The following is a 504,268-nucleotide window of genomic DNA, read 5'->3' as shown; positions in this document are numbered from 1 at the left end:
TGAATGGATTGTTTTAATAAAGCTTGTCTGAACAATTCGTTTACGGACTAAATCAGTCCAAGCGGTTCACGAGTCACTCTCGTTCGAACATGTCTGATGCGTAACGAGCACATACGAGCATAGACAGTATATAAACGGCATAGACTATATAAACGGTAACGAGACGAAAATAGTGATCGCAGCCATGAGCTCAGCTGCCTACACTTCAAATCGTTTATATACTGTCTATGCTTCAAATGGTAAAAAGAAATAGCATATTGGAAATGTTTAGGCTACGACTTGATGTATCACACATACGAAATTTTTTTTGTATTTGATAGCGTTTTATTTTAAACGTGCAAAATTATGCAAGGTGATGTAGGCCTAAATAAATTGTGTAAATGCAAATCATATTTTATAGCTTCTAAATTATGTTTTTATGAGATTAATCATGGCTGCAAATTGAACTGGGAGATGTAAAATTGCAGTTACAGTAATAGGGTACCTTTATTAATAAAATTAAGACCTACTGAAAAGAAAACGCAATACCAAGAGGGACAGAGGGAAGAAATTCGTCTACATACATTTTGGTGCTTTTAAAACATTACATGTTTTCAGCGCATTTTTGTTTTTAGTTTGTTCCTAAATGTTTATGTATAATTTCAATCATTTATAAAATGTGAAAAATGTGGTTTGCAAATAAATAAAATATTTCAAAATAAAACTGCTTAATATATTCTTCTTTACATTCAATTAAAAAACACATCGAGTATTCACAAATTTCTATCGTACACCCCAGCTTTCTATCAATATAAATGTCTAATTCTTTCCAAGATAAGAAGATACAGTGAAAAAACGGAAGCAACATTTTTCCTTCCCCAAAATTCACAAGTATAAGCAGAAAAAGTGCTTACAGTTTTTTTATTATTATTATTATTATTATTATGCGCCGGAAGTTTGGGGTCACATAATGACGCAATTACGTCATGACGTAAAAGAATCAGTGAATTGTCCTTTGAATGAACTGCTCGAAAGAACCGATTCGCGGAAATGTGTGACATCAGTTGTTGCCCTCTAGTGTCTGTGTGGAACTGTAGTTGCGCTTCCGCCATCCAACTGGCTGTAGCCACCATGATATTTATACTGTTCTTAATTTATTGTACTCCCTTAGGTACCGGTTTTGAGATAAAGTCTATTTTTTGTTCAATATCTGAGAGCTGCGAATGTGACTACAAACCAGACATAAAAGGTAAGGTGTTAACAGCTGTCTCTTCAGCATATAAACAGTTAGCGTTAGCTTCTGTAGTACTACTCAGTAGAGTTGCCAGCTTCAGCAGAGGAAACTGGGGAATTTCTATCAAAATAAATATGGGATCCATTTCTTAATATACCGAATACTCCATTGGTGGTGGTGGTGATGGTTGGTGACAGCTAATGACACTGTAAACATAAACATAATGCTACATAGTTTACAGTGTGCACGCATCTTTAATGTGTATAAAACACACCACTGCTTGACTGGATGAGCGAAAATGCATTTGAGATACAATCCATTTGATGTTAGCTTACAACTTGCTAAAAAAAAAATGTAAGCCACACTAAAAGTGTTACACATAATTATATACGTCAATTTAGCTGGAAGTGTGATTATATAAATATTTCAAATAGTAACACAAATGGCATTCTCATATAACAGTAAATTCATTGAAAATGTGCACCAATAAAATGAAAATTAAACATTCTTTATGACTGACATTCTTGTGAATAGTAAAAACAATCTGTTAGCATTCCCCTTCATTTTAACGGCAGTCAATATTTGCAGACCTTAATGAATTGCTTTGCAATGATGTCATTCAATATATCTGTCGAATGAAGATCTTGTGACATATGTTCATGCTCCAGTGTAACAGCTGTGAGTAAAAGCTAACTTTTATTTACAGACCCCTTCAATCACCTCAACTGTGTCTTGTGTTTTTACAGGTTTAGAGTGGGACCTTTATAAAAACCTTTATGGTCAGCATATGGCTCAAGACATTGTCTCAGAAGCAGTGATGAATTTTTTACAGAATGAAAACCCGGACAGACCACTAGTGCTGTCTTTCCATGGAGCATCCGGGACTGGAAAAAGTCTGGTCAGCTCTATGATTGGACGATATATCTATGGAACGGCTATGGGCAGTCCGTACATCCATCAGTTTGTTCCCACATTACACTTTCCTTTAGCCAACCGGGTGCAACAATACAGGGTACGTGTATATTTCTTGATGTATTACAGAGTTGCCAGGTTTGCGTAGCCCAATGGCCAGTAAAAAAATAGCCCAAAACTAGCTTAATGACCCTATCCCAAATATCAGAACTCAATACCTAAAATACATATTTTACAGTTATGTGTTTATAAACAATGAAATAAACTTGAAATTCACTATATAATACGAATTGTAAATGCATTTTGTTTTCATAAAGGACCTTAATAGGCTTCCTACCAGTCTCCTTCCCTCACAAAACTCATCATCTAGTACACAAATGTAGAAATGGGCAAAATATTTAAATACAAGCATTCCAATCGAATGCAATTTTTGCAATATGTCAAACCTTTTAACCGGTGGCAACCATTTAAAAGAACCACAGACTTGGCAACTCTGGATATTTGTTGTACACTGTAATATTTATATCCTGTCAAGAGATCCCGTATGAATACAGATTTATTTGTTCTTTTCTTGCTTTGTGCGCAGTCAGATCTAAAACTCTGGGTCGAGAGAAACCTCACCGCTTGCGCTCGCTCAATCTTTATCTTCGATGAGATGGAGAAAATGCCTCCTGGTGTGATTGATGTTTTAGAACCGCATTTAGGCCCGTTTCATGTTCTGTTCCAGACAAACTACCGGAAGGCGATTTATATATTTATCAGGTAAGTCTGAATGACTGATTATTAGAGTCATATTTTATATGCTTATTATGAACAGGCTTTCATTTTCAGTCTTCAATATTTTTTCCCAGTACTGTAGGTCAGGAGGTAGTTAACAAACTTGCGTTGGAGAGTCGACAGGCAGGAAGAGATCGAGAGGACATTCGCCCCGATGAGCTGGAGGACAGTATCGCTGACGCCGTGTACAACAACAAGAACAGTGAGTGTCGTGGGTCTTTCAGATCAATCCTGTTAATGATAGCTGCTAGTTACAGTGCTTCATATGCCTGTTGCACAATTTTCAATCTAATCTGTGGATGAACTTTGTTTCCCAGGTGGGTTCTACCACTCCAGAATAATTACGGAAAAGCTTATCACTCGTTTTGTGCCTTTCCTTCCCTTGCTTCGGCGCCACGTGGAGCGCTGTGCCCAGCGGGAGCTCTGCCAGCGCGGGGAGTGTCAGCGTGCAGATGTGGCATCGTCAGTAGGGGGCGCCATGATTTACACACCAAATGAAGGACAATATTTCTCCAGCACTGGCTGCAAATTGGTGCCGGCTAAAGTTAACCTGTTCCTTTGAGGATCCTCTTTAGGATCTTCACAGCACAAAGCCTTTTTTGGGTGGTTGAACTACAGTGAAGCAACATGAATTTGGGATTTTGTGACATTCTTTCAGTATGTTTCAGCCATGTGGATGAGTTCTGATGAAGAATGAACAGGGTTTGAGAAACATCTCTGGTTTTTGCAGTTTTTAATCAAGCAAGAATAAGCCAGTTGCTAGTTAATACAAAGGCAAATTCAGAGCTGACCTCTTTTATACTTCAGAGTTCTCTGGGACACTGAAACAATCTACAAAACACAAATGTTCAGTGTGGAGATCATTACAAATGAAGTGCTCTCTAAACTTCAGTGATTATTTATTTCATCATGGGGTGACAATGAAACTAAGTGCTGTATTTCTGATGTTGACCTCAGGGTGGCAGCAGTGCCTACTTGAAGCTGGGGTTTTTGTCCCACAATACCTTTTGTTGTTGTTTTTTCCCATTTAAAAAAAAAACATATTAAATTTGTAAATGATGTATAAAAGCTTTCTTTTATTATTTAAACAGATTTACTTTAATCAGAAAATGGAATCGATCAGCTCCTTCCGTACGATGTAAATAACGATGTTGAATTTGATAGTTTACCCCAAAATTTAAAATTGTCATCATTTACTAACCCTCATTCCTCATTTCAAACCTGTATTACTTAATTTTTTTATGTGGAAGCGGAACATAAAAGATGATATTTTGCCTCTTGAGAATTTTGTGGTATCATATCAAAATTGCACAAAAGTCAATAGATCAATTTTGTTCTCTTGTCTTTAAAAGCCATGTTGTCTACTTTGATTAATTTGAGACAAATTGCCAGATTTTACATATTACTTAAATAATTATTTTTTCAACCTTTTTTTCTTTCTTTTTTTTCTAAACACTAAAGGGAAAATAAAATATGTATACATGAAGTGCCCTGAAATTCAGTGGAATGCTATCCATATCCAATTGCAGTGTTATTCATTATTGTTTACGTTGTTCAGTTATTCTGCACATTCATTTATAATACTCTGCAATGAGATGTAAATATGTTTTAAAGAATAAACTATTTTCTTCATGCACTTTTCTATTCATTGATCAACCATATCCATCTTTTTCCAGCAATGTGCCGTGTCGTTAATTTCTTTTTAGTTCTATTTGAAACATGTATATGAGTACAAAATGAAAAGAAGAAACACTACATCAAAATAAGGCAATAAAATCAACTTTCATTTTTTTATTTTTTTATTTGTGTATTCGATCATGTTAATCCACAAGATAATTTTTCACAATGCTTTGAGCATCATTAGTTTAAATTGAGCTTTTCATATATTTCCAAACCCCATATATGAGCATTCCTAGTCCCTTACTGTGTGAACGTTGAAAATGGACTGAATGACACAAAGCCTCCCAACTCCCTCTGACAGTCCTTCTTCCACCACTTACCAAAGGATATTAAATGTTTCTCAGCAGGAAATGTTAGCAGGTGTTAGGTGGTCTGTTGAAGGTCCGCGAAAGCGATACCGTGACTGTGAGCTGGACATTAAGCCCTTTGAAAACATGTTGAATTTTAGTGGATAAGCTCTTAAAGCTTTCCCTACCATTTCACCTGCACACAAAGCACTAATACCCACTTTGATGACTTCATCTGCCCCATCCCAAAATACCAAGAGGAAGTGTAGCGACAAGGCCCTCACCTTGGGTGGCGTCAAAGGAAGGATTTTCAAACGTTGCTGGACTGTTACAAAAAGCAAGATAATAGCAGACTGACCCCCTCCCTCCTCCAAACCTCTGCTCTTAGCTTGACCCCTGTGCTCCCGTTCACACGCTCTCCAAGGCGGCTGCCCTCGCCTGGCCGCTGGCCCCTTCAATCGGACACCTCTCCATTCTGTCCCAAATCAGGTCTAAAAAGGCACAACATCACCCCCTCCGCCGGTCCCCCCTGGCCTGGCTACAATGCCCCCCCACCCCCCTCAACATCTGTGAGCACCCCTCTGTTTCCTCATTTTCTCCCTAACCACCCCATTATTGGCCGTCTTTCACTTGTAAATGTGCCCAGCCACAGTGCTGATGAGGTCAGGCCGGAGTTAGCGGCCGGCGGAGGGGTGGGACGGAGGATGGAGCGGGGCCTTGTGTGGCCCAGAGATGAAAAACAATCAGCACACTGAGCAAAGTCCTTTTGAGGTGCATTCAGCTGAGACGCTCGGCTAAACCAACTTTTGCCTCTTTCTGCATCGGTTATTTGGTTTGTGTATTTGTGAGACTCAGTAGTGTCGTTATTAACATTATGCTTATGGTATATTGCTTGTATGTTTCGAAGACACTCGTAATGAATTTGTAATGTACTAATAACACAAATAAAGTACACTTTAATATCACTAATCAAGCATGTAATTAGTCCCTACACAGGCATATACTTTAAAGTATACACTTGCATTTACTTAAAGTATACTAAGTATACTTGAAGTTGGTCCAATGTAGGACACAAAAGTACTCTAAATGCACTTAAAGTTGCTTTACTACAGTTTAATTACACGTAAAATATACTTAGTACAACATTAGTTCTTTCAGAATAGCACACTTCAAGTTAACTAATCATTAACACACTTGAAGTATACTGATAATTAGTCTGGCTGCAAAGTATACTTAGCATATTTTTTTGCAGGGCATAACTGAGGGGTGGCTCTGAAACCAATTTATCTGATCTATTTCAATTAAACTCAACAGATAGCATAGCACATGCTAAATGTTACTTGTTTATTACGTAAATGTATGTGACCTATTATAGACCATACGTTTACATGACAACGATGTAGGCAACTAAAACTGGAAAAGTTTTTCCTTTGCGTTTTTCGCGTAGACAACGTTGTCAAAACGATTCCCATTCACACAGATCCACGAAAACGATTAAAAGCGCTTGTATTATGCATGGCATGCCAGGCAACTAGTTGGTGATGTCACTTTGTAAAGAAAAACTATGTGGCTTTAGACTGAACATGTAATACGCATGCGCATGACGTCACCGTTTTCACAAATGCGCGTTTTTGTAGTTTACACAGAGATAACGGTATCGTTTTCAAAAACTTGCACTTTCAATCCCCTTTTTTAAAGTTTGCGTTTCTAGGCCCCCAAAACGATGTTGTCATGTAAATGAATGGCCATATTGCATTAAAAGTCGTGTAAATGGCCCCTTAGTCAGGTTAGTGAAGTGACGTGAAGGGAAATAAAATATTTGTATTACATAGCTTGGTTGAATTCTAATGTAGAATGCGATCTGTTATTTCTTGATAACAGACGGCTGCTAAGTATAACACACCGTTGCCATGAAAAAAAGAGCGTTGCTATGGACGCAGGATTCTAACCGTAGAGACGGAACGGACTATTTTCTTTAGCGGAAGCAATACGATGGTTTTTAAATCAATAAGCTCCTTTTTAAATCAATATTTTGTGTCAAATTATTGATTTATTTGGTAGTTAGCCATGTAAGCGGGATAATGGCTTCGCGTCGGGGTCCTGATCAGCCTGTCGGGGTTGTATTCGCTATAACAACCGCCTCGCACTACATTATCCCTTACATAACACGAGCCTACGTGAGTTAGCGTAAAAATTAATTTAGGCTACTTTAGTTTTGTACACATTGTCATGTTAATTATAATCAAATGCATTTTGTTTTATTGACCACAATATTATCATTGATATTTGTTTGAGAAGGGCATTTTTGATTAATTTTGAAAAAGGGCAGGGGCTCGAGCACCCAAAGCCAAGAGTCAGAATCAGACGAGAATCAGAAAGACAGAATCAGACGAGTAAATGATTCAGTTAGGCTATACCAATTCATAAATACAGTCGTTTGCTAGGTTAAATTAATTAGGATTTTTGAACAAATCGGTTGAATAAAGGATTCAACTCCCTCATTAAGATGGAGACTTGCCACCACCTACTGGCGGTGTTAGTTTCATAGTTTTATTTCATTTTTTTCAATCATTTCATATTTCTACATTTAAAAAAATTATATTTAAAACATTAATCTCTTAACATAATTTATACAATTATAATTTGCTGTGTAAATCCATATATGCCATGCCTAAACAGCCTTTTATTGATACCGACTTCCTTTTATTTGGTCATAATAGCCATACAACCGTGTCTTTGCATTCTGATTGAATTTGTTGACTAAATTTAAGAATCTGACATAAGAGGACTGATAGCTATGACAATGCTGTTTTCTCTTGGCTTTATTATTAGAGTCTTGATCTTTTCTCAACCGAGAGAGCACATCATATTGTATTATAATGACTATTTAATATTAGCCTACCACTAAACTTTGACTGCATGTTGCATATTAATTGTTCTAGGAACCTCAAAGCAAGGTCCCCAGTCCCCAGTCCCCTTAGTCCTGCCCTGATGGTGCTACCCTGGTCCCATAGTTATTGCAACTTCAAAAACAATAGGCTGAATTAATGCAAAATAAATAAATAAAACTAATATTTTTAAATTGCACACAATATTAAGTTGATGGAATGATCAGCATTAGTCTATAGCATAATGTCAACAGAACTAATTCTAGCATTTTTGAAAAAAGTTGCAAGCCTCTGCCAGCATTTTTGCTCATTTTTACCAAAGTTTAATGGCCCCCAGAATATTTTGTTGTATGAATCTCTGAATGTGCAATTTATCAAAAGAAAAAAGAGACCATCTGCTTTTAAACAAACAAACAAACAAACAAACACACAAACAAAAGTCTTATAGGCAACATGCATTTTTTTTTTTTTTTTTTTTTTATCAACACAATGAATGTGGGTAAATTTCATTTAAAAAGCTAAATTTAGAGGAAAAAGCTGAGAAAATCGTGTTTTGTACGTCTGGATCTGATGCAGAACGATTATCAAAACAAATGGAGTAGATCGAGTCCATCGACACCCCTTAATGCTGCACAGTCCTGGGTCGACGTTTCATTCGGTAACGTTAGGCAGTTTTGATTTAAATATGCTGTTTAATGTTGATAAGCGCGTTATTTTTTAATGTGCATCTGCTACTGCTTGTTTGTGCTTCTTCTCGTGATGTGGAGATCCTGTAACTTACTCTTACAGAAGATAGCGCCCCATACCGGCTAACAGTGAAAACACGGATCAAGCCGGAAAATTCCGTCAATGAGATTTGAAAGAGTTCAAATGAAAGAGTTAAAAAGGTTTCATTTAATTAATAAATCAGAATAAAAGTTGTAATCGTGCATTTGTTAAGTTGTGGTAATGTGTGTCCTGAATTTCTTTTTAGGGTAGGCCTACCGTTTACTAAACTTTTAAGATATTGCATCCTATCCCACTTTACTGTCATTCCGATTTCAAAAGTCAAGATATTGCTTCATATTATGCTGATTCATTGTGAGATTGCTTGTGGACTGTGTCTCTTCATCTCTGTTCTCAATCAAACAATAGGGTGGTTACCGCGGCAATGGAGTCTCCAGGACAACAGGTGAACAAAGGGCGAGAGGAGGGGGAATGCTGGGAGAGGGGTGGAGGGGGCACCGGGGATGCCCTTGGCCTCTGTGTGGTCAGTGGGGGACATGGGCCTCTGGAAGATGTCTGTCCGAAATCTGTCCCTCTTTGCAAGCATGAAATGATTGATAATCCTCTAACTTACCAAGACTCTTACAGATGCTGACACTGTCACGTGACACGTCTTCCCGCTACATGATGTATGGCCTCGTTTGCTTCCATGTGAGATAGTTGCAATGATAAGTAAAATCCACTAACACAGCATAGCCTATAGCCTAGCCTTTCATATCAGCTCAGTGACTCTATTCTGCTGGGGACGTGAAGCTCGGACAGCAGTGCATGGAGAGTTAGTCTTCTATAAGACCAGTGCAGTTCATTTTTAGAGGAAATTGTTTATAATTGTGTAACCATTTAAATAAAAGTATAAAAGCATTACATACCCTATTGCAGAGGAATGTGAATAATTTCAGTAGAATGCCTGAAATAAACACATTTTGTATATTGATGTATAGCCTACAGAAATATTTGCCCTGAATTAGCCAAATAAACATTTAAAATGGCGCTAAAACAGGCTATAATAATAATATTATTAGGCTAATAATAAAGTAGGCCTATCTTCTAAATTATGACACATGTGAACAGGTTCCTCGAAGTGAATTGTTATAAACAGAAACTGTATTTTGTTTTCTTTAAATTATATTTTGATAATTATATATTTTTATTTCAATTTCATGTTTTTTTAAAGTGTCCTACATAAGAAAATATTGCTATGATTTATGAATTCTTTATTGTAACGTTGGATGGAACCAAATCCTTATTTTTTTTATGTGGTTTAAATCTAAGACAACTATTTAAATGATGTTACCATTAAATAATTAGGCTACCTCTCCTTTAAATAAATTCCAGCATAATTAACCTAATATATGTAGGCTAGAAAAAAATATTAAAAGGTCTAATGCAAATGGATAACTATGTATTCGTTTAATGCTGCTCGTGCTGATTTCAAAAAGATCAAAAGATCTGACCTGTGTGTAAAACTAATCTTGTTTAATCCTATTGGATTAACATGCCATTTCTTTGTTATCCTAAAGTCTGTAGCAGACACCTCAAATGTGACAAAATCGTAAAATCCTGTCAGATCATTTTAAACGAGTAAAAGAAACAATAATATCACAAATGAAAGCTTTATTAAAGTTAATCGACAGATCATTTAACTAACAAATTCGTTTGGTAAACATTTTTCGTTTTGCTTTATTAAACAATAATACAGGCAAAATCTGTTTTCGTGATACAAAAATGTGGATTTATTTTATTACAGGCTATTACTTAAAACCAACTGATAGTGCTGAATTTACATTATTTTAGGTTATGGTAATGTACCAACTCAAATAAAAACAAACCAACATCTGATGTGAAACAAAACCATAGCTATAATAAAACAATAAATATTATACATGTAGTGTTTACGTGACATGAAGTTAACGTTCAAGATAAACTATTTTCTATTGTTAATTCAAAAAATACCAACACATAACGAAAAATACAACAAATGCAATCTTGTTTATTAAAATTAGGCATTAGACATTTAGACAAAGTCAGCTAATCTGTTTCCTTCAACACTTGCATTTTAAATAATCGTTAGAGTTCTTCGTTATTTAAAATAAAATACGCACAAATCCCAACAGAGCTGATGATGAGAGCTGATTGGAGACGCGTGGGAGCCTCCAGCAACAGATGTCCAGGCACAATTCTCGACTGATCGCTTGACATTTCACAAGAATTGCGTTTGGACAATCAACTGCTTGAGCTCATATTTCCACAAACAGCTCAACTGTATGAATATTTACTGTAGGATCCATGCGTTTGGGTCCTCGTGTGTTTTCTGCTCCTCATTGGAAAAAGGCCTTCAAGCACATTGTTTTTTTTCTTTCTTTAGCCTACATAATTCAGGCGTGCTGCCTTTCATTATATCGGCTGTATTTCACAAATTCCTTGGCAGTGAAATTACATCCTAATATTTCATCCCCACTTTTCGTTATCTACTGAAATGCCACAATAGCACGAGACGAAATTGACACTCAAAATCCCACTGTCCGTCTTAAGCCTGTAATGTTGCTTTAAGACTCTAATGTTGTTATTTTACCAAAAAAATAATAGCATATTTCCACAGACCTTTTTTGGGGGGGGTGGGTTATTAAAATTATAACCGCAAAATAAAATCGTCTCTTAACCTACCGGGTAAATAAGGCTCAGATTAACCAAATGAATCAAAGATTTTATCAATTAATTCGTTCCAGTGCAATAAATAAATGACCAATTGTAACACACAAAAATCTAAATTTCCCTCTGAAATGATCGAGGCGGACGCTGGCGGAGCTTCTCAGTCGATGCGTCGGTGATCTTTAGGAGGCTCAGGCTGTGCTGCACCATCACGATACACTTTCTTCAGAAGGCACTGAGGCAGCGATTCGCCATGTCTGCACCTGTGAGATGTTTCTGATCAAGTATGGAAGACCAAAAACGAGCAAAAAAAAAAAAGGAGAAACCTCCTGATGTGCGTCAAATTCCTCCAGAGGTGTCGTTCCGCGGCGCTGCGAGTCTCCAACTTCAATGCGCAGAATAAAATAAAGTTCTTTAGCGTGTTCAAGACGCGATGCGCGTGACCCTCACGATGTATGTTAGTCAAAAGGCACGAGTTCATTTATACATTAGCTTTATATCACTCCCGTCCAGAGGACTGTTGTAAAATAACGACCCAAACACACTGGCAGCGTTTCTGGCTAAAGGATGCGTTGAGGCTTGCGTGACAACTGCGCAGCTTTCTAAATAAACGGCGAGGGCGAGAGTGGGGTCGGTGGCCGCTTGGTACGAGATTTGAATAACACACCAGTGAGTGATAAATGGCCATTGTGGTGAGAAGGGGATGAGTATCCACTGTCTCAATCGGCGTACTGACCAGCAGCTGCGCTGGGACCAGAAACCTCTTAAAGAAACAACACTCCATTTTTTGGCCATTGCAATTACAATCCAACAGTGTCTACAGTGCCATTACGCTTTGTGTCCTCGATGACGTTTCCTATCTCTCAAAAGCTACTCGTGCAAGGGATTACCTGGCACTTTACCACAAAGGAATCGTTCATTAACACTTCATAAGTAAAGTGTTTTTTAACAGGCACATAATACAGTGTTTCTGTAAACACTGAAGTAGCCTAGTCAAATATTAATTGCATGAAAAAATTAGAACCTTTCATAATAATGCTTTCATTTATATAACGTGTTACTAAAGCCTTTTTTCTACTTTAGTTTAAAACGTAGGCTATATTGGAGAGATGAGGGTTATTAGGGTCACTTTCCCCCTTTTTTTCTGTATAGGAACATAAAATCCTGACTACAAAAATGCCATTGAACATTTACATCGTTATTGCTCAAAAAAACAACAAAAAAACAACAAATACAGTTCATTGAACACATGTTGTAACAATGTAAATGGGGTAAACATTTACAATGTAAACTGCCACTAAGCAGCATATTAGGCTTTAATATCTATAGGCTTTTTAAAGCAAAATTTAAACAGTAGGCTAAAACAATTGACACAATATTTTTAAATGAAAAACAAAACCAAAAAATATTCTTGTGATTAGTAAATTGTGTTAATTTATATGATTTGAAATTTTTTTTAAGACACAATTCACAAAAAATTATATATTTAGAAATTGAGAAATCTAGAGAAAATACTCTTTTAATGACTTTCAGTTACTGAGATATAGTTTAGGCATTGTGTATTGGGTGGTATTACTTTAAATATTTTTGTAAAACAGGGAAGACCCCCTATGAGGCTCAGAACATTACCCTGAATAAATTTGCACTTTTGTATTAGCTGTGTCCAGCCGTGCCAGTAACCTCTGACCTTAGCTATTGTTAGTGCTAAGAGTGGACCAAGCAATCCTGACCATTCAGAGGAGCTGGGAATGGTCCATTGTAAAGGATTGCTCAGGGAAAGCCTATTTGTCAATGTAGCTGGAATGTTGAAAATCTGCCACAAGTGATATTGTCTTTGAAGTATTTTTCAATAGTTCTCTAATGCTGTGGTATTGATGGAACTCTTTGTAGTCCTCTAGGATGGACGCTCCACATCTGTCAGAAATCTCAGCACTGATTCAGATCACTGATTATTAACATTTTATCCTTCCGTATTTCTTTTTTTAATCAGTTATGGTGTTAATTACGAGTTCATGACTTGATAACATTTAAGTGTGATTAAAGCCGACAAGCAAAGAGCTGGCAGAAAGACATTAAACCGTCTCCTGCAATATTCATTGTTGTATATATTAGAGTTGCATTGATTGTGTTTTGTCGATTCAGTGTTCATTCAGCATTTGTTAATTCAGTGACGAAACAAGTGATTCTCTCTTAGACCTTCAAAACATTTGTTCATGTCAGAGCAATAAAATGCCCCATTTTAACAATGGAATTCATTCACAACTTTCTTTATTGTATATATATGAGCTGATGAAATTATTTATTTATAATTATTCTTAAGAATTCTTCTCATTTTATACAGCATTTTTTCAAACTCGTATTATTTTACATTGAATATCAGAATATTGTAGCACACTTTTTGTTCTAATGTTGCTTTAATGAGAGCAGCACTGCGCTGCATGAACTCTACATGTTTGTGTCAGATCTGATCATTTTCTCCAGCATGATTTAAGAGGATCCAAAGAGCATCTTGAGCTTCAATGGAAGAACATCTGAACGCCTGTATAAAGTCGCATGATTCAATTCAACTCAATTCACATTTATATAGCCCTTTTAACAATACAAAAAGTTTCAAAGCACCTTTACAGAAAAAATCATGCTTCTACATTACATTTTAGAGTAATATGTTATCAGAGGTGACTGTGTCAAAGTGATGTCCATATGTTAGAAATGTACAGTCGTAAGATACTATCATGCAGTTTGCTAATATCATGTAATCGTTTAGGCAGAAACAATGATCTCATTATTGCAATTACTACAAGTTGTGATCATAATGATTATATAGAAAATTTGTCAGTGGTGCATGTTGATTCAAAAGATAATCATATGCATTTCATCTGATATAACCGGAGTAAATGTGTATTGTGTGAATCATTGGCTAAAGAGATGCGTATTTAATCTAGATTTAAACTGGGAGAGTGCCTGAGCTTCGAACATTATCAGGAAGGCTAGAGTTTAGGAGCCAAATACAAAAACACTCTCAATTTAGTGGACTTAGATATCCTTAGGTACAACCAAAATTGCCCATGAGTTTGATGGACCATAGAGCGATAGGAGATCGGTTAAATACAGCTGAACAATTAAGGGCCTTAGATCAGTAACAATTACTTTGTAAATGATACGGAACTTAATAGATAACCAGTGTAGAGATGATACAATTGGGGTTATATGATCATACACTATTCTGGTAAGAATTCTAGCAGCTGTATTTTGGACTAACTGTAGTTTTATTGAGGATCAGGACAACCCCCTAGTAATGCATGACAGTAATCCAGTCTAGATAGATAGCTTTTCTGCATCAGTATCAGATAACGTTCCGTAACGTATGTTTCTGAGCTGGAAGAAGGCTGTTTCTAAGTTTCTAAAATAACACCAGGGTCTTCAACTAAAGGATGAAGTAACAGTAGATCCTTCTAGATGCAAATTGTATTATAATAGGTTCTGTGTACAGGTTTTTGGTTCAATAAGTAATACCTCAGTCTTATCTGAATTTAATAGAAGAAAATTACTGGTCATCCAATATTTTATCTTTAACACACTCTGTCAACTTGGATAATTTAGAGATTTCATCTGGTTGTGATGAAATATAAAACTAAACAGTGGAAACTGATTCCATGTCTTCTAATAATATTACCAAGAGGCAGCATGTATATTGGAAATAGCAGAGGGCCTAAAACAGACCCTTGCAGCACACTATAATTGGATCAATGACATAACTTATTTGTGACCTATAATCTGAAATATTTCTTTTACGTCACTTTCTAATTTTTTAATTATTTTTTTTACATCATGTTTATTTAGAAAATAACACTTTTTTGCAGTATACATTTATTAAGTTACACAGCTCTCTGAATGTCAGAAATGTTTAAAGTTTGTTAACCTAAGCTGAACATAGTAATGTATGTAACATAGCAAAAACGCCACAGTACAGTGAAATTAACACATTTAAAATCACCCAGTAACATGGAATGACACTATTAAGATTATCTTGACGATGAAGTCGTGTCATCTGGGTTTTAAATCAGGGGTCTCCAAACTGTTCTTTCACAATAATGCCTATGAATAAAGTTAATTATCGGATAAACTTGCTTATATATTTGAAGTACTGTTAACCTCTCAAAAATATATTGAATTCTTCTTTACATGTCCAAAAATGTCTGTTGTTTATTTTCTCAGGCTTATGTTTTAATCAACCTTTTGACATGTAATTTTTATTTATTTATTTAAAACAGCATTGGCATTTCTATTCCAGTGCCATGAACCTTCCGCAGTTCCCTCAGGAACCTCTATGGGTTTGCAAACCCCAATTTTGGAAATCCTGTTATAGAAACTACATGTAATGCAGGCTGCTGTATCCTAATAAGTCCACTGGACTTTAAAATATGGCAGACACAGTGAATTCTAACAAAGCTGAACTCCTTCAGAACAGAGTAATCAAAATTACTATGTGTTGATGTCAGTTTTGGTTTTTCCCTCCATGTCCTTAGCTTTGCTGGGGATCTAAACATGGCATCATAACCATGAGCTCCTTCACAACAGAGAAACAGTTATCAAACATGTTAGATAACTTGACCTGTAACAGGTCAGTTCTGTTTGTGCTCTTCTGTGGTGTCCTGAGGCGATGAAAGCGCCCTTGCTTTATTCTTGCGTGATGCTCTCCTTCCCTCTGCTGGAGAAGTCTGGGGTTGCGAGTCTGTGAGAAATGTCAACAGAACATCTACACTCTGCTTCATGACTGAGTCTAAAACATGTTGTTCCTCTTTTGAAAAACGTCCCAAAACGTATCGGTCGACAGGTGTTTTGCCTGTCGGTCGCCCAATACCAACGCGCAACCGTGGCATCACCTGCGGACACAATCAGCGTGTGTTAGAAATGAACATATACAGCAAGTCACTATAGCTAATGTTTTGCTCTTTGAAATATTTGCTAACTTACATCAGTATGAAGGCAGTCCACACATGATCTCACACCATTGTGACCCCTGAGAGGAAGAGACATGGTCCAGTGACCAATGAAGTCAATATAACATATTAGAGAGAAACTTCTGACTGAAACTTCTGTCCTTGACTGTTATCAGAACAAAAGTTTTCACTCACCTTGCACTTCCGCCGTGTTTAATGCCGAACTTCCCAAGCGGTTTGTCAAGCTCATCGTGAATCAAGAGAATATGTTCAGGCGGAATTGAAAATTTGCTGGCTGGAAAAAAAAATAAAAAAAAATAAAGAAGAAATAAATTCAGATTTCCAATGATGGAAACAAGGGTGGGCGATATGACCAAAATCTTATTTTGATAATGAAATACAACACAATATATTTGTTATAACTAAAAAATAAGAGCAAAGATTTATTAGACAAATTAAATGTAAATAAAGTAATTTTAAAGTTTAAATAAGTATACATAAAGTAAGTTTAAATAACGTATACAAATACAATACAAATGAAATTTAGTATAGTTTTTCAGGTACAGTAGGTTTATTTAAGAAAAAGTAAAGACATTGAATAAAAAGGTAGTATTAAATATTAAATAATAAATAAAACACTGCATAGTCTTTACTGTATACTATGAATTGATTATGAACTGGTTATTATTATTAAAGATAATGTTTTTCAGTCAAGAGCAGTGAATGATTTTCTTTGTCTTTTGTTGTTTGATTAACATTAATGACACAGGTATATTAGGCTGCTGTCACTTTAAGACCTCATGCTCGGATCTAATATAATGATCCACATCTGATTTTCACGTGTATGTGAATAATCCACCCGAAGGGCATTTTGACTATAAAATGTGTGTGTATTTGACCATTCAAGCGCAATAAGCTGCAAAAGAGAACCGAATTTGGGATCGCACAATATATGTTGTCATACCGCCCAGCCCAAGATTCCTGTAATCATCCACCTGAGGTGAGTTATTCTTTTATAGGATAATACAATGCATCTCACCTGCTTTTGCCACACTCACACCATTGATGTTCATGAGCAACTTGGGTCGAAGAAGAACCAACTGGATGTCTTGAAGGTGTGTTACAAAAACCTCTCCTGAGACTTGTCGGTCAGATCTCCAGCTGTCTGGCGTTCCCAAACGTTCTGCTAGCGTTGTAAGCACAGCCATACCAACACTATGTCGAGAGCCATTCATGCCAGGGTTTCCCAGCCCGACAACCTGAAACACAACAAAAAATACACAAAGTGATTCAGTCATAGGTTTATAAAGGTCCTGATTAAACTAGTACTTAGGTTTTAATATTTAACAGACACCTCGACAGTTATTAGTAAGCCTGATCTCATTAATTAATTCCGTTTTTACTTGCCATTTAGAACAATTAGTCAGAATGGCCACTTTACAGCTTAATTTGTTAGTGATGCACAATATATCGGCCACCAATATCGGTCGAAATATGTTCATTTTTAATGTTATCGTTATCGGCCCGATAAGAAAATTTGGCCGATATATTAAAGCTGATAGATAATATATTATTTCCTTCAGCTGAGACACTTCAGATGTTCAACATGATGGTTTTGAATAACTTGAAATATGACTGAAATCACTTCAGTGTAACATGTAAAGCGCAAGGCTGTCATATCGGCTACATAAAATTATCATGAGAACATTATAATTGTGTGTTTGGGACATGGATTTTACTGGTGAGACTTTTGTTCTTGTAATCAGGCTCTCAAAAATTATATAAAAATTTGGATTTAGATTTATCGGCCGATATATCGGTTATCGACTTTCAAGCATAAAGAATTAGCGGTTATCAGTATATATATATATATATATATATAATATTACTATCAACAAATGAAATACACACTATAGTGTTAAATAAATGGGTTATTGAAGTAGATAGAAATTGATATTTGTTACTTTAGATACTTGTCACTATTGGGAAAGAGACTATTAGCAAAGAAAAAATGACTAGTTTGTAACGTTAACGTAACCAACTGATAAGTACTTTAAGAACAGCAGTAAAACTAGTGGTGTTGAAAAAAAAAAGATTTAGAGAGGATTAATAAACAGTAACTACAAATAAGATACTGGTAACTTTACTACCTATTTTTGAGAAAAAACGGTTTGTCATAACCTATAATAATTATAATAATGCCAAATAAAAGACTTCTTCGATAACGTACCATTTTCCTTCTGTTACAGTCACCTGCCGCTTGACCATTCATCATCTTCGGCGATGGCAGCGCGCTCGTGTTCATCAACACCCGGTTTATCAGCTTCGTTATCATCCGCATTATGAGAGCCATTGGCAGTTTGAAACCTTGAGTCACAGCCGTCCAGACTTTGCCTCGAACTGTGGTGTTACTCATTATGAGTCATGGTAAGTTTAAAGTTTACCAAACCGGTCTATATCACAGTTTCGATGCGACTTTCATCAGACACATCTCGATTTGCTGGTGAACGTTTATATTATGGATATAATCGTGACTCCAAAACATAGCAACTACAGCTTATATAAAAGCATAATCGGTAGGACATATGAATTGATTAAAGACGCTTTGTTTGCGATTCATTCACGTGGATCAGAGGTCTTTACCGACATGGATCCACACGTTCTGCTGTCAACGTGCATTGCAAGATTGCCAGATTTCAACTTTAAAATCCCCCCTAACGGAGCAAATCATCAGGGTGACCTCCGGCGAAGTATAACATTTATCTCGGTCCATCCCAGAACTACTTGAAATATATGTGAAACTGAAATGATGAAGCTGGTACTAACAGTCTATGTTTTGAACAGGTTAGTAAATTAAAGCGTACATTTTTCTACGTGTATTTTCTATTTTTGGCAACGCGAGGTTGTCTGACCTCAGAGAAGCGAAGGAGTTTATTAGTCCTCACAAACCCCACAGCGCCACCTATCGTGATGGTGGAGAGTAACCTTTGGCAGTGCTCCCTCAGACAGTGCCATGTAAGAGAGATGGAAAAAGAACAGTATCAGAGACACATATCCAAACACGTTCAAAGTTTGGGGAAAAGAAAACTTAACCCCATAAAGTCTATTGTATCATAGTTGATACAAAAAAGGCTTCTAAATGAACAGCATGATCAAGGCTTCTGTTTGTTAACAAAGCTTATTGATTTACACAAGTTTTCAAAATGTAATCTTATGGCACATGATGCAGATCCATTATCTTTATGGATCTTTATGGAAAATGTAGGTCTACTCGTTATATATTTCACTTAGAAAGAAAGAAAGAAAGAAAGAAAGAAAGAAAGAAAGAAAGAAAGAAAGAAAAAAGATTAGGCTATTAAAAGCGATATGTAGTCAGTTCCCCTCAAGTTCATTCAGGTGTCATAGCAAATAGGCCTAGTTCATCACATTAGTTAGAAATATATATATATATCTATTTGTACCATTTGAAACTTAACAATAAATGCTACTTGGTGTGATATTGTGTTATAGGCTATAATGCAAAGACATTCATGCATTTTTAGGTGGGTTTATTTGCCCATAGCCTGCAGGCATCCATTGTGACTATGCTTGATCTGCTATTCTAATGGATTAGTCAAATCTCTAATGGCAAGAAATAGAGAGTGTCCCTTATTTACACCATCCCGGCTGTAATTGGAAACGTAAGCACAAGCCTTTACGGATGGATATGTTCAGATGCCTTTTTCGTTAAGTTAGTAACACGTTATGATAAGGTTTCATTTGTTGACATTCTAACTTACCTTCATTGGTTAACATGAACTAACAATACTTATAAAACATTTATAACAAAGGTACACTCATTTTTTTTTTTTTACAAAGTTTAAAAAGTTACATAATGAGCGAGTACATCATGAATCCATCTTCCAAACCGTGTTTATAGTGAATATTTCAGGCCTAACGAATCCCTACCACTCGTGTTCTGTTTGAAACAATTCAAGAACTCATTTACAATACTTGTAAATTTGTAAATGCCAGTGTTGATGTAAGTGCTGAGAGAAATGAGACTGATCAGAAGATGTAGACATTCTAAATAGACTGTTAATTTAGCATTAAGACAAGTGTTAACTGTTCAGTGTGCAATCATGTGTTGTTTTTATTCACATTTATCATAATCAATAACCATTATCATGTTTTTTCACATTTGCGTTTATCATAATCAATAACCATTGTGTTGCTTTAAATATGTTTTACGTTTTTAAAAGTCAAATAGCTATACTTGGTAAATGTTTTGGTAACACTTTACAATAAGGTTCATTAGTTAACATTAGTTAATGTATTAACTAACATGAACTAACCATAACCAATACATTTGTTACTATATTTGTTAATCTAGTTATTAAAAATACAGATGTTCATTGTTTGTTCATGTTAGTTCACAGTGCATTAACTAATGTTAACAAGATTTTAATAAAGTATTAGTAAATGTTGAAATTAACATTAACAAAGATAAATAAATGCTCTTAGCTTGTGAAATTGACAGATGCAATCAGGAGGTTTTATCATAACTGCTTTTAGCAACAAATCTAGGACACCAGATGATAAACTGAAAATTGTCAAATCAGATTATTATCTGATACCTGTCTAACTAAATTCCAAACCATAACAATGCGTAATGTATTTAAATGCAAAGCAATAACAAGAATTAAAACGGGGTTTAGATAAACTAGAAAAATATCTTTATTTTGAAAGGAACCATTGAACACATTTCAACCAGTAATAGCCTATGCAAACAACGTTTCTGAACAGATTTTCACAGCATACAACATATAAAAGAGACTTTCAGTTTCACATGAACAAGAAAGTGTAAGAGAGAGTCCATTGGTTTACATCCTGCTCGTCTTCGAAGCGTTTCTCTGAGGGCAGTATTGGCGCGTGTGCGCCCAGTCTCCGGTGGCCGCGCAGAAAGGACACACATAACTCCGCAGGATCGGGCATAGGATCCGTCCGTCACGGGCTTTCAGTCTATGGCTCATGTACACCTCCTCGCTCTCTCCGTTTTTTAGGCAGAAGCCGCAGGTGTCACGCCGGTGGTCCCGGCTGGAGGAGGAGAAAGTAGTGCTGGAGGCGCTGCTGGATGAGCCGGTGCTCAGGAATCGCTCCCCGGGGGTCACACGCGCAGTCACGGCTTGCCTTTCCTCGCGATGCTCCTCCAGCAGCTGCGACAGAGTCTTGCGGAGATCCATGTAGTCCCGCCACATGAGGAAACACCCGTCAGCTGCGGGGAGAGTGTTCTCGCGATCGGTGAGAGAGGAGGGCTGCATCATGTCCAGTGTTCAGTCAGGTGTGTGTCACCCCATGACCCCTGGTCAGTATTTATAGGAGAATCGTCTATAGACTCCAGACAGGACTGTCTGGTCTGTCTGGGGCTCTGAACACCTGTCCAATTTTCGTGACCTCTGGAAGGCTTGCTTGACCGAGGTCCTCACAAGGTCACTGGTTCAAGCTCGCGCTTTGGTTTATTGTGTTGTATCAATTAGCGGCACGTGTCAGACTGGGTGCACGCGCCTCTGTCTGCTTTCTGTAAACATTTAAACATTGTAACATTTTCAGGGTCGTGCACAGGATGTTTGGGGCGCAGGTGCTTAAGTTAGAAAAAAAGGTCAGTCTTTCTTAAAATGTAGTTAGGCATACATACTGTACACTTTTAAATTAGGCTACTTTCATATTATTTATTTAAATAAATAAACGGCATTTTGTTGGCATTATGCTGGAATTGAATAATCAAAATCAATATTATGCATTACTGACAAATCACTATTTATTATTTATTTTATTATAGGCTATATGCATTTACACTTCAATTACAGTTGCAGGAATAATGTTATGAAATTAGTGTTTTAAATGTAAAATTATGAATATAGAAATAAAAAAAAATGAAATGACACTTTTCTGCATATGATATTTTTATATGAAACTGAAACCTCCAGCAATGTACAGCATACCGATTATACACAATAATCTTAATGTAATTACGTGTTAAATTAAGTGTTAAATGTCCAAATATTTCAGTTAGCCTATAAAAATAATGGGTAACACTTTTTATCATGAACTAACAATGAACAAAACATTTGTTACAGTGTTTATTAATCTTTGTTAATGTTAGTTCATTCATCAGCGGAGATGCACAGGGGCTCAGGTGTGACTTTCGCTGCGTCCGAAATTGGTGCACTACTTCCTTAAAAGTAATTCTTAAATCCCCTCCCTTGGCCTCATGGGATAGCTGAGTGTCCATCAACTGCACACTCAAAGCCATTTGAAGGCAAGCCTGCAACCTTAGCCGAAAAAAGCGCATCGCCTGCTAATGCTGTGGTACGCAGGGAAGGAAACCAGAGGCCTTTTTTGAATGGATGCCAATGTAGAAGAGGCTTCACTAAGCTGAATAAACCGCTTTTGTGAGGAAACAGCTTATCATTTAATGAATCGACAGCTTATCGGCTAATCTTCAACATGTTTGCTCTTAAACATTTGTTTTAGATTGATCTAATTTTAGAGGTTACACACACACACACAAAGTCACTGGCAATTGCGACAGGTGATTGTTCAGTTTTGATTCAGTTTACGCCCCTTCTCAGTCACCTCACGACCGTTAAAAAAGTATGTTCTATATATTTCAGATTACTTTCGTATGTAGTATGAATGTAATCTGGACGTACATTCGCCATGTTGTCATTATCATGTGACCTACCAGCGTCACTTGCGTCGCTTCACCTCTATTCACAAATCTTCTCCCATGTCCTCAAAAGTGTCAATCTTATGTACACTTCAGAATGCTAGTAGGTCACTGGTACTTTTTGCCAATTTTTTTATGAGTACTGTGAATTCGGACATACTTCTTTTGCCACATGCTGTTTTCATCTACAATATAGGGAAGTATGGGATTTCGGATGCAGCCTATATATTCGGACACTATTTTAATGTACTGTTTTTCGCAGACTAAAGAGTATAGGGAAGGATTAGAATTTCGGATGCAGCGTTTGTTTGGAACTATTTTCGGATGCGTCTCAATTAGCTTCCTAGCTCCCGAACTCGTGAATCAGTAGATAGTGTACACTAATCCAGGCACTGTTAAGGACCCTAGCTGGCTCACTACACATTGGGGCAGTGATTACTCCATTTCTGGCGACATACAACATCAGCATACAATGTTGTAGAACGTCATAATAATCAACAACAGTCATCAACCTATATCTTTTTGATAGAATTTTTTTTATTCTGTGTAAACACATTGTTTTGTTACATATCCATACAACAATCTATAATGTAGGGGGCGGGACGCTTCAGATTCTAGAGAGCATTTGATTGGGCTAAAAATCTGATGATTAGCTGAAGTGCAGAGTGATTCAAAATCATCAAAAACGTTGATCCATATTGGCAGAAGTGAGAGACTGTAAGTTTTAAACGCTTATATCTTTTAAATGCGAATTTTGTCATTGTTTTGGAGCACACTAGCTTATAGATAAACCTAAGAGTAACATATTCAAACTAAAAGTAAAAAAACTTAAAGTCCCCCTGTAGTCAATAATTGTATCCCTTAAAACTCATCTTTGATCACCATAATTACATATTTAAAGTTTTTTCCTTGAATTTTTTTTCCCTCATGCCTTAAAATAGCTTAAATGTAACTGTGTGTATCCTCATTTAGTATACGCGGTTCATTTACTCCCTCTCAGAGATCCACTCATTGACGTGATTGGTTACAAGGTAGTTTGTGACGTCAGAAACACCAGTGATTTCAAACCGCGTTTTTGAGACTGTCTTTGGTTCACTGCAGTTTTAATGAGAAAATACTCAGCAATGCTGCAGACTTATGAATTTGCTCACGGTTTGTCTTAAAGCATATTAAAAACACCACATGGACATATAAACAACATTTAGAAGCTTGATTTCACCACATAGGGACTTTGCAGACGTTGCAGAGTTGGACGGTAGGAAACTGAACCAAAAGCACATAGGACACCTGTATTTCTCTGTTTCTTTTGGAGAAATTCAATCAAAGAGGAAAGACTGTGAATGACAATACAGTTGTTCAATGATTTCAGCCATTTTATATTTATATTATATTCAAAATTGTGAATATAACTTCAAACAACTCATTTTGAAAACTGAAGCTCAAATTTATGTGAAGGGGGTATCGCTGTATTAACTTAGTTTGTATTTACTTCTACATTTACATTTTTTACATTTATGCATTTGGCAGACGCTTTTATCCAAAGCGACTTACATTGCGTTATCCTATACATTTATACATAGGTATGTGCAATCCCCTGGGATCGAACCCACAACCTTGCGTTGTTAACGCAATGCTCTTACCACTGAGCTACAGGAAAGCTGTACTTCTACAGATTATACTGAAAGAAATAAGAGAATAATACATAGGGGAAGATACCATATAAGGGAAGAATCAACGCTTACTCCAGTAAACTATGGAGTGCCGCAGGGATCTGTATTAGGCCCCCTGTTATTTTCAATATATATGATGCCACTTGGAAATATTATAAGGAAACATGGAATTAGTTTCCATTGTTATGCTGATGACACTCAAATATATATTTCATCACGGCCGGATGAAAACGCTACATTTTCCAAATTGACAGAGTGTGTTAAAGATATAAAAGATTGGATGACGCGTAATTTTCTTTTATTAAATCCAGACAAGACAGAGGTAATACTTATCGGTTCAAAAAACCGCCCACAAAACCTCGCACAATACAACTTTAACATCATAGGATGTCCTGTTACTTTATCCTCTACAGTAAAAGACCTGGGTGTTATACTCGATTGCAACCTGTCTTTTGAAAATCATATTTCTTATGTTACAAAAACAGCCTTTTTCCACCTTAGAAACATTGCTAAGCTACGTAATATGCTATCAGTTTCTGATGCAGAAAAGTTAGTTCATGCATTCATGACCTCGAGACTGGATTACTGTAATGCTTTATTAACTGGTTGTCCTGCATCCTCAATAAACAAGCTACAGTTAGTCCAAAATGCCGCCGCTAGAGTTCTTACGAGATCAAGAAAATATGATCATATAACACCGATTTTATCATCACTGCATTGGTTACCTATAAAGTTCCGTATTAATTACAAGGTATTGCTACTGACTTATAAAGCCCTAAACGGCTTAGCTCCAGTCTATTTAACGGATCTTCTATCGCCCTATAATCCATCACGCTCTTTAAGATCACTAAATTCAAGGCTTTTGGTCATACCTAGGATATCCAGAACCACCAAAGGAGGGAGAGCATTTTCACATTTGGCTCCAAAACTCTGGAATAGTCTTCCTGATACTGTTCGTTGCTCAGACTCGCTCTCCCAGTTTAAAACTAGATTAAAGTCGCATCTCTTCAGCCAGGCATTCATATAATCCTACAGTTCAAACTACAATCCGGCCTCTAGCTCATAAATGCCAGAGGAGAACTGGCCCCCGACTGAGCCTGGGTTCTCCCAAGGTTTTTTTTTCTCCATTAGGTCACCTGATGGAGTTTTAGGACACCATTAGGTCACTTGATGGAGTTTTTCGGTTCCTTGCCACTGTTGCCTTTGGCTTGCTCAGTTGGGGATATTTTGGGGATATTTAATTTAATTTTATCAATCAATAAATTCCTCTTGAAACAAACTTTGTTGTATTATTTTAATTTAATACTGTGAAGCTGCTTTGATGCAATCTGTATTGTGAAAAGCGCTATACAAATAAACTTGACTTGACTTGACTTGACTTAATACTTCTTATAGATTATATATATTCAGTTAAACTTTTGAAATCTGCAGAATATTGCTTTAAGTTACACTAGGGATGTCGCAATAACCGCAATATTGTAATACCGACCGCAATGTTCATGTTTTTTCATAAGGCCCTTCTTGTTTTATACTTCATACATGTGTATTGAATGTTAGATCAATTAATAATGATAACAAGAGTGTAGAAGAATGTATATTTAACTGCCAATTGGCTCTTTTTTTAACTTAAGTCTGTGTTTGTGATTTAGGCTCCGTAGATTTGCACTAAACAAGCCTACAGACAGCGAGCTATTGAGAGAGAGAGAGAGAGATACATCGACTGAGCGTGTGCTGTTACCTGTGTCTGTCTTTCTTCAAGTCAAGTCATACATTTGTGAGAGAAAAAAATATCCGAAGAGGAAAGTGTTACATTTTGTTAAAGTGTTAAAATTCAACTCTCAGAGTGAGACTAAAAAAACTGAACACACATTGACCCTTTAGACTAGAGGGACCTGCTATCATGCTGGAAAGTACACCATCACACACTACAGCGATACAGTATCGCCGATACTGCAATTTGATTCCAATATTTTAATGTAGAGCTCTTGCCATCTCTGTGAAACTCAGAAGATAACCAGGAGACTGTGTATTTTCAGCAGGATTCTTCACTGAGAACATGCTGTTTGGTATAGCTGCAGTCATCAAGTCTAACTGAGGTACATAGCTGTATACATTTTAGGTGGCATTGCTTAGAGATAGAGTCAAAGCACCTGGAAGACGACCTTAATGCAAATGAAGTCTCTAGCATTATACCATTCCTAATCCAATCAGCATAACTATTCAAAGAATGGGGCAGGGGTACCAAAAGCCATTTAAAACAAAAGATGAGAGTCTCAGTAATGTGACTCATTTGACTTACAATAAAGAGAACATGAACTGGCAGAAACCTCTTGCTAGCGACTTTGCTTTGCCAAATCATTAATCTTATGGCATCATCTTCACCTTAAATGCTAAATACAATGTACTTCCCCTTAGTTGTGATGTTCTGTCAGGACGGATCAGCAGATCTTTAACAGATTCTTCAATGTGTAATCCCATACATCACAGGAATAATGCAACAATATGTGCTGGTTCTTTGTTGCAATAAACTGTTTAATTTAAACTGTACAGAGCACAATTATATATTTGTAAATGACCTACATGATCTTAATAAAATTCAGTATAAAAATAAAAACATAATTCTAAATCAAAACTCTGTTATTTTACTGTCTTTAACGCACCAATCAAATGTCTATAGCGGTAAAGCGACAGCAAGAATAGTTGACTCACTGGTAGTCTATTACTTTTCAAACTAATAACAAGAATGACCCACTAAAAATTTGAATCCAAACACAAGAGGGGAGCAGATTATCATTAACTTATCATTGCGAAAACCTATAAGGCAGTGTTTATATGCTTTTGACTACTTTGTAATTTATTGTCCATTCAATTATTCAAATTTGGGGGGAAAATGGTAAACAATTGGGAAAATAATATTAATGATCCACTGACTTATAATAAAGATAAAGTCTACAGATCAGTGTAACTACATAACATTTACCGCTATAAACGCAACGCATACACTCCTCTTTCACAGTAATCAATGTGGAATTTTCAGTGTTAGATAACGTTACCTAAAACTACATTTGGTTCCCATATTCCTGAGTAATAAGTGGATAGTTTTGTAAATTGGCCACTTGTTTGTGAAAATAAAACCACCTCGATGAATAATAAACGCACGATGGCGCTGTTCCATAATACACCGCTGCAGACAGTCAGCACATCCCTCTTGAGAAGTTGTTGGTTGCTTTGGTTGTTAAGGAAGTCCATTAAGTTTGCCTCTTCAGCGAACTGGAGGTAACGGTGAGCTGTTTCAGTCTCAAAATGCGTCATTTTATTCCTCACACAAATGTATTTTAATATAGATTTAATTCCATTGCATTATTCATATTTTGGAAAGATAAAACGCTACGTCGATCTTCCAGATGTGTGAGTGACCATCGCTGTGATCGAGAGTTTTCAGTCAGCTGTAATCACTGATCATAACAGTTCATTATTGATGTCATTCAGTCTTAGTTAAGTATTAATTAAAAGTTGGACACCAAAAATAATAATGTTTTTATGTTGCTGCTGACTGTTGTAATTATTTGTAACGTTACCCTAATGATTTGTGTTTATAATTTACGACGTCCGTTTAATACGCAGAACTCTTTTGCTAAATAAACATTTTAGTAGATTATTAATGATTAATGTGTATTATTCCGTTGTCGTTTTTCATACAGTCTTACGTAGGACTGCAACGACTAGCAGTGATTGTTTATGGATTGTGTAACGTTAACGTTAATAGTGCAAAACATTCTTCCTCTTGCCCCCATATCTCTTAGCTGTTACAAATAGACCGTTTACACGACACCTATTTCAACTAAAAACGAACAACTATATTAAAACATTTATTGACCTCAAAACAAAGCTGTTATTTAGTGGAGAAAATTCCATTTTCATTTAGAAGACCTTTTTATCCAAAGCTACTTACAATGGAGGAGTAACTTGTTATACGAATTTTGTCACCGAAATAATTGGCTACGCAAAATATATAAAATGTTAACACAAAAACATTTTGTCTAGACAGTATTGTTATAATATGTTTGATTAAATTTTGGATTTTTAAATAAGAGCATAATTATTTAATTTTGAAAAAAGAAAAAAAGCTATGGTTCTTTGAATATTTGAGGACATTAAATATTCAACAATATTATTGATCTGCATACATTGACACCATATATGAGAACCGAACTGAGCTGGACGATCACGGGTTTCTCCAGAGCGGCTATATATATATATAAATTAATAACTTTTTTACAACAAAAATTAACCATCACTGAACTTACTTAAGCTGGACTATGATGCTATTTTCTTCTAGAAACAAACTTTTGAAACAATCTGTATTGTAAAAAGCACCATATAAATAAAGGTGACTTGACTTTATACATGAAAATGTATAGCTATAGCTTGCTATATATATATATATATATATATATATAATATTTTTTTTTTTTTTTTTTTTTTTTACATAAAAAGTAAAAAAAAAAACTTTGTGAAAACCCGAAAATGAAAATTTGCTCTTGATTTACTCACCCTCAGGCCACCTGAGATGTAGGTGACTTCATTAGAACAGTAAATAAGATTTTTAGCTGAAACTGTGGTCCTCTGTGATTATAGACATATAATGGAAGTCACTGAGTGCCGTCACTTTGTGATTCAAAAAAGCATATACAGACAAAACAAAATTAAAACCTGCGGCTCCTGACGATACATTGAGGTCCTAAGAAGCGAAGTGATCGGTCCATGCAAGCTGAAACGTTGGGAATCTGTGAAAAGTCAATTGTCCCAATTGAGATTGTGCAATTGAACGTGGTCTTAATTTTTTATATAGGTTGCGGCATCCAGGAACAGCACGATTACCATTTTGATGAACCATATACAACACACTCATCTTTCCGCTCATTATGTGACAGGAAGCTTGCACTCCAAACGATCGTTTCTCTTCTTAAGACCTCAATGTATCGTCAGGAGCCGCGGGTATTCATTTTGTTTTGTCTGTATATGTTTTTTTGAATCTCAAAGTGATGGCACCCATTAACTTCCATTATACGAATCACTAAGGACCACAGTTTCAGCTATAAATCATCTTTACTGTTTTACTGAAGAAGAAAAAAAAAAGTCACCTACATCTTGGATGGTGTGAGGGTGAGTAAATTAATAGCAAATTTTCATTTTTGGGTGAACTATCCCTTTAAAATTATTTAGATTTATTTATCACACAATGCTTCATTCATAATATAGACCTGCATGTAATATAAAATTCCACATTGGGCAAGATGTGGAATATCACTAAATCAAAAGAAATAATTGACAGAATAATAAGTTATCTATATAATAATTTCTCACTTTCTCCACAGGATGTAATCAGTTGAGTATCATGGGGCTTGTTTACATCTAAAACCAAGTTTGCCAATAGGATGAGTGAGCATGGAGACAGCATCGTCCCGTTTAACCCCGCTGAACTCCGGTCAGGAGAACCAGCTTGTAAAACAGATATTAATGTACTGCGTGTAGACCTGAGGAAAGAGAAGAGCAACAAGGAGGAGCTCAAAGACATCAAGAAGCCATATGATGGGACCAAACTGCTTCAGGATGAGCTTAACAAGGTTAGTCCATATCAGCCTCGACCTCCCTCTCTTCCGAAGCCCGTGGGATTGGGCATGGAGGGTAAAAACATCTCATTTGATGAGAAGCTGAGGGGGAGAAGATTGAGGAACAGCCAGGAGAGTCTCACGGACCCGGGTGAGACGGGCTCTTCCACTGATTCGCTTAAAGACGCCGCCTCAGTGAATGGCCAGGGCCTTGCATCCGGACGTCCACTTGATCTCCCACCCATGGAGACACCACCGTTCATGATAAGGACCGGGAGCTTCTCCGAGAACGACGAGTCCCCCCGTGAGGATTTTGATCTGAATAAAGAGCGAATGAAACCATCCAGAATTATTCTGTCCCCACTGCAGCTCACCAGCACTTATCCTCCTCTGGATAACAGCGCAGCCTCCGCGTCCTTAAGGACAACTAATCGGATTGACAGGGATTGCTTGGATTACAGTGTGGTGGGGAGAAGGGGGCGGTCGGAGAGGCTTCAGAGGAATCTGAGCGATAGCCGGCTGTTGGACACCATGGTGTCGGACAATGCCTCTGTCCATTCCATGAAGTCCACCTATAGTGTTCTGAACCCCATCAGACCCCGGGATGTGAGGAACAGGTGAGAAGCTTGTGTCTTTTCAATCGTTTCTTCTTTTCTGCAGCCTGTTTGAAGTTATCGCTCAGCATATCCTCCACTTTAAGATCACATGATCACGTGCTGAAGAATGGAAAGGAGATTAATGGATCAGTGAGATGCTTGTTCAGCACCTTCTGTAACTGTCAAACTCCAGCAGCGCGTTCACTCATGTTCTGCTTGAAAGTGAAACGACTATACAAGGACAACATGAAATATGATATCTAACTATTAGACAATATTATTGTTGATTAAATTGATGGTTCACCCAGAAATGAAATTCTGTTGTCATTTAACTTACCCTTTTGTAATTCATTTCTATGGGACATTTTTTTCAATGGGTTTCTAAGAATTTTCTCGCTGTTCTTTTCCACACAGTTAGATCATATTGTCACCAGGGGTTCAAAAGTTGGCCGTTATCGATAATTACTTTTATGTTATGGCTGATATTAAAAGTGTATACTATTTTGAAATAAAAAGTAAAACACTTAAAAACTGAACAAACAATGCTACAAGTAAATTTTAGGCATAACATAATAAAAATATGCGATATGAAAAATGGATATTTATTTTGAGATTCTAAAGATTACATTTAACAGTCTTAAATTATTAATGTTATTAATTCTTAAATTATTAATGTGATGCATATATAATTAAATATCCAGTCCGTATCGACTCCTTTATCCTTCTTATCCAATATTGGGCAGTACATATACATTATCAAAAGATGGCTTATACTTTTTTACTTTTTAGATTTAAAAAAAAGTAAATCCTGGTCACTGTATGGATTCATTGTGTGGAAAAGGGCAGAATGACCATTCTAAACATTTGGGTGAAGTCTTCATAATGTAGTTTATTTTAATATATTATGCGATGTATGATAGAAGGAGAATTTCTCAAAGTTTTTGTTCTTGTTTTTTGTTTTCCTGAAAATGTACCTGCATGTGTTTTTAGGAGCTTTCTGGAGGGCAGTGTTTTGGGTAGCGGTGCCTTGCTGGGGGCAGAAGAGCTGGACCGCTACTTCCCAGAGAGACGACTCGGTATCTACGTCGCCACATGGAACATGCAGGGACAGAAGGTGTGGAACAATATGTCATTTCTCATGTTTTGTTTGGTTGTTTTGTCTGAAGTGCATAGCAGCTGTAGCCTAAGCTCTCACTCTTGGTCTCAGGTGCTTCCATACAACCTAGATGATCTTCTGCTCCCAACCGACACAGACTTTGCACAGGACGTCTACGTTATAGGAGTTCAGGAAGGTTGTCCAGATAGGTAAGATTTTTCTCTTTTTTTTTCTTTTTGTCTTTTCCTGATGCTCAGCATGTTTACCCTCTTCATGTTTGTCCACAGGAGGGAGTGGGAGATCCGCTTGCAGGAAACTCTTGGGCCGTATTACGTGATGCTGTACGCAGCAGTCCATGGAGTTCTCTATCTCACTATATTTGTCAGGAGAGATCTCATATGGTTTTGTTCAGGTAAAGCTTGTTTTATTCTATTTTATTTGTTTATATGATATAGTATATTATGCAGTACCATTCAAAAGTTTGGGGTCTTGATGTCTGTCATATTTTTGTAAGAAATCTCTTATGTTCACCATGGCATTTATTTGTTCTAAAATACTGTAAAACAGTAATGTTGTGAAATATTATTACCATTTAAAATAACTGTTTTCTGTTTTAAAATATTTTAAATTGTAATTTATTCCTGTGATTGCAAAGCTGAATTTTCAGCATCATTACTCCAGTCTTTAGTGTCACACGATCCTTAAGAAATCATTCTAATATGCTGATTTGGTGCTCAAGGAACATTTCTTATTATTATGTTGACTTGTCAATGATATTATCAATGTAAGTTCAAAAGAATACAATAGCATTTCACTTTTGATCAATTGAATGTAGTGCTGTGCACGAATAGTCGAATATTCGATCTGTAATTATTCAAACAAATAAACATACTATTTGAATTTTGCTACATGTTGCTTTGCTTAACATGATACATTCAAAGTACGCAAACTAAAACTTAACTTAGAATTACTTTGATCTAAGTGATCTTACAAAATGGAATTACCTTTGGATCAAATGAATCGACATGTCATGTGTAAACATTGTCTGCTGAAATTGGGTTATCATAATATCACCGTCACAATGAGAAATCACACGAAATTCAAACTTGATGATTGAAATAAATGATTAAACTTCATTTAAATTAACGAATAATCAAGTATTCGTTTTGATGAGTTCAAATATTCAAATACAATATTTTTGAAAAATGTCGCTAATGCCCTAATTTAGCGTATCCTTACTGAATACAAGTATTCATTTATTGTAAAAACGTATAGACCTAAAATGTTTGAATGATTTAATATATACAATTTTGTCTTTTTCTGTCACTACAGAGGTGGAACATGCTACTGTCACAACCCGAATTATATCTCAGATTAAGACTAAAGGAGCTGTGGGTATCGGCTTCACTTTTTTTGGGACATCCTTCCTCTTCATTACATCCCATTTCACCTGTAAGTGGAATATTTTATGGAAACTTAACCCAAGGGCAAACAACCCTGCTATATGTTTTAATGAATGTTTATAAAGACTATGGCATTAGGTTTAAAGGGATAGTTCACCCAAAAATGAAAATTCTGTCAGTAATCACTCACTCTCATGTTGTTCCAACCCTGTAAGGCTTTCTTTCATCTTCGGAACACAAATTAAGATATTTTTTTGATGAAATCTGAGAGCTGTGTCAATCCTCAAATAGGCTTCTATGGGATCGAAACTTGCCGGCCCAGAAAATGTATTAAAAACATTGTTAAAATAGTCCAAGTGACTCCAGTGGCTCAACCACAAGTTTATCAAGCGACGAGAATGCTTTTTGTGCGCAAAAAACAACAAAAATAACGACTTTATTCAACTATTCATTTTCTTCTGTGTGGGCCTGAATGAATTCACGTAGTGTAACAGCGCAGCGCGTCTGGGTTGTACGTCACCACGTAGGCTCACTATTATCCAACACTGGTCATGTGTGTGATGCGTGTGACGTACAACACAGAAGCAAGGCCCACACAGATGAAAATTAATACCTGAATAAAAGTTGTTATTTTTGTTGTTTTTTGCGTACAAAAAGTATTCTCGTCGCTTGATAAACTTGTGGTTGAGCCACTGTAGTCACTTGGACTATTTTAACAATGTTTTTAATACATTTTCTGGGCCGGCAAGTTTCGATCCCTTAGAAGCCTATGGAGGAGAGAGAGAGCTCTCCGATTTCATCAAAAATATCTTAATTTGTGTTCCGAAGAGGAACGAAAGCCTTACGGGGTTGGAACAACATGAGGGTGAGTGATTACTGACAGAATGTTCATTTTTGGGTGAACTATCCCTTTAAGCCCAGCTAGGAATAAACCCAACCCAGTCTTTGTGTTTGTTTCAGCTGGAGATTCTAAAGTATATGAGAGGATTTTAGACTATAACAAGATAATTGAAGCGTTGGCTCTTCCTAGAAACCTTCCTGATACCAACCCTTACCGCTCCACCACCTGTGAGTGTTACTGCTTTTGTCATATTTAAAGATTTTATTGTGTATTATTTATTTTATTATTTGAATTTGATTAACAAAAAATGGTTCATTCTCAGGTGATGTCACAACCCGTTTTGATGAAGTCTTCTGGTTTGGAGATTTTAACTTCCGGTTAAATAAAGCCAGAGGAGAGGTGGAGGCCATTTTGAATCAGGGTGTAGGCGCAGATATGAGCCCACTAATACAACATGACCAGCTGTTGAAAGAAATGAAGGAAGGCAAGTGCAAAAAGATGTAAAATTTCAGTTCTGTGTAATTTATGCAGGTATTATGTTCCCTTTAGGGAATATTTTGTTCTTTGACTGATTTAACTGGAAGAATCTCTTTGTGCATTTGCAGGTTCTATTTTCAAAGGGTTTCAGGAAGCATCTATTCACTTTCCTCCTACGTACAAGTATGACATTGGTTGTGACGTCTATGACTCCACCACAAAGCAGAGAACACCCTCATATACCGTAAACAGTGTTTTATTATATGCTAATATGTCACTATATACCCTATACTAGTACCGTAGTTAATTTTTCCTCTTGTGTTGACAGGATCGGATTCTTTATCGAAACAGACAAGTAGATGACATTAAAGTGATCAAGTATACGTCTTGCTCGTCCATTAAGACATCAGATCACCGGCCAGTCATCGGCATGTTTCAGGTCAAACTTCGTCCAGGTAGAGACAAGTAAGCAGCACTTGCACTCATTTCTACTTATTGAGTGGTAATCATGAAAAGAAATAATTCACCCGTAAAATGAAAATTCTGTCACCATTTATTCACCCTCCTGTTGTTCCAAACAAAGACTTTCATTCATCTCTGAAACACAAATGAAGATGCGTTTAATGAAACCTGAGAGATTTCTGTCCCTCAATTTCACCAAAACTTTTACAGTTTAAAAAGTTTATAAAGACATTGTAAAAGTAATCAATATGAATCCAGTGGTTTAATCCAATCTTCTGAGGAAACCCAATCACTTTATATGATGAACAGATTTAATTTAGACTTTTATTCATATGTAAGCATTGATTATCATACATACATAGAGCTCATCAAATATGGTCAAAGTTCCTTTAAGACAAGTCATTTCACTCGGCGGCCATCTTTGAAACGCCTCTCGGTCATGCAAGTGCAGCTCCCATCTCTTTGAATGGGGAAACATCAAATTCTCTAAAACTGTTCATAAAGCTTACGATTAAATTTGATATTTGAAATCACAGATGAAATCTGACAACAACTGTCTTATACATTTTGTTTCTAAATGCTCGATTCATGACAGAAAACAAAAATGTTCAGTCTGGATCAAGCTCATGTGCAGTGGAAGCACACGTCTGACTCTTTCTATAGGAACCGGAGCTTCTAACGGCAGCTGCAGTGACGCAATGACTCTATCAGTCGGCGATTGGCTCTTATTTAGAAGGCGGGACTTATTCCGCCATATTGAGCGTTGCACTTTTCCCCATTCAAAACAATACGAGTGACGTGTCTTGTGTTATTCTATAGTCTTTAATATGGTGAATTGAAGCTCAGAATCTGCATTTCTGTTTAGAAAATAAAAGTCTTATGGGTTTGGAACGACATTTTGAGTAAATGATGACCACATTTTTGGTTGCACTAACTACTAGTTACATGACTCCAGTTTGACGACTTCACATTCATGTCATTCTAAATATTTTGGTGTTACGAGTTACCTTAAAAAAGATAATGGCAATCAAAAGCACTGGGACAACCGGCTGTTGTCTCCCTACAAAACAAGCCATGCGATCTAGTCAACTCAAGCTTTTCATCAATTTATGGAATGTTTTGAGGTCTGTTTGTGTTATCGGTGTGTGTTTGTCATGAGACATTTTTCATGCAGTTTTGATAAACCACTAACTCTGTCTGTTATCCTCCCCAGCATTCCCTTGGGTGCTGGCCAGTTCGACAGGAGCCTGTACCTAGAAGGAATCCGAAGGAGAATCACACGCGAGTTGAAGAAGAGAGAGGCAGCCATGAAAAACCAGAATAACAGTACAGTTTGCACCATATCCTGATCTACCGATGTGCGAGAGCCATAGGGTGCTAAAACTGATCAACACTGAGCTACTGACTTGGAAAGCTGGACTTTCAGGACCAAAGGATAACTCTGAAGTGCACAGTCCAGGGACCAAAAGACTGCAGCTGGACTTTTAGCAGCTAGTGTTGGAACTGTAAAATATGACTTTTTAAATCTATAAATTATACTGACCAGAGTAAATTGTTAACTTGTACTGTACATCCATTATTCCTAATTAGTTTTTTTGTATTGTTTCATATTCTGCTATTCAACTTGCAAGCTGTAACAATCTGTTCTATGTATGGTTTCAACTGATAGTGTTTCATGGCCTTGTTAAACCATTAGCTCAACTTCTAATCTTTTACTGATAATGTAAACACCTCATACCAGTACCGGGTCGCTGATCCGCCTGGTTTCATTGGCTTCTGGGTCTCTCTTTTGAACTGTTTCTTAACAATGTGCTAACAGTGGTACTGCTTTTAAAAAGGAAACTGTACTGTAGCATCATTACCAGCAAAATGGGGGAATATTGGTGTTAGCAGCGGTTTATTCATTGATTGTCATCGATAGGTGAACGTGGTGTGTCAATGTTGAGAATTTGACCTTTGGTTAAAATGTGTGCAAAATCTAAGTGAGGAGGCACGGACTATACTTGAGTTTACTGCCTTAACTGTTAACTAACAACAAAATTCAGCTTACTTGATGTAAAGTGCGATATTGGGAACGACCATAGTATTGGTATTGCTTGCGCATGGATCTCTCAGTGACTGTGATGTAATACTAAGTCACGCATTCACATCATGAATTTCAGTTCTATTTGTACTGAAAGTGCCTGCGATCTTGCTCATGATTGCCTCAGTGACTTCAAATACATTCTGCTGTTTAAAACCAAATAATAGCCTGTTACAAATATTTGTTTACAATGTAAAGTAATACAAAAACTGACTTGTATTCTGTGTTATTTCTTAGAATTTTGTTTCAAGCACACATTTGGCAGCAAAAAGGTTATTCAAACACAAACCGAGGAACATATTGCTGAATATTCAAAATGCACAGAGACAAAAAAAAAAATATTGAAAGCCAAAAATGAGAAAAGATCAAACTTTAATTTTTTTCAAGGGATGTCAGATTCACCCATTGCCATCACAATGAGCAGCAATGGAAAAATATAACCGTAAACTGAAGAAGTGCAAGGGAATAAATATGTTATTTTAGGGCAAACCAACATAAAGGGATAATGACAATGATTGGGTTGGGAGGGTCGTATTAACAGGAATTCAGCAAGAGCAGTAGAGCTTATATACACTTTAGGCCATTCATCTATGGGTCGGTTTTCACTGCTATGGTAAGTGCACAGTCTCTGTCATTCTGATTAAATATTAATATCTAACACTAACTAAAAGATAAGAGTTTTATAGCGCTTTGTGAAAAAATGCTACGTGATGTGAGGAGTATCTTTCTGGTTTGCCCAGTTTTACACAGAAGAGCACAGCCTATCGACAGCAATGCAGACATGTGAACAAATGGCATGGGAAAGTCCACTTATTGAGCCAAATAAGATAGAAATATGAAAAATGAGCACATTCACTTTAAACACATGGTGGGTTCAAACAAAATCATGCAAAAAATCAATGTGGGGTGTGTGGAATTAAACAACCATCAAATCAGAATTTAAAATGTAAAGGGATTTTCCACACAAAAATGAAAATGCTCATTTACTCACTCTCATGTCATTCAAAACCTGTTTTGAAAATATAACAGAATATAAAAAGAAAAACTCTTTCTTCTGCGTAACAGAAAATGTGATATTTTGAAAAATGTTGGGAACCAAACACATTGTATGGACCGCAAACTTAAGACCTTTATCATCTTTTATGTTCCACAGAGGAAAGTCTACTATTTTGGAATGACATGAAGGTGAATAAATGACAGAATTTTAGTTCAGTAAATGCTGAACTCTCTCTTTAAAGTCACCTTTTAATCACTATATAGATGAAATGCAACCACATACAGTCCTTCTAAGCATTGCACTTAAATTCCAGTCAAGAATAATATATTTGTTGGGTCAGTGCTCCTATTTGTCTCTAGATGGTGTCAGCCATCGGTCCTCTATCGGAACAGGCGGTATATGCGAGGCAGACGTCCATCTTTACTCGAGAGAGCGGCCTGAATGTCCTCGTACGAGGGCAGCTCTGTCAGATCTCCCAGCGCAGCAACCGCAGGCTTACTACGCAGCATCTTCGCTGTAACTCTCTTGATGTCACTGGCCGTAACATTACCTAAAACAAAGAAATTGTTAATTGTTTTTGTTTTTTCACAGAGATGTCTCCAGGAAAGAACAAGTGAAAAGTTTGATACTGATATTACACATTCAAGCCAAGTAATCTATTGAGTCAAGAAAGCACACAACCCTTCAAAAGTAGTTTTTTTGAAAGAAGTCATTGGTGATTACCAAGTCTGAATTTATTTGATAAAAATATTACAAAACATTAATATTGAGAAATATAATAATTTGTTCCTGTGTTGGCAAAACTGAATTTTCAGCATCATTACTCCAGTCTTCAGTGTCACATGATCCTTCAGAAATCATTCTAATATGCTGATTTGGTGTTTGAGAGACATTTCTTATTATTATCTATGTTGAAAACAGTTGTGTTATATCTTTGTGGAAATCATGGTACTTTTTTTAAGGATTCTTTCACAAATGCTGTTCTTTTCATTCATTTGAAATGGAAATCTTTTTAAACATTATAAATGTCTTTACTGTTACTTTTAATCAATTCACTGCATCCTTGGTGAATTTCTTTGGTGAAAAAATGTTTCACTGACCCCAAAGTTTTGAAAGGTATTTTAAGTATTAAACATACATTTGCAAGCTAAATTAAGAGTTGATCTAGGCTTTACTCTGCAGTATCATCAACACTTACTGATGAGCTCACACAGCTCATGCGGCAGCTTCCTCTTGCCTGTCGCGAGTACTTGACGACCTACGTCTTCAAAGATGACGGGTCGAGACTCCAGGTTCATCATGAGCATGGATTTCAGTTGTGTCTTGGCTCTCTCTAGCTCCATCTGCCCAAGTGAGAGATTTGCAACAATGCAATGCAAAAAATTGCAACAAATTCAGAATGAGAAACAATTAACAAAAGAAGGTCTTACTTCTCCTGCTGTCCCAGTCATCTGAATAAACTCCCTTGTAATGATCTCCACCATTTCTCGCACCTAAAAAGATGATTTTTTAAAAATGTAAATATGGTGTATTGTAGTTATATTTATCACGTAAACCAAACTACAGTACCTGTCTAGGGTCTGCACTTGCATGGATACACAGAAGACCACTATCTTCATAGCTGTGGTGGTACGAAGTAGCATTGTACATCCAGTGATGCCTGTCCAAACGACAACAGATTGCTAAAAACGGTTCACCATATAACAGCAGTTTCAGAGCATAAAGAGATGATGCCACACCTGTTGAGCACATTAAGGTAGAGACGGGTGAACATGCCTTTTCCTGGCCCTCCGGCAGAGAAGGACCCTCCGCCTCCCATCATCATATTGAGGACCGCAAAGGGGATGAAGTCATCCTCCTATCAGTCAGTCACAAAAAAGACTTATATAAAGCACACAACCAATTTCAGCAAGTGTGAAATTTAAATGATTTGATTTAATGTGTAACAAACCAAAAAGGAGCAACTCTCCAGCCCAATCATGATGTGCGTTAGTTCAGGAATGGGTGTCGGACCCAAACTCACATCGGACATGTCCTTCTCCATCTGATATGAGAACAAAAGCTTAGCTTAAGTAATTCGGGAATCTTTCAAATTCTGCTGGTCTTTGGGCCGTGACACACCATGCCGACGGTCGGCAATGGGTTCGTTTTTGTGGTTTCAGCATGTTAGCATCTCCGTCAGGACCGTCGGAAAGAGAGATCGCTCTGATTGGCTGTTCAGGTTAGCGAAAGTGTCAGTGCACGAGGATAAAAGTAATCAGAGCACTTAGCACAGAGTCTGTTCTAATTTTACGTCATCTTACCTGAGCATTCAATATGCAGACATTTTCATAACAACATGAGCCGCCTGGAATGAAGAAGTGATCGGCGTGACTGATTTTCAAAATGGTAAGCACTGCTTTGTTTACAGTTTGTATATCTGCAGTCCTTGTTCGGTTTCCCTATCTGAATGACATATACACTGTTATTTCCTTGCACAGAGGCGCAGAACGCACATGCTAGTTGGCAGTCGTCTGTAGTTCTTTTGGTGTCTTCAGGTGCAGCTTTTAGGCACAGATGCAAGCAACACGGGGTGACAGTCGGCTTTTCATCACTGTTAGTTCTTTGACGTCGGCTAGGTGTGTCACAGGCTTTAAAAAGGTGCTCACCTTAACAATGCCGCCCGTGTATTGTGCTACTGACAGGTCGACGTTGGCAGGTGTGCTCACGCCCCATACAGGTTTAACATTTAGGAGATACTTCCTGGCACACTGAACAAGCTGCTCATGTTCAATCCCAACCCCGGCCAGCACCATGCGCTCCGGGCAGTAATAGCTCTGAAGGTACTTATGAAGCAGCCTCTTGTCGATCCTCTCAACATTGTTGGCAGGGCAGAAGCGAGGCAGGCCCACGGTGTTGCCCCTGTATGCTGCCTAAACATTGAAGAGATAATAAAATAAGACTTACAAACTCAATTCAATGATCTACAGCAAAGTATTGATATTTGTAGAAGTGGTCATACTGCATGAATCATTTCTGTTAGTAAAGGCTCCGGGTCAGGTCTCATGTTCAGATCCTCCAACTCAAACCGAACAGCCATTCTGGTCATCTCAATCTCCTCATCTGAAGAAAATATCATAAAGTTACATTACCAGTCAAAAGTTTGGAATAATTCAGATTTTTTTTATGTTTTTGAAAGAAGTCCATTGTTTTTTGACAAAAATACAGTAAAAACCTATAATATTCTGAAATATGATTACAATTTAAAATAACTTTTCTATTTTAACATATTTTAAGATGTAATTTATTCCTGTGATGGCAAAGCTGAATAAGTGTTCAGTGTCACATGATGAATGAAAGTGATAATGTGAAGGCCAACCCATGTGTCTGTAACCCATACCCTGGAAATTGACCTCTGCATTTAACCCATCCAAATAGGTCCACACACATTAGGAGTAGTGAGTAGTAAACACACACACACACACACACACACAGTACAAACAGTGGACACATACACCAGGCGCAGTGGGCAGCCATTTTTGCTGTGGCACCCAGGGAGTGATTGGGGGTTAAGTGCCTTGCTCAAGGGCACCTCAATCATTTCCTGCCAGGATTAAGGAATAAAACCCGCAACCTTCGAGTCACCAGTCTGACTCTCTCACCATTAGGCCACGACTATCGACTGATCCTTTAGAAATCATTCTAATATGCTGATTTGGTGCAGTTATCAATTATTATAGGGGTGGTTGTGGCGCAATGGATAAGACACATGCCTTTGGTGTGAGAGACCCGGGTTCGAATCCACTGTGAGACACCAATGTGTCCCTGAGCAAGACACTTAACCCCTAGTTGCTCCAGAGGCGTGCGACCTCTGACATATATAGCAATTGTAAGTCGCTTCGGATATAAGCGTCAGCTAAATGAATAAATGTAAATGTATTATCGATGCTCAATTTTTAATAATAGTTATTAATGTTGAAAACAGTTGTGCTGCTTCATACTTTTGTGGAAACCGTGATCATTTTTTTAAGGATTCAGGATTCATTTGTTCAGAAACTATAGAAACTATTCAGAAAATAGATTTTTTTTTGTAACATTATAATAATATTAGTCCCCCTATTATGCAATTTTAAAGGTTCCTAATTTTGTTTCAGAGGTCTCCTACAATAGGTTTACATGATTCAAAGGACAAAAAACACTTTCATTTGCTCATAATATACATTGCACATGTATCAAACGACTCGTTTTCAGTCGAGAAATTCTGACTCTCTAAACCCCTCCTTTCCAAGAGCCTACTCTGCTCTGATTGGTCAGATGGTGCAGTCTGTTGTGATTGCTCTACCGCTTACACCGAATGTCGGAAACGAAATGTCTATTACCATTACTGAACTTCAGCTCAGGACAGTGTTGCCAGATTGGGTGGTTTTGAATTTGATTGTGCAGGTAAAAATTGGTTTGGGCGGATGGACAAAATTTGGGCTGGTTTGGGGTCAGTTCAGCAGCTGTATATTCAAGTGATTGCTATGCCAAAGTAGCATACATATACAGTAAGTTGTATCTACAGTAAAGAGAGGCACAACTCTTAAAACGTGGATTACAGCAGTGATGAGCAATGACTCGAAGGCTCTTTATAAATACATAACTCTGAGAGCACAGTTGAATGACTTAATTGAAATCGAATATGGGACCACTCCTGTCCATCGTCATGTGCGCACTGGCCTGATCAGGACATGAGCCATTTTTAAACCGTCCAAACGACACTCTACTCGTCCCTGGCAGCTGCTGAAAAGAGGTTTGGATTCACAATTAATCAGTTTTGACTGTGCTAAGAATTGCATTACGGTCAAGAAATTTTCAAGAAAGACATTTTGGTTCTGTTTAAAGCGCAACACAAATTATGTTTGAAACCAGTCCAATCTGGCAACACTGTCCGGAGCTGAAGTTCATTATTATTGTCGTTAATTTTCTGAACACGCATTATGCAAACTTGTAGGCATGTAGGTTACAGAAGGGAGACTGGAATTGCTGACGGCTGCAGTTCAGAATCTATAATTTTTTTGGGAGAGACAATATTTATCGTGCACTTTAAAACTTTGCAGACCTTTTACATTCACAAACAGCTATATTACGCAATGCATAAAAGGTATTATCTGAAAAAGAATAATAGGGGCACTTAAATGTGTAATAATATTTTACGATTTACTGTTTTTTTACTGTATTTTTGATCATAAGAGACATCTTTCAAAACAAAAACAAAAAAAATATTCCAAACTTTTGACTGGAAGAGTCTCTTTAACCCTTTCAAAGATTCAAATGCTCAGATGCTCACCTAATAAACGAGGCTGTAGAACTGCATCTGACAGGAGGTTCACCACAGTTTCTAGACCCTTCACTTCAGCTGAAACCGCATACATCGTTGTGTCTCTTTAAATGACAGAAAGAAATAAAGCATGAGGTAAAACAGAAAAGAATCATAACAGCATTGAAAAACAATTCACTTTGAACTAAAATAAAAAAATAAAAATAAATGCAAGACCTGGATGTTTGACAGTCACATATGCCTCCATGTTTCTCAAGTGTTAGGAGAATTTCATCTTTACTTCCAAACTGGGCTGTAGACTTACAGTAAAGAAGAATGAGTTGGTTTGTGCACTAACAATCAAAACAGCGTCAAAGCTATTTAGTAGTCCAACTCATAATCATTGACAGACTTACAGAAAAGGAAAGCTTTTCCAAAAAGTGTGCAATTCCACTGGGATATTTTGCTTCATGACGCGAGCCTGAATTTACTAAAACTAAAAACAAACAGGTGAAATAAAAACACTTGGTATCTGGTTCAGCTCATTAGAATCAAACAACATCAGAGTATCTGCTACACATTTTACTTACTTCCAACAGTACAGAATTGACCAAATTTGTTCTGCGATGCAACTTTGAGTCCGTTTTCTAAGGTGGTGATTTTAGTCTCGTGTTTCTCATGGCCGTCCACAGAAGCAAAGACAGGTTTGGGAATCCCGGGCAGCGTTGTGGACAGGGACACGTTTGGATATGCACTGCCACTGCTGTACGGTCTACATACTGCGATGCCATACCTGCAGCACACAGACACTTATCAATAATCATATATTTCAGATGCCCAACACCTATGAAGAGATGGTGCCAACTCCTGCGAAGATTTCAGATGATGACACAAACTCTGAATCAACATGCACCAATGCTACGTTTTTCTAAATGTCATAATCATTTGTTAACAAACAAGTATTCATTAATTCAATGAGCTCATTGTTTCTGAATTAAATTATTACATTGTTTAAATTAATATATTTCTAGCTATCTGTGATTTTGTATATGTAAATTTCTGAAATACATAACTTAGTTACTTCTGATTACAGAACACTTTAAATTGTAATATGGACTCAGGCACTTTCTGTAAAGCTGCTTTGAAATTATGAGTATTGTGAAAAGCGCAATAGAAAAAAAATGTGAAGAGAATTGAATTGAAAATACTGACAGTAATAACTAACTGTTACTTTGTTTTTGCAGGTATCTCAACATTTGACAACTAAGACAGTTAAATCATGAGCAAGAATAATAATAACAACAACTCCACACTGGCTATTGTAGGCTAATATTTGCTGTCAATTCAGTTTAATTACCGAAGCGCGAGGGAAAGCACGCGAGATTTCGAAGTTTATCACATGCACATACCGCTATAACGATTTTATAAAGAAGACATAATACCTAATATATATTAATTTATAAATTCAGAACAAACATGTGGCTACGGCTCTATACATACGACACACTTCATTACAGTGCGTAAATAACTAATACATTAGACCAAACCTCTGCGCTCGGCTCCAGCCCCTCAATCTGGACATGTGAGCAGCCATGTTGGATTCTATTTGACCATGAACCATACCCGGAAATGATTATTAAACACTTCCTACTCTTCTTTCTGTGAAATGTTGCTGGTAGCAATGTTGCCTAGAAAGAAGAAGAAAAAAAAGGAAATAAAAGTTAAAAAACGTTATCTAAATGCTGCCCACGAAATAAATAAATAAATAAATAAATAAATAAAAGGCTGCCCACATAATTATGTAAATTCAAGACATATTTAGAAAACAAAGAATATTTACATTTACTGTGATGGAAAACATAAAAACCTGGTATTTGCACAGTATATATTATGATGCCTACTTACTTACTGTACTAGGCCTACATACTTAACATGTAAGAAAGACTGGGGCTAGTTTTCACTAAAGATATAGCCTACTATGCTAAAGATTTATACTAAAGATATTTCGTAAGTCTACACAAATATTTTCCTAGGGTTGTTCTACTTGTTGTAATTAATTATAATAATGAATTACCAAACAGATACATTTAATGATTTGCTTTCTTATGAATCATTATGCATTTCATAATATGTACTGTTTATATTTTGCTGAAAAGCCATTAACCTTTTAACTGTCAACCCCCTATTTGAGAAGACATGAAAATGTATTATCCAAACTTATGATTGTAATTGAAGAATGCTTTGGAATATAGTAGTTTGGTCTTTTTGGAGCTATGGAAGTTTACATTTACTCTAAATCAAATGTACTGTACTAAATATTTATTTTTATTTAAAATACATATTTTACAAACTAATTTTTTACTTAAAAATTACTATAAAATCAAAGCCAATCAAGTTGTGTTCCCAATTTTAAGTTGATATCACAAAAATCTAAGTTACTATGAGATTTTGTTATGGCGCTGTATCAAAAATATCCACCAGGTGTCACCCACATTCCATTGTATTTTTTATGCATTCTCTTGTAATAAATTAATACATTTCTGTCCAAATATCACTTCTCACAAAATATGGAACCTTGAGACTCAGACCTTTCCGATGACATGTGTTGTGTCAAGATTAGACAAGGTTTTGATTATAAAGTAGTTAAAATACATTTTGTAATATGAAACCTGACACTGTAATTTGGAGTGCAGTTTACATGGTAATGCAACGTCCAATTTCAAAATGGTTTTCACAGGATGAATTTTGGGTACGTATAAGTTTTCAAATGATAGCTACCTAATTAATGATGATTAGGCTACTAAAATATGTGGTATGAAAAAAGGCGACAAATAAAAAGAGCGCGAAGCGTCCAGCTAGGCGGGACGGTGACAATTAAGTGGTTAAATAGCCTTAAACAGATGAATGGCAAGGTCAAATTGTGACAACATGCCCCCAAAAGCATGTGCGCTAAATAAACTGTATGATTTCTCCTGAGCAATAAAAGTTTATATATTTTTTTGGTTGTGAAGTATATTAACACACACACACACACACACACACACACACACACACACACACACACACACAACTGAAGAATTAAAAATATATTCCTTGGATTAAAAAATTAGGCCCAGTCTTCCTATGTAAGGGATATTGTTCAAAAAAGCTACTAAAGAATATAAACCAATAATAGATTCATGCCTGACATTAAGTAAACCACATTACATTGAAAGGCTTTCACATTTTTCTTTCACACTAGTTAACCTAAAAAGATATTTGTATATAGAACAGTGTGTCCTTACAGCTTGTATTGAGACCAAAATAAATGGTGCATGAGAATTGGATTGATTTCTAAATGCACGCATCAGCTCTAAGTGCTTTTTGTCATGCATGTGCGGGCCACACAAGAATCAGTTGACTGAAAGAAGTGTGCAACAGCTTCTACATTTAATGAAGGATGTTTTCAGTGCATCTGGGTCTTATTTTGTTGACCATGTCTTTTATACCACGCATTAACTTTTCATATGAGCTTCAAGATACAATTCACACTCTGAGGGAGGAGAATGCGAACCTACATCACAGACTGAAAAACCTCACGCAGACACTGAGAGAACTGAGGAAACTGCTTCTGGATCACTCGCATGGTGAGAATAATGTCTAAATGTTCATGTGAGCGACCTTTGATAATAAATATGAAAGCACGAGTAGGTGTTTGTATGCAATTTTCTATTTTGTTTAAAGACTTTTTTCTGCACTTTATTAAAAGAGTTTATGTCCACACAGCATCTACTGTGGATCATGATAGTGACCAGATACATGCATGGAATGAATGGATTAAGAATGGTAAGATGCACCTCTTCGGCACTATTAATCTGAAAAGCTTTCTCACGTTATGTTGCCATGTGTGATGATGAATTGTATTTGCTGCTGTCAACTGACATATGTGTAGTGAATCAGTGCAGTATAGTTATAATGTGCATTGTTAACATGAATATGGGCTTACAAACAAGTAACTTAGCAGTGTTTGTCTCCACTCACTTTTTTATTACTTTACTTATTACTTCCTGGCAACAGTAATTCGTTACACTAGTTATATTACTTTTCCGTTTGTAAAACGCATAACTGCCCAACACTTGAGTCCATGCTATGTTATAGTCTGTAAATGTTGTATCAAAGCAGACTGGCCCTTAAATGATACAATCTGAGATATTGAATTATGTTTTTCAGGTCTCAGCGCAGAGACTCATCTCATGTTAGAACAAGCTTTCTGCTTGCCTCATCTTCATGCCAGTGCTAATTTATATTTCCCACAGGAAATTCTCCTGGTTCTGTCAGGTCTCATTTGGATTTGGATTCTTCTCATGTAGATATGGATATAATATTCAAACCCATCAGGAAAGCTAATTCAAATTTGTAAATATTGTAAATAAGTAACACGAATAAAACAACACTTTCATACACCTGAAAAAAGTTGTATTTGTTATCAATAATTAATGCACTGTGAGCAAGAACAAATTTGTTTTATTAATGTTATATGTTAATGAATGCATTACCCAATGTTAACATACTTTAACTAACCTAATGTTGACTTCCTTTAATATCAACATTTTACATTTGGCCGATTTAGGTCACAGAACTTTGAGAAAGAATCAATAGCTTACTTGATTATTAATACTCATGAAGCTTGGTTATAAAATCATGTGACAGGGGTGAATAAATGAGATTCACTTGTGAGAGACCTGCACACACAAACACTTTATGCCCGGTTTCACAGACCAGTCCCAGACTAAAATGCATGTTTGAGCTGTTTTTAACTGAAAGAAACTTGCACATTTTGCAAGTTTTGCACATTTTGCACAACTTGAGATATATTAAAATATGTCAGTGCCATTGTTTTGTCTCAAGATGCACACCAGTAATGCTTTTTTTAAGGCACGTTTATAAAAGCTACTTAAATGCCCTAATTGAACTAAAGCCTAATCCTGGTTTAATCTAAGCCCTGTCTGTGAAACCAGGCCTGTATTGAGCTGAGCGTGTCAGGAATCCAGACACAGCCCACAGCGTTACACTGTGAATAATGACTAAATATAACACTTGATTACGTGATGAATTTGCTGTCTTGTCATCTTCATTAGGTGATTTGTCAGACATAGGCCTATATGTGGATTAAAGATCATCCATGACAAATCCTTTCTGATTGAAAATGTAAATAAAGAATGAAACCACAGCTTGTGGTCCTGCCAAAGATGTTTTCTCTGTTGATTCTGTTTCTGTTCTGCACATGAAGAGATAGCTTCTCGCTGATAATTACTGTAGCAACATGAAATGATTTAGAGCAGACTTTGTGTGTTTGATGTTCCACACTGCAAATATCACAGTAGCCAACAGAATTGGCCTTTGTTCAGTTAATTAAAATCACCCTCTTGCATAGATTAGAAATCAGGCTATTTGTACTTTAATTTACATCTGATTGTGCCGAATTGATAAAAGAAATGAAGTTGATTTACATTTGCAAAGACTGAAACCCATGGTAGTTGATAACTTTCTATGTATATTTCTAAAATGTCATATTGTAAAATCAATATGTTTGTTTCTGCTATCTGACTGTTTACATTAAAACTTAAGATCAGATTCACAGATTAATTCATTGCAGTTGAACATGTAAATGTTAATGAATGTAAATTAAAAGTAAATGTTATGGTTTATACTGAAACTCATCAAGTTAACATTTAGTACTTAAGCCCTAAAATTTAGTTTTTTTTCTGCTTTCTGTGATTTTTTAACCAGCTCCAATATGAAATGTAAAAGTATGTTTGAATAAGCCAACTTTGAAGCATATCAGAAATATACCCCCCCCCCCCCCCAAAATAAATAAATAAATAAATAAATTAATAATAATAATAATAATAATTTATATATATATATATATATATATATATATACACACACACACAATTTTACACAAATATAAAACATATATTTGTATGTGACAAATCATTATTTTTAAGTTATTGGTATTTAAAGCAATATATATTTTACGGCTTTAAATATAGCCTATGGTACAATATAATTAATCATGCCACATGCAACCAAACACACATACAGGTGTGAAATGATTTATGCCAATGTGTACAACAAACGCTATTAGACTTGTGGACACCTTTTATGAATAACCATTATGAGGGAATTGAAACACAATTGTTCTCATTTTTCTCAAACTGCATGTTTTAGTTTTATATTTGTGGCCTCATTCATTTTGCACAGTGTCTGAACACATGCAGAGTGGTGCTTAGTCCTCTCGTATTGTTCCTGGCTGTGGAGGGGTGGTGCTCTGCTCTCCAGGTTACGTGACACAGCCCATCTGTGTGTATGTGTGTCTGCTGCTCCATCATTAGATCAAGCCTGTTGCATTGATGAACCAGAAGACACACATTGGCAAGCATTCACTGACAGAGATGCTGCACTGAGGCACTCTTCTGCTCTGCATGGGTAAGTACAGTATTTTTGCAATTGTTAAAGGCAAGGCTATTTATTTATTAAGCACAATTAAAAACAACATTTAGTTGACCAATGCGCTGTACAATTCTTAAACATATATGCAAAAAGCAAACATACAGTATGCACCAATATACAACACAGACGTCTGTCTACTCAACATAAAATGACAGAATTCCAACATATCCTTAAATAGGGTTCGACAGTTGAAATAATTATATAGGCCTATATAGTTCCATTAATTTTGTACAATGCTGTGTACAAGCATCAATTGACTAGTTTTCAATGACTCAATACATATGAAGCCTCCACTTGGTAATGTGAATGTAATCATTTTTCATGTGGATGTACAAATATTGACATGCAGATACATTATACAATCAACAGAATTTTTGACAGTATATACAACTAAATAACTGTTTACAGCGATGAAAAGGATATTTTTGTTTAGTTTCAATATCAATGAAAACTGTTAAAATGTTGAAACATTGTGTTATTTGAAACATTTACAAGATGCTTGGTGAAAGAGATTTACTCACCATTTGCTGTCTACCTGGAAAATAAATGTATTCATAATTAGTGTCAAGCAGTCAGTGCAAAGTAAGATGCAATAGATTGAGTTAATGGATTAAGTGATTTAATCCATTAACTTCCAGTTACCTTCCAGTAACCTTCCAGTAACCTTTTCAAATAAGTAACAAGCAAGTTATTTTGTTGACTGACTCCTTTCCAGTCCACAATTTGAGAGTAATCGGGAGTAAGGTGCAGAGCTGTTGTGTGCACTGTGTAAACATGATGGTTTTTGTAGTTCTAGATCTAGATTTAATGACTTCTGCAGTCTCAAAATTATTCAACCCCTTGAATAGAATCCCTCACAACAGCACAAATCTGCAAAACAGATGTTATCTCAAGCACAGCTGATGCAACTAATCAAGGGCTTCATTAGTTGCACCAGGTGTGCTTGAGCTAGAACACGTGAAATATCTGAACCGGCTAGGTTTGTTGAGTATCACGTTTGACTGAATGTTAGAAATATGGAAAAATAATTGTCCAAAAAGTTAAGAGAAGATATCATCGCACTTCACAAACAAGGAACAGGATATAAAAAGATAAATGTTCCTAGAGATACAGTTGGAAGCAAAGTTCACAAGTTCAAAGTTAAAGGAACAGTCCACTACAGGGCAGAAAAGTTATAAACGGCTGCAACCAGATTTCTGAGAAGGCAGGGTCAGAATAAATAAAGAATCACATAAATAAGCCACAGAAGTTTTGGGATATGTTCTGTGGGTTGATGAAACAAAACTGGAACTTTTCGGCCCTATGGATCAGTGGTATGTCTGGAGGAGGAATTCATATGAAGGAATTCATATGAAGCAGATGCTGAAAAGAACACTCTGTCTACAGTCTACAGTTAAGCATGGTGGAGCTCGGTGATGCTCTGGGGCTGCTTTGCATCCTCTGACACTGAAAACCTGCAGCATGTGGAAGGCAAGATGGATTCATTGAAGTATCAGGAAAATCCTAGGAGAAATCCTAGGTTATGCCGTCAGTAAGGAAGCTGAAGCTTGGGCGTCATTGGACCTTCCAAAAGGACAATGATACCAAGCATACCTCAAATTCCACCATGGTGTCTGGTTATACATCTCGTTTGCAGCAGGTCATAACAGCAAAAGGGTGTTCTACTAAGTTCTAAAGATGCTTGCCATGAAGGGGATGAATAATTCTGAGACTGCAGAAGTCATTAAAAGTTGCATTTTTAGTTGAATTTGGGGAAACCACTTGAAACATTTGTTGTGTTGAGCTATTTCAATTACTTTTACTTTTGTTTGATTTGTTCTTTGCAAACAGCTGAAAGTCCTGATTTGCAATGGGGGTCGAATAATTTTGATTACAACTGTATATGAATATATATTATATTATATTATATTATACAGCATGATTTTAACAAGCTAATGTTTATTTTATTTTTATATTACACTATAAAAATGTTTGTGATTTTAATGGTGAAAGAAAAAAAAACTGTTAATTGGTTAACAGAAAGTTTCCGTATGATGAAGAAATGTAATAGATCTAATCGTACATTTGATAAACTAGTCATTGTATAATTTACAGTGAAAAAACGTAAATTGACATTCGAAGAATTCCATGCATGCCACTTCACATTGTATTTTCATTGAAATAACTGTTTCTTAGTTTATTTTAATCAGTTATGTACATTAGAGTTTAATGTTACATTTAATGTTGTTCAATTAATGTTTATTGCTTTTTTTAATGTCATGTGTGTTACCATGATGGTGTTTAGTATTTGTGCGAATGACACTGTGCACCTTCAAGTATTTACCTTCTCAGCATGTGGAAAAGCTGCTTGTGAATAGCTTTGATTCATCATGTGACTTTCTCTTTTTTCGGTGGTTGTCAGTGTATTGCAAGGGTACAAACCAGATATTATTACTTCAATAGGTTGGTAAATTAACATTATATCTGTTAATGAAATACAGATTATTTACTGTAAATTTAAGTTAAATCTATAAAAGCTAAAATGTTGATACCGTAATGTTGCTATACCGTAATTTCTGTCAACCACAGCAGCTGCCGTTTTTTTACCGTAAATTTAAAGGATTTTTTTTTTTTTTACAGTGTATGTTTAGTTAAGTTTATTTGCTTTTTTATTTTCTACATTTTCTAAACTTTTTTTATTTTCTAAGTCCTATTTTCTAAACGAATCCACACTTTCGTGGCGTTAGGAAGAAGCATGCTGCAGAGCTCGCTTTTCAGTGCAGGTGTGGTAAAAGTTTATTATATTTTATTATTTATTATATTTATTTTATTCATCATGGATCTACATTCAAATGTTTTTTTTTTTTTGTTGTTTTTTTTTTGCAACTAGATATTTCTATAATAAATATACATTATGTGATATCTTACCTTTCAAGCAATGTGGAAACAAAATGTCTAAACATAAAAATATATATATACAGCCATGTCTTTTTTTAAATTATATAATTAGCATCAAACAAACAATGTAAGCCTAATTCTTATTCACAGTTATTAAAGATTAAACGAAAAGACTGAAAAACGATCCATTAGGTGGCGATAAACAAAAGAAGAAAAAAGGAATTTTGAGCACTTTTTCTTAGCGTTCGTTTCCATGGTGAACCGTCGATTCATCGATCTGCTGAGAATGTCTTGTGTGTTCACCGTTAACATACTCTGGGTTGACTGAAGTTACTCCCAGATGCGTTTTTGAAACCAACATGCCCCGAGTAACTGTACGTTCACACCGCCGCCGACTTGAGCTTCCAAAGTTCTTCTTCTTCTTCTTCTTCCTTGGGTTTTTAAGGCAGTTGGTATCCAATATGTTACATTACTGCCATCTGCTGACTATTATCATGTCACTTTTTTATTATATTCTTCTTTCCAGTCCAGTCCTCTTTAAAAAATAAAACAAATATTTCTTTCCTTGCTCACTCTTTCCACATCCTAATATACTTTTTAAATTGTACTGTCCTATACCAATTTCTTGTAAGCTATATTTCAACTCTTGTCTTTCTTTTATAAATTTCCTGCATGACATAAAAATGTGACTAACTGTTTCTTCCTCTTGACATTCATCGCATTGGCCTGTGGGATGTTTTCCTAACATATGAAGAGTTCCACTTAACTTACAATGCCCAATCCTAAGTCTTGTTAGTACCACTTGTTCTGTCCTTCTATTTGACATCTCTCTTATACTGCCTACTTTATTTTGAATCATGTATAGTTGTCTTCCTTTACTTTCATGATCCCATTGATGTTGCCATATTTCCATTATCTTTTTCCACACTAGACTCTTCCCTTCTGATTTTGACAATTTAATTTCAATGTCAACATGCTCTTTTTTTGTTGCCTTTTTTGCCAATTTATCAACTTTCTCATTTCCCTGTATGCCCACATGTGCTGGTATCCACATATATGTTATATTTTCCCCTTGTCTACATACCCTTGTATTTAAAAACAAGATTTCATATAATATTTCTTGATGACTACTAGCTTTTCCAGTCTTCATACTCATAAGAGCTGATACTGAGTCACTGCATACTAGAATGTTAATATCCCTGCATTGTTCAATCCATTCTAATGCAACAAGTATAGCACATAATTCAACTGCATAAACATTTATGCTGTCAGATGTTCTTTTGCTAATTCCTATCTCATATTTAGGGATGTATACCGCAGACCCTGTCGCATCTGTTTGTAGGTCCTTTGACCCATCTGTATAAATCTCCGTATTGTCCTTATACTTGTTCTTATATTTAAAATATTCATTGGTTATATCTATATTTCTATTACAACCTTTAATTACTAAAAGCTCTAGATCAACCTTCGGAATTTCCAATGTCCAAATTGGCTTACCAGGCCATAACACAGTATTAGCAAATCTTTTATTATACACTTCCATTTCTTTTGCAATTAAATCAGCTGTCCAGCCAAAACTTTCTTTCTTTCTTCTCTCCTTTTCCCAACACTTTTGTAATACCTTTTTTGTTGGATGACTATCCTCATGCCCTCGAAGATTTATCCAATAGTTTGCAGTCAGTTGTTTCCGTCGAAGCCACAATGGCATTTCACCTCCCTCCACCTGAAGTGCACATACTGGAGAAGTTTTAATTGCCCCTAAACATATTCTTAAGGCACACGCTTGCACAATATCCAATTCAGCTAATGTTGTCTTTGCTGCTGACCCATACGCAATACTCCCATAGTCTAATTTAGATCTTATTAAAGCAATGTATATATATTTTAAAGCTGAAACACTTGCACCCCACTCCAACCCAGCAAGACATCTCATCACATTTAGCACTTTCTTACATTTATTAACTGTATACTTTATATGTTCTCTCCATGTTAGTTTTGTGTCAAAGTATATTCCCAAGAAACGAAAACATTCTACTTTCTCTAACATACTTCCATACATTTTCAGCTTAATTTCCTTATTCTTCTTTTTATTTGTAAAAACCATTACTTTTGATTTTTCCACTGAAAACTTAAATCCCCATTTTAATCCCCAATTTTCAACTTGATCAATTCCTTCCTGCATCTTCTTTAAAATATACTCAATATTTCTACCTTTCTTCCATATAGCACCATCATCTGCGAATAAAGACCTCCCTATATCCCCTGGAAGATTTAAATAAATATCATTAATCATAATGGAGAATAAAGTTGGACTAACCACACTTCCCTGCGGTGTTCCATTTTCTACAACATATTGCTTTGATAAATCTACCCCAATTTTCACCTGTATATTCCTTCTATTTAAGAAATCCATAATCCAATTAAACATTTTCCCTCCAACTCCCATTAAATGTAATTTGATTAAAAGACCCTCTTTCCACAGCATATCGTATGCTTTCTCCACATCAAAGAATACTGCTACTACAGTTTCTTTATTCACTTGTGCCTTCCTTATTTCCTCCTCCAAAATGATCACAGGATCCATTGTATTTCTTCCTTTTCTAAAACCACTTTGACATCTAGCCATTTTATTTCTACTCTCTAAAAGATATATTAGTCTTTCATTTATCATACGTTCCATTATCTTACATATATGCGATGTTAATGCAATTGGTCTGTAACTACCAGGATTACTTGAATCCTTTCCAGGCTTCCTTATTGGAATAATTATTGCCTCTTTCCAGCTTTGTGGAAGTCTCCCTTCCTCCCACACCTTGTTGTATAAATTTAATAATTTCCCCAAACCCTCTATACTTAAATGTTTTAACATACTGTAGCACACTTCATCTTTCCCTGGAGCCGTTTTCCCTGACCTATCCAGCGCTCTCTGCAACTCTCCCATGCTAAAAGGAGCATCTTGCTCCTCATCCCCATTATCTTTCCTGCATATCACATCCTTATACTGCGCTTTTGTTCTTTCTATTGCTACTCTTCCTTCCTCTGACAAGTTATTAGAACTGTTTATACTAACAAAACGTTTTGCCATCATCTCTACCTTTTCCTTATTTGTTATCGCATTCTCATTTCCTTCAGTCAGAACTGGATAATTCCATTCTCTTTTATCCCCCCCCATCTTTTTAATCATTCCCCATATTTCACCTATTTGTGTTGTATTTCCTATTGTATCACAATAAGATTTCCAGAATGTTCTTTTTGTCTGTCTGATTATCCTCCTAACTATTGCCTGTGCTTGTTTATACTGAATCAAATGATCATAATTATGTGTTCTTTTAACTAATCTAAATGCTTTGTTTCTATTTTTCACTGCTTCTTTACATTTTCCATCCCACCATGGCACTGCTTTCTTTTTACATCTTCCTTTACTCTTGGGAATGGATTCTGCTGCTGCTGATATTATACCTTGCTTAATTTGATTATCTAATATTTCAACACTAACTTCATCTTTAGTTTGCCTAAACAACCTATCACTTTCCTCCTGGAATTTTCCCCAATCAGCTTTCTCAAAAATCCATTTTCCACTTGCTTCCCCAATACTACATACTACCTCTATATTTATTTTACACCACACCGGATAATGATCACTGCCTATTGTGCCATCCTTATGCACTGTCCAATCACATCTTGCTGCAATTTTATTTGAAACTAATGTGAGATCTAATACTGATTCTTTTCCAGTGTTAACATCAATTCTTGTACCTACACCATTATTTAAACACACTAAATTCTTCTCATCTATCATTTCTTCTATTATTTGACCATTGTAATCACTTTTTTTACTCCCCCACAAAGTATTATGTCCATTAAAATCCCCACACCATATAATATTATTACAATTTTGTCCCTCTATCTTTTCTAGCTTAGTTTTCTCTAGTCTTTTACAAGGATTATAATAATTACAAATCACCAACTCTCTCTTTCCTGCCCATACTTTCACTACTACATATTCTTGTTCATTTCCCACTCCTAAGATTTTATACGGTATTCCTTGCTTTATAAATGTAACACACCCTCCTCCTCCCCCCTCCCTTCTATCATACCTTACCGCCACATAATCATATAAAACAAAATCCAATTGAGGTCTTAACCAAGTTTCTTGAATGCACACTATCTCTGGTTTTTCTACCCTACTACCAACAAATTGCTTAAAATCCTGCCCATTAGCTAAGAGACTTCTCGCATTCCATTGTAAAATCAGCATTATTAGGATTAAAAACCTAATCATGATGCCTCCTGGCTTGCATGCTTGCATCCTGAGTTCATCATTTATTTCCTCCCACTTCAGCCCTATCATGTCCAAATGGTGTTCTGCCGCTTTCACTTTCACTTTTAATTTTACATAAAAATTACTTGAATTCTTTCTGTTTTTGACTTAATCTCATGTGTTGCATTAATTACTCCTGCAATGAATGTGACCAGTTTCTTTTTTTCTATCCATGCTTTCCTCATCCCTTGCTGATCATCCATTTCCTCTTGTCCTTTATCCACTCTTCCCTCTATATTCTGATTCCTCTGTCCATTCATCTTAACTGCTTCAGCATATGACACCTTCTCTTTTAGTCTTATCTTCTGTACCTCCACCTCTTTTTTAAGTGCTTCACATCCCCAGTATGCTACACTATGATTTCCTCCGCAGTTACAACACTTAGGTTTTGTTCCCTCACCACACATCCCATATTCATGTTCACCTCCACATCTAGCACATCTTCTTTTCCCCTTACACATTTTAGCAGTGTGCCCAAACTCCTGACAGTTGTAGCATCTCATTGGTTTCTGTACATATTCTCTTACATTATATCTTACATATCCAAAGTATACCTCTTTAGGTAAGTCTTTCTCCTCAAATTCAATCAGTATTGACTCAGTGTCCTTTTTCTCTATTCCTTTGGTCAATCTTTTGACACTTTTCACTGTGAATTTATTCACTCTCATGTTTTCCAGTATTTCTTTATTACTGATATTAATGGGAATCCCATAAATCACTCCTTTACCTCCGTTATCTCTCTTTTCTCCAACTTTTACAACCCTCTGAACCTTAACTTTACCAATATATGTCATCCTTTTAGCTTTGTCTAACTGGGTCCCATTTTCACATCCAATTAGCAAATTCCCATCTCCTAAAATCCTTGCATATTTCACTTCCCCAATCTGATTCTTGATGATTTTTGTTAATTTAATCGGGTCAATTTTCTTAACTCCGCCTTCTTCTTCAAATCTGACAACAACATTCAATATTCCTTCCTTTACTGTTTTTACCCCTTTTCCACTTTCATCACTTTCTGATCCTCCAATGCTAGATGCATGATTTTTCTTTCTTTTCCGACTCTCTCCCTTCTTTCCCTTACCAGCACTTTCCCATTCATTTAGCCTCCTCTCATCTTCCTCACTACAAGCCATGTTATTACTCTCACTGTCAGAGTCATTTCCTACCATCTCCTACGGATTGCAAGGAACTCCGTGAGACCACCGTTCCGGACCTATACAGGCCGTCGGTCGATAATCCCACTGCAAATTCCTCACACAACCCTTTTCCCTTCTTTTTATTTATTTATTTAAACTGTATTTATATTACCTTTACTTCTCAGTCCTAGTCTTTCCTCCTAGTAATTTGTCACAATGTTTGCCTCCGTGTCAGTCAAAATACTTCCGCTCACGTCAGTCCCAAAGTCGTCACCTGACCGCTCTCATCTCCTCCTCCGAGCAGCTTCCAAAGTTACCGGAAGTCATTCATTTTCAATGGAAGCTGGCTTCTCTCAGCTGCAAGGAGCGTCAAATCCATCGGCGTCGCGTTTTGGGCGTTTTGAGCGTCAACCAGAAAGTTGAAAGTATCTCAACTTTATGGTAATGAGCTATGACGCGATTCAGCGGCAAGCAGCGGCAAACGCCAGCAACCAATCGGAATATAGACGTCCTTCGCGCTGGCTGATTCCGGAGAAACATACGATGTAAACTTTCGTTCCTACCAAAACATGAGTTCCGAGAAAACGGAGGAGAAACTGATAATCGTTGTTGCTGGGTTTCCTATCATTTATGATATGACGTTATTTTCATATAGGGACCAGTTACAAAAGAGAGAGAGCCCCGGCCGCGCGCGCGCACTCACTTTCACCGTCTTCAAACAATACGTCTTGCTCTCTCTCCCTTGCGCATATTAATCAAAATATTTTTTTTCCCGACCAAATCGGTTATAAAAATGCTGTCATTATAAAAGGTTCCTAGTGTCAATGTATTGCTTGTTTTTTTTTCTGTTTACATTTCATGGTGTGACACAGACTTAAGAGCGGCCAAAGCGTCAACAAGCTTCCCCGTACTTTTTTGACAAGCGTCCTTGACAGGGCGGCCAGAGCTTCTTTGCAGCTCAAGTCGGCGGCGGTGTGAACGTACAGTAAGCATGGTTTAAGTTAATCAACTGAGAGTTCAGGGTATTTGTGAAGGTAAGTTAACCTTGCTTTCTGGAATATCACCCCCCAGGAGCAGGGTTGGCTATAGCTACCCCTGTTCTAGACTAAATGTGAGCAGGCATTTACTCATCTCACTGGCACAAAAAAACAGATTCAATGTTCCTCAAAATGAATAACAAACAGAGAAATGCAAACTCAACATTTTACGCAAACCTGCAATAATTAATGTGAAATAACACAAATATACTTTATGTATTTAACCTTACTTTGTTAACCAATATCTTTGCTGCTGACCTTTGATGATCCAACTTAACCATATACCAATAAGCAAAAATTACCTTCATCTTTTTGTTTTTATTGCTAAGGCTGGCCCTGTCCCAAATGGCAACCTAAACACTTGCGGTCTTACGAGTCCACACTTTCATGGCGTAAGCCGGAATAAGCATGCTGTGGAGCTCACTTCAGTGCAAGTGTGGCAAAAGTGCACATCGAGGGCGCATATCGACCACAAAGAAACCACTTTTGAAACAAATGGGACACCCTACGGTCGCATGGACTTAACGGACACACGCACACGGCAGCCATTGTAAGTCCACAAGACCCTAAGTGCATAAGAAGTGTGCCATTTGGGACAGGGCCAGTGTTGATCTTGCATCCTATTCTTCTGTGACCCAGAATGGCAGCACAGCTGAAAGGTTTGTTTGAGCTGCGCCCTCTACGGTACAGTCGTGACTTAGCATTTCCTTCAGCCTGAGGCCTTTACCTTTGGCAAAAATAGTTGTAACTTTTTTTTTTTTTTCTTAAAAAACAAACAAGCAAGCCCAGTCCAGGTGAGAAAAAGTAAGGCAAAAGTAAGGTAACACATTACTTTCCATAAAAAGTGACCAATTAACGCAATACGTTACTTTCTAAGGGAGTAACACAATATTTTAACACATAACTTTTAAAAGTAACTTTCCCCAACACTGGTTATCAGTCAGTAAGTCTACTTTTATAGATCCATTTATATAAATATAAAATCAATATTCTAAAGTTTTCTCTTTACTCTTTCCACCGTACCCATATGTCTAATGCCAGACAAATTAAACTCCTTCTCTTGAGTGCTTTGGTTGTATTTGTAAGGGGATCAAATTTTAAATACGTTAATGAATTGCTAAACTGCTTTTTCATTTAATGGGGTGTTGTTCGGCTAAAGAAAACACACCCCCGGCTCCTGGCATTAGATCCCATTAGCTCACCCACCTGCTGTCTATGGCCAATGCCAGATGAGTCATAAGGCTGAAGCACTCATTCATGGGATTTCTGTTTGCCTCGGAGTACTCAGCTGCTCTCCCAACATAGTACACTATCATAATAGACTGGACCGTCTAAAATGTGAAATGTAACAATAAAATGAATTACAATAATAACATTATTATGTAATCAGAGAAAGAGGATCTCGATGACAATTTCAATCAAATTAACTTTAAATAACTTTATTCACAAACTGCTATAAAGCCAAAAATTGTATCTCTGTAAAGCCGCTTTGGAACAATCTACATTGTTAAAAGCGCTATATAAATGAAGATGACTTGACTTGACTTGACTTGACATGTAAAGCACATTAAAAAATAACTCAGATGCACAGCAGACAATATGAAGCAATAACAAATATAATACTGGCACACAGTGCCATTTGTTTCTTAATTTTCTAATAAATAAATAAAAATCATACACTGAGGCATTAAATAGCCTAAAACATGCCCTACAAATTTACCTGCCATTAGTATTTAAAACAGCAACTCTAAAAATGATTAGATGATCACTAGAAACATTTGTTCACCATTTGTTTTGGTTTTCTCTTTAATCGTCTGTTAACTATATGGAATGGAAAAATATGCTTGAATCTGCTAATCTTAAAGTCCCCCTGTAGTCAATAATTTTGTCCCTTAAAACAATTCTTTGATCACCAAAATATCATATTTAAAAGTTTTTTCCTTGAAAAAAATAAATAAAAATTAGTTCATGCCTTAAATTAACTTGAATGTGACTTTAAACCTAATTTAGTATACGTGGTTATATGAATATGCAAATTAGCCCCGCCTCCACGCACTCACACCAGCTCAGAGGTCCACTCAGAAACACTGGTGATTTCAAACCGCATTTTTGCGACTGTCTTTGGTAAATACTCAACAATGGTTCTGTTGACTAATGTATTTGTACATAGTTTGTCTTACAGCATATCAAAAGCACCACATAGACATAAACAACATTAAACATCAAAAGCCTGTCCAAACATAAATTGTAATGTACCAGTGTTGGGTATAACACATTACTAAGTAATTAATTACTGTAATTGAATTACTTTCTCCTTGAAAAGTAAAGTACGGTAATTCTTCATTTTTTCTGTAATTTAGTTCAGTTACTTCGGAAGTAATTGCATTAAATACTGTATATAGAATATAGAACAATCCTATATAAAAAAATCTAACTATGGATATCTTCATGAAACACATTCATACACCGAGGACATAATGTCTGTAGAGAAATATAACCATATTTACAGCATCATTGCACCACTCATTTTTGCCATGTACTGGCCATATTAGGGAAGCATAAAACCAAGACCGCCCTACATGGACACAGTAGCAATGGAAGCTTATGTGCTCAGGTACAAACCTTTCCTTACAAGCTTTCTAACTGATCCTCTAAGTACAAAGCGCTTTTTCTCTTTTCATGTTACGATCAGTAAATGGAGGGTTTTGCTGCTGTGTGGTGTAAAGTGCTCAGTCTATTGAAGAGAGTAAAGAGGTCTGTAGTATACAAAGGCTGGCTGTGATGATAATAGTGGTAATGAAACACAACCAAAATAGGAATATGCAGTGAGAGAGAGAGAGAGAGAGAGAGAGACAGAGAGAGAGAGGGAGGGAGGGAGGGAGGGGTGCTGCTGTACTCTTTGAGACTTAGTGATTTGCACTCATTCTTTGAAGACACGTTCACACCAATAAATGAGGCACAGCACAAGTATGTATGTTTTGAAATATTTTATATTTAGGCTACTTTATGAATGAAAAAAAAATCTGTTAATCTAGTCAATAATGATTATGAAATGCAACAGTTATGTTGAATCCTGCATTAGTATGGTAACTTTGTTTGTCTTGCAGTGCATGAATGCATTTGGTCAGATGAGGAATGATGCTATGGACCATTATCTTCGTTTGAAAGGCACAGATGAAGAGGGCTAGCATGTCTCGTCCTGTATGGAGTTCACTTCAGATGCTCCTCCTTCTGTCCTCTTCTGCTGTGTCTGAATTAGGTGAGTATAACCTGTTTAGTATTTTGGATGCAAGTTAGCTTATGTGATTTTATGTGATTTTATTCTGCTGAACAGGCCCATAAAAATGCATGCGTGCCATGCAAATCTTTTATACGCTTGCATAATTTGACAAAAGGCTTGCCAAAACATTGTGCTTGCTCCACATGTAGCCTAGCAACGGTGGACTTCAAACTACCCCTGCTTCCTCAAAGTGACGCCCATTTGAAATGAGATTTAATGTGGTGAAAGATAGGCTACACTAAATATATCTAGAATACCTGGGTATTACTCTGCAAACACTAATGCAATATAAAATGATTTATGCTACAGATAACATGATGCATACATTGTGTTTTTAGTACTATATTCTAACTAAGACATAAAGTGGGGTCCACAAGCCTAAACAGTAAAAATGTATTAATAATCGAATTTAAACCTGTAAATAAACAGAGTGGTTTATGATTTTCAGAAAAATCATCACAAAGTGATGTATAGTGAATATTTACAATTTCCTTTTTACTAAAGAAAAATTATTAAATTAGAAAATGCAAAAAAAATATTTTCACTAAATATGTGCAAATGCATTTTATGCATAATTCAAGAAAGCACTATAATGTTTTACACTATGAGGTTCCATTTGTGGCAAAACATTTGTTGACTGCTTTGTGGTTTATACATTTGTCCTTGTCTACAGTTTACAGGTCCAATTGTCTAGGTGTCTAGGTCCAATTTATATATTTTTTTAGTTCCGAAAAAATTAGTATGTTGATGTGTATGTTCTCTGTTTATGTCGTCTTTCTCTGTCTCCTTACTGTAGTTCTGTCGTCTTTACAGTCATCCTTACTGTCATCTTTCTCTGTTGTCCTTACTGTCGTCTTTCTCTGTTGTCCTTACTGTCGTCTTTCTCTGTTGTCCTTACTGTCGTCTTTCTCTGTTGTCCTTACTGTCATCGTCTTCTGTTGTCCCTGCGGTGTGTGCCCACTGGCGCGGAGCAGAGCAAGCATTTCCAATTCATTCTTATGGAAGTTGAGTTTCACGCTTGCGTGGTGCATTGTGGGATTGACAGTGGACAGAAGAAAACGTTGAGAGCGTCAAAAAGTTGGGCAGTTCGACTTTATGCAAATATCAGGCAAAAAACGCAGTCGGCAGCCAATCGCTGTGAGGTTCAGGTATAGTGACGTCTGTCTTGAGAGTTTAAAAATATGCAGGTTGTGCTGGAGTTTATGCTGGATTTAATGCATTAATCATGTTGTTTAGACATTGGTCGCTTTGCAGTTGTTATATATATGTATATATATATATACACTGCCCGACCAAAAAAACTTTTTAAAAAGTCGCTGTTTGGATTTAAATGGGAAAATGCTTAGGAGTCTATGATTGGATCATTATTGCAGTGATTATATTTCTAACATTTTATATGTTTGGCAACAGTTCTTCTAACCCTAATCGATGGAGTGTGTATCCCTCTCCATCAATTGGTTTAGAAGAATTGTTGCCAAACATTAAACATGTTAGAAACATAATAATCAATGCAATAACAATCCAATCACAGACTCTTAATCATTTGCCTATTTAAAGCCTTTTTTTTTTTTTTTTTTTTTTTTTTTTTTGGCTGGGCAGTATATGTTAAATATGGAAATTTTGGTGCTTTCATTGTGATTATACTGGCTGGGTTTACATAGCGTATCTTTTCTTAGGGAATTCGGAAACAAAGCTTACCTATTTCCATGTATTTGCATGCATCTCTGATGATTATAATGGTTACGTGTTGAAAACAAACAAACAGATTAAACAGTATGGACGACATAACAAGACAACAATAAAGATAACAAGATTACAGTAAAGATGACAGTTTAGACAGCAGATCAATACAACATAAACAGAGAACATAGCCTACATATCAACATAATACACATTTATCTGAACAAGTAGGCAATGACTGTAGACAAGGAAAATGTATTGTACAAACTAAGCACAAAGCACTCAACTTCTTTTTGGCTCAAATGGAACCTCTATACAGTTGTAATCGAAAATATTCAACCCCCATTGCAAATTAGGTTTATTTGCAAATGTACTGACTTTCAGCTGTTTGCAATGAACAAATCAAACAAAAGTAATTAAAATAGCTCAACACAACAAATGTTTCAAGTGGTTTCCCCAAATTTAAATGAAAATGCAACTTTTAATGACTTCTGCTGTCTCAAAATTATTCAACACTTTCATGGCAAGCATCTTTACTTAGTATAACACCCTTTTGCTGTTATGACCTGCTGCAATCGAGATGTATAACCAGACACCAGCTTCTGGCAGCGTTTCTGAGGAATCTTAGCCCATTACTCATGAACAATGGCCTCCAGTTCAGTAATATTCTTGGGTTTGTGTGCTGCAACCGCCTTCTTCAAATCACACCAGAACTTTTCTATGGGGTTCAAGTCAGGTGAATGATGGCCACTGTAGAGTCTTCCAGGACTTCTTCTGCAACCAAGCCTTGTTGAAATCTGAGGTATGCTTGGGATCATTGTCCTGTTGGAAGGTCCAATGACGCCCAAGCTTCAGCTTCCTTACTGACGGCATAACCTAGGATTTCTCCTAGGATTTCCTGATACTTCAATGAATCCATCTTGCCTTCCACATGCTGCAGGTTTCCAGTGCCAGAGGATGCAAAGCAGCCCCAGAGCATCACCAGGCACCACCATGCTTTCAATTGTAGGTAGAGGTTTCTTTTCAGCATATGCTTAATTCTTCTTCCTCCAGACATACCACCGTTCCATAGGGCCGAAAAGTTCCAGTTTTGTTTCATCGCTACACAGAACATAATCCCAAAACTTCTGTGGCTTATTTATATGATTTTTAGCATATTAGAGCTGACTTTTCTTGTGCTTTTGGGTCAGTATTGTTGTATGTCTTGGAGTTCTGGCATGCGTTTAATATGTGCCTTACTGTGCAAGCTAAAACCTCAGTGCCTTTTACCACCAAGTCTTGCTGCAGGTCTTTTGCAGTCACTCGAGGGTTTTTCTGACCCTGCCTTCTCAGGAATCTGGATGCAGCCGTTTATAGCTTCCTTTTTCTGTCCCGTCCAGGTAGAGTAATCACTGTTCCTTTAACTTTGAACTTGCGAACAATCCTTTCAACAGTGTCTCTAGGAACATTTAGTGCATTCGCTATCTTTATGTATCCTGTTCCTTGTTTGTGAAGGATGATAATATTTCTAACATGCAGTCAAACGTGACACCCAAAAAACCTAGACAGTTCAGAAATTTCATGTGTTCTAGCTCAAGCAAACCTGGTGCAACTAATGAAGTCCTTGGATGATGTGACGGCAGCCTACAACGGCGCCAGTGCGCTCACCACATTTGGAGAGGAGAGAGAGAGATCGAGCCAATTCACATAATGGGGATTTTTAGGAGGCCATGATTGGCACGGGCCAATGTATGGATTTTGGCCAGGACACCGCGGTTACACCCCTACTCTTTACGAGAAGTGCCATGGGATTTTTAATGACCACAGAGAGTCAGGACCTCGGTTTAACGTCTCATCGGAAGGACAGTGCTTGTTACATTAACCCTTTAAGACCGACGGGAGCGCCGGCGCTCCCGTTTGCGTGTGTCTGTTTAAGAGCCTATAGAAACTGAAACCAAATCGCTAGCTCAATAACTCTTTTTGCATACAAAACCAGAGATGTAACATGTTCAGATCAAGCCTCCAACATGCTCCTGTTGCGTTCTTTTCACCCTCTAATGAGTCTGTACAAATTGCGTAATATGCGTTTACAAAATAAAAACCACACAAAAATGCATTGCACGTCTTTGCACACATGTTATGTAGATCTGTGATTGATAGTTACATCTTCCGATGCTCATTGACGTATCACGTTCTGTGCACTATGACCCCAAAGGTTGTCACATGTTGTGACGTCACACGCTGCGTCATTTGACCATGCGTTTGACTCCCATTTGCTGTACTGGTATGTTTCTTTCTTTTCGTTATTGTCTTTTTATCATTCATCATTTATTTCTCCTTTACACACTCACAAATACACTTTTACAAATGCAAGCACATTCACACACACACACACACACACACACACACACACACACACACACACACACACACACGCGCGCGCGCACGTAACATAGTCTAAACGAAAGTACATGGACGCGGATGTTTTGGCAATACTAATTGCGTCCGATGAAGATGAACTCTCCGTCTGCTCATCGGCTCCAGATTCCGTTTCAAGGACGAAGCCGACTTTCTTGAAGGAATAGATCCGTCCCAGGAAGAAAGCCAGGTGTGCAGCCAAAGAAAGAAATGACGTGCAGTGCATTTTTGTGTTTTTTTCTTTTTTTTCTTTGTTTTTCTTTTGTTTTTGTAAACGCATATTACGCAATTTGTACAGACTCAAATGAGTGTATCTTAGAAACTAATTTATGTAAACAGTTCAAATAAATTCTGTATAGTTTTAAATTGTTTTATCAGGAAGAAAGCCAGGTATGCAGCCAAAGAAAGAAATGATGTGCAATGCATTTTTATGTTTTTTGTTTGTTTGTTTGTTTGTTTTTCTTTTGTATTTGTAAACGCATATTACGCAATTTGTACAGACCTATAAATGAGTGTATCTTAGAAACTAATTTATGTAAACAGTTCAAATCAATTCTGTATAGTTTAAAATCGTTTTATGCACGTTTTTCACATTGACAAGTTTGAGGTTGGCATTTATCAAATTTCTGTATTGAATAAAACATGTAGAAAAAAAATATGATTTTTTTAATTTTTTTTTTTTATTGCACTTTTGAGATATTTATCTAGTTACTATTGATTTATTACAAATATAGCCTTCAAATTGGGAAAGTAAGGATTATTTTGATGTATGGCATATGAAAATGCTCAAAAGAATGACAGCACAGCATGTAAAAATACAAAGATATACTCTGGCAGAACTGTTCTATGGTAGGTCATAAAGGGTTAAAGACACTGTTACAATTACATGTTACAGTGATATGGCTGCTGGCCCTTGATTAGTTGCATCAGGTGTGCTTGAGACAACACCTGTTTTGCAGATTTGTTCTGTTATGAGGAATTCTATTTAGAGGCTTGAATAATTTGGAGACTGCAGAAGTCATTAAAAGTTGCATTTTCAGTTGAATTTGGGGAAACCACTTGAAACATTTGTTGTGTTGAGCTGTTTCAATTACTTTTGTTTAATTTTTTTTAATGCAAACAGCTGACTTACAGACTAAATTTTGCCAATAAACTTGGGCCCGATTTCACAAAACATCTTAAGGCTAAAAGTAGCTCCTAACTTGCAGATTTTGGTGAAACTCTTAAAAATAATGGGCGTGTCAGTCCTAATTTTAGGACTTCTAAATTTTTACTCTAAGAGTATTTCACAAAGCATTTTAGTGCTAAATCTAGCTCCTAAATCTGCGAAACCTGAGTAGTGTCGTAGAAATTTTAAACTGTATATTAAACTAACAATGTTTCTAACATCTAACCTTATTTAACATCTAACATTTGAACAGGATGTATTGTACGAAACCAATGGAAAACTTGTGTCTTTGAGTGTGTGCATATGTGTGTATAAATAACATAGTTTGGGAAATGAAACTAGACAGTCTGTTAGAATCTTGTGATAAACAAATGAAGTCATCATTAAAACAGAGTTTGCTTGTGCCAGTGACAGAGGAAAAAGGTTGGGGCTTTTGAACCAATTGAACCAATGATATTGAAGGTGACATGTTATTTGTTTTCTCGATTAAAAACTGTTGTATCTGTGTTTTACGGTGGGATTCTCAATGGAATTTGTCTGAGATCCTCCGGCCTTGCTTCTTGGGAGAGATTCCCTGAGAACTGCTCGGGAAGATCTCCTGGCCGTTAATAAAGGCATTTAAAGGACATTTGCTGAAAGTCTGTCTTATTACTGCTGCACAGCAGGTCAGTTTTGGGAAGCAAGTAAGTTAGAGTAAGAGACTTGGCCAGTTGTCGACGGAAGACGCAGAGAGCTAGAGTATAAAGGTTATTAAGTGTCGATTGGAAGACGCTATGGGTGTCGATTTGAAGACGCCAGATTGTTATTTATTAAGTGTCGATTTGCAGACGCTAGATAGTCAGGTTTAGGGAAAAAATCCAAAACAGTAGTCAGGAGGACCCTTAGGTCAAATCACAAACAATCCTAATGGCTGTTGCTGGCAATCTGCCTCAGCAATCCGCCCAAAGACACTGTACACCATTGAGGCAATAGAGATAGATAGGGTGCTGAACCTTTTCTTCATAAATGCAATACATTTTTTGACATTTTTTAGTATCTAAATTAATTGATTTTACCCAAATCAAACATATTATTTATTATGATTGAACCAATTATATCAGGGTACAACAGCAACACTCATTTTTCAGAGGGGGTAGAAATGGCTTCTCAAGGTAATAACACACGTTTCCTGCTTTACAGTGCTTTTAGAGCATAATATGTTTACTTTAGATCTCTAAAAAATACTCTCTTTATATTTACATCATCTTTTTATATTAATTTATTTCCTTGCACACTTTTATCTTTTGCTTAGTATTTTCAATCTTACCAGAAGATGGCGTCGGGATTTTAAATAGCTCTCTGATGCTGCACTGCACAGTGTTTGACTCTGGCCTAAAGGCTCCTCCACCAGTGAAATGGGAGAGAGACACTGGGGGTCTGGACAGCAGGATTCTTCAAATGGCCAATGGCTCCCTTTTCTTTCCACGCTTAAAAGAAGACGACTTTGGAAACTATTCGTGCAGTGCAAAGAGAGGGAACAAACAGATTCAGACCACTGTCATGATCAGCAAAGCATGTATGTATCTTGCATTAGTATACAATTATATTAATTATTGAAATTATGTTAATGGTTACACACAGGACTTACACACATGATGCATCTAAGGTGTCCACCACAAATGGTCATAGATTGTAATTTGTGTTTGCTTGTTTGTAGGCCTGGAAGATGTGTTCTTTCACCCTCAGTCCATGAGAACTGAAGAGGGACAAGATGTTTTCCTTCAGTGTGTCTCTGGTGATAGTTCTCCTCCTGCTCAGATTTCATGGTTGAAAAATGGCAGAGTTCTCACCAAAGGAAACCAGATTCAGGTACAGTAGCTACAGAACTAAAACACGTTTATAGTAAGTGCACAGACTGTTATATAATCAAATATGGCTATAATAAAATAACTTACAATCAATTACAACTAAAGATGGTTTTAGTTTTACTACTTTAAAAAGATGATAAGCCTTTACGAAATTATATATTGTTTGGTGATATATTTCCTGTTAAGATCTCGTCTTGACCAATGAGAACTTGGAAAGTCATAGAGCGTTGCTGTTTGATTAAAACTGTTCGTGGGTGTGGTTTGGACGTGACTTTTATTCTATTTACAATCACACATGCCAGCTGAGTAGTCACAAATTGATAACTTTGAAGCCCATCTATCAGAGCTTGTGCAGAACTTCAATATTTATATGATTTAGCACACAATCTCCACAAAGAAAGTGCAACCACGACAAATGCGTGGAGAGAGATTGGTTTTTATGCAGCCAGATCCGATGGTTTGTCGACAAAAGGGGAAACTGGAAAGGGCTCCATGACAAGTGTAATAATATTTCTTTGCTAAATACTAAATATTACCACTAGGGACAGTATGGAGGAGGGAGTCAAAGGAAGACTTCAGGCACCTTGCACTTGGCTAACATCACCAAAACAGACCAAGGAATATATATCTGTATCACCCACAATCCTCTTCTGAACATAAGCAAAGAGAGTCAAGCAGCAACTCTGACAGTGCATGGTAAGACATAAAACTTTTATATATTTTGCATTATACAAATCTTGCATTCTTATTACTTAGTGTCTTTGTTTTTTTATTGCACAGGTTTCAATGTAGACATAAAGATAATTGAGGGCCCACAAAATGTCACTGTACCTGTTGAAAAGGAAGCGGCACTCCACTGCTTTGTTGAAGGCTTCCCCATTCCCACAGTGCAGTGGTTTAAGGATGGACGTCCATTACCCAATTCATCTAGATGGGATCTGCAGAAGGACGGACAACTGCTGATTTTCAAGTGAGATATTTCTACGGCAGATTATGAATCAATAAGTGCGAAATTAAAACAACAATATATATACATTTCTTCAAGAACAAAGAGTTTTAATAAAACAAAGTTCAATGAAATATATGATCATTAATCAATAAATCATTAATATATGCCTATGAATATTTATAAAATACCCTTTGTTGTTAAAATTGGCAAGAAATGGAAGTTAGACTTTTCTTCCCTGACATATACTGTATATCAGAGTAAAATGGCTTCTCAAACCAGAAAAAATGTAGGATAGGACTTGATTTTGTCCATGGAGAATTGATTGGACCGTTTGATCGTTTGCTCGTTGATCGTCGATCGAGATTGTTGATCTCATGTGAGTGACAGGTTGTCCCGCCCTCACGCCAATAAACACGTCATCAGAAAAGATATGTTGCTGCAAGAGGAAGAGGAAGTTATTTTGATTAAAGATTATGAGGCGCCATCAATTAAACACAATAATGATGTGCATGGATAAATCATTTTGCCTATAAAAAATACTGCAATATTCCTTAAAAAATAAGAATGGTCAATTTTGATTGCATGGTGAATTTAAATACTTATGACAGAAGGCATTAAAGGCGTGAAAACCTTCTTCCTAGGAGAGTTTCGTCAGAAGATGAGGGGCTGTATTTCTGTGAAGCTCGCAATGAGAAGGAGAAAGTGAAATCCCAACCAGCCTACCTCTTACCTGCAGGTACTTCCTTTCGGATGAGTCTACTTTCGTTCCAGGTGGTGGCTGCTCACACCTGTCCTCTATTTAGCATACCTTTTCATCCTTTCTCACGCAGTTATGGATTGGACCTTTATGCTTGAACCTGCCAACCTAACAGTGAGGAAGGGTGAATCTGCGACTCTTTCCTGTAGGCCTCCTCACAGCAGACCTCAAGCACAAGTGTCCTGGTTTAAGAACAACAGACTCCTCCACCCAGGACTGCATTATACTACTGATCCTAATGGAGACCTGCTCTTCCACAGGTGTGTTGTGTAGATTGTTTGCTGCAGTTCATTCAGTTCAGTGTCCCTCCAGGAGCAGGATTGGACACCCTTGATTTATGTACTCTGTTTTTGCTGAACTGTGATGTTTGTGTATATTTTAATTAGGCATGTCCTATCTGTAAATTGAATCTTGTAATAAGTTAAAACATAAAAAATGTAAAATCTTTTTAATCGTGAGTTTCTGTGTTTCAGTGTACAAGAGACAGACAGTGGATTGTATTTCTGCAGAGCATCTAATTCCCTTCTCAAAAGGGCTCTCACCTCGAAAAAAATCTTCCTGGATGTTCATGGTAAGGAGTTATTTGACTTTGTGGAAGTAACTATGTGAAAGTAACTAAAGAGGTGTTATCCGAGAAAGGTTTAGTCTGAACTATGTAATCATAAACATTTCACTGCACATAAACCAGGAAGTGCTTTTATGTCTACTGAAACCCATCAGGCCCAGACAGAATCTGAAGAATGACTTTTACTATATAATACTTTTTTAAATTTGGTAAATGGAGCAGAGTACTAAACTCCTCTTGATACCTGAAAGAATAGCAAAATTAGCCAGAATATTTAATAAAGAAACATGCAAAGGCTAAGTGTGCATTTTATAAATAATGGACATTTAAATTATGTATAAATCTGCAGGTGTGTCTTAAAGAAGAACCTCTTGTGATATATGTAGTATTGTTCCACCTGCCAAATAAATATGATATTGAAATTATACTTTTTACTATTTTTGTATATAATATAAAATGTTTTTAAATTAATTTAAATTGTATTGTTGTAAAAAAAAAGAAAAAGAAAGAATATATATATATATATATATATATATATATATATATATATATATATATATATATATATATATATATATATATATAGGACTTTTTAAGAATATGACTCCAAATCAAATTTATTTATTTAATTTGGCATTTAGTAAGTAAAGCTTTATTTATATAGCAACTTTTAAAAACAGTGTTTACAAAATGCTTTACAGAAGAGAAATACATGTGTGCATTCACAGAAAAGAAAAACACATACATACACATTATAGAAATAAGATAATAAAACGAAATTCAACAATAAAATAAATCAAGGAAACCAGGTGTTTCTGGACATTTCTAACATAATGTCCTCAAACACCTGTAGTTCTATCATGAACCAAAGCGGGGTTTCACGAACCCATAAAACCATGGCTAGTAATTTGTGAATTTTGAAATCTCCATTTTATGTTTGCTAAGCTGGTTTCATTATTATATTCTTTTCTGTGGTCAATCTGGCCTTATTTCAGAACCTCCATCCGTGACTATCTGGCCAACGGTGATAACGTCTCCTGTAGGAGCTGAAGTGACGATACACTGCCAAGTGTTAGGACACCCTGCTCCTTCAATCAAGTGGTCAAAGCTAGGCCAGTCTGTCCAAACTGGAGGCAAAATTATCATGGGGTAAGTTTTGCAGGAAGAGTTTATTAACTATAATTGTGGTTCTTGTTTACCGGGTGGTGCTTGTGAATTCATTTTGTTCCCAGGTTAAGAAACACAACTCTCTACATTTCATCAGCGAGAAAGCATGATGAAGGACATTACACATGCGCAGCCTCCAATACAATGGGTCACGATGAGAAAACCATGACTCTTCGAGTTGCTGGTAAATCTTCTTTGCCAAAAAAGTACAAGTATACTAAAAAAGTACCATAGTACTAACATGTATTTGGGCATGTTCGATGAGATAAGGGGATGTGAAAACACATTATTATTATTATTAAGGTAATCATTTTGTACCATGGTATTATCAACTAATACGTCGCTGTATTATGGTACCACCGTAGTTCTTTTTTTTTTAGGGTGTTTGTGATGTCTTTACTTCAATAGAATGACAACTGGGCCAAATTCCAAACAGTTGCCTTGAAAGGGCACTTCACGAAGGGGATCGTTCCAAGTGAACACCTAAATCCCTTCATAAAGGGCTCTTCCACAAGTGCGTTAATGAAGGGCATGCAATGGTCACTTCAATGAAAGTAATTTTATCGTTTATGGTCATGCGACCCAGGGTGGCGAATCCTCACTATTCATTTTAAATCTAGATGGCGGGAGAGGTCGAGTTTATGTATAAACAGAATCATTTGTTTTTTTGTGATATTTTACACACGTCATACATTTCCTATGAAGTTTAAATAGGTTTCATAGGTAATAAATGAGTTTAACAGTAAGTAGGTTAGATAGTGTTGACTGCTTACAGTGTCCACACAAAAGACGGCACGTTTTAAAGTTGAGAGCAGAAATGGAACACACACATATATAAAGCATATTTTAGAAACTTCATTATAAAATGTATATTTATTTGCAACAATTATATTAACAGCAATAATAAATTCCTCTTGTAAGAACAGCTAATGGGCTAATGGACACGGTAACATTCCAGGAAATTACGTTGTCTTTCATTGCTCCCTTCACCAAGTGCATTCCAAACGGCTACATCATGACACGCAAGTGCCCTGCTCCCTCCAAAGTCTCCTCTTCAAGTGCTCTGCCCTTCAGAGTGAGTAGGGAATAGGGAGGCTCACTTCCGATTGGAATTCACCCCTGATCTAACTTTTCATTTCTTTTCAGTGAAACCAGTCATTGTTTCCTTCGTTGCATCACTCACCGTCTCAGAGGGATCTCCTGTTAGTCTCCCTTGTCGAGCCGTGGGAGATTTTCCTGTCAAATACACTTGGATTAGAACCGCTTTGATACGAAATTCACAACTGTCTGGTCCAAAGTCTCCAGTCTCACTCCCACAACAGATACACATTGATGGTTTGTTACATACGGAACAGACTGTGGTTTAATATGATGCAGGTTTTCACTTGTTTTTAAAACGTGACATTTCATTTTACAGATAATGGGACATTAGTCATCTCAAATATTCACCAATCTGATTCAGGAGAGTACCACTGCACTGCAGAAAACAGAGTCGGTCAGGATGTGAGAAGTGCTATTATAACTGTAACAGGTGGGTAAAATGCATGAGAACTAAACTATTTGTAGTTCTCATGCCTAAAATGAATACACATAAGTTTCCTGTTTGCATCTCAGTTTGATCTAATCATTCTAATGCTCTAACTTAAAGCTGACTCTGATGTCCCACGTGATAAAGAAGCACTGAGTAAAATGATTAGAACCACTGTGAGTAATGCAGTGTGCTGAGTCATTCTGGTACCATCTGTGACATTAGCCTCATAACATGTGTAACTGTGACTCTGTGATTGTTTTGTGAGTACTTTGGCATTTTCATCAACATTCTCCACCATTTTCAATGGTTAAGTGAATTTAAAAGATTGAATAATGCCTTGCAAAAAAAATGCATCTAATAACAATTATGGGTCTGAATTTGTTTGTTCCTCTAACCTTCCAGGTTCCAGAGAGTGAACAAGAACTATTTACTAATTCCTTTCTCTATGGTTCAAAGATTCTGAACAATACAGAGATAAAAGAATCCCTTCGGCGGACAACTGAAGTTTATACAAAGATATCTTGTAAGGATATTAACATACCTTAGAGCAGGGATTCTCAACTCTGGCCCTCAAGGTCCACTTTCTTGCACAGTTTAGCTCCAAGCCTCCAACCCTAATCAAACACACCTGAACAATATAATCAAGGTCAAATCAGGTCGTACTAGAAAGAGAGAGCAAAACCACTCGAAGGCAAGCCTGCAAAACCAGAAAAAAAAAAACGTATTTATGCATCCTCACTTCCTTTCCTCACTTCCTTTCCTCGTGTCTCAGCTCCACCCCCTGCAGGATGCAAGAGAAGGCTGCCAGGAAAGAAAAGGAGGACGGAGGAATCGAATGAAAGCTTTTTTTATACATTGGAATACTTGATCACTCAAGCGTCACTTCACAGCGTCATCAGCAGCGCTCAAAGGATCTGCCCTTATGTTGTTGAAGTTTGGTTATTTAAGAAATTCATAATAAATAATAATAATAAAGCAAGATACCCTGTTGGAATATGTAAGATGTGTGGTTTATTTAAACTGCAAAGGTAAAGTATAAATTAAAATTATTGTGACAGATGTGAAGGGGGAGGATAATTTATATGTGTGTCACGTTTAGTTGATAAAACACTTCCGCAAAGGATACACCTGAGCATCCTCGCTCATAACTCCACTGGAAGCTTCCTGCACTCCTCATTGCTTGCCTCCTCACGGTGCAATTAGAGAATTGAGATGTCCTTCAAGATGGCTGAGCTCGATCGGTTTCTGGGCCATAGGATGGAGGACGGAGGAAACAAGGAGGGATATTGAGAAGCACCCTTTTTTTCATGGATGTCAATGGAAGAGAGGCTTCACTACGCTGAATAAACTGCTTTTGAGGGAAAACGGCTTATTTAATGAATCGACAGCCCATCAGCTAGCTAATCTTCAACAAGTTTGCTCTTAAACATTATTTTTGGATTGATTTACACCGAAAAAAATGCTGTTTTAAAAGAGAAATCACAGACAATTGTGTGACTGGTAGGATTCAGTTTCACGGCACTTCTCATTCATTTTTATGGTATCAACAAACAGTGATTGACTGTCGCACAAATCTGAACAAAATTCAATGACGTCAAGGCTGTAATGTGATTGGTTATCTAGGCACATGTGATTCAAGTTAGCCATTACGCTTTATCCAATGGTTGAGCCACAGACCCTCTTTTCTCCCAATAATAAGACCATCTCTGGCTAGAGGCTGGTGAGTTTGATCAGTGGAGCTAAACTCTGCAGGGAAGTGGCTCTCGAGGGCCAGAGTTGAGAATCCCTGGCATAGAGGAGTTTTTTTTTCTGTTTGGTGTATTGGGTTGTTTTTTTCTCATTCTTATTTTTTGTGTTTGGTGCAGTGTTAAATGCTTTTGTGGAGGACTCACCAACATACTTGAATCTTGAATCTACCCAAGACACTACAGAATTTATTTCACTGAAGCCAACTGGCATTAGCATAGGAAGTAATGAGAACATTAAAGAACCCATACAAACACAAAATCCAACTGCTGTGCCCATCAAACCTACACCATCTCCCAAACTCAAAGAGACTTTTATGCAGGATACACATCCACATATCCAACCAATGGACCAGGTCACTAAACCTCCATTAATGAATCCAAACACAAACAGCCCCTCGCCTGCAGACTCATATTCTCAGATTAAAAACATTCAGAGCTTTTCCCAGACTCCAGGCTTACCTTTAATGGATATGGACAACTTCACTGCCTCAGCCCCTGTGGAACAGCATCAAAATAAGAGTCAAAACATTAAGCAGTCTGGAGGTACGAAGTCATCGGTAACAAATGACACAGAATTAGTCGAATCACTCAAGAAAAACACATCACAAGCTCCTATGAGGACCACTGACAATAATAACAGGTTGGTTATCAAGTGAGCTTCCTCATTAATCAGCTTATCATCCCCTCCCCCTCTCCCTCTCCCCCTCTCCTCCCCTCCTGCCATCCTCCCCTCCTAATATCTCATAATTTTGGTCATTTTTATAGTGTAAGATTATGATATATATACACCTTAATAGTCATTTAGTTAATACACTTTGAAACAAAACATATTATTTCCTTTAACCTTTGCAAACTATTATTGACCATGACAGAAATATTTGTGACAGCTTGAAACTTTACTTCAGCAGTACTTCAACGTTATTAAGAGAAAGTGTGGCATGAGAGACTTTGATGCTTTTTTAGTAAATTTTTTGGAAAATTTACTGAAGCATGCTGAGATGTTTTTGTTTCACGCTTTGTTTGATTTGTGATTTTGTAAGTAACTTATGACCCTCTTTTCTTCAGAGAAAAGGAGAAATCTCAGACTTGGTTGCCTGTGATTGAGAAACATGACATTCCCATTGTGGTTGGAGTAGGTGTTTCCTTGGCATTCATTTTCATTGCCATGGCCTTTTATTCTCTGGTTCAGACAAATGATCCTGCAGCTATACCTACAGGGAGAGCAGGTGAGACTTTAATATAATAAAAATAAACCTTGATACCTATTATTCTCGCATAGACCTGTGATGAGTTCCTAAATGAGATTTTCAAATGCATAAAAAATGTAATATAATTATTATTTTTCTCATAGCTCTGAGGTGTATGGGTGGGCCTTGCAGACATGGGGAACGTCTTGCGATGGAAAGGACATATGATAACAAGTTAGTTTTGTTGAGAGCATTTGATAATTGTATAATGTCCCTGTCAACGTTGCATTAAAGGGTTAGACCTAAAAATGAAAATTCTGCCATTAATTTACTCATCCTCATGTAGTTCCAAACCCGTAAGATTTTCATTCATCTTCAGAACACAAATGGAGATATTTTTATAAGATCTGAGAGCTTTCTGTCCCTCATTGACAGCCTACGCAACTACCACTTTCAACCCACAGAAATTTAGTAAAGACATCATAAAAGTAATCCATGTGATCTAAGTGGTTTTACTTAAATTTTATGAAGCGAGGTCAGGTGAGTGCTTTGCACAAAAAACCCCCCTGAATTTACCACTTTATTTTCAAAACATTAATCTCCAGTGTGCTTTCACGAGAGAACCACAACGCATGCATGTTGCGTTGTCACGAGAGCAGACGTTGTTGCATGATAAATAAGATCTTAATTTGCGCTAAGAAGATGAACAAATGTCTTACGGGTTTGGAACGACATGAGGGTGAGTAATTAATGACCGAATTTTCATTTTTGCGTGAACTATCCCTATAATTGAATAGTAGTTTTTGTAACATTTTTAATGATGACACATTTCAGAGCATTTGAGGATGATAATTTGGTGGCTGTTATTGAACAAAGCCCCAACATATCCGAGACAAGAGCGCTCCCAACAGAATGCAGCCCATCCACCATGATGATGGAGCCACCATCAGATGATGTGCAAGAGGGTGTCCATTCCACCCAGGACCTGCCAGTTATTGTGGAGACTCACCCGGAGCCTAGAGAGGAGGACCAGGTCAGTACAAAGTAGGGATGTGGCAGTGAGGACATTTTCCCACCTGTAAATTGATGTGTGACAACATTGTTCTACCCACTGGGAATGTCCGATCAGAGTCGTGCTTTCTTTCCTGCAAGATAGGTTGGAGCGAAGGCTATCTCCCTCCACCCTCAAAGTGTATGTTGCCGCTATTGCCGCTGATTGGCTTCCATCAAGAGGGTAGGGGACCTGCAAGCATTTTCGGTCAACAAATCGTGCCTAGAATTCAGGCCGGCCAACTCTCACATTGTCCTGAGACCCCGGCTCGGATACGTGCCCAAGGTTCCTTCGGGGACCAGGAAGTGAACCTGCAAGCACTGCCTTTGGAGGAGGATGACCCAGCCCTAGCTTTTCTCTGTCCTGTCCGCTCTTGGCGGTTATACGTGGACAGAACGCAAAGCTTCAGGACCTCAGATCAGCTCTTCGTCTGATACGGAGGCCAGCATAAGGGAAAGGCTGTCTCCAAGCAGAGGATTGCCCACAGATATATGTAGAGCTGCGGACTGGGCGACACCTAACACGTTCGCTAGATTCTATAGCCTTCATGTAGAGCCGGTATCGTCCCATATACTCGGCCCCAGTGGCCAGTAGCGCGAGGGACCCGTTTATAGTGTCGGCTTACAACACCACTCCCGCCCCCATGGGCCAGATACGTGCGTCTATTTGCTCCAGTAGTGTTCCCCAGAAATGGCTAACCCTGTGAGTTCCTCCGTCACCCCTGCGGCAGTCAGACGTTGCGGAGCGTCTGACGCCAGGCCTACACTTGTATACTTTGTGGAACCTGTGTTAGGCTGGGTGTCCATATGTAGCGGTCCCTTCGGCGATGGGTATTCCTCCATGATCAGCTCCTCTACGTACAAGCCCGTGTCTTTCCCTCGACACAGCCCACTCTGCCATCTCTGCTGGTGTTCTTTCCCCCCTATAACTAGGCTGGAACCACCCCAGAGACTGACATATTTTGTTCTACCCTGCTTGGCTAGTCTATATATGTAACCGTCACAGTGCCTCCCTCCGGGGTAGGATGTGGCTTCCGCACTTTCCCAGCGTTATCCAATAAGTCACACTGAGTGGGTCTTGCAGAAAAGCAGTGACTAACCTTCTCTGCTTAGAGCTCCTACTTCCTGCCCAACACTGCGGTCAGACCAGGAGGTTCAAGCCGAGCACTGGAAGGGCCAGCAGCCGTGGCGTTTTTGGTAGATATCCCCATTCGTCAGCAATGACGTACGTCAATAGTGAAGCTGGCGAAGGGGAACGTCTCGGTTACGTATGGTAACTCTCGCTCCCTGAGGAAGGGAGCGGAGACATACGTCCCCTCGCCACAGTTGCTGAGCTTCCGCTGGATGGCCGAGTCACAAGTCCGGCTCCTCAGCGGAAAAACAAGGATGCGATGCAATTATCGCATGCCAGTGTGCATTGGTTCGTTTAGTTTCACTTGAAGTAGATACGCGATCCCCATTCGTCAACAATGACGTCTCCGCCATAATTTATCATAATTTATACACAGACTGTGAATATAACTCATGTGTCATATGGACCAATTTTATGGCACTCTTGTCTTTTTTCGGAGCTTATCAGCCCCTGGTCACCATTCACTTTCATTGTATGGAACAAAGCCGCATGAACATTCTTCAAAATGTATTAATTTTCTGTTAAATGAATAGATTGATTTTGAACTTACTAGTATTATTCCTATTCATAAAGCATTGTAATCTCTGAGACTCCAAACATAAAGAACGTACAGTCAATCTTAGCATTAAATCACAGATATAAAGGAAGAAGCAACACTTACTTGTTTTATTTTTAACAATATTGTGTCTTTTTTTCCATTATGAATTAGCTGGAGACTATATTTGAGGAGGGGAAGGTGTCTCCCTCACCACATTCTGACATTCAGCTGCAGTGTATGGAGGACTGGAGGAGCAGAGAGTTTGAACCATGTCAGGACGCCCCCTCACCTCCTCCAGCCAATCCAGCACCAGCCCAGGAGGAGGGTCTGCGGTCTTCCCTGACCCTCCAGACCACCGATCCCTCCTCAACTCCTGTGCGCCACAGCATCAATATCTCCCACGGTTTCTCTCCCCTAATGCTGTCCCACTGCGTGTCTCTGGGCATGACCTCTGTGGCTGTGGATGTGCACTTCTACCCTTCGGCCCCCTCAGCAGCCGGCATTCCTCCATGCCCTGCTTTTGGAGCCCCGGGCCAGCAGGTGAACACCAGGCTGGACCATGAACGATCTGCACCCTCTGCTAGCCACAGTAAATAAGTAAAGTGTGTTTAACAAATATTGAATATTTTTTAATCGCTCACTTCATAGGGCTACTGTCAGTTAGTTTAAAGATGGTGCTGATGCTTTTTCTCCCTATTTTTTTTTTTAATGATTGCCATTTCTTATAATGTTGGTTTAATGAAAGGCCACCTAGGGAGTCTGAGCTCATATGGAGCCATGCGTTAGAATGGCTGCGTCTGAATTTCTGTACTTTCACAGTACTATGTACTAAATTTAAATCTGGTGTTACTTTTTATACTACTGTACATCTGCTGTACTGCAGTGTAAAAATACTGTTAAATTTACAGTAAAAAAAATAAGAAATTCAACATAAAGATACAGTGACAATGTTTCCGGAATCACTGGATGGTATGTTGGTAACATTACTAGTGGTACATAACTGATAATAAAAAATAAGAAGAATTGTCTGTAAATTATATGGCGATACATACTTCCAAAACCCATAAAGTTCACAGAATTTTACAGTAAAATTATATGTTAAATGTTAAACCATTTAAAAAAAATCACTATTTATGGTAGGGTATCTTACAAAATCACAGAGTGGCATTAGGTCAGGGAGATATAACTACAAATATTTATTTTGGCAAAATTTTATAATTATATTGATCATCTCAATATTTGTGAATTAGCTTAAAAAGCTTTATTATTACTATTTCCTTTTTTTTTTTTCAATCAGATGAACCACCATTTCTTCCAAACAGATGTTTAATAATAAGGTAAGAATAAATGTAAAAATCTAGTTTAAATATTCAAGGAGTTTTTCACTTTATGTTAAATTAATTAACAAAGAATATTGAATAATTTTCATTTATATATAACAATATATAGTTTCAATAATATTTACCATTTTTACTAAGACATTTTAATATATGAAATATTGACATTTGCAGATGACATACAAATAACAACCATGAAATCTTTTGTGGTTTGAATGATAAATATACTTCACATTCAGATTTTTGTTATATAAATTTGTATTTTTGTAGAAGGGAAGTATGCATATTCAGACACAAGGAATAATTGCAGGTAACATTTATCATTCATCAGGTTCATAGACACTTTTTTCATATGCCAAGGAATTTATAATACTGCAAGTATATGTGGATGTAAATGTATATGTTAATGTATTTCTGAAAATTAGATTCTATTCAGCAATTTTTCAGACAGTTAATATTTTTTTGAAATTACTTCTACGAACCTAACCATGGTATTGTGTAAAATATTGTTGGAAAAGGTCTCCACTTTAACGGACAGTAAATGCAATGAGATCATGGAACTTAAAAGTTGTAAAATGGTTTATTTGTGCAACAACTTGACTGTTATTTCTACTTTTGCCAAAGGTTAAACTACCCTTAACATTAGTTATTGCTGTGTTCGTATTCTTAAACATTAATCTTAAAATATTGGGAATATTGTACTTCATGAGTAACCAACTATTGTAACTTTCTTTTATATAGAAGTAAAATTTACCAAATAATACAACTATGTCTCATGTTGACTTTCTTGAACTCACACAAGTCATATTATAGGAAGCTGAGACACACGAGTATTATTGTATACCATTTAAACTATATAATTTTATTCAGAACAGTTAAGAGTGTAATAAATAGAGCAAATGTTATTGTCTGTATTATTGGCCTCAATTTGTTTTTTATTAAGATTAGTGGAAATGGCAAGGAATATTTCGCCATTCAAATGTACAATTTAAAAACTTTTATTCATTTCAGACATACAGATAGTTATTTGTGACAAACAAAATCATATTGCAGAAATATCTCATAATAATAAGATTGCTACAAATGCTCACCTTTTGCTTAGAACGACAGGAATATTATAAGGTCACATTCATTTCTATCAAGGAATAGAAATTAATACAACAGTAAACACTGAAAAAAAACTGGCCAATCACATATTCAAAGTTCAATGCCAAATTACTTTTTTCAAGTTGAACAGTGCATTAGACCGTAAATTTACTAAACAGAACAAACTATGAGGCAAATACATTTTTTTTTTGAGAGAGAGAGAGAGAGCTATTAATAAAAAAAGTGAAATGTCCAGGGTGTTTCCCTGGGATAGACTCCACCGACCCTACATAAGACCAGTGGTTTGGAAAATGGATGGATGGATGTTTGGCAACATGAGTGCCTGTAAACCTAAGGGGACGTTTACACGTCAACGATATACTAAAAACTGAAAAGTTTTTTCTTTGTACAGACGACAAAGTTGTCAAAATGATCCCCATACACGGATCCAAAAAAAGAAAAGAAAAAAGAAAAGACTAAAAACGCTGTATTTTGAATGCCAGGCCAGTAGTTGGTGATGTCACTTTGTAAAGAAACACATAGGGCCCTATTTTAATGATCTAAGCGCTTGGTCTAAAGCGCACAGTGCAAGTGCACTTAGGGCGTGTCCGAATCCACTTTTGCTAGTTTACCAACATGAAAGCATGGTCTAAAAAGGTTGTCCCAATTCTCTTAATGAGTAATGGGTGTGTTTTGGGCTTTACGTGCAATAAACCAATCAGAGTCTCATCTCCTATTCCCTTTAAAAGCCAGTTGCGCTTGCACCATGGCGGATTCGCTATTTACATGGCAGAATTCGCAAGCGGAAAGACTGAACGCGTCTCCAGAGAGCAAACGGATCTGCTCTTGCGCGAGGTTAAAGCGTCTACGGGGCAAGCCGGATTCCACCATATCTTTATGTACACAATAATAATCTTTTACATTGTAATCCTTTATGTTTTATTATTTGGCATGTTCATGGGCTGGTGTGTTTGTAATAAGCAGAGTGTATGCGCGTTGTGCACCCGCCTATAGGTGCATATTACTAATGCGCCCTTTAAATAACAAAAAAATACCGCAGTCCATTTCAGTTGCCCACAAATGGGTGCAAATGCATTTGCTATTTAAACAACAAGGCACAGGACGGGAACATGATAACTGCGTCGGGCTGAAACTAGCAAAAAACACTTGCGTCGTGCCTGGCGCTGCATTGCACCGGGTGTATGTAAGCCTATAAGCCTATAACACTTTACAATAAGGTTCCATTAGTTAAAGTTAGTTAATGCATTAACAAATATTAACTGACAATAAGCAGTAAAATTGTTACAGTAATTGTTTATGTGAACACGCATGTACGTTTTTGTAGTTTACATGGAGACGATAACAGTAGCGTTTTCAAAAACTTGCACTTAAAAAAACATTTCCCCCAAAACGCCATTCTCGTGTAAATGTACGGCCAAAATGCATAAAAAGTTTTCAGTTGAAAATGGCCCTTCAGATTAATAAATGCTTTATAAGTATTTTTCAGTGTTAGTTCATGTTAACTAATATTAACAAATGGAAACTAATTGTAAAGTCCTACCAGAATACTGAATCTATGGAGCCAATAATCACCCACCTCAGAGTCAAACCTCTAACTGATCTTTTGTTAAGCTCCACCTCTTTAGTTATTGTTTCTAACTCAGACAAACTTCCCATAAACACTTCATAAAATGAACTGGAGATTATTGTTAACAGCATGATTTTCTGTAAAATATGCTCATCAAGTGGGCTGGGATGAATTGTGGAGTTGCATAATAAAAGAACAAATGCTGGTGAATGCTTTTTAAGACGGGACTTAGTAAAGAGTCAATTAAGTCCATAAAATACTGATGTGTGTTCTTTCTGAACATTATTTCATATTGCAAAAGCATTCATTATATGGTAACACTTTACATGAGGTTCATTAGTTAACATTAGTTAACTACATTAGTTAGCATGCACTAATAATGAACTGCACGTATACAGCATTTGTGTTAATGTTAGTTTCAACATTTACTAATACATTACAAAAATCTTGTTAACATTAGTTAATGCACTGTGAACTAACATGAACAAACATTGAACAGCTGTATTTTGTATTAACTACTAACGTTAACAAAGATTAACAAATACAGTAACAAATGTATTGCCCATGGTTAGTTAGTTCATGTTAGTTAATACATTAAATAATGTTAACTAATGAACCTTGTTGTAAAGTGTTACCCATTATATTGTAATATTATGAAGAATTATTATTCAATCACCTTGTAACAAATAACAACTCTCTAATAACTCTTATTACTAGTTCATACAGTTCATTAGCATATCATTAAGCTTCTTATTAAAGATCAAAATTGTGGTCTGTGACTTAAAACAGATTCGAGAAGTACACTATGCTAAAGTTCACCGTGAGAGTTCCTCTCTTGTTTATAATCTGATGGAGGAGTATGGAAAGATACATAAGGACACCATTTTGTATTGAGGCAAACCAGTCTCTTCAAAGTAGCAGAGTTTACTATATCAAAGCCTGTCTTCCCCCCAAATGTACTGGGCTTCCAGTAGTCAGGGGAGCAAATGGGATTTCCCATCAGGCCTTTTAGGGAAAATGGGGCTCCCATTTCCACCATGCTTTCGCCAAATATCGCACCAGGTCGTGTCTTCTCTAGAAGAAGAGCTGGGTAGAACTCCAGCGCATCGATATCACCGTAGAGTTCCTCTAGTTCTTTAGCCATTTCTTCCTCTCCTGTAAAACAATAATTTTAGCCATTAACAGCCAATACACACTGCATAAATATTGTGTGCAGATGTATAAGCAGCCAAACATTATTTGAACATTAAGTATATATTCCAAAACGTAACCCTGAATTTTCAGCCTGTCCTCATTTCTCTCATTCCCCCTTAAAAATGAATGATTAATCAAATACATTCTGAACTCTTAAAAATAATATATCTATTGAGCATTCAAGAAACCACAGAAGCTCTTTATAGGCACTAATGATGATAATTTGTCCATGATTTTTTCCTTGTACTTTTCATTGTAAATGAAGCATTAAAAAAAGTGTTAGTACAATCATACCTGTAAATTCTGAGAATGACGTATAGGGTTTCAGATTGAATCTTTTGCGATACTCGTTGAAGGGCTGAAGTCGAAGCTCCCTCGATTCAATGATGACCCCCTCAGCTACTTTGCACACCGCTTGGTGAATATTATGACCACCTCCAATCTGTTCCAGCACAAAGAGATTTATAATAAAAAAAATAAAATTAAAAATAACAAATGTTGTACATTAAATCCCTTAGTGAAACATTACATTCCTTAGTGAAATGTCATTTTCATCTATTAAAAATAAGTAAACACATATCTACAGTGCCTGTCAAAGGTTCGGAAACAAGTTTGTTTATGTTTTTGAAAGAAGTCTCTTATGCTCACCAAGGCTGCATTTATTTAATAAAAGTGAGAATTAGAATCTAAACTTAAGTTACCGAATATTTGAAAATGTAATTTATTTGCATTTATTAAAGCATTAATTAAACAGAAATCTTTTGTAACATTAGAAATGTCTTCACTTTTGATCAATTTAATGCATCCTTGATAAATAAAAGTATTAATTTCACTCTTTTTTGTTTTAATCTTACCACATATGTTTGAATGGTATCATTGTTTCTACAAAAATGTAAAGCAGCAAAAACATTGATGATGATAATAATAATAATAATAAATGTTTCTTTAGCAGCAAATCAGCATATTAGAATGATTTCTGAAGGATCATAGAAAACAATTATTTTAAATTGTAACAATATTTCACAATATTGCTGTTTTTAGTGTATTTTTATTAAATAAATGCAGCTTTGGTGAGCATAAGAATTTTGGAATGTGGAATTCAGTGTTTACCATTGATCAACATTAGTTCAGGTTCTGCAGAGCTTTTGTTGATATTCTGCAAGCACATATTTGGTGTGATCCTATGATGTAAAGGCTTAATGTTTATATAACAGAAATCACACCTTCATGTGAGTTTCTCAGAAACATACCCATCAGATTATATCTACATTACAAATGTTTCTGTCTGTATTCTGATGTTCAGCTAAACTACTTTACAGTTAAAGGGAAACTCCACCCAAAAATGTACCGCCCCAGATATTATGTCCCAGACGTATATGACTTTCTTTCTTCAGATGAACACACACACACACACACACACACACAAAATCAATCTCTTCGATATCATTTCACGAGTTCACATCTACATATAATTAGTACAATAAGTTTATGCGTATTTGGCGTGCTGTCCGGGGGGAGGGCTCCGAGCTCGGAGTTAGGCCCGAACCCAGAGTACTCCCCCCAGTTGGTAAGTGTAGATGGAACTGGAAGTGAGAAGATGGGGTGGAGGAGGGATGCTGACAAACTTTCAATGAACAGAGATAGGTCTGCTGTGAATTTATACTCTGTCATTGAGTTGATTACTGATTAATCTCCAGCTGTGCATAATTTGGTTAATTATCTCCTCCTGAACTTTGTTAATAAAACATCATTTAATCCAAGTGAATAAATATCTCAAAAGTTAATGTTTCTAAAAACATGCAAAGTGAACAAGATAGATAGATACAATCCAAGTTAATAAATCAATGTCTTCCAAAACCTTGTAACAGTTGGACCAATCAGACATTATATTTAATGAATAATCCAGCAAACCCCCTCTCCGAAAAATAAAACTATGTGCCAAAGTGTCTGTGACAACCCCCCCAAAAGTGCAGAACAGGCCCCTGGTTACCATGGCAGCAAAGACATGCCAGTGAGATAAGACATGATTTATGACACAGAAAAATGCAGCAGGTTGTCGCATGCATAAAACAAACTTTTCTCCATTAATTCATATACAAATGTACTATGAAGGAACATGCTTAAGAGTATCATTACTGTTTTGTATTGTCTTTTTGTATTGTATAGCCTACTGTTTTATGCATGCCTTATGTAAGAACTACTAGTTGTAGTAACCTCATCTATATCATGCTTCGTATAAAAATGATCCTCGTTTAACACCCTGCACATTGGTGTATATCACCTCTTTATAGCATGCATTATGTGCTTGTTATATTAATCAGAGGATGAAGGGACACAAACTGCCAGCTCACACTGATCATGCAAATGAGTTAGCTTCCAAACAAAGAAACTTTTCCTGCTTGAAAATTACACCTTTTACATTGGTCAAGCTAAACTCAAGAGGGGAGGGGAGGGGGGACTCTCTCGGCAAGCTCTAGGCACTCGCAACGAAATGGATAAGTAATCAAATTCATGAATATTACACCATTTTAACATTATTAAAAATACATACAGAGTTACTGAAACAATCATTGTCATAGAATACACTTGTCTGTTAAAGGGTTAGTTCACCCAAAAATGAAAATTCTGTCAGTAATTACTCACCCTCATGTTGTTCCAACCCCGTAAGACTTTCGTTCATCTTCGGAACACAAATTAAGATATTTTTGATGAAATCTGAGTGCTGGACCACTCCTCCACAGGCTTATGGACACTATAACTTGCTGGCCCAGAAAATATATTAAAGACATTGTTAATATAGTCCAAGTCTTTTCACGTAGTGTAATAGCGCGTCTGTGTTGCACGTCACCACGTAGGCTCACTATTGGGCGACGCTGGTCATGTGTGTGATACGTGGTGACGTGCAACACAGACGCGCTATTACACTACGTGAAAAAACTCGAGGCCCAGAGAGAAGGAAATGAAAAGTGGAATAAAGTCGTTATTTTTGTTTGTTTTCTTTCACAAAAAGTATTCTCGTCGCTTTATAAACTTAAGATTGAGCCACTGGAGTCAACTGGACTATATTAACAATGTCTTTAATACATTTTCTGGGCCAGCAAGTTATAGTGTCCATAAGCCTGTGGAGGAGTGATCCAGCACTCAGATTTCATCAAAAATATCTTAATTTGTGTTCCGAAGATGAACGAAAGTGTTACGGGGTTGGAACAACATGAGGGTGAGTAATTACTGACAGAATTTTCATTTTTGGGTGAACTAACCCTTTAACGAGTTGACAGTTTGAACGTTCTACGTTTTATTTATTTTGAAGATCTGAGGTGAATTGTTGCTTTCAGTATGGCTAAATAATACACACAAAATGATATTCAAACTCACACAGATGCTTTTAACATTAAATAAAGCACATTAACAGTACTTGATGTTATACTTTTTATGTTGTTGTTCCAGCCGTGACGTCGCAGAGATAGAAACCGTTTCTAAAATAGAATCATCGCGTGTCGCGGCGCGTCTGGTTTGGACAAAAACTCTGATTAACATGGAAAAGATACCTTTTATAGCATGTCGCGGCGCGTCTGGTTAGGGTTGTTTGGATTACCGTCGCGTTCACTTTGTGTGGTTTTTAAAGCATCAAGTTTGGAGCTCCCGTCCACTTACATTATATGGACTAAAAGAGATTGATTATTTTTCTAAAAAATCTGTTTGTGTTCATTTGAAGATCTGGGATGGCATGAAGGTTAGGGAAGTAATTTTGGGGTAACATTTTAATTATGGGGCTTCTATGTCCCTCTGCAATAAAACACTTACAGACATGTTTCAATAGATGAGGGTGGTAAACTCATTGGAAATGACCCTTGGAATGACAAAAACAGACCTAAACATAACCCAGACACAACCCAAGGCTCACTGCACCTTCTTCTCTTTTAGAACAGATGTTGAAGTGATTATGTTCTCCCCTACAACCCTCATGGTGCCTTTACCTGTCCTGCGGGTTGGGTTGAGAAGGCCTCAACCAACTTCTCCACCCCGTAGTGGGTGAGGATAGAGGTGTTGAAAATAAACTGAGGGTACTGAATGTCATCTCCATCGATGTGGAAGCTGTCAGGCATGAGCGGGTGCCAGTGGTAAAGCTGACTGAACTCCACGGCAATGCGGTTCTGGTACTGGAACTGTGAGGTGAACAGCAACTTGGGATCAAACCGGAGCTTCAGCCGGTAACCGCTCAGATGCTGCACATAGTCCTCGATCACAATACGAATGGTCTCGCCTTGAGTTTAGGGAGTCAACATTTTACAATAAATTAGTAAAAACAATAAATTACCAAAAATATTGTAAATAGTGTACCACAAAAGAAAACTGTGAGCACTCTTGTAAACCTACATTTGACAGAATAGCATAGAGGATTCAATGTTTGAAAAAAAAAATATTATTACATAACAGATTTGAATATAATATAATATAATATAATGGCACTAGGATAAGACACCAGAGTTGAAATAGACACCAAGGTTGGAGGGAATTCATAATTTATGAATGGTTTCTCTTTCAATCAATGAGTTGACTTCGACAATAAAGTTAATTTGTTAAAAATAAATATACCGAAATATCATGTTACATAAATAATACAATCTCTTGTATGAAAAATGATATGTATAAATTATTATATTTATAAATGATATATATATATGTATATATATATATATATTTTTATTTTTTTTTAAATTTTTTTTTTTATTATATATATATATATAAAACAAAACTTCAATGTAATATACTTGATTCATTATAATTCTTCTTGCTAATGTAAATTTTAATTACAGTTCTACATCCTAATTCAATTCATTCAAATTCAGGAATGGAACTGGAATTTAAAAGGCATTCTAAATGCCACACAACCATGACTGCAAAGTACATAATTTGAGTGGTATATATTTTGAAGTATTCTCTCAAGATCAAATTATTTTTATATGGATCTGAGGAAATCTTTACCTATAATGATTAGCCTGGCAGTCTGAAACAGCTGCTCATCCCCCCAGGTCGGATGTTCTTGTTTCAGGATATCACACACACGGTTGTGCTCACGCAGCCACAAGGTGGCGTACATACTGAGACCCGGCAGCAGTCCAAACACCTCTTGCCCAATGGCCAACTGCTTCTCCGGAGGAACAGACGGTGGGTAGCTCATTTTGACCTGCGCATCTAGCACAGTAGGGGGGTATATCTCACCTTTGACAACCTACATCAGAGCCAAACAGAAAAAAATGTGGTAAAACGCAGAATTGAGAAGATGTTTCGATACTTCTTGTTCTCTCTTATTTCTTTTTCAGTACCAGTAAATAAGTTAATTATTTTAAACAACGAGCGATCTGAAATCACTTTTAAAGCTGTTTTAATAAGTGATTTATATGCTCACATTAACCAGCCAAGCACACTAGATACGGTATTTACTGCTACTAGACTAAACAGTGTGCAGTATTTTAAATGACATCACTGATGCTTAACAAAAACCACATGTTTAAACTATAATCACACCCACACTATGAGGTTAAGCTCATTGAGAAGGAAATACTTGCACACAGCTGTGAAATGAAGCAACTGAAAATGCATAGGGTCTCACTCATGAAACACAAGCAGAATTATTATGTATATATAATTTGTAAAACATGTCGTTTTATGGTAGAAGAATGGTAAAAGTGAGACAAGGAGCTGTTTCACGAATAAGCATTAAACAGACTGACATTTCCTTGAAGACATGCTCAGCCTAGCACGACTGATGACTCCACAACATGCCTGATGTGAACAGTACCTGGTACTTCAATTTTCCGTCTTTATGCAGTCTGAGGTCCAGCTGGCGATCAAGAGAATCTCCATAAATGTGTCCAGCATCCACCTAGTTTTCAAAATGCAATCTAAAATTGTATTTTTTTTTTAAATACAGACACTCAGCGAATAGCAAATACAATACAAAACTACCGGTAAGTTATTTTTTGTTTTCATTGCATACAACACTGATTCAAACAATCAATCATAAGAGGTAACAAGGCTTTGTATAGCCTATGCGGAAATTAAAATATGAAATGAATGTCCTTCCAACATTGTATGTAATATGAGTGTGGATGAATGTGGTTCCTGCATATCCTACTGTGAAAAAACAGCAGGTTCTTAACAGACATAGACTAGTGTCTGAGTGAAACATTGTATCATCTCTTTTTCATTAATGAAAAATAAAAATAATAATAAATCTGCACAGGTAAAGCTATCAAACACTTTATTTGATAAGCTTATTAGGAGATAATATGTTTAATTTTAAAAATTGTGACTCACCCCGTGACCCAGACCTTTTGTGAACCCAAGTCCCACACGGTTGTGAGTCTTAAAAAACTGGTGCGTGAAGTGCTGAGCGAAAAAGGCGAACATTAAATTTGTTCCCTGAGGGTCCAGCCTGAAATTCCGTCTTAACATGAACTTCTCTACAAGAAGCTTGGGGTCTGGAAGCTTCATTTTTCCTGAGAGACACATGGAATGATTTTACTACAGACAAAGGTATTTCCAGAGACTTTAGTATAGTGATATGCATGCCTTAGAGCATTTTAATATTGCTTCTTATGAGGAAAAAATACATTTTCAGATCTTGTGTCCTTCAGAGGGAAGAGGCTACACTGATCTGGAGTGGATCTAGACTTGCATGACCAGAGTCTCTTACCTTTGGTTCCCATTGGTGTGGGGCAGTCCTCAGGGATTGGTGGCAGAATCCTTGTGTAGTAGGTGATGTTGGAATACGCCTCCCAGTTCAAGTAGTCATATTTGGAATTGTATGTAGGGGGGCTTGGGATTAAGGTGGCTCTTACTGTGAAAGGAGAGAATATTCAAAAACACCATCAGATAAAATGATACCTAGAAAAACACAAAACAAATGATACAACAAGCTTGGCATTGCAGTTGAGCACTATACATTTTCCTATTATTGAAAGCCAATAACCCAAAAAACTAAACAAAAAACATCAAAAGGTAGGGAAGGCAATTTTGGAGAGGCTAGCAATAGCAAGCTCGCTTTGAAACAACATTGCTTGTTTGTGGTGATGGATTCCAAAATGTTCACTGGCTGCATCTGAAATCGCATACTTCCCTACTATATAGGCGAAAAACAGTATGTGGCAAAACTGGTATGTCTGAAATCACAGTACTCATAAAAGAGTAGGCAAAAAAGTACCTGGATGACCTACTTCTGGTGAGGTTCTGAAGTGTGCATATGATGGATACTTTACTATCCCATGAGGCCACGGGAGAGGATTTGTGAATGGAGGTGAAGCGACGTAACTAAAGCTGAAAGGTCACATGATAATGACAAGATGGCAAAAGTAGTACGTCCGGATTACATTCATACTACACATATTCATACTTTATAGAACATACTTTTTTAGTGGTTGTGAAGTAATTACATATTCAGAATAAGTACCTACTCAAGAGAGTATGCAATTTTGGACTCAGCCACCGCCTATGATGCGGAAGTGTATGTCGCTAATGTGCTTTGGTCTGATGTCATGAGTTGGCTTACATTCAATTTTGTTGGTTTTGTGGCCAGTTGTCACCATATTCCGCTGAAATGACATCGATTGTGATGATGCAAGTATTTGTAATGATGATTTGCATTTTATTACTTTTTGTTTCATTTTGGTGATAACTCTCACACTCACTCTGATGTTTGCTTGTGGCATTTCTTGTCAAAGGTAACATGCAGTATTATAGAAGAGAACAATAAGGTAGAATGATTTTAGGCTGAGTTTACTTTCTTCCCGACGAGGGAAGAGGGTGAGAGGGCCGAGGTTCGAGAGTCACGGTTCACTACTGGTTGATGTCAAGAAAGAAATGGAGGCCACTACTGAGGTAGGTTGTAGCACATGCTTGGGTAAGTTGTAACAATTAAGCTAAAGAAGCAAAAACAGAGGCCACACTATGCAATATGCTTCAAAAAAAGGTTTATTTAAGCAATCCAATAAAACAATTCAAAACAATGTCTCTCTCGCGGTGACTGATCATAACTCAAATCCACTTTCTGTTTGTGCATGTGTGTGTAAATTAGTTTACTAGAACAAACTTCCTTAACTATATTTATGCTTAATAAAACACTTGACTCAACTCCAGTGGACAGGTCCTTGCACACTGAGTCCACACTTAAGTTAAAAAATAAATACGACCCCATGTTTTGTCAATCACGCTTACACACTGCTTCCGAAACTTTCGTCCGTCATAAAAGAATTCTGATCGGGTTAGATTTTCTTCGTTTTTCACATCCATTTTGAATGGTGTTTTGACAATTCAGAGCCACCGAATCACGAATACAAAAAAAGGTCTAACAAAAAACACTATCAATGTGTGTGTGGGTTTGTGTGTCTACGTGTGAATACTCAAACAGAGTCACATTAGTGATTAAATGAATGTTGTTAACCCTGGAGTGCAGACTTGGTAGACCCAAAGACTGCATAAGCCACATTTTACCCATACTTCCTTTGGCTTTGAGTTTGAGGTGAATCCTCACCACTGATCTGGCTGACCTGCTATTCCTTGAAACCTCAGCAGCTCACTCTTTTTTTTTGAAAACCTCTATCTTTCTTTCTTTTCTTTCTTTCAGTGGCATTCTGTAAAAAAAAAAAAAAAAAAATTACCTGTTCTTTAGTTGTATGTGTCAGCAAGGTGCAGGCAGACGATGAAGAAGTAGAAGAAGAAGATGATGATGATGATGATGATGATGATAATAAACAGTTTAATAAAAATCTAAAAAGTAATCCACAGAAGACAAACAAAGATGCCAACAAAAGACCAGACAAAAACTGAGTGAAGGTGAGGAACTTAAATACACATGGGGATGAACTTTACTTTCATGGGGATGAAGATTAGTGTCTATGGAAACTGATGATTGGCAGGAAACTAAGACAAAGGAGAACATGTGACTGAAAAAACTAAAAACTAAAAGTCCATTAAAATTAAACCTAAACTGACAGTTTGTGACCGTATGTAAGGGAATGGTTGTAACACGTTTTAAAGGTGGTTAAAATTCATCACATTTTGCCTGATAAAATACAATTTAATCTCTGATTGGCGGAATTGGTGATGTTATAACTTCCCCCATGTTACAACCAGACCCGATCTCCCCTACTTTTACAGGTATGTTTACAAATTACCATCGTCTCATCCCACATTACAACATCTTACGGGTTTGGAAAGAAATGCGGGATTGGAAATTAAATTATTTTTATTTTGTGAAAAAAATGGTTTCTTTCATTTCCTATTCCTCTCATTTTATAATTTCATATTTTTATTTATTCAACTCATTGGATTCACTATAGCTTGCCTAAAAGATATCAAAAGCCTGTCCATCCAGTCCATCTTATAATTACATTTTGACTTTTGTGCATAAATCCTTAACAAATCAGGCTCCCCTTAACTTGCAAATATACGGTGGGGTGGGATTTAACACATCTTTAAAAAGTGTTACAACCATCCCCTTACATACAACTAAGAACGTTTTCTTTTAAATAATTTGACAATATCAGTGAAAGAAAGAAAAGATAGATAGATAGATAGATAGATAGATAGATAGATAGATAGATAGATAGATAGATAGATAGATAGATAGATAGATAGATAGATAGATAGATAGATAGATAGATAGATAGAGGTGTGCCTGCCAGTGTTTTTAAAAAAGGAACTGATGAGGTTTCAAAGAATGGCTGGGCAGCCAGATCAGCTGCAAAGAAAATGTTGAAAGCCAGTGGTGAGGATTCTCAGACCTCAAACTCCAAGCCAAACGAAGTATGGGTAAAATGTGGCCTATGCAGTCTTTGGGCCTACCAACTTTGCACTCCAGTGTTAACAACATTCATTTGTCACCAGTGTTTAGCGTGAGACTCAGGCAATTGACACTGTTCTCACGCTCTCATGCCACATATCCATTTTCTCCCGCAGTGAAAAATCACTAAGCAAAGTGGACACTGACACTGACGGACAAGACAGGGCAGGTTACTTTGACATGAAACTAAGTATCAGCTTTCAAATTCTGTCAATTTTATTGCTCTTTAATGTGGTGTTTGACAGATCGCTGTAGCGCCTCAGTTCAAGCGCTTTGTGAACCGATCATCTCTTACTACTTGTTAATATTAAATAAACATTAATGAACATCAGAAGGTATGTTGAAAGACATTACAACTTACTGAAATAAATCAGTAAGAGATGTCTTATAGATCACAAGTTCAGTATAGAGTACCTCAAGGCTCATTACTAGGACCGTTGCTTCTCACCTCATATATGCTACCCTTGGGAGATATCATTAGGAAGCATGGCATTAGCTTTCATTATTACGCTGATGATATTTAGCTTTATATTTCTTCCCGCCCCGACGAAACTTACCAATTCACAAAATTAATGGAATGAATAGCTGATATAAAAAATTAGATGACTAGTAGATTTCCTACTACTTAATTCTGAAAAACCCGGAGATTCTAATTATTAAAAAAAAAAAAAGAAAAAAGTAATAACCTAGAATACTGTCTAACACTTGATGGATGTTCTGTCAAGTCTTCGTCGTCAGTTAGGAACCTGGGTGTGCTCTTTGATACCAATCTTTAACACATCTTTAAAAAGTGTTACAACCATCCCCTTACATACAACTAAGAACAGTTTCTTTTAAATAATTTTACAGAATATCAGTGAAAGAAAGAAAAGATAGATAGATAGAGGTGTGCCTGCCAGTGTTTTTAAAAAAGGAACTGATGAGGTTTCAAAGAATGGCTGGGCAGCCAGATCAGCTGCAAAGAAAATGTTGAAAGCCAGTGGTGAGGATTCTCAGACCTCAAACTCCAAGCCAAACGAAGTATGGGTAAAATGTGGCCTATGCAGTCTTTGGGCCTACCAAGTCTGCACAACATTAATTTGTCACCAGTGTTACTCTGATAGTCACAGGGTTACCAACTCTCACGCGTGAGAGTCGCACAATTGACACTGTTCTCACGCTCTCACGCCACACATTTATTTTCTCACGCAGTGAAAGATTGTGAAGCAAAGTGGACACTGACACCAAAAGACAAGACAGAGCAGGTTACTCTGACATGAAACTAAGTATCAGCTTTCAAATTCTGTCAATTTTATTACGAAATTCAATAAATACCCTTTTGGCGCTCTTTAATGTGCCGTGTGACAGATTGCTGTAGACGAGCCTCAGTTCAAGCGCTTTGTGAACCGATCATCTCTTATTACTTGTTAATATTAAATAAACATTAATGAACATCAGAAGGTCTGTTGAAAGATACTGTACATTAGCCTACAACTTACTGAAATTAATCATGTCTTATGTAATTGCTCAATCAGTCAAGTTACATTTACCTTAGTTAGCAATAAAGAATGAACTATAGAGAGGAGTATTTTGCTAAACATATTTTTTATTATATGTTATTTTTGCTATTATCATACAAAAAAAATTACGTTATTATTATTAAAACCACATTATATTAATTTGAGTTGTTCATTTTAACCTTTAATAATAATACCAGCTGAAAGGGCTCCCTGTATGTTTACAGCATTAGTAAAGAGATTTTACCTTGAGAAAAGATTAACATGTAGCTACTGTACCTGATATTTATCCAAATGAATCGATATTGAATCAAGATCAGAATCGAATCATAAGCTTGTGAATTAAAATCTGAGACAAGTAGTGATGGGAATTTCGTATCATTTTACTGACTCTCTTGTTCGATCTCGTTCAACAAAATGAAAAAAAAAAATTCGAGTCATTTCTTTCATTAAAGCCACAATATGTAACTTTTTTGCTTTAAAAATAGCAAAAATCACTATATCTATGTTATATATTTTTAGTTGTGTACTTACATTATCCCAACTGTTTCCAACAACTTTCAAACCAGGAGAAATTTGTAATTTAATTCGAGAAACGTCCCGTTTCTTTATTTCCGTTTTGTCGCCGTCAATGGCGTCATATCCGCATTGTCCCTGGTTTCCACTTGTACTGCCATGGCAACCAGAGCACCAGAGCCCTCTGATGATAGTAACCAAAGCGACTGACGGTAGTTCACAATGTCTATTTACACGCTGTTGTTGTTTCGTTCAAACATTATGGACCATGGCAAGCAGACTTTGGATACAAAAGGAGAACTAAAACGAGAATCAATATCAGCGCGGTGTTTTCGAGATGCCTAGAGCTCCCATAGACAGTAAACGAGAGCTCCACGTCCGAGACTTCGACCGCTTCTACATGTACTTTATTAAACAGGTGAGCACATTTACATGATAAAACTAATCAATGTTATATAGCTCAACATGATGAAATGTTAGAATGTGATCTGTATGTTATTCTAATGTTGATCTAGCTTACTGCTAGTCTCATACAGACAAACTAACACATACATTTCAACACATTCAAATGCAGTTTAGTGTGATAGTGTAATGTTAGACCAAGTGAAACAACGCTGCGTTACCTCACAAGTTTAATTTGTCTAATAAACTGACCTGTGACTGTGAGTAGTAATTCTGCACTCGTGTGTAACGTTAGTTCGGTAGAATGAAATGTCCATATTCCTTATGCGGGACTCGTGTGGAGCTGATAGCTGTCTCTTAGCAATCCCAAACTGCTTCATATCACAGTCATGATAAAAGCATCGATGTATTCAGTCATCCATAAACATTATTAGATCCATAGATTAGATCGGTCGGCTTGACGTTGATGACAAGATCCATAATTCTTAGCAAATGTTGCGTCATCAAACTACGCCTTTGTTATTGTAAATAGGTTAGCGACCCCTAGTGGCGAAAAATTCCATACTGTACGTTTAAGTGGCTTTAAATGTTATACATTTAACAGCCAAATCCCCCGAACACATCCACCTAACCAATCTTGATCATATTCTGAATTAAGAAATCATTATTAGTAGGTTAATTGGCTCTTAAAGGGATAGTTCACTTTGAAATTAAATTTTGGTATGTTTTAGCTTACCTCAAGGGCATCCAAGATGTAGGTGTCTTTTTTTCCGCAGTAGTTTCAATTTTGATATTATTATGTTCTTGTCTGTCAGTCATATAATGCAGGTCTATGGTCACCACCTCAAAGAGTATGCACAGAGATGTCCAAATTAAACAATTCCCCATCGTAAGTACACATTGATGGCCTAAGACACGAAACAAGCGGTTTGTGTGAGAAAACGAACAGTATTTATATCGTTTTTACCTCTTATACACAGCCACGTCCAAGTGATCTGAGGGCGCGCACGCATCCATGTACGCAGACTGGTGCATAGATACAGTATATACACTAGATGTCGCCTTGTCTACGGCAGTTCATTGGAACAAATGTCTTTAAGGCGACATCTAGTGTATATATCTATGCACCAGTCTGCGTACACGTCACACACCAGGATGCGCGCGCGCCCTCAGATCACTTGGACGTGGCTGTGTTCAAGAGGTAAAAACGATATAAATACTGTTCATTTTCTCACACAAACCGCTCGTTTCGTGTCTTAGGCCATCAATGTGTACTTACAATGGGGAATTGTTTAATTTGGACTTCTCTGTGCATACTCTTTGAGGTGGTGACCATAGACCTGCATTATATGACTGACAGACAAGAACGGTTTGACTTAAAAATGTCAAAATTTAAACTACTGCGGAAAAAAAGACACCTACATCTTGGATGCCCTTGAGGTAAGCTAAAACATACCAAAATTTAATTTCAAAGTGAACTATCCCTTTAACAGATGTGCACATTGGTCAACATTATGTTGTTTTAATTGTGCTTTATAAATAAAAGAAATGAAATGAAAAATTATTATGCAGTCAAAAATAATTTACAGGGAACATAAATAATTACTTTACCATCCGAGTTTTTCGTTCATTTGTCACGTGACAGACGCAATGAACGGATCGTTCATGAACCGTTCATCACTAGAGACAAGCAATAATAAAGTAGCCTACCAATTATTGTACCATGTGAACATAGTAACATGTATCACTAAACTTAATGAAATTCTGTTTAGATACCAAATGTTTTGACACAATCGTGATATTTGTGCACCTTTTTTTCTAGCAAAAAAATTACAGATGGTGAAAAAAAGTGTTACAACCATACCCAGTCTCCCCCTATAGATTTTGTATTTTGTTATTTATTAGATAAAAATAAGGACCCACTGTATAATAAGTGTCTTTGACTACTTTGTACTAACATTTAAATTAATAATTTGATACATTGCACTTATTGTGTACATACATGTTATGTTGTACTTATATTTTAAAAATACCTTCATGTAATTATAGCTGCAGTTAATTTCTGTAAATGCATGTACTGTACAATTACACTGTTGACCTCCCCTTACACCTTATCGCCCTTAAACCCAACCATAATACCAAACCTCAACAGCAGCAAAAATGTTTTGCGGTACAACATCAACATTAGTATAAGACTTTTTATTTTTATTTTTATTTTTTACTTAAGTACACCTAATATAAAGTCAGACCAAAAAGGATAATAATGTTTTTGTTTTGTTTTTACAGGAGATGTTCAATAAAAACGCAACTGCTAATATTGAGGTAATATGGAAGCACATTTAAACAGGAGGCATCAACAAACAATTGAGCAACACCACTATACAGGTAGACTTATTCTGAGTTAACATGCTCTCCATTACACTTCCCTGGAACAGTACCTCAGGATAATCAGTAACTTGGCTCTTGCAAGGAAATTGTATTTTTTGGCCAACGTGAAGGACATGAGGAATTTGAGGGCCTCTTGCAGAGTACATTAGCATTGCCATGGCAACAGCCGGCTGGACTCATTGCAATGAGTGCAGAATGAAAAGATAGATTCCTCTGACCCTGGTGTATCTTGCCACCACATTCACATTACATAAAGCTTAACTGACTTCAATGTCTGTACAGGAAAACATTACAGAGCGCCAACTGGGAGGAAATGATAAAAAAAGGGGCTGTAAATTAGTACAGGGGCCATTCAAAACAGAGTAGTGACTGAGTAAATAAGGGAAGGATGCTAAGTTAAAGGAGACTCCCTTTACAAGAAAATAAATACAACCCACCCAGCCAAATTCATTCACACCCTGCCATTTGTTCTGACAACATCTGCAGAGCACAATCACACATTCCTACTCAGATACACCACCATCTGAACTACATCCAAGCCATTTAGTTTATAGATAGTTTTGCCAAAGCAAAGAAAATAGATAATATTTAATCCACCGACCAAGACTTCAAGCAGAATTTATGTCTAAACTATACATGTGTGGTCTGGTCTGGAAGTACTGTGGATACTCAGCCAAAGACTTTAATGTCCGTGTGCTGATAAAACATTAATGTTTAACACTATGAGTGAACCTATTCTCCTCTTCCCCTAAAATAAGACTTGAAGACCAAGCTTAGCTCAGAAGACAGAATTACAGACAAAGACAACAAACTAGCGTAAACATCGGTACGTCATACACAAATGGGAAAGATTTGATGATGGAAAAAAAATTGCAGTAGATAACGAAGTTGCTTTTTGTTGGACAGGTAAGGGAATTAATTATTTTGTAGACTGCTCTCTAAGGGCGTTTTCATACCTGGCTCATTTGAAGCATTTGTTTCAGAACCTGGTGCATTTTCTCCCTTAGTTCAGTTCGTTTACCCTTACGAAAAATAAGTTTATTCAAATGTTCTATTAGTATACCTCTTTTAAACAAAAAATAAGAAAGTATACTTTCAGTCTACATTTTATATACTTCTCAAAAATATACTTTATGTACTTCTCAGAAATATACTTAAAATTACACTTAAGTGTACTTGACTTATACTGAGTGAAAAGTCCAAGTATATTTGGCCTGTACTTGTACTCGATCTTTTATATAAATAGTAAACTATAAGTATAAGGTTATGTTCACTTAAAGAAAACTTACAAGTATACTTGTAGTATAAACTACCAAACTAGTAGTTTACTGAGAGTACACTTCAGTGTGTACTTTCATAAACAAAACAAAAATACTACTTGTATTAACAATAGTAAACTACTAGTATACTTATAAGTTTACTTGTAGTACAGATGCATTACAAATGAGAAACCTAGTTGTGAACTTAAAGTTTACTACTCTTACACTTATAGTACACTTAAACATATACATTTATAAACTAAAAGTGGGCCAATTTAGTCCCAAGCAGTATTGAAATAGTACACTTACAAGTTTACTACAAGTACACATTGATATTAGTATACTTACTACATAAAGTATACTTAAAAATATACTTGAACATTACTTAAGTATACTTCATCAAATGAACGTGAAGTATACTTCTTTTTCGTAAGGGTAGGCATATATGCACATGGCAATCGTGCTCGGAAACACACCAAAACAATCGCTCTGAGATCGCCTGAACGACGGCTACATTTGTAAGTGTTTGCATGTATCACGACAGCTACAGATAAAGACACAATAAGCTCGGAGCGAACTTGTCAATCCATCTTAATGGATGACGCAGAGGAAACTCTGACCAATAAGAGGACAGCTTTACTCCCATGACTTGCATAAACACATTTTGGTACGCTTTGAAATGTCGCCTTGTAAAAGAGAACCGAATCAAGAAGAAAATGCAACTTTGTAACAAATTAAGTCCCTGTTTCGAAACAAAGCAAACAATCTAGTGGTTGGAAAATGCCATCAGTATCAGTGTGATTTACATAAAAAAGAGACGTTCATGTTAAACCATGTGGGTAGATGGTAGTGGAGCATCTAACACCAATGTGGAATCAATACTTAAAGTACAAAAAGAACAGCGATGCTAACGTAACTTAAATAACTATTGAATGCACATTTAAAGTTGCATAAAAAGGAAGTTGCAATGTGCTTTCTTCCTTATTGTGATGTATATCAGAGTGAAAAAAGCTTTTTGAACAAGAAAAATGTATAGGGTGGGACTTGATTGGACCATTGGACGTTTGAGTTTTGCAAATGCTCTCATGAGTTACAGGTTGCTCCGGCCTTGCACATGTCATCAGAGAAGAGAAGAGATGTTGTTGCAAGTTATTCTGATTAAAGATTATGAGGGCATATGAAAAATAAGAGTTGTCAATTTTGATTTCATGGTAACTTTAAAAAATATTAAAGAATTTTTTAATTCTATATAAAACTCACTAGTCAATGATAGCTAGCTGGTTGGTAGATGACTAGTCGAACTCCCAGACCCATCTCTAGCTAGAAGTCCCTTTTAACAAATGCTTTAACAAATGTCAAAGTCTGCAGGAACAGTGACTTAAGGCATTGGTGCATTACGCAAGAGACCAACTGAACCAAACAAATAAATGTGTACACTTTGTAGACATTGCCATCTTCTAACACTCTAAAGCAGTATTATACTATTTATGCCTGTAATGATCCCACATAAATACACATGAGCAACATTATGAACATGCGAACACACAAGCCATGCTGAGTATGTAACAAAACCAACCTGTGAGCACTTTGTACATGAGCCAATCCCTGAGGAACGTTCTGTTGATGATGTCCCATAGCCAGTCAAAGTGGGTTAGGATATAGTGGACAACATTGGGACTGGGCTTCAGGAGCCGAGAGACTCGAGACCAGAACTCAGCTGAAGAAGAAAAGAGGTGGAGAGTGTAAATCTAATGAAGAATGAGAAGGTGCAACTGTTTGGGATTATGAATTACACCCTGCATTGGTAAAAAATATATGCCCAATACTTTGGACATGTGTCTCAGAATTCCTTTGAAAACTTGTATTCAAACTGGATTGACACTAAATTAAGCAATCTAATTATTCTAAAGCTCTTTCAAACACATGCATCATTGTTTTTTTGTGTCTCTTTTTTATAACACAGTTACCCTACCAACACAAACAGCATATGGTAACTTCACTGAAACTTTGTGCAAAATCTTTTATTGAGCCAGATCATCACATGAGCCAAAAAGTTGAGAGAGAAGGGAACTACAAACAGAAAAAAAGAAACAGAAAAGGAGACAGACAGAACAGAAGGGCTGGTTTGGGGGTTGTGGGAGAGTAAAAATTGGTCCTGAGCCTTTCTCTCTGCCTGGAATAGGCTGGCACAGATGTTGGACTGTGTTAAAAGAGGCATCTGCTTCCAAAACATTTGTGATAGTTTATATTTCTGTTTAAATCATTCAGCAAGTGTATGTGCTGCCATTGTGTACACACAGCTTCATTTACAGCTTAGGTTAATATCAAAATGAAAGAAATGGTAGCCTTAAATTGCAGGTTAGGGTAAAACATTATTATTACCTGTAGCTCAGTCCATCATTTAGTCAAAGAATACAGTAGAAATATACAGTCAGAATGAGATAAGAGCAAGATACATACGTATAGTGCAATTTTCTCCATAGTATCCTGTTCTGGTGCAGTCACATTCATATCTGTCCATGCCATATCGAACACAAATCCCTCGGTTTTGACAAGGGTAATAGCAACAAGGATTCACTGGAGAAAACAAGTGTGGAATTACAAATTTAATAATCTGTTTAAGATCTGCCGGTCTTACATTCTTACATAACATCACATGAAAAACTAAGGGGAAGTACATTGCATTTAGCATTTAAGATAAAGATGATGACAACAGATGAATGATTCAGTAAAGCAAAGATTTTAGCGAGAAGTTCCTGTCAATCATGTTCTCTTTATTGTAAGTCAAATGAGTCAGATTACTGAGACTCTAACCTTTTGTTTTTAATGGCTCTTGGAGCCCCTGTCCCATTCTTTGAATAGTTATGCTAATTGGATTAGGACTGGTAACACTCGGGAGTCTGGGGCGGTTTCCTATACCTGGAATTTCGATGCTTTGTTTAAGGTCGTCAGCCTGGTGCTTTGTCTCCATTTCAAAATCTAAAATCTATATAAACTACAATGTACACTGCCTTAGTTAGACTTGATGAATGCAGCTACCAACAGCTCGTGTTCTCAATAAAGAATCCTGCTGAAGATACACAACCGAGTCTCCTGGTCTTCACTTCTGAGTTTCCAACATATGCCATAATAAAAAGTCAAAGTTATAAAAGGCTTCATGGGTGTTCTTACTCCCAGGCGCTCCCCAATCTTATTTACTACAGAATGTCAGGCATGTTTAGATCTGAGATTATATTTGAAGATCATCGCAACCATTATGACATGCCTCATCAGGGCAAATGCATCATGCGTTTTTGTATGCAGCTCTCAGAATTTCCAGGATTTTATTTTTGTACACTCTAACTGGAAGATATGATGAATTCATTTTGTAATAATAGTAATAGATGATTTTGTAACCATGACCGAAATGGTATGAACATCTGCACTAATTTGTTTCATGGTGTCAAATGTAACATTTGAAATAAGTGAAATTATCAGTATTGTACAGTCACAGTGAGTTGTTAAACTATGCTTTTGGTTAAATTTTTTATACATTTCTCACAATACTATTATTTTATTCTCAATAGGAATGAGACAAGGGGCTTCCCCTGATAAGGCTTATTCATAAATACAAGACACATCATAACTTTGCTCATAGTTGCCAGTGGCATAACCCTCTACTTCTCTTGACAACAGTATGACAGACACAGCCTAAAAATAGAGGAAATTTTGATTGAAATGTGGTTACTGTGCACAAATTGCGCAGCAGATAACCAAAATCGTTTACTGTCTCCAGTACTTCCCATCACTGCATTACTGAATAAACTTCATCTAGCTCATGCACATGCAACAGTGAGCAGAGAAACACAACCACTACCTGACAAAACTTAGGATAACTACTAATCTATTTACAAAACACAAAACCTCTACACTTTATTCATTCAGTAAACCAAACTATGTAAACAGAGAGATAACATCCACAACTACCCAACCAAGAATAGACTTGTTCATTGCTGCTTACGCATTCCTCCATGAGGAGGAAAGGAAAGAGTCATTCTAGAAATATCTGTGATAAACTATTTGAAACTGTTGTGAGATTTAACATGCTTATTAATACTCAGATAGTATTAAAAATATTTGCGTCTTATAATCATATAATTTTTTTATTTAGAAAATAGTTTTTGAGCCTTTAGCCGTATTTGATAAACATCATGACACTTTGATGAAAGCTAATTTATGGTTAAAAATTCAAAGTATGTTAAAGAGGCTTGTTGTGATATATGTTTTAAGCATATGCTGAAAAAAATGAGTTTGGTTGAAAATATTGAGAAATTAAAATGAGAAAATATTGTCACTTTTCACTCCATTGAAAGCACAAAACTGAAAGGACATAAAAAATAAAATAAAATAAAATAAAATAAAATACTAAAGTTGAGTTTATCTGACCAATCTAAATAAATACTGGCATGGAATACTTTTTAACAACTTTTTTTAACCATAACACAAATAATGGAGATATTTACCATTGTTTGATGAAGTTGGGCTTTCTTCACTTTCTTCACCAACACATAAAGAGAGACTGAGCAGCAGGATAAAAGTCCACTTCAGGAAAAAGTTCAACGCTGCAAAGCAAGATATCAGATAGGGCTTGCCACAAAGTTGATATATAAAACTTAAGAGATTTTAAAATGTTAATTGCTCACCTTTCATTGCAGTTTGGAACGCAAAATGAATTAAATAAAAAATACGATTACAATACCAATGCACAAAGAATTCAAAAAGTGGTGTTAAGGAAAAAACTCCAAATAAATAATTCCATGTCGTTTATCTTCGCATGCAAGCCTTCATGCCAACGTCAGCTCGTGCACAGGGACTCGCGGGGGCTTTTAGCAGACTGATAAGAAAAAATCGTTCAATTGGAACTTTTAAAGCGAAAATAAACCACAATAGCCTACCAGAAAACTCCACCCTTTCCCCTCAGACTAAACTCAAGATTAAAACCCCTAATGCAAAAATGTAAAAGGATCTCGCCTTGTAAAAGAAGTTCAGCTTTGAGAACAAGTTGAGAAGAAAAATAATTTACTTGGGCGCCACCGTGTGTCTGAATCTGTTGAGCAACACTAGACGCGCGTGCAAGCGCAACCTAATCTGGCCCCAATAAATTATCTACTTTTAAACAAGGATTTTTATCAGCGGAACAAGGATTCATGAGGAATAATCACATTCAGGACAATGATTAAGTTGAAGCATAACAATAAAAAATGAAGATTAACTAATTTTATTGCAGCGCTTCTTTGTCTAAACGGAACGACTGGTTTCAAAATGTTACAAATTGTTGTGCATTACAACAGTATTTTTCAATGTTATTATAAAGTCTACAACAAGTATCCAATAAACATAACTTTGTTACTTAAAGGTATAGCGGAGGATGTTTTACTTCCTGGTGGGTAGTCTAAACTATTGGTCCTCCTAATTGTCAATCATTCTGGTGAATCAATCAAACTTTTCAAAAAGTGGAGAGGGCGGGTCTTATCTAAAATTTGGAAAGATCCTCCGCTATACCTTTAATGCAGAGAAAATCATGTTATTGTCCAAACAGCCAAGCCGAAAATACAGCAACAAAAACAACAACAAAAAAACACTTTGCTATGGGATTATAATAATGAACATTGTATAGTCTATTCTATTGTGGCTGCATGCGTAAACATGAAAATATATAAATACAATTTTCAGAAATGTTCCAAATGACACAAAGAAGATAGCGTTGAACGATTTCAATCTTAACGGGATGCCCGTTTCAGCATGCAGGTGATTTCAACATGGTTCAGATATCATTGCTTATCATTCTGGCTGTAGGCCCGGTGTAGGAGGCTGAACTTCAGGGAAATAGTAAGGATGGCCACTGCCTTCTTTTCTAAAAGGAAAGAACATGGCATGCATGTAAAATTCAATGATGATTTAGGCAATTACAATACTACTAAAAATAATATTGACAATCTTGGAGAAAATGTGCATATCTTTAATTGAACTTGTTCACACACTTAGGCCTATCAGTTTTGGAACTGACCAACACATTGTAAACTACTGAAAGAAATTTCCCCACTAAATGGCTTCTAGCTGTTAAACAAAGGGACTCGCAAGTTTCCCCAACGTTTACGATCAGACTTTTTTTTTTACAATCTCTGTCTGCTCCACCGCCCAACTATCACACCCTTCATCCCCTCCAGGGTAAGTTTCTCATAAATTAGCCTATTGTAAACATGCCCCGCTCTTCCCTACCACAAAAACACAGAAGACCAAAGAATATCTTCACAACCTGAAGTGATTTAAGCTTTTCAGCACTTTCAGCTATGGTTAATGTGCTTTTCAGCATTAATTAAATCATCTACTCTACTTCTACATCTAACAATGTATTGCCTCATCATGGAGACTTAACTTCATAACTGAATTCCTGAACATATAAAGCAGTTCTTCATCAGATCTGTAGATGATGCTGTTAGCTGAACAAGTTTATGCATGGCTGACAGGATATTACTGTTGAATTCTAGTGTTTAATGATTACAGAACTGCTACACAGCTAAACATATTCAAACCCAAGTGTTTGTAGAATAACTGACTGAACTGATCAACAGGAAAGTACATGTAAACACCTCTCTGGCATTCAGCTGTATACTGGAAGCACTGTGTGTAATTGATGATTTGTCATTTAGAATGAACCTTTAGCAGATTTATATGGCTCATAAGCAGTATATCTTTCTAATATCTTTCCAATATGACTGATTTTGCGGAAAGACATTTGATTACATCTTTTCTAAAATAACTATAATGGTCTTAAAAAAAAGAGTACTTAAATGCCAGTGAAGGAAAACATAATGGGATTGCGTCATAAAGATGGATGGATGGATGGATGGATGGATGGATGGATCTGTCCCGTCCCGTCCCCTTTGGTTAAAATCCAAATTTGAATGTGGGAAGGATGTGGCAATGAGTGATTCACGTATTTGGCGTGCTGTCCAAAGGGGAGGGCTCCGGGCTCGGTATTCGGCCCGAACCCAGAGTACTCTCCCCGTATTCCTGGCTGTGAAAGAACAAGCCAAGAGTGAGTCGTCGGGGTGGTGGAGGGATGCTGGAAACTGTCAAGGAATGTAAGGGGAGTTGACAGAGTGAATTCATATATGCTTCCTCTCATGCTGATAGGGTAGACATGGTAATTGTTTGATGACGATTTGATTGAATTGATTATATGAACTGGCTCCTCCCGAACTTTGTCTATAAAACATCATTAAAAACAAATTTGCTTAATACTGTAAATAGATATTGTGTATACTATAGGGATGGCGTTTGCAGCACATGGGGCAGTTGCAACATGGCTTATTTCACCATTCGGAAATGAGAGAGATGAAATTCATGTTACACATGCTCAGTTAGCCCCTCTTCCTTCCTGGAAGAAAGCAGCCACATGTGAGCAAATCTTTTCATACAGTGTAAATTGTTTGCATGAAGTGTAAACTGTTTGCATGAAGCATTATGAAATCATATCATCATAGTCAATGCAAGGCATGTGTCAAAGCTTGTGTCAAGCCAGTGTAATCATGGTATGTCCGTCAATGTTGCAACACACTGTTGAAACATCATTGATGTTAACCCTTGTCATTGCATGGTTGCAGGAAGGTAGACACAGATGATAAGTATAATTCCAACACAACGTTTAATGATGATAATACAAAGAATAAACAGACAGGAAGGACAACACACACTAAATGCAACAAAGACCAAACAGAGAATGAATGTGAGGGATCAACTTATAAAGCAAACACAAATGAGGATAATTGACAGAACACAGCTGAAACCAATTGAACAGGAGCGGGAAAACTGAACAAAGGAACACGTGATGAGAATGAAAACAAACTAAAAGTCCATGATAATGACACTAACAGAAAATAATGGTGCCAATAACAAGATTATAATTTTATGTGTTATATAAAGAACCCTTAATAGTCAGGTATTTCCCCTTTTTTATTTAAGTAGGCTAACCATTGATCTACATTTGATCTGTTCTGTTTTCAATGTGCCACAAGAGAGGAAATGCTCAACAGATAGGGGTATTATTACATTTCACTGTTGATTTTGATTTAAAAAACATAATTTGTTTAAATCTATTGTAATAATTTACCAAAACCTGGTTGTAACGTACACTGTTAAAAAAATCTGTAGAAATTACAGTATTATTGGCAGCTACTTGCCAGTAACTTACTGTAGATTTAAATTGATGTTATTTACTGGCAACAGTTTGTTCAAAGTTAAATGAACATTAAACATTAACAAGTCTTTATCTTTACAGAATAAAACTAAAATAACAGCCTCATGCAAAGCATTCTGGGAACCAAAATCTGAAGGAAAATAACAGAAAAAGGTTGATGAAGATTTCTGGTTCCCAGAATGCTTTGCATTAGGTTGTTATTTTATAGTTTTATTCTGTAAAGACAAAGACTTGTTAATGTTTAATGTTCATTTAACTTTGAGCAAACTGTTGCCAGTAAATAACATTGATTTAAATCTACAGTAAGTTACTGGCAAACAGCTGCAAAACTACAGCAATTTTTTTACAGTATACTTGAAAATGTTTTATTTCTTTTACTAGTTTTGTCTGTATACAGCCAAATTAACTTAGTGAAGACCACCCTGTCTGTGCACAAGTAAAATAAATAAATGTGAAAATGATGTTAAAGAACATTTCCTGTGAATTGTTGCAACCGTCCCCTATTATGCGCTTAGTTGCAACATTTGACTTTGTCAAGTATTAACAGTTTTGGCTTTCCAATACAAACAGTCTCTGGAAAAACTGAAGGAAATCCCAAAAGTGTTGCAACCATCCCCACTCTCATATGCTAAAGTAGAAACGTTACTGGAAAAAATTTATTAATTTACAACAAAACCTGAGGTTGGTTGTATCAAGAAGTCATTTCAACAATAATTCTATTAATTAAAGATATTTTGACAGTAAAGAGGTTAGAGATCTACAACCAAATCTCTCACAGATATTTGAAATACACCGTATAAAATAATATAAATGTATTCAAATGGAATACAAATTATTATTTTTTAAAAGACAATTTTAACGTTAAGCATTTTTTTTTTTTCTAAACCATGTCAAGTGCTGGCTGGTAAATGCCACAAAATGCTTGTATTGAATTTCCTGTCTATGTTCTTTGATGATGGCCTTATTGCCTTTGACTGACAGCTGAAATGTACACTCTGGCTGTCTCCAATCCTGAACTTTTCAAGTCATTCTAATTATGGACTTTTGCTGTTCTCTTATTATATGGCACATGATAACAATTCTGAAGGGCTTAGAGGTTAAGATCAATAATTCTGTTATAATTGCACCTAAGTGTAGCATTAGCTTCCATATTCAGGATTTGTGTGAGTGGTTTTTGGTGACACGGGTTTTAAATCCCAGTCTCCTCATCGCTTCAAGTAGGCTATCCTCGCGCACAGAAATGGTAAGTATGGAATTAATTACGTTTTCACTTATTTTAACTTAATTATTACGAAATATATTTTAACTTGGGTATTATACATTTATTTTTCCAAAGTCGAACCATCATTGTCGGAGTTTAATGGAGAAAGGACCTGTTTTGACATCAAGGTGTGCATCGATATCGTCTTCAATCATATGCGCGCGCTGCGGGACAGAAATTGTGGACCGACAAGTGCTGAAGGTATGGGAGAAAGATAAGTGATTATACATTTGTTAACATATAATGTGCTCTTAAGACTACTAGGCCTATATTAAATTTATACGACAAATAAAAAATATTTTTGAGCGTTTAAAGATATTTAACGTTATTTCTTCTCGCAGGTGAATGGATTAACGTGGCACCTGAAATGTTTGCAGTGCTCGGTGTGCGCAGTTTCCTTGGGTCACCATAACAGCTGCTTTATCAGAAATAAAGAGATTTTCTGTAGAAAGGATTATAACAGGTAAAGTGTTTAATCTTTCCAAGCTTTCCTCCATTTCTTGGGATTTTCATAATTTAGTTATATTTATTGTGTGTTGGTTGGTTGACAACAAGCAAGTGCTTATACAAGTACTGTATTTGATAATTTTATAATAAACAGAAAACTTTTAGTACATAAAAGGTAAAAGGTTTAAAAAACATTTTATCTTAATTAAGGCGTATAATATAATATAATATAATATAATATAATATAATATAATATAATATGTGAACTTATAATAAAGCTTTAATATCAGGACTTTCACTAATGTCCTGATTTTTTTTTTTAATGAAAGTGTAGCCAAAGTTACAAACAGCAACCTGAATAATATACTGAAGAAGAATAAAATTGAGAAAACTGAAGTTCTGAAAACTCTTAAAATAAATTATTGTGACAAATGTCGTGATTAAAGAATGATGTATAACGGCATGAAAATAATACATGTTCTTTTCAGTACTTTTGGCATATGTGTCCGATGTGGCCATCAAGTCAGTGCAAATGACTGGGTTCGGAGGGCAGGGAACAGCATATATCATCTCACCTGCTTCGCTTGCGTCTTCTGTAAAAGGCAGCTTTCTACAGGGGAGGAGTTCGGCTTGATGGAGAACCAGGTTCTCTGTCGTATTCACTACGGCATAATGCTGAACCTACAGCCCATGTCAGACAATGGTAATTTTTGTTTGCATTTTATTTCATACATAACACCAACAGAAAAGGACATAAAAACAATATCTTGCATATTAGTAAGAACATTAAACATAAGGCTATTTGTATCACAAAAGGAAATGATTCGTACGGAGTCATACAGTATCCCCCAAAGCTGCCTAAAAGACCTCGTACATCATTCACCTCAGAACAGCTACAGGTACAGTACACTTCAGATGCTTTTTCTCTACCTGTGGTAAAAGGGACTGTAACAGCTAACTGTATTCATGTCCTTCTGAATGTTTTTTTTAAGTCTAAGGATACATCCTAAACCACAAATAAATGTGTACTCATAAATCTGTGCATATCAGATTGGGCTTACATGTGTATTTGCTTTATACAGATTATGCAAACCCACTTTATCCAAGACAAGAACCCTGATGCACAGACTCTGCAGAGGCTGGCAGAGATGACTGGGCTGAGCAGAAGAGTCATACAGGTACAGAACATTTATAGGCGCAAGTTTCTAGTGACTCACTCAATTGAAAAGTTCTTTTTAGAATGTTAATAAAAAAATAAAATAAAAAAATGTAACCACTAGTACTGAATTCTTGTAGGTTTGGTTCCAAAACTGTAGAGCCAGGCAGAAGAGGAACCCACTTCATGACAGCGTTCCTCCATGGGACGGATACCAGACCTCTGCAGTGCCCTTTCTGTCAGATAACCAGTTCTTCTTGCCCTCAGGCAGACCTGAGACTCACTGAGACTGTCCTCTATTTCAGCATATCATGTGCTCCTCGAGATCTTTGATGTATAATAATTTGTGTGGGGATTGTTTGATTTAAGTGCTGATTGTATAGGCCTACTGTTCAAAAGTTTGGGGTTCAGTAAGATTTCTAAAAAGAAATGATTACTTGTTTAAGCAAGGATGCATTCAATTTATCAAAATGACATTTGTAATGCTACAAAATATTTCTATTAGCCTATAAATACATTTAAATGCGTTGTTTTTTATTTTTTATTCTTCAATCAGGAAAATATGCATCACAGTTTCCATAAAAATATTAAGCCAAAATAATAAGAAATGTTTCAGAAATCGGATTTCTGAAGGATGATGTGACACTAAAGACTGGAGTAATGATGCTGAAAATTCAGCTTTGCCATCACAGGAATAAATTACATTTTAAAATATATTTGTTACATTATATGTATTATATAAACAGTAATCAGTTTTACTTAAAATTTTATTTTAAATTGTAATATATGTGTGTGTGTGTTTTTTATTACAGTATTACTGTTTTTATTTTTGTCAGATACATGCAGCCTTGAACATAAGAGAACATGAGACAAAAAAAAAAATATTGCTGACCTCAAACGATAGTGTACCACATTAAAAAAGTTAACTTTTATTAACAATCCATCAAGAAACATTTTAACATCCTTAATAGTCAGTATATTTAATGCCAAAAGTTGCTCAAAACGTGAGATGGATAAAATGAACCGAGGAACATTTTACTTGATTGGGATTAGGATTTTCCAACTGTCATGAATTTAAAGTGTAACTCTTTTCATCTTATGTATTCATTTGCCAAAAAAAAAAAAATGCCAAGCTTGACATCTTTATATCTAGTCTCTGTTTGTCTGATTGCTAAAGAATTGGGAATTTTCTGACTGCATCTTAAAATCCACAGCCCTGGCGACATTTGTTTTCTTGCACTCTAGCAATAAATGTCAATTATCTGTCAGTTCATCTAATGGCCCAATATAATACAGCCATCAAGGTATTTTATTCACTCATGTTCATTGGTATGTAATAATTCCAGTGGATGTTGAAAGTCTCTGTTTTTTTTCCTTTTTTTTCTGTGTGTGTTTAATGGCAATCACAATTTAAAAAATGTCCAATCAAGTAATGACCATTAAACTATTCATTCAGCGAGCAATTCATTGTTGACCAGGCCGGCAGTTACAAGCACTGAATACTGCATGATGCATTGATTTACTGCTCTGTCCATTAATGTCACCATTTCTTGAAAGAATCTCATAGTCTTGTATTGATTTGGACACACTTAAGCTTTACAATAAGCCTCAATGGTCAAACACCGATCTAAAACTGCTTGTCCTTCCTAGTCATTTATGGGTAATTTCTTTCCTGCAGTGCACCTTTAATGTCTACTATACAATTTACTATACTAATACATTTTTAAAGTGTACTATTTTATTAATTTTTTCGCTGCAGTGTACAATTATACTGTCCAAAAGTTTGAGGTAATTTTTGAAAGAAGACTCTGCATTGGTTTGATCAAAAATTCAAAAAGAACAGAAATATTTTTAAATTGGAATTGGTGTTCAAGAGACATTTCTTAGGCTATTGAAAACCGTGTCTCTTAATATTTGTGTAGAAACCTTGACACATTTTCAGGATTTTTTGACAACATTTATTAAAAATCTTTAGCATCATTATACATCTTTTTGAATCATTTTTGATCAATTTAGTGCATCCTTGCTGAATAAACGTATTATGCAATAGTCATTTCTGTATATACACCATATGTTAACATATGTTCATAAGGGTTAAATCATTTTTAGTTGTGGTTGTTTTATCCCTGCACAAAGTCAGCACAACATCAGTGTGCCATTTCAGTTGTGCCCACATGATGGTGCTGACTCTATTTACAATAGTGCATGTTATTGATGGAAGGGTCGCCTTTACTGATTTACTTCTATTTAGTCTGTTTAGATAGAGGGAGCATGGTGGCAATCATTTAGTACCATGGTTTACATCAAAGTACCATGCATCACCATCTTATGCACTACTATTACACTTCACAGGTATACTTCACAGGATGCGGTATTACTGTAGCCGAGTAAATGTCCAAAAAACATGGTGAGGGTATTTTTTGTTAACGATATAAACTAGCGTCATGAAAGATGAAAAACACCAAGAATCAAATCTTGAATCTAAATACAAGGATTCTTTCAGATTTTCAGTCACAGTGTGTGTTACCTGTAATTAGGTCAACCTCCTCCCCAAATAGAAACATTTCTCATAGGTTTTGGCTTTCTGCTCTCTCTTTTCATTGTTTGAGCTTCTTCTTGGTTAGTGAGGCTTTGGAAAACCATCTCTGCGTGAAGCAGTTCTCAGGTTACAGGTCATTGTATCTGCTGAATAGTGTCAATGTACAGAACTTTACTTTCCCCCCTTCTCTAAAGTAAATCAGGTTACACAAGATTTAGAAAAATATGGGTTATGGTTATTGCAGTACACCCTGTCCCACAGTGGATATGAAGTCACTTCTATTATAAACCGTAATTGTCAGTTAGTTCACCCAAAAATGACAAATCATGTTGTTCCAAACTTTTCTAATGTGGAACATAAAAGAAGATATTTTTAGGTCAAAAGAACAATGGACTCTTTTGAATTTCATTGTATTAACCTTTTTCAGAAATGTTTTGTGTTTGTGCGTACGTCTTACGTGTACGTCTTTTAGCAATGGTTTAATGAAAGCATCATAATTTGTTACTGACATTTTTCAAAATAAAATGTGCATTGTAATCTGTGGATGATGCCTTGGGAAAATATCATAGTGGGATTTTTTTTTGTTTTTTTTGGTTTCAGTCAGGAAATATCCTTTACCTGTGGAGGGATGTGATTGGCTGGCAATAGACTTCCATAGTCAACAGCTCTTCAGGAGGAGTCCAAGCACATATATCACATGAGCAACTACAAATAAAAGCCAACAGTTCTTCTCTGGACAAAACCAACACACAGGCGCTGCACTACATTTGGATACAATACATGTAAGTATTACATTTCATCTTCACAAAGTCTCTGTTCTTCTTTGTTTGCAACCAATTTACCTTTTTTTGTTGTTGTGTGAAGACAAGGATTTTGTCATTAAAATGCAAAAAATTTCTCCCAAATCTCCAGCAGTTTTTATGGTAAATTCTTCACTGCAGCATTTCATTTAAACCATTAAATAACTCCTTAAATATTACAAATCTGTCTAAGCACATGCAAATGAAGAGTGAAAAGGTAAAAATGGAGAGTTATTGGTATTCTGAGTTTTCTAGTTTTCATATGCCATAAATGAACGACAAGATGCATTCAGAGTATAACAAACAATGAATATTTCTTTACCAACAGATCACATACAGAAACCCCCTCTCTGGTTCTGCGAGCACAATGACCTCCAGCTTCTCTATGCACAGTCACTCTCTTGGACGGCAGCCGTCTTTCTCCAGCATGTCTATGCGTGATTTTGGGGTTCGGGGACGCTCTAAAGTCCCAGTGTCCCTCTCCTCAGCCAGCAGTCTGTCCCTGTCTCGTTCCACCTCTCTGGGAAATGGCCTAAACATCCTAAGCAACCTCTCACTGAATGGTCTGGGAGTTGGTGCCAGTGACAAGGAGACCATGCAAGGTCTAAACGACCGACTTGCCAGCTATCTGGAAAAGGTGCGCACTCTGGAGAAGTCTAACGCTGACCTGGAGCTGAAGATTAAACAGTTGATGACTGAGCGATCACCCAAGGGTCACGACATTGAGGGATTGATGGCTCAAGCACATGCGATCGGACAAGAGGTTCGGTTATCTAGTGGAATTTAAGTTCTGTTTATTGCTATGGTTAAGACAATAACGTAGCAGGAATGTTCAGTTGTGTCTTTACAGACAGTTACAATCAAACTTCTGCTCTCTAGGTGAGGAAAAATACGTTGGAGAACGCTCGTATAATGCTGGAGATTGACAATGCCAAGCTTGCAGCAGATGACTTTAGAGTCAAGTGAGTTTTGCTCTTTTTGTTCCTCCTTATAATCCTTGAGAAAGATTCATTATGAAATGTTTTCTACCATTTTGTTTCATTTCTAGGTTTAATTGGTATATTATATTATTTCTTTATAAACAGATGGGAAGCAGAAGCTTCCCTTTGCCAGTCGGTTGAGAGAGACTGCCATGCTCTGAGACGAGCCAAATCTGATCATGATCAGATCATCGCAACCCTCCGAGGAGACTTGGACAGTCTGAAAGAGGAGCTCTATTTCCTGAAGAAGAATCATGATGAGGTTAAACACATAACTGACATGGGGAGAAAAAAAACAAAAACATGCTCTTATTAATATTTGTTGGTGTTTATAAAGTTTGCACATACATTTTTGTATGTTTATATGCTGAAAATAATGTACAATATTACATATTTATTGCCCAACTATGAACCTAACCACTTCTCTACAATATAAAAATCTAATAGGCATATAAACATACTGTGACGACAGTGTTAGTTAGAATATCCTATTACATAGATGTTTTGAGCAAGATCATGTTGCCTTCACAGTAGATACAGCACATATAGCAACACCCTTATCAAGTTGTTTTCTTTAGATAAATATATAGAATAATCAGTGTGTAAAACACACACATAAACACACACACACCCATGTCCACAAACATAGAGTAGGGGAAGAAGTGTTTGGACAGACAGGTGTGGCGCCACTGAAATGTAGCATTTAACCATAAACCAGTGTTATTTTAGTATCTTACTATTATAGTTTTTATTTTTGTATTTTCTGATTTATCTTTAGCTATGTTTTTTTTTATTGTTTTAATTAACCATAATAACACTGCCCTAAACACATTAATGACTTTACAATGAGCATCTGCAGAGCAAAACGTTAACAAGACTGCAAATAGGCAATTGTAGCCTACAATATTAGGACACTTAAGCCACATACTTAAACATGTATGGAGATCATTGCATTATATAAAAAGATATCAAATCAACTGGCATTTATTTTTAAAGAAAGATGGCACAAATACTCTTGTCAAATAAAACAAAAATATTTGGTTCCCCATAGAAGCTTTCAGTGAACAGTTCTTAAAATATTAAGATTGTCTTTACCTTTTCTGGGTCAAATCGGACCCGAAAGCATTAGGAGGGTTTAGAGTGTAGTGCAATTTAAACATTTTAAGTGCTTAACTGTCTGGTGAGATTGAAAATGATTTGTCTGTCTCCTTGAAGGAGAAGAGCGCACTGAAGACCCGTCTAGCCAACGAGCAAGTGAACGTGGAGGTGGACGCAGCCCAGGGCCCAGACCTGGGAGCCATCATGTCGGAGCTACGGGTGCAGTACGAGAGCATCGCACGGAAGAATAAAGAGGACGCTGAGATGTGGTATCTGAAGAAGGTCAGAGTACAATCCAACAGCCAACACACCCCAAACATCTATTTATAGACTGATGATTTGACTGCAAACACAGGTGTGTTCTGTAATACAAGAAGCACGTGTGGTGGGTTTATATGTGACAGCTGGAGAACGTGCAGTCGGAGGTGAAGGAGAGCAACGAGGCTCTGAGATGTGCTCAGAGTGAGCTCAGTGAAAGACGACGCTTCCTGCAGGCGCTAGAGGTGGAACTGGACAGTCTGCGCAAACAGGTGATGTGAATGAGCGTTTATCTTCACTGCTGCGTTACACCTGGTCAAAGGGCTAATATGTGACTACGCTTACACTTTAGGTTGCAGGTTAATCTGCTGCGGTTTGTATGTCCACTAGATTTTTGCATGACTTTTAAATCCTATTGAAACAAATCGAGAAGTAAAAGATATCTGTTAATATTACATGCCAGTGTTTGACTTCAGAACACTGGGACATTGTGAATAGTTGTATCCCCATAATTTCCAGGAAAAAAGTGTCTCCCACTTAATTTTTTCTTGACTTTTCCAGTTGTTTAGCTGGTCATGAACATGCTGCAAAGATGTCTTTCATTAAATATAAATATATATAAAAATGATAAATATAAATGATAAATTATATATATATATACACATCTTATTTATATTTTAAATATACAAATATCTATCTATCTATCTATCTATCTATCTATCTATCTATCTATCTATCTATCTATCTATCTATCTATCTATCTATCTATCTATCTATCTATCTATCTATCTATCTATCTATCTATCTATCTATCGATTTTTATGAAAGAAATCTTTGCAGCATGTTCACAACCAGCAAAACAACTGGCTCTATATATATATATATATATATATATATATATATATATATATATATATATATATATATATATATATATATATATATGCGCGCATTTATATTTAGCATTTTTAGATAGAAATAGATAGAAATAGATGTATATGATATAAGAAGATATAATAAAGAAAACAAAGTTCAATTAAGTAAATTATTGACTTTTACATTGTCATCATGCTAAACCAAATTGTTCAATTATTATCTGGAAAATATTGCAGACTATATGTACTTGAGATTAACATTTCACTAAGTTAATATTTTTGTTTTGAGTGATATAAAAATATTTCTGTAAATATATATATATATATATATATATATATATTTTTTATGGATTATCAAGTACTTTCTTGCTGCCCGCTGGGGGTCCCTAAACCCAGATTTTAATATTTATGATATTTAAGCAAACAATGTCACTTTTTGAAGGAGAGAGGGGAAGTTTTTATAGTTGATACATATGTTATTTTGTTGCAACCAGATCTTTGATCCCTGGGAAGAGGCAAAAACAGTCACTTGTCTCTAAAATGTTCAGAAGTATTTTTGAGCACTTTATATACAAGATAACGACAAAGTTTCCAGACAAATTGCTCTGTGCTACTACTTTTCTTCCATCCATATAAAATGGGTGCCATTTTCTTCCAAGATGAAATTAATTTCCCAAAGCCTCAACTCTAACATTTCCCTGAAAAGCTCTGAATGTCTTCTTTAGAACACAAGTGAGGTCATTCAGTAGCTTGTATTTGGGAAGATACTGTATACCCATGTACAAAGACCAAGATTGAATTGCTTGAACTCAAGAGGTTATAGATCTTCCCAACCTTCTTTCGACCAATTACTTATGTTATATTACTCATTTGCAAATCTACTTGGATAAACAATCTTCAAATCCACTATCCTGCGGTTAAAGGGCAATGGATACGTCAGTGAGCTGATTGAGGCATCATATTCTTGCAGTGTTTTTCTTTTTACCTTTTTTGGATTTCATTTTTTAACTATCTGCAATAATTTAGTTCATAGTTTGTCAACAATATCCAGAGAATGTGTCAAGGTTAGCTCTTCAGCACAGGAAACCACAGTCCCCTCACATCTGCTGTTCGTCCTCATGCAAACAATGTTTACTCCTGTATAATAAATCACTCTGTAATACATGTGATGACAGTCTAAAAACACATTGCATCTCATGGCCTGGACTGGTGATAAAGACCTTTCAGCGGGTTGTTCAATAGTCGTCACACATGCTGGTTTTAGATCGGGCAGATGGGCAGTTTATTTCTTGATGGTGATCACCTCTAATAATGGTTTTGACCTAAAACATGTGCACAACTGGTCAAAAGTGAATAAGATTTGTTGAATGTTTTTGAAATGTAATTATCTCATGCTCATGGCTACATTTATTTGATTAAATTTTATACATTTTAATATGATTTAAAATCCACATGATCCTTCAGAAATCATTCTAATATGCTGATTTGGTGCTCAATTATTAATAACAGTTCTTCTTATTATCAATGTTCTTAGGATTATTTGATGAAGACAAAATTCCAAATAACAGCATATATTTGAAATAGAAATCTTTTGAAACATTATAAACGTTTGTGTTTTTTAAGCAGCAAATCAGCATATTAAAATCATTTCTGAAGGATCATGTGATGCTGAAGACTGGAGTAATGATGCTGAAAATTCAAATATATTAAAGTAAATTGTAATCATATTTCACCATATTACTGTTTTTACTGTATTTTTGATCGAAAAAATTAAGTTTTGGTGAGCATAAGAGACTTCTTTCAAAACCTTTGAGCTTTCACATTGAAAATGTTATGAATGTTACGGCCCACCTCAGGTTGGTGTTCTTGAGGGGAACCTCGGAGAGACGAATCAGAAGTACGCGATTGAGATCGAGCATCTTCAGGGCACACTTACACAGCTGGAGGACGAGCTCTCACAGCTGCGCCTGGACATGCAAAGAATCAAAACTGATTACGAGCAGTTACTGCGTATCAAACAGAACCTGGAGCTGGAGATTGCCACCTACCGAAGACTGCTGGATGGAGAGGAAGTGTAAGAACTGAGAGAGGTTTCTCAATTGACACATTACAGTTCAGTACATAACAGATGATGCGGACTGAAGTGTGACATTTGTTTCCTTTTTGTTTTTCAGGATGAAAGAGATGGCCACTCCTAAAAGTAAGTCTGAATGGAAAGTTCTATAGACTATAAAACTCTAAAACTCAAGATATATTCTGTTTAATACTTGCAAATATACTGTTGATGCGTATTTTCTCGAGTAGTGGTTTTGTAAAATCCACAAAAATCCCTACAATCTAAAATTACAATTATATCATAATTTTTCCATAGCTTTTAAAATAAGCGGACACAATGAAACAACACTGTTGTACATTCAGGAAAGTGTCAACTATAGGGCTATAATGAACGAAGACTTTAACCTATAATGTCAAGTTGAGTCAAGTTGTTCCTTGTATTTATGTTTTAGTAAATATAAATTTTTACGTAAAAACTGTTCTTGGCTAAAACAAAAGTTTGACTTGATGTATAAAATTTGTTGGAATGGTTTAATATTGTACATTACATTTAAGATATTTGCTGTTTCGAGAATTTTGTCATGAATTTTGCTGAAAGGCTGTTTTATGGCTGGTTTACGTTGTGACAACTTGCCCCATATAATGTGACAACACATCCTGCTAATCAGTGAACATTTTCAAAATGTTGTTGTTTTTTTGACAACACTAATTCTTTGAGAGTAACTCTGCACAATAAATTAAGGGAAGTAATAAGACCACTTGAGTAGTTCAATAGTTTAGATTTAAAACACTGAATTTGCATAAATTATCATGCCTCTTAGTTTTAGCATTGTTTTTTTTTTTTTTTTTTTTTTCTGCCTTTTGTAGAAGAGCCTGAAGTGAGAACCAGGAAGATTGTCAAGGTGGTCACCCAGACCATGGTAAATGGAAAGGTGGTGAATGAATCCAGTGAAGTTGAACAGATTGAAGAACGAAAAAAGTGAGTCTGAGGCTCAAAAGTGACATCCATATCCTTGTGATAAGTGTAGACAAAGTACAAAACATCAAAAGACTATTATTAGTGATCTGTTCATCATTTCACCAAAAAAAAGTGAATAAACATTTCAGTTATTACAAATGTGTCAGCTGTCTTGATTTTTTTCTACAACCTCTTTTTCTTCATGCTAGAAATTGCCACATAAAAGCTATAACAAGGCTTTACATCTTCATACTCTCTCTTAATTGTCTGAATGTCTTTTTATTCTCTTGCATTTCTATTCACTGTAAAAGCTTGTGCACTGATATTATTTCTTCTTCACTTTCTTTAGGTCTGATTCTGTAAGGCGAGTCGCAATAGAGCGGGTCATTTAAAAGTATAGACCGAAAGTCACACAGTGAAACTAAATACATGCGATACTAGCTGATATCCTGAATCAAGTACTAGTTTTAGAGGCAGTGGTAGAAAAATGAAATGTATCTGTGGATGGGGATTTGAACCTGTCTGGTCACAGTATGAGAAACCAAGCCGAACGACGAAATCAAGACATTCACTTTGAGAACGATGACCGAAAAAGCCCTGACACCAAACCTCTGTAGTGTCATATGTCTTGCTTTTGTGAGGGTTTCTGGGCGAAATACCTAAGATACTCACACCCCATCAGTCCTGGTAAACAAGAGCTTTGTTTTGCTATGATATTCTTTAGACATCTCAGAAATATAACAATTTAAGCACTTTGTACAAACTTGTAACAAATGTATTAAAGTCATAAACAGCTTGGCTTTCAGTATATGCTACAGTGCATAGATGTGAATACGTTGAATAATTCTATTGACAGGCTTAATGGGTGCAAGTCAGAATTTCTTATTCATTTTTAGTGCTGACCAAAACATTAACTCAATGAAATGTCTCTATTTATCATTTTTGATGTACATATTTCGGTCATATTATGGAAATGTAACACTCATGTTAGAACAAGAGCACCAAAAACCCCACTCATTTATTCATTTTCTATATGGGGCAGATTCAAATATGAAAGTCCCCCCCCCCCAAATAACAAATAACAGTGTGTGAAAGGTGAGCATCTTGCACCCTGCGTATAAACCATTGTGCAGATGGGTAAACATGATACATACAATGAAGCACATACAATAAACTTAAGACTGAACAGCCAAAGTGTATTCTGACTCTTGTTTGGTGTCTGTTATCCCTGAGAAACTTAAAAAGACATTTCTAATTTTCTTTTCTGCCTTACCATTGTGACAGCATTATAGCAAATGACATTACAAGCTATACTACACTGAGGTGAAAACGGTTTAGGATTTAGCCTACTTTAAACCAATTTTCACTAAACACAATTGCAAGTAGGCTAGGCTAATTTGAATATTTAGGGTAGAAACGGCAAGTAACACATTATTAATTAAACGTGACATTTTGAAAGACTGAAATAGAAGGCCTATTCTTGTAAAACCTATCTTTCTTTTAACTGTTTAAAACCGCGTAGCACTGCCTTTGCCAAATGAAGAGGGTTTGTTTTCAGCTGCTACAGTGTTTTCAATATCATAATCCTTCCATTCAGTAGAAATCTCTCAAAAACAGTTTTTATATGTCAGTAGCCATCTTCCCCTCCACAGGAGACCATAACGACCATAACAGTCTCAAATAGTGCTGTAGCTAACTGTAAATGTCTAATTTAATTAACATAGTCATCGAGATGTTAAAACTGATTAATAAAACTTGAGTTAACACGCTTCCCTCTTTATATCACTGCCTCCTTGTGGTAAGTAGAACACAGCTTGGTTTGTTTAAGTTTACTTCACTATATTACTATTAAATCCTAATCTAATCATGACAAACTATATATCGTTGGAAAGGTCTAAGACTCCTAAATATATATATTTTTTGTTACAAATTATGTAGGAAGAGTAATCGATGAATTAATGACAAGAGTGCACCTAAAAAAATCGGCATCATAACAGGAGTTCGATGCACTTTTAATCATCAAAACTTCTGTTTTTATGCTAAATCACAATAAAACATATATTCTAGTATTTGTCAAATGAAATGTATAAAATAATATTATAAAAATAGAGAAAATCCATCTATATATTCATAGTTCATGTTACATGTACATTGTCTTGAATGAGAATTATAATGTTAGTATATATAGTTATAATAATTAGTATAATTATAATGTTCATTTTGTAATTAAAAAAAATGTGTGTGTGGATTTGCTATAATATACTAATTGCTATATTGGTAGTCTTCTGACCAGCAACAGCCCACCTTCACAATGTTATGTCCAATAACAGCAAGGCAGGACAGTCTCAGTAGCCAAACAGAGCTGTCAGAGCCTTTGCTTTCAGCATATCAGTTTGCAAATCACCTCTATGAAAGCACAAACGTTATCCAATAGAAACTTTATTTAGGTCTAACTGCAAACCAATCACAATCAACCTCCTGTTTGGAAACGCTGCTGAACTTTTATACACGTGCAGAGCAGAAAGCAGAAGCCAGGTTACTGCACTCTCATTCTCCACTGCCACACTCAGTCACAAGATGGATCCACCGATGCCTAAAAAGTGTTTTACACTGCTAGAAGTTGTTGAGGGGGTTTGTATGTCGAGTGTCCGATTCAACCCTAGAATGGTGTGTGATTTTTTTTCTTTTCTATTCTATTACACAATCTTTACTAATTGTACTGGGTTATGTGTAAATATGCCGTGAACATATAATTGTATTATAAGTATACATTTATATGTGTATATATATAATTGAATTATGGAAGCATGTACTATGTTAGTTTTATGCTTTATTCAGTTTGTACAATAGTTGCATGTATACCATATTAGTTTTTTACTATATTCAGTTTGTACCATATTGTTGTGTAAGTTTTATACTATATTCAGTTTATACTATATTGTTGCAATAGGAATTCAGATGATGATGGTGAGGACTTGTCTGAATCTTCAACCTCATCTGCATCAGCTACTACATCTACTTTCAGTGGGTTTAAGGGAGAAGGAGAAGCAGAGGAAGAGGAAGAGGAAGAGGGCAAAGCAGAGGAAGAGGGAGACGTACTCATCACTGAGGCAAGATGGCACAGCTCAGATGAACCCGAACTCCTGGCCCTCAGCTTTTAACTACCAAGTCATACATTGCTCTGTAACTGTTTCAGCAGTTATTTTCTTTTACGGTGTGTCAGACCATAATTCTGAACTCAAATGCTTATGCAGCTGAGCACCAAGACACAACCAGGAAGCCATGGCAGGACATGTCCCTGAAGGATCTATACTCTTACCTGTCAGTGGTCATCTACATGGGTCTGGTAAAAGTACCACAAATGTCAAATTACTGGAGCGGGTCCAGACTGTACAAGTTTGGCTTTCCTGCCACTGTCATGTCTGGCAAGAAATGTCAGGCCATTTCAGGAGCACTGCATCTCAGCGATCCTAAGATGGATGCTGAGAATGTGAAAATGAAGGGGACTCCGGCTATGATCGCCTGGGTAAATTGAAGCCAGTATACCAGGAGATAAGAGATGCCTGCAAGACCTTTTTTCACCTTCATCAACATATCGCTGTAGATGAGAGGATGGTGGCATCCAAAGCGAGGATTGGTCTGAAGCTTTTTATGAGGGCAAATCCCCTGAAGGACAAAATGGACAAAGTAAGGGGCTGAGTTAGGAATCCGTGATGGCGCTGGTGGATGAGAAGATGCTGGGAACTGGCTACAAGCTGTAGACAATTTCTACACCAGCCCATCACTTTTCAGAGACCTCCTCCAGAAGGGCATCTGGGCCGGTGGGACCATTCGGAGCCACCGGGTGGGCTTCCCACAAACTACTGCAAACAAGTTACCCAGAAATGCTCCCCGTGGGAGTATGCGGTGGATTCGTGACAACAGGCTCCTCTTTGTTGAATGGAAGGAGGAGGGTGAAGACAAGAGCTGGAGGATGGACAGAACTCACTGTACCTATACCTACTGCAGTGCATGACTATAACAAGTGAGTTGAATATACTCAGTGGTGTTGTGTACCGCTCGATTTTCTACCACTTTATTGACATTGCAGTGGTAAACGCCTTCATCCTGCACCAGCAGTTAGCATGCTGCTCATAACCAAAGAGCAAAAACACGGCGGGAATTCAATGGAGATTTGGTTATGGAGCTTGCAGACTGGATGCCTCCAAGTGAGCCTGCTCCTCCTGCTCCTCCTGCTCCAGCACCTCACATGACAAGGAGAACCCTCAGGTCATATCTGCCACAGGCCAATGTACATCACTAATAAAAGTGATGACCCCAGGCGAAGATGCCGAGTGTGCCATCGGAAAACACTTGTGTTCTGCCAGGGATGTACTTGTGTTTCAAACACGAGATTGCTTCAATTACTGGCATGATGTAAATAGATTATAGAGCTCAGAAGTTGTGAAAAATTGTATATAGTTGTAAATAGTTGAAAAATTGGAAATAGTTTGATTTCCAATTTTTGAATTTTATTTTTCCAGTATTTGTATTTCATTATTCTTTTCTTTCACTGTTTACTAGTCATGTTTCAGTTGCATTTTGTATAGAAAAAAAAAAAAAAAAAAAAAATGAAAAAAAAAGAAGCTGTCTCTCTTTGTGTTTGTGCTGTGGTTTCAGATGTCAGTTCAAGCAACTTAGTGACAATGAACAAGGGTGTCTCCTAGTGGCCATTTGTGGTATGCCAACTAAAAGTCTCACAGAAACCTAAAGTTGTCAAGCTGAAAATTGAAACACAACTCATTTAGACTTGTGGCTTTTACTTTTTTGCATTTATATATAATAGAATAAAACAAATATTACAGCAAATTTTCATAGCAATGAACTAAAACTTTAATAACTTTTAGAAACATTAATATTTTTATTAACAATAATGTCTTCTTTCAAAAGAGACCAACCTTCTGTATCCCAAAACATTCATGAATTACAGCTGTTTAAGTTGTTTAGTGCATTTTCCAGAGCCGTTGACAAATATTTAACGGCTCTGGCATTTTCATGTCTATGCCCAAAATGGGGGTGACAGTTAAAGGGGTCAAAGGGATAGTTCACCCAAAAATGAAAATGAGTCATCATTTACTCACCCTCAAGTTGTTCCAAAGCTGTATGAGTTTATTTCTTCTGTTGAACAAAAAATAAAATATTTTAAAGAATGTTGGTGACCAAACAGTTGATGGCACTCATTGACTTCCATAGCAAAAAAAAAAAAAAAAAGCAACAAAAAAGAGACTTATGAAAAAAAAAAAAAAATACTATGGAAGTCAATTGCCCTCTAGAAATCATAATCTTCCTCATCATCAAAATGTTCTTTTATTAGCCTAATCATGTAAATGGTTCCACAAAAAACAGCAAACATGGAAAAGTGGACTCTGTCACAAGTAATGAAACCTTGAAAGCCTTTCTTGGTACTCTAGAAATTCTGCTGCTACTACTACTACTACTACTAGTAGTAGTAATAATAATAATATTAATAATAATTATAATACTAATAAACCTTCTTTAAGCGTCAGATAAAGTAAGGCTGGAATGTTATAACGTTAGTTTTTTAAGTTTCGATGTTCACTGTATAAACTATTTGAAGTATTTTAACTGTTGTTGGATGAATAAACTTTTTTAATAAACGGCCTAACTGTAAATAAATCTTTATTTTGCTGTTAAGAAAAGCAAAATAATCCTAAAACTGCCGATATAAATGTAAGGGTTATTTTCACAATGAGCCACCTGTATTTGTGTCCTGGCCCTTTAAATTTTGCCGACCAATCGGGAAGCTCTGCTGTCTTATAGCACACATCCTTTTCCGTCTCAAGCAAAACATTAAACACACAGGCGCTGTATGCTCATCTCCAGGACAACAAAACACCCAGAGAGAAAATTTAAAAAAAACAATTGCCTCAGGTATTCATATTTTAAATAAACAATTATATTTACCTCATTCCTGTGACGATGTGTCTTCATCGTTAGTTTTCCTCCATTCTTTACTGTCGTCCATCCAGTTTCTGGTTTAGCTCTGCACAATTTCCAGGCCTGTACTAACTACACTAATATCCTCGTGTCAACTTAAAACGTTTGTGCTATCAGAAAATATAGACCAGCATATACATTTAAATATCATGACATTATGTGCCTTATAAATGTTTTAACTAAACACGTGCGGTTGGAAACATAATAATACAAGTAGACACAAATTACATGGTGCCCTGCTGAAAAACCCAGCATAAACATACCTTAAGATGGTGACCAGTAATGCTGGATTTTTCAGCAGGGTTATAAGATTTAAATCTATCATGTTTACTAAATTGTACATTTTTCTATTAGTATACCATGGCTCAGGACGGGGTGATACTGCAATTCAACTTTCCCACGTTTGGGGACTCCATGCTTCAAAAGATGGATGCTCTTCGTCGAGACAGACGTTTCTGTGATGTAGTGATCCGCATCAATGAATTGGAAGTGCCTGGACACAAAGTGGTATTTGCTGCTGGCTCCCCTTTCCTTAGAGACCAGTTTGTCCTTCAGGACTCACATGAAGTACAAATATCTACACAGCAGGATGCAGAGGTTGGACAGAGGCTTCTTTTGTCTTGTTACACTGGGACGCTTGAGTTCCCGGAGCTGGAATTAGTACACTACTTAACCGTTGCTAGTTTCCTACAGATGGGTCATATTGTAGAACAGTGCACCGAAGCTCTAAATAAATTCATAAAACCACACGAGGTTAAAGACGAGCGTGCATCATCTCGACAGCCCTCGGACTATAACGCACAGCGTGGCCCACCAGCTGTGGAGACGGTATGTGATGAAGAGGATGAGGTAGACAATGATGGAGAAGACAACTTCATTGAAGAAGATGATGATGATGATGATGATGTGATCATACAGCCCAAGTCTCCGCCTGTGTTTAGAAACTCTCAGAGCAACAATAGAGATGAGGACAGTCCCATTAGCATTGTTAAGGTGGAATCAATAGATGAGCGGATGTCTGATAACTTCCAGAGTCGCTCAAGTCGCTCTCCGAAACTGCGCTCACCTGAGCCACAACACTCCCTGATAAACTCCACAGTGGAAACCCGGCCTGCCGAGCTCACCGTTAACCCTGCAGCTGAATGTTCGCTGTCCCCACCTGGAACCAGTGGCTCGGGGAAGGGGAATCTTTGGGGATGCTCAAGGAATTCCGATAAAGGAATGCAGTGGTACCACCAGTGCCCGAAATGTGCTCGCGTGTTCCGTCAACTGGAGAACTACGCCAACCATCTGAAGATGCACAAGCTGTTTATGTGCCTCTTGTGTGGAAAGACATTTACCCAGAAAGGAAACCTGCACCGGCACATGCGCGTCCATGCCGGCATCAAACCCTTCCAATGTAAGATATGTGGAAAGACTTTTACCCAGAAGTGCTCCCTGCTAGACCACCTGAACCTTCACAGTGGGGACAAACCACACCGTTGTAATTACTGTGACATGGTGTTTGCACATAAACCCGTTCTCCGTAAGCACCTGAAGCAGATCCATGGAAAAAACAGTTTTGACAATGCCAACGAAGGCAGTTTGCTTGAAGGATTATAAATTCATATCAATATAAGTTACAATGACATAACTTTCTCTTGCAGACACAATTCTGTAAATCAGTGGTTCTCAAGCAGGGGGCCGGGATCTAGTAGGGAGCCTCGGCAAACCTCCAAGAGGGCCCCAGTAAGTCTTAAATGCCTGGTTTCGCAAGGCAAGGCTTAAAATGTATGTTTGAGCTGTAAGAAACTTGCACTGACAGATCTTAAAATATGTCGGTGCCATTGTGTTGTCTCAAGATGCACACCAGTAATGTTTTTTCCCAAGGCACGTTAGGTATAAAAGCTACTTAAATGTTCTAATTTAACTAAGCCTACACCTGGTTTAATCAAAGCCGTCCTGTCTGTGAAACCAGGCCAAATTATTTTAATGTAATTTTATTAAACACACAAAAATATAACGATTTACAACATTAAATTTACATTATATATTTTTATTTTCATTACAACAGATGTACAGGAGGTACATAACAGCCTATTTAGGATGGACTTCAAATATTGTCTTGGACAGGGGTGTCCAAATCTGCTCCTGGAGGACTGAACAACTGAACACACCTGAAAGAGCTAATCAAGGTCTTAGGCCTACTATAAACTTCCGAGCAGTTGGAGCTAAACTCTGCAGGACATTTCCCTCCAGGAGCAAGATTGGACACCGCTGATCTTGGACAAAGGGGGGCCTTTGAGTAAAAAATAAAAAAGAATTAAGTTGAGAACCACTACTGTAAGTCATTAACGTCTGCTGGTTGGTAGGTACATGTGCAGTCAAAATCAGGTTTAATGTCTTTTTTTGCAAACTGCAGGTCAAGGGAGATTAAACGTATTAAACTGATTTTGATTGCTGCTGTGGCATCATTTGACTGTGTCATATCTTTTGTAAAGATTAAAATATATTGTACATCTGATCTGACTGTATTTCAGTTTTGAACGCTAACGTATTACTTCCTCATTTGCAGACAGCTGTATCCCAACACTATGTGCAACTCTTGGTCTATAATGAATGTTTTCATACTTCCATCTGTGTAAACATGCCAGAATTTGGAGAGAATCGCCGTGACTCGTTAATAAATAACTGCAGATACTGCATGAAATGTGCACTTGCTTTTGTTAATGTTTGTCATGTGTGCTATATATAAATAAACGTGGACAGTTTGTATAATACATTAAGGATTACAACATTCAAATCGGGTCCAATTATGTTTATTTCTTTACTTTTATGGCAGCTCTATCATGGTGGCAGAGTGTTATCGTGGACACATTGCATGTCGACCTCCGTCCACTGGAAGATTTACACCTGTTATAAATGTTGCTGCATCAGATGCCAGGAAGGCGATAGCATGAGCTACTTCCTCTACTTCCCCTGGTCTGCCGAGAGCATGGGTCACCTTGGTTTTCTCAAGGAACTGTAGCAAAGCAAAAAACACATGACGTGTGATTAATTGGAAATGTATATTACAGTGAAATAAACACTCAAGCATTAGATAAAGCATTTGACCTGAGCATACTGGTCCTCATCCAGTCCTGCACGCTTGTGAACTTCTGTTATAATTACTCCTGGGCTGTAAAGACAAAGCATTTCAAGTCATTTTATATTCAATGTAGCAATTGTATGGCACATAAAAAATAACAGCAGAAAGAAACTTACCCTACTGAGTTGACTCGTACTTGCTTCGATGCTAACTCTACAATTAACATAAGGAGAGAAAACACTTATTTGTACAGTAGTAATACCCAAGCCCTTTGGATTAATTACAAACTAGTAGTAGGAGAGACCAGGGCTAGGTGTCACTGTTTACTCCAGTACATTTCTCAGAACAGGTTTATTTTCAAAATCAATTTCTACGAACGCACATAAAATTGGCTACTATATATTTATCATTTCAACCATTAAAGAGTTCGCTCAAAAATGAAAATTGTCATCAATTACTCACCTTTTCGTTCATCTTCGAAACACAAATAAAATCTGAGCTATTTCTATCCCTCCATTGACAGTTCACGCAACTATCACTTTGTCACTTAAAAAAACTCATAAAGAGATAAAACTAATCCATATGAATTGAGCGGTGTAGTCCAAATTTTCAGAAGAGACTTAATCGCTTTATGAACAGATTGAATTTATGCTTTTGTTCACATAAAACATTGATAGGCGAACATAAACAGAAGCTCAACCAAACCTGCTTGACGCACGAGAACAAACCTCATTGGTTCTTGCGGAAGCTCAAACGAGCTGCGTAACACACGAGAATGAACCTCATTGGTCCGTCGCTCAGATTTCCGTCGCTTCATTTGTGTTCTGAAGATGAACAAAAGTCTTTACTACATGGAACAACATGAGGGTGAGTAATTAATGACAGAATTTTCATTTTAGGGTGAACTAACCCTTAAATTCTCCAATTGTCACAACGGAATATGCTATTAAACAGCCTATTCGAGTTTTTTTTCCAGCTAAATTAAAACACTAAAACAATAATGAAACCAAGCAATTCAAAACAAATTAAACAGCAAAAATGTTAAAGGTAATATGCAACAATACCAAACCATTGTTTTGGTCAACAAATATTGTAAATTATATATGTATAAATAGAACAGAACCTGAAATGTATTTAAAGATAAAGGAAACAAGCCTATTAACTCGAAACTGTAGTTACTGAGAAATAGACCTTGTGACACCTTCCCCATGCGGCAAATAGCCCCGGTTTTCTGTAAATAATATTGATGTCACCTCACCAAGGGCAACACAGCGTGTGAACTGGTCGATGGCTGATTTGGACATACAGTAGGCAAGTACACCAGGAAACTATAACGGACAGAAAAAATGTGTAAGCATATCAACCAGAGCCTACATGAATAAAACAATGAGCAAATATTTTGTATTCCTATGGTTTATGGCTCATTTGATACTGATGCATAAACTGATCAAACTCACTGATCGCTGCCCATTCACACTGGACACATTCACAATTGAGCCTTTAGTTTTGATAAGATGTGGCACGCAGAGATGAGTGAGATGATATACTGATCTGAAAGAAAAGAAAATGTTTGACTTTGTGTCTTCTTGTCCTTATATAAAGTCAAAGATCCACATCTTAGATTATTTTATTGCAGGGGTTAAATAAATCTATAAATCTTTAAATAAATCCATTGCAGAGGCTGGGGGTCCGTGGAAAGGTTTAGATAAAAGAAAGAAATTGAATTAAATAATAATAAAAAAATTGATTAAATAAATAAATGAGTAAAATAAAAATAATTAAAACATTAAAAATATAACAACTAAGATAAATAATATATTATAATATTATAATCATATAGTACTGAGTAAAACATGTCAAAATGTAACTTAATATACACTAAATATTTTCCATTATTATAAAACATATTTATAATATTTTACAGTATAAATTGGGTCTTTATACAGGATACTCTCTCTATATGCCTTCTAAATTTTAGTTTGGAGGTCCCTTACATGAGGATGGCCATATTTTAGGGTCTGTGGCATCTAAATGATTGAAAACCCCAGATCTACTAAATCCCATGCACAGATGACTCACACAGATGACAGATGTAACTCATCACACATATGACATTTTTTACCTGACATTAACAGACATGACCTTGTCATACTGGGCCATATCTGTTGTCTCTATACTGCCCATGGCGAGTATTCCTGCACTGTTGATCAGGACATCCAGCTTCCCAAAGTGAGCAATGACCTCTTCAACTGTCCTCTTCACAGTATCCTCATCTGTCAAGTCTCCTGGCACCAATAAGGGCTAAAGACATTTGACAGGGGCCAAAGGGACATAGATGAGTATTTATTTGTAAATAATAATAACATATTAAAATGATTTCGCTTGCATTTGACATCTTTCAGTGTGCTTTACTTTAACTGCTCCACAAGCTTCGCACTCTTTTGCGACTTTAGTGAGATTTTCTACATCGCGTCCATTCAGCGCCAGCCGGGCACCCAGTTTGGCAAACAGTACGGCTGTGCCAGCTCCTATTCCTGAACTTGCGCCAGTTATCAGCGTGACTTTGTCGTTTAAAGAGCAAACCTAAAACGCAGAAATCAAGTTGACAGTTTAGTAGTGGGTAACGTAGTACAATTCAGAAGCAACTAGACGTGAACGACAGTTTTTGGATTTCAATTAGTAATATTGAAGTTCTGTGAGTGTTTGTAAAATATACTCGACCTACTTTAAATGCACCTGGAGTTGCCATTTAGATTCGAATGATTTTCACAGCTCCTCTCTCTCTCTGACTGGATCAACTTTATTTCTCCTCTCGCTCACGTGCTCTTGTCTAGTAGTGGACTAGTTGCGTCATCGTGTACCTACAAGAGCATTTTAACAGTTCAGTCCATTACTTTATTTTTCGATGAAGTCAATCAAATATTAATTGAATTTTTCAGTTTTATTGTGACAGTAATTTTAATATAAGTCAAACTGATGCGGAATTAACTTAATTTATTGGATGTACTAGCGTATTTACCTACATTTCCGGGTTAGCTTCATAACGATTTCAAAATTGTAGTCGTTTTTTTGCCTTTCAAAATTGTAGTTCTTACAAACTGCAGAATAAATTCAAAACAAGGAGAAAAAAACCCTATCAATTTCGTGAAAATGTTTATTTGTCAAAGTACAATTGGTCATCCGATTATTTTTCCCCCCTCATAATTTCCCAACATTAAAACGGCTACATTTAAAAACACAATGTAAAAGTTTATTGGTGAAACAGAGGTGAGTCAGTGTGTACATATTTATGAAACAGCATGAAAGCAAAAAAAAGGGCACAAATATTTCTATTTACAATACAAGGCATTATGCATGTTTCGCATCAATCAACCAGCAAATGGGTTGGCATGGACAGTAACATCCTTAATACGGACATCATTGAGAGGACGAAAAGTCTTCTCATTCACAGGGAGTTTCTCTAGTTCATCCAGAGTTTCCAGTCCATCTATAATTCTGTAGCAAAGGTTGAGTTTGTGTTACAATTCATTACCATTAATACAATAAATGTAACATAATTAAATATACGAACAACTATTAGCTAGTTTATTCATTGGAATGATCAATCACATAAAATAAAACACTAGCAAAAGAAAAAAGAAAGAAAGAAAAACAACATACTTTCCAAAAACAGTGTACTTCATGTCCAGGTGAGGCTGTTTTGCATATGTGAAGAAGAACTGTGATGCATTTGTGTTTGGTCCATTATTTGCCATGGACACGACACCCCGGACATTGTGCTACAGAAAAAAAGACATTAAAGGGAGGATTGAGTTTGATAAGACTAGACAGATGTATAAATTGCTGTTTAAGTCATCTAGTGCAGACATAATTAACTTGTTTGCTGGATACTGGGAATATTACTTTTAGCACAGACTAGATGGTTGAGAGGTTTTAACATAGACGGATGTGATATTGAAGTTGACTGAAGATTCTGAACTCCCTGAAACACCTCGATTCTAGTCTTGAGTTTTCTTCCGGCAACGTACACGTCACAATATTCCCAATTTAAATAATTCCCGCCCAAGGAATATGCCAAAAATGGGACGAAGCCTAGATGAGTTGTGTTGAAACTTGCGGTTACGTTAAGAGGCATGGCAATCAAAGCGGTAGACCAATCACAACACACTGGTCCAGCAAATCAGTCAGAGAACATTGCGGGTTTTTTTCGGATGGAGGGGCTTCATAGAGACCGGAACTAAACAGGGATCACAGAGACCGTTATTGGCTATTGTTCTACGATCAACTTAGGCTTATGATGCTTTTGGGAAATGCAGCCCCGAGAGTTACTGGCAGACTGGGAAGAGAAGTGCTGCAACAAAGTAAAATATGTGAAAAATAATGTGTTTTTTGAACATTCAAAGCATGAAAACCCATTCTAGTAGACCCCAAAAACAAAACCAATACTTTGAAAAAGGTCATAATAGGTCCCTTTCAATCACCAAATCAAGTCATAAGTAACTGTGAAAGTTGACCAAGTATTTTAACATTTGCATCATCAGACCTTAAAATTCAAACTCATGTACATCTTGTACATGGACTTTTTTTTTTATATATATTTTTTTATATATATTTAAGTATAATAATGCACAACAATACATACTTTAAGATGTTCACTGAATTCATCTTCAAACTTTCTTCCCCAAATACTGGTCCCTCCTTTGCCTGTGCCTGCAAGAACAACATAATTTTCATAAATGAATCAACTAAATACATATATTTATAAATATATATATATATATATATAAATAAAGATAAAACATTAACTAAGCATTCACGCATTATACAACTGTATAAGCTTAAAAAAAAACAAAAAAACAAAAAAAAAAACAGCGGCGTGACTTGAGTTTTAGGAAGGAATAGAATTCTCAGATCAGTTACCTGTTGGGTCTCCAGTCTGGACCATAAAGCCCTTTATGTTTCGATGAAAAATACATCCAGTGTAAAACCCACCAGCGCACAGTGCAATAAAATTCTAGGGGAAAATTAAATCAGAATTATAAATGAACAAAGAGATGTCGCACTTCAAGAAACAACGTGTTTTTAGGAAACAAGGAAAAATATAGTCTTACTTCAGAGCTTTTCGGGCACTTCTCACAGAACAACTCTATTTTAATATCACCAAGGTCTGTGTGCAGAGTGACAGCCTGCGAGATGATGAAAGGGGTAATCTTATTAATATAGCAGAATTATAGAATAAATAATTAGAATGATAATACCGAGTTTATAATAAATAATTCAGAATGAACTAATTGTTGCATGCTACTCGAAGGTAGGCTTACCACAGAATACTAAATGTTTCAACAACTAGGAAACTGTAATTTGGCCAGATTCTACCATAATGCAAACATAAAGCAGGCAAAGCGTTAAATTAATATATTCTATATAATAATAAGTTCAAATATAAAGGTTTACATTTCCCCCCGTAATTTTCAGCATTCACAGATATGTAAAGAGCAATCTTACCATCTTCTAAAGCACAAGGTAAAGTTTACTGGTTCATGTGGGCACTGCAAGCAAACCCGCCTTCTGGGTGTTTCACTATTAAACTTCCGATGGAACTGAATGACTCAAAGCAATCGTTCCCCCTGTATCATCCGGTTCCAACAGCAAGCGCGCGCATGCGCTCACACGCACAAACTTAAAACTACCAGTCTATCCAAAAATAAGTCATTTTTAAAAACGACAGTGGTAATTCTTAGTAGCTATACAAGAGCAGATAAAGCTGACAACAAGTATTAATTATAAAATAATCAGGACAAATATTAAAAATGTTTTTAGTGATTTTTATTGACACACTAATAAAACAGTGTTTATTCACACTGTATGGCTTCATACATTTTGTGGCATTTTCTTTTTATTTTACATTATAGTTTGCAAAAAAATATAAACAAAAGAAACAATAGTGGATTTATAGAATACACAAATTAATGAAATCATCAACCATAAATATATCAAATGGTTACAAATATGTTAACACTGGAACCAGCAAAATTAGTAAAAAATAAAAATAAAAAACTCAAATAACAGAGACATTAAAAAAAGTGTTGATCTTCAAATGTACAAAGTTGAACAGCACTTACCTGAGTAACAAGTTCTGAAATTCTATTAGCTTAGTTTCCAATGTGTACAGTATAATATATGGAAGAAAAACAAATTCTACAATGTTTCATATTTGAGGTAATATGAGAAAACATGCAACGAGCCATGATCAATAACCTATCAACAGTAACAAGTTTGTTAACATATCAACAAACTGAATATGGGCATTAAAATAAGACAAAACAGCTATGTTAATCATACTAGAGCAAATAAGTGCCATCTGCACCACACATTCAAAGTTATGCACAACATTTCATTCAATACTTCTGATTGTCTTCTTAACGGTGCGATGTCACACACTGTCATGAGAATAACATGTCACAAGTAGAACAAGAGAGAACATTTAGTGTAAAGTTGAGGGAACTAGTCTATTTTAAGTTGAGTGTTTACATGATGTATAACAACCTTTACAAAGGGTAAACTGCTTATTAGAAATTATTAATTGATAAATCTTAAAGCGTTTCAAAAGTGAGCAGACCGGTGAAAATAAGGTGCTGTATTTGTAAGGTACAACGTAATCAAGGCTTTTTCTAACTTATTAGAAAAAAAGTAATAATAACATGCATATGCTTTATACAAAAGAAATACACGAAGATAGTGATGCAGACATTTAACACTATCTCTTACTGTACAGTGTTATAAAAGTTCTTAGCTTTTGTTTTTGCATCAGTTCATAAATACTGCAAACATCACTTATATTACCATGAGTACTCGGCTAACACATTAAACCAGTTAAGACAACAATTTAACGAATACTGTAGACAATAGCAACTTACGATGTTTTGGGGGTAATGAATATCGAAATATTCATGTTTCTAATGTAACAGATGACATCAGACTGTACAGCATATTTATGTGCTGGGTCATGTATAGGGCATGCATAAACAAACAAACAAAAAAAGTTAATTGGTGTCTTATGTTTTTAGAATATATTAACCAGTTATTTACATATTATGGATATGCCCAACAATTTCAAGTAAACAAAATGTATTATAGAAATAAACACTAATCGGGTTGAATTAGGAGTCTTCAACAGTACACATGGATTTAAGAAAAGGTAAAAGTAGAGTGATTTCACAGTAACACTTACACAGTAACACTGGTATAAAATACAGTAGAAATGTTTATAATAAAATATTATAAGTGAATAGTGTTTGTGTATATTAAGGCAAACATGAACAGCACCATAATCCTGATGTAATATTTGGTCTGCTCACTCCTCTGTGTCAAACAGCAGAAATGTCTATGTTACAATAAAACACAACATGCCATATTGTGAAACACTTACTTTTTTTGCTTTGTTTTCCAGGAAACATTCTGATGAACCCTGTAAAATGTGACAAACATGTATACATTTAATTTTCTATTGCTTGGTTTGAATACTTCTCACACCATTTAAAAACTCAGGTTTATGAATCTGCTTCAAGAAGCCTCTTTTTCAGTTCTCCACAGCTGCTCTTTGACCTCGGAAGGTAAAGTGTTGAAAATATTGTCCTCCACAATAAGACCACTCTTCTTCAGCAATCTGCACTCCCCAAGTTCTACAGGAAGGCACTCGAGCCTGTTGCCCCTCAGCTCCAGCTGTGTCAGACTGGTGAGCTCCCCAAACCGAGAGGGTAGAGACTGCAGGCAGTTGTTTCCGAGATTCAGCGTTCGCAATTTCTTGCACTGAAACAACTCAGGGGGGAGCACTTCAATCTACGGGGAAAATGAAAGCATAAAAGAGAGCAGAGATCAGAAAACAAAGTTGACTGAAAGTACAATCACATCACAATCATTAGTGTAATTTACAAGAATGTAGGCTACTACTTGAATTACAACAGAAGACCAGTAGCGCTTTTCCTTTATTCTTACACCAGTTATATTATTATTACAACCCCATTTCCTGCAAAAGTAGGGACATTTAGTAAAATGCAAAGAATCTCTGATTTGTTAAATCTCTTGAACCTTTATTTAACTGACAAAAGTACAAAGAAAAGATTTCCAATGTTTTCACTGACCAACTTAATTGCAATTTGTATATATATATATATATATATATTTGATTTTGATGCCTGCAACACACTGAAAAAAAAAAAAAAAAAAACTTTTTTAAAACAGTCCATAATTAGCAGGTAAATTGGTAATAGGTGAGGGCATCATGATTGGGTATAATAGTCCCATCCACCAAAGGCTCACCACTTTGAGCCAAATTTCATAAGAATGGTCAAACAATTGAAAAATCACATTTCTTACTGCAAGACAGCAAAGAATGCAAATGATTAAAAAGTGTAATAAAAAGGAAAAATTATGTGACACAGTGGTAAACATGCCTCTGTCCCAACTTTTTTTGGAGTGCATTGCAGCCATCAAAATAAAATAAATTATATTTACAAAAAGCAATTTTGTTGGTCAGTGAAACCATATAATTAACAAAATTAACAAATGCCAGATTCTTGATTTTATTGCATTTTACAAAATGTCCCAATTTTTGGGGAAATGGGATTGTATCTATTGTTATTGAGTAATTATTATTATATTGCATAGGCCTGCTTTTAATAAACAATAAACAAATAATAAATGAACAAAAAACACAACATCTGCATCAGTGGCGATTTCAAAAGCTATGAAGTGGTATTATCATTTAAAAAATGAAACCAAGCTAAAATACATTTTCATGACTCCAAAACTGGCCACAAATTAAAAATAATTTTAGTTTTTGATAAGTGATATTTTGTAAAACTTCATTTATACAGCCTAGACTACTAAAAAATCCGAAACTCTCAAAAAAACAATAGAAATAAAAGCAAAATTAAAACTCAAAACTACAATAGCCATGACCTTGACTTACCCTATTGGCAGTTACAGCAAGGTATTGAAGGTTCTGCAGAATTCCTATTTCTGATGGGATGTCAGTCAGATTGTTATGGCTCAGATCAAGGAACCTCAGCTTCCGGCAGAAGAAGAGCTGATGTGGCATTTTCTCAATCTTGTTGCGGTTCAAATAGAGGCGCTCCAGGTTGATCAAAGTACCTATCTGGATAGGTATGTACGCAATCTGATTATACCACAACTTTAGACAAACAAGTCGATGAAGATGCTGAAAACTAATGATCTCCTCAATGGTTTTCAGGTTGTTGTCCTTAAGATCAATCTCCTGTAAATTGTGCAGGCTGAAGATGGAATGTGGTATGCGCTCCAGATCGCAGCGTACAAGCTCCAGCTCGGACAGGTTCACCATCTTCTTGAAGCTGTTGAGCACCATCAGCTTGGTACCTTCGTTGTTGATGGACAGCTTCTGGAGGTGCATTCCAACATCCGTGACCACCTGAGGCAGCTTTGTTAAGTTACTTTTCAGTCTCAAAACCTTTAGTCTCTTCAACTCTCGTAAACCGTCAATGACGATGTATCGATTGTTGTCAGCACTAAGGTTCCCAGTAAGGTGCAACTCGCTTAAATTCTTCAAGCTGTAGATCCATAAAGGAATCTCCTTTATGTCGGTGAACTTGATGTGCAAAGATTTCAGGTTCTCTCTCAGAAATGCGAGCGCTGGAGCCTCTATTCTTGCTGGCGTGTGGTACAGCCACATCTCTCTGAGGTTAGTAAGCTGGGCAATGATTGGTGGGATGGTGACATCAGGAATGAGCTCAAGCTTCAGAACCTCCAACTCCACCAAGTCAAAGACTGTGTCTGGAATCCCAGTGAGCATGAATAGGTGGAGCTCCAACTTCTCTTGGGAGTTTTTGGTGATCCTCTGCCGAAGCTTTTCCAAAGTCCATTCGTTGTTGAGGTTCAGCTGGCGAAGTTTGTTCTCGCTGACCTCTGAGAGGAACACAGCAAATCGCTTGGAATACAGGGGGTCGTACTGGTCAATCATGTGCAGCATGAAGGCGAAGTCGTTTTTCACATCTGGGATATCGCTGTAGCTGCTCTCCTCTCGGATAGACTCAAACGAGTACTTCTTGAGGGAACGTCGAAGCATCCAGCTGAGGGTGTATACGCAGATCATGCCATACACGATGACTAGACTAATGTAGAAGCAGGCTAAAATCTTGAAGAGAGTGGCCAAGGGATGGGCACAGTTGTACATGCGATAACCAGTCAGACTCTCGATGTCCACAGTGCAGTCGACGCTGAACTGAATATTGTGGACATAGTAGCCGGTATAGCAGATAATAAGGATAAACTTAACAACTTTGATGATAGTCTGTCGGATGTAGAGTCGGTAGACTATATCGCCTTCTTCAACGTGAATTCGAAACTTCTTCACCTTCTCAAACAATGCCTTAGCTTGTTCACCTTCCTTTTTGTCCAGGACACCAGTCTCGGAATGGTCCACGATTCCTTGTTCAATACGAGATCTGGTTGCTGACAGCATGGGAACACTCGCTTCAACGTCTTCGCTAACATACGAAGCCTTCTTATCGAAGGAGCCATTCATTTTCACCAGCGCTTTGGGATCGCTTTCCTCCACGACAGTTTCAGACAGAGCTCGTGTGGTCCATGGCGAGTCAAAACATTTCAGGAGGATGGACACAAAATGTTCCAGTTTTGAGCTTGTCCAAGGGAACTTGAACCAGAAGTTGCTGCAAGCCAGAAAGATGAGCGTATGCAGCAGCACCAAATATGGGAAATACTTAGCAAACCAGTGAAGCTTGTTTTCATAGCACACAGCATCGACATAGTTGTACTGGTGTCGATCAAGGTCATACTGGATTCCTTGGGGTTCAAGGGTCAAGGGCACAGAAAATGTTGAATTGAAATACTTCCTACAGGTCTTGTTAACTACCCATTTGCAGGGCAGGCAGATCATCTTGTCCTGTGTGACCTGAAGCGTGCCTCCAAATACTGCAATCATCAGCATTACGACTGATAAATAGTCTGTGAATACGTCCCACCATGGCTTTAGGATGCGATACGTAGGTTGCGTGTCCACAAAGTAGCGCAGCTCAGTTATGGGGATCATGATTTACCTGAAATGAAAATATGGGCATTGTCATACAAACAGCATCTATACTTACAACTTAAGCCTTGATTGTCAATGCAATGCACAAGCAGATATTAAAACTATTACAAACTAACTTTATATCATCTTCCAACATAAACATCTGAAACATATTTTACCGAAATCGAGGACGGTTGTCTTCTCAGGCTGCAACACAAGAAGACTCCGCCAAAAGAATGCTCTGGCTTTCTTGTCATCTATTATTAGCCATTTCCGATAATAACAAGGAAGAATTGTCTCCTCTGGCTTTGGAGAGTCCGTGACCCCAGGATTCAAATCCTGTTTGTCTAAGGAAGGGCAGTGTCTGAAGCAGTGTCTCCTCAGTTGGATCTTACCTAATACTGTCCATTCAGGAACTGACACTCATCACAGTCCTTTTTGTCTGGATGGGACACAGATATCCTGTCGTGATAAAAAACCAAACATACAATACAATGTCAAATACATCCACTATGCATTTTCTGAGAGCCATTTCAAAGCAGTTTTAATCTTAGTTCTCCCCTGAGGGAAAAAATAACAAGTTGTAAACTTATTTCCTTTCCACTTACTTGAAACATTTATTTTAAATGGCATAACTGACTAGTGATTATGTAAGACACAAATTAAATAAGCTGAGACATAAAAAATAAAATAAAAAACGGTTAGAAAGACAAAATGACAATAGATATTAATTGAAAGAAGATCATGTTGATGTTGATCGACAAATAATGGAATAGACAACTGGATTAAACCAGTTCATTTCTGAATCCTCTCAGCTAGATGCGAGTCTCCCACGGTTTAAATACAAAATATTGATATGAACGGAAAACAATGATAAATAGATATTTTATACTGGATAATAAATACTGTTATGTGTGATTATGACGAGACTCGCCGCTCACCACATGAATGACTGCATGAGCTAATATTAGTTTGCTGCTTGTCTTTGTATAAAACGGCAGCGTGTCTTTGTTTTCTCGTCGAGGGAAACTGATCGGCATTTGACTGGATCATATACTCACCCAGCTGTGTTGCCACCTCTGCTCCATGTGCTTGTTGTCGGACTGATGAGCTCAGAAAGCCAGAAAAGAAAGTGGCCGAACCAAGACAAACAGCGCAGATTGCAATCTCAGCTGTGCAGGGGTCAATTGTATTTCATAATCAGTTCATTACACTAGAGGGCAGTGCGATCTGGTTTTAGATTTTGTCTTCAGCTTCACTTCTCATTAGCGCCACTCACTGGATTGGAGCTGGAATCACAACCTTCGTCACACCATTCTATTGTCAATAACCATTTTATTGTCAATTGTCTTCAATAACGTTTTAATTATAATGTTTTAATACTTTTATTATTTGCACTATTATCACATTGTGTGTACCTCTGAAATTACATTAACAGTTATATGCTATGTATTATTTTTTTCATTACAATAGTTTCAGCACGTTTATTTGTCATATTGCTAATATTGCTAATATTTTGTCATTATGGTTCTTTTCCACAACGATAAATATGGCACTAAATAGTTAGACAATCCTTTAATATTTAGTTGTGTGATGATGAGCAAATTATGATATAATTTATGTGAATAATAATAATATCAAATCCATGGTTGTAGGCTATATTATGATGAATTTCTTTTTTTTTTTTTTTTTTTTTTTTTTTTTTTTTTTGTTGCTGTTTAGCAATCATACATTGCATTGGGTCAGTAACTACCAATGAAAGGTCCATTTTTTGTATTAGTGGTTACATCGCATCAATTATCATTATACGGCACTAATACTTTGCTTACTATAATATGCAATAGCAGGCCCGACCTGCCACATACAGCTGTGCCTGTGTGTTCTTTATGAACTCTTTTCCTTGGGAGAAGCTCCCTTTTAAACTGATCCAGCATCCAGGACCATTCTTCTTTCAGAACTCAAGTCAGTATCACAAGTGACACTACAATCTGTTCTCAGATCAACAGTAAGCAAAGCAAAAACCTCCATCAAAATAATAGGAAAAGTCAGAATTCGACCGTTTACATTTCCCACAGCAGGAGGCTTAAACAAAAACCACTTCATCCAGAAAGACTGCAGGTTGTGTCAACAAAGCTCCAAACTCTGCTTGACTGTGTTGAATGGGCTGCTAGTAAGCTTACTTAAAGTCACCATGAAATCAACATTTACAATTCTTATTTTTTAAATGGAATATTGCAGTATTTATTGTAAATTATTTATTTGTGCACATCATTATTTTTTTAATTCACATGACCTCAAAATCTCAATCGTCAAAAAAATTCCCTTATCTCGCAACAACATCTCTTTTCTTCTTTGATGATGTGTTTATTGGTGTGAGGGCGGGACAACAGCAATCCTACCCACAACGATCCAACAATCCAGACAATTCCCGATGGACAAAATCAAACCCCACCCACATTTATTCTTGTTAGCATGCAAACGCTTTAAGCTGCCTGAAATTGCATCAGTCCGACTTTAGCTAAGTTGAAAGACCTATAGAAAATATAATTATAGCTCGGCTTCGTCCAACATGTTATTCACAACTGGCTTCTGCGTTTGTGTCATACACATTATTTGATTAGTGTGTTATTTATGCTTTGAAAACTTGCTGTAGATCGATTGTAACTGCATGTGAACATCCTTATTACTTAACGTAAGAGAAATCCTAAACATATGAAAAAGACCTACAAAAGTATCAAAGGTATGTTTTGTTTTTCTTTATTTCTCTTTTGGCTTTTTGTCACTGGTTAAAGGAATAGTTGACAAACATATTCTTTAATCATTTATAGCATTGTTAAGCAAGATTTTCAGTGAATAACAGCATAAATTTGAGTCCATTCCTCACATAAAGTTATCATATCGCTTATGGCTACTTATTATTTACTTATTATTTTTGGAACTTGACAGCCTTTGGTCATGTGCTTTCAGTGGATGAGAGCAGCTCATAAATTCTGAAAGAAAGTCCATGTTTGGAATAACATTTGTGTGAGTAAATGATGACATAATCTCGATTATTTAGTGGTTAACTATCTCTTTATCTTTCTAGTGAGGAAATAAGACTAAATAGAAACTGTGTTTGAAATGTGATTTTTAAATCAATAACAGGACAGTCTACATCAGCTATTCCCAAACTGTGGTCCGCGGACCACTAGTGGTCCGTGAGGGTACTGCAGGTGGTCCGTGGAAAGGCAAAATAAAATAATATTTTTTTTTACCTTAATTTTACCAGGAAATTCCCATAAAAAAAAAAGAATAATATGTAGGCCTATATTGATATAACATTTTAATTAAATTGTCAAGTTATTGTGTGATTACTAAAATAGCCTAGTGGTGTTCGGCCTTGACATTCAAGTTCAGTGCCGTTAGAACCACAACATTGGTTCGGTGGATAGCAACAGGTTCTCTGAAGAGAAAAGGGCAGAGGCAAATATGTTATCATTATCACATCACAATGGTGCGTTCACACCGGACGAAATTTCGCTCCAAACTTTTGTTTTTACGCGCGTCAATTTCGCTCTCGACGCGCGAATTGATACAAAGTGGTCAAGCGTATCACTAGACGCGGTAGGCGCGAATTTGACACATGATCCCTTTTTGAATTTGACGCGCTATTCGCGTTCGGTGTGAACGCACAGTTAGGCATAGGCAGTAACGAAATGTTTATAAATGGAATGAATAAGGCCTGTTATTATTTTAATTTCCAGTTAGTTTCTTGATCTCGCGTTTCTGAAATGTTTTCCAGATGTGCTGTTAAGTGGACAAACTCAAGCCTAGGTACTTTTTGAGGATTTGTAAAACTAAAACTCTGAAGATTAATAATCCCCTAAAATTGCCAAAGGTTTTGAAATGTTGACTATATTCCAGTGTTCTGTATAGATTACATACTCCATTGCTATGGAAATAAGCCCTCGGGCGCTTGAGTAAATAAATAAATAAAATATGTGGCAGCCGTTGTGTGCAGTAAACTTTCTTTTAACAAGCCTGTTGTACTGATGTGATGACCAATGATAGTTTTAGAGCTATAAGCCTATTTAGAGGTGCAGATTAATTCAGGTAGGACTCTGTGTAGACATATTTTATTATGTGTATTATGAGGTGGTCCGTAAAAATTCTTGATTACAAATAGTGGTCCACACACACAAAAAGTTTGAAAACGCCTGGTCTACATATTTGTATTTCCATTGTAAATGCTGTTGAGGCTGCAAAGGTCATCACTACTTTTTAAAAACAATAAATTTAACATATAACAAATAATAATAAATCCAAAATATGAAAATACACAATCTACTCCATTTTCCTATAGCTGCATTTCCTCAAACTTTAAAGTTGATGCTTTTTTAACTCATCTAGGAGCCACACGTCTTTACGCGACACAAATTTTGCAGGTCAGAGTTCACCAAACTTTGGAATGCAGAAAAATCCATGCATGTGTATGAATGGAAGTGAATGGATTGAAAGTCCCCTCTATTTCCTGTACAGACTGAGCATGGCCTTCAAAGATGTAGAAAAGAAGTCAGATAAGTAAAAGAAAAAAACAACCCTTGAGCCACTCAACCCTGACAACCCACCCAAGTTTTTTTTTTTTTTTTTGATTGACATTCAAGTTCCCGGTTGGTTTTGATCTGACAGCTGCAGGCTTGAAAGTTTCAGTGACCTCATGGTTCCCCTCACCAGGTGGTCCTTTCATTCCAGTGAATTCCTTGCAGCTATTTATCATCAAAGATGAGAGTGAATAGTTAAAAACAATTTAACATAGGGTCCTCCCCCACCCCACAAAACAACATCCAGCCAATTAAACCATTCTGTTAATTCTTGCAAAAAGATATTTCTTCTCCTGTCCCTTTTTGTCATTTCAGCTGCCAAGCTGTGTTTCTCTCAGTGCTGAAGCCCCCTTTCTGTGATACTGTGATTGTCATTTATGCTAAACACCTCTCTCTCTTCCCAAGGCAGTCTCATAATAGAGCTCGACTCTGAATGGTGCCCTTATTCCCAAGAACGAAAGACACAAGAAAGTTAAAAAAGGGGCATCAGATTCGTGAAAAATGTGGTTTAGGCAATGATGTAAAGTGAATTGAGCTTCGAACATAGAGGAAGTAGGCTCATGGATGCTAAGTGGAGAAGAGGGAATAAAGTGTGCTTTTAGTTCACCAGACTGAGTGAACCATTCAGAGGAATGCTGTCCGCCACTTGGATTTGTTCAAGGAACAATAGGCATTCAAGCATTCAGAGATGCTAAATTGAAATGTTTTCTCATAGACTACACAGTGCTGTCTGAGCAGAATCAATTCTTAGACTATATCACAATCTAAAAAATAAATAAAAAGCAAACAAAAACCACAAACAAGCTTAGCACTGGGTTTGACAATGAATCCACAAAAACTAACAAAGGTTTCAGTACAACATGGACATTTGCATTAATAATATATGTTTTTCACACACAGGACTCCTCTTTGGACTCCTAAGACGCATCTAAAAATGTCTAAATGTCATTTAATTAGATACAAAATGACACAAGAGCTGTTCTCAGAACTAATTTCACTTTTCTGAACCAATTTTGCAATGACTTTTAATGAAGTGGTCTAAAGGTGTTTTTTTTAGTGGACAGTCAGTTCTCCTCATGTTCACACAGGTGTCCTGTAACCAGGTGTAGTTCATGTTTTTTTTGTGAAATGTTATTCTTAAAAGGCATGTTTGCACTTTGTTTAAAAAAAAAAAGTCACGTTTTAATCATTTTATATTTAATACTAATATTACAATTTTGTTTTTAGGTGGGCTTAAAGGGATAGTTCAGTCATGGAAATTCTGTCATCATTTACGCACCCTCAAGTTGTTCTGAACCTGTATTATTTCCTTCTTGTGCTGAACACAAAAGAAGATACTTGAAGAATGTGGGTAACCAAACGGTTTCTGGTCCCCATTGACTTCAATAGTGTTTTTTTTTCTTGTTTTGTTTCCATACTATGGAAGTCACTGCGGACCAGCAACTGTTTGGTTACCAACATTCGGTAACACTTTAGAATAATTGTCCGTCATTACTATGTACTATGCAGGAAGTAATGCGGGACTAATGAGTAGTACATTAACACTTCAGCTATTAACTATGGAAACAAGTTTAACTAATCAGTAAGTATATCAAATTTAGGACTAAGATAGTTCCTTATTAGGTAATCAATGATTATGAGATTGGCATCATTAAGAACTAATAGGTAATTATGACAAATTATAAAGCATTACTAATTAATTACTAGGCCTAATCACAACATTAATGTGTCTGAGACGTTAGCAATTGTCTTTTTTTACTCTCAACGTGGTCATAAAATGCATAACTAATTACTCAAGTGTTACCTAGTCACTATGCAGGAACTACTTCTGATTTGGACCATTATTTTAAAGTGAAAAACATCTTTTCACTTTAAAGTAATGGTCCAGATCACTAGTAGTTCTTTAAGATAGTATTTATTCATTTATTTGACTCAGAACATAAAATGCATCACTAATTACTCAAGTAGTCATTCAAGAACTACTAGTGATCTGGTAATAATAAAGAATTTTTGGGTGAACTATCCTTTAACGCAAGTGTCCATCTATTTTGGGGTTACTGTATATTACAAGGGCAGTGGAGAGTCTCTTTGCAATTTAATGTTATGATTTATAATTACATTTTAAATGTTTTGTTCCCCACCAATTTCAGGATCTTGTTAAGTTAAACAGCTATTTAAGTGGTCAATAAAACAGTCAGTTGTCTGCTGTCCATCTTGGATGTTTTTTCAGTGAGTTGTTGGGCACTGCGTATGTAAAGCGTGTTGTGAAGGAGAAGGCAGAGGCATGCTGTGAATGAATGGGAGAAGGGGGCTGCATTCCTGGGCCAGGGCTTATTCGACTCAGTCGAGTGGGAGTGTGCAACAGGCTGTGAGAGTGTGTATGTGCTGAGAGTGTGTGTGAAGGGAGTGCAGTGCAACAACCAACCTCACAGCTAATTAGTTCAACCCTTGACAAAAGGTGGGCCAGCCACTGAAGAGAACCCCCGGGGGCCGGCGTAATAGGGCTCCACAGACTGCTCTGGGACTAGAGAGGAGAAGGCTAATAGGGGACCTCCACATGTTCACCCTTTCTGGAGCTTAACTGATGTTTTGAACTTCTCCAGAGCATGTGAGAGCTGGAAACGGAGAAGGAGGATTAGGACGTGTGAGACTTGTAGTTGGAAATCATGTCTGGACCAGATTCTGATGATGACAGAACCTTCAAAGACTGTGAGTAAGACATAGCAAGTGTGGATGTTCTGAGCTTTCACCTTGTGCTTCATGTTCTTTACTGGCATGAAGAAGCAATGCAGTATCTCAATATATATATATATATATATATATATATATATATATATATATATATATATATATATATATATTGAAATAAATAATGGCTGGCTCTAGATTAATTCTGGGATTTCTCTATTCGGGTGGCTCAACTCTTTATGTGTATTATGAAGAGATGGCTCATGATATGTATTTATCCTTTAAAGTGCAGAACGTTGTGCAGAAAGTAGAGTATTGCTCTAATGACAATTTAATAAATTGCCTCTGATTAAATAGATAAAAAATGCTAGTAAAGACATTTATAATGTTGCAAAACATTTCTATTTCAAATAAATGCTGATCTTTTTTAAATCTTTAAATAAATTGTAAAAAAAAAAATTGACAATTGTTTCACAAGTATATTAAGCATTGATATTAATAAGAAATGCTTCTTGAGCAGCAAATCAGCATATTAGAATGATTTCTGAAGGATCATGTGACACTGAAGACTGGAGTAATGATGCTGAAAATTCAGCTTTGACATCACAGGAATAAGTTATCTTTAAAATATATTAAAATAGAAAACTATTGTAATACACAATATTACTTTGATTATTTAATGTGTTTTGGTCAAACATTCAAACATTTGTGGGCAAGTATTTTAAATAACATTGCTGAAGAGTGCAGTTTTACATTTGTTTTAGTTGTATTCTATATTGGGGCAGTGCTCTGTGCTGAACATTGACCTTATGTGCCGCCTATGACCTATGGCTGCCACTAAATAGGAAGGATGATACTGCAAAAAGTAACTAACAAACATTGTTTAGCAATAGTCAGGGGAGGACACAGTGAAAAAACACTTAGATTTTAGGAGTGTTTGATGAAATACAGTCACATCAACCATTTGATTAAACCAAAGCTCAATCATTCACAGACACAGCTTTTGTTTCTGTTCCACTTCAGCTGAAACAAGGCAGTTCATACACCAGGAGACTGGAATTAAACACTCACGTAGTGTGTGTTGAACCACAAACATAGACTGGGCGGTGCTCGCAGCAGCTGACTCTTTCAAACAAACAAAAAGCTGGAAAATGTCATGCTGTAAAAACAAGTCTGTGTTCCCACATTCATGGTATTTTTATAAAAATATACCTTTGGTTCCCCTTCTCAATATTATTGCTGACCCCTTTAGAGGGGGTTGTGTTTTATATGCTTGAGCTGATTAAAGCAAGACTGCACAAACATTGCACTTACTGTGGGTGTGAAACACTGAAATCACACCACAACTCCCTGATGTGTCCACGGACACCTGTTTGTTTTGCTAGGAAAATGATTCCATGTGCTGATGCTGGACAGGCGTCACACTAATGTTACAGTGGATGTTGGTATAAATGGAAAGACAGACATCAAGGTAAACAATTGGGTTTTAACAGCGATGCGTTAAAGTAAGTAAAATTACAACGAACAAATGAAATTATTAATAATATTTATCTTTTGGTTTCTCTATGATTGTACAGCATAAAAGTGATTTAAAATAGTTCTGCAAAGTTGTAACCGAATAATCCAAAATTTTAGGGATGCTTTCTTGTAGCTCAAACTGGCTGTAGTTCAATTTCTAAGGGGTTCATTGCATGAACTGAAATGTATATCTAGAATGCAATGTGGCTTGCTTTGGATAAAAGTGTCTGCAAAATGTGTACATGTGTATCATGTATGTTGGGAAATACACCATGTCACTTCTCACTAAAAAAGATAGTTCACCTCAAAATGAAAATTCTGTCATTGTTTATTCATCCTCAAGTCGTTTCAAACCTGTATGCCTTTCTTTCCTTTACAAAATGTTACAGTGTATTTTGTCTATATCACAAAAGTCAGCGTGGCCCAGTGTTGTTTTGGACCCCATTCATTTTCATTGTATGGAGAGAAAAAAGAGAGAGAGAGAGCATTAACAACATTCTTCAAAATACCTTCTTTTGTGTTTCCACAGAAAAATAAAGTCTGAAATACAGGTTCAGAACGACATGAGACTGATTAAATGGTCACTGAATTTTCATTGAGTGAACAATGCCTTTAAATGCTGCAGAATTTAACTTCCTGTTTGAATTTCACTCTGACAAGCCAATTGGGCAGAATCTATTTTTGAGCATACTTTAAAGAGAAAAGTCTTTTATTTCAATGTAAATGCTGAATGATGAATCATGCACTTTAACATTCATTTGCCTGTTGCAATGATTACGACTAACGTGTCGGGCGACTTAGATCTGCGTATCAGAGCCATAGATCAGTATACAATTTTATCAGTATAAAAGTGACACTGTCTGAACTAAGTTTGTTTGATTAACAGGCACAATTTCAATAAACACAGCAGTCAAAAACCTCTTATGTAACCACTCAGACTCTTAGACATTATAAACAACTGAACCTCTGCAACTTAGTGATCTGTGAGGTAAAAGATTGAATACTAACAGACAAGATTTACATTAAATACTCAATATACTGAATTCATCACAAATCATCTTAAAGGGATACTTCACTCTCATAAATGAAAATGTATGATTTACTCACCCTTGTATCGTTCCAAACCTATATGAGCTTCTTTCTCTTGCATGAAGACATTTTTCATAATTTATTTTGTGTTCAGAAGAAAGAAGAAAATAAATCAGTTTTGGAACAACATGAGGGGGATTAAATAATGACAGTTTTATGCGTGTGTGTGTGTGTGTGTGTGTGCGTGCATGCATAAACCGCTTATACATCATACTAAATCTTGTTTTTTTGAAAATGTAAAGATGCAGAAAGTATTCTGTGATGGTTTTGTTTAGGAGTTAGAGGATAGAATATACAGTTTGTACAGTATAAATACCATTATGCCTATTTAAAGTCCCCATGAAACATGGAAACCCAATGTGTGTGTGTGTGCCAGATATTTCCAATATTATGAGGACCAAATGCCCCCACAAGTATAAAAAATACCAGTATTTTTTTTTAACTTGTGAGGACTTTTTTTTTTTTGCAGAAAGTTTTCTTAGGGGATACAATATACCGTTTGTACAGTAAAAGTCATTATGTCTTGGGTGAGAGAAATCATACTTCCTTACTTGTAGTGATGCATATTGTGCACATCAAAATGTATGTGATCACATTTCTAAAGATTCTCCTTTTCCTGCTCTTGCTTATAGTGAATGTTGTGGGAATGCTTCACAAGTTTTGGGAGCAGAAACAAGTGAAAGGTGTGATGACGGAGACAGAGAATCTGGTCGTCTATGAGTCCATTCCCTCACCCAGCCCGCCCTACATGTGCTACGTCACCTTACCAGGTGGCAGCTGCTTCGGAAATGTTAAGGTAAGTGAACTGAAATAAAATTTCCACTCCATTTTTATTTGGGATGTACTGTATTGGATAAATTCATACAGGCACCCTTTCTAATGTGATTTTTAAAAAATATAATTCAGCAAAATATTTATTTCAAATTACCTTTAATCCCTTCATTTTGGTACAATTCTAGTTAAATTCCATAAGTAAACCAGATCTAGAGTCTTTCTGAACTCATCAGTAGGCTATTCAGTTCAGCCATACAAGAAGAGGCTCTTGTGTGAAAATGAGGAGGGCCAACAGGTGGTTCTTATTTGCTAAATTACTCCTGCCAGCCGTGAATCAGTATGTGGCATTTTACTTCAGTTGAAATGGAATGTTCTTTGAAATTAATCTTGAAAATAAATGAGTTTATTTGTTCATCTGTCATTGTGAAGTGCGTGACATGATTGGGAACAGATCTTGTTATTCTGAAATGGTTTTGTTTTCTTCTATGATTGAACTATTTGAAAATAAACTAGGAATCAGGGGGTATTTTCTAAAGAATATGACACCAGTCCTTCGTTTGAAACATCTATCTGACGTTGACATTATAATGCATGAAAAACACCACTGCAATGGCCCATTTATCTAAACCTCTGATGTTGTTACCATGGTTTCTATTTGAAATTACTGTTATTTGTGGGAAATTCTGTACTAGCTGCTGCCCTTTGGAGAGAATTGAAGCACACCAGGGAATCACCACTTCAGTGATACTACTGCAGAAAGAAATCATCATTGATCAGGGGTTGAGCACATGGGAAATACTCTCACACTTTATACTGATCATTTCATTCACAAAGTAGCTCGGTTCCAACAGGACTTTTTTTTTAGATCAAAGACCTGGGCTGCATTTCCCAAAAGCATAGTAAGCCTATAAGTAGATCACAGACATCATTGATGCTAAGGGTTTCTACAATCTCTTCCAATGCTTTTGGGCAACAGCCCAGCACTTCTTTTTTTTTTTTCTTATATCTTATATCCTCAAAACATTCTCAACAAATCTCAGGATTCCATCTTCATCCCAGCACTGCTTGTAAATGTTATGGCCTGATAATTATTTTGCACAGTAAAGGTTTTCAGAAATATTACAAATCCAGAAACTAATCTCAGCAGTTTGTGGTTCACAGACATCATCTAACATAATCTTGTGATTCTGCATGACTCTGTGTTTAAGACATGTTTTTGAGGACTGGTTTAACATAAAGGATTTGTTCACCCTAAAATTAAAATTCTGTCATTTACATACTCTCATGTTCCAGGCCTGTATGTCTTTCTCACTTGCATGGAACATAAAAGGAGATATTCTGAAGGCTGTACTGACTGCTCTTTTTCATGCAATGACAATGAATGGCTGCTCTTGAGAAGAACTACACTGAAGCATTATACCTACTTTTTTTAAAAGAATACTTATTACTTAAATACAGAATAAGATACTTGTTAGAATATTGTTTCGCACTTCTGGTCAGCACGACGAAGGAGATTCAATCAGACTTTGTTTACGATCCAAAAATAATTAGAACACAGGGATATGTAAGAGAAAACACTAACTAAACACAAACATTAAAACAACTGACTAAACTAAACCCAACCCAACAGGATCTCGCGACAATTCGTACATATTTTCAAGGTGAGCAAATTTTTTTTTACATACTTCATATTTTATGAATTCCTACGAATGTCCTACCCCTGACCCAGCCCCTAAACCTACTCGTCACTGGGGTTACACAAATCGTAAAAAAAAATGTTTTGTTTATTTAAATTAATTAAAGGTAAATTCATGTCCCAGTTACACTTTGTCACACTAGGTTGCAGGCAGGCAGACAGAAGAATAAAGTTCCAACGTGAGTTTAATTACAAATATCCAAAAGGCAAACAGATGGTGGCAACACGCATAAACACAAGAGACACCAGACAGGGAATGAATGTGAGGGTACAACTTAAATAGAAACTCAAACAAGATGAAACAAACAAACTAATAATGACGGTAACCAAGGAGACAAACGAGTGGCGGGAATCTGAAAACAGAAACTAACTGAACATAACGGTGACACACTTAATGTTGTCACATTTCCCTGGTTACCAAATATAAATTTTATCGAGTTAGTGTTTTTACATTAATTCCAAAATAATAACTAAAGGCAGTAATAATTTAAACAAATTATATTTGTGAACTATTTTCCGGATCATTCACTCATCAAGCTCGGTAAACACTCATAGACACAAAGAAGTAGCGTGTATACCTTTAATTTCACCAAGCTGATTGCTCAATAAAATGACACAAAAGCATTAAAAAAAGTGTCCCACACAACTAATGCTGCATTGTCAGTCTAATGACGACACACAGTAGCTTTTTGTGAGAAATGGACTGAAATGTATGCCATCATTCACTGATGACCTCCTTGATGTTAATCATTGTGACCGTATCATTTTTTGGGGTGTACAATTCCTTTGAAGTCCAATTAGAGTGTTTGTGTTATCAAGAGTAAAATAAATCCTAAAGACTGCCCAATCAGTGCAAATGATCATATTTCAGCATTTCATGATGATGATAAACTGAAAGCCTCTCTCTCACTGACAGTACTGCTACAGTAAAGCAGAGGCCAGACGTGACGCAGCTCGTATCGCTCTGATGAACTCCACGTTTAATGAGTTGCCCTGCCGCCGCATCACTCCTGAGTTCATATCATGCAGCGTGAAAGAAGCCGCCAGCACCACAAGCGTGAGTCTCACTACTAAGCTGCTTATCAACAGTTTGCCATTTACACCGCTGAGATTTACAAAATGTTTAGGACTTTTTGTCCAGTGCATACATTATTAACAGTAGCAACTAATTTCATTGGTACATTCTTGCTCAGTTGTAGATTACTCTTTGTGTATACAGAACTAAAGCTTTCCAGTCTATAGAAACTGTATAGTTTGGAAGTACGGAAGGCCACCCACTGTAGTTATAGAACCATGTCCTTGCTCTGGCTCTATTCCTTAAAATTAAGAGCCAAGAAGCAATTCCAATGATAAATTGGCTTTGTACCAAAAGAAAAAACTCTACGAGGAAAAAAGTCATGCCACCCTCCCTCACCCCAAACCTGAAAGTAGCTGCCAAGTTTTTCACATTCTGTGTGTGTGTGTGTGTGTGTAGGTGTGCATGTGTGGTCTCCCTTCACTCTCATGTCATTTATCCTCCGCAGTCTCGGCCTTTTCTCCTCCAACAATAAAGACAAGTTGCTCCGACTGAATTACAAAGCAAAGGGGTGTCTAATGAAACCCAGACCTCCTTCTGTATTTGTGTCTGCTCGGGCTGAGTGATGACGCGTCTGTAAGTCATTGTGTCCCACTGTTCACAGGGTAACATTTCAGATGCATCTGACCCCGGTACTAGTATAGGAGCATACTGCCTCATGCTGGAGCTGAACACTGGGAGAACCATGCTGGAATTTCAGGTTAGAAAAAACAAAAACAGCCTTTATGTTGCCCTTCTGAAAAGACCAGCTGGTCCAGACTGGTTTATGCTGGTCAGGTGCTGCTGGTCTAGCTGGAACTCATTTTAAATCTGTACGACTTTCTGTCAGTTTCTGTTTTCTGTGGAACACAAAAGAAGGTATTTTGAATGATGTTCCAGATGCGGTTTTCCATGCAATGACAATGAATGGGGACTGGAGGTTTCAAGCTTCAAATAGGATACAAAAGCACCATGAAAGCATCATAAGATTAGTCCATATTACTACTGTGACTATATTCCAAGTTTTCAGAAGTTATGATAGCTTTATGTGAGGTACAGACTACAATGCACATGTTTTTCAATGATTGTCATTTAATATGAGCCCTGATACATGACACATCAGAGAATCATAATTTTGAATTAGATCCTTTGAGTGAATTAATATTTACTACCATTTAAACGATTGGGGAATAATTTTTTAATTTTTTTATTTTATTGTACAAGGATACATTCAATTAATCAAAAGATCATGGTCGTGAAGGATATAATGTTTCAAAAGATTTCTATTTCAAATAAATGGTGTTCTTTTGAACTTTCTATTCATTCTGACAAAGTAATCCTGACAAAAAATGTATCGGTTTCTACAAAAATCTTAAGCAGCACGTCTTTTTTCAACATGGTTAATAATAAGAAATGTTTCTTAAGCACAAAATCAGCATATTAGAATGATTTCTGTACGAACATGTGACATTGGTCAGTGATCCATTTACATTAGTTAACAGTTCGAGGGGAAGGGAAGATTATCTGTGAATAATGACATAAAGGTAACACTTTTGTATGGGGAACACATATTCACTATTAACTATGACTTTTGCCTCAATAAACTCCTAATTTACTGCTTAATAATAGTTAGTAAGGTAGTTTTTGTAGCGTTTAACTTTAGGTATTGGGTTGGATTAAGGGATGTAGAATAAGGTCATGCAGAATAAAGCATTAATATCTGCTTTATAAGCACTAAACAGCCAATCCTTGTAATATGCATGCTAATAAGCAACTAGTTAATAGTGAGAATTGAACCCCTAAAATAAAGTGTTCCTGACTTAAATTTCAGTCCAATTCTCACACAAAATGTATTATATAACTTCAGAATTTAGAATTGGAACCAGTCATGAACCACTTTATCGATACCTTTATGGCGCTATTGTGTCCTCTTTGAAACTTGAAAGCTTCAGCTAGTTTGTGATATATAACTCCATAATTAGGCTGATGTTTCACATGCAAATATTTCATAGTAGCTGCTATAAATGCTATATATAATTTTTATGCGGTTAAAACTTTACTCATGCTGCTCATCTGTCAAACGTGTGAAAACGGGACAAATAGCTGCTTTCTTCACTTCATGATGAACGACTAGGATACCATTTTCTCTTACAAACGCTGAGCAAAATCTACTTGTGGATGCTTTCCAGAACCTATAGATGAGCACAAATTCATGTAGGAAAAAAACCCCCTGATAATTTTCACACTGTGCGCACAATGGAGCTCTGTTTCACACTCCGTCTACACTAATCCACAGTTTGACATCACTGAAGAAAAAAATGCTAAAGCAATACGCATCTGTTTAGACACCGTAATGTGTTAAATATGATCAACACGTTTCAAAAATAAACATCATTTTGATGATGTCTCGGAGATTTTGATTATTTACATCAACACAAATTCTAGGCCTCTTAGTTCTGGTGAACATACCTAAACGCTTTGTTCTAATACTTTGAAATTTTGCCTCAAATATCTTTGACAAGTTAAAGGAATAGTTCACCCAAAAATTATTTCCTCACCCTCAATTTACTTACTCACTTTCTTTTTTCAACCGAACACAGTCCAAAGTTATATTAAGTTATATTAAATAATATCCTGCAGGCTCTTCCTAGCATTATAAGGCGAGTGAGTAGAGCCTGACTTCTTGAAGCCATATTTTTTTTTATATCCATATTTAAAACTTTATAAACTGATCACTGGCTTCCAGCAATGTATCTTTGTCTTCACATCAACACAAACTGTAGGCCTTTTAGTTATAGAAATAGGTATAATATAATATCTTTTTGACTGTTTTCAAATACATTCTTTTTCATAGGAAATAATGACAGTTTTTCAACTATTGCACTGGAATGGCACTCTGAAGGCTTTTCGGGAGATGAGATGTAGCCGCCAGGTAAGAATAACTCGCTTTTTGGAATCCTTTGGAATCCATGAAGAAAATGTGAGTAATGCTGTGCATAGTTCACCACCATTATGCTAGAGTGCTGTCGGTGGTTGCCAGGGTGTTTCCATGAAGGTACAAAGGTGCTCTGAGTGTTTTAGTGTGTTGCTATGAGGTTGCTGGGTTTTGCTTTTTTACCCCAGTAAAAAAAAGCCTGTTCTCAAGTCCCTATAGGCTACTGTCAATAGATCCAATGCTGTGAATTTGATGTCAAACCTTCTCATTCTTGTTTAATTGTCTCTTTTACAGGACGTGATCCACTACTACTCACAGCAGCGTCTGGACGAGCGTACGCGCAGCCACATGGCGCTGGACTGGTTACAGAAAGAGCAGAAATCCTCCGGTCTGCTGTCCCAAGAGCTGCAGCTGGCCATGAAGGAGCTGGCGGAGGCCAGGAGAACCGGCAGGGAACTCCGCTTCTACAAGGAGAAAAGAGAAATCCTGAGCTTAGCCCTCAGTCACGCTAATGCTGAGGATCTGGAGGGCTACCACAATGAGGAGATGTCCTGGAGAGAAGAAACTGAATTTGAGTACTACGCTCAGGAGGGACTCTGTCTGGAGGAGAGTATGACTGATCCTTCAGAGCACGGGCAGTTTTACTCTCAGGGGAGTGATGAAGAATCAGTGGAAACTAGATAAAATGAATATACTGTACATATTGGACTTTTTAATGTTTTTTTAAAAAGTGTTTCATGTGGTTTCAATATACATTTTTCAGGCTTATTTCATAACATTAGATGTTTTTAGCGCATATTCTTTATTTACATTACATTTTGATACACAAAAAGGCCAGTAAAAATGTTCTGTACATGTGATCATTTAAAATAACAATAAACAAGCTGGTGTTTAATTTCTACAGATATTTAGAGACTACAGCTATCTACTATAAAAGGTGTTGTAGCACGAGGACATTTGCATTGTCGTTATTTTGATATTCTGCTAGTCTGCCAGTAGAGGGCGCTGTTTCTGTACTTTTTAAAATAAAGAACCGTGTTCCTAACTGAACAGGACAAAGCGCTAACAGCTCTGTCGTTATTCATTAAACGCCCTTGACTGGAACTGTGATTAGCTCTTTTTTTATTCCAAACAAATGAACAGTTGCACACACCTAATAAACTTCTACTGAACATTTGTTCATTAAAATTAGTCTTTTGTAGAAAAAATTGTGAATAGATTTGCAATGTTTTGAGTACATTTGACTAAATGGCTTCCTGTGGTGACTACAATGCATAACATGATTGTCACTGTTTCTTGTCGAGCTTTTGATGGTGATTTTTACATGTGATGGTTTAGATCATATTATAGACCTAAAACAACAAATGGACAGGGGGAAAACATCACTAATGGAGCAACAATCACTAATCTCATTATAGTAAACAAATCCACCATATTTTCTTGAGATAATGTAAGGGGAGTGGGGTACAATAATGCTTTTTGTCTTTCTCAGTTTGTGTAAACCTACTTAGGGTTCAGAGTATTTATTTTTTCCCACATTAATTTCACACGTCTAGTACAATTATGTGGTTTTGTTTCATTTATATAGTGCATACTTATTTCTTGATTTACCCCAAAAGAATGGAAGTGAAATGTGACAACATGCCCCATAGGTAGGGCACGTTGTAAATGTGAGGGGCACATTGTAACATAAACATATGACAGCTTAAAATGTTATCTGATCCAATCAAAAAATATACAAAACAAAGTCATATATTTTCTCAATAAACTACAATTATTAAGTTTTCATATAAAATAATGGCATTTTTTAATAATAATAATAAAAAAAAAAATGTTTGAGTTTGACAACAAACACACCACAAAACAGCATGGTTAAAATCATAATATTAATTAATAATTTCTGAACATTGACTCCCAGTCTTTATTTCACCCTTTTCTCATGGTTTCTCAATAATTCATAAAAGTATAGAAGAATAGAATCTCAACTACAGATTGGAGATTAAAATAATATCAGATTTGTCTAATTTTAAATAAACACAAAAAAACAGAGATGAAAAATTAACACAAGTAAGAAATTTACTTTTGCCATGGTTAAATAAATGTTCAGGGATATCTTCCAAAGATTTCTGAATTTTGGTGAAAATCTTTCTCTATATTGATATGGAAACTAGTACACAAAATGTTGTCATGCTTGCATGTGCGAAAGTATTTACAACAAGTGTGTTACAACTAGTCCCGCGTTAGGTTGTGCCCCGCTCACCCCTACACTAAAAAAAAACAAGTACACAAAATTTTACATAAAAATAAAAGTTGACAGCTAGTTATAAGTTCATTGCAATTTGGTTTTGACTACTTTAAATTTAATGACTGAAAATCTATTAAAATCATGTAAAAATGTCAGTGACAAATTAAGTGGATGGATACAAAGATGTGCACAAAAACTAGGCCATAATAGTGCTTGTTTTGCTCAACTTTATTATTATGTTTTTCATCACAGTGGTTGCTAGGAGACTATTGAACCTAAACCAAAAAATCTTGAGCTACAGCGATGGGTAGGCCAATGCGTCCTCATAAAGTGCACTTAGTGGGAATTGATAATGTTATATAAGATGCTAATTTGCCCCTCTCTAATTTTCTTCTACTTGAACTGGGCTTTAAGTTTGTTATTTTCTCCCTTTTGCGGCTTAACAAGCAATAAGATCCCATTGTGACAAAAGAGCCACGCTGCATGGAGGAGGTGTTTTTGCTTCTTTTTTTCTTCGTTTAAAATCATCTGCTCATCTGCAGATCCTACACAATCTTATTCTGCAAAGGCCTCATTATTATTCACCCTGAATCACTTTTCATTGCATGATTTTGCATAAATTATCTAATTACACAACAAGGCAGCTTCTCTGTAACGCACTGCTTTCACACATTCACTCATGCCAATTTGCAGTTTTTTTTCTCCCTTTTTTCACTCCTTGAGGTATGATATATCTAGTCGACCTACAGATGGGAAAAGGAGTGGGATAATGACGTCTTTGGCTGTTTTAGAGGGTACACGGTACTCTTGGGAGGGAGAGCAATTTTCCAGATTCAGTGATTGTCAGGCACCTAAAGGACTAAAGCCATCGGTAGAGCCGCCTTTCTTTAATTTACCGAGCGGAAAAAAAATGTTCGCTTTCAAATTGAAAAGCGTGACTTTCTCCTTTCTTTTCCTTCTCAGGACAATGAGATGTAAATTACATCATTCCGGGCATTGGGCTGATAGGAAATGACAATGAGATCGAGAGCATTAGAGTTATTTCATTCAGTGGTTGTTTGAAGCTGACCAAAGGGAACGAAAATCATATTTCCTGTTTCAATATTGAATTAATAACCAGACAGATGGAGGACCACACAAATCAAATCTATTTTGATGGCATATTGTGATAAAGATTTTAAATGGCATTGGAAACGGTGTTTCTCATGCCCTGATTTATTAACTTCATGAGAACATTATGGGAAATTGAATAAAAGACATTTACATTTTTAACCTTAGGTATTAACCTTTTCAATGTTATTAAAATCACATATTGGTTCATTTTTGCTTCTTTTATCTTTGCTCTGTCCTTCAAGTGGAACAAGAATCTATTGTGATGATTGAAAGTGAAAGACAACAAGTGAGAGGCGCTTGGCTATTTGTCTCCTCTCAGCTGCGAACACACCTTTCCATTTTCACACAAATCCCACCGCGATTGCAATCTCCAACTGCCATCCACTCACGTTTGGTGCCGGTGTAAATGCTGTTTCTGCAAAGCCTGCAGTGTGTGGTATCTGAAATCCCAGGAGAGCTGTGCTTCAGTCCCATGCTATGCAGAAAGACAGACCGACCCATTCTGTATGTTCATAATTTTGCATCTTTTTAACCTTGCATGGAAGTTCCTGTCAAGGCGTCTGTGCAACAGCATGCTGAGTGAAGCAGGGCTCAGCGTGAACGCCATGTGGCCCTTTATTCCTTTGACATCTCTTCCAACACACCCACTCTCCTACTCTTCACCCAGCGAAGGACATCTCACCCTTCCCTCGCCTTTTCCCTCATTCCAGTGTCCTCATTAAACTGACAGCTACGCAGTCCTCTATCATTATGTTGGGTTCTGTTTTAGGATATGTTGTTAAAAGTGTAATAAAAAATAAAATATTTGAATTCTGTCATTATTTACTCACCTTTCCCTGGTTAAACAGACAAGGCTTAAGATAGTCCCAGACTATAATGCATGTTTGAGCTGTTTTAACTGAACGCAACTTGCACTGACATATCTTAAAATATGTCACTGTCATTATCTTGTCTCAAAATGCACACCAGTAATGTTTTTTTTCTAAGGCATGTTTATAAAAGATACTTAAATGTCCTAACTGAACTAAAGCCTAGTCCTGGCTTAAAGGTGGTGTCACAGCCCCTCCTCTGCCTTGCAGGGGCGGTTCCTCCTGCAGGCAGAGGAGGGTTGTTAGTGATTGGAGCCACCTGGGCTCAGGGTATTTAAACTGCATGCCTCACTAACCACTCTTCCCTCTCTCTCTGCTCCTCAAGTGCTGCGTTCCAGTCCAAAATTATCATGCCCTTCACTCGCAAACTTCCCTCCGTCTCGTTCACTCGGATGTACGTCATTGCGAGTGCTCACTACTGGCGGAAACTGCAATGGGCTGAATTGGAACGTCCTAAGCCCTTGATCACTTGGAATCAGCTGTGGAGTTGATTTATTATTTTAAAAAAATGTCCCTTTAAGAATTTGTTTAATGCAGCATCCAAATGTTTATAGGTGTGTTTGGGTTGTTTTAAATTAAAAATATATATTATTAATATATCATAGAGTTGTCTGTTGTGGTGGTGATTAGATGAGATATGTGGTGACGTCACAACCGTACTGCATTGTGGGACATATAGGTGCCTGAAGTGTACATTTGAAGCAGACTCGCTCCCTCGGTCAAAATCGAGGGAACGAGGGTCTGTCCATATAAACTTCCCTCGTCCACTTCACGAAGTGGAACGCACTTCAAAATGGCGGCAGGGATTCCCCCAAGGGGAAGTGCTTAGGGAAGTTCGCAAGTGCGTGTCTAAAAGTGGACTGGAACGCAGCAAAGGTATGATCCTGTTTTGTTTTGTTCCTTTATAGTTTTACTTGGGGCCCTTTCACACCTACCTTGTTTTTCGGACTTTCAGTTTGATCCGAATCAAATTAAATTACAGGTGTGAAACCTCCCCCGGACCAAACGGACAAAATTTGGTCAGACGAAAAGAGGTAGTCTCGGTCCGGATCAAACTGAACAAAGGTTTGGTTTGTTTCTAGTGTGAAAGCATTTTTTTTTATTCACACACGTCCTGCGTCCTGCCGGCGACGATAAAATGTCCGCACAACGAGGACGTTCATTTGGCGAATTTGAACTAGCCTCGAGTATAGTTGGTGCTGCAGGGAGTAATGCCGCCATAATAAAAGTATAATGGCAACAATATATGTCTGTTCATTCATTCTTGTCAAAGTTACCCGCCGAACTGACAACACGCTGACGTCAGATGCACGTCGTTTAAAAACCAATCAATGTCAAGATGCAGCCCACATAGATGATGACGCAATTACGTCATGTAAAGTTCTTTAGTGCGCTCGCATAATTGCAATGTGAAACCAAACCAAAACTAACCGAATGTATACAATGTATCAAAACATGACCTTTGGGTCAGACCTTAGTGCAGACTTTCAGGTGTGAAAACACCCTTAGTTTCACACACACAGATTCATGCATCCCTGCACTTTACATACACCTTACATTATGACATTCTCACACCTCATTTCTTTTTCTTTGTTTAAAGTTAATAGTTTTTGGTTTACGATAAAGAAAACCTTTTTGATTAGCCTATACCTGTTGCTCGTGTCCCCTCATTTTTTGCCACAGGCTATGAGCCGGCCTGTGACAGTGGGGTAAGCAATATTTGAAAAATGCTGTTTGAAAGTTGGTCGGACAGACACAAGACACAACTAACGTGTAGCCAATCAGCATTAGGGGGCGTATGACGGTGGAGGAGAGAGAATGAGCAAGAGGGAGATTTGAAGAAAGACTGTAGAAAGTGAGATGACAGAGAGACATTACAAAAGAGCTCATAAAAATATCACTGGAAAATGAAGGGATTTTATCAGGAAACAGCTTTAGGACTGTGTTAATTTTAGAAAAGCTTTCCAGCGCTGGAGTGAGCCAAGCGGGAAGGCCTGAAAACAGACGGGGAGGTTGCTTTGATTCAACTCCATACGTGAGTAACACTGGGTTTGAGTGTCATTGTTTGTCTGGAGCTGCTGTGCTGTTGGCAACCAACAACAAACTCGTTTGTATTTACTCTTGTGTGTGTGAATTTTAAATTTGTGCTTCCTTGTCGTTTGTTCATCACCTTTGCGTGAAGTATTATTTAGTTTCGCTTCTGCTACGATAAATTGACATTCACTCTTGCATTGCGTGAACTGAAAGTCATCAAAAGGTGATTATGACTGCCACAATCCTTAGAGTCCAGGCAAGGTTACATCACACATTTCTACCAGCTTGTCAGTGAGTGATTACTCTTCACCCTTGGTTTAGGGGTCTTAATCTTAATCTTTTCATTAATTGGAAAATGTTATGTTTAAGCAGGCATTGTCTCAATGTATTTATACCAAGATGCAATGTGCAATGAGATTGAAGTTAAATAGACATGCACAGTAAATAGGAAAGAAAAGAAAGGAAAGCTTTAGCATAAGTTCTATCAGGAAGACACTAATACTATGTTATTCATTCATCACAATTAGGTGTGGCCAATCACTTTTTGTCACCTTAAGCTTATAAGAGCTGAAATTACTCACCTGTTGCACTTATAGATGCTGTTGCTGACGTTCCCCTCCATCCTCCCTATCCATCCGTCCAGGGGGCAAGCTTCATGTTTAGGCAGGATCTGCCAGAATCTGCATCCCTCAAGAACCATATCAGGACAGAGCCTTACAGAACAAGAAATTATAATTATTACTACTAGAGTATTTGAGACTGTGTTGGAACTGGTATTGGTATATTCATAATAGTACTGGTATTATAAAGGAGAGATCAACTAAGCAAGTGTATTACCTGGGTCTGATATATATTCTTTCTCCTTTAACATCTGTTATTTTTCAAGGAATATATTATCATCTTAATGTTAGCTTCTTGAGTCTTTCTGGTAGAAATAAAAATGTGAGAAACCTTGGGGTTGGTTTAAGGGTCATTCTCAAAGTTTTGCGGTTTTTTTATTTCTCTTATTGATATTATTGATTGTCATAACTTGTCATAATAACTTGACTTTGTAATATATGATCATACTACAATCAATAAATCATTACATTAAAGAATGTAATTCAATGAACATCTTTCAAACAAACTTTAAAGTCACCATGAAATCAAAATGGACAATTCCTATTTGGGGAATACCATACAACAATAGTGATAAACAAGACTTTGCAAAGGTATAGTGAAAGACCAGGGCTATTTATACACAGTCTGACTAATGATGAATGTAGTACAGGTGTGGAGGGAATCGGATGTTAGCATTCAGGGGATGGCTCCCTTGTGTGGCAGGAGCGAGTGTTAAATTTATGTGTCCTATTCAAAACATTAGCATCAACACTGATGATAAAATGGATAAATTCAAATTAAGTCCTAGTTTTTAGCTGGTTCACTAGGATATACTTCCAAAAAGCATGCTGGTGAATCTTGCAGGAGAGAACACACTTGAAAACATTTACGGTAGAATCACAGGTAAGTAGAGATCATATATAGGTGCCGAAAAATCAGGAGATTACAGAAATGGGTCTGTATTTCTTGTTCAGGGCCATGTGCTGAGGGAATTGAGGTCTGTGCTTTTATGAGGTGGTGATTAACAGAGAAGATGTGGATCAGGCGTCGTTAATGGCTGAGTGAGGGCAGTTGAAGAACGTGAGGGATAATGGGAAATGTTGTGTGCTATGGTGACTGGGCTGGTGATGAGTTCATAACATAACATTCTGGAATTTCTCTCTCTGGAATTGACTCTTGGAGGGCTTTGACTAGAACAGACTCTGGACAGATCTCTGGGACCGGAGCGGACTCTGTGAATTCCATTACGAGTCGTGATGAATAAATTGGGAGTGTTGAGATCTTCAGACTTAGAATTACTAGCCTTAGACTTACTGAGCCCCCTTTCATTGCTACCCATGTAGACATAATTAGGGGCTCTGCTAACCTAGAGAACCATATCAGGACTACACAAGTCTTTGATCCATGTGTAGTGTTCTCTTTGGTTGATTGTTTATCACTATTGCATGTCTAGAGAAGCGTTTGATTGGTTCTGAAGTCTGGTTCTGTTAGTCAAGTCTGGTTCTGTTATGAAAGAAAATTGCACTGATCTTGAGTAAACAAATAAGCACAGAGTTGCTAAAAAATACCTATTTTTCCTGGTCTTATTTTCACACCACACCATGCTTCTAGACACTTCCTTCCTGGATCGGGGAATAGCTTCCTTGCCGTGACAATACCTGGGTTTAGATGATATGATAGGTCTGGAGTTGGACAGATTAGATGCTGAGGACGATAACTCCATAATCTGAAAATCCCATAGGCACAGACATAAGAGATGGTTCGCACACATCACAAACTGCAGGGGGAGCCAGACATCCCAAGCACCATTTCTAAATCAATTTCAAGGTTGAAGTAATAGTCACCCACTGGTAATTCATGGGGCTATGTGTGGGTCCTCCCCACACCAAAACAGGTCCATCAACTGTTGATCCTTCCAGGTTGAAAGGTGGCTATATTGAAGGAATTCATCCAAATAGAATTCGATCGCCTAGCCATTCTGAACGATGGAGCACTGATTATCCCCACTGAGTCCATTTTGGTTGGTCTGGCCTTCTGTTAGGATCTTGATCAGGGTCAACTTTATTGGATCACAGACTGGGTATAGGGAACAAACAGGTGAGTAGATATTGGTTATGGCAGTTGATGGATGGTTGAGTGATTTTAATGAAAGTCTTTGTCTCACAGATGGTGATGGTTGGCAACTCAGTGGAGCTCACGGTCTCAGTATAATGATGGAGTATAGCATGCTGGTGAGTCTTGCAGGAGAGAACAACACACTTGAAGACACACGAGAGAGAATCACAGGTAAGTATGCTAGAGATCATATACAGGCACGGCACAATCAGAAGATCACAGAAATGGGTCTGTACTCCTTGTGCAAGGCTGGACGCTGAGGGAACTGAGACTGTGTTTACACTGGCACAAAAAATATTTTACTCTTTTACTCACATCTGACATAGATCAGAATTTGTTGCACACATGTAAACACAAAAATCTGCTCGAGATACGATTTTTTCACATCTGATCTGAGCCACTTCCAAATGTGGTTTTAAATCAGATACATATCCGATATCTGGACATCCAACCTACGTCTAAACACGCATATCCGACTCCCCTTTGAATTCCAAGCCACCACAAGGTGAGGACGACACGTTTATTCACAAATATAGCTTTTTAAATGTTGTATTATGAGGCAGGCGGTAACTTTATATTTATCTTTGTAAAGAAAAGGAATTGCGCAAACACAGATTCAGGTTTTAAACTTCTGCCTGTGACTTTTATAAATAAAACAGCTTCACTACTGAAAGCTACATTATATTTCTCAGCAATGAGGTGATAACTTCGCTGTAATTAAACCAACAAGCTTCACTATTAGGTCAGTCGCTCGTGTATACGTGCGCTCGCTCTCCCTCTCGCTCGCTCACTGTCTCTCTCTGGTTAATTCATTCGCATTCATTAAAAAAAAATATTACAGGGCTACTTAATTTCACTTCAGAATTCTAGATCTGAGCTGTAATTAAACAAAAATTATTTCCAGACTATATGTCTATCAGATTTTGCGCAGCAAAACATTCATGAGTCATGACAGCTGTTATCTTGTCCATGCTGGAAAATAATCATGATCACCCGACATGAATTATACAAATAATTTTAATATCACGGCCATTCAAAACCTGGGTCTACCATGTGGATAGTAAAACGATCACCGAAAATCATATTGGGCGGGAATTCATGTAAACACAGATATCAGGTACCAGTCCTGTCCTGTCTAAAGTGCGGAACAGTTAGTTCATGCGTTCATGACATCAAAGCTAGATTATTGTAATGCTCTTACGGGTGGTTGCCCTGCATGCTTAATAAACAAACTACAGCTGGTCAAAAATGCAGCAGCTAGAGTTCTTACCAGAACCAGGAAGAATCACCATATTGTCAACACTGGATTAGCTCCCTATTAAACATCGTATACATTTTAAAATATTGCTGATTACTTACAAAGCACTAAATGGTTTAGCTCCCCAGTACTTGAGCGAGCTCTTAACGCATTATAGTCCGTCACGTCTATTGCGATCTCAAAATTCTGGCCAATTGATAATACCTAGAATATAAAAATCGACTGCTGGCGGTAGATCCTTTTTCTATTTAGCACCAAAACTTTGGAACAGTCTTCCTAACATTGTCCGGGAAGCAGACACACTCTGTCAGTTCAAATCTAGACTAAAACCACATCTCTTTGACCTAGCATACACATAACACATTATAGATTTCTATAATTCAATATTAGGCTGCATAGATTAGGTCAGCCGGAACCGGGAACACTCCCCATAAATCCTGATGTACTCGTTACATCACAAGAAGGATGGCATTTATGCTAATATTAGGCTCTCTGTTTATCCTGAGGTTTACCGCAGTACGCTGGATCCAGGCCGGATGAAGGATCTGATGATCAGGATCTGATGAAGGATCTGCGCCTGGACACGACGACAACGCAGTCCTGAAGTGTCAACTAGTCTCTCCCATGTGAAGGCCTCATTCCCTTCCTTTTACCTCAGTACAGATAAAACGTTGTCGGGATTATTCTGGTTCACGTGGCTACGCGAAAGCGATAAAAAATTCTGTATCATACATTTTTCAATGCTTGTACTTTGGAACCTATTTCATGGTTTGCGCTCTCGAGCCACCAGGCACTGTTTTGTGCAAATGAGCGGCCGGATAGCATTAAGGGTTTTCTGTTAGAACAGTGCCGTGTAAGCGCCCCCTAAGATAATAACTAATGATTGTTGCGACTGAAGTGAATCAATCGAAACTAACTTAAGCTGGACAATAGCTTTATTCTAGAGCTGCTGTAAAGCCAAAACAATCTCTGTAACTTTAATTTTCTATTATCACTGTAAAGCTGCTTTGAAACAATCTGTATTGTTAAAAGCACTATATAAATGGCTTGACTTTACTAAAGTGAGTGTAAACAGTCGGGTCAAAAGATCAGATCTGTGCATTAAGACTTGCAATGTAAATGCATAGGTGTGTGCTTTTATGAGACGGTAATAGGCAGAGAAGATGGGGATCAGGTGTCAGTAATGGCTGAGTGAGGGCAGGTGAGGAAAGTGAGGGATGATGGGAAATGTAGTGTGCTAAGTTGACTGGGCTGGTGACTGGAGTTCGTGACAGTTTCGTGTTCCTGGAGTTCATTAAAATATCTGTATTTCCCGTTTCTTCTGCATCACGCATCTTTCTTGGATTTTACTCTACACGCACATGTGACAATTTAATGCCAACTTTAAACAATGTAACATCAATTACATTAAATTAATCATATGGAGAGAAAAAAACTATTTAAGGCTCATGAATGCATGGAGCAGTAGGCACATCATTTGAGAACTTTTGATTTCTGTCTATCACTGACTTAGCAAGTTGTATGGTCCACATTGGACCAGCATTTTGGAAAATGGATGGATGGATTGCGGTTGCGGCCGCCATCATCTGGTAAGACGCATGAATTAATTCGGCACAACCCTTACAGTGCATTATGGGTATTCTCTAGCTGATAAGCGAAGGGCTGCATTTAAGGCTGCATTTAACTCCACTTTTAGACATACGCTCGCAAACTTCCCTAAGCACTTCCCCTCAGGGGAAAATGCCATTTTGCCTCACCACCATTTTGAAGTGTGTTCAAAGTTTGTCAAGTGGGCGAGAGAAGTGTATTTGGACAGACACTTGACCCCTTGATTTTGACAGAGGAAGAAAGTCTTCTCAATATATAAACTTCAGGCAGATCCATAGACCCCAATGCAACATGGTTGTGACATCACAGCAGATTGCACTTCATTTACCTCCACCCCACACAACTCTAGTGTATGATATTGGAGTTACTTTGACATTTAAACACATAATACTTGTAGCTACCTTTGGCTGACTGTTATAGTTTATTGTATTGTTATCAATTCCAATTTGAATCAGGTGAGTAAACGATTCAATGACTTACTCATAAAGAGTAAAATTGTTTTTGAGCAAATCGGTTTAATTAATTATTCAACAACTCCCTCAAAGGTCCAATATGCATACATTCTTAGTTACTGTTTGTAAGCAAAACCAGAGTCCTGCACGTGGGCGGGTACCCGACAGATGAACCGCTCATTTTGATGTAACGGGTGAAATAATATTTATGTTGCCATTTGTGATTGCTCGCATATAGGCAAAAGTTTTGTTTACATGACGGATGCACTTTCTCATATTTTTTCTGTTAATTATCACCATGTGCTGCCACGTCGTGTCTATTTTTCTTAAATGCATCAACTCAGAATGCCATGTTGGTTTGATTGCTTGTGTTACATGAGAATTTTTTTTTAATAATTGTCTACCTGATGTAGATTTAATGCGGATGCGGTTCGGGTAGCGGCCTTTATGTCAACCGGTTTGGGTATGGAATTTGTTCAGTTCAATTGTTTTTTTGTTTTGTTTTTCAACAGCCCAAGCTGTAAAAACTATCTGCAATTATCTGTAAAAAAAACCCAAACTGTATAAATCCGCTCCATTGTGGATTCCAAGTGATCAGGGGCTTAGGGTATTCCATTTAAACACATTGCAGAGATTCCGCCAGTAGTGAGCACTTATACATTGTAGGCAATCATGTACATTCGAGTGAATGAGACGGAGGGAAGTTAGCGAAGTAAAATAATAAAATATTGGACATAAATGCAGCCCAAGTCCAATTTTTAAATAGCTAAAGACTGTTTATATGTAGTACAAAATGTATTGAACAATAAGTTAATATTGAGTAACTTGCATTTTAGACACGGTATTGCCATTTCTTTGTCTATATTACTTCGCTACCATCTCTGAGCTATACAAACAATGGAGTCAATGAATCAGGTGAGTAAACGATTCAATGACTTACTCATAAAGAGTAAAATTGTTTTTGAGCAAATCGGTTTAATTAATTATTCAACAACTCCCTCAAAGGTCCAATATGCATACATTCTTAGTTACTGTTTGTAAGCAAAACCAGAGTCCTGCACGTGGGCGGGTACCCGACAGATGAACCGCTAATTTTGATGTAACGGGTGAAATAATATTTATGTTGCCATTTGTGATTGCTCGCATATAGGCAAAAGTTTTGTTTACATGACGGATGCACTTTCTCATATTTTTTCTGTTAATTATCACCATGTGCTGCCACGTCGTGTCTATTTTTCTTAAATGCATCAACTCAGAATGCCATGTTGGTTTGATTGCTTGTGTTACATGAGAATTTTTTTTAATAATTGTCTACCTGATGTAGATTTAATGCGGATGCGGTTCGGGTAGCGGTCTTTATGTCAACCGGTTTGGGTATGGAATTAGATTAGTGCTGCTGTCGGATAACCTTGGTCTTCAGTCCTCCGCCACCCTGGCGTCATGTCAGGATTATGTTTTGTTCTGCTTAGTTTCATTGTATTTTGGTTTGGTTCTGTTCTGTTTCTGTTCCCTGCATTTGTATGTTGACCTGTTTCCTTGTGTGTGCCAGTTATTCACTAATTAATTTCACATGTTGCTCATTTAGTTTCCTCGTTTACCCCTCTGTGTTTAAGTCCTCAGTTTCCTTTGTTCAGTTGTCTTTTCTATGTTGTCTGTATTGCGGTTGTTATGTTCCATAGTCTTCTTAGTGTTTTCAGTTCTGTTAATAAATTCAATACTGCTGAGAAAATATCCTTTTTCTCATTGTTTTGCAACCAAGTGTGACAAAAGGATATAATCTGCCAAAAGAGTAAGTGAAAAATCCCCACCACTAATGCACAGATTGTCTGGAACAAACAAACACATTCAAGTGAAGTGATACAAACAGTGATAAGTCACAGTACTGTTGAACTGTCCTCTTGGAATACCACTCTGCAAATAAAAGTTGTCATTTTTGGATCTTGACTGTATTGATCGCTCAGATCTGTCATTCAGTAACAGCATACAGGTTTGGAAGGACATGTGGGAGAGTAAATGATGACTGGACAATTCCTTTAAGCTGTTTCAATCCTTGCTAGTCTTTTCAAACATTCAATCGTTTGTAATGCAGAAGAACAACCGGGTGGGCGGCTTTATTTTTTTTTATTTTTTTTTAAACCCGTATATCTTTTTGCTGCTGCCCTGTATGACACTGCCAGAAATGGATGCCAAAGCAAGACAGCAATGTAATGAGTGATGGGTTGAACAAAACAGCTCTGTCGTGCGTGGTTGTGTGAGAGTGTGTGCGTGTGCGCAGGCAAGTGTGTGTGTGGACATCTGTGGAGAAATTGTGAGGCAGATGGAACTGTCAGCTTGTCCTCTATGCACAGTTGAGCCCCTGAAGCCTCATGCAGACACTTGCTTTATTGCAGCAGTGTGCACAAATGATGCACTCCATCTAACATAGTCCTAAAGCAGTCCAATCCACCCTAACCAACTGAAGAAACGCGCTGAAATAGAAACTCAGCATGAGATTTACTCACACTGTTCACTGTCTGTCAAGCACGCCAAGACAACCACGAAACAGGTACACAAATGTATGAAAAACCAGCAACTATAAAAGCAGACTCTGAAGTACAGCAAAACATTTAATAGAGAGTACAATACACAAAAAACTATAAAGATTTATTGTGTTTACAGGAATATTTCAAATTATATTCTCAAAAGAATGTTTAAAACAAGATTCCTTCATTCCACAAAATGCTTAACAAGGAAAATCAGTTTGATTAGGAACTAATCTTCTACCATCCCCATTCTTTATTGTCTCTAATTAATGCAACATTCATATGACTTGCAACCAATTCACTAGTCAATTTACTATGAATAATTGCAATTGACTAAATCTGTAAAAATAATAATCTTCATATTTAACATAAAGGTAAGGTTATCCACGTCTTTTTGGGACCTTTAAGTCTGACATGTCAGCCTGTGGCTCAGATGTGATGTCCATTCTCTGTTAGAGCTCAACTGTAATGTTGAAGGATAATGGAGTTATTCCTGAGGACACTTCCGCTTTTCTCTTTCTCACTCTGTCAGTATGTCTATGTCTCCTCCTAATCTCTCGTCACTCTTTCTCGTCTTCTCCTTTATCTCAGCTAGACAACAAGCTAAAATTGTCTGTCACAGACAGGTTGTGCCATTGACAAAATCCCTCATCTCCAAATTGCATTTTCCAAAAGAGGAAAACACAAAGTCAGCTGTAGGTCAGATAGATTAACGGTGAGATCACGAGAGCTCTAGGAAGGTAATTGAGCACAGCTCTCTTTCTGTTGAGACAGAAAACAGCAGTTTGATGAAATTGGATTTCAAAAACAAATGGAACAGAAAATAAGATTTAAATGACAAAACAAGTAAAGCATTTATTTCTGGCATGTCGTCTTCTCCATATGCCCATCAGAAATATATTGTGTGAAAGGGAAAGCGGTTTTCCTCTCTCAAACTTAGTGCTCAGCCAGAAATAGCAGTCTGCAACGGATCTAGAATTGATAGCACGTCACGTGCATTTCAATCTCCTGAACTATCTTTATCCTGCAGGAAAGTGAGCTCTATTGATTGATGAGTGAAGAAAACAGAACAAAAGATCCCTCCGGTGAAGAGTGTTGCTAAGTGCCCAGTGGTGCAACACTACTGTTAACAACAACCTGCAAAAATCACTTTCTAAATCATCACTTTTATCTGGTTTTCCACTAAAATACCAGGATGTTTTTCCACATGTTTAAGCAAAAATCTAAATTAGTGGCTATGCTTAAAAAATGTAAAATGGGGGTATAAACTTAATTCAAGGTATATTCTGTGAAGTCCAAATATCTTACACAATTTTTCTTCTAGAGTAAATATAAGATACTTTTAAAAAAAGAAAACACCCCAAGAATGCTGATAAAAATGGTCTGGACACAATCAGGCACTAGAAGTCAAATCAAATCATGATGTTTTTAATTCTTAATAAAAAAAGAAAAAAAAGAAAGTTGCTCTATTGGATTGAAATCTGGTGACTGTGGAGGCCGTTTGAGTGTAGTGAATAGAATTCTATTGTGGAACATCGTTACATAATTCCACTCTTATACACGCTGTGTGTCAGGTTCGTGTCTCTGTGATTCTGTTCCACACGGATACTTACGCAATACTCGGAAATACAGAGTATTAAAGCTTTATGGGGAGGGATTTAAGCTTGTAGCTATGTTTTGAACATCTTAAACCTGAATTGGAAGCCATGTACTGTTTAATCTAATTTAAAACCCACTGAATTTTGTTCTGAAACTTAGAAAAGCAGCACAGAAAAAGACTTGTGTAATAGGCTATGCTTGAGGAGAAAACTCAGAAGAAAAAAAAGATTGAATTCATCCTAGACTCTCTGTAACCATAATACACGTTTTCCCCTGTTAAGACTTTCATCTTATTGTTATTGTTCCTGGACAAGTGCATTTCAAAAGGCCTCATTACTTTCCTAACTATTGTCTCTGATGGTTCTGCACAAGCTGAACGATTCATTTATCATTCTCTTTCTCTCTTTGACAGAACGCACACTGTTCCACATGCTACCCTGTGTTCGAACATCTTTGAAGTCTCTGAATCGCTTCCCCTTGTGATGTAAGTTCTTAAATAATTTCTTCCTGATCCTGAAATAGTATCCATCAAAGAAACCAGCCATCTTAGATTCAGCTGCTAAGTTATGAATGAGTGGGATTCTTATGAAAGCATGCAGGATGAGAACAACCCACCTCATGAAGATCCATTATATGCAATCAGCAATATTCATCTCTGCTAATCGTCCTTGAGCATAGGTGGTACACAGAAGCAAATATTTATTTTCTTAGCAAAATATAAAGGATTATATAGAGATGTAAGCACTTTCCCTCACTGAATTAATACTCTTTTGTATCCTAACAATTGAGAAAAAAATACACAAATGAACATCGGCTGAATAATAAGAATTAACTGTATTGGTTAAGGTAAGTCAGGTGCGATTGGCACAGCACTCTCGCTGAACTGTAGATGAGACAGGCAGAGCTTTCCAGCTGATGAGGCAGCGGGACATCAAAGCGGACCCCCATTACTCAAAAGTAACACTGTGTGTAGTCCTCAGGCTAAGCCTTTTAAGTGATGATGGGACAGGAGCGGCAGCGTGTGGTGAACATCTGAAATGAGGAAGCCAATCTCTGCTCTGTGTTTGAGTTTTTAAATCCAATATTAATTCATTTTTCATTTTCATTTGATGTTTACACAGGATTTCAGGCATATGGAAGACCATAATGCCATACACTTGGGACTATCTACAGGCAACAAGCAGTATAATATTTATATTCAAATTTATATTAAAGGTAGGGTAGCCAATTTCGGAGATGCTCCCAATCGCAAGCTAGTTTTGAAAGCATGAGATCCCACCCTCCCTTCAGAGTGTCTCCAAAGCCACGCTTCCTTCAAAACACATGAACGTGTGCAAAGTGTCACATGAGACGGCGTTAAATTACCTCATGTCTCAAAGCAAATATCATTATAATAATAATGAACGTAAACAACTAACAGGGCTCTGACTTGTACAACATGACTGCTGTCGGTGATGATAGTGTTGACATAGATAGAGACTGCAACCCGTGACCTTCTACTCGAAGCTCACTCGGACCTCAGACTCAGATTTATGCATTTAAATCCGAGTCTGAGAACGTCACGGTTTGCCGTCTCTAAATACGGTTAGAAAATGGTGTGAATGCAGCATGAGCTTGTTGTTTTGGTTCAGGAGGAACTGTAATAGGCGGGTGCTGTTTGTTTGTGGCACTCAGTGACTGCGTGTCAACTCTGCATAGCCTAATGGAACGCGCTGATGACATGTGATGTCTGCGTGAGCAGGGTGCGGTATGGTAATACATATGTTGACTTGACAGGCAGGTAGGACATCATATCACTGCATTCAGACCGAACGTAATGATTGAATGATTTTTTTGGTCCAGAGACTTCCACAGATGATGTCATGTAATTTCTTTTACCATTTAGACCACTTCTATTATAAATTGCTATCAGGATGTGAAGAGAGTTTCAACCAGAATAATAAAAAGTGATGTTAATTGAAAAATTTGCCTATCCTATGTTTAACATTTTTGACATTCCTTTAAAAAAAAAAATTCTCTGCATTTCTCCTCCTCTCTTGCTTGCTTCCTGTCTGATAAACCTTGCATTGTAAATTATGAATATGGTTGGCTCTTTGAAAAATTTATTTTGCTTTGGATAAAAGCCTCTGCTAATTGCATACATGCAAATGTAAAAATAATAACTATCAAAATAAGTAATAATAACAAAATAATAATCCAAAATATCCCAAAATAAATAAATAAAAGTGAACAAAAGTCCAATAATAAATATCAATAATAAAGGTCAATTTCACGCTGTCACGTGCACTCTTGACTGTGTCCCACTTGCTCACATAGTCTAGTGCCCTGTCCAAATACCCACACTTGCGGTCTTTGCACTTGACCACTTGTCTACTACATGACGCATTTTCTGTATTTGGCCCAAGTGTTCAAGTAGGCGTGAAGACTGCAAGTGTGCATAGAACGTTTCACGATTCATCATTGCCCGATGGTACAGTTATTGTGTTGCAAAAAATAGTAGTGGGCACTTGCAATGACGTACATCCGAGTGAACGAGACGGAGGGAAGTTAGCAAGTGAAGGGCATGACAATTTTGGACTGGAACGCAGCCCTAGTGTGGGTTTTATTGTGCATTAAGGGCACTGCATTTTTAAGACATAGGACAGTCTTGCGCACTTACTTCCTGTCAAGTGCACGAGCTCTCAAGTGGCCAAGATTGCAAGTGTGGGTATTTGGACAGTCACTCAACCCTTCCACATCCCCTAATTAGCCTACTAATTGAGCACCCTTGATGTTATTATAATCAGCCCTCTGGACTCTCTATATATAAACCTTACCTGTTCAGTTCATCATTGTATGGCTTCAGTAAAGTATTATAGACATGTTTCTCCTGTGGTAACTTACCTGTGTCATCTCTGCGATCCTTTGTATATCCAGATGGTTTTCCTGTATGTGGATTATTCTGTCCTGGACTCTTACCTCGTTTTCCCTGCAAGTAGAGTTTGTTTAGTGTATTTTGGTTAAGAGCTCATCTGAAGCATTTTATGTTATCTGTTTTCATTATCTTTTGTTTAATAATTCCCTTTATTGGACTCTGATGTCCTTTTGCACTTTATGTGCTCACTTGTCTTTATTCAGATGTTTATGCATGTGATGAAACACTTGGAGTGTACTTCTTGAATACTTGGATGGTTTTACTTTGTTTGAAGAATAAACTTGTGCACCCGAGTCCACAACTTTCTCTATGTTGTCTATTGTTACACTTGCTTTGAATATTTCTTCAGTAATCATCCACCTGTAAAACTATATGAAATTCTGGAGATGTATAAACTTGCATGCAAAATGTTTAGTATCAGATACTTTAAATAGAGAAAGATGAGTCTGAATCAAATGATCTAGTTATAGAAGGGCTAATGAGGCCATGTTAGTCAACCACACCATGACCATTTGAAACCTTATTTGCTAGTGTCACTGCGGTACTGTTTATTCCCTTTTTTGATCTCATTTTGTTTTATTTTTGTACTGTCAATTATTTTCTCATCCAATTTTTTTTTAAATCTCTTGCCTCTGAGGAAAAATCTCCTGGCTAGGAGGATTCCCAGAATTCTGTGTTGTCAAATAGGTTTCTGGATCTTCCTTGGTGCCTCAGACAGTATATCTTCATGATAGCTCAGCCCCCCTGAAGACCGAACCGGAGAGGGAATCAAGAGGGTAAAAATAGCACAGAGCAGATGCTCTGTTTTCTGAAAAGACATTATCAGTCAGGAAAGAGGTGTTGCTCTGGGCTGCTGCAGAGGTATGCACAGCAACACTTTAGCACCCTCACTCATCCCAGGTGAGGTGAGAAAAAGACAGCAAGGCAAGAGAAACAGCCAAGCAAAAGAATATTGTACTGCTTGAATGAAACATCCGCTAAATAATGCATTGTCTTGGTCATGTTTTCATGTTTTCAGATTATCAGTGCTTCTAAAGATAACATTCAGCTCATTGCTTTCATAATTTATGCTTTAGTCCCTCCTGTTCCTCTACAAATTCGAGATGATCTCATGTCTCTTGATAAGGGCAGTGAGCATGTTTTGTCACTCAGAACAAGTGTTTAAATACTTTAAAGTAAAATATTTTCAATTCTGAGAGTCAAAAAGAGTCAATTCTGCAGTTGAGAGGTTTTCATCTCGCCGAGGCCTGGAAAAACTATAGCGCACCGCGTCGCTTCCATTATGAGCGTGCTTGCCGCGCGCCTACATTTGAAATAACAAATTTGAGCGTGCAAAAGACGCGATATGTGAACGGCCCCTAAAAGTGGACATTGCGTCTGAAATTAAAGGCAAGAATGGCTATTTATTTGGCTTTACTCTGTTACATGAAAATTAAAATATGTAATGTCATAATTATAATGTTTTGAGAGTTTACTTATGTAATTGTTGCATTAGGCTATGAATTATTAAATATTTATTGATAAGAACTATTTCATGTCTTTTCATTTACAGTTGCATGAACCACGAGTAGTCGAGTAACTCAAGTAGACTATTGTTTTGATAAGAAATCGACTAACAGAAATCAGTAGTTGTGCAACCCCTAGCGTGGAGAGACCGGATATAAGCCAGGGAAACAGTGAGGTGATCAGAGAGAGACAGACCACGGACTCGTGCCTGTGCATGTGCACTGAATGCTCTGAAGAGCTGCATAATTGATTGTATTTGGAATGAGTTTATTGAAGCGCTGTGAGCGTGACTTTTGTTTTGACCATTTGAAAGTGAATAAACCATGAGCCTTAGTAAAGCCGACCCTGTCCTCTTCCTTCCTTCTCCTGAATCACGTTACAGTCAGCCATAAAGGCGGGCTTTGAAGAGTGGTGCCACTGGTTAGAGCAGTGCCACAGCCCTGCAGAGTTTAGATCTAACCAACTCCAACTCACACCTGCTTGGAAGTTTTTAGTAATCCTGAAGACCTTGATTAGCTGGATCAGGTGTGTTTGATTAGGGTTGGAGCAAAATTGTGCTGAGCTGTTACAGTAGCCCTCCAGGAACTGAGTTTGAGACCACTGGGTTAGAGGGAGTGAGACACCCATTCCAGGTGCTGACTGTAATTTGGAATGCTTGCAATTGGCCAAAAGACTAAACCTGAGGCAAGGTGGGCACTGTTCTTTACAATAATTAATTTGTCCATCACCTACAGACCAGGCACTAAGAAAGGTAAAGCTGATACTATTTCCCGCATTCACAATACTTCTGATCTCACCTCCAATCCTCATTCTCAAGAGCAGATTATTCCACCCTCTGTAGTAGTTGTGGCCCCTGTGAGATAGCAAATTATGGAGGAGATCCTTTACAATCCTTCCCCAACTATTTGTCCTCCTGGCAAGGTTTATGTGCCTCCCACTCTTCGACCTCATGTGCTACAATGGGTACACACCTCACTCATTTGATTTTTCCACCCTCTAAGGGGTTAACTGCTATTCTCACAGTGGTTGAGCATTTCTCCAAGACTTAAAGGTTGATTTCATTGCCCAAACTCTCCTCTGCCTTGGAAACTGCTGAGCTCCTATTTAATAACGTGTTTCGATTCTACGGGTTCCCTGAAGATATGGTGTCTGATAGGTGTACTCAATTCAACTCACAAGTTTGGTCTGCCTTCTTCAAAATGTTGAATGTGAATGTAAGTCTCAATTCTGGCTATCACCCCCAGTCTAATGGTCAGACGGAACGCTTGAACAAGGAACTGATAATATACACACCTACTGTTCAGAGAACCAGCCCGAGGGGACCCGGTATTTACCGTTGGCCGAATACGCTCAGAACTCTTTGATGAAGCCCACTACTTGCCTGACACCATTCAAGTGTGTACTGGGATTTCTGCCCCCACTGATTCCATTGTCTGGAGAGCCCTCCGATGTTCCAGCAGTGGAAAGATGGATGCAAAGGAGTAAAGAGGTCTGGAATCAAGCCCATGTTCACCTACAACACGCTGTCCGCCACCAGAGGGAACAAGCTGACCGCCACCGTCGACCAAACCTGAACTATCAACCAGTCCACCCAGGTCCACCATGTTTCTGTATCGCTCTAACGTGTCAATAATTCTTGCCCATTAAAAGTTGGATGGATATATGTGCATACCGCAATATATAAATGACACAGTTAAGTTAAATTGATTCACACTTTATATCATTGCTACAATATATATTATCATATCACCCAGTCGTAGCAAACAGTACTTAAACACATTTGACTAGCTAGTTGATAAAACCAACAAACGATTCACTATCAAGAATGACTGGCTAATGCTATTCTTTTCCCTTGCCAGTGCTCTTTTATTTCTTCATGTTAACTGAAGGCAAATCTGAATGATGTTCCATTTTAACCTTAATCAACAAGTAGACCTCACCTTATCTTATTCCTTATCAATACAGACAATTCACTCACCCACAGCTGCAGCTCATGTGCATGAAAGTTGGGGTTGGGGGCTGACTTAGTTTATACAGGAAATCAGCAGTCTAACGAAGAGGTTGACTGGTACAAAGTATTTTATGTATTTTGAAAATACAAAATACTAAACTTAAATTTATTTAAAGTCCCCTGTAGTAAATTATTTTATCCTTAAACCTTTGTTCAACAAAATTACAATTTAAATGCCTTAAAATAGTTTGAATGTAACTCTAGACCCTTGCCTCATTTAGAATACGCAGTTCTATGAATATGCTAATTAGCCCCGCCTCCACTCACACCAGTTCAGAGATCCACTCGTTGATGATCACGTTGACGTCAAAACCACCATTTTGAGACTGTCTTTGGTTCTCTGATGTTTTAAGGAAATGAATTTGCACATGGTTTGTCTTAAAGCATATTAAAAACACCACATAGACATATAAACAACATCAATTTTTTTTATTTTCACCACATGGGGACTTTAAAAACAAATTACACTTGATTATTTTCAAAGGCTTTAAAATACAAAATAGTATTTTATATTTCAAATACGTATTTTAAATATGTATCTGAAATACTGCCCATCCTGTAATATGAAAATTGTATTAAGGTTAATGAGTGGATATTAGAGTATATAGTATTGGCTAGGATAAATCTCTAATAGTAACTTAAGAGGCATTTGGAGCAAAGCAACATGGGACATGCTCTTTAGAATGCGGTTCAATATATGTGATTTACAGGGTTGGGGAGTAACGGAATACATGTAACGGCGTTATGTAATCAGGATACAAAAATCCAGTAACTGTAATCCGTTACAGTTACGTAAAAAAACATAGTAATCAGATTATAGTTACATTTTGAAAAAAGGGAGAATACTTTCAGGATTACAATGGTTTCATTTAAACCTAAATAAATCAGTATTTTGGCATAATAACACTATATTAAGCGCTGCTTGATTATACAGTAGTTCCTGGTTCTGTTGCCAGTAATGACTCACGTGTGCCACGCGCTGGTGCGTGTGCAAATAACAGCTTTCTACAATCTCCTCCAGATTGAATCACTGCTAGTAGAAACGATCTGCGGGTAAAATCGCTTTTAATTCATGGAAATTCCGCTGCTATTTTGTAGAAATTAGGAGAGTAGCTTTTTTAGTACCCAAAATGTCCTTTCTTAATCTCTTCTCACGTAACGGGATGTTCGCTGTCTAGGTAACGTAGGGGAACTCCCACTGCCAACGCCCCACGTCCAGTCAGGCAAATTAAGAAAGATCACGGCTTTAGTCAACATGTAGGCCTATTTTAAAATAAACTAATATGTAGATTGTGTAAAAATGTTAAATGTTGTGTTTTAATTTTTTAGTTAAAAATTAGTTAAAAATAAAACAAAATAATCTGTAATACCATACATTAGCCACTAGATGTCTGTATAGCCCTTTACATAAATATATATTCAGGCATGTGTGTATATTTTGCAAATATTGTACACTGGACCAAATTCTTAATAAAAAAATAATAATAATTTTTTATAATATTTCTTCTTGCTTGACTTTATTTATATACGTGACCTTGAAGTAATCCCAAAGTAATCAGTTACATTACTTTCATATTATAGTACTTGGATTACGTTACTGAATACTTTTTTTATGAAGTAATTTGTAACTGTAACGGAATACATTTTTAAAGTAACCCTCCCAAGCCTGGTGATTTACTTAAAAGCCATTCCCACTATAGGAAGACAACTGAGAGTGGAAAGATGTAAGAGGAAGAAAGTCGATGCTGTAGCTAAAAAGATAAGTGCACATTTAGGATGTCCATAGGGACAAACCCAACCCTATTGGCCCCACATCTCAGATCTGGTGAACAGGACATCAGAGCATCTGAACTAAAACTGGGCTAGCAGACAATGTTTTGAGGCAATAGCTTTTTGCAATGAAAGCTAAGTACTTTTAGGACAAAGCATGAAAAGAGAACATTTTAAACTGATTTAATTTCAAAACACCAGACAAGCTGTCTTGGATTGTTTCCATGAACAATTACACCTTTAGTTCATCTTTGAAGAAACCTTTGATTTGATGAAGATGTTAACATCAAGATGAAATCAAACTCTACAATACTGTATTTACTTAATTGCACGATTGATGAATCTTTGATGAATGATTTATGAATGTATGTTATTCCAAAGAAAAAATGGTTTGTTTTAGTAATCTATCATCAAAATATACTGTAAGTTCTTTTCCATACAGTAATGTTAACAATAGCATATAATGCACTGATGTTTGCTCTGGTTGGTGTGGTCACTTTTTTACCATCTGTGGTCGTTAATTAAGTTATACTAAGGGTCAAGTGCGTGTATAAAGCCATAATTGCAAGATATAAACATGCAGAAAATAAGTCAGAATTGCGACTTTATATCTCACAATTCTGACTTTATAACACGCAATTGCGACTTTATATCACGCAATTCTGACTTTATATCACACAATTGTGAGAAGAAAAAGTCAGAATTGTGAAATAAAAAGTAGCAATTCCTTTTTTAAATTTTTTATTTTATTCTGTGGCGGAAACAAGCTTCCATAAAAATCTAAAGGTTATAACATGTCATTTATTCAGTTCACATTAGGAACATTAAACGAATGCTGGTCAGATTTGGCAAATTCATCAACAAGGACAAACTAGAAAAATATTCAGATTAAGTCTTCAGTTCAGTTCATGTCATGTTTGTGCTTGTAATAAACACAAACGGGAAATGTGTTCAAGTTAGGGCCTATAACGATCTCCCCTGAGGGCCCCAGCATGGGGCCCAATGCAATAAACTTTAAAGTGGGCCCAGGAAATGCCACTGCAGGTTAGGTTCAAGGGGGCCTATAATACCCATAGAGAGATTTATTTGAGCTTTCCCATTTATCTCAATGGTAGTTTCATGGGATAACATAAAAATTCAATCCATTTCAATCCATATGAAAATAAAAGGTTAATACTGTAGCCTGTTACCTGAAATATGTCAAAACATTTATATGTATTCATCAGAATGTAATGCAATGCTGATTTGAATGGCCCTCAATGGAGAAAGATGCTTTTTTGCAGCCAGATGGTGCCAGTCACGCCATCTACCAGCAGGGGCTAACAGGGGCACACTACCCTGCCAAAGCGCCTGTTAAATAACTGCAATATGGTTCAATATGGTATTAAAGGGATAGTTCACCCAAATTCTGTCATCATTTACTCACCCTCATATTGCTTCAAGCAAGTATGACTTTCTGTGGAACACAAAAGGAGATGTTTTATTTAAAGGTCCCATATTGTACACCTTTCTGGAGTTTTATTTTAGGTTTTGATGTCCTTAAGAATATATATTTGCGGTATAAGTACCAAAAACCATCTCAAAATATTTTTACAGCTCCTTTCTCAGGAGCTTTGCCAAGAACAGGTCGATTTTGGCCTTTCTAATTAATCTTCATGAGCCTCTTTTCTGATTGGCCTGTTGTTTTCTGAGTGACGCACGGCCAGGCCAACCACAAGTGACTAGGGTCATGTATGCGGTAGCCGCTCACAAGTAAGGTAAATAAAACACCTGTAATGATGGTGATAAATTATTTGTTAAAACATTCACAAACCACTGTTAATTTAACATAAAAGCAAGCATAGGCTACTGCGTGCATGGTTTGGCATGACAGAAATAGTGCAAAGTTCGCTCCCAAAGCCTGACTTTGCTCAGGGTATGCTGAATGGCCTCGATTCGAGCGGGAGACAGTTGTGCCCGCATCGTGATCGAATCCCAAACGTTCCAGAGATAAGTCGTTCTCTGAGCAGGAGAAAGAACAATTTTCTTGGTGTTAAGTCTCAGCCCTAGGGAAACTAGATGAGCTAACACGATGTCTCTGTGTTGAAGCGCCATCTCTTGCGATTGTGCAAGTATTAGCCAATCGTCTATGTAATTTAAAATGCGAATGCCCTGGAGTCTAAATGGAGCCAGTGCTGCATCCATGCATTTTGTGTATGTGCGGGGTGACAAGGCTAGGCCGAATGGAAGAACCCAAAATTGGTAAGCTTCGCCCTCGAAAGCGAACCTCAGGAACTTCCTGTTTTGTGGCAATATTTCTATATGAAAGTATCCTTCAGATCGATCGTGACGAACCAATCGTGATGTTGAATCTGCGACACGATCATCTTGAAAGTTAACATCTTGAACTTGAGCGCTTTTACCATTTTGTTTAAGCCTCGAAGATCTAAGATTGGACGCAACCCCCCATCCTTCTTGGGAACCAGGAAGTATCTGCTGTAATAGCCTGACTCTCTGGAAGAGGAACATGTTCTATGGCCTCTTTGCTCAGTAGAGATTGTAGCTCTTGTGACAATACGTACGCCAGCTCCGGCTTCATGGAAGTGGAGACCACGCTGTTGAAACGCGGAGGACGACGAATAAATTGCATTCTGTATCCTATTTGTACTGTGCTTAATACCCATGCAGAAAATGCCTGGCAGAATTTTCCACGCTGCCAGACTCTCCGATAGTGGTACTAGTTTTAACACTTCCTGTTGAGGGGATGTTAGATGTCTCGTGTCCTGTTTGACGACAGCAGGAAGCAACAGGACATCTAACATTTCGCTGGAAACCTCTGCCCCCCGAAACGCCAGAGGTGGCAGAGATGGAGAGGTTTCGTGAGGGTAGCGGAACGGGGTGAGCAGACATTTGAGGGGAGCTACCCCCACCAGACTGTTTGCAAGACCATCAGGACTTCTTCCTTTTATTAGTGATAACAGTCCTGAGGTCTGCCCTGGGAGGTTGCTGAGCTCAACGAGCCGGTCCCCAGTCTCTCTGAGGGGGAGCGCGACTCGCCACACTCTGCTTCTTAACCTCCCTAGATCTTGAAGGATCTTTACCCACGAGAGCCGACGTTGTTCTACACGGCTTCGAGGGGAGGGGAGGTTTCTTCAGCGAAGATGCAGACCCAGGCGAGAGATAGCTCGCGAGTGTCTCTTCAACCTGGGGCATCTCCGCATACCTGCGTGACTTCGCACCCACGATAGTCGAAAAAGTCAAGATACGCAAGGTATATGGTTTACTCCATGATTTAGATAGTTCATCATGGAGGTCCTCGAAAAAGGGGAGAGACTGATGTTGTGGTCCCTCCCCCTTGCCACCAGACAGATATACCTATCCTCTAGGTTACTGCGTTTGGGGGTCTCTTGTTCACGGGGCCAGTCAAGCTGTAACCTGGCCACCGTGCCAGTAACCACCTTGAGTAATTCCTCGACGGATTTATCGTTGTGCGAGGAATGCTCAGAGAATGGCTGCTCGAAGTCCGCAGACCCAAGAGATTCATCATCGTCCCTCGCATGAGCCGAAGAAGCACCGGAGCGCGCTTCTGGATCACGCGAGGAAACGTGTGGATCTGGTGAACGAGCAAGCGAAAGGGACGGATCCGTCTCTTGCTCGTCATTCAAATACATTTGGGAGCCCCACGATGGTAATGCGGGTGCGGACTGAAAGTAGCCAAGATTAGCACAAAGCATTTTGACAGTGAACAATTCACAATGCTGGCACTCGCCTGACTCCAATGCAGCGACCGCATGCTCCTCCCCCAAACACACAAAGCAGTAAGCGTGTGTCTCCAGTACTGACATAGGACGAGAACATGGAGGGACACAGCGCTTATTCTGCTGTTGACTCATTTTTAACCAGCTGATTTCTTTTAACTTGAACTCTTTTCACTTGTTGTTGAGATGAGAAAGAGAGAAATCTGCACACTCCCAACAAACACATTTACGTTGTGGCAACGTCTGTGGCACGTCGCATTTCTGCAATGGCAACGTCGCTGTCTACGTGCTCGCAACATTGTAACAACGTAGAATTGTAAGCCGCGACAGGGCTGTAGCAACGTTGTTGCGCGACATTCAGCAACTGAGAGATGACGTTCTGACAATATTTTTATATGGTGCATTTTGTTAGATAATTATATACTTTTTATCGTTTATTGTTTATCTATATTATTATTTAATGGGGCTATCAACACCTGCAAGTGTAGCCTACACTTTGAAGAGTAAAAATGACAGAAGGTTTCGTTAATTCAACTTTATTAAAACTGTATAAATTGCACTTCCAAAAGTCATACATTTGTGAAAAACGAAAAAAACGAAATAAACGAATATACAAATTTATTTTAAGTATAATAAATAAAACATAAAAAGCAAAGGCAGATCAGAACATTTAATGAACAAAACCGGGTCTGTATGGCAGACAGTAGCCGAAAGCAGGTGTCACCGGGGAAACATCCACAAATCCAGAGGAGCAAAGAAACGAATGAGACTAAATAGCGGAAAAATCAAACGAAAAACTAAACAGTGCGAGCGATGCTACATTAATCACATTAGAAATTAAAGTTGTAGGTTGTGTTTGATAGCTGAGGTAGGCTAAACGCAATACTCACGTATCCTTGCTCGATGATGAATGAGAACACAATGAGCCCAACAACAGGTGGTTGGAATTTAAAAGGCTGATTTTCCCGCTTCAGGGCAGTGACGAGTACATTATGTAGTCCAGTGGTTGTCCAGACACCCTAGGCACAATGGCCCATCAAGCAATGACCCTGAACGGTGGTTTAATGTCAACATTGTGACAACGCTGTAACAACCTTCACCACACAACGTAGTTATAGCAACCTTTTGGCCATGTTGTTAAAACGTTGTTAGAAGGTTGGGTACGTTGTGCCAAAGTTCTGTGTTTGCTTGGCTGCCAGTTATGAACACTAACTCCTAACAAAGATCTGAAGTGAGTTTTGTAGAGAGATAGAGAGAGATTGACGCACACATACACAGAGTGGTCTGAAAACAAAAGACCTGACGATGCACCTGCGGCTCATCTATTTATAGCCTTGCGTCGCGGGTGTGCGCGTTGACGACGTCATTGACCGAGGCTATATTACCTCCGGGTCAATTCTATTGACGTGTTTGCACACTATATTCACAGCTGGTCACGTTTAAAGACGTTCCCAACGTGCTGAGCAGCGCAGCATCGATTGTAGCTTTTGAAAGGGAACTCGTTCTGGCCTGTAAATCGTTTTTTATTTAGTTTTAGTTATTCTTGTTGCTTTTGTGCAACATATGAATAGCAATTTATTTGTTTTTAGATGTTTTATTTTTAGATATTTCTACTTTGTGGGAGTCCCGCGAATCGTTTTATTCTCCCGCAATCCGCACACACACGAGTACTTCACGCCCGCACTCGGCCATCACATCTAGTCCCCCGCCGCACTCTGTTGCATTGGGTCCCGCGGGAGTGCAAGTCTCTACATCCATTGACTGAACAGCATTTTCTCTACATGTTTCCATGTTGTTGTTGCTCAGCAACGATGTTGTCTGGGGTTGGGCAAAAGGAGGGAGGGACGGTGGGCAGTGCTCGGGGTGGGACTGAAGGCGATGACTGAGTAGGCCTAGTTCTGACATCACATTTTTACGGAAGTCACAATGGCTCGTTGAAAAGGCACAGCTACTTTATGCAGGCTGTGTGCATTTGTCTGTGGATTGACTGTTTTGAAGTTACATAGCCCCTTAGACCTCTGTTATCATGAAGAAATCCAGGAAATTTCATTTTTGACAATATGGGACCTTTAAAAAGTGTTTTTGTGGAAAAAATGAAATCTAAAACAACACTGAAAAAAAAAAAAAAACACTGTCTGAGTCATTTTTGTTTAGTTTTTTTGTTCAAAATATATTTTAACAGTTTTGGAACAACATGAATGCCAGTAAAGGGGTAAGAATTTCCATTTTCTGGTGAACTCTTTCTGGTGATCTCTTTAAATGTCCTTTGCATCTGAAAGCATTAAATGTTTTTTCATTGTGAAATAATTACATTAGTTGTATATTGCAAAATTATAAAAAGGGAAGATGACTTTCATCACAACAGAGAGGCTTAATTATGACTTTGGTGGCTACATGGCACTGACGAGTTGAGGGGAATTAGATTAGCTTATCTAATGGCTGCCTTGAGATGAAAGAAGAAAGAAATGCATAAAAAATAAGCACCTTTAGGGCTCTATGTCTTCCCTGAATAGTGGTTTGCCAGTGTCATGGTGGCTTGAATTAAATGTGCATTTGCTGAGCTCAGACAGACCAGACAATTCAATTTGACACTGCCTTTAGAGAAAAGCTGAGGGCTAATGAGTTGCTCTGTCTTTAGTGCATATCCCACTGCTTCTGGATCAGCTCTTTCACTGCAGCTAAACAGATGAGGTCATCACTTTCTGCCCCCGTTACCATGGAGAAAGAATATAGGCTGGTAATGATATCCACCTTTAGACTGGTCTTATTTTTCTTTAGACTATCCAGTCCCATTTGACATTTCCCTTGGCTCCAGAAGGCTTCGGAAGCTGAAGTTGGGTCATTATCCGCAGAAATCTTTTTCTCCACACACAAAAGAGAATATTGTTTTCTTTATTTATATAACTTTATTTTGGAGACTGTCATTTGATGTACACACATCTGGCTCGTGATTTCATTTGCTTCAGGCAAGAAGTGTAAAATAAAGACTGGCTTTATTGATATGAATCACATTGCAAGTACACCACAGACGCAAGCATAACAGTTTTAGATGACGCCATCTATTTCTTCTAACTAAGATAGCTGACACATGAATCTGTCTTGAAATACAATCATAGAATAATACCCTGTAAATACATTTTTTTTTTTCACATTGTCTTTTGACACCTTTTTTTGTGGACAACTATATATATATTTATATATACTGTATATACATATATATATATACATATACATATATATATATATATATATATATATATACTAATTGGCTTCTTTTTCTTACAATCCATCCTACTAATTAAGTCACTTTATAAACACAAATTTAGAAAAAAAGATAACCCATAACAAAAGATACAGCAAAAATGAAACATGGCAGGAAGCATAGAAAACCCATTACTTATCTAATCTCTTTTTCACATTCAAGGGTCATATTACTGCAAAAAAAAACAAAAAACTAAAAAAACATACAATCATGTGAATTGTAGTGCTAAAAAATGCTCATGCAAATGTTTGCGAAGATCAGAAACTACATACAGTCACAACAGCATACTGCAGTTTTTTTAACAGATTGCCTCCAACAGTCAGTGCCTTCGGTTCTTTAGTTGATGTTAAATAGTTTTGATTGCTCTTAATACAAAGGACATAACTGGGTAACTTAATGACATCTTTCTTTCATCAAGCTTCTCTGCCCTCTACTATAATTTAATCATGTTTGTAAGCTGTACAAGTATACTGTATATATATATATATATATATATATATACATATGTTATGTTTTTTTTAAGAATAAATCTAACCGAATTTTGTTAAATTTATGCTTAATACTAGAAAAACGCTTATTATCGTACGTAATTTTGCTTAATAATGTTTCGACATTTTTAAATGTACAATAAGATAAAATACTAATTAATAAAATCTTTTATTTTTTTAGCAGTGAAAATTCAAACACAATCATCTAAGGAGAGCTTAAAAAAAGAGACTTTTTGGCAGCTGTTCATTATGTTGCCGTTAACTATTACTTTTGATACGCCTTCTTTTATTGAACAATCATCAGGCATTACTCTAATTTTCAGTAATAAATTCCCTCAGTGCTACTGTATAGCTCGGACAGATGGAGAATGCCACTTTAGAGTTCCTCAGAGCGAATGAGGTGGAACAAGGTGACGTTATACAGCACCTGGTGTCCATTGTTCCATGCATAAAGAGCTCTGTCTCTAGGGTTATAATCCAGCATGGAGATATGGGAATACTTGTTCTGTAATGGGATGTCGATGTACTCATAAGTAGAGGAGTTGGTATGGAAAGCATAGTAGACCTTTGTCCCTCCTGAGTATCCATTGGTGACATAAAGCGTCCCGCAGATCATGAAAGCCTCGCCTGCGCTCCTCTTTGGGTGATTGGTGGTGTAGCTTTTGATGATCTGCAGGGTTGATGGGTTGAGCTTGCTGATGATAATGTTTCCAGCATTTTGATTGGTGGCATACACGGCCCAAAGCCCACCTTCGTCCACCATTAGATCAATGTCGGAGTGACCACCCCAGGAATAGTGGTAGCGGTTGTTGAAGCCGGCGTAATCCAGCTGACCAGACTTGCTGATGGTGGCTGTCTTAAAGTCGAATTTGATGATGGTGTTGCTTTGGAACTTATTGAAGTAGATGGAGCCGTTGTAGACCACCTGTCCTGTGCCCGACCAGGGGTGAGGAAGTCGATGCGAGGTGAAGTTGTCCGAATACATGAAGTCGGCCATGGACTTGTATTCCCGGACAAAGCGATTGTTGTGGTAACCGTCCATGTACCACACCTGGTGGTGGAAAAATGAATGAGCATCAATGTCCTAACTATTAATTTATAATAAAAAATGCATTACAAATGCATACAGTTACTCATGCTATAGTGAGCAGTTTTTTAATTTCTGAAAATGTTCTGGGTAAAAAAATGTCAGGGTGAGACAACTGTCATGATATGAAAGGTCCTGGAAAGTCTCATTAAAGGAATTAAATTCTTGAAGAACACCTTATTAAGCACTTTGGTATAGTTTTTTTATTATTATTAAAAGCAAAAATTATTAAATGCCTATTTGAAAACTTCTGTCAAACAAATAGCCAAGTCATATGGAGAGACCAAAATGCATTAACATATGAAAGATACGAAACAAAAGACCCTCATGATTGTGTAAAGATCAATAAGCCTCTTAAATTATCCGAAAATATGACCTTTCTGTGACAAGGCAAAGTGAGTTCAGGTTGTAAAATGTCATGTGGTATAAAAAAAAAATGACATTAATGAATTAATAAATATGAATTATTAATTATTTATGAATTATTTATAAATGAATAATTCATTCTATTTGTTAAAAAGCTTTTAATTAAAGTATAATTATATTTATTTTAATGTGTACACTCACATGTATTCAAGGTTTAAGGAAAATACGTTATAACTTTTTACTTAATGTTTACATCCCATGACATTCATTTGATTTTTTCCCTTTTTTTTAGTGTGGACAATCTTATGTCATTGATCCCTTCACAGTCAAGGTCAGCATGTAACCTGAGTCCTTAGGACTGGTCTGTCTGTTTTTTTACTTGCCTATATTAGCATATCCCTGCAGTGAACCTATTTCCTAAAACCCAATTTTTAAAACAAGCACATTTTAAAACGGTCTGACCCTGAAATATATGAAAGCTGCACTCTAAGGCTATCAGAGGCTTCACTCAAGGGCAACTCTCTGACCCTTCATCAATCATTTAAGGCTCAGACAGATCTGCAGGCCAGATGCCTTTCTGTTTCTGAGCTTTTCTACTGGATCGATCCATCTCAAAGGGGCTAAAAACTCCACAGCTTCACCTTCAGCCATCCTCTTTGAAGTTGTTGCATTAATATATGATGGGATCATGGATTAGTTGTCAAGCAACTTACTTGCTACTGACATCTAACCAAGATGGATGTGTTAGATTTGTTCAAGAAATTGGAGAAAGACAGAAAGCTTGCAAAGGCAGGGAACTAAAATAGTCTTACAAGATTTTTCGTTTTACCACAGACTACTAAAGTATATGTGAGAACAAAGATATGAAACCGACAGCAATATACCAACGCTTGTGTGTGGGAAACACTGACACAGGAATTAACAGACATCATTCAGCTCTTACTGGGAATGACTTTGCTGCCACACTAATGAAATCTTGCAAGATTTACACCTATCATTTGCATCTTAATGTGTGCTGGTAATTTAATAAACCACACTCTTGGCATGTTTGCAAGAAAATACACTGCAGGGATAAAAAGAGTGCTGATAAGACGAAGTCAAATACATTTTAGCCAAGAAAAACACTTAAACAAAAGAATGCCAGTTGTGATTAAAATGAGGGGTGTGAAGTGATCAAGGCTATTTTATCCTACACAAAAATCCAAAGGGATTGAGTTAAGACAGTAAAGATTTGATGAACTCACCCTCGTATCACCGTCTGGGGCAAGCGGATCCGTCATCCAGGATCCATATCTTGATCCAGATGTCTTCATGGTTATAGCATCACTTATTCCAGTCAGCTTCCCACAAGCTGGTAATAACAAATAAAAAATATACATTTATTTTCATAATTTTTTATCATTTAATCACCCTCATGTAGTTCCAAACTTGTATGACATTTTGGTTACACTATTTTAAGGTGTACGTGTTACAGTGTAAGTTACATTTAAGTACTAATTAACTTCATGTACTTAATATAGGGTTAGGGTTTAGGATTAGGGTGTGTTTTAGGGTTAGTTGCATGTATTTATAGTACTTACTTTAGTAACTACATGTAACGTGTAAGAAGGACACTGTAAAATAAAGTGTTACCGACAATTTTTTTCTTCAGTAGAACACAAAAGGAAATATTTCTAAGAGTTTTTATGCTGCTCTTTTCCATGCAATGAAAGTGAAATGTGACAAAAGGATGTCAAGCTCCAACAATATCAAATACAAAATGTGTGCTATATAAGTTCAGTTAAGACAGTAAAGATTTGATGAACCCGCCCATATCACCATCAGGGGAAATTTTAAGTTATTCACTGATAATATTCTATTGTGCGTCGGGATGTATCACACCAGGTTTGACGTCAGTGACACCAAACGTCTTTGGTTCTCATGTGTCTCATAAAGTGATATGCCACATTTGAATATGTGCATATTCAAATTGCATGAATGACTTGGAATATAGTGCATGAGTTGGGACTACTGTAATGTTACTTTTATGGTGATTTTTGTCATTTCTGGAGCTTGACAGCCTTTGTCACCATTTGCTTTCATTGCGTAGAAAAGAGCAACATGAACATCCAGTCTAACATCTCAGAAAAAAATAGAATATAGAGTTGTAATGACATGAGGGTGAGTAAACAAATGATGAAAGAATTTTCATTCTTGGCGAACTCTTCTATTTCCTTTAACATGTTGCTCCTTTGCTTTCTTATGAGAGAGCGAAATGCTGTTAAACTTCAATGTTCTGCACTGGTAAATGGGCTTGTGGTGGATGGGGGAGGCGTTGGAGTTCCTGTCATATTCTGCCGTGTGTTAGGCACTCAGGCAGAAGTTTGCAGGCATCAGTGAACCTCTCATGCTCTCTGTTTTGACACAGTGTCAGACAGACGCACTGGAGCATAACTTCTGTAGACGTCTGCAGTGTTGTAAGAGTCCTCACAAGGAAGCGTGTTCTTCTCTCATTTATATACTTCTTTCTGGACCTCTTTTTCTGTCACTCGATGTCTTTCAGAGAATTGATGCTGTATCCTTTTCTCTCACTTTCTCTTTCTCTCTCTGGTTGTGTTGTTCTGGCAGTTTACTGAATAGCAACTGCTTTTAAACGAAATGTACATTTATAGATACTCCTCTGTTTCCCCATGATATTTTTATAATATTCTGTTTTTGACACTGAAATGGGATCATTCTGATGCTTTATATAAAACCTCACTGGAGCCAGTTCTGGTGAAAGAACTGTTTTAAATGCCATGACCTGGATATCTGGTGTCATTACATGGCTCTCCAGAATACTTGATTCTGATTGGTCAATCACTGAAATATAATGACACTAAACTGTATGTCTGATATTTTTCAAGTCTCTTGTTTCCCTTTGTGCTCTCTTTCATCTTACATAATAAACCCCCCCTCAATATTTCATGTTCATGTATTTATTTGTTTGGTGAGTCAGCCAGTCATTGTCACAAAATAAACCCTTTCAGGATGATAAAAAACCCTTCTGCTTTACGTCGGGGTTTATTTTGCGATCATGACCAGCCGACTGTCCATTATCTCTTATTTATTTTATATTGTGCTCTTCTTTCAAATTACAAAACAGTGGGCTATATTATACTGTATGTTTTTAAAAAAATACAAGCTTTGGCATAAAATTACTGCAATCAAATAATACTGATTTACCCTACATTAAATTCACTGCAAAGCCCTTGAACAGACTGACCTCTATACGATTACTCATAATCTGCTAATATTGACCTGTGCAATTCCATAATCCTTTTGGGATTGAATGAGTTGTGATTTACTCACCCAATTCTCTGTTCCAAAACCTGAATTCAAAGATATTGTATGACACACAATATTCAGTAAGTACCAGCCTGACTAATTGTCTCAGCACAGGCGGTCAGTCTTTCCACCAGACCCGATGTATTTAGGAGATAAATAACAAAGTACCTTTTCTAAGATTGCAAAGCAGTGGTACAACTGAATATACTGTGGATTGAAGGCTGGGATCTTTAGTGCTCATGATTGCTGACTGTTGATGCAATTATGTTGAAATATACAGCAAGCATCACCGAGTTCACAGCCCTACATCGCTAATGTGAGACTGCTGCTCTGCATAGATAACATGTTTGTGTAATTTTCCCATATATTTACATAATGCCATGGCATTAAATGTTGCCAACCCATCCCAAGTTTTCTTCTGCTAAATCTACTATGCTATGCATAATGGAATGCCATTGGATACATAATCGGTTAGAGAAGCTTAGCAGAAACCCATTACTAGTTTTAATGTATTAATAACTCTTTGCGTTGACTTGGTGATTTTATCCAACCAACCAACTGAATGGATCATATATGGCACAACATATGCACCTTAATAAATGGAATTGGAAATGGTTTTTGACATTTTGCTATCAAGATTTTAGGTAAAATTGAAATTGTAATGGAATCATACTTATATTCAACAAAGATGCATTCAATTAATAGAAAGTTACAGTTAAGAAAAATATATATTTTTAAATAAATGCTGTTCTTTTTAACTTTCTATTCATCAAAAAATCCTGAAAATAAATTATCACGTCACAGTTACAGAAATATTAAGCAGCAAAACTGTTTTCAATATTGATAATAATAATAAATGTTTCTTGAGCATCAAATCAGCATATTAGAATGATTTCTGAAGGATCGTATGACACTGAAAACTGGAATAATGGCTGCTAAAAATACAGCTTTACCATCAACATAATAAAACTACAGGAAAATATATTAAAATAGAAAACAGTTATTTTAAATTGTAATAATATTTCACAATACTGTTTTACCATACTTTTGATTAAATAAATGCAGCCTTAGTGAGCATAAGATACTTATTTCAAAATATAATATAATATAATATAATATAATAAATATAATATAATATAATATAATATAATATAATATAATATAATATAATATAATACAATGAAGACTGAGGTATGAAGACCAATGAGGTATTATAATTATAGAATAATTGGAAATGGTTTTAAATAGTTTTTGATTAATTATAACATCATATTGCAGGACACTGTTAAAAATGCTTGCCATTTTATGTTAAACAATCACAAAAAAGCTGGTTCAGGCTGGCTTCTCTCAAAACACTATTGACTACAATTAAGGTCATCTAATTTATACTGTACTGGTGAACAAATTATCAGTGTTTTTTTGTTTTTTTTTCATCCAGTGATTTAACTCCCTTGCGTAATGCAGCATTAGACATTCATGCAGCCAGGAGATTACTGTACTGGGAATAGCAATCTTTCAATACAATCCCATGATCATATTTAGATGGCTCTCGTAGCTTTTGGCTCAGTTGAAAACTCAAGAGTGCAGCTCTTTTTTTTTGGGGGGGGGGGGGGGGGGGGGGTATTTATTGTTAAGCACTAAACCCAGAATGCTGTCCTCCTTTAATCAATCAAAGTAAGGCTGCATTTGCATTATGCATGAGTAATAAATCTGTTATTCATCTGAATCTAAAATAAACGCTCCAAAAAGAAGAGCAATTCTCTATTGTTACTTCTGACCTATATTCCAATGTATGAATAGTTATTAAGATTTCTGTGAAAAACGTACATTTTGCTTTTGGATAAAATCATTTGATGTCCATTCAACTGAGAACTTGTCTATAAATCAGAGACGTGTCAAAGACTGTGTCCTGTCATACTGATTTTGATAATGTTATTTAATTTACCTGTAAAGTCACTATGAATTCATGCCATGGCTCAGGTGGACCCAAAGGCATTTGTCAGAGTAGAGAACAGCACAGCAGCTTCTCATTAGTCACGTCTGTGTCTAACATCCATATGAGATCCATTCCTCATTTTAGAATAAGGCAACATCTGATTCTGCTGCTACTGTCTGTATCAGATTAGCTATGCTGAGATACAGCATTTCAAACAGGGAAAATGACAGGGATAAAGGAAGGACCGGTGCACATGTTGTGTTGTTTAGAATAAGCATGCTAATGCCTCCAAGCAGCACAGTAAATTACCGTGTTTTGCTCAATCATCATTCACTGAGTCAGGATCATTGTTACTGAAGGGGAGTATCTTGAACTTGCATTTACAAAAACATGTTAAGGCTAGATTATTAGCTATATGTACTGAGAATGTGGTGTGCCTTTATTTATGCTGTTTTTGCTTTTTTTTTATATAAAACTGTATAAAAGCAACATCAATATATTTTTTCTAGCTGCTTTTACCAGGCTGTTAAAATCGTAATAAAAAATAAATAATAATAAATAGAGAAAAATCTTATTTTCATGCAAGCTAAAGTGTGTGTTATAACAACAAATTGTTCTTCTTGTGCACAGTCGTATGCAATATTGTGAAATGAAATATAAAGGTTGTTTGTGTTTGTGCTCAAACTCATCCTACCTAATTTTTGCATGCATGCACGAAGCCTCTCCTCAAGATTAGACACCCTGTTGTGAAGCTCCTCGTAGTCAAAGGCCCCGATCTCCTCCTGCAGTTCATTTAGCACTGATGTCAGATTCTTGACCTCCTCTTTAAACTGCATTACCAATTTTGCATCGGCCTTGTATTCCTCCAACACTGGTATCATTGGCCTAAGTTCCTCCATTTTCGCTTTTATGGCCTGTAAGGTTAAAATAGGCTTGGTTCAGTAGGCATGCGTGTAACGATTGTGTCCAAACACCTGTTTTGCCCTGCACTTTCCCTCTCTGCCTACTCTATCACGATTTCTGAGTGTGTCTAACAGATGTAGAGTTCAACATGGCATAAAACAAGTTCTCAGTACACCAGCAAAAATTTGAAAAAACTCTCTTTATTTTCCAGTGTTTAAAATGCAAGGTGTCGAAGGTTACATGCTTCACATACAACAATAGTTCCTCTTGTTTCAAAATATCCAAATGTGCATAAACAAATCTGAATTAGGAAAAGACATGGAGAAGATGTCATTACATAAGAAAATCTTCTCAAGGAAGGCTGCAATAGTGGCATGCACAAAAAGAGCGCAAACAGAATTCAAAGTTGCTTTGTATTTAAAATAAACTGAATGATGCGATCAGTTGACCAGCTGAGGATTACAATGGGATTGAACTTGTTCTTCAGTCTCTGCAGCTTTGATTTAATTCATAAAGTTAGCCCTGCAAGCAAGAAAATAAAATGTTGTTGAATAGCTAACTCGCTAGCCTTTCTAATACACACATTTTCACAGATACAGCTGTATGTACAGAAATAATGCAACACATTTTATATGAAAAAGAATTAAACAGGATGAACTAACACACAAATGCATGCTTGAAATGATTTGCAGATGTGCAAATAATCATGACGGTTTATGCCCAAGTCTACGCACATAAATGAGGACATAGATTAAGATATATACACACACACTACCATTCAAAAAGTCAAGAGTTAGTTAAAAAAATTTCTATATTTTTGAAAGAAGTCTCTTAGAAGAAAAAATAATATAGTAAAACAGTTACACTGTGGAATATTATCATTTAAAATAACTATTATTTTATATCAGCATCATTACTCCAGGCTTCAGTGTTACATGATTCTTCGGAAATTTACATTTACATTTACATTTTACATTTATTCATTTAGCTGACGCTTATATCCGAAGCGACTTACAATTGCTATATGTCAGAGGTCGCACGCCTCTGGAGCAACTAGGGGTTAAGTGTCTTGCTCAGGGACACATTGGTGTCTCACAGTGGATTCGAACCCGGGTCTCTCACACCAAAGGCATGTGTCTTATCCATTGCGCCACAACCACGATTAGGAAATCGTTCTAATATGCTGATTTGCTCCTCAAGAAACATTTCTTATTATTATCTGTGTTGAAAACAGTCGTGCTGCTTAATTTTGTTGAGAAAATGGTGATAAATAGATGATGAATAGAAAGTTCAAGAGAAAAGCATTTATTTGAAATAGAAAATCTTTTGTAATATTTGAAATGTCATACTGTAAATAAATAAATACTATATTGTACTGGGATCATAAAGTTCAAAATAATCTTCGTCCAAACAAAGAAAATGCATTTCCCATGTCCTTTGATTCCATTTATTAAATTCATTCTTTATGGTTTCCTACTTCAGCTGAAATGCCATGTTTGTATATATGCTCTGTGTATACCTGAACTTCTGAGAGTGAACAGCGCTATGTGGGCTCTGCTATAAAGATCATGATGGTGTATACGATGACCTTTTCCAGTGATTGCATCCAAATATTTGATGCTTTCATGTAATAAATGTTTAAAGGTCAAGCCTTAAAATGTTTTGAGTAGTTTACTTACTTGGTAAATGAAAAAGAGGTGCTGCCAACACTGGCCTTCTGAGCTGCCTGATTTGTGTGCACATTCCTGACCATAATATTCAGTTTAACAAAAACAAATTGTCCAATGCACTATTTTTTTAAAGACTTTGAATGGCTAGATGATGCTGAAGGAGCTAAAAGATTGTGCTAGACAGATCTATAAAATCTATGCCACTTTGGGAGCCGGATACACACTACAAATTGCAATGCGCAACAAATCACTGCGCCTCCATTTCGAAAAATAGCAACAGCCTCATTAGCATGCAGATGCAATTGATATCAGGCAGCTAACAATACCTAAGATGGAAAATGAATCATATTTTGTAATTCACTTGTGGGGAAAATGCCTGTGTCATCCACTCAGGAGGAGAAATCATTCATAACAAATATCCTGAGCTCACTTGGCATGCAGATATACAGAAAATGAATATGCTCAGTTGTTTTCTCAAAGATCCATTAGTTAATGTAATGTTAAAGGCCAGTGTTGGGAGCGGAATTAAATCAGTGAGTTAACCTTTTTGTAAATGGGAAACATTGTATGCGGTTATGAATTAAATATGACATTTACAAATGGAATAACCACAGTGAAGAAAATTTGGATGAGTTCATATATTTGTACACACCTTGTATTGCTTTGCGATATTCTGCTTGTGGCTTTCCTCCACCTGTTTGAACTTAGATTCCAGGCCTTTCAACTGCACCTCCATTCTTTGCACATACTCCAGGTCTTTCTGGGTCCTCTGGTCAAGACTCTGGATGGACTGAGTCATATTCTGGACCTGAAAGAGAACATAAGAGACGAGTAATAAGCCATGTGCTGGGTGACAACCCTGCCGAAAAGATCTATGAAAGTGAGCTATTTATTCTGACAGTAGGTTATTGTGTGGATATGTGTGTGTGTGGATTATTTTCAAAGGTTACTTTTTCCAGGAGCTGTCTCAGTTGTTTGGTCCTGGCGTCCCGTGAACACATGGTCTGCTGAGGAGCCACAACAGTGCACACACACCTGCCCTCACTGTCTTGCGCTGAGCTGTACACCTGCCACGACTCCTCAGGGTTAGCAGGCAGCACCTGGGCAAGGGGCAAAACAAAGAGGAAAAAAGGTCAGTGACGGATCAGGAAAAAAAGGTCAGTGACTGCAGTCTTTGGGGAGGTTAATTGCCTGAACACTTACACAAGGGTCAGACTGGAAGAGTTTTCTGGCCAGTTGACGGGAACGGTCATGCCAGTTCTTATGTTTCTTATGTTATGTCTTAATGTTTACATTGCAATAATCTTACATTTAATCAATCATGTGTTTCTTTAAACACTTGGTGACTGTGGTTTATGGAATGTTGCTTTTGTCAATTCTGCTGAAGTAAATATGTCACCAAGGTAATTTTATTTAGCTGGCTGATATAGATGAAGATTTTGTGATTGTACGAACGACTTGCTAATCTTGGAAGCATGAGTTTTATTCAAAATGAGATAAAAATGATAAACAAATCAGTAATGTGTCACACTGTGTGCACTTGTTTTCCAGCAAAAGTGCTTATAAAGTGTAGGCTATAACTTAACAACATAATATATGATAATTTGTGGCAGGACTAAGGAAACTTATTATTGAGCCAAGCCACAGTATCTATTCTCTCTCTCTCTCTCTCTCTCTCTCTCTCTCTCTCTCTCTCTCTCTCTCTCTTGTTTCTCCTTGTCCATCAAGAGCAGATCAGTGTATTAGTGGTCAATATACTGACAAAATACAGTTTTCTAAGGATTTTCATAATTGGTGCTTTGATGTGAAATGGTCTTTTCTCGAAGGAGATTTTATGACCCAGTGGTTTTACATAAAAGAGCCATCTGGAAGAGTGAGCGTTTTCCATATGTCTTGCCCTAATCCTGAGTAATCTAATGAATAATCCATATTCAAAACCAATGCGGACAGAAAGCACTTTTTATTAAATCTAAGGAACATCTTTGTAAATCTGCTGCTACTGTAATGCTGAATTCAGATTAAAAATACAATCTATTGTTTTTATTGTGTGAGGACAGAGCTTACCACAATATCAAAATAGTAAAGGCATAAATGTAAAAAAAAAATAGAAAAGAGAGTATCTTTGTCTTGCTCACAAATAACTGATTTAAATAATATAGATTTCAACAGCATTTATATAGGTGACTCATAACAATTACCCAAGACTACAAACCCACTCAAAGTCAATAAAGTAAAATATGTCTAATTTCTTAAAAAAAAATACACACACACAAACACACACAGAGAACTAATGATAATGCATGTTCAAACAGTGTCAAAAAATGTGTTCTTTTTTTGTCATTGTACGCTATTGTTTGCCACCTTTTTGTGTTTCTACATTGATTCATGCAGTGACATAAAAGATGAATAGGTACTGTACAGTCATGCAATCCCATTGGATAACTGAGGTCTGTGACTGAGATTAAATTCCAAACAATAAAATGTATTATACAATATTATATATAGCAACAATTCCTCTAATGCACAACATCTGAATCAACATTAAACACTTATATAGTTGCACACTGAAACTCTCCTTATAAAAAGTATATGGCGGTACCACCATTGTAATGATATCACAGGGTAATACCATATACTTCAATCTATAATACTAAAGATTTACAATATTCATATTATGGTATATGTTACTCCAATGAACAGTAGTTAAAAGAATACTATGCACCATGTATAAAACATTATATTGGCATAGTCTACAAAAATATAAAATATGTTTTTTTGTTTGTTCTTTTTAATAGAGTTGGAATGTATTTTTTATAGCCGAATTACATAATTTTTCCATTTTATAACATGCATTATTCAAATAGCATAACCATTTGTAACGTATAAATTATATAAATGTTTTTTTGCAGCTCTAAATTGAACATGGACAAAGGAGAATAAGGAAACTCACGCCAGTGCTCCGGTCCGGCACACCCGGAGGTGCCACGCTTAATTTGGTGCTATTCAGACCAACTAGAGAGGGCAACGTTTGCGACATCCAGTTGGTGATCATCGCCATCGTGCTGAGCACTACTCCAATTTTCAGCAAAGGCACCGACATCTCTGCTCTTCTCTTTCCCAGTAACCTTCATTATACACTTTCCAGTAGAGAACTGTTCTGATAACCTGCGCTACTGACAGAGGTGATGTGCTTTTGTAAAGCACTCAGTGTAAATGAATTCATCTCGGACGCTTCTGCTCGCACCTATACTATACTGAACTTTAGAATCACGCAAGCTCTCTCGGTTTATAAGCAGAGTGATGTGCTGTCTCCTTTCTTCACGCGAATAACGAACGACGGCAGTTCAGCAGACGATCTCATCTCACTGGTTCCGTGCCCCCGCCCATCCAGTATTGGTGAAAAATTCATAAATATCACAAACCTCCCCCTGGCGCTCGACGCACGAACGAAATCACTGAACATGTACAAAGTTTTCCTATCACGATACCCACACTGACAGCTATACTTAAAACAGTTAATAGACAAAATGCACTCTGCTCCTAAGCCTTACTGTAAGAGGCGCCTCCATTTGATGCAGAGAGTGATGTCTAAATAAGTAATTTACTAAATATTTAAAAAGTGTAATGAAACAACGCTTCAGCATGCATCAAAGTTGGATAACGGACTACAATTTTTTTCAGAATATGTGCTAAATAGACGCTTGCGAACAGAATGCGCGTTCGCCTATGGCAACAGTTTTTTACTTTTGCTTTGTTATAAATTTACATAACAGACATACACACAAACGGGCAAATGTGCTGGAGACAATACAATTTCGTTTACGCGAGAATTACAAAGTCGACTAATTTGCGCGCTGTGTAGTGCGGCTCATCGGTGTAATAATAACGATTACTTGTACCGCGACTCTCTACGGTATGTAGAGTATATAGCCTACACACAATTTATGCTAGATAGAAATATGCTAGATATGCTAGACACATTATTTATTCTAGATAAAATAAAGTTACTATGATTGTTAAGCATGTAATTAAACTCTACTATATTAGCAGATGTTAGATTAAAAAAATAACTCACTCATTGGAGTCACTTCTGAAAAGGGGAATTTTAAAAGGATAGCTGACCAATTGTCTCTCGGCGTGTCATGATATTATTTGACCAAAAGAGGGCAGTACAGGTTTCCTTCTCATTTTTAACATTTTGACAAGTTCCAATCAGACGCCCTGCCACCCACCACCCCCTTGCCCAGCATATAGATAATTTTTTTAATTTTTTTAAATAAAACATCTTTGGTTTGTACTAGGCTACATATATACATAATAGACATGTTCTATTGGTGACAAATAGCACTCACAGCCAGACATTTTAAACAGATTTAATGTAAGAGCATCTTTTTCCTCTATATCGTCTTCATTTTCTGTCCTTTTTCTATTTGGTTTTGGCTAGCAACATTTGTTTTCACCTGCACTAACACAAAATGGGGAATACCTGATAGGTCACTGATTTACACATGAGAAATGTCCTTCCTGTGCAGGTCAACCATATCTACGAACGTTTTGAGCAAATTTATAAAATAATAATGTGCAAATAAACTTATTTGGATTAAAGATATCGTCTAAATTAATGTTTTACTTATGTATTAACATGCTGTAATATGAAGTGCTTCTAACTCCATAATACAATAATTGGAAACAATGTCAATTTTGTATCAACCTGCATTATTATCAAATGAAACAGGAGCTTTTTTTTTTTCTTCTTCAGTGATTTATAATTTGGGGCAGATTGCAAATCATGGCACAGGGCACTTTCAGACAACTGATTCAATTAAATGAATCATACAATAAATCACAGTTCATAAACGAACACAATATTAGCATGTTTTCTTAATAGCTTGCAGTGTTAAGGTGAAATAATAATAATAATAATAATAATAATAATAATAAAGCCCGATGAAAGACAAAAACAAACACAGAACAGCCTATGAGATTATAGAAAAGAGGCTAAATTATGTTTCTGTACATAAAAGCAAATGACCTTGCTCCTTCAGTATAGATTTTTCCATTTGATAAACTCACCAACAGTGTAAAATGTCAAAGGTGTAAGAAATGACAGTTACTGAAGAGAAAGCATCAATGAGTGTGGAGAAAGCAATTTGCTTGCTATTTCTGTCTTCAAAGTGAGATTGTAGAGTGTCAGAGACAATCACAGTGTGGATAATGTGAAAACACTGCACAAGCCCTGGAGTGTTTTATCTTGAATAGGAATCATCATACAAATGATACAATGATACTGACGATCACTCACACACACAGAGTCTTCACTGCTTCCAAGAGGCATTTATCTTTAAATACTAAAACTGTCAACTATTACTATGAAAACACATTCATTATCATGCACAATAACCTACATAAAAGTTACTATAAAATAACCCCTCTAGCCATGTGGTACGAAGGCTCTATACGAGAAACCCCGCTGTGATTTTCTTCTAAATGAGGTTTATCAGATCAGTCCATCCCGATCTCTGCTACCAAATAGTTTAATCTGCACTTATGATAATACATGAAACCGGCTTATTTTGAGCATATCTGCCTAATTAGCCCGAGATGTGCGCTGAAAATGGCGTTTATAAACCTACTTGGGTGAGTTCAGTGCCCATCAGTACAAGGAGGGTGAGACTCAGGAGCTTGCTTGCAGGCTGCATCTTCTGCTGCCGATGCCACCTTATCCGAAGATATCACATGCAGAGCTGTTTTCTGTCCAGTTGTCCGGCTCTCTATTAGATGCTCCTCTTGAAATTGCGTAAAGGCTATGTTTTAATTCAGCGCCAAAAATAATGGGAAAATAAGATTGGAATGGTTTACAGATGCGTCTCTTTGCATATTTATCTCATCTCAGCTCCTCGACGCCTCCTCGTCCTCTTTCTTCCTGGACCACCGATCCGATCGCGAATGTAGGGATGTGCACGAAAGCGGCGAAAATATTACTTCATCACTGGACAAACTTGGCTTGGTTAATACGAGAGGGAAGGTGTGGGCAGGAAATTTGAGAAGCGGGGCCAAGCAGTGGTGCTGTACCGGATGTGACACGGACTGGAGTGGGAAATTCAAGAAACGTATTCAGAGGGACATGAGCAGCGCGCGCGCAGCGTGAGAAGCTGAGTGGAGAGCGCGCACTTGATCTGCCATCACTGTTGGACATGAGCTCTCAGTGCGGGTGAGAAACAGCGCAGTTCACAGCAGAAGTGCCAGGGTTTCACTAAAGGATAATAAAAAGAGTGGCGAGGTTGCCATGGAGACTCCTCCTTGGGTATCCCTGGTAAAAAAAATAAAAAAAAAATAATAAAAAAATATATATATGCTAAGTATAGTGCAGCCAGACTAATTTAGTATTGGCTACTTCAAGTATGTTATTGATTAGTTAACTTATCACTTAGCACACTTAAGTGTGCTATTTTGAAACAACACATTTTGTACTAAGTATATCTTAGTTGTAATTAAATTGTAGTAAAGCATAACTGTTTAAAGCATAACTGTGTTTTCTTTTTTTCTTTTTCTTTTCAAATATCATTTGCATCATAACAATGAAGCCAAATTGTTTAGGAAATCAGAAATAAATACACAGCTTCATTTTGCAAATAAAAATAATGTTAATGTAAAGTTGTACATGTTATAATGACTAATTCTGTTTTTTGCAGATGCATTGGACAATGTTTTATAGTTTTTTTTAAGACAGACAAATGTCTCAATGTGTTAGTATATTTGCAATTTACTATTGAAAAAGGGAATATATTTCAAATACAATAAAGTATCTTTTTTTTTCACTAGGGATCACAAATCACAATGATAAAATGAAATACAAAATTTATTATTTATTAATAATTAATTAATTACATTTACAATACAGCTGTAGGGGTACACAAACTAATGTGGGGCTATAGGTTTAAAACTTTCCACAAATGCCAGCATGACAAAAGTTAGTGTACGTACTAGTTGCCATATCAACAATGAAACAATATCACTGAACATTTATTTAACCACAGCAAAAGTACATTTCTTAAGTACATTTTTCATCTCGGTTTTTTGTGTTTATTTAAAATTAGACAAATCTGATATTATTTTAATCTCCTATCTGTTATTTAACAGTTACTATAGTTGTTTAATGCTGATGTAACCAGCAGAAGACATTCTCCGGGTTTAAATCCCAGTTGGGCAGATGGGGCACGTTGTAATGCTGCGTTACAATGTGCCCCTATTAGAACTATGCTATTCTATTCTAGACCTTAATGAATTCTATTGAGAAACCATGAGGAAATGTGAATAAAGACTGAGAGTCAATGATCAGAAATGATTAATTATTATTATGTTTTTAACTATGCTGTATAGCTATGTTTCATGGTGTGTTTTTTGTCAAACTCAAAAATTTGTTTATTTTTAATTATTAAAAAATGCCATTATTTTATATGAAAAAGTTAATAAATTGTATTTTATTGACAAAATATTTTAGTTTGTCTTGTATATTTCTTTGATTAGATCAGATAACATTTTGATCTGTCATATGGTCATGTTACAATGTTCCCCTCACATGTTACAACATCCCCCACCTATGGGGCATGTTGTCACATTTCACTTCCATTCTTTTGGGATAAATCAAGAAAAAAGTATACACTGTATGAATGAAACAAAAGCACATAATTGTACTAGACATGTGTATATAAATAATAAAAAAATAAATACTCTAAACCCCAAGTGAATTTACACAAACTGAGTAAGCCAAAAAGTGTTAGGTTGTACCCCGCTCTCCCCCTACCTGCCTTGGAGTAAATATTTCATAAGCACAACAAATATCCTATAAAAGTTGTTTTATAGCCTAAGCAACATACCAAGCAAATTCAGGACATTAAAGTTTCAACATTCTAATTTAATCAATAGAAACGACCTTAAATGCCACCGTTAAGGTTTCTCCATTTACTGACAGTAATTGACTCACCCAAAAGAGCGATAGGCTAAATGTCATCACCATGGTGGCCTTAAGGAAGCACAACAGTCTAGAGTAAACTCCTAGAATTAAAGGTCGAATTAACACCTGCTGTTGCAGTACTATAACAAACAGAATGTTCAAACAGTCTTTGTTTGAAGACTACTTTTTAAATTTACATATGCAAATATTTAATAATTCTGTTTGTTTGTTTTTTCATGCCAAGGAGCCCCATGGTGGACAGAGGTGCATTCACATGTCGTAATTACCTATAACGATTATAGCGTTATAGCGATTCTGAACTGTAAAAAAACCTTGTAATTAAAACATGTAAACCCGTAATTTTCTGATAGCTACGACTTGCATGACATGACCACTGTGCCACCTTATCACTGCAGATTTAAAGGAGTAGTTCACTTTAAAAAGAAAATTACCCCATGATTTACTCACCCTCAAGCCTTAAAGGGTGTAATATGACTTTAACTAATAACTTGCTTCCAGTCAAACGAACATACGGATTTGACTTAAGTCTAAGCACAACTTATGCTAATGCGACGTACTGCTGACAATTACACTATAGGCCATGACGCACTGTGCTTCTTCTGACGTCATACGTTGCTCAAGTTGCGCTTTAGGCGCAAGTAGACTGTGTATGGCCATTTGGCTGGAAGCTAGAATTGATAATATGAATATATTTCTAACATAAACTCATCGCTTTCCTTCAGAAGGCCTTTATTAACCCCCCAGAGCCATATGGAGTTAGTTTATGACGGATGGATGCACTTTTTTGAGCTACAAACTGTTGGTTGCAATTCTCTGCCATTATCAAGCTTGAAAGAGCCAGGATATTTTTTTTATATAACTCTGATTGTATTCGTCTGAAAGAAGAAAGTCATATACACCTGATGGCTTGAGTGAGTAAATCATGGGGTAATTTTCATTTTAAAATGAACTTATCCTTTAAGATGTGTTCAACTTAAAGCTGTATGACGTCACTTTGTAGGCCAACCGGCTGTTATAGCATCACTGGTGTTTTTTTGTTTTGTTTTTACCATAGGCTTTTGGATTATCGCAAAAAAAAAAAAAAAAGCTCTGTGATCAACACAAGTTTATGATACTTACTTGTTTTGTCTATCAACATAATTTTCACAAATTAACACAACTTTTATGAATTTTGAAGCCTAAATGCAGTCGCCAGTAGTAAAATTTAACGAACTACACCACATTCCCACGACTTCAACATCACCATCACTAAGCTTCAACAACTCTTTTAGTTTTTATCTAAAAACATTTTCCCAGAAAGTTTGAGGTAGAATAGTTTATAAGAGCATAATTATAAGCATAACGGAGCTGTAAAAGTGGACTGAGTTTACCTGTTTGTTGTGAAGACGTTTAATGTCTCCGACAGCCTCTGTAGTCCCATTTAGCAACTTGTTAGCATCTGCCTTTTTCAAGACACATAACCGCTTAAAATAAATCACTAGTGGGGTAATACTGATATATTTTATGTCAGAGAATAAAATGTGAAAGTGTCTTGAGCTTGTGTTCACCACAGACCTTATTTCAGCCATTTAACCAAAATCCCATTTAAAAAACCCATTGACTTCGGGACGATGGAACCGGAAGTGCTAAAATGCTAACTTGCTTCCGCGTATTGGCCTACAATGTGATGTCATACCTGCACCACTCTATAATCACATGCATTGCATAAAGTACCATATAAACTTTAACTTGTTTAACAACGTTTATGGATCAAACAATAATCGGCAGACCCCTGTAGTCTTAAACGCCTTAGGTACCGCAGACACACTTTTGAATATATCTAATATATTATATTTTTACTGAAAGATAAAAACAAACAAACAAACCAAAAAAATAAATAAAAAAAACTAGACCAGTGGTTCTCAACCAGGAGGCCAGGGCCCACTGATAAAGATAAAACAAAAACAAAAATCGAGATATTTTTATTTTATAAAGACCTGCAAATTAATCAAATAAAAACTCCATGGACATTTTTGTACATTTTATGTATATACATATACAAGCTCTAAAATTCAGCTGTGTTGGGCAGAAATTGTGAGTAAAAATATAAATTTTTAAAATCCTTACCTTTAATACTTATCCAGGAAATCAAAAACAGTTGGAAAAGTCATAGATATTTGAATATTAGGTAACACTTTATTTTGATGGTCCCTTTTGAACATTGTGTTGACTATAAGTAACTTTGCAACTACTCTCATTAGAGTATTAGTGTACTGTCTGCTTAATATCTGATAACTCTTTATTGTGATGCTCCTCCAACAGACACTCTACTGACTACAAGTAACTTTGCAACTACATGTCAACTTATTCTAACCCTAACCCTACCAGTCTACTAATACTCTACTAATACTCTAATGAGAGTTAGTAGACATGTTGGTACAATGTTACTTCTAGACAACAGAATGTGTTAAAGGGACAATCAAAATAAAGTGAAATCGAATATTGTTGTGGACACTGGGGTTGAGAACGGTTGAGAACCATTGCATTAGACAGATGGATATATGTGTGAATCCATGGTTCTATGGTATTGACATTAACCTTAGTTTACCACAATACAGAAATAAACACTTCAGCCTGGAGATTTCTGTTACCTTGCTAAAAATGTTGAAAGCAGAAAACACTGCATAGCTTGTAGCTGTGTTGTCTGTGACTCTCTGGTCCACGAGTCTCTATTTGTAACGCAGCCTGTCTCGATGGATTGTTAAAAAATTCTGCAGGTAGTGTAAACTAGTGATATATATAGGACATGTGTTGAGTGAAGGGTGAGGGTGAATAGAGAACGGCACCCTGAGTTGCTCACTACCATCTCTGACACACAGCTTCACAAACTGTTACCTGTCAGTATAAGACAGTCCGTGACGCAGGAGACTATAGGGGAGCCCACCTGCATCGAATTGTGCTTATTAGCATGGGGATAAAAGCACTGGAGGATTGGAAGAACACAATTCTGTTTGTGGATATATATTCTTTTCATCTAATATCATTCTAATAATAGATACCAAATTTATCCCATAAGATAAATGTGCTCACAGGCTCTTGTATCAGTGCCTACACAGTAAATAGTTTGTTTTTCACTGCAAATACTTGAACCCGTCTTATAAATGAATGCATAAATAGACTCCCTGCTTAGGCAAAATGAAGCTCTTGAGAGGTTTTGAGACAAGCTAGGGGAGATGTCCCACTTTTCAGTCTCTTTCTCCTTTTGATTTTGAGATCAGTGAAAATTCGCAATGTGTTTTTGTTTCCTTTCAATACCTTTGCATCTGCTGGCATAATCTGTCTGTTCTTTTCAAAGAGATTTTTGTTTTTATTTCAGAATAAAACCATATGTTAACACACACAAAAATATGTAGTCTTCAAACATGTTTGTGTGAAAGGGTAAGAAGAATTAGGGGGCAAATGAATGCTTTGAGTTACATAATGTGCGACTTGTAAATGAATCATAGCTCAGTGTAACAGAGGAACACTCATTATTTTTCAGATTGGACATTGATTGATGCCTCTAGAGGAATTAGATTCAACATCAGCCACTTTCATTTACAGAAATTCAGGTCGGGCTGCTTTCGCACACATCAATTTCCTGTCTCTTTTCACCCGCCATGCTCTTCATTCAACATTTCAGTGAAGAGATCTTGGTTTTCACAAGTGCAGTATTCCATAATTGAAGTTTTTCCTTAGTTGCCTGGTTACTTGTCATTTTGCAGATTCTTTATTAAAATGTCAAAGATGGTCCAACTGAACAACCTGCGGTCAAGTGTCTCGCTGATGATACAGTATGTGAGAAAGATTTTAGTAAGCCTTCAAATAATGGGATGAATCGAATAAAAAAAAAAACAGCAGTTTGTTGGCCATATAACCATAACCAAACGACTGGTATCCGAAGAGATCATTCCAAAATAGAAGTGTGAATTAAAATCATGCTGTGACATGCATCAAAAGGAGATCTTATTATGTCGCTTATGCTAATCAACATCATTCAGTCTTATTAAATCACTTTTTTACTCTCATTAGAGGACAAACCCTCTCTGAAACAATTTCGATGGGATAGCGAGGACTAACCTTTGATGTAGGATCTAAAACACAGGATAGGAGAAAAAAAAAGTGTCTCATTTTTGTGGTGTTAATCTTTGATGCAAATTTGCTAATTTTTCATTCTTGAATGTATACGGCCTGAAGTGGCTGTGATAGCTTGGTGATGCATCCGTTTTCATGTTTCCAAGTAAACATTCAAAGGGTTAAAACTCGGTGTTTATAATCTGCGTTACGCTACATGGAACAGATACTTTGACAAGCAAGACAATGTGATGTCTTCGGTGTAAAGCAGACTTGACTTGAACTGATAAGTTCTTTGGTTCCATATCAGTAACAGAACACTGACTATTCTGCTTTAATGATTGTGACAGAGAGCTGGTATTATTCTCTTGTGCATTTCCCCAAGGAGTTGGAGAATCTGAATTGTTTCTTAATCTTTGTGATATAAATTATTTTCATTAGACATTCTTTGTATCATTATATTATTCAAAATGCTTATATTCATTTTTAAAATGCTCTCAGAGTTTTAATTCACTTTTTTCACATTTTATTCAACATAATTTGATATTTTTAAAGGGATATGTTACCACAAAATGATTCATTATTTACTCGCTTTAATATCAATTTTAAGACTTTCTTTTAGTTTAGTTTAGTTTTGTTTTGGGGCAACACATCTATCTTTCAAGATTGGAGACTGCTACTTTTGATTCCTCTACATATCAGTTCTTATTGAGTTTACATTTCCTGTTCTTAGTAGTAAAAAGGCTAAATACTATAACAATATTTAAAAAGACCTTTGCCCCCATTATGCTGTTCTTCAGGGGAACAGATAGCATCTCTGTATGTTCAGACTTTTGCTTGTTGGAAATAACAAGAAGTGATATATGGTTATATTTAAGAATGACTAACAGGCCTCTGAAATATTTATAAGGTCCTTCCACACTGATTGCTCATTCTCAGTATCTAATTGCAAATCTAAATTAGTCACCAAAACCATTCCGTTAACTCAACACGTACACGCGGTTCCAAAAGCTGTGTGACTTGAGTCATAGGCTGTCATGTTTGCTGCCAAGAAGAAGAGGATGGTGTTCCAGATCTGACTGTGGGGGCCATCTGCCTCTCTCTAATCCAGTATCCAAACAAGAACCTCACTCTGGTTCCTTTCCTTACCCACAGTGCACTACTGCTGAGGACCTGAAGGCACTGGCAACTTACTAAAGAGCAGATTATTGCAACTTGTCCCAGTGGATGAAGTGTTGGTCAGGTTGAGAGCTTGACTTTTTGAGTTTTGCTTATTGCATTAGTTGGCTTGTAAACCTTGTACTGTTGTTTTAAGGTGAATGTGAATGATTTTGACATTGCTAAATGTAAAGAACCAATAACAGGTTTTGGGAGCACATCAAAGACATAAGCTGCATCCAAATATGCATACTTCTATACCATGTACTTCTATACCGAGTAGTATGTCCAAATTCATGAAACGTAGGCGAAAAGTACCCGGATGACCTCCTACCGGCGAGATTCTTAAGTGCGCAATCGATGGACACTTTACTATCCCATGAGGCCACGGTAGAGGATTTATGAATGGTATGTCCAAATTGCATTCATACTATATGCATTCATACTATACAGAACATAGTTTTTTAATGGTCGCGAAGTAAATTTCAGACCAAATGTGGTACCTACTATATAGTATGCTATTTTGGATGCAGAAGTAGACACTGAATCTTTTTTATTTTGAGGGGGCACTAGTGCCAGTTAGCTAAAATATGACCAAAGTATAAGATGTATGGAATCTTATTTTCGCCTCAGAGTAAAACAAAAAAGGTCATCATGGGTTACGAAGTCACAAGTGGGAATTATAAGTCACAAATGTGAGATTTTGGCCCGGTTTCACAGACAGGGCTTAGACTAAGCCAGGATTAGACCATAGATCAATTAGGACATTTAAGTAATTTTTATAAACATGCTTAGAAAAAAAACATTACCGATGTGCATCTTAAAACTAAAAAGGCACTGATATATTTTTAAGATCAGTCAGTGCAAGTTTATTTCAGTGGAAACAGCTCAGACTTACATTTTAGTCTAGGACTAGTCTTAAGCCCTGTCTGTGAAACCAGGGGATAAGTCATATTGTGAGGTATAACTTCACATCTCTTACTCTGGGCCTGAAACGGGCTTCCATTAAGATGTGATTTTAGTGAAACTAGTTTTTAATTCGAAGCCATGGGACCAATGTTCAAATCTTTAGCAAACCAACAATAATACTCTTTGATATTTTATTTCCACAGGATACACATTATTTGGGATTCGAGCAACATGAGGATGAGATAGATGATGACAGCATTTTCAGTTTAACACATGCCATTTAACACTGATATTTAAATGTTTCACTTTTTTATCAAAGCTTATTGTAAGGGGCGAAACAAAAATAATGCAATGCAATACAATGATGACTGAGAGATGTACAAATTAACGTTCCACAAAAGCCTGATGTATCATTTTCTATAGTCACATTTTAACACTTTTTGAAGTTTGAATAATCAAGTAAATCTAAGTTGCTTCTGTTGATAATCAGTTTTGATCATGTTGATAATTTAGAAGCTTTTAGAAGAAATTTTCATATCAACTATGACGTAGGCTTTAAAGGGCTAACTAATGACTCTCTACTATATTTTAGACTGACAGAACTGTAGGGTGTGATCAAGCTCACTGGAGCACATATGGCTTGAAGCTGTTAAACAAGCTAACCACAGCAGCCAGCCAGCACAAGTATAGACCCCCCATCATTTCACAAGAGTTTAAAGAAGAAACGCTGAGAGACATAAAAAGGAGACAGAGGAAAACAGCAATAATGTGTCAGCCTTTATGGACTCAAACATGGATCGAAGAGAGGTTAAGGCAAACAAAGCACATTTACAAAATACATTTAGCTTTGATTTGACAGCAGAGACTTTGCGTTGTAGTTATGACTGATAATAAAACACCCTGTAAGTGAGTACGACATGCCCCAGTAGTGCTGTTACTAAAAGCCTGGGAGCTATCAAGACTTTAAAAGAGAGAAATAAAGAGTTTCAAGTAACAAGAGGTGCAACCAGTGTTTTCTTTTTGTTTTTGCACATAAAAAATTAAACATCAGCAACAACCTACCCAAACCAACCAAGTGCATTGTTTTGAACAGTATATAATTTTTATACTGTGCATAGTCCGAGGTGCCTTGCGACGCAGCCAATTATCTTCAGTTTTTGAGGTTCTGAACAGAAAGGTCACTAGCAGAACTGTGTTGTGTGAATAGATTGGGAGGGGTAAAGGATGAGAAGCTTTCACTTACAATCCTCCCACAAGTCAAGTGTAAACAATACTGTATGTAGTTCAATACTCCCATTTCTCCTGAATACTTCAATTCTCTTGCTGCTCGGTAAAAGCATTAAAAGCAGTAAAAATAGCTTTAGACAGGTTGTTTAGACCCGGGCGGCTGTCAGAGTGGTGTGGGTCAAACAGCCAGAGCTTTGGATATAATTGGCAGAGCTTTCATGCCAAGCTAGATTCATAGATCCACTCTCTGGTTACAAGGTTGTGCGTCAGAAACATTCAGACCGTGATTTTGAGCGTTTTTGTCTTTTGTTCACTGCAGTTTTAAGGAGAACATTCTCAGCAATGGTGCTGACTTGTGCATTTGCACATGGTTTGTCTTAAAGCATATTAAAAACACCACATAGACATATAAAAAACATTAAAGGCTTGATATTCACCACAGGGGGACTTATATGGTTTATGTGTAATGTTTTTTTTTTGTGTGTGTGATTCTGGTGTTGATAAAATCTCTTTATCATTCATTCTGCGTCACACATTGTCTTATTGGATTATTACTACAGAGCTACTCATGACTCCACATGAGAATTATTGCCATCTGAATATGTGCAAATGCCTATTTGATGTGTTATTATTGGTTATGAGACACACAACAACCAATGAGGTTTGAATGAGATTTGAGAACGGTATGAACTAGTTTTAAAATACACGCATGGAGCTTTTTGGGTAATTTTTGGAGTTTGACACTGGTCACCATTCACTCTCACTTTATGTGCTAAAAAAAAACCACACACACACACACACAAAAAAAAAAACTGTGCCTATTCCATGGGGAAAATAAAAATCATTCAAATTTGGAACGACAAAAGGGTGAGTAAATGATGGCAATATTTTTCTTTTTTGGGGGTAAACCATTCCCTACAGTCAAAACCACAGCATTTCAGTAAGACAATGCATGTTAAGCATCTTCACAAACCTTTTTTTCTTTTTTTTCTTTATTGCATTCATCCATTTTCAACCAAGGAAATAGCAATACATTTCTGCTGAGCTCTGCTCTGCTCTGTGAGACCTGGTAAGCTCTGAGTTAAAGCCTGATCATTAATGTACATTTCTAGTTCAACACACACTCTATTATGGATTGAGCTGTCATTGTTCCTAGTGTTAATGTGTTCTGCTCATGTATAATGGAATACTGCCTAGTCTTGAGCCAGAACCAGCTGCCAGCTGCATTACATCAAAAGCAGATTGAAGTGGAGAGAGACTGCACCTCCGTGAATAAAATGCGGGTCACCAACACGGCCAGGGCTAAATGCATCACTTGCAAGGGTCCGTCGGGCCTCCACAATCATGACTTCATAATACACTTTCATGGTAGGTCACAATAGGGACTGATGAGCACAATGCAACAACTTGGATTTCGGGTTAGTGTTTTTTTCTGTCCTCTGATTTTCTGTGTTTAATTTTCTTAGCATAATTCCCATCAGCACAATTTAGATTATCCTGCTATCCTGAGCCTGTAAAGTCAGAGTCCTTCAGCAAAACTTAATAAATCAGAGATTCAGTGTACGTTGTAACCACTCTACCAAAGGTCTAATAATATGGCTTCAGGGAAGCTTTTACAAAAGAGCAGAACTGAATCTATTGAGGTTGTGATTTTTCTTCTCTCTGAAACCTGGTTTGAGGCATAGTCAATCACAGGTAAGAATAGGATTTGCCATGGCCATGATGTTTCCATATCTGTGCAAGGAAAGTGCTGTTACCTATATGCGTGCAACATTTAGTCCAATACTTCTCCACGCTATAGCAGATGGTTCCTGTATGGGTGGCAGTAGAGTGGGTGTACTTTCCTGTACTCATATGATGAGCCTGCAGAATTGTTTGGCTTGCGTCTATATACACACAGGTAGCACTTTAGAATAATGTTCCTTCATTAATGAATAACTACGCAGGAACAAATTAGTAAAACACTATTAACATTCTAGTAACTACTATTAACAAACAAGAAACTCTGATTAACGAATTAGTAAGTAATAGTGCTCAGTTCACTATAGCTTATCAGTAACTTCATATCTCACTGAAGACTAATAATTACTATATACAGGTTCATAATGAATTTTAATGATGCATAATGTATAATATGAGGTAATGGTAATTCATTAGTAATGAATCAAGTATTACTACATCCTTCTAAAGGAACTACTATTAATTTAGATCAGTATTCTAAAGTGAAAAGCTTGATAACTACCTAATATTGACTAAAGTCATTGTAAGCTTTTGAGGTTTTTGTAAGGTTTTGGATAGTAATGATTCAAGTGTTACTACGTCTTTCTAAAGGAACTACTAATTATTTCAATCAGCATTCGAAAGCGAAGATCATGGGAACACACTAGTAATGACTAAAGTGTTACCTAACACAGTCTCACCCCAAAACGTCACATACTGACGGGTCTTGACCATACGGCAACATACGACGAAAAGGGTACCCCTTTAACGTCCATGTGTGACGATTCGGGTTATGGGTAGGTTTAGGTATGCGTTAGGGTACCGCTAGGAGGCGCTGCTGGTGCGCTTATGTCTGCGTCTCATATTGACGTTATAGGGGTACCCTTTTCTTCGTATGTTGACGTATGGTCAAGACCCGTCAGTATATGACATTTTGGGGTGAGACCGGGCTGTGTTACCAAATCCATCGGAAGGAATTACTATTCAAAATCTTACAAAAATCTCAAAAGCTTAATGACTTCAGTCAATATGGTCAGACTCTGTAAGGTGCTCAGGTCCCGGGACGATGTCCTCTCCTGTCCTCTCCTCAGGTTCAGACTCGTGTATCGCGGTAGGCCAGTTTCTCTTGTCTGCGGTGGGCTCTTGTAACATCTCCGTCGAGTGGCTCGCTGGCGGTGGTTGGCTTGTCTCTGGCGGTACTGGAGTGGGGCTGGTGTAACAACGTCATCCACCGAGGGGTTTAAATACCAAGGAGACCTAATGACATAATTGATAGAACAGGTGAATGAAATTGAAAATTGACTAACCCTAACCCTAACCCTGCACAGCCTGCTCCGTCCTGGCCGCCTGCACCGTCTGCTCTACCCTGGCCCCTCCTGCCTTCTGTCTGCCCTTCACCTACTCTTTATCCTCCACCTGAGCCCCCTCCCTCCGCCGTCAGTCCATCAACGGCGCAAGGATGTACCTTGCGGAGAAGGGAGAGTACTGTCACAGTTGTGTTTCTGTCTGAGTCTTGTTTTCATTAGTCACATGTCTTTCTTTGTTCTGTTTTCCCGCCACTCCTTTGAATCCATGGTTACTGTCATCAGTTTAGTTTTGTCACCTGTTTAGTCATCATTGTCATTTGTATCACCTGTGTTCTGTTAATCAGTGTTCATCTGTGTTTGTATTTAAGTTCCATCTGTTCAGTCAGTCTTTGTCCGATCTACGTCGTATTAAGTGTGTGAACCTTCTGCCCATCTTCGATGTACCTGTATGATTTATATTGTGAGTAAAAGTTTGCATTGGAACTCTACTCTTCTTCTGCCTGCACCACACCGCAACACTTACTATAGGTTAGGGTTAGGTTTAGTGTTAGCTGCTTGGAATTAAACACGATTTACTATTATTACTATACTATAATGCATATAATGTGTTACAAGGACAAATAAAAAATAAAGTGTTACCTTATTCATTTTTAAATGTAGGGAGTGTTAGATATTGACAAAAGTAATTAAATATCCAATATACCCAATATTGAAGATACTGTTAAATTTAAATATCTCTACTATCAACCGATAGCCAATATGGTCCAAATTTATTGTCTTAACATTGCATAGCACTTATTAATAGCAACTGATACCTCACAATGGTTTTGCTTCTAAAAAAAATAAAAAGGCAAAATTCTCCCTGCCCTCAAAAAACATTTGTTCTCAACACTAATCTGTTCTATAAACCTATAATCAATTCACCAACGGACAATTTATAGCATGATAAAAAGAGCAGAAATTAATAGTAAATATGTCACGTGTGTTTGCGTTTGCCTGTGTATATTGAGAATCTCTAAATGTGGCCCTGCACATCTCCTTAATCACTCTCACACCTGACACTCCCCCCGTCGTCATAGCAACATGATCCAAGTGATCTTTCTGCATCCTCTTGAGCATTGCTCCTTTTTCTCCGAGCCAAAGTGAGATCTAATCAACATTGTGTGTGAACAACTATTTATGCTGTTTAGCAAATCACCAATAGGCATTGCATGAATGTTTTGTTTAAATTCTTAAAGAGAGGACTGAAGAAATAGAAAATATTTGAAAGTATCCTTCATTAACAAATATACTCCAGCCCAGCGTTTCTAAGAAAAGATATGCTATTTTAGGTCTAGTTTATGAACAGAAGAATTAAGCATTTCTTGGTATTTTGCTTTCTTTTGCATCAGCCCCTTCAAGCTGCCCTTAAGCACAAAATTGTAGCCAATAAAAATGCATATTCAAAAATAAGGATCGTTATTGGTAATTATTTGTTGAGCTCTCGCTTCCTTTCACACCGAACAGACTCGCTGGAGCCAACTGCAACAATTAGCATTTGAAAATGCTCTACGGCCATGGCTGTTGACTGAGCATGCATAATGAATAGTGTTTGAAAGAAAAACATCTCAGAGAGCACAGCTGAGACGTCTCTAGCACCCCGGCCTGATGATATGCACTGATTCTGCTGCACTACTTCACATCTGAATCACAAAATAACATTTCACTGCAAGCTGTCAGCCCTGTTATCCCTGTCCCAAGAAAGTATATCACAGAGAGAAAAATAAACCAATATATTGTTGGTGCAGTTGGCCAATAAAGCTTTCATCTCTTCAGATTTATAGTTTCGTTTGGGTGGCACGGAAATCATAAACCATCTGATGTTTGGGATGAACTCAGAATTGACTGGATTTAGAGGGCGCTAATGGGACAACAGAGGCCGTAACTGTCACCTTCACTGATCTACGATCTATTAATGATGCGAGTCGCTATATGTTTGCCTTGTGATTCAGTTTTGAAATGTAATTCGGATGCCACTATTGTCATAGTGGTCTGGCTGGATACTGAAATGATCGGACATCTGCGTTTATCCTTTAGGACAGCTCACACGATGATTGCATTATTTGACTCCAGTCTGGCAGCCAAGTGCATTATCAACAACAAGCTCACAAGACGGAAACTGGCCAAAAACCATCTGATTTCAATTCAGTCACTGCTCTCTGGGAATGATAAAACTCTCCTTTCAAATACCTTTGTGTTTCCAATGCTCTCATCCTCATTTTTTTTTTTTTAGTTCAGAGGCTGTCTGACACAATACTCAAGGACATTGATTTTCTCTTTTCTTTTGTAGTCATTCAGGGTCATTTCCTAAATGAGGATTACAGTGGCAGTGTTTGAAGTCACGGGCAGTGAGCTCTCAGTCTTGCTCATTGAGCTTTTGAACTACTCAGAATTTCTAAAGGACCTGCACTGCACTAAAAAAAAAAAGAAAAAAAAAAAAGAAAAAAGATGAGGGTGAGCATGCTTTAACATGCTTAAAACAACATACATTTACTTGACATGCAAAATACCATAATAATAATAATCAATAATGCAAGAATATCTTACTAGTATATATCAGAGCTTGGTTTTTAGAGAATATATCTTGTTAGTTGTTTGTTTTTTTATACCCCATGAATAAATGCATTGCAAATTTTGTTTTCTTATTTCATAACCATAAACCTAATACAAATTAATAAGGTTTACGCATTAAAACAATTTACCATTAATGTTCTCTAAAAACAAGTCTTAGAGAACTTGAAATTCTCAAGTTTAGCAAATTTATCTCTTTTCAATAAGCATGCATATCATCAAATTAAATGAGTTTAGGGTTAAAACAAGGAAATAACTAAATTGCCAATGGAGTTAAAAATAAACTCAATTCAAGAAATTTGAAATTGTTCTCTGAAATCTTGTTTTATACTTTAACTTACTTGTTTCCAAGTAAATGGATCTTTTTGATGGATTCTACTGAAAGAAAAACATTTTGCAGTGTGGTCTCAGTGGTCAATGCAGAACAGAGCTGATAGTAATTTCTCCTAGCTTGTTTAGTTTATTAGATGAAGGTGACATGGTATAATTGAGCTAAATGTGAATAGACCCAACAGGTAATTCATTTTCAGTCTTTTTTTGGATCTCATTCTCTTGCTCAACTCCTCTATCTCTCTATATCGCATACAAGCTGTGTTTTTCTCAGCCTCTCTCTCTCTGGTGACTGATATTGATTTTCAGTGTTGCTACAAGACCAGAACCGCCTGCAGCAATTAGCACTCTGAACTCCAAAGATACTTTAAATGTAATGTGAAATAAGAGCTGCTGCTAAAATCTCATACCAACAAAAAATCTAAATAAATTGGTAAAATGGTAAACATCAGTGCTCTTCACATCATTGTACTAAAAGTGAATATTAGAAAATGGCTTTTAATTAGAGCTAAAATTAATATTCTAGACAATAATCTGATGGTCCATGACTGCTGAATGCGCAACAAACAAAAACAAAGTTTATTTTAAATCCTTAGCTGTCAGAATGTGATTGTAATTTGTTTTCTAATCTGTCAGAATGTAGTTTCTTCGGCTCTGAAATAGACCATATTGAACTATAAGGCATCTCACTCTACGCAGCAGTTATTTTAGTCCACCACAAGAGATCAGCTGCTTTTCTCTATGCTGAGCTTGTGCTTGCTATTGATTCCTTTAAATCAATACATGCCGCACAATCATATAAATAATAGTATTTGAGGCACAGGGGGTGATAACTCATTTTCAGCCTTCATTTAAATGGCAGAAACCACTGACTGTCAGGGCTGAGATTTAGTCTAGCTTAGATGAAACGGCAGAGTAGAAATGTATTCATTTTATTGTAGAGCGTAAAAAAAAAAAAAAAAAAAAAAAATTATAAAGTTATTCCTGTACATCTATTATGTAGGGGATGCTGGGAAGTGTTGTAACATTTTATTTCAATGTCTGTAAGACACTGTTTTTTCTCTCTCTTTTTTGTTGTTTTTGCTGTAGCTATATGACTCAAGCGTTTATATAATACCCTCATATTTCTCTGCTACATATAAATAAACAACATCTTCATAAACTCTGTAAATTACTTAAAAAGACAGTATTGTCATCAGTGTACGGTGGCCCAGTAGCGCACGACACAATAAAATTTAAAAAGCAAACATTAGTTACAACACAACGAAATTAAGCCACAACACAACGAAATGAATCCACAACACAAAGGAAATGAGCCACAACACAACAGAAAATGTACAACACAACGAAATAAAGCTGCAACACAATGGAAAATGTTCAACACAACGAAATAAAGCTGCAACACAACGAAATGAATCCACAACACAAAGGAAATGAGCCACAACACAACAGAAAATGTACAACACAACAGAAATAAGCCACAACACAACGGAAAATGTGCAACACAACAAAATAAAGCTGAGGGCTAGAGGGCTAGATAAAGTTAGTTCTCTTTCGAGAGGTTCTCTCGTACTTGCGTAATATCTTATGCTAGGGGAAAACCTCTTTTCCTCGAGATATTGAAGCCAAAAATTATCCTTAATTTTGCAATAATGTAAAACGCATTGCAGCAGCATGCAGACATGGGCGAGGCAGCTCGCGCGTCCATAGGCTGCTCTGCGGCAACTGCACCAGCCTATCGATAGAGGCCCCTCATGATGTCAGAACCAATGAGGGTGCTTCGCGCCCACTACGTCATGTCCCGGCGAAAGCGGGTGGGGCTGGGGCTATAAATACGGCCCCGAGAGGCTGGTTTGGTCAGTTTTTCATCTCTTCAGCGAGCTTACGAATCGCTGGATCCTGAGAGGAAGCCGCGCCGTCTGATTCAAGCACTCAGCGGGATTATTACTGCATCTGAAGCTGCCGGTCGACAACTCGCCGCCTTCAGTCGCCGTTCCTGCTCACGCTTTCCGGCGTATATATCCTTTTAATGCTGTGTGTGTGTTCGCCGCCGCGACACACACATTTTTTCTCCTCTAAAAGAGCACGAGCGTCTTTTTCAAGATGCCTCGTTCATCCTGCGGCTCATGCCGAGCTCCACTCAGCGACGGGGACCACCATGTCATCTGTGTTTCCTGCCTGGGTGAGGATCACGCAGCTCTTGCACTCGCTGAAGGCGGCTGCCCTCACTGCGAGTTAATGCCTATGGTGACTCTGCGGACTCGCCGGGCATTTTTCTTCGAGACTGCGCCTTCACCCGCTGAGCTGCCGCGCCGTAAAAAGCGCCGCGCTCAGCGGGTCCCGGAACCTCCTCCATCCCGCGAAAGCTCGCCGGTGCGCCCACCAGCTTCGCCGCCTGCTTCACCCGAGTCTCTCACTGCGGGTCAGCGGCCGCCGCCTGCCGCCGCTTCCGCCATAGGGGACTACGAGGAAGCTGTACGTGTGGAGGACGACAGTTGCTATCTCCTAGCATTGGGCAGTGAGGACTGGTCGAGCTCTGCGGGCCTTGCACCGTCTTCTCACCGGCCCTCTGGGAAAAGAGCCAGCATTGAGGCGGAGCTTATGCGTCTGCTCGAGCAGGCCGTCGAGAGCCTCGGCCTTGAGTGGTCGACGCCCCAGCAGCCTGCACTCAAGCCCAGTTTCCTGCAAAAGGACCGTGCTTCACAGCCTTCAAGACCAGCCCCCTTCCTTCCTGAGCTTCACGAAGAGGTCGCTAAGTCTTGGAGCGCTCCCTTTTCAGCCAGAGTGCGTGCTCCCGTGTCCGCAGCATTCTCCGTAGTCGACGGTGCTAAGGACAAAGGGTACCACTCTCTTCCTCCCGTCGAGGAAGCGGTAGCCGGCCATCTTTGCCCGCCCTCTGCTGGACGGCATGCTAAGACGGCGCTGCCATCAAAAGCCTGCCGCACTACCTCAGCTTTGCACGGTCGCGCTTACACCGCCGCCGGGCAGGCTGTCTCGGCGCTTCATTCTATGGCCATACTCCAGATCTTCCAGGCCAACCTTCTCCGCAAAATGGACGAGGAAGGACCGGAAGCTGTGAGCCTACCGGATTTGAGGAGCGCGACGGATCTCGCCCTTCGCGCCACTAAATCCGCCGCGCAGGCCATAGGGCGGAACATGGCCTCTCTCACCGTGGCTGAGAGACACCTCTGGCTAACGCTCTCGGAGATGTCGGATTCGGAGCGCTCTGCGTTTCTCGACGCCCCCGTCTCCCCCGCTGGCCTCTTCGGATCTTCTGTCAAGGGTTTCGCAGACAGATTCGCTGAGGTTCAGAAGACATCGCAGGCCATGAAACATTTCCTGCCCAAGCGCTCAAGCTCCGCAGCAGGTCGCTCTAAACAGCCGTCTGCTCGCAGCTCCCAGCCGCAACCCTCAGCTGCCGCCGCCCCACAGCGCCGTCAGACCAAGGATCAGAGACCGCGCTCTCGCTCCGCCGCCCCCCGCCACGTGGGCCACGGCCGAAGATTGAGATAAAGCCCGAGGCCTCTAAGTCTTCCTAGCTAGTCTAAGGAAGCGACGGTGTTCAAGTCCCGCTGCGGCCGGACTTCCACCGAAAATTTTCGCTCGCTCAGTTCCAGTAATTGCGACTGTTCCAGCGTATTCTGCAGTAAACAAGGCGAAAACACAGCCCGCTTGCCTGCACACAAACGCCGTTTTTACGGCGACCCAGATAAATCCCATAAAGAGTGTATTTTCTGGTATTCCGGCCACGGCCGATGGTGTTATGAGTGTAGTAAAAATGCCCACTGCCCAGTGCCCATTCCTACACACAGACACGGCCCGCCACACACGGCCCGCACAAATAAAATCGACTCATGTCGGTTGTACACCAAATGTAGTGATTGTGCCCACGTCCCAGTGCCCGCAAACACTACACGCTACATGTCTCACGGTTTCTGTGAAAACGGAATCGAAACTACGGTGAAAAAGGAAGTAGCACACCTACTTCGAGCCGAAAAAGCGAAGTTACTGAGCAAAGGGGCTATAGAACCCTTATCACAAGCTCAGAGCGAAGGGGGCATGTACAGCAGATATTTTCTGGTACCCAAAAAAGGCGGGGGTCTCAGACCCATTCTAGATCTAAGACGACTAAACAAAGCACTTCTGAAACGACGGTTCAGAATGCTCACGACCAAGAAAATCCTCTCGCAAATTTGCCACGGGGACTGGTTCATGTCGATCGATCTGAAAGACGCTTATTTTCAAATACAAATAGCGTCACGTCACAGGCAATTTTTGAGATTCGCCTTCGAGGGTCAGGCATATCAGTACACAGTCCTGCCGTTTGGCCTATCCCTGGCACCTCGCGCATTCACAATGTGCATGAATGCAGCGCTCGCACCCCTCAAGCTCCGAGGCATACGAGTGCTGAATTATTTGGACGATTGGCTGGTTCTAGCTCGATCACAGTCGGAGCTCATAGAACACAGGACCATATTACTCGATCACCTCGAGAATCTAGGTCTCACAGTCAATTGGGCTAAGAGTTCGCTGTCTCCCAGTCAGAAAATATCTTTTCTGGGCACAGATCTGGACTCGCTGTCTATGACAGCACAACTGTCGCCGCAGCGCAGACTAAGTATTCAGCGCATGACAGAGTTTTTTCGCCACGGCACTTTATTCCCGCTCAAAAAGTTTCAGAGGAGGCTGGGTCTCATGGCTTCAGCATCTTCAGTGCTTCAGCTGGGTCTGCTTCGCATGCGACCACTGTAGTACTGGTTGAAAGCGCGCGCGCCGCGCAGAGCTTGGACCTCCGGTCTCGCGCGCCTCAAGGTCGATCAGAAATGCGTCGCAGCTCTGAAACCTTGGACAGTGACCGACTGGTACCGGTCAGGTGTAAGCCTGGGGACTTCCTCGAGTGTGAAGGTGGTGTCTACGGACGCCTCAACCTCGGGATGGGGAGCGCTGCTCGAGGGCAGACCGTTATTTGGCCAGTGGTCAGAACGGGAGAAGCTTCTGCATATAAACTGCCTGGAAATGATGGCAGTCGACAACGCGCTGAGGCGTTTTTGTCCCCAGATAATAGGACACCACGTCTTGGTCCATTCGGACAACATGTCAGTGGTGGCTTATATAAATCACCAAGGAGGTATCAGATCCAGAGTCCTTCACAGGCTGACGGAACGCCTCCTGGTCTGGGCTCAGCACAATCTGCGCTCGCTCAGGGCAGCGCATGTGCCCGGCCACCTGAATGTGGGACCAGACAGACTATCCAGAAACAATCTTCCGGCAGGAGAATGGTCTTTACACCCACAGACAGTCAAACTGCTATGGAGGACATTTGGCAGAGCCGAAATAGACCTATTTGCGTCTCGAGAGAACGCTCATTGTCAGGAATTTTTCTCCAAGAGCAGGGATGCGCTGGCTCACGTCTGGCCCCGCTGCCCGCTCTATGCGTTTCCCCCTGTCACGCTCCTACCCCAGGTGTTAGAGCGAATCAGGGAGAGCGGATGCCCAGTGCTACTCATCGCCCCATTATGGACAAACCAAGCCTGGTTTCCAGTCCTGATGCAGCTGACGAGTACCGCCCCGTGGCCGATACCGGTGAGGAGGGATCTCCTCTCGCAGGCAAACGGCTCGATCTGGCATCCTTGCCCGGAGCTTTGGTCCCTGCATGTGTGGGCCATCAACGGGTACCCGTTAACCTCCCAGCGGGAGTATTAAACACGATCACGCAGGCTAGAGCTCCATCTACTAGGCGGCTGTATTCCTCAAAATGGTCTGTGTTCACTAGCTGGTGTACAGCGCATGGCACTTCACCCTCATGCTGTGGGGTGCCGGAGGTTCTTTCCTTTTTACAAGAGCTTCTGGATAAGGGCAGAACCCCATCCACGCTCAAAGTTTATGTGGCGGCCATAGCAGTGTTCGCTGAACCACCGCTTGGCCAGTCATTAGGAAGGAACGATCTGGTCATTCGCTTCCTTAGAGGAGCTAAGAGGCTGAATCCTCCCAGACCTCCCTTGGTTCCCGTTTGGGACCTTTCCACGGTTCTGGAAGCCATGAAAGGTGCCCCATTCGAGCCAATACAGTCAATAGACCTGAAACTCTTGTCTTTCAAAACAGTGTTTCTTCTGGCTCTCGCTTCAGTGAAGCGCATAGGGGACTTGCAAGCGCTCTCAGTGAGCGCGACGTGTATGGAGTTTGGGCCTAATGACTCGAAAGTCATACTCAAACCAAAGCACGGATATGTCCCTAAATCCCTCAATACACCGTTTAGGGCACAGGTGATCTCCCTGTCGGCCCTGCCGGTATCTGAAGAGGAAGGGGACGCAGGCTTCCTTTGACCGGTCAGGGCGTTAAGAGCCTATGTGTCTCGCTCATCTGTTTTCAGACAGACGGAGCAGCTCTTTGTTTTGTTCAGCGGACGTTCTAAGGGACTAGCTGCGTCAAAACAGAGTTTATCAAGATGGATAGTTGATGCTATAGCGCTAGCTTACACATCCAAGGGCCTGCAATGCCCGATAGGTGTCAAAGCGCACTCCACAAGAGGCATGGCCTCGTCGTGGGCTTGGTCCAGTGGGATTGCCTTACAAGATATCTGTATGGCGGCAGGCTGGGCCTCCCCGTCTACATTTATAAGGTTTTATAACCTCGAGGTTCCCGCTTTACAAGCTAGGTTGCTCTCGGTCTAATTTTTCAGTATTGCCTGCCCGATGCTATCGGCTCAGGATGCTGAAACTGCTAGAGTGTCGATCACTGATCGCCTGTATAAGTCCCCCATATTTATCAGTCCAGGCCGAATCCGCCCTGGCTGTGTGTAACACCTGATATAATCTGCTCTTATTAGAGCTCTATATTACAGGAATGATGCTATTCTAGCCCCTCTTCCCGGATTCTCTGTGAGTCCCTTATGATTAGGCACTGAATGAGCCCCGGGCACCTGCCCTTGGGACTTTAGTGTTATATCTCAAGCACGCACGGCGTTTTACACTGTGTTCCCCTAGCGTAAGATATTACGCAAGTACGAGAGAACCTCTCGTAAGAGAACGTACTCGGTTACTAACGTAACCTCGGTTCTCTCTAGAGAGGGAACGAGTACTTACGTATCTTGCCGTGCATGCGTCATGTTCTGATTCGCTTCAGCGATGAAAAAACTGACCAAACCAGCCTCTCGGGGCCGTATTTATAGCCCCAGCCCCACCCGCTTTCGGCGGGACATGACGTAGTGGGCGCGAAGCACCCTCATTGGTTCTGACGTCATGAGGGGCCTCTATCGATAGGCTGGTGCAGTTGCCGCAGAGCAGTCTATGGGCGCGCGAGCTGCCTCACCCATGTCTGCATGCTGCTGCAATGCGTTTTACATTATTGCAAAATTAAGGATAATTTTTAGCTTCAATATCTCGAGGAAAATAGGTTTTCCCCTAGCGTAAGATATTACGCAAGTACTCGTTCCCTCTCTAGAGAGAACCGAGGTTACGTTAGAAACCAAGTACGTTTTCCATGCCACTGTTCTATAGAGCCAGCAGTCTAAAAAATATATAAACACCACGATTAGTTTTAACAGTATGTAGCTAACCATTATATATCGACATTTATTAATTCAAAATCACCAACGTGCGCTGCATTATAGCTGCATATTTATACTCTAGAATGTTTTGACGTGCTACCACAGCGCATTCCCTAAGGGAACGTCTGCCAATTCCTTCAAGTTGTTAAAACGTATAATTTGTATTAATTAAAATGACTTTTAACATTCAAAAACAGACATGTTCCAAATCCAAAGCTTTATTGTATTGGTAGTAGACTGGCTTACTACAGCTGACTTTTTTCCAATATCCCTTCATTAAACATTTTTTTTTTTTTTAGGAAATGTCTGTAATATAATAAAAGTTTTTTTTTTCTTCTTTTATTATGTTTCAAAGGTTGTAGTTCCTGTTAACCAGACTGACTTTCAACAGGTGAAATTGTGCCAGTAGCTCCCTGTATGCACAGTACACAATTTCTTTTATATAAAAACATTAGGCATAACTGTAATTCACCTAAAGGTTTTTTTTTTTCATGTCCCAAAACTTGTGGTAGGTTCCTAGTGACCAGACTGACTTATTACAGGTGAAATTGTGCCAATACCTTCCTGTAATTCTGCAATTCACCAAATAGTTTTTATTTTTATTTATCAAATCACATTATAATAAATTATAAGTTTTAACCACTTGGTGGAATTGCCAAACGTTCCCTTAAGGATCATGCGCCGTGGAAGCGCGTCAAAGTATTCTCGAGTATAAATACGCCACTATAATTCATGTAGGTGATTTTGAAGTATATTTTATGTCGATATACAATGGTTACATACTGTTAAAACTAATCGTGGTATTGATATATTAAGACTGCCGACTCTATAGACCTTATGTAGCCCCGCCCCTTTTCAACGCTGCGCTCGTTGTCTTTTGACTTCCGGTCAGTATTTTCACAGCGATCTTGCATATTTATGAATGAACGGCTCATTTTAAAATCTTCCCGGTCTACTGACATTTGTTAAGATATCTGCTTTAAACATTACAATCCTCATGATAACTTTCGTTAACTTTACATTAAGTAAATTCACTTCAAAAGCTAATTACTCCTGGACAGCAATGCCATAGAAATATACAGAGCGACCGCAAAAACGGAAGTTCAAAGACAATATTCTAAAGATGACGTCGCCCTCGTTTCTCTGGTGCATAAGGTCTATAGAACAATGGCGAGGAAAACTAACTTTACCACGCTCAGAGAGCCCTCTAGTGGTCGGGAGCATTTCCGTTGTGTTGCGACTTTATTTCGTTGTGTTGTGGCTTATTTCCGTTGTGTTGTACATTTTCCGTTGTGTTGTGGCTTATTTCCGTTGTGTTGTACATCTTCCGTTGTGTTGTGGCTCATTTCCATTGTGTTGTACATTTTCTGTTGTGTTGTGGGCTGTGGCTCATTTCGCTGTGTTGTGAACTTACAGTATGTTTGCTTTTTAAATGTCGTTGTGTTGTGCACTACTGGGCCACCGTAGGGTATATCATCTACCATGGTAGAATCATATTGGAAATATACATTAAAAACATAGTAGAAAACCATATACAAATGGTATTCTCAAAAGTACATTCGGTTACCATGTAAATACCATGGTATTTGAACTACCATTCAAATGTTTAAGATTAAAAAAATAATCATTTTTGTAACAAGTTACACTTACGCTCATCTCTTGCCTCTCTCTCCCGTTACAGACCTCGCTGAACCATGCCTCCCTCGCCACAATTTTCTTCAGCAAGGATGCGTTACAATTGATCAAATGTCATTGTAAAGTTTTTTACATTGTTATAAAAGATTTATATTACAAATGCTGTTCTTTGAACTTTCTATTCCCCCCCCCCCCCCCAAAAAAAGAAGTTTCCACAAAAAGCTGGCTGTTTTCAACATTGATAATAATAAATAATATTTCTTGAGCACCAAATGAGAATATTGGAGACTTCTTTTACAAACATTAAAAATCTTCCCCAAACTTTAAACAGTATGGTAGTGTATATCAAAGTACCATGGTATAACAATGGAATAAATGTACCATGGTTCTGACAATGCTGTGTTTTCGCCATAGGGGGTCGCATTTTCAAAACAATAACAAAGGTGAAGTTTGATGAGGCTATGAAGGAGATTGGAACGATGGGAGAGAGACATGGAATTCACGAATCATGTTCACGGATGAGGTAATGAGTAAGTTTTTGTATTACCTGTACGTTTGATCACACTATTTGATGTCATCGGAATGAATTAGCTGAAGAAACATGAAATGTAACGCCGTATTAGCCTGTTACTGATATGTGACTATTTGTCAAATGATTTGGTGGGTTAATGCTGCGCAGTTTTACGTGTTTAAAACAGCCAAACTAAAAGTTACATTATTAATACATTAAAATCATCTGTACATGACTATTACTTTAACAATAAATAATCTATATTTGCTTACCTGTCTATTAAAACACATGTAAGAGCGGAGTCTCTGTCATGTCCAAGTTTGTCTCAAAGCTCTCTCCATCTTGAAAATGCCACGCTGAAATTGATCCTTGTTTGATTTCTCCGTTTGTCCCAAAGCCTGCTTGCCTCAGTTGATCTACGTTTATGTTCTTTTTGGAATTTCTGAACTGGTCATCCAATGAATAATCGTGATCCATGATGACTGAACGACACAACAACGGCGTGCTAGATGCTGTATAACCACCACTTCCGCATTTGTCCACGTGTGTTGCCATGGTTTCTACAAGCGGAAACTGAGGATTGCGTGGATATTATATCATTGACCGGCGACAATGACAAGTGACGAGCCATTATTTAAAATTGGAATTTCTCTGGATTTACAAATCCTTGGGAACTTTTGGGATAATGTAAGTACACAACTGCATGAAATATATCACACAGGGCAAGTGATTTTTGGATTTTTTAAAAAACAAAAATCTTACATATTGTGCCTTTAAAATAATGTCTGTTTTCAAACAGGTTTCCCGAACAGTCCCAATATCCAGTCATTGATCGGACAAACAGATAGCCCCACTCAAAACTCATGCCATTGTTTGAGCCAGTGTTGTTGTGCCAGGACACTCAAACAAACATACCCCGCTTCTGAATATGCCTAGTTCCCCACTATATCGTAGGCGACTAAAAGTATGTGAAATGAGTAGGCTAGTTTATCAGAATTCACAGTATTCATACAATGTCTAGGTTACCAATGTAACCCCTGTTCCCTGAAGGATAGCACGGAGATGGTATGTCAGACCTGAACTGACAAATTGGGGATCTCGCCTGAGAGCCCAATCACCTTCAGAATCAGAATCCGAATCAGAAAGAGCTTTATTGGCAAGTATGCTTGCGCATACGAGGAATTGTCTTGGTGACAGTAGCTTCCAGTACACATACAATATAAAGTGACAAGACAAGTGACAAGTAACATAGGTATAAATAAAAAATAGAAATTTTTTTTTAAAGATTATAAATTATAAATATATATAAAGTTATAAGGTGCTATAATGAAATGTCTGAGGGAAGTATTGCACATGTTTGTTCCACAGTAGTGGAACATTTAAGTGTTCATGAGTTAGATGGCCTGGGGAAAGAAACTTTTCCTGTGTCTGGTTGTTTTTGTGCTCGGTGCTCTGTAGCGTCGACCAGACGGTAACAGTTCAAACAGAAAGTGTGCTGGGTGTGACGGGTCCAGAGTGATTTTGCGAGCCCTTTTACTCACTCTGGATGAGTGCAGTACTTTGAGTGTGGGAAGGGTAGTGCCAGTGATTCGCTCAGCAGTCTGAACTATCCGCTGTAGTCTACGGAGGTCGGTTTTGGTAGCAGAGCCGAACCAGACGGTGATGGAAGTGCAGAGGATGGACTGGATGACAGCTGAGTAGAACTGTACGAGCAGCTCCTGTGGCAGGTTGAATTTCCTCAGCTGACGCAGGAAGTACAGTCTCTGTTGGGCTTTCTGCACAATAGAGTCTATGTGAGTGTCCCACTTCAGATCCTGAGAGATGGTGGTGACCAGGAACCTGAATGACTCTACTGCAGTCACAGTGCTGTCCATGATGGTGAGTGAAGGGAGTGCAGGGGGGTTTCTCCTGAAGTCCACGATCATCTCCACTGTTTTGAGCGTGTTCAGCTCCAGGTTGTTATAACTGCACCAAAGAGCCAGCTGCTCCACCTCCTGTCTGTACGCAGACTCGTCACCGTTCCGGATGAGTCCGATAACAGTAGTGTCGTCCGCAAACTTCAGGAGCTTGACAGAGGTGTCTTTAGAGGTGCAGTCATTTGTGTACAGGGAGAAGAGCAGTGGTGAGAGAACACATCCCTGTGGAGCACCGGTGCTGATGGTGCGGCTGTCGGACGTGATTTTGCCCATTCTGACTAGCTGTTGTCTGTCTGTCAGAAAGCTGATGATCCATTGACAGACGGAGCTAGGGACAGAGAGCTGGGTCAGTTTGGTCTGGAGCAGTGATGGGACGATGGTGTTGAAGGCAGAACTAAAGTCCACGAACAGAATCCTTGCATAGGTCCCTGGTTTGTCCAGATGTTGTAGGGTGTAATGCAGTCCCATATTGACCACATCATCCACAGACCGGTTTGCTCTGTAGGCAAACTGCAGGGGGTCCAGCAAGGGTCCAGTGATGTCCTTCAGATATGCTAACACCAGTCTTTCGAATGACTGGTGTTGGCTTCGAGTGGAAACAAACAAGCCAATGGACATTGGCGAGTGAGATTTGCATCGTGAACCACTCCCAGTGACAGGGGTATATAAGGAAGCATGCAAGACTCATGCATGTCCTGGCCATTCAGCGGTGGCACAGGGATTGTGGCGATGGGACGTAACATCTCCATTACCTCCTTCAGGGAACAGGGGTTACATTAGTAACCTACACATTCCCTATAAGTCAGTCACATTCAACAGTTACACATATGGACTGGCCATTAGGGTAGTGCAACATATGGAATGCCTCTGTGGTAGAACCTACCTTGCTAGGGTGGAATCAATAATATACAGAGACGGCAGAGCAAAGCAGACTTGCCGACAGGGAAGCCGTACTATGGAAGAATACACATATGGGATCACCCAAAGGGGAATCACAACATATGGGCACCTAGTCTCACACCAACTGGGACCGTTGACCAACTGGGCATACACAAAAGCGCTAGACCTGGCGTCAGAAATCTCCACCGGGTCTGACTGCCGGAGGGTGCTGGAGGAACTCCATCCAGGGTTCACCATGCGGGGAACTCACCTGGGGAGCAAGATAGGCGCTCGTATCTCCTCCTTAGAGAGGAATGGCGCTGCAAGTGAGACACCGAGCCCATTGCCCCTCATCTATTGGCTGTGATGTCTGCCAGCGAGACGGCGTGCGCCAGCACCCAGGAGGAGGCAACACTTTAAGTGGAGTGAGCTCTCACCCCTAGGGGGCACGCCTCACCTAGGGACAGGTACGCCAAGACGATGGCATCCACTATCCACTGGGCCAACCTCTGCTTAGAGACAGCCTTTCACTTCTGCTGGCCTCCATAGCAGACAAAGAGCTGTTCTGAGGTTCTGAAGCTCTACATGCGGTCCATGTACAAGCACAAAGGAGCACGGGCTGTTGTGAGGAGCATCAGTTCGACCAGAAAAACTCAGAGGTCAGGTGAACGTTAGTCCGTAAAATATTAACAGATGGTAGTGAGCTACAATGATTCATGTTTAGTTTTATAGAAAAGTCATTTGGCGTAGGCCCCATCCTTAATGGACGGGGCCAACTTGGTGGTGGTAGGGGGGATGGCGGGGAACGTCAGTGTCATCAACTGCGAATGGGAAACAGAGAGTTCAGTGATTATATACTCCAGGTGTCAAGCAGTGATTGGCCAGACCTATTAGTATGAATGAATGACATGGCATTAGAGACTTCCTGGTAGACCTTATGCTAAAAGCTCTCATTTCTGAGAACCAGGACATGGTGGGCCAGTAAGGAGCAACCATCAAGACTTCCTCGTCCTCCCTGACTTTGCACAGAGTCTGTGCAAGCAGGCTCACTGGAGAAAAAACATACTACGTGTGTGCCAGCGCATCCATGCCGAGGGTCCCCTCGGTCAGGGAGAAAAACAACGGGTGAGTTGCGACATGCAACGGGAGCGTAGACCACCCTGATGGTTGATGTGTTCAATGTGTTGTCTGTCCGGACCAGCACATACTTGTGGTCTGAACCGGCACAGGGCAAGCAGTACTTCTAGAAACTCGAGGCAATTGATATGTCACTTTAGTTAAGGTCCTGTCCAGTAGCCAGAGGCTGCACATGGCACACCAGCTCGCGGTGGAGGCATCTGTTTAGACAACAACATGTCTGGACTAGGGCTGGGCGATAAAACGATAACGATATGTATCGCGATAGACACGTAATCAATATCAATAAAAAATGCGTTCGATAAAACGTTCGATAATTATTTATTTATTTTTTTCGTTGGAAGAAACCAGCAAAGCAAGTTTGATTGCATGAACAAAGGCACTCACTCTCTAGTAACTAGATAAAACAGAAAAAGTCAGCTCGCCTGACTTAAAGTCTGACCGTAGTCAGACCAATGTCGTCTGCAGATTATGCAAGACCGTCGTCAGTTTTTCTGTTATTCGCGTGCTTATGCGCTGTTCTAGCTAGTTTCTCAGCGCATACATGTGAAGCTCACATGCACTAAAAGCCTGTCTACCAGCGCCTGAATACTAAGTTATCTTTCGAGTCTTATTTTGCTAATACTGTTATACACACAAGGTTTACATAAACTAGTCGGATATGTCTAAAGTGAAAGCAAACTTGAGAAAATTGAGAGAAAATCTGCTTGTCAAATGCGTGTATAATAGACGCGTCGCGCGCAGCTCTTAAAGAGACAGTAGTAATAGTAAACACGCTGCCGCTTGTCCTTAAAGGGATAGTTCACCCAAAAATAAAAATTATCTCATTATTTACGCACTCTAATGTTGTTCCAAACCTGTATTAATTGCCTTCTAATATTTTCTAATATTAATATTTTGAAGAATGTGGGTATCCAAACAGTAGCTGGTCCCCATTGACTTCCATAGGAGGAAAAATATACTATGGAAGTCACTGGGGTACATCAACTGTTTGGTTACCCACATTCTTCCAAATAACTTTTATTTTCAACAGAAGAAAGAAACTTATTCGAGTTTAAAACAACGTGAGAGAGTAAATTATGAAAATTAGAATTTTTAGGAGAACTATCCCTTTAATGTTAATAAAACAACAAAATGTAAAGAGAAAATCACTCACTGCTCTTGACTAATAACTTTATTAATAGCTTTAATAAGTATCAATGTATAATTTATAGAAAATAGAAAGAAATAGATTTATATAATTTATAGAAAGAAATCGTAATATTATATTTTTGCCATATCGCCCACCCCTTTATAAAGCATTTCTTACGTATTCTTTAATTTTGCACCTTAATGTTAAGAGATAATTGTTAAGTGTTCATTGTGATTTTAGACTTTTGAGTTTTCCATGGTCGTGTTGACATTTCTGCCTTTTTAACTGATGGGATTATAATCAGAGGTAGGTTAAGTTTAAAATAAAAAATCTTTAAATGTAATATATTTGTCTCCTGGACTGGTCCTTATTTTAAATATGTTATAAAAAAATTCAATAATTATCGATATCGACCGATATGAAACACTTATATCGTGATACAGTTTTCAGCCATATCGCCCAGCCCTAGTCTGGACACTCGTTCTATGGGAACACCTGCCCCTTGAAAAAGCGATGTGTGACCATAGGCTTGGCGACAGGCCGGTGTGATTGCCACCTGGTGTGTGCTGCGATGCCATACCTATCTTGTGACTTGGCCATGTAACCACTGCTGAAGCGGTCACATATGAAGCAACTCGAGTGGCGTGACTGCAGCTATGGATGCCATATGCCCCAGGAGCCTCCGAAACAGTCGAACCGCTGCCCTGCCCTTGAACACATTCAAGCAGCACTGACTGAGCACACTCGCACGTGAGAAGTACTGCCATGTTGGAGTCCAATTCCATACTGAGAAAAGTGATTCTCTGCACGGGGAAGAGTTTTCTCTTTTCCCAGTTGACCCGAAGCCCCAGATGGCTGAGGTGCCTGAGCACCAGGTAATGACGAGAACATGAACCACCTACGAACACGTCTCAGCATGATTAGGCCCATGGCATGTGAGACAGTGATCGTGGCCGTCAGATGAGGACAGGAGATGACTGCATCCAGAAATGCATGGATGAAGAGACGTCTTTAAAAAAACGCTTGCCGTCTGCTTGCTCTTTTAGGGAAAAGGCTATTTTAAGCAAGGGGGTAATCCATCAGCCGGAAACTGAAGCTTCCCCGGGGGCCGCCATTGATTAGCAGACCATCACCTGCTGTTAGCCAACCATTGTGTCAGGGTTCTGCCCTGGCAGCGTTGTCTGTCTTGTCTCGGTTTAATGTTTCTATGTTTATGTTGTGCTTAAACACATGGCTGTGCCTTTGTTTGTGTTTGCCATGTGCTCCTCTGTCTCTTCCTCCTTGTTTCCCGTTACCATGCCCCCTTGTTTAGTTGAGTCATTGTTTGAGTGTTTGCACCTGTCTCCTCATTAAGTCCTTGTTTGTCTGAGTGTGCTCACCTGTTCCTCATGTTCTTTGCTCCCTTTATAGGTTTGCTCTTTCCCTCTTGTGTTTGCCAGTTTGTTAAATGTTGTACCTCAGAGTACTACTGTGTCTCAGTATCGTTCCTCTTAAATCGTTAGTGTTTTGTTGTAGAAGTTTGTTAGTGCTCTGGTTACTGCCATTGGCTCTGTCTTGTTTCCCTGTTCCAGTTCTGTCCAAGTCCTGTCCAGCAAGCAGTCCTGTTCTGAGCCTGAGATACCTGAGCGCCAAGCTGTAAGAAGTTCCTGTCTGGCTTTAGCTGGTTACCCCTGGTCTCACTCTGTTCTGCCATATCTACACTCCAGCCTACGGACACCTCATTACATCTGCTGCTCTGCTGTTGTCATTGTCTCATCTCTACCTATTGTTTGGATTGCTACCTTCTCCCACCTCGTCGTGTCATCTGTTTGTCAATAAAGCTGTTAATTGTCATCCTGCATTTGAGTCCTCCTTCACAGATCCATAACAGAACAAACTGGCCACTACAGGACTCAGCAGGATGAGCATCAAGGTCCTGCCACCTGCCAACATGCAAGAGAGAATGGCCCGTCATCGTAGTCTCACTGCTCTTCGCCAGGATGGCTTAGGAGTTGGGGGTTTTGCCCAGAAGTTTTGGACCTGGTCTAGGGGGCTAGATTATAATGATGCTGCTCTCAAGCATATCTTTAACTCCTGCCTGGATGACCCCTTGCCTGCATGGGAGATGGATTCTCTCCATATTCTGGATTTCTGGGATTTCACTAGTTACCTTAGTAATCGCAGTAAGTGGGGAATGCCGCCAAGCCCACCTGCATCTGCCTTCAACTTTCCCCGCCTGTCTCGTCACATTTATGATCCTCCTTTGGCTTCTACGAGGAGACTGAGATCCAGACGGAATAGGGCAGTCCAGTCCACCACATCTACCTCAGAGCCAGTCAAACCAACCCCCACCACTTCTCAGACATCCAGGTCAGTTCCAGTCACTTCAAGATTTGAGGTACCATCTGTTATTCAAGACACAGTCAAATCTACCGCTATCACCTCTCAGACAATAACGCCAGTCAATTCAAGATCTGACTCATTAACTGTTATTCAAGACTTAGTCAAATTAACCGCTGTCACCTCTCAGACAATAACGCCAGCCCCAGTCACTCCAGGATCGGAGTCACTGTCTGTTATTCAAGACACTGTCAGATCCACCGTAGTCATCTCTCAGAGAATTATGTCACTCCCGGTCACTTCAAGATCTGAGTCTCCATCTGTTCTTCATGACACAGCCAAGTCAACCGCTGTCTTCCCTCAGTCAATTACGCCTGTTCCAGTCATTTCTGAGTCTGTCGACTTAACCTCTGTTTTCCCTGTTACTAACGAGAACTATCCTGTCTCTTCAGAGCCTGCTCAATCTGTTTCAGTCAGTGCTGATTCTACGAGGGTTACTGCTTCTCCGCCTGGGTTGGCCGAGTTGGCTACAGATACTACAGAAACAGCCCAGCAAGCAGTATCAGCTCGTCGTAAGAAGAAGAGAAGGGTACGTGCTGAACAGTCTACATTTCTCCATTCCCAAGCCCCAGATCCAGTGGTTTCTGAGGTGTCAAGCCAAGTGAGTTCTATTCCCATGCCGTTGATAAGCGATGTCACTCCCGCCGAGACAACCTCTACCAGTCCTGTTATGTTTACTGATCCCAGTCCCAAGATGCCTATTGTCATTGCTGCAGAGGCTTTATCTGAACTTCTAACTAGTCTTGTCAAGATCCTGGAGATGCCTGTTAATCCTGTCTTGTCCACTAGTCCCAAGTCTGCTACAGAGAGGGCGTTTCCCGAGCCTGCTGCTGCTACAGAGAGGGCGTTTCCCGAGCCCGCTGCTGCTACAGAGAGGGCGTTTCCCGAGCCCGCTGCTGCTACAGAGAGGGCGTTTCCCGAGCCCGCTGCTGCTACAGAGAGGGCGTTTCCCGAGCCCGCTGCAGCTACAGAGAGGGCGTTGCCCAAGCCCTCTGCTACTGAAAGCGCTGTCCCAGAGCCCGCAGATGCTAATGAAAACTCTGTCCCAGAGTCCGCTGATGCAACTGGAAGCGCTGTCCCAGAGTCCGCTGATGCAACTGAAAGCGCTGTCCCAGAGTCCGCTGCAGCTACAGAGAGGGCGTTGCCCAAGCCCTCTGCTACTGAAAGCGCTGTCCCAGAGCCCGCAGATGCTACTGAAAGCGCTGTCCCAGAGTCCGCTGATGCACCTGAAAGCGCTGTCCCAGAGCCCGCTGATGCAACTGAAAGCGCTGTCCCAGAGCCCGCTGATGCAACTGAAAGCGCTGTCCCAGAGCCCGCTGATGCAACTGAAAGCGCTGTCCCAGAGCCCGCTGATGCAACTGAAAGCGCTGTCCCAGAGCCCGCTGATGCAACTGAAAGCGCTGTCCCAGCGCCCGCTGATGCTACTGAAAATGCTGTCCCAGCGCCCGCTGATGCAACTGAAAGGGCTGTCCCAAAGCCTGCTGATGCTACAGAAGGTGCTGTCCCAGAGCCCGCTGAGGCTATAGAAAGCACTGTTTCCAAGCCTTCTGCTCCAGTCTGCACAGCCCAGGAGGGTGTCCCCGTGCACGTCTGCACAGCCCAGGAGGGCGTCCCCGTGCACGTCTGCACAGCCCAGGAGGGTGTCCCCGAGTCAGTCCCCGTGCATGTCTGCACAGCCCAGGAGGGCGTCCCCGAGTCACTCCCCTTACCTGTTCTCAAGACCTTCCCTGACCCTACCAGCCCTGTCTTTGCCCCCAGGTCTATCAAGCCCCCTTGGAAGCCCAGACCAGCTAGGCCAGTTCCTGATCCCCAAAGTGCCCCATATCAAGTTCCCATGTCTCCCCTCTGTGTTTCCTGGTTATAAGCCAGTATCCCCTTTGTCAGCTCATAATCTTTTCCCCGGTTCTGTTCCCACCTGCCATATGCCACCTTTTGTGTTCCCTGGTCAGTTTGGGACTTCCATGTCTATGCCCTTCCCTCCCCCCCCAGTTGTTCTCTCCATGGTCTCTGCCTGTTTTGGACGCCTGGAGGCGTCCTTTAGAGGGGGGGTACTGTCAGGGTTCTGCCCTGGCAGCGTTGTCTGTCTTGTCTCGGTTTAATGTTTCTATGTTTATGTTGTGCTTAAACACATGGCTGTGCCTTTGTTTGTGTTTGCCATGTGCTCCTCTGTCTCTTCCTCCTTGTTTCCCGTTACCACGCCCCCTTGTTTAGTTGAGTCATTGTTTGAGTGTTTGCACCTGTCTCCTCATTAAGTCCTTGTTTGTCTGAGTGTGCTCACCTGTTCCTCATGTTCTTTGCTCCCTTTATAGGTTTGCTCTTTCCCTCTTGTGTTTGCCAGTTTGTTAAATGTTGTACCTCAGAGTACTACTGTGTCTCAGTATCGTTCCTCTTAAATCATTAGTGTTTTGTTGTAGAAGTTTGTTAGTGCTCTGGTTACTGCCATTGGCTCTGTCTTGTTTCCCTGTTCCAGTTCTGTCCAAGTCCTGTCCAGCAAGCAGTCCTGTTCTGAGCCTGAGATACCTGAGCGCCAAGCTGTAAGAAGTTCCTGTCTGGCTTTAGCTGGTTACCCCTGGTCTCACTCTGTTCTGCCATATCTACACTCCAGCCTACGGACACCTCATTACATCTGCTGCTCTGCTGTTGTCATTGTCTCATCTCTACCTATTGTTTGGATTGCTACCTTCTCCCACCTCGTCGTGTCATCTGTTTGTCAATAAATCTGTTAATTGTCATCCTGCATTTGAGTCCTCCTTCACAGATCCATAACACATTGACTCCCATTCATTTTGGCATCACTTTGACAGCGAATAACTTCACATCTGAGGCGTTTAAAGACTCCATTTGTCCATTATTATTTCTAAAGAAACACGAAAACGTATAAAAGGCTCCATTACCTTGTATCTTACGTTATGGCCCCGTAGAAGCAGTTTTTGTAAAAAAAATAGGCTAACGATTGCGTCATAACCACGCGACTCTCTGTCGCACAGTAGAGAACTTACCTTAGACAGGAGGAGAAGCTTGCGGGCAATCGGGGGGACGTGGAGGCAAAATGACAAAATAATTAATCCGAATAATTAGCAAAAGTTGCTCCTGCTCCTAGTTCATGGACAGTGAAGCAACACAACTGACGCTGTACAGTATGTCACATGACAAAGCCAACATGGTGGTGTTGTACTGTACGTACAATCTTTACGACTGTAGTACGTCCAGATTTTATTCACATTGTACATTTATATAAAACATACTTTTAACGTACAGATATGAAATTTGTTATTTAATCAAATGTACCTGTGAGCATGTGAACAGCCTTCAGAAACCTAAAATAGCAAATGGGACACACTGCAGTTTACAACGACTGTTGTAAGCTCACAGGACCTAGTTTGAAATTAAGTGTGCCATTTTGGACAGGACCTCAGACAGATGTGATTTTGGACACACCTATGTTTTGATAGTGCTTGTCCTTATTTAACATTGGTTCTATCAGTTTTGGAATCATAACTACAATATCTACAGAATGTTTCTGGAATATATTTGGGGTAAACAAATAAAAAAAGTGTTAGTAACTCAAAATGATCAAGAACAAAACTGAGGGTTTGGGAAATAGCCATAAGTTCTTGCACTTGAATAATTTAATATGTATGCTTAGTCGAAGCATACATATTTATGTGGCCATTTAAATAGTTTTTTTTTAAAGGTTCCAGCTCTCTTAAGACTCAAAGTTTTAGCTCATTTTTATTTATGTTGTAGTTTAATGTTAAATTATGGTTATTTAACGACTAACCTCCAGAGTTTTTTCTTCTTCTTCTATATTGGTGTTACAGTATTAATATCTCTTCCAGATTTGATCCAATTTACCTAAAATTAGTAAGTAGAAAAAATATGTTTTCATCTGCTTAGACCTGTAACTAGTTGACTAGTTCATTATATGTGCAGAACACATTAGGTGAACTTGATGACAAGTTTGGAAAGGCATCACTGAAATAATTACATCTTCACATTACATAGGCAACACAAGGAGAAAAACAATATGGTAAGAGGTTTGTGGCTTGATAAATAAATCTCGGAATAAAGCTTTGTTGCAATTTCATACTTTCTTCTGTGTATCATAATATCTTTATGGAGGACACTGTCCATCTGCTGGTCAACATAGTTAACTGCACCTGAGGACATAGAAATGTATTGTCCAGACTAAAATATGTGTCAAAAAATTATTTTAAATTATTAATAAGGATAAATTATTTATAAGGAGAGATGGGGAAGAGATTTTCTCTGTGACTGGCTCCGTGAATTGTGCACTGTACATTTTGCAGTGGGCCCTAAATGTGACTTGAGCAAGGAGAGAAAATATTTACTATATAACAAATATACTTTCTGCCTAATAATACTTCAGACTGCTGTTGTTTTTATTAAATAAACAAAAGGACAGCAAAAGGACAAAAGGATAGTAAGAGCAGAATCAAAGAAGCTCAAGCACTGACAAGGAAAAACATTTGTTAAGGTCAAACCATTAGCCATGTTATTGAAATCAATATACAAACCACTGAGAAATAAGGGTTGCTTTACAACCTCTCCCGCAATTCAAGTGTATTCTGTAATTGAACTCGGGGTAGATGAGTAACTCACTCTGCTCTCTAGTGGACATATAATGGCAATACATAGCATTACACCATCAGTGGTTGATTTGACAGCATGCCTGTCTGTGCTTAGGATATAGCTGCTTATTGGCACTTACTTAAGACTTGCACTTTACAGATTACTGTAAGCTTTTGACTCTTCAAGAGCACCAATGAAATGCTTTCTCAAATCTGATTATACCCACACAGCCCCTACTCTTTTAGTTGGTTTATTTTCTGAAAGGTCATTATTAAGAATTAGAAGCACCTGCTGTGGTGGTATCATCACACCAGATGTTTTTACTCTCTTAAAAGACATAATGCTGCTGACACCTGAATTGTCCTGCTTGAAATGACATGCTTTAATAATGCTTAATACATTTTGGTGAAATAACTAGCATGTGTAAACACTACGTTATTATTGTGGTTTACTGTACATCAATCTTTTTACACAGTTCACTAATAATACAATTATTATAATTATTATTAACTTTCTAAGTGGAAGTCAACACTGCATCTTGGATGGACGCAATGAAGAACAACATTAGCGCGACGTGTCTAAATCACGTGTAAACACAATCTGATTTAATTGGCTGGTGACAGCAGTGATGTCATAAACGGAGTAGCTGGAAGTATAAGAGGGCGACCGTAGTACACGTTAGGGGTTGACCAACTGCAAACTTTTTGAAGTCGACATTTATGTGATGAAAGTCGAGTCCACGTTGACTAGTTGCTGATGACGTCATTAATGAACAAATAAGCCTGAACCTCGAGCCGAGACTTGAACGTGGGTTGCCTTGATCAAAGCTATGTCATATGACACAGCGCTGCCCCCAAGGCTATTGCCCCTACATAACAGCTAATTTTATCAGTTATTTTGTCTTTAGGTAGTTCTATTTCTCACAGATTTCTGCTCATTCTCAATCAGATATAGATAAAGTAGCACAGTAAAGATTACATTTATATAAATGCATTAGTGAGAGAGCAGTTGCGTGTGTGAATAAATTCTACCTGGCAGCGTCTCTCGGCTAATAGTGCAGCATTATCAGCGTCAAGAGTCAAGACACAAACATAGCCTACTAACGTTATGATCAAGTTTTTTTTATGACTGTTAAATTCAAACATTGTGAAAGTGAGTTAAAGCTAATCTGTAAATCCGTCTGTCTTCCAATTCAGTTTACAGGTATTTGTGCAAGCACTTGCAGAGCAAACAGGTACTTTAGCTTGAAATCATACTGCATGTTATTTTGGGATAAATTATGTCCTAACTATTTATCTGTCTGTATTTTATTATTATGAATCTGTATTTTCTGTTCACATTATAAATATCATTAATAAATTATGGGTAAAATAAATTCTAAACATGTCTTAAAATCTAATGTAGTACACCAAGTTCAATTTAAGATGCCTTATTACTCAATTTACTCATTTAAATTATATAAATGTATTTAATAATCAGATTAAATGCATATTTAAACTGTTTCAGGCCTCCATGTGAACAATGCTCAAGGTTTTGTGGCTATTAACTTGAATATGTGAATAAGAAGTGTACATCTACAAGTGTAGACGTGTGAATATAAATAATTTTACATTTTGACACCCATGCTTTATAGAAAGCTTTCAGCATAATCAAAATTAAGGGTAATCACAATTATGTTACCATATTTACAGCCCTAATTTAAATTGTATTGCATTACTGGATTTTGGAAATATTAGCCTCAACTGACTTTTTCTTTTTTTTCAATAGATTTGGCCTCGACTAGTCAAGTGAAGAAAGCTCCTCTCATGAGATTGCAACAGAAAGCAAGCAAGAGAAATGAAGACGAAAGCAACAGAATGCTGAAGATGAATCCAGAATTGTGAGTGTCATTATATATATATATATATATATATATATATATATATATATATTCTTTTTTTTTTTTATTACATGACGAATGAACATGAAAAATTTAATCCTAACTGGGCAACCACACAATGCCTTTGTTCAGACCTGGAATTTACATGTGTCTTGGGTGATTTATGTGTCTTTATTGCCATAATTCATGATGACACATCAATCACTATAACAAAAAGTTAAAGGGTTAGTTGACCCAAAAGTGTAAAATTGTTGTCATTTCTCACCCTCATGTCATGAAAAGACTTTCGTTTATCTTCGAAACTCAAATGAAGATATTTTAAATCCGAGCAATTTCTGTCCCTCCATTGACAGTCCACACAATTACCATGTTGATGCTTCAAAAAGTTGATAAAGAGATCTTAAAAATAACCCATATGAATTGAGCGGTTTAGTCCAAATTTTCGGAAGAGACTCGCTCGCTTTGTGATGAGATTGAATTTAAACTTTTATTCACGTATAAACATTAATCTACAAACATAAACAGAAGAAAAAGCAAATGTGGACTAAACTGCTTGGTTCATATGGATTAATTTTAAGATTAACTTTTTGAAGCATCAAAGTGGTAGTTGCGTAGCTGTCAGTGGAGGGACAGGAAGCTCTCAGATTTCATCAAAAATATCTTCATTTGTGTTTCAAAGACGAAAGAAAGTCTTGCAGGTTTTGGAGTAAATTACAGTTTTTTTTTTTTTGGGAGTGAAACTAACCCTTTAATAAAATAACGTGGCCTAGACCTCATCAGAACAATCGAATCTCAATGCATCTTGGGTGCGTTTACACCTGTACTTCGAGTTGTTCACTTGTGCGTCACCCAAGATGAATGTTAATGCCAGGTGTGAACGGCACTACTCTGTGACTACACAATCATCTGAACAGAATGGATCATCTGAGAGAGATATGGTTGTCATTATGCTATGTAACTGTTTGATGATGGTGTTTTTGTGGGTTTTTTGTGGGTTTTTTGGTCAGAAGACCTCAGCTAAGTTTCTGAAAAGGCTTCTCCCAAGACCTTCAAGGACCTGATCGACTCTGCAGAATCTGCTATGAAAGGTGATGAAACTGATGATTCAGGTTAGACTATAGTTCAGAATAAGATTATCTATACGCGTTCATGCATTTTTTGCTGAAGTTGTCACATCTGTTATTTAGAATGGGGCAGCGATCTTGCATCGATTCGTCTCCTCCTTGATTTGATTCTACCATCACCACAAGGCTGCAAGAGACCTGGAAAGATGTCCTCATATCAAGCTGAACACCTTGTCTTCAAAAAGGTAAATTTGGACCTATTGTCTGCCTAAAAATATTGCCATTTGGGTTGATTGTATTGTGGAAAACTAATATAAAGACGGCCAATTGGAGAGCTGACTTTGTGTTATTTTTGTCTTTGGCAGGGACCAGCATACAAGAACACCTTGATTGCATTAAAGAGACCACACAACGTACCTGCTCGCTGCCGGTGATACTGATATGACAATAAACTCAAAGACTACTAGTACCTGCTCGCTGATGGGACAAAGAGGAACTGCATTCATGGATGATACACAGCTGTCAAGTAGTTTTCTGCAATCTTGTTCAAATCTACCTGTCATATTTGTTCATGTCTAGGCAAATTTGATTATTTTTTGCATTTAATTTTTTCCTTCTGTGCAACACCTCGTGAATGTGATAATTTGACCTTTACACATCTGGCATAAAGGAGCCATTTTGCCCATTTGTAAATAAACTTTGGATTTATACATCTGTCTAAAGACTCTTGATATATAATAGTGTAATTTATTTTTGCACTGAACAGAATACTTTATTAATAATAACACTTATAGTGTAATGCAATGGAATTAATATAGTGAATTAAATGTTCCATTACTTTTTAACATCCTGGCTGTAGATAAAGCAGGCTATTTAATTTATGGCATTACATTTAAAATTAACATTTAAAAACGTCTCGGGTTACGACTGTAACCCTCGTTCCCTGAGAAGGGAACGAGACGCTGCGTCGAGAATCGACACATTGGGGGGGAACGCCTTCAGCGTGACGCGTTTGAAGCCTGTATGGAACTAGTCCAATCTTGATTGGTGTTGCGTGATGACGTCACCTGTGACGTCGCATGTGACGGTGAAGCGGAAGCTATAAAAAGGGCACCGGAACAGGGCAGCGCTAGCTTTCAATTAGTTCGAAGCAAGTCGTTCTCAGGAGCGCGAAAAGTGTGGCCGAGTGACGCAGCGTCTCGTTCCCTTCTCAGGGAACGAGGGTTACAGTCGTAACCCGAGACGTTCCCTTTCGAGGGAACTCGCGCTGCGTCGAGAATCGACACATTGGGGAACGAAATGCCCACTGCGCCACACTGAGAGAATACGCCCTGGTATGAAGCAATCTGGCATACTCAAGACGAGAGAACCCGTGAACCCGGTGTAGAGGGCAGATCCAAACTATAGTGTTTTATAAAAGTGTGAGGGGAAGCCCAGCCTGCAGCATCACAGACCTCTTGGAGGGAAACTCCTGCTAGCAGAGCCTTAGAAGAAGCCACCCCTCTAGTGGAGTGGGCTTTTAACGCTAGAGGTGAAGGCAAACCGCGCACCTCGTAAGCTGAAGAAATTGTTTCCACTATCCATCTGCTAATAGTCTGTTTTGAAGCAGGTGACCCCTTCCTAGGGGACCCAAAGCACACAAGCAGTTGATCCGATTTCCTCCAGCGCGAAGTCCTTTGCACATAGATTTCCAGGGCCCGGATCGGGCATAATAGATGTAAATTAGCTTGCTCATCCGACACATGCGGTGGAGGATGAAAGGCCTGGAGAATTATGGACCGTGCCACATTAGACGGCACCTTAGGCACGTAGCCAGGTCTAGGGTGGAGAATAGCCTTTACTCTACCGGGAGCGAACTCGAGGCAGGAAGGAGCGACAGATAGAGCCTGCAGGTCCCCTACTCTTTTTAGGGACGTGATGGCAAGCAGGAACGCTACTTTAGCAGACATAAATTTCTCAGCCACCTCATCCAAAGGTTCAAAGGGTGCCACAGACAAACCCTCAAGAACCACTGTCAGGTCCCACGCGGGGGACCCTAGACTGGATGACAGGCCTCATCCTCCTAACTCCACGAAGGAAACGTATTATAAGTGGGTGCCTCCCCAAAGTGCCCACCCCTAAAGGCGTGTGGAAGGCAGCTAAGGCCGCCACATATACCTTAAGCGTGGACGGGGAGAGCCCGTCCGAGAAACGACTCTGAAGGAACTCCAGCACTGAAGCCACCGGGCAGTTAACTGGGTCCACTTGATGTTCTCTGCACCATAAAGTGAATACATTCCATTTTAACGCATACAGTTTCCTAGTGGAGGGGGCTCTAGAATTTAAAATGGTCTCGACAACCTCGGTTGAGAGACCGGCATTTAAGAGTTGGTCCCCCTCAGGGGCCAAACCCACAGCTTCCATAGCTCTGGTTGAGGGTGGAAAATTGTGCCCTCGGCCTGAGACAGAAGGTCTCTCCTGATCGGAATTTGCCACGGAGGACCTGCTAGGAGAACCATAATGTCCGAAAACCACACTCGGGCCGGCCAGTACGGGGCTACTAGGAGCAGACTGATCCCGTACCGCCTGACCCTCTCTAGAACCCCTGGGAGCAGAGCAACCGGGGGAAATGCGTACAGACGAAGCCTCGGCCACGTCTGCACCATGGCATCCAGTCCGAGAGGAGCTGGAAGCGTGAGGGAGTACCAGAGAGGACAGTGGGTGTTCTCTTGAGAGGCGAACAGGTCCACTTCCGCCTGACCAAATTCCCTCCATATCAACTCCACCACCTCGGGGTGGAGTCTCCATTCCCCGGGCCTCAGCCCCTGCCTTGACAGGATGTCTGCTCCCACATTGCTGTCCCCAGGGATAAACATTGCCCTGAGTGAAAGAAGTTTCCCCTGGGCCCATAGAAGAACCTGATGCGCCAGTCTGCACAGAGGGCGCGACCTCAGGCCCCCCTGTCGATTTATATAAGACACCACCGACATATTGTCTGTTCGCACTAGAACATGATGGCCTCTGAGATCCGGAAGAAAATGTCTGAGGGCCAGACACACTGCCATCATCTCCAGGCAATTGATGTGCCAAGAAAGATGATGGTCCTTCCAAGTACCCCTGGTGTAGCGGCCTTCCATAACCGCTCCCCAGCCTGTGAGGGAGGCATCCGTGGATAGAATCTTTCTCTGACACGGTGCCCCCAACACAGGACCTAGGGACAGGAACCCTGGTTTCTTCCACATAACCAAAGAACGAAGGCATCTGCGCGTTACTTTGATCGTGCGAAAAGGGTTGACCCTCTGGGAAAACCCTCTGGTTCTGAGCCACCACTGCAGGGCCCTCATGTACAGCAGGCCAAAAGGAATCACGTTGGACGCTGCTGCCATAAGGCCCAACACCCTCTGAAAGTGTTTGACAGTGATGGCCTGGCCTAGCTTGAGACTCGTTACTGTGTTCAAGATAGTATCTATCCGAGCAGGAGACAACTGTGCCCGCATCGTGATAGAATCCCACACTACCCCCAGGAAAGTGGTTCTCTGTAGAGGAATTAAGGAACTCTTCTTGGCATTGAGTCTTAAACCTAAGCACCTTAGATGGTTCAGAACAACATCTCGATGTTGAACCGCCATCTCTACCGATTGTGCCAAAATGAGCCAGTCGTCGATATAATTGAGGATGCGAATGCCTTGAAGTCTCAGAGGAGCAAGGGCCGCATCCATGCATTTCGTGAAGGTGCGAGGAGACAGTGCTAGGCCGAATGGAAGAACCCTGTACTGATACGCCTTTCCCCCGAAAGCGAATCTTAGGAACTTCCTGTGTTGGGGAAGGATGGAAATATGGAAGTAAGCATCTTTCAGATCTATCGTGACAAACCAGTCCTCGGACCTGATCTGACTCACGATAAGAGGTATAGTCAACATTTTGAACCTGTATCTCCTCAGAGACCGGTTCAATACCCTTAGATCTATTATAGGTCGTAACCCCCCATCCTTTTTGGGAACTATAAAATACCGGCTGTAGAACCCGGCTTCCCTTTCCTGAAGAGGAACCTGCATTATGGCCTCCTTTGCTAAGAGGGACTGAACCTCTTGCTCCATAACCTGACCCTGCTCTGGGCTGACCAGTGTGTGAACCACCCCACTGAACCTTGGTGGACGATACTCGAACTGAATTCTGTATCCCTTTTCCACTGTGCGCAGGACCCACTGAGATATATTTCGAAGACCCTTCCAGGTGTCTAGATAATCTACTAGGGGGATCAGTCTCTCGGGACTGACCTCGGGTGTTGTAATTGAAATATCGGTGACCTGAAGCATTTGTTTGGCAGGAACTAACCGACATAACTTTATTGCAGGCCTCGTGAGAGGGAACGCAATCGACAGAGCCGCATCGTTTTCGGGCGGACACTGCGATTTGCGTTCGCTGAAAACCGATGTGTCCCGAAGCGCACGTAGCGGCGGGGAGCACAAATCGATTTCCTGAGGGCTCCGTGAAGGAGCTTGATGTTGTTGCTCTATCACGGGGGGGACCACCCTCAGAGGCCTGCGCAACACGTCAGGGCCTCTTCGCCGAAGCCTTCCTCGCCTGAATGACAGTCCTCAGATCTGTCCTAGGCCCAGAGGACTTCGGCTGAGAGTGTTGCCCTTGAACCCAGACCTTCCTCGGGGGGGCACGAGAAGCAACACTCTCCTTCTGCTGCTGCAGGTGTGAGGAGCTGGCGGCTGCCTCCTGGGACTGCCCCCTGGCAGCAGACCCATGAGACTTGGAACGACGGCGGGGAATGAGGTGTTTCAGAGCGGCCGATTGTCGTTTCGTCTCCTGAAACCGATCGACGACAGTGTTGACTGCGTCGCCGAAAAGGCCAGAAGACGAAATCGGGGCGTCGAGGAGGAACGTTAGATGTCTCTCCGTGGCTACCAGTGCTGCCATAGAGCGGCCAATGGCGCGGGCCGTCTCTTTGGTAGCACGGAGAGACAAATCGACCGCTCGACGCATTTCACGAATATCGTCAAATGAAACCTCCCCGCTGTCGTCCACCTCTTTTAGGAGGTCGGCCTGGTACGCCTGCAAAAGCCCCATAGTGTGCAGGCACGCACCAGCCCGACCTGCCGCCATATATGCCTTCCCAACAAGCGCCGAAGTGGTACGGCAGGGCTTGGAGGGAAGCGCCGGAGCTCTCAGGGACGATGCAGCATCGGGCGAGAGATGAGATGCAAAATTCTCTTCAACCCGGGGCATCGTCCCGTAGCCCTTCTCTTTCGACCCCACAATACTAGAATATATATGCACATTGGGGCTGGAGAGACGAGAAGAGAAGGGCTTATTCCACGATCTCGACACCTCGGTGTGGAGATCGGGAAAAAACGGGAGAGACCGGCGTGAAGGTTGTGGCCGGGCTTGCAGGAAGCGCTCATCGAGCATACTTTTTTTCGTCGCTTCCTGCTTATCTGGGGGCCATTCGATATTTAATTTACCCACAGCCCGGGTCACAACCTCCAGCAACTCCTCAAAGGCAGGGGAATGTGATGATGGAGCTTCACTTTCTCCTGCCTCGATGTTCAAATTATCTAACCCCTCAGAGCCAGACAATTCTAACATCGGGTCCTCCTCGCGGGCGGAAGAAGCCGCTGGGCGGGCTTCCACCTCGCGAGCAGGACCGTGGGAACTGGCCGATGAATGTTGGGAAAGGGCCGCAGCCGTCTCAACATTTTCAGCCAGATCCCTTTGCGATCCCCATGAATGCAAGCGCCGCGCTGCCTCGACAGACGCGGGACCTGATCCATGGGGAGCGCGTGCCTGGCCTGATTCATCGAACAGACCGAGGCGGGAGCGGAGCATTCTCAGGGGCATGAGATCACAGTTTGCACAGACAGCGCCCTCGAGCGCTGCCCGTGCATGCTCCACTCCCAGACAAACAACACAGAGCACGTGTGTGTCACCCTCGCTTAAATAGCGCGGGCAAGGGGACGCACACTGTCTGAACCGTTTCTCTTTCTCCATCACTATTACCTTACCGAACAATACAACACCAAATAAGACACACAGTCACATATAACGCTTGCTGAAGAACAGAAAGCTAGCGCTGCCCTGTTCCGGTGCCCTTTTTATAGCTTCCGCTTCACCGTCACATGCGACGTCACAGGTGACGTCATCACGCAACACCAATCAAGATTGGACTAGTTCCATACAGGCTTCAAACGCGTCACGCTGAAGGCGTTCCCCCCCAATGTGTCGATTCTCGACGCAGCGCGAGTTCCCTCGAAAGGGAACGATTGAAATTCCATTGAAATCACGTTGATCCTTAGTTCAGTTGAAATTTCAACATTGTTTCAATATTCCTGATAATTGAAATACCATTGAAATTCCGTTGATCTATGGACAGGATTTCAACGTTGTTTCAATATTAAAACAGGGTGCAAAATGATGTAGAATCAACATCAGAGTTCGATGTTGATTCAATGACTTAATGTTGAAAACGGAATGTTGATTTAACATAGTTTCAATGACTGTTTGCTATCTGGGATCAGCGATTACATATTATGTTTATACAGCAGCAGCAAGCCATTGTGTGTGACACTGCTACTAAGCATATGAGACTTGAGAAAATGTTCAGTGAAATGGGGTTTGCATGTATACACATTTAACCGGGGCACAACTTATTTGCTCGAAAACTCTGGCAACACCTTCATTTTTGGAGAAGTTTTCATTTTTACACGTGTGCGTTCGGGCTGATTTCAGCCACACAAGTTAGAGACATGCTCCATTATTTATTATTTGTTACAAATGACTTCCACATATACAAATGGAGAATAGAGGATTTGACAATGACAATTATCAAATGACACTTAATTATTCTACTTGCTCAGGTGGTTGTGGGGGGTTTCTTTTCTCATTTCTATTAGCCAGCCTTTATGTAACATGTTATGCAGCAGCAAGTGGTCTATTGTATGCAATTGCTGTGAGGAAAAAATCTCTCCTTTTGAGATGGTTATATCAAGATACCCCCCAATGGATTCTTACTCGATGAACAGACTGGGACAATACTATCAGAGTCAGTCCTCATTTTATTATTTCTTGCAGAGGCAAAAGATAAATATACCATTCTATGCCAGCTATGCTGGAAGTTCTAAGGACAAGAACACAGTTATATCTTAAAGCTTGACCTTCTCAATATATGTGTGCTCTCTAAGAATGTCAGGTGTGTCCTTTGATCTTCTGAGGTTGTGATCTGTAGCTGGCTTCCACTTGCTGCTGCTTGCTTGTGTGCTCTCTTCTCTCCTCAAGATCTTCAACTCCAGAGAGCTCTAAAGCCCCCCTTTTTATAATCAGTATTGACACATATTAGGCCTATATCTATATTTACGCACATGTTGCTTCTACCTGCGTTAATACATTTCCTGTTTGCATCAATGGTTACATTACTTGTCAATAGCATTAGCAATGCAACATTTTTTTAATCATATTTCTATCTTTCTTGAAATTTAATTCCTAACTCTTTTCATATTTGGCATTTACACACAACGATATGCTCTTCACCTCAAGAACTCATGTTCACCCAACACACAGGATGCAACATACATCATCTTTACAGGATGTGATATACATGTGAGTGCACAGTGTGTAACACTCCACTTCTCTTGACACTGGTCCGTAGCTTTGTTCTTCCTTTATTCTCACCTGAGGGATAGTAGTCAGTGGTTGCAAGAGTGTGTTCGGCTAAGTTGAGGACACTCATAGTGATGCATTCGTGGCAGCAGACTCTGTTCTCACTTGATTCTCGATTGAGTGATAAGAATCTATCATTGAACAGAGTGTGTTTGGCTCTCGGAGGAGCTGAATGGATGCTTTGTGATGCGGTCACGGTGAGAAGCTCCACCTATGCTTGACTCATTCTTGAGGGATGAGAGTTGAGCGCCTAGAAATTATTTCTCCTTGATGCTTTGTTGTTTTTATCTCAGGGTTTTCCAGGAGATATGTCCCTCCCTGGCGGTTCTAGGGCTAGACCCAATCATATTGGAGAAAAATATTGTAATGAATCATGTAACCTTTGCCATGCTCCGATTCTATGAAAACGTTTGTACTCTGTTTGTCGAGGGGAATTCTCTGAAATTGGTCCGAGTTCCTCATGTCTGTGATTAAAGCATATTCAAAGACATTTCTGGAGTTTGTCTTGTTACTGCTGCGCAGCATCTTAGTGGAATACCACAGATCTTATTCCAAAGTGATAAGAGTTCATAAGCGGTGAGACGTCGTCCGACTCAGCAGGGTGTTAACTGGAGACGTGCTAGAGTAAAATTTTAGGTGTCGACTTAAGCCAGGTGCGTAGAGGAAATTCTACCACACTCCGCTCTGATACCCTGAAGTATCTTGTTTCCCAGGTTTGAGCTATAATTTTCCCTGTGTTAGGTAAAAAAAAAAAAAATGTATGCTTCCCTGTGGATGTTTGCTTGGGTTAGCGTTAGGAGTACATCTGTTGGGCATTTACTTCCCTCTACTTCATTTACCTCTCCCAGTGTGAAAGCACTAGCTATAACAGACTCTTACTCAGGTACCCAACTTGGGGTTAAAGCAAAGCGTTCAGTATGGCATTATATCCCCTCTATTTAGTTTGCTTCCAACTACTGTTGGATCTTTAAGTAGGGGCGTTCATTTCCTTAGAGGAGTGGGTCTTTAGACTAGAGACCTGCACGGGTTCGGGTACCCGAACGGGTGAAAAATGGGTGAAAAATATCCAACTGTGTCGGATACGGGTGCGGGTCGGGTCGGACACGGGGGAAACACGGGTCTAAACACGGGTTTAAAACAATCACATGCAAACGTAAAAATATATATTTTTAGGAACACATCTGTCATGAATCGGGCTCTTTCCTCTTTCTCATCTCTCTCTCTTGCTCCCTCTTCTGGTCTTTTTCCTCCTTACACCATTTCCCCGTTTCTTTTCTCTCGCTCAGCTGTTCTCTATCTCATCATCTCGTTAACGCTCACACCTGTTCTCTCTTCCTACTGATTTATCTCTCTATTTCTTCTCCCTCTTTTCCTTTGTTCCCTGCCAGAGTATTACCTGATATGTGTTACGTACCTGATGTTTCTCTATCATTTACCAGTCTTGTCGTGTCCAGTGTGGTATATGCTGTCTCCTGATTATTACTTCTGATCATCATCCTCTGATTGCCTGCCTCTGGCTGTCGGTTCCGACTATTGTTTGAAGCTGTTCATCCGCTACCCGGAGCCTTCTCCGCACCCTGTGGGGATTTCCTGATCCTAACCTGCGGACTCTCTTCAGTTACCTTTTTCCTAAAGAGACTTTCTGTTCGAACTGTTTTTGCCTGTCGGCACCTGAGTTCTGATTTTGCCTATCAGCGCTTCTGAGTTATTAAAGAGACATTTAATCTGCCTTTGCGTTTGGGTTCTCTCTCTCCACTCTCTTCATGACAACATCTACAAAAATATTCCTGTATTTCAAGTTGATCAAATAATTTAAAATCCACATCAGTTTATTTGTGCCCACGCGCCACCACGCCCTCACAGGATCTATAACGTTACCTAGGCTACTTTCAGTTTGAAAAATTCCTCATAACCGCGCGCGCGCGCGATCTGCTTACAGTCGTCGAGATGGATGCTGAGGAGTTGAAGAAAAGAATAGCTAGTGGAGACTGTAAAGTTGTCGACAAAACATCATCAAAAGTCAAGTCCAGTGTGTGGGAGAAATTTGGAGTTATCTGAAGAAAACAATATTGTGAACGGCTTTGCTGCATGCATTTTCGTGTTGGATAGCCGCACATGTGGAACTTCATCGCCGAGGAAGCACGCAGATAACTGTGGTAACAAACCAAGCAGTTCTATCGAACAGTATTTTTCAAATTTAACACTGTTCAGTATGTGTGGTGTGCAGGGCTTAGTTTGCAGGGCGTTTGAACCCAAAATTGTCAGATGTAGGCTAGACGAAATTGCGTGGCAGATATAGTGTTGTAGCCGCGTCTGTTAGGCTACTCAGTTTTGTGGTAACGTTTGTCATGTTCTTCATGTACCGGCCTTTTGACAGCTTCGGCTGAAGTTGTCCTTGTGTTAATTGTCGTGTAATAACTTCTGTATGACCTGGCAATAAACATTTCTGTAATTGTGTCTAATGCGATTGGCTAAATTGATTTTATTTCTGGTGCGGGTCGGGTGTCGGTTCTATTTTAAGCGGGTCGGGTGCGGATTTTAATTAGTGCTGTTGACGGATAACGGGTTGGATGCGGTTTGAAGCACTGCGGGTACGGGCGGGTGCGGGTTTACAAAATCGGACCCGTGCAGGACTCTGCTTTAGACACCCCTTTTTAAAAGCCTCTGCCAGACTTCAGGGGTCTTGAAGTAAGGCTAGAGGTGGCTTGGGGTTGAGCCACTCTAATAACATTGTGGGCTTCCTTTAGTAAGCTGCTCTTTTTGAGCAGTAGATGGAGTGAAGTGTTTTACTACCTCCCCCACTGACCTGGGTATTATGTAGGGTCCCTTGCTCCCTTAAAAAAAGGCAGAGTTTGGGCTGCCTCCCCCAGACTTTGGGGTTCTTTAATTAAGGCTAGGCTCCCCTGTGGTACCCTTGGAGTTGAGCCTCCCCTGTGTGAGGCTCCTCCTTGGAGAGGCAGCAACATCGGAGATGGCAGCCACTGGGAATTAGGGGTGTGACGAGATCTCGTGTTACGAGATCTCGCGAGATTAAAACGCAACGAGATTTCTCGTCGAGGTGAAACTTGTCTCGTGAGTTGTTGTGATGTCAGTGATGGAGCGTAAGGGTGAAATTAGTATTGAAGATGCCCCTTCCACTTTTAAATCATTTGTGTGCCGGGCCAATCACACACACACTCCGCGCGCACACACACACACACACACACACACTCACTGTCCCTCGCTCACTCACTCGCGCGCGCACGCACACTCACTGTGGCTCGCACTCAACCCGTCGTGGAGGACCGTTAAAATTAAACATGCTAGTCTTTCTGTCGTGATGTCCTGAAGCATCGCGTAGGTTATCGCCCACTATGACACACTATACGAAATGAAACGATCGAATCTTGCGTCCCGACGCCCGTTGTCCGAATCTCCACGAAACGGATCGTGCCAAAATCGTGCTAAAATAGTGTAATCTGAACCAGGCAGTTAATAAACATTTGACCTATCACGCAAAGAACCTATTAAAGCACTAAGACATGGGAACAGTATAGCTAACATTCACATATCACAAGTCATCATATCGACATCGCAATATTAAACAATGTTATCGCACATCGCAGCTTTTCCTCATATCGTGCAGCCCTGCCCAAAGGTCTCAACTGCTGCCAGAAATCGTCGACATGCTTATATTCTTGAAAAAGAACATTACATAATCTTAGGCTGTTCTGTGTAGTTCATTTATCTCTTTTTCATGCTTGAAGAAAAAATTTGTTTCTGTTTGAACTTGTAGTTTTGAGAGAGCAGTACTTTGATTATGGATACACACTTTCTGTTTGCATTTAAAGTGTTATTTCAGTTATTTATATTTATTTTATTTATACTGTTATATTTTTTTATGTTCGATTTGTGGAAAGGAGTTAAATTTCTCATGTGAAATCGTACAGGGGAGAAGCCAGACGGTAGAGTTTATAGCAAAACATTTTGCAGTGTTTGCATGTCCTTTACTGCATAGAATTCATTAAAATAGAAGTAAAATAACATTCATTACAAGTTGATTTCAAAATGCACCTAAATTGTTTTGCATTTTGTGATTTTCAGTTGAATAAAAGACTATTTTCCATTAATATATTTCATCATTGAGGATTTCTTAAAAATTGTGTAAAAATCTCGTCTTGTCTCGTTCTCGTGAACCCAATCTCGTGTCTCGTCTCGTCTCGTGGAGTAAGCGTCTCGTCACACCCCTACTGGGAATGTTTAACAACACAGCAGGCTCCCTTTGGCAAGTTGCCCTTTTGAGCCTTCGGACCGAGTGAGGTGTTCCCTCCCTGAACATTTTAGTTATTAAAGCAGGGTATCTTGCCCCCTTCTTAAAGCCCTGGTTATCCTTGTTATTTTGCACTTATTCTTTGAATAAAGTAGTGTGAATCTACCTGAATTCTGGGAAGAATAACAGGCAGGGTGTGAGGGATGAGTTCATTACAAGAATCTGTACAATTAAGTGTTTGTCATTCTTGTATTACAGCCTTTTCTGTAAGAACTGAGGCTGCAGTAGTGGTATGCCAAGGTCAATAGTTAAAAACTCCCTGTAGCAGGCATATCTTCAGAGCTGTGTCAAGCAAGAAAAATTCTGTTGCAGCTTAGCCATGTTTTCTGTAAAAGCTCTGCCTTTAGGCCTCCAGTAGCCCACAAGGGAGGGAGGAAGGTTCTAGAGGCCGGGACTTCCCTTGCTATAAAGGCATAGAAGCTAGAATATATTCCATTCTTGTTGGAGACATTGGCGTAGGGATGTTACCACTACACAGCTTGTGTACATCTCTTATGTGTGGTCCCTGGGTTGATGCTCCGACTCCGGCTAAGTAATCTGTTGAGTCAAGGTATACTATGCCTGCTATGTTTGTACATATTCTCACCTAGTGAGGCAGGCATCCCCGCGGCATGGCGGAGTAGGTATTTGTTCCCCATTGCGTCGATCTAAGACGTTCCGGTCACGACTGTAACCATGGTTCCCTGCAAAGGGGAACAAGACACTGTGTCTCTTTGTCATGCCATTGGGTCTGCATGCACATCTCCTTCAGACAAAAAAGTTGATGACATGTACTACGGGCACCCTCTTAAACTTCCTGGCGCTCCGCTTATGACGTCACAGGCTGTTGCCAGCCAATTAAATTGGAGTGTGTTTACACATGCTTCAGGCACCTGTCATGCTGATGATTTTCCCTATAGCATCAATCCAAAATGCAGTGTCTCGTTCCCCTTCTCAGGGAACCATGGTTACAGTCGTAACCTAAAACGTTTTTTAACATTGACTTTCATATTAATTTATTTATTTAATGAACACATATCAACTATCACACAAACTATAAATAATATTTGGCATATGTTAATTTATTGTAATGTAATGTGTGTCATGCCAGAAACAAAGAGGATGAGCTATGTCCCGTGTTATTCGTGTCTAGTATATTATTTATATACTCTTATTCATATTTTTAATTACCTCTTATTTCTATATTTAGTTTTAATTTAGTTTAAGTACTAGTTTTAGTAATTTTGTCATTTTTATTAGTCTTTGTTTTTTAAAAATATTTATATTTTGCTTTCTTTATCTTTATTTTGTTTTAGTAATTGTAGTACTGTAGGCCCTACTTCAACTAATTTAATTTAAGTTTTTTTTTAAGTTCAAGTTTTTCATCTTCTTAATATTTATATTCTATTCCATTTAGACTTTATTTAAATCACAGAAAACATTTTTTGTATGTTTTTCTTTTTTTTACAATTTTAGTTTTATTTAACAATCACAACACTGGCTGAGTTTGTGTAACGATCTCATTCTGTTTTGGTTTCAATTTCATTATTTTCCATTTTCCTGTTTGCCTGAGTTCTCATTCATTGTTTGCTGCCATGGTTTCTGATTTGAGTTGTGCACCTGTTCCATGTTATGTTGATTAGTCCCTGTGTGTATTTAAGCTCTTGGTTCATTCTGTTCACATTGCGGTGTTGTCTTTATTTACTGTCTGGTATAGTTACTTTTATAATCTTCTGTGTTTTCCTAATCTTTTCTTTAATAAAGTGTTTTGTTTTGGACTCTCGTCATTGTGCATTTGCTTACCACTTCACTCACTCTTCTTAAGGTTTTTCTCCCTTCTTCACTTAAACATCTTTTTTTCTTTTCTTGCACGCTTTTGGCCTGCTCACTAGGGACATTAAACTTGACTTGAATTGACATACTTATTAGACTTTAATTATATAACTTCTGTTATTGGGCCTTGGGAATCTGTGATAGTAGCTCCTGTGGATGGAATATTTTATAAAGTACTCCAAATCCTTGTTGACACATCATAACATGTCAAAGTGAACTGCTGAACTCCTGAGTTGATGTTCAGAGTGAGTACTGTGAGTTGTCCAGTTTATTTTGATTTATATGAAAGTGAACAGGCAGGGCTGTACTGCAGGCTGAGTCATTAGAGTTCAGTCATAGACTCGTCCTGTGGCAGTCATTGTTTTAAGAGCCAGAATCTACTGTCTTAGGCTTCATCTTTGTGGCAGTAACCAGCTTTTTCCTGAGAAGTTTATATTGTACATTGTGCTATATAATTCATCTGTAGGCTGAAACAGTAAAAAGTTTGATTAATGATTTTTTTATTTTTTTATTGAGTCCAGTTCTGAATTAGCAATGAAATGAATCCGTCATGCCAACAGTGTTGCCTGATTTGAGAACAAATAATGCATAAGCTCAGTTGAATTCCTGCCACAGCCTAATGTGAGACCATCAAGCTTAAATGAAATTACAGTAATCGGATAGTCTTTGGAAATCATATATTCTTCTCATGCAGGCACATTTCTAAAGAGGATTACTGCTTAATGTCACTATGAGCCCTTCACACACCTGATGAATAGCTGCAAGTAGTAAACAGTGAATCTTTCTTCACCACCTGAAAGACATGAGGTAGGCTATAGCAGAAGGCTTGTCTTTTGGATCATCGGAGTGAGATGAAAATGTCATGCTTTTGTGTTCTCAGGATTTTTCTAATATTGCTGGACTGGCGCCTCAGCTGTCTTTGTGCCAGCACAGCATGAAGGATTCAGAATCCTGCATCGCATGCTTGTCACTCACTTTTTTGCAGTCCTAAATAACAACAGACTCATGCAGAGCTATTATGAGCAATTATGTGTACCCCAGAGCTAAGCCAGAAGCTACTGTTCCTCATCTGCAGAGTTAATCTCTGCACTTCTGGATCATGCCAAACAGAGTAGGAGTGAAGACTTAGACCTTTTCAGTCTCCACTCATGCTTTCTTTCTGCTTCATCTTTGTGCTGCATGAAGGAAATAGTATTTTATTACAAAAGCGCTTCACTAAGATCTTACTAAAGTTTTAGTGTTTACTTTGAATTATGGTTTATTTTTGTTTTTAAATAATATAAGAATATAATTAACATGAAAACTCTACAAAATAATATTTCCATTCTATGTAACATACATTGAAAATGTGGGATTCAAAATCTAATGTAAACCTGGAAAAAACCTTTTTTTTTTTTTTATATGACAAAATAAGTACATAATATTTAAGACATTTCCTGGATCACTAATCAAATTATCAAATTTGTGACAATGATGGTGGTATGATGGTAACTGATGGTAACTCATTTGGAATACCTCCAGTCTTCTCACGTCTGCCTCTAAGAGTACCCAAGTTTCCGCTCCATATAGGAGAATTGGTAGGATCAGAGTGCGGTATAGATGGACCTTCGTTGCTGTTGTTAGAGTCTTCTTCTTCCAGATGCACCAGGAAGTCGAACCAAAGGCTGAAGTTGCAGATCCGATTCGGTGGGTAATGTCAACTGATGCTGCGATCTTGTTACCTTGAATGGTCGACCCCAGATATTTGAATGTCTCGACTTGTTCTAGCTGGATCCCATTGAGGTATACAACTGCCGGAGAGTTGTCTGAGGTCATAACAACTGTTTTGACAGCGTTGATTTTAAGCCCAAATCTTGTAGCTTCTTCGACGATATCCTGGATAATTGTGGAGGCTTCGGCATCATCATCGGTGAGAAAAACTTGTTGAACAGGCTGGGGGAGAGAATGCAGCCCTGTCTAACTCCCGAATTCACTTGAAAGTCGCTTGTCACTCCTCCTTGAACTCGTACATGGCTGGTAGACCCCTCATAGGTGTTCTGGAGGAGGCGTATGATCTTTGGAGGGTACCCTTCCGCTCGTAGTGTGTTCCATAAGGCTGGGCGGTGCACGCTGTCGAAGGCTGCAGAGAAATCAATGAAAACCATCACTGTTCTTTTGCCACATCGGATCCTCTCTTCTAGGAGTTGGCGAAGGGAGAAGATCTGATCGCAACAGCTGCGATCTGGCCGGAATCCCGCTTGTTCTTCTCTAGCCGCTTCCTCGCTGCGTTTAAGCATCCGACGGTGAATGATCTTCATGAACACCTTACCAATGATCGACAGGAGACTGATGCCACGATAGTTTTTGCACTCAGACTTGTCCCCTTTCTTGAAAGTCGGGATGATGGTCGCCCGTTTCCAAGTAGTAGGAATAACTTCAGTCCTCCATATCAGTCCTAGCAGCATGTGTAGGCGGCCTTCCAGAACTTCTCTTCCATGTTTCAAGGCCTCTGCCACTACGCTATCCACTCCAGGAGCCTTGTTGTTCTTTAATGATTTAATGGCGACTCGTAGTTCAGGTAAAGAGGGTTCTAGGTCGTCCACATAGGTGCTCAGGTCCTCAACTGGGTCTGGATCTGCCGTCGGACCTTGAGGAGCAGGATGGTTCAGCAAGTCTTGGAAGTACTCCTTCCATTTAGGTGTTCCTCATTTGATCTTAGGAATTTCCCCGTCGAGTCCTTGATATTATTGACCAGTGGCTTGTTCTTCCCTGCTAAACGCCGGATGGTTGAATATAAGGTACGGAATTCTTTGCGGTTAGCTGCTGTTTCCATTTCCTCCGCAAGTTCCTCCCAATAGGCGGCACGTTCCTTCTTTAGCCTCTTTCGTATGATCTTATGAAGGTGACGATATTCATCCTGGTTATCCAGCTTATTCTTCTTTCGTTGTTCAATGAGGGCCAATGTTTCCCCAGTTATCCGGCTTGGATCTGCGCTTTGATGGTGGGCACACTGCCGATGTACAATCAGAGATCAATTCGGTAAGCTCATTCATGGCCCTGTCCACTGACGTTTCTGGAATACACATTTTCATCCGCAATGGAGATGGCGTTGAAGCGGTTTTGAAGGTCAATTTGAAAGGCTTCATGGACTTTAGGGTCCCATAGAAGGGCGACATTGGGTTTCTTCCCATGCTTTGGTGCGAGAGGAAACGAGTTCCATTGTTGTTGATGGAGCCCACACCAAAAGGACCTAGTACTCCAGGCCATGCATGGTCGTCACGTCCAGTGTGAGCATTTAGGTCACCCATGAGTATATTGATGTCAGACCGAGGTAACGTATCCCAGGTGTCTTGAAGTTGGCAATAGAAATCGTCCTTTGCCGCATCTGTGCTGACTTCAGTCGGCGCGTAGACTACTACCAGGTTCGAGTTAATAATACCATGGAGTGAGAGCACTGCAATTCGATTAGAAATGGGTTGAAAACCGACGACATATCGATTAAAGCTGCTGTCCACGAAGAAACCTACACCTTCCACATGTTTAGTTCCGCCGGAGAAATAGAGCTTGAAGTTCGTTCGCTGATGAGGGACAGCGACTGACATGTTCCCAAAATCAGTTCATCTCAATTCTGTGATGGCCACAATGGCAACGTTGTACTTGGCCAATTCTTGAGCCACCTGTTCTCGTTGTCCCACTGCATATCCGGTTCTGATGTTCCATGTGGCGAGAAAGACGGGGCGTTTGGTCGAAAGCGGTGGACCAGGTGGTGATTTACTTCCCCTTCCAGTAGCATACTTCTCACCGACGTCCTGTGGTTGGGAAGTGACCAACGTCGACGCATGGGCTGCCCCAGATGCAGTAGCATTTTTCGGGTTTCGCACTTGAGCTTTGTCCATTCAGATTCGAGCCTAGGTTTTACAACCAGTGGGCAGCTGGTCAACCCTCCTCCTTTTTCCGGGCTTGAGACTGAGTTGTGCCCAGGCGGAGTTAAGGAAAGGTTTACTTTAACTTTTACAAGTAATTGAATTAACGGTTTTTGACTGGTGGACAGTAAATCTGGCAACAACTACAACAACAAAATCACAAAAACCATTAACAACACCATTTGCATGGGCAAATAACTCTTTCTGTACGCTTCATCTTTGTGCTGCAGGCAGGAAAGCAATCCAGCTGATAACATGCGGATGGTTAAAGCTTTTGATGCGACCAACCCGAGTTCGAATCTGCCTTCTTCCAAAATCATTCTTCTCCCTTTTCCCATCACATATCAGCTTTGAGAAGGGTTATTATAATAAAATGTAAGAAAATAGTACCCGCCATTATTTGCACTAAGAATAAATAGCATCTATCACTTATTTCTACTTAGTCTGTCACTTATTTCTACAGCTGCTGCCATACTGTAAAATTAACTTTAAAAAAACATCTCTATAAAATACTATTTCCATTCTAAGCAACATATTTACAGCAGGGTCCAATTGTCTGAGACCACAGTGAACATCTGAGATTCAAAATCTATTTTAAGCCTGGAAATTAAGAAATCAGAAATGTTATGACCACTCAGAACACCCTAGCAACAACCTTGCAATGCCCTGGAAACCACCTAAGAACCACCTAAGAAACTGAACACCCTGGTAACCAGAACTGTGGCAGGGAATTTCACACAGGCAAACAACACTCACGTTTTCTTAGAACATGTAAAAATCTAGTTTTACCATGTGATTGTGGTTTGGAAAAAGAGTAAATAGATCAAATGTGCATACATCTCCTTTGACTGTAATGTGTAAATTCATATGAATATTTATGTCATCCTTACCACTTCCCTAATTAGACCCGCTACACATCACACATGCCAGACACCTCTACTCTCTTGATCACGACAGCCAGTGTCATGAAGAGAAACTCTATTAAGAGAACTAGATAGGAAGAGTGGCAAAAGAAGAGAGAGAGAGACATCTAATGTTAATGTCTGTATACAGTATGAAAGTGTTCCAGGTCACCATCTAATCACTTCTGAAACTGATTGGACCCTTCAAAGCACAGCAAGTGCTTTTGATTTGCATCTGTGTTTGTTCCAAAACCCACCCACTCCTTCATTAAACATCACTTCTCGAGTGAGCATTTGCTTCTTAAATTTTCATTAAATGGAATATGGCCTGAAGACTCAGGCACACTAATACCTCACACATAAGAGCATGAAGACTGACTCTTCTGTCACAGTGAGAAACTGGGCGTGAAAGTGTTTATCAGGGGCTTTGGGATTATCATTGAGCAAATTACCACTGATCCAGCAGAAGGTCTCAGGCAGACTGTGTGCTTCTGGCAGGGACTGAAGACTCTCTCTCTAGGGTTTAAGAAGGATGGGAGAAACGAGGGGCAAATCACTGTACTTCACTTCGATGTAACATATGTAGTCTATTCTTAGTGGCTCATTATTGATTCTTCCATTTTCCTTTTTGATATTACACCCCTCCCCTTTTCCTGTGGAGTATCTTTTGTGTGTTTTGTTTGAGAGTGGTGGCTCATGCTGAAAGAGGCAGAGAGCACTACTCCCAGGAGGATTCATCTCACTTCCAGCCCTGAGTGACTTTTCCTCCAGCTGCACCAATGACTCTCCATACACGCCTGCTGCACGGATATGGACTGTATTATTTCTTGGCATTGCTGACACTTTTCATGTCAGAAGGTAAGTGTGTGTGTATGTTTGTGTCAGTCACATAAAAATAAAAAATAAACTATATATATATACTTATTTTTCTTTTTATGTGTCTGTTGATTGTTTGTGATTAAAACAAGGGGGGGGGGGGGGGGGGGGGACTATTGGGCAAGAGAAATAAGCTTAACTCATGCAATATTCCATTCAATTCATCTTTTTAAGTAAATGTATCTTGTTATCGGCATATTTAGATTTTTTACTGGAAAACAAGGCCATTTTTTGTAGTCTTTGAACAGTATTTGTCTTTTCTCTACGTGTTTATTTAAGCTCAAATAGCGTGTATACTAAGGTTTTGTGTTATATAGCAAAAATGTTGATGCCCTTGTTCTTTGAACAATCCACCTGACCAATGAACTTGCTTGGTGACCTCTTTGCAACATTCAGAAAAATGTCCTGTGTTCATTGTAACACAAAAATCAATCAAACACACATTTTGTATTTGACATGTATTACAGGTATAATCCACTAGAATTCTGACTCAAATGTATCTGAGGTATATTCTGATTCCAAATGTACTGTATCTGAGCTATATAACAGTAATGAATTCAGATATCTTTGTTTGCTTGCAGTGTTGCATCCTAAAGCTCACTAGCCTCATTTAGATCTAATCTTACATGCAAATACAACATTTCTGTCTGAACGGATTCCAGTGAGGGGTTATATAAAGTGAGCCACCGCCACCAGATGAACTTTGCCTTTTGAAAAGGACATGGGGATCACATTACCAGAAATCATAAATTACCATACACGAGAAAAGCCAATAACCTGTCAGAAACTGCACATATTATGCAGATTTCTACTGGATAGTCTCAAAGCACTATGTCAGACAGATCGCATGTCACTGCAAATCATTCAAAATATTAGTGGGACTCAATTGCATCAATAATGCATGCAAGCGAATGCTTTTCCTTGTTGATGTAAATGATTTACTTTTTTCAAAGCATTTCATTAATAACATGTAGTGTACTGCCTTTCCCACATAACATTATCAAAGTGGAACAGTACATTAGCCTAACAACCACCTGTCATAGTGTAGCCAGAGGCACTGTTCAGCTAAACCCATGTGTATCAAGAGCAGGGTTCTGAGCACATGGCTGAGTGACTTAAAACCTCAGGGCTAAATTCAATCTCAGTCGCTAAAACCTCATCCATGTTTGATCTGAAGCCACAGTAAAGGCGAAATCATTGAGAAACACATGGTGAACGAAGATATTGCTGTACATTTACTCTGAATTCAGCTCATTTTGGAATACAGTAGGCTGCTTTTTTTATTTATTTTTATTAGTATTATCCACAGCTCTGATAAAAACAAATATCTGCTTTCTGCTTTATAGTTGATGGGCTGCAGTGTTATGCCTGTAACATTGTGCATAACCAGAGGTATGTGGATGTAGGCTGCTCCAGCCCCGAAGTCATCACCTGCTCCCACTCTCACAAAGGCTTTAAGCATCGCTTCTGCATCAGGACAGAAAGTGGTAAGAATATCGCCCTTGACTACAACCACCCACCAGCAACAATCAGAAATGGCTGCCTGCTTTTCTATGGCCTAGGCAGTCATTTCATGAGCATCATTTGCTTTGGAGAATAATGCATCCTGATAGTTTTTGGTGACAATTTGGTTCGTCAAATTCATGGTGAGGATTTCTGAAATCCTTTGAGCAACAGAACTCCAGCAGAGACACCTTAATCCTCCTTGTGAGACTCTCTGCGTGTAATTGTCATCACACTTTGGCAGCGTAAGGAGCATTAGAGGCGGATGATCACTCCTCAGAAAAGATTAACTGAAGTTAGTGATCACAGTGTTCCCTGCCCCCCATCTAATTAACCTGCTTTAACCCGTACAACACCTTCATCTCCAAATCAAACATAAAAACCTTCATTTGTTTTGAATGTATGTAATGCTGAGACTGTCTGTGAATTATTACACTCTTGAAAATAAAGGTTCCTTATTTGGCATATAACCTTTAGCATCCACGGAACCATTCCATAATTCAAAAGGTTCTTTATAGTGAAAATAAAGGTTCTTAAGATCATTAAAATATTCTTAACACTAAGGAAAAATTGGTTCTTTTTAAGAAATGTTCACTGAAAGGTTAATTCTTTGGGGAACCAAAAATGGTTATTCTATAGTATTGCTGCGAAAACCGCATTTTGGAGCCTCTATTTTTAAGAGTGATGCTTGAGGCTTCCAGCACAACTTTCAGATATCATTGCTTGAGCGAAATTCTTTGTAACATGAAAACCCGACCGCATTTATGACCCAAATTCCATTGACAGAACACAGCCAGACTCTCATACAGACAGTCCTCCAGATAGGTGACAGACCTGCACAGTCAAATTGATAAGGCTGATAAGAGCATTTAGACAGCGATCATCAGGGATTTCTCTCTCTCTCTCGTGTTGGATCATCAGCCAGCCATAATCCTCCAGAGTTATCCACTTTCACAAGTTGAGCCAGCTCTGCCTCCCTCCACGGCTCAGCATGCCTCACAGACTCGTCACATGACAGCACTGAGCACTGAGCTCATGCCACTTGTTTTACTGTAGTGTATGGCCAGATATTCTTCCTTTAGTTAAAGGTATGCTCAAGCTTCAAAATAAGATAGACTCTAACAACAGTTTCTGTGTCATGTATGATTATAATTACGACTCATCAATGGTAAAAATTAACTTACAATGGAAGTCTTTGTAGAGTCTGCTTGTATTTTTGTTGTAACACAAATAGGCTACTGATTCCTCACTATGAAGCTTTCTTAATGATCCTTTTAGCAGTGAGACTACTGAAGGTGGATGAACTTATGGTTATGCATTACTGACATAACTCCTGTGGGTAGATTTGTTTCTATGTAAAATGTCCCTTGGTATCCTTGAATGTATCATGTAAAATTGGTAGGAATTGATATTGGGAGGGAGGAGAGAGAGAGAGAGAGAGAGAGAGAGAGAGAGAGAGAGAGAGAGAGAGAGAGAGAGAGAGAGAGAGAGAGAGAGAGAGAGAATGAATAATATTACAAAGAACATATTTTATACACCATCTTTGCTCAAACAACATTAGATTATTTGTTGTATTGTAATACCGGAAATCAATTAGGATTCTTGATTTCAACAACATTGAAAAGAGCAATATTACATCTGTATCAGAATTTTTTCAATTTCACTTTTTCTACTTACATAGATTGCCATTTTTGCTTGACCCATGAAAAAGTGAAACAACTGACATTCATAAGAACGTTTTCTCGAATACTTACATCCTTTGGTTGAATCCACCCTTCAAAGTCATTTATCATTTTTAACTCTTCTTTGTTAATGATTTCATTCCACTTAGACAACAGCCGAGTTACTACACGGGTTGACCTCATCTTCAACTTTTCTTCCATTGCTTTAGTGTCAGATAAATCATGTTCAATTATATGAATTAGACTTCCGAAAGTAATGATATGAGATTTAATAAGTAAGTCCATCAAAGCAGGAAAACATCCTTCATTTGACACATCCAAACGTGATCCACAAATCAACGGTTCTTGACGAGTCCAGTACAAAGAGCCTGTTTTTTCACTTCTCAAAACTTTAAAAAGTGAACATACTTTGAATAAATTACAATAAAAAAATTGGTAACTTAGATACAGGGAACTTCTTAAGGTTCATCCAAATATACACCTAAATATTTAAATCCATCTCTACTCCATTTTAACCCAGCAGGGAGACTAGGTTGTCCAAAATCACTTAAAATCTTTGTTATCTTTGACACATCACTTTGTTCTTTGATGAAAATGACAATATCATCAGCATAGGCTGATAATTTAAAAACCTTAGAACCTCTAAGTTCTTAGAAAATAAAATAGCAACACCGCCACTTAGAGATTAATTATGACTGAAAATGGTTAACCCATCAAATGATCTTGCCCAATCTTCTTCATTTGAAACATCACTATGAGTTTCTTGTGCAAACAGAATGTCTATTTTCTTTACCTTGATTAACTCATATAATTTAAACCTTTTCTTCCCTTCTCGTGCCCCATTTAAATTAAGAGAAGCAAAATGAAATTCTCTCATTGAAGAGAAGAAAAGGATAATCAAGACACACACACACACACACACACACACACACACACACACACACACACACACACACACACACACACACACACACACACACACACACACACACAAAAACATATAATTTTTGTCATTATCAACATTAATTCCTAATTGAAAAAATACTTTAGTGAGAATTTTTTTCAGTCTGTAAACCTCTTGATGAGAAAAAAGACCTTCACTCTTAAAAATCTTAGCTTTTTCTTCAAATTGCTGCAAATCAGGAAAGTACTCTGTAATGCGCACATTTCTTGCATTCTTTGTTACTCTCAAAAAGAGCTTATATCATCTACACAGTAAGATTGTTCTAAAGACTCATTTTTTGTTTGAACATAAGTAAAACTACATTCTGAAAGTTCAGTTTCACTTTCAGTGTCAGTGTGACTATTTTATTTTTATTTATTTTATTTATTTTTTTATTTGCTGTAGTGGCTCTGTTTAAATCTCCTCCTTTGTGGTGTTTTAAAAACACATTCATCTTGTTCTCCCCCAGAACACTGATCTCCTTCCAGCTCCATGTCTTGATTCTTTTCAGAACTTTTCAGCTATATCTACCACTGCCACTCGCTCTTTCCCCATTTGCTTCAAAGCTGCAGCATCACCAGGTGAATCTGTTAAGTTTGTTCCTACAGGTTTTTGTACAATGTTTTCCTCAACTACACCCACTTTTGTAGGCACTTTACTCCTAACATTTTGAGCTACCTCCTCGTCCTCACCAACTATTTCAACAGAAACCGCTGAAACTGTTTTCTTGGATTTCTCATCTTTTTTCGGACAAACCAACACGAGATGTCTTATTTCACCACAACTAAGGCTACGTTCACACTGCAGGCTGAAACGACCCAATTCCGATTTTTTTGCCCCTATGCGACCTGTATCTGATTTTTTTCATGACAGTCTGAACGACACAGATCCGATCTTTTCAAATGCGACCCAGGCCACTTGGGTATGTGGTCCAAATCCGATACGTATCCGATCTTTTGAAATGCGACTTCAATTCTGCGTTGAAGTAGGCGGGAATGAGAAGATAAACACACTCACATCAGTATCCCACCACTCCTGGCTGCGACTCCGCACCCACACGTTTCTCTGTACCGACGTTGCTACCACTGCTCCACAAAACGCCATGGCCAAAAACCTTGCTCTCCTCCTTCTTTTTAATTTTCTTCTTAAAACGAGAAGATTGTAATTGCGCTGGCTCCGTTGGGAAAATAACTTTAATATCGCTAAACGAGCTCCACTGTTGACATCCATGTTTAGCTACTTCCGCAAACAACAAGTGATGTCGTTGACCGTTGAGTACTCTTCTGCGCATGCGGGTCACTTCTGGGTCATTTCACGTTCACACAGGAGATCACAAAAGGTCGCATTTAATTGGAAATGTGAACGGCCTTGCAAAAAAATCGAATTTTTTCAAAAAATCGGAATTGAGCATTAAGCCCTGCAGTGTGAACGCAGCCTAAGGCATTTCATGCTATTCGTTGTGGCATAAACCACATAGCTGAAGTCATCATGATTGAAATTAAATGTCAAATCCAATTCCTCTTTGTTATCCTTTAGTACCATGTACACAAAACGTCTGAACGACACTACGTGTTTCAGTAACCTGCCATATCGTTCTAACAATTGAACAAGCACCTCGTTTTTTAGAAGCGTGTTTGAAAGAATAATTTTTTTGGACGGAGTAGACAACGGTAACACTGGAACAAAATCATTGTCAATAACAACTTTGCGAACTCAACGGTTTTCAACAAAACAACAAACGCATTCTTGATGCCGACAAAACATTTTCACAGCCAACCACCTCTCCTACAGCTAAACTACACTCTTCCACACTAGCGTTCAAACTTATTTTCACAGCATGACGCCGTGTGAGGAAATCTAATGTCCTCACACCTGAAGTCATCCTGCCAGTTATAAAAACTGGCAGACAGACAACAAAACACTATCTTAGTACTTCTAAACCCGGATAACACAAGTAAAAGAGACAAAAGACAGAAAATAGAAAACTTTTCTAGAGAGAGAGAGAGAGAGAGAGAGAGACAGAGAGAGAGAGAGATGAGATGGCCCCAAAGCCTTATGGTGACCTCTCTTGCTCCATGAATACGCGCAGTGGACAATTCGAGATATTCCACATCTATAAAAGTAAGCAACCAATATTGTTTATTTAGAGACTGTGGAGCCTTCCATCTTGTTGCCACTATTTTCTTGACAGCTGTCAAGCCAGCTAAAAACACCCGCTTCTGAGTTTTAAGTTGAATATCGGTACGGTCATTTAGAATAAAAACAGATGAGATAGAAGGACCTAAACATTTAATATTGTGGACAAATTTTCTTTAACCATATTTAAAAAAGAAACAACCCCAGGGCATTCCCAGATAATGTTATAAAAAGTATAAATTTCCCCTGTATGACACAGCATACAATTTCGGTCAGGTTTAAGCTTCATACTGTACAGTTTGCGAGGAGTCATATAGATCCTGTGGTTAAAGTTTAAATGGATTTGTTGATGGTCAGGATTCCTAGAAGCATGCATCACCATGTCCCAGATGCTGTCCCAATCAAAACTGGGTGCAAGGTCAGGAATATCGGCCCGTCAGGCAGAATTTATTGTCAAAGGGGGATATATGTTTTCCAGAATATAACAGTACAATTTAGAGACAAATCATCTTGTTCCATGAATCTCACAGTAAAGAATGAATTTTAAGGGAACCATCCAAAGGAACCTACAGGCTTTCTTGGCTGCCCTCAACTGTAAGGAAAAAAGGAAAAAAAAGGTATAGTTTTGCAGGTGAAACTGAAAGGAAAGTTCTTCAAAGGTATAAATTTGGTAATTATGCTCTGTAGCCTATCCCAAAAGGGAGACAGGGGAGGCAAGGGCAGCATAGAGCTCATGAAGTAATAATACGGGGGAGCACATTCATTTTGATTATGGAAACAGTAAGTAAGTGTTTGTGAGTGATGACCAGTTATCCAGGTTACACAACATTTTGGTCAAGATGCCCTCGTAGTTAGTTTTAATTATTGAAAAGAAGCACCGATCATAATACCCATATATTTCAATTTCAAAAATACCTGTGGGGTAGTACTGTGTTTCTCATTGTGTCATTCAGAAGGAGTGCCAACTTAGCCCAGTTTATTCTATATCCCGAAAACTTGCCAAAGCTGGCAAAAATTGTTAAAATGTTAGGTATGGACTGCAACGTGTTACCTAAATTAAAATGGAGATCATCTGCATTCAATGAAATATGATGACTGGTCCCACATAGTGTGATCGGAGTGATGCCCTTATCTATGCGTATTGTCTATTTAGGGGGCATCCCTAGAGAGCCTCTAGCTATATCAAACAGGGATGAACAAGTCCTACTTGTCCATGGTCAGAACCATGGTCATGGGGTTCGCATAAAGCACCGTGATTATACGAATGTAAGAGGACCCCAGAGCAATGATATTCACTACAGACCACAAATTTGGGTATTCTTAATGATCAAAAGCAAAAGCCTTCATAGTATCTAGGGAGAGGACAGCAACAGGAAGAGTCGAAGAAGAGACCGTTTATTATATGAAGCAATCTTCTTACATAATCTGATGCCAGCCTAGTTCTAATGAAGCCTGTCTGGTCACAGTTAATAAGCTTATGCATAACAGTCTGAAGCCTCTGAGCAAGTAATTTACCATATATTTTCAGATCGGCATTTAAAAGAGACAAAGACCTATAGTTGGCACAATCATTAGGGTCCTTGTCCTTTTTGAGCAAAATTGAAATAAAGGCAATATTCACATCCCTGGAAAAGGACCCTCTCTCAAAAGCAGTTTGAGTCATATAAAAAAATAAAGGTCCCAAACTACACATATCCAAAGCAGCTTTCTTTAGCTCATTCAAAGTAATGGGAGTATCTTAGAGACTCCTCCTCAGAGAGCTTGGGAAGTGGTATGTTATTTAGGAAATTGTCACAAGCCTTTTGGTTATGCAATTCCTACGAACTGTATACAGTAACTCAGCATAAAAACTGTGGAAGGTAGCATTAACCTGTGAAGGTTAATTGAGAATGTTACCATTTCCTGATTTGATTGTGGTGATATATGAGAAATGTTTATTGAACCTCAATCTAAGGGCGAGTAAACAGCTGGGTCTAGCCCCATTTAAATAATACAATTGACGTTCTATGAATAAAAAATTCAGCATGCCGCTTCATAATGGCATTTATCTAGTTTTTCACAAGGTCGAATTAAAGCATGACATCCTCATCAAAGCTTGTTGTAATAAACCATCTAATACAAAGTTTAGACTCTAAATCATGTAATCTAGAGCCTTCCTTGTGTTGGAAGCAAAATTTCTAATAACAGCATCCCAGAGTATCCTTGGATCATCAACTGAACCCTTATTTATTTCAGCAAAGTCCATTAGTTGACTTGAAAACATAGTTTCAAATGCTTTGTCGCAAAGAAGCGTGGTGTTAAAATGCCATCTAGGGGCCTGAGCTGGTTTAGAATGTATCAAAGCAAGAGCAATCACTGCCTTATGATCAGAAAGCGCCATTGGCAATAAGCTGACATCCATGATATCATGGAACAAGCCTCTAGAAGCAAAAATAAAGTCAATTTGGGAAAAAAAGCTTTGTGTCTAGATTAGTGGGTGAGTCTTTAGCATTAGGATTTAATATACATATTTATGTATCTGTGTGTCCTGACCCATCAACTGAATAGTCGACAACAACATTAATTTCAGCACCTATGATAGATTTAAAACCAGAAAGCTCCAAAAGTGCCTTAGTGTCACGATACAGAGGGAAGCAGGCAAGTAAGTGATACGTAAACAGTTTTAGTGAGCAGTGGCACGGATCTGGACAGTTATGCAGACAGGTGAGCTTGGGGCAGAGTGACAGAATGGATGAAGGACTTAGCTGGATGATAATACGGGTCTGTGTCTTGTAGATGAACAGAGAGAGAGCAGCAGGCTGTAGGCGGATAAAAGGTGGCTGAAGATGGATGACTGAAGACGAATGACAGGAGACAGAGTTTGGGTAAGGAATCCTTGAAGCGGGTAAGAACAGGTAGGTATTAGGGTAGAGTCTGTATGCGTTCATAGGGTCAAGACCAGACAAGGGAGTGAAGGAGAAGAGAGTCTATAGTGTGCGCTGATGATGATGTGCAGGTGCAGGGAATCAGAATTCTGGGGAGAGTGAACGAGTGGGCGGAGCGTGCTGATCTGGTGACTGTTACACTTAGGTTAAGTTATTTTCATAAACGGACATTTCACCCTCTTCGTTTTCAGAAAAGTGTTCGTTTACACAAACCCGTATATATGGCGTCAAAAGCATGCCAAACCTGTAGGTGACAGTGTAACGAGAAGCTCAAGCCCATGTTAGCCAATCAGAATCCCGAAAATATAGGTCGCACCTTTGACGCAGTGCAAGTGACGCCACAAACGAAGGGAAATGTCTCCGTTTCTCAAAATAACCATGTACGTGTAAACGCCCCGTTTGTGACCTGTTAAGAAACGAGGGTGATATATCTATTTTCTATGTGAACTTTCGCAATGGTTATTCTGCCTTTGCTATTTGCCCAACAACTTAGCAAGCTACGCCGGCATACAATCGCCACCGCTTTAGATGAATTTGAAGCTGAGGAGCAGCATGGAACAACATGGAAAAAAACTATTAGACATGCGATTTGTATCCTGCTTGACCAAATGAGGCTATATTTATTCTTTGTTTCCGCAAGAAGTCCAAAATAGCAACTCGCTTCACTGGATTATTCAGGCCCCTCACATTGAGACTGAGAATTTTCAACTTAACATTATCAGCCAATCATAATATGAAAAAGTATGTATGGTAAAGGTAAATCATGTAAAAAAAAATATATATAAAAAAAAAAAACTTTAAAGAGGAGGAGAAAACATGGGATGGGGAAGTGTACTTTAAACTCCGGTCCAAGCTAAACTAAACCAGTTTCGAACTATATAAATACAAAAACAAACAAGGAAAAGATTGGGTACACCCATGTCTATGACTACTGCCGAGCAAAAAAGAAAAGCTAAGAAGAGATCCCACTATGGCCAGGAGCTCTCACTCTCACTTTCCTCCCTCACCTGCTCAGCCCCACACCACGGATCTAACACACTCTCCAATCCAATCCCTGCAATTTCTACCCCGCATTAACCACTCAAACATTGTCTTTTCCTCCCTCTATTTCTAATCCTCTTCTCTTTCTTTGGCTGTCTGCAACAGGGGTAAACCCTGGCTTGAGGGGTCCTTACCAATGGAATCAGTGTCCTTACTGGGGTGCTTTGGAGACCGGCAGGGTTTTCCTGGGTTTCATTAACAATTATTGCATGGTCTGTATATCGGTCGATCACTCGACCACATCCTGTCCGTAAATTAACCATCTAATCCTCTCATGCCTGAAACCAAATCAGGTCAAGTTATGTTCTGCGGCCTGCAACTACCTGTTCGAAAGCTTCCATCAATTTTGAGGCTAGGGTCAGAGTTGTTGTTTTCTTTCATCCAGGAGTAAGGTCTGCAACAATTTCAATAATGTGAAATGTACTAGACAGCATTCTCAGAAATAGAATTTATGTACTTCTCAGAAATATACTTAAAATTACACTTAAGTGTACTTGACTTATACTGAGAGAAAAGTCCAAGTATATTTGCCTTTTACTTGTACTCAATCTTTTGATCGAGATATACTTAAAAGTATAATTAAGTATTCAAAGTATACTTGGCTTGTAGTTGTGTTAACTCTTTTGATCGAGTAGCCTATTAAATATACTTTTTTTACATAGTTTTTCATATACAGTCTTATGAAACTTACATTGTTTGAAAATATTGATTAGAATATTGATATAAAACAGATATGTTTCTAAATCTGCGTATCTGAATTTTTGTGTAGTCCATTGGTAATGTACATTTTTACTTTAATTCTACTTTACTCTTTCCCCACCATTGACTGAATTTACCAGCTATCCATGTTTTCACTGTTATACAGTAGGGGGCGCTATGACACATGTCAAGTCAAGTCACCTTCATTTATATAGCGCTTTTAACAATATGGACTGTTTCAAAGCAGCTTTACAGTGATAATAGGAAATTAAAATAACAGAGATTGTTTTGGCATTACAGCAGCTCTAGAATAAAGTTATTGTCCAGCTAAAGTTAGTTTTGATCGATTCTCTTCCGTTGCAAAGATCATTAGTTATTAACTTAGGGGCCGCTTACACGACACCATTCTAACAGAAAACCCTTAAAGGGATAGTTCACTTTGAAATTAATTTTTGGTATGTTTTAGCTTACCTCAAGGGCATCCAAGATGTAGGTGTCTTTTTTTCCGCAGTAGTTTCAATTTTGATATTTTTAGGTCAAACCGTTCTTGTCTGTCAGTCATATAATGCAGGTCTATGGTCACGGTCTCAAAACACAAGCACAGAGTCCAAATTAAAACAATTCCCCGTCGTCCAAATTAAACAATTCCCCATCGTAAGTACACATTGATGGCCTAAGACACGAAACGAGCGGTTTGTGTGAGAAAACGAACAGTATTTATATCGTTTTTACCTCTTATACGCAGACATGTCCGAGTGATCTGATCTGACGTATACGCAGACTGGTGCATAGAAATATAAACACTAGATGTCGCCTTTTCTACGGCAGTTCATTGGAACGAATGTCTTTAAGGCGACATCTAGTGTATATAGGCCTATCTATGCACCAGTCTGCGTACACGTCAGATCAGATCACTCGGACATGTCTGCGTATAAGAGGTAAAAACGATATAAATACTGTTCGTTTTCTCACACAAACCGCTCGTTTCGTGTCTTAGGCCATCAATGTGTACTTACGATGGGGAATTGTTTAATTTGGACGACGGGGAATTGTTTTAATTTGGACTCTGTGCTTGTGTTTTGAGACCGTGACCATAGACCTGCATTATGACTGACAGACAAGAACGGTTTGACCTAAAAATATCAAAATTGAAACTACTGCGGAAAAAAAGACACCTACATCTTGGATGCCCTTGAGGTAAGCTAAAACATACCAAAAATGAATTTCAAAGTGAACTATCCCTTTAATGCGCTCCGGCCCGCTCATTCGCAGAATTATTTATCGCTTCCGAGTAGCCATGTGAATCGGAACTATTTTGACAACATTTAATCTGTACAGAGGTAAAGGGAAGGAGAAGGGGTCTTCACAGGGGAGAGACTAGTTGACACTTCAGGACTGCATTGTCGTCGTGTCCAGGCGCAGGTCCTTCATCAGATCTGGATACAGCCTGGATCCGGCGGACTGCGGTAAACCTTGGGATAAACAGAGAGACTAATATTAGCGTAGACACCATTCTTCTTATGATGTAACGAGTACATCAGGATTTATGGGGAGTGTTCCCAGTTCCGGCTGACCTAATCTTTGCAGCCTAAGCCTTTGAAGTTTATAATGTGTATGCTGGGTCAAAGAGATGTATTTTTGGTCTAGATTTGAACTGACAGAGTGTGTCTGCTTCCCGGACAATGTTACCAGAGTTTTGGTGCTAACTAGGAAAAGGATCTACCGGCAGCAGTAGATTTTGATATTCTAGGTATTATCAACTGGCCGGAATTTTGAGATCGCTATAGACATGAAGTACTATAATGCGTTAAGAGCTCGCTCAAGTGCTGAGGAGCTAAACCATTTAGTGCTTTATAAGTAATCAGCAATATTTTTAAAATGTATACAATGTTTAATAGGGAGCCAGTGCAGAACCGGGCTAATATGGTCATACTTCTTGGTTCTGGTAAGAACTCTAGCTGCTGCATTTTGGACCAGCTGTAGTTTATTTATTAAGCGTGCAGGGCAACCACCCATAAGAGCATTACAATAATCTAGCCTTGATGTCATGAAAGCATTAACTAATTATTCTGCATTTGTCATTGACAGCATATGATGTAATTTAGATATACACTCACCTAAAGGATTATTACAGTAGGAACACCATACTAATACTGTGTTTGACCCCCTTTCGCCTTCAGAACTGCCTTAATTCTACGTGGCATTGATTCAACAAGGTGCTGAAAGCATTCTTTAGAAATGTTGGCCCATATTGATAGGATAGCATCTTGCAGTTGATGGAGATTTGTGGGATGCAAATCCAGGGCACGAAGCTCCCGTTCCACCACATCCCAAAGATGCTCTATTGGGTTGAGATCTGGTGACTGTGGGGGCCATTTTAGTACAGTGAACTCATTGTCATGTTCAAGAAACCAATTTGAAATGATTCGAGCTTTGTGACATGGTGCATTATCCTGCTGGAAGTAGCCATCAGAGGATGGGTACATGGTGGTCATAAAGGGATGGACATGATCAGAAACAATGCTCAGGTAGGCCGTGGCATTTAAACGTTGCCCAATTGGCACTAAGGGGCCTAAAGTGTGCCAAGAAAACATCCCCCACACCATTACACCACCACCACCAGCCTGCACAGTGGTAGCAAGGCATGATGGATCCATGTTCTCATTCTGTTTACGCCAAATTCTGACTCTACCATCTGAATGTCTCAACAGAAATCGAGACTCATCAGACCAGGTAACATTTTTCCAGTCTTCAACTGTCCAATTTTGGTGAGCTCGTGCAAATTGTAGCCTCTTTTTCCTATTTGTAGTGGAGATGAGTGGTACCTGGTGGGGTCTTCTGCTGTTGTAGCCCATCCGCCTCAAGGTTGTGCGTGTTGTGGCTTCACAAATGCTTTGCTGCATACCTCGGTTGTAACGAGTGGTTATTTCAGTGAAAGTTGCTCTTCTATCAGCTTGAATCAGTCGGCCCATTCTCCTCTGACCTCTAGCATCAACAAGGCATTTTCACCCACAGGACTGCCGCATACTGGATGTTTTTCCCTTTTCACACCATTCTTTGTAAACCCTAGAAATGGTTGTGCGTGAAAATCCCAGTAACTGAGCAGACTGTGAAATACTCAGACTGGCCCGTTACCTAGTAGTAGTTTCCTACTACTTAACCCGTTACAGTTAAGTAGTAGGAAATTACTAGTCATCCAGTTTTTGACCAATTCCGTTAATTTTGTGAATTGGTAAGTTTTTTCAGGGCTTGAAGAAATATAAAGCTGAGTATCATCAGCATAACAGTGAAAACTAATGTCATGCTTCCTAATGTAATCTCCCAAGGGTATCATGTACAGAGTGAACAGCAATGGTCCTAGTACTGAGCCTTGTGGTACTCCATACTGAACTTGTGATCGATAAGACATCTCTTCATTTACTGCTACAAACTGATAACGGTCAGATAAATATGATTTAAACCATGCTAATGCAATTCCACTAATGCCAACATAATTTTCGAGTCTATATAAAAGAATGTTGTGGTCAATAGTATCAAATGCAGCACTAAGCTCGAGTAACACTAATAGAGAGATACAACCACGATCGGATGATAAGAGAAAATCATTTGTGACTCTAATGAGAGCTGTCTCAGTACTATGGTATGGTCTAAATCCTGACTGGAAATCCTTGCAGATACCATTTCTTTCTAAAAAGGAACATAGTTGTGAGGATACTGCCTTTGACAGAAAAGGTAGATTCAAGATTGGCCTGTAATTGACTAATTCTGTAGGATCAAGTTGCGTTTTTTTAACAAGTGGTTAAAACATATTCTAGTACAGAATATCCAGATCAAAACACATGAGAAGAAGCTGCTGAAACAAGTGATAGAAGATTGCTCACGCTAATGTAAAATAACGTGATCATCAAACATTAAACAGCATGTAAATCAAAACTGCTTAATGTTTCCAAATGAAATGTCGAACCCATGAAGAGAAAACGGCCGTGAAGCTTTGGGGGTGTTGGACTCAATCTACTCCATCTGTTTTTTGATCATCGCTCTGAATCTGATCAAGGCGTAGTCTTTGACAAAATGTGATTTTCTCAACTTTTTTGTTTAAAATGTTGCCTTTCTTTATGAAACTTACCGACATTCAAGTGTTGATAAAAAAGAATGCATGAAGCTAATAAAATGTTTTTAAAATTAAAGTACAGTTAAAGGTATTTTTCAAGTATAAAAAAATAATATCTACATTTGAACATAGTAGTATACTGCAAGTGCAAAAAAAATATATAAATAGTAAACTATAAGTATAATATTATGTTCACTCAAAGAAAACTTACAAGTATACTTGCAGTATAAACTACTAAACTAGTAGTTTACTGAGACTACTAAACTAAAAATGTACTACTTGTATTAAAATAGTAAACTACTAGTATACTTATAAGTTCACTTGTAGTACAGATGCATTACAAATGAGAAACCTAGTTGTGTACTTAAAGTTTACTACTGTTACACTTATAGTACACTTAAACATATACTTTTATATACTAAAAGTGGGCCAATTTATTCCCAAGCAGTATTGAAATTGTACACTCACAAGTTGACTACAAGTACAAATTGATATTAGTATACTTACTACATAAAAGTATACTTAAAAATATACTTGAACATTACTTAAGTATACTTCATAAAATTAACTTGAAGTATACTTCTTTTTCGTAAGGGTAGCCCCTTTTTGAAACACCCCATTTGAGTCTTGCCGTGTCAGCCCTATTGGAGTGGCTACTAGGGTTCATTGGCATGATTGGCCAAAATTTGACACGCTGACTGAAGCAATGCTGAATTTTATCCAATAATTATGCAATCCAATACCTCCCATATCCACTTGCTCAATGATTTCTTAATCATCTTGCCGCATGATGCTATCCCAGCCGGCCATCTTCTCACATTTCAAAAAGTTTTGCAGACCTCCGGATTCCGAGGTCCCAGGACAAAGCGTGTCCAGTCACATCCATATCTGGCATTAAGATAGACTTGGTTCATTTTCAAGGGTCATTGCCTAAGGGAAACATTGACAGAGTTATCTTAATCGTGTCTAACCTTCTAGACAGTCCGAATTGTTCTAAACGCGGACAAATTCATCACCAACCCTGGTAAATCACCAGATAAAAATCACTTGTTGACGTCTCATCCTACAAGCCTTTGCTCCAAGAACCCTCCAAACCTATTGCACAACATGGAAGATTTCCCAATTTTTCCCTTATATTTGTCACATCGTTCATTTATTATCTTAATAGTGGCAAAGACCTCCAAGCTGGATCAATCAACGGTTATATGAGCAGAATCCAATCTTTTTCTTAAACATAAATTTTTCGGCTGCAAATCCGTACATTCAGCATCGGCCAACCCAGTCTTTGTGGTGTATCCCATTCAACCGTGCCATTCCTTATCTTGCCTGCATTTCAGACACTCAGGTTAAATCAACCTTTGACTGGCTATTTGTGGATGACCCCTTAAAGGGGTCCTGAACTGCATTATTTTATAATGTTTCCAGGGGTGCACAATGATGTTAGTATGATTAAAATTTTTTACTAAAATTGTCATAATTTAGAAATAAAAGGCATTTTTTCTTCCCTGTGTCTGCTGCGAGACTTAAAGGCCCACTGCTGTGATTGGCTAACATCTTTGCATATGAAATAAGTATTACATGTGGAACTCTCTCGAAAACTTTTAGCACGTTTTTACTATTACAGATCTAGATAAAAGCTCTAGACAAGATACTAATCGTGAAAAGTGTTGATTATAGCATTATATTTAGATCTTTAAATATAATATTTATATTCTAAATATTTGATTATATTATATTTAAATTTACATAAAGCACATTGTTCGTATACCCTATCATATGCATAAAAACTCGAAGTATACTTTGGGCTTTAGACTGTCATTGAAAAAGTGTATTACATTATTTTTATTATCATTATTATTTATTTATTGTGAGCTTATAAATAGTGTCATGGTAAAGTTTGACCTAGCAATAAACTAGCAAGATTTCATTTAAAGTATAGATAGATATACAACTTACAGATAGACCTATTGATTCCTTTAATGTGTCACAAAGCTGTTCAGTCATTTCATCCATTTGTACACCATGCCAGAAAGCTAATTTGCTCCCTGATTAAAATAATGTCTGTGGTCAACATTACTTCCATGATTTGCTCTGAAATATAAACTACACACAGTCATGCATCAAACATGAATATTGAAGCAACGTTTTTTTTAATTTTTTGTTTTTTTTATAAGTCACTAATAAATTGCTACATAGTAGTCGTCAAACAGTTTTTCAAGAATGTGTAGTAACTTGTGGTAGTTGTATAGTTCTTATACCAGCAGCGTCTTAGTAAATTATCTATTTAATAGTAGGCCTACTTCATAATTCATGTCTGACATTGCATGTATTTGATGTTGCAGAAGAAAACACAAATCACTTCTTGCAATGTTCACCACAGGCATTAATTCTACTCATAAATCCAAAACACGCCATTCTAAAAGCACACAGGAAATTCTTAACCTATGAACCCATGGCTCAAAAATGCTGAATCTACTCCAGGTTTTACAACTAGCAACTCGATAGTTCTATTGCGAACTGCAATTACAATCATGTCTTTCAAATTAAATCCCTCTGAAGTTGATTCTGTGTAAACCAGCATGTGGTTTCTCAAAAACACTGTTTTGTTTGTGTGTCTGCAGTTGCATTGGGAGTCATGCTGACCAGTGGCTGTGCAACAGCCCGACACTGCCACACGGAGGAGCTGCCGGGAGTCAACATACACTGCTGCTCCTCTAATCTGTGCAACAGCGCCACCCGCTGGCGAACAACCACACTGATGCCTATGTGCTCATTGACGTTTGCTCTGTTGCTTCAAAGTGGGATACTGTCGACGAAATAACTTTGAACTTAACGGAAGAATCACGGCAGCTAAGCTTGGATTTAAGGCATGAAGGAGAGAACCTTGAAAATATAATTATATAATATCTGTGAACACAGACCCTGGAGTCGGCTAAATGTATGTGTGGATAGGCCTACATCTCAAAATCTCAAAACAAGTGGGCACTGGGCAATGAAAATAATGCTGAACTTTTCTCGTTTATTTAATTTTTTTGCGATTTTAACCACGCTTTTAACCAGTGGTCTCAATGTGAATTTTAGTGGACGTATGACGTCAGTTCTCCTCACGTCCCCACAGGTTTTGTTCATCACATTAAAGGTGCTGTATTACCTTTTTAACTCTACTAAAGCATACAAATAACTTAAAGGTGCATTGCGCAAGTCTCTGAGTTTTTGCAGCGATAAGCAAGCGAAACTGCAGCCAGAAGTGTGCACGCTCACGGACAAAAGTTTTCTTTTTTATATCTTACGTGGAGTTTGCGTTGGTGTTTGAAATGAACTACAAGCCGGTCTCTTAGAATCCATCTTCTACGGAGAATGGCGGCGAATACACAAACCTGCCAGACAGCCAGGTGAGCGTGCCGTGAACGCGCATGACGTCACGCCCAGTCTAAAATTCCGGCCCGAATCCCTCTTATTTATTTTACTTTACAGGATTATAGAGACAATCTCAGCGATCAGAGAAGGGCTCATTCAGCCCATCAGGCAATTGTTTAAGCATGTATGGGTTAGAAAACAGGTATTTTTAACATGAAAAGTTGCTTAATGCACCTTTAATATGTTTGCATATATTGAGGAAACATGTTAAGTTCACATACTAATTTCTCTGAAAAACACTTCTACAGCCAGTTATTTTACTTTGAAATGTAAGTTTTCAGGCTGGAATGTTTGTTTTTGTTTTGGTCTGTGATACTGCATGTTGCCAATTTGCCAGTTTTCACTGTCCATTGCGCTCGTTCCTGTTGCGTGTGCTCAAACTGGCAACCTGTGTGAGTGCCGTCCAGTCTGAGGAGCAGGTTGCGGGACGATCTCCGATATTTTGAATTGGACTGCAGTACCTATTTCGACCACTAGTTGTCATTATACAGACTGCACCTTTAATATTGAACATGATGCACTAATGTTTGACAATCAAGTAAGTGCTGAAATACTTACTGTCTTAATTTTGAATATTTATATAAGACATCGATTACACTGCACTGCAAATTATTTTTGTTTAAAAATGTAAACAGCATTCCATAACTGAGCAGATACATTAAAATGTTGTTTTCTTACCTTGATTCACTAGTCTGTAATATTAAGTCAATGTTTGTTTTTTTAAGTCAGTGTTTTTTTTTTGTTTTTTTTTTACATATTTACATATCCGTAAACAGAAAAGAAAGTCTAGTCTAGAAATCTAGACGCACCCTAGCGGCAGCAAATTTTATTTTGCAGCCAGGGTCGTCTAACAACTCTCCGTTGGCTCTAAAACCAAACTCTAGTCAGGCCAATCACATCATGTATAGAGTCGGTGCGCTGGCTTAACATAATGACGTGACGGTTCCACGTGAATTCCTTGCTACTTGAAAACAAAGAAGATGGCTGCTGCTGCTGGCGAACAGCGGTCTTTCGAATTGGCTTTGGCCACAACTCTGGAAGACTTGGAGTTAAGCTTTTCTTTGAGAAAAGAACAAAGAACGGCACTGAAGTCATTCTTAAAAAAGGAAGATGTGTTCGAGTTTAAAAGTTTAATCTATCAACTAGCTCCACACTGTAAAAAAATGATTTTTTGGTGAAGTAAATACTACTGAAAAAACAACAATGTAATTTACATGGAAAAGTTAGTTCAGGCAAGAATAAAAAAAAACTAAGTAAATTCCATATCAGTACTTAGTTCAAGCGAGTAGAAATGAAATATCAACTCAATAAAATTAGTCATTTTTCACTGGTTTCCAGCTGTATTTACACTGTTTTATCATTGCTTTTGTTGTCAGGATTAGTAACTTGCCATTTTGTGACATTTTGAGTAAATTTTCTGCTCAAAATGACACATTCAAACACAAAAACGATCCATCAAATGTTACCGTCATTGTGTATTGTCTACCAAGTATTGAGGTCTTTGCATTCACATGATGCTTAACATCTGACATGATGTAGTATAAATTGCTTAGATAATTTAAGAAAAACACATACTATAAATGACTGGTATAATTCAATATTATTGTTTGAGTGAAATGTAATGCAAAGGAAATTTCAACTAAATGGATAATAATCAACCTTTTACTAGCCAAGTTAAAATGACTTATTTTCTTTGTTACTTTCACTTAACTAGGTTAAGTAAAGTTTACTTAATTCCATATTCCAAGTAAATTTAACTTAAATATTTCTAATTAAAGCTACTGATAAATATGTTTAGGTTTTTACTTGGCAAATCTTTGTAAATTTACTAGCATTTTCTGAGTGGAAAAAGTTGCCTAGCTTTTTTCAAGTAAATCCTACTCCAAATTTTTTTCAGTGCACTGGTGGGAAAACGCTCTGGTTGGTTGTAGTGCTATCTTATTGTGTGCAGAGGGAATTTGAAAGACAACCGTTTATCCCGCCCCTCGGATTGAGCCCTGCCAATGGTGTGTTCCCAGACCCAACATCTTGATGTGGGTCTGGCTTGTCAGGCTATAGAAAGTCTGGCCATAGCCTACATATGACAGAACTGTATACTTGCTGAACCATATTAATTCTTGGCTGAGAAGTGAAAATCTATATCTAAAGGATGTCTTAAGAGGGCTCAAATCTACAGGAGATGGCAGTGTTTCACAATCTCTTGACACAGGCACAAATGTTCAACCTGACAAAATCTGACACAGCAGATATGTTGTGGTGCTCAGTCAACTGTGTTCATCGTAATTAGAGCCATGAAACATGCCTGACTAGAGCAATATTTTACTGGGATTCATTCTTTTCTAGAAATCATGTTTGTAATATGCACTGTGATTCATCATATTGGTCCTTTGAAGAGGCGACAGATTCAGAGAACAGTTTAAGAGCAATAGCCTGTCTTATGGTGAAAGCTCTTATGAAAATAAACGGGAAGAGATCCACAGAGGCTCATGGCTCTGTTTTGATTTGTTTAATCCAGCCTTTGAGAAAACACAGGCACTGAGAACCATCTCTCACGGACTGGAGGAAGAAGTGTTTCATCTTTTAACTATCCTCATGATTCATCCAGAAATTAGCAGAGAGAGAGAATGCAGAGACAGGTTTGAGAGCTGGTGTACAGTATGAAATAAGGCAGTCTAGTATATGCTCCTTCCAGACTCTCAAAGCTGTGTACTCCCTCTGAGTAACAGAGCTAATGAGAGCTGAAGAACAAGCTGTGGCAGCACCCTCAACTCTCTCCTGTCTTTAACTTCTGCTGTCACATGTCTCTGACACTGAAATGACTTCTTTCACAATTGGTTGCACTGAATTTGGTGAAATTCTAGAAATCATGTGGTGCTTCTGAGTGATTTGTTTCAGTTTGTTCAGTATTAGTCAATGTCAGACCACAAATGAGCCAAAGCAAGTTATAAATGGCAAATGACAACTGATTAAATATATTTATCCAATTTAATATGCAAAATGCTTCACCAATCAGCATACACATTTCAATGTGGATGAAATTAATGTTTCATTGATGCAGTGGTCCATGCACAAAACCCACTGCTTTGATGCTACTGTGTTCTGGGCGGTTGGCAGGCCATTATTGTTTGGTTGCTAAGATGTTTTGAGTGGTTGAAAGGCAGAGGTATACCTGAAAACCATACTTGAGTAAAAGTACAGATATCTTATAGTGAAACTGACATTACAAGTTACATGTCTCCAATTCCAATACGACTTAAATTACGAACAAAAGTCTTACCCCCCATTTCACAGATGGCTTAAGCCTAGTCCTATCTTTTAAGATTGAACATTGGTCTGGGGAGTCTGCTATGTATTTTCTACTGCACAAGAGGCATGATCAACAGGCATAGTTCAAATGACTATGTACGCAATTGGATAGTCCTTCAACAAATCAGGCCAATGATCCGGGTGACGTACTTTGCAGAGTGACGCGAAAACTCCAGGCAGGAAATGTGTAACCAAACGTGTTGATCAGCGGTTTGCAGAAGCAGCAATGGAACCGATCCAATTTTTGCAGGTTACGCAAAAAAAACATGAAAGTTAGTGGTATTTACACCCACTCGAGCGAGTTGTTTGCTAAAAAGAAGCCATTGAGCATCGTCGAGAGGTTCAAAGGAATTCTACAGAGCCGTAACGGCTCTGGAATTGGATTGGATTAAACCTGCCAATAGTGCGCCAGGTGGATAAGTCAGTTTGTGATTGGTTCCCGCAAATTTGTAAAGGAATCAGCAGAGATAAATGTACAGGTTTCCAGCCTGAGCTGCAGGGTGAAATCAAATCACCAGCAGATCAGGCTGGGTTTACCCAGTCTAGTCCCAGACTAAAATGCATGTTTGAGCTGTTTCAACTGAAAGCACCTTTTTTAAAATATGTCAGTGCCATTGTCTTGTCTCAAGATGCACACCAGTAATGTTTCTAAGGCACATTTATAAAAGCCACTTAAATAACCTAATTGTACTAAGGCCTAATCCTGGCTTAATCTAAGCCCTGTCTGTGAAACCGGGCCTTAGATCTGATATTAACAGTACGACGCATGTGCGAGAACTGAGGAGATGACGCAGATGGATCTCGATGTAGTTTAAAATGGTTCTAAAGTGTGCATTTCCTGGATGTCCTAATCATGAGAAACCAACGAGAACCATCTGCTCAGTTTTCACGCATGCGTCGTGGCGCTCTCGTGTACTCACATCAGAGGCCCACACGGAAGAAAATAAATAAGTCGTTATTTCTGTTTGTTTTTGAGCACAAAAAGTATTCTCGTCGCTTGATAAACTTAAGGTTGAGCCACTGTAGTCACTTTGGACTATTTTAACAATGTCTTTACTAACTTTTCTGGGCCGGCAGATGCAATTTACCTAGCAGCCTATGAAGGAGTGAGCCAGCTCTCCGATTTCATCAAAAATATCTTAAAGGGATACTTCACCGTTTTTTCATATTAAACTATGTTATTCCCTTAACTAAGACGAGTTGATACATACCTCTATCGTCTCAGTGCGTGCACTAAATCCCTCTGTCTTGCGGCGAAACTTTGTTTGCCCAGTTCATTTAATATGGGCCAAGCAGAGAAGATACCAAACACCTCCACGTTTTCCCTATTTAAATACAGTTACTCGCGTAGTGTAACTCGACCTTGGACTGTGACACAAAACAAAACGTTGCGCTTTTCTAAGCGTGTAAAATGGATAACTATTTTGTATGGCGGAATACCATAGCAAGTGCTTGTAAGCACTTCGACTTGGCGTAGTAATATCTTCACTCGTGAAAAATCCTCTCACCGGCCCCCGCTCCCTCTAGTGAAGATATTACTGCGCCAAGTCGAAGTGCTTACAAGCACTTGCTATGGTATTCCGCCATACAAAATAGTTATCCATTTTACACGCTTAGAAAAGCGCAACGTTTTGTTTTGTGTCACCGTCCTAGGTCGAGTTACACTTCGCGAGTAACTGTATTTAAATAGGGAAAACGTGGAGGTGTTTGGTATCTTCTCTGCTTGGCCCATATTAAATGAACTGGGCTAACAAAGTTTCGCCGCAAGACAGAGGGATTTAGTGCACGCACTGAGACGATAGAGGTATGTATCAACTCGTCTTAGTTAAGGGAATAACATAGTTTAATATGAAAAAACGGTGAAGTATCCCTTTAATTTGTGTTCCCGAAGATGAATGAAAGTCTTACGGGGTTGGAACAACATGAGGGTAAGTAATTACTGACAGAATTTTCATTTTTGGGTGAACTAACCCTTAAAGCTCAAGTGCTCAAATGGGCATAGAAACCAATATCCTTCAACAAGTTCTCTTCAATATCACGTATAAATAAAATAATGTTAAGTAAAATGAAATAGTCAAAACTTGCACTGATGTGCTGGTTTCAGTCTCATCGCTGGCTGCAGCCATGTCCTCATCTCAAATACCTGCGATTCAGAAATGTTGCTGCTAATGCACTCACATTCATGTGAAGTAGCCTTAGGTGGCAAAACGCACAAGATATAGCTCATTCAATGCCCTGTAGATGGCGCTATCACTTCTTTTGTAGCAGAAATAAACCGCTGCAGAAAAGTTAGGTGCCATGCAAAATTTAACGAGTAATTGCTTTACTCATCACAAATGTATTGGAATAAAGAGTACTTTTTCAAAAATGTTGAAGTAGAAAGTAGCCAAAAAGATACAGTAAAGATACTTAAGTACAGTACTAATTACATTTACTCAAATACTTTACGCCACTGTTGAAAGGTGATTTCTTACTGGCCTAAAGCTAAGTTCACACTAGACTTTGAGCATGCAAAATTTATTTGGACAATCTATGATGGCTTTTTTTAAAACATAATTAATCATGCATAGCACATAAAATAAATGTACAGGTTTAGTTCACCTAAAATAAAAATTATGTTTTTAATTACCCACTGTAATATCGTCAAACCCATAACATTTTCATTCATCTTTAAAACAGAAACAAAGATCCATATTAATCAACTTGTTTAATTTAAGTCTTCTAAAACATTATCACTTTATATGAACAGATTTATTTTAGTAATGTATATTTTAGTAAATGTTATTCACATATAAGCACTGATAAATGCACATACATAAACCTCATCAAATATGGTAAACGGAAGCTAAAACGTAAAAAACAATCATGTTTCTTCAGAAGACTTACATTAAACAAGTCATTCATATGGATTTTTTTACAAACTTCGTCTTTATGGACATTTTGAAGCGTCAGCGTTTTGGTGAAATGGATTTTCTATGGAGGAACATAAATCCCTCAGGTTGCAATACAAATATTTTCAGTTTTGAATGAACTAACCTTATAATTCAGCTAGGAAGTCAATTTGTGACCTTTAGATTCTCTGTTGGTCACACATCTTCTCGTCATGCGAATTCATACTGTAGGTCAGAGCTCACCAAACTTTCAAACAAAACTAAATGCAAAACTTCTTCACATGAGCTTGTGTTTCTACCTGGTCTCCTGCACTTGTGTGTGTATGAATAAAAGTCTATGGAACAAAAAGTCTAATGTCACCACTCCTTTAATCACAACAGTCCACCGCCCTAGAGTCCAGTCCATATGCTGTTGTTGTGTATGAATGTTTTAGTATCAGTTGATGAACAGCAAGTATTTATGCTGTAAAGAATTATCCTGTCAGTCCTAATGCATTGAGCTTTACCTCATTTGTTATTGAGCATGAATCTCAGAACTATCACACACAGCATCAACGGGAACTGGCAGAAAACAGACACTGCAGATTAATGGCAAATTAGGGCTGATTGAAATTTTGCCACAACCTAGAGGAGACAAGCCCATGATGACTTATTAAATATATTTTCATTGATTTATTTTTCCTGGAATGCCTTTTTTAAGCTGACAAGGCAAACCAGTGTATAGAGCAGCCAAGACTATACAGGTTTAATCCAATTGATAGGTGAACTATTGGCAGTTCTGAGTGATATCACAGCTTTTAATGTGAAGTAGGAAAAAACTTATCTTGTCATTTGTTTTTATGTGAATAATACCTTAACCTACATCACAGTCCACCTCACACAAACTTGTATACTGCTGATTTAGTGTCTACCCTCACTATGACCACAATGTGTGACTAACCTGAGCTGCTTTAATGTCTCGATGAAACTGAAGTAGTGAAATATCATTTCTTTTGCATTATGACATACATCCAAGTGTAACAGATTATTGAAAAAGAAAAAAATTTAGGGCAGGGCCAGGGACTTAGTTTTATGCAATGGTTGTTGACTGGATTTTGAGATGTCGGCATTGCACTAAAAAATGTAGGCAGATAAACATTGGCTTGCAGGGGTGGGGTTTAAGTAGACATAATGATTGGAGAAGTCCTGCATACGTCCCCAGAGAGAAGTCAGTCATTTTCAGTGGAAGGTCCAGCAACCATGCAGAAAAATCCAGCATTGCTGGACACCAGCATGAGGTATGTATTGCAAGCTTGGACCATCTTGGGATGCTGGTTGCTGGTTTGCTAGATCCCAGCATGGGATGCTGGTTGCTAGTTTGCTGGATTCCTGCATGGGATGCTGGTTGCTGGTTTGCTGGTCCCCAGCATGGGATGCTGGTTGCTGGTTTGCTGGATTCCAGCATGGGATGCTGGTTGCTGGTTTGCTGGTCCCCAGCATGGGATGCTGAGTGCTGGTTTGCTGGATTCCAGCATGGTATGCTGGTTGCTGGTTTGCTGGATTCCCAGCATCCCCAGCACACCAGCATCCCAAGCTCGTCCCAGCATGCAAAACGTACCTTTACATACCTAGGGCAGGAGGTCTACTAATCTCAAAGGAAAAGGATTCTACTGACATCAACTAGTTCCACCACACCAACCTTCTGAATGCAGAAGGCAAAATCTTCTTCAGTATCATGACGTACAGACTGGCAGCTTATCTTAAAACAGTACGTGAATACATCTGTGCAAGGAAGGAATCCCAGACTTGCAAACTTGTGTTTGGAGCACACAAGCATGATTTGGATGATTTGGCAGGAAACTCAGACAGCCAAAAAAGATGGAAGAAATTCTCCATGTTGTGTTCCTGGACCTTGCCAATGCATTCGACTCAGTTCCCCACAATCTCCTCACAGCCCTTGTAAAAGCCTATTTTCACGATATACAACTAAGCCTAAGTTATCATCTGAACCTCTCGGTGGGTAGTAGGAGGAGATAAGATCGAGCCCGGGTTGCAGCTCCCTCCCATCACGGCATACATGGATGATATGACCACACTTACCACAATCATGGCCTGTACCAGGCGGCTGTTGGAAAATTTGCAGGAAAACATTGGGAGGGCCCGGATGAAGATAAAGCCAAGTAAATCTAAGAGCATATCAATAATCAAGGGACGACAAACGCTCTCGGTTACTAACGTAACCTCGGTTATCTCTAGATAAGGGAACGAGTGTTGCATAAGCTAGCTTACGCTACGGGAAAATCCCTTTTCTCGAGAATACTGAAGCCAAAAAATTATCCTTAATTTTTGCATTAATTTAAAACGCATTGCTGCACAAGCAGACCTAGGCGAGGCAGCTCGCGCGCCTATTGGTTGCTCTGCAGCAACTGCTGCAACCTATCGAGGGACTGCTCGTGAGGTAAGCACCAATGAGGGCGCGGGCGCCCGTGCACGTCACGTCCCGCCAGAATGGGCGTGGCTATGACTATATAAGCTGAGTCCAGATAGGTTGTTCTTTGGTTTTTCATACTGAAGCGAAACCAGAACGTAGCACAAGCACAGCAGGGTTTACGCAACACTCATTCCCTCATCTAGAGAGAACCAAGGTTACGTTAGTAACCGAGAGCGTTCTCTTACGAGAGTACTCTCGAGTTGCGTAAGCTAGCTTATGCTACGGGAACCAAATGTAAAACGCTGTGCGTGCTAGTGTAGTCCACACATATATTCCCAAGGGCATGTGCCCGGGGTACACATAATAGTGGGTAACATCTAGGCCAACGGAACGTGGGCCTAAGAATATAACATAACCATCCCTGAGATAATGGAATGGGTGCTTAGCACAGTATAACAATCAGGATCGACATCAGTCAGCCTGAACTGCATGATAGAATGATTTCATACATTTTTGTCAGACAAGTGGGACATCTGAGCCGACGGGATAGAATTACAGTCAGGAAGGACCTAAGTCAGCCTGATCTGTCGATTTTAGTCCCGTGCTGGCAGCACGCTTATAATATACAGTCTGCGTGACGCTGAACCGAGCAGAGCAGTGGATATTACGTTTAGACTGACAACAGCTTAGCCTGTAAGGCAGGAACTTCCTGGTTGTAAAACCTCATAAATGTAGACCGAGAGGCCCAGCCTGCCGCCATACAAATATCCTGGAGTGAAACTCCACTGGACCAGGCCCATGAAGAGGCCATGCCTCTGGTGGAATGGGCTCTGATGCCCAGAGGACAGTGAAGGCCCTTAGACTTATAAGCCAGAGCGATAGCGTCAACTATCCACCTGGAGAGGCTCAGTTTCGAAGTGGCTAGCCCTTTAGTGCGGCCACCAAAAGAAACAAAGAGCTGTTCTGACTGCATGAAGGCAGCAGACCGTTCAACATATATTCTTAGCGCCCTGACCGGACAGAGAAGGTTCACTATCAGATCCTGGAAGAGCTGACAGTGAAATGACTTGTGCTCTGAACGGAGTGGAAAGCACTTTGGGGACATAACCGTGTCTTGGTTTGAGAATGACTCTAGAGTCGTTAGGCCCAAACTCAATGCACGTAGCGCTCACAGAGAGCGCGTGCAGGTCACCCACTCGCTTGACTGAGGCGAGAGCCACGAGGAAAGCAGTCTTAAACGAGAGATACTGCAGATCCACGGACTGTAGAGGTTCGAAGGGGTCACCCTTCATGGCGTCTAGGACCGTGGAGAGGTCCCAGACTGGAACCAGAGGGGGCCGGGGAGGGTTTAATCTCCTAGCTCCTCTCAGGAAGCGGATGATGAGATCGTTTCTTCCCAGTGACTGGCCATGCATAGGTTTTGTAAACGCTATAGCAGCACATAGGCTGCCACATACACTTTGAGCGTGGAGGGGGACCTGCCCTCATCCAAAAGCTCCAGTAGGAAGGAGAGAATCTCCGTAATGCTACAGCGTTGTGGATCTATGTTTTGAACTGCGCACCAGCCGGAAAACACTGGCCGCTTGGAAGCATAGAGCCGTCTAGTAGAGGGCGTTCTAGCCTGTGTAATTGTGTTTAGCACTCCTGCTGGGAGATCAGCGGGTACCCGTTGATGGCCCATACGTGCAGGGCCTATAAGTCGGGGCGCGGGTGCCAAATCGTGGTCACCACATCCTTCTGCTCATGCAGTCTCTCAAACATGTAGAACACTGAATTCCACCTCGTTTCCACTGATTGAATCAGTTTATGCTCTGGAAAATTATGTTGTTCTTGAATTTCTTTGAGCCTCTCTGCTGCTCTTGTGCTGTGGTGAATGAAGGAAAACCAGGGAGAGCCTTAATGGAGTCTTTCACCACTAAATTTAAGGTGTGTGCAAAGCATGGATAATGTTTCCACCCTGCTCTGTGCACAGCAGCAACCATATTGGCACCATTATCTGTGATTACCGCCTGAACTTTGTCTGATATACCCCATTCATCAGTGATTATTTTCAATTCTGAACAAATGTTGTCAGCGGTGTGTTGTCCTGAAAAACTACAGGTCTCCAAGACATATGCTTGCATTTGCCAGTTTTCATCAATAATATGGCATGAGACAAGTAAGCCTCTGTGGTTCTTGATGTCCACATGTCTGTTGTAATTACAGCACTGTTTGTACCATCCAGAGATTTTTTCACTTTTGAGCGGCACTCTTCATACAATGCTGGTATGTTCCCCACTGTTAAACTTTTCCTACTTGGAATCTTGTAGCGTGGATCGAGGGTATAAACAAAATCCCTAAAACCCTCATCCTCAACTATAGAGACAGGTTGCAAGTCCTTTGCGATCATTTTGGTAAGCTTCAGAGTAATATCCACAGCTCTTGGGGAATCACCTAGGTGAAATAATAAAATGTCTCTTATAATGTATGTCAGGGGTGCCCAATCCTGCTCCTGCCGATCGACTGTCCTGCACAGTTCATCTCCAACCCTAATCAAACACACCTAAAGCAACCAATTAACGTCTTCAGGATCACTTGAAAATTAAAGGCAGGTGTGTTTGATTGGGGTTGGAGATGAACTGTGCAGGACAGTCGATCGGCAGGAGCAGGATTTGGCACCACTGATGTATGTCAATAATGTAGCCTAAATATAGCAGGTCACATGAGCAAAAAATACTATATTTATAGATAACACGTTTCAATGGGCTGCATATATTATTTGAATGTCTGAATATGATCTATACTAGGCCTACATTTTGACAACAAAATGTGTGTGATTGCTCAACAACATTCATGTTTATTTTCTAGCTTATCAATAAATGCGGTAATGATGGACATGTTTGACTAGATGAAAGCAATCTGGAGTGCATGATAGTCTATATGCAAACATATGGACGAGCCAGTTGTTATCTTTGACAACAGCTCAATATAGGTGTTTGCCATGCTAGACAATAGACATTATATTAGCACACCGTTAGGCTATAGGCCTAAATCATTTTAAGTGTTGGTTTACGACCTTCCACATTTGCACAAGTGTAATCTAATGTTAGAGGGGGGCGCGCGGGATAAGTGAATATAGCCCAGGTCTAAATGTAAGAATTAAAGTTAGTCAGGTTGCTCTCAGCTTCGCAATGTCTTATTCTTGAGCAATCACACAAACTAATGCTGAAGACGCGATATGACATGACTAACATAATATTAGCCTACTCTTACAAGCTACCTGGGTATTCTCTGCCTCCCTGAAATGACTCTCCCAACGAACTCTGTGCCGGGGGTCTGGAAGTGGATGGATTTCACTCCTCATTTCTTCGTTTTTGTAGCTCAGCATTTTCCTTGTCATGTGTTTTTAAGTGTTTGTATAGGTTTGTAGTGTTGCCACAGTATCGAATGCTCTTTTTACACGTATCACAAGTTGCAGTACTATCATTTAGTGCCGTAAATAGCTTCACACAACGCTTCTCTTCCTCTCGGCCATCCTGATCTCTCATTCAATGTGCTATATCAGCCTCACACTGTGGCCTTCGCTGCTCCTCGGCGCATTGTGTCAGTGAGTCACGTGACGACACAACAACAAATCACAGCAGAGCAGCAGGAGGGGGAGGAGGAGCAAAGTGGGCCAGGATGTGAAAGCAGCGTTTGCTCAGGATTGTAGAGGTAGAAGACACGAGCAAAGTATAGTGAACGTAGAGGAGAGATATTTAAATTAAAATATCGATTCAATTACAATTGTATCGATCAGATACCAATACCAGTGTTGGCATCGATACTATCGATATTTAGATCGATCCGCCCACCCCTAACACAAAGGCGTTCCCGCAGCGTTTTGACGCAGCGTCTCGTTCCCTTGAAAGAGAACACTGCGTTCTTCTTAAAAAAATGGTCCGTGCACATTCAGTAAACAAGGCAGTCAGAATATATGGCATGTTTTATCACAAGCGAAATAGGAGTTATTGTAGTGATTGAATGTTGACAAGAAAGTATTGGTTTGCTTTCAATTGATGAAGAGGCATTTGGTTTTCTGTGCAAACGTGTTGTACAATTTTGAAATCTTTCTATCAATAAACAAACACAAGAAAGTTACACTTCCTCACCCCTACAGTTAACAATTACGATGTATTTTTGAAACATATGCTGGGCACAACAGTTGTTTTATTGTACATCATACTTGGCCATATCAAACGTAGTCAGAGCAGCATTTTTTTTTTTTTTTTTTTTTACCATAATGGGTAATTTTCTCCACTCTTCCCCTCCTACTTGTCCACCACAGATCTGACAGTGCTTTAGTGTTCTCAACCGCTAATTGCTACATATGGTTTTATAGAATGTGGAACAGTGGAGCATTCAGCTTTACATGAGAGCACAACATGGCCGTCAACTGATTGCCTTCATTTTTTTAGTGCGCAAAGATCCAAACAGCAGGCTGTGTTTACACTGAGACTGTTTATCATTGTCATTACTACATGAGTGCTCTGTTGTATGGTTAAGAGGCCATAGAAAACATGATTGTTTGATGTTATTAGATTGGAGAAGTGTGGGAATAGTTAAAGAAGTGTTTCTGTATGTCTGACACATTGTATGACAATTGTCTCCAGGGCATGATTCTGTATAATACCACACAACTGTAAGTACACCAGTGTAGAGTTTCTGTTGCATTATAGAGACTGTTAACGTGAAGGATCATGACGAAGTCAGGCATCTGTTCTCTGAGGTAATTTCTGTAGGGTTCATAATAGGTTCACTGAGCATTATGCAATTCTGTAGGCTGAGAGGGGCACAGTCCTATTACAGCTCTAGCACCGACTGTGTATTGAAAAGTACAGTATATGGCATATAATGTGATACTGTCACATACATATGCATAATGAATGGTATAGCTATTTATTATTATTTCATGATGTCATTTATAGATTAGTTTTATCTGTGCAGTCTTATTTCGAATTAGCCTACATTTATCCATCCATCCATCCATCCAAAAGTGAACATGTGCAGTTGTTGCTTTAAGGATGTATTTCTACCTGATTATACAGATAAAATCTAATTTTGTTATTTTAACCTAATTCAATCAGGTTTATGTAACAAACAATGGAATGCTGTTTTAACTTAAAGGTATAGTGGAGGATTTTCTTTTTCCGGGTGGATCATCAAGACTATTGGTCCTCCTAATTGTCAATCATTCTGGTGATATGTTTACGTAAGGCCGTCGTACGTGCTCGTCCCTAGGTAGTTTTCGCTTTCTGCGCATGCGCACTTTCAGGTGTATATGTGTGGTGAGCTACGGTTTCAGCCATTCATTGAAGCTCGCCGTTCTCACCGGGTTTTTTCAAAATGTCTGAGGGTCGCAAGAGAAAACGTGTCTACGAATTGTATGACAAGAAGAGAAAGGCCTCTGAAGAAAGAAACAAGACCAGAGTGTTTTTGGGAGAATATTTCACACACTGGCGTGCGCTAAAAGCACAGGTTGGGCTTACCACTGATGCCTCATTCGCGAAGTTTCTACTCGACAGGTAAAGTTTGGCATGCTATTTGGAGAAATCCATTTAAAATCACTGCTAGTAAAAGTTAATGTAGCTAGTATGATTAGCTATGAGTAGCTCTCTCGTGCACACGTTTAATAGGCTTTCCCTCTCGAGAGCAGATAGAGTGTTGCGCATGTGCATTTTTTCAAAAAGTGGAGAGGGCGGTTCTTTTCTAAAATTCGGGAAAATCCTCCACTATACCTTTAACTGAGTTACATTGACAAATTCCAATAAAGCTCAGGATGGACACATTCCACACATTTGCACTAGGACTGCACCACACCTATAGAGGGCAGTATAGTCGTGGCTCGTGTCAGCTACAGGACATCTGCTCTGAAGGACAAAGAAGAAGAAAAAGTTTGTGTTTGGTGTCCTTTGCTGCGTTCCAGTCCACTTTTAGACATGCACTTGCGAACTTCCCTAAGCACTTCCCCTCGGGGGAATCCCCACCGCCATTTTGAAGTGCGTTCCACTTCGTGAAGTGGAAGAGGGAAGTGTATGGACAGACCCTCGTTCCCTCAGTTTTTGACCGAGGGAGCGAGTCTACTTCATGTGTACACTTCAGGCACCTTTATGTCCCACAATGCAGTACGATTGTGACGTCACCACAAATCTCGTCTAATCACCACCACAACAAACAACTCTATGATATTTTTTTTTTTATTAAATTAAATAATAAATCAACTCCACAGCTGATTCCAAGTGATCAAGGGCTTAGGAAGTTCCAATTCAGCCAATTGCAGTTTCCGCCAGTAGTGGGCACTCGTGCAGCGTAAGCAATGACGTACATCCGAGTGAACGAGATGCATGGAGGGAAGTTAGCGAGTGAAGGGCATGACAATTTTTGAAAGTTGATCGGTGAATTTTGCGTCAATGAGAAATTGTGATTTGTGGTTATTATACACATTATGTTGCATCAAAGTGAAAATCACAATTGACATCATAAAACAAATATACACTCAAAAAAAGATTGTTCTGCCTCTTGCTCAGTTTAATAAAATACAATTTAATTAAATTGAAATAAAATATTTTTTTATTTAATTATTATTTTACAATTTTTTTTAATTTAAAATAAAAAAATACATTTTAATTAAATACATTTTATTTGAAATATATATATTTTAATTAATTAATTAATTAAATTGTTGTTGACATAACTAACTAGACTGTGTTTCCCTAAAGCATCGTAAGCCTAGATAGTAGAGCTATTGTCACCAATGGTCTTCAACTTGGCTCATGATTGTTTTGAGAAATGCAGCCCTGGGCAGTGGATCTGTACTTCCCAGCATGTTTTGTAAGGGACTGCATTTTGAGAGTAAAATTAAGGATTAAGTGTTATTTATGTGTTTTTCAGTAAAGGGAAATGTGTTAGTTAAGTTTATGTTCAGTTATGTAGGACATTTTCTACGCTCAGTACTGACACCTGTCTTTTCTTAGTAGTTCCTCTATATTCATTGTGTATAATGACAAAGCACACTGCTTGATTGATTTTTTTTTTTTAAATTAGGTTGTACCAACATAAATTAACTAAATTGTGTCAACCTAACTAAACTGAATTCACAAAATCAAATTGTGTGTACAAATGTAAAAATGAGGCTGTTGACACAGGAAGTAATTAACAGAGGAACTTATAGAATCCTCTTTAATGTCTGGTCTCTTTAATGTACACTTCTCTGAGAGAGAAAACCGCTCTGTGATGTTCAGAATGATATAGAATGGTATTTTAAAAGAGCTGAACACACGTCATGACAATATGGCTTCCGCTCGAAAAAGAAAACTGAATTATACTCTGTTTTGGGCTTCTCCAAAAGACAGCTTAGAAAACGGACTTGATGGCCAATTGTCAGTGCAAGAATACACTTAAAGTAAACAATGTTTCTTTAATCTATGTTCTCTAATCAGCCAAATTGAAGTTGTACGTATATCTGCTCTGATTGTTTTAAATTGCTTGTGGCTGTACAGATGAAAAAATGTGGAATGTAAAAATGTATATAATTCCTTATCTTAATCTTTATTATCTCTGTACCGTGTAATCATGTCTACTCGTTTATAACACATCCAGTTTTCAGTCCCTCTTTTCGATTGTCCTCTATCAAGACTGTTCAGATGTCCACTTTGGGTTAGTAACATGAGCTGTGAAAATAAACCTTGAGGCTTTCCGTGCCAGAAATGGGAGAGGGGATTGGGAGGTTGTAGGTGCTGGCTAATGGCTTGTGTCATTGTAATTCAGTGGATTGTGTGGCAGGGTAGAGTTAAGATCAAATGACAATGTCCTGTCAGCACTTTACAGCGACACTTTCAAAAGACACTTTTTTTTTTTTTTTTTTTTTTGCTTGAGGCAGAATTGTATGATCTCTAATATTACCTGATGTTAGTTTAGTACGAATCATTTGAGAAGGCTGGATTTGTTGAGAAATTCAAGAGAAGTCGCATTGACTTATCTCTCATTTTTAGCAAAAGTAAAAATTAGGATTATAGTGAGACACCACAATGGAAATTAATGAGGCGATTTTTTTGCAGGGTTTCAAAGCAGAAATATGAAATTTATAATTATAATTTTTTATAAAAAGCACTTACATTTAACTTGTGTATACGCTGATTTCACGCAGCCGTTATTTTGAAATCGAAAGCGAGGCTCCGGTGGGATGAAAACCGGAAGTGTCGCCTTTAATCACAGGAGAGTCGTGAATGTGATAGCGTATTGTTGTGTTTAATGATGTTGTGTCAATTCTAAAAATGTACAAACATTTCTTTCATACTTTAGACTATATACAGTGAAATTCATTTATAAATAATTTTTTTTTTTTATATATAATTCAGAATGTAAAAAAAGAAGCAGGAATGAACTATATACATATCCTATATTGGATATTAACATCCAATAGTGTAAATCGCGGCAGCAGCTTCAGGTTGGTAATCCAAGGCATTGTTTTTTATCTTTACTTCCGGGGTTCTTCCCACCGGAGCCTCACTTTCGATTTCAAAATGGCGGCTGCGTGAAATCAGCGTATTGAGCTGTAAAAAATGTCAAAATATGTAACAGAAATAATTACACAGAAAAGGTTAGTAAACTATTTTTATACTAAAATAGAAAATGCATATTGTTTGCTCCTTATGGCTATGAAACTGTGACTATTTTAACATTTACAAATTGGCCAATTTATTTTTTAAAGGAAAGAAAAATAATTCAAAATAAAAATGTATAATACATTATATATTTTTTATTTAAATTATTTTTGTGGTAATCAACGTGGCACAAATGCTGTCGACTGAGTGTAACTTGTAATGAGCCCAGAAAATTTCTGTTAGCTCAGAAATGACTTATGATCTGACAAATTTGTAACTGGTGCTGGTACATAGATTACAGCCATGCAATGTGTTTTTGCTGATGGTTTCGACGCCTGTGTACTGCTTCTCGTAGATCATATTAGAGTTATGATGACATCTGATTCTTCTCATCATGTTTCATTTTTCCAAGACATTTGAATCACACTTATCAGAACAGACACAAAAGTCATGTGATCAGAGTGCATGACGTTATATTTTGTGTTATTCTGAGCTGCTTTGACGTCTCAAGCCATACACAATGATGTTTATGCCCCCCATAAAGCAGAAAAGGGAATCAGAAATGTCACCCTAAGCAACACCAGACAGTGACAGTGAAGTGACACACTCGTATTATGACATCTGTCTCCCACATAAAGGATGATCACTATGTTACAAAGACTAATTTCTACAGACACACTTCCTCACATTCTAAGGATGTGTGAGTCGACCATGGTCACATGGAGCCAATTTTGACTCAGTCAGTTTCACTGAGCATTTTTGCACTTCCCAAATTTCAAAAAGTGTGAAAGATCTCCTGTATATTTGACTGTTGTGCTATGGTTAATGAAAGGATTGACCTCTATTCATATTATTTGTAAAGAATTAGATCAGTAATATTCCAGACAGTACATGTTCGGTGATCCTTAAAACAACATACTGTATATTTCATTTGAGAAGTAAAACTGTGTAAGGTATTTATATATACAGTATACAATATATGAAGAGTTCAGATGCAAAAGCCTCTAAATGCTATCTGAAATTTTCTTCTAGAATGATCATTTTTATCAAGCTTGTATATTTAAGTTCAATAATTTCACTTAAATGGCAATGCAAATGACCTATTAATTGTCATTTAAGTGAAATTACTTAACTTAAATATACAAGCTTGATAAAAATGATCATTCTAGAAGAAAATTTCAGATGGCATTTAGAGGCTTTTGCATCTGAACTCTTCATATATATATATATAAACTATATATATAATACAGAATTTTGCTTCTCAAATAAAATATGTTTTTTTAATTATCAAAGAACATGTTCCGAACACACACATATACACACGCACATTGCATAAAATTGATCTTTTAAATTAAGAATTACCTTTTATCAATGTATGTGGATTTTCATTTTGCAAGAGCCTTTAAGCTTGAATGAGAAACAAGAACTTAAAAAACAAACAAAAATTGGGTTTGCCAGAGGTGTGAAGAGCTGAAAGATGTGAATTATAATCACAGCATCTGTGACTCTGTTCATTTACAGGGAACAGTATTTGGGGACAAAGAGAGAAGAGAGAGTGAGAGAGATTTCTGCTCTCATTGTACAGTTTTGTTGGATAGAGAGCGGAATTTCTTCAAAACAACAACAACAACAAGTAAAACACCTAACTGGATTCAAAAGAAGAATTATTGTCTCTGTGTATTTACATTTCCATTTAGGAGGGTTATAAGCATAAATAAACCCCAAAGCCTAAGGGAGTAAAACATTTATCAGTGCTCCAACACAATTCCACCAAAAACTCACTCCTGCATCCTTGACCCTGTAGCATAAAGTGTGTGTATCATCCACAAGTCATCAAACCATGTCACTTTTTTTCTTTTTTTCTTGCTTTCCTTTTCTTTTTGGCTTGAGTAATCTGAACACTCTTGTTACATTTCACTCACAGCAGACTATGTAGTGAATTTAACTATGTATAATACAATAGATTTAAAGTTCAATATTACTGAAAAAATCAGGGAGACAAAAGAGACATTTCAACAGCTCAGAAACGTCACAAATTTTAAAGGAAGCAAATTATTGAAAAACAATAGTATCTATCAAATGACTCAATTTATATAAAATGAAACGAATCGCAATTCACATACATTCAGGTTTAGTTAATATTGATCCAAACAAAAAAAAAAAAAAAAAATGTTTCCCTTCAACAGTTTCCAACAGTTGCTCCAAAAGCAACAGTTTCCCTTCTGTCAGTAAAAGAAAGAGAAAAATTGTTTCATAAACCAAAAATATACCCATCCCACATGAAATTTTCTTTTAATGTTTGAATTACAGTTGTTCTTCTCATTGTACTTGGGGTAACACCATCAGTTAAGTAGCAGACAGCACCAATAGCCAACTGTTAGGGTCCAAATGGCTCCAATTGACTCTAATGAGCATGTTGTTTGGTGGGGGCATGTGAGGGTGAGGGGTTATGCTAGACTCTTGGCCTGATAATGGTAGAGTTGACCTGGTGAGTTGACCTGACTCTGACCCACTCTCTAGTGAAGTTCGCTTGACTGTGGCCTCATCACAGCATTACAAAATGGCAGAATCTTAGTGTGAGGGGCCGCCTAGGGGAGACTGTGATGGCCAACATACAGTAAGCACAGTAAGCAGCTGTAAATCAACAGTGCGCTTGGGAGCGCTTCAAATTATGAATATGAGATGATGGTAAACGAGGAGAAATTCAAACGATGTTCCATAAATTTAAAATGAAGAAGAAAACAACAACAAAAAATACAACAACAAAAACATATTTGGACACTGTATTATTTTAATTTAATACTGTGAAGCTGCTTTGATACAATCTGTATTGTGAAAAGCGCTATACAAATATACTTGACTTGACACTTGTGGACCCTTAACCCTATAAAGCCTGTATTATGTTTGATTTGCAAAATTCAAAGGCCTCAAATGAAACGTTTCTGACAAAGTTTTGATTAATGGTTCTGTGCTCTGATTAATAGTTCATACTTCTCTTATCAAATAAAAGGCCTTTTATTTGATAAAAAAAAAACACCCCCCTTCAGGTGTTTACACACGTCTTTTGTTCAGTGAAATCTTTAATGATTTAGAGTGACAACTGAGATATATATATATACCAAATTGCAGATTTGTGCTCAGTTAGGTCCTCTGAATAAAACTGAGGTGTTTTTCCTCCTCGAGTGTGAGCTCTATATTCTCTTATGTTTTACTACATGAGCCATGAAAGCCAGAAGTATCAAATATGATACTCAAGTTTATAAACATTACTATTTTTAATGTTTTTGAATGAAATCTCTTACGCTCATCAAGCCTGCATTTGTTTGATCAAAATTACAACATAAAAACAGTAATATTATGAAATGAAGCTAGCGCAAGTTCTGCCAGGAAGACTCAATCGTTCGCGTCATTAATTACCTCCTCATCTATCCAATCATATCATTTACTGTAGCTTAAAAGGGCAGCGCTTACACATGTCTGAGTTCGCAGATGCTGTCGCTCCAGTACCTCCATCCTCCCCGCCTCCACCAAAGGGATGGTTTTCTATTTTAATATACTTTAAAACATTATTTATTTATTTGATGCAAAGCTGAATTTTCATCAGCCATTACTCAAGTGTTCAGTGTCACATCCTTCAGAAATCATGCTGATTTATTATCAGTGTTGGAAACAGTTGTGCTGCCTAATGTTTTTTAATAACCTGTGATTCTTTTTACTTATATATATATAAATGTATGTATGTATGTCGTTCAAAGGCTCAATAAACACTTCTATTTAAAAAACAAATATTTTTCTGACTATTATTTAATTTGTCAGGCTTTACAAGTTAAGAATAAGATGCACATACATTTCACTTTAATATATATATATATAAAATATCAAAATTGCTTTTGCAATTATATTTTAAACCAAGTGGTCCCATGTTTTTTAGTGGAATCAAAGTTGTCCTCAAGTTCACACAGGTGTTCATCACATTATGAACATGATCTACTAATGTTTGACAATTATTCACAATACATTTTATCTTATTTTTGAACATAGAATCGATTGTTTCATCCTTTTAAACCTAACCAGCTAATATTTTGTTTAATAATACTATACATAGAAATTCATGCATTTTTTAAATACTTTTTAGAGCCCACTGTTTGCCCGCTTGTGTTTATCACTTTTTTATGTTTATCATTTTTGTAGGCTCTTTACATTTAGTTAAGAGAGTTTAAGGTATATTCCGCCCACTGGTCGCATCTGAACTTTAAGTATTTAAGGACAGGTCATTCACGTTACAGACTTGGCACTCATATCATAGAACCAGGTGGTTTTCTAAGCACCCTCTCCATATGGTGCCCTTTTGTTTGCCTCTCTCCCTCTGTCTCTCTCCCTCCGACTGGCTCTCTCTGCCTTTTACGTCTTGAGAAAGTCCTAACTGTTGACAGCTCTTTGAGCAACAGCAGTCTGTTGTTGTGAATGTATATAGAGCGAGCGAGTGAGCGAGACACAGAGAGGGAGCGTGTGTGTGCTGGATGCTAATGAAAAGCAGATGTTGGGTCAGTGTCAGAGCCTGCGGTTGTGCGTGTGTATGTGTGTGTGTGTGTGTGTGTGTGTGTGTGTGTGTGTGTGTGTGTGTGTGTGTGTGTGTGTGTGTGTGTGTGTGTGTGTGTGTTCACGTGTTTACATGTTTGCCCCCCTACTGTCTCCTAACCGCTGAGTGCTCTTGGTGTTCCAGCACCTGATAGGACGGCAGTTATTGATAAATAATATGCAGGCTGCATGGTGCAACTAGCCCAGGGAGTTCATAGTGAGTTGACCATCTGGATACACTGGTGGAGATGCAAACAGGGAGAGAGTGTGCCAAGTATCTAGGGCGAAGGAGAAGTTATCCACACTTCACTTACTAATTATTCACAGCAGTAAATCCTTCGACTCATACTGAAGCTCATACAGCGGAACTGGGCCTCTCTGCTTTGAACAATGTATTTCAGTACTATATGTATTTTCATTTCATTTTGTGTTGTGCTCTGCTGGCAAATACTCACCGCTTGTAAATTTTGAATGTGCATTTTGCATAAAACATGAATCTTATAACATTGCACGAAGAAAGAAAAAAAGACCTGATAATAATCTGATGGAGAGATGGTTAACGATAACTTTAAAGCCCAAAGCTTAAGGAATACTTCCACCAAAAATGTAAAATTACATTTAAAATGTTATACATAATGTAATTATAATATTACATTTTATATATTTACCGTTCAAAAGTTGGGGGTTGTGATTTAAAAAAAAAGAAGAAATTAATAGTTTTATTCAGCAAGGATGCATGAAATTGATCAAATATGACAGTAAAGACATTTATAATGTTACGAATGCTGTTCTTTTGAACGTTCAGTTGTGTTAAAGAATCCTGAAATCCCTTTTTTTCCACAAAAGTAGTTTTTTACAAACTGTTTTCAACATTGATAATATTAATAAATGTTTTATTTATTTGTTAATTTATTTACATGACTAGAGTCAAATTCAGCTTTGCCAACAAAGGAATAAATCACATTTTAATATACATAGTTATTTTACACTTATTTTAAATTGCAATAATATTTCGCAATAATACTTTTTAAACATAAAAAAAAAAAAAGATCCTTTGAATAGTGTGTGTTTTACATATGTTATGTATATTTGCATTCCATGGAAAAACTAACAGCGTATGGGTTTGAAACCACATGAGAGTAAATACATGATTACAGAATGTTCCATTTTCCATGAGCAGGCGTGTCTATAATTCTTCCATACATTCACCAGTCCAAACATTTTTACATTTAGGTCATGACACTTTTTTTCCAGAACTCTCATGATGGATGCATTTAACAGACTTGAAATGACTGATTACTTGATGCTATGTTGGACCGTGTGTGTGTGTGTGTGTGTGTGTGTGTGTTTGTGTGTGTGTGTGTGTGTGTGTGTGTGTGTGTGTGTGTGTGTGTGTGTGTGTGTGTGTGTGTGTGTGTGTGTGTGTGTGTGTGTGTGTGTGTGTGTGTGTGTGTGTGTGTGTGTGTGTCTGTGTCTGTGTGTGTGTGTGTATGTGTGTCTGGGGGCAAACAGGTTTAATGGGCTGTGTATGAGGGGGTTGGGGGGTATTTCTCTTGAACTGGTGATGGTGGGAGGAAGTGTAGAGATTTATGACGAGGCTGATTGCCCCTCTCTTTCCTCCACAGTGGCTGACCAGCAGAGAGAGTGAGACGCACTAAATCACTCCTGCCACTGAGCCCCTGCACTTGGCGTTGATCCTTAAGGGATCAGTCAGTGAGACACATCTCAATTTGTCTCCCTGAGAAAGTCACACTGCACAAGGATTCTGGTTCCCTATCACTAACCCCTGGTAATACCACAGTTTGATGGAGTTGCTCCTGTTCTGAGGGTTGTGGTGTTCTCATTTCAGTTGTGTACCATCACTGTTAGTAAATCTCTATAGGAAAACAGTTCCTGAGAGTATAGATGGTATCTGACAGAGTAATTACAAAACCTGTAACAGCCAAGTGATAAAGAGGCTTGCAAACTATTTTATTGATATATATTTGTATGGCTGTAAATAAATAAATTCCGTAACAACAGTTCTGAATTAGGATATACACTGCAGTTCAAAAGTTTGGGATCGGTAAGACTTTTAATGTTTTTAGAATAAGTCTCTTCTGCTCACCAAGGCTACATTTATTTGATTAACACACACACACACACACACACACACACACACACACACACACACACACACACACTTTTGTAACATTATACACTACCGTTGAAAGACATTAATGAAATTAATACTTTTATTCAGCAACGATGCATTGATCATAAAATTTATATGTAATTTTGAATTGTATTGTAAATTGATAAAAAAGTGACAGTGAAGACATTTATAATGTTACTAAAGATTATATTTAAAATAAATGCTATTCTTTTGAGATTTCTATTAATTAAAGAATCCTGAAAAAATTTACACAACTGTTTTCAACATTGATAATAATCAGAAATGTTTCTTGAGCATCAAATCAGCATATTAGAATGATTTCTGAAGGAACACTGAAGACTGGAGTAATGATGCTGAAAATTCAGGATTACACCACATCAACATATCCAAATGTATCCATATCCAATATACAGTATATCTATATATTGTGATAATATTTCACAATATAACTGTTTATTTTGTATTTTTAATCAAATAAATGCAGCCTTGGTAAGCAGAAGAGACTTAAAAACTTTAAAAAACGTACAGATCCCAAACTTTTGAATGGCAGTGAGTATATATATAAATATATTATAATATATATCATCTTTCTTTTTTCCTGCACGATGTTGAAGTTTACAGGACAGTCCTCAGAGTTTTGTTCTTGAGCGATAGTGAGGAATGTGAACCTAAGACCTCGACTGTCTGTCATCCACACAAGAATAAGAAAACACTGTTCTTTCAACCTGACTCAGGTTGACATTTCCTATCAATATTTAAAGCATAACAATATATGGCATAAAGTAATATTTAAAATTCTTGCAGTAAAATAATGTTTACTTTAGGTGTAAAACTTTACGTGTAAAAGTTTGTTAAATTGTTAAAGTCAATTATTTAAATACGTATTCAATCTAAATGATACATTAAAATAAGAAAGGAAACTGAATTTGTTTGGACTGCATTCTAAAACTGAACTGATCCTTATATTTGATACTACATTTTATAGGTGAAATAGACATCAGTGAAAAAGGTAGATCATATTTTAAATGAATCACATTTGGATGACTGATACATTCTCTCTATAGAACTAAGGAATAATTGCAATCTTTCTTGGAAAGCATTTGGTCTCCTCAGAGAATGATACTATTTGAAAAGTGAGTATGCTCTCCCAATCTCACCAGCTGTTATTGTAACCTATGACTCTCTCCTCATCCGTTTTTACAGCTATGAGTTGCAGTATAGAACTCAGATGTTGAACTGTGCCATTTGCTTTGAAAGGCTATTTGACCTCTAAACTTACCATTTAATTAGATCTGAGGCAGCATTTTCTTTGCTCAGACAAGCATTATTGGAGAGGTGTCAAGTTTGCACTGAATTAGTACAGTATAATGCAGACCAATAGGACAGAAAATTCAAGAATGTAAATAGCCATTTAAACAAACATCTAATCAGATGACACAGCTAATTACATATGAATCCCAAACTAGCAAAACCCAAATGATGTGCAATATTTTGTTCTCAGTGTTAAGACTTGTGTGAAAGCTCACTTACATCTTCTCCACAAAGGAAAACTCATGACATTGACCTGCTTGAAGAGATTAAGATCCCAGTTACTCTGTTAAAAATACACTTACTGTTGAGTGAAAAGGCCCATGTTTCACAGACAGGGTTTAGATTAAGCCAGGATTAGGCCTTAGTTCAATTAGGGCATTTAAATAGCTTTTATTAACATGCATTAGGAAAAAAAATGCATTACTGGTGTGTATCTTGAGACAAAACAATGGCAATGACATATTTAAGATATGTCATTTGGTTAAAACAGCTCAAACATGCATTATAGTCTGGGACTATCTTAAGCCTTGTCTGTGAAACCAGAGGAAAGAGTTTAACAAAGATAATAAAATTATGTGGTTGCACACAGAAAGTCGTTTACATGTGGATGCATTTCGTTTTTATTGCAGAACTTGCTGTAATCTCTCTACTGCAATAAGATACTGTCTCTTATTTTTCAACCATTATTTATACTTTATTTCTCTTTATAGGCTTTTCATGTCAAGTTTTACCATGCCATGATATTTATATTAAAATTATAAAACTATTAGAATATATCTCCACCTCACATAATTAATTCCCTTTAGCATTGAGTAAAGCCATTTAAATACTCGTTTCATAATGCTGATGATGGTTTTGATCTTTAATGTGCCATGTACATTAATTAATGATGAATTCCCTGGAGGATACAACACCAGTGTGATGACACACACAGTAACACATTTAGTTTTTCTATAGATAGACAACCCTGAGGTTGAAAGAGAAAAAGAGGAGGGGGGGGGGGGGGGGGGATTATTGTTTTAATAGCTCTTCAATGATAATCCAATTAAATGTTTGTTTGTTTTTTTGTTTACATAACAAAAACAATTGTCATACACGTATAAATACTGCCAAATACACATATGCATTGTTTTATTGCCATTTATTTTATAGTTCGAAGGGGGGTTTGGCATTGGCAACAGTACCACATTGTAAAAAGTAGAAGTGGCTTGTCGCTGCAAAAGTGCTGCTGATCAGAGTCCCCCCTGGTAGGGTCCCTATAGTGAGGCAGTGCTTGAACGCTGAAGGAATACTGGGAGTGAGTGAGCGAGCGCTCTCGCGGAGTTACAAACTGGATGGAGCGATTGAAGTAGATACTTTAGTTATATTAAGTGGATTTTGACAGCGGATCTCTGGCTTTGGTCTGACGGCGTTTCCTACGGGATCTTATAGCTTGCCCACTGGGGAAAATAAATCACTATCTACAAGAAAGAAAGCTGGCATGCGCTAATATGGAAACCAAACCATTCTTGTCTCTAGGTGAGTTTGACTCAAGGGAAATATGGTTTCTATTATCTTAACGCTAATGTCATGCAGAGGTACAGACATCTACCAGGTTCTGCACTGAAGTGCTGAACAAAACGAAACTATGCTGCATGTTTATGTTCATATGTCTATGAGTGACTTTAACCCGTTTTTCTTAAAATAATAGCATTTCTTCATTTTTCGCTGGCAGGTAATGGGAATGAAATGGAATGAGCAAGCAAGCTACTAGAGTTCATATAATGATGATGAGCAAGATTGTCATCTTTATTATTAGTTTATATCTATTATGTTATCATCTTAATACAATAATCAGTGTTACTAGAGCAATTAAGGTGTGTGATTTATAATTCATGAAGTGCAGACGCGATCACTCCAGTCAAACAGTGAATGTCAATAGTTTATTAAAGCGCGCTAGTCTTCAGTTGTGCGCTGTCACATTTACAGTATTAGGCTACTCTAAATGCTCATGGCAAGCCGGTTAAACAAAGATTTCTTGTGAACTAACTAGTATTTTATGTCTCTAGTACGTTTCTTATGCGTTTAATAATTTATTTGATTGTAGTACTGTTAATAGTCAGAACTAGTAGCCTAACTAACTACAAATATATATATGTTGCCATATAGGCTAATTTAGTATAGGGATCAGATTTTTTTTAAGTTAAACCAACAATATTTTTTTTTTACAGTGTACTAGCTATTATTCCAGATTTTCTAGTAATTGATCAGGCTACTATTCAAATAGCCTAATTGTTACCAATTCCAATTTTCTTACTAATTTGATAGACACTTCTATCTTTTTATTAACTGTAGTTTGTATTCCTGTTGTATATTTCAGTCTCAATATAAACCCTCTCGACTATAAAGTAGCATTTCTGACTTGTCTTCACATAGCTTAACAAGTAAAAAAGCAACCAGAGATAACAAATGTTATTGTAGCAAATGGTATATAAATCCCATTAGGTCTCATAAATATGTTATACTATCTAATAAAGAAGTACTAAAGTTCTGTAAATACATGGGACTACAAGTCAGAAGTGAATAGTTGATATCTGAACCACAGATCCCATTACAATTCATTGGCAAAATGGCAATAGAATTGTTACTTGGCACTATTGGAGTAGTGACTAGTAGCAAAGGAAGAAGTATCATTGGGTAGCACTTTATTTTACAGTGTTACACATGTAGTTACTATAGTATTAACAGTAAATTATGCATAATTACAAGCAGCTAACCCTAAAACAACTCCTAACCCTAATTTTATAGTAAATGTTGCTAATTAATATTATTCTGTACTTATTTGTGTAATTGCACTTTGACAAGGGCACCTTAAGATAAAGATAAACCTACTATTGGATATTGCACTATTTGATTAATGACTGTAATTACAAAAGAAGTATTAGTAATATAAAAGCTTATTTCAATTAATGAATGTTAAAACGGCCTGCCATAAAAGCTTAACAAATCGATGTCAGCACACTTCATTCGTTATCTCGACCACTTCAAAGGGCGGTACACCGAGCTCTGAGGCCGCTGAGATTCGAAGACTTTATTAGATCTGTCGGAATTATCGAGATCTTGGTTCGCTTGGTAATTATGTGCTGCGATCATTGCGAATGATAGAGTGTAAGAGTAGTCTGTACCTGATCTTCTCTTAAACCACATCAGCCTCTGCTTGTCTCTCAAATGAGAAAATGTGTGCTTGGTTGGTAAATCATAGTTTGGCATTAGTCATTGAGATTTAGAATGTAATCACTCATGACACATGTGATGGTACAGAGCTTGTTCTGTAAACTCGCACTGAAACAGTTTTGCAACAATATTCATTTTCCAATTCATTTATTTATACATTATTCCTGCATGTTGGAATTCCAGTGTAAACAGCAAGTTGTGCGGCTTAATGTGCCCAACTTTATTGGCATTTTTAGAGTTTGCTCTATATAGGTCTCTGGGGGCCACAACCTTTCCCTGGAGCGTCCCAAGTCCATGAGCGTTAATAAGAAATAGAGGGTCCCATTGTAAGAAGGCCCGTCTGTGGTAGTGAGGGGGGTGTATACGGGATGCCGGACCACCCCAATAAAAGACAACCAGTTTGGTTTACGGCAGCGCAGTTTTGTGTTTCTGAAGAGGTGATTGGTCCTTTGTGAATGTCTGCAGCTGTCAGTTTTATAAGAGCGGCTTTAAAGGGAAAGTTAATTGCTTAAAGTCACAGCGTCTCTCAGACACCCTCCAGCCACTGTCTGTCTCCAAATCAAAAGCAACTCGGGCTGTTTCCAGACAGACTACACAGAGGGCCAAACTGCACTTGAGAAAGTTTGTCTGAAGTGTCAGGTGATACACACACATCGGAGGGGGAGTGTGTGTTTAGATCTCCTGTTTCACTGTTGTACAAACTGTTGCAATTTAAGCATCTGCTCTTCAGCTTTGAAAGTGATGAGTGATGTCAAAGGGGGTATATTTGATCGGCTCAAAAAGCTGCCCTGTTAATCATTTGCTCTATGCTGTGTATGCATGACTCCTTGATAAAGGCAGCTCTGCACCTTGTACTGTGGTCCTTTTTTGGTTGCATACATTTAGAGGAAGCTTTAGCACAGACGACACCAAAATTTTTGATGGAAACGTTATGAAGTTGAATGAATATGACTTATTTTCAATTTCTAGGTCACTAATGTAATATTGAATATGTGAGATCTTGGTGTACTTCATGCAGCCTATGCAGCTGTCATTAAATCTAAAGAAAGAAAAACCAAAACCAAAGATAAAACAGTCATGAATATTTAGCATTTTCACATTCAGTGAAAACTGAATTTTATGGTTACTTTGTTTATAAAATAAAATATTGTCAGTAGTAGACCTTTGGACTCCACTGTTTGGGTTAACATGAATTCACCAAGTAGAAAATGTTCCTAGATCAACATCGTTGTTGATCCTGGAACAACATTTCAATCAACCAATCAAATCAGATTTGAGGGATAGATTTTATTCACCTATCATTTCCCTCTGATTTTAGGGATAAATTATGGGTAGGGTTAGGATTAAGGGTTGGGATAGGGTTAGGACTGTGTTTTTGGACAAGAATGTTGTTCCAGGATCAACAATAGATGTTGATACAGGCAGGACTATGTCTTACTTGGCAAAATCACAGCGGACCACACTGTATGTCTGTATTTGTAAAAGGTGTTTTCATGAAGGTGTTTGATGTCATCAACACCAAATTTTAGTAAAATTGAAAATAGGCATTAACAACTTCTTTAACAGAGTGTTTTAGACCCCTTTTCTCTGGTGCAGAGTTAATGGGATTACACTTGACCTTATTTATGGTAATTCAGTTTAAGTTAATGGATTTGTAGAATCTAAAGAATGAACAATACCTTTCCCATCCCCACTTTCCATCTTTATGGCAGCATAAGTACCGTGTGTGTGTGTGTGTGTGTGTGTGTGTGTGTGTGTGTGTGTGTGTGTGTGTGTGTGTGTGTGTGTGTGTGTGTGGACTCCTCTAACTTTAATGTTGCACATTGTCTAGAGGCAAGTCACCGCCAGTGTAATTATCTAATATGTTTAGTTCTGTCTATCTTTGTTTTTGCATGCTGCGACAGACAAGTTAATGAGAGGTCTAGCTGTCTAATTACCAGGTGCAAACTTTTAAGGTCAACTTCTTCACTGCACATGATGGACACTGATATTTGCAAACTGACCCCTGTCTGTGGCACCAGAGTGTAGTGTATGTAAGGCCTGTTTCAGGCCACACACACAAGTTTAAGTAAAGAAGCTGTGGGACTGCAAAAGCAGTCACATGCCAAGCTTTCATACTGTCCCAAAATTAAATGATCTGTATTCAGTCTCTAGTATTATACACTACCAATGAGAAGTTTGGTGTCAGTTTTTTTATTTATTTTTTCTAAGGAAATTAATACTTTTATTCAGCAAGGATGCATTGCACTGATCAAAAGTAACATTATAAAATATTTTTTACATGGTAACAAAAGATTTCATAAATGCTGTTCTTTTGAACATTATTTATCACGAATCTTGAAAAAAAAGTATCATGTTTCCACAAAAATATTAAGCTGTACCATTTTCAACTTTAGTAATAACAAGAAATGTTTCTTGTGCACAAATGGTGAAAAGTGCATTTCTGTTTCAATCATTTTTCCCTCAACTCTCAAACTGTTAAGCAATACTTTTTTTTTTAGCTTATCTTTGTGCACACGATTCTTGAAGTCTGGAGGACAATGTGTTTTTTAATGCTTTCATATGTTTTATGTATTTTGTTCCAGACAGCACATTCTTCAAAGTGCAGGTCAGAACATATCGTAACTTAAACCTCTACTAACTGTAAATATGGTCCATAAAAGCTACCATGTCTGATTGTGGTATCCTTTCCTCCCTTTTTTCCTTTCACTGCTCTTTTCATCTTCTCATCCTGTTCACACTCTAGCTCTTTTGACGGATATGTTACAGGGTGAATGCAGAACTGTCAGTCATTTAGATAAGATCTGATGGAGATATGAATCTTGCATTTTTTCTCCCATGAGAGCAGCAAATCATACACACCAAAAAATTCCATTAAACAGTAACGGGGCCCCCAAACTACTGTTCATGTGATACTCAGACAGGTGTTATTTGCTGCACTTACACCCTTCAGAACAGACGGATCCAATTTGCACCCTGGAGAAGACAGCAATTTGAAAGGAAGTTTAGTTCCTCTGAGTCACTGGCTTGTTTAAGAACAGCCCCCAGTGCGATTCTGTTTTATTTATTTGAGATATTTGATAATTAGTTGATTCATTGCTAATCTAGTGAAGAGATGACCATCATGATAGCTTAAAGGACAAGTTCGGTATTTTACACTTAAAGCCCTGTTTACAGATCGTATCTGATGAAATAGAACGGTTAAGATTAAAATTTGGACACATGCTGCTGTCCCGAGAATTTTAGGTTTATTTCGCTTCCCCCCACCACCCCCACAATGGTTGTCTATATGCACTGGAAGATTCCGTCCTAAAAACACATTAAACTTTCGTTTACAAAGACGTGAAACTCACCGAGTGGTCAGGGGTGTTCACTGATATGTTCCATAAAAAATCGCTGAAAAAGATGCATTCCAACAGGTTTTATCGTAGTTTTTGTCCAACTCCATTGACTTAATAGGACGTGCTGTGAGACCGCAGCACCTTTACGATATTACTCCGCCGCTTCTTCTTCTGCTTCTTCTGTGTATTCAATGAAATGCCCGTGGTTTGCTTGCAATTGGCAAAGGTGCATTATCGCCACCAACTGGGCTGGAGTGTCTATTATTCAAGCTCTCAACGGAAGAATCACGGGTGTGACGCGTTTGGCAAAATAGGTCCACAAAAGCGAAATAAACCTAAAATTCTCGGGACAGGAGCATGTGTCCAAATTTTAATCTTAACCGTTCTATTTCATCAGATACAATCTGTAAACAGGGCTTTAAGTGTAAAATACCGAACTTGTCCTTTAACATAATGTAAAATGCTTTAATTTAAAGGGACAGTTCACCCAAAAATGACATTTCTGTCTTGATTTACTCACCCTCATGTCATTTTAAACCTCAATGACTTTCTTTCTTCTGTGGAAAATAAATATTACACGGCTCTGTGGAATACCTGATTCTGATTGGTCAATCGTGCCATCCACACTAAAAAAATAAACGTGAGTAAAATTAGCTTTTTCTTTCGTAAGTTTTTGCACACCGATTTTGTATGTATATTTCACATGTGGAATTAAGTTAACTCTACTTAACTAAGTTAAGTAAAATTAACAAAGAAAATAAGTTACTTTAACTTGACCGGCAAAAGGTTGTTGCGTAATTTCTACTTAGTTGAAGGTTCCTTTGCAATACTTTTTACTCAAACAATATAACACTGAAATAAACCATGCTTTTAAAGTGTATAATTTACTTAGAAACATCTAAGCAAATACTACAGTAGATATTGTGTAGACACCATATCTACATAATAGAAGTACCGCAGCACCTGAACAAATAGACCTCAATGGTACACAATGATGGTAACATTCGATGGATCGTTTTTAGAAAATTAACTCCAAATGTCACAAAATGGCAAGTTACTAAACCTAACAACAAAAGCAATGATAAAACATTGCTAAATACAGCTGGAAAACAGCAAAAAAAAATAAAGCCCCATGCAGTGCATGATGGGAACACCAGACACCAGAATCAGAATCAGAAACACATCAGAATCAGAAAAGTTGATTAGTTTTACTTAAAGGTAGGGTAGGTGATCATTTTTCTAAAAAAAAAACATTCCAAATTTGTTTAAACTGTCTTTATATACCAATACATAATTAAAATGTAAGTACTCTGAAAAAGAAAATATAAAAATCGAGTGACTGTAGACCTTTTAATCTGCAATAAACACAGCTCATTATTTCCATTCACTCCACCCCCTCCCTTCTGAGCTCCTTCCAAAGCCACGCCCCCAAAACACATGAACGCGCGACGCCAAACGCTCAGGCTGGAACAAGACGCATTTATTACCTGAGACGAGTGGAGAGGAAGGAGCGCAGTACATACAGTGACATCATGTCAGAATCACATGTAATAAAATACCTAACTTTATCACTATGAATATAAACAAATAAGATTTCTTTTAGTACTCACTATCAAGCTAGCATATCGATAATGGTAAAGTTTCATTCGGTAACGAGCTATATTTATAAGGCAAAACAGGTTGCATTGATACACGTTTTTCCATTACCATCCGTTACACTGTGATGAAGATGAATTTCGTGTAAGATTCATAACATATACGGTGTTTTGCATGTAAGAGTTTCCATGATGAAAACATTGTTGACTCAATGAAGACTAACGTACACTCCGAGTCCGGAGAAAAGTACCGCATCGTCGGTTCGAGGACAGGTCCGGGGTTGAGGGCGAAGCAGAGGAGGTCGTTCAAGAGTGCGGGCAGGGTCCGAGGAAGTAGTTTTTGCCTTGTTTGCCTTCGCTGACTGCATATGCAGGTGCTTTGAGCTGAATATTTCCGGGAACGGTGACATGTGATGAGTGCACGCCGGGCAGCGCGCGCAGTGGGCTTGGGGCGGGCACGAGACATGAAGGCATCTGATTGGTTCTTTACATTCGCACCGAATGGCAGTGATTGGTCAGAGTTTTTACTGTCCTGCAGCTGCTACAGAGGTCTGATTTTTTTCATTCCTTTTTCTAAACACATAATGTATTGACTACTATCAGGATGGAAGGACCATTTCACCCAGTATAAAAAAAAGTGTTTCTGAACAGGATTACCTACCCTACCTTTAATTTTATAACGTTGAAATTTACGCTTTAATTTCTACAAGCTTGAAATTAGTACTAATTAGGGCTGTCCCCGACTATGGATTTTCATAGTCGAATCAGAATCGTCATGTCTTGCCTATAGTCGACTAATAGTCGAATCATGTGTATGGGGGTGGGGCTGGGGGCGGGGCTTTAACGTTTCAAAGCCGCGATGTACAGAAAATCACACAAAGATATAGAAGAAAATGTATAAAACATTTTTGATCAATAAAACTAAGAAATAACATAAATAACTCCAGAAAGGCCACACTGCAGATTTGCATTTCGCATGCAAATCAAATTAAATCGGCTAAATTACCTGTGCGAGCAGGCCTGCCTACAGCACAACATCGATGCACCGAAAAAATAAACAATTAATTTACTAAATTAGATTAGAACAGAATATACCTTTCTAATAAATAAAAATACAAAACGAAATAAATCAGAATCAAGTCACAGGATGAGGAGCAAATGTGTGCAAAATGCCTAAAGTGCAGGGGAACATATTCAAAACACAAGCCACAAAGAGTTAGATTAGATAACCCTGACAGATTAATAAATAAAATAAAAATAAAGAAATGATAAAAATAACGATAGTAGCCAGAATTTTCAACTTTGTCTTTTTAACTGCAGAAACAACAATAAATGCTAAACTGGAGAGGCAGTCTTTTTAGCTAAAAATGTTCACAGCATCCAAAAATAAAATTAGAACCGGCTGAAAAGTTTTGAAATCACTTGTACCTGATCGAGAGAACAAATCCTGAACGTCTTTCACTCTGTCTGTCCGTTGGAGTCTTTTCAAATTGTGCGCGCGGATAAAATACATTCTAACGTGAAACCCAGTCTATGCGTGAAACATGTTAACGTTGGCCGGCAGAAGTGCGATCATGGTTTTCCTGATGCTAAATCCAGCCTTGGAGAATATCCTTTCTGATGGTGTACATCCACACTTTAGATTTTCTTATCCCAGACATCGTTAAAGATTTAAATCCTTGCCGCGAAGACGCTCCTCTGTCGGTCACGGATTGAAAGTGAAACTTAAATCTGTCACGGGGTGTTTGGATTTATTCACGCACGTTAAAAAAATATTTATTAAAAGCTTCTTTCTTTGCACATTTTAATATAGGCCTACAGCATTATCATAATAGGCTGAATATTAACGTATTGACATAAAAGCTAGTTCTATGTGAAATCAGACATTGAGCGCCCTCATATAGCCAAAGTGGCACGATCCTCATTTCATAACACCTCTGCGAAGATTCGACCGTGAGATCGATAGTCGAATCAGGCTCCTCCTATCGAAGCATCGAATCTTCGACTATTCGGGGTCACCCCTAGTACTAATATAAGATTTACTTTGTTTTTTTAATTCTTGCCTGAACTAGCTTTTTCATGTAGAATTTGTTTTCTCTGTAGTATTTACTTTTACTCATTTTTATCAGTTCAGCAGTAACAATCTGACAGGTCAGTAACTGATAACAACCGGTAAAAACTGATAAAACAGGCTCATCCGGGTAACTGAAGTCAGCGCTATACGCTTGGAAAAAAATTATTCGTGGAAGTTTGGTGAGCTAATAACTCAAATCAATATTTTGTGTACAATTATTTAATTATGTCATCCGGGTATTACGAACTCACTCTTTTGTTTCATACAAATGCTGCTGCTGCCATTTTTCAACGATTGTTTTGTATACTGTAATGGATTAAAAAATAGAAAACAGAAATTATTTTAAAACAGTTTCAATATCAATCAAATCAATATCTCTCATGCCCATAATTATTTATGTGGCGAAATTGCCATGTAATAAGTGGTATGACTGTACCGTATTTCTTAAATATCCGTCTAGTTTGAATTTGCCTTTGCGCTAAAAGCCCTAATAAAATATTTCAGCTCAAGTCAATATTACAACAAAACGATAACAACCAGCTGGATGTATATAGCCTACCCCCTACATATTCTGAAAAAGGTTTCAATAGTTGATGACAATTGATGACAGAATTTTCATTTTTGGTTGAACTGTCCCTTTAAATTTAAGCAAAAGTGCTTAAAGACTAAAGGTATAAAGAATGAAAAGCAGATTAGTTATGGTGACTCAGGTGTCACACAGATTATCGTTCCTGCTGGGCATGTTGGGAGTATTTTTGTGCATGCGGATTGTCCATGCAAGCGTGAGTCTCTGTCCCCTTTCATGCTCCGTGCATGAGCTCTGACACACTTGCGCTATGTGTCTTTAGCTCTATTACAGACACAGTAATGAGCTAAATCACTTTTCCTGACATTAAAGAATGTTGAAGGCTGTTCAAACCACGTTGAAAGCTCAGTACCAATGCAACACATGTTTTTGAACATTGTGGTTGCCTTCCCTACATGAACCAATACATATACCAATCACATAGACCAGTTTCATGTTTAAAGCTTTTATGTGAGGTTGGCTCTATAGTTTTCATTATAAACTTGATATATTTCATAACACATGCAATGAATCATTTAACAACTCTCTGTTCTTATTTTTTAATAGTTGTATTGAAAATATAGTTAAAGATAATAATGTTAACAGTTCTTGGAAAAATGTAAATTTTAACATTATTTACTTGCCCTCCGGTTCTTTCAAACCAGTAGACATTTTCTTCCATAGAACACAAAATTTTGAATAATACGGGCCATTTTTTTACAATAAATGAAGACCGGAGCTTTCAGGCTTAAAAAAGGACACATCATAAAAGTTGTCCATACTACTTCACTATATTCAAAGTCTTCTGAAGCCATAACATTGTTATTTTTATATTTATTTATATTTATATTTTCATATTAATTTTAGTAAAAAAATTTATAATTCTGTTTTGTATTTTTTGTCACAGATTGCCATGTAGTGTAATCCACAAAGATGCATGACACAGAATGAACAATAACAATTTAATATTTAATGAACACAAAGATAGCACTACACTTGAACTAACATCACATAACATTAACGAGAGACAACGAACAGAGAAAAACTGAGGGCTTAAATACACTGATGATTGTAATCAGTGAACAGGGAACAGATGTGTAACAATCAGAAACAACAGCAACTATTGAACAACTAGACCTGAAATGGTGACTGAAAATGTAGGGTGTTTACATGACAACATTGTACTAAAAACAGTTGACAATGTTGTCCAAAAGACCCCCGTTCACACAGATCTGCAAAAATGACAAAAAAGGCTGTAATTTGCATGCCAGGCCAGTAGTTGGCGATGTCACTTTGTCAAGAAACACCCCGCGAACACGTAATACTCATGCGGATGAGGTCACCGTTTTCACAAATTCACGTTTTTGTTGTTTACATGGAGACGGGAAAGGCATTGTTTTCAAAACCTTGCAAAACCTTGCAAAATAGCCTGAAAACTTACATTTGCAGGCAACCAAAGCTCCATTGTCGTGCAAATGAACAGCCAAAACACATAAAAAGTTTTCAGTTTTCAGTTGAAAACGGTGTTGTGTAAACAACTAAGGCTACTTTCACACTGTCAGTCCAAATCCGATTATTTATTTTTCCGATTGGAATTTGATCTAAAATTATTGATTGTCCACATTGTCCACAATCTGATTTGTGTCCTATCATGTCGCTCTTTCATTTTCCGGAATATCTGCATTGGTTTCTATGGCAATGACGTTGTGTTGGTAGGTATAGGCCAAACAACAACAACAACAACAACAACAATAGCAATATGGAAGGGTTTGCAATACAGATGTTGTCTTATTTTCAACATGACAATGTAGCCACTGTGCTGGTCTGCTGAATCTTATGAGGCAGTGGCAGAAACATAGGAGGCTGGTATGCGTGGCTTTATTCAGTGCTGTCGTCTCCACCGGGTTTAATCCGTTATTTTGTCATTTTCAAAACGGTTTCTGCAGCAACTTTCAGCGTGTTTCCTATAACAACGTCTGACGTTTACGTTGTACGTGGCGTGAGAAAGTCTTGTGAAATCCGATGAGAGCGGTCAGACTGAAATGTATCCAGAAATGCTTTTTTAGTTTTAGTAATTTTAGTACTTCAGCTTAAGCTTGTTTTATTTCATTTACTTGCAGAGGCAACATAAAAAATAAATAAAAAAATAGTTTAAGTATTTTAATTTATTTTATATTAAGTTTAATAAAGAAAATTATTTTGAATAGTTTTAGTTTTAGTTTATTAACAACACTTAAGGCCCGTACACACCGGGACGAATTTCGCGCGTGATATTCGCCGACGTTTAACGCCTTGTGACTAAACAAAGGGCGCCAATGTGAGTGTGCACACCGACGCGAAAAACGCCACGCGTAAAAGCGTAATTTTTTTTTAAACGCCTCGGGTTCGTTTTTTGGGTTTGACGCGCCACGTCAAAAACTATCCGACCAATGAGATTGGCGCTTTTGCTCACGTGTCTGGAGCTTCTGAAGTTACAGTAAAACACAACTTGGGGGCGCTCAAACACAAAACGGTCTTGCCGAGCACACATACGTAACAGCGAAGAAGATATACGCCAAGTAGCGTCTACACTGCCCATAGATAGACACTGCCGGGAAGAAATGACGAGGAAGATGCAAGGCAAGATGAATGTAGAGCTGCTGGTCTCGTTGGTGTCGGAATAAAGAACTATATGACAAACGCGTCTACAAAAATCTTGTTAAAAGAGAACATGTTATGGAGTGGTATTGCAGAGTATAGACTGTTATGGAGTGGTATTGCAGAGTATAGACTGTTATATTTCTGTTTTACATGAAGCGCCATCTAATGTCAGGGAATGAATTTGCATGTTCACTCGGCTCATCGTCAGCGAAAATCGCTTGGGTGTGAACACAAAAAACGCGTGGAAAAACGCTGGCGAATAACGCGCGCCGATATTCGTCCCGGTGTGTACGGGCCTTTAGCCTTAACGTGATGACACTGTTACAAGTAGTTAAGCAGTGAGTAATATTAATTAACAACATGTAGCCTACTTACTGTAATATAGGGTTAGGATTAAGGTTTGGTTTAGGGTTATTTGCATGTCTTACTATAGTAAGTACATGTAACACATGTAATAAGGACACTGTAAAATAGAGCTACCAAATATTGACATCTGCTCTAGTTCTCTTTGGTGTAAGAGACGTAGTGAGGTCTTATTCATGAAAGAATGATTCTTTTCAGTTGCATTATTTGATCCAGTCTGAATGATACATTACAGTAACTATACCGTTTTTGGACCAAAGAAAGTACTTTCTTATATTTGTTACATTTACACCGGTAGCTAAGTGCTAAGTTAAATAAATGCAATATAGTTTTGATGATTATTTTCCTTCTGAAACTGAGGTGTGGATTTATACTCGCTTATAAGGGGGGATTTTTATTATAAATGCAACATTGTGTCAGGATTGTGTTCTGTTCATTGTGTTTTAGTTCTGTTTTTTGTGACCTAGCTTCCCAGTCTTTGTCTGTTTCATTCTGTTCACCTGGTGTTTGTCAATTTTCTCATTAGTTCCCTCGTTTAGTCTGATATATACATACTCCCTGTTTTCAGTTTTTTGTCCTGTCTCGTCAGTGTTTTACGTGGTTGTGGTATTCTGTTTCCTGAGTTTTCCTTGCCTGTTGGATTTATTGGATTAACGACAGTTTTTGCTGATCTCCTTCGTCTTTGTACGCTTATACAGCCACCAAGTGAGGGTAAGACTTTTTTTAATCCTTTTTAACATTCCCAGATGCAACATGCTTTCATACATTTTCATTAAACTATATACTGTCAAAGCACACTGGAGACTGAGTCATTACAACAGCCCTGAACTTTTGTCAGCTGTACTATTTCTAGCCACGTTTGTGCTGCACTAGTAATTGCACCAAATGTTGACTGTGTAAATTTGCCAGCTCCATTTTGTGCCTAATAACTTAATTGAGTCATGACTCATGTGACTAGATTGTTCCAATAGCTTTTGCATAACCACTTAAAAAGAGGAAAACAATGTGTTTTTCCTCCATATGACTATAAGCACATTAAAAAATGCTGGATCTTCTAAAATCGGGTGTATTTTTTTAAAATTAGCAAGACAGTTATAAGGAAAGCCCTTCCACTGTACTGTATACAATGGCTGTTGTAGCTGTCACTTCCCTTTAAAATGATGTGTGGCTTTGACATATGACACCTTGTCATGTATGTGTAATGAGTGTGTACGTGTTCATTTGTATGCACTATGTGTTCTCCCTAAGGCTGACACTCTTTCACTGGAAGAGAACTGGATGTAGATAACTGACCGGGGGCCAGTTGCATTAACATTGTCTTTTTGTTAAGACTGTGTCTTAAGAACTTGTCAGATCAAGAACTAGTTCAATCAAAACAGTTTCTGGTTTGCCTAATTAATTAGCCAGCCCAAGTAAACTCATTAAAACAGATCCTGAAGGGCACTGCGATCTGTCCATCTTTTCTCCAGTTGGTCGTTAAAGACATTTTTACATTATGCATTCAGTACAATCTGTTTTTAGAGTGTGATTAGGACATGTGATTCCCAACATGGTTGTCCCTACAGCATTGTGTCTTTCAATTGAAATCATGTCATCTTTTTTTATTTTTTTTTGTGTATAAAGCATGAGAGATGCTTTGTCCTCCTTGTCCTTGCCCTTAAATGACAGCTTATATCTGGTTGGAATATGTTTTGTGACTTCATTGTAGATTGCATATAGGTTTTTCTTTTTCCTTGGGCGTGAAAGATAAGACTGAATTGTGCTATGCATTTTGTTCAGTTCCTTTATGTGCGTATGTTTCCTTCCAGACTGATTTAGATGTCTCTGGGGTGAAGTTGCACTAGAGTTGCACTTTAAAGAATTTTTAGGAATGAATGAACCTTTCACCCTTTGCCCTCATCCAGTCAGATGATTTTGCAAGCCATCAGACACGTCTTATTTAATTGTTTTGTAACATGATACAGTATCATGACATAATGTTGATGGAATGGTATGATATTCCATTGTTCTTGTTAACGCTTTCCGAGTGATTTAACTACAGGACAGGACATGAAGTGTTTACTGTCGTACACTTTTTTTTTTTTCCCGTTCGCCATTATTTTCTCTGAGGGTTGTTTACATTGGTGAGTGTGTGATTTGGTACAGCAGGAAGTCATCAGAGAACAATGAGGAGACGAGGAACAGGATGCCAGAGCGATGTGTGTGTGTGTGTGTCTGGAAGGGGGGCTATTTACCTGCTGGAAACACTAATCGGCTCCTGAGATGAGAACACACGTAAATGCACGTTAATTAATAGCCATTTGCTATAGAGTAAATAGGGCTCTTGTGATTATGGAGGACTGCTTTACAGGAGATGAGAGGTTATTGTGACTGGGACAAAATTGAAACCTCCATTCATGTATTCACATGCCCAGTCTTAATAGTTAATGTTAAACAAACTTGGCTTGCTGTCCTCGAAGGAGGCTTAAACCCGAGGCTCGGCTCGAGCTCCAAGCTCAACTCCCCCTATTACCGTTCTGCATAGAGGAAGAATGAGAGAAATAGAGGAGGAGATGGGGAGGTGGAGGAATGCCAGAAGAATAGACTGCTGCTTATATATGCTCATAATGTTGATTGACCGGACTGAATGATTAGGCTCCTCCCGAGCCTGTTTGGAACTTCATTTAATGTTGACATGAAAAGGATGTTGTGACGTACACCCGAGTTTAATGAAATATCAGGGAAAAATGTTTTCTTCTATACAGTGCATTGGTTGTTGATTGAATTTTGAAATATGGTCATTGCACTGAAAAATGTATGCTAGCTTGTGGAAAATTGTGGAGGGGTGGGTTTAAGTGGAATACATGATTGGACAAGGCCTGAATACGTCAACAGAGAGAATTCTGACTTTTCGAATTAATCATTTACATTATATTACATTTACATTACCATGCCTAATTTAAAGTCTCCTGAGCTTTGAAAGAGCATTCTCTGAGAAATTAAATTTGATATGATTGAACGGGCAGAGTTGAATATCTTCAAGTTAAGTCAAGTCACCTTTATTTATATAGCGCTTTTTACAATATTGTTTCAAAGCAGCTTTACAGTGATAACAGGAATATAATGCAACAAAGTTTGTTTCGGCTGTACATGAGATCTAGAAGAAAATAGCGCCATAGTCAAGCTTAAGTAAGTTTTAAACCAGTGATGGTTTACTTTCCTTTAGTCTCCCAGTCAAATCTGCTCTGATGATCTATATGAAAATACACCTATTTCTTATAAATAATTTTAACATCTTCTAAGGAACTCAACCGATTATTTCCAAACTGTGGTTTCCAAAACCTTAAGCGCTTCTCCCTTTCAATCCTGTGGATGCTTCCAGTATTCCAAATTGCCTTAAATAATTCTTCCCCACTACATAATTAATATTATGATTGCAAGTGAGCCAAATATTTTCTACAATTTATTCCTGGTATAGCCAACATTCTTTCCAGATGAACTCAACTTGTAGGCCCTCGTGTGTCATACACCAGGGATATATGGACCTCATATTTTACACATCACTATGAAGCAGACATACTGAAAAAAACAAGAGGATGGCACATCCTGTAGCCGGCCCATCACATATCTAAAAGAAAAACAGTACATTTAGCATTAATGTGTGTGTGTTTACGCATGTCCATGCTTGTTATTGCAGGCGGTCAGATGTTCAAATGTAAGGGACTGAATGTTTTGTTCTGTATTGATGACGACATGACGTCAATCTTTAAAAGCCTCTCCATAGTATTTTTCCACATACTTTCATTGAACCACTGTTGTTGAGAGGCAGATTGGTGTATCTACAGAGAGATTAATGGACAGGACACTCCAACAGCCATAAACACATGCTGTTCCTTCCATAGGAAATAGAAGGGAAAAAATGGGCTGATGAAATATTGAAGTAGATTTCAAAAAGCTAGATGTTTTTGCCATTGCTCTGAATGTTCTTCTCTCTTTAACCTTCTTATACTTTTTCTCCTTTCTTTTCCAGTTCCTCGCTGATAATTGTATTTGAGTGATCGAGTTTTTAGGGAATTTCTTATGACCAATAAAGGTTTAAAAACAATATTTCCAGACTTCCCATAAGCTTTCCCATGAAATCACTTTACAGGCACATATCGAAGGACTTGTCCATTGTTTTAATTGCCAATAGCCGTTAGAGTCATCACAATCTTAAACCATGATTTGCTACTTGCTAATCTATTGTAGGTGGTATAAGATTGCATTCTTATTCTAGAGAGCATTTGATTGCACTTAGGTCTGTGTAGTGTAACATGATGTCATTGATATTTTTGCTTCGGTTTCACAAATGAAAGACCGCATGATTATAACAATTTGAATGTGATATTTTGATGTCCTCATCCTTCAGTGCCATTTTATTGAACGCAAGACCTTGAACATATATGTTTTCTCTTTCTCGCTCTCTTTTCTTTCTTTTTTTTCTTCTTTTTTAAAATATTTTCCTTCATAACTCATGGGCTACTTCGAAACTGTCATATGTCATTGTAGTAAGTATATGAAAAAATATACTTACTACAAAACTTAATTAATGAATGCTATATTAATAATATCAAAGAAATATCTAATGAGATTTTTTGTTGAAAATTTCTCAAAGTAAATTAGTGCAAGAGTATACTGTAGATCTATACAAATTAATGTCGATAGTTTGGTCTTGAAATAATTTGATGAGAAATGACCGAGTTCATATTGAAGTCTCTGACTTTTTGATTAGACTTGATATCAAATGCAATTCTGCACTGTAATTTTTTGTATGTGCTATCTACTTAAAAAAAATATATATATATATGGTAATAATATTACACATCATATCTTTTTGTAGTTTTTAAGGCTTGCTTTGTTTATTGTCATCTACCTGAATAAATCATGTAAAATCTCCCAAATTATTTAGTCTATGACACAATGAATTTTGTTTTTGGTGAAATATGTTTAATTAATTGACTCAAATATGTGTGATTTTGAGTAAACGGAAATGACCTGTTTGTATTTGACTTTGAGTCATGTTGTACAATTAAACACAGCACAGCAAAAGTAGAAACAAACTTGTTACTGTACTGGCATTAGTAAAGCTATTTCTCAATAAACTAAGCAACATGCTTTTTAGTATTAATACATGCAGTTATCCACAACCTAATGCGGTGGATTTTTTTATAGATAAGATTAATTATGTTACTAACCATGGAAATCTGACTTTAGATTTTAAACTTATGAATTTTATCGCACTTCCCATTTTCATGTCTGATGGTGACTAAATTTCCATTCCAGATCTAACAATAAAACAAAATGATTCTTACTTTTTATTTAGGATGTAGCCATCAGACGAACTTTCGATATAATCTAACCTTCTAACAAACTTTTGACTCAATGTAACCTTGATCAAATGGAACTTTGAAAATGGACTCAATGTTCTGTTCTTTGACTGTATTGTGAAATGATTGACTGGAATATTAACCCCTTACTGATGTCACTAACAAAGGGTAACATTTAATTTCAATATTTACTCTCCATTTCTAGTCATATCTACCATATTTCATTGCTGTCAAGGAGAAACAACTAAGATATTAATGATCTCATTTGCATTTTGGATCAACATACATTAAAAATGCAATTACAACATACAATGACTTGAATACACCTCTTCTGTAAAAATAAATATATAAAAAAATAAAATAAAATAAAATAAAAATAACATACAAAACCGTAACAGAAAATTATATCATAGAGAAGAACCCTGCAGACATATAATCAGGGCTTGACATGAACTTTTTGCTCACCAGCCACTGTGGCTAGTGGTTTTCCAAAGTTACTAGCCACTCAGCATTTTTACTGGCCACAATTTTGAAATGGATACACGGGGAAAAACTGCCATATAGATATTTGTAATATCATCTCATAATTTGGCAGCAGGCATATTAGGCTCCTATCACTTTAAGACCTGACTTACAGATCCATTATACTGTTATACACCACAACATAACTGACTGTATACGTGAATTCTTGCCAAGACCAGCATGTTGTCATTATTTTGTGTGTGTTTGACTGTTTAAGCACAATAAGAAGCAACAAAAACTCAATTTAGTACAAGGCGGCTTATGTGCGTGCACGTCTGTCTGCGAGACTGAGTCAATTTATGTGCAATACACGCAATCCCACGCCGAAATTCAAGCCCTGTAACTCCAACAACAATATTCATTCAGAGAAAATGAAACGAGTGGATGAGGGGAGGTGGATATATGTGTCAACTCGCTGTCAAAGAGATGAGAGAGTGAGAAAGTGCAGCTGGTATTGTGTATCTATTCTGTGGAAAATGAGTATTGAAAGTGATATTTCAGTATCAATATGTATTGAAACATCTATATTTTTGACAACACTACATTGCACTTAGTTTATTATTTCAGATGCCCTTTTAAAAGCCCTTTTACACGCCACTGCTGAAATCCACCACTGGGTTGGCGGGTGTTAATGTCAAGCCCTGTGTATAATGATTAAAATATGTGCAGTCAAATGTATTCAATCTGTTTGGAAAGTATATTATTAGGTTTTACCTGATGGTGACATCACAACACATTTTTAGAGTCATTAAATTAAAACTTTTCAAAGCCGACATAAATATATTTGTTGGCACATGTGTTTCGTGGACACCATTGTGTGTCATTGATCCATTTTTTTGGGTCTGCTTTTCCTGACTGTCTCGTAAAGATTGCGTCTATGTTTATGTGTGCAGCTATAAGGAGAAAGGCTGGAATTTGGCAGCTATTTTAAAAGCCTTTCTTAGTTTAGACTGCTTCTCTCTCTCTCTCCGTCCATCCTAACATCTACATGTCTCTTCCTGGCAGCGTCTCATGAAAGGTTATGGATCAGACCTTTTGTTCCTGCATACTATCTTGACTATTTCAACAGCATTGCCAAAGCAGTTATTCTTGTTCCCATTTACTAACAGGAAATGACACAGCAAATCTACTGTAAAAACAGGCTCAGGCAGTCATTACTACATCTTATCCTGGTGTTAGTCTAAATTTTTGGTTGTCCAGATCTTCATTATCCTGACAGTCAAATCCATTGATCTTTTGCCTGACTTCTTAGTATCCAGAACACATTGTAAAGGCTGTCATCAAATCACACACTCGAATCAATCACAAAGAGGATAAAGAGGTATTAAACTGAAACCCCTCAATATCTATACATCACTAATGCAACTTTCAAGGCTACTAAAAAGGACTTGAAGGATCTCTAATGTTCGCATGGTCAAGGCAACAACTTCTGCTTGTACTGTGGTTCATCCTTCAAGCCCCTTTCTAAAGAGCTAATCAAGAACCCTTGAAAGAGAGATTTTTATGACATTCATGATGAATTGAATTGCAGGTTTGATCTTTGACCTCGAGCTTGATTGTCTTAGAGATGAGATGGAAACCTTGAAAAAAGGAATCTGCTCTGCGTGGCACGGCCTCTCATCAAGGTCTCGTAAATGAGGGCTTTGAAAGGGGCAAATATCCCGGGTCTCATAAAGTGAGCCTGCAAATTTTGCCTTTAGTCTGTGTTTGTGTGTGTGTGACTAGGTGTCCTTTGTTGCTCAAGGTCATAGGGAGTCAGAATATTGGGTGGTCTGAAAGTTCATATTCAGAGACAGATGAAAATGAGGCACTTGCAATTTTACTAGCGAACAAATAAAACATCTGGAGGTCAAGTTATTTCCATATCAATCAGAGATATGTTGCATGGGCCACACACATTCAGTCACAAACACTCTCACTGGGTCTTTCTCATAAAAATTACTTCCTGTTTTACATGCTACACAACTGACACTACACAACTGTTGAAATGTTTGTAACGTAGAAAAGGACACTCATTAATTACAGATGTTTCAATTAAGTATGTACAAGAACGGAAGCCCATTTTATGCCTTTAAGGGATAGTTCACCCATAAATGAACACATTTTAAAAATATTCATAATTTACTCACCCTCATGTTGTTAGTTGTTACAAACCCATAAAACATATTTTGAAATACAAATGAAGATATTTTTGAAAATATGAGAGATTTCTGTGCCACCCATCGAAAGTCAATTTAACCATAACTTTGACACTTCAAAAAGTTAATAAAAAGTTAAAGTAATTCATATAAATCATTAAGCATGTTTCTAACATGCTTAGTTGATGCACGAGACAAACCTTGGTTCTCGAGAGTCAAGCAAGCATGGTTTAGCTTGCATTTAACATATTTGATTAGCTCTATGTATGTGCATTGATCAATGTTTAAATGTGAATAAAAGCCCAAATTAGATATGTTAATCATAAATTAAATTGGATTAATATGGATTACTTATACAATGTCTTCATGAGCATTTTTAAGCGTCAAGGTTTTGGTGGAAAGGACTGAAAATGGAGGGAGAGTAATCTTTAAGGTTTCATAAAAAATATCTTAAGTTGTGTTTCAAAGATGAACGAAAGTCTTAAAGATTTGTAACGGCATGGGGGACATGAGTATGAGTATGATTTTTGAGTGAACTATCACTTTAAAGTAAAATAAAGTAATTCTGAGATAAAGTTTAAAATAAAAAATAAAACTGCAATTAGAAGACAAAGTACCAATTATGAAAAATAAAGTCAATTTCTTTATATTTATTTTTTTCTCTGAGGCAGAAATAGGCTTATATACAGACACTCCTTCAGTAAAGAAATTTCACATATGATCCCTTTAATATGCAAATTTTCTCCTTAACAACAACAACAACAACAAGATTAAATGGTTCTTTCCCTAATTATCTGAAATGGTTATGTTCTGTTATGTCCTGTTTTAGTTTGTTTTCACTCTGTTTTCTCTGTTTCCGTTTTCCTTAGTTCCCTAGTTAGTTTCCCTGGCTGTTAATTAGTTCTCACTCACCTGTTTCTGTTCTACTCATTATCTCTTATTATGTTTTATATGCCCTTAGTTTCCTCAGTTTCTTTGTCCATTGTTGTTTATATCAACGTTTACGTTATGGTTAATGGTTACGTTATTCTCCTGTGTAATGTTTTAGGTCTAAATAAGATGATCAAGATGCAAAAAGGCAACGTAACAGTGTGTAACATACGACAATACTAGACAACAAACTGAAGGAAATAAGGATCTTAAATGCACAATGATGATTACCTCAAAGACTAACAGGTGTGATAATTAAATGAGTGTTCATGGCAACCAATGACTAATGGGAACAAAGGAACACAGGAAACAGGTAACTGAAAGTCCAATATGAAAACAAAATCAAAACAAAGGCAAAACGTGACAGAACTCCCCCTTCTGGAAGGTGACTCCTGGTGCTGTAAATGATAAATGTTCCAATAGAGTTCAGGAGAGTGGAAGAACAGAAAACCTCCAGGGAGCAGAAGACCCAAAAATACAAAGAAGGTGTGCACATTCCACGCACCGTTTTGACCTTTAGGTCTTCATCAGGCACATGAGCAGAAGACCACCACAACAGGACTGACAACCCCCATGGAGGAGCAGAAAACCACCAAAGCAGAGCAGACGAGACTGAAGGTCCCCATGGTGGAACCAACGGTGGGATGAGTCAACGTGGAGTTAGCGGTCCGACAGCCAACGGTGGAGCCTGGAGAACTGGAGACCCAGGCACAGCTGAGGAGATGGGGAGACCAGACAACCTAGCGGTCCGACAGCCAACGGTGGATCCTGGAGAACTGGAGACCCAGGCGCAGCTGAGGAGATGGGGAGACCAGACAACCCTGTAGTTTCAGGAGGCCAGGGCGGAACCGCGGTGACAAGCAGCCGAGGTGGAGGCTGGGTGCTGGTGGACTGAGGCGGACTGAGGCGAACAAGCACCAAGGCGGAGCAACAGGGAAGGCAGAGCCCGACGGAACCGAAGGGGTGGAGGGATAAAGCGCAGCTGGTGTCCCGGAAGTCTGTGGCGCAGGCAGGATGAGGTCTAAACAAAGTGGAGCCGGAGGTACAAGGGAGGCGAGAGGCAAGAGAGCCAGTGGAGGCGGACCGAAGGACTGACTGGCTTTGGCAGAGGAGGCGGGAGGGTGGGCGATGCAGAATTTGAGCTGGATGTCAAAACAGATTTGGGGCTGCCTGGGATCAGTGGAGGCAGATTGTACTCTTCTAGCTCCACTGAAATTCCCACTTGTTCAGAAGTTACAACCGGCTCACACACCTAATCAGACTGGATGGCAGGTTTCCATTCCGGGATGGACAGGGCTGCAGGCTCTGGATCCGTAGCGGGCATCGGCTCTGGCTCTTTGTCCATGACACCCGGTCTGTGTTGGGCTCGGGTTATGTCTCCACGGTGGCACTGGGCTTTGTGTCTAGCAGTGGCCATGAGCGATGGCATTAGCTGGAGATACGTGCCCTGCAGACACCTGATGATGGCTTCTCTTCATGTTCCACTTCCCAAATCAGGTAAATTAAGAGGGCTGTAATAGTTCACTCCAATCTAGTTGAGCGATTTCAGCATCTCGTCATCAAAGTGATAGCGTTGGGCGAGCTGGTTGAAGCAAGCAGAATAATCCAATATCGAGAGCCCTTTACAGGCTAGTGCGATGAGTTCTGCTACATAATCCATCCATCTTTATTTGGTCTGATGTTCTGTAATGTTTTAGGTCTGACTAAGATGATCAAGATGCAAAAAGTTTCAAAAACAAAAGTATAATAATGTCACTCATTAATGTCACAAACTATGTTCAGATTTGCAAATAAAAATCAATGTGAGCTCAAGCTTTCTCATCAGTTTCTTCCAAAACCAAATCATCTGAGTTATGCTATCAACATCCATTGTGTATAGCTGTGTACTTTTATTGAATGTCAACTATTGTTTTATTGGTTTCTAAATGTATTTCTCTTAAAGACTTTTATAGGAGACATATTGAGACTATGACTAATGCCTACATAAACTCTCATTACGTTTCCAGAGAGGAACATTTCAGCAATTATTTTCCCCTATACTGTATTATAAGCTTATATATAGTTTATTGAAGACTGTGAGATCCATCCATAACATATTTGAGTAAAGTGTAATGTGTACTTTCACATAATGGTCTGAAATCCTCACCTGATTAAATAGCAAGTGAGTGACTCTCACCCACTTCTCTTGTGTCACACACACAGGGCTCCTGAAAAACCCCTGCACAGTTGCGCGGAGCTGGTCGGGCGACGCTGGCAGTTCGCCCAATGGCTGCTCCGGCTTCACGGGGGCGTACCCGCTACAACAGCGCAGGATATCCACAGGTATAAAACACATTCACATGCACATACACATCAGAGGACCTGCACTTGCCACATAAACACATCAGAACAGAATTTTTATTCTGAAAGACATCTGGTTTGTGTTAGCACAGTTGCGTTGAACTGATCTTGCCCTACAGTGCTGGATCATCCATGCATATCGTCAGCGATTCAACGCTGTAGGGCAAAATCAGTCTTTATTCCAAGTGTAGGATGTCTTGTCCTGTCATTCCCGAGCAGAACTCAAGATACAGTTTCACTCATGAGAAATAGTTTCTGCTTCAAACATGTTACAACAAAGTCCATATAGTGAGTGTCTCCCCTGGCCCCTACAGTAATGGACATGTTTCACCGGTCTTATTCCCAGTATTCACATGTTGTAGATCTCTTTGTTCTCAGTTGGTTTTCAGCTAGTGTACAGCAAGTTTGTTTTTCACCAGGCTTGCTGCTTATTTAAAGTCAATTATCTTTATATACAGTATGTATATTATATATAAAATATATTTTTCAAGTTAATTGATTAACTAACAATGAGCATTACATTTGTTAGAGTGTTTATCAATCTTTGTTAATGTTAGTTAATGTTAGGCCGCTACAGTTCAGGTATGCAAATAACATATTGGTAATATTAATTAACAATATGTACTTACTATAGGATTAAGTTAGGATTAGAGTTTGGTTTAGAGTTAGTTGCTTGTAATTATGCACAATATAGTCAAGTCAAGTCAAGTTTATTTGTATAGCGCTTTTCACAATACAGATTGTATCAAAGCAGCTTCACAGTATTAAATTAAAATAATACAACAAAGTTTGTTTCAAGAGGAATTTATTGATTGATAAGATTAGATTAAATATCCCCAAAATATCCCCATATAGTGGATATAGTGCTGTAGAAGTACATTTAACGTGTAACGTTAACGTAACACAGTAAAATAAAGTGTTACCACTGTTCATTGTTAGGTCATGTTAGCTCAGGTCCATAAAATTATCTCAGATTTTAAAACTTTTGATTTTAATAATGTATTAGTAAATGTTGAAATTAACCTAAGATTATGAATGCTTTAGATGCATATATTTTTCATGTCATCTGATGTAGTTAACTAATATCAACAAATGGAAATGTATTATAAAGTGTTACCAGTTAGTATATAGCACATTAAAGCTAGTCTTTAGCGCGATCACTCAACAGTATGTTTTGGCGAGGATGTGTATCTCAGGCGTTTAACATGAGGACTTATGTAAATATTGTGATTCAGAATGCATGAGATATGTGGGTTGTATCAAAACGACCATTCCAGAAGTTCACAGCAGCTGTCATTTCCACAGCTGGCATAAATCAAAACGGGTTCCTGTAACTTCTAGCGAGCAGGCATATTTGAAGTGTGAGAGAATGCTATAATATCGCTCTTTCTCTCTGGTTTGTGCCCACCATAATTACAGCCTTTTGTTGCAAGTTCAGAGAGAGCGAGCAGAACAAAGAATGGGATGCTGGGAAAAGTGGGCGAAGCTCCAGAAGCAAACATAGCTCAGCTACTCTCCAGAAGCTTTGTGATGTGGTGATGGCCCTAATTCAGAGGCTTCATATTACTAGCTTGCTACAGAAAATAACTTACTGGAAGGTGCAGGGGAAAGCTTGGAACGAAGGCAGATATGTATTTCAGCTCCACACGGTTCGCTTAAAACACACTGACCGAGTAAGAAAGAAGAGGCTACACAAAGCCAGCCTTGTGCTGAAGTTGCTCTTTGAGGAAAACAGACTGAGTGTGAGAGAGAGAGAAAGACAAGAGAGTGGAGGGATGGAAAAGATTATCCATTGGAATGTCTGGGCTGACCTCAAATGGAGCGGACGGGCCCGGCAGCCAATAAGATTGAGTTGCTTAGTGCTCCGCTAATTTCTTCCTGATGATCGAGGCAGTTGTCTCCATAAAGCGAGGTGCCACAGCAGGCTGAGCTACATCACATGTGTAATGTGTTGGTTGAATAAAGTGACTAAAGATGCCTGTGAGAGAAAACTAAATATTTTGCTGGCATTTTAGATTTACTTTTAAAAAATATTAAAAAAAGAAGAAAAAAACGTGATTGTTGAGCTGACATGAAATTGCAAATATAAATAGTTTAACACAGCGATGATAATTTATAATTGGGTGTTTCTACAGCTATGGGCACTTTTGTTCTTGTAACGTTTTGGGTCTGACTAAGATGATCAAGAACAAACTCAGGTAATCCACAAGAAAGCAAGCAACGTAACAGCGTGTAACATACGACAATACCAAACGACGCACTGAAGGAAATAAGGAACTTAAAGCAACACTATGTAACTTTTCAACCTTCATAATATATTTCCAAGATCCTTGTGATGGTACATTGACTTACAATAGGTTGAATGACACGTCTGCCATAGCCTGACAGGGTCTGTATCGCTTTTACTAGCACTATGTAACTTCGGGGTTCGGGTAGTAACCAGAGCACAAAAAGAACTACAAAATTCGACTGCTTTACGGCATACGTCACTTCCCCCACCACTTCGTCAAATTTGGACGTGAGAGGCCAACCAGCGTTTGTTTTCGGCTTTCGTGCGTATGTTTTTGTCATGTGGGTTGTTTACACCTGGCCACTTCATGCATTTTCTCAGATCGGATAGCTATCCGATCGTGAAAAGTCCAGGTTTAAATGCCCTCCGAAACGCATTTGAGACGGATTTGAATCCGATCCCTCAAACCACTTCAGGAGGAGATCTGAGACGCATTCCAGACGAAACTGGACAAGTGTAAATGCATATGGTTTTTGAAACCACATATGTAGATTGTACTCCTCCCAAAAATGCTAAAAAAAACAAAACAAAAAAACGTGTAAGAGCGTTGTATAGGCTATATGTTATATCCAGATATGACGACGCGCTGGAACACGCATCACCGCAGATGAGCAACTGCATCAAGCCAACGTGCAAACTATCGCAAATCAAAGTGAAAGTAAGTCGCAGACGCTTAACACACAATCTTCATCATTAAAAGTAAAGAAACGAAATTATCTTACCAGGGCTGTTACTGCTCTCTCTTATTGCGGTCTTTGCTTTTGAAATTTTAGCTGATGATCTATAAAATGCAGCTCATATCTGTTGCTTTCGGTGACGTGCACTCCATTAAATCTGCATATAGCGCGAGAATTGAAGATCGAATTTAAATCCGTTTTGCAAAAATACATTTATGTGACCAGGTGTAAATGGAATCGTTTTGATAAATCAGATAGCTATGCCTCACGAATTAGTTTGCCAGCTGAACTCAGGTGTTGTGAGGTGTATTTATCACGTAGTCCTGAGGGATATCAGACGACGCTGTTGACGTTGATTCCTGCGATTATCATGAGCACAGCTTTCAATATCTCACATAATTATCATAAATAAGCCTAACGTAGAGGTTGTAAATAGTGTAAACGAGCACAATTTGCAAACTATTATGATAAATTGCAATAATCATGTCTAATGACATCATAACGGCCAATGTTATGAAATAATGCGAAGTACATTTAACTTAATTGATGTTATCTGGCATTTTGTAATGTTTACATTTCAATAAAAACAACACAAATTAAATTATACAGTAGGCCTAGACTATAGACTATTTACTTGTGATTTAGCTGCAATCATGTAAAAACGTTATAATATAATATATTTACGACAGTGCAAGTATTCCACAGCGACTCTAGGGGTCGCTGTTTGACAAAAACACAATTTCTACTTAGTGTGGCTTTAAATACACAATGATGATGATTAACTCAAAGACTAACAGGTGTGATCCTTAAATGAGTGTCCATGGCAACTAATAACTGGTGGGAACAAAGGAACACAGGAAACAGGTACTTTTGAAATTTGGAAACAAAGAAAACAAAATGTATTGAAGCACAAGTCATGGTCATTTCCACCACTCTCATTTACTATGTGTTTCAATTATGTTTAATAACATTCTGTGATTTAAATGACAGTGGTATAAATGTTTATTTTTTGTTTTTACATTTTTCAAATTACATGTCACCCTTGTCTTGCTAATGGTTATTTAATAGCTAGCATTTTGTGTATGCTAAATACACAATCAAATAAAATGTTACAAAAATTACAGCTTTATTGGAAACAATACACAATACAAATATTATTCTGAATGATATTAACTTTGTTCTTGTGGCGCTTCATTGACACTGTTGTTACTTTTGTAAACGAAGTATCAACTTTTGATAAAACTAAATTAGCAAAATTGTTGATTCTGATGGAAATGACGCCTCGTCTGAGGGCAGCGTTATTTTAGCATCATTGACATATTATTATAGTTTTTGTTAATATTTATAATTAGATTTTATTTTTGCATTTTAATGTTGATTTTAGTTAGTTTTAGTTAAAACAAATTTTTTAGTATATTTTAGTACTTCAACTTGAACTAAACAAAAATGATGAATGTTGCCTTGCAACTAGCTGAAATAAATTGTAAGTTTTTTTATATTTAATTTTATTTCGGTTAATGTTTATTTTATTACAAGTATTTTTTTTTATTATTATTATAAGTATTATTATTATGGATTTAGTTAATGATAATAGCCCTGTCTGTCTGACTGACAGTCATAATTTGTGCAAAAATATCTCTTTTTAATTTTTCTCCACTCCTTAAATACATAAAACATTATCTATAGTGTTTCTTGAGTAAAGAAAAAAAAAAACACTGTAGGCTACTAGGCCTATTCAAAGAACCAGTTCTTTATTTACCTTTGCACTGCACACAAGCAGAGATGGTCCAAACTGCGTGCGTCACATCATTCACGATAGAGGCGGGGTGGATTTATCAGATTTTCCCGACAGATTAAGGATCCAATGGAGATGCAAGGTTTAGACATAAGCTCTTTTTAATAGTTTTCATTGGTTAAATATTTGCAAAACCCACAGATAGACGTAAAGGGTAACCAATAGTAATGTTTTATGAAAAAAAAAAAAATGCAATATGGAGATACGAGGTTTCCTCTCGACAGCGACGATATGTAATAATTCATATTTCTATAGGCTAGTGGATTTTCTATTTAACGATTGAAAGTGATTGAAAGACAAGGATAAAACCAACTCCATACATAAAACACATTTTTATGAAACATTTTCCAAGTCAACAAAGATCTGTTTCAATAAAAAAATAAAGTGTTTAGTTAGTTAACAACAACAACAACAAAAACAACATGTTCAAAAGCAGCAATTTAGTTCAAATCTAAGTATCCAATCTAATTCCATAATTTTGACTCACTGGATATGGTGCACACACACACACACACACACACACACACACACACGGCATTGAGAGGAGCGGCTAACTACACAGAAGCTGGAGGGAAGCTATCAGTCCTGGAGCTGTATCAGCTTTAATCAGCTCCTGAGGTCTCGCTGAGCTCTTTATCTCTCTGGCACAGTCACAATGAAATATTATCTCATTTCTGACGTCCCACTGTTAAACTGCACCTATCAGTTTTTTTTTTTTTTTTTTTACTTCAGTCAAAAGGAAGAGATAGAGGAAAATGAACACAAATCACTCATCTGTATCAAAAACAATATCATTTTTCATTTTGAATTCTTGCTCTTTTTGCTTTGAGAATCCGGGAATAGTTCCTCTCCTCTTGATCCTTTAACAAGAGCAATGCGACAAAGGCTTTTTCAGAAGGCTCTTTAGTGACTGAGGTTTATATTGGCCTTTTTGCAGGACATTGATGGTCTGTGAGAATGAAATTAAATGCACATGCCTCCCCCTAAAAACAGCTTGTTGGGCTCAGATTGGCAGACGCACAGTATAAGCTCCAGTTCTCAGGGCACCAGGCCAGCCATCCAGTCCCACCGGTGATTGTGCAAGAATGTGTGTGTGCATCTTTGTGTTTTTGCAACCTAAAAAGTGGGGCAGCCTGCAATCTTACTGCAGGGATAGACTGGGAGAGAATGACAGGATATCTACTGTCCCGATTTAAAGCAGAAAGAGGGAATAAAGGGGTCTATAGAGATGATGGTTTATTGTCAGGCATTGCAGGGAGAAGCTTGTATAGTACAGCACACATTAAAACAGCAGACATGAATCTTTTGTTTGTTGCTGATGGAAGTGATTCTTCATTAACTCTAACCATAGGCTGTATGTGTTTCAATTATTCATTTGTTCATCTGCTTAGTGACGTTTGATATACGCTAACATCACTATTATTATTGCAAATACTTAGAGTTAATTACATTTCAGGCTTCTAGAGATAAATAAAATGAAATGTAAAATGTCATTTAATGTCATTTAATTTAATTGATATATTTTTTATGATGTTTAGATGTTATTTTTTCATTTTAACTTTAGTATACTTTTAGTTTTCGTTTTAGTTCTTCCACTTAAACTAAACGAAAATGAGAAATGTTTGTTTTTTATATATTTAATTTTTATTTCAAGTAATGAAAATGATGTTTTTAACCCTTAGATATGTATAACGTTTTCTTTATTTGAAAATAAACTAAAATAAAAAATATAAAAACATTAGTCATGATTAGTCATTTTAATATTTTTTTCTATTTTCTTTAACAAAGCCAAATCTAAAATCTTTCCAGAGACCCCCTCTAGAAGACATACCACTGAATTTCTCTTTTAGACTTATCTGAGTCTTATCTTATAAAAAGTGATCAATCACTCAATCATACTAGACCATATAAAAAATAAAAATAAACTTTCATTCATTAGTCAATCAATCCTTTAAGCATTGAATTCAAAGCATGCCAAGTCTGTGATCTTTTCAGACATGTTGCCACTGTATGTTCATTGTGTCATTTAGACTAATGCATGTGCTCTTTCCCTGTCCCCTGGACGCTGAGCAGTTCTCTCCGTACCAGCAGTTCATATCTGTCCATCTCTGTGCAAACACGTGTAGCCGAGTGTGTCAGATAGCACTGGCTTAATCTCACAGGTGGCTTATAGAAAGCTCGCTTTCTCTCTGCGCTATAGAGACGCTTATCTGATTGTCTCATTCACTCTAGTCTTGTAGTGGAAACTGATAACATTTCGGTTTTAGGGACCAGCTTCCCATGCCCTGAAATCAGACAGACACTGTGCCTGTAGCCTTTACATTAGCATGGTTAGCATGGTTCTGACAAATAAAGCAAATAATATAAGCAGATGTTTACTTTAACATGCCAAGGACATAAGGAGAGCAGATGCTTGGCCTGATATCTGACACAGTCAGCAAGACCTTTAAACAGGTGCATCACCTTGGGCTCTGATGCTTATATTAGCTCAGCTTAAACAATTCGCGGAAATGTTCAGCGACTTCTTGGATTAACATCCTTTTGGTACTGGTTTCAACTTTTCAATCAGATTGTAGGGTTTGGCTGTTGGCAGAGTATATAAATCCGTCCTTCACAGTTTGTGCTATGGACGTGAATTGTGTGGCTTGTTGAGGAGATCTGCAATATTACCAGTGCTATATTTCTAAAGGTCAATTCTGTAATGTCTAGGCATTTCCTTGATACTTAAAGGGATAGTACATCTAAAAATGAGAATTCTATCATAATTTAGTCACCCTGATGTCATTCCCAACTTGTATGACTTTCTTTCTTCTGTTGAACATAAAATAAAATAAAAATTGGAAGAAGATTGGGAACCAAACAGTTTTGGTGACCATTGCCTTCCATTATATGGACAAAAACACTGAGACAATTCTCAACATATCTTATTTTGTTTGACAGAAAAGGAAGTCATAGGTTTGGAATGGCATAATGCAAAGGATGAAATCATCTTAATTTTTGGGTGGACGATCATCTAAAAGAAAGTTTCAGATTTTTTTACTTAAATCAATAGATCATCTTTACTGCCGTGCGCTTAAAAAATAGTCCATTTATCTACAAAAAAAGACGAATGGCTCTGAACACTAAACTATACTACTAACATTTAAATTGATAATTTGATACAATTCACTTATTATGTACAGTATATACATGTTTTTACTTATATTATTATAATTACCTGTATGGAATTACATCTGTAATTAATTTATCTAAATACAGTAATAATTAATTGATTACCCTTCCCTTACACTTTAACCCACCCTTAAACCTACCTATACCACTAAACCTGACCCTAACATTACCTGTATTCCACCTCAGTAGCAGCAACATCAACCCAATAAGTACATTGTACTTATTTATTTTTTAATGCAAGTACATAATAGTTAAAGACACCTAATATAAAGTATGAGAATTACTCTATACGAAAATATTTCTCTTTGTAAACCTAATGCTTTTTTCACATCCAGAAGTTTTTTATTTGAGGTCCAGTTGAAGGCTCATGTCAATTGTTTATAAGTTTAAGTCAAGCTTACAATCATTCTTTTTTTACTTGAGCGTGTCTCAAGTAAGCGCCTCAAGTCACCATCTCTGCCAGCAAAAGTTGGGAATCACCGTGGGAACTTGCTGACTGCTATAGCTATTCTCATATGAAATTTCTCAGTGATACTAAATCAGATGAAAGCAGTGAGATTTATATCATGCGTCCAGTTGAACTTGTTCAGAACACTTTTTACACGGACCTCTTTGTCATATACGTGATGTACAGTCTCTGTCTATCGGTCGAGATAAAAGGTTGTTTAAAATGTAATCTCTTTGGAACTGAGATTGAAATATTATGGCCGTCATTTCAAAAGAAAACCGAGATAGGGAATAGGGATCATGAATATTTCACATATCTCAGTGACTGCCTGTTTTTTGTACCACTAGACAAAAAATGCTAATGCATTGAGATCATTAGATCATTTTTTATATTCTTCTCTGAACAGGATGAGAATTGTTGTAAAATGTACGTCCTGTTTATCTGTTTTTAAGCCATTACATTGTTGTAATTTGTCATGAAATAATTTGTGAATATTTTGTGTCTAAACATGGATTAAACCTGTAAAGGAAATCCCGGACATTCAGTTTCAAAATATTTATCCTGTCTTTGTTCAAAGTTTTCATTAAAAGTGACAGCCGGAGATGAATCTTATATAGATTAGTCATTGTGCTTTCCATTATTCACCCAACTGCTTATTTTGCATTATTCACCATGACTAACTGTTTGAACAACTGCATATTTTCTAAAGTGCTGATTATCCGAAATATCCGGATGTGTGAAACTGTAGTGGGCTCAAAACCTGAATGATTCTTTAGTCCAAACTGCTATGTGACCAAATTGGCAGTGTAATTAAATCTCAGCGGGCGGGATAGTCTTGAGTTTTGTCTGCAGCATATGTATATGTATGTGCGCATGAATATATGAGTGTATGAGAGTGTTTATGTGTGTGTGAGAGTGAGAGTGAGAAATGAAGAGAGACGGTGAGTGAGTGAGCATGTAATGCATATTATGTCAACTTAAATGTCCTTCCTGGACCTGATGGCCACACGCACTGCGTGATACAAACCAGTGTTTGTGTAGATCTGCAAAGATCAGACCAGTGTTAAAGAAAAGTAGGATGAAACAGAGAGGAGAAATAAGGTGCTCAGGAAGTGTCAGACTAAACACATTAGCGAAGGTTTGATTTAAACACTCTGTGCTGATTGAATGTAGGAAGCCACGAAGCCACTCTCTTCCTCTATATTCAAATGACTCTGCAGCACTGCTGAGCTAGAGCGAATTGAAAACAGACTCATCGGTGTTGTTTATGACTGATTCACCCCTCTTTTAGCTCAAGTGTCTTGTTTTGCACCCGTTTAAAGAGTTCAGTTCATAATAATCTTGGGAGTCATGGAATGTTAACCTCATCAATAATACTGAGGTAATGATTACTCAATGATGACCATGCTTTTTAATATTAATGGTGCTAAGGTAAGCATCATTATTAATTGGTATCATATGTAGGGATTTAAACAAATGCATAAGCCTTAGTATTACACTGACAGACGCAGAGCAAATGATAAAACCGGTGGATAAATACTAGAAGAAGAATATCATAGAGAAAATGACTTTTTTGACTTAGGCCAACAGAGACTAAGCAACCGTCTATAGAACGACCATCCATAACACCCTACCACATAGCAACACATTAAAACCCAATCAAAATGCTTAGCAAAAATTGCATAGCAAGCAACAACCTGGCAGTCACCAACAACACCATAGCATTGTGGCGGTGAGATTTCTATGATAACACCACAAAGAAAATATTTTAAATGCCATCACTCTTACTCTTTGCAGCATTTGTGCAAAATGAAATACTGAAGTAAAATAATAGAATAGATTTTATGCAATATATGAATTATTATTCATACTTATTTATTTAAATGTATAATGATCAGTTTATTAGCATTAAATAAATGTAAAGTGCTTTACATAAAACTGACTACAAATAATTATAAAAGGTCCATGAGAAATAAAAAATAACAATAAAGAGTAAGTAATAATAGATTTAATGTATTAACAAGAGCAAATAAAAGAAAAATAGAAATATAATTAAAGTGCTCAGTCAGTACATACACATTTAAGTATGTGTTTTATTCTGGATTCAAATAAAATAAAATAAGTACAAAGTAATAAATAAATTAAAAAATGCATTAGAAGGTTAAGCTATAAAATTTCCACTCTTTCTTTGCTTGGATCAAACTCAGTAGCATTGCGAGTTATGATCTTGTCATCTGTGTGTCCATGCGGTTCAGCAGTGTGTTGTGTTGTGATGAAGTCAACCCTCTCCTCTGCCTTCCCATCATCCCTCATCCTCCGACTAATCAGGCCTCTGCTCTGCTTCTCGCTGCCTCATTAGCGAACTGTAACGATGTTTTGCTCAAATACATTTTGCTTAGGCTGGCGGTATATCCTTATCCCCTAGTCTGTTTATCTCCCACCCTTGATTTACATTTCAGTGAGTAGGTGTTTGTGGCGATTGAGTAAACACTTTGTGTGGCAGTATTTATATAGCGGTCGAGTCAAGATTGTTGTGTTTACGCGATAAGGCCAAATCATATTCTTAATTGACACAGAGACTCTACTGGTTGTCTATATTAAAATAAAACCGAGCCAAAACTCACAGTGTTGAGATATTAATGACATTATTTTTGTATTACGTTGGTTTAGCTTTGAAACTGGACATAAACTTGAATGTAAAGCAGGAGACTTCTGTGAGCTTAAATGTACACTGTAACAAATGATTTTTCGAAGTTGTGAATGAAACTAAGATAACTGGAGTACGTTTTGCAAGTTTTCATGTTTAATTCAATCTGTTACTTGCCATTTCTTTGTAGCTATTTGTGAAATTCACTTGCAATTTCTGAGTTGTTTCAAAGTAAATCCAACACCACATACATTTCAGTGTAGACCAGATTTATGCTTAGTTATGCTGTAGTTCTCAGAGGAAGGATTTGAGCTGCAAATCTTGCTGTCAGCATGCGGTCATCTTTGGGAGAAAACCACAATTTTCTGTTGCTCAGAATAGCTCTGATTCTCATTCAAATTAGTTTTGTGGTGTATAAATGAACGTGTGTGTGAGAGAGAGGGGGCGAAAAGTAACTTTGAGCCTTCTAATGATCTTCCTACACACCTTGTTTATGATCTGAAATGTTCGTTCAGTGCTCTGGGAATGTGTGTATATTGATGTTTATAGTCTGTGTGAATGTACATGCCTATATGTACATGTGCCTAAAAGTTGAGCAATATGTTGGCAGGGGAGAAGGTGTGTGCATGTATGTGGTGTGTCAGAGACACATATCGCCAACCATCATTTGTCGCCGACTCATAATCTGTCATGCAGATAGGATGAGAAACCAGATCACAACCAATTTAAACTGTCCAGCGAGGGCTTTCAGACAGATTTTTAAAAGAAAACATGAGTGTGCGTGAGCTTTCCGCTCTTTTAAGATACGTTTTGGAGAAATGCTGGTGACAGTGTACAGGGCTGGTTTGGGTTGGCGGAAAGAATACCTGGTGGAAATCCAACCTGACAAATCTTATACTTACATAGCTCCTCATAATCGTCAGTGGTTTGGTTTCACATTGGTATTTGCATTAAAGGGGTAGTTCACCCCAAAATGAAAATTCATCATTTAAATGTAAATAGCATGTAAATAACTGCCCACTGATAACAGCACACATGTATTTACTATGGTATAACAAAATCTAATAGTGTCACACTATACTTATGGGTGTACCGTCATACCACCCAGCAATACTCAGTCATAATATGCATATTCTATAAACTTAAACACAATGTACAATTGTTTTGCCATCTAAAAAGTATACATTATGTGGTAACATCTAAATGGACTGCTTCAAGTCAAAGAAATTATTTAATATTTTCAACAAACTTGACAATATTGGGGTAAACCAATGAAAGTAATTTTTATTTATCAAATCAAGTAGAAATATCTCTTAAAGTAACTGCTGATTTCACGACTGTTTAGGTTATGTTCATGTTTTCATGTTCTCAGTTTATATTTTCATGTCTTTTATTTTGAAGTTCATGTTTACTGGATCACCTGTTCATGTCATGTGATTCCTTGTCATGGTCTGATTTGTTCCTTAGTACGTGTCTTGTTTTCATTGGTTACTTTGTTTCATGTGTCGTGTTCTCATTGGTTCTTGTTTCATTGTCTGTTCATGTTTGCCATGCTACTTTGTCATGTATTGAATAGTATGCTGTTCCATGCTCCATTGTCCATGTTCCATGTCATTGTTTATTGTTAAGTTCATAGTTTATGATTTGTTTCATGTCAGGATTGAGTGTTTTTTGTTTCACAGTTTTGGATCTTCACTATTGTGAATAAACGGTTCTCCTCACCATCATTTTCTTCTTCTCCATGTAAGCTAGCATTAGAGCTGACATGATAAAATCATAGGAACGAAATCTGACACATTTTGTCTGTTACCATGTAGCTCCGCCCACATTGAAAAATCCCTATATTAAACATAATTTTCTAATAAGCAGTGATTTTGTTTTGTCGCTCAGCAGTTTCCATTTCAGTGGAAAGATGTTACTTGTCACTGGACTTAAGACATGTGATATAAAAGAACCTTGCTGATTTTAATAGAATAACATGATTGTGTTCATGCTTTTCAATAGACAGAAATAAAAATCATATTACAAACTTTATTTTCCCAGAGAAACACACTGAATGACTAATGGCCTTCAGAATGTTTCACAATAGTCAGAGTGGGAAAATAAGCCAAAGCTGATGTTTCAATACAATATTTGCTATGACACTTGAACTGTTACCTTTTCCTGAGATGTGTTTCTGCTTGTATAGGAAGATTGATATTGTTTTCATTTCAGTCAAGGTCTTTTAGCTGTGGGGGGAAAACAAGGATGAGTAATTAAGCCCTCTGTGTTTTCTCAGCATGTGTTTACTCTCTCTGTAAAGAGAAGGCAAGTTGTGGCTGAAGTCCACTGTGTTATCAGAATAGACAATGTCAACAAATCAACTGACAGTACGGTAAATATGTAGGATACGTATAGAACAGCAAACACAAACACACACACACGTGTGTGGGGACACGTTTTCATGTTTTATGAGGACTTTCCATAGACATAATGATTTTTGTACTGTACAAACTGTATATTCAATCCCTAACCCTAAACACAACCATCACAGAAAACATTCTGCATTTTTATATTTTCAAAAAGCAACAATTTTTCAAGCTGTTTTCCTCATGGGGACCAAAAATTTCCCCACAAGGACAAGGATTTCTGATATTGCAATCATTTTATCCCCATAACGTATAAGGTTTACTAGGCCCACACACACACAAACAAATGTGTCAAACACAGTGTGTATGTACACAGTGTCTGTGCGAGTACCCACATATAATTAGCATGATAATACTTCTTGAAGGATACATAATAATATACATTAGTGTTTGGGGTCAGTAAAAAAAAAAATATATTATGCTCATCAAGGCTGTGTTCATTTAATCAAAAATACAGTAAAAACATTATTATTGTAAAATATTACAACTTTTTTTTTTTAAATAACTGTTTTGTTTGAATGTATTTTAAAATGTAAGTTATTCCTGTGATGGCAAAGTTGAATTTTCAGCATAATTGCAGTCTTCAGTATCACATGATCATTCAGAAACCATTCTGATATGCTGATTTGATGCTCAAGAATCATTTCTTATTATTATCAATGTTGAAAATGGCTGTTTTGCTCAATAGTTTTGTGGGAACCAAGATAAAAGCAATTCAGGATTCTGTAATGAAAGGTGTGTCTCCACAGTTTGTAGTGTGTGTGTGTCACTACTCACTGTCACTAAAACTTGGCCTTCACATCATGTCACTTATTTTAAATAGAAATGTCAATATTATATAATATCAATATAAAATATAATTTATCATTTCATTTTTTTCATGACAACCACTTATAATGTCTTATTATGTACTGAAATCGACTGTTAATGTATTTATTATATCAGTATATTTAATTAATGTGTTATATTAATTATTTTATAGTTACTTACTAATTACTATATTAATTACTTCATAGTCATAGACTTCTTGAATTAGAACGTTTTTGTTGCTGGACATTTTTATTTTTTTTGTAAATGTTTACATTGTGCATTAAACACTTTTATTTTAAAAGTTTAAGGAAAACCTTAAAATATTGGTCATTAGTCATTTTTTTTTAATTGAATGGATATTTTCACATTCTTAAACCTTTTCACAACAGCAGCTGTGTAAAATATCCTAACGTGTACAATGGCATTATTTACCTCACAATGCAAAATATTCCTGAAATTTCCTTTGTGTGTAACTCTTTTTCCCTCTCGCCGTCCTGCAGACTCCTCCGGTCAGCTCTCGTCGCCTCCTTTGAGCTCCTCCATGGGTCACCGAGGCATCAGTAACCATCCTCTGCACCAGCCCCTGCTCAGCCCGTCTGCCATGAGCTCCAGCCCGGGTCAGCTGCACTCGCCCATCAACGGCCTGTCCTCGCCGTTCCCCGTCATCAGCTCGCCCATGGGCCATCCCTCCATGAGCGGCCCGTCCTCCACCAGCATGACCTTCAGACCCAGTCTAAGCCCACAGGTAAGACATCACTGCATTTACTCTGGACTTATTTAACAGCTTCAGCATCAATTTCTGAGAATTGCCAAGTGCTATTGCAGATTCTTTCAGAGGTATGCAACCAATCAATCTTTTTTTTTTTCAACATGTTCTCAGGCTCAGCTTGAACTGAATTTTCCTGCTCAATTGGCTAAACTTGACCTGAACTCTGCTGGAAATTAAAGATCTGTTTTAAAGAGTCTGATTGCTCAAATGGGTTTGATTGCATCGCTGATTCAATGGTGAACAAAGTCACACACAGGAACACAAACATTTATTCGAATCTTTACCTCATTTATTGAGCCAATCAGCCAATTTAGTAAGGTTTTGAAAAATTGCTTTTAACTAGCTTTTTTTTTTCTACGAGACATGGTCATCTGCTTGTTCAAAGCAAATGTAATTGATTTGGCAATAGTGGCGAAGGCTGTCTGCATAAGTTCAAAAAGCTATTCTAGTTTCTCAGAAGTGAAAAATGCTAGTAATTATAAAGTTTGGATATTCAAGGTATTTAGAAATACATAAATATTTTCATTGTATTTTCCATATGGCATACATGCATACACACTTGCATTTTATACACAGTGTGTAGCTCATTAATTTGATCAATCAGAGTTTAGTGGCCTCAATTGCGCTTCTCTTTCGTGCTGCAGTCTTCCGCTTATTCACAGAAAATCTAATCAATTCGGCATCAGTGCTATCAGCTTTATGATTGGGTTTTATTTAATAACACATAGCTTAAGTTCTGCTGAAGCAGCGTTTTATTGGTGGAAAATGCAGCTTCTTGTAAAAATATTGTGGTGTTATTGGATTTCTGTTAAATCCTTCTCACTATGAGCGGGGTTTTATGAGTCATAGTACAAGGAATATTACAGTTTCCAAGTGATGTAATTCCACTTTTGTATTATAATTGTCTACGTTAGTTTTCCAGGAAAGTAGCTTGGATTCATATTTTATATTTAAGCATACATGTAGGTGGTTTACTTGAAAAAATTTTAAGGTACCTTGATAAGAAATAAACCGATAAACATTTAAGCATCAAACATTTAAAGCAGAACATGTTATTTCCTGTGTATGCTTCAGTAAATGAAAAATAAAGATTAGAGTGAATGCAGTAGAGCTCTTTCTGTTTTTAAAATCTGATTGCCTACATCAGTGTTGGTTCTTACTCATTTAGAATGAACGAAATGCTAGTTTTAAGTAATTGAAGAATATACACATAGACATAAATATGATTAATCTTAAATGTCCATGTTATCAGTTGGCATATTCAGGACTGTTGTGTTGTCAGGGGTTCATAACGTTGATAAGATAAAATGAAATGACGTTAAATCATATGATGAGACTGAATTTTGAATACACAGAAAAGTTCATTAGTGACACATAGATTGTAATTAATATAAGCAATATATTAAAAGCAATATTAGGTGTTAGATACTTAAGAAAGAAATAGATAGAAATAGATCATGTAAATGGATAAGAACAATAAGGCAAAACCTATATTCAAAGTGCAACTGGCTATATATTTCAGAGATTGTGTCAGAATATTGTTTTAATAATAATTTGTCAGAATTAACATAATTATAAGAGACATGTTTTGTCACAGTTGAGTTTCAGTTTTGTATTCATCAGTCACAGGTGTTCCTTTGTTTTAGTTTTCTCGCCAGTCATGTCAAGTCAAGTCACCTTCATTTATATAGCGCTTTTAACAATACAGATTGTTTCAAAGCAACTTTACAGTGATAATAGTAAATTAAAGTAACATAGATTGTTTTGGCTTTACAGCAGCTCTAGAATAAAGTTATTGTCAAGCTTAGTTAGTTTTGATTGATTCACTTCCGTTGCAGAGATCATTAGTTATTAACTAAGGGGGCGCTTACACGACAGCGTTCTAAAACTCTTAATGCGCTCCGGCCGCTCATTCACACAACAACAGTGCCCGGCGGCTCGAGAACGCAAACCTTGAAATAGGTTCCAAGGTGCAAGCGTTGAAAAATATTGAAAACGTTATCATCTCTGCATAAACTTCAAAAACGCGAATCTGTGAAAACGGTGATGGCATGCACGTGCATATTACGTGTTCAGTTTATAGCTATGTGCGTTTTAATATATATGTGCACAGGCATGTTAGCCTGGATGCCAGCCGAACTTAGCCCCGCCCACAACATTTTTAGGCCGGGAAGTTCGGTCTGGACTCGATCCGTTGAGGAGCTATTATGCCCGAACAAAAATTGTTCGGACCAATCAAATTGTCAGGGCGGGCTTTATACGGTGATGGACAGATGAGCAACGTAACGTAATCATCCACGTCACCAACGAGCGCTTTGGTTGAATTCGTTTACAACAAAGATGACTGCCGCTGGAGAATTGTTATTTCACGAGTTCACACTTACAAATAAGTCAGATAGAATAAATGCATATTTGGCGTGCTGTCCGAGGAGAGGCTCAGGGCTCGGTATTCGGCCCGAACCCAAAGTGCTCCCCCCGTATTCCAGGCTGTGGAAGAACAGGCCGAGAGTGAGTGGAGGGATGCTGAAAACTGTGAAGGAATGTTAGGTGAGTTGACAGAGTGAATAAATATGCTTCCTCTCATGCGGATAGTGTAGACGCGTAGACGGTAATTGTTTGATGACAAGTTGATTGGATTGATTATTTGAACGTGCTCCTCTCGAACTTTGTTTATAAAACATTATGTGTAGATTCCGCCATCGTGTCTGTTATAGAAGATATCGACAGCGCATTCATTTTAAAAGAGGAACAGAGAACCGCGATCAAGGCATTTGTCGATCGGAAACATGAATGAAAACATACGTCACTTACTCCGTTGCTCTGATTGGTTGTAGGTCTATCCAACTGAGTGCAGAGGCATTTTCCTTCCTGGTTCGGTTGAAACACGCCCCATAATCAAAGCTCAATGGAGCAGTATCAGACTCACATTCTGACTAGAATCTGAGTATGACGACGTCAGGCTACAGGCATGTAGTCTTTGTTTACAAATTGACCTCACCAAATTACTTGTCTGGCCTTAAAAATTCATAATACCGATTTTTTTGTCGCTTCCGCATATCCATGCGAACTGGGATCATTTTGACAATGTTTTATCTGTACAGAGGTAAAGGGAAGGAAAGGAGGCCTTCACAGGGGAGAGACTAGTTGACACTTCAGGACTGTGTTGTCGTCATGTCCAGGCGCAGGTCCTTCATCAGATCTGGATACGGCCTGGATCCGGGGGACTGCGGTAAACCTCGGGATAAATAGAGAGATTAATATTAGCGTAGACGCCATTCTTCTTATGATGTAACGAGTACATCAGGATTTATAGGAAATGTTCCCGGTTCCCGCTGACCTAATCTATGCAGCCTAACATTGAATTATAAAAATGTATAATGTGTTATTTGTATGCTAGGTCAAAGAGATGTGTTTTTAGTCTAGATTTAAACTGACAGAGTGTGTCTGTTTCCCGGACAATGTTAGGAAGACTGTTCCAAAGTTTAGGTGCTAAATAGGAAAAGGATCTACCGCCAGCAGTTGATTTTGATATTCTAGGTATCAACTGGCCGGAATTTTGAGATCGCAATAGACGTGAAGGACTATAATGCGTTAAGAGCTCGCTCTAGTACTGGGGCACCATTTAATGCTTTGTAAGTAATCAGCAATATTTTTAAATGTAAACAATGTTTAATAGGGAGCCATGCAGTGTTGATAGAACCAGGCTAATATGGTCATACTTCCTGGTTCTGGTAAGAACTCGAGCTGCTGCGTTTTTGACCAGCTGTAGTTTGTTTATTAAGCGTGCAGGGCAACCACCCATATAAGCATTACAATATCTAGCCTTGATGTCATGAACGCATGAACTAACTGTTCCACATTTGTCATTGAAAGCATATGTCGTAATTTAGGTATATTTATTCATCAGTTCCAATATCACTGTCTATTTAAGTTCCTCACCTTCGCTCTGTGTTTGTCGGTTGCTGTTTGTGTGTGCGTGTTATATACACTGTTACTTGCCTTACTCTTCATGGATTACCTGAGTTTCTTTTCATTAAAAGACCCTTTTGTGACCCTTTTGAACTCTAATTCATCCGCATCATTTTCATCTTGTGACAGAACAACTGACCAAATGGAACATGCAGCACAATTTTCTGTTTTGGCTCGTGGGAGCCTGGATTTTTTAACCTTCTCTGGACAATTCTGTCTACTTGCCGTCACCAGCCCCTTTGACGACGAGACCCTGAATTCACTGTTCTGGATCGGGGCGAATTCCCATCTCCCCGTAGTCTGGAGAGTGTTTACCCCCACTCCAGAATACAATTGGACCCAGAGTACGTTCCACCACCATCGGCCACAGAGGAAACGTGTGAGCCCCCCGCAGACGGAGAGCTACCACCTGCCACAACACGTCTTCCAGTGCCAGAAGATAAGAGCGGACCCTCAACCCTCATAAGAGGAGCCCCCCCAGTGAGTTTGACCAGGGGTGTGAGCCCATGACATAAGTGGCGAGGGTATTTTGGTGGATTTTGAGACTGAGGACTGGCTGATTGACTTGATAGCGCGGAGGTATCGTCTCCCACCCCATACCACCACATTTCAGATTATTCATCGCCATTCCTAGACAGCACCATGGACTGTATTAACTTTCTTCCTGTTTCCTCTGAACCTTCATCGCTGTTTCTAGACAGCACAGACACCTGGATGGACAATGTGTTGTTACCTTCGACCCTGTCTAGCCTTCATCTGCCTCTGTCACCGCCCTGCTCAGACAGTCCTCCAGCCCCGCCTCTGCTGAAGGTTGTCATGTCGACCCTCAGGTCCTGCAACCACCATCAGTGCCTGAGCAGATAGATCCAGTGGCTCCACCTCTGGCCTCTGGTCGTCTCGCTCTGTTTCGCTCCACCTTGGCTCCTCCCACCTTCGGCTTCACCAGACACCCTCTGCTTTAGGGCTCCACCGGCTTCTTTCATCCCACCGGCTCACCCTTGGTCAGTCATCACTCCTCCTCAGACTTGCGGACCTTCTGCTACGCTCCATTCCTCCACCCTTACGGCTGCAGCTGGCTCCTTTTTTCCCTTCGGGTCCCTCCATCACACCGGCATCGCCTCAGTCCTCCTCAGACAATCGTAGCCGCGGTATCGCCTAGGCCTCCTTTACCAGCGATGTTGCTCTTCTCCATCGGCTCTCCGTCTGAGCCCTGAGATCCATCGGCTCCGCCTCTGTCGGTCGTCCCCCAGTTGACCTCATCCTCCACGCCACCTTGGCTCCTCCCTCCCTCGACTCCACCGTGGGCTATCGTCGCTGTGCTCTGGGTCTGTGCCGTCGGATGCCCTTCATCATCCCCGCCGGGGTCTCATCGTCCGAATAACATCATCCCCTCATAATTTGTCTCCTTCACTGTGTCATCGCCTCGGCCACCTCCTAAGCCCGCTCCATCCCTCCCTCACTTCTGCTACTACGGCGCGAGGTCGCACCTACTGGGAGGGGTGTTCTGTCACAGTTATCTGGACTCATTCATCTTTAGTTTTACTTTCATGGACTTTTGTTTTCATTCATCACATGTGTTTCCTTGTTTGAGTTTTCCCGCCAGTGATCAGTTCCCATGGACACTCATCAGATCATCACACCTGTTCATCTGCTCATTATCACTGTCTATTTAAGTTTCTCACCTGCACTGTGTTTGTCGGTTGTTTGTTTGTGTGTGTTAAACACGCTGTTACGTTGCCTTCCTCTTCATGGATTACCTGAGTTTGTTTTTTATTAAAAGACCCTTTTGTTCATTGGAACCTTTTTGATCTCTCCTTCATCCTCATCATCTTCATCGTGTGACATGGATAGTTTTTAGTGTGTCAGTGTGTTTTGTTGTCTGACAAATTATTTACAACACTAAATAATACTGATGTTTAAAGTTTATAGGTTTGATTTAAAAAAAATATGGATAATTATTTTTTCTGTTTTACATTTAAGTAGAATACAGGATATAGAATGTTGAATATATTAATGTCACATCTTATTGCATTTTTTTGTTGCTTGTCTTATCGGTTAGATACAAGAAATTAAATTAAATGCTTTTCATAGTAGCCAATTGTCATTTGATTAAAATATTGTCCGTGTAAAGTGTAGAACATAAGGGCATGTTGTAGAGCAACATAATATAACTGACTGAACAAATGTTTTGATCCAGCTGAATCTTTTTCATTGCACTGGAATTTGTAGAACCACTCTGTTTGAGTGTGTTTGAATTACAAATGAAATCATTAATGTATAACTTTAAATCTGTAGAGATAAGTAAGATGGATTTAAATCAGACTTTGGCACAGTGAGATCATTGAGTGCCTGCCAGAGTCATTTGAGAATCGGTAAAGCCATTTAGTGTAACTAGTCATATCAAATAACAGCCTTTTATAAATTCATTTGAAGATCGTGGGGTGTTATCAGACACCAGATGGTATATGAGAACTGAAATCCCTGCAATACAGTTTAAGATAAACCACACACTATACTCGTTGGGGACGAGTTATTTTAAAGGGTTTCTTCTGATCGTTTATTCCCCCCTTATTTCACCTCCCTTCCACTACCAGTAGTAAAGTGTTCAGTCATTACTGTTGTACCCCAAAATGGAAACAAGTTCCTATTAAAAACAAGTTTGGGTTGGCATAGAAATCATAATATTTTATTTTTTTATTCTTTCCACCACCTCATGTCAGACAGCTTTAATTAGGCTGCTAAATGGACTGGGGGCGTTTCACATTAATGGTGTTGCCTTAAGTTATGGCGGTTGGGCTTAAGGAGAGGCGTCTTAGAGGTGCCCTGGCCCCCATTCATCCTCATTAGCCCCGTCAGAGTGCTTGATCTCTGACCGTATGGTGTCAAACACGGCCTTAGTGTGCCACATGGGCTTTCTACTTTTTATTGGCATGCTAAATGGGTTCAGAAGAGGCCCGGTTGGGCCCTGGTCAGGGCCCAATTGCACAGGAAATGAGCTGGCTTGTTAAAATCTGCAGTTTAGCCATGTGGTGTGTGTCAGAATGAAACTCTTTTAACACCCTGCCAGTTCAATCTTCTAATACACACAAACAGATACACATTTCTACATTTGTGCATGTACACTAATGTTCAAAAGTTTGTGATCAGTAAGATTTTTAAAGGTTTTGAAAGAAAATTATTATGTTCACCAAAGCCGCATTTATTGGTATATAGACAAAAAACAGTATTATTGTAAAATATTATTAGTTTAAAATAAGGTTTTTTTTTTATGTTTAATATATATATATATATATATCGTGTGATTGCAAATCCGATTTTTTCAAATAAAAATATTTTATAACATTATAAAAGTCTTTACTGCACCACCTAGAAATATAGACCACAGATTTAAATTACATTTTGTTTTGTTACATTTCTATTGCTTATATTTAAGGATTTCAAAAAGGGACCTCAGTCAATATCATAGGGCTCTTTTGTCTTGGACCAGTAAGAACAACTTAGCAACCACCTAGAATACCCTAGCAACCACATAGAATTGTCCCTGCAACTACGCACTCTAGCATCATGAGTAGAGTTTTCACCAAGCAAGCACCAGTCACATTTTCTTTGGGAATTATAAAATCCTTTGTTTAAAATCTAGAATGTAAATATGATAAACAGAGTTTCATTATAGTTTTTAGGATAGAACCTCCAATGCATTTGTGGTAAATCCCCCATCATTGCTCAATATAAATGTTTATGCATCATACAGAAAAAGGTTATATTTCAGGCATAATTCAGAGCGCAGATGATATTTTGGGCATGTTTATGGTCAGTGACTGATGTGTGCAGCATCTCATGACTGCAATGCAGCAACACAAGTTTGTGGACAGATTTAACCATTCTAAAAGCTCTACACACAAAGCAAAAGCATGAGATGGTCACATGGCACATGTGATCTGTCTTCTAATAGCTGCTGTGGGCTCTACAGTGTAAGACGTGATAATAAAATGTATTTTCTCCCTGTTCATTATGTCTGTCTCCATCTCTCTGGACATGCTACTTATTTTAATTTGGTTGTCATAGACGGTTCTCTGGGTTATACAAATGCCAGTCATTCACTCTTTCCACAGGACTATAAGATAATGTTTTACTTTATGGAAAGTATTGATGCTTCCCAATTATTTCTACCTAAAGCATCATGCCCACATTTTTTTTTACATTAACTCAAAAAGGAGTTATCAAGATGTCAAAGCTGCTCTTTTCCATGTATTCTTTTCCATGAAGTTCAGTTCTCTGAAAAATAAAATAGTCTGAATATTAACCTAAATCTAATATTTTATTTTCTCGTTTCTTTTCTCTTCTCATTTATTTTTTCCTCTCGATTTCTTTTCTCGTTTCTGTTCTCTTCTTTTTCACTTCTTTTCTTGCTTAATTTCTCTTTTTTCTCGTTTCGTTTTCTTTTCTTTTCTCCTTTAGTTTCTTTTCTCATTTCTTTTCTTTTCTCTTTTCCTGTCTTGTTTCGTTTAATTTTTTTTCTCGTTTCGTTTCTCATTTCTTTTAGTTTATTTTCACGTTTCATTTCTCATTTCTCTTCTCGTTTTCCGCTTCTTTTCTCGTTTCGTTTCTCGTTTCTCCTCTCATTTCTCGCTTATTTTCTCGTTTTGTTCTGTTCAACATGTGAGCCAGGATTAAACCACCACATTAAGCCACCTCAAATTTCCACATTTGACAGATGCTTTTATCCAAACTTACAGTGCATCCAATCTGTACCTTGGTGTTGCTAGCACTGTGCTCTACCTTTTAAGGATGCTTTCACACTTGGTTCGATTGCCTGGTTCAAACTCGATTACTCCGATTACACAGGAAAGTGACTGAGAACACACACAAACACACAGTTTTATCGAATCATATGTCATCAATTGCAGTTCACTTCCGAGATTTAGTACAATTTAACAGCAAACCGTACAGGAGTTCACATGAACCTTACCCCTGACCACCCTTTTTAGGCGGACTCAGGTACGGGTCCACAGGTGAACACTGAGCTCGGAAAACAGCGTTCACATCATTAACTCTGACATCAATCGCACCAAAAGTGCTAGTGTGAATGCACCCTAATTTGTTTAGGTTTTTCTTGTTTGTCTGGCTGGTATTTTTTTGTGCGTTTAGGGATTGCTGTTGATTACTGATTCTAGAGTGCGTGAATGTGGGGATCTGAGACTTTAAGGGCTTAAAGTTAAGACTGTTAGTCTGTTCTCTGTCTCCTGGTCTAAATCTAGAGGTTATAACAGTCCCATGGGACTGAGCATATTGAATTAAAGTTTGTGTGTGTGTGAATGGGGGGTGGTGGGAGGGTGTATGTGTGTACGCTCTTGTGACCCACCAGAATTTGACTGTCAAAAGAGCCATGCCTGGATCCGAATAGAAGCAGGCAGCAGGTAGATCTATTTCTCTGTGCTTAGTGGTATATATCTGGGTTCCTGCCACTCCTTTAGTATCACAATCACGTTGGAAGTTCTTTTGTTTTCAGTATGTATGCACATGGCACAATTTTACATGTACACTGGGCTGCATCTGCATTTAGATTTGTTGTATTTCTTTACTCAAGAGGTAAGCTGTTAGAATCTTATTAAACAAATTTAGGTCACATTTATATATTTTTCTAGCCTGGCTCCGCCCTCCTACGTACTTTCGCTCAATTTTCATTTTCCTTCAGTACTCCGTCTGGGTTTGCGGTATATTCTTGGGTTTTCTCCGGCCAATTTTTTAGCGGTCCAATCAGCGAACAGAGGGATAGGCTGAGAACGATGACGTTAATGTCGTGCGCTAGTTTGAGTTGTAGGGTTACGTCACAACCAAACGTTAGCAATTGGTTATGGCAGATCCAGAGTGGCTCTGGGCAGATCCAATAGTTTTAAACTTCAACAGAGTACCCGCCTTCAAGGAAGTTAACGCTTGTCAATGGAGAGTGGCCAGACTCTCTGTACAAATGAAATGTACGAGAGTCTGGTAGGACCAGGCTAATGTTTTCCCGACCTGTAGAAGTAATAAATCAGGATTGAAAGCTCCATGTTAAAGCTAACTATGAATGTCAGTAGCCCCTTTAAAGCCGGCCGACGCTCAAAAACGGCCTGACAGCTGACCGTTGGCTTGGTGTGTCCCGGGATGAAGAGTCTGTATGCAGGACTAATATGTCATATCTACATTGGTAATCCTGACCTCAGGTGTGGGGATGTGTCGTAAACCAGAAACATTTGTCACGAGTCAGACTGTCTTTAATAGGGCAAACAAAATAAAGCTGACACAATTTAAGGTGTGGAAATGCCAGGTGAGGGTTTTTCACAATAGTGAAACTGTCTGCCTTGAAATATTTTGACATTTCAACACTATTGGATATTTGAATACTTGTCTCATATATCATAGACTTTTCTTTTTTTTCTTTTTTTTTGTTAGGAAGAGTTTAGCACTTTCATTGGTGAATGACTTTAATGTTTTCCTCTCTTCAGGAAGCTGTATAGTTTCATGTATCAGTCCCTCACGAATTACCAAAGAAAAACATAGTGAACATTCTTTCGTCGTAATGTTTCCTGTAGGTGTGTCTGTTGTGTCTTTCACAGGTCGGCTCATCAATCATCACATTCCGCGTGACTTTAGTTCTGGGTAGTTAAGAATAAATTCCACGTGGAATTGATTCAATTCCAACAGACTCTTTTTTATGTGGAATTTTGCTCTACCATTCAAAAGTTAGTGGTTAGTAAGATTTATTTTTAATTTTTAATGAAATAGATACTTTTATTCAGCAAAGATGCATTAAATTGATCAACAAGTGAGAGTAAAGACATTTATAATGTTACAAAAGATTTATATTTCAACTAAATTCTGGTCTTTTTTACTTTCTATTTATCAGAATAATCCTGAAATGTATCATGGTTTCCACAAAAATATGAAACATAAAAATATGAAAATGAACAACATTACAGTTTTTGTTTTTGATCAAATAATTTCCTTTGGTGGCTTCACTGTGTTGATTCAGTTAATATCAGCTTGCAATGGTTTGATATGTAATATGTTTTTATTTATTAATTTTTTTAGCTGAGTTCGCCCATGAATGCAGTCAGTAGTTCGGAGGACATTAAACCCCCTCTGGGTCTGAACGGGATGATGAAGGTCCCGGCACAGCCCACAGGCACATCCCTCTCCCTGACAAAACACATCTGTGCCATTTGCGGAGACCGTTCATCAGGTGACACACACACACACACACACACACACACACACACACACACACACACACGAACTGTGATAACGTTCGCGCAATTTTTTGAAACTACACACACACACACACACACAAATACTGTGATAACGTTTGCTAATTTGCTATTTATTTATTTTTTTCTTAAGGGGAGGGAGATAGACGTTTATATACTGTCTATGGAGATAGAGCAGACCTTAATTTATTTACATTTGTAATTGCTGCAAAAATGATAGCCTACGTGACATAAAACTGTCTGACGTTGTTTGTTGAGACATCTATGACGACGACAATAAATAGCTTTAGACGCATTTGTTGTTGAACTGGCTGACATCGATTGAAATGACTATTTGCTCAAAAATCATAAAATACACTTACTTCTGGAGGTGACGTTGAATCGCGAACTGTAGGCAATGATCCACACTTGATTAACTTTGACCCTCGTTCACTAAACAGTCAGTCAGAAAATGAAGGAAGTTTAAGTGGCGCCGTTTCTTCATAAATAAAATCCATCCGCTGCGTTTTCAGTGGCTCTGATGTCAGTGAAGACTACTATGTCCATTCTTAAATTCCACAACAGAACACCTAAGTTACACTTCTTATGAGACATTACACACCGGCTGTCGTTGAAACAATGGAGGATGCAGATCACCGAGGGCGGGGTCTATGCCAAAACCAGACTGTCAATCAAACCGCGTCGGTGGGGCTTAGCGCATTTCTACGTCACAGTGAGGGAAATCTAGAACAGGGCGTTCTGAGACAGTGCTTGTGATTTATTGAGATAGTAAAAAAACTACTGGGTGGATTTTTATCATTCTAGGGTGGTTTTGCTCACACACTGCCAACACACATTTATGTTCAAACACCATGTAAAAGTGAATTTTGCATAATAGGTGCCCTTTAAAAGGACATTTAAAAGTGTAAAATCATTAGCAAATTACTACCACAGACTATGAATAACTCCGATTATTTCCGCAGCAATATTGCGTACGTGTTAAATATCTCTGTAGTAATATATAAAGATATTCTTAGTGCATTCCAGTGAATTTTTAATGGGATATATCGTCAATTAATTTGGGAGAACAGGCCACAAATCCACAGTATATGTTGTCCTTTTTTTTTTTCACACTGTTACAGTAGAACACAACAAAAAAAGAGGAGTCAGTGAAAAAAAAATCAGGAGGAATAGAATGCAGTGGCTGAAAAGAGCTGTTTAATAATATGCTTTATTGTACTTGTTAAACTGCAGTCATAATATTGGTCACTCTATATATTCTGAGTGACAAAACAGATGTGTGGCTGTTGAATTATTGAAATCAAATGCCAATTAAAGATAACCCTGCTGGGAAGAATACTAAAGCATATGTCTGCCGGCAGGTAAACACTACGGGGTGTACAGCTGTGAGGGCTGTAAGGGCTTCTTCAAGAGAACAGTCAGAAAGGATTTGACGTACACTTGCCGAGACAACAAGGACTGTTTAATCGACAAACGGCAACGCAACCGCTGCCAGTACTGCCGCTATCAGAAGTGCTTAGCCATGGGAATGAAGAGAGAAGGTGCGTTGCTTTTTTCTTTGAACACATATCATTAATATCAGAATTTAGTCATATTGTGACTATGGATGGTTCATATACTCATTAAAGGAGGAATGGTTCACCCAAAATGTTTTATTATTCCACATTTTACTCACCCTCAAACCATCCTAGGTGTATATGTCTTAAAAAAATATCCTGGCTTTTCTCAGCTTTGTAAAGGCTTTGAATAGTGCCAGAGTTTCTGAAGCTCCGCATCCATCCATCCATCATAAAAGTAACCCATACGACTCCAGTGGGTTGTAGCGAAGCAACACGTTTTTGTTAGAAAAATATCCATATTTAAAACTTTCTAAACGATAACCACTGGCTTCCGGCAACGGCCATACGAGCATTCATGAGAGAGACGAGTTCCGGCGGAAGGATGACCACTGAGATAACGCAGGACGTAGGCACAGCGTATAGGTGAGAATTGGCGAACACGGAAGCACAGAGGATAGGGCAAAACAAAACAACGGTCACGAATTAGGAATCTAAAACGAGAAGTTTCAAAGAAAAATGTCAGAGGATTTCGATATAGCTTTTAATATTGATATTTTTCTTACAAAAACCCGTCACTTCGCTTCAGAAAGCATTTATTAACCCACTGGAGTCGTATGGATGAATGCGTTTTTTGGAGCTTCAAAAACACTACTACGGCTCTACTCACTACTACGGCTCTACTCTAAAAGGCTCTACTCACTCCCCTCTGATTGTGTTTGGCTGAAAGAAGTATGTCATATACACCTAGGATGGCTTGAGGGTGGGATAATTTCCATTTTTGGGTGAACTATCCCTTTAACCTGGTCAAACAGAGCAAATATTCCAGCTTCTTGAAACCACCTTATTCTGAAAATCTAATGTTCACTTTTTATGTCCAAATGAGACATGAGACATGTCAGTTTTGAAAAGTCAAACTATCAATGGAACACATTTTTGGAGGAGATCTTTTTATAGACTTAAAATAAATAAACAATCAACACATGGTGGTTGAAAGCACCAATGACCAACAATTTGCAGTTCATTGCACTGCTGTATGCTGTTGTCAAGGAAATGTATGAGATTCAATAATGTGTTGATTAAATTATGCATTTTAAGCTAGAATCATCTAAAAGGAATAAAATGAAATGGCTAGAGATTGTATTCCCAGCATTTCCACTAGAGAATAGTGGGAATGGAATGTAGGCTTACATGTAATTTATTCAGAGTGTATTCGGAATGTTACATGTATGAGAACATTCCCAATAGTTGAGAAGCATGCTATTTATTTATTTATCCATTTATTTTTCATATATATATTTTTAAAGTTGGGGTCCTAATCAAGGATGCGTGTATGAAAATAATAAATGATTAAATATTATAATATAATATAAAAAATATAAATTATTAAAACTAATAATAAATGTCAAATTAATTATTTTAAAATTAACATCTTATTGTTCCTTCAAACTCTTTTTTTAATATGTTTTTCTGACATGTAGTTAAAGGCCAGTAGCCAGATATTATTGAAGCTTTATCCTTTTGTTTTACCACAAAGTGCGCACTTTTCAGAAATATGACTAATATACATTCTAGTAATGTTCCTTCTGTCCAGGACGCTACCAAAAACACACTGAAGAAAAGTACAATAAAAGAAGTCACAGTAAACAACCAGCAGTGTATCATTACAGTGTGATACAAAGTAAAGTTTAGCATGTGAAAACTGATTGAATTTATCCATTGCTTTATATCAGACATAAGTTGCATTGTGACATTTTTTCTAATGGAAGAAAGTTGAAGTATGTTTGCAAGTTCGTCATGTTGTGCTATCAATTTTGTTTGTAATCTGTTCTCAAAAGAGTAGAAAAAGTCATGAAAGAATAAACCTGATACTAAAACGTTAGGTAATGGTCTTAAACGTGAGGCCTGGACCCCCTATACTGAGGCCTCTGAGAGAGAGGTAACCTGACACACTTCTCCCCCACAAGCCACTCTCTCTGTCTTTCTGTTTCTGAGGACAATAAAGCTAAAATAATTTCCTTGTGCCTCTCTCCTCACCTCTCAGTGACTCCTGGAGTAAAGCTTTATCCTTCAGCTGACCTCCATGGCTCTCTGCTGCTCCTACTCAAGAATTCCCCTCATGATCTGCTAGCGGTTTCTTTCGAACTGAGAGAAAGAGAGAGAGAGAGTCATAAAACAGGGCTTTTACAGACAGAAGGGAAAGCTGAAATGTTCCACAGCCTGATGGCGAGGCAGACGGGGCTCATTTCCACCAGGTCCAGACCACAGTAGACCGACTGTGTGGTTTAGACCTGGCTCCCCCTCTAAACCAGGCCAAACAAACGTGTGCGCTGTGTACACAACACGCAGATGCTTGCCCAAATGTGGCACACACACACACACCACTACATTGTCAATCTGCATAACTAATCGTTTGACCGAAAGTTTTAGAAGGACGGTTTTATGGCCCATGACTTTGTCCATAGACTGAATAGGAGCACAGAATCATGTTTGCACTGGATCGTACCCAAATAAAATATACATATTTTAAAAAGCAGAATATATAAAGTCACTCCATACGTAGAATGACCTCCTCAACTTTTAGCCTCTGAAGTTGATGAATAATGGGCTGGATGCATTTGCAGCTCGATGAAAAACAGCCTGAGCTGTTTTTGTGGAAATGTGTAGATTACTAGCAAACCAAAAGCAGCTGCGTGTTATTTTGCACAAGGTCACTGTTTTGTTTGTGTATGTAACCGTACATGTCGCACATGCAAGCCGTTCTAATTTTGTATGTGCACGTGTGCAGCCGTTCAGGAGGAGCGGCAGCGGGCGAAGGAGCGGAGCGAGGCTGAATTCGGCAGCTGTGCCAACGAGGACATGCCCGTGGAGAAGATTCTGGATGCCGAACTGGCAGTGGAACCAAAGACGGAGACCTACGTGGAGGCCAACCTGAGTCCGCCTGCCAACTCTGTAAGCCAATCTCTCCCTCTAAATCACACTCAGTGACATTCAACTTATGGAGAACATTTGGCTCGTCTGAAATGTGCCATTTCAGAGTTACACTTCACAATTGCTCCTCAGTGAACCGGCCGGGCTCGATCATTTTCTGAATGTCAAGACTAAAGTAAGGTTCCAGCCTGCCTGCAGATATACGAAAAGACAGTTTTAAGAGTTTTGCAGATCTAAGAAAGAGTCAGATGCAGATGCATTTCTGTTTGTGAATAAGAAGGGCTATTTTTACGATCCCACTCCCAGCGGATGGATTTGGCTACATAGCAATGCTCTTTGGCTTTGAAGGCCTCTGCAAAGACCTCTCGAGAGGGGACATACTGCAGAAGAAGCACATTGTCATGTCACTAGATAAGAGCTTCAGCCATTAACCATGTCAGTTTGACACACCGAGGCTAGCTCTGTGTATATTTATGCCTTGTGCGCATTTGTCCTCTGTTTTGTGCAGCTGTAAGCTCTAAATCAGGTAGAGGTCAGGCAAAAAGAGGCATATGCTTTGTCTTCCCTACTTTGAATTTTCAGAGTGTTTGTTTCCCCCACAGTCGGTTGTTTTTAATGGCTGTCTGTGTGTTCGTCCTTGAGCCTTGGGGAAGGTCCTCTCACATGAATAGGGCTCTAATGAATTTGGGTTCCTCGGGTTGATTGGAAAACTGTTAAGACGTGATGATCTTAAATGAAAGCCGCATAGAATAGGAGACTTTTAAGCAAGATGTATATCTTATTGTTATGATATTTGAGTATGGTGGTGATATGAACTGAGCAATCATGAATACACTTATGAAAAAGAAGTGAGCCTAATTGTACGGGATGTGCACTTGTAGTGTACTTCAAATCTTAAAAGTATATATATATATATATATATATATATATATATATATATATATATATATATATATATAAAACTGTACTTGCAGATATTAATTAAATAAAAGGCCACTTAAGTGTACTTAAGTGTGAGTACACTTTCACAATTTTCATAATTTTAAAAAGAGAACAGTAATATTATTTTTTTTTTTTATAAAAGTACATTGTCATGCTTTAAAGAATTTATTTTGATGACTAACATACTAAAGCACATGTAAAGTACTTGATTACAGTTTTAACTGTAGTGTGTTTTTCAATATTAAGTTTCATTTTAAATGTACTACATTGCAACCTGTGTACTTAGAAATATATTTAAATACATGACAAAAGTCTCAAAAGAAATTACATTTTAGTTTACCTTAAAGGTATAGTTCACCTAAAAATAAAAATTCTGTCATCATTTACTCACCAAGAAGTTGCTCCAAATGTTAGCCATTGACTCCATAGTAGGGAAAAAAATACTATGGCTACCATCAACTGTTTGGTTATCCACATTCTTCAAAATCGTATTCTGTGGTCAGCTGAAGAATTCATCCAAGTTTGGAACAACTTATTTGGGTGAACTATCCATTTAAATGCTTGGCAGTACACTTGGCAGTATGCTTTAAAGGGTTAGTTCACCCAAAAACGAAAATTCTGTCAGTAATTACTCACCCTCATGTTGTTCCAACCCGTAAGACTTTCGTTCATCTTTGGAACACAAATTAAGATATTTTTGATTAAATCTGAGAGCTGGATCACTCCTTCATAGGCTGCTAGGTAATCGATATCTGCCATCCCAGAAAAGTTAGTAAAGACATCATTAAAATAGTCCAAGTGACTACAGTGGCTCAACCTTAAGTTTATCAAGCAACGAGAATACTTTTCGTGTGAAAAAGTGTGGGCCTCTGATGTGAGTTCATGTAGTGTAACAGGCAGCGCTGCGCTTCTGGGTTGTACGTCAGAACGTAGGCTCCCTACATGTACATGTACGAAATTCCTACTTAAGTGGGTAAAAAAAAAAAAAAAAATTACAATTATTGCATTTAATATAGATTTATATTATAATACATTTTCATTTAATTGCAGTTAACAAGCAGTTAAGTGTCTAAAACATACATTAGTTTCAAACAAGTTGGCTATATTCTTTTGAAGTGAATTATTTTCAGTACTCTTTGTAAAAGAATGCTAAAGAGTATTTCTTTTTCACAAGGGTATGTTACCACAAAAATGGAAGAGCTTTTCGCTCTGGGTAGATAATGATGATGCTTCAGTGATGATGTGATTTTGTGATCCTACAGGGACAGAATTTGCTCCATGACAACAGTAGAACATGCACAGAGTGCTCTAACATGCCAGGCTGTTGGTTCATGAGTGCTTATTCTGATTGATTCTGGGCTGGAGAGCTTGGGTTATTCAAGCAGAAGGAAAGGCTTTTAGAGAGCAAAAGTTAAACAGGGAATAAAAATATTCCATCTGGGAAAATGATAGGAATGATTTCCACAAGACTTCCCACAAGATATCTGCTCATTTTCCACTCACATCACCGAGGTTGACAGTTGAGTTTCTCTGGGTGATATCTTTGCAGAATGCAGATAAGGCAAGTAACATGTCACACAGTGAAGTCAATAACACTCAAAAGCTATTTCAGAGGACAGGACCGGTCAGCTTGACTTGGCAGTAGTGATGTTACATATGAAACTGAAGCTTCAAAGCGCGTATCGAGAACGCTGCGCAATTTCTCATGAAGCTCCGTTCCGGAGCGCGTATTGTTTTCAGAGAAATGCGTGACCAACGAAAAATGAAGCCTCACTTTCTTTCAAGTCACGTGAATGCTTCACTTTGCATTAATTTGCTTTAATATGTGAATTATATCATCAAAAAACTGAATATTTGTGAGGCTTTTATTTGTGCTTAATGGATGAAACAACGGCGCTGCGCACTCAGGTTTATGGAAGCTATAAATTTGACCTGCCACAATATGGTGCTGTTTTCGACACTCTTGATGCTTCAAATCTTTTCCCGGAACAATCAGGGGAAAGCCTCAGTGCTTCATGAGGCTTAATTTGCCCATCCCTACTTGGCAGAACAAGACTTGGTAGCAGGACACAACATGGCTTCAGGGATCAAGACACAAGGAATGAAAGACAACAAACTGGCACAGGACTGAAAACACAAGGAGAATAAATAGGAAGCAAACAAGGCAGGTAACAAGGGAGGACAGGTAGGGCAAATAAATCAATAACCAGGTAACAAGATGGGCGGGGTCAAGACAATAAACAGGAGAGCACATGGCACAAGAAAACACATATGAGAAGCCATGTGCTCACACCAAACATGACAAAAACATGTTTACAATTTTCAAGCCAACTTAATCACAAGACATGTGCTCAAACAGAACGAGCACGCTCACACGACAAGACAGAGAGCATGAGCGAATGTTCATCCTGTGCGCTCACAACAGAATACAAACATGCAGAGGATGAATGTCCGAATCCCAACACAGAACCAAAACCAAACTAGACCGAAGTGCTAGGATCCAAACACCACGCCCCGCATATGAAACAAGGCACACAGATGAGAGTGCACGGCTCGAGCACGCTCGAAACCGCATGCCCACACAAATGCCCTGTCCAAATACCCACACTTGCGGTCTTTGCACTTGACCACTTGCATGACGTATTTCCCCTATTTGGCCCAAGTGTTCAAGTAGGCGTTAAAGACTACAAGTGTATGTAGAACTTTTGATTACTCGATGGAACACACTTAAAGTCTTGAAAAAAATGCAAGTTCTTACAGAGCTTTTATTTATTATATTTTCAATACTTTGCATTTTAAAATAAACTTCTACATGTCTGTTCAGTAGTCGCTATGTAACTAACAGAAGACACAAATTTAAAATTGTGGTGCTTCTAATTAAGTGATAAAAACAGTTGCAAATGTTGTGCAAAATAGGCCTACACATACCAATGTATCTAATTCATTTAACTTACAGTGGAATGTTTTCCTCGACATCTTGCGATTTCGGGGCACATGAGTTCCCGAACATAATGCATGATGGGATGCTTAGCCTCGAATAACGCAAGATAGTGTGTGTTTAGTGTGCATTAAGGGCACTGCACTTTGGCATTTTTAAGATATGGGACAGTCTTGCGCACTTACTTCCTGTTGCGTGCATGCACTCTCAAGTGACCAAGACCACAAGTGTGGGTATTTGAACAAGGCAAATGACAAGACAACACAGCAGCGTCAGGGCTGTCACAAAACCAAGAATAAACTAGACAGAAGTGAAACACCCTGAAACCTGAAACACCAAGAACCCTGAAACACCAAGACTGCATTTACTTGATCAAAAATACAGTAAAACAGTAATATTGTGAAATATTATTATAATTTAAAGGTGCAGTATGTGAGATTGACAGCTAGCAGATGAAATGGGTACTGTAGTACAAATTCAAAATATTGGAGAGAGTTTTTCCCCTGCCCCCTACTGCTCAAACTCGACTCAATCGGGTTGCCAGATTGAGGACACACAACAGGAACGAGCTAGCCTGGTTAAAACCAGACCATTCTCAGTAGTAACTGAGTTATGGTCTGGCAAAGCTTCATTAATAACTCATTTCCAAAGGGGCGTCACCAACGGACGTCGCTCAAATGCCTCTGGGCACAATTGGATAGACCTAAAACCAATCAGAGCGATCGTCATCGTGTAAAGCCATATGCTGCGTCCCAATTCGCCTAAGTTACACTACGCCATAAAAGTATATGTACTCTTTTTGTGAAGAAAAGGTATTTACTTTTGAATGTGTCGCAAAAAAGTAGGCAAGCTTTGGGACATACTACTTCATCATCTTTATCGGACGGATCTGTCGTGTGCATCCTGTCACGTAAACTGCCCTGTCAATCATCTTGTCACAGATAAAATCCTCTATTAAATCTAATTTCATTTCCTACCGTTTCGGAGAGAAATGTAGTAGCACGTTCATCTGCCAGTGGGTCTTTCATGGAGACTGTCCTCATGTGTTTGCAATTTTAATATGCATTTAAAAGTTGCTGCGCTTCACCAACGGACGTCGCTCAAATGCCTCTGGGCGCAATTGGATAGAACTAAAACCAATCAGAGCGATCGTCATCGTGTAAAGCCCGCCCCAACGTTTCTGATTGGTGCCGCGATTTTGAGGGATTAGAAATGGGCTTGAATGGGCTCTTTGCCAGACTACTTGCAGAGCAAATCTAAATTTGCCGGAAGTTGTCTGGGTTTTCCCAGGCTAGGAACGAGCGCAATTGACAATGGAATGTGAGGAGATATACACACTGTAATTTGATGAGTTGATTTATTGATTTATGATGAGTTGATATTGCGTTTTAATATGCTCCCATTCATAGAGATTTTTAGATGGGTGCTGAGGCTTTTTAGGTCAGGTAGAATCTGCGATCTCTGACCCAGTTTGTTCGCTGGCTTCCATGGCTGCAATACGCTGTGTTTTTCACCATCTGGCAACCTGTGGTGGCGGAATACTATTAGGTGAATTGGCAACGTGCAATATCACACAGACCAAAACAAAAACAGACATATTACTGTATTTGTATGATTTGGTACAGTCAAAAACGTACATACAACACCTTTTGAATATATTTTTAAAATGTAGTTTATTCCTGTGATGGCAAAGCTGAATTTTCAGCATCATTACTCCAGTCCTCAGCATCACAAATTATTCTAAGATGCTGTAGTATAAAGTATAAAGTGCTTTGATAATATGTTAACCCATACAATATCTTCCCCATCCTCACACAGTGGAAAATGGTATCTCAAAAGTTGCTCTTTTAAATCCCAGTGTCACGCGGTGTGCTTCAGAAAAGACGGAGAGTTGGATCCAGTTGCAACAACAACATTTGTTTATTAATAAAATAACATTAGTAAATCCAGAGTAAATGCAAAACAATAAATTCAGACATGGGCAAGGCAGGTAAAACAGATCCGAAACAACACAGCGGAACATCCACAATTGACCAGACATTGCTCACCAGACACTGAACAAAGGAAACACTGGGGGAATAAATAAACAGGGTAACAAGGGAGGGCTTGACAAGGAACAGGTGTGGAAAATAAATCGCTATGGCAACAAACAAGGGGATAAGTGAAACAAAAGGACTACAAAATTAGAGACAGGAAGCCAGAAATACAACATAAAAGTCCAAACAAACAGAACATGTAACACTCAGGAAATATAAAAAATGAAATGGCATTTGCAACATATTTTACTTTCATACTGTAACTCCAATCTCTAAATGATTTTATATATATATATATATATATATATATATATATATATATATATATATATATATATAATATATATATATATTATATATATATATATATATATATTATATATATATATGGTTTTGATGACATTGGCCAAAAGGAAAGTTGTTTTGGAGTTGTAGCAAGTTGTTACATTTTAATGAAAAATTACAAAGACTAACTTGAATTTTCTTCAGATTATTGTATAATAAGATACATATCACTATGTCTCTGATGTTTCTCCTAAAATTCCATAGGACAAATTAAAACAGAAACAAAGAAGACATGTATAGAGCTATACAATTAATGTGGATAACATCACTGAAATAACTTTGTCTAATTTAGTCCAATTTGATAAGAAATGTTTGAGTTCATATTGAGGCTGACTATCATTTGCAGATCCTGGAATCTTGGCAGTTTGAGATAATGACATGTCTTTTCTGAAGCTTGGAGTTCACTAGGGTCTTTTCCCCAGGAGAAAATCAGAGAATCAGGACACCAAAGTAAAAGTTTCCTCTCCATTGCTTTCTAGGAGAAACAACTGAGAACTCATTTTGATTTCTCTTTGTGTAGCCAGGAAAGCTACTGACATCTCTCTCTCTCTCTCTCTCTCTCTCTCTCTCTCCTCTCCTCTCTCTCTCTCTCTCTCTCTCTCTCTCTCCTCTCTCTCTCTCTCTCTCTCTCTCTTCTCTCTCTCTCTCTCTCTTTTCTCTCTCTCTCTCTCTCTCGCTCTCTCTCTTTCTCTCTCTCTCTCTCTCTCTCTCTCTCTCTCTCTCTCTCTCTCTCTCTCTCTCTCTCTCTCTCTCTCTCTCTAGCCTAACGACCCTGTAACAAACATCTGCCAAGCAGCTGACAAGCAACTCTTTACCTTAGTGGAGTGGGCCAAGCGGATACCTCACTTTTCTGATCTCCCGTTGGACGATCAAGTCATCCTCCTTCGAGCAGGTGCGTCAGTAAATAAACACCGTGTTTTTTTTTGTGTTTTTTGAGTCATGCAGACATCGACCTAAAATGACCCTTTTGCTGTACATCTATTCTTCCAGATATGAAGTTGCAGCTAAAAAAAACACAAAAAAAACCATCAGCAAATGAAATGAGTATGTTTGCGGTTTTTTTACAGTCTATTCCAGAAGCATTTATATAGATTTGCAAACACATTTGATTCAGCCTTGGGCCATAGCATCAATTAAAGAAGGAATTCCATCTCATTATCTCGGAGTTAGAGTCCTTATTCTGTAAAGGATGATGGCTTTTACACAGAGCGAGGGAGAATAAGAGGCTGGATTGTTCTCGCCATTCACATGTTGCATTTATTTTATTAGGCTGTAGGTTGCCTGAGGACAACCAAACTCTCAGTGTATTTCTGTTCAGTGTGTTTTATTTAGAGCCTCAGAAATGGGATTGTAGCATATAAAACTGTGACAATGTATTAAACATGTATAGAAATATAGAAATGATACACAATATACACAATTTTGGTTAAGAACATACAATTTAAGTTGATATTAAGCTGAGTAAACAAATAGAGCAGACAAATCCACCACACACACACACAGATACAAAGCAGATGTTTTGCTCCCTTTCTTGCTACCTTTGTGTTTTTTCACTTATCAATGTGCTGTTGTGCTCCTGTCCTCTGTTGCTAGGGTGGAATGAACTCCTGATTGCCTCTTTTTCGCATCGTTCCATAGCTGTGAAAGATGGGATATTATTAGCTACAGGCCTTCACGTCCATAGAAACAGCGCACATACTGCCGGTGTCGGAGCCATCTTTGACAGGTTAGTCCAAGCTTTCAGAGAAAAAAAAAGCCTTTATGATTTTCTATCTTCAGTGGAACACAAAAGATGAATTTCTGAAGAATATTTTAGATGTTCTTTTAAATATAACAAAAGTAAATGGGGATTGGGGATGTCAAGCTTACAAAATACAAAAATGGCACCTTAAAAACTCCAATAAAAGTATACGGCTCATTTACTATAGAGTGCAATAGTCCGGTTCCGGAAGTAAAAAAATCCCAATTAATTTTCTCCTTATGGGAATTGATTTTTAACAATAACTTATAAAACATAAAGTCAGGTCTACAGTAGTGGCCAAAAGTGATTTCCGGCCTAGGAAAATTGGAATCTTTACCCTTTATTCAAATATTATTAAAAATGTATTAACGATTTTGTTAGCATATTGCGTAGTTGTGCTTGGAGTCAATTGTTTTATTTGTGATAACACAATGAAACATGCCAAATTGTGCCGACATAATTTTTTTGCATGCTGTCATACAAAGAAATTATTAACACATGCAAAAACAAGAGAGAACTAACAAAATATTAATAATACTAATAGTCAATGATTCAAGATGAATGGCGTGCTCAATTCCTTTTGAGTTTGATTTGGGTGCTCTTCGGTCCAAGGTAGAACATCTAAGAGGCAGTGTAGAGAAAAAAATTTCTCTGATAACCGAGGCACTCCTTAATTAAAATGTCTTTATTACAAAAATGACATGTCCTAACTGGACAACTTTAAAAAGCCAGTTAAACTTTAAAGTTGTCCAGTTACGACATGTTCAATTTCTTTGAATTTCCCCATTCAAAGAATTTTTTTTTCTCTACACTAATAGTCAATGTATACTTTTTTTCTGCCAAGTAAAATAAAAAAATATATGTAGCAATAGTTTGCAATTTTTGCTAAATATATTTGCCAGATAAATACCTTTACGAAGTTTAGTGTTTTGTTCTTTCCTCATATTTAAAATAAATATAAAACAAGTATAAAATATTTTCCTCATGTTTCAATGGTTTAATCAAACTTTTAGGGTCATTATGAACAAATATCCCCTCCGGAAATCACTTTTAGCCACTGCTGTACTGTGAGCTTCAAGGTTGTTAGTCAATGGTATATGCTTTTGTTGAAGCCATCAACCTGCATTATTTTAACTTATTTTTAAATGATCATGTTTAACTGCAGAATACCTGATGTAATCCCACATTCCCTATCTGTCAGTCACCTTGAAGTCGTGTCGAATGACGACACTAAGGGTTTCACTTGGGAACCACAAACACCTCTGATACTTCAGAAAAGGCCAATGACAATTGGCAAGTGAAAGTCGCTTGCCACTCCCCCGCATACGGGTATATAAGTAGCAGCGTGCATTCACTCATTTCGATTTGTCCCGGCCATTTCAGCGGAGAATCTGAAGATTCAAAGAATTGAAACAAGCAAATCACACCAAAAGAAGCCACTGATTTCCATGAAGCACTGTGAATGGCGTAAAAGTCAGTTCAGTGCTTTTGTGAGTGAATGCAAAGTTTCTCTGTGCAACGCAATACGTTTGCAAGAAAAAAGCATTGAAATAAATTTTTTCCTCCCATCTCATATTTTTCCGTCCCCTTAGGGGCTCCTATATATGCATATTTTCAGTGTCGGCACCACAAGTGGGCCCTGGCGGGCGTGGACCGGACACTTGAGTCACTTCGATTCCATTTCATCCGTCTCTTCGAATCAAAGTTTGTAATGTTGTTATTCTCTTCATAGCTGGTTGGTTTAGTTCATGCATTTGAACTCTTTAACAAAGACTTTTTAAAAATCCCTATAGGAATAATAAATGGGAAATATACTTTCAGAACCAAGGCCACTGAAAAAGTGGATGGACACTGTTGCACTGTACCAAATCGTCTGAAGCCTTATGATAGTTTTGTGTGAAGGACAGACCAAAGTTGTTTTTCACTGAAACCTCAAATCTCAAATCACATTTTCCACACACAAAACTATCATAGGGCTTCATATGACGTGGAACATAGTTGTATTAAATTTGTGATACTTTTGTGATACTTTCGGGTACTTTTTTTTTCTTTCTTTTTTTAGCATGGTTGATCCAGTCCCCATTCACTTAAATTATATGGAAAAGAGCAGCTACAACATTCTCCTAAATATTTTGTGTTCCGCAAAAAAGAGAAAGTAGCATATGTTGTTAACAATCTGAGGGTGAGTAAATGGGGCTTGTTCCTATAACTGAGTTCTGTGCAAAAGCCCCTAGTTATGATGACCGAATTTCCATTTTTGGTGAACTATCGTTTTAAATTCAGTGTCAGTGTTTAGTTTATAGAGAGTAGGGTATTGCGATCTACTAAGAAACCTTTCTGTGTCCTGATAGTACACCCTGTGGAAGATTTGTGACAGCCGTAGGTCATGCACACATGAATTTTTGAAAATAACCCCTATAATGATATTAGACGCTGCATCATGAAAGTGTCCTGCACATCTTACTCTTGATTGATGCCGTTTTTACATTAAGCCGTATGGCATTTTTATGTAGCGCTGTGATAATGTTTCACTGGCTGCGTGAGATATGCTGGTGTCCTCACTAATGAAATATATGCTGCCCGGTCTGTCTGCAGTCGAGATGAATGTGTCTTATGAGACATAATGACTTTGATTTTCAAGGCAATATGAAAACTAAATATAAAGCGGAGCGATGACTCACTGAGCCTGTTTAATATGTTACAGAACATTTACCGGCATTTTTAAGGGTATGTTGGAGAAAAATGAACTTGCTATAATTTATATTGATGGAGTTGCCTTTGAGCGTAAAGATTTTTTCACTTTTGTTTTTTTTTTCAGAGTGCTGACAGAGCTTGTGTCAAAGATGAGAGACATGCAAATGGACAAGACTGAACTTGGATGCCTGCGGGCCATTGTTCTCTTCAATCCAGGTACAGTAATGTATACTTAAACTGAAGTGGCATTTTAAACGCACTTGCATAAGAGTGCTGTGTGTTTGTCTGATTAAGCTATCTTGCTATTTAAAACTGGCTGAAATAAAGCCAGAAAGGGTAAATGAGATTCCTGTGACTGTAAACCTCAGTATAGCAGGCTTATAGCTAGCAGTATATACTGTGTACTGCAACATTGTTCCCACGTGGCCTCTGTGTTCATCTTCAAACAATAAAAATTGTAATTTTGGTGTGTAAAAATGTCTTAAATTGACAGTCCAGTCAAATAATGAGTCAGGAAAGAGATCACTTTTAACCATTTTAATGACTGACCTAAGAAACGTCTTCCCTGCGAATATTTCTGCAGTTATTACGCGTGTCCCGTATTTCTGTCGACTAAACAATCTATGACAATCATTTTGTGAATGAATCATTCTTTTGAATTGGTTCTTTGTCAGCATTGAATGAAATGGATATTCCCCTAAACAACAACTCAAACAAAAGCTACTTTTTTGAAAGAATTCAGCTACTGTCATGTGAATTAGCGGACATTTACACCGAAACGTGTTTCTATGGAAGCTTGTTTCTGCCATGGAATAAAAAAACATATAAGATAATTGCGACTTTTTATCTCAAAATTCATACTTGTTTTCTCGCAATTCTGACTTTTTTTCTCAGAATTGTGAGATATAAACTAAACAAAAAACTGTGAGTTATAATGTCAAAATTATATGCATAATGCATATGTATATTTGCAGGGGATAATCAGGAACTAAATAAGATACAGCTGATTAGAATTAATCACAGGAATAAACTGGGACATAACCGAAACTAAACAGAGCAGGAAAACATGAACTAAAGGAACCAAGTCAAGTCACCTTTATTTATATAGCACTTTTTTACAATACAGATTGTTTCAAAGCAGCTTTACAGTGATAACATATAATGCAACAAAGATTGTTTTTGCTGTACAGCAGCTCTAGAAGGTCCATCTACCAACATTCATTTCTGTTCATTGAAAACAGAAAACTTTATGCATTCTGGCCGTTCATTTACTCGACAACGGTGTTTTGGTGGCCTGAGAACGCAAACTTTGAAAAAGGTTTCAAAGTGCACGTTTTTGAAAACGATACCGTTCATCTCTGTGTAAACTTCAAAAACGTCAATCTGTGAAAACGGTGACGGCATGCACGTGCGTGTTACGTGTTTGGTCTATAGGCATGTGCGTTTGAATGCATATGTGCGCAGGCGCGTAGTCTTTCTCTACAAAGAGAACTGACACTGCCAACTACTTGTCTGGCATGCATAATACATACAATGTTGTCAAAACAGGCAAATCAAAAATATTAAGAATAATAAGTGTCCCCAACAAAGCGTGCAAGAGGCGGCAGTGGCAAGGAACCCAAACTCCATCAGGTGACAGAATGGAGGGGGAAAAAAACAGAATAGAATGGAAATTTCTAAATAAAAGTCCATAACCGTGACAATATCTCGCAATTCTGACTTCAATTCTCAGAATTGTGAGATATAAACTCACAATTGCGAGTTATAAAGTCCAGTTCTGAGGAAAAAAAAGACTGACTTTATTTCTCAGAATTGCGGGTTTATATCTCGCAATTCTGACTTTATAATTCACAATTGCGACTTTATATCACTCAATTCTGACTTTATAACTCACAATTGAGACTTTATATCACTCAATTCGGACTTTATTACTCACAAGCCTACAGTGGAAAATGAAACCATGTCCGTACTGAGCCGGATCGGCACAGAATGGAGCGGTTAAGCAACGAGAATGGTTTGGCCCAACAGTGGAAAAGCGCCCATACTTAACATCAGCATATATTAAACTTTTAAGTGTTGGTGTTTGCAAAAATAAATAGATAAATAAATAAATCTCCACTGAAATCCTGCAGGCACCCCTGACAAAAGGTCAATTCAAGCACATTGTATTGTGGGATATGGTATCTGAGCCCAAAATAGTATGCTTAGCATCCTTCATTTATATGTACAGTATGTGAAGAACGTTCTTAGAAGGCGATGCAATTTGTTTCAAATGTCGTGACAAAGTACAATCATGCTATGTGGAAAGAGCTGCTTCTGAAATAGCTGAAATCTACAGCCTAAATTTATTTGATTAAACTACCATTACCCATCACCCACAAGACAAGATACACACAAATATACACTACCATGAACAATTTTGGGGTTGGTAAGATTTTGTCATATTTTTTAAAGAATTTTCAGCATCATTACTCCAGTCTTCAGTGTCACAGGATTCTTCAGAAATCATTCTAATATGCTGATTTGCTGCTCAATAAACATGTCTTATTGTTCTTATTGTCTTTGATGGATAGAAAGTTCAAAAGAACAGCATTTATTTGAAATGGAAATATTTTGTTACACTATAAATGTCTTTACTGTAACTGTACAATCCGGCCTCTAGCTCATAAATGCCAGAGGAGAACTGGCCCCCGACTGAGCCTGGGTTCTCCCAAGTTTTTTTTTTCTCCATTAGGTCACCTGATGGAGTTTTAGGACTAAAACCCTACAATCCATCGCGCTCTTTAAGATCACTAAATTCAAGGCTTTTGGTCATACCTAGGATATCCAGAACCACCAAAGGAGGGAGAGCATTTTCACATTTGGCTCCAAAACTCTGGAATAGTCTTCCTGATACTGTTCCTTGCCACTGTTGCCTTTGGCTTGCTCAGTTGGGGATATTTTGGGGATATTTAATTTAATTTGATCAATCAATAAATTCCTCTTGAAACAAACTTTGTTGTATTATTTTAATTTAATACTGTGAAGCTGCTTTGATACAATCTGTATTGTGAAAAGCGCTATACAAATAAACTTAAGAAAAAAAAAGAACTGTTAATCAATTTAACACATCCTTGCTCAATAAAAGTATTCATTTATTTTATTTTTTAAATCACTGACCCCATACTTTTGAACAGTAGTGTAGCATCTAATAAAATGACACCTTAAAGGAATAGTTCACTTAAAAATGAAAATTCTGTCGTCATTTACTCACCCTCAAATTGTTTAAAACCTGTATGAATTTATTTCTTCTGCTGAACACAAAAGTAGATATTTTGAAGAATGTCGGTAACCAGACAGTTGATGGACCCCATTGACTTCCATAATAGGAAAAAAAATACTATGGAGGTCAATGGGGTCCATCAACTGTTTGTTTACCGACATTCTTCAAAGTATCTTCTTTTGTGTTCAGCAGAATAAAGAAATTCATACAGGTTTGAAAAAAACTTGAGGGTGAGTAAATGATGACAGAATTTTCATTTTTAAGTGAACTATTCCTTTAACATGACTTTATTTGTTTTGCTGAGCATCAGGCAAGGTTTATCCTTACATGCCATTTCTTATGTAAGCTGTGTGTAAATATGACTTTATCTTAGGTAGTTCACAATAACTTGTGGATTTTGTGTTTTTATCAACTCTTAGATTCAAAAGGACTGTCTAATCCATCAGAGGTGGAGGCATTAAGGGAAAGAGTGTATGCTTCTCTAGAGGCCTACTGTAAACACAAATACCCTGATCAGCCTGGGAGGTACACAGACACACACACACACACACACACACACACACACACACACACACACACACACACACACACACACACACACACACACACACACACACACACACACACACACACACACACACACACACACACACACACACATGCATGCACGCATACACAGGGGACTCTCCACAGACGTAATGGTTTTTATACTGTACAAACTGTATATTCTATCCCCTTACACTAACCCTACCCCTAAACCTAAAGATTCAGAGTGAGCATGATATATTTTTCATGTTCATTTCATTTTCACAACCAATTTTACTTAATATATAATTTTATATTTAAAAAATATATATTTTACAATACTTTTAAGAAGTTTTTGAGCGGTAAGATTTTGTCATGTTTAAAAAAAACTGTTATGCTAATTAAGGCTGCATTTATTTATACAATAAAAACATTAATATTGCAAAATATTATTACAATTTAAAATAACGGTTTACCATTATTTACCATAAATGGATTATGATATTTGAAGATTTGTGGTTACATCTGAAATTGGTTGTTTGTCATGTATTTTAATGCATTATACTTTCTAAAGGCATAACGGTAGTTACAATTATTCATGAGATCATAAAAATGCATTATAAGGTGCATTACAAAGCATTATTATAAAATTATATAATTATAAAAAATACTTTTATAATGCATTATACATAAAGGATTTAAGTAAAGTGTTACCAATCATTCTATTATGCTGAATATGTGCTCTAGAAACATTTCTTATTATTATCAGCATTGAAAACAGTTGTGCTGATTAATTTTTTGGGGGTAAACATGATACATTCAGGATTTTTTGATGAATAGAAAGTTTGAAAGATTTATCTTTTGTTACATTATAAATGTCTTTACAGTCACATTTGATCAATTTAATGTGTCCTTGGTGAATAAAAAATAAAATAAAAACACTGACCCCAAACTTTTGAACGATAGTTTCTTTAATTTACAAAAAAATTAAAAATAAATAAAATAATGATTTACCTTAAAGGTATAGCGGAGGATGTTTTACTTCCTGGTGGGTAACCTATACTATTGGTCCTCCTAATTGTCAATCATTCTGGTGAATCAATCAAACTTTTCAAAAAGTGGAGAGGGCGGGTCTTATCTAAAATTTGGAAAGATCCTCCGCTATACCTTTAACTTAACGTTTTAAGAAAACAGCTTAAAAGTTCACCCAGAAATGAATATTCTGTCATTAATTACTCACCCTCATGTCATTCCAAACCCATAAGACTTTCATTCATCTTCGGAAACACAAATGAAGATCTTTTTGATGAAATTTGAGAGCTTACTTGTCCCTCCATTGATAGTTAAGTCGAGTTTTATTTATAGAGCACAAGTTTAACACAACCGTAGTTGATCCAAAGTGCTTTACAATACAATAAAAAATATAAATCAGAATTTAAGAGAGAAAAAGAGCAGAAAAAAAGACAGAAATGGAGATAAAAATCAAGTATCAAAATCAATCAAAATGTATGTACATTACAGCGTCACTCGAATGCTAGAGAGTAAAAATAAGACTTTAAACTGGATTTAAAAGCATCCAGTGATAGAGAGGCCCTAATGTTCAAAGGTAGACTGTTCCAGAGCTTTGGGGCGACTACAGAGAAAGCTCGATCACCTTTTGTTTTACAACAAGAACGTGGGACCGATAAAAGTAACTGATCACAAGATCTTAGTGACCTAGAGGCTGTGTATGGCCTAATAAGATCACAAATATAATCCGGGGCCAAACTGTGCAGTGCCTTTAATGCGAAAAGAAGGATCTTAAAGTCGATTTTATTGGTAGCCAATGCAATGAGGCAAGTACAGGGGAGATATGATCCCTTTTCTTACTTCCTGTTAACAATCTGGCTGCTGAATTTTGAACCATCTGTAACAGCTACGCAACCACCACTTTGACGCTTCAAAAAGTTCATAAAGTGATCGTAAAACTAATCCATATGAATTGAGGGGTTTAGTCCAAATTTTCTGAAGAGAATCGATCGCTTTATGTGATGAACAGATTAAATTTAAGCTTTTATTCGCATGTAAACATTGATCAGCGAACATAAACAGAAGCTCAACCGAACCTGCTTGACGCACAGGAATAAACCTCATTGGTTCTTGCGGAAGCTCAAGCGTGTTGCGTAACACACGAGAATGAACGTCAAACGAACATGCTTGAGCTTCCGTTTACCACAACTGATGTGTGATTTGATGGATGTTTAAATGTGAATAAAAGCCTAAATTAAATCAATTCATCATATACAGTGATCGTGTCTCTTCAGAAAATTTGGACTTCATGTGGATAAGTTTTATGATCTCTTTATGAACTTTTTGAAGCATCAAATTGGCAGTTGACTAGCTGTGAATGGAGGGGCAAAAAGCTCTCCGATTTCATTAAAAAGATCTTAATTTGTGTTTAGAAGGTAAACGAAAGTCTTACAGGTTTGGAACGACATGAGGGTAAGTAATTAATGACAGAATTTCATTTTTGGGTGAACTAATCCTTTAAGTATTACACTGTGCTAATCCAAACATTGACATCCATTGTGTCATGAACAGATTTGCCAAGCTGTTACTGCGCCTGCCTGCCCTGCGCTCCATCGGCCTGAAGTGTCTTGAACATCTCTTCTTTTTCAAGTTAATCGGGGACACGCCCATCGACACTTTTCTAATGGAAATGCTCGAGGCGCCACACCAAATGACATGAGGGAATGATTTCTTTTCATCTCCGCCCCTCTGACAGAGGGTGCAGCTTATGTATAGAACACCACAGGAGGCCGGACAGGACACATCTCTGATCTCACAGGAGAGGACTGAAGCAAGAGTAATTCTACCTTGGCGTTTCTTCAGAAAACATTGCGCAATCCACAAAATACTGAGTAACTTCATTGCGGAATACCATACAGGATGGATTAAGTGAGTTTTTCCTGGTTTGCATGCACGTTTGGGAAGTCTCACAAAGCGCTGGAGTTTTTTTTTTTTTTATGGTTTCTCATTTCTTCTGCCTTACAGAGGTCTACCTCTGCTTTCCATTGAGTACACAGCCAAACCACCTCATCTCTGAACTCACAATCATTTTGCTGTGAATTTTCAGATTTCATGAGAGGATTAAAAAAAATACCTCAGATGCACTTCTTCATGCAGCTGTCCTTAAGGAACACATCACTGTATCTGCCATTAGAAGCTCTTGCTCAAACTGTAGCACAGAGTTCAGTGTTAACAGTGTTAAAAGGACCACATTCGTTTGTTTTTCAGGCACTTATAAATTGCTTCTTTCATGTGGTATTGTCATACGTCAGGATGCTGAAAGTCCATCTTCATGAGGAAGAAACTGCACGCAATTTGTCCTTTTCTTTTTGGGAGATAAATGGGCCTGTGAATAACAGAATGGTCTAAAAAAGAATGAAAAGCAGGTGTACCCCTGGCTGAACTCACGCTGGATGAAAATGCAATGATTCATTGTTAGAATTGTGTAAAAAAAAAAAGAAAAAAAAAGTTTTTTTCATGATGTTTTGCCTCTATAATTCAGCATAAATATGTATTAAGTATTTCCAAAGATTTTCAATAATGCTTATATATCATCTGATCATTTCCAGCGAGTGGGCGTTTGTGATTTGAAAATATGCAACGAGTTAAAGGAATCCAGATGATAGTCTGGCCTCAGGGAATCACGAGGTTTAAGAAGTGCTACGTCTGTCCCCTATTGGAAGAGTTGTGACATTGCAGCTGCACTCATTTGCCATTACAGTTTAAAAGTTGGGTTTTCACAAAATGCTTGGCAAACATTGCAAAATAACCATTTCTGCGCCTCAGGTTGATGCAAAATCCCACATTTTCTTGTGTTTTTGGTTCTGTTGTGCAGTGTCTTATCTGTATCATAAGGAAGAAACTGTAAATGTTGATAATTACAGATTCATACCATTTGTACTGACCCATCAAACCTCAGTTGCAGATTGAGCCAATCTGAACCAGTGTTTTCATGATGACGATGAATTTAAAATGCAGTAGTCAACATCTGAAGTGGATCGAATCCTTTCATCAAAGTTATACATGAATTTTGAACAAAAACGTTCTTGTCTTAGGATAACTTTGATTAACTTTTTTAATCCACTTCAAATGTTGACTACTGTAATTATTATTGGAATTCGGGGAGTATGTGAGCTGTGTAGCAGCAATTTAAGGAATTGTCATTAGCAGACATGCAGAAGACCTGCTGATTTAGACTACACATTCTGCCAAAAGCCTATTACGCCAGGCCTCACAGCAAAATGACCACAAAGTATTCAGTCTAATATGCATACAAACAGCATAGACTGTCTATGATTGCTATACAGAACCTAAAATTATAGCGGTCATGTTTTTTTCATGCTTTGAATCAGCCGTCAGGGAAGATCAGTGAACTTTTGTTTGTGCTGTCATTGGACGTCTTTGGCCTTTCATTTATCTAAAACCAGCATGTTTCGAATGTGCAAACAAGAACTAAAAGCCCCTTGCTGTGGTAAATACATGTAAAGCGCTTGGGTTTACACTGTGTTGGACTAGTCGTCAAACAGGGTTTGTTAGACCATCAGGAGCCAGGCACATCTTATCTGATATCAGCTGCAATCAGACATCTTTCTTTAAATCTGTTCCCTGTGACTGTGTGAGACACCGGTCCATCACAGGACAAGTTAGCAAAACACAAAAGAGATGCGTTTTAAGAGAATTATCTATTTTTGTACAAAGTGTAATTTTTTTCTCTGTATCATTATTTTATCAGTTCCATGTTGTACACATTGTTGGTGTAAATATTCGTTTTTAATTGGAGCCATGCCCTTAAACCTGGACTGAGGGAAAGGTTTACGTGCAAAGGCTTCTGTTCTGTTGTTTTCGTGGTACCCTCACCTGAGAGCTGAGGATGGCTCCCTCGTTCTTTTTTACATGACAAATTGAGGTTGTGTTGTGTATTGACCTGTTATATAATGTCTGCACAAAGGACTATTAAATTTCAGATTGTAAAAAAGCTGATGTCATCTTCAGAAAACAGAATTATTTGATAGTACAAGATATTTCGGCAACACTTTACAATAAGGTTCATTAGTTAACATTAGTTAATGTATTAACTAACATGAACTAACCATGAGCAATACATGTGTTACTGTATTTGTTAATCTTTGTTAACGTGAATAAAAATAAAGCTATTCATTGTTTGTTCATGTTAGTTAACAGTGCATTAACTAAGGTTAATAAGATTTTAATAAAGTATTAGTAAATGTTGAAATGAACATTAACAAAGTATAATAAATTCTGTATAAGTGCAGTTCCTTATTAGTTCATGTTAACTAATGTAGTTAACTAATGAACCTTATTGTAAAGTGTATTACCAATATTTCTATATACTCCTATAGCAAAGCAAGCGTGCAGAAGACTGTACACTTTATGGAGATTAACCTACTGCTCAAATGAGAATGAAAATAAAACTGAGACTAAGACAAATGAATACCTTCAAATTCAAAGCTGAAATGCTGGAAAATTATGTTTAGAAACAATTGAAGGTTCCAACAGACATTGCTAATTCACAATTGCAAAAAAAGGCAAACATTTGACAGCAAAAAATTGACATCAAGAGACATTTTCTCATTTAACAAAACCGTTTATATATACATTTTTGGTATGTCTACCAGAAGTACATATATCTTTACCCAAATAGAACCATAAAACAATAGAATTCATGATCTGATAGAAAACATTTGCTCTTCTGTAATAAATTAAAATGAACTTAGACCATTACAGTAGATGATACAGTATATTAAGGGGAGAGAATCTTACTGATAAGTGAGATGTCACTATTCTAAGCAGATAGGACCTGCCCATCTCTCAGATAAGCCTGAACCATGTGCTATCAAACCATTGTAAAAGACAGAAACTATCTAAAGTCATCAGTCTGAATCTTTCTACTGAAGCCTCTGAAGTATATGCTTTAACTTAACAATCACTCTTCCAAAGTTTGATGGTCTTGTCGTTCTCCAGGGATGCTGATGCAATGATGTTTTCTGTAGGGTGACAAGCTGTCGAGATCACTACATCTAAGGACAAAAAATACATCATATTTACAACCTCTTATGTTAACAAAATGAAAGAGACTGCAGTGTCTGGGAGGTCAATCAAATGTCATATACCTGTGTGCCCTTGTAATTTCTGCACAATTTCTTTGGTCTGCAAGTTCCAGATATACACCATATTGTCTTCAGAGCCTGAGACGATCCACTGAACGGAACCAAGACAGATTCAGGTTATTCAAAAAACTTGCTCTTAACAGGAACTGGCCTAAAAAAACTAACAAAAAACTATTTGTTTTAATACATATTTATAAAGTTAAACAGAACCTACCTTTCCTCCAGTCACAGAAAAATTGGCAAACACGCAATACTTTTCATTCTTATGTCCAGTATATGTCTTGAGACACTAAAAAATATTAAAAGATACAATAGATCATTCAAAAGCATGAAACATTACCCACACAAATTTCCTTAGCTAAATGTGGACATTCTATTGTTTTTATATAGGCCTACAGCAAATTAGAAATACTATAACTTAACACTGACAGAAAACAGTCTGTATTTTTATAAAATAAAGAAAAGCTATTTACTTTTTACAAATGAGGATGTCCCCAAAAGGAGGTTTTGCCAGATTTAACACTTTTTGGGGGATCAATTTATACCCAGAAATTATATAAGTAGGTGTAAACACATTTGTTTGACTATATTAGCGAGGACATCTCATGGACATCCACTGTTATATATATATATATATATATATATATATATATATATATATATATATATATATATATATATATATATATATATATATATATATATATATAAGGTAATGATATTTGTTATCACCTAACCTGACAGAAATCTGTGCAAAACACTAGATTTATATATAAATTGGACCTCACAAGTATAGTCAACCCTGTACACATGCATACAAATTAGCACTATCAACATGTCATAAAATATTTTTAATGTAGTAAAATGAATAGTATGTATAATATATACCCTATTAATTTGAATGCAATAATAAAAAAAAAAGATGAATCAGTAGTAGTACAAATTAATTAGTTAAATTACATACCTTTCCTTTGCTGTAGTCCCAGAGCTTTAAGGTACTGTAAGGAAAGTGAAAGAATATTTTATCTATTTACCCTTAATAAATGCACTGTGAACTAACATGAACATGAGCATGTTTATTAACTAACATTAACAAAGGTTAATAAATGCTGTAAAAAAAAAAATATATATATTTATATATATATATATATATATATAAAACTTGTATGCACTGAAAAATGTTAAAGTGCACCAATTGTCCTATTTTAAAGGTTCCTAATTTTGTTTCAGAGGTCTCCTACAACAGGTTTACATACATCACAGGTCAAAAAACACTTTAATTTTCTCATAATATACATTGCACATCACCACATTTTGCAATGAACATCAAACGACTCGTCAGATGATTCAGTCCCTCCTCTATGAGAGCCTACTCTGCTCTGATTGGCCAGATGGCCCAGTCTGTTGTGATTGGTCTACCACGTACAGTGTGTCGGAAATGAAACACCTATTACCATAACTGAACATCAGCTCCGGAGGCTTCCTCAGTCCTCAGCAATAGGGGTTATGCGGAACATACTTCCGGGTTCTACAAAACGGGTATAACTCCTTCCGGTCGTCAGCTACTGAGCTAAACACAGCGTAGGAATGGCGACCTTTTATAGCCGGTGTTTACAGGAGCTACCCATTCTATCCATTTCAGATGTACATCGTATTGCCAAACGGACGTCCAGAGCCCCGAGTACTCCGTTAGATAAAGGATTTAAGTTTTTACGCCTCCTCATTTATTCATGATTATGAAGGTATGTAAGTTAGTATATGTAGCTTTTGCTAATGGCACCCGATGTAGAGTTAGCTAACTATCAGTAAGTTAGTTTATGCTATCAGTAGTTTAACCTTTTATATTTGCTTGCAGACGATTAAAACAATCAAATGAAGACTGCATTTTATTTTTTTATAAAAAAAAAATTCTGATACTTAAGCATTCGTGACATTTTAATTAAAACAGAAATAAGAATTGTATTCTAAAAAAGCGAAAAATAAGTTACCTCAGAGATCACCTACCGCTGCAGATCATAGCTGCAGATGCATACTGAAGTGCAAACCGGAAATGCTTATACCTGTTTTCCGGTTCGAACGTTGGGCGTTCCGCATAACCCCTATTGTACACATATTAAAGACAGTAATGACGGCGTCGATTTTATCATATCAATCCAAGCACGAGTCCAATGATGAAACACTGGAAGAACTAGTTATTCAACCCAAACCTCCATCGCAAGAGCGACTTAAGAAGGACGTTTGTCAGTGATAAGATACTCAGTTTGAGGTACATTTATGAGATGTTGCAACAGTAATTCCTCACCATCAGCATTAACAAGTGTATGTCCACAGGGTATATGCAGGAATCATAGAGATGAATTTACTACCTTTTACTACCTTTTTTACCACCTCCACAATATTTTTTACTACCATCACGACATCAAGCAGCAGCCCTTTTTTTGGGGGTGTGGTGGGGTGGGCGGGGTATGTAAAGCACCCATCATACATATTAGGTACACTAATGTTTAATTGTTATCATTAAGTAGGCCTATTGTCATTGTCAATTATGTTTTTTTTTGTAGTGTCGAGTTGAGTTTCAGTTGTCCTTATCTTAACCCTAGCCCTTGAGTTATCCTAACCATAGCCCTTAGCCCTAATAAGGTGAATAATAACCTTGGCACTTTGTCATTGCTATCAACTCTGACTCACTCAGGGCTCGACATTAAGCCTTTTCATGTGCTTGTCCTCTGGACAAGTAAATATGTCATTCACTTGTCCGAGTAAAAAAGTTGCTTGTCCGGAATGTTTTTGGTGTGTGTGTGCTGTAAATATAATTTATTCTGAAGAAATATCCTCATCTGTGATAAATCAGCTCTGATATATTTAAATCTGCATATTGTCATATCTGCACCTTTAAAGGGCCACCCCCCACCCCCCAAATCTTATTCAATGTATGCTTAATCTTTAGTTTTAAATTTTATCAATAGATTAAATTGGAATAGCCTATTAAGATAATATAGGGCTGTTGTTACCCTAGGAAGGGCTGATCAAATTAAATCATTTACACTGAAAATGTACAACTGCATTAAATAATGTTATGAATATGAGATCGTTTAAAATATTTTTGAATATACAAATAAGAAACGTTGGAAAGAATGATACTTTTAAACATGAAAGTAAACCGCCAGTAGGAGGCGTCAGGCGACCGTCTTAATGAGCGAGTCATTGAGTCATTCATTCAAACGATTCGTTCAAACAACTGATTCATTCAAGAATGAGACATGTTTATGAATGGGACATTGAATCTTTGACTCAGCCAATTCGTTCAAAACGCTGAATCATTCAGTAATGAAACACGGTTAAGTGTTGCTGTGAGATGCGTTTGGAACTATTTTTGCTGCTGAAACAGAACAAAAACAGTCAATATTGTGTCTAAAATGTAAGTAACTTAATTTGAACTGTTTATTGAACTGTTGTATCAAAAGCAATGTCACATTTTCAGTCGTGATGGTACTCAAGAAAACAGCACTCGTGTGAGGTTGCTAAACTGTATCATATGTTAAAAATATTAAAACACATTTTGAATTTTGGCACTGGCAGTAACGTTATGTTGTTAACTGAGTTTACATTTGTTTGGATTTCTCCTCGAGAGGCTGCGCGAGCCTCAACAGCGCAACCTTGTTACCGTCAGTAGCCTAATACATCCACTATCGATCGCAACTTACAATAAATATAAATACAATCAGAATCATTCTCTCATTTTAGTGATTCCCTAGTTATTTATACATTTTTTGTTATTGACGTTTAATTAGGCTACTTGTCCGGTCGGGCAAGTAAAATTCTCTTTTACTTGTCCCTTCAAAAAATCCACTTGTCCCGGACAAGCGTTAATGTCGAGCCCGTCAGGTCCTGTTAGCACCGTATATATATTTTTTAATTATGCTAGATGAAGTTAAAATATATGGAGACACAAATATTAAGCAAAAAAAATGGAAACTCATATATTGAGGTGGTGATGAAAAATTTACTACCAAGTCAAATTGCGTTTGTTACCTTTTACTACCTTTCAAGGGCCTTAATTTTGGTAGATTATTTTTACTACTTTTACTACCGCGCGGACACCCTGGTTGAACCGACGTGTATATTTCTCATTTATTAAACTGTATCGCGGTTCAGAGTCGACTATTTCTTTTGGGAGACAATAACTTTATTTATCATACAATTTTGACTACAACTTTTCAGACCGTTTACATTTACAGACAGCTATATTACACACTGCATGAAAAAGAATATTTAAAAAAAACATTAGGGGCACTTTAACAAATGAGACATTATTGTATAGTGTTACCATAATATTTATATTATACATTTGTTAAAACTGTTTGCAATTTTGACAGTTTTGCTGAATTAATTTAGTCTCAGAGACTGCATTGAATGGAATAAATAAAGAGTCACTAAGGGGATGAGTTCACTTACTTGTCCAGTGTTGCAGCCAGAATGTATTTTCCATTTGGAGAAAACTTTACAAACGAGACAGGAGGGTTGTCATCATCTTGAAATAAAAAAAAGGATCAGTTCTCCATCAACAGACTCTCCTTATTTGCATTTAGAGAGGCCACATTTATCCAAATTATGCACCACACAACATCCTGCCATCTGGCACTACAGCAAAACTTGATATCATGCTCACCAGCTTCATCAGCACACATGGTACATACTACAGAGAAAACAGTCACATACCTATAAGAGTTCTCAGACATTGTCCTGAAGCAGTGTCCCACAATCGACTGAAATACAGTAAGTAACATGAATGGATAAATATTGACATCACATCGGTCTTAAAGAATCAAATGTAAAGATAGTGGCTTACTTGGAGGTTCTGCAAGTAAATGTTTAGTATGTCTGCTCTACATGACAGAGAATGTGCTATGCCACTCTGCTTTTTACATGTTTGGATTTGTTGACATGCCTTTGGAGGGCAGGGTTTTGGACAGAGGGTGTGTGGTTGAACAGATGGGGGTGGTCTTGAGTAAGTTACCAAAAACACTGAAATGACTTTCAGCACTTTAAAAGTGCCTCTGTTATTCTATTTTAAAGGTTCCTAATTTTGTTGACTCATATAATTATGGTTTGCTCATACTACAGTTTAATCATAATATACATTGTATATCACCTAATTTTACAAAGAGTCTGAAAACAGTTTGTTTGAGGATTCAGTCTCTCTAAACCTCTCATTACTGCCAGCCTACTCTGACTGGTTAGAAGGCCCAGTCTGTTGGTCTCCAGCAGGGGTCACCAAACTTTTTTCTCTGGGGGCCACATTATCGTTCCTGACTGTGATGGGGGGGCCGGGTCAGCTATATAACATAGAATTGTATGACCCAGACCAAAATGACCACCAGCAGGCCTCATTGTGTAGTAGAGATTACTAGCCTGGCACAGCCATCCCCACTACTATATCCACACTACTATATCAACACTTGATTCCTGGCACATATTTATTTATCTTTACTTGTGGTTTGCAAAAGTAGTAATCGAGTCTTCACACTTTGTTTTAATTAAAGTTATTCTTCACTTTAAAAATAATCGTTGGTCCACTGTTCTTTGAAAACTCTGCTCTCTCTATTAGGGGTGGAACGGTACACAGAAGTCACGGTTCGGTTCATACCTCGGTTCAGATTCACGGTTCGGTACGAGTTCGGTACAATGGAGGGAAAAGCAAAACAAAAATGCAGAAGGCTTGTGCATGTCTCAGGCTGTACCACCAAAGGAAAATAAATGTCTTAAGCCTTGTATTTTTTTTAATAAGTTTTATTAATAAAGTAAAGGCATAGAACCAGTGTATTTGTAGTGCACTGACAATAGTTTTATATAATTAGTTTATTAATTAAATTAATAAAAAGACAAAAAGACCTTGAGATATGTTTGGTAATTGTACCTGAATGAATTAAAAATGTATTTGCTACATTTCAGATTAATATATTTGTTTTGTTTTTTATTTTAATTAACAGTAACTTAAACACTTTGCAGTTTGAATTTTTTTTCAAACTTTGCGACTTTTCGATCGCGCCCACACCTCTCTCTCAACATGTTCCAGCATTGCAATCTTTACATCGCAGCCTGCTTCAGAGCTAAGGCGGAGCTACAGATTAGGTGTCCCTAAAGAACCCGCGTATCTAACAGTAGTTCCGCATTGCATTAAAGGTGCTCTAAGTGATGCCGGGATTGTTGACATTCGAATTGTTGTCAAACAAAACGGAGGCTAGCTAGACCCTCCCTCCTCCTCATCCCGTCTCCTCCCTCCTCCCCTCCCTTCCGGCATAAAGGAAAGTCAAAGTAGTCACTAAAAACAAAGTTAAGTTTTACTGATTCTTCATTCAATGTGTAATGTCACCAAGTTAGATAAATGCTTTTATATATTGCAGAACAGAATGCAGAAAAAGAGAAACATTGTCTTAAAATCGTTTCGCCACCTGAGGTTATAACTATAACGTTAGCTCCCATACAAGGACGCAATAATAGCAAAATAACGTTAGCTTCGCGTTTCCCAGTGAGCATAAACAACGGCGGCGGCGTAAACACATTTAGTCAAAGTTGTCAATAGCCTATAAATGAACATTCAAATCCATAACAAACCGTGGGTGAAAACAATAATTCACACAAATTGTCGCCCTACTGTGAATTTGCTTGACCATTTACAATAGAGATTGATTGCTAGCTGAAACATATATGTTGTATTCACCAAAGCTAACGCTGACTGCATAGTTCTAGCTAATTACATCCTTGTGTTGGTTTGGCGAACATGAACGTCAATTTAGAAAGAAAAATGGATTTACCTGTTCTGCAAAAACAGAGCAACTGAATGTCGGATCGGAAGCCCTTCTGCCGGCGGAGTTCTCGCCACATTTCGAGGGTTTTTCCGATGTAAATTCGGGACTTCGCGCGTTCCTTATCCTTGTCCCTCTTCTTTACAATTTGTTCATCGGAACGTCGTCTCTTTAGTCGTGTGTCGGCCATAATTCAAACTTCCCTCTTCATGCTTCTCTCTCGTCTCTCCTCCACACCCCCTTCATGTCCACGCGCACTAACCCCCAAACCACACCCCTCAAATACTTCTTGTCGGTGATTGGCTGGAGCACTGTTTGTTGTGTTTCGTGGTACGGGTGAGCCCAGTTTGTTTTTGTTGCCGTTTGTGGAGCCTGTGGTGTCTAGAGAGACCGCGTTTTTTTACAGTGTGTTCAGGGGACAGGCAGCTAGCGGAAAGTGAGGAGATGTTTGCTGTATGTGACAAAAAATGTTTTGGCCTAAAAAACGCGTGACATGACTTAGAGCACCTTTAATTAAGTTGCACGCGAGTTTTATTTATATTTATATTATAGGCCATGACGACTTGTCTTTTGGGGATTGCCTCATAGGGCCGGTTCAAGTAGTGGAGGGCAGAGGGGCTGGGGGCCCAGTCAAAAGGGGGTGGCGGGCCTGAGTCGGCCCGCGGGCCTTAGTTTGGTGACCCATGGTCTACAGCTTACAGTGCATGTCAGAAAATGAAACGCCTATTACCATATATGAATTTCAGCTCTGGAGGCTTGATGATGGCGTCAGTTTTTTTCATATCAATTCCAGTGCAAGTTCTTATCCTTTTGAAGAGCAAGCAAAGTTGATTCACAGTCCAAAAAACAGTGTTATCTCGACATGTCAACAAAACAAGCCAAACTCTTCCAGGCCTCAGCTACACCTACATTGTTTGAGGGCTGGTCAAAGTAGATGTTGTTTACGCGCAGCCAATGATGACCATAGGCTGGAATTTTGCTAATTTGTTATATTGTTATATTGAAGAGAGACCGGAATAGCTGACGATTCGTTTCGGCAGTTCAGAATCGATTCTTTCTTTTAGGAGAACAATAACTTTTTTGTTGTGCACTTTGATCTTTAAAAACTTGCAGACATTTTACATTCACAAACAGCTATATTACACTCTGCATTTGAATACTATTCATAATAGCATAATAGGGGCACTTTAATATAAGGCGCTACTCAACTTACCATAAACCATCATAGCTACTGGACACTATCAGAGATCCGTCTCTGTTGAAGTGAACCTGGAAACATTACATGAAAATGACATCATCATAATCTGCATGAATGCTAACAAAACTATTTTTTAGGAATTTATTTTTACCGCTGAGACCGGGTCCGAGTGAGCTGGCAGGGTCTTCAGACACTTCCCAGTTTTGACATCCCAAATCCGTACGCTCTCATCAAACTGTCAACATGAACCACACGACTCGATCACTACATGACATATTGTAATAGTTTTTGCATTTAAAAAATAATCCATCTTTCTGTTTACTTACAGATCCAGAAACAACAAGATTCGACTGTGGGTTGAAGTTACAACAGAAGACGTAGTTGCTGTGGCCTTTTAGTGTCTTTAGACATTTTCCCTTTAAAAACATGGCAGAGAATTTGGGGACAAAACTCAGAAACTGATATTTTAGGTGACACCTACAGCATCAGAATATATACATGTGTGTAAATATATGTTTGAAAAGATTTACCGAACTCATATCCCAAATCTTCAGTGTCTTGTCATCTGATGCAGACACCAAAAGATTTGAGTCTGAAGACCAGGCCACATCTGATATTCCCTGCCAAATACAACACAGGGTTGTAAAACACATCACAGTATGATCTCTAAATGTTGGAACAGGAATATTCTTAAAGGGATAGTTCAAGCCGTCCTAGGTGTATATGACATTCTTCTTTCAGAAAAATACAATCGGAGTTATATTAAAAAAATGTCCTGGCTCTTCCAAGCTTTATAATGGCATAACCTTTGACCTCACACACAACGTAATGGCGACCGTGAAAGTGCAGAGGATAGAGCAGACACCAGTCACAAATTAGAAGTCTAAAATGACCATTTTTAAAGAGAAATGTCTAGGGAGCTTGAGTTTGTTGCCCAGCCCTGTTTGTTTGAACGGTGAGAGGCGTCAAAGCTTACGCTACTCCTACATCCTACGTCATACATCGTCAAGTCTTACTCTTTTGGCTTAAGTCGACTTGCGTAGGCCGTCTGGCGGAAGCTAGTTATTTTAGTCGAATAACATGAACGAACACGAATCTTACACGAACACATCGCTTCACTTCAGAAGGCCTTTATTAACCCCCCAGAGCAGTTTTATCATGGATGCACTTTGATGGACTTCAAAACAGAAATGGCCATTAACTGCCATTATAAAGCTTGGAAGAGCCAGGACATTTTTTTTTTTAAATAACTCCGATTGTATTCGTCTGAAAGAAGAATGTCATATACACCTAGGTTGACTTGAGGGTGAGTAAATCATGGGGTAATTTTCATTTTTGTGTGAACTATCCCTTTAAAGTCTCCCAAGATACACAATTGCTTTATATGATGAACATATTTAGTTTAGGCTTTTATGTACATATAAACAATGATCAAAGGACATACATAGAGCTCATGAAATACGGTCAATGACAGCTCAACCATACTTGAGATGACTTTAAGCGCTTTTTGAAGAGTGAAAGTCTTAGTGGAATGGACTTTCAATGAAGGGAAGAAATTTCTCAGGTTTCATTAAAAATATCTTGTGTTTTGAAGACAATCGAAAGTCTAATGGGTTTGAAACAACATGAGGGACACGAGTAATTGATGACAGAATTTTCATGTTACTTTTAACTTTCATTAAACTCACAAGTTTATGTCCGGCAAGACTCTTCTCAAATTTTCCGTCAAAAGTGCACCATATTTTGATGAGCTTGTCTGCCGCTGAAAAAGAGATTGTCATTTTTAAAATCTTCAGACATTGGTTTGCTGTTTTGTAGATTACAATTGAATGTTACAAAACAAAAAAACACACAAACAAACAAACAAACAAGCACTGCTTACATGAACTGGCCAACCATTCACCACTAGGGCTAAATTTCACTGATGATATAGCTTTTGTGTGGCCTGCGAGGGTGAACTTCAATGAGTAGTTTGGCTTCACAGGGGCAGACTTGAGGAAAAAAAGTATACAGATTACATCAACAGAGAAACACCTTAACTTCTAGCTGAAACTGCATTTAAAGTTGGCATGAAACGTGCCCTTACGGCAGTCATCAAAGAAGAGAAGAGATTTCATTGCAAGAGGGAGCGGAAATTAAAGGGATGGTCCTCGAGCCAAACACCCCCCCAGAAGCCTTTTTTCCCTTGGTCGAACATTATTAAAATTAGAGCTTATTTAGAGATATCAGCCGAATGGTTTAGTGCAGGCGCTAATGGATCCAAGGTTGTATCTCGTAAATTACCCCACTAATAATGCCCAGAATGGTACCAAACTTCTACAGTAGTACAAATAGGTTCTGTACTCATAAAACAAGGCATTGGAAAGTTTGTAAGTACATCAGGAGTTTATTTAAATAACACTTGCCTGATGGCTTATGCTTCTGCTAACCCGGACGTCGAGGTCACTTCCGTGATTTGGGAAAAGCCTGTAAAAGTCCTGGCAGAAAGCGATGCATAAGGATGTAGTGTCACAACGAATTTAAATTTTTTCCGAAGTGTTGACAACTTACGTGTTAACTAATAATTGTTGCAAACTGGTACTACCAACAAAATATTAGTGCATTCCTGGAACTGGGCGTCGTTACACTACATCCTTATGCATCGCTTTCTGCCAGGACTTTTACGGGCTTTTCCCAAATCACTGAAGAGACCTCGACGTCCGGGTTAGCGGTAGCATTAGCCATCAGGCAAATGTTATTTAAATAAACTCCTGATGTACTTACAAACTTTCCAATGCCTCATTTTATGAGTACAGAACCTATTTGTACTACTGTAGAAGTTTGGTACCATTCTGGGCATTATTAGTGGGGTAATTTACGAGATACAACCTTGGACCCATTAGCGCCTGCACTAAACCATTCGGCTGATATCTCTAAATAAGCTCTAGCTTTAATAATGTTCGACCAAGGGAAAAAAGGCTTCTGGGGGGTGTTTGGCTCGAGGTCATGGTGCAAAGGACCCTAGGTTGATTTTACTCCGAACCATCCCTTTAATTTTATTAAGATTACAAGGACAAATGCTTTTATGATGTGCACAGATAAATCATCTATAATAAACACTGCAATATTCCGTAAAAGAAAATAAGAACGGTCAAATTTGAAATCACAGTGACTTTAAAAGAGCAAAGCAAACAAAAGGCAATTTTTTTTACCTTAGATGATGCTGCATGTGTTTTATGTGTCTCTGTGTCCAGCTTCTTCTCTGATGCCATCACTGCATCTCATGTGGTAAAATAGTTACTCTAAGTAACAGAGAAAGAGATCATAAAGTAATTAAAGAGACTAGAAAGGTGTACAGGATTCAAATGGCATTTGTATATCAACAAAGCAAACTTGACAGCCTTAAGCTGCTTCAAAATGCACATGGCCTAAAAGGAAAGTCTCGCTACAATAGCATGGCAGCCAAGCCAGTTACTTCCTAATTCATATGTTAATTCACTATATGGTGCGGCGTATATTTTGACAGTCAGACACACATGAATCAGTAAGAACAGTAAACAACTATGTAGTTAACGCCCTATCACGCACACACGCCTGTCACTGCTGTCCACTCACACACCTAGCACGGCTAACAACCGAACCAGAGTAACGTTACTTGCATTCAGCTCAGGTTTGCAAATCATATAAGCGACGAAACACGAACACACAAAAAAAGAATAACTTACTAGAAGGTTCTCAACCAAAGTTTCGGCTTCAAACGAGCCACTCTCGTTACAAAACAACTAGTAGAAAAGACACGTCGGGACACTTGCTGAGCCAAATAGAAATTACACACGCGCGCCACCGCGCATGTGCAGTGTGTAATGACAACTTGAGTTTCTTATGATGGCTGTCTTCTTTACTTTATGCGACCAATATACATTTTCCACAGCTTTAGTTTCTGAACAAACTGTGAACGAAATCATGTATTTTTATTTAAGTACTTTGCAAGTAAGTGTATAAAAGTGTTAAAGGATTTCGCTCTGATCTAGGATCAGTCTTACTGTTTTGTCTGTTTTATATTGTTTTAGTGTTGATTGTTTGGTGACATCATGAGATGTGGAACATTACAAAGGAACTGTGTATTTATGATTTTTTATTTTTTTTATTTTTTTACCGAACATTTATAAACATGATATTATTTTGATATATTATTATTTTGACCAGTGTTGCAGGATAAAACAAGTGCGGCACATTTTTTTCACAGCATCAAATGTTTGTCTCTAGAAGTAAGCTAATAAAAGTTAATTTCAGCAAATCAATATATCACATCCACACATTTATTTCTTTTGTAAGTAACGTTAACGTTAGCTATGTTGGTCATCAACTCACAACAAACCCATTCACGCCACGGTGAAACAAAACAGCGTTTCGTGGTCCTGATCAAGACCTACTGACTTTTCCCTGTAAATATGCTACTTTGATATTTATAATAAAGAAAACAAAAGAATACCGGACGTTTGGAACGAGAATGTTGAAGGCCGATCGGCGCCGAGAGCGTTCATTTACACAACAACAACAACAACAACCACAATACCGTGCGAAGGAGCGCGCATGCGCACAACACTACCCAACCAGTGTCGACCCCAGCCATCTATTATGCTTCTTCGCAATAAAAGCTACCCGAAAATCTGCAAGGAAAACGCTACCGGAGCTGCTTGGAGTGAAAGTAATAAAATATAACATATATATTTACGATTAGTGCATTCCGATCGAAGTTTATATTCAGTTTAGGTGATGTATATTGGTGTTTTGGGGGGAAAACACAGCTGAATGTGGCTAGCAGGATCTCCTCTGACAGAGTGAAGCTGATGAGCGGCGCTTTGCAACAATGTAACAAAACCCTCTTTCACGCGCAGCCGTTTCGATCTGTAAACGTAGAGCTCGCTGTAATTGTTTGCGCTGTTTTTTTTTCCGTTGTATCAAGTGTATAAATAGGACTGGTGGATGAATTGTGGGATGATTTCAAATTAGCCCGCTGAGTAGCTAGCTGGCTGAACGGCATGCACACACAATGGTTGTGTTAAAGACATGGTGGGGCTCGATCCTCGGCATTCCTCACTCGATGCCCTGTCTCTCCCGTGCCCGCCATCTTTTCAAGAACTTATATACACACACGCCTGATGCAGTTACTTTAACGCGCGATTGCAAAATGTATTTCCAGTTAAGTTTACAGTTCGAGCTCCGTTTAAGGGCGCGCAGGGGCGCAATTTGCTAGCTGATGTTTTGGTTTAATTCTGACTAAACCTGCGATTTTTCATGGCCTCTCATGGGCACGCGAAATTTTGATCGTTTTGTTGGTGCTTAAAACTATTGAAGTGGTTCAAATGAAACGCACAAGTTCACACAAAAAAATAAAAATCAGTTTTTTCTAGTCATTCATTCATGTGAAACCCCCGATACTGAAATTCAGACTTTTAACTAATTTGCTGGTGAAGATGCGTATAATTTATTAAGCTATACATCAAATTACCTGAAAATGATTTTTATAAAATCTATTTGGTGTACATTAATTATTATATTAATGCAGCTATAGAAAATAACAGTTATTAAAATACTGTTTGTTTACAACATGCATTTCCACCATGATTGTGGTCTTGATAAAGTTTTAAATTTGATTCTTTATTTTTGGCTCCGTGCTACACAGTGAAATACATTTGTGCAAATAGCAATATAATGTAAAAAAAGAAAAAAAAAGAATCATACTGTAAACTAGTATAATTTCTGTTATTATATTTCTAATGATGCTATATACACACCATATAGATAAATAGGTCATTTATTTTCATAGCTGTATTTTCTTCAATGAGTTATTTCTCTACGTTTACTGGCAGCGTGCTGACACTCAGGTCCTGAGATGGGATGTGTGTGTGGAGGTGGGACTAAGGAGCAGCAAGAGGATCATTGAAGCTGAGCTAAGAGACGTACAGACGTCATTCAAGCAACTTCTTTCCCTTAACTGACCAGTATGTCGGTAGTCACATCCCCTGCCCAGGTGCCTCCAGCCATTGTAAACCCTCCCCCACCTGAGGTCACGAACCCTGGGAAGCCTGGCCGAAAAACCAACCAGCTACAGTATATGCAGAATGTGGTTGTGAAGACTCTGTGGAAGCATCAGTTTGCGTGGCCCTTTTACACACCTGTGGATGCTATCAAGTTGAATCTGCCAGTGAGTAATTTTGCTGCTTTTTTATTTTATATATATAATTTACACACATACACATTAGTGCTGTCAAATGGAATAATCGATTCTAAAATAAAAGTTTGTTTATATAATATGTATGTGTGTATATTTATTTTTATATTTATATATATATATATTATATATATATTTCGTGTGTGCATGTCTGTGTATGATATATGCATGCACACACACGCATAGATATGTATGTGTGTGTATATATATATATATATATATATATATATATATATATATATATATATATATTATATAAACAAACTTTTATTTTAGTGGGTATATATATATGGTGCTCAGTTATTAATAATTGTTCTTATTTTCAGTGTTAAATGTTTTTGTGGAAACTGAGATTTTTTTTCAGAATTCAGAATCTTTGATGAATAGAATGTTCAATGAACACCCTTTATTTGAAATATAAATCTATTGGAAAATTAAAAATGTCACATTTGATTGAATTTTTGCGTCCTTCCTGAAAAAAAGTAGCTTCAGCCTTTTGAATGGTGTATCACTATTTCCAGAACCTTTGCCATCACGGGAATTTATTACATTTTAAAATATATTCAAATATAAAAGTTGGTTTTTAATAGTGATAATATTTCACAACGTTTTTTTTGTTTTTTGTTTTTTTTAAATAAATGCATCCGTGGTGATACTTCTTTTAAGAACCAAAAATAAATAAATAAATAATAATGTTAAGTATTCCAAACTTTTGACCTGTAGTGTAGTGTGTTATAAGTTGAATTACAGGTGACTGGTGTAATTTTTGCACCTCTAGTGTTACCAAATGGCATTGCAAAAATAGTGACAATCTGCTATTGTTGAGGCAAGCAGAGAGTCTCAAACTCATGCAGTTGACTGAGTCAGCGTTTTTGTGTTGAGATTATCAAATTGTGTAGAGTGGGAAATAAACTATAAATGACTTGCTTATGGGTATAGACAGTGTTTTAAAATCCATTTTCACCTTTAAATGTTTTTTTTTTTCTCTGCCTAGTGCATTACACCTTGTCTAATTTATTATTTCGGTCAATTAGGACTACCATAAAGTTATTAAGAATCCAATGGACATGGGAACCATAAAGAAGCGACTTGAGAATAATTACTATTGGACTGCTGGCGAATGCATGCAGGACTTTAACACTATGTTCACAAACTGTTACATCTATAACAAGGTAGATCCAAGTCCTTAATATTTATTTATATTTTATAATATAAAAAAATATATATTATTATATTTTTTATAATAATATACTTAATACCAATACCAATGTGTGATTTAAATGAATTTCCATTGAATTATTGTCCCAGCCCACAGATGACATTGTTCTCATGGCTCAAGCCTTGGAAAAGATTTTCCTCCAAAAGGTAGCTCAGATGCCCCAGGAGGAGGTGGAACTTTTACCCCCACCACCGAAGGGTAAAGCACGGAAACCTGGAGCACCCCCTGGTTCAGGTAACTGACTGGATGTCACAAATAATGAGCCTTTGAAGTTACCAATGACATGTGGCTTGGAGGTTTTTCTGCTGACCTTGTCATTATTACATCCGAACAGAAAACCAACCATCTATAGCACTGACTACTGGTTCTCCATCCTCGTCATGTCCGAGCTCCCCTCCTCAGCTGGCTCAAACTCCTGTAATAGCTGCGACTCCAGTCTCGACCATCACCTCCAATGTCCAAGCTGTGCCCCCTGCGACGCCCCCTCCCATGATTCCAACCGCACAGCCTGTTCTCAAAGTAAGACCAGCTAAAATGATGTCAGTCCTTTTCATTGTCATTTGTGCCCAGGGAAAAAAAATTATAGCTTTTGTTGTAGGTATGGATCAGTATAGTTGACAAGCCAACTAACTACTGGCATCTATCTATCAATCTATCATCTATCTGTCTGTCAGTGTCTATTTATCTTTTTTTTTTTTCTTTATTATATTTTGTTCAGATGTGTTTTTTTGTGTGTTTTTTTTTTTTGCTTTCCATATTTTTAGCAGTTGGGCTTTAAAGGGGATGCATTTAGAGATGCAACTTCTATGAGAGGTCTTTAGTTTTTTGACAGCATGCTATGCTTTAGTTTGTTAACATTGTTAACACACTAAAAGGTTTTCTGAGATTCATCTGCTAAAGCACCACTGTTTCAGCCAACAAAACCGCTTTTGTAACAGATGTACTGCTTTCAGCAATACATTTCAAATCACCTGCTGTGAGTAATGTTCCCATTAGTATGCATAATCTGTTTGTGAGGGCTATAATTGTTGGCGCAAAAAAAACGATTTGTAGTCTATTTATTTGTTATCTCTCATTTATCCTATTGAAGGATGAATTTAGTGTCTGTATATCTCAAAACAATTAAAAACTAGTCTGATGAACTTGAGCTTAAACGAGCTTAATTATTAAAGGCTTCCTTAAAGCTGCCGTCGGCAACATTTTTTTGATCATATTCAGAGTAATCGACACTATAATCCGACAGAACAACATAAATAAGGTGGTTTTAGAAAAAAACCCGAGCTTCTAACTCCACCTGGAGCGTGTTATTTGTTTTGCAAAAATCCAGCGCTCCCGCTTCATCAGGTCCAATCAGCGCAGGGGGGTGTGAGATCTGACTGTCAATCACAGGTCGTGCACACGCCACAGATCCCCCCTCACTCGCGCACGTTAATATCACATGCACACGCCACGCCTGAAGTTCGCCTGGAGATTGCATGAAGCGTGATGGCGGAGAGAAAATCTACTAACAAGCTTCCAATTCCTCGGTTATTGCTATCTATGGGTAGATTAGCCAGGGCAGCCTACCTCCGAGTCCATGGTGTTGATAGATGCTGAAGAGACGGACGCGTTCACAGAAAATCAGGTACACACGCACAGTGACGCACTGACGAGCACGACCTCGATGGGAGGGTGCTCGCTGGTAGTGGGGAGGGGCATGAGAGTTGTAAACATTCAACATTTTGGCTAATCGACCCAATCTGCCAGACTTGCCGACGGCAGCTTTAAGAATAGTCCGTCACACACGCCACTGATCAGTCATTTTGCACATTAGGGATGTGCCCGAAGCCGAATACCTTATTCAGAAAGGCACGGAAAATGAATAACCCATTCTACAGAGCCCCTAAAGGGACATGGTTAGGCTTACTTGGGTTAGTCGGTGTTACATGGTGTTCTTATATCTTACATATGACAAATATCTTACCACCATAGGGCTGTGAAACGATTAATTGCGATTAATCGCATCCAAAATAAAAGTTTGTGTTTACATAATATATGTGTGTACTGTGTATAATTATTTAGTATACATAAATACACACACAGCCTATGTATGTATATATTTAAGAAATAGTTGCATTTATATACTGTACATATATTTCTATATAATTATAAATATTTTGTATATAAATAATAATTTTTTCTTAAATATATACATGCATGTGTGTGTATTTATATATTCAAAATAATTCTACACAGTACACACACGTATATTATGTAAACACAAACTTTTATTTTGGATGCGATTAATCGTTTCACAGCCCTACCGCCGTTCCCTGTACACGGAGTACGCATGATTGCGAATTCAAAAGTGAGAAGCGAGCACGCATTCAAAAGCGATTTCAATACGCTTCACATTGATAGCCGCTTCCTGATGCATGCAAATTATATACAATGTAATTACCCAACTGTATATATATATTTTTCCTTCCATCTCATATTTGTTCCATCACCATGTCCCTTTTAGGGGCTTCATATAATGTGTCTTTCTTTCTGAATAAGGTATTTGGCATCGGGCACATCCATGTTTTAGTAGTGTTCTAACACACATGCTGATCTAATTTTCCTCAGAAGAAAGGGGTGAAGCGGAAAGCGGACACGACCACACCCACAACCTGCGCGATCACTGCCAGCAGAAGTGAGTCGCCCACTGCGATGTTAGAGTCCAAACACAGTAAAGTCATTTCCAGACGAGAGAGCACAGGTCGACCCATCAAACCTCCCAAAAAAGACCTGGAGGATGGGGATGTCCAACAGCAAGGCAACAAGAAAAGCAAACTCAACGATCATCTCAAATACTGTGACACTATCCTTAAAGAGATGCTTTCCAAGAAACATGCGGCCTACGCCTGGCCCTTCTACAAGCCTGTAGATGCAGAGGCCCTGGAGCTGCATGACTATCATGAAATCATCAAGCAACCAATGGACCTCAGCTCTGTCAAAGTATGGCCTAAAATTACACCTTGCAAAGTTATTAAAGGATAGCATAGTAAATATTCAAAAGAAATATATATTTTTTTATATAAATCGTTTAAATAAATAAATGTGTGTGTCTGTATATATATATATATATATATATATATATATACACACACACACATACTGTATACATATACAGGACTGTGCAAAGGTCTTAGGTACGCTTGCATTTTTGCCCCAAAGAAATGGTTTTAAGCCAGTTATTTATATCTTTTGCTGCAGTGTTTCTGGAAATATCAGTTAACATTTCCAAACATAAATTGTAATAATCCAGTGAGATTTTTGTACGCACAAGGAGTCTGACCAAAGCCGGTGCTCCACACGGAGATCTGATCTCACCATCATTGAGTCTGTCTGGGATTACATGGAGAAACAGAAAAAACTGAGGCCGACTAAATCCAGAAGAACCGTGGCAACGTCTCCAAGATGTTTGAAGAAACCGACCTGCAAAGCTACCTGAAAAACGATGTGTGAATGTACCGACGAAAGCCGTTTGAAACACAACGGGTGGTCACAACAAATATTTTGACAGTACTATAGTTTTGGATATAGGTTTCTTCAAGCATCTTAGAGATGTTGTCACAGTTCTTCTGGATTTAGTCTGTTTTTTCTGTTTCTTCATGTAATCCCAGACAGACTCGATGATGGTTAGATCAGATCTCCGTGTGGAGCACCGGCTGTTGTCAGACTCCTTGTGCATACAAAAATGTCATTGGATTATTACAATTAATGGCAAAATGAATGTTTGGAAATGTAAACTGATATTTCCCACTGACACACTACAACAAAAGATACAAATAAATGTCTTAAAACCATTTTTGGAGGATGAAAATTCTAGCTTCCTTAGACTTTAGCACAGTACTAAATAAAACTTCAGTTTTTATTCCCTTTTTTACATTTTTAAAGCCAGACTTTATCTCATGCAACGTGTCTTTTCCAGAAAAAGATGGACAGTCGAGAATACCAAGACGCCCAAAGTTTCGCAGCAGATATTCGGTTAATGTTCTCAAATTGTTACAAATACAACCCGCCTGATCACGAGGTCGTTGCCATGGCAAGAAAACTCCAGGTGCGGTGGTTAAAAAAAAAGAGCCAGTGTAACTGATAATGTGCTTTCAGATCTCACCAATCATATTTGTCCATGACCTACAGGATGTGTTTGAGATGAAATTCGCTAAGATGCCCGATGAACCGGCAGAGCCGTCCTCGCCCAGTGCGGTGTCGGCCACGGCTGTGGTGAGCAAGAGCACCGGCAGCAGCGAGAGCAGCGCAGACTCTTCCAGCTCCAGCTCCGACTCGGAGGAGGAACGGGCCACTCGGCTGGCTGAGCTGCAGGAACAGGTGAGTGGCAAACAGGTGGGTGTCACCACTTGAGGACCAAGATCCAAACCAAGGGTGGAGAGACAGGCAGAGGCCACAGCCACTCCCCCTCACATTCACCACCTCCTCCTCCTCCTCAGTCTGACTGCTTGTGTTAGTCATTTGGATTTTTTTCATTATTTATTTTTTTCTTAATGTCTCTTGTTTTCATAATGTTTTGGAAACGAGTGCCCATTCTCACCCTGGACTGAACGTTTAACCCTCTACCGCCTCTGCAGTTTGTGTTGGCATCTTGGTATACATTGGCTTGCATGCAGTAAAACTTCAGATGACAGTTTTTAATTTGGCTGTCTCTCAGTGTTAAACATATTGGTGTCGATTATAGTTACTCTGCTCTCATCATGACACAGTCTGTTGTTAAAATACATTTTTGAGAATGACTATTTTGTCCCTTGATTTCACTTTGGCTTTTTTACCAGCGATTCACTGTGGAGCACCCCAATGGTAACAGGTCGGGGACAAAAAACGGGTGTGCCAAACGTTTTCAGGTGAATGATATTTTTACTTCCCGGTCCCCCACCCCACTAACTCCTCCATTTTTCGTAGCTTCTTCTTAAGTGAGCGGTAGAGGGTTAAGGTGGTGCTTTATTGGGTGTATTTGAGCTGGGCATCTTTAAGTGAGCTTGCTTTGACACTCTCAGCTAGTCTTTTGGCTCTGTTTCCCTCTCTGCTCTGCGAATGACATTGATTGGCATGTTTATCAGTGAGAATCCAAATTATTTGCTGGGATGTGGTCTCCGGTGCTTCCAAATCATCGTTGTAAAGTATTTTTGATTCTTTAAAGGAGGTTTAAAGTCATGATGAAACTGTAGAGAGAGAGAGAGATTGAAGAAAAATGTAGGATGGGTACTTGATTCTATCACTCAGTTGTTTATTGGATGGAGGCAGATCTGAATGCGAGCTTGCAGTCGGTTGTAAGAAAGGGGCGGGGATTAAATGTTTGGTGAAGTCCGGCATATGCATCAGAGGCAAGCCCGTCGTTTCACCGGAAAATCGAGTTATGATATTTTAATTAAGAATTATGAGATTAAAAAATGAAACCTATAAACAGATGAATAACATCAATAACAGGCATTTATTTATTTCATACCTATTTAAAATGTGGATTTGTAAGTGGACAACTAAATGATGATGGATAGTGTCTTTGTAAAAATGTTCGATTAGTGTGCTGTAGCATTTGAATATTTGGAATTTAAAGTAGTTAAAAGTGTTTATGTCCATTTTGTTTGCAAAGAATTCCGAAGTAAACAAGACATTTCTGGGCATGGCATTTGTTTCAAAATAAGAGTCCTCCGCAATCAGCTATTTTCTGGGGAGAGCGTTTCCATGAAAATGGGAGATATGTAGGTGACAAATGTCATTCATTATCCTTCAAACTCTTCCCTTCATCACCAGTCCCATCATCTGTCCCGCACAGCTAAGATCCTAGTTAGCGTCGATGCAGCATGCCCCATCCCCCTGCTTGCTAACCATTCCCTCCACCTTCCTCCTCAGCTGAAGGCTGTTCATGAACAGCTAGCCGCTCTGTCACAGGGTCCTGTGAGCAAACCAAAGAAAAAGAAAGAGAAGAAGGAAAAAGAGAAGAAGAAGAAAGACAAAGAGAAGGATAAAGAGAAAAACAAGGTCAAGGTGGAAGATGACAAAAAGGCCAAGTCTACACAACCGAATAAGCAAACCCAGCAGAAAAAGACCTCTGCACGGAAACCCAACAGCACATCCACTACAAGGTTAGCTGGTTTTGTTGGGATCTTTGGATTTGATCAAAATGTATGACCTTGTGTAAATATTTGGTCATAGTTATAGTGGATATGGGTTTTGTGCGATATTTAGAAAGAATGCAGACAAATGGTTAAATATAATGCTTACTGTTTATACCTATGTTATAATAGCAAATAATTATCCATATAATTGTAGTACATTACAGGGAAACGTTATACAACATAATATATTTTATTATACATGTTTTATTTCGATTTGCAAATGGAATGTGCACAAATGCATTTTATTTTACATAAAATCCCTTTTAAATATCTAAAAACTATGGAAACCTGTTCCACCTCAGATTAAAAAAAAGAATTTTTCATAAGGGGGACATTACACTACACAAATTTTTAAAATATTTTTTCTCATGCTCATCTGTGCTGCATTTATTACAAAAACAGTAAAAGCAATAATATTCTGAAAAACTATAACAATTTTAACTAGACGTTTTCAGCATCATTACACCAGTCTTCAGTGTCACATGATCCTTCAGAAATCATTCTAATAGGATTGTTTTGATGCCTAAGAAACATTTCTTGGCACATAAATGTGGAAAAAAAGTTGATTGAAAAAATATATATTTTTGTGGAAACTTAGATAATTTTTTCACTATTTAATGAATAGAAAGCATGACTTTCGTGTGACTTCATTTCTTCTTTAAAGTTCATTTCACGCTTACATTTGTTGTTCTGAGGCAGAAACAGGGTTCCATACGCTGATTTCACGCAGCCGTTATTTTGAAATCGAAAGCGAGGCTCCGGTGGGAAGAAAACCGGAAGTGTCGCCTTTAATCACAGGAGAGTCGTGAATGCGATGGCGTATTGTTGTGTTTAATGATGGTGTGTCAATTCTAAAAATGTACAAACATTTCTTTCATACTTTAGACTATATACAGTGAAATTCATTTATAAATAAAATAATTTTTTTATATATAATTCAGAATGTAAAAAACGAAGCAGGAATGAACTATATACATATTGAATATTAACATCCAATAGTGTAAATCGCGGCAGCAGCTTCAGGTTGGTAATCCAAGGCATTGTTGTTTATCTTTACTTCCGGGGTTCTTCCCACCGGAGCCTCACTTTCGATTTCAAAATGGCGGCTGCGTGAAATCAGCGTATAAAAAAATTAAGATCCACAATACCTTTGGCAAACACTTTTTAAAGGGTTAGTTCAGCCAAAAATGAAAATTCTGTCAGTAATTACTCACCCTCATGTTGTTCCAACCGCGTAAGACCTTCGTTCATCTTCGGAACACAAATTAAGATATTTTTGATGAAATCTGAGAGCTGATCACTTCTCCATAGACTGCTAGGTGGCCCAAACTTGCTGGCCCAGAAAAGTTACAGTGAAGTTAAAGACTACAGTGGCTCAATCTTAAGTATATCAAGCGAGGAGAATACTTTTTGTGCGCAAAAATAACGACTTTATTCCACTATTCATTTCCTTCTCTCTGGGCCTCTAGTTGGTTCACGTAGTGTTTTTGCGCTGCGCGTCACACACATGACCAGCGTCGGCCAATAGTGAGCCTACGTGGTGACGTGTAACACAGACGCGCTGCGCAAAAACACTACGAGGCCCAGAGAGAAGGAAATGAATAGTGGAATAAAGTCGTTATTTTTGTTTGTTTTTGCGCACAAAAAGTATTCTCGTCACTTGATATACTTAAGATTGAGCCACTGTAGTCACTTGGACTATATTAACGATCTATTTAATAACTTTTCTGGGCCAGCAAGTTTGGGCCACCTAGCAGTCTATGCAGAAGTGATCAGCTCTCAGATTTCATCAAAAAAATCTTAATTTGTGTTCCGAAGATGAACGAAGGTCTTACGCGGTTGGAACAACATGACGGTGAGTAATTACTGACAGAATTTTCATTTTTGGGTGAACTAACCCTTTAATAGGCTAAGCAGTCATGATTATCAAGATCAACTGATGATATCGGCTGATATTTGGCCTGCTTTTATATGTGGATAAATACCAATTTTAAGTTGTTTAAAGATATAATATTACGATAAGACTTCAGTGTAAATCAACACAATGCAATAACACACAATGTGCCGTTTATTGGTCATTGTGGTAAAGTGAGCTAACTTTCATGTAATTTGTTCAATCTCAATATGCCAGTTCAGTCTTGTGCATTCGTGCAAACTACACCTCCAATCCACAGGCAACCGAAAAAGGGGGGCAAACCTGGTGCAGCAAACTACGAGTCTGACGAGGAGGAGTCTCTTCCCATGTCTTATGACGAGAAGCGGCAACTTAGCCTGGACATCAACCGGTTGCCGGGTGAGAAACTGGGCCGCGTGGTCCACATCATCCAGTCACGTGAGCCGTCACTGCGAGACTCCAACCCAGACGAGATCGAGATCGACTTTGAAACGCTCAAGCCTTCCACGTTGCGTGAGCTCGAACGATACGTCAAGTCCTGTTTACAGAAAAAGCAGCGCAAACCTTTACGTAAGTGCAACCTCTTTTCTTCCTCAGCAGATTTGTTGCTAGGTATAGGCTTACTTCAGTGTTTTATAGACAAGCAGCTCTCTTTTCTTGCCTGGTCCGTCTGCTCTAAAAGCTGAAATGGGCTGTGCTATTTCCTCCTTTGAGCTGGGAGCACTCACCTTCTCCAATGTGTTGCATGACTTTTGGTGGATTACCTTACATGTGCTTTCCCTGGTATTAATACCTTCAAGTGAAGCTTCAAGGGTTTAAAGAGTACATCAGTATACAGTAGAGAACATTTGATCAGACCATGAATTTCCTAATTGTACACAGTGTACATGTAATTATTGTGCACACTGCAGCACTCATACTTCACAATGGAATATTCTGGGTTCATTACAAGTTAAGCTCAATCCTCAGCATTTGTGGCATAACATTGATTGATTACCATAATAAGTAATTTCCACTTTTCCCTTAAAAAAAAAAAGAAAGAAAAAAAGGCACATACAATGGAAATGAATTGGGTCAATCCATAACCTTTAAAATACACTCTATTTCAATGGAGTGCAACAGTACCTGCTCACATTTTTAGAGCTCTTGGTTCCGGAAGGATTTTTTTCTATTTCTATTTCCTAAAGGGTCTTTTGTTAAAGATTTAAGCCAAACCAACCAGCTATGAGGTGAACTGCAACATTACAAACTTTGATTTGAACCAAAAAAGTATTTGAAAATCAGACAAGAAGTTTAAGGTAAAAACTACAATGCCATAATTCAAAATACCATTGCTAAAACATGTTAATCGGCCACACTTATTAAACTTATTGCAAAATTAGCATGTACGTATATAACATTTGAAGTAGTTGGAAAGTGTAGGGAGACTGACTCTAATGCGTCATTCATGTTGCTTCATGGGAAAATAAATTATTTTATTATTTTTAATTATTTTAGCGAGATTTTCTTGTCGTGGTTCTCTGATTGGTGGTGATTTCTTTGCAGAATTATTATGGGTAATGTAGTTTTTCACCAAGAAGTCTGCTGTTAGACTATTATTTAAAAAGTACATTGAAATAATGCTTCAAAATGCAACTAAAGCTTATACTATCGATTAAGGGTGGGTGATATACCAGTAGACATGATTAACCAGTTTTTTAACCAGAAATGTTTCAACGGTATATGCACAAGCTGTCTGAGATACGCGCACATGAAGCCATTGCTCGTAGAGCGCCTGAGTACTGAGCTTTCTTTTTGCAGCCTAAACAACGGTTAAATACATATACTTATGTCAAAATGCCCTTTGCTAGTATGTCTTTGCTAGTATCCTTGTGAACACAGCCATTTATGTCTTAAGTGAAATGTAAACAGTTGAGAAAGAAATATGCGTTTCCATGCATATGCTCTTAAAATTACAGTAGCATAATAAACCTGCTGTCGTCATTAATATTAATCAAACAAAAAAACAAAAGTCAATGCTCTTGACTGAATCACTTTTGTCTCACTTTCATAAGATAAATGTATATTTAATTTACACACAGTGAAGTTTGATACATTTGATTACTTTATACAATTGGAATAGGCTAGTATTCCAGTTTTTCAGGTATGTCTATTTCTTTGTTCTATTGTAGTTTGTTGTCCTATTGCTTGTAATTATATTCTTTATTCTTATTTTATTACTGACTCTTAACTTGTCTTCAGTAAGCTTTTTTTTAACGTAGGCCAGTGAGTTATTGAGTGAGTGAGGTAACAAGAATTATGAAATTTCAATGGTATCATACTTTTTTTTTGAATGATAATCAGTTCCCTTAGAGTGTTGCACTCTATATTACAGCCACAAGCCATTTTTTTTAAACATTAAAATCATGTTAACACATAATAATGCGTGTTAGCATGATTTTAATGTTTAAAAAAAATGCTTACTAACCTTTTCTGTGTAAAGTTGCATTCAATTTTACAACTTTGTTACCATGATAAAAATAAACACTAAACTAAACTTAAAATAAAATACTTTTTCTTTTAAATCCTCTAAAAATTGTCCCTATTAATTTCTGTTGTTAGTGTTTCAACAAAACCTTGATTTTTGTTTGTTTTAAATTCCCCCTGTGGTGAAAATCAAGCCATTGCTGAGTATTTTCTCCTTAAAACAGCAGTGAACCATAGACAGTCTCAAAAACACGGTTTGAAATCGCTGGTGTTTCTGACGTCACAAACTACCTTGTAACCAATCACGTAAACGTGTGATCGTCAACGAGTGGATCTCTGAGCTGAGTGAGTGGAGACAGGGCTAATTTGCATATTCATAGAACCGCGTATACTAAATGAAGCAAGGGTGTAGAGTTACATTCAAGCTATTTTAAGGCATGACTTTTTTTTTTCTTTTTCAAGGAAAAAACTTTTCAATATGTCATTTTGGTGATCAAAGAAGAGTTTTAAAGGAGTCATGACCTGTAATTTTCACTTTTCCACGAGAATCAATGTATGTTATGATTGCCTAACGATTATACACTGGCCGGGAAGCCGATATTTAAAAGTGAAGCGTTTGTTTACCCCTGGGTTCGTCAACCAGCCCACGTGCACGCGCACTCAAATACGAGATTTTAATTTCTGCCCCGACTTGACGTCAAGACGGGGAAGGATATACCATATATGGACACCGCAGACCTATGCTGCAGGAAGCCCGCCCTGCCCCTCTCCCCCTCATATTCAGTCGCGAAAGATGCAGAAACGTAGTGCACACGTGAGTTGCTCTGTTGTTGACTGCCAGAATCAACATGTAACTTAAATGTGTTTTCTCTCCCAAGAACGGACCAAGCTGTCAGGGACCAGTGGATTAAATTCATTTTTAATGACGCGGTTCCTACAACCCTTCCCACTGGCTTAACGTTAGGTGTCTGTGCTAATCATTTTACGCCGGAATCGTTCACAAATTTGAATGTCTAAAAAACCACAACGTGAAACAAGGCAAAAACACCACATGATAGCAAACGTTGATCTCAATAACCACTGTAAGCTGATAAAAAAAAAGTAGACTACATCTCCGTTAATGTAATCTACATTAAATAAAAGGTATAATGTATGTCTCAGTCAAAATGATTGTCTTTACCATTCAGAGACATCTTGATGTAGACGTCCTTCCATCGACTCTACATCTTCCCTTTCCAGCTCAGGTTCAGAGTCTGGCTCGTGCATATACGGTTGAATTCCGTAGGTCGCGGCCAGGTCGGGTTCATTCACAACTTGCGCCATGATGTCATTTTGGAATGATATGCTGAAGTTACCTGCGGTGTCAACCCCCCTCCTTCCTGCCACCAATCAACGCGCCCCTCATTTGCATTATTAAAATGACCGTCCACGACAGCCAAAATATCGCATCAGATCTCGCGAGACAATAATGCCTTCAGAAATAAGGGTCAGAGGAGCTCTGTGTTTATTTTTTTTCCACTTTTATTTTTAAGAAGGGCCTGAAAGACTATAATAGAGCGTGGGTATCCAAGGTAATACTAGGTTATGACTCCTTTAAGGGATACAATTATTGACCACAGGGGGACTTTAAGGAAAATAAGGGATGAGTCTAAATAATTTTTTATGGTAGTAACCAAATGCTGCTGTTTGGTCTTAACTTGAACCTGATAAGATTCCTTGAACACAAATTTGACATCATGGAGTTTAAAACCAGTGTAGCAGAGTGCTTTTTGCTGCTTGTTGCCACGGCGGTGGGCTACGAGGGCAACCCGTTACTCACCGGTCACCGCTGTGTGTCTCCTGCAGCGGGCACTGGGAAAAAGAGTGCCAAGTCTAAAGAGGAACTGGTTCAGGAAAAGAAGAAAGAGTTAGAAAAGAGGCTACAGGACGTGAGCGGACAACTGAACAACAACAAGAAACCACCCAAAAAAGGTACCTGTGTGGTAGTGTGCAGATGTGAGCAGACAGGTGACCAAACTGGGTTAGCTGGATTAAGGATGGTAGGATAAGAAAACAGAGATAAGGATAGGCTTTTTGCTTCACTAATTTGACTAACTTGATCGAAGGACCTTCTGTCAGACCTTCATATGTAATGCTATTCACACACTGAAAAGGGTTTGCAGGGCTCAACAACAAGGATGGACTGCTGGCCCGTTTTGAACCAATTGACGGGACTGTCTATTGCCCTACTGGGCCGGTGCTATCTTTCTACTACTTCTGTGAAATTTCCTAGCGAATTCTGCTGGTAACTAACATAAATGTAACGTTATGGAGCATATTGTATACAAGCTGTTTTAATTATGTCTTTCCGCAGTTGAAACACTGATTGAGAGATGACATTATACATTTCAGTCGTACTATATCTTTCATCATACCTTCTGATGTTCATTCATGTTTATTTAGTGCTGTAACTAGTGATAAAGAAAGAGGAAGAGATTATCCGTTCATTTGCGCTTGATTCGTCCTGCTTCTTAAACTGATGCGGCTACAGTGAGTGATCTGTCCTTTATTCTTTGAATTTCATGATAAAATCAACTAAATTTGAAAGTTGAGACTCGTTTCATATTGAAAGTAAAGAAACGCAAAGCTTATTTTGCGATTATTGGATGGCAGGTGCGCTACAAATCTATAGTGGAGTTTTGTTCATCAACAGAAAGAAAATTGAAAGATCGATTTTGAGATTTGAGAATCCATATCAGTATCGATTAAAATCGAGAAATCTATATTGTCAACCCAGCCCTAGAGTCCTCACTGCTGACATGTTTAACTTTTGTAGTTTATCCGCATTCCGTGCATGAAATAGACGCTTAACAGTCAAAATGTGCCATTGGAAAAGCACTAATTAAACATCATTTTGTCTTTGATTTCAGCCCTTCAAAACCATTTCGGCCCTAAACTTTTCGGTAGCCGAAATTTTGGTGCATCTATAGTTTTTGACTTTTAATATTCTTGGTAGATTCAGTAACATTGTGTTTTAGGTTTTTTGACCCACACATGCCATAATTTTCCTTTCTTGGAACTCCTGGTTATAATAACTGTTTATAAACAGTTTAAATTTAGAGATTTTGAGGTCAGTAAGAATTTGTTTTATTAATTTTGTTCAGCAAGGGTGGATTAAATTGATCAAGAGTGACAAGACATTTACTTGTTACAATTATTATTATAATTTTTTTATGTTCTTTTGAACTTTCTATTCATGAAAAAAATTATTGAGGTTTCCAAAAAATATTAACTGTTTTCAACATTGATAATAAGAAAATATAAGTCTTGAGCAAATTAGCATATTAGAATGATTTCTGAAAGATCATGTGACACTGAAGACTGGAGTAATGATGCTGAAAATTCAGCTTTGCCATCACAGGAATAAATTACATTTTAAAATTCAGTAGTCAACATTTGAAGTGGATCAAAACCTTTCATCAAAGTTATACATGAATTTTGAACAATACCCGTTCTTGTCTTAGAACAACTTTGATGAAAGTTTTTTTTAAATGTTGACTACTGTATATTAAAATAGAAAACTCTTATTTTAAAGTATAGCTAAATTTCACTTTTACTGTATTTTTGATTAATGCAGCCTTGGTGAACATAAAATACTTTCAAAAACATTTTAAAAAAAAGCCTTTCTGTCCCCCAAACACTCACTATCTGTACATATAAACTGTAGTTTTTAAAGATAGTTTTTGTACTTTATTAAAAATACAGACATACATATAAAATTATAAATTAATTAAAATTAACTTCTCATTTTTGTGTTATAGTGCCTGTAAAAGTCTTGACAGGGAAATTAGAAATCCTGTTCTACTGACAGAAAAAAAAAAATCCTTGCTGTTGAGCCCTGGTTTGGACAAAGAGCAAAACATGGTTAAATCTGCTTAGAGAATCTAATAACTGATGAATATGGTTGTGTATGTGCTGCAACTAACTGACTTCACTTGATATCAGCTGCTTTGGCGGGCACGCAATATATTCTGTCCTTTCGAGATCAGTTCTTTGCTTTCTTTGTGCATGTCTCTGCTTTATTGTAATACACAGCTGCAGGTGTGGGTAAGGGCGTGCAAGAAAACAATATAGGGTCTTAAAGGGATAGTTCACCCAAAAATGAAAATTAGCCCACGATTTACTCACCCTCAAGCCGTCCTAGGTGTATATGACATTCTTCTTTCTGACGAATACAATCGGAGTTATATAAAAAAATTCCTGGCTCTTCCAAGCTTTATAATGACAGTGAATGGGCAGATACTATCAATGGCAGATGGACTTTTGAAGTCCATCAAAGTGCATCTATCCATCATAAAAGTGCTCCACACTGCTCTGGGGGGTTAATAAAGACCTTCTGAAGTGAAGCGATGCGTTTGTGTAAGAAAAATATCCACATTTAAAACTTTATCGACTAAAATAACTAGCTTCCGACAGACGGCCGTACGCATCGATTTACGGCGAAAGAGTAACCCTTGACCTGACGCACAACGTAATGACGAACGCGGAAGCGCAGAGGATTGAGCAAAACAAAATACCAGTCACGAATTAGAAGTCTAAAACGACAATTTTTAAAGAGAAATGTAGGAGGAGCTTGAGTTTGTTGCCCAGTCCCTGTTTGTTTGATCCGCGAGAGGCGTCTAAACACGCTACTCCTACGTCATACATGACCAAGTGTTACTCTTTTGGCGTAAGCCGACTTGCGTAGGCCGTCTGCCGGAAGCTAGTTATTTTAGTCGATAAAGTTTTAAATGTGGATTTTTTTCTTACACAAACGCATCGCTTCACTTCAGAAGGTCTTCATTAACCAACCAAAACCGGTCATTCACTGCCATTATAAAGTTTGGAAGAGCCAGGACATGTTTTAATATAACTCCAATTGTATTCGTCTGAAAGAAGAATGTCATATACACCTAGGATGACTTGAGAGTGAGTAAATCATGGAGTAATTTTCATTTTTGGGTGAACTATCCCTTTAACGGAAATGAATTGTCTAAAATATGTACATTCAGTGTTTGTTTTTCTCACGCATATTGAACATGCAATCACTTTTCTTCCCTGTTCCCAGCAGAGAAGGCGGGGTCAGCGCAGGGGGGCGGGCCATCTCGGCTGAGTGGCAGCAGCAGTTCTTCGGATTCGGGAAGCAGCAGCTCCAGCGGCTCCAGCTCCGAGAGCAGTGACTCAGACTGAACTCCAATTCGACACGTCGCATACTTCAACCTCCTCTATTTTCTAATGAGTAGTGTGTGTTGTCATGATAGTATCTCTCTGAAGGCCCATTTTATAAAGAGCTAGATGCTTTGCAGATGGCAGAGGATATTTTAAAAATAGTTTGTAGGATGCTCTTGGCTCAGACAAAGAGGAGAGTTGGAATAGTTCAAGCAGTTTTAAGGTTCTCGCTGGCCCTCAAAGGGAAATGCCTGGTATCACCAGAGGAAAAAAAAGACAAAAAAAAAAAAAGATATTTTTTTGAAAATATGTCAGTTGTGGAGGTGAAACGGTTGTGCGTGTCCGTTTTTTTTTTTAGGTTGCTGCTCATTAGATCCATACTGAAAACGTGCGTTAGTGGAAAACCTGACAAATGCCTGGCTGCATTTTACTGATCGAGTAGCTACACAATGTCTCAAAATCTGAAGGAAAAATTTATTTTATCGGCTCTCTCACTCTGGTGTGGTTCTGTCATGTTGGCGTGACATTTCAACTCATTCCGCATTTATTTTACTGACTATGATAATGCTCTTCATTGTTAACATTTTTAAGAGACTATTTATTTTTTTTATCCAAAAAGGCACAAAGTTATGCGTGTTTTCGACATTCGGTCTTTACACAAATGTTTCCAGTTGACCAGAATTTGGCTCAACATAACTCACTAGAACTCTAGACAGCATCCCGCAACTCTGGTGTCAGTATCGTTATTAAACCTTCGTTTTCAGAGGCTTCGCAGTTACTTTGGCAATTTCAACACTGTACATTTTCTCTTCGGGTGCTCTCTGCTCAGTATTTGATGTAGAATTATGTGTCTGAATTTTTTGTTTGTTTGTTTTTAATCTATATCATACACTCATTTGTTTGTTTGTTTTATATTTGGATTGTCTTCTGTACTTTTTTTTATACTATTGATATGTAGGTGCTCTGAGTATCTCTTATCCTACTTTCTATCTGATATGCCTCATCTTTACCAAGTCCACTCATAGGACAATCAAAGTTGTGATGAAGTTCAGTATATTTGAAATTGAGGTAATGGCAAAATGCATTCAGATGTTAAAAATCACCCACCCACAAGGCTGCAGATTGGAATGAATCAGCCTCTCTGAAACTCTGAAACCAAGTGAATTCTAGCTCTCTTGGACAAGTAGACACTTAGAGGAGACTTAGACTTGACGGTTATCTTTGAGAAGACTTCAAGCAGCAGTGCTAGGTTTAATTTCAGAAGGATGTGTGTTTGACAATAGTTATTATTAGTTGAAAGTATTACAACTAATGTATGTTCTCAATTGTAATAACTTTATTATTTTACCTTTTTTTTTCTCAAATGGTGTATTGAATGCTTTCAATGGTACCTAGACACTTCTTGCCATGTATCCAGAATAGTTTGGAAATGGACCATGACTGATAATCTTTATAAAAGAAAATATGAATGTATTAGAGGTTATTTTCTCATTTTCTTTTTGTGGCTGCAGTAATGCCACTCATTCACTGGGTTTGTGGCATTGACAATGATTCATTTCATTTAACAGCCTTGAATTGAACTCTGAACCCCTTAAAATCATTGGATGTGCTCTTTTTGCCTTAAGTTTAGTTGGCACACTAAAATAAAGTAAAATGGGTCCGATATAACCGATTAAGTTGAAGCCAATATGTATAGTTTTTTTTTTTTTTTAAATCATCAGCATCAAAAAATTGTGATGTAAAGTGACTTCCTGGGTTTTCTTCTTATGTAGGATGCTTTTAATTATGTTTTGATTTTATTCATTATACCACTGTAATGCATTACATGTTCCTTGTGACTATAACCTACCTTGTCTCTAAAATAATTTCTGTTACAGCTCCTCTTCCTCAATTCCTCCAGCAGAGCCCAGTAAATACAACTGGGGTTCATGTTAATGAAAATGATGCAGACAGAGATATAAAGATACATAGGATATATAATTACAGATATAAATGTATATTCACTACTTATTCGTCAACTCTGTCTTGGGTCTAAGTATTTTAGTTCTTTTTTTATGAGAGAAAGAGAGAGAACATTTGTGTATTGCATGCCAATTTACAGTATATTTCTTAAATTTTTTGAGCAGTTTATAACATGTAAATGTCATTCTTTCGAGTGAAATTTTAAAATTGGTAGCGCTGCATATGTTAAGTTCAGCAAGTGAAAGCAAGTTGACAAGTATGTTTTGGCACAGACTTACCATGGTAATATCTGATGTATAAGCTAATCGGAGATTTGGACACTGAGCCCCTCGTTTTTTGTAAATAAATCACAAAAACCCATAGGAGTGTCTTGTTACTATCTAGATATATTTATTTGAGCGCACTTAATGTTGTTTTTTCAGAAGACATTAAAATGCAATAGTAAGATTAGAGTAAGATACTGTTTAGCAGCGTAATGAGGTTAAGTTGTCAAAATGTACCAGCAAATCAAGATCTTGATTTCACATTAGCATTTTTTGGGAGGCATCAAAGCTTCATAAAAAGCATGATATAATACAGGTAAAGCTAGAATATTTGGTACATATAGGCCTGGTTTCACAGACAGGGTTTATATTAAGTCAGGATTTGGCATTAGTTTAATTAGGACATATTACCCAGATTCACAAAGCTTAAACACGTACTCAAAATGCATGTTTGAGCTGTTTTAACTGAAAGCAACTTGCACTGACATATCTTAAAATGTCATTGCCATTGTTTTGTCTCAAGATGCACACCAGTAATGTTTATAAAAGTTACTTAAATGTCCTAATTTAACTAAGAACTAATCCTAGCTTAATCTAAGTAAGCCCTGTCTGTGAAATAAGGCCAAAGTTTTTAAATTGTATAAACATGCCTGAAAAAAATGTCATTACTGGTGTGCAAAACAATAACAGAGACATATTTTAAGAAATGCTAGTGCAAGTTGCTTTCAGTTAAAACAGCTCAAACATGCATTATAGTCTGGGACTAGCTTAAGCCTTGTCTGTGAAACCAGGAGTACATCCTAAGAGTCTATTATTAGTGTGTTGTTAAGATTGCTCTGTCACATATAAACCTTAATACATGTAAACATGAAAATAGTTGCTTGAACAAGTTGTCACATTTCTTCAATGAATAAAACCCAAGTAAAAGTACAGTGGTCAACATTTGAAGTGGATCAAAGTTGTTCTAAGACAAGAACAGGTATTGTTAAAAATGTATGTATAACTTTGATGAAAGGGGTTAATCCACTTCAAATGTTGACTACTGTATATAATCTAGTTGGGTCTTGAGGAACAGAAATTTCTGAATTGCTGTTTTCCCCACAGAATAACACTGCTACCATAAAACATACTTTAACAAAACTAAAGGCATGCGAAGTTTGTTCAATTGGGATATCCAACGAGATAAAATACATGTGGTTTCTTTTCTAGGAATAACATGGGATTAAATTGTTTAAATTGAGATTTGGTACTCGTTCGGCTGTTGCACTTTAAAAATGGTAAAATACTGACGCTTTGTTCATGAAGCACGGTGTAGTCTTGCCCACCAGATTGTCTGAATAATGACATGTGGACAAATTACAGTATTTTTGACTGGACAGAAACACTCAAATGTGTGTTGTAGTCACAACAAGAATAACACCATCACATAACAGCACAAATCCGGGACTGTCCAGTGCTTCCAGAGTCTTTCAGTCTTGTTTTATCCTGGACCACAACTGCCTGGTTGCCATACTGGCTGTACCACGAGCTCTGACTGCGGCTCAGGTAATTGGTCGGAGGCGCTTTCTCCAGATCCAGCTGTTGCTGTTGCCAAATCAGCAGAGACGTGTCCCTGAACCGGAGCCGAGCGTAGCCCTCCGACATCGCCTTCTCGGCTAAAGGATAGCGCTCCGTCATTGCGAGGAAAGATGAAGTTCGGGAAGACGTCTTAGTAAATCTCTCACGAAGAAGGTGATCATCTCAAGTGTCGTGCTGGTTTTGATCACGCCGTTAAAAAAATGCTCCGAAGTTCCGTAGCGGAAAGTTTGATGAAGGGAGAAAAGCCTCTTGTCTTCACCAGTTGCGCATGATCGAAATGACACTTAAGCGATGCTAATCCCCTCTGCATTTTGATGACTTATGCAGTTAGCAGTGATAATAGGTGAATTATATTACAAAGTAGCTTCATGAGTGGTCTTCGGTAGTACTATTCAGATTTGTTCAACATTTCACAGCTTCCTTGTGTAATAATTCGAGAGAGAGAAAAACAGCAGACAACGCCAGCGGCTGCCTGTGGCAACAACGTCCACTTGAATGCGAGTCCGACTTGCAACCATGAGATGTTTCATGGTTCCGAGTGCAGGTTCATTGAGAGGCTGCTTGCTGCAGAGCCATGTGTGGAGCGAAAGGTCCAGCTCCCCCTCTCTAGATGTAATTTGGACGTGATGAGTGGAGCTAGAAGGTCCAACCACAACCGGCCTAACCCTACCTCCACCCATTTGCTCCACAGAGGTGGAGCTGGACTAAGTCAAGCTCAACCCAAGACGTCCAGAGAGGTGGAGCTGGACGTCATTTGGCAAAAAAAAACACCACTTGGGTTAATTTACAAAGTACAAGCTAATTTTTTATATTATAAATAACCAAGTATTTAACATTAAACTGGGCATTTTAACAAATCAAATTCCTAATACTCTAAAATAAGTTTCATGAATTCCATCACCTGAAAAAAAGAATGCAGCATCAGTTAGAAGACAACTTAGTCAGACATAGAAATATGTTTTTATTTCAAAGCAGTGAGCAAGCTTAAAAAAAAAAAAAAAAAATTCAAAGTCTTCATCATCTGACATAAAACGTTAGATAATAAGCCTTTTTGTGTAGGTGTCAATATGAGCATGTATAGTCCACCAATTGAATTGAGAAATTATGAAGTGATGCAGCAATTAATAAAGACTGACTGAAAAGATCTACTACTGGGACGTTTCAGTAGATGGTGGATCTTTCGAGGATTTTGTACTCATTTCTTCTTAGGGCCGGCATCAAGAGGCTGCCCAATTTCCTTTCCACGCAGCTTAAGACCTAAGAGTGAAAGAGTGAATGTTAAAAATGAGGAAAACAGTCAACAAAAGAGTTAAACAATGTTTGTTCACCTTTAAAAGATTGCAACTTTTAAAAATAAATGTTGTAATTACTTTTTTTTTTGCACCAAAATTATTGCTAGTTCTTTTGGCAAATGTTTAAAATTATCTTCAGTACTGTTTAAAAGTGTGGGGTCAGTAAGTTTTTTTTTTTTTTTTGAGGAAGAGGCATTTCTTGAACACCAAATCACCGTTTTAAAATTATTTCTGAAGGATCATGTGACACTGAAGTCTGGAATAAAGACTACTGGAAATTCAGCTTTGCCATCAAAGGAATAAATTACATCTTTAAATATAAAACAGTTGTAATATTTCACAATATTACAGCTTTTACTGTATTTTGATCAAATAAGTGCAGCCTTGGTGAGCATAAGAGACTTATTTAAAAACATTTAACAAAAACTTAAAGATAAAGAAAAATAAAGATTTTTCAAATCGACTAGTCGTCGCTCATTTAAGCCAACAGTCGACTAATCGCATGTTTATGATATGAATTTAAATATTTAAATATATAAGGGGTGATGGCATAAAAAATGGTTCGAGTTTCAGTGCCGACAAAGAATATTACTAGTATATATAATATTACATGTAATAATGCTAACATTGTCCTACATTACAGAGAAATACCAAATCATAATATTGAGTTTTTTTTAAATAGGCCTATAAACTAAGCACTCAAGCGCACACATAAAGCTTGCTGCAGTGCACCTGCAAAAGTAATGATTTTGAATGTCAGGAAAGGAGACTGTCTGAACATTTTAATAATGTATCAATAAACTAGTGTTTTCTGAGTCAGTGTCGGCTGCAAAGATCTTTTTGACGATGCTGATGCGTTTCATACAGATTATTAAATAATCAGAATTTATTTGAATTGGTTTATTTAAAAGTAACTTCAATATATCTATATAGACATATTTCTCATGTCTGTGAGGCAAGTATATGGTGAGTTTCGGTCCATTTTTGTGACGCACTCCAGTAGCTGAGACCGGGATGGCGGAAAGCGCATCCTGTTTGTATTCTTTATTTTACAAAAGCACAAAGTTGTACACAAATAAAAGACCTTTTACAGTTTTGAATGTTGTCTTATCTGTATGAACAAAAATGGAGTATTTTAAGTTATGTCCGCTGTTATTAGGAAAATAAAATGCAAGCCCATAGTTAGGTCGAAGAATTGATAAGGTTAACATTTGGCTTTACCCCCGACATACTGTAATTACCACATGGACCGGCCATGTTATGTTCTGTCCATCACTGACTGCGTGACTTCGCCACTTCCTCTGGATATTTCCTTCTGCAACTAACCGACTAGTTAAAATTTGGTTGACTAAACCTCTTCTCGTAGACTATTAGGGGGCAGCCCTATTTAAAAAATAAAATAAAATAAAATAAAAATCAACTAATTGATTGGTCTTCCCATTGTCAGACACTATAATTTGCAGAATATATTACAAGTCATAAATACACATACAAATATGGCACCTACAGTGTCACTTGTATTTAAAAAGTATAAAAGTCAGAGTCAATGAAACCATGATGCAAGCAATGTTTTTATTTTGCTGAATTATACAAGCACAAATAAATGTCATATTTTAATGCATAAACCATAGCAAGGCAACAAATAAGCGATTGTGTACTAATGAATGATAAAATGTCAAAATCCTACCAATGGCTCGCTCAATCTTCCCCATGACTTGGTTATTGGGGATGGCCTTTCCACATTCATACTCCGCGATGATCTGTGGCTTCTCATTAATTTTCTGCAAGAAACACAATTATAAGTTTAAGTTGCATGAAACCAAAAAGTATTTCTTCCATATTGTGACACATCTGAGTGAAACAGCTTCTCGAACAAGAAAAAAGTTGGGTGGGGCTTGGTTTTGTCCATCTGGAATTGATTTGGACATTAGATCGTGTTGGTTCGGCATTTCTGTAATCGCATGTGAGTGACAGGTTGTCCTGCCCTCCCATCAGTAAACACATCATCAGAGAAGAGTTGTCGAAAAAAAAGACCCTAAAAAAAATAATGTACACAGATAAATCGTTTATAATAAAAACTGCAATATTCCATTAAAAAAGTCAATTTTGAATTCATAGTGACTTTAAAAAAAATGAATCATACAGTGAGTTAGGTTTTTTGAGATCGTTTTCAAAAACGTTTCTGAGCATTTTCTCTGCATTTATTCATGACAAAGAGCTCATTCAATCCAATCACTGCACTGTAGTAAGCATAAGATATAATTGAGACCGTATCACTTCTGTCGCGTTTTTCTTCCCTTATTGCTTAGAGACATGGGTTGTAAGTGCTTGTTTCCAATGTGCGACAACACAAAAGTTTTGTTTGCATGAGCGCAGTTTCAGCACAGAACGACGCAATGAGTTTAACACTCGCCACGTGGATCATAGATCATATACGGACCAGAGGAAGCATGTTTCAAGTTGTTAAGGACATATTTCATATACTCTAGTGATCTAAACATGAACCAGCACAGTGTATGTGCACATATTTCATCAGGTCATCTTCAAATGAAATAAATTATTATATATATATATATATATATATTATATAAATATGGACACTAAACAGCCGTACGTCTGATCATAAACACGAATGAATGATGATTATTATTCTGATAGACAGAAGACACTAATGTAACTTGTCTTTATTTTTTGTTAAACTGACGTGTGACAGTACGTAGTGAAAATATTATTACATCTTTTAAATGTTCTTCCGTGTTTCATAGGATGACATTTTCAAAACACATCAAGGTGCCCTCAACTCTGTGTTTTTCCCCCTCTGCTCCTATTTTAATATTCATTTGTCTGTATAATGAGTGTGTTGTAGGTCTGTGTTTTTTTTTTGGTTGTTGTTGTCTCACCACACTCCTACCTTTTCCACAGCTTTACACACCCATATTGAGACTTTTTCAGCTCGGAGGTGCAAATGGCCAGGCAAAAACAGAGGGGAGGGGTTCACGACACTTTAATTGGGCAAATACTCACAGTAGCCAGATCTTTCTGGGTGAGGCCCTTGTTCTGGCGGCCCAGCTGGATCACTTTCCCCACTTCAAGAGGTACTCTCTGGTGGCTGAGCTCCTCTGTCTCTCTGTCCAGCTTAGCTGTGTTCTTGGTTATAACATGCTGTTTATTTTGCCCAGCAGCCCCTTGAAAAAAAATTGATTATTCATTGAATCCCATTGGGAATATAAATGTATTATATACAATAGGTTTATATGCTCTTACATTTCTTAGAAGTTTCGACTTCCTCTCCCTTCCTCTGAGCAGTAATTATAGCCTGAAATAAAAGCACTATTAGTGTTATGTAAACCGAAACTACATTGCATATCTTTGAGCTGCTGTTGTTTTTATGACAATTATTATGGCGTACATCACGTTTCGCACACTGGCTAATCCAACAAGAAATAACACGATAGTATTTCTGTTGCGTTTGTTGTCAGACCGATATTTTAAGCTTTGGGACATATTGTGAAACGAAACATTTGAAAGTAGGCCACCCACAGCATTATTGTTTTTGTCAAAACGTGAACTAATAACGTCAGCAAACTATGTAGCATACGGATGTGAGATAACGTAACGTTACCTGCTTAGACTTTGACTGCGCAGCCGATCCCTTCTTCCTCAAAACGGTCACTGTATCCCAATCACTCTCTGCCATGTCGATAATTATTTGCAGAAGTATTTGATGATAGGCAACAACAGGGCGTTGAAGTTGTCGAGCACGTATCTGCAGCTCTTTATGCTAGTGAACTAAACCGGATATACGTCACTATATGAGATATGTCAACAAGTCCCTTTAACGTGTATCGTTGTTTTGTTTTTTTACAGTCGTGTATCACTTTGCTAGCATGTGTATTATAAAAAGGGGTGGAGAGTAAGCATACAATTGAATATTAATCTATGTCTTATATTTCACAAACCGGGTGTATTATGGATGATCAAAGCTTTTAATTTGCCCTGCATGCCATCTGACGCAACAACATAATAATGGAATAGCAAGTCCCCCTCCTCTTCATTACAAATTATATTAGCAGCATAACAATTTCGATTGAAATATTTACTTACTTATTTACTTAAATAGCATATTTTGTTTCAATGGGAGCAAGAACTCCTGATTTTTATTTTTTTATTTATGTATTTATTTTACACAAGATCCATGATCAAAAAACATGGTCAATTTCTTTTTTCTATTAAGTATTTTTATTTTTATTTTACTTTTAAAACTGGCTGTTTATTTCCAGGTTGTAATATTTTCTTTGTCTACTAATATTTGCATGATTAGTCAATGCTTTTATCTTTTTATCTTTTAATGTAAAGATAAACTGATTCAATAATTATAGCCTAATTAATTGTAAATTAGTTGGTTCAGACAAATTTTACATTCTGATAAAGGTCTAATACATTTTTATAATAATTATTGTAAGACTTGAGAAATTAGATAAATGCCAGGCAGTCTACTTGAGGAACGACCACTCCCTGAGAGGACAAAAGACCTTTTCTGGAAATTAACATTTGAACTCTCTCTTGTGAAACTAGCACCATCATTCGAGACACAAATCTCACATAAGCAATCTTAATCTACATTTCTTCCCCTCTTCCCCCATCCCTCATGCTGAGATCACCAAAATTCACCCAAGAATCTATAATGTGAATAATTATCATACAGTATTACACATGTTTGGTATCGTTTGAAATGTCTCAGTGCAACTGGTACAAAGGTCTCATTCCCAAATAAGTCAAACAAAAGGTAGTACAGTTTTTAAGAGTTTACAGATAACTGGCACACAGAGGAGGGTGGGTCTCTTGACAAATGGTCTCCTACTCCCAAAAGGTGTCAACTCTGAATGTAAATTCCCATTGTTAGCAGATGTTTCCATGTGAAAGAAGTTTCTGTCTATATAATGAAATGCAACTAGAGGATCAGCCCGTGATGCGAAGTGTAAGCAAGACACTTTGCATCATGTATTTTATAATGTCAAGGTATTGAATCTTCTCTCTTTATTCCAGAGCATTTGATGTTTTGTATCTATTATCTTTTAACTGATTTTGAAATTGACATGATACATTTACCTGACATAATAAATTGGAAACATTTGATTTTATTCTAATCTAATGTCTAATCGACATTATTTTCAGTAAAGAGTTTCAAAAGAATAGTCAAACATTCGCTCACATTTAATGATGCACAGATATCATTAAAACCTTTTCATTTATGGAGTCAGATGAAATAACGAGAAAATACAAATGAGAAAGTGTATTTAATTTAGTCAAATTACTTTGCCACGAGGAAAGACAGAAACGCGCAAAGACCTTCACCCGCTGACCGGATGCCTTCACTGGGCAGATTGAGCGCGGGCTTACATTATATTCATACCTGTCAATTCATTACTCAGAGTTTACACCAAGTGGGAGGGTTTAATTCTGGCCCTTGCCCTCTCTGAAGTGACAATAAAGCCTATACAATAAATAAAAGCATTTCTGCTGTATTAATTAATGGAGTTGTTGAATCTCTATCAATTAATTCATAAATATAAAATCAATTTATTTATTTATTCATTTATTTACTTACACACACACACACATCTGAAACCTGAATACACACCACATTATAAGGAATACACAGCATTTGCGTCCTCATAATGTAGGTCAACCCAGTGCGTGCGCGCGCACACACACACAATGGCACTGGCAAATCTGTAGGGGAACATGAAAAGGGCCATCAAATGGAACGTTTTTGCAAAGAAGAGTGCGAAAAAAATATCTACCCTGTGTCAAGATGTGCCACTAGTGTCACGTTTATGCTCTGTTTCATGGATGCTTATGAAATACATGAAATGTGTGTTCCCTTTGGTTCCTGTGTTCTGTTTAGTTCCTGTTTCTTCGTTTCCGATCATGTCATTTGTTTCTATGGTTACTGATTACATTACTCACCTGTGTCTTGTTTATTTGCCAGTTTGGTCAGCCCTCTAGTTCATTAGTGTTTTGTCTGTTCTTGCGGCATTATAGGGTGCTTCTCAATACTCAAATATATGCTTCCTTGTTTCCTCGCTCCTCTGTCCTCCAGCCCACGGGAACTGATGAAAGAAAGCAATATTGAAGGACATCTCAATCCTCTAAATGCACGTGAGGAGGTGAGGAAGCTTCCAGAGGAGCTATGAGCGAGGATGCACAGGTGTATCCAATGCGGAAGTCTTTCTTGTCGAAAAACCTGACGCATGGGGGGTGGAGCTGAGACTCGAGGAAAGGAAACAAGAATGCTCAAATTAGAAATGAGAAGCACCGTAAGTGTGGTTTTCTCTTCCCTACTGTGATTTACCTGTGCTTATAAGAGTTTTGTTTCATTTTCTTTTAATAAAAGTATTGCTGCAAATATCCTCTCTTCACCTCCTTGTTAACCACGCTACCATGACAGATCGACTCCTACTCAAACAAACTGAGTGCTGTAATAATATCAAAGAGTGCTTTAATAGCAAGTATTAGGCTAGTTAGTTATTCAGTTTTTTAAAAAAAAATGTTATTAAATGTGCAAAAGTTCTGATTGAAAAGGTCATTTTTGTTTCATTTTTATAGCACAAAAAACAAAAAAAACAGCTGTTTTAACATGGGTGTGAAGTATTTTTATATCCATACACTGTAAATATTGTCTGTACTTCCTTTTTCTTTTTGTAATCAGTTTTTCATGTGTTATAAGGTGTTTAAGCTGTTTTGTGTAACTGTTTTTGTAATCTTAAAGAACAATAGTATTTTTGTTTGACAGAATTTGACTTTAATACCTTTAAACCGTACAAAGAATATAGCTTAATCTGCATTGGAATTTTGCTAAGAAAAAATAAATAAATAGAGAAACGAGTCGTTTCATCTTCCGTTATAGTTATACTTTTATTACACCTCATGTGATTTTTCAATAGTGAATGAAATGTAAAATAAAATCAACTCTGTCAGTATGAGCAGTATTTACACGTATGTAGGTCACAGGAGCATTGGGGTTCTAATAGTCAGTAGCAAGAACATGGACTCAGAGACTGACCCCTGCTGGTATTTATAGACTGCTGAGTCAGGGTCATGCACTGGCAGATCACTGCTATAAGCAAAGTGGGTGGGGAGACTGACAAAAACAGCTGCTGAGATATCAAGCAAACATTTCAATATACATTTTATATCTTTGATCTCTTTTGTCGAACATTAATGCAAAACAAGCAGTCCAAACAAAGGCGGTGGTTTATGTTTCTGCCAGTCAAATACATCCAAATACATCCAATAGCTACATTACTAACATATGCAGAGCGTGTGTTATCTTAGCAAGGCTTAGCCTTCCCCTGGTCACGGACTTGACACTGCTGGTCTAGGATCAGTTTTCTGCATAATAATAGCAAGTGACCAAAATGGCCAAGCACCCATGGAATTGTGTGTATTTACGACCCGCTGGGACCCGATGTGAGATCCACCAATCAGAGAGGTCCCCGAATCTCAATTGTTTGTTTTTTTTGTTGTATAAAATGAATGGAGAATATCTCGTGTTTTTCCGTGGGTGCTTGGCCGTTTCCATTTGTCTGCAGATGTGTACTTATCATTACAGCTTTTAAGATATAATCTTGAGAAAGTGCTTATTAATCTTATTTTACAAAGTGCTTTCAGACATGAGGTAATTTAACACCGTCTCTTGTGACGCTGAATCTGCTCTGGCTGTGCACGTTCATGTGTTTTGGAGGAGGCGTGGCTTTTGAGACACTCTGAAGGGAGGGTGGGATCTAATGCTTTCAAAGATAGCTTGCGATTGGGAGCTGCTCTGAAATTGCCTACCCTACCTTTAAGCATCATGACTTTTTTTTCTTTTTTGATTCTTCATGCCAAAAAATGCAGAGATAAATATCTATCACTGCAGGGCTACCTATAATGATATGATAACAAATGTATGATTTTATTTGGGCAAAATAAGAAAACAATATAACTGTCCCTTTAAATGGAACATGATGCCATTTTGTTTTCTTATTTTGCCCAAATAAAATCATGCATTTGTTACTACTTCTATTATTGATTGATATCAGGATGTGAAAAGAGTTTCAACCAGAATAACATGAAAGAAATTGCCTACCCTACCTTTAAAAGGGTGGTTGCTTATGCCACTTTTCTAACTTTAGTTAGTGTGTAATGTTGCTGTTTGAGCCAAAACAACATCTGCAAAGTTACGAAGCTCAAAGTTCAAAGCAAAAGGAGCTATTTTCTTTTACAGAAATCACTTTTTAAGGACTACAACAAACGGCTGGTAGGGACTACACAAGCTTCCTCCCGGGTTAGTGACATCACAAACCCTAAAATTTACATAAACCCCGTCCCCGGGAACATGCAAGCTGTGTTGAGAAGAGGAAGAGTTGCTGTAGAAGAGCACATTTGTGAGTCTGCTCATGTCGCATCAGTCTTTTCACATTTATTGCAATACTGTGCGTTACACAAATGCAATAGCATATCACTCTGTAGGCATCTTACAACAGATCCCACACTAGCGATTTATAGATTATCAAGACAGAATATGCTAATCAACACTGTAAAAAAAAATTACATCCCCAAGTCAAAAATTTCTAGTGACTGGTCACATCTAAATTTTTCAATTAGTCTGACGTATTATTTCTCATTGAGCCAATGTTAACAGACTATTGCAACAAGAATTACACTTGGGCCAATTAAAAAATTTAGATGTTACCAGTCACTAGAAAATTTTGACTTGGAGAGGTTAGACATTTTTTACAGTGAATGACTTGAAGATAGTTAACTCCACATTAACTACATAAATTCATCAACTAACCATTCAGAAATGTCCTGGTGCATTCTACATGTTGTCACTTCTTCATTGTCTGACTTTGGTTTGAACATAAAAGGAAGAACAGTTTCTGACATTTTAGTTTATGTCTGCAAGCTGAAAACACACAAGCTCTTGAAGCTCCGCCCTCTTTGCTGGGAGCAGCAGCTCATTTGCATTTAAAGGGACACACACAAAAGGCTCACCCTCAAAAAGGGGCAATTTTAACATGCTATAAAAAATGATCTGTGGGGTATTTTGAGTTAAAACTTCACATACACACTCTGGGGATATCAGAGACTTATTTTACATCTTGTAAATATGGGCATTCTACCACCCCTTTAATGATATCACTCACTTGCATTCACACATATACACAGTAACCTATATAACATACTATAAGACCAATACATACTGTTGATAAAGGAAGATGATAAAATAAGTAGAACTTGATTGATTTATGTATCATTTATGTTTTTAATCAATCTGTACAGCACTTAAAGACTTTGGATTTACAACAATCAGGTATCAAATTCATTGAAGGGATTCTTTTATTTATGGTAGGCCCATACACATATAACACTGCAGTGAAAATCATATAAAATGGCACATCTGGGACTTGCAGCGATTGAAAACATACATGGAAACATAAATTTCATATAAACAACATTGCGGATTTTGGTAAAAGTGAAAAAAATGTGCTTGAAATGTTCAGTAATTTCATTCATATAAATGCATTCAGAGTATCGTGAAATGTCAGGACAACTGAATTTAAACTCCAGACAACCAAAACAGTCCAAAAAGTCTCAAATTATCCATGATGTAAAACAGTCCATGGTGGTTTCATTTACAACATTTCTCAAATACATTGTAAATATTCAGAAAATCACATACAATTCCAAGAAAATAGAAATCTGAAATGACTCATTATGCTGCTTGATAAAGTCCCTGAGCAAATGTTTCGCTCACTTACTGTGATCAGTAAAATCCGTTAGCCAACTGATATAAATCACACATAGTGATTTGGCCTTTAATCAACGTTGACAGTAAAAAAAAAAAAAAAAAAAAAATACTTGCATCAACATCCTTTCTCTTAAAGCGAAAGGGAACTGTGCACCTGATGCGTTTCTCCAAACTTTATATTGCTTTGGCAGAAATGGTACAAGAAATGGTCAAATCAAGCTAATAGATGTGTGCTGCTTAAGGTAAGATTTTTTAGTACATGTTTCAGTCATGCACTTTTCAGTATAGGCGGAAGTCACTTAACCTGAAAAAAAGGGGAAAAAAAGAAAACATGCAGCGGCTTTTGAAATCCCGCAATGATCAGTAGAGGGGGCTCCAGTTGAATGTTCCTATGGATATTAGAGTCTGGCAAGTGTTGGAAGACAGCCACACCATCTCCACTAAACTGTAATGAAGGAATCCCAAGGCAAAGCCACATCCGACATCTGTCAGATGGTGGCGACCCAGAAACACACGGGATGTGCCAGCTAGGAAGGCCCATAACACAAGCAAAATACGCAGAGGAACTGCAAGCACCAAGTGTGCTAACAGGAATTTAGATACCATGGCTGCTCGACTTGCATGTGCTGCTGGGAAAGAATAAATATCCATGGCCAGATAGTCGAGGAAACTGGGTGCCATTTCCCAAGGCCCTTTACGCTTCACCAACTTCTGCATGCCCGCTACAGTCATCACATCCAGAAAGAGAGCTGTAAAGCAATGATGTTAAATGTACGTTATTAAAGCAATATCAGACTCACAAGAATGTTTTTGGCTATATATTAGCATGGGTGTGATTTGGCCACAAGAAATCACACTCATCATGATATACAGCCATAACACACTCTTGCGAGTATGAAATTGCTTTTATAAAACAGTTCAAAGGACATGCATATAAATAAGTAAGGAAAAACCAATGGGTTTTGGTTCACCTCTTGTGTGTGGAACTACTTTCTTACACCTCAGATTAAAATCTCTTATAGCTAGTTCAACAGATGTTTCCAATGTGTCTCCATTACTAACCGAAAACATCATGTTAGAACTAGCAAAGACGGCTTAAACCAAGTAGCTTTATGTTGGCCAATGCAACAAATCGGAGAAATCTTGAACCTGTTGCAAAGTCTGCGTGGGTAAATATTTCACACTCCGGCTAAATTCCAGATTGCATGGATTCCTATTGAAAATGACGTGATTTCACCCATGGAAATTTGCTGAACATCATACAGATGTGACTGCATCTTAACACTGTGACACTGGGGAGGAGATAGTGGATGTCAATGGAGGAGAGGCTTACATGAATAAACTGGAGGCTGGTATCTCCACATAATAATAATAACATCTCAGGCAAAATAGATGATTAAAACTGTGTTATGCTAATCAAGTTTGAAATCAGGATCGCCAAGAAGACTGCTAAAATAAAGATTTACAGTGAACTGACTCAATTCACTTCAGAGACATAGATTAAACCACTGGAGTCGTTCGGATTAACTTTACACTATATTCATGAGTTTCTTGGAGCTTTACAGTTTTGGTCATTGTTTACTTGCATTGTATGAACCTACAGTGCAGAAATATTTTACTTCAAATCTTCATGTGTTCCGCAGAAGAAATAAAGTCATACACATCTGGGATGGCATGAGGGTGAAATAAATGATGACAGAATATTCCTTTTGGGGTTTTGGAACCCAGCAGAAAATAAAAGGAGTAGTAAAAATAATAAATTATATCATTTAAATGAAAAGCTTTTCTTTATGCCAGCGTGCAATTAACTAGTCACATTAGTCAGAACACATTTTCTTGTATTCCCTTATCCACTGACCTACAAACCCAACAGCATCGCTAAAACCCCTCCGTGTGAGCACAATGTGGTTTCAAATTAAATTTCCAATATACATAGTATGAATGTCATATTAATCCCAGAAATCGTTTACATCACATCTTTCAGACAGAGCTTCAAAAATACAAATCAATGTAACATTACAAACACTGGAATTATCCTAAAATTATCCTAAATTAGTAGGCAATACATTATACTTAGCCTAAGTAAATGTAAGGATTTAACAAGAATATCAACTATTTTACTCTTTCTGTAAGACATTCGACAAGAAGGTCTGCGGTTGGTTTAGAGGAAGACATTTCTCAATGCCAGTAGCATGTGTTTGACCAAAATAGTATCCTAATGTTTATAGCCGCCCACATTTTTAGACTGTGACACATCCGGACGTTCTTCAGAGCGTCAGTATTTTACTCCTTATCAGAAAAGCGTTACAACTCACCTAGCAGCAAATTGACCAATACCTCTTGACCTGCCAACGTGTTGCTTCTTGTAAGACACAAAATTGTCCCGAAGATCCACGGGATGCCATGGCCAGTGAGTGCGAGCAGCTTGACCATAGAACGCACGCTTCCCCACGACGATGTGGGGTACGCGCACACGCCGAGCCGCTTAGACATACAAATATCAATGGCCAAAAGAGAGTTCATAGCGATGCCTTTGAATGAGGGGTTAAGCTGCATGCAGTCTTCTTCCGGTAATTCCTTCTTTTCTTTATTGTTCTCGGGCGACTCGTTCTGCGCATTTTCGCCTGGCTGGTGTTGATTTTGCTGCTGTCTCTGCGACGGCCTCCGCGCAGTGCCGCGAGCTTCCGCGCCACTGCTCTTTAAAGGCTGATTTAGAGACATAAACTCGGGTCTGTTCAGCACATTGTTTCGCTCCCTCGCCCTGGATCGACTCTGGTTTACAGGCATCTTGGTTTTCCACTGTCCTCCCAGCCTTAAATATGTTTTACTGTCCTGTTCTTTACACTGAGAGACAGTGAACGGTCTACCATGTCCATATCCCAGATCATGTCTTGCTCTGTTCCTAAGAGTTGCGACTTCTATTCCAGTTATACTATAAATAGACATTCCAGCCGCCCGGATACATGAGACGCATCCACATGCTGCCTTATTTACCGCTGAAAATCAAGACAAACAAATGACACTCAACTAAGAAAATCGCTTTAAACATGCAAACAAATAAACAATCAGATATATAGATAGATAGATAGATAGATAGATAGATAGATAGATAGATAGATAGATAGATAGATAGATAGATAGATAGATAGATAGATAGATAGATAGATAGATAGATAGACAGATAGATAGATAGATAGATAGATAGATGTTATAAAATGTTTTTGTTTTATTGCAAATACTAAATAATTGCAACGCGGCAATGCTGCACATTCCCATGCTTTTGTATAGGCAAATGTTATTTGTTTATTTATTTATTATTTTTTTCAAAAAGTGTAAATTGGAACTATTTAGGCTATATTATTTATTTAACTATATATATATATATATATATATATATATATATATATATATATATATATATATATATATATATATATATATATAACCTGCAATGCAGTGCCTTAACTGAGTTCAAAGTCTATCATTATCATAAATAAATTAAATCAAATATTGTTATACATAAGCCTATTGTGGCATCAAAAAAGGCCCTTTAAAGTTAAAAGCCTTTATCAGAACTCAATTACAATTCTACCAAAAACTTCATACCCCTCCCTATGCATATCTCACCCATTTTCTTTGCTGTTTTATTTTTGCCTTCATGAGTTTTGTTTTGATCTTTTTGAATAATTTGTACGGAGAAAAGCGCCAGGGAAACTGTAAACATGAAAGCTTTATTTATAAAGCTGCTGAATTTAATTGTTTGACTCACTGAGTACAGGCTATAAATGACTGAAACCTGTTGACTCTTCAGCCCCCTGACTCTAAACTACACTACCCAGGATGCAAAACGTCGTCAAGAAGGGAAGTCTAATTCTAAGCCGCTTGGATAAAAAAAAAGCTAACAGCTGAAGTATTGTATTACACCAGAGGAACCTGACTACCCTTTAATAGGACAAGGGCGACACAAAGTAACCCGACTGGTCACGCTCTTTAAATCTCTCAGATATGACGTGGAAATTAAGGGCACCGATATTTGATTTGACACTAGAAATTTTACTCTCAAGTTATGCCAGAAGACGCAGCGTGGAGTGCGAGCTGTAAGGAGCCTCTATGGATTTAAACTTTAAGTAATGTTTTATGTTCTTTCTGCCATCCTGATCGACCTTTTGAATTATGGATCGACTCAACGGCATACGACTGTTGACTGGAGCGCGGCGTAACAGGTCGTAATGCCGCACTATTGGACCGTGCCTAACAGGTGCTTAGACATTTCTGGGTTTAAATCAAAGGCACGTATGAGCTGACATTTTATATTTATGGCAAACAACACGAAATAGCTACAGTTCCATAAATATTAAGTTTAATTAAAATTTATTAGAATGAATATGTAAGGTTTATGTTATTTTTGCTCGACTGAAGGAGGGGAAAGATCTGGGATTTATTAATGCTGTGGCAAGAAATTACAAGAAATATGTAGTGATCCATTATGTTGACATGTCAGGAATCATGTCATGGATCATGCCATAGCACTGTTACCACAGACTTGGGCCCTTTTACTCACATTATGAATAATACTGCTTCATTTGGATACTGATGGGTGTTTGTGCAGCCAGTCTGAAGAGCCTCAACCATGGGATGTATACAGAGTGTGAAACTCAAGCCAAGTTTTCATGAGAACATCACAGTCCTGGAACTGCAAGCCTCCATTGATCCTAGTCCAACTGTTATCGATGAGTCGTCTAATGTGGTTTTACGTTACCGCACGCCTTACTTCAGGGCATCAGCTCAGGTGCAGGTGCCACCCATGCTTTGCAAAGAGATCTGGACTGTTGGCTGGATCCAGGCTTGCAATCAAATGGATTTCTTCAATATATATGGGAATGAAGGAGTGTAAGTGTGTTCATTGTGTAATAATATAAATGGATATGCTGAATACCATTGCCTTTTTAGTGCCTTTATCGTTTTGGGCCCCTATACCTTTAAAAAAAAGAAGGAAAAAAAAGAAAAGGGGAAAATGTTGTGCATGAATCCCTAATCAAGAGACTGATATTCACTGAATACTGTCAACACTAAAAATAAAGGTTCATCATTGTCATCAATGGTTCCATGAAGAACCTTTAATATCCAAGGATCCTTTCCACTGAACTAAAGTTTTGTTGTAGTGGAAAAAAGGTTCTTATGATTATTTAAGAAATCATAAGAAAAAAGAGGTTATTTTCACTGAAAGCTTCTAAAATTGTCCTTCTATTGCATCACGAAAACCCCCTTTTTTCTTTTTTACAGTTCATTCGCAAGTGAAAAAAGTAAGACCGCAAGAAACAAAGATGAGAATAAATTTGCAACTACAATTTTTTTTGCATAAAAGTCAATGCATGTTATGTTTTACTGTTGTATATAAATACCATTTAGTCACATTATTGTATCAAAAACATAGAAATACTTGAAAATAGTAGAAAAGGTTGATCTAAAATCATTCCCACCTTTTGCCCCATACACTGTGGTGGTTTAGAGTGCAGTAAAATACCATCCAAATATTGTAAAAATGAACTGAGCTAAATTATCTCAGATACTTTCTTCATAGGTGGCATGATGCTGCTGAAAAACTATGTAAAACTATTTCTCAGGATGTTAGTGATGTTTGTGGTCCAACTTCCTGGGATTGTTTCCTCAACAGCAGAAAAGTTCAACACACCCCTAGAAGGACAAAGGCTTGTTCTTTACCAGCGTCTATTTCTACTAAGATTACGTATTCACATCTTTATGACATTAACAATTACAGGGGTTGTTAATTGTAAAAATATCTTGTAGATCTTAGTACCTTCTTGTTTTGAAACTCTTACACACAAATACTCGTTACTGTTTGTTTGTTTTTCTTGGTTTTTTTCTTCAAATTCCATAGATTGGGTGGAAAATAATTGGTTGAAATACTTACGGTACATCACTGATGCAAGAGTGTATCGCTCACCATATCATATAAACAACTTAAATAAGTGTCATCTTCCCTCTTTAGATCCAGCTGGGAGCTCCCAGAGTTGAGATGTGGGCAGATTCAGGCCATCAGTGATTCAGACGGTGTGAATTACCCCTGGTACGGCTGCACCACTGAGATGTACACAATAGTGGGCCCAACTAAGAAGAGCACCAAACTCACTGTCAGCATGAACGACAACTTCTGTCCAAGTGTGACGTGGAGTGTCCCAGTGGGCACCACTAGCAGTCCCCCTCTCCTGAGCTCCATCCAGAGGGACCAACGCTTCACCACCTGGCTGGTGGCCATGAACGAAACCACAGCTGAAATGGTGCTACTCCGAACCATCCGCTGGAGGATGCAGCTCCGCATTAAAGTGGATCCAAAGAAGCCTCTGGGTCAAAGAGCCACAGTTATGGAGCCAGTGATCCAGGAGCAGCCTCAAGTCCTAGTTAGGAACGAACCCATCCCAACAAACGCCTTGCTTAAGCCTAATGCCAATGATGCCCAGGTTCTAATGTGGCGGCCTAGAAATGAGAAGCCCATTTTGGTCATCCCCCCAAAATACCATGAAGGATATTTCCTTCCATCTTAACTTGAAATGATTCAACATTGCTCAGTTAAATGAAGTATGGCATGGAGTGAGTGAGAATGCTATGAAACAGGGCTACTAATTTAAAGTTTTAAAGAAACAAAGGTATTATTTGTTTATTTACTGATTGTTAATGTTGTTTAAGGACACACATTTATCATATTGTGTACTGTTTTGTTTTTAGATATTTCAATATTTGTCATTTGTTAAGACAAAACTGCATGTGGCCTTTGCGCACTTTGCTATATGGACTGAAATGTGGCCTTATAAAACCAATTATTATGAACTAAACTAAAATCATTTGTTCATTCAGTATGAGCTGATTATTAAATGTATAATGGAGGCGGTATATTTATTTTTAGTCCGGTGTGGCCAAAGTTTTGTTGCCTTCTATTTTGTGCAATTACAGGAAACACATTTGCAAATGTCACTTGTGTGCATGGCCTCTTACAGAATGTTCTCTGGACTAGAACTGTGAATAATTTAATTGTCTTCTCATGTTTTAAGAGGCAGCTTTTCAGGGGCACAAGCTGTGGTTTTCAGGTACTTTATCTCTCATTTTTGTTTTAGATGTGGAGAACATTTAGGTGCTAGATAAGGTGGAAACTACAATAAAATCATTGTGTCACTGTTTTTTTTCACAGTTTGGTTTTTGTCTATTATATATTCAAAACTTCACTAAAGGGCAGACAGCTTAATTCTAGCTTTGCTTGTCAGTTTAAATAATATCTAAATTTATTATACAAGATAAATTGCTTCCGAATAGCATTTTAACTTCATATTGATGATACTATTAGTTGATGACTGTGACCAATAATTGTATCTGAACCCTCAAAGCTTTGTTCTTTGTTTGAGAGTTTCCTCTCAATAGGGACCATATGACCTGATTCTAAAATACTCCAAGTTGCCCTATTTTTTACTCTTATGTATTCATTTAAATCTCAAAAGTCTTGTATCTACAGAGACTATCTGGACATCCTTATTTGTTACATTGTTTAGTATTATCACTGTAAATATGAACCAACAAGTGAGAGCAGGGGTTCTAAATACAAATATTCAGATTATCTAGTTTTAGGGTTCTGAACTCTATAGCCATCGGGGTCCACTTTCCAGAGTTTAGTGCCGACCTTGTTTAAACGTACCTACCAGTAACTTTCTAGTTATCCTGAAGACCTTCATTAGCTTGTTCAGGTGTGTTTGATTAAGGTTGAGGGTCAGAGTTGAGAACCCCTAGAAAATCTAAATATTTGTATAAATGAGAACGGCATTATAGGGAAAAGTACTTAACTTTAAATTTGTGAGGAAATGGAAGTAGTGACAAATCTTTTCTTCTGTATATATGAAGCGCCTGACAGAACCCTTTAAAGGTTCTATATAGAACCTTTTCTTCTAAAGGCCAATTCAAACTGCACTGACAGACACAGATCGTGTTGGACAGACAGCAACAGACACGTCGTGTTTTGTCGGATCAGTGTGTTATTCCTGTCGGCTGTGTGTGTTGGTCTGCGTTTGACGGTGTAGTGTGCATTGGCCTTTAGGAAGCCAATTCACTTTAACTGTTTTAATTCTATTGTAATTCAAATATTGCAGCCATGTGTTTACTTTCTACAGTCTTGCTAAAAATAAGATCATGATATACATCTCTGAATTATACATGGGTTTAGTGATTCTTTGTGCTCTTGCACTGTGACTGCCCCTTCCTTTCATATATTCTATTGTTATGAGGCACACACACACACACACACACACACACACACACACACACACACACACACACACACACACACACACACACACACACACACACACACACACACACACACACACACACACACACACACACACACACACACACACACACACACACACACACACACACACACACACACACACACACACACACACACACACACACACACACACACCTGGAGAAACACTCAGTGCACTCAGTGCTGTTAAGAAAGTCAAAATGACATTGTCTGACCACCCGGATTTACAAATGATTCCTGAATGGAAGAAGCAATATATTAGCTATGAGGTGAGTTTAGTTTCATGCTCTTGGATATATTCTTCACACTTTCAACCTTTCAGAGATGTAGTACAATTGTAAGTGTAACTTAGCATGATTAATGAACCAAATAATGGAAAGCATTTTGTTTTTCAGACCCTGAAGTCTATGCTGAAACAGAAAGACAGGCTTAACATCAGTTGTTATGGTAAGAGCATCGGCATATTGGTTGTTTTAGATGGTGAATTCTAGTTATGTGAGAGTACTCCACTATCAAAATAACATTTCTTAGTAATTTGCATATTTGCATGAATTTTACACTGTTAAAATTAGTTTTAAAAAATGAATGATGTCAACTTAAGGCATATTTATGACCGTCATTTACAACAGTATAACCTCATAAATTATTCCCATTGGAATTAAATGCATGATAGATTTCTATGGCAGGTATCCTCACAATATCAAAGGTGAAGCAGGTCAAATGAATCATTAATAACTTTGCAAAGTTGAATGCTTAATGAGGGAAAGGATACACAGGGAGTTAGTGAATAATATTATAGTTTTTTTATTTGCTTTGGTTCTATTTTCTCAAGTAAGGTGTACTTTTTCAAAACTCCTAGTACAAAAATCCTAACTGATCACACTTGCAACACAGCAAGTCATTCTTTCAAAACCCGACCCCATGCTTTCGTTACAGTTATACACATTTCAGTCCACATAATCATTGTTTCAAACAAGATTATTGTAATATGTAATGAGAGCATTTGGATTAATCACTGAAACACAACAGTATGATCTTCTTTCAATTTAGTACTTTTTAGTACAATGCAACAAACATGTTTCATATGTTTCCTTGTTGCTGTAATAATTACAGTAATACAGGCTACAGTTGCCACATTAGAAAATACACTTATGACCTAACTTATGTAATTTAATCTATAATGTTAGTTATAGTATGTGTTATCAAAAGGCGTGGTGAAGTTATGAAACTGCCATGAGATTCTGCTAGAACAGAGATTTCTGGCAATACAGTAAATGTTTTCACTGTATACCATATGACTGAATCTATACTGTAGTGGACCTTAACAGCTGAAGGTGAGTTACAATAATGTGTCAGTCTCTACCATGGTAATCTGTTTACAGTATCGCATGGCATACATACTGATATGTAAGTGCTGTGTTTGTTGCCATCTGTCTCCCTTCTACTGATGCATCTCTGATCAATCTGATGTTACAGTATATAGTCAGTGACTGTTTCCTCTCCCTTGTACTCTATCCTGCTCTATGTTCACAAATGGCAAATTTCTCTCTCTCTCTCTCTCTCTCTCTCTCTCTCTCTCTCTCTCTCTCGCTCTCTCTCTCTCTCTCTTTCTTAGGAGACACAAAGGGCCCTATTTTAACAATCTAAGCGCATGGTCTAAAGCGCGCGGTGCAATTGCACTTTGGGCGTGTCCGAATCCACTTTTGCTAGTTTAACGACGGAAAAAATTATCACTATTCTCTTAATGAGTAATCGGTGTGTTTTGGGCGTAACGTAAAATAAACTAATCAGAGTCTCATCTCCCATTCCCTTTAAAAGCCAGTTGTGCTATTGTGCTAACAAAAAAAATATTGCAGTCTATTTCAGTTGCCTCAAAATAGCAACGCGCCAACAATGCACCGGAACACATCTAGTTTTCTTAGACCAGCACGCCCATGGGCGCACAAATAGACATTTGCTATTTAAACAACATGGCGCAGGATGTGAAAAGGATAACTGCGTTGGGCTGAAACAAGCAAGAAACACTTGCGTGGTGCCATATTGCGCCGGGTTTGTGATTTTGTGTATTGTACTAACACAATTAAAAATATGCTGAAATGTTTGAAAAAAGTGCACCTTTGATGATCTGTTGTCATATTAGTACTAAGAGTTTTGAGAATGTACACCTTTGTGAAAATAGTATAAAAACAAATAAAAACAAACTTTAAAAAAAGCTAATAAAAAAGATCTACCAGTAATAATGAGACCACTTTGTAGGAAACAGTCAAAGGTCTGTGACAGGGGAATTCTTCACATGCTGTGAGGAAGAGCTGAACAAGGTTAACCTCTTCTATTCAGGTAGACAACTCTAAAGTACTTAGAGCAGATCATTTACAATAAATGTAGATATATATTACCTACTGCATTTCTATATTACAGAGAAACTATCAGAAGCTCACAACAGACTGGAAACATTTGGGATCGTAGCTCAGGATGTTTCTGGATCTAAAGTTCAAGGAGATAATTGTGTCATCAGAACTTCCTCAACTATCAAAAGAAAAAACACTAATATAAAACAAATAAAATTGGCAGTTTGTGAGCTCTACCTGAGCCTGGCCTATCTGCAAAAATACCAGGTGGTCTTTAGAAATCTTGAAGATTTACATTTAGCAACACACACACACACACACACACACACACACACACACACACACACACACACACACACACACACACACACACACAAAAAAAAAAGAAGGTTTGGGGTCAGTAAGATTTTTTAAATGTTTATGAAAGAGTCTCTTATGCTCAGCAAGGCTGCATTCATTTGATAAAAAAGTAAAGTAAAACTAACAAGATTGTGAAATATTATCATAATTTAAAATAACTGTTATTTTTTTAAATGTAAAACGTAAAAACATTTATTATTATAATCATCAGAGTTGTAATATTCCACAAAAAAAAGTATTAAAAAAATAATAATATTTTTTTGCTGAATAGAAAGTTCAGTTTTGTAACATTATGAATGTCTTTACTGTCATTTACTTTACTGTCATAAAAAAGAAATCGTATTGACCACAAACTTTTGACAGGTAGTATATCAGTTGTCCTTAATGACTGGAGTGGTATAAAATAATACAAATTATTTTCATTGTGCATATACATTGTGCTGGACTGTTTCCTAGGAATTTAATTACAAATGTTTCTGCAAGATCACCATAAAGTACGATTCAAAGTTTGCTTCTGAACATGGCCAAAAATGGAGAAATGAGAGGCTTGACACATCTCTGCTCAACACAGACAGAGGCAAATGTGAACATCTCAGGTCTAAACTGGAGGTGAGAATGCAGGACCGTAACTGTTCCTTTAGTTAATTTCATTCATTACATAACATCCAGTCTCTGGATCAGTAAACTGAATGTAATTCTACAGACGTTTATGATTCAGCTGGAGGGGGGTGACAAACTGAGAGCAATGAAAAGACTTGAAGTCCCAGCAATGGACAAAACACTGGTAAGACGTGTCACCTGTGAATATGCTCCTGAATGATACAAGTGGCTCTGAATCAGCAGGTATACTGAAAAGTGCAAACAGACTAAGACTATTTATGAAAAGCAGACATTAAAATAAAATAACTGGCTTTAAAGGTTGTATTATTACCAAAACAAAGGATTAAAATCTTAAGTTTTTACTGTACTGTTTCAGAACACAACACAAAACACACACACACACACACACACACACACACACACACACACACACACACACAAAAATCCTATAGAAAAAAAGTGATAAATGCAGTAAAGTTCTCTTATTTATCTAAAATCAGATTTTCAATTGTTCAATGACATCATTTGATTTATTAATTAACATGTTTCACACATTTTTTTCTCATCCTGATATTATCCATATGCTTTTAGTTAAATATTATCTAAAAGTTTTTCTTCATACTTAGGCTTAATAATGGAGAATTAATCTACAGAGGTATGGAATAATCTGCATCCTCCGTCATGATATTTTCATGATGTTGAAGTCCTTTTGGAGCACTGAAGTCAATTTAGTCAAAATTTAATATAGAAAGAAATGGAAAATACAGTAGACATATAGTGCATTTTTTGAAGCCTCTTACACAATATAGTCTTTTTTCTTCTGTACAAAGAAAGTCGGAGTTTGGATAATGTTTCGGATTGGCTTTGTTTGCGGCCTCATCCTGGCCCTCCTTACCATTTTAACTTTCAGAGGTTAGTAAATTTACAACCTCTATCCTACTATTTATCTTAACAATTAACCAATTAATCACGTAACCAATCTATAACAATGGCATATCATTTCTAATGGGCCTCCATTCTATTATTAACCATTACTATGTGTGCAAAAATATAATTATGATAGAATGAATTTCAAGTCATATCTATTTGCCAGTGTACGCACTAACGTCCAATTGTTAACTTGTCTTGAAAGTGTTCAATGAAACAGACCTGGAGCTTCTGAAGCCTCAGCTGAAGCTTTACAAGGGAAGTTCCCTGCTGATTGAGTTTTTGTTCCTGATCGGACTGAACCTGTACTGCTTTAATACTTCAGCAATAAATCACAAGCTCATCTTTGGACTGGATCCCAGAGACCACCTCTCGTGCTACCATATTTTTGAGGTGAGTTGTGAAATCATTTATTTGAGTTTGTTTAGTACTCTTATGATTACTGTGCTGAGGCCTCATATATTTGACTGTGTAATGCAGATGGCCGGGGTTCTGACTGTGTGCTGGTGCGCTAGTGTACTGGCTAGTCTTCATCCTCCTGTGCTGTCAATCCCACAGCAGCTCCACCCACTACTTTTTCACAGCTTGCTCCTGTTTCTGCTACTAAACCCCTTCTCCATATTTCATGCTCAGGCTCGTCGCTGGCTCATGGTCACAATGGTAAGATATGACTAAGATAAGATTAATGCAGGGCATTAAGACTTGACTTTTGATTTTATTCACTCCACTTGTTTGTGTAGCGAGTCCCAGACAGACCGTTAGTCTGTGTTTATGTGGTGGAAAACTTTCAGTGACTCTCTCTGCAGGTTGCATTGATAGTTCAATTAGCCAGTAGGTGCTGACAAATGTCTTGAGTGAGTCACTGAACAATTAATTCAACCGATTTGTTCAAAACAATTCATTAAGGAATGAAACAGGTGACTTTGGTTACTTCTCATTTCTAATTTGTGCATTCTTGTTTCCTTTCCTTGAGAGTCAGCTCCACTCCCCTTAGTATGCAAGGGAAAGCTGCAAGGAAAGAAAATGAGGACAGAGGAATCGAAGGAAATCTTATTTGTATATTGGAATATTCTTGATCATTCGAGCGTCACTTCAAAGCATCAATGCTGTGCTCATGTTGTTGAAGTTTGGTTATTTAAAGACATTTTTAAGAATGTTTATTTGAACTGCAAAGGAAAAGCATAAATTAAAATTATTGTGACAGATGTGAAGGGGGAGGAGAATTTATACATGCGTCAGGTTTCTCAAAAAAAAAGACTTCTGCATAGGATACACCTGTGCATCCTCGCTCAAAACTCCTCTGGAAGTTTCCTCACTCCTCATGCCTCGCCTCTTCATAGTGCAGTTAGAGGGTTGAGATGTCCTTCAAGATGGCTTTCTTTGATCGGTTTCCAGGTCACAGGAAACAAGGAAGCATCAATTTGAGTTTTGAGAAGTACCCTTTCTTTACGAGTGAGTCATTGAATCAAGGGCGTAGGTTTGGCCTCAGCTTTGGTGGGGACATCCCCCCCCGGAATTCTTTTGTTGTAAGATACCAGTGCTTTAATGGCGATTTCAGACTGTTGGCAATACAGAATATCACAATACAGAAGTGAATCTACTTCATCTCATTATATTGTATTCTGACCCCAATACACCATCCTGTATACTGTCCCTAAAGAGCTAGTATAACTGTATAATCTCAAAAATGCACTCTCAAAAAATAAAAACCTGAGACTGTGTAATGCTGAACAACCAAACGTTTTATTTACATAAATTATTATGAAAAATGTCTCAGATCCACTGTTTATGTTGACTGCAAGATTCTAAGTTAAGGTCAGCTAATTAACATTCAGTGACTTGCTAACGTAGCATTCTATCATGATAGCGTGACTTCTATGAGTCTATCAGTGCTGCACAGCCTAATCAATACTCTTAACCTTAGTTGAAAGATTGCTGCTGCTAGGTTTAACTGTAACAACATGGTAACACATACTATCACCAATCAATACTATTTTCCACAGTAGAATCTGCATTTGAAAGCCTGGTCAGTCACTACTACTGCTAGTTTATCTGTGTGGCTAGTTATTTTGCCTACTTACACTCTGCTTTATGAAAAACCTTCGTATGTCCCCTTTCTTCTTCTTGGGTGGCATAGCTGATCTATCTACAAAGTACAAAAAGTGGCAAAAAACGGAATATTAAAATGTTTTACTCTGGCCTTTGTATGTGGCAGAGAGACAGCCCTGGTAACTTACCGTCGGCGTCGTCGACGCGCGCGCGCACACACACACACACACACACACCACCCGCTCGCTGCCAGTGCAAGCACAAAAGTAGTCCCGGCCCGCGCGCGTAGCCTGTCAGATACACCGCCGCCAATCAAATTACGGCGTTTCTTGTACTGTCGTTGTTTTGGCCGTTGGAATCGATCCAAATAGCAGCGCAAAGATCCAAATAGCAGTTCAAAGGAGCTTGCTAAATATTGGTGGGGACAAATTTGTCATCTCAAAATATTGATTGGGACTAGCGTCCCCCCCTAAACCTACGCCCATGCATTGAATCATTTATCCAACTGATCTGTTCAAAAACCTGAATTTATTAAGGAACAAAACAGCATTACTGTGTTCTAATTATAAGTTACTATTACATTTTAATTATATATTACAATAAATAATATGTTCTAACCATATATTGTTATTAATTTACATAATTAATATGTTACATAGAAATATGTAAGCAAAAGAATTGCTTGTCCCAAAAACACTACTTGTTGAACTAGCTTCACCAGCTCCGGTTTACTTAAGAACAGCACAACTATGCTGGTCCACCAGCTAAACCAGCACTAACCAGCATAAACTAGCCTGGACCAGCATGGAATTCATGCTGGTTTACTGGATTTTTCAGTAGTGTACACATTTGTTGATCATAGTATTTTAATTCATTATAGTAATCGAGAACAAACTAGTTTGTAGCACAAATAGTTTTACCATTTACTGCACTTTGCTATTCTTATAGTTATTTACCTCTAGCGGCTCATGAATCTGAGGTTGCATGCATTTATAGAAAGCATCCTTATTTTGCAAAGCAGAAGAAACCAACCTTGGCAGACATTCTAATGTTTGTGTTGAAACTTTGTCTGTATTAATAACTAGGGTAGATATGTTGTCAACTATAGTGCCTGCCTTGTTGTATCTTTTCTGTAAAATGTTTTGCAATAGCACATATTTTATCAGCAGTGGTCTCTAGAGAATGCATCAGCATACACAATGTCATCATTTATACATTAAAATACCCATATCACAGTGTAAGGTCTTGGCAGCCCCCTTCCAGCCTGTGGGCTTTTCAGAATGCTGGCTAGCTGATCAATTCAACAGTCTAAGCCCTCTGTTCCTTGGCTTGAGGGATCTGCTGTGCTTCTATCAGATCAACTGGAGAGATATGTGGTCTGACAGCCCTCCATCCGCAGGTAAGAGGGGACTAATCCTAAACCAATTGCTACTGAATTTGTGTATTATATTATATTATATTATATTATATTATATTATATTATATTATATTATTTAACATTGTCAATAGATTAAAAAACAACAACTAATTAATCACACCTAATTTTAATATATTTTTATTGTAATAATTTCACATTTTATCTCCAAATTAATGTATTAATAGAAACAACATAAAGACAGTGGCCTAAATTTTAATGGCATCTTTATGAAAGAAGGCCAGTATCACCAATGCCAATACTGCTACTGATGTCTCTATGAAATTGTTGAGTTTTTTTTTCCTCTATTTGAGCAATTAAGTAAGGGATAATGTAGAGCGAGGCGTTTGTTATAGCGAATACAACCCCGACAGCCTGAAGGGGTTGTATTCACTATAACAACCGCCTCGCTCTACATTAACCCTGCTTATTACATGGCTACCTACCAAATAAATCAATAATTTGACATAAAATATTGATTTAGAAATGAGTTTATTGATTTAAAAACAATTGTATTGCTTCCGCTAAAGAAAATAGTCCGTTCCGTCTCTACGGTTAGAATCCTGCGTCCATAGCAACGTTTTTCATGGCAAAGGTGTGTTATACTTAGCACCGCATTCTACTAGGGCTGGGCGATATATCGCATGACATTGTTATGCGCATCTCGTCAGTAAAGCCGGTTCCTTGATTAGTAGTAAATCGCCATCACCTGCTTTCAGATGGAGCGGCATTTACTACACAGAGCCGTAGTTCACTGACAAGCTGAGCCATATCGCATTAATTATCACGGACGTATCGTCATGCGATATATCGCCCAGCCCTACATTCTACATTAGAATTCAACCAAGCCATGTAATAAATATTTTTAACACGTCAAAATGAAAAATATTAATCGCATGTGTTAACGCGTTCATTTTGACAGCACTAATTATATTATATTATATGGCAGGATTGAAAATATTGATTTCTCAATTTCTCATTTTCTCATTCTCAATCCACCAATATCAATACTTAAATCTCAAGCATCGATCTATGTTGTTTTCAGTTGATGCATGCACTTAAACTACTTCATTATTTGTAGTGCGCCTCCTGCCTAAACAGAACCATCAGCGTTAAACAAGCTTATGCTAAACCTCTGTTGAGTTAGTTAAATGTGAAATACTTGCACTGCCTTAGCCGTTGAATGAGCGTCCAGAGACAATCTCAGGAGAAAGTCTTGGTGGTTCAGTAGTTTGATGGTGGTGAAGTTGCAATCAAGTTCTTCTGGATTTAATGAAGACATGATGAACTTGCGATTTTAGCCTGACTCTGTAGTTGTCGTCGGGAGAGAGGAAAGTTACGACATGGCTTGATGTGTTGAGGCCCTGCCAGCCCGGCTCGGACTGGATGTCTCCAGTCTTTTCACGCAAACAACAACCAGAAGAAGAAGGAAGAGTGAAGCGGTCACTGAGATAGTGCCCTTAAACGTCCACAGAGGCCACACCTCTGGAGTTTGGCTTCAATGGCCAATGAGAAATGTGTATTTTTCAAGCGGGAAAATGTTCTTTGTTTGGAAGCTAACTCAATTGCATGATCAGTGTCAGCTGGCAGTTTGTCCCTTTATGCTCTGATTAATTAGCCTGGATGCCAGCCGAACTTGGCCCCGCCCGCAACATTTTTAGGTCGGGAAGTTCGGTCTGGACTTGATCTGTTGTGGAGCTATTATGCTCGAACCAGAGCTGTTCGGACCAATCAAATTGTCAGGGCGGGCTATATACAATGATGGACATTTGATCAACTGTAACGTAATCATCCACGTCATCAACAAGTGCTTGGGTTGAATTCGTTCGTTTACAACAAAGATGACTGCCGCTGGAGAATTGAGATTTCACAAGTTCACACTTACAAATAAGTCAGATAGAATAAATGCATATTTGGCGTGCTGCCCGAGGAGAGGCTCCGGGCTCGGTATTCGGCCCGAACCCAAAGTACTCCCCCCGTGTTCCAGGCTGTGGAAGAACAGGCCAAGAGTGAGTGGAGGGATGCTGAATACTGTCAAGGAATGTTAGGTGAGTTGACAGAGTGAATAATTATATGCTTCCTCTCATACTGATAGGGTAGACATGGTAATTGTTTGATGACAAGTTGATTGGATTGATTATTTGATGATTGATCCTCCCGAACTTTGTTTATGAAACATCATGTGTAGATTCCACCATCGCGTCTATTATAGAAGATATCAACAGCGCATTCATTTTAAAAGAGGAACAGAGAAACGCGATCAAGGCATTTGTCGATCAAAAAGATGAATGAAGAACATACGTCACTTACTCTGTTGCTCTGATTGGTTGTAGGTCTATCCAGTTGAGTGCAGAGGCATTTTCTTTCCTGGTTCGGTTGAAACACGCCCCATAATCACAGCACAATGGAGCAGTATCAGACTCATATTCTGAATCTGAGTATGATGATGTCAGGCTACTGATTAATATAACAAGCATACAATGCATGCTATAAGGAGGTGATATTCAGGAAATAGCGTTCAACACTACATTAAATAGGAGGGTAGGCCTTCCAGCAGCCTCGAACACTATTGCCGAATTTCTTCATCGGCGTGTTTCAATGAGGCTTCAGTTGTTTCCCCATGTCAGTTACTGACGCACTGTCGAGTGAACCGAACTCAAAAAACTGCCTTATGTGAAACTTAAATGTTTGAAACTTAAATGTTAAATTTTAAATGAAACTTAAATGTTATTTTAAGCTGTAATTTTATAACAGTGTACTACTGACAGGATTCCAATGTTATATCCAAACAAATCGATATAGAATCGAATTGAATCGAAAACAGAATTTAATTGATATGCAAGCTTGTGAATTAACATAAATCATAAAATTTGTATCAATGCCAAGACATATTGTATTATGTACTGTGAATGGAACACAAGAGTATGCTGTTATATTTAAAGTTTCCCTGTAGTCAATAATTGTATCCCTTGAAACTCATCTTTGATCACCAAAATGACATATTTAAGTTTTTATCTAAAAAAAAAAAAAAAGAAATTCGTAATGCCTTAACATAGCTTGAATGTAACTCTACACCCTTGCCTCATTTAGTATACGCAGTTCTATGAATATGCAAATTAGCCCCGCCCCCACTCTTGACCATCACACATTTACGTGATTGGTTACAAGGTAGTTTGTGATGTCAGAAACACCAGCGATTTCAAACCACGTTTTTGAGATTGTTTTTGGTTCATTGCTGTTTTAAGGAGAAAACACTCAGAAATGGTGCATTTGCACTTGGCTTGTCTTAAATCATATTAAAAACACCACATACACATATAAACAACATTAAATACTTGATTTTCACCACAGGGGAACTTTAAGTAAAATTAAGTTTTAGGACAGAACTACTTCAACCTCAAACCTCTTTTTATTCCTGTGATGTTTTTTAGTTGATATTTTCTTCTGTTTGTTACAGTGAGTCTGGACTGTGGACAGTATAGTATGGCTGTAACCTGTCTGATCCAGTGTTTTCCACCATGGCTTAGATTTGCACAATGCCTGAGGTGCTTCTGGGACACTGGCCACTCGTCACATCTCCTGAATGCAGGAAAATACTTCACTGTGTTTCTTATGGTCACATTCGCCGGCCTCTATAACATGGCTAGGGGTACACAACCAAATAAATAGGTAGCATTTAGGATTCTTGAAAATGTTACGATGCTCAGTCTATTTGTGTGTATATGTGTAATAGAGAGATCTGCCCTGCTTGTGGAAGGGAGGATATACCTGTACATATGGGCCGTGGCTACCTGTACGGGTGTTCTAGTTACAGTGAGTTGGGATTTAAGGATGGACTGGGGATTACTTCAGGGAAACGGCCTGCTAAAAGACGAGTTGGTGTACTCTCAACAGGTAAGTTATTATAAAAATTATAACATAATTAGAACTGGCCCCCCGACTGAGCCTGGTTTCTCCCAAGGTTTTTTTCTCTCTTCTGTCACCTAATGGAGTTTGGATTCCTTGCCACTGTCGACATGAAGACATCTTTTTTTTCATTTTTTTTTTCATAACTGCTTTATAGATGAAATGTACTTATTTAATAACTGATGATCTTTACAATGGAACTGAATCAACACTAAACGGACTTCAGCTGAACAACAGCCGAAATATTTTACTCTTTCATTTATATTCTAACAATGATAAATCAGTGGTAGATGATGAGACAGAGTTAGGAGAATTTTGTGAGGGAGGGGCACTGCTACGCCTTTGTGCGGGCTGTTTTGTTTCCATGGTGACAGATTGGCAAATCTCTCCAGGATTGTGGCTAGTTAACAAGAAAAAAAAGAAAAAAAAAAGAAAAAAAAAAAGTATCAAGCATTTTCCCTTGATTGAAAATCTAATAGGGTCTTGAATGTTTATTTTAGGTTATATATACTGGTTATATATACTGAAAATAATACAACAAAGTTTGTTTCTAGAAGAAAATTGCATCATCGTCCACCTTAAGTCAGATCAAAAATATTGTTGAATATTAAATGTCCCCAACTAATCAAGCCAAAAGCCAAGGCAACTGTTATGCAAACAAACTGTGAGTTAGTTTGCTAGATATTTCAATTAACTTGTAATTAACATGTTTGTATATAGTACAAAATAAACATGTAAAGTTCTGCTATCTTGAGCTATGAGTTATTTAACTTAAAAACTTGAGTTAGTTTAGGCTACTTAAATGTTTTGAGTTAATCAGCATCCACAAATGTTTTGAATATTCTGAATTTATCAGGTTTTACAGTGTACTACAGTGCTTTTCAAGTATAACAGTGACTGTAAAGTATATTTAAAATATAGGATAGGCATATTTTGAGTTTTGGTATTAATGCTAGTTTTTGGGCTAGTTTAATTAGGCTATTTTTGATTGGCCAAAGGGCTGATTTTGTTAAACAGATCTGGCAACCCTGTTAAGACAACAGTCCTTATTGCACTATATTGAAACTATATAGCACTATATTGAAAATAATGACCATGATATTATTTAAAATTTCACCTTTTAGTTAGTGAATAATGAAGAATATACATTTTTGGTAAATCTTTCCTTTAATGTATGCACAAGCCCGCACATTAAACAGGTATTTGAAGGTAATTCTTAACAGTAACAGTCCATAATCTAAGTTACAAAAAACATTTAGCAGCAGTTATACTGTTTACTAAACCCTTCTGCTATCACTATTTAAGATCAAGCATTACTCGGTCAAATTGACCATATAACAGCTCAAAGTCACATTTTGTTGTGCATGATTTAGTCTGTTTGGTGACAGTGAAAGCCTTTATCACTGGCATCGCATGAAGGTTCAGGCTGAAAAGGTGCCACTAAATGAATCTCTTTTAAAGGGTATAAGGGGTCAAACTGTGCTGCAACTGCTCTTATTGAGAGATGTGCTCTTGCAGTTGTACTACTATGCAGCCATGCTGGCGGATGTGCTGTTGCGGGTCTCCTGGGCTATAAATATCCTCCTGGCTCAGATGAAGGATTCATCTGCAGCTGCCACTGCAAGTGCCCTGCTGGCACCACTGGAAGTCCTCAGGTTCGATTTCAGTCACACGCTCTAAGCAACTTGTAATCCAGGATGATCAGCGCAAATTACATTTTACTATAATTTAATTTTTTAACGGTGGCTGCTGACTCATAGGAAAAATATTCAGTATTAGATTGTACTTTGAGCAATCTCATTTTAGGAAAGGTTATCTGATTATTTAGCAGAATATTTCTTATTTGGTGTATTCTTTTCCTTAATTCTTTCTTTCTGTTCAACCAGACGTTGTATTTGGAATCTCTTTCGGCTAGAGAACGAGCAGCTGAAGAACTGTGAGAAATGTTGTGCTGTTCGTGATTTCTGGAACATCTGGAGGCATCTGGAAAAGGATCAGAATGTGATGTATAAAGACCATAACAAAATCACCACACATGGCACAATATGCTGTTTACCTTTCCCAAATCAGAGGTTATTGTCTGGGACAGCTGCTGAATCTGTTCCATCTTAGCAGCATTTGTTTTCTTGTTTAATAATTCAAAGAACATAGTCAATGATATCTGAAAATGAACAATGTTGTTCTTTTGCAGGGTAAAGGAGACAAAACTGCCTGCTGGGGGAGCAGATGCAGAGATTCGTCCATGTATTTAAAGAAGAAAATCTGTCTGTATGGAAATGAACAAAATTCATTTGAGATATAGTTGTGCACTGCAGGTAGGCAAATGAGATGTTGGATAAGAAAATTATAATCCTATCAACCATAATTCATTCTGTAATTATCTCTGTATATCTAGACCTCATTGAGACATTTCACATGTATTGTCTTTTCTGCATTCAAGTAAAACTGAGCTAATGTTTTCATGTTTTATCTATTAAATCAGTTTCACTGTAATGAAGCAAAAGCCCTTTTTTATCAAACAATAATGGTGACCAAATAGGCATAACCTAATTATCCCTCAAAATAATCCTTTCCTTTATTTCACTTCCAAAAACAATCATACAATCGTGTTTCAAATGTCCAGACCAGCTGATATGCAGAAGAAAAAAAAACAAAAAAAGAAAAGAAAACAAAAAAAAAAACAGGCAAGCATTTACTATACAGCAGCTTGAGAACAAGAGAGATTAAAAAGCTTGAGAGGGAAAACTGAGAGTCCAGGCTACTCTCTAGAGAACTGTTGTTCTCTGTTCAGCTTCCCTTACTGTACTGAACTCAGCAGTCCCACAGTCAGCTTTGTACATAGCAACCCCACTGTCCGACTGGAGTTAAAGCAGTATAGTTGATTTCTGAAGCATGTAAGTTGTGTTATATTAAGGAGAGCCTTTGTCCTTCACTTGTTTTTGCCATGCAGAAGTCCATAATCCATTTGTTTCTGTAATTGGCAAGACTATTTAGTCAGAAATGCCAGAGCTTGTGCATCACATGCATTCATAAAAAAACGCACTGCCGATTGCCTTAATGTACTGAGCTTGAATATGTGCCTGCATTTACGTATGCTAAGTGGCTCCATGAAAGAACCTTACGTCTTATACAGTCATGCTCAGATGTTTACAAACCCCTTGGGGAATCAGACATTTGCAATATTTTTGAAAAATAAGATATAAAATCCTATTTTTTTTATTTTATTTACTGTTCTGAAGAAGCTGCATAACACATATTTATGTTTTTATAAGAAAAAAATAATAACTTAAATGACACCAAATATCCTATTCAGATGTTCACATACCTTTGATTCTTGGTATTGTGTGTTGCCTCAAGCATCACAGTTTTGCATCAAGTCCCTAAATTGTCCATAGTGGCAAAACTGGATCTCAAAATTAGATTTCCAATGTAGGGAAAAACTCAAATGTGCAGAGCATGCTGGGAAACCAAATAACTTTACAGGACCTGGAGGCTTTGTCAAAGAACAGTTTCACTGCTCAGGACAAACCATAAACTCATGCACAACTATCACAAAAGTCTACAAACACTCATTGATGCTTGAGGCAATATATGATATTAAAAACCTAGGGTATGTACATTTTTGAAAAAGATTAGTTATTGTTTTTCAGTTTATTCAGTTAATATGTCTTGTGGAATATGTGTAAATATATGCCAAATAGCTTCATAAGGACAGTAATAAATTAAAAACATTTTGTAGACTGCAAGGGGAAGGGAAAAATGTGAGCACAACTGTATTTAATGCAGACGTTCTTCAGTATATCCTGGAACATTTTTTTTTTTTTTATCTGTCCAGATTTCATGATCATGCAGCTTTAATTTAATGTTCAGTGGCATGGGAGATTTGCCTTTATTGATAGTGATCCTTTTTGGTGTGAGAAGCTGCAGACCAGTTTTTAAATCGTATGAAGTAGAAGTCACTGATCCTCTTTAAGTGGTCTCTGTCTGTTCTGTTCCTCTTTCTGTGATCTGGGGCTGCTGGATGCCCGCTCTTTTTCCCCTTTCTTGCTGGCTGGGTTGAGAGCGAGCACACTGGCTGCTCTCTCGGGACTCTCCGGAAGCCTTTCAACTTCCTGCGGGTTGTCGGACTCTTTGGCTCGGCCTGGCTCAGTCTTGGCTGCTTCACCTTTTTGGGACCTCTCTTCCATATTGAAGTGAGAGCCATTCCTCAGTGTCTCTCTGCAGTCTCCATAGAGATGCTGCTCCAGAGTCAGATTTGACGCTGCCAGGTGTTTGAACTCTGACTCAAAAGGAAAGCCACCACCTGGATGGGTGGCTCCTTCCACCTGGCTGAGGACCGCAGTCCCCCTGTACACCTCGATCGCCTCTGGAAGCATGGACTTGATCTTGGGGAGCCAGCGCTTGCGAACTCTCCGGGCATTGGTGCACATGTCTGCGGCAATCACATTCATCTCACTTTCTTTGAAGTTAGGGGCAAAGTTCTGACAGTAGACTAATGACAAAACAGAGAGAAAAAAAAAAAAAAAAGAAAAGAATATCAATGCTTCCAGTCAGCATTAAACCTATTTCAGTTCAATTTCAATGTGACATTTCCAAATGAAACAGTAGACAAGTTTGTGAGGTGTAACTGATTGGTTCATGAAAAGTGGAGATTGGAGGCAAGGAAAGATTTGATGAAAGATGAAAGCAAAGCTTTTTTGGAGCAAAGTAAACTATGGAATCATGCACACTAAGACCAGGCACACACACAAAATATGATCAATTTTGTTTGCTTTAACATCACTCACGTTTCACTGTGTTGAGTATGCGGCTGTCCAGTGGTTTGCGATTTGGATCACAGTTGGAGGAACGTATTCCAGTCCCACAGCTGTCAGCAAGTGTATTCCTGCAGTCAAAATACCATAGTCAACCACTGGAGGGCACACACACAAAAATTTTCCAAAACACCATGCGGCCCCTACAGTTATCAAACCCAATATACTGAAACATTTGAATATGAGGACATCTCTGCTTGGTTATTTTGACTGCAGAACTGAAATCTTAGTATTTCAGACATTCTACAGATACACATTCATGCTTGTTACACATTTGTAATGTTTCAGACCTGTCAAAAAAAGCAGCTAGAAGGCGTCTCAGCAGGACTTTGTGCTTGACCCCAGCACAGAGGTGACAGTTCATCAGCTGTCCACGAGTCATGAAGACACCAGATCCTTTCACAACACCAACAACAGAGAAACAAGGAGACCTTAGCTCTGAATCAGTGAATCAAATGACTCAGTCTGAACTGATAAATAATTCAGATGGACATGGAGTTTCAGACAGGCTGGTATTATTCAGGCCTCACCTCCAATCAGCTCCAGTCTCTCTCCAGGGTCGCCCTCTGTGTAAAGAGCAGGATGGCAACGGTAGCCGATCTGGCTGATGAGTCCGGCAGGCAGAGCCTCTCTGTCTCCTCCCAACAGCACACAGAAACGGTTCTCCAAGGACAGAGGCAGGGAGGACACCTCCATCTTCTCTTGCACTGGGAAGAGACACAAAAGATCACACTCACAGGAATGAATCTTGAGCTGCAACGGAGCGAAAGAGAAGTCCATTAAACGACATTTACTGCTATAGATCCCAGACGAGCCCCCAAAGATCTTTCCGTTTGTCAGGCTTTCGTACGAGTCGTCTTCAAAGTCCTCCTCTTCGTTTTGGTGTGAAGTTGGGCTGTCTGTTGTCGGGAGGCTAGAGGCACCGGGGCTGGCATGATCTCGGGTCGAGTGCTCGTAAGCATGCATCACGGGTATGATCCCGTTCACACCTCCACTGGTGTAGAAAAGAGTCCCATTCCTTAAAGATCTGCCCCTAGGTCCCCTATCCTCATCTGAGTGCTTTAGCTCTCCATTCCGAGCACACACCGGGGTCTCCAACTTTTCTTCCTTGATCTTGCAGAGAGTTGTGGGCTGGTCGCCTAGCAACAGGGAGGAGTTGTTGTTATTTGGGCTAGGGGGATCGTCTGTGGCAGATGTCTGTGAGTCGCAGTACGGAGCGCTTGCCTTGAACATGAGGTCCATTCCCCGCTCCACGATGTTCTGGATTTGAAGATAGCCTGCGGTGTACATGACCATCAGCTGATCGCTGGCACTCACCGTCATCCGGCCCGTGTAGCAGAATGACAGAATCTGCTGGAAGCAGGATGGGGCCACAGATGAGGGCAACTCAAAGAGTGTCTGGGCACTACCGCTAAACAGATCACGGAAGTATAGGCTGCTGGCTGCTAAAACGGCGCGATGGGCCTTGAAGGCCTGTCCATTGACCATAATGGCCACATCGCAGTGCTGGCCCAGCAGCCGCTGTTCGTTCAGGCTGTCCAGAACAGTGCTGCCAAAGTTTGGAATCTCCATGTGCAAGAGTTGAGACATCATGCCCGTTTCAGATCTCTGGAAAAGACAGGATGTTCTCACCAGACATCTAAGACAGAAAAAAGTCAAAATGAAGGTGGACCGGCTTGATGAGGTAACAAACAGAAAATTACTACATTCAAAAGTCACACAATGTTTATCTGGTGCAGACACAGCAGAAAAATGCGACAGAAATGCTGCACAGCAACTCCCTTGGTAAACAGCTCTCTTCACCCCAACATTACTAGAGTCTCCATGTTTGGCAACTCAGCATAAGCTTGCCTGGAGTATTCAAAAGAAGCTGAAAAGTGACCCACAAACCCACCCGCCCACCCTCCCTCTCCACCCCGCCACTACCTGACCTCTATAGCAGAATCTTCCGAGATGAGAGAGAGAGAATGCGGGCAGGCTCCTCAAAGCAGCTCAGCATGAGGAAATGTAGCTTGAGAAGCAGAGAGATACGTCTCAATCCGTCCTCTTCCTCCTCGCACAGGACTGAATCAGAGAGAGGGAAAGCAAGCGTCTGTGTGCAATCGATGCACCATCTACTGTATGTCACAGAAAGGGGGAGAGAGGCTATAGGCACAGACACAGAGACTAGGGAGAGAGGGGGAGGGAGTGAGACTGGAGGAAAGTCATTTAAGGACACAGAGTGAGAGAGAGAGATCGAGCGAGAGACAGAGAAAGAGAGAGAGCCTGATGCGGATAACTGCCCTGCAGAGAGTAAACGTGTTCATGTGCGATGAAGACAAAAGACAGGCAAGGCAGAATGAGAGAGAGAGAGAGAGAGAGAGAGAGAGAGAGAGAGAGAGAGAGAGAGAGCAATGGCTCACTTTTATTTGAACATCATCACACGAAGAAAAGACAAGATCGGGAGCGTTTACCCCCGCATGCACCAACCCGAACGTGTGCAGACACATAATCCATCAGAAGCCGTCTCTGCCATGAGCGGCTCCGTGCTCAGGATTATTTACATTAAGGGCAGACAAATGGTGTGTGCCAGGAGAGCAGCTCTGCATTGCAGTCCCTGTCACAGGCTGGCATGCTCAGTACAGAGTCTGCATACCCAATCAGATGTGCCAACACGACATCAGACAGATACTCAACCGATAAGAGAAAGAAAAGAGATAGACTCAGCCTCAAAGCTGCCCTGAATGTCAGATCAGTACATCAAACCGAGAAGCATTTTAAGGTGGCACATATTAGATGGATGGCTCAAAGACTGTATTGTGCGAGTAAGTGTTGAGTACAGAGCAGTGGGGCAGTAAAGCAGCGTCTCTCAGTAAAGTGGGGAAGAAGGCGATGTGCTTCCGCCTCTGATTTGCTGGATTTTAACGCTGAGACGCCGACGGGCTACGGCGTGAGTCAGCGCTAAACTGCCGTGTTCCAGTCTTCTGTCTAATATCAACAGCAAAAAATTATAATAAATCAATAAAGTGTTGCAGACACACACCCTGTGAATGCTGCAAAACTTGATTCTAGCTGTCTGTCTTGTCTTTTTAAAAACAGTGAAACTGTGTCAGCCTGGAAAAAAGCAAAACGTGACACATTAACTCGTCTCTTGAAGAAACTGCCCTCAAACTTTTGTTTCCAGTGTGAAATGCACACAGTCATTGAGGAAAACGTCCCCTTCCAGTCTGAAGAGATGAACATAGTAAGATAGTTTACATTTGGAAACAAGAGTGCCTGTGCAGACATCTGTTAAGTTGACAGCTGGAGCTCTAGTAATGGACAGTGTTAGTATGGTCACATGTATGATGTCCCTGGGGAGAACAGACTGCAGTCTGAGCTGGTGGAGAAAGGGAGACTCCATACTGCCTCCTAGAGGGTAGACACAGACTTACAGCAATAGAAAACTCGAATGACCTATCAATGTGCTTAGACTTTAAGCTGCAGTTACACTGTGTTCTCAGAATGGCACATTCAACTGTCCTCCTGGAAAATTATCATTTAAGAATTGCTGCTCAGAAAATGCATCTCAAAATGAAACATTTACACCCTATGTTTTACACCCCATGTAGCAGAAAAGTAGTTATGAACTCAGGAATTACACATTTTTATTTGAAAGACAACTTCTTTATACAACTCCCCTGTAAGGACAAACTACATATATACAGAATACCCCCCCCCCCCCCAAAAAAAAAAAACCTTTACATAAAAATATAATTCTTAAAAGTACAGGTACAAAAAAACGTAATGGAATAATAATGGTAAAACAATGTAATTAATAGCCATTCATTTGGAGTAGCTTAGAAGGCCATGTGGACATACTGTCACAACACAGAAGCCACATTTTTTAAAAATATGCTTCATAAATATTTATCCTCAGGTCTCCATTAACACTGCTTCGATAGATAGTGAAATCATGAGCTGAACACATTACCTCAAATCAGTCCACAAATCAAATGCTGATTAAACAATAACAAAAAGTTCACAATATTAACACATTTTAATTCTGAACTTTGAATCCAGATACTGCTGTAGTGATATATTATGTTGAACAATGAATGGTCTGTGATCAGGAATCCTCTGAATACATTATAATAATCTTTTCCCTTAGGGTTCAACATATTCTAGGAGCTCTACAACAAAATGCATGAATTGTTACAGTGTCTTGGACCAGTTTTTTTTTAAATGTAAGTTCCAGTTCAAATGTATCCCTGCAATCTACAGAAAAAAAAAAAAAAAAGTTTCAACTGTTTCAATTGATGTTATAAATCCCTTGCTGCAGAGTTACACCAATAAACCACTTATGAAGCTTTTCAACCAGATTTAAAAACGTTTTTTTTTTTTTTTTTTATTGGAATTAAGCCACCTTTTCAAGTTAATAATAATAATAATGTGCCACTGTAGCTCTTCTTGTGACTTCACATGCAGAGTTAAAAAAACAAAAACACTATATAACAAGAAGCAGCCTATATAACAGATTTCAATGGACCATGAGAGTAACAAAACCAAGGGTTTTTTCCACTGGTCATTGACAGGCAGTGTTATGTTTCACTGGCTTCTCAGCTAGCGACCTTGAGTGACAGAATAAATCAAGTTTCTCAAGTGTTTTTGGACCATCAATTAGAAATATGGGGACAGAGCGACATTCAAAGAGAGCAATATACCCTATGAGAAACTAACTTAGGATATATTATTTCAATAAAAATCTAGATAAATAATGTAGAATATTCCATAAAAATATATTTTTGACCTAGATTGTTCCTTTTTACTGTAATAAAATAGTTTCTCATGTTAAATTATCCTCTCTGTTTAGGGTTGAGAAATCCTCGCTAACATCTTGTTTACACAACTAGGCCTGAGCAGAGCTTTCATCAATCATTAGTCAAGTTATTTATTACAAAATACGTCATAAAAACATCACCAACAACAACGCTCACCCCCTAAAAATTAAAATAATCAAATAAATTAAAAGTCTCCTTCAACACTTGGCACCTTATTCACAGTTTTCCATCTCAGTATTCCGCCACTATACGTAAGGCCGGTAGTTTCTGCCTTTCCATCTCTTTGAGCGAAAGCGGAAGAAGAAGAACATGAACATGAGAAAGACGCAGGAGATGGCGTAGAGCAGCACGCAGAGACTCATGTCCACGCTGGAGAATCCCAGACCCAGGAACGTCATCCCTGGTCTGGCTTCTATCTGGACACCAGAGTGCTTCTCTTCCGCACCATTGATACCAGTCCTCTTCTGATGTTTAGGAACATTCTCAGGAGAAGGTTTTAGGTTCTGGTTGAGGTGAACGTTGCTTTTAGGTTTGGTTATGGCTTTGGGTTTGTCAAGAGCCGGAGGGCCTGGCTCTGGTTGGCTGCTGCTGGAGTATTTTGGGGAGATGTTGGAAGCACCGTAGTGTTGTTTGAGGAAAGCCAGGACCATCTGTTCATCCCAGACGTGAAGGCCATCTTGCTCCTCATGGCATGTGGGACAGAGATCAGGAGTAGGCCACTGAGTCTTAGGAAACATGGGGTCCTCGCTCATTGAGCCTGCATAAAGAGTGCAATCAACTGTGAGGGTGACGTGGTTTCATGTGTCATTCTTTCTTTCCTTTCCTTCCTTTTTATTCCTCCCTCCTGGTACTTAATGTAATTTGTCCTTTTTCTTCTTTTGCCTTTTCTCTATCTTCCCTTTTCCTTTCTTTCTTTCATTTCTTTCTTTCTTTCCATTTTGCCTTTTCTTCCTTCTTTCATATGTTGCTTACCATTCTTCTAGCTTTCTCCCTTCATGTCCGTTTTCCTTTTCTCCCCCATCCAGTCCTAATTTTATTCTTTCTTCCTTTCCATATTTCATTCCTTCATCACGGTAATTTTATCTTTCTTTGTGTTTTTTTGTCTTTTCCCTTTCTTTCTTCCTGTCTTTTCTCCTTTCTTCCTTTCTGTCTCTTTTCTTTCCTTTCAGTTCTACTTTCATTATTCTCGTCTTTCCTCCCTTCTTCCCTCCTTTCTATTCCCTTTGCCTTTTCTTCCTTCATGTCATTTCTCTTTTTCTTGCTTCCAGTCATGCTTTCTCTACATTTCTCATGTCTTTTGTCCTTTCTTACTTTTTGTTATTTTTCCTTCCAGTCCTAATCCTTCTTTCTTCCTTTCCTTTTCTTTCTGTGCTTCTTTTTCCTCCTTCCTTCTTGTCTTTATTATCTACATATATTTTATTTCCCTTCTTCCTGTTCTTTTCCATCAAATCCTGATTTCATTCTGTATTCCCCTTCCCTTTCCTTTATTACTTTCTTTCACCTTTCTGGTCTCTTTCCTTTTCTCCCAGTCCTCCTTTCTTTCTCTCTTCATGTCTTATTTTGTTCCTTTCTTTCTGATTTTCTTTTTATCCATTCTTCTTTCTTGCCCTGTTTCTTCTTTCATATTTTTCTTGTTCTCAATATTGTTCTTTCTTTAATCCTACCCATTTTCCTCTTTTCCTTCAGTACAGTATTTATTTATGCAGAAATATTTTGTAACATTATGTCTTTACTGTCCCTTTTATTCAATTTAATGCATCCTTGCTGAATAAAAGTATTAATTTCTTGAAAAAACTAAACAAAACAAAAAACACGTTTTAATCAGTTGTGTATATACTATGTCACCCATGAGATGGATCAAGAACCTAAATGCACCCACATTTTGTAATGCAATCATTTTACTTTAAATCCCTTTCTGTCTTACCTGTCAGTCTTGCATTAACCTGGTTGTGCTTTCTCCACAGCCACAGTACTGCCTCATCAACAGACTTGACCTGGTTCAGAGACTCCTGAGCCATCTCTTCAAAATGCTTCCCACACTCCTGGCAACCAAAGAAGGTCCCAATGTAGCGCCGCATGGTTTGAAGCACTGCCAAGGGATCATCCTCAAACCCTGAGAAGAGGTAGGTTTAAATTAATTGTAACAATGTAGAAAAAAAACATTTACCAGATGACTGTTCTGCTTGCCACAGGCACAAACAGTGACATATATACAGTATGCTTATATTACAGAAAAATGTATACTTAAAACTTAGCTTCAATTTACTTATCTACAATCACAATTACAACTGATGAGATCTCCAATATGTTTCTGGTTTGATAAAGAGGAAGGGATTTCCCTGCTCATACCAGTGTTGGCTAAAGCGTCAGGTCGGTTGGCAGCTTGCACACTCAAAACGTGAAACAGTGTCCAGAGGGAGCAGGGATATCCTCTTAGTGCCACACTACTACCCTGGCATCCAACCCACTGCACTTGCTCACTTAGGTACAGGCCCGATATCTGAGAATGATACAAACAGAGCACTTTAAAACCACCAACAAACTGATTTATGCTCCTGTCACATACAAAAAAAATTGCTCATCAGGTAAAGAGACTTTATGAGGTATATTGAGCTTTTAATAGCAGAAGCAGCAGTGGTCTGACAATGAACAAGTTGTTTAATGGGTAACACTCTTACCCTCATTTTGTTGTTAACTAGGTCCAGAATAGCGTCATAGGGGATCTTCTCCAAAGGTAAACTGACTAGCCATTCTAACAACGTCTCAAGAAGTTTCACCACAGACTGGCGACCTGGAAATAGCTAAAATCAAAGGGGCCAAGTAAGATACAACCCTGTAAATTTTAAAGGTCTAATGAAAACAATTTCAGTGTGAGAAGACAGCTCAAGCACACAGAAAAAGTTGTGTTTGTGTTAATACACTACCTTGGCAACAACTGTTATAAAGTCCTTGAAGGTTTTTAGTTCTTCTCCTTCTAAGGTCTTGTGGGTGGCCAGTTCAACCCTCAGTAGATAATGTAAGCCAGACTCCAGATCTGCCATGTATACCTTAGACCTGAAGAAACATTAATACTGGTTACCTCGTCTTACTTAAAATTAAATCAACAGCTAGAATAAAGTTTGTGGGCATTCATTCCAACTGTTAAACTTCAGACATTTGGACTGCTTAACATTTTACTGCAAATATACACGACTGTTCAAAAGTTTGGGGTTGGTAAGATTTTAAAATGTTTTTGAAGGAAGTCTCTCAGGCTCACCTACTCTGCATTTAATTAAATACAGTAAAAACATTAATATTGTGAAATATTATCACAATTTAAAATAACTGTTTTCTTTTTGAATATATATTTAAAATGTAATTTATTCCTGTGATCAAAGCTGAATTTCCACATGATCCTTCAAAAATCATTCTAATTTGATTTGGTGCTCAAGAAATATTTATTATCATTGATGAGAATGTGCTGTTTAATATTTTTGTGGAAACTGTGATATGTTTTTAAGGATTCTCTGATGAACAGAAAGTTCAAAACAGCATTGATTTAAAATAGAAATATTGTGTGACAGCATAAATGTATTTACTGTTACTTTTGATTAATTTAATGCATCCTTTAATTTCTCAAAAAAAACAAAACAAATCTTACTGACCCCAGAGTTTTTAACCGTAGTATCTATATATAAAAAAACCTCACTTTTTAAACTCTTTCCACTCCACCTGGGTTCCCTGCCCATTATTTCCAGGCTGAGGACGCTGCAGGGATGAGGTGGACTGTATCCTGTGGACTCCAGGGAGGAGTTTTAGGAAGGAGGAGAAGAAAAAGCGTAGCCTCTTCTGACTGTTAACACAAGCAAAAATATATCAACTGTGCATATACAGGGCTTCTATTTGGTAGACAACAATGAATTTAGCAGAGGTCGTTAACGTACACATTCATCACAGTGTGTGTGCCGTTGGGATGGAAGAGGTATGCTGAGGGAACTGAACTAATCCCTAGTTTCTCCATTAGAAGTCTGTCTGAGCTCAGAGCTCTCTTCACTGCTATACCCTCATATGGCATTAGGTCCAAAATTACCTAGTTAAAAAAAAAGATAAAGCATTAAATTAGAGCATCACAATTCTAGCTGCATCACTAATTATGCCTAAAGGGATCATTTAGATCATCATCTACTCACCCACTCATCGTTCAAAACCTATGTTATTTTCCTTTTTCCATGGTACACAAAAGAAGTTTGGTTTATTGAATTGTCTAAGGCATGGGTATACTTCATTTTCTGCGTTCCACTCTGTCTCTAACACAGCATATTTATTTTATTTATTTTTTTGAATGTGAATTATATCATAAAAATAAAACTTGGTAACACTTTACAATAAAGTTTCATTTGTTGACATTAACTGAATTAGTTAACTTTAACTAAAAATGAACAATACTTCTACAGCATTTATTAAACTTAATGTTAATCTCAACATTTACTACTATATTAGATCATGTTAGTTGTTAGTTCATGTTAGATAATGCATTAACTAATGTTAACAAATGAGACCTTATTGTAAAGTGTTAACCAAAATTTAAATAAGTTTAAGACTCGTACAGCAAAATTAGACTACACCAATCAAGCTCCAAAAAGGACAAAAATGTACCTTAAAAGTGGTGTGCATATTTTCTAAAACGATACAATAGCTTTGTGTAAAATAAAACTCGGTTACTGACGTAACGCTCGTTCCTTTGATGGAGTGAACGGAGATACTGACATTAGGGGTCTTACTTGGGAGCCCCTTTTACCTCAGAGTTTTACAAAAAATGGCCAATGAAACTGGCAAGTGGAATTTGCATACCTAGCGAACCTGGCGAACTGGATTGCGTAGCCGAGTCTGATTGTCTAAATGAGCCAGCTGGATGGGCTGGGAAGCGCTAGCCAGGCTCCGTGTGAGTGGCACCAGTGGGACAACTGACATACCCGCGAAGGGGCAGCGAGAAGGAGACGAGGAAATTGAAAGTTTGGGTACCGCTGGTCAATGGAAATGAACTCTTTAAACCTTGAGGCACTATTCAGGGTTTTTTGTTTTTACCCCAAATGACGTTTTCTGAAACTGACACTTGATGTTGATATCTTGAATGATATCTGGTTGTGTGTTAGCGTGAAAAAAAAGTCACACTCAGGATGTTTCGTGGTCCAGACAATAAAATGTGATCTTGTAACATAATTGAATGTAATTTTTTTAAAACAACTGTAATATCGCTTACTTTAGTAATGTTTTTACTCTACATTTATGCAGTGTTGGGGGAATTTGAGGTATTTTTTATTTATTTATATAAATACATAAAAATTATAAAAATAATAATAATAGTATTAATGGAGAGAAATATATACTTTTTTAATATTTGTCAAATAATAAAAAAAAAATAATAATAAAAAAATCAGCCACAACACAGAATATAGAAAAAAAAAAAAATATAGAAGTGAAGTGGCAATGATACTTCAGTTCAAAAAAAACTTTGAAAAAGAGTAATTTTTTATTGTCATAGAAATTATTTTATAATGTCTTAACATAAATCTAAATAAATAAATAAAAACTTGTGAAAAGTGAAAAGATGTATACCCATGAGGAAATGGCAAATGAGCCACTGAGTAATTCTTTGAAGCCAACTACTGGCTGAAGTTGAAATTCCATGTTATTTTAATTTTAAAAGTGTTTGTTCTCCAGTTGATGGCAAGCAAGCTTCAATTAAACCATGTCATATTGTCCATGTTATCTCCATGAATGACAATGAGAAATGTGGATCTTTTTTTAAAGTGAATTTTACACAAAGATTTGTTGTTTTTTTAATAAAAAAACTACTTTTAAAAATATATGTTTTAATTTATTTATATAAACTGTAAAAAAAAATAAAATAAAATAAAATAAAAAACATTATTATGTTACAAAATCACATTTTATTGCATGGGGTCTCTGGACCCCAACATTCTGAGTTTACATTAAAAACAAATAGTGCATAAGGGTTAAACTAAAGCTTCTGGCTGTGCTGGAACAGGTGTAGAAGCCACAGTGGGACGCACTCGGAGACCAGCAGACTGGGGGCCAGGCGAGCGTTAGTATCATGCCAGGGCATGATGTGTTTGAAGGCCTCCGTCTGCTTTTGGACTGCCTTGAACTGCTGGGCAAGTGTGGGGGGACAGCTGCACTTAATGCCATAGGGTTTCCAGCAAGAGAGATTCACCTCTTTTTAAGCTCTGTGAGCGATTAGAAGAGTAATAGCTGTCAGCAACCACCAGCTCTGAAGCAAAAATCTAATGAGTGTATGCAGACCAACATCTTTTATACCCGTATGTCCGGGGGAGTGGCTAGGCATGAAAATTCCACTTGACAATTCCACTGGCCAATTTTGTAAAACTCAGAGGTGATTGGGGCTCTGAAGTAAGACCCCTAATGTCAGATATGACCTAATGTCGAACATGACTGACAGAAAGGGAACGATCTACATTTCTGTGATTTTTCACAAAAAAATCTTGCTTCCACTAGGTCTGATCTGGTCCATTCATGTTAGGAGAACTTATTTCCTTGAACATTAATCTGGGAATTTGATAGTGGCATGCTCTACCATTTGAGCTACACAGGACTTTGGTTCTGTTGTGTATCATTAATGTGCCACTTTTGATAATATTGAAGAAATCGACAGGATGAAAGGCAAAATTAACCATCTGAATAACAAATAACTAAAATTTCTATTTGTTTCTCACACAAAATCATACTGATCTGAAATAATGGTGCACAGATCATGGAAACTGGAGCCTAACAACAATCACCACATTCATATTTATTTTTCAAATCGCCCCTTGCCTCATTTGTACCAGTTTTAAACCCCATTGCACCATACTGTAAAATTACAAATAAGAATTTACATTGTGAAAGATCATCAGTGTTTCCCATTAACTACCTAGACTCTGGCGGCCCACCATAGTCTTCTCTGTGCCGCCACAATTTCACAACATATATTAAAACTTCTCATAATACCATAAAAGGTCTCCAACATTTTTTTGCACCATTGCTTTGACAAAGTCTCTGTCAAATGAAATAAATCGAAGGCGTGATATGGCTTTTTGCCCTTATCAAATCTTAAAAGAGTTTGATTAAATTAAATAAGTATTTACAGTCTGTTTGCACTGGGAAGTGTGCACTTTGCTCACGCAATACAGTGCACTCCATATATGCATGTGCTGTGAGTTTAGCTTGCATTTGGAATTGTAGCACAAGTTACTCATTTTTTATATTTGCATAATCTCCAACATTTTTGTGGACAGTTGATTACAGCGTTTCACTAGATTTATAATGAGACGCGTTTGTAAACCTGTTTTCACAGATTTTATAATATACAGGCTATTACTGTCATACGAATAATAAAAAAAATAATAATAATGATACCAATTATTATCATTATATTCTAATTGTTTGGCTTCCTAAAACATCAGTGTGAATGTAGTGATGACTGAGAAACTATATCACAACTAAAAAGAAGATCGAGTCCCCGTTAAAGTTCAGGTACAAGTCAATGCACAGACTTTTTTCTTCATTCAATTTGCACACTGAACATGGGTCGGAGATGAACTCTCAAAGTGCACCAGATTGAGGAATTTAACTTTAAAATGTACAACATTATCTTTTTATGTGAGCCCCCATAGTTTCACAAAATCCTGTTGGAAACACTGGATCATAATTTATTAGAACCTACAAAAGAAAGGCATAAAGAGTTCTTTTGTCACTAAAAAAAACATCAGTCACACCACTTACAACCAGTAAACAGAATGAGGGTTCAATGTTTCAAAGACTCAGTTCATGCATTCCCTGAGAAACAAACCCATGATTTTGCATTCCTGCTGTACAGCGATTCAGCTGAAACACAATACTTATCCTGGAATGGGCACATTACAGGCCATACACATTTAGTATCAATAAAACAAAATGGCATACACATCTGAATTAAGGCATGTGTCATCTGAAGCCGTGAATGCTTACAACAACAATTTGCCCTCAAGTGCCGCAGTATAATTCTTATGTATGATTTTATGCTTGCTACAATAAAAAAAAATAAAAAAATATATATACACATCATGCTTGAAATGAAAATTGAAATTAAAGTAATATCAGCCAATAACAATTACATTAGTGTTGAATGACATATGGGGGAGTAAATGATGACATCTGATACTTCTACACTGCTTTCCTACAAAATGTTTTGTTTTATCTGTTTTCCATACCTCTCTCCCTATATAAGAGTCTCCGTCCTCAACTATAACTGCAGTATAGAGCTCCGTTTTCTTCCCCATTAAGGACAGGATGTCCTCAGACCTGCAACAGATGACAAACACAATATTTTTCAATAGGAAACTGAGACACATTCCATTTATGTCTAGAAACTAAACAAACATCTCTAAATGTCCCTCTTGAAGCAGAACATGTTACATTTTAAACACAGATGGAATTGAACATGTAAACAATAGGAGGTAATATTGTAGATTTGGGCACCTGACAGGGTCAAGGGGAGGGCAGCCCACAGGCCAGTTTTGTCTAGTGTGGTTTTGGAGGAAGTTCACCATCAACTGCCTCACTGTCTGCAGCTCTCTGTCAGCCCCTAACAGTACACAAATAAAACAAAATCAGAAATACAAGTTAAATCCACAATAATAATCATCACTGAAATAACCATTTCAATTATAATCAGAGCAAAAATTATGAAACCCACCTCGATATGTCTTCCCCAAATCATTTGTGGTATCATGTGCCTTAAAATACTAAAAAAAGAAAAAGACATTATTCGTAAATGAAAAGTACAAAAACAACATGTCCTATGTGTGTCCATTTCAAAACCAGGCATGTTTCTGGCAATTTGGAAATTTGATAAGGGTGTAATAATACATTTGTCTACAGTATGTTACCCTGGTTTCAGGTTTACCTGACCTCAATCAGACATAAATAAGATGTGTTATAGTGTTAAAAAAACAGCTAGAAAAGAGCACAACAAAATAGAACAGAAGGCAGGAATCTTGTTTGGTTAAGTTAACTTGACACATCATTTTAAAATGCAGAGATTGCGACAGGACATTGAATAAACAGTATAAGGAACATGCTGCATGAACAAGATGCAACAGTTCTGAAAGGTTTTGTACTCTGCAAACTGTCTGACAGCTAAAGCACAGAATCTGTCAGCACGCTAATGAAATGACCATCTCATTTCAAATTAAAAAATAAATAAATAAATCAAAATTCAAATAATTTAGTCACCCTCTATAATTTACTAGTATGTTGTTAGAAACTAGTTGACTAGGAGACTATTGTAACATCCTTAATTTATGAGCTGCTTATGTTGAATGTATAGCAGAAGTTTGAGCCATTGAGATTTCACTATGGGCGGAGCTAACCAGCATAATGTGTAGTACTAGGTGTGTGTAGTATCATCTAAAACAGTGTTATTCAAATGGCGGACCTTGGTTCACCAGATTAAAGTGAGCAGCGCGTAAAAACAATGGAGTGGTTCACACCACAAGCACTCATGGTTGTTTATGGTAATGATATTTAGGAGCTGTATCTCCTAAATATTTATAATTGATAAAAATTTTATCTAGAGCCAAAAGTGCTTCATTCAAGCCCTTTCCGCTCCATGTGCGTTGCTTCTCTTGCTCCTTCGCTATGAGCTGCAGACGACGCGGTTATTTTAACAAAAGTAGCAGAAAACGAGAATGCAGAAAATAAAATAATTTCATTTGCCATACAAATGACTCTGACCGTTTAACTAAACCAGGTTTGAGACGTCTTTTTTCATACATTTAGTATTATTAATCAGCATATAAAGAGCATTTTATAATAAATGATGTTAGAATTTGGCAAATTATTTTGAGATGGCAAGGGAAGACAAAAAAACAAAACAAAACGTTTAAATTACTAGATAACTGTTTTGTCCTCATGATAAGAGTTTCGATTATTAGATTATGTACATTGTTTGTTTTAGTAGTTTATTGCTTTGAGCAAAATATAAAAAATGGTCTATTCTTTTCTTAAGTTTTCTCAGTCCCATGGCCTTCTACATGGCATAGACAAAGGTGTCTAAATGTAAAATAAATAAAAATTCCTGTTAAAACATCTGATCTAACCTTTTTATATTCATATCCATTTTTGCGAAATATTAACTTTTTTGGGTAAATTGTTGGTAAAAATTCTTAGACATCACTGTTTTGGCTCTCTGGGTCCAAGATTCTCATCTTTCATGACTATTATGAGTGTTTAGGTTTTTTCTTTTTCTTTTACAAAGTACTACAGCTGCCTTGATGGAAAAGTATAACTGTTCCAAACAAGTATTATCTGGATCTACACTGGGAAGGAAATATAGAGACCGAACCTCTTGGAACTTTAATTGAATACCCCTGGTCTACAATAATATCACAATTATTGTTTTAATGATGTGCCAGCTGACATTATCGAGTCACACAAGACGTTAATATTGTGAGTTACATTTCTGACACAATATTGTCAGTATCGTCTATTTTTACTCTATTTCGCCAACGCAATCACAGCAGAACTGCTGTGCATCTCTGAGCAACACACTTAACTGAATGAGTCAGTGTTTTGAAACAAATCGGGTGAGTGAATGATTCAATGACCCAGTTAAGATTCATTTTTAAAGTATTTTTTAAAGGCCCACTGAAGTGCCTTGGAATGCACAGCTTTGTATGATGTGTTGAGGTAATTTCCACTGAAACGGAAGCTAAGGCAGGACATATTGAATGGCCCCTCCCCCTTTTCAAATAGCCAATAGCTTTTAGTTTAGCTCACAGACTGAAAGTCGTACTTGACAGCACCATGGAACCGAATCCAAGCGCTGATGATATGTTATATTCTAGAGCATTTGATTGGACAGCAGATGTGATGAGCAGCTGAAGTCCGCTGTGATGTAATAAAAATCTGTGATCCATTTTAGCGGAAGTGAGACACTAAGTTTTGAATGCTTATATCTCCTAAATGCGAATTTTGTCATGGTTTTGGAACACACCAGCTTATTCATAACCTCAAGGCTAAGCTATTCATACTAAAAGCTAAAAAACGTAATAAAAAAAAAACGTAATTTTGATTTCAGGGGGCCTTTAAAATGATTTTGGCAATATCCCAAGCCCCTAGTTAAGACTCAGATTTATTGTATAGGTTTAATCTGTTGAACGAATAAATAGCACAATTTGCACAAACATACTCTGAAGGTGGGGTAGAAGTGGATTCCAAACTCCTTACAGATGTCGAAGTTCTTCTCATGAGCACAATCCAGAACTCCAATACGAATGGCCTGTGCCCAGTCTATATGAGTAGAGAGACATGTCACATATTTCAAAAACACATATAAACTTAAAGATATAGTTAACCCAAACATTTTGTCGTCAATTACTAGCTCACCCTCATGTTGTTTCAAACCCATAAGACTGTCCCTCCACCAAAACTGACTACAAGAAGTTCATAAAAAGATCATAAAAGTAATCCATATGAAACGAGCGGTTTAATCCAAATCTTCTAAATATACCCAATCACTTTATATGATTAATAAATTTAATTTATGCTTTCATTCACATATAAACTCATCACATAGTTCACCTTCTGAACTTTTTGAAACGTCAAAGTTTTGGTGAAAAGGACTTTCAATGGAGGGACAGAAATCTCTCTGTCATTAAAAAATATCTTCAATTGTGTTTGAGGATGAACAAATGATTTAGGGGGCTGGAAAGACATGAGAGTAAGTAAATAATGACAGAATTTTCATTTTTGGGTGAACTATCACCAAAATCAAATATTCCTATTTTATATTAAGTGTCTTTAACTAATATTTACTAACATTTAAATTAACCATTTGATACAATGCACTTATTGTGTACATACATGTTTTTACATTGTACTTATATTTAAAAAAAATACCTGCAAGTACTAACAGCTATAAATTAATTTCTGTAATTACATCTATAATTACACTGTTGATGCTTCTCTTACACTTTAACCCACCCTTAAACTGAACCATACCCATACCATGAAACCTGTCCCTAACCTTACCCGTATCCCACCTCAATAGCATCAAAAGTGTTTTTGCAATACAACATGAACACAATATGAAAATGTTTTATGCAAGTATGTAGTAGTTAAAGATACAATATAAAGTGTGACCAATAATATGAGTGATAAAGCACCAAATGATATCAATACTTGAATGAAATGTCTAAAAAGAACATTATTAAACAGAAATAAAGGCATACAGCTGCAATGCAAAGAGGTAAATGAGCGTTTGTAGAGACTTGAGCCTAGTTATGTTACTTGTTTGTGTTGTATAACACATGCTGACGTCCACGCTAAAATGTCTTATCGGTATTGGCACCCCGAACAGCTGCCAGATAGCCTAAGTGGACAGGAACTCTGGCAGGAAGCCTAAAATCATTTGATGCATAACGTGGTTTTGAAATCTGACATCAGAAACGTAGATATTAGGTCTCTCACTAAAACTTTGTGAGACGAAATATAGTCTTACTCCCTCAAAGCAAGATTTTATACCATGCATACACAGTTTCTGGAGCCAGGTGGTTTGTTTTCAATGCAAACTCATAAACTCTGAACAGCTGTAAAACCTGTCTCCGAAAGATGAAACAGATGGGGTGTGATGAAAGCAGCTTTTTTAAAAATGTTTGGATGAGAGAGAGGAGGGACAGCCGGGAGCACTTTATCCCTCTATTCTTCACCTGAGGGTGGGACACTGTGGGTTTTAGGATGTGTGGGGGAATGCACAGCGGGGTTGCGTCCTCACAATAGGGACATCTGACCCTCATTGTGAAGGTAACAGCTGGTAGGCGGCCACTCGCGAGCCACCCAGCCGACAGCTTGTGCCAACAAAGGCAGACTGAAAGCATTCAACAGAAGACGTGTCCTCGCAACGTTAGTCATCCAAAGGCCACAATCATCTAGTCCTTTTTCCCAGTCCACTGGAGAAGAAAAGCAAGGCATGGCATTCCAGAACATATATACCGTATGATATGATAATGACACATATATTTATGAGTCAACAGTACTCCGGTAATTCTTAAATTAATTTCAAACAAAAAAACAAAAAACAACACATAAATATGGTAGAGAGAATATGGTAATCATTCAGTTCCATATAGTCCAAAAAATATGCATGCCCATTGCCAATTGAAAATATCGGATTTAAAATCCCATTCAAACATTAAAAAATAAATGCTTTGAGGATTTTTAATAATAATAATAATAATAAAACAAAGAGAAGTTATGTAAAATGAAGAAATATTTCAAGGGATAGTTCATCCAAAAATACATATTCTGTCATTATTTTTTTATATTTTGAGAAATGTCTTGGTGGATTTTATTTATTTTGTCCATACAGTGGAAAAAAAATGGTCACCGAAACAGTTAAGTTACCAACATTCTTCTAAATATCTTATTTTTTGTTCCACAGAAAAACAATCATAATAGTCACACAAGTTTGGAATGAATTGAGGGTAGGTACATTTTGGTAGAATATACATTTTTGGGTGAACAATTCCTTAAGATTCATATTTTAGCTTCCCTTGACTATATAATTTAAATAAACTAAATCTAATTAGTAGCAACAAAAATGGTCGCTGAAATGAAAAAAAATGGAACCAACCAACTAAAAACTCACTACTGATCTCAGACTTTGAACGTCACTGTAGGTCACAATCCCTTTACCATGGTGCCGCCATTTTCGGAAGGGTCGTAAAGCAGCAAACACCAGTGAGAGAGACCGCTGAAGCTGGGAGAGAGAACTGACCCTCCCTAATTTCACAGCTTTACCACTTTTAGCATCTTTGCGACAAAGGTGTTAAACGCATTCGCCCTTATTTAGATTGAATGTGTCAGTCTACAGTGACCTTTCAATTGCCGTCATCCTTCACTGCACCCAACACAAGTGGCTTCCTCCAGAACACCATCAGTCCTTTAGCTCAGAGCACGGCAGACACGTAGCGCTACTGTCTAAGCATTTTTATTAGCAATTAGGCTGGTCTTGTAGCTCTGAGAGTTAATGCTAATCTCATTATTTATTCAGAATGGCTTTGGAAGCCACAGCTTGATAGAGGTGGGCTCTCCCCATCCACAATCCCTGATATGATTGTAAAGTGCTTTGGATGTACAGTAGATATGAAAGTGCTATATAAATGCCTCATTCATTCATCCAACTAGAGCTGCTAAGAGAAGCACTCCAATATTTGGGTCTGAGTGGTCTAAACCTCTAAAATCAAATTCATCAGCAGGAAACTTTTGGTAGGGTTACGTGTGTTGAGTTCTTGTTTTTAGATCATGCAAAATATCAGAACCTTAAAACCACTAATGTTATTTGTATATCAGGGTTGACATGTTGCGCTTGAAGTACCCCACATCACATTCATGTTCTCTGATGTTGGTTACTGGTCACATCATGACATGCATGTAAAAAAAAAAAAGATTTATTCATTTTGGTAGATGTTATATTTTATTTTATTTAAAATGTGTATGATTTAACTAATGATTAGCTTAGCTTTTGATAAATTCACAAACCACCTGCAGTTCCTGCACAAACACAAACTTTGTGGTTTGACTTTTTAAACATGTTTCTGACTTTTGATTATTTATTTTTAATTATTGTATAATTATCATGCAGTTATGATGAGAGAATTTGTACTTGCATCTATTATACTGCAAGACTAATTAAAAGATTAGTTCACCTGAAACTGAAAATTCTGTCATCACTTACTCACCCTCATCTCATTACAAACCTGTATAGCTTTCTACCTGCAGTATTGACAATATTGTGAATAACCTATATAGTCTTTCATCTAACACTAAAGGGGAAAAACTGAATAAATATAATCATCACTCTTTTTATGCAGTTACAATGAACAAGCACTGGAATATTCAAACTTCTAAAATATGGGTTCTTCTACTTCTAAGGGCTGTGTATCGCCAAGATGTCGCTGGCGATACGATACGTATCACGATACAGGGGTTACAATACGATATATTGCGATACACTGCAATCCTGTAAGAAAGCCAATTTAATTCTAGATTTCATTTTCTTTTGTTGTTTTTTTTTATTTTAGAAAAACTATTATAAAGTACATGCATAAAACCTGTTTAATTGTTTAGTAAAAACTGTTTATTTTATTTGAACAGAACAGTTAGTGGGATGATCTGCACTTATAACAACTAATTTAAAAATACTAAAGTGCTTGCAGGATTCCCTTTCAGTGATAAAAAAAAAGAAAAAAAGTTAAAGTCGGCATGAAACGGAAGTTGCAATTGTTTTTTCTTCTCTATTGTGACGTATAGCCGAGTGAAACGACTTCACAAATAAGAAAAATTGTAGGGTGAGACGTAATTTTTGTCCATCAGGAATTGACTGGCTCTTTGGATCGTGATCAGAGAAGAGATGTTGCAAGAGGGATGAGAAGTTACTTGGATTAAAGATTAGGAGGGCACATGAATTTTTAGAATATGATGTGCATTGTGTCACATAATTTATAATAAATTCTGCAATATTCCATAAAAACTAAGAAGTCAAGTCAAGTCACCTGTATTTATATAGCGCTTTTACAATACAGATAGTTTCAAAGCACCTTTACAGAGATAACAGGAAAATAATGCAACAAAGTTTGTTTCTCCTGTACAGCAGTTCTAGAAGAAAATAGTCCAGCTTAAGTAAGTTCAGTGATGATTCATTTTTGTTGTAAAAAAATGTATTAATTTAGTTAATTTATATATGTATATAGCCACTCTGGAGAAAACAATGATGTCATTGCCAAGCTCAGTTCTCATATATTGGTGTCAATGCAGGCAGATCCATAATATTGATGAATATTAAAACATCACTTAAAGTAAATATATTGTACACTACCTGGAGACATGTATCTAATAAGAGTGTGTGTTGTGGGTTAAAATTAAGGCCTTGGTCGCAGTGATAAATACAGATAACAGCCAGCAACACCTGTGGATTTACATGCAGGTGTATAAACAAACCGGGGATTATCGACTTTCCATGTGTGTACTTAAGGCCAAATGCACAAAAACACTGTAAGCCTAATTAAACACACGTGACAATGTACAAGGAGATATTATCATCATAGGATAGCCTAGTTATGGTAGTACAAGACAAACAACTCTATCAGGAAAAAAACTAAATAACCAAACAAGTAGCCTACTGTGTCAATACTCTAATTCTGGAAATTAATCGTGGCAGTTCCATGTTTGGACATCGATCATGGCAATGTCCAATTCAAGCACTTTGAATTGCTATAGTGTATGAAATGTGCTATATAAATAAACGTGCCTTGCCTTGCCTTGCAATACCACGTCTACTGACAGTAAGTGATAGTACCATGGTATTCTTGGATAATTCAATATGGTTATCAATCACGGTGCCACGGAATATATAAAAAGTACCATGGTAACGTTACTACCATATTGTACCACCTCCACAGTAAGGGCGATCATCCCAAATTAACTCTGTCAGTACTATTCCTTGGAAACACGATGTGTGCCTGAAGTGTATGCCTCGATACTGTGTTCTTCCTCAAAAGAGTAAACAGGAAGAGGATCAAAATCCACCTACCCTTCACGTCGCCGGCCAGTGCTTTCCATGTAGGCGAGTACTGGATACAGTGGCCACACCACGACGAGTAGAACTGAAGCAGCCAGGCGCTGGAGGAGTTGGACACGGACTGCTTCAGGCTGTCGCTGCTCAGTATAACCACTGGGTCCTCTTCAGTGTACAATCGAGCTGGCTGACCCTGTCCGAAAAGCAGCCCCATCAGAATACTGATCTTAACGCAGAACGCAACAGCCATTTGAGGCGATGAAGGAAACGCCGTTCAATTTGAAGCCACACACATAAATGAATTCTCTACATTCGGAGTGATTCTGCTCGCTCAACTGGATGACTACATTTAGTAGAGACGTGAGTCTTCTAGAGCTTTGTCACTGCGCTGCGAGAACGCAGACGCTTATCTTGCGCATCATATCTGCGTTTGGTCGACGCATAACATGAGGCGCCGTTGACTGAATTATTATGGTAGCATACTCTAGTCTAATGCAAGCAAAAATAAGCTATTTATATTATTATTTTTTTTAAAACATTCACCACAAATGTTGCTAAGAATGAAATACATTTCACCTTGATTGTATAAGGTACACAAACTTATAGATTTTTTTTGTAAATCAATAAAATGATTAGAAGAATGATTAAAGCTGCAATCCGTAGTTTTTCCTCTTTGTCGCCATCTCTGTTCGAAATCTGCAATTGCAGTTATTTGCGGAATTATCAACTTTACGTGGGTTGTACATTGGCATGAAACAGCGCGGATGAATCCAATGTTTTGAGGTGAGTGTGCGGCTGTCAATCACTGCGCCGGTGTGGATACTGTCATTCAGAATCACAGAATATACTTTTTGTATGACCAATATTAGAATTTTCAACGGAAAATGACGTCTGAACAAGTAACATCCACTTTTGTTCTGATCAACTGGGGGGGGAAAGCATTGCAGTAAATCACGCTGATTAAATCTAACGATCGCTTATCATATCATGTCAAACCGTGCAAATCATAGAAGAGCAGTTATTTTGTACAAACAAATAACAATCATAGTGCTATGAAATAAACGGTGTATGAACGGAATCCCTGTTATGCATAAACGTGTTATAATAAAAGGAAAATTTTCACTTTACCGATCTGATTCAGATCCAATAATGTTACTTGACAACGGAGGAGGCGGGTTTGATTTTCTTGGAGTGGAGGTGAATTGCTCCCTCTCATAGCTAGCACAAAATAATTCATATTTACCATAATAGCAAAACGAGAAAGCCACAACAAAGGAAACTCCGTTACTGTGTAAATTAAGCGAACAAGTGCTCTACTGTTACGTAATTAAACTATTGAAATGTCTTACCTGTCTAGCAAAAAAAAGTTAACGCCATCTTTCAAAAGCCCTGCCGATGTTTGTCCTTGTTTTCGCATGGCCCGGTTGCAGTCTCTTTTTTTCTCTAGCCACTCCGAAGTCCGAAGTCTTTTGGGTTTTACAACTGGTGAATTTCCAGTTGTCACTGGTGATTGTCGTTTGAAACATTCTGGATCCGCTATAAGTTTAATTATTTCAAGTGCTGTGAGAAAAGGCTATAAATCTACACCTCGAACATCCTCACACGCAATATTGCCTACTTGCCGAGACTCCTTCTTTATGTGTACAGATGTGACGTAATGACGCAAAGACATGCTCGAATTTCCCGCGGAAATCCACCATTACCACTGGAATTAAAATCATTATTAAAAGCTAACCGATTTGAATCGAGCTAAGGCAAGCAGATAGTTTTGAACACTGGCTGGTTATGTTTTTATTATTATTATTTTGGATAGCTAACTAAACACAAGGTGTAATGATTTCATCCACTGGAGGCAAGTTGTAGAGAACCCAAATGCAACTTTATTTACAAAACATGAGCAAACATGAGCAAACATTAAACAAAGGCATGACGAGGCATGGAACTCAAAAACAAGAACAAGAACAATGACAGGGAAACAATCAATACTCCACAAAGAGGCAAGGGCAAACATGAGAGCTTAAATACACAGACAAATTACAAGACAAGGAACACCTGTGAACAATGATCAGACGATTAACCAATGACAAGACACATGTCAGGATCACATGACAAACAGGGAATCACATGACAAGACACAGAAACATGACAATAGGCTTGTTCGACTTCATGCAGCTCTGCGCAGACCGATCGGCGGCTGACTTGAAGCAGTGCATGCCGGTTAGAAATTTTTGTCCGACTTGATACAGCGCCGATGCCACGTGACTGTGACGTATGCCATCAAAGTACCGCGAGAGCGATTCGAGAGTGATTCGAGAGTAGCCGGAGAACTCAGCAAGCGCAGCTTCTCAAGAGCGGCTGCACTGGGCTGCAGGAGGGCTGATGACGACACAGCTGTTCCACGATTGGCCGGACTCACCGCATGACAACGATCACGTGTGTTTCGTGTTTATTCGAACACCTTTAGTTCATCTAAAGCTCACAAATCAGTTTTTTATAACAGTAAACACTCTTTTCATGTCGTTGCGATGTTATATTGTGTCATGTTTATCAAATTAAAACTGATTAAAAAACGTACAGACTCCACTTCATTGATAGTAGCTTATGTTGAACTTTATTCTTGTTCAAACAGACGCTGTATGAAGCAGTACATAAAGTAGGCCTATTGAATGAAAATGTCTCTGAAACATCTGTGTATTATTTGGCAAATATTACATTTATTTCACTTCAGCTGTGGACCAACAGCCTGTGGTAAAGTACCGTAAAGTAAGCGAACACCACGTGAGCGGTCACTACGGGAACCAGAAAGTGTCCGACTTCACATCTCCGTTTGCAGCTCCTCCCCGCCTGCACACGGCTACTCTCGCTGATCGGTTACATCCAGCCGCAGCCGATGTCGAACACACCTAATGACAAGAACAAGAAACAAAACCCAAAACGTGACACACAAAAAAGGTTAAAATTAACAACTCAACAAAAAATGTTTTTTTATAAAAACGTTATAATATTTTTAATGACATGAATAAGAATATAATAAATATGTAATATAGTGCATATAGCAAAATACTCATCCGTATAGTTAATTTTTGTAACTAACATGCTATTGTCATTATATAACTTTCCTGAGGGATTTTGGTTAAATGGCTGAAATAAGGTCTGTGATGAAGAAAAGCTCAAGTCACTTTCACATATTATTCTATGACAAAACATAGATTAGTATTACCTTGAAAAAAGTGGTTGCTAACAAGTGGCTAAATGGGACTACAGAGGCTGTCGGAGACATTAAACGTCTTCAAGCCAAACAGGTAAACTCGGTCCACTTTTACAGCCTCGTTATGCTTATAATAATGATCCTCTTATAAACTGTTCTACCTCAAACTTTCTGGGTAAATGTTTTTAAATAAAAACTGAAAGAGTTTAGAATGCTTAGTATGCTCAATATGCTTAGTGATGCTAATGTTGAAATCGTGGGACCATGGTGTAGTTTGTTTATGGCCTACATTTAGCTTATTACTTCTGGCGACTACATAAGGCTTCAAAATTCATAAAACTTGTGTTCTGTGAAAATTATCTTGATGGACAAAACATGCAAGTATCATAAACTGTTGTTCATCGCAGAGGTTGTGTTTGCAATAATCCAAAAGCCTATGAAAAAATCCTATTGGGTTTTTGTCGAGGGAACCAGTTTATGCTAACTGCCTTTTGGCCTACAAAGTGGCATCATGCCTGCACCCTTCTATACAAAAGCGTCAGTCATTGCCTTGGTAACGCAAGAGTTTACAGACGATATGAGATGTAAATAGCGACCACATTATGGAAGATGATCAGATATTTATTTTAATTGTATTATTAATTTGTGTTTACAATGCTATAGCGTCAGCGCTACAGAGAAACTGGTAGCCAGGCAACAGACAAGTGACTAATTCTGAGTTATGACGTCACTTCACTGATTCTACCAGCACGGCTCAGCATGGTCAGCTAACCGTGCCGAGAATTCCAGGCTGAGAATGGTTTGTAATTGTGCCGTGCCATACCAGGCTCAAGTGGAAACACAACTGGAACCGTTCCTTACCATTATCAGAACTGTTTGGCCCGATGGTGGAAAAGTGGCTAAGCTGTTCTGTTTCATTCCTCCTGACCGTCAGAGGCGATGCTAAAGCACTAGTGTATTATCGCAGCGCCAGCCAGATAGGTTGAGAGAGTATAACAACAAAGTCACATCATGATGTAGACTATAGACAACTCAGAAGTGAAGACCAGGAGACTCGGTTGTATCTTCAGCAGGATTCTTTATTGAGAACACGAGCTGTTGGTAGCTGCAGTCATCAAGTCTAACTAAGGCAGTGTACATTGTAGTTTATATAGATTTAGATGCTTAGAAATAGAGACAAAGCACCAGGCTGACGACCTTAAACAAAGCATGCAAATTAAGTATCCAGGTATAGGAACCCGGCCCAGACTGAATGTTACCAGTCCTAATCCAATCAGCATAACTATTCAAAGAATGGGACAGGGGCTCCAAGAGTCATTAAAGACAAAAGGAGAGTCTCAGTAATCTGACTCATTTGACTTACAATAAAAAGAACAGGACTGGTAGGAACCTCTTGCTACAATCTTTGCTTAACTGAATCATTCATCAGTTGTCATCATCTTTACCTTAAATGCTAAATACATTGTACTTCCCCTTAGTTTTTCATGTGATGTTATGTAGGGATGTAAGATCAGCAGATCTTAAACAGATGCTTAAATTTGTAATTCCACAAGACTAAGCTGCGAGGATATAACCCTTAGTAGCTCGATGCCCAGCCTCTTTCGCTTTCTCGCTCATGATAGGTTGTTTATGACAGCGTGCTCGACACATAATCATAAGGACGGATACTCATCTTTCTTCATTATGTGAGTGTATATTTTTACATTGATTGTTTGTGTCGGCGATACCCTGTCCTTCATCGTACTACCCGGTGGCTGGTGTTTCGACCACACTTATATATATATATATATATATATATATAAAATTTTTTATTGTTTAATCATTGTCGTGTAGGTTATTGCATGCCACGCTGTGCTATCCAAAGGCCAGTTTTTTTATCCATATTAAGTGTTATTCTAAGTGTTTGTCACAAACATAAATCTTTCAGTTCTAACCAAAGATTTTATCTAAGATTGTTTTTTCCAGGCTCGTGTTTTTCGCTGTTTGAGCTCCTACGGTCCTAACCGAGGACGTGTTATTGACAGATTCATCGCTCATTTTCCTCAGAGTTGCAAATTGTGACCGAATATGCTTCTTCCCGATGATGGACACAATCGCTGCCCACCGTGCCCAACATTTAAAAGATGCTTTGACTGATCCGTGAGTGCACTGTAGTTTGCTACATATGTCAGAGAGGCAACGTCGCCTTGCTGAATTAGACCGTAACTTGTCTGTTAGCCTAGCTCAACGAAGTTCAGCCCCGTGGCGTGCTCAAAAGCATTGTGCATTAGCAGTGGCTGGCGCACCGCAGACAACTTCCGCGTATTATCGATTTGGATGCCCTTTCTACAAGTGCATCAAATTAGTGTTTCCATAGTGAAGAATTGGTGGAGCCTGCCATGCAAGCCCAGCCCCCCTCAAGACATTGTGTCCAGCCTGTCTGCTGCAGGTGGCCATCCTCTCCAGATGACACATTGTCAGTTCTACAGATGGCAGTGGCGTTTGGGCCTTGATAAATCACCAGCTCAGCCTATTCAGACCAACGTGTTTTTTAGACAAGCTTCTGGGGCTAATGTGTTTACAAAGTCACTGTGTAAGGACTTTGTGACAGAATTCTCCAGTTCACTTACAGGTTTGAATGTGCCTAGAAGGAGGTCAAAGACAGCCTGTACTCTAGCTTCAATGGCCAAGGCTGATTCCATTGGAGTGGGGCAGGCACCCTAAATCAAACAGCCAGGTTGTATCACCTGATGAAGAACTAAGAGGCAAAGTACGCTGTCCAAGTGCACAAGTGGATGTACTGGACACATTATTGAAGAAGGCATATGAGTCAGTAGCTTATTTAACTCGAGCAGAGAATACCATCTGACAGCTGCTTCTTGCCAGTAATACCACATTAGGGACCTAAAATGTAAACCCTTCTGTGCCTCAGTTCCTACAAATTGCTCTTTTGGCTATGGGTCATATGACTCATAAGCTTGGGACACTATCAGCGACCCTCCTAACAGCCCGGTATCAGGTATGGCTTGATCAGCCATGGTTACCTGATGATTGTAAAAAGACCCTGAGGGAACAACCAATTGTACCATGATGCATCTTGCATCTTTTTGGGCCCAATGATTCTGAGAATATTAGAGAATAGAATTAAACTGTCAGAAGCCACGTGACAGCTAGCTCAGACCCCACATGCACCTTCTTTTAGGATGCCATCAGCTCTGGCTCAAACACGCTACCCGATTTTGGAGCAGAAATTGCGTCACCACACGGTTTCTCAACTTCAGACACGACGACAACATCGAGGGACTGAATTGGCCCAGGGTCTTTAGCCATTTCACCATCAAACTCAGGGTGAGCCATGTCAACGCAGGCCATAAACCCTGAAGATCTTGGGCCAGTGGTCGGTCATTTTCTCTGTTCAACATCTAAGTTACTAGAGGAGTTCAGTGTCCAAGCCCTGGGTTCTGTCAACTTTGAGCAGGGGATGCAACCTGCAGTTCTGAGGCCGGCCACCCAAGGATTCAGGAATCGTTCAGACAGTTGTCAAGGATTTAACCAGTTCAATGGCCCTTTCTCTAGAAATTCATTCACTATTGGAGAAAGGAGGCATAGAAAAAGTTCCTCCCCTCAGTCATGGGGACGGTTTTTACTCCACATACTTCCTTGTTCCAAACAAATACGGCAGGCCAGGCCGATCCAGGATTAACAATGTTTAAATGTGTTCCTAAAGTCTCTTCCTTTTAAAATGTTACGCACAGTCAACGTTCTTCAGTCTGTGATGGAAGGAGACGGGTTTGAGAGTGTTGACTTAAAGGACGCGTTTTTTTCACGTTCCCATTGCTCCCCGCCACAGGGAGTTTCTCAGATTCAGCTTTCAGGGTCAAACCTATCAGTTCAAAGTCCCACCTTTCGGTCTATCTCTGGCTTCTCGTGTTTTTACAAGATGCGTGAGTGCATCCCTGTCTCCTCTTTGGTCCACGGGCATGAGGCTTCTGCCCTATTTAGATGACTGGTTGCTTTGTGCCTCAACGAAATATGTTCTCCAAAACACAAGAATTTTGCTGGAGCATATTCAGAGACTGGGCCTCACTGTGAACGACACAAAGAGCAATTTGGTTCCAGTACAGTTCATAACGTCCATTGGAATAACAATCAATTCTCTCACAATATCTGCCACATTGTCTCATATTAAGACAGACAATATTCATCAAATACTGACTCATTTTCGACTGGGGACAAAAATTCCTTATGGTGTCCTTCTGCATCTAGTGGGAATGTTAGCAGCTGCCACATCAGTGATTCCCTAGGAATTGCTTCACCTCAGACCTCTCCAGAGGTGGAGCAATGGCTTAAGGCTGAACTCGATGAGACATTGTCATTGCATGATTGTTCTTTCTCCTGCTTGTTTCCACGCACTAAAACCCTGGAAAAAAATTTGAGGGCTGGAGTGCTACTGGGGGTTGTACCTTCTCCTTGGGAAGTGATCACAACCAATGCTTCATTATCAGGATGGGGCAACATGGAACCAGTTGGTCACTAGAGGAGTCCTTGGAACATATGAATGTTCTGTAATTGAGGGCAGTGTACCTTGCGCTGCAACACTTCTTACCAGTTTTGAGAGACAGTCGTGTGCTTGTCCAGGTGTGACACCACATCTGTCTGTCTTTCATTTGAATAATCAGGGTGACACCAGGTCTCTTGCATCTTTACAGGCTTTACAGCCACGGGGACAGGATGCATTAGCCCATGAGTGGCCATGTAGCCTGTTGTATGCGTTCCCTCCTTTTCCACTGCTATGGGAGACATTTCACCAAATATTCCTGTTCAAACACAGGGTACTCTTAAGGTCCTTTCACACTGGACGTGATTTTGACGCACAAATAATTCGCGCGATGGTTTTATTTTTTGATCCGCTGTTTGTGTAATGAGTGCTTCCACACCGAACGCGAATGTGCTACGGCGAAAAAACGATTTTTTATTTTTCGCTTCGATGTCGATTTTTTTAAAACTTTTGCGGCGACATTAAAGGCTGCAGCCAATCACATACTATAAGGACAACGATTTGAAAGACAATGTGTGGCGTAGCATTGCCAACCAACTCGGTTGTCTCGACTGTGAGTATGTTGTGTGATAGTTTTAGTCGTTGTATAGTCCTGTGCTATGTAGGCTAGCAGGCTAAACTACATTTGAGATAGAAAGCTAACACTATTATCGTCAAAGATAGAGACAGAGACCGTGTTTACTTTGAACATGTAACAAAATGTAGTGAGACTATTTAGGGCTGCTTTTATTATACTATACATTCTTTGTGTGATGTCTACAGTTTCTAGCTGAATGATTTTAACTTGTTACTTCGTGTGTTACATACATGTAAATGTGTATTGACATTACAAAACGCACTGTGTTTAGTTGAAGACGCAAAAAAACTGGAAAAACCTCAGGGACACCTACGTGAGAAAAAGGATAGAGGAAAAGGAAACTAAAAGTGGACATTAGCATACTCCCCTTCAGGCTCGTCTTCACTGGATGATGATGATGAAGTGTCCATGTTTTCTCAGCTGTTGGCGCGAAAGTTTTGGAATGTTGAAGCTCTGAACGTCACAGAAGTCGCAAATTCGCGTCGAGGCTGATGTGAATGGTTTTGACGCGAACTATTCGCACGCGAACTATTCGCTTATTCGTTTCGCTTTTTCGTTACACGTCTGGTGTGAAAGGGCCTTTAGTGGGACCTCGATGGCCGGCCAGGCCATGGTTTCCTCTTCTTCTGAATCTTTTGCAGGGCCAACCTTGGCAGCTTACTAACCGAAGGGATCTCCTCTCTCAGCTAAACCGGTTGTGAACCAGCAGTACCTTCTTGGTGTGAGGATTGAGGAATTGATTTCCTACAACATTAGAAGACAACAAAGCACCTTCTACCTTAAAAGTGTATGTTGCCACCGTATCTACTAATCATGCTCCAGTTGATGGTTCTTCTCTGGGATCTCATAACCCTGAGTTTTTGAAGTAAGCAAGGTGTTTAAAGCCTGTTCGTTTTGCGCCTTTTCCTGTGTGGGACTTACCCCGTTTGTACTCAAATTCCTTTGTGCACCACCATTTCAACCATTGGATGGATATTAAGTGGTTGTCCTTTTTAGTGACATTTCTTCTGGCTGTTGCTTCTTCCACTAATGCTTAGCGGAGAATTCAGGGGCCATTCTTCGACCAAATACGGCTTTTCTTCCCAAGGTTTTATTACCAGGATTTGTGAATCAGTCCATTCATCTTGCTGCTTTTCAACTCCCCTCTTCCCACTTTAATATTGATGGGAGGGCTAATCTTCTCTGCCCTGTACGTGCCTTAAAGTCCTACGTAGAATTTATAGCTTCTTTTAGACAGACGGATTAGTTATTTGTCTGTTATGGCGATGTGCGTAAAGAAGGGTTTTCGCACCGGAGGAACCTTTTTATAGTTCCTAAAACTAATAGCGGAAGTACCTGCTTTTTGGCCTGTTCGCACCACAGGAACTGGGAACAATTTTAGCTCTAGGAATGTCTTTTGGGGGAATTAAATTAGTTCCTACTTCAGAGTAGGGTCTAACTCAGCACAATAGGAACTACCAGTGACGTAAGTGTACGCTGATTGGCCGAATGCACGAGAAACACCAGCACCCGCCATAAAAAATAAAATAAAAAGTGTACACACAGATTATAGCCTATAAATTTACTCCATAAACATGGAAAACAGTGATAGATGGACCTTTCACCCTTTACACTAAGGAGAAAATCCAACCCAACTTTGAGGGGACCAAGCGAAACAACACGAGACCGCGAGTCCACATGAAGTGTGCCATTTGGGATCCAGCCTCAGTTGTTCACTCTCGTTTGGAACCCCCTCTACAAATGGCTTCCCCTTCTTGAAGTGCCCTTCAAGGGTCCAAAAATGGAATTTGGAATTCACCCTCTAATAGCTAATATTGCCCGTAGCCCATTGTGTGTTGGACGAGAATTCGATTAGAACTACAAAACTACAAACATGGCAGAAGTGCAAGTCCCACGGTTAAGGGGTTTAGATAAAGGGGTTTGAGTGAATAATATGTGAGTGAATAATAAGGAGTATCTTACTTGATGAAAAGATATTTATTCAATTGTATCCACATTACATTTCATGGACAACAGCATTGTGAACTTTTGTAAAGATACGTTTGGTAATTAACTTTTAAATGTATCTTTATGCAAATTGCAAAAACATGCGGAGAGTTAGGCATACTCCTATTACGTCCTGTCCCAAATGAAACATTTCATATGTACTTTCGGTCTTGTGGGCTTACAATGGCTGCGTGTGTCCGTTAAAGCATGAAGACTGAAGGGTGTCCCATTTGAATTTTAGGTTTAAGAAGGGTGCTCGCAAACACCCCTTTTTCAGTCGATATGCGCTCTTGATGCACACTTTTGCCGAGCCTGCGCGGAAGCGAGCTCCCAACAGTCAAAGTGGCATTATGTTTCGAAAGTGTGGACTCGTGGGAAGACCGTGAGTGTTTAGGGTGTCATTTGGGACAGGGCATTACTAATGAATGGGAGAAACTGCAACGCACAATATGGTGGAATATGTCCCGACTTCCAAGTAAAAAAGCCAATTGGTAAAGTCATTGCGTCACTGCAGCTGCCATTAGAAGCTCCTGTTCCCGTATAAACCTGAGACTCGAGCTTACGACTTTACATGCCCATTGGCTCGTCTAAAAAAGACGTATTTTTAACGCTATTTGAGCATAAGAAACAACATTTATGGGACAGTTCATGTCAGATTTTGTTGCTGATTTGAAATGTTATTTAATTGTGAGTTCGGCAAGCATTTTTTTTGAGATTTCAGGATTCCCCCATTTAAATAGATCTTGGATGCCTAAAATAGCTGCCTGGAGGTGTTGCAAATATGGCCAATGAGTGAGCACACTTTCCTTGAAAGGGACTTTGGAAAGACCCACAACTGGCAGATCAACGTGCTTCTATATTTCTCTCAGAAATGGTAGGAAATTGAATTAAATTGAATGTGGAGAATTTTAACTGTGACAATATGATTGACTGCAGTTTAAACTGTGACAGGATGACCGTAAGGGGCAGTCATGGCCTAGTGGTTAGGGAGTTGAACTGGTAACCCAAAGGTTGCTGGTTCGATTCCAGAACCGGTGGGAAAATGACTGAGGTGCCCTTGAGCAAGGCACCTAACCTCTAATCACTCCCCGGGCGCCACACAAAGGCTGCCCGCTGCTCTGGGTGTGTGTATCCACGTTTGCAGTGGTGTGTGTAAACTACTCACTACTCTGCTCCTAATGTGTGTGCATTAACTTGGATGGGTTAAATGCAGAGCCGTCATGTGTCACTTTCACTAACTAAGCGACAGAGCTGTCCTTTAAAGATACAATTATTGCAAAGTAGTTTGTCCCAAAGCTTGCCTACTATTCTGTTACACACTCAAAAATATGTACTTTTACATACTTTTAGGGCATAGTATAAGTAGACGAATTGGGGCACAGCGCAACTAGCAATGGGAACAAAGGCAACAGGAGCTAAACACAGGAAGGAACATAAGAGTACACACATATAAATAACCTTTACACATATCACTCCATAGTCAAAAGAAAAAAAATACTGAATAAAAGTATTAAACACTGAAAAAAAATAAATATATATTTTTGTATTTTGACATGCATAATGGTCTCATTGTATGACCATTAAGCACATTTTGCCCTAAAATTCTCATTAATGTAATGTATCATTACATTTACGTTTTTTTTGTAATTCCCATTATTCATCATGGTGATTGATTTGCATTAGATTCTCTTTACTGTAATACTGTAGAAGTAATATTTTTTAATGTATTAGTGTAAACAAATAACTATGATACATTATATTTTTACTTAAATCAGCAGATATGAAAGACAGTACAACCAATAATAATATTATGTATATACTTTACAATTTAAATAATTTATCATTATTTCTTTTGAATATCAGTAATGATAATTATGTTTTATTGTCATTACAGTAATTGCAAAAAGTGGACATTAGGGGAGAATGTGCTTAATTGTCATAATAATTTATTAATACTGAAAGAACTTAATGGTCCTAAAATAGCTTTTTATGTTCTTCAAGCTAAAATGATGTATGACAAATGTGAAATATGACTTGGGAATGTTCGTGACAGGATTTGTAAGATTCACATAAAAAGAAAATAACAACATATCAAAGATGCAGAATATGAAAATGCCTTCAAGTTTAAAAAACTTATTTTAAGTTGAAATGTGCATATGATTTAGGGCTAATATTGTGTCATCCAAAAGAAGGCTGAAAATCTCTTCAGTCAGATGCATTTTCACAGTGTACTGGTCAGCTCTGTAGTCTAACCAAGTTCTCTCCTCATTATGAAGTTCTTGAATCTAGAAGTAGATAATAACAAAATGTGTCATTTTCAGTTGTAATTAAAATCAACACTAATTTCATAAGGAAGTATATTACTATAGGAGTGCCTTTACACACACCAGTATAAAGTCCACTCTGTCTCTCTTGGCATACCAGTATTTGCACAGTTTTTGGAGCATCTCTGTCATCTGTTGTTCACTTCGCTCTAAATTCAGAATTTTCTGTATCTCCTTTCTCACTGCAGCCTGTAAATAACACGATTAACACAATGCAAATGTTCAAATATACTGTGCTTAAAAGCAAAGATCGTCCGCCATATTGGAATGGTCAAAGCCAGTCCGTGAACAATCGAGAGGCTGTGCAATGTTTTAGCATCTTGGAAAACTCATTGATTTTTACTGTAAGTGACAACAGCATCTGAAGTGTTGACCGTTCCAAGATGGCGGACGCGTCAACGTGTCTGGAGTGGTCGAATGTGGCATTGATGTATGCATATCTATGCTTAGAAGTACCTTCAAATAACTCAACTGGAATATTATTGAGTAGTTTATACAGCTGATTGCAAATCCTTTTACCTTTAAAAATGTGACTGAAATTTTACTTGATTGAAGAGTTGATATTGCAGATTGATCATCTATATTCTGGGCAGGTTTTGTCCTTAACAGATCACCCAAAATCTTATGCAGTACATCAGATGTCAACTGAAAGATCACCTACAGTGTAAATTAATAAGGTTTAGATGAGAGTTGCTTCTCTCGTTCATTTAGCATGTAGTTGTTTGTTATACATATATAGACTAACCTTTCGATAATGTTTGCGGCTGTCATTTAATAGATAGCTTGGTGTTTCACAAAGGTCAAGAGCATCTTCATTTGCGTGGCTGCACAGAATTTCCACTGCAGCATCTATTAATCTGTACACAATACTGTCTTCATGTGGCGACACCTTTATCTTTGATGGTGTGTTGGGTTGGGCCTGATGCCACTGCTCCAAGACACATGGCATAAAATAACCATCTTCACCTTTTCTGATATCCTGAATATCAAAGAGTGAGAAGTTCAGAAATAGTTAGATTTTTTATTTATTTTTATGCATATACAGATATTTTATCCTTTGTTAAAACATTTCAAGGCTGTTTTGGCAACTTACAGCATCTGTAGATTGACTGTCACGCAATGATTTAATTATTTGTCGTTCTTCTGGTTCTTCCACATGATGCCTGTTTTGCACATTATGATGGAGCTCAAAGTCAGGCTGCAAAATACAGGTGTTTAGTGATATATAATTGCCATTCTGCTATGATAAACATGAATAAGCTTGTGAAAGCAATAGTTCACCCAAAAATGAAAATTCTGTCATAATTTATTCATTCTCATATCTTTCCGAACATGCATTACTTTCTTTCTTCTGCAAAACAAATGAATGTTGATGTTCTTTTCCATACAATGAAATCACACAGAGTTGTCAAGCTCCAATGAGGACAAAAAGCACTGATAAAGCAGTATATAATACTTTTATTCTATGTTCCACGTTTTTTTGAAGACTCTAAAGTTCCAACTAAGCTTTGTGTGAGCAACAGACATTTCAAGTGTAGTTTCTCATCATTCTACCCATACAGTGTATAGTAAACTGGAATAGTTGAATGGAACAAAATATTTTGACTGTAAACATATTAACAAAAATAGACTGGAATTACAAAAAAAAAAAAAAAAAAAAAAAAGTCCTAAAGGGCTACATATACTGTAGAGCCAGTTCTGTCAGGACCACTATCGTCAAATACGATTGGCAGCTGCATACAGTTAGGATTGTCAGTATGGTTCTGTTCTGGGCAAGAACTCCCTGCACATCCATGTAGCCTAGCATGGATAAGATCAGGGAGAGCAGCAATAACCCCCCTTGGGGTAAACAGAACAGAACCAACATGAATATATTGCAGATATCATCAATTCAAGATTTTAAAGTACAACATAATTTGAGAATTTATTCTGATTCAAGGGGAATCACAATGCCATACTGATTGACGAGAGGAGGAGCTGGGGATGAAGGAGGGTAATTAGCTCCTGAGTAACGTGATAGCTGCTGATAATACTGAAAGAGCTTATACAGTATATGGATGATGTGATACAGTTATACAGTACCGACTGATTTGGATCACGCTTAGGGAGCCTGTCATCTTCAAGTATTGTTAAAACGAGCCAATGCACATTGGCGTGCGTGAATTGCATCACAGTTGTCTTTCACTTCGGAGCTGATCGGGTTACTGATGTCTCTGAAGAGTGTTGTGTGTACAACGAGCGAGTGTGTCGGTGTTCTTCTGGAAGACTCTCCCAGTGCTTGTGTTTCTACAGTGAGTGCAGCGCTGATCGTGAGCTACTGAAGCTCTCAACTGCTGAAAAGGCCCGCATAGGCGGTAGGGCTCATCTGGAATCCTCCACCATGTCCTGAACCGTCTCGGTTGGATGATTGGTTTCTCGGGGCGGGCCAGGCTGGTTCTCAGCCTGCCACCCCAGTACCTTTCTTCCCTGAAGTGCATGAGGAGCTTACTAGGTTGTGGACGGCACCTTTCTCTGCCAGAAACCGGCTTAGTAGTTCTTCCCACCTCACTACCCTTGATGGAGGAGCGGCGAAGGGTTAATAAGCTATTCCTCCAGTGGTGCGGTCTGTCGCGATGCAACTGTGTCCGGCGACCGCTACCTCATGGAAGGGGGATCCTCGTCTCCCCACTAAGGCCTGTAAGTACTCGTCCGACCTTATGGCAAGGTTTACAAAGCCTGTGGGCAAGCCGCTTCCTCTTTGCCTGCCATGGTGCTGCTTCAGGTCCACCAGGCCCAAGCACTCATATATGCATGAGGGTAGCCCAGACCGTGAGCTCATGGGTGAGCTCCGCACTGCGAACGACCTCGCCCTCCAGGGCACAAAGGTTGCAGCTCGCGCGATCGGTCTGGCAATGTCCACCTTAGTGGTCCAGGAACACCATCTCTAGCTCAACCTGGCAGACATGAGGACATTCCTGGACTCCCCCATATCACAGGTTGGGCTATTCGGCGACGCGGTGGAGAACTTCACCCAACAGTTCTCTGCTGCCCAGAAGCAGACCCACCCATCCGCCCGGGGCAGCTCCTCCGCCTGACGTCGCCAAGGGCGTCCTTCTACCGGCGCCTCTCTGCTCCCCCTGAGCCACCGCAGCAGCCTCCACCCAGGCCTCAGCGTGGAACTGGCCGCACACAGGGCACCCAGCCCGCTCCAGGCGCTGCCAAGCCAGGTGGCAAGCATTAGCGCAAGCGCTCCTGAGCAGGCCACTCCGGTATCGAGGAGAGAGCTCTTGGAGATGGTCACCGATCCACTCCTTCCCCCCGGTGGAGGGCCGGGAGGAGTCTTTGTTTATGTGTGTGTCTGTTCTCATGGTCTGGCTCCCATAAAAGCAGAGAGTTTTTTTGTTTTACCTACATTTTCAAAATAGGAGCAATTTCCTCTGTTCCTGGGTCCCAAGAGGGCCAGACTGGCGGTGTGTGACCCTGTAAAGCCTTTCACCCCTCAGCCACCTCTTGTATCGCCAGCCGGCAGTTGGGTGCGGTTCGAGGACCCGGTCACGCCTTCTCACGCACTCTCTGCCGCCATGTAGAGACAGGTAAGTGTTGCACTACACACTCAGACCCCGCTTCGGGCCGCCTTCGGGCCTTCCGAGCCGGGTCCCTGTTCTCTACCTCGCTGCCTCACCCTGAGTATGTCTGTGGTACCCTTGGCTGCGCCAGTCCGATGAAGCACTAGAAGGTGCTCCCGACCGATCCAGCCGGTTCCTCCGTACCAGCAGACTCGGCTAGACGATTCAGTTCGCCCGGCGTCCGCCCATGCTCATCGCTATTCGTTGCACTTCAGTGTTCTCAGAATGTGCGTCTGTCGTGCATGCAGTCATCGCATTCATACTGGCAAAGGATGCAAATGAGCCGTCCCTCCAGCAGATATGATGACCAGCTTCTGAAAGTAGCCCGTACTTCATTGTACTCAAGTAATGGTGAGTTACGACCATCTTGGATCTGTGTCTCTTGATCCGGGCCCCTTTCAAAGCTTCCGTTCTTCCACTTTAAGTTCCGACCTGCTCAATGGTGCCGCTGACAAGGCCTTACGACAGCCTGTGGCCGAGGAGAGTGGAGACTCCATCCCCAGGCGGTCCAGCTGTTCTGGGATCACTTCGAGGCCGCACAGTTACATCTGTTTGCCTCTCCAAACTCATCCCTTTGCCAGTTATGTAATCCCTGACCAAGTGGAAGACCCTCAACACAGAGACACTGGCAAACAGCTAGCCCCGGGGCCTACGCAAAAAAATTTTCCCCAGTGAGCCTTCTTGCACAACACTGTGCTAAGTCAGGAAGGAGAAGGAGCAGGTCTTCTTAGTTGCCCCTTAATGGCCCAACTGGACCTTGTTCCCCCGAATTTATGCTTATCTCGACAGCCCCTTCCTGACCCATTCCTCTGAGACATCTCAGGGCCGGGGCACCGTTGGCACCCGCGCCAGACCTCTGGAAAACTCCATGTCTCGATGCGGAGGTTCTGGTCTCTACATCAAAATTATTGTTGATTCCTTCACTTCTGCGAGAGCACCCTCTAAAAAAGTGAGGCTTGCTTACAACTTGAAGTGGAACCTGTTCGTTGAATGGTGTTCTTCTCACGAGAAGCCCCCTGAAGGTGTTCGATCACTTCAGTGGTTTCTTTCCTGTAAGATAGGTCGGAGCCAGGGCTGTTTCCCTCCACCCTCAAAATGTATGTTGCCTTTATAATAAAGGCATCCACTGCATCATGATGCAGTGGATCCAAATCCATGGAAGCACGACTTGATCGTCAGGTTCCTGAGGCGAGCAAGGTGACTGAATCCGCCTTGAGCCCCCTCTATACCTTCTTGGGACTTATCTCTGGTACTATTGCACTCAGATACCTCCCCTTGAGTCACTTTACTAGTTAAAAATCTTAGTTAAAAATACTGTTTTTAAAGAAACAGTTCTCCTTATTGCTTGCCTCTATCGAGAAGGTAGGGGACCTGCACGCATTTTCTGTCAACGAATCGTGCCTGGAATTCGGGATGGCCAACTCTCACGATGTCCTGAGACCCGGCCTGGATATGTGCCCAAGGTTCCCACCTCTCCCTTAAGACGGGACCAGGTGGTGAGCCTGCAAGCGCTGCCCCGGAGGAGGCAGATCCAGCCCTGGCTTTTCTCTGTACCTTCCACTCCTTGCGGTTATAACGGGACAGAATGCAGGCCTCGAAACCTCAACCAGCTCTTGTCTGTTACGGAGACCAGCAAAAGGGAAGGCTGTTTCCATGCAGAGGCTGGCCCACTACATAGTGGTTGCCATTATCTTGGTGTGTTTACCCAAGGTGCACCGTGCCCACCTGGGTAGTGAGCCTCTCCTAAGAGTGAGTGTTGCTCCTTCCTGGGCGTTGACACAGGGTGCCTCGCTGACAGATCTTTTAGAGCTGCGGGCTGGGCGACACCTGCACATTAGCTAGAAAAATAGCTTATGTGTCGAGCGGGGTTGCTTTCCGTGAACTCCCTTCACATGAAGCCAGCTTCACTGTTAGCCCGGTTCAAAGTATCGGCTTGCTGCGCCATTCCCCTGTCCTATCTCCGCCTCAATATGCGGGAGGATAAGGAGGCATATGTCTAGGCACTGGAAGGTGGCAGCTCAAGTGGCGTTTTAATGGGGATCCCAATCAGTCGGTACGTCCGACTACGTCTAATGTGACCGAACTGAAAGGGAACATCTCGGTTACGTACGTAACCCTCATTCCCTGAAGGAGGGAACAGAGAGAGTCCGACTACGTCTCAGTTCCCTCCTTCAGGGAACGAGGGTTACATGCATAACAAAGACGTTTTGTAACGCCAAAAGAGGGTTTGCACTGGTGCAAGCTGTTAGTAAATCTGGTCCATGGTGTACTATGCTCAAGAAAAGTTTCTTATTATTATCAATGTTGAAAAGAGTTGTTCTGCTTAATATTTTTGTGGAAACAGTGATATATATATATATATTTTTTTTTTTTTTTTTTTTATATAACAGCATTTATTTGAAATATAAATTGGAATATTATAAATGTCTTTACTGTCACTTGTGATCAATTAAATCCACCCTTTCTGAATTAAAAGTGAACTTCTTTTTAAAAAAAATCTTACTGACAACTATTTTTTTAACAATAGTGTACATGCTTTCACTGTATATAAAAGAGCAGCACAAACTATCATCTAAACATCTTCTCTTGTGTTCCACAGAAGAAAGAAAGGTAACGCTTTATTTTAATGTTTCCTTGTTACACATGTTACATGTATTTACTGTAGTAATAACTTTAAATTAGGCATAATTACATGCAACTAACCCTAAACCAACCCCTAATCCTATCCTAACCCTACAGTAAATACATGTTATTAATTAATATTACTCAGTACTTAAATGTATAATTACACTGTAAAAGGGACACATTAAAATAAAGTGTAACCGAGAGAAATTCATATGGGTTTGGAATGACATGAGGGTGAGTAAATGTTGCCAGAATTTTCATTTTTGAGTAAACTGTCCCTTTAAATTATTGGTGTTACTTACTCTTGGTGAGGGCATTTCAGAGGGATGTGAAAGATTTATCATGCCATCAGACGTGTCTTCCTGAGGTTCTTTTTGTTGTGTGCATGTGGTGATTGTAAGTATGGTTTCATCTCTAGGAGGACAATGATTATAAGTATGTCCTCTTTGTCTATCTGCCCATGATGTGGCTATCTTTTGTTTATCTCTCTTTGCGCTAGGCGGTTCCTCATCTAGGAAGGGATCTTCATCCACCCCAGTCTCTACATCACTACTATGTTCTCTGTGTATATGGGCAATGTCCTCAGCTCTGACCAGGACACCGTGACTTTTGTCACAGCTAAAGTACTTCACACCTCTAAAAGTTCCATTGTGGTTTCCATTCGGGTTGTCCAAAGCCACACCAGCCCAAAAACCATTCGCAAATGCTGTGAGGCCTTTATATTTCAGCACACCCGGTCTGGAGTTACACACAATAACTCTGTCTCCAATCTGAAAGTAGGACAATGGATCTGAGATTTCATTTCTCACATCTTCAGGAAGTGAGCTAGTGTAATCCGAACAGTCATTTTCCTCAGCATCCTCACATAGAGCTCCATTACTATCATCGTTTACCTCCTTTTCCCTCAGACTGTTAGAGCCTAGACTTAGAGACTCTCTTCTTTTCAGAGAAAGGTCCACAGGGAGAGGAGGGATGTTTTCGCTGTTAATGGAGAGATCTTCAACAGAATCAGGTGGAGCTGGAAGTTCCTCCTCACTGGTCCATGTAATAATCTCAAAGGCAGGAGGGGGAGGAGGACAACCATAGCTGTCAAGATCTGATGTTGCTCCTCCTTTAGCAGACGAAAGAAGTTCTGCACTTCCGTAAGACAAAACCTCATCGACAGGAGAGAGAATTTCTGACAAGGTAGACTCTACAGTCATTTGTCTTTTGTAATGTGGCAGTGTACAGCGTCCTTCCTGTTTATTGTTCACATAAAGCTGAGAATCTTCTGGTACTATAGTGTACTTTTCTGAAAAAAACAAAGAGCAACTACTTGCTTTGGCTGCCTCAGTCTTATCCTCATCAAGACAGTCCCTCTCTTCCTCAGACCAAGCGAGTGCTTCACTATGAAATGAAATTGCCTCTGACTTCTCATCTATCTCAGACAGACTGACATCACAAGATGGACTATCCTCAGCCTTTCTTATTTCCGCACTTGCTGCTTCCAGAATCAAGTTTTCAATAAGTGGATTGTCTGTGACAGTCTCATTTGTACACGCCTGTGTTTTTTGTTCAGGAAGCTCATGGTCTGCATTGGTTTTATTAGTTTTGGAGTATGAAATAGATGACTTCCATTGGCCCCGTGCATCCTCGTCACATATATTGTGGTTATTGTTAAACACCAGCACACTGTGCAGTCTCTGATTGTTCTGTACATTTAGAGCTGTGGTATCTGGTGTTGCACTGCCACGGACCATGCTTGTCATCTTTATGTCCTCTTGCTCACTGGGCCTAAGATGGCTCTTCTCCAATTGGAAATCATCTTTTTTGTCTGGATGGGGCTCACGGTTGAGTGTGAAATGCTGAATTTTTAATACTGGCTTCATTGGCACTACAGCTGGATGCTGTGGTCTTTCTCTCTTGGGTGTGCAGGTGTCCTCATAAAACCCCTGTGCCTTCTTCCGCGTGTCTTGTTCTGAAAGCAACTATAAATGGTTATAATTCAAATGATTTTCCATAAATGTATCTAATGAATATTAGGTGTTTTTTTTCCAAATCTTTAAATAAGTCTGGAGATATTGATCTCAACAATGGCAACACATGCAATATTACTGCAAAATGTAAACCTTCAATCAACTATAAATACCCAACTAAAAACGTTTCACATAGTCCTAGCAATTAAATTTGTTCTGAGTTGAGCCTAGCCGCAAAGCATGCTGGATAACCAGCAGTGCCATAATAAGGCTGCATCCAAAATGGCATATTCTCTTGAGTAGGTAATTATTTTGAACAACTTCACGACTGCTAAAAAAGTACGTTCTATGGTATGAATGTGTGTAGTATGAATGTAGTCTGGAAGTACTACATTCGTCATGTTGTCATTCTCATTTGACCTACCAGCATCAGTTATGTCGCTTCACTGCCATTCACAAATCCTTTCCCGTGGCTTCATGGGATAGTAAAGTGTCCATCATATGCACACTTCAGAATCTTGCTGGAAGAACTAAGTCATCCGGGTACTTTTTGCCTACTCTTTTCACAGAGTACTGTGAATTTGGACATTCTTCTTCTTTTGTCACATACTGTTTTTCACATACTATATAGTAGTGAAGTATGCAATTTCAGATGCAGCCTTTCAGGTTATTGTGTCATTAGTAACTAAAGTGTTCACAGTACCAAAGTGCTGTAGAAAAATTAGGAAGACTGCAGTTCACTTACGCTAAAGTTTTTACTTTTAAATTAGGCTTTCCTCTTTGCATTTGACTGAGAATAGCATTATAAAATCTCTGATTCAAAATCTTTTTCTAGTTCCCATGGGATGTTCTGTAAAGTTGAGTTAGCAACAGTAACCAATGAGGGCTTACATTTTTCTGAGAAATTTAGTTAATGTAATCAGATAAACATAGCCATTATGTTAAGACAGTGTCTTAAGATCGAGTATGACCCACTAGCAGTTAGTTAAGGGGCAGTCAATCTTTCTTTTTGGTATTAAATAAGGGCAATCTATGTTTTTATGTAACTGACTTAAAATTATGAATTGTCCTAAAGGAAAAAAAAAGAAAGAAAAAAATCATAAAAAAAACATTTTATGCAACCAGCCACTTATTTTATTCTAAAAGGATTCCTCCTTGATCCCATTAGAATTGGTTCTGATTTTCTGACAATTTTTTGACAGTATAACTGTTTTCCATTTTTGCATTGTTTATGTGCAGTCATATGCTATAAAAGCCACAGTAAATCTGAATGGGTATCGAGTCATTCTGCTAACAGTATGAGTCAGCAGAAACTAAACCTACTGTAAATCAGCACACAACAAAACTGCAGTCCACTCAATAACAGAAAGGCATATGTCAATGAGATAGACTGTGAAATAGTCAAATCAAACTGTATGAAGTCTGACTGCTTTGTTTGACTGCCTGAAATGAAGACAAAGCCTGATGATTAAATGTTCCCTTCTAGGAGTGGCCATAACAGTCACTATGTGTTCATGAAAGCTTCAAAGTCCGAAAAACACAGAACACTACCCACCATTGACTTCAGATCCTGATTTCAAAGCCTTCACGGATTCACGCAGACATGAAGTGCTTCCACCTTCCGTCTTGGCAATTCTTTCAGGACTGATAAGGTGAAGAGGGGCCTGGTTCTGTCGGCTGTACCTGTGAGAGGGACTGGCAGGGGGATTGTTTGATTCTGCAACTTGCAGAATATCCTGCTCGGCTGGGACAAATTCCACCTGGTTCCTCTTCTTTCCTAAAGTCCACACTTCATCTGATGACAACAGCCTCCTCAAACCTGCCTTACTCAACAAGCTGAAGGAAAACAAGAAAAGCTTGCACTCACATTTTGTCTCAAATCTAAGGCCTCATCATTTAACATTTTGCTATAATTTTACAATAGATATTATGAACTAATAATATTGAACAATGATAATTTTTTTATAATTTGTTTAATCATTCATTAATCTAGATTAATGTAATTTTTTTTTAATGTTAATTAATGTTAATTAGTATATGTATAACGGAGGCCAGCTAGTAGAGGCTGCAGTCTTGGCCTCCTTGTTAGAGCGCCTGACTCTCACACCGGAGACCTGGGCCCGTATTCATAAAGATTCTAAGAATCCTCTAAGAAAACTCTTTATTTAGCTTAAAAACTTTTACGTAGGAGTCTTAGCTTAAAAGCGATTCGGGACCGATCTGAGAGCAACTCTGAGTAAGGAAAAGACAAAAACTTTCATCTTAGTAAGGAGGCGGGGTTGACCCCGTTGCTATGTATGACACAAACTTTTGAAGACTGTGATTGGTTGGTTGTCCAAGAAAAAAAAAAAATGTGATTTTAAGTTTATGGTCTATTCTAAGCCTTCACTTTGAAATTACATGCGTAATTTTTCCTATTTGACCGTTCTCACACACACACACACACACACACACACACACACACACACACACACACACACACACACACATTATATATGCATTTACCATGCTGTTAATTTCCTATAAGGTATTTGCTTGGCTTAGAATGATAAAAATTGTTCCACTCTTTCCAATTACACTGATTGCTGGCATGTCTATTTAAGTGGTTTGAATGTTGGTTTTAATGTATCAATCATGGAATTTTCCCAGTTGCCAAATATCGTAATGTAGTGATTACTTTCATTTCTGGCGCTATGGCATTTCTGTGCTGTATCGGAGATATTAGCGTGTCTCTAATATTATCTGTCACAAACATGATCCCTGCCCGATCTAATCTATAGCGTCTTATTAACTCACTGTCATCCATTGTCTGCAACACATTTCTTCTCATTCTTCGTCTTTCTGCCATGTTCTCCTCTGCTAAAGAAACTCTTAAGCCTCTTAAAAGTCCTTGTCCGTGCTCCTAACAAATTTGACCTTAAGACCTCTTTTAAGGGTTAAGATGCTTTCTGAATTACTTTTTCTTTACTAGGATTTTTTCTTTAATTGTAAGAGTAAACGCCCACATTTCTAAGAATTTTCTTAGAATTTTGTCACTAGGAGCTACTCTTTGCATTAAGATTCTTTATGAATACGGGCCCTGGATTCTAGGCCCGCACAGAGTGGGGCGAGTAGGACCCGGGTGGAGGGGGTTACATTGGTGCCATGACCCGGATGGGAGTGAGGTTTAGGAGGGTGAGTGTAACGGAGGCCAGCTAGTAGTTGCTGTGCGAGTAAACCTCACTCCACTCATCTCAATAGGCACTCTAGCAACATATGCTAGATGTTGCAGTGTTTAGCCTACTTGTTAGAGCGCCTGACTCTCACGCTGGAGACCAGGGTTCGAGGCCCGCACAGAGTGGGGCGAGTAGGACCCGGGTGGAGGAGTTACATTGGTGTCATGACCCGGATAGGAGTGAGGTTTAGGGGGGTGAGTGTAACGGAGGCCAGCTAGTAGTTGCTGTGCGAGTAAACCTCACTCAACTGATCTCAATAGGCGCTCTAGTAGCTGCAGTCTTTGGCCTCCTTGTTAGAGCGCCTGACTCTCATGCTGGAGACCAGGGTTTGAGGCCCGCACAGAGCGGGGTGAGTAGGACCCGGGTGGAGTCCTATATGTAAAGATAAATGTGAACCTAGATTAATAAATGCTAAAAGTTATTGTTCATTGTTAGTTCATGATACACTGTAAATAAAACAAAGCTTAGTGGAGTTGGTTTTACAAAAAAATACTATTTCTACTTCAAATGTCATGTTTAATTGTGTGTTACTTGCCATTTCTTTGTATCTAATTGTGAAATGTGCTGAATTTTTTTTTCTTTTTTTTACATCTTTTTGTACCTAATGGACTAATGTTAATTAATTGAACTTTATTGCACGTTTAATAAGTTTTACTCTTCTAATTATAATAACAAAATTTTCTTTATCCCATGTGAAAGAAAACATGTCTTCTGAAATATAATGATATCTAATTTTTTTTTTGCAATTTTGTGCAATTCAATTTAGCATGGTCTGCAGCTTTCAAGCATCAAACAGAAGACTTAGTCTATTTTCATTGTAATTGCTTGGAAAAAGTAAATAATGTACTTAAATAAGTACTACTGCTTTAAGTCCATGTTATATATCTTACACACAACTAATGCCTACTCATGCAAACAGAAGGAAAGTGAAAGAGTGAGAATCAGAAAGAGAGACAAATGTCATCCACCTACCCTGACCTGTTCATGACTGGCATACTGCCATCACAAAGGGGCTCAGTCACGAGCAAGCAGCTAGAGGAACAGTAGCCTGTCCTCCTTCAGGTCCCCCGAGAGACGCTTCTGCCACTCCCCAAATATCGTGTCTACTCGCAGTTGCAGTCGAGCCACGGGCTGAGAGAGCAGTCATCCTGCATCTCTAGTCTGCAGCTATGCCCTCTTTTTATTCTCGTTAACTTCCTCCTGCTTGCCTCACTCTCTCTCTCTCTCTCTCTCTCTCTCTCTCTCTCTCTCTCTCTCTCCCTCTCTCTCTCTCTCTCTCTCTCTCTCTCATCCAATAACTCTCTCCTCCAATCCAGCCTCCCCCTCCTCAATCTCTAGCTCAGTCTGTCTCCACTCTATCTCTGCGACTTCCTTCCATCTCTCTCTCTTCAAGGGTAATTACTCTGAGTGGTGCATGTAACCAAGACAGACACAGTAAATGCTGTAGATAACAAGCTTATGATATGCACACACTTCTGCCATGTCTCCTCCTCTGCTGTGTGTCATGCAGGATTTGCTAGACTGTAAGTGGTGCACTGCAGCATTTCCTCTTGAGCTGGTATCCTACATAAATGTGTTGGCACTGCATGTCTCTGCTTACTGTATATGGAACTAAAATCCCACTGCTTCACTGTGTAGGTTTATTATAATAAATGATAGAATAATAGTGATCACACTTGCCTCCCTTCCTCTCTGGGTGCTTTAGCTGTGCTTCTAGCATCTGGCTTAATCCAAGGCTGCATAACACTATCTTCCTCCTGCAAAACATCAGCATAAAAATCAGTACCTTTAAATGTGTAGCATCTGAGCATTATGGACAAAATGGTTTAATCCATCACATTATTGCTGTAACAGCACTGGGAACTGTAGCATTTGAAAACTTTGTTAACGTCAACATGAAATCAAAATTGACAATTTAGTTGTTGTTGTATTTTTTATATATATATTTTTTATTTTTTTTTATTTTTTTTACCATGAACATTTAATTGGTGCAAGCAAATAATAATAATAATAAAATAAAATAAAAACATTTATTTCAAACCATTCTCACTCCCAGGGAGTCACAATGAAGACGCCAAAGGTGCCCCTCTGCGTCACTCTTTGGTCGAATTGGGAAGTCCATTGCTTTCAATGGGAAACCTGTGGCATCAACAACAGACACACATTTTATTAGTAGTAAATAGAGTTGAAGAAGTCTCATTCCGAACACATCGCGATATTTGCCATCAGTTAACGTGTGCCAGATGTTGGTAAGTAGTCGTAAATATGCTGGCCTTATGTTTGTTATAATGTCTTTTCTGTTTGTCGATATTAATCAGATTAGCTCCCTCATGTTCAGTCACTGCATTATATCTGTCAATCCATGGAGGCTTTGCATTTCATTGCTTTCTTTCAACACCTTACTAATCTACGGTGATTAAACAATGCCTGTCACGTGATGCGCTATAGACCTTCAACCAGTTAATCAAATAGCCTACATAATAGGTTCAAAGTAGTACAATTAGTTCCAAAGTTGTATTTGTAGTAGAGGCAAAACAAAACTTACCATGCTTTTACCACATTATTGGCAGTTTTAATGTGATATTTGTTGTAAATGCACAGAAACCACATCACTTACCATGCTT

The 504,268-nt window shown here is 38.1% G+C and overlaps 27 protein-coding genes and 5 long non-coding RNA genes across 52 annotated transcripts; 15 read left to right on the top strand and 17 right to left on the bottom strand.

The window, feature by feature from the left end:
- The first annotated feature begins 1,060 nt into the window (after positions 1-1,060).
- Positions 1,061-4,536, top strand: tor2a (torsin family 2, member A). Its single transcript, XM_082169670.1, has 5 exons — positions 1,061-1,228; positions 1,960-2,225; positions 2,712-2,887; positions 2,977-3,104; positions 3,220-4,536. The coding sequence occupies exons 1-5, from the start codon at positions 1,111-1,113 to the stop codon at positions 3,462-3,464; spliced, it is 933 nt and encodes a 310-aa protein (XP_082025796.1). The 5' UTR covers positions 1,061-1,110; the 3' UTR covers positions 3,465-4,536.
- Positions 4,537-14,604: 10,068 nt separating this feature from the next.
- Positions 14,605-18,775, bottom strand: ptrh1 (peptidyl-tRNA hydrolase 1 homolog). Its single transcript, XM_082168929.1, has 5 exons — positions 18,342-18,775; positions 17,151-17,370; positions 16,307-16,406; positions 16,146-16,191; positions 14,605-16,054 (listed from the first exon to the last, which is right to left on the bottom strand). Exons 1-5 carry the CDS (start codon positions 18,525-18,527, stop codon positions 15,794-15,796), a joined length of 813 nt encoding a protein of 270 aa, XP_082025055.1. The 5' UTR covers positions 18,528-18,775; the 3' UTR covers positions 14,605-15,793.
- An 8,930-nt stretch (positions 18,776-27,705) lies between these two features.
- inpp5e (inositol polyphosphate-5-phosphatase E) lies at positions 27,706-37,273 on the top strand. Of its 7 annotated transcripts, none has more exons than XM_082168920.1 (11): positions 27,706-27,766; positions 29,869-30,719; positions 31,689-31,812; positions 31,906-32,003; positions 32,082-32,206; positions 33,127-33,246; positions 34,140-34,265; positions 34,361-34,522; positions 34,644-34,759; positions 34,844-34,980; positions 36,191-37,273. In XM_082168920.1, the coding sequence occupies exons 2-11, from the start codon at positions 29,929-29,931 to the stop codon at positions 36,324-36,326; spliced, it is 1,935 nt and encodes a 644-aa protein (XP_082025046.1). In that variant the 5' UTR covers positions 27,706-27,766; positions 29,869-29,928; the 3' UTR covers positions 36,327-37,273. The 7 variants fall into 7 exon arrangements, with proteins under 7 accessions (XP_082025046.1, XP_082025048.1, XP_082025049.1 ...); XM_082168922.1 differs by having other exon boundaries at positions 27,722-27,772; XM_082168923.1 differs by lacking the exon at positions 27,706-27,766 and adding an exon at positions 27,767-27,898.
- A 144-nt stretch (positions 37,274-37,417) lies between these two features.
- pmpca (peptidase, mitochondrial processing subunit alpha) lies at positions 37,418-44,956 on the bottom strand (the record flags this gene model as incomplete). The annotated part of the gene is made up of 13 exons (XM_082168926.1): positions 37,418-38,607; positions 39,256-39,400; positions 39,488-39,550; positions 39,627-39,717; positions 39,797-39,915; positions 40,009-40,101; positions 40,706-40,969; positions 41,059-41,159; positions 43,366-43,460; positions 43,573-43,655; positions 43,752-43,831; positions 43,926-44,128; positions 44,883-44,956. 13 exons carry the CDS (start codon positions 44,954-44,956, stop codon positions 38,438-38,440), a joined length of 1,581 nt encoding a protein of 526 aa, XP_082025052.1. The 3' UTR covers positions 37,418-38,437.
- A 1,765-nt stretch (positions 44,957-46,721) lies between these two features.
- LOC309498185 lies at positions 46,722-48,575 on the top strand. The gene is made up of 3 exons (XR_014205872.1): positions 46,722-46,961; positions 47,101-47,160; positions 47,545-48,575. It is a non-coding gene; the product is annotated as an uncharacterized lncRNA (long non-coding RNA).
- A 3,319-nt stretch (positions 48,576-51,894) lies between these two features.
- On the bottom strand, positions 51,895-58,395 carry LOC309498766 (uncharacterized protein). 2 transcript variants are annotated; one of them, XR_014206034.1, is made up of 2 exons: positions 58,337-58,395; positions 51,895-54,430 (listed from the first exon to the last, which is right to left on the bottom strand). XR_014206034.1 is itself a non-coding variant. In XM_082169669.1 (2 exons), exon 1 carries the CDS (start codon positions 58,195-58,197, stop codon positions 57,100-57,102), a length of 1,098 nt encoding a protein of 365 aa, XP_082025795.1. In that variant the 5' UTR covers positions 58,198-58,320; the 3' UTR covers positions 51,898-54,430; positions 55,091-57,099. The 2 variants fall into 2 exon arrangements, 1 of the variants encoding a protein (XP_082025795.1); XM_082169669.1 differs by lacking the exon at positions 58,337-58,395 and adding an exon at positions 55,091-58,320 and having other exon boundaries at positions 51,898-54,430.
- A 1,491-nt stretch (positions 58,396-59,886) lies between these two features.
- On the top strand, positions 59,887-82,606 carry LOC309498811 (titin). The gene is made up of 20 exons (XM_082169729.1): positions 59,887-62,168; positions 62,309-62,460; positions 69,018-69,281; positions 69,423-69,574; positions 70,116-70,269; positions 70,354-70,543; positions 71,164-71,258; positions 71,353-71,539; positions 71,753-71,850; positions 72,840-72,993; positions 73,077-73,195; positions 74,158-74,346; positions 74,429-74,542; positions 74,660-74,715; positions 74,945-75,065; positions 76,408-76,930; positions 77,356-77,516; positions 77,642-77,711; positions 78,312-78,510; positions 80,369-82,606. The coding sequence occupies exons 2-20, from the start codon at positions 62,376-62,378 to the stop codon at positions 80,792-80,794; spliced, it is 3,357 nt and encodes a 1,118-aa protein (XP_082025855.1). The 5' UTR covers positions 59,887-62,168; positions 62,309-62,375; the 3' UTR covers positions 80,795-82,606.
- On the bottom strand, positions 82,517-106,347 carry ptgs1 (prostaglandin-endoperoxide synthase 1). Its single transcript, XM_082169743.1, has 11 exons — positions 105,990-106,347; positions 105,810-105,908; positions 103,768-103,884; positions 102,884-103,024; positions 92,103-92,246; positions 91,724-91,905; positions 91,206-91,289; positions 90,389-90,635; positions 89,380-89,666; positions 85,697-85,844; positions 82,517-85,363 (listed from the first exon to the last, which is right to left on the bottom strand). Exons 1-11 carry the CDS (start codon positions 105,994-105,996, stop codon positions 85,017-85,019), a joined length of 1,803 nt encoding a protein of 600 aa, XP_082025869.1. The 5' UTR covers positions 105,997-106,347; the 3' UTR covers positions 82,517-85,016.
- Positions 94,970-97,944, bottom strand: LOC309498829. The gene is made up of 2 exons (XR_014206055.1): positions 96,471-97,944; positions 94,970-95,394 (listed from the first exon to the last, which is right to left on the bottom strand). It is a non-coding gene; the product is annotated as an uncharacterized lncRNA (long non-coding RNA).
- A 295-nt stretch (positions 106,348-106,642) lies between the features above and the next one.
- LOC309498830 lies at positions 106,643-285,608 on the top strand. Its single transcript, XR_014206056.1, has 2 exons — positions 106,643-106,869; positions 285,455-285,608. It is a non-coding gene; the product is annotated as an uncharacterized lncRNA (long non-coding RNA).
- Positions 110,465-114,171, top strand: lhx6b (LIM homeobox 6b). Of its 2 annotated transcripts, none has more exons than XM_082169975.1 (7): positions 110,465-110,789; positions 110,883-111,008; positions 111,149-111,270; positions 111,743-111,957; positions 112,071-112,153; positions 112,337-112,432; positions 112,551-114,171. In XM_082169975.1, exons 1-7 carry the CDS (start codon positions 110,583-110,585, stop codon positions 112,695-112,697), a joined length of 996 nt encoding a protein of 331 aa, XP_082026101.1. In that variant the 5' UTR covers positions 110,465-110,582; the 3' UTR covers positions 112,698-114,171. The 2 variants fall into 2 exon arrangements, with proteins under 2 accessions (XP_082026101.1, XP_082026102.1); XM_082169976.1 differs by having other exon boundaries at positions 112,305-112,432; positions 112,551-112,686.
- Positions 114,648-123,035, top strand: krt1-c5 (keratin, type 1, gene c5). Its single transcript, XM_082169747.1, has 10 exons — positions 114,648-115,731; positions 116,078-116,512; positions 116,629-116,711; positions 116,835-116,991; positions 117,945-118,109; positions 118,232-118,357; positions 120,817-121,034; positions 121,135-121,160; positions 121,883-121,994; positions 122,323-123,035. Exons 2-10 carry the CDS (start codon positions 116,117-116,119, stop codon positions 122,363-122,365), a joined length of 1,326 nt encoding a protein of 441 aa, XP_082025873.1. The 5' UTR covers positions 114,648-115,731; positions 116,078-116,116; the 3' UTR covers positions 122,366-123,035.
- Positions 127,811-130,652, top strand: zbtb26 (zinc finger and BTB domain containing 26). 2 transcript variants are annotated; one of them, XR_014206066.1, is made up of 3 exons: positions 127,811-127,904; positions 128,325-129,698; positions 130,024-130,652. XR_014206066.1 is itself a non-coding variant. In XM_082169824.1 (2 exons), exon 2 carries the CDS (start codon positions 128,331-128,333, stop codon positions 129,570-129,572), a length of 1,242 nt encoding a protein of 413 aa, XP_082025950.1. In that variant the 5' UTR covers positions 127,811-127,904; positions 128,325-128,330; the 3' UTR covers positions 129,573-130,652. The 2 variants fall into 2 exon arrangements, 1 of the variants encoding a protein (XP_082025950.1); XM_082169824.1 differs by having other exon boundaries at positions 128,325-130,652.
- LOC309498874 (3-oxoacyl-[acyl-carrier-protein] reductase FabG) lies at positions 130,753-134,189 on the bottom strand. 2 transcript variants are annotated; one of them, XM_082169826.1, is made up of 9 exons: positions 134,057-134,189; positions 133,763-133,898; positions 133,450-133,620; positions 133,160-133,338; positions 132,495-132,588; positions 132,296-132,365; positions 131,214-131,250; positions 131,064-131,127; positions 130,753-130,971 (listed from the first exon to the last, which is right to left on the bottom strand). In XM_082169826.1, the coding sequence occupies exons 2-9, from the start codon at positions 133,784-133,786 to the stop codon at positions 130,813-130,815; spliced, it is 798 nt and encodes a 265-aa protein (XP_082025952.1). In that variant the 5' UTR covers positions 133,787-133,898; positions 134,057-134,189; the 3' UTR covers positions 130,753-130,812. The 2 variants fall into 2 exon arrangements, with proteins under 2 accessions (XP_082025952.1, XP_082025951.1); XM_082169825.1 differs by lacking the exon at positions 134,057-134,189 and having other exon boundaries at positions 133,763-134,041.
- Positions 134,174-136,658, bottom strand: ppil3 (peptidylprolyl isomerase (cyclophilin)-like 3). The gene is made up of 6 exons (XM_082169827.1): positions 136,543-136,658; positions 136,149-136,223; positions 135,958-136,051; positions 135,680-135,747; positions 134,698-134,816; positions 134,174-134,532 (listed from the first exon to the last, which is right to left on the bottom strand). The coding sequence occupies exons 1-6, from the start codon at positions 136,543-136,545 to the stop codon at positions 134,406-134,408; spliced, it is 486 nt and encodes a 161-aa protein (XP_082025953.1). The 5' UTR covers positions 136,546-136,658; the 3' UTR covers positions 134,174-134,405.
- Positions 136,849-143,300, bottom strand: lrrc8ab (leucine rich repeat containing 8 VRAC subunit Ab). Its single transcript, XM_082169823.1, has 4 exons — positions 143,164-143,300; positions 142,282-142,564; positions 140,009-142,130; positions 136,849-138,876 (listed from the first exon to the last, which is right to left on the bottom strand). The coding sequence occupies exons 3-4, from the start codon at positions 142,121-142,123 to the stop codon at positions 138,601-138,603; spliced, it is 2,391 nt and encodes a 796-aa protein (XP_082025949.1). The 5' UTR covers positions 142,124-142,130; positions 142,282-142,564; positions 143,164-143,300; the 3' UTR covers positions 136,849-138,600.
- On the top strand, positions 149,089-159,558 carry lix1 (limb and CNS expressed 1). Its single transcript, XM_082171737.1, has 6 exons — positions 149,089-149,391; positions 152,610-152,773; positions 155,364-155,504; positions 156,127-156,222; positions 158,356-158,433; positions 158,731-159,558. Exons 1-6 carry the CDS (start codon positions 149,349-149,351, stop codon positions 159,118-159,120), a joined length of 912 nt encoding a protein of 303 aa, XP_082027863.1. The 5' UTR covers positions 149,089-149,348; the 3' UTR covers positions 159,121-159,558.
- Positions 189,764-205,982, bottom strand: olfm1a (olfactomedin 1a). Of its 3 annotated transcripts, XR_014205939.1 has the most exons (7): positions 202,758-203,229; positions 200,758-200,907; positions 200,460-200,615; positions 197,929-198,148; positions 193,237-193,343; positions 190,016-191,590; positions 189,764-189,970 (listed from the first exon to the last, which is right to left on the bottom strand). XR_014205939.1 is itself a non-coding variant. In XM_082169109.1 (6 exons), exons 1-6 carry the CDS (start codon positions 205,504-205,506, stop codon positions 190,916-190,918), a joined length of 1,374 nt encoding a protein of 457 aa, XP_082025235.1. In that variant the 5' UTR covers positions 205,507-205,982; the 3' UTR covers positions 190,011-190,915. The 3 variants fall into 3 exon arrangements, 2 of the variants coding, with proteins under 2 accessions (XP_082025235.1, XP_082025234.1); XM_082169109.1 differs by lacking the exons at positions 189,764-189,970; positions 202,758-203,229 and adding an exon at positions 205,441-205,982 and having other exon boundaries at positions 190,011-191,590; XM_082169108.1 differs by lacking the exon at positions 189,764-189,970 and having other exon boundaries at positions 190,011-191,590.
- Positions 244,032-246,033, top strand: LOC309500180. The gene is made up of 3 exons (XR_014206491.1): positions 244,032-244,741; positions 245,749-245,829; positions 245,929-246,033. It is a non-coding gene; the product is annotated as an uncharacterized lncRNA (long non-coding RNA).
- On the top strand, positions 265,172-283,467 carry LOC309498824 (uncharacterized protein). Its single transcript, XM_082169751.1, has 3 exons — positions 265,172-265,232; positions 266,597-266,737; positions 282,911-283,467. Exons 1-3 carry the CDS (start codon positions 265,223-265,225, stop codon positions 283,108-283,110), a joined length of 351 nt encoding a protein of 116 aa, XP_082025877.1. The 5' UTR covers positions 265,172-265,222; the 3' UTR covers positions 283,111-283,467.
- Positions 285,322-381,815, bottom strand: LOC309498828. The gene is made up of 2 exons (XR_014206054.1): positions 380,260-381,815; positions 285,322-285,435 (listed from the first exon to the last, which is right to left on the bottom strand). It is a non-coding gene; the product is annotated as an uncharacterized lncRNA (long non-coding RNA).
- rxrab (retinoid x receptor, alpha b) lies at positions 310,269-384,273 on the top strand. 2 transcript variants are annotated; one of them, XM_082169745.1, is made up of 11 exons: positions 310,269-310,496; positions 333,907-334,026; positions 348,791-349,035; positions 360,100-360,250; positions 361,637-361,816; positions 364,620-364,783; positions 371,786-371,915; positions 372,617-372,749; positions 375,583-375,674; positions 379,140-379,245; positions 381,826-384,273. In XM_082169745.1, the coding sequence occupies exons 1-11, from the start codon at positions 310,469-310,471 to the stop codon at positions 381,971-381,973; spliced, it is 1,497 nt and encodes a 498-aa protein (XP_082025871.1). In that variant the 5' UTR covers positions 310,269-310,468; the 3' UTR covers positions 381,974-384,273. The 2 variants fall into 2 exon arrangements, with proteins under 2 accessions (XP_082025871.1, XP_082025872.1); XM_082169746.1 differs by lacking the exons at positions 375,583-375,674; positions 379,140-379,245; positions 381,826-384,273 and adding an exon at positions 374,357-375,569.
- Positions 382,742-397,898, bottom strand: LOC309498821 (WD repeat-containing protein 5-like). Its single transcript, XM_082169748.1, has 14 exons — positions 397,130-397,898; positions 396,617-396,706; positions 395,308-395,416; positions 395,114-395,187; positions 393,956-394,045; positions 393,752-393,841; positions 393,577-393,660; positions 393,441-393,496; positions 390,141-390,187; positions 389,877-389,952; positions 386,386-386,419; positions 385,636-385,710; positions 385,425-385,512; positions 382,742-385,331 (listed from the first exon to the last, which is right to left on the bottom strand). Exons 2-14 carry the CDS (start codon positions 396,674-396,676, stop codon positions 385,231-385,233), a joined length of 984 nt encoding a protein of 327 aa, XP_082025874.1. The 5' UTR covers positions 396,677-396,706; positions 397,130-397,898; the 3' UTR covers positions 382,742-385,230.
- A 70-nt stretch (positions 397,899-397,968) lies between these two features.
- On the top strand, positions 397,969-418,882 carry brd3b (bromodomain containing 3b). Of its 6 annotated transcripts, none has more exons than XM_082169736.1 (13): positions 397,969-398,112; positions 399,278-399,612; positions 400,674-400,811; positions 400,948-401,092; positions 401,193-401,377; positions 403,469-403,837; positions 404,814-404,942; positions 405,026-405,214; positions 405,673-405,741; positions 406,748-406,980; positions 409,188-409,477; positions 413,219-413,344; positions 416,460-418,882. In XM_082169736.1, exons 2-13 carry the CDS (start codon positions 399,412-399,414, stop codon positions 416,579-416,581), a joined length of 2,196 nt encoding a protein of 731 aa, XP_082025862.1. In that variant the 5' UTR covers positions 397,969-398,112; positions 399,278-399,411; the 3' UTR covers positions 416,582-418,882. The 6 variants fall into 6 exon arrangements, with proteins under 6 accessions (XP_082025862.1, XP_082025861.1, XP_082025863.1 ...); XM_082169735.1 differs by having other exon boundaries at positions 403,466-403,837; XM_082169737.1 differs by lacking the exon at positions 405,673-405,741 and having other exon boundaries at positions 403,466-403,837.
- Positions 418,883-418,890: 8 nt separating this feature from the next.
- On the bottom strand, positions 418,891-421,155 carry brd3os (BRD3 opposite strand). Its single transcript, XM_082169752.1, has one exon. The coding sequence runs from the start codon at positions 420,460-420,462 to the stop codon at positions 420,208-420,210; it is 255 nt and encodes an 84-aa protein (XP_082025878.1). The 5' UTR covers positions 420,463-421,155; the 3' UTR covers positions 418,891-420,207.
- A 149-nt stretch (positions 421,156-421,304) lies between these two features.
- On the bottom strand, positions 421,305-425,463 carry edf1 (endothelial differentiation-related factor 1). Its single transcript, XM_082169750.1, has 5 exons — positions 425,278-425,463; positions 424,920-424,971; positions 424,680-424,840; positions 423,343-423,436; positions 421,305-421,620 (listed from the first exon to the last, which is right to left on the bottom strand). Exons 1-5 carry the CDS (start codon positions 425,350-425,352, stop codon positions 421,559-421,561), a joined length of 444 nt encoding a protein of 147 aa, XP_082025876.1. The 5' UTR covers positions 425,353-425,463; the 3' UTR covers positions 421,305-421,558.
- A 5,558-nt stretch (positions 425,464-431,021) lies between these two features.
- Positions 431,022-434,488, bottom strand: plpp7a (phospholipid phosphatase 7a (inactive)). Its single transcript, XM_082169320.1, has 2 exons — positions 433,767-434,488; positions 431,022-432,200 (listed from the first exon to the last, which is right to left on the bottom strand). Exons 1-2 carry the CDS (start codon positions 434,395-434,397, stop codon positions 431,812-431,814), a joined length of 1,020 nt encoding a protein of 339 aa, XP_082025446.1. The 5' UTR covers positions 434,398-434,488; the 3' UTR covers positions 431,022-431,811.
- Positions 434,489-434,996: 508 nt separating this feature from the next.
- fam78aa (family with sequence similarity 78 member Aa) lies at positions 434,997-438,657 on the top strand. The gene is made up of 2 exons (XM_082169267.1): positions 434,997-436,341; positions 437,462-438,657. The coding sequence occupies exons 1-2, from the start codon at positions 436,082-436,084 to the stop codon at positions 438,012-438,014; spliced, it is 813 nt and encodes a 270-aa protein (XP_082025393.1). The 5' UTR covers positions 434,997-436,081; the 3' UTR covers positions 438,015-438,657.
- A 1,303-nt stretch (positions 438,658-439,960) lies between these two features.
- LOC309498393 (solute carrier family 53 member 1) lies at positions 439,961-453,730 on the top strand. Its single transcript, XM_082169103.1, has 15 exons — positions 439,961-440,049; positions 440,176-440,227; positions 442,037-442,117; positions 442,199-442,395; positions 442,945-443,097; positions 443,192-443,272; positions 443,919-444,000; positions 444,221-444,408; positions 444,496-444,675; positions 447,301-447,463; positions 450,936-451,127; positions 451,212-451,372; positions 452,903-453,039; positions 453,271-453,456; positions 453,576-453,730. The coding sequence occupies exons 1-15, from the start codon at positions 439,981-439,983 to the stop codon at positions 453,634-453,636; spliced, it is 1,983 nt and encodes a 660-aa protein (XP_082025229.1). The 5' UTR covers positions 439,961-439,980; the 3' UTR covers positions 453,637-453,730.
- A 194-nt stretch (positions 453,731-453,924) lies between these two features.
- On the bottom strand, positions 453,925-459,669 carry nacc2l (NACC family member 2-like). 2 transcript variants are annotated; one of them, XM_082169107.1, is made up of 6 exons: positions 458,130-459,669; positions 456,993-457,837; positions 456,729-456,905; positions 456,489-456,594; positions 456,172-456,269; positions 453,926-455,876 (listed from the first exon to the last, which is right to left on the bottom strand). In XM_082169107.1, the coding sequence occupies exons 2-6, from the start codon at positions 457,789-457,791 to the stop codon at positions 455,341-455,343; spliced, it is 1,716 nt and encodes a 571-aa protein (XP_082025233.1). In that variant the 5' UTR covers positions 457,792-457,837; positions 458,130-459,669; the 3' UTR covers positions 453,926-455,340. The 2 variants fall into 2 exon arrangements, with proteins under 2 accessions (XP_082025232.1, XP_082025233.1); XM_082169106.1 differs by having other exon boundaries at positions 453,925-455,876; positions 456,729-457,837.
- A 138-nt stretch (positions 459,670-459,807) lies between these two features.
- On the bottom strand, positions 459,808-478,080 carry qsox2 (quiescin Q6 sulfhydryl oxidase 2). Its single transcript, XM_082169105.1, has 12 exons — positions 477,628-478,080; positions 472,228-472,328; positions 469,732-469,780; positions 469,515-469,620; positions 469,247-469,337; positions 464,921-465,066; positions 464,686-464,829; positions 463,922-464,051; positions 463,676-463,798; positions 463,347-463,497; positions 462,922-463,110; positions 459,808-461,754 (listed from the first exon to the last, which is right to left on the bottom strand). Exons 1-12 carry the CDS (start codon positions 477,860-477,862, stop codon positions 461,243-461,245), a joined length of 1,977 nt encoding a protein of 658 aa, XP_082025231.1. The 5' UTR covers positions 477,863-478,080; the 3' UTR covers positions 459,808-461,242.
- Positions 478,081-489,844: 11,764 nt separating this feature from the next.
- Positions 489,845-502,806, bottom strand: LOC309498534 (uncharacterized protein). Of its 2 annotated transcripts, none has more exons than XM_082169303.1 (8): positions 502,617-502,806; positions 499,985-500,265; positions 496,777-498,431; positions 491,338-491,442; positions 490,990-491,223; positions 490,764-490,901; positions 490,308-490,433; positions 489,845-490,205 (listed from the first exon to the last, which is right to left on the bottom strand). In XM_082169303.1, exons 1-8 carry the CDS (start codon positions 502,637-502,639, stop codon positions 490,059-490,061), a joined length of 2,709 nt encoding a protein of 902 aa, XP_082025429.1. In that variant the 5' UTR covers positions 502,640-502,806; the 3' UTR covers positions 489,845-490,058. The 2 variants fall into 2 exon arrangements, with proteins under 2 accessions (XP_082025429.1, XP_082025430.1); XM_082169304.1 differs by having other exon boundaries at positions 490,078-490,205; positions 490,342-490,433.
- Positions 502,807-504,268: the final 1,462 nt, after the last annotated feature.

This window comes from Leuciscus leuciscus (genome assembly GCF_965113295.1).
Source record: "Leuciscus leuciscus genome assembly, chromosome: 5".
NCBI lineage: Eukaryota > Metazoa > Chordata > Actinopteri > Cypriniformes > Leuciscidae > Leuciscus > Leuciscus leuciscus.
Note: the sequence above shows the minus strand (reverse complement) of the source record. Positions and strands in the feature narration are given on the sequence as shown.

Excerpts from the sequence above, each read along its gene's own strand:
- LOC309498766 (XM_082169669.1), bottom strand. The coding sequence starts at position 58,197 with ATGGTAGGAAATGACTCTGACAGTGAGAGTAATAACATGGCTTGTAGT.
- krt1-c5 (XM_082169747.1), top strand. The coding sequence starts at position 116,117 with ATGACCTCCAGCTTCTCTATGCACAGTCACTCTCTTGGACGGCAGCCG. Across the intron at positions 118,110-118,231 it reads AGATGTGGTATCTGAAGAAG|CTGGAGAACGTGCAGTCGGA; the intron begins GTCAGAGTACAA and ends TATATGTGACAG. Across the intron at positions 118,358-120,816 it reads TGGACAGTCTGCGCAAACAG|GTTGGTGTTCTTGAGGGGAA; the intron begins GTGATGTGAATG and ends GGCCCACCTCAG.
- LOC309498821 (XM_082169748.1), bottom strand. The coding sequence starts at position 396,676 with ATGGCATCAGAGAAGAAGCTGGACACAGAGACACATAAAACACATGCA. Across the intron at positions 395,188-395,307 it reads TGAATGGTTGGCCAGTTCAT|CGGCAGACAAGCTCATCAAA; the intron begins GTAAGCAGTGCT and ends TCTCTTTTTCAG. Across the intron at positions 394,046-395,113 it reads GTCTTGCCGGACATAAACTT|GGAATATCAGATGTGGCCTG; the intron begins GTGAGTTTAATG and ends TGTATTTGGCAG.
- ppil3 (XM_082169827.1), bottom strand. Across the intron at positions 136,052-136,148 it reads AGTGCCCGAAAAGCTCTGAA|AATTTTATTGCACTGTGCGC; the intron begins GTAAGACTATAT and ends ATTTTCCCCTAG. Across the intron at positions 134,817-135,679 it reads AATTCAGTGAACATCTTAAA|CACAATGTCCGGGGTGTCGT; the intron begins GTATGTATTGTT and ends TTTTTTCTGTAG.
- zbtb26 (XM_082169824.1), top strand. The coding sequence starts at position 128,331 with ATGGCTCAGGACGGGGTGATACTGCAATTCAACTTTCCCACGTTTGGG.
- lrrc8ab (XM_082169823.1), bottom strand. The coding sequence starts at position 142,123 with ATGATCCCCATAACTGAGCTGCGCTACTTTGTGGACACGCAACCTACG. Across the intron at positions 138,877-140,008 it reads TTGCTGTAACTGCCAATAGG|ATTGAAGTGCTCCCCCCTGA; the intron begins GTAAGTCAAGGT and ends TTTTCCCCGTAG.
- olfm1a (XM_082169108.1), bottom strand. The coding sequence starts at position 202,907 with ATGTCGGTGCCTTTGCTGAAAATTGGAGTAGTGCTCAGCACGATGGCG. Across the intron at positions 200,616-200,757 it reads TGAGACAGCTCCTGGAAAAA|GTCCAGAATATGACTCAGTC; the intron begins GTAACCTTTGAA and ends GTTCTCTTTCAG. Across the intron at positions 193,344-197,928 it reads TGCATGCATGCAAAAATTAG|CTTGTGGGAAGCTGACTGGA; the intron begins GTAGGATGAGTT and ends TGTTATTACCAG.
- plpp7a (XM_082169320.1), bottom strand. The coding sequence starts at position 434,397 with ATGTCTATTTATAGTATAACTGGAATAGAAGTCGCAACTCTTAGGAAC. Across the intron at positions 432,201-433,766 it reads ATTGGTCAATTTGCTGCTAG|CTCTCTTTCTGGATGTGATG; the intron begins GTGAGTTGTAAC and ends ATTGCTTTACAG.
- tor2a (XM_082169670.1), top strand. The coding sequence starts at position 1,111 with ATGATATTTATACTGTTCTTAATTTATTGTACTCCCTTAGGTACCGGT. Across the intron at positions 2,888-2,976 it reads GCGATTTATATATTTATCAG|TACTGTAGGTCAGGAGGTAG; the intron begins GTAAGTCTGAAT and ends ATTTTTTCCCAG. Across the intron at positions 3,105-3,219 it reads CGTGTACAACAACAAGAACA|GTGGGTTCTACCACTCCAGA; the intron begins GTGAGTGTCGTG and ends TTTGTTTCCCAG.
- edf1 (XM_082169750.1), bottom strand. The coding sequence starts at position 425,352 with ATGGCAGAGAGTGATTGGGATACAGTGACCGTTTTGAGGAAGAAGGGA. Across the intron at positions 423,437-424,679 it reads CCCAGAAAGATCTGGCTACT|AAAATTAATGAGAAGCCACA; the intron begins GTGAGTATTTGC and ends TGTTTCTTGCAG. Across the intron at positions 421,621-423,342 it reads GAAGATTGAGCGAGCCATTG|GTCTTAAGCTGCGTGGAAAG; the intron begins GTAGGATTTTGA and ends TTTCACTCTTAG.
- lix1 (XM_082171737.1), top strand. The coding sequence starts at position 149,349 with ATGTCTGGACCAGATTCTGATGATGACAGAACCTTCAAAGACT. Across the intron at positions 155,505-156,126 it reads AAGCCGCCAGCACCACAAGC|GGTAACATTTCAGATGCATC; the intron begins GTGAGTCTCACT and ends CACTGTTCACAG. Across the intron at positions 158,434-158,730 it reads AGATGAGATGTAGCCGCCAG|GACGTGATCCACTACTACTC; the intron begins GTAAGAATAACT and ends TCTCTTTTACAG.
- brd3os (XM_082169752.1), bottom strand. The coding sequence starts at position 420,462 with ATGACGGAGCGCTATCCTTTAGCCGAGAAGGCGATGTCGGAGGGCTAC.
- LOC309498824 (XM_082169751.1), top strand. Across the intron at positions 266,738-282,910 it reads CTGCATCAGGACAGAAAGTG|TTGCATTGGGAGTCATGCTG; the intron begins GTAAGAATATCG and ends GTGTGTCTGCAG.
- inpp5e (XM_082168920.1), top strand. The coding sequence starts at position 29,929 with ATGAGTGAGCATGGAGACAGCATCGTCCCGTTTAACCCCGCTGAACTC. Across the intron at positions 33,247-34,139 it reads CATTACATCCCATTTCACCT|TCTTTGTGTTTGTTTCAGCT; the intron begins GTAAGTGGAATA and ends AACCCAACCCAG. Across the intron at positions 34,981-36,190 it reads CTTCGTCCAGGTAGAGACAA|CATTCCCTTGGGTGCTGGCC; the intron begins GTAAGCAGCACT and ends TATCCTCCCCAG.
- ptrh1 (XM_082168929.1), bottom strand. The coding sequence starts at position 18,527 with ATGAGTAACACCACAGTTCGAGGCAAAGTCTGGACGGCTGTGACTCAA. Across the intron at positions 17,371-18,341 it reads ACTGTAACAGAAGGAAAATG|GTTGTCGGGCTGGGAAACCC; the intron begins GTACGTTATCGA and ends GTTGTGTTTCAG. Across the intron at positions 16,055-16,145 it reads TGGACTGCCTTCATACTGAT|GTGATGCCACGGTTGCGCGT; the intron begins GTAAGTTAGCAA and ends TTGTGTCCGCAG.
- fam78aa (XM_082169267.1), top strand. The coding sequence starts at position 436,082 with ATGGGATGTATACAGAGTGTGAAACTCAAGCCAAGTTTTCATGAGAAC. Across the intron at positions 436,342-437,461 it reads ATATATGGGAATGAAGGAGT|ATCCAGCTGGGAGCTCCCAG; the intron begins GTAAGTGTGTTC and ends TTCCCTCTTTAG.
- nacc2l (XM_082169106.1), bottom strand. The coding sequence starts at position 457,791 with ATGATGTCTCAACTCTTGCACATGGAGATTCCAAACTTTGGCAGCACT. Across the intron at positions 456,270-456,488 it reads CTAGCTGCTTTTTTTGACAG|GAATACACTTGCTGACAGCT; the intron begins GTCTGAAACATT and ends TTTTGACTGCAG. Across the intron at positions 455,877-456,171 it reads CATACTCAACACAGTGAAAC|TCTACTGTCAGAACTTTGCC; the intron begins GTGAGTGATGTT and ends TTTTGTCATTAG.
- rxrab (XM_082169745.1), top strand. The coding sequence starts at position 310,469 with ATGGAAACCAAACCATTCTTGTCTCTAG. Across the intron at positions 360,251-361,636 it reads TTGCGGAGACCGTTCATCAG|GTAAACACTACGGGGTGTAC; the intron begins GTGACACACACA and ends GTCTGCCGGCAG. Across the intron at positions 375,675-379,139 it reads CATTGTTCTCTTCAATCCAG|ATTCAAAAGGACTGTCTAAT; the intron begins GTACAGTAATGT and ends ATCAACTCTTAG.
- lhx6b (XM_082169975.1), top strand. The coding sequence starts at position 110,583 with ATGGACTTTTGCTGTTCTCTTATTATATGGCACATGATAACAATTCTG. Across the intron at positions 112,154-112,336 it reads TCACCTCAGAACAGCTACAG|ATTATGCAAACCCACTTTAT; the intron begins GTACAGTACACT and ends TGCTTTATACAG. Across the intron at positions 112,433-112,550 it reads TGAGCAGAAGAGTCATACAG|GTTTGGTTCCAAAACTGTAG; the intron begins GTACAGAACATT and ends GAATTCTTGTAG.
- LOC309498534 (XM_082169303.1), bottom strand. The coding sequence starts at position 502,639 with ATGCCAGTCATGAACAGGTCAGG. Across the intron at positions 500,266-502,616 it reads CCAGTCATGAACAGGTCAGG|CTTGTTGAGTAAGGCAGGTT; the intron begins GTAGGTGGATGA and ends GTTTTCCTTCAG. Across the intron at positions 491,443-496,776 it reads CTGAAATGCCCTCACCAAGA|CCTGACTTTGAGCTCCATCA; the intron begins GTAAGTAACACC and ends TGTATTTTGCAG.
- ptgs1 (XM_082169743.1), bottom strand. Across the intron at positions 91,290-91,723 it reads CAAAAGGTCTGGGTCACGGG|GTGGATGCTGGACACATTTA; the intron begins GTGAGTCACAAT and ends TTTGAAAACTAG. Across the intron at positions 85,845-89,379 it reads CAACCCAACCCGCAGGACAG|ATTGGAGGTGGTCATAATAT; the intron begins GTAAAGGCACCA and ends GTGCTGGAACAG.
- LOC309498874 (XM_082169826.1), bottom strand. The coding sequence starts at position 133,786 with ATGGCAACTCCAGGTGCATTTAAA. Across the intron at positions 133,621-133,762 it reads CAACTCCAGGTGCATTTAAA|GTTTGCTCTTTAAACGACAA; the intron begins GTAGGTCGAGTA and ends TCTGCGTTTTAG. Across the intron at positions 131,128-131,213 it reads GTACGAGTCAACTCAGTAGG|CCCAGGAGTAATTATAACAG; the intron begins GTAAGTTTCTTT and ends TTGTCTTTACAG.
- brd3b (XM_082169735.1), top strand. The coding sequence starts at position 399,412 with ATGTCGGTAGTCACATCCCCTGCCCAGGTGCCTCCAGCCATTGTAAAC. Across the intron at positions 401,378-403,465 it reads CCGCACAGCCTGTTCTCAAA|AAGAAAGGGGTGAAGCGGAA; the intron begins GTAAGACCAGCT and ends AATTTTCCTCAG. Across the intron at positions 409,478-413,218 it reads AAAGCAGCGCAAACCTTTAC|CGGGCACTGGGAAAAAGAGT; the intron begins GTAAGTGCAACC and ends TGTCTCCTGCAG.
- LOC309498393 (XM_082169103.1), top strand. The coding sequence starts at position 439,981 with ATGACATTGTCTGACCACCCGGATTTACAAATGATTCCTGAATGGAAG. Across the intron at positions 442,396-442,944 it reads CCTATCTGCAAAAATACCAG|GAATTTAATTACAAATGTTT; the intron begins GTGGTCTTTAGA and ends ACTGTTTCCTAG. Across the intron at positions 443,273-443,918 it reads CAGCAATGGACAAAACACTG|AAAGTCGGAGTTTGGATAAT; the intron begins GTAAGACGTGTC and ends TTCTGTACAAAG.
- LOC309498811 (XM_082169729.1), top strand. The coding sequence starts at position 62,376 with ATGAAGAGGGCTAGCATGTCTCGTCCTGTATGGAGTTCACTTCAGATG. Across the intron at positions 69,282-69,422 it reads TGTCATGATCAGCAAAGCAT|GCCTGGAAGATGTGTTCTTT; the intron begins GTATGTATCTTG and ends GCTTGTTTGTAG. Across the intron at positions 74,716-74,944 it reads GTAAAATGATTAGAACCACT|GTTCCAGAGAGTGAACAAGA; the intron begins GTGAGTAATGCA and ends CTAACCTTCCAG.
- qsox2 (XM_082169105.1), bottom strand. The coding sequence starts at position 477,862 with ATGGCTGTTGCGTTCTGCGTTAAGATCAGTATTCTGATGGGGCTGCTT. Across the intron at positions 463,111-463,346 it reads TGACGCTTTAGCCAACACTG|GGTTTGAGGATGATCCCTTG; the intron begins GTATGAGCAGGG and ends ACCTCTTCTCAG. Across the intron at positions 461,755-462,921 it reads GGTTAATGCAAGACTGACAG|GCTCAATGAGCGAGGACCCC; the intron begins GTAAGACAGAAA and ends CTCTTTATGCAG.